Below are 576716 nucleotides of genomic sequence, written 5' to 3' on the forward strand. Positions count from 1 at the left end.
ACACATTACAGGAGTGAATTTTTCAATAGGTGAGTAATAATCCTAGAGAGTCATTGAAACTGACGTTAAGAACTAAAACAAACAAACACACAAAAAACAACAAAATTGCGGGGCTATCTAAAATGTCTAACCTTTCCTCCCATTACAATCAATTCTTTTTTGATATTGGGATGATTTCTATGATTACCCTTATCCAGCTTTGATCATCTCTGTAAACCAGTTCCCCTAAGTGTTTCATGTCACCTTCCAAACATAGCTTTAGAACCATGTGTGCATGCAGGTATGTAACATGTTTGTTTCTCCATTTAGACTCTGATTTTCTACCAGAGGCACTCTGTTGCTTCAGAATCTCTGACAATGCATGGATTAAATAATTAGCAAATTTCTGCGAAGAGAATGATACAGGGGAGTCTGGATGGGGCAGTGGGAAGAGACATTTTTAGTGTGCTTTAATGTCCTTCCCTTCCCTTTTTTGTGCTTCTTTTAATGTAAGTATATTTATGTATTACATAAAATTTTTTTATGGACCAAAAATAAGTTAGCAGACAAAAGTATGATCTATGATCCAGAGATCAAAAAGTTCAAATCCCAGTTCTCCCTCTTACTAGTCTGTAACTAGGACTAGTTACTTAACCCGTTTAACTTGAGGTTTTTTTCTATCTGTAAAAATGGAGATAATACTCATTTCTAGAAACTGACTTGGATTTTGCAGGGCCCAAAGCTTTGAAAACTATGAAAGCTTTTGTTAAGAAAAAGAATATGAAATATGTATATAAGATTAGGTATGAAAGTGAATATGTAGGACAAGAAAATAAATCGGATGATACATTTAAATGACGATAACTGACAAATATCACAAACCTGTGGCCATGTGAACACATTGGTAGGACACCTCATGGAGCCTTTGTTACAGCAGGGGGGGTCCTTGCTCCCAGAGCTCCCCAGATGGTGGCAAGCCGCTTCCAAAATGGTGGCAGGTCACTTCCAAGATGGTGGCAAGCCTTGCATTCCCTGACATGGGATTCTTGGCCTCACAGATTCCAAGGAATGGAATCTTGGGCCATGCAGTGAGTGTTATAGCTCTATTAGAAGCTGTGGGTCACAGAAGAGAACCGTGGAACCAGTGACTAGTGTTCAGCTGGATTAGGACCAACCTGGGCACTTAGCCATGCAGGAACAATGGCAAGCCTTTAGCTGGATAGGGAGTGGCAGTGAGTGCCTCACTGGATCAGGAGCCCAGCGGACACCCTGCTGGATCCAGAGGGATGGAAGTCAGCAGTGGGTCTGCCACAGCGGCAAACAGGAGTGGTGGACGGCAAGCAAAGGCTCAGCTCCAGCCCTAACAAAACACGGACCAGAAGAGTGCAGTTGCAAGATTTAATAGAGTGAAATAGAGTGAAAACAGAGCTCCCATATAAGGGGAGGGGACCCAAAGGGGGTTGCCGTTGCTGGCTCGAATGCCTGGGTTTGTATCCAGATCCTTGTCCCTCCTGCTGTGCTCTCAGGCAATAGATGATTGGCTATTTTTTACCTCCTGTTTTTGCCTAATTAGCATTTTAGTGAGCTCTCTGATTGGACAGTTGTGGGCTAAGTTGCAAGCCCCATGTTTAAGGGTGGATGCGGTCACCTTGTCAGCTAGGCTTAGGGATTCTTAGTCGGTCTAGGAAATCCAGCTAGTCCTGTCTCTCACCTTGGCAAAGGCTGGTGGGAGAGTACTTTGCCAACTTTGTGGTAGAAATGCCTATGCTTGCGTGGTGAGGGGTGCCTGTAATCCCAGCTACTCTTGAGGCTGAGGCACAGAATTGCTGGAACCCAGGAGGTGGAGCCAAGATTGCGCCACTGCACTCCAGCCTAGGGACAGAGCAAGACTCTGTCAAAAAAAAAAAAAAAAAAAGAAAGAAAGAAAGAAAGAAAGAAAGAAAACCCATGCTCACTGCACATGGCAGTTGAGGGGGTTAAATAAAACACAGCTAGTGTCTGCTCAGCACAGAGCCTGATACACAGTACATCTCTTGTACATGTAAATTCTTCTGCCTCTTTTTTTTCCTCTCAGAATTTCTCAGGCAAAGGCAACCTTAAAGAGGTGCAATTGCCTTGTTGTTCATTTGGCAGATTCCTACTTTTTCTTCTATGCCGGTTTGAGGACAGGGTGTTAAAGTTATTACAGGGAGTAACAAGAGGTTTAAATTAGATAAAGTGTGTGGAAGTGCCTCACATAGTGCCTGGTCTCTATTAAGTTAATTCATGACTTCTTTGAATTGGATTATGGCTTGCTGAAAACTGACACCTCTATGTAAGGGGAGCTTTATCTAAGCGACTTGCAAAGTAAGGTGCCTGCACAATAATAGAGATGGTAACTTGGTTCTGAGAAAGCGTTTGTTATTCTAAAAGGACCTTTATTAACTACTTTGGAGAAATCTTGCTACCCAATTTAAAAGAAGACACTCATTTAAAACAAAGCTTTCGCTGAACTGTTCACCAGATGAATCCTATTTTATTGCTAATACTCGACTATCCGACCTGTCCTCTGCTGATTGTTTCCCCAAATGACATTTTCCCATTAAGCAGACAGAGCTAGATTAAAAACAAAACAAAGCAAAAACACCCACAACAAAAACCAAGCAATTATAAAGTTTGTGAATGCTTTTATATGACTGTGTTTTGTATATTCTTACTCAATTCATGTAATTTTAATTATGAGAATACATCAACTTAGAATTACCTTTATTTACATATATATTTATTTTTCTTTTGAGTCAAACTTTTACTAATATTTTATTTATACTCTTCCCCCCATCTGTCTTGGAGAAGTGATAATGTAATTGCTTTTTCAATTGATAGATTGCTTTATATTTTTAAGAAACTCAAAATGCAATACGTAAAACACCTGTGAGAATTAAAACCACACAGGCTTTTTACTAGTCAATGCATAAAGAACATATGAATATTGATTAGATAATTAGTAATCAAAGCAGTCAGGATTTTGACTGGAAGAACAAAATCCCAAGCAGACCTATATCATAACCCCTCTTATTTCAAAAAATGGAAAGCCAGAAATACAATCTGCTTGTCTGCCGGCCCACCATGGAACTCTCCTTTAAGCCAGCTTTCTAATCCAGCTACTGGAATTGATGCTACAGCTAGATAAAGGTAGACAAAAATATCTGTTAAAAATCAGGTATTTTGATTCTATACTGAGAAAAAATAAAAATGCCTAGATAAAACATACAGTTAATTATCTGAATTTATTCAACTAATTAATTTACTTAACCAATTAGTTAACTAATAATATATTTAACTCAAAATTCATGTCCTTAAAGAGTCGTTACAGGCTCCATGCACCCCCAAAGTCAGGATTTGTGAGGTATGCAGCCTAACATCGAGGGCCCACTTCAGGACTGCATCTGCCAGGCAGATGAGGCAACCAGTGAAACACAGGGAAATTGGAGAGGAAAAGAAGCTCTCTTCCTTTCTACCAAGAAACTGGCATCCCACTAGCCTGTGGGTTGCATGGTTATCCAGGAAATGGGCAAGTCGGGATAAACTGAGAATTCCTGTTACGGGCATTGACATGAATCCTGTCTCCATAGGTTTACACATATGACCTCTATATTTTGTCATCACTTAAAGGGTGGCCTCTTCTTTCATCGATTTTATAAGTTATAACAATGTATTAGCCATAAAAAATAAAAAAAGAAACAATCAAATGGAAAAAACGAGTAAATTGTCACAGACAATTGCTCAAAGTTTACACATGGCCAACAAATAAATGAGAAAGGTTAAAATAATGAAACCTTGAAAAACATGAAAGAAATAAAATAGAAAAAAAATTTTTTAAAAAGAGAAAAGATGACACCCATGGTTAGTGAAAATTCCAAGAAACAGGACTGCTGATAAAGTGAATCTAATGGGATCTTTCTCCATTTCAAATTGGCAATATGTAACTAATCTCCTAAAATTGTGAATGTACTTTGAAGTAGTATAATGCATTTTAAAACTTGCCCTGTGAAAATGACCCTGTGGCTGTTATCTACACAAACATTTATCACAGCACTCTTTCTAATGGTACAAATTTGAAAACATCAAAATTTCTAATAATAGGAACTCAATTACATGTTAGCTCACCCATACAATGAGTTAATATGTAGTCATTAAGATTGTAATGTAGAAGATTATGTAATAACATGGGAAATATTTGTGACATTTTTAATAGTAAAAATGCAGGTTGTGAAAATATAATTTATATTTATAAAATATATCTATAACTTTATATACAAAGATGATGCAATCATACAGAGACGCACATGGTGATTTCTTCTGGAGATGATTTTGGTAGTTTATTTTTTTCTTTGTGCTTTTCTTTTTCTTTACTTTTAAAAACTTTTTGTAAATAATGAGGAATTTTAAAAGCACAGAAAGAGAAACAGAAAATAGAAATACAACATCCTTGCATCTGCTAATCGAAACAAATAATCACTAATTTTTAAAATCTTTTCCCTAAAGAAATTAAAAAGCTTATGTCCGTTTTGTGTCTCATCTGCAACCTTTATGCTCCTTTTACCCAAAGACAAATGCTGTGCTGAGTTTGGGATGTATTCCTTACGTCATTTTTTTTCACCATTTTATATTAATGCACATACGTAAAAACAACATATGTTATTGTTTTTGTGTGTATTACATTCATATGAATTATGATTTCTGCAATTTACTTGTTTTACTCAATATGGTATATTTTTGAGATGGATCCATGGTGATACATAGATCTAGTTTATTCCTTTCACCTATCATTCACCTGAATGTCTTTTAAAAATTTTAACCCTTTGTTAACCATATTTAGACTGTTTCTCATTTTATTTCTAAGATATAAATTTTATAAGAGGTTTGTTTCAAGGGGATCCTTTGTTTATAGAGCATCAAACAATGTTCAACACACATCTTTTAGTCAACGTATTATTTAGTAATATGTTTGTTGCTATTCCAAAAGAGATTTTATTCCTATTACTTTTTATTGTGAAATTCACATCATATAGAATGGGGTCCCCAACCTACTGGCCACAGACTGGTACCAGTCTGAAGCTTTTAGGAACTGGGCTGCACAGCAGGAGGTTAGCAGTGGGTGAGCATTACTGTCTGATTGGGTGAGCGAGCTTTACTGCCTGAGGTCTGCCTCCTGTCATATCAGTGGAGGCACTAGTTTCTCATAGGAGTGTAAACATTTTTGTTACCTGCACACACAAGGGATCTAAGTTGTGTGCTCCTTGTGAGAATCTAATGCCTGATGATCTGAGGTGGAACACTTTCATCCACAAACCATCCCTACCCAACCTCTCTGTTGAAAAATTGTCTTCCATGAAACCAGTCCCTGGTGCCAAAAACGTTGGGGACCAGTGGTATAACATTACAAAGGGATAAAAGTCTAGTATATTCCTACTACCTAGATTTAAATTTTGCATTATTAATTAAACATATTTGCTTTTGATTTTTTAAAGATAATAATACTTTGTAGAAATTGTAATTGAACCCTGTTTTCAACTCTCCCTAAATCCATCTTCTCCCTTGTACTCAAATCATGGTTACTACTCACCCATATTTTCATAATTGTACTTCGTATGTATGCATTTGCCAACCCTGTATATTATTATTTTATTTAAAATTTTACCTAAATAATTTAATTCTTTCTACATGTTGCTTTTAATTTCACTCATCCTTATGGTTTATTGTATAGATATAAGCATAGATATCTTATATCTCCTTGGTTAGGGGATAGTATAGATACAGATTGCTCTGTACCATTTTATAAATGTTTTTCAATTTACTCCTTTCCTTATTGATGATATTGATTTATTCTCAAATTATCATTGCAACCTTACTGCAGAGAAAATCCTTGTAAAGGTCTCCTTGTACATGTTCAACAGTCTCTTGATGCTGCCTACCAAGAAGTGGAATTTCTGAATCCTTGAGTGTAAACATTTTTAGCTTTGATTTTGTCAAGTTATAGTTGCACTATACCGTGTTCTCATTAACTTTATAGAAGAATGTTCATTTCACAACATACTTACATAGTGTCCATACAGTGTATAGTGTGTGTGTATAGTATGTATGTGTATATATATATATACAGGATAGACATACATAGTATATATATTTGGGCATTTACCCCAAGATGTAATAATCCTAATTTTTTTATTGTTTTCCTTTTTGCTCTTATCTTTTAGCTTGTCTCTTTAAATAACTGTATTTTTGAAAAATTCCATCTGTGACTCAATTGTCTTTTATCAAACAAATGTAACTTGTCTACTTTCACTGGGATTGCTAATGTATTTGGATTTATTTCTGCAATCTCATTTGTGCTTTCTATTTACATACCTTTATTGACCTTATCCTTTCTTTTGTATTTGTTTATTTCCTGCCTTCTACTGAATTATTTAAATGGTCATGATCCCCTTTTATTCCTATTATTTTTTGTTATCTTAATGGACATAACATTATTTTTCTGCAGTCAGTACTTAGATTTAATAATTTCTTTGCTCACTGTTAGTTCTTGCACTTGGGTTCATTTTCTTCTTGTTAAAAATCATCCTTTAAAAGTTATTTCCTTGAGGGCTTATTTATAACAGACTTTGTACCTGAACTATAGTTTAGTTATATATAATTCCATTTTAGGTTGCCAGAACACTACCAATATTATTATTATGCATGTGTATGTCATTTGCCTTTTCTCTTTAAGATTTTCTCTTTATCCTTAAGATTCTGCATTTTCAATACATTGTGTCTGTAAGTTTTTATTCTTTATTCTGTTATCTAACTAGTTTACCCTTTCAATCTAAGGGCTTCTACCTTGCTTCAATTCTGGCAAATTCTTAGCCATTTATCTCATTGAATATTATCTTAGTCTCATTCTACCTATGCTCTGCATGGTTTAGGATTTCTTCCATTCTTTGTTCACAAGGTTTCTTTTCAACTCTGTCATGCTAACAGGTTTGGACTAGGAGACAGAAATGTGTAGGGGAGTTGATGAGTTTGGTCCTCAAGTGCAGGCAGGGGAAATAAAAAATTAAAGTCTTGATTAGATGTTTCCTGTGTTTTCCTAGTGGAAAGCCTTAATCTATTTATGAGTGTTCTACAGGAAAGAGACAGATTTCCATTACTACTATTGGGGTTGTGGCTTTTACCACAAATTACAGATAAGACTCCAATATCTCCTGTACAATATATTCCATCTCTAGGTGGTGGATTCCCTGGTCAGGGAATATGTGGTCTAATGAGGGGGACAGGCTAAGTTTCCATTAGACATATAGAACAGGTGCAAATAGAAGAGAGGGTAAATTGGCTTGGAGTGTTTTTAGTGTGATCACCTCTGTCAACTTGAAAGTCTCTAAGTGTTACACTTCCAGTTTCCACCACCAGCACATTCTATGTATATTCTAGGAGAAAAGCCATATAGCATCTCCCTCTCAAATATTTTTTCTTCCCATCATTAGTTGCTCATTATTCTGGTCCCTAATATACTGAATGGTATCCTTAAAACCTGATTGGAGTTCTGTAGTCAGCTTACATACTGATTTCAATCCAGGATATCAGTGTTGTAAAGGAATCAAGTAAGTAGTGAAAGTAGAAACAATAATGGCAATGGTATAGTGTGTTCCATGCGGAGGAACAAAGCATGTTGATATACCAAAACTCTAGGGTTATACTTACTTGGCTATTGGTACAATATGTAGCAACATCAAAGCAATTTAAGAGCCTGCTGTTCCGTTTCACTGACACTCTGTGGATTTTGGTGTTATATAGGTGATTGTAGAGTTGAAAAGGTTTCTATTAGAATTCTTAATCTTGGAGAATAATTGAAAGCTGTGGCTAAGTACTCAGTGTGGGTCAAAAATTATATTAATAAGTAGGCTGGCAATTACTTGTAAAAAGAGGGACCCAGTGCAAGGGATGAAGCCTGCCCTTTTGGACAATTTATCTGCCATCACCAGGCTAGTATTTTATCAGTTTGAAAAGGTAAGTAAAATATACAAATCAAGGGTGTTATGTTTCAAAGGTGTTTGAGATAGAAAGAAAATACAGTATTTTTTGGAGGATGCTGAAAATGGTCTCAGGTAGTTGCAGAACAACAAAAAAATATTACTCTACAAGACTACTAGAGGTCCCTGGGCCTCTACTCAATTTCTTGAATGGGCCATAGAAGCAAGCTGGAGTGGTCCCACTATGTAGTGCAAAATGTGGACACGGGTAATTCCACCTGAAATGAACCTCTCCAACGCTTTCCGCAATCTGAATGGAACACATGTTCTCTACCTATTGCCTAAGGATAAGTGGGATTCCTCCTTTTGGATTGGTCTAAAATGTACCTTTCTCAAGGAAGCAGTCTCTGACACTGTTCCTCCTGCTCCCTCCCAGCCCAGAATGTGAAGCTCCCTTCCTATGTGAACTTCCAATATCTCCTATTTCTGTTGCCTTCGAAATGTTTATTATCTTTGTGGTTAATTTGTTTCATTTCTGACTTTTCTACTAGATTGTAAGCTCCAAGAAGGCAAGGACAATGCTACAATGCTGTTGGTTTTTGATTTCTTTAATAATAGACATTCTTACTGCTGTGAGATGGTGTCTCATTATGGTTTGGATTTGCATTTCTCTGATGATTAGTGATACTGAGCATTTTTTTTCATATGTTTGTTGGCTACTTGTACGTCTTCTTTTGAAAAGTGTCAGTTCATGTCCTTTTCCCATTTTTAATGGAGTTGTTTTTTTTTTTTTTTTTTTTTTTTTTGCTTGTTGACTGTTTAAGTTACCTGTGGATCCTGACTATTAGGTTTTTTTTGGAGGTATAATTTAGTTTGGCAGTTTTTAATAAAGACAACCTACACCTAATGTGTGACTCAACAATTTTGCTCATAGGTATTTACCCAAGAGAAATGAAAATAGATGTCTACAAAAGGATTTATACATGAATATCCATGCATACCCAGCATAATTTATAGTAGTAAAAAATTAGAAACAGCCCAAGTATCCATCAGTAGCTGAATAGATCAACAAATGATGATATATTTACACCAAGGAATACTAATCAGCAATAAAAAGCAAACCACCTTTACATACAAACATGGGTGAATCTCCAAAACATTATGTTGAGCAAAAGAAACCCCAAAAAATACATTCTGTTTGACTCCATTTATATAGAAATGGGAACAATGGTTTCCCCAGGGCAACCTTTATAGGATGATGAAAATGTTCTGTATCTTGATTTGGATGGTAGTTTCTTGGGTACATAATTTGTCAAACTTCATCAAAATGTAAATGTAAGATCTGTGCATTTTACTATATTTAAACTACACTTCTTTAAAATTTTTAAAAATAGTAATTTGCAAATAAAGGAGAGATCCGCCACCTGTCTGTAATCAAATGAGTTTCTAGGTAGTTTCTAGCTCAATTGTCTGCAGTGGTGGAAATATATTACCCTTAAATTATGGGGAACTTCAAAGGTACAAGGTCCTTTTCAAAGCAAATAATTCTCATTTTCCACTGGCCTAATTGATCTCTGTGGAGACCACTCTAACAGAAAAAGGATGTATGCTGATGCAGAGGTTTCAGCCAGGGCAACTTGGATTGTGGTCAGCCCAACTAGAAGGAAGCCACTGGATTGTCATACTGGTCTCCAAGAACTAAACAACTTCCTTCAATCCTTTTAAGGAAACAGCTCCTTCACCTTTTTTTTAGGTAAAAAGTCTACCATGGCAGAAAAATGGGGAATAAACACCAGTACTATACAGGGAAGTCCAGAGTCCATATCCTGGGCAAAGTATACACTGCTTGGATTAAATCTTCCATATAGGGTAGAGAGCAGGAAGAGTTAAAGTGAAATCTTAGCAACAGAGAATTACGAAAAAATGGAGGTAAAAGGTTTTAGGACCTGAAGTAAGAAATTACCTGGCTCTTAGTGGAGTGGTGCTTTAAAAGTCCCCTTACAGCTGAGCTTGTGAATGAGAATAGAGCTGTTCAGAAGGCTTTAGGTTGCCTTGGACTGTGGCAAGAAGTCATTTTGACAGAGCGTCTTCTTTTTTTTAACCTGTGATTGCGTCCTGCTGCTGTAGCCACGGTCTGTGTTTTGTGCACACTTCAAAGTAATACTTTAAAAGGAAAGAATTATGAACGTAAGAAATCTGGAATTTTCCTTTGAAAAGTAAGCTAAAAGTAATTTAAATTAAAATACACTGATTAAAATAGCCCTGTTTTACATTTTAAGGCATGCCATTTCTTTCTGATTACTATCTCTCAGTTACTTAATATAAACCACTCCTAGATCAAGAGAATCAGGCAGAAATTTTGTGATAAAACTCAGGAACTATTCATGAACAGCCAAAAACAGCTTCACAGATAGCCTTCTGAAGACATTTAATAAGTCCATCATAATCAGCACATGATCCTCAAGACATAAGAATAAGAAACAGCTGCTTTGTAGCAAATCCCAACTATAGTAGGGATTAATTCTAAACTCATGTCACATTTAGTCAGTTTTCATTTGGGACAACAGGGAAAATCCTTACCAGGCTAAGGGTAATTATGTATTTGTCAAAACAGATGAAACATAAATTGTTAATTCTGTTTTTCTCTCAGATAAATATTTCTGTGGAACATGGAATCTTTTCATGTTAAAATAATCAGTAAGGAAAGACTCTTAACAGTTCTTTTTGTGTCTTGCCTTTTCTGCCTTACTTCATTGTTTTAAATCTGGTCTTAACTCCCTTTGAAAATTATTTGATGGTGATGATAAATCTTCTTTCCCTTTGACTCCATAACATATTCATTCTTCATCATTAAACATAATGCTACCAGTGGTGTTTCTACTATTTCTGAGAATAAGAAAATTGTAATTAACAACTCATATTTTAGCATTCTAAGGACCTGGGTTTGAATCTCATTTCTACCATCTGTAAGCCATGTCATTTTTCCTTGCTTTAAATCTTGTGTAATTAGCTGTTTCATCTCTTAAGTGGGAATAATAGGGACGGACATGGTGGCTCACATCTGTAATCCAAACATTTTGGGAGGCCAAGGCAGGCAGATCATTTAAAGTCAGGAGTTCGAGACCAGCCTGGCCATCATGATGAAACCTCGTCTTACAAAAAATACAAAATTAGCTGGGCATTGTGATGTGCATCTGTAATCCCAGCTACTTGGGTGGCTTGAGGTGGGAGGATCACTTGAACCTGGGAGGCGGAGGTTGCAGTGAGTCAGATCGCGCCACTGCAGCCCAGCCTGGGTGACATAGTGAGACTCCATCTCAAGAAATAAAATTAAAAATTAATTAGTTAATTTAATAGGAATAATAATAGTGATTTCTTTACATGGTTGCAATCAGATAATTCATGTAAAGCTTAGTATTAGCCCATGGTAAGTGCCAAATAAATGGTAGTTAAGATGCTGGTGGTGATGAAAGCTCTAGGAGTGTTTTTATGCCATAATTGCTGAAGAATTGCCTGGGCGGGGGTGGTTGAATGGGTTTTTATGCAGTAGGTCTAGTGATGGGCCTGAGATCTGTATATCTAACAAGCTCCTAGGGGATGCCCAGGCTGTGGGGTCATGAACTATACTTTGAAAATCAAGAACCTCTTTTCCTTCTTGTGGTCTGTTTTCTGATCTAGTCTGTTTCTGATTCTTGTAAGTTGTGTGCTACTTTGCCTTCTGTGTGATTTAGTGAGCTTGTGTCTTCCAAGGGACCAAAACAACCAATATAGAAATATAGTTTTTTAATTACCCAGATGTGTGGTCTATCCCATGGCAAACATTTGGATGCCATGGAGAGAAAGTATGTGAATGACTGACTATTCATCTTTAAAATTTTTAATTAGATATACTGGCCTTGCATAAGAACAGACTGAGTACTTAACCATTTTCTCCCCATTGATCTGGCCTATCATGGACTATTTTGCTTGCTCACTAATCTAGGTTTGTAGTTAGCAATTCACCCCTCTATCACCAATTCACCCCTATTATCACCAACCAGCCCAAATTTCAAAAGGCTTCTGGTGTTAAAAGAGCCTCATAGGCAAGTCGGACTCCCTTATCTCTGCTTTAATCAGAAATGTGTTGATCCTGTTGTCCCTGACTGTTCCCCTGATTTCATCAGGCCCTTATGCCCCACCTCCTGCTGGTCCTAACTATCCCTAATGTGGAAAGAAGAAACGAGAGGGCAACTATCTCCTCTCTGTAAATCAGGCTCATCTATCTCCTCACTTCTCTCTGGTGGTGCCCTGTCTACAACCCCGCAGCTGTGCTCTTGCCTACCTTGACCACAGCATCTCCAATACAAAGCCTACAATTGGCTATTTATCACTATAGACTCTAAACTTTCCCCAGCCTCCCTCTTGACCTCTCAAACCCTTTATGCCAGCTGCAGGAGCCTACCAGTTATGTCCTGATATGGCTGTCTAGGTAGTGTTGCTGGAAGATCTGGGCCAATATCTAGTAGACCAATATTGGGGAACCACAGGGGTCTAGAATGCATTGTCTCTAGAGAGGCATCACCTGATTTGGGGCAGCTGTGGGTGGTATGACACAGAGCCATAGACACTACCTGCATCCTCTGCTACTTGGATCAGAAATTCCATCAGGCAAGATATCCTGTCCCTTTTAGAGTCTGCCATTGATAGGTTGGTGAAGTGGAATGAGTTGATAGACACTGAAGATTATCATCCGTGCTTAGAGGCAGTATGGTGTATTCAATGTCGAGAGCAGAGAATCTGGAATTAGATCACAATTTGAATTCATTCCTTACTATGAGAACTTATACAAGTTATTATATACATGCATGCAGATGTATGTGTGTGTATATATGTTCTTTTTAAAAGGAAAACATTCTTGTAATGTAAATATTTTTAAAGTCTATAGCTAACAATATAACAAACCCTAAAATACGTATGTTCTCATAACTGTTCTTGAACAATTATCAGCTCATGCCCAATCTTGTTTCATTTCCACTTTCATCCGTTCCCTTTCCTGCGTTATTTAGAAGCAATTGTCGGGTATCAAACAAGTTCATCAATAAATATTTTAGTATATCTCTAAAAGACAAAGACTCTTTAAAAACAAAAAGCTAACCATAATATCTTGCTTGGCAAAGTTTAGAATTATCTAATTTGATCAATATCCAGTAAATGTTCAAATTTTCAATTATTATTATTATTAATTTCTTTATATTATATTTTCTTGAATGAGGATCTAAATAAAATCTATACTTTGTAATTACTAAAATATCTTAAGTGTCTTATAATTTATATTCTCCCCCATTACATATTTTTTGAAATTTATTTTTTGAAGAAATTGAATTGTTTGTCTTGTAGTTTCCTATCATCCGAATTTTGCTTAATGCAGAACTGTGGTATCACTTAGCATGTTTTTTTTATCCAATTCCCTGGTAAATTGCTATTGGATATAGAGGTTTGATCAGATTCAAGTTTGATTTTTGGCAAAAATACTTCATAGGTAGTGCTGTGTTCTGCCACTAACAGGCATATTTCTGGTTCTCTCTCTTTGGTGATATTAACAGCCATTGATGATTATGGTTAGACCCACTAATTCACAATGGATAAAAATAGTAATATACTAAACTATCATTACCTCTTCAATTATTAGCTGAAACAGCTATGTAAAGAGAAATTTTCTCTCATCTGCAATTGAGTTATCCAAAGATATAGTTTGCATAGAAAAAAATCAGTGTCCAAAATAGAGTTGATATCTGAACATCATTTAGCAATGGCCATATGTTTATCTTTATTTATTTATTTTATTCTTTTATTTATTTTTTTGAGATGGAGTCTCGCACTTTCGCCCAAGCTGAAGTGCAGTAGTGCAATCTCGGCTCACTGCAAGCTCCACCTCCCACGTTCATGCCATTCTCCTGCCTCAGCCTCCCGAATAGCTGGGACTACAGGCACCCGCCAACACACCTGGCTAATTTTTTGTATTTTTAGTAGAGATGGGGTTTCACTGTGTTAGCCAGGATGGTCTCGATCTCCTGACCTCGTGATCCGCCCACCTCAGCCTCCCAAAGTGCTGGGATTACAGGAATGAGCCACCGTGCCTGGCCCATGTTTATCTTTAGAAACTCCTATATTTAAATGTACTTGAAGTACTTCAGCCCTCTTGCAATTATTCTCCTTATTTATACTCTATTGCCAATTTTTGCCCAGTGGGTGACTCTTTGAGTTTATCCCTATGTTCTTGGACATAACTTCAGTCACTTTTTATAGCTTCATTGCTATGTAGTATGATAAATTTATCCAGACTCATTATGTACAATTCTTGCTGAGACCTGGAAATCATTGAAATTTCCAGGAAATTATGGGCCTTGTCAGTGGAAAATTTTATTGTATGTTTTAATCTGGACACTAAGAGTATTCATTACTACTGAGTTTGCCATTATTCCTAGGTGTTTTCAGTAAACAAAGTTAGAAAAAAAATTGCATTAAATAGAATTTATCATAAGTTTAGATTGATACTTCCAATTCAGATTGGAGGCAGTAGCATTTTTTTTTTAATTTAACCTTTTTGATCTTTAATCTGACTCTCCTTTTCCTTAGACTGAGAATCTGACACAGAAAAATAGAATATCAAATATTGCTCATTTGCTTTATCTCACAATATACCTACAATATTCTCAGAATAATAATAAACAAAATTACCACCAACTAAATGGTTGGTGAAAATAGTATAAGACAATTTTTTGGCTTCTCTGGGCCACATTGGAAGAAGAAGAATTATCTTGGACCACCCATAAAATATGCTAACACTGATGATAGCTGTGAGATTTTTAAAATTACCAAAAAATCTCATAATGTTTCAAGAAAGTTTATGAATTTCTGTCGGACCCCATTCAAGGCTGTTCTGGGTTACATGCAGCATGTGGGCCATGGATTGGAAAGCTTGGTGTAAGGTATTTTCTTGCAGATATTTTCATTTTTAGGATATATTATATTAGGAATTATTGGCAAATTACTGTGTTTTTAAGTCACTATGAATCTCTGTGTTGTTATGGTACCAATTCACTTATTTAATTTTATTTTTTATTTTTATAGATTTTTGCCTTAATTTTTTAATGAGTATGTAAAATATTTACATGGTCCATGTCAAGTCTATAAAACATGTCTAGTTTCTATCCCTGACTACTCTATTTTCTCCCTCCCCCTACATATAACCACTCTTCATTTTATGTTTTCTTTTCTGTATAGTTTTCTATTTCTGTTATAGCAAATTTCTACAACATTAGTGACTCTAATACAACACACATTAGTTATTTACAGTTCTGTATGTTAGAAGTCCTGATGTGGTTCTCAGTGGGCTAAAATCAGCACGTTGGCAGGGCTGTGTGTCTTTCTGGAGACTCTAGGGAAAACTCTATTGCCTTACTTTTTTGCAGCTTTTAGAGGTCACCCATATTCCTTGGCTAATGGACCCCTTTCTCTGTCTTCAAAGTCCGCAATGTTTCATCTCTCTGACCACTCTTATCTAGCCACATCTGCTGACTCCCTTCTTCTGCTTCCATCTTGACCCTCGAGATTACCTTGAGTTTACCTAAATAATCCAGGAGAATCTCCCATCTCAGGGTCCTTAATTTAATCACATCTAAAAAGCCCTTTTGATGTGTAAGTAACTACTTCAAATGGCAGGAATTACGACTGGGACATATTCAAGGGACCAAAATTTGGCCTGCCATAATTCCCCACTTTCTTAGATGATTAGGTACATACTATTCACATTTTCTCCACCTTGCTCTTTGAACATAGTACTATATTCACTCCATAGTACCATATAGATATACCTCCCTCATCCTCACTCTTGGAGAGAATACAGTCATGAATTTTTAGTTTCTGTTTTGGCTTGTGTCAGTAAAGCCCCTTCCTCATCTCTCTTTTCTGCTTACCACTAGAGACAGAAACTAAAAATTATGACTTGAAGCTGCTGAAAGTCCAAAACAAAATGAAATAGAACAGAACAACAACAACAACAACAAAATAAGGTCGGGTAGACAACCTTGCTTTACCACCACATAGTATTCTACTATGAGAATAGACCTTAATATATTCAACCAGCCCCCTGTAATGGACACTTAAATCTGTTTCTAGTCATTGCTATTTCACATATTTGGTAATAAATAGACTTGGACATGTATCTTTTTGTATTTTCCCACTGTGTCTGTAGGATAGATTTCTAAAAGTGGCTTTGCCATTTAAGGTATGTTTTTTTTTTTAGAGGCTACAAGTTTCCTTCCAAATGGTTATATCATTTTACATTCATCTATGACCATATGAGAGTGCTCCAACATTTGACTATATTGTCAAACTTTTGAAATTTTACCAACCTCAGTATTCTTTTAATTTCAATTTTCTTACTGTGAGTAAGTTGTGCCTGTTTTTGTATGGCTAAAGTGCACTTGGATTTTATTTTCTGTGTGTTCTACATTTTCATTTCAAACACATTTTTCTATAGGATTTTAGTCTTTCTCTCCTTTTTTGAGAACTCTTTAGAAAATAAGATATCCCCTGTTCTGTGTTATAAGATGCAAATATTGATCTTGTCTTTTTACTTTGCTTACTGTATCTTTTGCCTTTCAATAATTTATATTTTTATGTTATAAAATGTGTCTATTTTTCCTTTATTACTTCTGGATTTTGAGTCTTTTTGGGTTACTGATGGATTCACCTAGTTTTTTTCTAGTATTTTCATAGTTGTACTTTTGTATTTAAATATCTGGAAACATTTAGAATTTACTCAGCATAGCGTACACTGTAAAAAATGGATCCAAATTTACTTTTCTATATACTATCCAGTTACTCCATTTAGCAGTTTTTTTAACCTCTCTGTTACTCAGTTTCCTCAGCTGTAAAATCAATGTGCAAACAGTACTTGCTTCATAGATTTGTTGTATGGATTAAATGAGATACTGTAGGTATAGTACTTAGCATGATGCCTAGCACATGATAAAAACTTAATGATGATGAAGATGTTGTATTAGTAGAGACGTCAGTGGTTCTAGCCCCTTATTCTGGTCCAAGGTCAAGTCACCTTTGATGATTAGTCCCACATTTTACCTGTTGGGATACCATGTTTTGATCTTATTCCTGAGATGCAGTACCTAGTCCTTTTACCTGATTTGCTGACCTGGGTTCTCTTCCTGAGTCCCTAATCCTACCCCTGGTTGAGAGCCCCCCTTTTCTCCTAGGACAAGGTCCCTCCCTGACTTACTGTTTCCAGTCCTCTTCTCTGAATTTAACAAATTCATGAACTGACATTTTCTTGATGGTGACTACTTATCTGGATTTCTGAAACTGACTCCTCCCATAATCTTTTTGGGGACTCTGTCTACTTATTGGGACATCAAGATACTATGTGTAAAAACTGTTTACTCCTGCTCACTTGAACATCAGCCATCATTGCCTGGGAGGCCAGATTTTGCCTGTAAACTCTTCTTTTGGTGGGCATGTTGCTGATTTAGGGTCTATCTCTGTTTTTCTCCTCCCATCCTGAGGGTGGAGTTGGCGGTATTAGAATCGCTTAGCTGGTTTTATAGGCATGTGATTAGAACATGGATTGTCTTCCAATGGAGTGAGCCTAAGATGGAGGAGATTACACACAGGTAAAAGATCCTTATCTCTTACCTGGAACTAAAAGTTAGAACAAGCTAAACCTGTAGAAGAAAACCAAAGCCAAGACATAGGGAGTCAGGAGTTCAAAATTGCAAGATGTGAATTTTTCTTCTAATATAAAATTATATGATGTGCAGCTACACCATCCTGCATCAAAGGGCCAGGCCTAAGAGGACAGTCATATTCCTTAACATCTGTCTTACCTGATGGTTAGCCTTCGCTCAACACCCATTCCTTCTTTATATGCTCTCCAGGTTACTGGGAATTCTGACTGGGTCACAAGACGGGAAAAGCAGTGTGGTTCAGCCAGTAACTAATGTCCAAATTCATGAGACAAATTAATATCTTGCATTAAGTGTAGATTATATATCATCACAGCAATCAACTCCTTCTGTACTGTGATTCTGAGATTTTGTGAGGACTTCATAATTTGAAACACCCCTCTTTATACCAAGCTCTTTCTGATGCTTAACTCTCCAATGTCTGTTGCAAAATATATATCCTACTTGAATGGTGATGTCTCCATTCCTACTTTCTCCCATTTATATTATTTTGATTGCTGCCAGAATAATATTGAAGATATTAAAGATATAATAAATCTACTCTCCTTCTTTAAGCTCCAATCAGTGGTTCTCCTCTGCTTTCAGCATTTTTTGGCCTGATGTGACAGAAATACATTTCTGTTAAATTTTTGTGGCAGATGAGATGCCACATTTATTTCTTTTAAAAATCAAATCACATCAATCTCTGAGCCCCCCTTGCCCTACCAACTGACCAAGTTTGTTGAGAAATTCAATGTCCGTAATTTTTCATGCTTCATAGTTCATGCTTCCCATCTTGCGTTATAATAGAATTCCAGGACTTAACTTAATAAAGCACAAGGAGGAAGAGGCCTGTGAACATCAATCCTCCTGGTCATGGTGAAAACACTGTTGTCTAGGTCTATGTAGTCTATTTGAGAACTGGTAAGTCATTCACTCTGCATTGAGCTTGGCCTCTAGGGCATTCAATAAGGCCTTGGAGCTCAGACCCAGGCTCCATACGGACTTGTGCATCTAAACCTATAGGAAGTCTGACCTGTCTGCAACACTGCAAGTGGCCTGGAAGCAGGATACCACCTTTCACAGGACCCTTCATTCTCTGTCTGTTTTGTTTCTAGAAAGTTCATAGATCCCACTTGCCCTGAAGTCACAAAGTCAAGATGTCTGTGCGTTTGTGTATGTGTCCATGTCCTCAGGGTTGCCCACCTTATCTGAATGCCACATCTAGTAACATTTTCCCCTAGGGCACAGAGTCCCAGAATAAATAACACAAGGCCTGACTGCCTGTGTTTTAAGGAGAGAAAAGTATTTCACAGGATTTTATTCTTAACAAACAAGCAGACAAGAAAACAAAAAATGAGTAAAAAGCGGCATTTCACCAAACCTATCATTGATTATAAGATGCATCGTTATTTTTTGTGCTACTATGGCATAATGCTTTTTATCATTTATCATTTTAAATTTACACTTATTGAAAGAATATTTTTAGATTTATTGTTTCTATAACATAAAACATAAGCCTTGATGCTCTGTTTCCTTCCCTTTCTCCATAAACAAGAATCCTTTCTTTGTTTCAACACTGAATTATGTGTAAACTTTTAAAGATGTTTTAATAGCACTAACCCCTATGTTGCTCATAGCTCACCTGAAGCCTGGAATAGCCATGACAAAGTTTTTACATATGCTGGTAATAACAACATCCCATGTGATAGAGACTGCAAGATCCCATCATGGGAAAGGTGATCCCAATCTCAGGGATGTGAAAATGTGTACATCTTAGAATTGATGAAATACAATATATTGCCACACTCTATTGCTATATACAATTCCCTGTCTACCACTACATGCATATTTCACCCATTCCCTCCTTCGCCCCTGTATTCCAGCCATGCCAAACCTGCATATTCAAGCTGTTTGACACCTCTGTGCAGTTCCACGTGCAGTAGCCACTCTCTGGAGTTCCTCATCCTCCTTCCCCTTGTCTGTAACCACAATTCTTACTCGTCTCTCAAACCAGATCTTACATATTTCCTCCCTTACCCATTGGCATAGTTCTCTTCCTGCAGGCTCCTCATCAAATCTTGAACCCAAGCCTCTTCCTGCACCAACACAGAGATGGGGATTTTTTTATGCTCTACTGGAGCTCCTTAAAAGCAAGAGTTGTGTTATTTACATTTTGATCTCTGATGCCTTGTACAGAAAGAGATTCAAATATTATGGGAAATCTTTCCGTACTATGATTCTGAGATTTCATGAGGACTTCCTGACTTAAAATACCTCCTCCTTACACCAAGCTCTTTCTGATGCTTAACTCTCCAATATCTGTTGCAAAATATATATCCTACTTGAATGGTGACGTCTCCATTCCTACTTTCCCCTATTTCTATTATTTTGATTGCTGCTGATATGTAATGAACACTAAAAAGCGCTTCCATAAATGACTGGTAGTTTCTTGGACAGCGATCCTCCAGTGAGAGGGGCTGGTTTTATTGTAGAACTGGTTGTAGAGGGCAGTAAGAACAGATGTAAGTCCTGTGTGACAAGAATGGGGAGAACTATGAGAGGCTAAAAGATAAATTGATCTACAGACAAAGATTTCAACTTGTTCAAGATATACATGAGTCAGTGGCATGCTCTTGGGTCTGATTTCAGCAAAATTGCTTTTAATGGCTAAGCAATTACTATTCTGGGCATACTTAGTGGCCAGGGTTAGGAAAAAGAGAGGTTACAGTGTAGTGAAATCTTATCAGTTAAGATCTTCTTTTAAGTAGGGCATGTTTATAATTCTGATTTTCATGCATAGTTTAATACTGCCTTCATTAATCTTATCAGGTTATTTTCCTTGACCACCTGCTTGCTGTAAAAGAACTCTAAATGGACAATGTATTTCCATATCCCAAAAAATGATGTTCTTTTGGACATAAGGTATATGTTTCTATGTTACTTCACAGATTGGAAAATGGTAATATCAAATAAGACCTAAACATAATAAATGTGAATGATCCCTAATTTATAATAAGTATCCTGCATGTTATTATGAAGATCAACTGACAGACCAGTATTTACTTAAAATTTTTATTAACTGTGTTTTATCCACTTTTGAAGGGTCAAAGGTGCTCAGAGTATCTGCTGTTAAGTCTGGGTATCTCTTTCAAATAGAAATTGCATAGTACAGACCTCATCCAAAGTATCTGTTTGGATGAGATAAATTGAGTACAGAAGAGTTTATACTTCTAAGTTATTCTGTTCTGCTGTGTATACTAAATATGACAAGTTTGAGTAGATCCAAAGTGGATAATATTTTTAACCTTCTGGCAATTTAAGTAGAAACTTTACAGCCTGTGTTTTAATTTCAAGCAGAGAATAATATAAAATATAGATTGAATTTACATTTATTACCCTAAAAGCACATATACTTTATCATCCCATTTTATTTATTATATGGAATAAAAATTTAGAAAACACTTTTTTGAGTACTGTTGGTAAGTATTAATATTCGCATGCCATAGATGACTTAATGTATATTGCACAACTATCTTCTTTCAGCTGACTAATTATATAGATAACTAAGTTGTCTATATCCCTAAAATAAAGTTATTCATAGGTATGTGATAAGCATTTCATCTGTCTCGTACTCTTATATGGGCTTAACTGAATTGAAATGAGGACAAGCCAACTTAAAATTTATGAAGAAATTGGGAGACGTGCTGTGATTTGCTGATGTTTAAATCTTGTGTACCAATTACACAAAGTATCAGTCAACACAGGGTGGTCAATATTGACAGTCTGTCTACATACCCTGTGTAGAAATGTAGAAATGAACACAAAGGCATGAACACAAATCTCTGACATTGTATAATTTTAAACTGCAATTAATTACTAGCAGTTATGCAAAAAATAATTTACATTAGGGTATAATAAATTTATTGAAAAATTAAGTATACATGCATAATGTTTTTGCATAAATGCAAAAAGAAATTGAGTGAAAAAAACTCAGTGCGAAAGGTCTAAGTGAGAGTTTAAGGTGAGGACAGTGATGGAGAGGACCACTTTAATATATCATTATCATTATTGTTATTCTTTTGTCAGGTATATATGAAAAACATATACAAAAGAATGGAAAAGGAAGGTAATAACATTATTAGATTATAGATGATGTTATTATTTAATATATACTATTATCTAACATATGCTATAATTTAATGACATAAAGGGTCAATATGTGCTCTAGCCCATATACTGGGTGACTTGGAGGCTCCCATTTTTGAGGGGAGCACAAAACGTAAGGTGCTGTAGCAGCTCTCGCCTGCAATATAATCAGCCTTGCCCCTAGACCATACAATTTTGAGGTCCCTATGGGGTTGGAGATACCAGCAGTTGGAAAAGATGCAGTATGAAGCTCTTCTAAATACTTTTTTCTTGGCAAAGAAAATGGTAAAGATATGTGCAAATCTAAACAAACATTGACTACATACACAATAAGAATAATGTTCAATATGGGAGGATTAAAAAAATATGTGAGAACCAAAAGATTTATGTAATAACATGTATGCTGGGATGTACATGGTCAGAGTTAACCCATTCTAAAATCCTTGTATTATTTGGTGCGAGGAAGAAGATTTTGATTAATTTTATATTAAAGTCATGTTAGAATTTTAAGAATAACCAGTGAAAAAAATTGTAATAGACTGTGAAACTTGTATACTAATACAGCAAAAATATGAAATAAAAAAATGTAGAAACTCAATCTACATCAGAGAAGAACTTAAAAGTAGGATAGATTTAAAAACTCCAGTAGAAATAAATCAAAATATGTCAGTAATCATAATATATTATTTTGAGATACATATATACACATTATAAAACTATGAAGAAAAGCAAGGGAATGATAAAATTGCATGATAATATTTTCTTGGGAGTGCCAAGTTGAATGCTTATCAAGGAAGGGTCCAGAAACAGATTCAAATACTATGGGAAATCTTTTTTCTTAAGGTAGGTAGTATGCATATAGATTTTTTTCTTTCTTTCATTATATATAGATATACCCACAAATTTCTTTATTCTCATGTGTTTTAAAATATTTCATCATTTTACAATGTGTGCATGTATCATAACATCACATTGTATCTCATAAATATATAAAATGAGTATTTGCCATCTAAAAATAAAATAAAATTTTAAAGATAGATTAAATGCAAATGGTCTAAGTACATTAATTAAAAAAACTTTGTCAGAAAAAATATTTTATAATAAATGTTAAAAGAGAAAAACTACAGATACACTTCAGAGAAAAACAATCATGCAAAGATTATTAGAGAATGGATAGCTCATTTTATAAGGAAAGCATTCAGAATTATAGTTGGGGGAAAAAGACTATTTTTAGTCCTCTATGAAGAGTTATTAAACTTGACAAGGTTTGTTTGTTTTTGGAGTTGCTGTTTTAAATCTTTCTTAGTTTTTCTTCCAGTGTTTATTTATACTTACTGTCAAGAACTTATTCTATAAGTGTAATTGAATCATCATCTTAAGGCATCTTATCACATTTTATTGTTTGTAAGAAGAGCAACTGAAATATCGCTCATTATTTTTTCAAATCAAATCAGTGGCATTTACTCTACTCTCTGAGCTGAAGCTCTCCTGGCCTCTGTTGCCCAGTGAATCCTGAGGCTGCTGCAGCTGGGGAGAATTGAGACATAACCATACCAGGCAATTATTGTTTCTAATTAAATGCCATCTCTTTCTTCACAGAGAGGCAAATGTGTCCACATAAATATCCCTTGTTTTGTTTCTGTCTTTTTTTTCTTTTCTGCTCTGTCCATTGCCTGCATGGTTTGCCCTTTCCCTAAGTTAAGCAAAATTTGAAGTCCTTGCTGCAGTTTGGGCTTCTCATGGTTTGATGGGATAAGTCTTCTTGGCCTTATAACTAGTGTCTAAGAAACAGCGATAGTGATAGACCTCATCAAAAGTAGTTCTGCTAATAATCCCAGCACTTTGGGAGGCCAAGGTGGAGGATCTTTTTGAGCCCAGGAGTTTGAAATCAGCTTGGGCAACATAGCAAAGCCCCATTTCTTAAATAAATAAATAGCTGGGTGTGGTGGTGTGCATCTGTAGTCCCAGCTAATTGGGAGGCTGAGGTGGGAGGATCTCTTGAGCTCAGGAGTCTGAGGCTGCAATGAACTATGATGGTGCCACTGTACTCTAGCCTGCATGACAGAGTAAGACTCTGTCTTTAAAAAGAAAGAAACAAAGTTTTGAATGCAGCTGATTTTGATAGTTAAAGGAACAGTTCTCCAAGGTGAAACCCGTGAGGATAGATGACAGCAGTAGCGGATGAGTGGCAGAAGAGGAAACTAAAACTGCATAGACGAGGCCCAGGTCTAAATGATGTACAGATGGAATGCTGCCCAAGAAACCACCTGAGACTTTGTGAGGTTCACTTATCTCTCTGAATGGTGACTACTCTGAAAGTACCTCCCTTTGTCTATGCTTTGAGGAAAACTCTCCTCTTGGTGATGCATTCTAATTCCTCATACCTAATGTATAATTAGTGTAATAATTAAGTGTGTGAATCTCAGGGCAGCTCCTCTGAATTGTGGGTCCAACTTGTCTAAACATCGGTTTCCTCAGTAACATGGGCCAGAGATAGCACTTATGATATTGGGTGCTGGGAAGAATTTTAAAAGGTAATGCAGGTAGAGTTCACAATAAATATAAGCTAGTCTCATCACTAACCTGTTAGAGCAGTGTTTTCAAACTTTATATGTAAAATATATAAAGAAGCATTTTAAAGCAAAACAATTCTGACAGACTCCAAGTTTTTATTTATATTATTTTTATACTTCTCAAATAGGAAAAAAATAAAAGTAGACATAAACTCTGTATTTCTATAGCTGTTAAACATCTATAAATAAAAATGTGTTTACAGATGAAATTCAAACCCCAAAAAACAATACAATTCAAATAGATGATATTAATTTAAAGTTGTTTGTTCAAAATGGTACTGGGTGCTATAACACCAATTCTTTTGACATGTTTTGAGTTTGGCACGCTTTAATTACCATGTTCTCCATGATACCTCAGTTCTTTCATTATTTAAAATCCGAATTATTTTTAAACTGCATGTCTGAACACCCCTTTAGTGTACAACTTTTCTTCTTTTCTCATTAGCCTGAAGTTTAATTTTAATACAGTGGGTACTGATGCTATTGTACAAATGAAGCAAACAGGAACACAGACACTGAGTACCGCAAACGCCCAGTGAAAGGTGGTCTTCTAAGTGATCCAGAAAGTGCTTCATTAACTTTCTCTATAATCAACTAAGTCAATGAAAACACAGAATTAAAATATTTTCGTGAAAACTTTGCAAATGTCCTAGATGAGCTACATGGATCTCAGTTGAGAAGCCTTAATATTTCTTTGTTAAAACTGGATAATTATTTCTGAACGTGCCAGAGAATAGTGTTAAGACAACAGTTAAGCAATTTTCCTGGTAAATTCACTAAGATCTACCAAGTGGAAAGCATCGTTTTCTGTTCTATACCTTTTTACTGAAGGCAAGAGATATTTCCTTCCCAGGGTAATAATAGCTTTTCTTGGCATCAACATTAATCTGAGAACTTAGAAACTTTGACTGGGAATTCTGAATACTAATGGTCGTGGGTGTAAAATGAAGTAATTTATGTGTCATAGCTAATTAAGATTACAGTATTTCAAGGCACTTCAAATTCAAGTTCAAAGAAATTGTAGTGCTTTGGTCTGATAGGTGGTGTCAAGGAGTCCTTGAAAGGGCTTCCTGCCTACAGCAATAGGCATGCAGTAGCTCATTTACCACATCCTATAATTAAAGTAGAATAAAACTTCACTCAAACTTGTTTTGGATACTAAATATTTCAAAGAAAATGTAGTTATTACTTGCAATTTTATTTAGAAATGGAAAGCATTTGTAGGGTTTATTTTATACTCTTTTCACTAGTAGATGGCTTTGATTGGTTTGAGCTATTTTTCTGATGTAGGTGAAGTATGAAATTATGAGGAGAAAGGAACAGAGGACAACCACACAGAGAAAGTGTAGCTTTATCTTCTAGAGCTGAAGACATTCAGATTTATGATCTAACAAGTCTACTCTGAAGTGCAGTGGTGTATATACCGCAACACTGTGTACCCATGTGCCCTGAGAACTAGATATGAAAAAACCTTACAGCAATATGCATAACAGTAAAAAAAATACAAAACTAGAAACAAAAATGTTCATTGACCATATACAATGATAAGTGTGGTATACTCATAGAATGGAAAACTACACAACATTGAAAATGAACAAACTAAAACTGTACACAGCAACATGAATGAATTTCACAGATAATATTGAGTGAAAGATACCAGACACCAAATAATATCCTATATGATTTCATTTATATTAAATGTTTTTTTTTTTTTGAGATGGAGTTTTGCTCTGTTGCCCAGGTTGGAGTGCAGTGGCACAATCTTGGCTCACTGCAAACTCCGCCTTTTAGGTTCAAGCTATTCTCCCACTTCAGCTTCCCCAGTAGCTGGGACTATAGGTACTTGCCACCATGCCCAACTAAGTTTTGTATTTTCAGTAGATATGGGGGTTTCACCATGTTGGCCAGGCTGGTCTTGAACTCCTGGCCTCAAGTGATCTGCCCACCTCGGCCTTCCAAAGTGCTGGGATTCCAAAGCCTGGCCTTCCAAAGTGCTGGCCTTCCGAAGTGCTGGACTTCCAAAGCCTGGCCTCATTTATATTAAATTTAGCACAGGCAGACTAATCCATTATGCTAGAAGTCAGGAGAGTGGTTACTTTGAGGAAGAGAGGACTGATTGATCAGGCTTGAGGGGGTTCTAAAGTGGCAGCAGGGTTTGGTTTCTTGACCAATATTACTGAGTATTCATTACGGAACTCCTTAAACACTTTAAACTGTACTTGTGTAATGGGATTATGTCTACTTCAAGTGGTTATTATAAGGATTAAATAACAATGTATGTAAAGTGCTGTGTAGTATACTATGTATAATAAATACTCCAACAGCTGTAATTGTCATCGCTATCATTATCACTGTTAAGCTGTATATATAATAAGTTTTGAAAACTTACATAGTTAACCATATTCAATCTCCGTTTTGTGTTAGACAGTTCTCAAACACTGAGATGCTTTCCTGGAAACAGCCCTATTGAAAGCAGCTGCTCCATTATTGTAAGGATGTTGTTGACGGTATTGGTGTTAGAGCACATTTGTTCTCTTGGGAAGGACCTACCGAAGAAATATCTTCCTGATCTCAATTTGAAATTAATTGTACTACTTATGAGCAACCTATTTTGATTATTGGCCCTGTTTAGTCTTATACATATGGCGAATCCTGTAGGTAAATGTATCTTTCTTCTTGGCTTTCTATTTGGATACTGAAAATCTTAGAATCAAACGTGTGCTCTAACTTTATCAAATGTATACAGACTTCCACCATGCATTTTCTGGACAAACTGCATTTTCCTTATTTACTTGTTTTTGTTTGTTTTTTGTCTCATGTTTATGTAAGCTACCTTAAATTCTTTTGGGAGCAAGAAGAAGAGGGCATAAGCACGTAAATGAAAAACAGATGACATCATGTTGGATTTAGTTATGGAAATATCTGCCAAGACAGTAGCATTCACCAAGTTGAAACTCTTAAAAAATGTGCTGAATAAATGAATACATGAGAGATTTAGCATTTGGGGATGTCCCCATTAAAAACAAAATAGAACTTGAACAAAATTTTGGAAAAATTGAAGCCTGTGGAATGAATAATGGACTGGAGCATATTGAAAATGGTAGTATAAAATGGAGTGAAATCAGCATTGCACTGTGGTCCACAGAACATCCTATTCAGAGTACAGAAGTCTTGGTAATAGACATCAATTGATGACTGTGATGGGGGATACTTTCTTCTTTACATAGCCTTAGTAACAAATTACACAGAAAGTGCAGAAAATGGGAAATCAGGAGTCTTTTCAAGATTGTTTTTGGCTTAACATAGAAATGAAAATTTGAGGGACAGCCAACTAAAGAAGCCATACTCAAACAACTCATGAGACACATTTAGAAGTGCAGGCAATTAATTTCTTTATTGTAAATCACTTAAAAATTTAAAATTTGTGAATTCTGATGATGTAGTTTTGTATTTCGTACATTAATAAATCAGTGGAATGTAATATTTCTCCTTTGGGATTGATTGTAATCAAAGGTCGGTTAGGACTTGAACAATGGATGGAGCAGAAGGGATAAAAAGTTCCATCATTTTATTATGGTTTTAGTACTTTTATAACAAAATATAAATGCATGGTTTGTATCAAAAAATGAATAAAAGAATTGTAAAAAGGTGTACATTTAGCATTTTTAACTTATTTATTCAAAACTATTAGTATAAAGTGTATGCAAGGCACAGTGATAGACAAGGTGGACATAATCTTTGGCCTATTAAAGCTTACATTTTTGAGAAACATGCCCAAATAAATGCCTGTATCTGAAAATTCACGCAGAATTTCAAATAAGGCATTAGAAGATACTGATACAATGGCTTCCCTTCTCTCTTATGCTATGTGAAATTATTGCTCACAAAACACAAGTTGCTATCTTTCCATGACTTTTTTGTAGATTTTAAAATCATATTATTATTTACAAAGCATTACTGGAATAATGAATACTTCCTCCTTATTGATTTTTCTGAAAACTGCCTTCCTTATTTCATTCACACTTCATCTATAATTGGGAAAGGGAAACTACTGAGTTGATAAATTCAACAAAGGGGGAATATATCTTGAATATGAAGTGTTATTACTGTTGACAGTCCAATAAGAGAGATACCATAGAAAAATTTATGGGAGTTCTTGAAATTGGCTGAAGCAATTTTCAGCACTCTATATTTCATTCTTAGACAAAACCAAAGCCTTATTTCTTACACGTTTTTTAGAAGTCAATATCTAGCAGGCAGTGGAGACTTCTCCAAAAGTTACTTGGCATTACCTGATTCTATCAACTTAACTCAGGTATTTCAGTATTGGGACCTCTAATTGGGATGTCTATTTAATGATTCTAACAAGTTTATTTTACTGGGTATGTGCCTGAAAATAACATTCCATAGTTGCTAAAATGTCTTGTCATTCAAACTCCTTGTTGGGGTACCTGCTAGCTATACGTTACTTGGGCACTGCAGATTTGCTGGGCAGATAGGGAAACCTTAATTGCAGAAGCTTGGGTATACTCCGGTTTTCAGCTTCCTCACCTTTCATTTGATTTTTTTCATCATCTTAGTTTTTCCTTTGTGAGGCAATTTCCTCAGGAAAAACTGGGGTTACTCTCTTTAGTGTCTGCTCACCCCCAACAAGCTTTTCCTTTCCTGTTACTTTTTTTTCTTCCTTTGATCTTTTTTCTCTGAAACACATGTATCAATGAGTTCTTTCACTTGGTAATCCTGGGAGTCCTGGATCAGAACTGCAACTTGAGGCAGAGATTTGGGGGATGTATTTTTAAGTACATTATCTTCATTTTGAAGTTGAAGAAGCCAACTGTAGGTGAATTTTCCAGGACTGAACAGAGTTTAGAGTTCAGAAATCATACACAAATAGCCATCAACAGTGAATCCTGGCCTCTTGATTCCTATTCTGATTTCTACAAGTTTTCTAACTATGGCCTTTATCTCTACTTCCCTCTACACATCACCATTGTAACCCATGTGTATTTGAGGTCAAATCTGGCCAAGAGTACCCTATAAGTTGAGAAAGTAATCCCAATGTTCTGAGCACAAAATAGTGTTCTTCGTAGCATAAAAAAGGACCTCAGCACATTATTAAATTTTAAACTATTTTAGTACATGTTTTTATGTTTTGTTTCATTTTTGAGAACAGAATATTGGTTGTTCAAAGATATTTGTCAAGATAAAATTTTTTTACGATAATTAAATTGTAACAAAGATTGGGTTATTTGAAAAATTAATGTTTTATTATTTTTTAAAATGTATGGTACCTTCCAGCCTGTTACTCCTGCAAATACTCCAAAACAACCCCAAAGCATGCATGTCATTCAGTATATTGTTGACACGGTGTATGTTTCACAAGTGCTTGCTTAGTCTTGAAGAGGTAAAGGAAATACCCAATTGGCCAGCTTAAAGAGAGAGGTTGCCCTTCAACGGTTGGGAATGATTTTTGTTCATGTCACTCTCACACTTGGACAGACCTTTGATGGGGCTACACAAATCACAGAATAAAGTTCAAATCTGGCTCTTACTTAGCTTTCCAATGTAACTCTTTGCCCCATCTGCTTCCGTCTATCCCCACCCTGCACCACAGGTGGCAAATTTGCAGGCCGGTGGGCTTGCCAGGTAACACTCATGGGTGGAGCCGTCCAGGGACATGAACACATGCTTGTTGTTTGGGTGATGACCGTGGAGAACTGGGAAGGTCCACAGTCTAAGGGGTGCTGCTACTCAGCTCCACCTAGCGTTGCCCTGCTGGAAGGAAGGGGTCTGATGTTGCCAACTCCTCTGCTTTACATTAAGAAAAGGCAGAAAGAGGCTGGGCGCGGTGGCTCACGTCTGTAATCCCAGCACTTTGGGAGGCCGAGGAGGGTGGATCATGAGGTGAGGAGTTCGAGACCACCCTGGCCAATATGACGAAACCTTGTCTCTACTAAAAATACAAACATTAGCTGGGTGTGGTGGTGCGTGCCTGTAGTCTCAGCTACTCCAGAGGCTAAGGCAGGAGAATAGCTTGAACCTGGGAGGTGGAGGTTCTAGTGAGCCGAGATCATGCCACTGCACTCCAGCCTGGGCAACAGAGCGAGACTCTCTCAAAAAAAAGAAAAAAAGAAAAAGAAAAAAAGGGTAGAAAGATAGCTACTGAATCTTGAAATGTCCTGATTTTCTAACATTTTGTAGGGTGTGCTTTTATTCACTCCACTGGTCATATTGATGAGCCTTTTCCCATCAATTGGCTTGTAACTGTTGGCCTCCCCAAATCTGTACTCTAAGCAAACCTGAATATTTGCAGTTTTCTCAGAATCTGGCATATTTTCACCCCCCTCAGCTTTCTCTCCCGCTTTGGCTTATGCTGCTCTCCATCTGAATGTCCTCTCCACTCATCCTCTTAGCAACGTTCTATCTGCCCATTTTTAAACACTGCCCAAAGACAGTCACAAAAAAGGCCTTTTTCAACCTCTCTTCTACCTGATGTCCAACAGCCCAGCGGAGTTATCTTTTTTCCCCTGTTTCACTTAACATTGCTCATACAATGTAGGAGGTGCAACACTGAAATGTATTTAGCTGTGACTGATAGCCATTTCCCCTACTAGCATGTAAGCTATGTTCTTATTCCTCTTCATATCCTTGATGCTTTACACAGGGAACAGCACCAAGAATGGCCAGTGCTTGTTGAAATGGCACATAGCATAGAGTTCTTGCAAACTTTCTTACCTGCACCTTCACTAACAATCATTTTTAACTTGTACCAGAACAAGAAAACCCAGAAAGGTTTCATGATGATATAGAACCCAAAGTTCAGAGTTCAGAATTATGCATGCTCTGAGACTGTATCTTCGGAACCAGTGTGGCCACCTGCTGCCGTCCCCTGCAGAAGTGAAGGCACAAGTGGTCCTGCTCTCAGGGGCCTCACATTCTAGGGGCAAGCTGGAGCAGTTCATTTCAATACTGACTGTCACTCAAGTGCCTGCTCAGCTAGTTCTAAAAGTAGATGATCCAACATTCTCCTTTTTCATCATTCTAGATTTTAGATGCAGAACCTCAGAAACAGAAGGAGGTGAGATGGTAAGCACTTTATCCAAAGACACACAGCAGGGTAGTGTCAGACGTGCCTGTAGAGATCATTTCTTAGCATTGAATGCAGTAAAAATTACTCTAAACATCTTGGTTTCCTTTCTCTTGAACTTGGTTGATGACTTCCTGTTAGTACATACCCTTTACACAAAACCGGCACATACAAAATACGCCACACGCATGAGTGTTTTTAAGAAGTAGGGGTCAGTCATTCTTACCAGATTCAAATTTGTTGTATCTTAATCATTTTGCTTGGTGCCTTAAGGTTTCAACGTGAGCTTGGCTTTCAAGCTACAGCAGAAGGTGTGGAGCCAGAAAGCCCCTGCCTAGAGCCCTGCAGTGTGTCCTTCCTGGCTGTTCTTCCTTTTGGCTCTCAACTCCTTCCTGACAACCCTCCATGGGTCTGCTTTCCTTCTGGAATTTCCACTTTCCTGACCTAGCACTTTCCTGACCTGGACAAACCCCTACGCTGCTTCCTGTCCACATCACCATGCCCTTAATCTCATGTCCCAGGTCTTTAGTTTCCTTCAGCAAACCACAGGGTTGCAGGTGAAAATGGAAGGGCATGACTCCTCCTCACAAGTTTTTGTACTTACCAGGGCCTCCTGCTGGTTACGTCCAAGCAGTGAGTAACGCACATGTATTGGGGGATTTTCATCACACTGGCAAAGGGGCATTTGAGGCCTCTGATGCACATTCTGTATCCAGTCACCCCCATGCCATGCCACCCTTTGAAATAAATTAGATGGTATATCAGGTAGCCGGGACTGTCCACAGACTGGGTGCCTTAAACAGCCAGAAATCAACTTCTCACAGTTCTGGAGGCTGGAATTGCAAGACTGAGGTGTTGGCAGGGTTGCTTCCTTTTGAGGCATTGCTTCTTGGCTTGCAGATGACCGTCTTCTCTCTGTGTCTTCACTTTGTACCTGCAGGTGTCCTAATCCTGTCTTATTATAAGAACACCAGTCTTCTTGGGTTACAGCCCACCCTAATGTCCTCATTTTCACTTAATTATCTCCTTTAAAACCCTATCTCCAAATATAATCATATTCTGTGGTACTGGGAGTTAGGGCTTCAACAGATAAATATACGACAGTTGGCAGGGGTGAGGGGGATGTTGTAATTCAGCCGATAGCAGATGGGAAGGCCCAACTCCGAAATTCACCTACCCCTTCTATTCCACTTCATATTATGGTAATATAGGTGGTGATCAAGAAGGACGTTGGGTCAATAGGTGACGAGATGGGTTTCATGTACCTTTGCAGCCCCAGACACATGCACACTTATGCCTCAGAAACCACCCTGCTGCTTCCACACCATGTTCTATGGGACTAACCCCACAGGGTTGGCCTACACAGCTCGTGGCGATGAAACTTGACTTACACTTGTTTTGTTTTACATCAGGGAACCTCTCTAAGACATTTTGTTTCTAGAATAAAGTGATACAAATCAGTTAATTGAAGTTTGTGTTAACACAATTCTTTTTGAAATAATTCTATGGGCATCTGTGTTCTAGAATCTGCATTAGTGTTAGCTCTATTGAACAATCCTTCTATTGAGATCTGATGTAAAACTTTTCTGCTAAAATAAGTTATCTGCAATAAATGTTCATGCACTTTCCCTTAAAAATATAATTAATATCTTCTTTACCAACAGTAAAAGTTATATTGCTATTTTCCAGAACTACTTTCCTTTATGTCTTTAAAAGTTTTAAATGTTTTATTGTATTTGTAATATTAATAGTATAACCTTGTTTAACCCATTTGGACTTCCCCCCTCAAGTTCCCCCATAACTAAATATGAACATGTTAGTATCTATATTCAATCATCTTTACAATTAAATAAAAAAATTGATATGTGTGATCATTTGTTGTTTCTGCAATGCTTTGGTAACATACTGACACAGTTCATTCCCATGGGTCTCTAAGTCATCATGGTTGTCAGTTGTTGAATATCCAGTGAGATGTTACACTGATGAACAACCAATGTAGTCTCTTCATTAAGATACAGGCAAATCTCCTCCAGGTAAATAGGTAGCACGATCTCCTCCAGGTAAAATATATACAGCTACCTGGTTGTAAAAAGGACAGAAAAATAATTTTAGTTTTCCTCTCCTATGCTTTTCTATAGTTTTCAATAGAACAATATGTTTTACTTTTAGAATCAGAAATAAAACCCAGAAAAATGTGTTTTACAAGAGAATAAAACTATATAAATGGTCAGTCAAACTTGTTAATGGCCAATAAAATGAATGATTTAGTATATTATTCTATGGTCTACTTGTTTTTTAAGTGGAAAAAAACTTCATATGACCTTAAAATGGTTGAATTAGATTTTATTGAGATAGATGATGAAGAATATTTAAACATTAACAAACATACATGAGGCATCGTGGGAAAAGAAAATGTATCCACAAAAAGCCCCACAGATTTTCATTGTTTGCACAAAGGCAACTGTGCCCTCGTTCAAAGAAAATTGTTTCAGGACATGCTTTATGATGTCTTGTCAACAAATTATACATATCAGATTTATAGGCCAAAGTCCCAGTTTCCTCATTTATAGGACATGGATAAGTTCCGACTCTTCCTTTCCCTCCATATTTGTTAGATAGAGCCATACCAGTTCCTCAGGGACAAAAACATGAGACAGAAATAGAACATTCTAGAAACTATGTAACAGTGTTAGAAAACATTTACTTTGTGTAGACCTGACTTAGTGAGAAAGTGTTTTCACTATGTAGAAGAATCCTGAGAATAGTAGAAACATTCATTCGTTCATTCAATTAACATTTTTAAGCTGGAAAAAAGGAAAAACAAATTTTGTCACTTGTAAAATATGTTCGGATACAAACTTCACTAACTCCATTGTGTAATTATATAGTAGGACCTGGGAAAAGGATCAGGAATAAGACCAGGTCTCTGTCCTTGTGGAGCCTACAGTCTAGTGGACAAGATAAACAATAAATAAGGAAATAAGCAATAGGTAAAATAATTACCCAATTAATTCGAACAATAGCATAATCACAAAACTATTTTACAATTAGTTTTGCAAAACGTAATAATGTTTAGTGCTATAAAGTAGATTGGGTTAAGCATAAACATTATTTATTGTAGGTCTTATATAGGTTGGGGTATTTATGTCTTACTCCTTTAATATAGGAATTGAACATTCAATCAGAAATTCTAATAATACAAAATTAGCACAATATGAATAACTAATTACCTAGAAAGAAGCAGCTTTCAGTATTAGGGACATCGCTTTTCTCTATAGACTCCTCTCATCTTTAATCATATACGTATACACAATCATTTTACTTTTAGTTTCTGCAGCATCTTTGACCTTGTTGGAAATGTCGGAAAATTGCTGAACCTTTACTCAGCCCCTACAGAGCCATTATAAACCTATTTTGTGAAAGTAACCAGTAGAAGGATGGGTGGAAAAAAGAAAAACAAATTTTGTCATTCGTGAAATATGCCCAGGTACAACCTTCACTAACCCCATTGTGTAAAACATTTAGAATATCATTAAGAGAAAGCTTACAAGTGTAAATATACTTATTCTCAATGAAATCAACACCATCTGACTGATTTGTAACTACTCCCTTAATGCTGCCATAAACTTTATTGCAGTGAAAACACTGGTTCTACAGATTGCTTTCCTCTTCCTCAGGATGTGTTTGACCTTTGTGGCATTGCCACTATAAATCTCACGGCCCAACAACCCCTTGTCTGCAAGTGATTTCAAGCACTATCATAAAAATGAAACAGACAGACTTAATTTGAGTTCCAGACTTGAGGAAACTCAACTAAAATATTAGCATAATTTCACTGAGGACGGAGGAAATTGTTAAAATATGTGTATTAGAGAGTGTCTGCAATTCAATCCATCTTTTTTCTGGCTCTTGGGTGCCACCCAGTGATTAGCTTAGTGGCACATCGGTGAAGGGGTCTGTGGTGCATAGCCACTGGTCACAGGAAAGCTAGGACAAGGATATTAGGAGTAGATGTCATAGTACTAAATTAAATTTAGAAATAAAAATTAAGTAAAAAATCTGTTCAGAATCTACATTCCATCCAGAAGAACCTGATCATTGACAATGTTCTCCCTCCCAACATCCAAATACTGCAAAGAATCTGTTCCGTTAATAAAGAAAATTGCATCTTTAGAGCACAGGCTGGGTCTACAGCCACACAGTGAGGATGAGCAGCGGGGAAGTCACCAGCACAATTCAACTGTCCTTTCCTGATTCTTTTCCCTTCTCCTATGCCACACCACTCAGTTCCTTTCCCAAACCATAGGCAGAGCTTGAAAAACTCTGCTTTATAACCACAACGGCAGATGGCTGATTTGACCAAGTTATTTTTTCATCTCTCAAACCTACTAGACTGCTTCTTATCCTTGTAAGTCACGGGGCTGGGCATAAGAAGCAACATTCCCTTATGTATCCGATGTTTGCTTTTGTTGTTTGACTAAGGTTCTCACCTTCCCTTTCTCTCAATAAGTGTGTGACACAATTAGTAACATTTTATCAAAGATTTGTGCCACTTTTTGGAGGTGAAGCAATAGATGCTCAACCCAATGGACCTTCTGTTTCCTCTAGAAAAATATAATGAGTGCTTAAACTCATTACATATAGTAATGAGTTTATATAGTATATATATAGTATATATATACACTATATATACTATATAGTAATGAGTTTATATAGTATATATATAGTATATATATACACTATATATACTATATAGTAATGAGTTCATATAGTATATATGTATATATATACACTATATATACACTATATATAATGAGTTTAAGCACTCATTATATTTTTCTATATATATATCACATATATATATAGCGAGAGAGAGAGAGAGACAGAGAGAGGGAGAATATGTAACATCATCTACTTATTTTATCATCTATCTTGTCTCCCCTGAACTAACTTCTTAAACGTTCCCCCAGGCCATGCCTGGTGGGAGGGGATCTCCCATGAGACACATGAATGTGAATTGGCTTCCTCAAGCCATGAAGTTTTCTCCTTGCTAATATGCTATCATGGTGGTTTCTGAAGGAGGAAGTTAAAAAGACAGATGGTTGAGAAAGAAGAAGGACATGCTCCAAAGGACTAGGAAGGTCCCCATGACCGAGGTGGAGGGTAGCTATGGAAGGGGAAACAAGTACCTGCATGAATCACCCACCTTACTCAGAATCTCCTCTTCCTCCCCCTCCCCACCACTGTGCTCGCAGCCCCTTCGTCCTCTCACTCTGCCCTGGATCCACCACTTGACTGAATGAAGCAAATGGGTCAGTGGTGGTGGTGATGGTAGCAGGAGGTCCTGATGTTGACGTAAGGCAGATGGGGACAGTAAGAGCTCATCTCCAAGAGCTGGGAGCCAGCAAGGAGCCCATGGGTAATAGATGCTGGGCAGACTTGGAACAGACACAAAGTCACTGCAGAAGAAATCTTCAGGCACAGACAACAGGACTTGAGGTGGCCTGTCACTTAATCCTGTGTGACTTGAAGGGTCACTGCTCCTACCCAGCCCATCCGTCGTTTCCTCCTGGTGGTTTCCATACTGCCTTCCAGAGGGAAGGGGGAGAGAAGAAAACCATGTTCCCAGATCCTTCGATTACATGCTCTCTTCTCTCAGGGAGGCTACTTTGCCAAAAGCAAATAGCTATTTAGGTCCTTACATTAGTTCATTAAAAATGCTATGGGAGCCCCTTCCTGATTCTAATTTCTCATGGTAGTATCGTGATAGGAGGAAGATTACAGTGGTCTATGAGATTATATACTTTGGGCAATTTTAGTTATTTATTGACTGTTTACATACACTAGGCACTGGGCCTATGGCAATGAAAACTTAGAATCTCTAAATGGATATTATTTTCCTCATTTTACAGTCACAGACATGAGGCATAGCAAAATAAGTGCTTGCCTAAGGTCATATTGCTGATAACTAGCAGCTAGGATCCATCTTCTGGCAATTTGACCCTAGAGCCTGTTAGTAACTGATAAGTTTGCTTGTGTATCCACCCAAATCTCATTTTGAATTGTAGTTCCCATAATCCCCACGAGTTGTAGGAGGGACCTGGTGAGAGGTAATTGAATCATGGGGGCAGTTACCTCCATTCTGCTCTTGTGATAGTGAGTTCTCACGAGATCTGATGGTTTTATAAGGAACCTTCCCCCCGGCTTAGCTCTGCACTTCTCCTTGCTGCCACCATGTGAAGAAACATCTGTTTGCTTCCCCTTCTGCCATGATTATAAGTTTCCTAAGGTCTCCCTAGCCATGCCGAACTGTGAGTTAATTAAACCTCTTTCCTTTGTAAATATACCCAGGGTATATTTTTATTAGCAGTATGAAAACGGACTAATACAGTAACATATCATTTGATACAAAACCCCAAATAGCATATAATATAAACTTTTAAAAAATTACAAATAAAAATTATTTTAGTCTCCATATGGATTAAACAAGCTAACCTAGCCTCAACATGGATTAAACAAATATTAAATAAGCTAATTTCCATGTTTTAAACACCATTTTTTTTGGAAATGCATATTGACTTTGTATCAATTTACAAATATTACTTGGGAACACAACCAGCTTGTAAATTGGGTATTAACTGGTATATATGTAAATAATTTACTGGAAAAACTTACCAAAATTTTTACACACCACAAAATCTGATACTTTATAATTTCTGAGTTTCATTCCAGCCTTGTTTATTTGCATAAACATTTTATGAAGGTTAATTATTTCACCTTATAACTGCTGGCAGTCAAACCTTTCTGAAATAGAAGCTTTGGATTCATGTAGTGTTCAAATGAGTACTTCACTGAAATACCAAGTTTCTGCACTTTAAAGTACAAAAGAAATAACCTTAGTCAGTGAGATTTTTAGCCTAGGCTCTAGCAAGTCTCTGCTTCTCCAAGAAACATCCCAGGAACATTTCATTTTTCTCAGGCTTCATCCTGATGCATTCACTAGAATAAGCTGGCCTCCAAATCCACTCTTAGATAATGAATACAACAACATATTGAATGAAATTGTTTTATATTATCCACTGGATGTCAAAAATAATTCATTTGACTAGTTCATAATTATTATTTGTCCCTAAATATAATTGACCAAAATGTCCACTTGCTGGTTAACCAATGGCAAAAGTGGCTCTCCTGGAATGAGACAGAAGATTCAATTGTCATTATATTCATAGATGAAGATTAGTCCTGTTTGTTGCAGGAGGAAAGTGTGATTCAGTCCATCAAAAAAGCTTTAGGAAATTGTTGTACAAACTTTCAAAGGAAGGGCTAGACAGAGCTTTATTTTAATACCATTTAAATTCAAATTTACTGTGGCAATAGGCCATTGCTGCTATGCTAATTCTCTGTATTACAGTGCAACAGGAACTCTAGCAAAGAATGATGTTTACCTGATAGCTGCTGAATGCCACAGCTTGACCTGTAATCAAAGACCACTATGATGGTGCCTCAATGCTCCTCCGCAATCTGGAAACAGACCCATGCCTGGGCAGGAGGGAGGCCAGGAATTGGCTCCCTTTGGAGATGATCAGATCTTAAGAGCCCAGGTGGATTGTTGCAAGGCAGTCAAGGATGTTCAGGAAATATAAATTCAACTATCAGCAATGAAGCCCGAAGTTTACAACTTTGGAACCAGGTGATCCTGACTTCCTATCCTAGGTCAGCCACTTTCTTGCTGCTTTGGAGAAAATATTTACCACCTTTCCAAATATCACCATATCAAAGAAGCCTTCCTTGACCTCCTTTCTCCTCCCTTCCTGTCTCTACTCCTTCTGCTTCATTCTTCTTTAGAGCACTGATGTCAACTGGATATACTCTTTATGTATTTGTGTCCTAGCTGTTTCTGCCATTTAAAATGTAAGCTCCAGGAAAGCAGGGCCTTTGGTCACATAACAACCACTCAGTAAGTAGCTGGTGAATTAATGAGTTTTGGGGAGTCTTAATGTATTCCTCTGTAAAATCTTGTTTTTCAAGATTAGGTGAGCTTTTTTCCTCATACATGGTAGGTACTTTTCTGTGTATTTCTCATGCTGGTTAGAGGGAGAACAGCTTTGCTTCCAGGCAGGATTCAATCTCATATTCCCTAATGCATGTCCATGCAAACATCAAAACCACAATCATATTCTTTCATGTTTTGTGAATGGCTAGGATGGTCTATTAGATTAAGTAATTTGCTCATTCAACATGTATTCAGCATATGAAGAGGCTACTCTGATGCTCTGTGAAAATGAAGTAGCTTTGTTGTCTGGGGAAATACCCGAGGTTCCTCATCTGGTGCCAAGAAGATTAAGGACACGGTGACACACACACAGAGTGGGTTTAAGAGTGTAAAGTTTAATAGGCAAAAGAAAGAAGAGAGAGAGAGAGAAAGCTTCCTCGTTCAGAGAAAGCAGAACACTCAAGCGGGTTTCAAGGTCTGGGACAAGATGTGGTCTATTTTACAGACGGGCTTGAGGAGGTGGTGTTTGATTTGCACAGGGCATAGGGGATTGGTTTGACCAGGTATAATATTTACATAACCCGTGAATCTTTTATTATGTAAATGAAGTTTACCCGCCCAGCGCCATGACAACCTCAGTGTGGCTACAAAGAAAAGGGAGGAGATATCCTCCATGTTGGATGTACCTGGCTTCCAAGTACAGCTGCCAGCATTTACCTGTGCAAGCTTCCAGCTTGCTTATCTATGCTTGTAGTTTGATTTTTCAGGCTGTTTTTGATTAGAAAAGAAATATTTGGGGGCTGCTTTTTATTAAAGGAAATTCCACTGAGAACTCTTTTACCCTTACTAGCTGCCTAAATGATTTCTTACTAACTCCTACATCAAAGATTCCTTTTCTCTCTAGGTCCTCGAACCTTCATTGTCCCTGAGGTTAGACTGCTCCTGCAGCCAGACCACTGCTTCATCCTTGAGTCCAGGTTGAGAGACTGCAGCGGGCTTCTATATGAGGGGCCCTCTTATTTTCTATAACTTCTTGTTGGCATGAAGAATATGCTATTTTGTCTTTTCCTGACTCAATCAGGGCAAATCTCACTTCTTTCTCAAGCACTTTTATCTAGAAAATTATTTTCCTGAGGAAAAATTACAGCAAAGAATTTGATTTCAACGATAGTGGCACAAACCCTTGTAGTTCCATAGTTCTTAGCAAAATCTTTTTTTGTAATTGCAATGGGCAGACTTAGTGAAGAAAGCAGCAGCTAAGATACGTTCTTGTCTTAGACACTCAGGCTCCCATAAATCTGGAGAGAGTTAACCAAGGTATTTGCTTATATAAATCCCAGCAAATTTTTTTTTTCCATTCACATATAGAGAGATGTAGCATCTGTCTTATAATTTTCTTCACAGTATCCATAAGTCTGTAGCATTGTCTCAGCTGGCTAATTATTTGCTTCACAAAGGTAAGTTACGATGGTGACAACCCAGGTAGTGTTCCTATCCACAAAGTCCTGAAATTCAATTGATGTTGGTCAAAAGCAATGTGCCTGGGAATCTGTATGTTGTGGATAAGTGGCCCATAACTTCATTTTAGTATCTTAAGTCTGAGATGGAAGGAGAAACTCTATGAACCGCCTTAAACTATTTATCAGAATCACAAATTCCTTCTGCAAAACTCATATGGAGTCTTTATTCACTCTCATGGAAAACAATGTGCCTTTGATAAAGTACTGATGCTTCCTGTCTTTCCTTTTAAGCTAAGAAATTCCAGATACCAAGATAATGCAATTGTCACCTTCAGCCAATGCAATTTGTCTGCAAATGGAATTTTTTTGTGGCCATAGTAACTCATGCTTATTATTTTGGGATAGCTTTAGCCTCTCTGGCAGTTTCTTTGCTAAACTATCTCTCCATAGAAAATTTAAGATACATATCTCAAGTCTTGAATAATTGTGTGACATGGTTTGCCACAGAGATAGAAGAGAGTTTATTTTAATATTAACATGTCCATGACTGTGGCCCAGCATGATCTTGGCTGTTTAGTGGCAGATTGATCCAGCACATTTGTATTTGTCATTGTTCTTTAGAGTTGTGGGTGGTTATGCAGTTGGAAGCCCTTAGTCAAAGATACAGCAGACACTTTGGGATAATCCAGATACAATTTTTGGTTACTATGAATTTCAAGACAAGGCCTTAGAAGTAATTGTAAAACTTTCTGATTCTGACAAAAATAGTTTTGTCAACTTGTGTTTGGGTCTGTGATTCTAGTCTGTCTGTGATTTCTCTTGAATAATAAGTTACATTGATTTTTCTAGCATTGTGTAGAAAAACATATTTCCAATGAACCGGTGCTACAGCCCTCCTAAATTTACTTGGTAGTGTCCAAAGCCATAGATTTTTACTTAGAAGACTTTCATTGGACATCCATTTTCATTTATAAATGGTTTTATATTAAAACAAAATTATTATGGAATAGAAACACAATTTAAAAATATTTTAAATGTGAAACATGAGATTTCAAAGAAATTCTGAGCCTGCCGTGCATCACTTCTGGCCATGCTCCAGGCTTGAGATCCATGTGGCCCTCTCTGCCACTGGAGATACTCAGTGGGAAAGGCTGAGAAGCACTGCTTTATACTAGAGTGGTAGGGAGAAGAAATCTTAATGTGTTCACGGACTTAGAAGTGAATGGCCACTTCACAGTTTAGAAAATTATCATTAGACTGGGCTGGGTGCAGTGCTTCACACTTACAGTCCCAGTGTTTAGGGAGGCCAAGGCAAGTGGATTGTTTGAGCCCAGAAGTTGGAGACCAGCCTGGACAAGGTGATGAAACCATGTCTCCACAAAAACACAAAAATTAACCAGCTGTGGTAGCATGTGCCTGTAGACTGAAGTGGGAGGCTCCCTTGAGCCTGAGCCTGAAGGGAGCCTTGAGGCTGAAGTGAGCTATGATCTTGCCAGCGCACTCCAACCCAGGTGACAGAGCAAGACCCTGTCTCAAAAGAAGAAGAAAGGAAGGAAGGAGAAAGAAAATAAGACAATTACAATTAGACTGGCTAGTCCAACATCATGGAATGCTTTTTTCCTGCAGGCAACAGTGAGTGTCTACAATGGTTGCCTTTTAGGGAAGAAAAATGTGGTAGAAATTAAATGGTACCAGAAGGACTTGAAGTGCTTTGTTTGCTTTTGGACGAGGTACATCCTGGTTTATCCCTTCCCTTCCCATCTTCAATGAAGCAAATATCAACTGTTCTGGGGCAGTGACTAATAATGTAACTAGTGCCATTTTTATTTTATAGTTTTGTTTTTACAGTTATGTGTCAAAACAATGTAGGACTTCCTAAAATATTTCCACGAGTTTATTTCCAGTTGATGCCACAACATATTTACCCAATTGTCTTCGTAGAGACCTTGAATTTATCAGAGTCCTAAACCTTCTTGTGTTCTATGTTAAGGAGCTAGAAATTCTTTTTATGTAGGGGACCAGATGATAAATATTTGAGGTTTTGCAAGCCATGAGGTTTCAGCCACAACTACTTAATTCTGTATTGTAGCAGGAAAACAGCTATGACAATGCACAAACTAGTGGATATGGCTGTGTTCCAATAAAATTTCAACAAAAATGTGAAGGGCAGGTGGGTAGAGGGCAGATTTGAAATGAGGGCTGTAGTTTGTTGATCCTCACTCCATGCTCTTGCTCAGTGGATTTCACCACATCCATTCATTCCCCGTATTCAACATTCTCCCTCTCCATTTCTATCTAAACAGTCATTAAGTCTTAGTCACTTTACTTCCCATGTTAGTTTCCTAGGGCTGCTGTAATCAATTACAATGAACTTGGTAACTTTTCACAACACAAATTTATTTCTTCACTGGAGGCTAGAAGTTCAAAATCAAGGCATCAGCAGGGCCATGCTCTCTGTGAAGGCCCTAGGGGAGGGGATGCCCTTGTTTCCTCCTAGCTTCAAATGGTTATTGGCAATCCTTGGCTTTCCTTGGCTTGCAGTCGCAGCATTTCAATCTCTGCCTCTGTTGACCCATGACTTTCTTCCCTGGGTCTTTGTCTGTGTGTCCAAATTTCCCTCTTCTTATAAAAACAACAGTCATACTGGATTTAGGACCCAATCCACTATGACCTCATCTTAACTTTATTACATCTGCAAAGACCCTGTTTCTAAGTAGCATCACATTCATGAGTTCTGGGTGGACATGAAGTGGGCAGGGGAATACTTCCTATTTTTCCTATCTGTCCTCTATGTTTCATATCAGCTACCACTGCCTTAATTCAGCTCTTTATCATCCCTCATGTCTCATCTGACTATTTCAGCTGCCTCCTAACAGGTCTGGCCCTCCTCCAATATCTGAGTGACCATTCTGAAATGCAGATTTCACCATGTCTCTCTCTGCATTAAAAAATCCTTCTTGTCCTTTGTCACCTCAGCAGCGGTTCTCAATATTTCTGCCCAAGCACATAATGGCTGAGTACACTGTGGAACAATGACTTATTGGGGTGCCCAGATGATGTGTACACTGGCTACAACTCCATTCCTTTCTATCCACTCAGTTAACTGAATATGTAATCAAGTAAGTCATTTACATGATTACCTTTGATATATTACTTTCGTCTCACCATTGATTGGGTCAAACAGTACTTTTCAACTTTATGGCAGAAAATCACTGGTGTTTTGGCTACAGATGCCCCCATGGTGGGATCTTACCAGCCCCTCATTTTGCCCTTTGTCCTCCAGCAACCCACCCACTGTGCTGCTTCCCATGATTGCTTTACTCTTACAATTCTTGCCTCTCTTTGTGGAATAAGACATGGAGTCTGTCTACCACGAACTTCAAGCTGACAAGGTCTCCCCTTCTCCTTGGGGATTTGAAGGAGTTCAATTGGCATCATTGGGCAAGTCTGACAGGTACAAGTATACTTTTAGGAATAATGGGACATGGTACTTGAAATCAGGTCTATCCCAGAAAACCCAGGACACATGGCTGTCCCAAGGGATACAACTAGATACTAAACACTGTTTTTTTTAAATAGTATTTTTTAAATGTTATGCAATGGAGCAGATGCCATCATGAAGGAAAGAAGTCTATCTTCTGGTTGCAGTTGTCATTATGTCAGGACAATCTCCCTCAAAGGCATATCTTATTGCTTGCTCCTCAGTACCTTTTAGGGAAGGCCCTTCAGGTCTTGCTCTTATCAACCTGTTGACCACTTCAGAGCCTAGCCCAGGACCTGGCCCTTAGTAGTTCCTCAGAAAATAGTTGTTCAATGGGTCAATAAATTAATGACTAAGTGGAATTCATACAATTTAAAGAAAATGCTTTTAAATAAGCTACAGCTTAATCACACAAATAAGTCCCTGTAGACAGATGAGAAAAGTAAAACACAGAGGACAGTAACACAAGTGAACCATAGGTATTCTGACTTCAAATCCTACTCCACTTAAGAATATTGCATCTTCTTCTACTTTATCATTTTGAATTTTCTATCTGAGTTCTCCTGCTGTAGTCAACTTTATAGTTTCAGAAGCCACTGGTCTAATTGTGAGTTTATGTGAGGTCATATTACTAACATCTAATGGTCCCATAAGCTACATTCTGCACTTTTAACCATCAAATACATGGAAATTAACCTTCTATATTCATTTTATTATTTTTGTTGTAATACTGTGAAAAAGTAAATCATCTCTCCATCTGGCCTTTATAATGGATAAACATCATAGCTAAGGTGCATGCTGTTCAAAGATCTGAAATTATGGTACACAAAAGTGCATTTTTCTTTTTCAGTTTCTACTTTAGCACTTGCCTGATAGTGTTTTCTTATTTGGTGTCATCATTATTATTATATTTTTGAGACAGGGTCTCACTCTCACCCAGGCTGAAATGCAATAGCTCGATCACAGTTCACTGCAGCCTCGACCTCCCAGGCTCAGGTGATGCTCTCACCTCAGCCTCCAGAGTAGCTTGGACTACAAAAGTGTGCCACCACACAGTTGTTTAAAACAAACTAATTGTTTTACATTTTGTAGTGACTGGGTTTTGCCATGTTGCCCAGGCTGGTCTCGAACTCCTGGGCACAAGAGGTCCCCCTTCCTTAGCATCCCAAAATGCTGGGATTACGGGTGTGAGCCACCGTGCCCAGCCATTTCCTAGGTAAAAATATCTGTGCACATCCTTGTAGGTGTGATTAATGTTCTCTGCTAACAATGCCACTAAGAAATGCAGAACTTGCTGGAAGGAAGACGATAATGTTGATGCAAAGATAAATGTCTAAAGGCTTGTCAAAAAAAAAAAAAATCTTGTGGACTCAACTACATTATAATACAAGCAGTCAAAAGTAATTGAATCCAAAATGATGATACTTATCTTTACTACTTAATGCTAAGAGAACACAGTCAGTGGATAAATATAAAAGTAAACGTTTAATTCTAATGTTGGAGGAAAGTGAAAGGAACGGGTTTAGTAAAGCCTGCTTTATTTTTTGTTTTGAGAGGGGAACAGCACACACAAATTGGCGTTATTATTCTCATGTCTTGATAAAGCAATCAAACTGCTTTGTGCTGGTAGACATAAGCTGAATGTCAGTTTGCCAAGAACATATAGAACACTATAGGGAATACTGTAGAAAGCCTTGTTCTTGTGGGTGGATTAAAAAAGGAATGTCAGAGACCAAACTCCCTCAGCTTTCCTTCTTACTTCCTATTCTCAAACTTTCCCTGCATCTTTATCCAACTTCTCCCCCACTTCCAGATCATACCTCCTATTCCATTCTAATCCTTCTACTTAATCCCTTGTTCCCATCTTGAAACACTGCGGAATCCATTAACTGGCCCCCAACCCAGCCCTACTAACATTTATTAATATCTCTCTCTTCACAAGTCCCTTCCTTTTAGCCTGCCAGCATACTATTTATTTCCCATCCAAACCCAAGTCTCTCTTGATCCTGTCATTCTCTTTAGCTTTCCCATATTTCCCATTTCTCCTTCAGGCAATTGCCAAACTTCTGGAAAGATGATTGCCCACATTCACAGACCACAGCTGCTGAGCACCTACTCATACCCCTGATGTGATCCTCCCAATTTCTTGGAGCATCTCTCTCCAACACTCATATTGGCTTGCATGACTCTTATTTCTCTCTGGTTCTCTTCCTGTGCCTTTTCTGTGTCTTCTTCCACCTGCCATTCCCTATATAAATATAGTCTGCAGGAATTTGTATTGGCCCCTCCACTTCTATCTCTAGGATTATTTCTCTCCTCTTCCTCTTCCTCCTCTTCTGTTTACTGGTAGTATCATCCAGTCCCGACCATTGATCTATGCAAGTAAATACCAAATCTTTTGTTTAGCTTTAAGTGCATTTCTAGCCTCTGACCATGTATTTCCATCAGCTTCTGGATATCTTTATTTTAATTTTTCTAATTTGGTTGTAAACTCATTCATTAATTTGTTTATTCTCTTACTCAATATGTATTTATTAAATGTCCACTGTGTTAGCTAAAATGAAGGTTAAGCTGGTATCCAAATGCAATGGTTTCAATAAGGTAGGAGTTTATTTTTCTCTTACTTTACAAGATGGTAGAGCACCTGTTCTCCACAAAGTCATATAGGGAACCAAGGGCCCTTTCCCAGTTTGTGGCTCTGATGTCACAAAGTGTGTCTACACCTGTATGGCCACAGTTGGATAGCATGTGAAAAAGAAATAAAATGGAAAGGTTTATGATCAGTCTTTTAAGACCAAGCCCCAGAGTTTTCATCCCTCTAGCTCACATCATCACCCTGACTTAGGTAGCCATGCCTAACTTGCAAGAAAGGCTGAGACATGGAGTCTTTAGCTACTTGGCCCTGTACTCTGCTATACTCTGTTGTCATGGAAGAAGGGGAGAATATATTTTGGGTGAGAATCAGTGGTCTGTTGCTCCTACCAGAACTACATATACTGCCAAGCATTGACATTCACTAACAGTGGAATAATCCTAATTATATTTCTGTCCAAATCTGTTTTCTTTTTTTTTTTTTTTTTGCTCAGTATTCTATGCTCCTGTAGATGGCATTATCATCCTTCCAGCCACAGTGTTTTAAAACAGCCAAAATATCTTTACTTTTTAATTAATCTTTCATATTTCCTTCCTCCTGCAAAAGCCACAATTTTCCTAAGTATAACGTAGTCTTCCTGTTATTTCTAACTTGGCCTCATCTTTTTCCACTTTTCCAAACACTCTTGTAGCGTTAGTGTCCATTACCACTTGTTTGAAAGAAAGACAATGCCTACTCACTGGTCTCCTGTGTCCAGTCTTGCTCTGCCCATCACACATCCCTCAGCAGTCTTACTGATACATGTTAGCCCCTGTGCATAAAGGAAGGAAGTGTGGACTCCTTAGCATGGCATTCAAAGTTTTTAAGGATTGTGTGCCCTTGTCTAGGTTTGGTGGGATTGGCTATAATTACCTTCTCCATCCAGTTCCCTACTGCCTGCTCTGTCTGACATAGTCTACATTGAGCCATGACATGCTTCACATTTTCTTCCTCTGCACATTTATTTATATCTTCTCTTCTAGATCCACAAGTCCAACTGCTATCACTATTTCAAAGCCAGGTTTAAATTCTACCTTTTCCTAAAAACTTTCTATATCTCTTTTATAATAGAAAAAAGTTCTTTCTCCCTCCTTTGATCTTACATAAAGTTGTATCTATACCTCTCTTGTGATACCTAACCCTTTATTTCTTGTATTATAGCTGATAAGGGCATCCTAATCTTCCCTAGCAACCTCCTTCATTTTGGGACCAAGACTAATTCTTCTGTATATTTCACTTAGATTCTAGTATAATGCATGGCACATAGTAGGTATTCAACAGATGTCGATTTAGCAAATGAATGTTTGAAGAATAAGTTAAAGGAAATTGAGAATATGATAAATACAAAGCAGCGAGTCTATTAGAAAAACACATCATTTCCACTGACAGATTGAGAAACTATTACTTGTGGAGCAAATTTTCACACAGTTGAAAATTGGTGAGGCCTGGTCATTCATTTAGGGAGACACATTTGGAATAACAGTAATCAGTGTTTTGGTCTGGTAAGGTTAAGTGATAGTGATACAGGTTCAAAAGAATTGTCATGAAAATGCAAGTATTTTCTTCAACAAGACACATTTTCCTTAGGATTATCTAAAACACTTCTGAGGTCCTAAGTTTTTGAAATATTGTGGGATTTTTGTCTTACATTTTCCAGTGAATCCTACGAATATTGAAATAATTTTCATTCTAATTATTCTGTGGTATTTTCAGTCATAGTCAAGATTCTGAAAACTCCTACTAGAAAGACCCTTTTCATAGGATTTTCCAGTTGAATTTTATTGCCTGGAGATATTGCAAATCTTAAGATAATATCCCCCAAATGTCTAACATTTTCCAAGCAAAAACTCCAAATCGTTTTGCATTTGTGTATCTGAAGCATTGGTAAAATGAAACGAGTGTTTCACTTCTAGTGATTCTACATTTGCCCTCTGGAATTAGGGCAACATTTTAAAGTGGCGGGATCTCATAAATGTTTCATGGAAAATAAGAAAAACATGCTATAAAAATCACCAAACCGTGAGATAATAAGGAAAAGGAAGGAGTGGGTGATCAATGAGGCCCTCTGGGATGATTGTGGAATAAGTTCTTCTAAATCCTGGGCAAGATTTTCACAACTCATAAGCAACTTCTGGCTATAGGTCACACAGTTTTAGAAATTGCTTAAACCCTTTCAGGAACCATACCACCATTACATTTTGTCATTTCTATGTTATCTGGATTTTATTTTGGAGTCCCATCAACTTCAATTAGAAGCAGGTCCTTATTAAAGGTGAAATCTTGGCAAGTTACTTTACCCTCTGTTAGCTTCAGCATTATTATTATTTAAATGCTCATAACTGGAGATTCAACTCTATTAGTGATGCTGGGCACAGGGTCTTTTATTATTTTTTGAGTGTTTGAAATACTTTATTATAAGTTTAATATGCATCTATAACATATGAAAGATTTGTAAGAAAATAAGGAGATGATGAATGCAAACCACCCAGTTCAGCATGATGTAATAACTGATAATTATTGCTAATAATGATGCAGATAACAATTATTTTATACATATGTAGTCTCATCTATACATATATTAAGTAGGTGCAAAAGTAATTGCAGTTTTTGCCATTACTTTTAATATATATACAAGGTCTCACTCTGTTGCCCAGGCTAAAGTTACAGTGGCATGACTGTGGCTCACTGCAACCTCAAATTCCTGGGCTCAAGAGATCCTCCTGCCTTCGACTCCTGAGTAGCTGGGGCTGCAGGTTCATGCCCCACGCCCAGCTAAGCTTTTCTAAATGTTTTTAAGAGTTGGGGGTCTCACTATATCCCCCAAGCTGGTCTCAAACTCCTGACCCCAAGAAATCCTCCTGCCTTAGCCTCAAAAATTACTGGGATCACAGGTGTGAGCCACCATGCCTGGTTCAATGTTTTCTGTTTTTTTTTGTTGTTGTTGTTGTTTTTTTTTTTTTTTTGAGACGGAGTCTTGCTCTGTCGCCAGGCTGGAGTACATTGGCACAATCTTGGCTCACTGCAACCTCTGCCACCAGGTTCAAGTGATTCTCCTGCCTCAGCCTCCCGAGCAGCTGGGACTATGGGTGTGTGCCACCACACCTAACTAATTTTTGTATTTTTAGTATAGACAAGGTTTCACCATATTGTCCAGGATGGTATCGATCTCTTGACCTCGTGATCTCCCTGCCTCAGCCTCCCAAAGTGCTAGGATTACAGGCATAAGCCACCGTGCCCAGCCGCCTGGCTCAATTATTGTATTACTTTAGCCATGGTTACCATGGTTATACACAAAGGAATGTTTTGGGAACTGGAGTAGAGGGAAGGAGGACAGATATAAACACTCCTAATCTCATTCCTCCATGATTTAAGTACTCTATGCTAGGGTAGTAAATGGAATTTACAGACATGAAACTGTCAAGAATGCGAGTCTGGCCAGGCGCGGTGGCTCATGCCTGTAATCCCAGCACTTTGGGAGGCTGGGTGGATGACAAGGTCAGTAGTTTGAGACCAGCTTCGCCAAGATGGTGAAACCCCATCTCTACTAAAAATAAAAAATTAGCCGGGTGTGGTGGCACGCGCCTGTAGTCCCAGCTACTCGGGAGGCTGAGGCAGGAGAATCCCTTGAACCCGGGAGGTGGAGGTTGCAGTGAGCCGAGATCGTGCTGTTGCACTCTAGCTTGGGTGACAGAGCAAGACTCCATCTCAAAAAAAAAAAAAAAAAAAAAAAAAAAAAATGCAAGGCAGTATGATCAAAGCCAAAATGAATTATACAAACTATGTATTCCAAAAGAGTCCAGAGATGTGTTCAAATAATTTGTGTGTGTGTGTGTGTGTGTGTGTAACACACTCTAAATAAAATCATACAGGACTTTAAGAAAGCAGAAACATTTCAGCCTAGAATGATGGAGTGACACCAGAGTTTGTTATTTAAGATGAATTCTTGCAGGGCCCATATTCAGAAACCCGGGGACCTGTTTCTGACAAGTCTCTCCCCTCCTGCCTACAAATGCCACCCATGTTCCATTATTCTGACATATATGGTAAAGCCTGAAATAAGCAGAAACTGCTGAACTGAAGCATTAACAAAACACACATGAACCCCAGGAAATTAACAGGATGATGGTCCCAGGTTAGCATGAGGCACAATAGCGTTCTGCTCCATGTGGTTTTCTGGCATGCTTATTAGGTTCCTGGGCAGGGAAATGCCTCTACCTGGAGATTTAGATATTAGAATTGATACTCCCAAGCTAGAGCATTCTATTTGAAATAAAAGCAGTCTTTGTGTGGAGAGAATAAAACTACAAGCTTTGTACACTTGTAAACCACCACTGGCTCACAAATTATTCCTATTTTACTCTCAGATTGAGAAAAAAGACATTTGAATCTGATATATTTTAGTCTTAAAAAAAAAAAATGAACAGAGTTCTGTCAGCCTAATCTCATTACACATGTAGCCATTACAGTCAAAATGAGTTTTCTCTGAATAAGTTTGGTTGTGTTTCAAAACCAATTCTCAGAGGAAAAGAGTCATTACACTCAAGTAGTATATTACTAAATGGAGCTTCTATTATGCTGGGGTATTCACATTCATGTTTGCTGAAGCCATAGGGTGACGAGATGAATAATCCAGGTTTTGTTCAATACGAAATTGAACTGAATGAAAGAGAAAGAGACACAACATTTAAAATGCATAATGTTAATACTTTGTTAAAGGTTTTATTTAATAAGGAGAAACCAATAGCCATGGAAACATATGTTCACAGTACTTCCCTCTTGCTTCCATCTTACGTCCTACGAGTTCCTTTATCGTATGCATTATAGTCAGAATCATCTACCAGTTGACCACCTGCCTCACTTTCATCCCATTCTTTGCTCCTGCATGTAAAACTGGGTCCTGTCAGAATAAAAGCTTCTCCATGGCAGGGATTCAGCCTGGTTTTTACTTTATCTCTAGGGATAAGTGTCTTGGACACACAGGAGGTCTTCAGTAAACATTCATCAGATACTATTTTCTGAAGGCTGTTTGTGTCCCCTTGAGAACTAAATAGCATAAAAGATGAAGCCCTCTGTGTGTGTATTACTGGATGGGGACAGTAATAGCTAGATGTGTAATAAGAGGAGGCTGATAGAACTCTGAATTCTAAAGCAAATGTCCAGAAAGAACCCTCATAGCAAGGCAACGTGGCAGAAAAGTCGACTGGCTTAGGATGAAGACGGACCTTGATTTACTAGGCATTCATTCTTTATGTACCAGTTTTCCTCAGAAGTTCCTTAACGTGAGTTTTCTTTGTTGTTTTTAGAATCAATATGATCTTGAGGATTTAAACGTAGTTGATATGTTTCAATCAATTGCTGTTACTCTTCTTGATGATCAGTTGTCTCTTCTTGGCTAAGGAAAGTCTTTTTACATTTTTAAGCTATTTATTTATTTATTTTGGAGACAGAGTCTTACTCTGTCACCTAGGCTATCGTGCAGTGGCACAATCATGGCTAACTGCAACCTCAACCTCCTGGGCTCAAGTGATCCTCCCACCTCAGCTTCCCAAGTAGCTGGGATTACAAGTGCACCACCATGCCCAGCTAATTTTTTATGTTTCTTATAGAAATGGGGTTTTGCCATGTTGCCCAGCTTGTCTCAAACTTCTGGGCTCAAGCAATCCACCTTCATTGACTTCCCCAAATGCTGAGATTATGGGTGTGAGCCACCATGCCCGGCCAGGATAGCCTTTTTAAATTAGTACTTTGGTCGTTTTGACAAGACACTAGGCAGCATTTTTACTTTTTAGTTATGACGAGATGTAGTAGTCTCATTTTGTTCACCGTATGCTCTAGAAGGAGAATGAGCTTATTTCTCTAAGGAGCATTAGTTCTTTTCAGAAAAAAAGAAAGGATATTTGGAGGCCACACTTTATGCACTAGGGACACTCATTGTTCCTGTGTTGGCCATTGTTCCTAGAATTTTTCAGTGAACAGACTAGGAAGTATGTGTGTGTGTGTGTGTGTGTGTGTGTGTAAATCATTAGGTAACATTGATACTTCCAACTCACATTCATGGATTTAGGGATTTTACTTAACCTCATCGGAGTTGCATCTGTACCTGCTTTATCACGCTACAAAAATCGTGGTTCTCGATGCCAATAAAAAATATTCATTTTTCTCTTTGTTTTATAATACACTCAAAACAGTCTCAGAAAAATGGTATCAAAAATATAATTACTGTAAAGATTAATATTTAAATTTCTTCTTTTAGATATGCCATAGACATGATATAAGTTAAGTAATTGTGTAACAAATTCACTGGCAAAACTGCCTCTGTGTGGTTATGATACCAACTTGTTACACAGTTTGGTTCACTTGTTTTATATTATTTTTAATTTTTAGGGATTTAAAAAATATATCAATTTAATTTGTTTTGTAATTATGCAAAATATATACATGGTTATAAAGTCAAATCTGCAAAATCAAATTATATTCTTTTTCTCAATAAATGATAGCATGGTAAACACACATTTTGCTACCTTTTATTAACTTAAAATAGTGCATGTTCATCACCCAGTGACAGTTTATAGAGATACTTCTTACTCCTTTTAACAACTTCATAGAACTTCAATGTATATATGTAGCATAGGTTGCTCAAGCAATCTCTCAGTGATGGATACTTGGATAGTGTCTAGTTTTTTTTCTCCCTATTAGAAAGAGTGCTGTAATCAGTAGCCTTGTGTATATTTATTTTTGTATGTTTGCCTACATATCTTTGAGATGAGTTTTTGAAAATATTACTATGTCAAAGGATAAATATTTATGAAATTTTCTTAGATATTGCTGAGTTTTCCTCTATGGGGGTTCTAACGTTTTATCTTCCTATCAACATTATATGAGAACGGCTATTCCCCACACCCTTGTCAATAGAGTATGTTGTCAAAACCTTTAAATATTTGCCAATATGTTAAATGAGAACTATTGTATCTAATTGTAATTTTAATTCCCCTTTCTTTCATTGTGTGCAAGTTTGAGCATCTTTTCATGTGGTTAAGGCACAGTTGCACTTCTTTTCTTTTCTGTGAACATGTATCTCAAGTCAATTTTTCTATAGGATGATTATTTTCTTATTCTCTTCCTGGATTAAATATAAACTGGAAGGAGGGGAAGTGCTGCATACCTCGGTTACTGAAGGGAAAAGCCTGAGATATTTCTGCCCATGATTCTTAATCTGTAGTGCTGAGAAGATAAACTCAGCCAGAATTTGGTCAGGAACATGGACAAAACTCTAGGTATTCCAAATTGAAATAACTAATACAAAGAATCGAAGGCTTCTTGAAGAGTGAAGGTCAGGAGAGTCATTTCCAGTGGTCTAAGCCTGAAACCAACCTTCCCAAAAGCTCACCTGGCAGGGACTACGTTCAGGAACCTCTGGGAAGCTTCTGCTGTCAATCAGCCGATCTCAGCTTGTTGCCCCAACACAGTGATTCTCACAAAGCCTGCCTGGAAGTCACTCTGAACCTCAAGGCTGCCCCTGTGCTGCCTGAAAGGTTCTAGAGAATCATCATTTCTTCTGTTCTTCCACTATCCAGTCTTCCATAAGTGCTTATCAGTTGCACAATCTAAACTAGAAACTATGGGGAGCAGGGAATTCTGCGAGATGTAATTTTCAGGTCTCTTCAATGAGATAGCAGTGGAGGCAGATTCCAAATAGCTCTTACTTGGCCTTTGGGGAGCACATCTCCCCCCTTTCATTTGAATTATTTTTCTTTTCTTTCTGTACTTTCTGAATAAGAAAAAAAGAATTGAGAATCCAGTTAATAATAATAAAAACAATAGTTAGCCTTTATAGAGCACCAGCACAGTGTGGAAATCTTTACATGCGGGGACTGAGGAAGGAGGAGGAGGGCAGGCTCTCATTTTCACAGTGTTTTCTATCTGAGTTCCAGCAATTAGAAGACTAGGAAAAAATACTTTAATGGACCTATATTCATTAATGGGCTGATATGTAATTAAACTATGCTAGAAAAAAAAAAAAAAAAAAGCCTTCCTCATTTTTCCTAGCCTCTTTTCTTGATCGTAACTTGAATATTTTTGTTGGTTGATCTCCTGCAAATTTTAGCAGTAAAATACCCATGACACTTCTGAAAAAGAACAAGAGTGACCATTTTATAGTTCCTAAAAGGTACCAGGCTGACACGAATGTACAGAGAAAATATCTGGAGTAAAAAAATGTACAAGATTGGACTGGAAAAGTCTTTTTGCATCAGAAACTAAGGAAATAATAGAAACTTTTGGGGTGGCATCAAAAGGACTCAGGAGATAATTTAACAATGGTCTCATTGGCCAAAGATGGAATAATTTGAACACTAATAATAACAACTTCAATGGATTGAAATATGCTTAAATCCATAAATTCACAGTGATACAAGGGGGAAAAGCTGTAACAGTTATCTTTGGAGGATGCTAGGGAACAAACTTATTCATCTGTAAATTAACAAATAAAAGAAAAAAATGAGCATTTAATGTGCCTTTTCTATATGAACTGTATCTCAGGGTCATCAAATAGTTCATGAGGAGAAGTTTGTTTTTATAAAAATTTTGCACCAAATAAATGAAGACGGAATGATAGAATATCACCACTTGTCAAATGCTAGTTGATTAATGGATCTTAACAATGATCATTGATAGTTGCAACATCACAAAAAGAGAGACAACTCAAAATTGTGTCCCTACTGATAGAAGCACATAGCATCACTTGCAACTATTCTTAAAAACAACAACAACAAAAATCTATTCAAGCTGTGAGTACTTTTTTACACGGGACAGAGGAAAATGTTAAATGACACCGCAGTGATACAATCATCAGAATTCAACAGTGGGAAATTCTAACCACAAGGAACAAAAAAAGAATGGAAACCTATAGTTCCCTTGGTTAGTGGATTTTTTGAAAAACTCATTCACACGTAGCCAATAAACACATTAATATCTTGGCTGGATTAGGAGACAGAAAATGTGGGAGAGCTTAGCTGACTAAACTGCACAAGCTGGGGAACATTTCCTTGTAGTTCCACTGGGCATAAAGTCTCTTAAAATATCCTTCAGAATACAATGGCACATGTAGTGATGTTGGCTTACTAACACTTCATTGCACTGCAAATAAAATTAAGTAATTGGTTTATGATATTTATTATGGCTCCAAAATACCCTCAAACTGAAAATGTCTCACATTTCCCTTACATGTGCTGTTTGGAGTAAGTAGTGGTAGATTTTCATTTCTTGATAAAGTATATGGGACACCTTTCCAAAGTTGCTCTCTACCGAAGCTCATTATTTTTAACTAATGGTGAAAAGAATCAGACCCCTAAATCAGAAAGAAGTGGAATAAAAATACAAGTAAAGACAATATAGTTGCTACTTCATAAAATAAAATATTTTTCATTTTTTAATAATTTGGTTCCCAATGTTTATAGTAAATGCTTCAGTATATGTAAACTGCCATAAGGTGAATACCAAGGAATGAAGAAGTTTTTGCAATATAAGCTTATTGTACTGCTCCCTAGTTTCTGGTTTTGTTTAGAAGCCAGAAGAACCTCTAGACTTTTGGGAGGATTTGGAATTTACTGATTAGTGAGATGCCACTGAGGAATTTTAAAAATGATCTTAGACTTACACTTTCTTTGAAACATCTTTCTGACACCAAACGTCAACTAAAAATTCAAGATTGAGTTGTTTCAACTAAACACATTTAGAACTAGGAAATAGACTTGTGGGATAAAGATGGGGACATGGCTGTCTTATTTATCTGGTCATAGATATAATCCTTTCATTATTTTCCTCTTCTTTGGATAACACTGACAGCAACCTGATACACTCTCTGGAACTGATGCTGATCTGCCGGCTCTACAGGGCACAGAGATGGGCTCTTCATGGGGCTGTGAGTGGGAGAAGGGTGTTTCTCACTGCAGTTGCCTGTATAGGAGTTCTGCTATAGCCCTGCTATTTGCCAACTCCTCTCCAGCTCTTGACTCCAGCAGTAAACCCCACAGACTCTTGGTGTTGGAGCAACTCCCTGGCAGCCAGTCTTCTCAAGTGGCGTTCCAGTCAGATAGTTCCAGCATGGGTCTGAGGGCAGGCTGTTCATATTCCTTTCCTTTGACTTTCGTGTCTTCCTTTCTTCCCCCAACCCCACCCCCATTCTGAAAAGGGAAGACCAGCCACTCTGTTGATCTAAATAACTATTAAAAGTGATGTCTGTACAATGGTAAATGAGATGATGTTCTTTTCTTCTTGAAGGTCCATCAGTGTTTGCAGGTGATTCACTTCAACTTTCTTTCATTTTCCTTTGGAGAGGTAGAAGCACTTCCTCTACTCCATATTTTGTTCAAAGATGGGTGGCAAATGGCCAGCACTCTCCTTTAAAGTCAACAATTAGTGATTCTAACAATTGTCTCTTTTTTCCTCTCCTCAGTTTCTAGTCTTCTGTTTATATAGACTGAGGTCTGAAGGCGCTGTGGTTAAGAAGAGGCTGCAAAGTACCAGACCTGGCAGAAACCTCTGGTTCTAATTAATTGAAACCCCCTTTACAATGTGGGTTCTTTGACACCTCTTTGGTCTTATATATGGGTCTTAGATGCTAATTATGGATCAACAAATAAAACCTCACTCAATATACTATTGTGTTTACTTATTTTATGTTGCATACATTATGATTTCTTTTCTCCTTCAGTACTACCTTTGATGAACATTTTAACCTGATTACATTGGCCTAAAAGCATTGGCAGGGAAAGCAGATAATTTTGTCTGTACAGACATGGCTAATCCTGTTAAGCCTGGGTATAGAGCCAGATTTTTATATAGATGAGCTGGTTTATATGTGGGGGGTGGGTTGGGCAGGGGTCATCTTGTTGAAAAGGAGAGGATATTGAATTCTCATTTATAGAATCCTTTAACACTTTGTTGAGATAACATCAATTGTCAAAGAAGGGGAGGCTCTGTGGAAATTATGAGGGTAGGGGGAGGGTTGTAAAGCTCCCTAATACCCTTATGGTTACTACTATAGCCCCAGGCAATGAGAAAAAAGTATCTCTGGGCACCTATATTAGTCCTATATTAGAATAAAAGATATTACATTCTAATGGGTAATTGAGGATAATTTAATAAAGGAACTATTTGTAAGATGTGGGAAGCCAACAGGCACAAAGAAGCGCATGATAGCCAGCAACAGCAGGAAGCCATTAGAGGAAGGATGGGGAAGGTTTTCCAGGACCCAGAGAGAGCCATAGCCAAAGCTATAGAAAAGAAAATGAATCACTGCCAACCTATAGCCTAGCAGAGAGAGAACTGATTCCTTTCTCTTCCTTGCCTCTGACCTCCTGCTGGCACATCTTATTGGATGAACCAGACTTGTAGCCAACTGGAAGCCACAGGGAAGAGAAGCCATGGAGGCAGTCCATAAAAGTCAGTCTCCTTGGGGAGATGTCAGCGGGCCACCAGGGTGGAGAAGGGTAGAGAACGAGTCTGCAGGGACAAGTGGAAAGTAACTGCCATAGACCCACTTCTCACCTAGAAAAAGCCTGTTTGCTAACAGATTATCCTATCACATGTCTCATGCTAGATTGAGTCTCTGACTTTTACACCACCAGCAATCAGGCCAACTTTTCATGATTTTGTGCTTCTAGGCAGAAATTTTCACAATTTGGCACATCCTCAGCTATTCCTCATATATTCATCAATGTTCTCGAAAAGAAAACAGAGAATAGGTCACTCATCATTTGGCTGAGCTAAATCCTGCACTCAGTTGACCCTATTTCATTCATTTTATTCAAGTCTGGACCTCTATTCCTTTTTCCCTTTCTTTGCCCAAGGTAGCCATCATCAATTGATCTTTGCTTCCTTTCCTGATGAGCTAAGATACAGCCTCAGAATCTTTCTTAACCGACTGCTTTAGCATCAAAATAAATTAACTGGAGTTGAATGTAGAGGATGAAAGCATCTTTTATTCCTGTTCTATGGGTTTCCTTAAATTAAATGTTTCCTATTTTATTTAACAGATTCCGTCCCATTTACCCTGGAAAACATTGGCTATACCCACTGGATTTTTTGGTTTTGTTTTTACCAGTATGGAATAACAGCCAAATTATCATTAATTAGAAGACTTTTTTTTTTTTTTTTAGTTTTCTAAATATCAGGGTCTTATACCTTCACTTTTACTATAAGTTTCTTTTCCTTTGCTTTGCATAGGCCCAGCATTCCATCCTCTGTTTTCCTTTCCTCACTATGGGACTACACTTTCCCTGTTAGACTCTGATTGGAGTTTTGTTTCGCTCGCTTAGAAGAGGCTGTTTCCACACGAGGATCCATAACAACATTGTCTCATGTTTACAGGATTCTTTGGAATGCACAAAATACTTGCATATATATTTATGAACTTCTTTCTGATTGAAGGTAACATTTTGTGATATAATTAAAGGATCTTGGATTTTTGGTTTATAAGACTGTATTACTCTTCAGAGTCTCTTCTTATCTTGCTATAGCTTTTAGTCACCTTCTTGAGAAAAATACCTTTCTACCCACAAAATCTTTCTTTTTTCCTCATATATATTTATTCAGTTACATAGGTAAATTTTGCTTTAGAGTGTTAGTCAAAGGAAGTAAGCCTTTAGAAAAATAAATGTGTAAAACAAACCTCCGATTTAGAAATCGAACTACAAATACTTTCTTCTTTCAAGATGATATTCAACGACTGAACTTACGTAAACAAAAGTTCCTGTATGCATTTTCTAGCAATTTACTCATGATTTCAGAAACTTACAGTCACTTTTAATATGCATTTTTTTGAGAAGTGTTCTTTTTGAGGATATTAATGTTCTAATCCCTTCTTTTTTCTTAAAGAGGAAATAACTTGACACATTTCAGCTGGTCCTTAGAGAATGAAATTTACTACAGATGAAATTTACTACATTTCCTGTGGTATATTTTATAGGGGTCTTTAAAAAAAAAAAAAAAAAAGTCTTTTTTACCTTTTGAAAGCCTGCAGCACCAATGTCTTTCCTCCTGGACATAATTTCTCCAGGTGTTCAGGCTGAGCTTGTAAAGCCTTCTGCCATGATGAGCCTCTCTTTAAACTGGAAGCCTTCCTGAACTTTTTAAAATAATGAGACCTCACCAGGCAAATTTATGATAAAGTTCCTTTTCCTTTCAGCCAAACCCACTGAACCTCCCATCAATTCATAATTGGTCATTGGCCTGTAAGACAATGGTAATAAACAACAGAAAGTGTTTCCTAGGTGTTCTGATCTTTTTATGAGAAAGAGGAAATGACCAAGTGATTTCACTTTACTCTATGAAGTCAAGGGATATCTTACGATGACATTATTAATCTTGAGTCTAGATTCTGGCTTCTCTCTGCTGCCCCTCCACTTTTTTTCCCCAGACCTTTGCTTCCTTTACTCCATGCCTATGAAGCCAATCCCTATGGTATCTTAACTTGGAAACAGAGAAAAATTAGAGTTAAAATTAGAGGGTTTTTTTGTTTGTTTTTTGTTTTTTGTTTGCATCTATTAGTGTTTCTTCTGTTTTCTGAGGGGTTTCCAGAGCATGGTTAGTGCAGAGTCTGCAGCTTTAACATTCTTACGGCGTCTTGTCTCTTCTATAATTCAGGGCTACTAACGCCCCAGGGAGTGACTTTAAAACAGGAAGTTGCTCAAGCAAATTATTATCTTTAGGAGGACAGATCTATGGCCAAAATGTTGCAAAGGCCAATTGCCTGTTCTTTAGGGAGGCCAGCAGACAGAGGCACACTTCAGGAGCAGAGGAACTAAACATGCAAGGCTTCTGCTTTCTCTCATCTCTCTCTTACGCCTTAGAGAAGCCACCGGCTGAACTAAAAATAAGTCACTTAAACTAAGTTGTTAAAGAGTCGTCGTATTCAATTGGGTTTGCTCATATTTTTCAGTAAAGCCGTAAATGGTTATAAACACACTCTTCATTTTCCCTGTATGTACCTACCTTGCTCATGGTTCAGTGGCGAGCTTCACAAAGTCTTTTCATTCAAGTTTGACTTCTTTTTCCGCTTCATTTGCTGCTGAGAGCTCCAACTCATATGTGCTCCTGCAGTTGGCTCCTGCTTTTCAGGGCTGTCTGGGAGGCAGCCAGAGAGCTCAGGTGAGGAGTTAAAACATTTTGATTAAGTGTAGCCAATACCTCTGCTGCCCTTGGCCTGCTTTGATTTAAAACATTCCCAAATCTTATTTCCTATAGCCCATGACAAAAATGGGATGTACAGGGAGATCCAGAAGGCCATACGGAAACTCTCTGTACTAAAATTGGGAAGGATATACGTGGATTTAAGATTCAGTGAGACTCAGTGTTGACATTTCTTCCAGAATAAAATGGAAACATTTTATTTCACAGAACCATGAGAAAGTAAACAACAAGAAATGTGATTTGTCATAAATGTCTCTGTTGGCCCTCTGATCTGGGATGAACATGCTATGTGGGTTATGTGCTCCTGGAGTGCAAGGGCATGTTGTAGGTTGCATGTCTGCTGTGGGACCACTGTAAGGCATGGCACACAGTGGGCATGCAAGAAATGCTTGTTGAGTAAATAGCTGCATAACAAAGTGAGTTAGTATTAAACTCCAAATACCTTTAAGCAATGGTTATAAGAAAGGGAAGTAAAAAAAAGTAAGAAGTGAAAAAAAAAAAAAAAAAGGAAAAACCCTCCATTCAATTCAGTTTCTCCAAGATAAGTGGACAAGTGATCTGCAGTAGAAGATGAACCTGAGGTTCCAGATTCTTCCAAGCTCATTCCACTTACAATTTTTGAGGTAAAAAGCTTCTTTTAAAAACAAAGTATAACACTATGAAAACACTAAATGTTTGATGTGGAAACCTTTTCAACATCAGTAAAAAGAACAAAATCTTTTACTATTTCAAAAACAGGGAAATGGTTTTAGATTTCCTTGAACATTTTAGAATTTAAAAGAATTGCCCATACATGAATAAAATCAGATTTTCATCAAAAGAATTTTAAGCAAAACTTCACACTTTTCTCCATAAAACAAAACAAATATTTTTCAGAGTAATATTCTCTTACACAAAAGATTTTCACAAATCATTAGAGTGTTCCATGTGAGGAAAATAAAATTCAAAATTATTCAGTAAAGTATTTTTCTTTCATTTTTTATTGCTACTATGAATAATAAAGCATTAAAGAGGATGAATGACTATAGATGAAAGTTAGCCTGCCAAACATAAAGAAAAAAATTCTTTTAATGTTTTGGTCACGAACTCTGACAATGATAAATCACTTTTCAACAGCTGCAGACAGCTGTTAAAGTCTGGAGCCTAAAACGCTTAATTGGGGAAGTGTGTTAAAAGTTAAAGGGCCAGAGTCCTTCTAGGTTATCCGAAGACTTTCTTTGATGGACTATAATAGTGATTTCCAAGGTTACAGAAGAACACTTTTTCTACATTCATTAAACTAAAAATTTTAGCTTGCCAAATGTAAAGTATGATAGATATATAGATATAGAAATACAGATATCCAGAAATTGACATAGATACAGATTGGAAATAAGAGTCAGTGAACAATAAAAGAAGGCAGGCACTCAAACTTATATTTGGTGATGAGATCAAGATTACTGGTACTCTTTTATTTCAGATGTTTGAACTGGCCACTCCTAGTCACTTAATGTGGGCATTATTACAATTAATAAATTTGCTCAGGTTGAACTATTTAGTGATGATTGCCAACCCTACTCAAATTAGCAAAGCAGGAAATTTAAACATTTTGAATACTTTTTTTGTGTATTGCTTGGTTTTTATTTTGACAATGTTTGCGCAGTGAGATACCTCAGTTAGTTTAGAGATTTCTTCACTTCAAATCTGTCTTCATTAGGATATTTCAAACCCATTTGCAGACATAATGTTTTTTCAAGACTCATAATTGCTGAAATAGCATCCCTTCAAAGTAGCCTTTGTTGATTGCACATGGCTTTTAATCCAAAGTGTATTCTGGAGTAAAATATATATATAAATATGAATTACATGTATGTAAATATTTATATAAATATGAATTACAGGTATATAAATATAAATATTACATTTATATAAATATGTTTCTATAATATTTTTATATATTTATATATAAGTATATATATTCTGCTAAGCTCTCAAAGAGTTGATCTGATGGTTTTACTTTATTTTTTTGCCATGGGTACCAAGTATATAAAGTTAAACATCATATATCTGTTTGAAGAAGGACATTTCCCATTGAGTAACTGTCGCTAGGTCATTTCTCCTCTGTAAAACTCCTGACATTCAGGAAAGGGAGTAGTTCTGTTTCACACTCCGTAGCAAAGGTGATCTCTGGGAACTGTTTGCTGAGTAATTTGCTGTTACACAATACATCATTTTTATTGGTAATAAGGCAGATGTCACCAACAGCGCAGTTTGTCCAAGGCTAGCTCTGAAATTTCCTTTAAGACATTATGCTCCCAATCAGGCAGAAAATTGTCGTCAGCTATGGCAGATTGAAAGATCACATTGCAGTGTCCAAGGACTGTTTATGACTTTACCAGCTATACACAGAGTGGGTGGTGAAGAGTGGCCTTGAGTAAGAGTATTTGTTCCAGTTATGATGCATCTGGAAACATGATTACTGTTTGTAGTGTATAAAATTTTGGGAGAAAGGTACCATAAAAATATGTTGTGTAAAGTTTGTATTTTGTGAAACAGATGGATTCATATCAGGGATAGAAAAATAAAAAAAGACTCACCCACACATCAGTAAAGGTCTTTATATAAAATTTTCTATTTGAAGCAATTCTATGTATTGCTCTAAAAGATTCCAGGATGAATGGCTTTAAATTAAAACTCTTCATTGCTAATTTTAATTATGTTTGCACATTTTGTTCATGAAATCCCATGGGCCATTCTTTTTTTTTTTTTTTTTTTTTTTGAGACAGTGTCTTACTCTGTCACCCAGGCTGGAGTGCAGTGGCGCAATCTTGGCTCACTGCAACCTCCGCCTTCCGGGTTCAAGCAATTCTGCCTCAGCCTCCCCAGTAGCTGGGATTACAGGTACCCGCCACCACCCCTGGCTAATTTTTGTATTTTTAGTAGAGATGGGGTTTCACCACCTTGGCCAGGCTGGTCTTAAACTCCTGACCTCAGGTGATCCACCCGCCTCAGCCTCCCAAAGTGCTGGGATTACAGACTTGAGCCACTGCGCCTGTCCATGGTATCATGATTTCTACTGTAGTACTTCAAAAAAGCTCAAAAAAACTTCAAATTTGGGATAATATTGTACCAATATTCTGCACTAAATTTTAAACTTTACTCTTCCATAAATGTGTAAGGAACTTGTCCCAATACTCAAATAACTAATTGCAGGAGAGTTGGATTATAAATTTATTGTATTGGAATCAACCTAAATGCCCATCAATGGTAGAATGGATAAAGAAAATGTGGTACATATACACAATGGAATACTATGCAGCCATAAAAAAGATTGAGATCATGTCTTTTGCAGGGACATGGATAGAGTTGGAAGCCATTATCCTTAGCAAACTAATGCAGGAACAGAACACCAAATAGCACATGTTCTCACCTATAAGTGGGAGCTAAATGATGCGAACACATGGACACATAGAGAGGAACAACACACACTGGGGCCTATTGGAGGGTAGAGGGTGGGAGGAAGGAAAGGATCAGAAAAAATAATTACTGGGTACTAGGCTTAATACCTGGGTGATGAAATAATCTGTACAACAAATTCCCATGACACAAGTTTATTTATATAACAAACCTGCATATGTATTGCTGAACTTAAAAATTAAACTTTAAAAAATAATAAATGCATTTTATGTATTATCACAAGCGTGGTAAGACGGCCCATGTCTACCATTGTGCCAAACCATACATTCTCTTGTTGCCTCATTATTTACAGTGTGTTGATCACTATGCATTTGCAAAGCTGACACTAACTATTGTAAAGACATACACCCTAATACTGCAATGACTTAATGAAATAAAAGTTTGCTTTCTCTCGCACCACAGTTCAATGTTGTTGTTCCAGGTCAAGTGTTTCTACCCCAAGTAGTGATTCAGGGACCCAGGCTTCTTCAGTCCTGCAGCTCCACTATCCTCAATATGTGGCTCCCAAAGTAGCCCAGCACATGAAATACACTAAGGAAAGTAGAGAAGGGAGGTGTTTGGGATACACATCCCATTTGCCCACGTGCCATTGGTCAGAACTCAATCGCACAGTTTGACCTATATGCAAAATATGCTGAAAAATGTAGTGCCTCATTGGATACTTGCTTGTCAGCAGCTCCATACTATGAAAGGAAACAGGAAATTTCAGTGGCCTACTAGCCATCTCTGCCAGAGCAGAAAGATTTTGGGTTCTCACCCTCTCTCTCTTTCAACACCCAACACTTGTTTACTTGTTATAGAGATCAGAAAATGAGGCAAGAGTTTTGATAAAAATAAATGAAAAGAGCAAATAAGAAAACTTATTTTGTGGAACTTGCTTGACATTTTGAATTAAGCAGAGTTCTTTGACTGGTTTAGCTTTTAAGATAGTCAGCTTGTTAATGATTAAGAATTTAAGGATTGAAAATGAATGTAAGAAAATATTTATAACTATATCCATTTTCCCTCCACCCTCCCCAATCACCAACCAGGCTGCAAGCTCATAGATTGAGGCACATTATTCTTCTCAGGGTTCAAAATGTCCTAGCACATGGTATTTGCCAAATAATTTTTGAATGTCTGTCTAAGTGCACACATGGAAGAAGGAGGAATTGTGGGAGTGAGTACACAAAGAAACTTAGCCTTGTTTCCTGATGGAGATTTTTTCCAATAATTGATCACAAATGAATTAGTTAAAATATTTCTTAATTCGATTTTGTAAAAAAAAAAAAAAAAAAAAAAAAAAAAAAAAAAGGTAGGGTACGGGTACAAATTTAAATTTAAAAATAAACTTTTGACCAACCACCCTGGCTCGTGTCCGTAATTCCAGCATTTTGGGAGGTTGAAACTGGAAGATCACTTGGGGTCAAGAGTTTGAGATTAGCCTGGCCAACATAGCAAAACCCCATCTCTACTAAAAATACAAAAAAGTAGTGGGGCATAGTGGCATGTGCCTATAGTCCCAGCTACTCGGGGGGCTGAGGCATGAGAATCGCTTGAACCTGGGAGGCAGACTGCAGTGAGCTGAGGTTGCACCAGTGCACTCAAGCCTGGGCAACAAAGTGAGACTCTGTCTTGAAAAATAAATAAACCTTTAAAAGATATGTAGGTGCTAGCATTGAAGTTTCCAGGAACAAGAAGCAATGAAAGCCAAAAAAATAATTTTCATCATGCAGATTACTAACGCTTATCAAGTTAAAAAATAAGATATGGCAAAGATTTTGCAAAGGCATTTTTAAGTGGTGAACATGAAAAGAGCAATAACTGCAACACTTAGGACATATGAAAAAATATTTTTTAAAAAACAAACATTTCTACAGCAACAACACAGACAATCCAAGAAACTGAAATGGAAATATGTATGCCAAGATGGGAGAAAGTCGTCATTGATTCCTCAAGGATGAGTCTAAAGATCTAGCTAAGACATGTAAGAGCAAATCTACAGAAAATGGAAAGCCATGCTGTGTAGAGGGGAAAAAAGGACAAATAATAGTGTTTTTATGTATTTACATAGAAAAAGGAATAAATATCTTTTAAATAAAAAATTTACCTTAAAAATACAAATTAAAGACAATGCTTTTTAAATAAGAAGGAAAATACTTTGTGTAGGACAGTATTTTGTGTAAGAAATCACTTCATGCAATCTAGGTTAAAAATAATTGGCCAATGTCTTTGAAAAGGCAATAGCTAGAGACAGGAAAGAACCAGCACTGTGCATAGTTTAGAAAAAAAGTGAAAAATCTTACCTTTTATTACTAGGTAAATAGGGAAAAGAATCAAAACAAAATCCATTTGCACTCACAGACATTAAGGGTCTACAATAACCAAGAACAAATTCTGTCAGGCTGTGCAAATAAGAAAAAAACAAAGCCAGTGCATGACTAAGAGAAGGATTTCGCAGCTACTTTACTCAGCATGTCATTAGCAAACTCAGAAAAGTACCTGAGACCACTTACCTTAAGTATTTTCATACCTATAGCTTTGCTTTTTGAGAAAATGAGTGGCAGCAAATCAGTATCAATCTTAGAAACATCACAGTTGATGTTTTGCAGGTTGGTCCTGCAAAACTCATACTATTTTCAAATGATCTTCCAATGCTACTTTTATAGAGAAACCACAGACGAGTCTCACTTGATTTTGCAGCTACCCTGCATCATTCCTTCATAGCACTTATCTTGATTCTAATTTAAATCACTGTTGGATGTGTTGATGTGTTTAATATCTATCTGTCCCACTAGACTCCTGTCTCATTTATTGCTATATTTCCAGTACGAAACATGGTCTCTGGCATATAATAGACTCCCAGTAAGAGTTTAAGTGGAGGAATCATCTGAGGGCTGGAAGAATGTTCTACCCTTCACTTTGTTAACCCCTTCTCATCTCTCAGATGTTGACTTAAGGGTGGATTTCTCAGGGAAGTCTTCCTTGCTCCTCTCGACTAGGCCAAATCTACTTGTAAGATGGTCCCTTAGCCCTGTATTCTTTCACTGCTCTTGTCAAAGTTGCAATTTTACATTTATTTATGGAATTATTTGATTATATCTTTCCTCAATAATCTATAAGCTTTATGAGGGTAATTTATTTTATTCATAGAACCTAGCATAGTAATCAGCCTATAGTGGGCTTTTAATTTATGTAATTCTTCAGCATATAATTGGTTCAAATAAAAGAATGAAGGAACAAAAAAATATGTAAGAATGAATGAAGAGATGAGATATATGTATGAAGTTTGCCACTGAACATATCCTGACTCAGGATGGTTTGTTTACATATGCTTAAAGATAATACAAATTGAAAGTAACCTTTTAAAATTGACATGGTAATGGCAACAAATTATAATAACATAATAAAGGTAAAATATAAGATACACAATACACTGATGAGAAAAATATGCATTTGATACACATTTTCTAGATATAAGTGAAGTCAGTTTGCCAGACAGATTAACAACAGTTAAAGCCCAATACTGAGATCCAAATATTATGTTAGAAGAGTAAGTTGAGCACTGTGCTGGATGCCCACTCAAAGAGAAAGATGTCCATAACTGGCTAAACAACTGCAAATAGCTAAAGAAAACTTGAAGCCAATTATAGGGAGTATCAATCAGTAGAATGAATGAAGGCTTGAAAATTAAGCCTTAAGAAATATGTTAAATGGACTAGTATAATTGAACTTCAAGAACAGGAGAAAGGAGCAGCACCCTCATGTAAAATTTTTTACAGTGAGACTTTAGAGCTATTTTCCAACTCCCCTCTTGCCAGAGCAATAAAAATGAACAAAATACTGCAGGTGGGACTTCTGTTAGAAGTATGGATAAGTGTTTGAGGTTGAGCTATTCAGACCTTGAACTAACTTATTAAGGACACTGTGTCTCTCTGAAAAATTCCTAGGGACAGGTCTACCCTTACTGGGATAAAATGATTTAGAAGTCGTGAGAGCAGGTCCAGGACAAAGGCTTTGTGATCTCTCCAGTGCCCTCAACCTCTGCACTGAAGAATAGTGGAAATAGTGGAGTTTGGATAATAAAAGAGGTTTTTTTTCAGTGGAAATCTCATATTCCTTCATTATAAGTCTGCTCTACATTCACCCACATGATCTGCCTACTTCGTTTGTGAGGCACCTTCTGGAGTTTATAACTAAATGAGAAATCATAGCATATTTATCCAGAATATGAGTGATAATGAAGAATTATCAGTTCCTACAGCATCCAATGGGGATTGTTTTAGATTTGGGGTTGGGAATTATAAATTGAGAATTGAAGGAAAAAACAGAAATGGACTAAAATTGGTACCAAGGTCATGAAAAGGAATGTTTTCAAATGTTGAATATCTGTTGATTTAATCTACCGAGCACCAAGTGTCCGAGTATTGAGAAAGCAAGAGCTTCTTTGTCCTGAAATTTTCAGATATCATGAGTGGCCTTTATCATGATGAAATATAAAATTTCTACATGATAAGCTAGTTCACTTTATTTATTCCTTCAGCATTAATTGAATGTTAACTGAGCCCTTATGTGCAAAGTGATAGTTGGTATACTCTGTGAAACAAGAAGTTTCAAACAGGAAATCTTCCCTAGTGAGGTTTGTAAACTAACCTTTCTTTGATCCAATGTATCAGAGACTAGTTTAGCAAACTAGAAACTATCTATGTTTATTCTATCCTAATGTAACTAAACTCATTTATTTATAGGTTCATTCAATCAATACATATTTATATCTCCTATAATAAATATTTGTTAGTTGAATGAACCTATAAATAAATAAGTTTATTCACATCTATATTTACATCTATATTTACATATATTTACATCTATAAACAAATGAGTTTATTTACATCTCTTATCTCAAAGAGCTTTTGGTTTAGTAGGAAAGAAAATCAGTACACACCAATATCTAAACCAATATCCGAAATATCGGGTAACTTAATTTCAGTGCCTGAGGCCAATATTTACCTTAGGTTGGCTCTGAACACTCATTTCCAACCCATTTCTCCTTTGTTTTTCTAATCTACCTTAGAAAGTAGAAAACCAGGGCGCGGTGGCTCAAGCCTGTAATCCCAGCACCTTGGGAGGCCGAGACGGGCGGATCACGAGGTCAGGAGATCGAGACCATCCTGGCTAATACGGTGAAACCCCGTCTCTACTAAAAAATACAAAAAAAACCCTAGCCGGGCGATGAGGCGGGCGCCTGTAGTCCCAGCTGCTCGGGAGGCTGAGGCAGGAGAATGGAGTGAACCCGGGAGGCGGAGCTTGCAGTGAGCTGAGATCCGGCCACTGCACTCCAGCCTGGGCGGCAGAGCAAGACTCCGTCTCAAAAAAAAAAAAAAAAGAAAGAAAAGAAAGTAGAAAACCAAATAATTGATTTTGCAGCCACCATTGCAGTTAGGGGTGGCAATGAGACTTTTCCAATGAGGCAAAGTCTTCTGAGAGATATTCTGTAAAAGATTTTGCTTTCCAGAGTAGAGCAGGAGTAAAGTGCAGTCTTTTGTTGTCCTTCCTTTACCTTCCTTGTCTGGTATGTAACATGATACCTGGAAATGCAGCAGCCACCTTGTGTTGACATCATTATTTTCAGCCAAATGCACTGCTAACTGGCACAGTGTTAAATCACTCCGGTACACATTAAGCTACTATAGTGGTTCAAGGAGAAAAAGGAGTAACCAGCAAAGCCTTCATGGGGTGTTTTAGTCTGTTTGTGCTGCTGTAACAGAATAACTGAGACTGAGTAATTTGTAAGTGATAGAAATATATTTTCTCATAGTTGTGCAGGCTGGGAAGTCCAAGATCAAAGCACTGGCAGGTTCAGTGCCTGGTAAAGAGCCATTTCTTATTGATAGTACCTTGTTATTGCAGCTTCACATGCAGGAAGGTAACAGAGAAAGAGTGAAGCAACTCTCTGAAGCTTTGAATTCATTCATAAAGGCATAGGCCTCATGGCTTAATCACTTCCCAAAAGGTTTTACCTCTTAATACTGTAATATTAGGAATTATATTTCAACATGTGAATTTTGGGTGTTACACAACATTCAAACAATAGCATGGGGGAAGTGGCATTCGTTTATAGAACTTGAAGACTCATTTCTTCTATTAGGCTGTAAGCTCTTTGAGAGAGGCAAATGAATCTTTATCTTTGTATGCTTGTGCCAAAAAGTTGCAAAAGAGTTTAGTACATAGGAGGTTCTTATAAATGTTTGTTAGATAAATATAATAGACATCATGATACTCCTCCACACACACCTTAATGGATCAAGGTTAGATTACCATCTGGGGACATGCCTTTTGCACAGTCCAATCGGGTAATACTTCTCCAAATTAGAGTAACATAGAACTATTTTAAGGCCACGAAGCAATTGATGAACCACATAAAATATATCAATATCTCAAATCAACATGAATTATATATCATTTTCTTCTAAGTTTTTCCAGTTTTACAGTTGTGGGAATTGGTACACAGTGGCTCAAAATAAACAAATTGATAGGTTACTAGAAACTCAGTCAACTAATTTTGCCTTGATTTGCTCTGATATAACATGAAATACACCTGAGCATTTATTGAGTCTCTATTGTGTTTTAGACACTGTGCTTGGTGCTGGGGATTTAAAGATTAATTGTCCCAACTCTTCAGGAACTCATTGTTCATTGTCAAAAGAAGCAAGTGAATACACAAGATACCATAGTTTCTATGATATGAGCTTGTTCTGATATAACAAAGTCATGGAGGAGGAATTCCAACAAAAGCTTTATAAAAGTTTGTGCCTGACTGTGAGGTCATTAAATGAACTGACAGTGAGGTCATTAAAATGGGGTTTGCAATTTTACTCACTAGTTTTTGGAAAATAAAACATCCTTCGTACTTTATTAACTAATAATATCATCCCAAATTGCCTTTTATTATGAATAATAACTTTGAATTGTTTTCTATTAACAGGACATCTGTACCCTAAGTGGAATGGTAGAGACCATTAAAAAATTGCCTCGAAAACATACAGCTGATATTTTAACGCCATGCATTGTAAGTACAGGTCAATCTTGGCATCAATAGGAATTTATTTTTAGAATGTAAAAATCACACTTATTATAAGGGAGTCTTAGAAAACATCCAGCCCTGGGGCCTGTGGCAATGCTCCCAAGGATACTATTGAAATAAGATTCTGGTTTAGTCATTTTAAGAAACAATATTTTATTCAGGTGATCTGTAAATAAAAAATATATTTGCATATTTTTCTTCCTAAGAAAAAGTAACATGTAAATGTATTAAAATAATAAAATTGTTTATTTTATACTCCACTGAAGGAAAGAGATGATGAGAAGAACTTAGAAGTAAATGAATTCTCATTTGACTTTAGCTGTTGAGTCACCCCCTAATTATTCCTAAAGTGGTTCCTACAAATAGCACAGCTCTGTTTTGAGATCCTGGGAAGCACAAGGCTCTTTGCTTCAAGTCCTTTGACATCCATTCCCACCTCCCACCCCTCGACCGACCCCAAGTATCTTTTCATTCAACACCCCGAATAGCAAATGAGTTTCTTTTGTCTAACATCGTCTAGACAAATACTGGGGGCAGGGAGGATCTGGAGACTGCTGTTTTGAGTGTGATAATTGAGGCTGTATTAACTTACTACATACCAGTTCTTACTAAAGAGTTTAAAATTGCTAACGTAAATCCACTTATTTCAATGAAACTTTAGTGCTTAGTTGTCCATTATCTAATGGTGCCTGAACATTATGAATATTTTTTAACAGAAATAATCTCCTGTGTGGCTTGTGATTAATATCTTGCTGTTTAAGTCTGTTCTTTCACAAAGCCCTAAAAATACGTGGCACACTTCTGCTATTGGTGCTGACTTGAAAGCAGAAAGCCTCATTATATTCCTGAATTTTAACTAAAATGTGGGCTTTGTTTTCACACTTCTGGCAGAGTTTTTCAGCTTCAACAAGGATTTAATAGTATTTTCATTCACAGGGAGTACTAAGGATTCCTTGAGGCTCAATTACGGGTGGACATAATAGATGACCTCGTAAACTTGCTGGCATTCTGAATCTACTCCTGGGAACTGTCAACTGGATAATGAAAAAATATGTTTGGGAGTTCAGCTGTGATTGTTTTCTGTGCACACACACACGTGTATGTTGCTATTTGTGTGTGCTGGGATGTATGTGTAGGTGTTACTGTATGTAGGTGTATGTATTAATGTATATTGGGGTGTGTATGTGTTAGTGTATGTCAGTGTGTTGGCACATGTGTTACTGTATGTGATTAGTGTGGGTGTTAGTGTGTGTGCTAGTATATATGTGTTGATGTGGATGTAAGGGTATGTGTTGGTGCATGTATGTTAGTATATGTATGTATATTAGTGTGTGTTGGTGTGTTAGTGTATGTGTTAGTATGCATATATGTTAGTGTATATGTTGGTGCATGTTAGTATGTGTTGGCATATGTGTATATATTAATGTGTGTTAGCATATGTGTGTGTGTTGGTGTGTCTGTGTGCTAGTGTATGTGTTGGTGTGTGTGTTAGTGTATATGTTGGTGTGTGTTGGTGTGTGTTTGGTATATGTATGTATATTTGTGTGTTGATTTATGTGTGTTGGTGGGTCTCTGTATTAGTGTATGTGTTGGTGCATGTGTGTTGGTATATATATGTATATTAGTGTGTGTGTTGGGTGTGTGTGTGTATTGCAAAAACGGGGGTCAGGATAAAGTGTGAAACTTGATGGCTATATTCTTTATTTATTTTTTTTTTTTTTCATAAAAATGCCAGTTGGACATGTTCACTAAAGCTCTGGGTAAAGAAGTTGGAAGGCAAGCCATGAATCGAGAGAAAGTGAGAGCTACAGTGAGGAGAGAGAGCATGACTTAAGTAGGAAGGGAAAGGAGAGAGGAAAAAGAAAGAAACCATGGGAGGATGGAAAGGGAGAAACCTCATCCGGGCCTATGGGAGTCTGGCTTCTTCACGGGAGTTACTTACCATAGAGCATGTGACGAAAAACGATTGAAAGATTAGGTTCAATCACATGGGCTGAAGTCCATCTCACCTCCAGTTCTGTCTTGCTCCGCTTTTGAGGATTGTTAATGGTCAGCCTGATGAAGGGCAGTGGGTAGAACCAGAGCGCCGAATGCTTCTGAGCTGCGTGCTGGCTCCTGGGAGTTGACAACATTCTCCTGCCCATGAAGCGTCAGCCCCAGAAAGAGCCGGGAGAGCTGCCCTGGGGATTCATTCTGTGTGTGTTAGAGGAGTCGGGGTGAGGGTGGAGGTGATTACAGGGAACAACAGAGAAAAAGAAAAGTATAATTTATAATTTCCCCTTACACTAAATGGCTTTGTAGCTGCTGAATACTGCTACCTGTTTTCATACTGAGATTTACCTAAAGGTATTTTAATGGCATATGTACTAGCAAAAAATTTTAGTCAAATAATTTGTCTACATAAAAAGTCTGTAAAAAGCCTTGCCTTGCAAAATAAAATAAACTGTTAATTGAATTTAAAGATTATAAGGGTTAGAAAAATAAGGAGCATGTTTACAGGGATAAATGTTCATTGCAAACAGGAAAACGTGGTTTCAACTAAACTAAGGTAATTAACAACAACACAAAAATGCCAAAGGATTTGGAGAACCGAAACAAAAACAAAACGCCTCAGAAGGGTGATGCACCTTCCGACTCTCCCTTCCTCGTGCTCAGCCCCCACGTCAATCACCTCCTCTCAGCGGTCACTAACCTGGCTATTTGTCTGTTTCCACACTACTGCATCACAAAACATCATGCCCACTTGCCTGGAAAAGATAATATCTCACACATATGGGTCCTGCCTTTGATCTCTGTGGTCGAGCTGGAGGTCAGAGGCCTGTCTTCTTCAGGCCTTTACTTCAAATGATTCCTTTCATTTACTGAGAAACCAAACGTTAGAAGGGCAAAGGCAGAAAAAATAAAGCCATGATTTAATAGCAATTTATGTGTTTGGCCTATTTCGGGTTGTGTTTTATTCTCTTTGGGTCACATCTAATCCTCATTCCTCACTGTTCTCCTGTCCTCCTCCCCCATCATTTGTTTGTTCTGTGGTCTGCAGACAAATTGGCACTCCAAGGATGCTCTCCCCTGGAACCAATCTTGTGCCATTTTGTCTTTCCTAAAGACTAGCATTCAGAAACTGAATTCCTTGTCTCTCATTGACAACATATCTAAGTCAAAAAGGACAATTATAGAGGGCAATCTTGTACATTTAATGTTTTAAACTGTGCATATAAGTGGCTTTCTTAAATTCACCTGACTCCTTGAGGGAATGTTTTATTTGAACACAAATGGGGAAAGAAAGTAGATGATGGAGCAAGTTTGACCCAAAATTGAAGTCGAACTTAGACATGGAAAACATTTGATAATATCTTCTCTTTCGTGAATCTTTAAAATAAAAATGACAATATCTAAAGGTGCTTCAGATATTAAAAGTCTGAATTTCAATGTAAGATAAAATGAATTATTTTACAACTATTTTGCAAGGTTATTAATAACCACCATAACATTGTCCTTCACTTGTATAATAACATGGAATGTTCATATGTGTTGAGGGCATCCCATGCACCCAGCACTGTAGAAGGTGCTTAGTCTGTGTCATTTCAATTTATCCTCCAATAAGCCTCTTAGCTCAATATTATTCCTCTTATAGAAATGACAAACAGTTAATTAGAGTTAAACACACAAAAAAGTAAACCGGTTTGATTCCCATGGAATTGACAATTCCCTGAGGGAAATGGACTAGAATGGATGAATTTTACTAAAAGAATTCAAAAATACTGTACTAGGCTTTCACAATGGAAGGAATGGAAAGCTCAGTTCAGTGCTGCAATGCTTGTATCATGGTAACTCTCTGCTTTCACTGCTAATAATGGAGGCAGCCTTGATGAGAATGCTGGAGTGAAAGAGAAGTGGAATCCCAGTGTTGATCTGAGCCATATGCCATGGGTGAGATACAGAACTCTGGGCCCCAGTTTCTCTACAATGTGGAAATAAAGAGAGTACTTACCTCACAGGGCTGTTCTGAGGATTAAATGACACATGTGATACTCTTAGTCTAGTGCTTTCCATATGCCAATATGTGTGTGTGTTCTGTATAACCATATATATTCTTTATACCTATAGCCCAACATTTATTTTATATTTCCTCTCTCTCTCTCTCTCTCTCTCTCTGTGTATGTGTATATATATATATAGATATAGATATAGATCTCTCTCTATATAGAGATCTCTGTATACACACATCTACGTATCTCTCTATATCTGTATCTCTGTATATCTCAATATCTATATTTCTCTATATATCTATACAGGATAGATATAGGCATATAAATATAGATGTATATGTGTAATAAGATAAACTTGGAGACTGACTCTTTTGCCTCTCCAGTAGATAGCACTGTTGGGTACAGGCTGGGACTCATGGAGATACAGCAGTCATGCAATATAATAATCAAGATTTTTGCACCTCGACAAGATAAAGGGGAAAAATTAGATTATTGACCATTATGAGTGGTTAGCTTATAGAGACTTAGAAAAGAAGCATATAGGAGCAAAGTTTCTGACATTGCATTGCCTAACTATAAAAATCAAAAACAGAGAAGTCAGTTATGGTTTATATATACCATATATATAAACTCAGAAGTCTGAGAAGGTTTATATATACAGCAGGAGGGCAAAGGCACTGTCCTAGAGATGCTGACTGGGACACAAGAAATCCATTGAGGACAAAGCCATATTCAACTTTCTGTCAATAAAACAGGCAGGGGTATGGCAGTTAAGAGCCTGGACTTTGAAGCCAGGCAAGCTTGGTGTAAATATAGTAGTTTCCCCTTATCTGAAGTCCAAAATGGGGGAGTAGAGTATAATAAAATATTTGGAGAGAGAGGGAGATCACATTCACATAACTTTTTTCACAGTATATTGTTAAAATTGTTCTGTTTCATTATTAATGTTGCTAATATCTTACAGTGACTAATTTATAAATTAAACCTTATTATAGGCACACATATGTATTAGTCTGTTCTCACACTGATAATATAAAGACATACTCGAGACTGGGTAATTTATAAAGTAAAGAAGTTTCATGGAATCACAGTTCCACTTGGCTGGGGAGGCCTCACAATTATGGCGGAAGACAAGGGAGAAGCAAATGCGCGTCTTACATGGCAGCAGGCAAGAGAGAACATGTGTGGGGGAACTCCCATTTATAAAACCATCAGATCTCCTGAGACTTATTCACTACCACAAGAACAGCATGGGAAAGACCTGCCCTCATGATTCGATTATCCCCCACCAGGACCCTTCCACAACACATGGGAATTATGGGAGCTACAATTCAAGATGAGATTTGGGTGGGGACACAGCCAAACTGTATCAGTATGTATAAGAAAAAACACAATGTATATAGGGTTCAGTACTATCCATGGTTTTAGGCCTCTGCTGGGGGTCCTGGAACATATCTTCCATGGATAAGGGGGAACTACTGTACTAGCTCTGTCACTTACTAGATGTGGAACTATAAGCAATTTCATCAACCTCTCAGTACCTCCATTTCCCCAACAGATTCCTCAATACATCTTGAAGTGAGGATGAAATGAGTTAATGTAAACAAAGCACCTTCAGCATTGCCTGGCACAAGGCTAGTGCTCAATGACCATTCACCACATAGAAGTCAGATACTAGACAGGGTCCTCTGAGTGGATTCATCTCAGCGTCTAGAGAAGAAGATGTTTTTCAAAGCTTTCTCTTCAGGCTGTCAGAATCTACTGTACACTATATTAGCAAGAAAAGCCACAGAATTGGGAGGGGGCTACATGAGCTTTCCAGAGTTTTCTAGAGTCTGACTTACTCGTTGCTGAGTTCTGAGAGGGGTAATCACTCCTTGTGCCAGCCAGGGTCCCATTTGCTGCTTCTGCTCAGACCAGAGTCTCCTGAGTAAAAACCTAGGAATGAATGATCTAGGAATGGCCTAAAAGCTAAGGATGAAGGAGTCCAGGGAATTGTCCAACTAAGCGTGTGATAGGATTATAGATGTTCAGGAAACAGAGTTGATTGGGAGTCAATGTCTGTTTTTATTGGACTATTCCATGAAGGTATAAGATTTAGAAGAATTTTGAAGGGTCAAATGGTTTTCACTCATAGGTGGGAATTGAACAATGAGAACACTTGGACACAGGGTGGGGAACATCACACACCAGGGCCTGTTGTGGGGTGGGGGGAGGGGAGAGGGATAGCATTAGGAGATATACCTAATGTAAGTGACGAGTTAATGGGTGCAGCACACCAACATGGCACATGTATACATATGTAACAAACCTGCATGTTGTGCACGTGTACCCTAGAACTTAAAGTATATATAAAAAAATAGAGACTCAGTGCAACAAAAACACTGAAAATGTCTCATTAATTTTTTATATTGATTACATGTTGCAATTACAATATTTTGAATATGTTAGGTTAAATAAAAATACAATCGTAAAATAAAGTAAAAAAAGAATTTTGAAGTATGAATAGCAACCTAAGGCTAATATAAACATAGAAAATGAGTTTCAGTCGCAAGATGACCACTGAGCAAAGAAAACAAAGAATACCGTTTGTTAGCACTGTACAAGGTTTACGGGTTCATGCCACAGTAGCTATACTCAACTGGCAGATTTGTGATTGAAAAGCCTTTATGAGTATAGAGTTTATAGGTTAAATTCTCCCTTCGTCTTGAAAGGAGTGACTCCCATGTGTTAACACCTTGGAGGAGTGAGTAATTACAAGATTAGCCTCAGGTTCTCCTAGAATTAGAGGGAAGTAAATGCAAAGGAGATGTAGACAGATGCTCCTTGACTTATGAAGGAGTGACATCCCAAGAAACTCATTTGAAAATATGATGAATCAAAACTGCATTTAATGCTGGCAACACAGCGACAATTATTGATGTACAATGGTTGACTTTTGATTTTTCAACTTTATGATGGTGTGGAAAGCAATATATATTCAGCAGAGACTGTAACCCCATCATGTGTTGTAAGAAACTCCTTGAATTAAGATGGGGTTAAGTTCTGATAAGCTCATCAGAAAGTGGAAAAATAAGTCAAACCATCCTAAGTCAGGAAATGGGTGTATATTAGGAAAACATGTTACAAATCAGAGGCACAGTGTTGAGGCCACAGACAGGGAAAGCCAGTTCCTTTCCAGATCTTGGTTGTACCAGCTGAACTCTGTTTCTCAGGTGTGCATTCCAAAGTTGGAAATGCTGCACAAAGGGATTAGGTTCGCAGCACCTGTGATAGCCTAAGCTCTCGCTGACCTTGGAACACAAGAAGATAAGCTTCCCAGTAAGGAATTCTTTCTTTTTTTTTTGAGACGGAGTCTCACTCTGTCGCCCAGGATGGAGTGCAGTGGCCGGATCTCAGCTCACTGCAAGCTCCGCCTCCCGGGTTCACGCCATTCTCCTGCCTCAGCCTCCCGAGTAGCTGGGACTACAGGCGCCCGCCACCTCGCCCGGCTAGTTTTTTGTATTTTTTAGTAGAGACGGGGTTTCACAGTGTTAGCCAGGATGGTCTCGATCTCCTGACCTCGTGATCCGCCCGTCTCGGCCTCCCAAAGTGCTGGGATTACAGGCTTGAGCCACCGCGCCCGGCCCCCAGTAAGGAATTCTTACTTATGACTTGCTTGAATTGAGCCCAGTGCTGCTTTCTCTCACTTTTCAATTACCAGTGAGTCATCTTTCTCACTTGTTTTTAAAGTAACTTTTCTGTGGCCTTACCCAGAACCCTATGCGATTCATTCAGGCTCACTAATCTCCCCACATACAAGTTTGAGGTCCTCTTTCCCACCTGCTAGTCGTTAAAACAATTACATGGTTAGGAGCTCACAAACAAAGCAATTAATAATGTACCTGGGTCATATTACCTCCCAGTCCCGTATGCAGGGGGATGAATTATGTCCTTGTCTTATTTAGGAGCTGTGTCTCTGGAATAATGGCGCACACACACACATACACATACACATACACATACACATACACATACACATACACATACACATACACATACACATACACACACAGTGGAAAAGGGGGTGGGGGATTTTTTGACTTCTCTTGTCTGGACACCTAAGTCTCATAACCCTTCACCTGACAATATGCTCTTGGGCCAGTTTATCTGACATTAACATTTACTTTTAAAATCCTGTGCTTGTTTCTTTTTTCTCTGTTGTGTGTAAGTTCCTTTAGTTCATTAATTCATTATTTAGCACATACTTTCCGAGTAGCTACCATTCTTGGTGCTGTGAGTACAGCCATAAGTAGGCAAAGTTCTTGTCCTCCTGGAGCTAATGATCTCCTGGCTATGTGGTCTGGTTACACGAGTACTTTGCAAGTCAGAGGAAAAGTTTTTCAAGGGTGCATAGGATACTTTTTAGTCTTTTTGGTAATAGTATGAATTATGATACCAGTTATCATTTGTGCCATGCTTCGTAAGTTGTAAAGCATTCTGGTCCTGTTATTTGATTTTGTTACTCCCTATAGGAGGCACTGTCTGCTGGGGCTGGCATTTTGTGACAAAGCACATTGTATCTTCTATGCCTCAGAATCCTCAGACTGTTCTGTGGCACTACAGACAGTGTAACACTTTCAATTCACTCTTTGAAGACTTTAAAAAACATTGCTTGTCACAAAAGAAATGCTGGGATAACACATTAAAATGTATACCGCAGAGGATAAACATCAATTCAGAAAACATGTAACATTCAGGGCTGGGGGAGTGGAGATGGACATAAAGCCCCTTTGCCCAAGAGGAATCATGGTATTCATGACTTCTGCATGGTGGGAGCTGCCTTTCCACTACGATTTCAACTTGGAAGTTTATCTTATTGCTCCCTCTCCACACTGAGGCCAGCATGGTTTAGAACAGAGGTTTCTGGAAAGTAAAGGCATGGACTGCAGTAATTTCATGCTCAGGGTTGGGGTCCAGCCCCAGCTGAGGTCCAAGGGGAGTGGGTGGACGTGGGGCAGGACGCTGGAAGAACACTTGAAAGACAGCAGGTAAATGAGACATGGCTCTATTCAGCAGCTCCTTCACAGGGTCAGTGTTAGGTTTACATACTACACAAACAATAGTGGCTGAGAGCCAGGTGGTGAGATTCTCTATGTTATGTCTACATGGCTATGATTATAGAAGACACAGGACTCTGTGCTTGTGCCCCAATCCTGCTGAGTCATCTAGGTGTTTACCTCAGCCTATCCCTCCTGCCCTATGTCTGCTTGGCTGCAGCCCAGCCATGTTCCTTACAAGTAAATAAAAACAGCACCACCAGCACAGAGTATTTTGAGGAACCTGGGCTATGGCAGCCCTTTTTAAATATAGCTAATGAATTCATTCCATTTAGCAAACATTCACCAGGCACCTTCCCTGTGAGGGGCTTTGTTCCGGGTGCTCGGTGAGGGATGGGTCAGGGTAGTATGTATTGTAAGCAGGAGTATAAGTGTCTTTGAATTTAAAGAGTTAACTTGGGATGTGTGTAGATACAAAATTGAGAATTATCATGCAATAGTTACAGGGGCCCTAAAGAAGCAGTAACTTCAATGTGTCCTGAAGTGACCAAGAACAGTTCATTCCTGTTCATTCAGTTAATAGATATGTTGAGTACTAATAAAATTAGTTTCCATCCCCAGCCAACATTAGAATCACTTGGGCAGATTTTAAACTCAACGTCACCATTCTAGATCAAGTAAATCAGAATCTTGGTGGAGTACATGTACTGGTATTGCTTTAAAGGCCCCCAGGTGATTTTAATGTATAGTCAAGGCTTGAGTACTATGGGCCTAGCATATTGACTCTCAAACCTGGATGTACATTAGAATCACCTGGAGAGCTTTAACAATGTACTAATCCTGGGTCCCAACACATGCCAATTAAATCTGACTCATGAAGAGAAGGACTTAAGTATCAGTACTTAAAAATGTCCCCAGGTGATTCTAATGTTCAGCCAACACTGTGAACCACTGGCCAGTGCTAGACACTCCCATTAGATACTTGTAAATGGTAGTGAACAAATCTGACATAATCCCTGTCCTCACAAAGTTTAACATTTAATGAGACAGGCAAAGAACAGGCTACAAACAAATAAATTATGAGAAGCTGTGACAAGTGGGATGATGAAAACTAAAAGGTGGCGATCATTGAAAAATAATGATGGGGTATGAAGTGACGATGAACTTTAGAATGATCAGAGAGGTGACATTTAATCTAGGAATTTAAGGAAGACAAAGAGCTAGTCTTTGGAATAGGGGAAGAAAGGTGAGGAGATGGAATGGGAATAAATATTTCTAAGTAATTTGAACAGCGCATCCAAAGTGGGGTGAGACAGAGCTAGATATATTTGAGGAAGGCTTCTCTGTGGCAAGGAATAAGTGATATGACATGACCCGGAGAAATTAGGCAGGAACCCATCATGTACAACCTTGCAGATCATGTTAAAGAACTTGCATTTCACTTTAAGCTTAATGAGAATCTATTAAAAGTTTTTAAGCAGGGATGTGAGATGCTTCTATTTAGATTTTTAAAAGATCAGGTAAGAGAGGAGAAGGCCTGAGAGGAGACTGATGCAGTGGAGATAGGAAGGATACATCCCATTGTATGTTAATTATATACAGAGGTCCTCTAAAATTGTTATTTAAGACAGGTATTTAATTTTCTTTTATATAATGAGCATTTCAGGGCTGAAATTCTGGCTTCTGCAGCTCCCACCTCTACCTTCCCTAAAGAGTGCCTACATCCTCAAAATAATATAATTGCAAAACAGCTTGTGCAGTCCTAGCTGGTGTGCTTTTGCTCTGAGCGGGAAGAGAGAAGTAGATCAACGAGCCTCCCACAATCTAGCCACCTTTTGGAGATCTTTTTACTGGAGATCTTACTTACTTGCTGGAAGCCACACTCAGTTCTTCTGCTTACCTTCTATTTCTAAGGAATCTTGCTACCTCAATCTGCAAAAGTGGCTGAAAAACGTGCCTTTTCATCTGAGTACATTGCCGCCCCCCAACCAAATCTAAATTTTGTTGTAAAGAGGATAGAAAAATGATATTGGGTAGGTGCTACTGGGTTTGAGATATAATAGGAAGTAAAATCTTCCTGAATTAGAATTATTGCTGAATTGAACCTTGCTGAATTGGAGTGGAGAATTGAGAAAAAGCAGGCAAACAAGATGGGAGCCACAGGGGATTGGAAAAGACCATGAAACATTAGGTTGAGAAATCAGAAGTCCACTAGGGTAATGTGGAGTTTAAAATATCCGTGAGGCTTTGTTAGCAAGCATAGGGATAATAATAATTGAAAAACCCCACAACAACCCTGAATCCAGAGAAATGGTATGGGCTGAAGACACACATTTGGAATTGATCAGCAGTTCCTAGCAGATTGTTAGGTGCAATCTCATTCCACCTACCACTTCCATTTGTGAAGTACAGGGCAAAAGGTATTTAGAAGTAACTGAAAGTGATTGAAGACTGGTATCTGAAAGCCACCAATAATTAAGGGTCGGGCAGATGAGATGGAGCCAGCATAGGAAACTGAAAAGAGGCCAGTGATTTAGACAGAAAACCAAGAAGGTAAATTCCAGCAGCCTAGGGCAGAGAGTATTTCAAGAAGTTTCGAGGTCACCTTGTTTAAAGTTTTTGAGAGGTTGAGAAAGTTGAAGACAAAGATGTATCTACTGGATTTGGCAAATGAGGTCACTGATGACCTTGAGTTTCAGCCAACAGATAGGGTGGAAGTCAACTGTAGTGAGTGGAAGAGTTAATGGAAGATGAGGCAGTGCACATAGCATGTGTAAGACTCCTCTTAAAAGATGCTTGATTTTGGATAGGAGCAGAGTGATAGAGCAACTGCTGGAAAAAGGACTGGGATTTAAAGGGATTATGTGTGTGATTTTTCAGTTGAAAAGTACTAAAGCATCTTTGTATACTCAGAGAAATCATCCAATAAAGAAGGAATGGTGATGAAGGAGGGATGAGGAAAATCAAAATGGCTGCATCTTCAAGAAGCCTAGAGGGGGTGGGAACCAGGGCAGCCTGGATGGCTTGGCTTGCAATAGGAGCATCCTCATCCTTTGTCATGTAACCCACTATAGGAATGGCATTCTGGAACTTAGGTTTAGTCATTCTCCATGACTGATCTTCATGTTTTCCTTTCCACCTCATTATGAATTTCAGTCTGAGACAATGATTGCAGTTAATATCATGGTACATGTTTTGGGCAGACCAGGCTAGCAACATTTCCTGTAAAAGGTAAGGCTGTCCCACTCTGCAAGTATGCAAGGTATACATTTTAGGTACAATTTTTAAAACTTTTGCAATAGTACACATTGAATACAATATTATTCCTCTCTTCCCTTCCTTCCTCTCTCCTTCCTCCCACCCCTTTAAGATTTTTGTTACAGAATATATGTACATGGGTGCTTAGCTTGGCTGGAAACGGGACATTGTGTTTAAATCCTCATTTACTTTTAAAATTGGCATACGGCATAGTCCATTTTGCATTACTATAAAGGAATACCTGAGGCTGTGTAATTTATAAATAAAAGGATAATTTGACTCTATATACTTCTATAGGCTGTACAAGAAGCGTGGGCACACCATCTGCTTCTGATGAGACCCTCAGGAAGCAAACAATCATGGTGGAAGGGGAAAGGGAGCTGGTGCGTCACATGGTGAGAGTGGGAGCAAGAGAGAGAAGAAGGTGCCAGACTCTTTTTAACATTGAGATCTTACAACAATGAATACAAAGTGAGAACTTACCATTACCATGAGGACTATGCCAGGCCATACATGAGGAATGGGGCCCCATGACCCAAATACCTCTTGCCAGGCCCCACCTCCAACATTGCAGATCAAGTTTCAACGTAAGATTTGGAGGTGACATACATTCAAACTATATTACCAACCATCCTGGTTTGCCCAGCACTGAAGGGTTTCCTGGGATACAGAACTTTCAGTGCTAAACCAGGCAAGTCCAGAGTAAACCTGAAATGTTGGCCTCCCTAAGTATAGGTTACAAGTATCATGGTAGTTTAAAGATCTTTGGAACTTAAGGTAAATCTATTGAAATAAATTATTATTTCTTCTCACTACTCAATCAGGCTTAAAATAAAAGAATACCCTGGTAAAGGTAAAACGAGTATAATCCAACTAGAGTCTTTTGGAAATGGGTTAGCATTGCATAGAGCTCAAAAGCCCAGCTTTGGAGTCGGAAAAATCTGCTTTCAAATTCCTGACACTGTTGCCATATAAGCTTAGATACTCAATGAGTCTCTGAAAGCTTCAGTTTCCTCAGTTAATCTCAGTTCTGATAACTGTACCATGGTTGTGCAAGGTGTTAGTCTTGTAACGTTTCTCTCAATCTAAAACTATTTCAAAATAAAAGTTTTTAAAAATCTCTAATGGTAAACATAAAATCATAAAGTAACAACCAGTGTCATTTCGATCTCCTAAAATGTTAGAAGATTTTGGTGATATTTTATAATTACTGTATTTATGCTGAAGCTGTTGAAATGAGAGAGATGCAAGCATTGAAGCCTCAAAGTACAAGATAAAAATCAGCATCAGATGTGTGTGTATTTCTATTCAGTTCCATCTCAGAGTTAGGATTTATTAATTCTGTTGGGATTTATTAGTTCGGTACCACTAAAATGTACAGGTATCTGAAAACAGATAGTGAAGAGTTGCTTTGTAATATTTATCTCTGTTGAAGTTGAGCTTTCACAATGTGGTTTAGTTTCAGAGCCTAATGAATATAAACCATTTTCTTCTCTTCTTCCAAATACCTGAAAATATGGTGCACAAACCTCAGTAAACTTTGCCATTACATTATCTGGAGGTCACACATACTCAAGAAAATTGTTTTCACCTACCAATTTATATGAAGATTGATAAAGCAATGGGAAACATTCAAGTGAGGGTTTGTAGGAAATGCCCAAACTGGCCAAATAAATTATTTCAGTACCTATGTACTTGTTACCTTGCTATCACTTTTATTAAATAGTTGTATTTAATTTTAAAATTTTATTAAAATATTAAAAATTACAGAGTTTAACCATTTACTTAAAGTCTTTTATTTTATAACATGAATCAGCACAAATATACAAGTTTCAGAAATAAGTCTCACTGCCATAGTGACCTGCCTATTTTATATTTGGGAAGTAATATCAGCTGATAAATAAGAGTACAAAAAATAAGCAAAAAAGAAAAGTGACTGATGAATGTTTGCATTTTTTCTCTCCAAAATAAATCTCTAGAACTCAAATGATTATTTTCCATTAGTATAAATACAGTACCAAAATATTTTTAGAAACTGATAAAAATAGAAGATTATAACTGTTTAAATTTTCCTAAAATTCTGCAACCCTACAAATGGCATTTCCTTTTTATTTTTTTGACAAGCAAGTGCATCTATCTCAACAGTAAAAGGACCTAGACTTTTCCTGGTGATATTTTTCCCATGCTAACTGGCACTGAAAAAGTAAAATTGCTTAAGGTTAATCAGCCTAATCCGAAGGACAGGAAGTTTACTCCCCATTTCCCAACAGTTTCTCTTTAATTTGGAAGTAACACTGACAGGTGGCCTCAACACTCAGGGCATTACAGACCACCTTGAAAGTCTCAGCACTAGTAGCCTTTGAAGTCAGAATAATCAACAAGTCATTTGATATCCGATCACATGGAAGGGCCCCCAGAGAAGGCCATCTCTCAGGTAGACTGATTGTCTATCAAACAGGGCTAACTTGATACAGTTTGCTGAGCAAATTCATAGACTTTAATGGAACTATAAACTGGAGAGAAATGTCCATTACAAACTGATTTTCAGTGCTCTTTCTATTAAAATGTTAATATATTTTTTTAAGACTAGATAAGCATCTAGAAAAAAGATTCATTAGTAGTAATGAAAGGAAGAAAGATTAGTTTGTATCTTTCTTATGGACAGATATCCCCCCCACCATTTTTGGTGAATGATAAATTGTTTTATCAAATATTTTGGGTAAAAGGATATCTCAAGTCACATATAATGCAAAATATATATATATATATATATACATATTTTTTTTTCCAGAATGAATGAAGAAAATGGAGAAAAACATCTTCATTCTTGGGAAGGAATTGATGTTTTTCTATTAGTACAAAGTTAAATTCTCTGGGCATTAAATGTTCTCTACTCTCTGAAAACGATTGTTAAGGCTTCCATTTACCAAACCTGATTCCAGTTGCATTTATTGAGTTCTTAGTTTGGTTCTGCACTCATAAGCAGGTAAACACATGTTTTAATTTATGTAACTAATCTGTTCTATTCAAATGAGGAGTGGTTTATTCAAATGAGAAGTTACCTTGTATGCTCAGGAAAGGATCTAAGACCACGTACATGTAGAGCTGAGACATTTATATTGTCAACATTCATATCAATTCAACATAATACAACAATTTTTGAGTCTCTCCTATGTTTCCCACATGGAACCAAGTGCTATGAAGGGAATTCCATGGAGCAACGGCTTCCTGAATAGTATTTATAAATATCATGGGCATGCCTCCCCAAAGTGAATGATATATTCAACGTCTTTATATGGCCACAGGTTCCAGAAAATCACTGTTTCATGGTTTGCAGGAATGTCCTACCTTCCAGGATATGAAGATGTTCCCATAAGCAAGGACAGCTCCTGTGGTACACTGGAAGAAAACACTGCTGCTGTTAACCTGTTCTTTATCCACCATAGTCTTCCATCTTCTTCAGAAGCTCAAGTGTAATGAAGAAAGAGAGGGAAAATGAAAGGCGTGGGAACAATAAATATTTTAATATAAACTGGTAACAGTGGGAACTTTTCAGAAGAACTGAAGAATAGCCTCTGTATGTTGGCTAGAATTGCAGGCCATTTACCTTATCATAGGTGAATATGTGCCACCTGATAGTTGCTGGGCAGCACTAAGGCAGAGTTAAACCTACTAGCGCAATTCGAATTGGAACTCGAATTCCAGTTCCAGAATTGGAACCCCAGTTCCGGGTCCAGTTCCAGGTCCAGTTTCAAAATGGGAACTCCAGTTCCAGGTCCAGTTCCAGAAATGGAACTCCAGGTCCAGGAGCATCTCCAGAACAGGAACTCCAGGTCCAGGTCCAGTTCCAGAATGGGAACTCCAGGTCCAGGTCCAGTTACAGAACGGGAATTCCAGGTCCAGGTCCAGTTACAGAACGGGAACTCCAGTTCCAGGTCCAGTTCAATAACAAGAAGCCCAGTTCCAGGTCCAGTTCCAGACGGGAACTCCAGCTCCAGGTCCAGTTCCAGAACTGAAAATCAAAAACGAGTACCAGTTCCAGAATGGGAACTCCAGTTCCAGGTCCAGTTCCAGATTGGAACTCCAGTTCCAGGTCCAGTTCCAGAATTGGAACTCGAGTTCCAGGTCCAGTTCCAGAATTAGAACTCCAGTTCTAGTTCCAGGTCCAGAGTTGGAACTCCAGTTCCTTTTCCAGGTCCAGAATTGGAACTCCAGTTCCAGGTACAGTTCCAGAATTGGAACTCCAGTTCCTGTTACAGTTCCAGAATTGGAGCTCCAGTTCCTGTTCCAGGTCCAGCGTTGGAACCCCAGTTTCTGTTCCAAGTCCAGGGTTGGATATCCAGTTCCTGTTCCAGTTTCAGAGTTTGAACTCTAGTCCCTGTTCCAGTTACAGAATTGGAACTCAAGTTCCTGTTCCAGATTCAGAATTAGAACTCCACTTCCTGTTCCAGTTTCAGAATTAGAACTCCTGTTCCTGTTTCAGTTCCAGAATTGGAACTCCAGTCTGTTCCAGGTCCAGAATTGGAACCCTACTTCGTGTTTCAGTTCCAGAATTGGAATTCCAGTTCTTGTTCGAGTTCCAGAATTGGAACTCTACTTTCTGTTCTGATTCTAAAATTGAAACAGCAGTTCCTGTTCCAGTTCCAGAATGGGAACTCCAGTTCCTGTTCCAGTTCCAGAATGAAAACTCCAGTTCCAGTTCCAGACTTGGAACACCAGTTCCCGTGCCAGTTTCAGAATTGAAACCAGTTCCTGTTCCAGTTCCAGAATTGGAATTCCAGTCCCTGATCCAGTTCCAGAATTGGAACTCCAGTTGCATTTCCAGTTACAGAATTGGAACTCCAGTTCCTGTTCCAGATTCAGAATTGAAACTCCATTTCCAGGTCCAGGTCAAGAATTGGAACTCATGTTCCAGTTCTAGACACATAATTGGAAATCCAGTTCCAGGTACACTTCCAGAATTGGATCTCCAGTTCTAGTGTCAGTTCCCCAATTGGAACTCCAATTCCAGTGCCAGGTCCAGAATTGGAACTCGATTTCCAGACCAGATCCAGAATTGAACTCCAGTTCCAAGTCCAGTCCAAGAATTGGAACTTCAGTTCCAGGTCTAGTTCAAAAACCATAGTTCCAGTTCCAGACCCAGTTTCAGTTACAGTTCAAGAATTGGAACTCCATTGGCAGGTCCAGTTCCAGAATTGGAACTCCATTTCTTCTTCCATTTCCAGAATTGAAACTCCTGTTCCTGTTCCAGTTCTAGAATTGGAACTTCAGTTCCAGTTCCAGAATTGGATCTCCAGTCTTTTCCAGTTCCAGAATTGGAACTCCAGTTCCAGGTCCAGTTCCAAAATTGAAACTCCAGTTCAAAGTCCACTTCCAAAATTGGAACTCTAATCCCTGTTCCAGTTCCAGTATTGGAACTCCAGTTCCAGTTCCAGTTCCAGAATTGCAACTCCAGTTCCTGTTCAACGTCCATAATTTGAACTCCAGTTCATGTTCCAGATCCAAATTTGGAACTCCACTTCCTGTTTGAGTTCTAGAATTGGAATTGCAGTTCCTGTTCCAATTCCAGAATTGGAACTCCAGTTCGTGTTCCAGTTCCAGAATTCGAACTCCAGTTTCGTTTCCAGCACCAGAATTGGAATTACAGTTCCAGGTCCACTTTTAGAATTCGAACTCCAGTTCCAGGTCCAGTACCAGAATTGGAACTGAAGTTCTAGTTCCAGTTCCAGAATTGGAACTCCATTTCCAGTGTCAGTTCCAGAATTGGAACTCCAGTTCCAGTTCCAGTTACAGAATTAAAACTCGAGCTTCAGTCCAGTTCCACAATTGGAACTCCAGTTTCAGGTCCAGTTCCAGTATTGGAACTCCAGTTCCATGTCCAATTCCAGAATTGGAACTTCACTTCCAGTGTCAGTTCCAGAATTGGAAAGCCACTTCCAGGGCAAGTTTCAGAATTAGAACTCTAGTTCCTGTTCCAATTCCAGAAATGGAACTCCAGTTCCTCTTCCATTTCCAGAATTGGAACTCCTGTTCCAGTTCCAGAATTCTAACTCTAGTCTGTTCCAGTTCCAGTTTCAGAATTGGAACTTTAGTTTCATTTCTACCTCCAAAATTGAAACTCCAATCACAGTTTCAGTTACAGAATTGGGACTCTAGTCTCTGTTGCAGTTCCAGAATTGGAACTCCACTTCCTGTTCCAGTTCCAGAATTGGATCTCGAGTTCCAGTACTAGTTCCAGAATTAAACCTTCAGTTCCAGGTCCAGTTCCAGAATTCAAACTCTAGTTCCAGCTCCAGTCCCAGAATTGGAACCCCAGTTTCAGGTCCACTTCCAGCATTGGAACTCCAGTTCCTGTTTCAGTTCCAGAATTGGAATTCCAGTTCCACTTCCAGAATTGGAACTCCAGTATGTTCCAGTTTCAGAATTGGAACTCTAGTTCCTGTTCCAGTTCAAGAATTAGAACTTTAGTTTCAGTTCCAGTTCCAGAATTGGAAATCCAGTCCGTTCCAGTTCCAGAATTGGAACTCCCGTCCCCATTCCAGTTCCAGAATTGGAGCGGCATTTCCAGTGCCAGTTCCAGAATTCGAACTATGGTCCATGTTCCAGTTCCAGAATTGGCACTCTAGTTCCTGTTCCTGTTCCAGAATTGGAACTCCAGTTCCTGGTCCAATTCCAGAATTGGAACTCCAGTTCCTGTTCCAGTTCCAGAATTGGAATATTAGTTTCAGTTCCAGTACCAGAATTGGAACTCCAGTCTGTTCCAGTTCCAGTATTGGAACTCCAGTTCCTGTTCCAGTTCCAGAATTGGAACATTAGTTTCAGTTCCAAATCCAGAATTGGAACACCTGCTCCTGTTCCCGTTCTGGAATTGGAAATCCAGTTCCTTTTCCAGAATTAGACCTCAAGTCTGTTCCATTTCCAAAAGTGGAGCTCCAGTTCCAGTTCCGGTTTCAGAATTGGAACTTTAGTTTCAGTTTCAGTTCCAGAATTGAAACTCCAGTTCAGTTCATGTTCCAGATCCAGAATTGGAACTCGAGTTCATATTCCACTTCCAGAATTGGAACGGCATTTCCAGTGCCAATTCCGGAATTTGAACTCCAGTTCATGTTCCAGTTCTAGAATTGGGACTCTAGTTCCTGTTCCTGTTCCAGAATTGGAACTCCAGTTCCTGTTCCAGTTCCAGAATTGGAACCTTAGTTTCAGTTCCAGATCCAGAATTGGAACTCCGGTCTGTTTGAGTTCCAGAATTGGAACTCCAGTTCCTGTTCCAGTTCCAGAATTGGAACCTTAGTTTCAGTTCCAGATCCAGAATTGGAACTCCAGTCTGTTTGAGTTCCAGAATTGGAACTCCAGTTCCTGTTCCAGTTCAGGAATTGGAACATTACTTTCAGTTCCAGTTCCAGAATTGGAACATTAGTTTCAGTTCCAGTTCCAGAATTGGAGCACCAGTTCCTGTTCCCATTCCAGAATTGGAAATCCAGTTCCTGTTCCAGAATTGGACCTCGAGTCTGTTCCAGTTCCAAAATTGCAACTCCAGTCCCAGGTCCACTTCCAGAATTGGAACTCTAGTTCAGTTCATGTTCCAGTTCCAGCACTGGAACTCCAGTTCCTGTTCCAGTTCCAGAATTGGAACTCGAGTTTGTGTTCCAGTTCCAGAATTCGAACTCCAGTTCCTATTCCAGTTCCAGAATGCAAACTCTAGTTCCAGTGTCAGTTCCAGAATAGGAACTCCAGTTCCACTACCAGTCCCAGAATTAGAACTCCGGTTTCAGGACCAGTTCCAAAATTGGGACTCCAGGTCCAGGTTCAGTTCCAGAATTGGCACTCCAGTTCCAGGTTCAATTCCAGAATTGGAACTTCAATCCCACTGTCAGTTCCAGAATTGCAACTTCATTTGCAGTGCCATTTCCAGAACTGGAACTCCAGTTCCTGTTCCAGTTCCAGCATTGGAACTCCAGTTCCTGTTCCAGTTCCAACATTGGAACTCCAGTTGCAATTCCAGTTCCAGATTTGGAACTCCAGTTCATGTTCCAATACCAGAATTGGAACTCCAGTTCCTGTTCCAGTTCCAGAATTGGAACCTTCGTTTCAGTTCCAGATCCAGAATTGGAACTCCAGTCTGTTTGAGTTCCAGAATTGGAACTCCAGTTCCTGTTCCAGTTCCAGAATTGGAACAATAGTTTCAGTTCCAGTTCCAGAATTGGAGCACCAGTTCCTGTTCCCATTCCAGAATTGGAAATCCAGTTCCTGTTCCAGAATTGGACCTCGAGTCTGTTCCAGTTCCAAAATTGCAACTCCAGTCCCAGGTCCACTTCCAGAATTGGAACTCTAGTTCAGTTCATGTTCCAGTTCCAGCATTGGAACTCCAGTTCCTGTTCCAGTTCCAGAATTGGAACTCGAGTTTGTGTTCCAGTTCCAGAATTCGAACTCCAGTTCCTGTTTCAGTTCCAGAATGCAAACTCTAGTTCCAGTATCAGCTCCAAAATAGGTACTCCAGTTCCACTACCAGTCCCAGAATTAGAACTCCGGTTTCAGGACCAGTTCCAAAATTGGGACTCCAGGTCCAGGTTCAGTTCCAGAATTGGCACTCCAGCTCCAGGTTCAATTCCAGAATTGGAACTTCAATTCCACTGTCAGTCCCAGAATTGCAACTTCATTTACAGTGCCATTTCCAGAATTGGAACTCCAGTTCCTGTTTCTGTTCCAGAATTGGAACTCCTGTCCCGGTTGCAGGATTGAAACTCCAGTCTGTCCAGTTCCAGAACTGGAACTCCAGATCCAGTTCCATTTCCAGAATTGGAACTCTAGTTTCAGTTCCAGTTCCAGAATTGGAACTCTCATTCCTGGTCCAGTTCCAGCATTGGAACTCCAGTTCCTGTTCCAGTTCCAGCATTGGAACTCCAGTTGCAGTTCCACTTCCAGATTTGGAACTCCAGTTCATGTTCCAATACCAGAATTGGAACTCAGGTTCCTGTTCCAGAATTCTAACTCGAGTCTATTTCAGTTGCAGAATTGGAACTCCAGTTCCTGTTCCAGTTCCAGCATTGGAACTCCAGTTGCAGTTCCACTTCCAGATTTGGAACTCCACTTCATGTTCCAATACCAGAATTGGAACTCCAGTACCTGCTCCCATCCGGAATTGGAAATCTGGTTCCTGTTCCAGAATTGGATCTCAAGTCTGTTCCATTTCCAAAAGAGGAGCTCCAGTTCCAGTTCCAGTTCCAGAATTGGAACTTTAGTTTCAGTTCCAGTTCCAGAATTGAAAATCCAGTTCCTGTTCCAGTTCCAGAATTAGAACGGCATTTCTAGTGCCAATTCCGGAATTTGAACTCCAGTTCATGTTCCAGTGCTAGAATTGGGACTCTAGTTCCTGTTCCTGTTCCAGAATTGGAACTCCAGTTCCTGTTCCAGTTCCAGAATTGGAACCTTCGTTTCAGTTCCAGATCCAGAATTGGAACTCCAGTCTGTTTGAGTTCCAGAATTGGAACTCCAGTTCCTGTTCCAGTTCCAGAATTGGAACATTAGTTTCAGTTCCAGTTCCAGAATTGGAGCACCAGTTCCTGTTCCCATTCCAGAATTGGAAATCCAGTTCCTGTTCCAGAATTGGACCTCGAGTCTGTTCCAGTTCCAAAATTGCAACTCCAGTCCCAGGTCCACTTCCAGAATTGGAACTCTAGTTCAGTTCATGTTCCAGTTCCAGCATTGGAACTCCAGTTCCTGTTCCAGTTCCAGAATTGGAACTCGAGTTTGTGTTCCAGTCCCAGAATTCGAACTCCAGTTCCTGTTTCAGTTCCAGAATACAAACTCTAGTTCCAGTGTGAGTTCCAAAATAGGTACTCCAGTTCCACTACCAGTTCCAGAATTAGAACTCCGGTTTCAGGACCAGTTCCAAAATTGGGACTCCAGGTCCAGGTTCAGTTCCAGAATTGGCACTCCAGCTCCAGGTTCAATTCCAGAATTGGAACTTCAATTCCACTGTCAGTTCCAGAATTGCAACTTCATTTGCAGTGCCATTTCCAGAATTGGAACTCCAGTTCCTTTTCCTGTTCCAGAATTGGAACTCCTGTCCCGGTTGCAGGATTGAAACTCCAGTCTGTCCAGTTCCAGAACTGGAACTCCAGATCCAGTTCCATTTCCAGAATTGGAACTCTAGTTCCTGTTCCAGTTCCAGCATTGGAACTCCAGTTCCTGTTCCAGTTCCAGCACTGGAACTCCCGTTGCAGTTCCACTTCCAGATTTGGAACTCCAGTTCATGTTCCAATACCAGAATTGGAACTCCAGTTCCTGTTCCAGAATTCTAACTCGAGTCTATTTCAGTTGCAGAATTGGAACTCCAGTTCCTGTTCCAGTTCCAACATTGGAACTCCAGTTCCTGTTCCAGTTCCAGAATGCAAACTCTAGTTCCAGTGTCAGTTCCAGAATAGGAACTCCAGTTCCACTACCAGTCCCAGAATTAGAACTCTGGTTTCAGGACCAGTTCCAAAATTGGGACTCCAGGTCCAGGTTCAGTTCCAGAATTGGAACTCCAGTTCCAGGTTCAATTCCAGAATTGGAACTTCAATCCCACTGTCAGTTCCAGAATTGCAACTTCATTTGCAGTGCCATTTCCAGAATTGGAACTCCAGTTCCTGTCCAGTTCCAGAATTGGAACTCCAATTCCTGTTCCAGTTCCAGAATTGGAACTCCAGTCCCTGTTCCTGTTCCAGAATTGGAACTCCTGTCCTGGTTACAGGATTGGAACTCCAGTCTGTCCCGTTCCAGAACTGGAACTCCAGATCCAGTTCCATTTCCAGAATTGGAACTCTAGTTTCAGTTCCAGTTCCAGAATTGGAACTCTAGTTCCTGTTCCAGTTCCAGCATTGGAACTCCAGTTCCTATTCCAGTTCCAGATTTGGAACTCCAGTTCATGTTCCAATACCAGAATTGGAACTCCAGTTCCTATTCCAGAATTCTAACTCCAGTCTATTTCAGTTCCAGAATTGGAACTCCAGTTCCTGTTCCAGTTCCAGCATTGGAACTCCAGTTCCTGTTCCAGTTCCAGAATGCAAACTCTAGTTCCAGTGTCAGTTCCAGAATAGGAACTCCAGTTCCACTACCAGTCCCAGAATTAGAACTCCAGTTTCAGAACCAGTTCCAAAATTGGGACTCCAGGTCCAGGTTCAGTTCCAGAATTGGAACTCCAGTTCCAGGTTCAATTCTAGAATTGGAACTTCAATTCCACTGTCAGTTCCAGAATTGCAACTTCATTTGCAGTGCCATTTCCAGAATTGGAACTCCAGTTCCTGTTCCTGTTCCAGAATTGGAACTCCAATTCCTGTTCCAGTTCCAGAATTGGAACTCCAGTTCCTGTTCCTGCTCCAGAATTGGAACTCCTGTCCCGGTTGCAGGATTGAACTCCAGTCTGTCCAGTTCCAGAACTGGAACTCCAGATCCAGTTCCATTTCCAGAATTGGAACTCTAGTTTCAGTTCCAGTTCCAGAATTGGAACTCTAGTTTCAGTTCCAGTTCCAGCATTGGAACTCTAGTTCCTGTTCCAGTTCCAGCATTGGATATTCCGTTCAGCATTGGAAATCACAGTTGCAGTTCCACTTTCCAGATTTGGAACTCCAGTTTCATGTTCCAATACAGAATTGGAACTCAGTTCCTGTTCCAGAATTCTAACTCCAGTCTGTTTCAGTTCCAGAATTGAAACTCCAGTTTCAGTTCTATTTCCAGAATTTGGACTTTTGCTTCTGCTTCTTTTTCCAAAATTCGAAGCTCCAGTTCCTGTTCCAGTTCCAGAATTGGAACTCCAGTCCCAGTTCCAGTTTCACAATTGAAGCTTCTATTCCTGGTCAAGTTCCACAATTGTAACTCCAATTCCTGTTGCAGTTCCAGAATTGGAACTCCAGTTCTTGTTGCCGTTCCAGAATTCCAACAACCCTTCATGTTCCAGTTCCTGAATTACAACTCCACGTACAGTTCCAGTTCCAGAATTGGAACTCCAGTATCTGTTCCCATCCCAGAATTGGAACTCCAGTTCCTGTTCCAAGTCCAAAATTAGAACTCCATTTCCAGTGCCAGCTCCCGAAATGGAACTCCAGTTTCAGTGTCAGTTCCAGAATTAGAACTCCAGTTCCCGTGGCAGTTCATGTTCCAATTCCAAAATTGGAACTCCAGTCTGTTCAGTACCAGAATTGGAACTCCATTTTCTGTTCCAGTTCTACAATTGGAACTCTAGTCCCAGTTCCAGTTCCAGAATTGGAACTTGAGTTCCTGTTTAAGATCCAGAATTGGAACTCTAGTTTGTGTTCCAGTTACAGAATTCGAACTCCAGTTTCAGTGCGAGTACCATTATTCGAACTCCAGTTTCAAGTCCAGAATTGGAACTCCATTTCCAGTGCAGTTCCAGAATTGGAACCCCAGTTCCTGTTCCTGTTCCAGTTCCAGAATTGGAACTGCATTTCCAGTGCCACTTCCAGAATTGGAACTCCAGTTCCAGTGTCAGTTCCAGAATTGGAAGTCCAGTTCCTGGTACGATTCCAGAATTGGAACTCCAGTTCCACTGTCAGTTCCAGAATTGCAACTTCATTTGCAGTGCCATTTCCAGAATTGGAACTCCAGTTCCTGTTCCAGTTCCAGAATTGGAACTCCAGTTCCTGTTCCTGTTCCAGAATTGGAACTCCTGTCCCGGTTGCAGGACTGAAACTCCAGTCTGTCCAGTTCCATAACTGGAACTCCAGATCCAGTTCCATTTCCAGAATTGGATCTCCAGTCCCAGTGTCAGTTCCAGCATTGGAACTCCAGTTGCAGTTACACTTCCATATTTGGAACTGCAGTTCATGTTCCAATACCAGAATTGGAGCTCCAGTTCCTGTTCCAGTTCCAGAATTGCAACTCCAGTTCCGGTTCTGGAATTCTAACTCCAGTCTGTTTCAGTTCCAGAATTGGAACTCCAGTTTCAGTTCTGTTTCCAGAATTGGGACTTTAGTTTCTGTTCTAGTTCCAGTGGCGCAATCGGTTAGCACACGGTACTTATAAGATAGTTCCAAAATTCAAATTCCAGTTCCTGTTCCAGTTCCAGAATTGGAACTCCAGTCCCAGTTTCAGTTTCAGAATTGGAACTTTAGTTTCATTTCTAGCTCCAAAATTGAAACTCCAATCACAGTTCCAGTTCCAGAATTGGAACTTCACTTCCTGTTCCAGTTCCAGAATTGGATCTCGAGTTCCAGTACTAGTTCCAGAATTAAACCTTCAGTTCCAGGTCCAGTTCCAGAATTCGAACTCTAGTTCATGTTCCCATTCCAGAATTGGAACCAGTTTGAGAACTCCAGTTCAAATGCCATCTCTAGAATTCAAACTCCAATTTCAGTTCCAGTTCCAGAATTGGAACCCCATTTCAAGGTCCAATCCCAGGATTGGAACTCCAGTTCCAGTGTCAGCTCCAGAATAGGATTTCCAGTTCCAGGTCCGGTTCCAGAACTGTTCCAGTCCAGTTCCAGAATTAGAACTCCAGTTCCAGGTCCAGTTCCAAAATTGGAACTCCAGGTCCAGGTTCAGTTCTACAATTGGAAGTCCAGTTCCAGGTTCAATTCCAGAATTGGAACTTGAGTTCCATTGTCAGTTCCAGAATTGGAACTCCATTTCCAGTGCCAGTTCTGGAACTGGAACTCCAGTTCCTATTCCAGTTCCAGAATTGGAACTCCAGTCTGTTCCATTTCCCCAAATTGGAACTCCAGTTCCTGTTCCAGTTCCAGAAATGCAACTCCAGTTCCTGTTCCAGAATTCTAATTCCAGTCTGTTTCAGTTCCAGAACTGGAACCCCAGTTCCATTTCCATTTCCAGAATTGGGACTTTAGTTTCTGTTCCAGTTCCAAAATTCGAACTCCAGTTCGTGTTCCAGTCCTAGAATTGGAACTCCAGTCCCAGTTCCAGTTCCAGAATTGGAACTATGGTTTCATTTCCAGTTCCATAATTGTAACTCCAGTTCCTATTGCAGTTCCAGAATTGGAGCTCCAGTTCCTGTTACAGTTCCAGTATTCAAACTCCCTTTCCTGTTCCAGTTCCTGAATTAGAACCCCATATCTAGTTCTATGTCCAGAATTGGAACTCCAGTATCTTTTCCAGTCCCTGAATTGGAGCTCCTGTTCCTATTCCAGGTCCAGAATTGAAACTCCAGTTTTAGGTCCAGTTCCAAAATTGGAACTCCAGTTCCTGTTCCAGTTTCAGATTGGAACTTTACTTTCTGTTCCAGGTCCAGAATTGGAGCTCCAGTTTCTGTTTCAGTTCCAGAATTGGAACTTCAGTTCCAATGCCAGTTTTAGAATTGGATCTCCAGTCCCAGTGTCAGTTCCAGAATTGGAAATCCAGTCCTAGTGCCAATTCCAATCCAGTTTCAGAAATGGAACTCCAGTTACAAGTCCAGTTCCAAATTTGTAACTACAGGTCCAGTTCAGTTTCAGAATTGGAAATCCAGTTCCAGGTTCAAATCCAGAATTGAAACTTTACTTCCATTGTCAGTTCCAGAATTGGAAGTCCATTTTCCAGTGCCACTTCCAGAATTGGAACTCCAGTTCCTGTTCCAGCTCCAGAATTGCAACTCCAGTTCCTGCCCCAGAATTCTAACTCCAGTCTGTTTCAGTTCCAGAGAGTTCCACGTCCAGTTCCAGAACTGGGACTTTAGTTTCTGTTCCAGTTCCAAAATACGTATGCCAGTTCCTGTTCCAGTTCCAGAATTTGAACTCCAGTCTGTTCCAGTTCCAGAATTGTAACTCCAGTTCCTGTTCCACTTCCAGAAATGCAACTACAGTTCCTGTTCCAGAATTATAATTCCAGTCTGTTTCAGTTCTGGATTGAGAAGTCCTGCTCCAGTTCCATTTCCATAATTGGGACTTCATATTCTGTTCTAGTTTCAAAATTCAAACTCCAGTTCCTGTATCAGTTCTAGAATTGGAACTCAAATTCCTGTTCTTGTTCCAGAATTGGGACTCCAGCTCCTGTTTGAGTCCCACAATTGGAACTCCAGTGCCTGTTTCTGTTCCAGAATTCGAACTCCTGTTCCAATTCCAGAATTGTAATTCCAGTCTGTTCCAGTTCCAGAATTGGAACTCCAGTCTGTTCCTGATCCAAAATTGGAACTCCAGTTGCAGGTCCAGTTTCAGAATTGAAACTCCTGGTCCAGGTCTACTTCCCATATTGGAACTCCAGTTCATGATCCAGTTCCAGAAATGGAATTCCAGTTTTTGTTCTGGTTCCAGAATTGGAACTCTAGTTCCTGTTCCACAATTCTAACTCCAGTCTGTTTCAGTTCTAGACGATTTCCAGAATTGGGACGTTAGTTTCCGTTCCAGTTCCAAAATTCGATTTTCAGTTCCTGTCCCAGTTCCAGAATTGGAACTCCAGTCCATGGTTTCATTTCCCGTTCCAAATTGTAACTCCAGTTCCTGTTGCAGTTCCAGAATTCGAACTCCCCTACCTGTTCCAGTTCCTGAATTGCAACTCCAGGTCTAGTTCCAGTTCCAGTTCTAGAATTGGACCTCCAGTTTCTGTTCACGTCCCATAATAGGAGTTCCAGTTCCTGTTCCAGGTCCAGAATTGGAACTCCAGTTCAAGTGCCAGTTCCCGAATTAGAACTCCAGTTCCAGTTCCAGAACTGAAACTCCAGTTTTAGGTACAGTTCCAAAATTGGAACTCCAGTACTTGTTCCAGTTTCACATTGGAACTTTACTTCCTGTTGTAGTTCCTGAATTTGATATGCAGTTTCTGTTTCAGTTCCAGAATTGAAACTCCAGTTCCAATGCCAGCTTGAGAATTAGAACTCCAATTTCAGTTCCAGGTTCTGAATTGGAAATCCAGTTCTAGGTCCAATTCCAAAATTGAAACTGCAGGTCCAGGTTCAGTTCCAGAATAGGAACTCCAGTCCCAGGTCCAATTCCAGAAATGGAACTCCAGTTTCAGTGTCACTTCCAGAGTTAGAACTCCAGTTCTAGTTCCAGAATTGGAACTCCAGTTCATCTTCCAGTTCCAAAATTGGAACTCCAATTCCTCTTCCAGTTCCAGAATTGGAACTTCAGTGTGTTTCAGTTCCAGAATTGGAACTCCATTTTCTGTTCCAGTTCTAGAATTGGAACTGGAGTTCCTGTTTCAGATCCCGAATGGGAACCTCAGTTTGTGTTCCGGTTCCAGATCCAGAATGGGAACCTCAGTTTGTGTTCCAGTTCCAGAATTCAAACTCCAGTTCCAGTTCTCATGCCAGAATTCAAACTACAGTTCCAGTTCGAGTTCCAGAATTGGACCTCCAGTTCGAGTGTCAGTTCCAGAATTCCAACCCCAATTTCAGTGCCAGTTCCAGAATTGGAACTTGAGTTCCAGTCCAGTTGCAGAATTAGAACTCCAGTTCCAGGTCCAGTTTCAAAATTGGAACTCCAGGTCCAGGTTAAGTTTCAGAATCGGAGTTCCAGTTCCAGGTCCAATTTCAGAATTAGAAATCCAGTTCCAGTGTCATTTCCAGAATTGGAACTCCATTTCCAGTGCCAGTTCTAGAATTGGAACTCCAGCTTCTGTTCCAGTTCCAGAATTGGAACTCCAGTTTTGGTTCCAGTTCCACAATTGGTACTCCAGTTCCTGTTCCAGAAATCTGAAAACAGTCTGTTTCAGTTTCAGAATTGAAACTCCAATTCCAGTTCGAGTTCCAGAATTGAAACTTTAGTTTCAGTTCCAGTTCTAGAATTGCAACTCCAGTTCCTGTTCTAGTTCCAGAATGGGAACTCCAGTTCCTGTTCCAGTTTTAGAACTGGAAGTCCAGCTCCTGTTCCAGAATTCTAACTCCAGTCTGTTTCAGTTCCAGAATTGGAACTTTAGTTTCAGTTCCAGTTCCAGTTCCAGAATTGGAACTCCAGTTCCTGTTCCTTTTCCACAATTGGTGCTCCAGTTCCTGTTCCAGAAATCTAACTCCAGTCTGTTTCAGTTCCAGTTCCAGAATTGGAACTCCACTTCCTGTTCCAGTTCCATAATTGGACCTCCACTTCATGTTCCAGTTCCGGAATTGCAACTCCATTCCCAGTTTCACTTCCAAAATTAGAACTCCAGTTCCAGTTCCAGTTCCCGAATTAGAACTCCAGTTCCTGTTCCACTTCCAGAATTGGAACTCAAGTTCTGATTCAAGTTACAGAATGAGAACTTTAGTTTTAGTTCCAGTTCCAGAATTCGAACTTCACTTCTTGTTCCAGTTCCAGAATTGGAACTTTAGTTTCAGTTCTAGTTCCAGAATTGGAACTCCAGTTCCTCTTCCAGTTCCAGATTTAGAATTTCAGTTTCAGTTCCAATTCTAGAAATGGAACTCCTGTTCCTGCTCCTGTTCCAGTTCCAGAATTGGAACTCCAGTTTCTGTTCCAGTTCCAATTCCAGAATTGGCGCTCCAGTTCCAAGTGCAGTTCCAGAACTAGAACTTTAATTCCTGTTCCTGTTCGAGAATTGGAATTCCAGTTCATGTTCCAGTTCCAGAACTGCAACTCCAGTTCGTGTTCCGGTACTAGAAAAGGAACTCCAGTCTGTTCCAGTTCCAGAATTGGAACTCCATTTCCTGTTCGAGCTCCAGCATTGGAACCCCAGTCTGTTCCAGTTCCAGAATTGGAACTTTATTTTCAGTTCCAGTTCCAGAATTGGAACTCCAGGTCCTTTTGCGTTTCCAGAATTGGAACTCCAATGACTGTTCCAGTTCCAGAACAAGAGCTCCAGTCTGTTCCAGTTCCAGAATTGGAACTCCAGTTCCTGTTCCAGGATTGGAAATCCAATCTGTTCCAGTTCCAAAATTGGAACTCCAGTTCCAGGTCCAGTTCCAGAATTGGAATTTTAGTTCCTGTTCCAATTCCAGAATTCTAACTCCAATTCCTGTTCCAGTTCCAGAACTAGAACTCCAGTCTGTTCCAGTTCCAGAATTGGAACTCCTGTTCCTGTTCCAGTTCCAGTTCCAAAAGTAGAATTGCAGTTTCAGTTCCAGTTCCAGAAATGGAACTCCTGTTCCTGTTCCCGTTCTGGTTCCAGAATTGGAACTCCAGTTCCAGGTCCAGTTCCAGAATTGGAACTTTAGTTCCTGTTCCAGTTCCAGAATGCGAATTCCAGTTCATGTTCCAGTTCTGGAACTGCAACTCCAGTTCATGTTCCAGTACCAGAATAGGAACTCCAGTCTGTTCCAGTTCCAGAATTGGAACTCCAGTTCCCGTTCGAGTTCCAGTACTGGAACTCCAGTCTGTTCCAGTTCCGGAACTGGATCTCCTGTTTCTGTTCCAGTTCCAGAATTAGAACTTTATCTTCAGTTCCTGTTCCAGAATTGGAACTCCAGTCTGTTTCAGTTCCAAAATTGGAACTCCAGATAGAGTTTCAGTTCCAGAATTGTAACTCCAGTTCCTTTTGCACTTCCAGAATTGGAATTCAAATTCCTGTTCCAGTTCCAGAACTAGAACTCCAGTCTGTTCCAGTTCCAGAATTGGAATTCCAGTTCCTGTTACAGTTCCAGAATTGGAATTCCAGTTCCTGTTACAGTTCCAGAATTGGAACTTCAGCTCCTGATCCATTTCCAGAATTGGAATTCCAGCGCCAGTTCCTGTTCCAGATTGGAACTTTAGTTTAAGTTCTAGTTCTAGATTTGGAACTCCAGTTCCAGATCCACTTCCAGAATTGGAACTCCAGTTTCTGTTCCCGTTTTAGAATTGACACTCCAGTTCCAGTTTTAGGTTCTGAATTGGAAATCCATTTTCAGTTCCAGGTCCAGAATTGGAAATCCAATTCCTTTGCCTGGTCCAAAATTGGAACTCCAGTTCCAGTTTCAGTTCCAGAATTGGAACTCTATTTCCAGTGCCAGTTCCAGAATTAGAACCCCAGTCTGTTCCAGTTCCAGCATTGGAACTCCAGTCTGTTCCAGTTCCAGAATTGGAACTCCAGTTCCCGTTCGAGTTCCAGTACTGGAACTCCAGTCTGTTCCAGTTCCGGAACTGGATCTCCTGTTTCTGTTCCAGTTCCAGAATTAGAACTTTATCTTCAGTTCCTGTTCCAGAATTGGAACTCCAGTCTGTTTCAGTTCCAAAATTGGAACTCCAGATAGAGTTTCAGTTCCAGAATTGTAACTCCAGTTCCTTTTGCACTTCCAGAATTGGAATTCAAATTCCTGTTCCAGTTCCAGAACTAGAACTCCAGTCTGTTCCAGTTCCAGAATTGGAATTCCAGTTCCTGTTACAGTTCCAGAATTGGAATTCCAGTTCCTGTTACAGTTCCAGAATTGGAACTTCAGCTCCTGATCCATTTCCAGAATTGGAATTCCAGCGCCAGTTCCTGTTCCAGATTGGAACTTTAGTTTAAGTTCTAGTTCTAGATTTGGAACTCCAGTTCCAGATCCACTTCCAGAATTGGAACTCCAGTTTCTGTTCCCGTTTTAGAATTGACACTCCAGTTCCAGTTTTAGGTTCTGAATTGGAAATCCATTTTCAGTTCCAGGTCCAGAATTGGAAATCCAATTCCTTTGCCTGGTCCAAAATTGGAACTCCAGTTCCAGTTTCAGTTCCAGAATTGGAACTCTATTTCCAGTGCCAGTTCCAGAATTAGAACCCCAGTCTGTTCCAGTTCCAGCATTGGAACTCCAGTCTGTTCCAGTTCCAGAATTGGAAATCCAGTTCCTGTTCCAGTTCCAGAATTGGAATTCCAGCACCAGTTCCTGTTCCAGACTGGAACTTTAGTTTAAGTTCTAGTTCTAGATTTGGAACTCCAGTTCCAGATCCACTTCCAGAATTGGAACTCCAGTTTCTGTTCCAGTTTTAGAATTGGTACTCCAGTTCCAGTTTTAGGTTCTGAATTGGAAATCCATTTTCAGTTTCAGGTCCAGAATTGGAAATCCAATTCCTTTGTCTGGTCCAAAATTGGAACTCCAGTTTCAGGTCCAATTCCAGAATTGGAACTCCAGTTCCAGTTTCAGTTCCAGAATTGGAACTCTATTTCCAGTGCCAGTTCCAGAATTGGAACCCCAGTTCATGTTCCAGTTCCAGCATTGGAACTCCAGTCTGTTCCAGCTCCAGAATTGGAAATCCAGTTCCTGTTCCAGTTCTAGAATTCGAACTCCAGTTCCTCTTCCAGTTCCAGAATTAGAACTCCAGTTCCTATTGCAGTTCCCGAATTGGAACTCAAGTTCTAATTCAATTTTCAGAATTACAACTTTAGTTTCTGTTCCAGTTCCAGTTCCTCTTCCAGAATTGGAACTCCCGTTCCTGTTCCAGTTCCAGAATTGGAACTCCCCTTCCTGTTCAATTTCCAGAATTAGAACTCAAGTTCCAGGTCCAGTTCTAGAATAGGAACTCCAGTTCCAGTGCCAATTACAGAATTGGAACTCCAGTCCCAGTTCCAGTTTCAGAACTGAAACTCGAGTTCCAGACCCAGTTGTAGAATTTGAACTTTAGTTCCTATTCCAGTTCAAATTTGCAACTCCAGTTGCAGTTCCAGGTGCAGAATTTGAACTCCAGCTCCTTTTCTAGGTCCAGATTGAAACTCCATTTCCAGGTTCAGGTCCAAAATTGGAACTCCAGTTGCAGTGCTAGTTTCAGAATTGGAACTCCTGTTACAGTACCAGTTTCAGAATTAAAAGTCTGGTTCTAATTCCAGGTCCAGAGTTTGAATTCTACTTCCAGTTCCAGGTCCAGAGTTGAAACTCCAGTTCCAGTTTCAGTTCCAGAATTTGAACTCCAGTTTCTCCTCCAGGTCCAGAATTGGAAGTCCAGTACCACTGCGAGTTCCAGAATTGGAACTCCAGGTCCAGATCCAGTTCCAGAATTTGAACTCTTGTTCCTGTTCCATTTCCAGAATTGGAACTCCTGTTCCTTTTTCAGTTCCAGAATTGGAACTCCAGTTCCAGGTTCAGTTCCAGAATTGGAACTCCTGTTTCATTTTTAGAATTGGAACTCCAGTCTTTTCTAGTTCCAAAATTGGAACTACAGTCTGTTCCCGTTCTAGAATTTGAACTCTTGTTCCAGTTACAGTTCCAGATTTGAAATTCCAGTCCCTGCTCCAGTTCCAGAATTGGAACTCCAGTCCCTTTTCCAGTTCCGGAATTGGAACTCCAGTCCCTTTTCCAGTTCCAGAATTGGAACTCCAGTCCTAGTTCCAGTTCCAGAATTGGAACTCCTGTTTCATTTTTAGAATTGGAACTCCAGTCTTTTCTAGTTCCAAAATTGGAACTACAGTCTGTTCCAGTTCCAGAATTTGAACTCTTGTTCCAGTTCCAGTTCCAGATTTGAAATTCCAGTCCCTGTTCCAGTTCCAGAATTGGAACTCCAGTCCCTTTTCCAGTTCCAGAATTGGAACTCCAGTCCTAGTTCCAGTTCCAGAATTGGAACACCAGTTCTTGTTCCAGTTCCAGAATTCGAACTCCAGTTCCAGTTCCAGATCCAAAATTGGATTTCCAGTTCCAGTGTCAGTTCCAGAATTGGAACTCCAGTTGCAGTGCCAATTCCAGAATTGAAACTCCTGTTCCATTTCCAGAATTGGAACTCCAGTCTGTTCCAGGTCCAGAATTGGAAATCCTGTCTGTTCTAGTTCCAGAATTGGAACTCAGGTCCAGTTCCAGTTCCAAGATTGGAACTCCACTTGCAGGTACACCTCCAGAAATGAAACTCCAGTTCCTGTTCCCATTCCAGAATTGAAACTCCAGTCCCAGTTCCAATTCCAGAATTGGAATTCCAGTCCCAGTTCCAGTTCCAGAATTGGAATTCCAGTTCCTGTTCCACTTCCAGAATTGGAACTCCAGTTCCTGTTTCAGATCCAGAATTGGAACTCCAGTTCCTGTTTCAGTTCCAGAATTGGAACTCAAGTTCCAGTGTCAGTTCCCAAATAGGATCTCCAGTTCCAGTGCCAGTTCCAGAATTGGAACTCCAGTACCAGTTCAAGTTTCAGAATTGGAACTCCAGTTACAGGCCCAGTTCTAAAATTCAAACTCCAGTTCCTGTTGCAGTTACAGAATTGAAACTCCAGTTGCAGGTTGCAGGTCCAGAATTGGAACTCCAGTTTCTGTTCCAGGTCCTAAATTAAAACTCCATTTCCAGTTCCAGGACCAAAATTGGAACTCCATTTCCAGTTCCAGGACGAAAACTGGAACTCCAGTTCCAGTGCCAGTTCCAGAATTGGAAGTCCAGTTCCAGTTCCAGGTCCAGAGTTGGAATTCCACCTCCAGCTCCAGGTTCAGAGTTGGAACTCCAGTTTCAATTCCATTTCCAGAATTTGAACTCCAGTTTCTGTTCCAGGTCCAGAATTGGAACTTCAGTACCACTGCCAGTTCCAGAATTGGAACTCCAGATTCTGTTTCAGTTCGAGAATTGGAACTCCTTTTCCTGTTCGATTTCCAGAATTGGAACTCCTGTTCCATTTCTAAAATTGGAAGTCCAGTCTGTCCAGTTCCAGAATTGGAACTCCAGTTCCAGTTCCATTTCCCAAATTAGAATTCCAAACCTAGTTCCAGTTCCAGAATTGGAGCACCAGACCTAAGTTCTGGAGTCAGACCATGATTCTAGTTCCAATTCTGCCACTTGCTGATTGACCTTTGCTGATTACTTAAATGTTCTGAGTCTCAGTTTCCTCATCAGTACAATATGGGCAATAACACACCTACAACATCCTCTGATGCTATCATTAAGATGAAGGAGATAATACATGTACTTAGCATATAGCTTGATACAAAATCAATGTTCAGTATCTTGTAGCTTCTATTTGTATTCAGAAATGTTCTTCAAGCCTTCCTGAAAGCTTCTTGGCAAAGCATATGTTCTTTTTCAAGGTCCTGACTTGTAATTGTTGTTATTTTCATTGTTTAGCTGTTAAGCCACTATTACCCTTTGACTTTCTCCCAATACGTCCCTAAATTCTAGAACTCAATAAGAGTATTTGAGTAGATGAATCTAGATCATTCAGAATTTTCTTTAAGAGAGTAGGAGAAAATATTTGTAAAGTCTGCCTTAAATACTAGACTGCAGAGGCTGTAGACAAAGATTTTTAATCTATGTAACAGGAGCAAAGTTGTGGTTTAGGAAAGGTGGCTGAGAATAACATTCTAAGTACATTGACGGGAAACACAGAAACCAATGACAAAGGCTGTTAAAATAATCCAGGTGTTAACTGGAGATAAGGGAGTAGGCCTCAGAGATAGTGCAGTAAACTAGATATACAGTTTTAAGAAATGAGCCTCAGGATATACAAACTAGATATATAGTTTGAAGAAACGAACCCAGGAAGTAGTACTATTTGCAATAACACCAGGAAATCTGGAATACTTAGCGGAAAAATCTAGCAAAATATGTACAGGATCTGCATGCTGAAAATTACAAAGTACAGATGATAGAAACCAAAGAAATCTAAAACAAATAGAGCGATTTATAACGTTCATTTTTTGGAAAGCTCAATATTTTTAACATGTCAATGTCCCCAAAACTTGTCTATACATTCAATGCATTCCCAAACAATATCCCAGCAGGATTTTTTGCAGATATCAGCAAAGTTAATTTAAAAGCTTTTTTATTGAAAAACAACAGCAAACAAAACAAAACTTTGATGTTGATGATTAATAGCACCACTTCCTCACACATCTACCTTTGCTCTCTTCTTTCTCACTCTCTGGCAATTACGAACTTACTTAGTGTCTGTCCTTTCCACCCCACCACTACAAGTAAGTTCTATAAGGTTTTGTTTTGCTCTTGCCAAAGTCCCAACAAGTGTAAAATAATAGTCATTGGACACTTGGACACATGGAAAGATGAGAGAAGGAGGGTTGAGAATTATTTGATGGGTATAGTGTACACTGTACAGGTGATGGTTACACCAATAGCCCAGACTTAATCACTACACACTGTGCTTGTATCCCTTAAATTTATAGAATAACCAAAACAATATGATAAAGAAAAACAATCTTGGAGGATTAGTGGATTTCAAGAATTATGTGTAAAGCTGCAATAATCAAGACAGGTGGCATTGGCAAAAGATAGACACATAGATTAATGCTGTAAAAAATAAGAGCCCAGAAGTAGACAGATATAAATGGATTTTTGGCAAAGGTACAAAGGCAGTTCAATGGGGGAAAAAAATCACCTTTTCCACAAAAGATGCTGGGACAATTGGATCTCCACATGTGAATAATAACCCGAACCATGCACATACAGAAAAGTTAATTCAAATGGATTACAGACTTAAATATGAAGCCCCAAACTATAAATCTTCTAGATTAAAACATAGGGGAAAACATTTGTGACCTTGGTAGGAAAAGATTTCTTATATATGATAATTCTTATATATGACAAATCATAATCTACACAAGAAAAAAATGGATAAGACAGGCTTCATTAAAATTAAAAACCTCTTTAAAAAATACCCTTAAGAGGAAAAAAAAGCCGTGCACTGGGAGAAAATATTTACAAATCATATGTGCAACAAATAACTTTATCCAGCATATATAAATGATGCAGGATTTTCTTCTGGGTCACTTTGGAACCTGGGGACCTCTGGCCAGCAATGCCCCACTGGTCCTCACTCTGCCACACTACATGTTGCAGGAGATGACCCTCTCACTTGGTCAGCCCAGGCCAAGTCTGGCTTGTTCACCAGTTCTCAAGTTCTTGTCCTGCATCCAAGAATGAGGAGGTACTGACCATCAAAGAGTAAGCAAGGTGGGGAGTTTTGTTGAGTGATGAATCAGCTTTTAGTGGAGAGGGAAAGAGGGGACATCAGGGTGGTCTCCTTTCCTGAAGTCAGGAAAGTCCCCCTAATATGGCTGAATCTGGGGCTTTTATAAGCTCAGAATGGGGGGGGGGCAGGCTGTAAGTAGTATTGGAAAAGGCAACATTCAATTGGTTCAAAGGCATTATTCAGAAAGAATCAATGGGGAAAAGGTGGGCAAACAGGAACAGAAATTTTCACTCTGGGTCATCGGTTTCATCTGGGACCAGTAGTCCAGTCGTTCAGGCTTCAAGCTCTTTTGGCTTGAAGGTGGTTTCACTGGGGACCCACCCCATCTGCCTAGGCATTCAGCTGCCTCCTGTCGCTATCATATAGTGTTCTTAAAATGCAACTATAAGAAAACAAACAACCCAATTTTCAAAAAGAATGAGCAAAGATTTGAACTGACATTTTACTAAAGATAAGCACGTGAAAAAAAAAGATGCTCTTAGAGAAATGCAAATTTAAACCACCATGGGATACCATTACATATCTATAGAATGGCTAAAATGAAAAAGACTGACAATACTAAGTGCTAAAGCAGATGTGGTGTAAATAGAACTCTTACAAATTGCAGGTGAGTATTCAAAATGGTACAGCCATTTTTGAAGACAGTTTGGCAATTTCTATAAAGTTAAACATAGCCTTACCATGTATCATACACAAGAGAAATGAAAACTTATGTACATACAAAAACCTTGCACACTGATTTTTATAGAGTCTTTATCCAGAATCACACATGCACAAACTGAAAATACCCCAAATGTGCTTCAACTGATGAAAGAAAAACAATACAAATGCATAGGAGGGAGTACTATCCAGCAATAGAAAGGAAAAATAATGGATATATTAATCAACACAGATGGCATGAATGTAGTATGCTAAGTGAAAGAAATCAGACTCAAAGGCTAATACTGGGTGATTCTGTTTATATGACACTCTGGAAAATGCAAATTACAGGAACAGCAAATAGATGAGTGTTTGCCAGTGGACTGGGGTGGATGAAGGGTAGCATGAGGAAATTTGGGGAGGTGAAAGAATGTTTCTGTATCGTGATTATGGTGATTTTTACACAACTGTAAGCCTAAACTGTATGTCTAAATGTATCACGTATAGGCCAAAAAGAATTAACTTTACTGCACACATATTTTTTAAAGTGAGTAGAGTAAAAATAAAGCAGCAAAAATAATCAAGGGTTTTTTGTTTGTTTTGTTTTTTGTTGTTGTTGTTTTTAGCTTGTGTTGTCACAAGGAAAAAGAACTAGGGCAAAAATTAAGGAAAACATCAGAAAAGAAAAAAGAAAACCAAAAATATGTAAAGCCCTGGAAGAGAAAGGAAGAAACTTTCTAGAAGCAGATGATGGTAAGCATATTTAAATGTCAAAGAAAGTTGTTGACTTTAGAAAGAACTGTTTCAGCAAAAGGGTTACCCCATCTAACATTTTATTTTTTCTTAGGTAAACAATGCATTAATCTGACATCTAAATAACCACTCTTGTAAGAAGTCTGGTAATGATAAGAAAAGACAAAGGTAGGTGCTAGATGGGACTTCAAGTTTAAGAGGCATAATTTTCAAGATGGAGATGGAGTTAAGAATGTAGGATACAGGAGGAGCAAGGGATTCATAGAGGAGGGAGAATGAAGATGTTGGAGAAGGGAGCAATGTGAGTGACAGCATGACCTCTTTGGAAGTGAGAAGAGATGGAGATTAGCCTTTAAGGAAGGGAAAGGACCTTTTTTCCCTTGAGTTAGAGAGAAAGGCCAGGGATAAAATAATGAGACCAAAATAGGAAGGGGCCAAAGGACTGTAATGGGCTGAGATTATCCCAGGATGGACCTATGAACTCCATTCCTTCTTCTCTTTAATGGTGATGAGTCTTAAGACATTGTAGAAGACTTTCAGACCGCTTTTTCCTTCCTCTGCTAATTTCAAAATGGCTGGTGGGAGCTCATTTTTTGTAACTGTTGATGCTGCTCTTTGACAAGCTTAACCTGACTCAGCAGTGAATACAGGAAGGTGTTAATCTAGCGCCCCCTTGTGGGCTGAGGGAAGAATGAGGCTCTTTGTAATATTTGGAAACACAATACTCTAGATTCATGAGGCTTTATAAGACGGTGGAAAAATTACCTGTCAGGTATAATGTTCACGTTTTGGGTAACGGGTACACTAGAAGCCCAGTTCCTACCAGTATGCTATATATCCATCCGTGTAACAAACATGCATTTTAAAAAATGATTGTATGGAGGTGCTCTTATATTTTCCGAGCCTTCTTTTCCCCAAAGTAACCAAGGTTTAGTCAAGTGTCACCTTGAATAAATATTCAGGAAGAATGTGCAAGCAGAAGTGTTAATAATGGGTAAAAATAATGTTTGAATGAATTCTACTTCCAGATGTGTTCAAGTACGTTTGTAGCTTTCATTCAGACAAGGTTTTTGTATATATAACTTTTGGCATTGAAAAAAAAAAGGAAAGGGGAAAAAATACTTCTGAGATTGTTCTGATTATTCCTAAGCTGTTACTTAATGAATATCATTCATAAATCCATTTGTAAGACTATTGACCACTGACAGTGAAGCTATAGAAACCAATTTGCAATGGTGTTTGGAATAGGAGGCTTGGGATATGGATGTTAAACATCAGAAAATTCAAAGCAATTTTTTCATGAAAAGGCCTAAGAATAAATGAAATTTGACATATGTCATACGATGTTTGCCAATGAAATAAAAATCCTGCAGAGACACATATAGTGCTTTAATTGCAAAAATAACACCTGCCCTAAAGAGAAATACAGTGAAAAGCCTCATGATTCCCATTACCTCTAATTGGAATCAAACAGCAAAATCCCTGACCTCCAGAGTAGGTATTCCTTTCACAGCTGACATTTGATTTTTCTCAATTGATATTTTAAAATTATCAAAAAGGAAGAAAGATGTTTTAGAGCCCTGCTTAATTCAATGTTCTAGGCTTGATTTGTGAGACTACATTCAGAGGTCAAGTGAAGCCCTTCTCTACACCCCTTTAGAGCCATATGGCAAGATGAAGATAGATTCAGGTCATGGTGGTTTTTCCTTCTAAGCCATTCTGTTCATGGGAAAGTGCTGTGGCAAAGCAGAAAAAAAGTGTGAATTTCCACACTCATAAGCATACGTAAATAAATAACTTTATGGTTTCCATCCTTAAATGGAAACAAAATGGCTTCATCTTCAATGTGCAATAATTTTGTCCATACCATCAGAGCTATTCTCAGAGGCTGAGCACTTCTAGATCTAGATTTCTGGATCTAGAAAACTCTATAAAAATCAGTGTGCAAGGTTTTTGTATGTACATAAGTTTTCATTTCTCTTGTGTATAATACATGGTAAGGCTATGTTTAACTTTATAGAAATTGCCAAACTGTCTTCAAAAATGGCTGTACCATTTTGAATACTCACCTGCAATTTGTAAGAGTTCTATTTACACCACATCTGCTTTAGCACTTAGTATTGTCAGTCTTTTTCATTTTAGCCATTCTATAGATACGTAATGGTATCCCATGGTGGTTTAAATTTGCATTTCTCTAAGAGCATCTTTTTTATACATGTCTAGCATAATAAATGCAGCCCAAGCAAGCAGCAGTATGTGCCCAGTTGTCTGTACTCAAGCTGACTGTAAAGACTGATCACCTGAAAGGTAAAATTTATAAGTTTCAAAGCTACCACTGTATTTATTTCTTGAATTTGCCAGTTGAATTATTAATAAATCTACTGAGAAGTGCTGCTATGGGGAACGCCTTCCCTGGCTGTTTGAATAGTGAAAACTAATTACAATTACACGGCTGATGGCTAAAATGTTACTTCATGACTGTGCTGAGTCTATACAACAGCAAACACCTGAAAGAAAACCAAGAATGGCAATAAATTATCCTAGATATTTGGCCTACCCAATATTGAAATACACAAAAATGCACAAAACTGTAGACACTAGAACTTCCCTGTAACATTTTCAGGATCCATTGGAATTTCCTATGGGGAAATTATAATAAGGATTATTTTAGATAAAACCAGCTGGAAGAACGAAATCACCCCTGAGAATACGGGTGATGTTGGAAATAGAAAGGAATAGACAGGAATGGAAATTTAGAAATCAACTTTAGGGAGGAACTGTGTAATCAAATCAATTTCCCTAGTTTTGGAACCTAGAGAAGGATCGGCAAAAGGTAAAGCTGGATCCCTGATAGATGCTAATGATTAACAGCGCAACTTCCTCACACATCCACCAGCCCTCTCTTCTTTCTCACTCTTTGGCATTTTTATACTTGTTTATTATCTTGTTTACCACCTCTACTGTAAGTAAGCTCTATAGGGGCAGGTGTTTTGTTTTGCTCTTAGGGAAGTCCCAGTGCCTAGACAATTGCTTGTAATGCAGTAGAAGCTCCCAGGAAAACACATATAGCTGGTAAATTGGGACAGAGAAAAATACAGAGAAAAGAGACAAGACATAAAGTTCAGAATATTAGTCACTGGAGACTTGGAAGGTGGGAGGATGGGAGGGGGTGAGGGCTGAAAACTTAATGGGTATGATGTACACTATGTGGATGATGATTACACTAAAAGCCCAAACTTGACCACTACACAATATAGCCATGTAACAAAATTGCACTTGTGCCCCTTAAGTTTATACAAACAAAAATTTTAAAAATTTAAAAATTGTGTGAGAACTAGGAGAAAAACTGTAAGATTAAAGCAGGTAGCTGATTGCTGACAGGTGAAGCTGAAAAGTAAAAAAGCAAAACATTTAGGAAGGGACTAGAGATTAGAATAATAAATTAGAAAGAGGTTCAGTAGAGTCAGGAGCTAGGCAGGCCGTGTCATGACTGGCATATCAAGCCACCTACTGAAAAGTATCCCTCCAAGTGGGCTTCCATAGCCCTGATGAGTGCCCCTTGAGTTAACGAAAACATTTGTTAATTTGCAATTTAAAAAGCAGGAGGCATAACAGAATATTGGAAGCCATTAACATGGATTTGTTTTTCAGATTGTCACCTTTCTCCTTCAAGTGCTTTTAAAATTAGCAACATAAATGTGTGTGATGTGACACATGACAAAAAGGCCTTCCAATTATTTGGAACAGTTGCTAAAATTAAGATTGATTATAGAGATCAGGATTGAGATGTATTTGGAGTACACAAGGCAATATTTTTTATATTGAATTTCCTATTTTTATCAAGGTAGCATTAACATAACTTTGACATTAGTGAGTATTCACACAGGTAAGAAAAATTGACCCTAGAGGCTAATATTGTGCAGGTTAAGCAACTTGAGATATAAATGTGCTCTGGATACCCTATATACAAGCTGCCACCTAATAATTCTCAATTATAATTGCTATTCAAGGGCAGCAAGCCAGAGGGAATGCCTACACTGGAATTCCACAGAGATCTGACATGGGCTTGGGACAATTTAACTTCTTAATTAATGACTCATGAAAACCAATACAAAATACTGTCATTAAGTATACATATGACCCAAATTAGGTCACCATGGTGCTAGACAGGACCAAATTAAAAATAGGACAGCAACCTTGTTAAACTCTCAAATAGAAGATGAGGGCATATGTAAACAAGATGGAGCTGACAGTATTAAAAGTTGTCACAATTTGACAAGAACCGAAACAAAAGAGAGGAATGAGGAAGGGGTAGGAGAGCAGATAGGAGGATCCCTTCAGCACAAACTGGACAGAAAAGATCTGAAGGTCATAATGATTTGTATGTTAATCAGTAATGTAGAAAGTATCTTATATATGTAAATACTTATCACAGTACTTTATATGAAGTTAAGTGCTTTTTTCAAATGGTAGCTATTAGCATTAATACATGAATAGGGATATAGCCGGGCAAATGTGAGCTGTATTCTCAGTTTATTAATTTCATGCTACCTAAGATTGAAGTCAACCAGCCATAACAAGCTGCCTTTACCACTCAAGCCCACCACATTGGATCTCCTGGAGTGAGGCCATCTTTTCACAGATAGATTGTCTCATAGTTCCTGCTTCCCCTGGGAAATTGTGGCCACTGGTCTTGAGAATTCTCTCCTACTATCCAACCTCACAATCATTTGAGAGTAAAGACTTAGTAAGAAGGAGGCAACTCATGGGGAAAGGTAGCGCTTAGTCATCTGGAGAACCAAATTCTTGATCCAGTTGCTTTGCTAGAAGAACCTGAAATTAATGGACACCCTTTGCACCTGGAACAATTATTCTACTACTTACCAAAGTACATTTAATCATATCTCCACTCCAACAGCATCCCCAACAGCCCCTACCTAGTCACTGTTGCCTTCCACCTGTCATCGCTAGTAAGAGACAGGAGCTCACTGGCCATGGCGAGAGTGAACTGGGACACAGGTGCCTGGAACACACACGCAGGTCATAGGAGTCCTGATTGCAACTCCAATATGTGGTGGGCCAACTTGGAAAGTGCTCAAAAACAGTGGGGTTTCTTTTTAATGGTATGATTATGGGTTTGGGAACTTGATATGGGGAGAAAAAGAAAAATGAACTGTGTATATTAAATGAACAGAAGAGAATCCTGTCTAGGGACTTGATTATGGGGATTCTGGTAGTGATGGTTAGCTGCTGTCTTCTGTACACTTGAGAATGTTTCAGGAGTCTCGCTATGCAGCACAATGGTTCAAGTGAGACATTAAAATCTTCCTGAAATGAACCATTTCCTGAATAACACACTTTGCTGTAAATTTTTCAGAGAAAACATACAGCATGTTGGAAAGCATTTATTCAGTTACATCAAAGATATGTGAAGCTATGCAAATTTTGAACTATCATCAATTGAGAACTTCTCGGGCAGCACGTGTACATTTAAGGGTGGAAGGACAGTCTTCAAGAAAAGCTCAAGTATCCAGGGCCTTCCGGTCAGCTGGTCTTGACTCTAGTCTTGTTTTCTTCATACTCCGGGTTTTTCTCCTGAGCTCTGGAGCCATATTTAAAATAAGATTATAATTAAAGTTGAAGAAAACTTTTAGAGTGAAAGGAACGGGTCTGGAAATGGTTGAGTAGAGATAGGGATGTGTCCTTCTTACATTGACACAATCTAGAAAGGAAGAAAGGGGCATGAGATTTTCAGAGTCAGGCAGATCTCACTTTGAATCTCAGATTAGTGAGTTAACTAGCTCTGGGACTGTGAATTAATTCACCTTTCTGAGCTTAACATTTTTCTCATACTTGAAATGGGAATAATAATGATATTTACTTTACAGTGATCTTGCTAGGATTAGGTGGTGTATGTAAAACTCCTGGTTTTATAGGTGTAGATGTAGTTGGTACTCAAATTGTAGTCCTTATGACATCCATCCTCTCCCATTCTTCATCCTGAGATACGTGACACTGTATTGCATTGTGACGTTGTATATATTGTGATGTTTGCCTTGATATGGCCCAAAGGAAATATTTTTTGGTGTTTGCTTATAGGGTTGCCAGAAAATATACAGGAAGCCTGCTAAATTTGAATTTCAGATAAGCAAGGAATTCTTTTTTAGTATAGGAATGTCCCAAATATTGCACTGGGATGTACTTGCACATTTAAAAAGTTTTTTATCCAAAAATTTAAATTTCAGAACAAATTTAAATGGGTGTCCAGCATTTTTATTTGCTAAGTCTGGCAAGGCTGCCTACTCAGCATCTATTCCTTACTTATCCTTTTCTAACACATTGTTTTTTATTCTGATAATGAACCCTCTGCTACAACAGTTGACTCTACCTGGCCCTCAAGTGGGCTATGCCAGGCCCTTAGATAGTTTGAGCCAATCAGCACATTTCATCCCCTGGAAGAAGTGATTGGTTGTTTGGTGAGAATGCAACCTAAGTCAAAGTGAATCTCAGGACTCTTGTTAGGAACACAGAACCAGAAATGCTAGCTCTCCCTTGTCTGTAGACAAGAAATAGGGAGCCCCTGAAATTGCTGGTAATTATTTGGCTGCTATGAGGGAATCTGACCCATAGAGGATACAAAGTCAAAATTATTGCTGGGGAATAGCTCATTTCTGGAGCTAGGAGTGGGATCAGTTTCCTTGGAAGTACATTGCTGTGCGGGGAAAGGATGAACACTTGAACAAGACCTTTTTTAAATCTTTTTTTTTTTTTTTTTTTTTTTTTTTTTTAAGGAAGGAAGAAGGAATGAATAATCCACCAAAGGGTGAAACATGGAACTAAAAAAAAAAAAATTGTCCTTTCATTCAAAAACCTAACCCAGACAGATGTAAACAATAAAGGGAATTAGTAGGTGGCTATAACATTATTTCAACCTAAATAACAACAGAGAGAGGCTCTCTAAAAGGAAAGGATACTTATTTGGGAATAGAACATTAGGAATACACATGTCATAGTAAACTATGTACATACTCAGGGAGGTAAAGATTTTTAAGGGAAATAAATGAGGAAGATGTCATAATTGTTCTGAAATAATTATCCTCGGCTACCAAAGTCAGTAATAAGGGTGATGCCAGTCTGAGATTGGACAGGCAGTTGCTGGGCAGTTGTCCTTGCAGAAGTATTTTTTGTCTAAGATTATGTGGCCTTTGGGCACAGTTGTGTTTTTTGTGGAATTGTTTTGTGATAGTTTTTCTTATCAGGCATAAAAGCATGAGAAACCCCTTTTCATGGCCTCCCCCACTCTATTTGTCACATTTTTTATTTGCTTGTTTTCTTTTAACATTAGTGACTGCTTGATTTTGACAATTTTCACACATAAAATCCCAAAAGTAGGTAAGCCTCAAGTTTGTCTACAGGGTCCTCTTTAGGGAAGCTGTCATTTAATACTAAAATATGGCAACACAGAAAATGAGGGAGAGTTGTTTTTTTCTTTTTTCTTTTTTTTTTTCTTTTTTAGCTTAGCCACTGCTTCTGTTTTTATGATTCTGCAATTCTATGATGATTTGGCAAACTCAAAATGCAGCTGTATTCATCAGTTTTCCAAATTATTATTTATGTGGCTTTACATAGAGTCCAGAGCCAAATTTTTTAGTAGAATTTTAGTAACATTTGTTTAAATCAGTCTTATCTGCCTAGAAATGGAAGCTTCATATTTTTTTGTACATATCCTAGAATTGCTTCTGCCAGTTCAAGATTTCTTACGTTTATACTTATCAGGTTCGTTTCTGGATGCCTTGTGTCTTTGCAAATCGTAATTTGTTCATTTTCAATAAAATGAATATGACAATAAAAAAGTCTGATATATAGCAGTCCTTGCTGTCTGAATTTAAATCTTAGATTTTTTAACATAATTTTTTCCACACCTGATTTTAATGATATATATATAATGATAATTGCTACAAAATAAAAGGTATGTGATAAGAAATCTTTCTTCCACTTCAGCAAACATGTTTTGAGCACCATTATGTCTAACATTAGGATAGATATTCTTACCTCCATGAGCCACTAATATGCATACTATAGAAGATATTTCAACCATGAGTCTGAACACTGGAAACATCCAAACAGTGGAATTTCTCAGAAATAGTTTTTAGGTGACTATCACTTTTTAAATTGCATATTGACATATTTGAAAATAACAAAGGTGTATTTCAGTGGTCAGAGATGACAGCTCAGAGCTGCCCTGTGGCCTAATCAAAGGCAAGGTTGTAATCAGAATAAGATAATCAACTGTTAGACTTGCAGGTACCATATTTACTGCCTTAGTTTTTAGCCAGTACATGTTTCAAAAGACAGAAACTGTCTTAAAGTGCTGCTTTCCAATTGAACAAATATGTATTAGATAAGTCATTGATTAATTAGTATAATGGAAGGAAATACTTGCATAACACATCTAGTGAAACAGAGCAAGTCTTTTCCTTGTTTGCTGGGCTCCACTGGAATTCTACCTTAGCTTCAGAAATAGTGTTGTTTTGGGCAAAGACAGATTTCAGACCATCCCAGTAAAATATCTTCTACTGTAAATAGCATCTGTTAATGATATGAATAAGAGTAGCTAGTATTTACTAAGCTGTTGCATCAGGAGTGTTTCACACTCATTTTCTCTTTTTGTCTTCAATGGACAGCTCTGTCCTAATTTTGTAGGGGAGTGTTTTGCTGAATCCAAAGCAATAAGGGGCCACTTGGGCAATGTCACTGTAAAGCAGAGCCAGCACAAGGACACAAATTCTTCTGGGTGTTGCAGGGGCTCATAAGCAGTAGGATACACCACTTAATATTGGAGTGTTGTGAGGCAGGTAATATTGTTCCCATTTTGTAGATGGGAAAACTGTGACTAGGAAGCTAGTCACCTGCTAAACTCACCTAGCTGATAAATGGAAAACCTCGGTTAAATTCAGACTTCTCACCAAAGAGCCTTATTGCTCTTTGCACTTCATGTCTGCTACAGTTCCATTCAACTGCTTTACCAATTTGTATGTGTTTATCATAAAAAGCTTAAAAATATAGATGGTATCTGTCTTGACAAGAAGAAGCTTTCAACAATATAGGGGATGACCAGCTAAGGAAGTTTTGTGGTGTAACTGATTTGAGGATATAAATTTTTAAGAGGATATTAAACTTCAAAAACAGCTTCTTTTCATCAGCATAAGCAAAGGTAGCTGAATCCAAGCAATACTGTTCTAAATCCATATGTTTCTTAAATATGTAAAAAAGATAAAAACACACAAATGACATTAACTTTAAGCGGTATGTTTTATCATCAAGCATTCAACTGTCACATATAAACTCTGTTACTGGCATTGCTAAGAAATTGTTTCTTTTGTGTAATTCAAATATCATTGTAATCTTCCTTTCAGGATCTGGCTTAAACTCACAAAGCAGCCAACACCTCCTTTTTCAAATTGTTCTTTTGTTGCACAGAGCAGGCACTAGCCCTCCACGTTAGAGAAATCAGTATCTCAGCAGAAGGCTACTGCTTGAAGCAGAACAACTTTTAAGACAGGGAAAGATTCTCCACCAGATTGTTGGACATTTGTAGTTCTACTCCTTATCAGCTTTACTTGTGTAATCTCCATCAAGATGGGTCTCTTTCACAGGAGGCCATGTGAAGTGTATAGAATATTCTAAAGGTCAGGTTGTCCATTCCACTCTCTAGTCTGTTGCTCTCATAAAAATGACCATGTGTAGTTCAGTGGAACTTGTCATCCTGACTCTGTGGAGCAGGTTCTGGGGCCTGTTCTCCCTAACTCTATGGGACTAAATATTTATGTGTGTGGACTTTTGACATTTTTCCACATGTCACCTTGGAAAAAGTCACTTGTCCTTTTAGGCCTTAGTCTTCTCATCAATAAAATAAAATCATTGGACTAGACTGGTGGTTCTCAAAGCATTGTCTGGAAAGTCTGGGGGTTCTTGAGACTCAGGAAGTCTGAGAGGTCAGAACTATTTTCATGATAATACTTAAGGTATTGCTTTTTCAGCCCCATGCTTTCATCAGTGTACAGTGAAGCTTTCCAGAAGCTACATAATGCATGATGATGTCATCACTCTGAATAGATGATTAAATACTCTAATGTTTTAAAATTATTTTTGTTTTTAATTTCTAATACTATAGATCCCAATAGATATAATCCACATAAAATTTAATGGGACTGTCAATAATTTTGAAGAATGGAAAGCCATCCTGAGGCCAAAAAAGTTCAAGAACTGCTGTGCTAAATCACCTCCGTCTCAGTGGTACATAACTGGTGGTACTGGGGATAAAATGCACAATTTTTTTTTAAAATGATGATGAGAGTAGATATTAGATACTTAATATATTTTTAAAAATTCCTACTTGGTAAGATAAAAAATTGTGATCCTTGGTCCCTTCATTAAAAAATAATTACACTGCCAATCGGTACATACACAGGCCCGTGAACTCTTCTTGTAACTTCCTATTATTAAGACAGGGAAAAACATTGGCTTTGAGAGAGATTATCATCACCCAAATGAATATCAGATGGCGTTTTATTTAACTGTCTCTTTATGCCCTTGAAACTTTTATATGGAAAATGTATTTGTTTGGAGACCTAATTAATAAGAAGACACTTTAATACTACCCTAATGTCAAGTTCTACCTCATTTTGTCTTTATCTGGGCTTTCTGAGGTTTCTCCCAGTTGATTTTAAGTCACACTCTGAGACTAGGGCCAAAAATTCAGTCCTCAAACATCATTTTAAGGTGTCAGAAATAAAAATTGCTGGGCGTAGTGGCTCACAACTGTAACCTCAACACTTTGAGAGGCTGAGACAGGAAGATTGCTTGAGCCCAGGAGTTTGAGACCAGCCTGGGCAACATAGCAAGACTCTGTCTCCAATACATATATATATATATATAATTAGCTGGGCATGGTGGTACATGCCCGTAGTCCCAGATACTCAGGAGGCTGAGGATCTCTTGAGCCCCAGAGGTCAAGGCTGCAAAGAGCTGTAAACATGCCACTGTACTCCCTTCTGGGCAACAGAGTGAGACCCTGTCAAAAGAAAAGAAAAGAAAAGAAAGAAGGAAGGAAGGAAGGAAAAAAGAAAGAGAGAGAGAGGGGGTGGGGTGAGGGAGGGAAAGGAAGAAAATGAAGGAAAAAGGAAGGAAGGAATGAAAGGGAAGAAGGAAGGAAGGAAGGAAGGAAGGAAGGAAGGAAGGAAGGAAGGAAGGAAGGAAGGAAGGAAGAAAATAAAAAAAAAGGAAAGGAAAAGAGCAAAACAAAGGAAAAGAGAATTAATAAATGTGAATTTTTCCAGTAGTTGCTCAAAAAATGGCTGCTGCCAAGCTCTGAGGGGAAAATTCCCGACTCGATCAATAGCTCTCTTTGGAACACTGTATGTCTTTGACAGATTACTTCTGGTTATAAGGTGAAAGTTTGATTTTTCATTTTGAACAGGAATTTTTATGCTTAATTAAAGAAAACTGCAACTCAAGATCGTATCAATGAATATTTCCTTTCCCAAATCAATTATATGGTAAAATAAGATTATCATGTTCATGTAACCTGTATAAAGTTAATACCATTAAATGATGGGTCCGATAATTAATTATTTCCAAAGCACTTTGGTAGTGCTGAAGAATGCATTTTTTTCCTCATAGATTCCTTCTTTAATTTGATTTCCAATATGTGGTGCTTTTCTCCAGATTTTTAAAAGTACTTCTTTTTATTCTTCTCCATTACATCATCCTTTTTCCTCCTTGTTGAACTGAGTGACTACGGGCCTTGAATTCATGATGAAAGACGATGTAATTGAGCCTAGTGAACTAACCACAGGAAAATCTGAGTTCAAACTCTGGCACAGTCTCCTCTTCATTATCAAATCTTGAAGTTTCACAATTGAGACAATGTATATTGTTATAATACTTCATGGATACGTTGTAAAGATTACTGAGTAATGTTTCTTTTGGCATCACTAATCTAAAGATGTAGGAAGAGATAAATGCTTTTCCAAATGCATTCCACTTGAGTGAGGGCGGAAGGTCTGGGAAGCAACTCTCTCCCAAAATGCCAATCAAGTCAACAGCAGTAGAAACAAGGTGTTAGAAACATGCCTTTTTCACTTGTAGGAAGTTGTAATTAGCCTAATTTCTTTTGGAAGGAGTCTGAGAGACCTGTGTATAGTCTGGGAAGTAGAACCTGTTCTTCTTCTTGCTGTGAAATTGACTTCATTCTGGTATTAGTTTCAAAGGTAGGTGAAAGCAGCCGGAAGCAGGTCTTACATCTGAATATCCACAATGCTCTGTCTTTTCATTCACTCTCTGGGAAAGTACTACTCAATGGTTTTCAGTGCAGAACCCCTTTGATCACTGCAGAGTCCTATTATGCTTCCATGGAAGAGCCTTCATGATGATGACATCTCAGTCTACAGCAGGGCAAGACTTCTCACCCTCAGCACTTTTGACATTAGGGGTTGGATAATTCTTTAGCTGGGGATAAGAGGCTGGCTCGTGCATTGTAGAATGTTTAATAGCAACCCTGGTCTCCATTCATTAGATGCCAGTAGTATTCCCACTGCACAGTGGCGACAACCAAAAATGTCTCTAGACATTGCCAAATAATCATTGAAAACAAAAGAAATACTAATCTATAGGGTCACAAAATATAGGAATTAGAAGAAACTTCACATGTAGTTCTGTTTTTTCTAAGTTGTAGCTTCTTGACCACTCATGGTATACTTGATGATTTTTGGGAAGGAGGCAGCATTAAATGACATTGAATTACACAGTAGAAAGTAATTATCTTTTCAACTGTCTTTCAGGTGTTCTCTTTAATCAAGGAGAAAAGTCTCTGTTTACTACTAGAACATCTTTGACACCTCCCAATATTTGCATATGATAGAAAACAAAAGAAGTAAAACCTCAGGTACATAGCAGATAATATTATCTAGCTAATATTTAATAACATGGTTTTATTTTTATGGTATTTATTTTCATAATAAGTGGCACTGGTTCTTCATTTGCCCTATGGATAAAAGTTTCTTTTCAAATTAATGTATTTGGTAATTACTTTGGAAAATATTCAGCAATAATTCTAATCCTGCCAAAAGTCGGGATAATGTTTACCCTGATGAAATAATGACTGTGAGGGGCCTGAGGGGACTCTTCTGGGGTGCTGGTAATGTTCTGCTTCCTGGTCTGGTGGCATGAGTATGTTCAGTTTGTAAAAGCTTGTCCAGCACGTAGTCATGCATTGTACGCCTTTCTGTATATAAGGTACACTTCAATTAAATTTCAAAATTTAAATTAGAAAAATAAAACAGTAGGTGGAAATAAAAATGTTAAGCGATATTAAATAAATAATTATGCAGATGATATGTCAAATCAAAATAACCTCACAATTGTAAGTGATTTGTAAAAGACTAAAGTCAAGAAAACCCTGATTTTGTACAATTCTTTTGCATTAAAGATGGCACCCGGGCCCAGGGAATGCAGGAGTTACTTGATCAGAGTCCATAGACAATGAGTAGCTAGTGGCTCTGTGACTATAACCAAAGCTTCAACTCCCAGTCCAGTGCCTTTTCTGATGACACAGGGCCTGTGCAAGGTTTCATACCCACTGGTTTCAACCCTCACTTTCTGGCATCCTCATATTTCTGCCTCCCTACTCAGCCACCTGCCACGGTCACACCAGCACCTTCGATTTGACACATCTGAAACTTATTAATGGAAAGTACTTCACCTTTTTGCCCAGTGTCTCCAGAGCATTTGGGTAGCCATGAATTGGTAACAGGAACTTGACCTTCTGTCTCTGGCTGGAGCAGTCCCCTAAGCATTTTCTACTGGTTGAAAATGAACTGCAAAGCAAACTCAGAGGTCTCCCAACCACACTTATTCTCACGATTATAATAATTGAAACCACACTGATTATTTCTAAAACATGCCATTATTTTCTAAACATTTCAAAGCATTTCCAGGTATTACTGTTTAACTTGAAAGCAAAATGCACAACACTGCTTGTGAAAGAGGAAAGAGGAGGCCAGGCACAGTGGCTCACGTCTTTAATCCCAGCACTTCGGGAGGCCGAGGCAGGCGGATCACAAGGCCAGGAGATAGAGACCATCCTGGCTAACACAGTGAAACCCTGTCTTTACTAAAAACACAAAAAAATTAGGCAGGCTTGGTGGCACGTGCCTGTAGTCCCAGCTACTCAGGAGGCTGAGGCAGGAGAATTGCTTGAACCCAGGAAGCAGAGGTTTCACTGAGCCGAGATCGTGCCACTGCACTCCAGCCTGGGCAAGAGAGCAAGACTCCATCTCAAAAAAAAAAAAAAAAAAAAAAGGAAAGAGGGGAAGAGTAAAACCATCCTCTTCTTTCTTGGAAAAAGCATCACCTCAAAAAGACCCTTGACAGGTCTATACTGGATAGCTGTTTTCCACCATTGTTGTTTGGGGTGGACTCATTACCTTATAAGAATGCCACCTGGGTTCAGAGTTGCTGTGGGGAAGAGGAAAGGGGGCTAGGTCTGGTATGCTATGCCTTCAGGAATATCTCCCTTTAGGTTCTTCATCTATGAAATGGGGACAAGAAATGTCCTACTTATCCTATAGGGCTGTCATAGGGAACCCAGTGAGATAAAGTATGTGACAATGTCCTGTAAAATGTGCAGTAAGGTTTATTGGGGTTTGTTGTTGTTGCTGCTGTTGTTGTTATTAAGCAGCTCACATATTTTCCCTCCTCTAAGTGGACATTATATGTGGCATATCTTAATATTAAATTAAAATTAAAATATTAAATTAAATTTAAATTTAAATGGCAAGGCTAGTTTGCTCCCATAACATATCTTAATGTGGCTACAGAAAACATGTTACAACATGTTACATTTATAATGATCTCAGGCTTGAAGCTTTCTAAAAAGTTTTGCAAGAAGTTTTGCGTTTTGTTACGATGAGAAATTTAGACTTTGACAAGCTTACAATTGCTCTTTCACCAGAATGATGATTCTTCTAGATGGAAACACTTTGCTGCAGTTTTTTCCGTGATAAGCAGTGCTGCATTCTGGGAATCCAGCCAACTCCAGAGGGGAACTGGGCAATATGGAAATTTCAGTGAGCACAATACACAAAGTGATTCTATATTGGCATTAGATATTATGCAGATGATGCACCAAATGGGCTAATGTTTCTTCTCAAATACTTCTAAATCTCTTTGCATACTAAACAAAAGTGGGAGTAATGTTGATCTTTGGCTTCCATCGCCCTGAGATTTGAATTCTTAAAGTGATTTGTGAGCCTAACTGGTATATTTTTTAATTTCACAGATCATAATTCTGTTAACAGCAAAGGTTTAATCATTGCCTTTTCAGTATGCTTGGATACAATAAAAGACCCTTGCTTTTTACCAGTGTGTGACAGTGCATCAACCTGAAAGAACAGGAGAAGCTGCTGTGATGAGAAACTTGACATCCAAGGCATGCACCATTTGCAAGTTTACAAGTTGTTGCATTTCAAATGGCATGAGAGGAAGCCCTGTGGGCTGGAAGTTGACATGTCATTCTGTAGCCCTTAGCCTGACCTTTAAACATCTGCTCACAGGCAAAAGACACTGTGTTCCAGATTATTATTTTACCTCCAGGCTGGTAACAGTATCATCTCCATGAATGACACCTTCACCACATCCACTCTTGTCAGGAAGGAAGCCTTTGTAATTCTCCAAAGCTCAAAGCCCACAATGTTCTACACAGTGACCTTGAGGGAATGATCACCCCTTGGTACTTGCCAACTACAGATTAATTTCTATTGTTTAGTCCAGAGAAAACTGTCAAGGAACTATGGATTCATGTATGTCTCCCTGATGGGCTAAGTCACTTTAAATTTATTTGCAGATGAATTTGTTGATGATTAATATTTTGATGAGAATTACAGAACACATGAAGCTATTTAAAACTCTATTAGAAAACTTGTGCAGAACATCAGTAGAGACGAATATATTTGCCTCCGTGTAATAACTGCAAAATTGTTAAAAGAAAAAATAGAGGTTAAACTGTTCTATTTTGTTAACTAAACCAAGAGAAACAGAGCCAAAGACTGAATTTGAGGATTGGCCTCAAATAGTTTCCTGAAATGAAAATTGGGATGAGAGAAGCAGTCCAAATGCAATGAGAACCAACTTTTATTTAAATAAAGCTGTTGGAGGCTGCGAGAGAGTACTTTTCCTTACCTTGTTTTTCGTTTTAAAATTACTCTTTCTCACTCAGATTGTGTGAGAAATTGATTAGAGATTATTGAAAAAACTTGTCATGTGGACCTTCTAAGACATTTTCCCTCCCAGCAACAAGAACAAAAATACACCAGAGGTCCATCAAAGATATCAGTCAGGAACAGAGTTGCTGGGAGATACATTTAGAGATGCTTTTTTTCTTTTCCTTTTTTCTTTTCTTTCTTTCTTTTTTTATTTTTTTTTTACAGTTGCGTGTCTTGGCACTGAATTGAAATCAAAGAAGGTATCTGGGCATATAGCTCAGGCATTCAGGGGTGTATGTGTATGTGTGTTTTAAATGAGGCAAAATTCACATAATTAGCCATTTTAAAGTGCACAAATCAGTGTTTTGTAAATATATTCAAAGGTGTGCAACCATCACCTCTATCTAGCTCTAAAGCATCAGCATCCCCAGTGGAAATCTCATGTCCATTAGCAGTCATTCCACATTGCCCACTTCCTCCAGCCCTTGGCAACCACTAATCCACTTGTGTCTATGGGTTTGTGTATTCTGGATATTTTAAACAAAAGTAGTCACACAGTATATGCTCTTTTGTGTCAGTTTCTTCCACTTAGCATATCTTCAGGGTTCATCTGTGTTACAGCATGTATCAGTACTTCATTCTTTCTTATAACTGAATGACACTCCATTGAAGGGATATACCTCATTTTGTTTATCAATTCATCATTTATCCACTGATAGACATTTGAGTTGTTACCACCTTTCTGCTATGGTGAATAATGCTGCTACAAGCATGTGTATATAGTTGTTTGAATATTGGCGTCCACATTCAAATTTGAATACCTGTTTATCCCTAGGAGTGGAAGTACTAGGTCATCTGATAAACCTGTGTTTAACTTTTTGAGGAACTGCCACACTGTTTTCCACAGCATGTGCTCCTTTGCGTGTATGCGTGTATTCCGTCTCTTCTAACGATACTCCAGCAACATAGGCTACTGTTGGTGAAACTTTAGGTGGCCTGGTCGTCTTGAATCTTTTCAGAGTGGAGTAGATTCAATGGTGATTATCTCTTCCATTTGGAAAACCTTTCTGGGGGTCTGCGGGTATGGGAATTTGCTTAGTCTGTTTTGTGAATCAATCCAAACTCCAAGTCTGTCTCCATAGGCGAGGACAGATGCCATATTTGGGAAATGTTAAATCCAGTAAAAATGTACTATGGTGTGGCCTTTTAAGACCTAGATCAGAAGTTGGAAATCTTTCCTTCCTTCAAATTTGCGTAGAGCATCAGGGAGACTTTTAAGTTACAAGCGCTAAGCTCCTTAGACTGTTGAAGTGCCTCAGACTTTTGTTTTCTTGTGGTATTTCCCGGGTTACATTGAGTCTTCCTACTCAACTTCATATATCCAGGAACTGGGCTCCTGACTCTTGAGAGATGGAGAGAAGTGTGCTGGTGGGCCTGCAAAAGAAGATAATTGGGGACAGAGGAAATGGCCATGGAAACGCACAGATACCATCAAGGGTTATTGAGGGGATGGGCTCCTCTGCGGAGTATGAATAAAGTGTTTGCAACACTCTGTGGGAAATGGAACAAATAAAAGACTGTTGAAAGTCAGTAAGGAGTCTCTTGGAACCCCATACGAGACAGAGATTGCCTCTCTTAAAGTTTATCAGTTTTATTTTTGAATTGTTTTTATCCAAAACTAGAAAGAAAACTCCTTTACCCTGTCAAAAAAAACCAACAGACATGTCTGAACCCTACAAAATTGCCCAATCCATACATGGATACATAGAAATATGAGGTTTTTATACTTTGGAAAATCATCCAAACCATTGTTGAAATTTCAATACCTTGCTTGTTTTCACTGTCTTTCCTGAAGGCTTCTAAGCTCTCCAAAATTAATAAATAAGAGAAGTAACTTAGCCATTTCTGTGAGTTGCTTATGTTAGAGAGCCAACTCCAAACTACAGTCTTTCAAGCATTCCTTTCCTTTGCAGATGGCTATTGATATAAATATTTCTCTAAATCCCCGAGTGTTCAAATGGGCTGGAGTTTCATGTTAAATGTGGACTTAAGAGAGTTTGGTCTCTCTGACTTCATATCATAGTGACTTTTCCATCTCTGCTCATTTATCAGGGAGAAACTTTCTGTTGGAATGACTTTCTTGATCCTTGAACTATTAGTGGGCTAGCTCTTATCTGATGGCTTCAAAAAGGGCCTGGTTTGCTTGTGGTGGCCAAAAAGGTCTCAATTGACACTGCAAATAGTTAATTTATGACCCCAGGCTAAACTGGAAACGCTATTTCTTGACTAGCATATTTAAGAGCTATTTCTTTTTTTCCTCTTGAAATATAACTAATAATGAATAGATCATATTTAGTTATGCTGGGCTGTTCTTTTCATCCATTTTACCTCTATGTAATAAAGTCTTTGAAAGTATTACCTTTACATTTTCTTCTATTATTGAATAATATTATCCATGAGATCAGGAAATATTAACAGTACCTCAAATGTCATTTCTTTTTCCTGTCATCTAAAAAGGGGAGCATACGTATTTAAAAATTGTGCTTGCAGGGATTTGAATAGTCATGGATATTAGGAGAAAGATTGAAAAGGGGCAACTCTGCTTCCAGGTCTGGAAAAGCCGATGTCATGATTGTGTGTCGTTCTGAGAGGTGTAAGGTTGAGCCAGGGCAGGAGCCAAGATTGAAGATAAACTCAAGCTGGGATGTGGGTCACAAAATAGCCACTGCTGAGCTCCCTGGAAGGAATGTAGTTGACTCAGTTATGGGAGAGTCCGGACACTTTTCTCAACTGTTTTCAAGATGCGGGGCGAGATGACATAAGGCGAAGTGTTGAGAACCCCAGTCTAGGGTCATGTCCTGTGTTTAAAAATGTAGTTAAGAGGTTGGGGGTGTGAACAGAGAAACCACCACTCAGAGGAGAGTGCAATACCCAGATGCACATCCCTGGGCTCCTTTTACACCCTGCCAAGCTAGGTCCTCATGTTTATCCTGATTTGGATGCCAGACAGTTTCCTTTCATTTTCAGGGGGCCATAGATTCTGTTATGCTTTCCGTGCTTTTTCCTGAAAGTGTGCCACAGTGTTACTATACCTTTCCCCAAAGTGAGTCAGATGTGCTGACCATCAGAATACCAAAGTGGTGGTTCCCATAGCAGCCAGAACCACATGGAAGCAAACAATAAAATACCAACACTGTTCTCAAACCCAGTGGAGAACCACGGTCCCTAGAGTGAATCGAGGGTATGTTCAAAACACTGTGCCTTTCTAAGTTGACATTTCTTTTCCAAACTGAAAGAGTTGTACCTCCTTCTCTGAAGGCATCCTCACCAGGTGAATATTAGAGCCACACAGATTTTCCATGAAAGGACTCTCTTAAGTTCCCTCTTGTATGCTCGATTATGGCTAGGATGACGTTATATGGTGGACTCACATACAAGACCCTTTTGTGGACTTTCAAAGTAAAGCCAGATGTTAGCTGCTGCCTCCACAGGGACTAAATGAGGTTTCAGGTAAATCAGATATATGCATGATTATAAAATTGCATGGTCCATTTCATTGAAATCTGCATTGGTGCAGAACATGATCTCCACGGCACAACCTTAAAATATTGAGCTGAACATTTACCTGGAAATATTTTAAACTTACATAGAATCATATTTGGGTGAAATAATTATAAGGACTCACCAGTTTTAGAATATTTACCTTTGGAACAAGGAGAAAGAATAAGCACATGTTCTTACCAATAGAACCAAAAATTATCTTTTTGATTCTGTGTAAATAAAACCCAGAAGACATTAACAACATGGTAGGAAACAAGAAGGAAAATTTCTGAACAGATACATTTGCATGCACACTAGGGAGACAGCATAGCTTAGGAGTGAAGAGTATAAACTCTGGAGACAGGTAGATACGGCAGTGGTGCCACTTTGACAGGTTTGTTACTTTAGTATCGCAAAGCCTGGACTATCTTCTTTTAAGAGGGCCATTGTAGTGATAACATGCGTTCCCAGTTGTTGAACATTTACTGTGAGACAGGCACTATATAAAACAGTTTGCATTCATTACCTCATTTTACCCTCAAAACTACTTTATAAAGTAGTACTATTATTATCCAATTACAATTTAGGTAACTGTGGTAGAGATTGTTTAAGTAAGTTGTGCAAGAACCTATAGTTGACCTGTAGATCAAGCAGTTCCTAAGCATCGGATATATATTAGCACTTACTACATAATACCTATCATGAGATTGGATGTTTTGAATAATGTGTGTCATTAAAAGAGGCCAGGAAGGGTAGTGGGGAGAAAGGATGAAGATAGGTTGCTTAATGGATACAAACATACAGTTTAATAGAAGAAATGAGACCTAATGTTTGATAGATCAGTAGGGTGACTATAGTTTATAATATTCTATAGTATATTTCAAAATAGCTAGAAGAGAATAATTAAAATGTTTTTAGTATAAAGAAAGATATTTAAGATAAAGAATATCTCAATTATACATATTTGATTTTTATAAATTATATGAATGTATTAAAACAGCACATGTACCCCACAAATATGTTCATCTATTAGGTATATATTTTAATAATACATAAATACAACTGTCTTTTATTTTGAGATGGAGTTTTAAAAACTTTTTTTCTCATTTTAACATCTCAATGTTAAGTCCCAGAAATTGATATTCTCCCCAACAAGAAACAAGCAATAGGTCCTCAAAATAAAGTTATCCTGTGCTCATTTTTCTCTACCTAGAGTTATCATTAGATGTCAAGGAAGAGTTTTATATTTACAAAGTTGATTTATGCAGCCCTAAAATTGGTTGTCTCGCCTCCAAGCTTCTTATAGTTTTTTTTTTTTTTTTGCTGTTTTTGGGAAGGCATTTCACCATTGATTTATAAAGACTTAGTCTCTCATCTGTCATAGAGAAAGTATAGAGCAAAATTTCTTTGGGGAGAATTTCTTCCAGTGAAGAAGAAAGCCTAAAAATAAATCTGAACAATTCAAACATCCATGAATATTTTAAAAGAAAATATTAGGATCCTGTATTTACTCACACACAAAGATACACGTATTTTCCTGAAAGTCGGACAAGAGCCTCAATTCTGACAGTTTCTGCAGATATGAAAAAACAAAATAAATGCGTATAAAGTCATGATACAGTGAACACTCTAATAAGCCTTATTGTTTCATGCCAGATAAAATAAAAGTGAGTTGATTGGGAAAGAATTCCTATGAACGCCAGCATCATCAAGAAATAAGTTAAAAGATCTTGTAGTGAAATGAGGGCCAAAACAGATCATCACAGACTTACATAAATAATAATCTGTCCTTTATATTGTGGTTGTGGCCCATAAATCTTGATTCATTTTTCTGGCAACGGGACTGAATGTGCTCTGACCCCTCACAGTCTTGCCTGGACCACCTTGTGATGAGGGTCAGGAATTCATGGACAGTGGGTGCAGTTTGAATGAAATCCAGAACATGAATCAGGGGCACAACTTGCTGGTTCAAATCCTGTCCTAGTCACAGTGCCATGAGTCTAACAAAATGAGTTACTGCAGGAAACTGACAGCTTCCACGCAACTTTATTTCCAGAGTTTCAAAGGGTGTTTCATTTATCTTTATTGAACTTATTCTTCTAAAATGATTGCTCCTGTTAGGCCAACATTCAACAACTATGAGACGAGACACCAGTGTTTCTTCTGAATATGGGGTCCATGCATTACAGATCAGTGAATACTTTCAATCCTACCCAAAGTGACTGCGTAGTACAGAGTAACCCAATAGCTCACTAGGTCTATCAAAAGCCTGAAAGTATGTTACCTTTTGGAAAAGTCCATGCATAATCAGATATTCAGAGTTTAATGTCAAAAACTGGTTTTGCCATATCCACTTAGAGATGAGATTTTTAATTTTTTGCTTTACAGATGAATCTCCAGATTTCAAGTTGAGTGTTGGCAAATGATTCTTACATGAAGGCACAGGCTTCCATTGTCAAAGAAATGGTTTAAATCTTCTTTGACTATAGAATCTACCTGCCTAAGCCAATCCCTGAGTTTTGGGAGAATCTAGGCTTCCTAAAAGTTTTCAAGTATGCCTTTAGACATCACAGTTTTGAAAAGCTTCCAATACATTTGCCAAGTGTCACCCCCCTCAATATTTGAATACATTTAAGGGAAATCTAATCCATATGTTTCTGACTCATTTACATTTGAATCATAAGTATATTACTTTCTAAGGGCCATTTAATGTTCAACAGCTTTTGTGACTTATATATTTTATATATATATATATGTATATATTTATACCTTTCCTCAAATATACAAAATAGGTACAATTCTAGTTCAGTTTTCCTGTTTTTGAGTTCATCCTAAATTTGGCAAAGAGTGTTCCCTACATGTTCTCTATTTGTTATGTTAACTTCAGAAGCATGCCAACTTTTCATTCTTTTACTATGTAATTATTAACTTTAGTGCCATTGTGGTTCCTGTTAATTCATTCCACACATTGTGTATCCTCTGGAGACCTTTATTTTTCAAGTATCTTTAAGCTTAGGTCATTTGGGGCTTAAGGAGTAAAAGAAATGGGGTGGGGGCAATTCTGCTTTTTTTGGAATGTGAATAACTTTTCAGCAAATAATTTCTTAAAAGGCATATGTACTGTGTGATCCATATCCAGCTCTGAATTCTTTTATCTTCATTTTGAAAACAAATAAATAACATTCCAGACAGCATAATCATTCTAGGAAAATTCTTCAAGGAGGCCAACCGACATTAATGCAGTCCTTGAATTCAAGGTGATTTGAATAGGAATCCGCTGTTTCCAAGGTGCTCATGTATAAAGACGATTGAAAGACTGGAAACTAGGAAACACTAGTATTACACATTGCTGTACGACAGCCAAAAGCTTGTATTTTTTAAGCAAATATTATTTTTTCACTTTCTCCAAAAAGTTCATCTTGTTTAATGCATTTCAGCAATGGCCATAGATATGCTTTTATTTCTCTCTGAAAATATTTATATTAATTGCTTCCATGTGTTGGCATTCACACTGATGTAAAGTTGTCTTTGCTATGACGCGCTCAGTTGTTTACATTGACATGAAAATTTAAATATCCTATCTTTTCCCTGCATTTATTTAACAGCTTCATACACTTGATATAGTAAAATTGCCATCAGATTTATAGATCTATCTTGAGAGATAAAATGAAGCCCAAGAATCTTCAGAAAAATAAATATTGTTGGCCCCATGAGATATTTCATGCATCTGGCAAACTATCTTCCAATGCATCTTTAGCATGGGGTATAATTAACATGTGGGAAAAATACCTACGCTTCATCAAACTATTTAACTCAATATTTTAAAAATAATTTTTCTATTCATACAGCATCTATAATTATTCAAATATGTCCATGAGGGTTTATTTTGTTTAAGAGGCATTCAAAGGTTATTACAGAATCAAATAACTGAGACTATGTCTACATAATAGACTTATTGTAGTTTTATGTGTGAGTTTGCAGCAATTTGTGGTAGACAAAATGAATGGCATGATCAAAGAAATGGTTGGTGTATGGGGCCCTGTCTTTGCAACTAAATGGTTTGTTTGTCCCACCCCAGGAGCCATTTCATCAGCCCATGCAGTTGACTGATGGCATCTCGGGACTTTCCTTCCTAGTCTCCTCATGCTGGATTCTGTTCTGCTCACTTTCTTACCACTCGTTCTAGTGTTATCTCTCACCCTCTCTGTTGCATTAAGACAACCAATTCCCTTTCATAGTTCCCACCAACATATACAAGGACATTGGCTTGGGTTATATCTTTGCACTCATAAAGAAAAGTAGGCCAATATTTGAAAGATTTCACAGCAATTGAGAAGAAATTTGCTATTATTTTCCATAAATGATCCAATTTGGAGAACATAGGAAATGTTCAGCAATTAATAAATCCTATAATTATAATATCTTCAATACCTAAGTATGCTTTGGAGAATAAACTTCTCAGCTTGAATCTGCACTGTATAATTCACTTCTATGGGTTGGGTGCTTCAAGAAGACACACACACAAGGTTTGTCTACCTTTAATAACTGTAGGGCTTAAATGTGAATGACACATCAAATAAACAAACACTAAACTGAGCAGTGCTGGTAATTGCTAATTCTATAATTAAATCCATATTTTAAAATCCTGCTCTTGTCTTAGAAATGAAAATTACTGCTTTGATTCCTACTTCAAGCCAGGGAAATAAAATGAACATTTTGGTAGTATTGGATAATGCAGAGAAAATGTCCAAGCAGAAGCCAACTAACTCCCATGGAGTTAACACTCCAAATAGCTGTTTCTTAAGGGCCATGGTTAAATGTTTAGTGTTTATGTCTTGGAATCCTGACTCTGCCACTGCCTGGTACAGTCTTGAGGATGTCACTTGGATACCAAGGAACCATGAAAAGGTAATATGTTGATCTGCAAAGTGTAAATAAATAACAAAATGTGATTGAAATTTTCTTTAACATATCTGAAGAAAAATAAAAGCAAAAGGAATACTGAAATGAAATGAATGTGTTTATAGAAAGAAGTATTTATGGTATCAGATAATATTGTTTAAAAGTAGGAAAAGTCTTAGAAATGACACCCAATCCCCCCCAAAGTCAGATAAACTAACTTATTTTTTGTTAATGTGAAAGTGCCTGCTGATGTACACCTCCCCCACATGCAGTAAATTTTTGATGAACAATTGCTAGATATTGACCAAGAGTCAAAGTTTATGAGATAGGAAGTTCAGGGATCACGGCCTCATCCTCAGGGAAGTGAGTGCTCCAGGATAACAGGCATTAGCCCAACATCAGAGACAACCTCATATACACCTGCCCCAGGACATATGGTTGCATGATTTGTCTAATACACTTGCCTAAAGTTTCTGATATTTACTCTAGTGGACTTAACAAACCATTCCTTCTAGCATTTTTCAATATAGCAACAAATAGAGTCAGAGTACCTGGAACATAATGAGTGCAAGAATCGGGGAGCAATGCAAGATCATGGGGAAAAAAATAGATTTAGAGGCAAAAAGCTCCGGGTTGCTCCTTACTACATGACCTTGGATTAATTATTGTAATTCACCGGGCTTTGAGTTCCTTAGTTTTAAAATGGGAATGGTATTATTCCCCTGTGGGAGGATTAAAGTTCTCTGTATACTAATAAAGCATCATACAGTTATCAAGCACTGATATTTATTTGCTTAACATTTTTGTGAGATCTGTTATAAACCAAGCAAAGCATTATTGAGATGCTCTCTCAGCAATGAATAAAATCTGTAGTTCCCAAACCTCAAAGAACTTAAAGACAGCGTAGTGAAGATTATAAGTGAGCAAACAGGCAATTTCAATAGAATAGGCTGTGAAAGATACACAAAGTTATTAGCTAATACACTTAGGGCCAGAAGTGTCTTTATTTAGAAAAAACACCTTAAGGGTGAGGAGAGAACAGAGGAATGAGCTAGCAGGAGCCTATTCATTGACACGTATTTAAACAAGAGCCTACTATGTTCTAGAATCTCCTAGCCCTTGGGACCTATCAATAAACAAATCCCAACATCTTGCTCCCATGGAGCTTACAGTCTAGTGAAGGGAGACAGATGACCATAGACAATAATTTCGAGGGCGAGAATCCTGGAAGGGCACGTATGTGTGTGTGTTCATTAAGGATGGTTAGGGTAGGACTCACCGAAAAGGAGATATTTGAGGAAAGCCATGCAGAATGTGGGGAAATGAGTTCTACAGCCATTTTACAAACGGTGTTTCAGAAAGAGGCACCAACCAGTCCAAACATCTAAAGTGGATGCAAGCCTTCAGCTCTTAGAATAGCAGGGAGACTGGTATCTAGAGCAGAAGGAATAATGTAGGGAAGTGTGGAAGGTGAGATCTGAGAGGTAATAACTCCCTGTGCTTGGAACACACCAGCCTGTAAGGATTTGACTTTTATGCTGAGTGAGATAGAGAGTTTTCAGTAGATGGAATCACAACTTGTGTTTGAAAAGGATCACTCTGACTAGCAAGATATCCTTTTAAAATAAAAGAAAAAAAGAAACTGGGATTTCAAAGGGGAAAGGAAGACAATGAGGAAGAGACAATGAGAGAAAGCAGGCTAACTCCATGAAAGGAGACTGGAGCCTTCACAGAGAAAAGTGAGACATTTCCAGCAAGGGTTGGAGGCCAAAGGACTTTTAGTCCAGGGATGTTCAATCATTGGATTTACAAATTGTTTCTGTTACTGTAAGATAGCCCTCTAACACCTCTGTAAATTCTTCATAAATTCAAATACTCTCATGTACCCTTCTATGTGGGGAATAAAGAATTACGCCGCATCCCATGGTTTCCCACTCCCCTAGTGCCCATGCAAGTGAGAGGCATCTGCCATAGGGAAGAGTGGTCCAGGGTTGCAGGAAATAATGACCAGAAGTGGAGCTAAAAGCAAAGCAGAGAAGTTGCTGTAGAGAGAGGTGGCCAGAGAATGAGGGGAGGTGGCACTCTGACAGGTATTACAGTAACTACAACTGATGGAGCCTCAGGGTGCCAAGGGAGTGCCATACAGGAGAACATACTGTGGTCAGGAAAGGCATGTGTTAGGAAGTGACTTCTCAGTGAAGACCTAAGAATAGGTAGGCTGGGGGGTGGAGTGAGAGACTGCAGGGTGCAGGCAGGAGGGCCAGCCTGTGCTTGAGCCTGGGCGTGGTTGCAAATCCAGTAGTCAGGAGATTCATGGTAGTTTATGGTCTGGCTGGAGAGCAGAGAGTGAGGGCAAGTAGCAGGAGAGATAACCTGGGGCCAGATGGAGATGAATGCTTTAAGCCAAGCATGGCTTTGAAGGTGGCCATGACTTTTTTAGCCCTTCAGCTATCATTAGTGTTAGTGTATTTTATGTGTGGCCTGAGGCAATTATTCTTCTCCCAATGTGGCCCAGGGAAGCCAAAAGATTGAGCATCCCTGCATTAAGCCATGCTCTGTTTGTACTTTATCCTCATGGCCAAACTGAGACATTGACATGTTTAAGCAGGGAGCTGACAATCCTTTAGAAATCTCACTTGGTCTAAAAATAGTTTGTTATTGAAGTCAATAGAAGCTCTATGGACCTTAGGAGGCAGCTCAGCATTGTTCCACTAGCCTCATGGGGGAGGCCACCACTTAACAAACACCTACATTTTTAAGGTACTTCTGATTCTTATAATCATAAAATAAAATAGAACAGGGCAAATGGCATTGCATGAGCTATTTTAATTGCAAAATGATTTGGGAAACTAATGAGTCTTTCCTCAATGCAGAGTCTTCTATGCTTAAAGAGGTTTTGTTTTGTTTTGTTTTTTACCACTTGATTAATCTGTAATACTACTATTTATATCTACTCAATTTCAAGAACAATGTATGCTAGGTGATAATAAATATAAATTATTCCATATTCTTCCAGGTCATCTTTAGGGGTGAAACAGATTAATCCAATTCTCAATATGCTTTTCAGACATCTTAATAACATAGTGACTCTGAATAAATAACTTGTCGTTAACTGACACATTTCCTCCTACTTCAAACAAAATATTGTATTGAGTGGCCATCCTTTAAAGTCAATTCAAAACCCATTCCTGGACCACTCAGCATCCTGAGAACCTGTCTGGCCTTTTGGTGCTTCTTTAGCTGTGGCATCTGGCAGGGGCTGTTGGAGAGCCATGTTATGGTGGCCAGAAGGGGAAGGGACAGAAGAGAGAAACAAGTTGAGGTATGGACTGAGAGAAGAAAGATCGAATGACAGAGGAAATATGTTAACTTGCAAAGGGAATTTTGTTCAGGGTAGAGATAATTAAATTTGGCCCCAGCTGGGAAGAAGAGTTGTTCTGTGATTGTTATTCCATCAGATTTTTGAGTTACTCTTCTCTGCAGGTACATTTATTTTCCACTGGAAAAAATATATTTATTTATTCCACTAACCATTCCACAGGACATGACTAATAAATAATAAATGGAAACAATAACTCCGTCTGGTGCAATTTATTTCAGTGGGTCAAGGCACATTTTTATTGCCTGCTGTTGAGAACACTGTGTTTGGAGTGTGTTCCTGTGCCTATTCATCAGGAGACAGGTACTGATATTGGCGGAAGAAGGGGACCAACAGGAACTAATCAATTCCACCCGCTGCAGTTTCTCCTGAGCTCTGCGGCTGCCAGCGCACAGGCCGTACTCAACATTCTGAGAGCCGAGGAAACCACAAGCCAACAAAGCCTCCTTTGCTCTTGCGTTACACATCCTATAGGAGGACGGATTTCCTGGGGTTGGGGCACACCGCGACATTTGCTGGTGAGAAGAAGCGGGGGTGGCGCGGGCCTTGGTGAAGGCCTGGCATTGCTGATGGCTGAGCCAACTCCCTGGCGTCGCATTACTTGGAAAACAACCCTTCATGCTTCACTCCTCTGAAAATCGAGGGTGGTAATTCTTGGGCTCATTACCCTTGTCTGTAAAATATAGGAATGTGAGAATGTGCTGGAATAGGTTTCAAAGCCGTCGGACTTCCCGGTCTTGGTATCCGCTTGGGCGCCTGGCTGTGCCCTTCCAAAACCATGGCCTCGTGCTCTGCAGGCATCGCGCTGGATAAGCACTGTGCTGCCTAGACTTGGGCAGACTTGGAGTGGCCAGATTGTAATACCATCTGCCATCAAAACTGCTTACATAGAAATATTTCTAGGCTCTTTTTTCAATTAAAAATATTACAAAAGATATGTACATATAAATATATGTATCTGTACATATAATAATAATTTTTTTCTATAAAGTTCATAGGAGAAACTCTGGAAATCCACATAGCAGCAAGGTTACAAATAGTGACTTCTGAGTAGTGGGATTTGGGTTAACTGTACTTCCTACTATTTTAAGAGCGTGGACTCTGGGTTTGAGTTCTACCTCCATCACTTATTAAATAGCTGGCTGATTTTAGATGTCATTGAATTTCTCTAAATTTCAGCTTCTCTCTTTGTACAAATGAATAAATAAAAAGTATCCACTATTAAATGATATTAGATGAGGTTAGATGTATTAAAAGCTTAGTTCAGAGCAAGCACCCAATAAATGTTAGCTGTTGCTTATATTGTGCTATTATGTTGATGCTGTTGTTGTTATTGATGCAATACATTTAGTGGATGAAATGAATAGAGGCATTTCCTTGGACCTGCGATTACCTGCTCACGTGTGTCCTTCTTACACCCTGAGAGCCAGGGTTATCCCAGTAGCATTTCCCAAGAGGGGTGGGATGAATTCGTTCCAATCCTACCAACATCATTCACCAAACAGGCTGGGTCCATACTTTAAGACAGTCGTATCTTCTTGTTTTTGCTTTAAGTAAAAAGAAAATAATCTTAAGATCCTGGTGACTGGGATGCTCACCAGGATCCTTTGCATTCTCTTAAATTAGTAGGATTGTATTGAATGCCTTGGGCAATTTAAAAGGGAGCCTCGGCAGAGAATTCCAGAGTGAACGTTTCACTCTTATAATCAAGTCCCACATCTTTGTGAAACAAGAAGAAATAATCTCTAGCACAAGAGTCTTGCAGTCTGCAAAACTCTGAAATAAAAAAAAAGCAACAGGTGAGTATTGCACACTTGGAAAAGATGTTTAGTTAGAATACTGGAAATCCCCATACTTCCACATGCATCAAAGCTAAGGCATTTAGGAAACATTGTTAAAGATTTGGATTGGTCTCTAAGCATTTTGAGTTTCTTCACAAGGTTCAAGGTATTTTACTTGAATCTCTTCTCTATAAAACCTTGTGTGGAAGCATCTACTGATTGATAAGATTTCCGAAACCTCAAAAAGTCACATCTTCTAAAAAGTGGTTACCCCACTCATCTGCCAAGATGTTGCCCTCCCCACCTCCAGCTAGTTCGTAGATTCCCCAAGAGGAATCATTTTCCTGGACTAATCATTGTCTCTAGAAAACTCATATTTCTTCTGGAGAGAGTTAGGGTTCTAGCTTGAGGGCACTCTCACCTGGCTCTCTCCCCACTGGAATTCTGAAGTGGATAAATTTCCACATGAAAATCTCGTATCTCCATAAACCTTTGTAAGTTTCCAAAACGATTCTAGTGAGTTGACCTCTGCACATATTGGCAGATGCAGAGAGTGAGGAAATCATTGAAGTCAAGGCTGGTTAGACTTAGTGAGGGCAAGAAAAGAGAGTAAGCTCCAAGAGACTGGGCTTTAGACACTGGGAATATATAGGATGAGGGAAATGATAGTGAGGTAAAGGAAAAGGTATGGCAAATATCACTGTGGGGTGACTTCCCCAAGAGAGTGGGGAGAACCAAAGCCTGTCCAAGATTACTTTTGTATTTTTGTCTCTGGTCAAATCCGCTTTATTAATAGGTTAGTGCAGGGAACCTCAGAGACCAGCCTGTCCAAGATTCTCCATGGGTTGTATGTACCAAGAAAGGCCTGACATGTTTCCCAGCACACTTCTAGATATCCTGACGAGCTATCAGAATGGGGCCCAGAAGTCTACCTTGTAAAAAACATTGTAAACTTGTAACACAGGTTGTCTGTGAAGAACACTTTGAAAAACTCATCTATCCTAACCATCTCATTATGAATGAAGAGACAGAAGCCCACAGAGATCACATGGCTTACTTTGGACAACATTGATAATCTGGTGCCAGAATGATCTGGAACCTAGGTATTTCTTACTCAAAATAGAGATCATTGCTGGAATTAGGTATAGCTTGCTGTGTACCATGGAGGCATAATTTCATGCCTTTATAAAAGTAATGGTGTCCATCATTAGAATGTGTGGTCTCTGTCTGCCACTGTGAGAGTAATGGGAATGCCTCGTATGTTTAATGACAAGCCAGAGATCTATGTCCAACAAAATATGGCAGAAGTGAGATTCATGGACGAAGACTGAAACTGCGGCTACAGACTGTAGTTGGAGATCCCTTCGGCTTCAACCCTGCACACTCAATGCTACATAAACAGAAGGCCCAGCTCCAGAATGGTCTGGATCTTAATCTCATTCCAGAACAAGGTAAGAGAGGAGTAATAACCGCCCATTTTCGCAACTGAAAGAGCAAGGTTCCACAGAGGCCTCTTGTCCCATGTCCTCTTCTTCTGGGATAAGCATCTGTACCCTGGAGGTGGCCAGAGAATCCTGTTCCCAGTGGAACATGCTGTGACAGGATCACCCCCCACGGCCGCCATCTGGTACAGCAGCCTCACCTTTAGCTTCTCTCTGGGATGGACGTTTAGTTGACTCTGCAGGTCTTTCATTTAAAAACAAATTATGGTGTAAAACACTGTAGTCTCCAAACAAGACCATCAGGACATGACTTGAATGATCCCAAATATTTCGCCACTACTGGAAGCTTCACAGCCACGAGTGGCTTCCCCTTAGGCTGTCAGTGCCTTGACTGGGCTCCACCAATGCCACCACATCACAACCTGAGTGATTCTGAGAGAAACAGCCTTGAAGTCCATGCTGATGCTCAAAGACCCATGGTGGAGGGGTCAGGCTTGCTCTTTGAAAGGTCTTCTGAGGGCACAGTGGGCAACCATGGAGTCCCGAGATCCTGAGTTCCCAGATGCGAACATAGGCTGTCTGTGTCTGTTGACACATTCAACTCAATCCTCAAGGCCTCCAGTTTGCTCAGACGAGGTGAATTTGTTGTCTGTGGTAAGATTCTTCACTCTTGACCTCTAGGGCTCTCTTGAGGGAAAACCCACATTGATGAATATCAAAATTCAAGAGTGCTATAACGAAACAAATGTGATTTTAAAAATATTTTGCAGGGAGAAATGCTCTAATTACAAATCAAATGGTTCAGTAAAGTAGTGCAACATGAAGTCTCTCTGTCTCTTTTGCCCTCTCTCACACACATACAAACACACAGTTTTAGCACAGCATCAGAAGTAAAACATAACTTAGCATCTCTTTGCTATACAGGTCTATAGACTTAACACCTAAGCCACAATCTTGTTTTCCTCCTTTCTTTGCTCCTCATTATAAAAATGTTTTAGAATGTTCAGCGACTGATTTGCTCAGTTAGAGAGATTTCATCACAAGGGAAGAATATATGGGTACCCAAAATCAGGGAGGGTGGCAAAGTTCCCATTCCTCTGTTCTTTCATTCATGTGTTCGTGTGTTCTTTCATTCTTATGCATGTGTTCATTCACCTACTAACTGAGGTTTAGATGCCGAATTCCATTCCAAAATTATCTCATCCTTCACCCTTAAATATGTCCTCTTTTCTGACATTGGCATTCTCTATTAATGGCATTAGTGCCTTCCACTTTTCCTGTTTCCTCATTAGCCACCCCTTCCCACCACCATGACATGTATCCTTGCAGATCTAAGTCTTGATTAAATTATACACCCACCTACACTTAAGCAGGGATCTTGGACTTTCCTTTGATTTCTCCATATAAGGCTGGCACCTGGTCAGAGGAGGTGTTTCATAAAGTTGGAATGAATTAATGATTCATCCTCTAACTTCTCTCACATCTATACCCTCTTTCTACCACCAGGATCTTCATTCAGGTCTGTCACACCTTTGTGTAGACTACTGAGGTCACCCACTGACACAATCCCCCATCCCTAGTTTCTATCCACCACCATTTCATTCCATACATTGCCCTTTAAAGCACTGTTCTCATCTTGTCCCATTGTTCTTGTTACTCCTCATAAAGCCTGAAGTCCTGAACTTGGCATTCAAAACCCTTCACAATTTAACCCTTCATCTCTTCAGTCCTTTCTCCTGCCACGTTGCATTCTAAAACTGTTCTATCCAGTCCAGATGACAAACATGGCCTTGCCAGTGTTTGAACCCTTCTCTCTGTCTAGAATGTTTCTCCTCAACCCCCCATTCCCACCTCATCTCATCCTGTCCAAATCCCACACGCCTTTGAAGGCTTGTGTGTACAGGCTCTTAATTAGTATTTTTCTCTGTCCTCTCAGAGTAAATTTTACTTACAGCACTCATCACCACATGCTTTCTCACATTTTGGTTATTTGTTATCATATCATATCCTCCTCTACCAGGTGATAATCTCATTACGGGGAAAATTTGTTTCTCATTCATCTTTCCCCTCCAATGGCTAACAAATGCCTTATACATTTTAGGCACCCAATAAATGATTCTGATGGAATTTAATTGTACAGAGAAATATAATATAGCCCTTACTCATAAAAGAACTGGGGGGAAACACATGGAAGAACAGGATATAGTTAAAGCCGTCAGCTTTTGGCTATAGAAATATTTTACTACCAACCAGAAAAGGAAGGCAGGTTTATACCGTCTGCCATCAATGTCTGTTTCAGTGTCTGACATCTAAAGTATAGGATTCTCTGATTCAATATCTCTAGATCAATATGGGTATTAACAATAAAAGTTTAGATGCATATAAAATTTAGCATTTTAATTGAGAGTGAACTTAGAGATTTCCTCTGCCTGCCTCATTTCAACCATGAAGAAGCTGAAGGAAGCCCAAGGCATTCCTATTACCCCGGTTCACTCATAAAATGACGGCTACTGTGATCAATGCTTTATGGTGATTCACCTGGAATCCTTATCACCCTATGAAGTGGGAAAGTTGTTAATCCACATTCCATACATGAGAAATCTGAGAGCTGCCAGTTTAATAACTTCTCTGAGGTACATAAAGCAAGGAGCAGACAGAATCCAATTTAAAAATGTATCTTGTCTGATTCAACAATGTTCTTTATTATGCAGTTAAAGCAATGTTTTCAAGACCTTTCAACGAGTTAGCAGCAAAAGATGACAACTGCAAGCTTTTGATATGTAGTTCGTGCCTCTTTCATTTACCCCTTTCAATCAGATTTTGCTAGTAAATAAGGCAAGTTTTCCAGTGCTTAGATAATGCAAATTAAAATCTAATACAATTTGCTTTCATATTTGTAAGTGATGGGTACTCTTCTTTATCTGTTTTAATGTCTTTTGTGTTTTTTTTTTTAACATGTTTGATGTTTTTTATAACCTAAAAAAGTATATGGCAAAAAATAAAATAAATAGAATTTATTATTCTCTAATAGAATAATTCTCCAGGGGAAGGACCATGTCAAAAGTTTCACAGCAGGCTTTATTTTATCAAAGATAATCTTTTTCAAGATTATTTTCTACCAAGACTTATCTAACAACACGATTTTAAATTTAGACAATGAGTTTTCAGAAAAATGTAACAAAAAGAAGAGGGTGAAGATTCGCATATTTTCTAAATCTGTGGGGTTGCCGGGGGTTGGTCGGGGGGTGGGGGGGGGGGGTAGTCTTATTGCTTTCACAGGCATAGGCTGCCCTCTGCTGTCAGAAATAAGCTCTTACAACTCTGTGTCGATTTCAGAAACAACTCGTGTATCAGACGTGCCGCAAAAAAACAAGATTGTAAGGATTTAAGTACAACATGTACTCATTAAGTGCTAAGGTTATTGCCTTAGATCTGAAAGACAGAATCTGGAGATTCATATTGGTGGGTTAAGGTAATAAGATGACTTTCAGGTGTCTTAAAAATAACCCTTTTAAATAGTGACTCCTTGACAGCCCAAATCTCATTTAATGAGAGGTCAGAACCACCAGCCAGAGCGTTTCTTGTACTCCCCTCTCAGAAGAAAGAGCCAAAATATGAGACAAGTTCCCATGGCAGGACTGTTGTCTGGCTTAAATGACATATATGTAAAGCACCCAAGCACAAGACCAGGCACATGGTAACTGCTCAGCAAATAGAAGTTCTCATCTTAATCTTCATCGTAATTGTATCAAAAGGAAGTCGTAAGAACGTCTGGGCCTGTCTTGGAAAGCAGAGGCAGGCTGATTGCCACGCTTCCACCATTTAGGTCTGCAGTTGGGTAGGATGAGCATTTCATCATTTGGGTCTGATAAAAAGACCCTAAAGTACTGTACAATTCACTCGTCCTCCTTGCATGGAATTCACAAGGCTAGCCTTCCACATTTCAGAAAGTTTTAATAAGGGCTAAACAACATACACTTAGTGCAAAAAAATGTGTTGGATATATCCAAATTTAAGTTGAAAATTCAACAAGAAAACCCCGTTTTCATTTATTCACTCTTTTATATTTTTCAGTGATTTCCTCTTACATCTTCCAGCCAAAATGGATTCTAGTACTGATAAACAACAGTAGCCATCAATCTACCCCTTTTTCATGCCAACACTGCAAGAACATTGAAGTGACTCGTATTCCTTAGTGGGAGGTCACTTTGTACTAGGGATAAATGTTATATTGCACTCACAGGATTATTTTTTGGCATCCCAAATTGGTATTTCATTTACAAGTCATTTAAAATCCAAAGCTATTGGAATTAGGGAGTAACAACAGTAGAAACACTGCAAGTGTTAAGATCTTTGTGCATTTCATTTTTTAAAAAAAAAAAATCTATGAGTGGTTCAGCCAGAACAACTTTCACTGGGCTCACCGCCACATCCCTTTCCAAAGGCAACTCAGGAAAGTGGCACAGTGCATCAAATGTCATTCTTGTTTTGCTAGCTGAGGTTTAAATTTTTCTCTTGTTTTGGGTGTAAGAAATCAACAGGAGAAAGAGTATACAATTAATACAGGAAGAATACAATGAATTGATATATTGAGCAGAATGATCATTTAGCCTTCAGCCTTCTCCTTTCTCTCACCATGGAAAATATTTTATCCTTTGGCAAACAGTCAAAGCTTGTTGCCATAGGGTGCTTTCCTTTTGGAAAATAACAATCTTTGTGGTTTTATAAATCTTCTTTGTTAACCTAAAATTATTTCCATCAAATTTTTGAAGTGTAGCAAATACTGTTGCAACTTTATCCATTCCGTGACCTCCAGGGACTTGCTAGGAAAGAAACTTCTCAACGAGGACCACAGGTCTCACGAGGTCCTGCTGCAGGCTCCCTCTCCATTTTTTCACACTGCTTCCCCAAAATTGCCGACCCCTGAGCACAACACAATCACTTTCCTCAATCCTTCTGCCTTTGCAGAAGCTATTGTTTTTGTCTAGAATGCCTCTCGCTTCCCATCTTGTTTGCCTGTCAAACATGTAATTATTTACATCTTGTATCAAATCTTTTGACGCTTTGGGACATCTTCCTTATTATCACAGAATTTGTTTTCCATGATAGAATGTACCTCCATTATACGACTTATAATAAAAGACAACTGTTTCTTGACATAATGACTATAACAGCTAACATTATTGACTTTGGATACCTTGATAGGAACTCTGTGATATATCTCATAAGCATTATTTCTGCTCCCCCCATTCATTAAGTGTGAAATTGTATAGATGTGGAAACTGAGGGTTAGGGGAATTACCTGGTTTGCTTGTGATTATGCAGCTTGTGTGTGTGGGTTGTTGATGTCAACCCATTTCCTTTCCTTCTCTAAGCCATGCTGTTTGTTGTCACTTTACATTGCCCTTCCATTCACCATCCTCACTTGAGTGACAGCTCGTTTATGTCGGGCACACATTCTATTCCTTTTGGTATTTCTCATGTTAAGCGTAGTACCTTATATCTAATTGCTGGGTCAAGATGCATGCTGAATGAATACATAAAATGAATGGCTCATTGCAAAACCTTTCTCAAGTGCAGATTGAATGGTTGATTCTCGCTTCAAAGGGTTGAGAAATGTAGTCCACAGGAGGAGTCAACATGAATGACTCTAGGTCCAACCCCATAGCCTCACCTCCCCTTTCCTTTCCTGCGTTCACCTCTTCCTGAACTTCGGATCACAGAGCTGCTGAAAGTTCACTCCCTCAGAACCACCAAAGTAGCTGCCCTGATTGCATGGAATGTTCTCACACTTCTCTCACTTTACTCACCAAGCCCTTTTTCTTTCATGCCAGGTGTGAAAGCCATACTCCCCAACAATACTTCCCATGACTAAGGAGAATTGCTGAAAGCTAGAAAGTATAAAGCCTTTGAGGGGGAGCAGCAGCATGAGTGGCTGGGAGTGCAGGCTCTGGAGTGAAACACTAAGCCCATTCGAAGGTGCTGCCACTGACTTGCTGCTGTGTCTTTTGGGGTAAGTGAATGAAGGTGTCTAAGTGGCAATCTTTTCAAGCGTACCCATCCCACAGGGTTGTTCTGAGAGCTCATGCCTCTAGGCTTGGGGTCTGGTACAATATAACACTCAGGGAATATTAGCTAATATTATTATTAAGACAAAAATAGGAAGACAAGTAGTCAAACAGAAAGGGAGGAGAAGAGTGATTTTTAAAATCTGTCTCAGGTTTCAAACTCTCAGCTTATAGTGATCTTATGAAGAAACATAAGTTCGGAGTTTTGTGCATGGATACAGCCATGTCTATGAGCCTTTCTTTGAAAGCTCATTGAAATGTAGGATCAGGAAGCAAAAACTATAGTCCTTCGCCTATTAAACCAGGTAAAAACATACACCCTGTGATTTTTAAGGGATTTAAGGGCAATTATTCAGGTAAAACCAGTCATTTCCTGTTTTATGAAAATGGCTCGTAAACACTTGGGCCATAGTCTTTGAACTGAAGCATGTCAGATATCCAGTGATTAATGTTCATGGAAATTATTAATTGCAAGACAGAGGCACTTAACAAGTATTGAGTCTGAAGAATATTACTGATGATTTCTTCAGAGGTGCAAAGAGTGAGTCGGAAGAGGAGAGGGCACAGCAAGCCAGGGACCTATGGAGAGATAAGTGTGAAGATAACATTGACCAGTTTCCTTCATTGCCAATTCTTCTTTTCCTCATGACTGATATACTTTCTTTACCTATTTGGCTAGATTTCCCAATAACTTCTTTGGTAAGCAAATGTGACATTTTCTCTTCCTTAGTGCCCCTCTGAACTAAGAGCTATGCACAAAAGCAAAGATTATTTGGGGAGAAAACCTCCGGAGAAGGCAGTGAAGTGGAGTAGTCAAAGCATGCACATGAAGTAAGGCGGTCTGGGTTTAAATCCCAACTCTAGCACTCAGCAGTTTCAGGCTCTTGGCATTTTTTGTTTGTTTGTTTTTGTTTTGTTGTTTGTTTTGTTTTGTTTTGTTTTTTGACGGAGTCTCACTCTGTCACCCAGGCTGGAGTGCAGTGGCGCAATCTCAGCTCACTGCAACCTCCGCCTCTCCAGTTCAAGTAATCCTCCTGCCTCAGCCTCTTGAGTAAGTAACTGAGATTACAGGCGCATGCCACCATGCCTGGCTAATTTTTTTTTTTTTTTTTTTTTTTTTTTTTTTTGAGATGGAGTCTCGCTCTGTCACCCAGGCTGGAGTGCAGTAGCGTGATGTCAGCTCACTGCAAGCTCCGCCTCCTAGATTCACACCATTCTCCTGCCTCAGCCTCCCGAGGAGCTGGGACTACAGGCACCTGCCACCACGTCCGGCTAATTTTTTGTGTTTTTAGAAGAGACGGGGTTTCACCATGTTGGGCAGGTTGGTCTTGAGCTTCTGACCTCAAGTGATCCACCCGCCTCAGCCTCCCAAAGTGCTGGGATTACAGATGTGAGCCACCACGCCCAGCCCTGGGCATTTAATTTAACTTCCCAGAATCTTGTTTTATTTCACTGTGACGTGTGGATATTTTTCACCCCAGAAAGTTATTGTAAGAATTCAATGAAAATACTTATGAAACAACTTTAGCATGGTTCTAGCGTTCAATAATTACTATTATAATCTTAATTGTTGTTTACCTGCTTGTATATATATTAAAATCAAGTACTTTATTCTAATTATTATTTTCGTCATTATTTTAACTACTATGATTTTCATAATTATATATGTATGTATATTTTTAACAAAAGATTTTTAATTAACCAAAATTATATTTGTGGATAATTCTCAATGCCTTATGATAATATGCTTACTTTAAAATTTATTCTTTCTTTTTTTTCTTCAGGAAGGATCAGGTAGGAGCAATCAGGATGTTGCAGATCCTGATTATGCAGAGAATTAATCACATATCATGTGAACTCTAGTCATCATGAACTCTGCCCTCCAAAAGGAGGAACAGGTAAGAATGATCTCACCTGTGGATAATACATCTCTTTTAAATGCTCAACAGAATGAGCAAGTCCATCCACAGTCCATCTGTTCCGAAAACCATTTAGCCATTCTAGGGATCATTAAAGCCGCACCAGCGTCCTTCCAATTTGGTAATAACCAATGGGAAAATCCACTTAGTTATTCTCAGGGAGCAAACCAGTTGACCAAGTTAGAGCTGGGTCTGACTTGCCCAATGAGCAATTCATTCATCAGCAATTCCTTCTGAAGAAAGAAGGTTATTCTGTGGAATTGACAGAGATGTTGCAATACTTTGTGTCTTTGCCCTTTTGAAAGTAAAAACACTGCAGGTCACTCACAAGCCACTGGGCAAATACCCAATGGCCCCTGAGAGTTATTCAGTGCCCCTGACCAGAAGATTTGGCATTGGCTTCTGGGTATGAATCTTAGGTAAGGAGGAAAGGTATTGAGAAAATGAGAATAAAATGAAGGAAGCTCGAATTTAGCATATCTGCCTTTACAAGAATTGCTGTACATGTTTGTCTTAGCTTAGGTTGTTATAATGAAATACCACAGACCGGGTGTCTTAAACAACAGAAATCTGGAGACTTGAAAGTCTGAGATCAAGCACGGTCAGGTTCTTGTAAGGGCCTTCTTTCTAGTTTTCTCACGTGACAGAAAGGGAGAGAGAAGGACATAGAATAGAGGAGAGAGAGCGAAGGAGAGACAGTGAAAGAGAGAGAGAGAGAGAGAGAGCTCTCATGTTTCTCCTTCTAAGAGCATTAATTTCATAATGATGGCTCCACCCTCACAACCTAATCACCTCCCAAAGGCCTTAGCTCAAAATACCATCACATTGGGGATTAGGGCTTCAATATACAAATTTTGGGTGGGCAAAAGCATTTAGTCCATAGTAATATTACCCTTCCTTCCTCACTCTTCCCCAGCCAGAGTGAATACTCTTGAGGACAGAGAGCATATCTGGTGCTAAGCACCTCAGAAGTAGGTGCTCATTATGTGTTCATTTAATTGTTGACTTGATTTACTATGGCACCAAAATACAACTTTTAGAGAGGACAGAAGCACCTGATTCTGCTCAGCCTTCAGAGGGGATTTTCTTTGTGAAAGTCTGCTTCCCCTAACTGAAGTCAGGAAAAAGGCATGCGAGCATTTCTTTGAGATGAGAATCCATCCCAAGGAGAATGTCTCAACCACACATAGTGTGTTTACTGGGGATAAAAGAAACAAGAAAAGAAAAAAGACAAATTAATGGTATCTATCTACAAAATTCACTACCAAATGATCGCTTTCAACTTTTGTTCTAGAAGCACAGTACGTAATATTTATGAATGGAAAATCTTTATGAAATATATGTCAATAAAGGAAAGCTTTATTTCCCTTTTCCATATACCCCACAATTTTCCCTAGTAACACAGAAGATGTAAGCAGTGATTAAGTTGCTGCCGTTCTCATGCCCAATCAGAATTCACAGATAGAGAGCCTTATTGGGTGTTCAGTGGCAAAATTGATGTTAAGCTTGAAAGTGACATTAATGATTCTGTAAGTTAGCACATTCCCCCAAGTAGAAAAAGCCAGCAGGAGGAGAGGTGGTGAGCTCCAAACTTCTTTAGTTTTATATTTGCCATTCACCTTAAAAAGCAAATATATTACTAGTAACTTTAGTGTTCTTTGGGTTTCTGTCCTGAATCGCACCCATTTCTTGCCACCAACCTGAATTTGGTGCTTATTATTCCTATGCATTTTTTAGACTTTTGCTACATATGAGTGTATCTCCAAGCAACATATGGCATTTTTTGCCTGTGCTTCAATTCTCTATACATAGCATTATTATGTTGCATGTTTCTGAAATGTATTCTTTGCTGCATAACAACAAAAATATATTTGCTTACAGTAAAATTACAAATTTATGTTCCTCAAAGAATGCCATTCAAAAAGGTGATGAAGTGACAGAAGGGGGAAGAACAGGCACCAGAAGAGGGGAAGGTATTTGTAAAACTCATACCTAATAACGGTTCCCCATCTAGAAACCAAACTCACAATTTCCATCAGGTGAAAACTTGACTCTTTGGTATTCACTTCTCAGGCCTCTGTACACATGCAGCCTAGGATGTTCCTAGTGATAATGTCATTCATGCTAGACCCACAAAACTTTTACTGTCATGATATAGCTGCTCAATAACAAGGACAGATCAGAAATTGAAACTGAATTCTGATAGCTTGTTTGGAGACCACCTAGAAAATGTATTGTCTGTGTCAAAAAATCCAACTTCACCTACCCCAGGGAGATTCAGCAAGGTACATGCAATGGAAGAAAAGAAAGAGAAACTGTGGGTGGGGTGAGTATTTGGTGGTGACTGATGGGCTTTAAAGCTAAAACTACATAGCCAAGCCCAGAATCCTTGGTAACCATGTAACTTGAGGCAATAGGATGGCCCATTGTGGTAGGTGGAATGGGGGCCTCCAAGCAATGTCACATCCTACTCCCTGAGCTTGTGAATGTGAACTTGTTTGGAAAAAGGGTCTTCTTTGCTGATATAATTAAATTATGGATATCAAGATGAGATCATCCTGGATTATTCAGGTAGGCCTTAAATCTGATGACAAGTGTCTTACAAAAGACAGAAGCCACGTGGGGATGGAGGCAGAGAGTGGAATTGTGCAGCCAGAAACCAAAGAATGCCCAGGGCCACCAAAAGCTGAAAGAAACATAGAAGGATTCTCTTCAAAAGCTGTCAGGAGAAGCTCGACCCTGCTGACCTTTGATTTCAGATTGTAGCCTCTAGAACTATGAGAGAGAAATAAATTTCTGTTGTTTTAAGCCACCGAGTTTATAATAATTTGTAACAGTCCTAGGAAACAAATACACCCTTATTCCATCAGAGAGGCAAAGTATTTTTGTTGTCTAGGATTTCTTTTGATGAGGCAATTTCCAGTGTTTAAAGTACGCTGAGCTCCTCTATTCTCTCTCATATGCCCAAACTGCTGAACTATGGAAATCTTCAAGGCACATTTTCCTTCAGCCTCCCAAACAGGGAACAAATTTGAGAAATTAATAGAACTTCACAGTCAATGGATAGATATCCCAAAGTCAATTTAATTGGGGCCCATGACAAAAGAAATTTAAAGGCCATTTTAATTTTGCTAGTTTAATGTGAGCATATGTGCAAAGTTACAAAATTGAGATAAGATGCAACAACTGTACGAGGAGAGACTAAAGAGATTGACAGTGAAATGTGTGAAGAACAACTAAGCTAAGTCAATAAGAATGGAAAATAATGTGCTTGTCAACCCAAAAACCCTGGGCTGCATTAGTAAGAATGTAATAAACAAAGAGCAAAGGAGGCAGTAGGCGGGGTCTCTTGTGCCTGATACTCTTTCTAGCATTGCTCCTTAAGAATGGCATCTGCAAATTTGAGCACATCCAAGGGAGGGAAACCAGGACTCTAGAGTGCAAGTGTAATGATGAATAAAGATCAGATGAAAGACTTGATGGTTCTCAGCTTGGAAAAAATCTGTAGGATGAATGTGGTGGGGTCTTCATGCCTTCAAATGATCGTCATAGGGATTACATTGGGCTCTGGCAAGGAACACTGAGCCTGCAAAAGAGACTAACTAGAAGTGGCCAGGGCAGGAGGAAGAAACCAAGAAGGTGCCTTCAGGCAAGCCAAAGGACAGTTCCAGCCTGGGCCTGGCAGTGTGAGTGCAGAAAAAATCCACACCAACCTGTGAATGGGCAGTCACCAGAGCAGTACAAGCTAAGCTGCAAGCAGCAAGAAACAGGGTTTTTGTAGAAAGGGAGAAATCCTTGAAGACCCACATTTGCACTCTGTGTTTTGTCTCATATCAATACAGTCTTAATTTTAGCTAATGACCAGTCAACTGGAAAATAACCCAATGCACCTGGCTTCTGCCATCACTCAGTGGTTTCTAAATGTTCACCTCCTGCCACCCACCTGTGATGGCCATTAGGGAGAAAATCTCAAGCCACAGTAGTCATCATATTGCCCCTACATTTTTTCCTGAATGTTAAAATGCACTTTCTCTTTTGAAATCATGATAATAGTAGTTTGAAACTAATTATTTTAAATGTCTAATTTGGCAAAATAAAAATAATTGAAATTACCAATATCATTTGTGGTATTTTTGGAATTTTCTTCTGGGAAATCAAAAAGTCTGAAAACTATGGCTCCAGATTACCCTAAAAGGAAACATAAGATTAAAACTTTGTATTCATAAACAAAAACCTCAACATTCTTGTCAAAGAGCTCTTTTCCTAAGAAATAAGCGAGGAAGAAAACATAGGGTCTGGGCTGTTTGGATGTTACTTATAGTTTGAAAATTTGCAAAAATTCATGTGCACATTTTTGTTAATATAGGATTCAAAATTGTGTGTCTGTGTACCTATGTATGTATGTATATAGCTGACAGTGGGACAATGAAGCAATTAAAATCTGTACACCGTAATAACAACCATAGTGTTATACAAGCAGTTTCCCCGAATTACTACAGTTCTTTCTCACGGACGCACCTACATTCCTGTGATAATACTATTGGCCACAAGAGGGCAATATACATACAGGTTACTAATGCCTGTCAAGCGTTTTGCCTCAAATCAGATTGAGTCAACTAGTCTTTGCTGTTCTTTGCTCCAAGGGCAAGAAAACGTGTTAAAAATATTGTCTTTGGGTTTCCACCAGTAATAATATAATTCGGCTCGAGTGAAGAGTCAAGGTGGAGAAGGTGAACAGAGCACGATATTGTTTTGCCTGTTCTCATCTTAAAACACAGATTTGAATCATTACACGTGTGAAATGCAGGCTTTCCATGGGAAGAAGTAGAATGGTTCTTGTATTTCTGGAAAGACACAGCAAGTGGATCTACCACTTTATAGGTTTTTGTGTTTGTTTGTTTGTTTGTTTGTTTTTGAGACGGAGTCTCGCCCTGTAACCCAGGCTGGAAAACAATGGGGCAATCTTGGCTCACTGCAACCTCCGCCACCTGGGTTCAAACGATTCTCCTGCCTCAGCCTCCCAAGTAGCTGGGATTCAGGCACCCGCCACCACGCCCCACTAATTTCTGAATTTTTAGTAGAAACGGAGTTTCACCATGTTGGCAAGGCTAGTCTCGAACTCCTGACCTCGCGATCCGCCTGCCTCAGCCTCCCAAAGTGCTGGGATCACAGGCGTGAGCCACTGCGCCTGGCCTATATCTATCCTTAAATAAAGACAAGGCCTGGGTTTAACATGTGCATGAAATGGAGAGAATTATAATAATCTTCCCTATTTATCTCACAGAGGACTTGTGAAGCTCAAATGAGATGCTCATCTCAAGCCCTTCCTTGAAGTAACCACCTCCAAAATCCCCTCAGAACTGTAACACTGCCTGCAAACATCACCAAACCACAAGGCAACAGAGAGCTACACATTTGGATTTCAGAAATAGAGTAGTGGGGAACCTCCCAGAGCTGTCTTCTGGAAGAGCTGTGATGACAGTAGCGCTGTTGCGGTTACTATAAGGGACCTGAGAAGCCACAGATGGCCCACAGGCAGAAGTGGTGGCCGTGCAGGGGGTGCCCCTGACACAGGGGCAGATGTGCAGAAATCCAGCTTATCGGCCTTCTTGGATGCCCTCCTGCACAGTCTGTGCTCCAGAGGGACCCCCGCCACCAGCTGCTTTCTTGAAGGTTGTAGGGGAAAAGGTTTCCTGAACCACCTACACGCCATCACCATTGGTTCAGGGGGATTGCTGACGCCTCCCCGAGGATATCCTGAAGCTGTGACCAGGTTCCAATAGGGAGTCAGTACTTACGACTTTCCTTCAGACTGTTTCCTAAGGAATCCGAAATAAGTCAGAGCATTTTGATGTTAAGGAACGTGAGGTCTTTGAGAAGGTGTACAACCCCGATCACTGTATTCTTGACCAGTGACCTAAACCACTCCAGCTTGAGGCAAAGACAAAAAGTAACCTCGGGTTCATCTCTGCTCCCTAGTCGGGTGCAGTGCCTCATGCCTGCAGTCCCAGCACTTTGGGAGGCCGAGGCAGGCAAATCACTTGAGTCCAAGAGTTTGAGACCAGCCTGAGCAATACAGTGAGACCCTTGTCTCTACAAAAAATAAAAATAAACAACTAGCCAGTGTGGTGGCTCATGCCTGTTGTCCCAGCTACTCAGGAGACTGAGGTGGGAGGATCGCTGGAGCTCAGGAAGTCAAGGATGCAGTGAGTCATGACAGTGCCACTGTACTCCAGCCTGGGTAACACAGGCTTAAAAAAAAAAAAAAAAAAAAAAAAAATCCGCGGCCTGAGGGTTTGCTGCAACTTACACATTCACCACGAGATGGCGCGCTAATGACGTCTTTTTATTACTGGGCCAGGCTGCGTAGAGCTCTTTTTCCTGTTGAATCCTGTGGAAAGTGCTGGAGCTGCCGAGAGGTCCCCAAACAGCAGAAACAATGAGCGCGTAAGTACTTAATATAGTGGGGAAATGCCCACTGACATATATTTACCGCCCTTGAATTTGGGTTTCAAAGGACTCATTTTCTTGAACTTGGTGACATCATGAAATTCACCTAACATAAAATTAGTTCTCTTTTTGTTTGTTTGTTTTTGAGACGGAGTCTTGCTCTGTCACCGAGGCTGGAGTGCAGTGGCGGGTTCTCAGCTCACTGCAAGCTCCGCCTCCTGGGTTTTACGCCATTCTCCTGCCTCAGCCTCCCGAATAGCTGGGACTACAGGCGCCCGCCACCTCGTCCGGCTAGTTTTTTTTTGTATTTTTAGTAGAGACGAGGTTTCACCCTGTTAGCCAGGATGGTCTCGATCTCCCGACCTTGTGATCCGCCCATCTCGGCCTCCCAAAGTGCTGAGATTACAGGCTTGAGCCACCGCGCCCGGCCAAAATTAGTTCTTAAACACAGCTGATTTCAATGGGTGGCTTTTCCCAGCGAAGCCGATGCTGCCCGGGTGGGGGCAGAGGAGCCATCCTGCAGGAGCCCGGCTGCAGGGAGCTCCTTAAGGAGGCACATCCAGGCCTTTGGCACTGAGTTTTCTTTGCCTCCACTTGCCTTCTTGTATCTGCAACAAATCTTTTTAAAGTATTCACTCTTGCTTTTCCCGGTTTTCGGTAGTCAGCCACCTTGCTGTAGTAAAGGATGACACTGTGGAATACTAAAAAAAAAAAATTGCCATTTTAAAGTAGACAATTTACTGGCATTTAGCATATTCCCAATGTCACGAAATCACCATTTCTATACGTTTCAAAATATTGTCATCATTCCAAACTATTACCCCTTAGCCGTTAAACAGTTTCTCTCTATGTTCCCTCCTTGAACTGGCAACAACTAATCTGCTTTTTGTCCCAAAGGATTGATCTATTCTGAATATTTTATATAAATGGAATCATACAATGTGTGACCTTGTGTGTCTACCTTCTTTCACTTAGCATAATATTTTCAAGGTTCATCCATGTTGTAGCACAAGTCAGTGTTTCATTCCTTTTTATGGTGAGAACTTTCAGTACGATGTTGAATAGTCATGGTGAAAACAGGCAAGGAATCCTTGTCTTGTTCCTGATCGTATGGGGAAAGCTTTCGGTCTTTCATATTGAGTTTGATGTTAGCATAAAGGCCTCTTATGGTGCTGGGGAAGTTCCCTTCTTCTCCTGGTTTTCTGAGTGATTTTTTTTTTTTTTTTTTTTTTTTTTTTTATCACTAAAGGGTGTTGGATTTTGTTAAATGCTTTTCTATGTCAGTGGAGATGATTGTGTGAGTTTCCCCCTTCATTCTATAATGTGTATTACATTGACTGATTTTCTCATGCCACACCATCCTTGCATTTTGGGGCATACAGTACTTTTGATAACTTTTCTTTAAAATGGAGATGTGCCTAAATTATTGCATGAATATAGATGAGGTAGAATTAATTCTGCAGGTTAAGGCAGAGGGAGTGGGAAGGGTTTAGGGGAGGAAGACAAAGAGAAGTCAGTCAGTAAAAGACATAGACCAGAAATGACCTTAAATGACAAGGGGATTTTTTTAAAAAGCCAAACTTTCAAGCTGGGTCTTTCTCTAATCCAAGACAGATGAGAAGCCAGTTTCCAAAAATCCAGTTTCATTTTCCTTATCTTTGAAATGATTAGATTATTTTGATTTTGATTGTCATTGCTATAATTATAGTTTCTTATCCTGTTTATATCATAAAACTTTCCTACGTATTACATAGTTTGGGGCCATAATTTTACATTGTTGCACAACAGTCCCCAGTTAGGTAATTACAGTAACCAGATACTCTTCGTTTTTTATTATCTTTAGAATGCCATGATAAACTAAAGTAGATTACTTATGAGACACCTTCCAGCTCTAAAGTTTTGTGGCTTTATGATTCTACGAAATCTGTGCCACAGATTCTTCCCTAGCTGCACAAATTCTAAATACAAATCCCAGATGGTTAGACAACCTCTCTCTGGCAATTTCATTAAATCTACTGTACTTCTTATATGTTTCAATTCATACATGTTTTCTCTTTTTCTGTCTTTGGTGAAGATGGAAAAAAGTGGATCAGTTGTTGTTGGTAGAAAATTGTTTGTTCCTGTAACTCACTTAAGCAAGTATCTATTAAGCTGAAACAAAAATGATCAGCTATTCTAGGCAGACTGGGGCTTCTCCTCGGTCATGGCATTTCTTGGCTCCCCTACCTCAGTTTCTCCCAGGAGCAGTTCTTTGCTCATCTTCAAATTGGCCACTCCCTGCCTCCACTGCTGGGCTCTCCAGGAGTATGTAATTTTGTGAGCTAAAAATCCTAAGTGATAATAGATCTATTTTCTTTTTAGTTCAGCACATATAAATTGGGTGTTTTTCAAATCATCTTCACTATAAAATAAAAAGGAAAGCAAACCCAAAAAGAAACAGATATGTTTATAGACAAGTGCCTCTCCCTGGGTTGCGTTGGCAGGCACCACCAAGGCTGCAGATAGCCTTGACTCCTTTCTGCACTTTCATCCCATGTCAAGCTCTCGGAAGGAGCTATAGCTCTATGGCTCATCTGTTGTTCTGAGTTAACTCCTAAAGTTCAGTTAGCCTGGTTGGTGGGTACCATCTTCCCACCAGCTTCCTTTCACCCTGACAGACATCTCTCAGGGAGGCACAGGGACTGGTTTTGGGTTCAGATTCTCAGCTAGAGAGAAATAGGTTTAAACTCTGATTCCACCAATTATTCCCTGTGTGGCCCTTGGAAGGTTATTGAAGCTTTGCGAACCTGTTTTCCCACTCATAAATCAAGACTATCACAGGCCTATTCATGGGTCTGATTGGAGGCATGAAAGGGCTGATACCTGTAAAGTGTATAGCATGGTGCTTAGCGTGTTTACGGTATGAATTTGTCTCTTCCTATTTTAAAGCTTTACATTTTAAAGTACTTTACTGGACTCAATCAATACTCTTCTTTTTCTGTCCGAGGGATCCCTAGCACCATCAGATTATGTACAGCAGAAACAGTAGTGTCAAATGGTAGTGACTAATTAGACATACTTTCCTGGTTGTCTGTAATGACTACATAACTCGGGTGGCTCCAGGGTACTGACTTTCCCAAATCAAATCACCCTCGTTTTACAAGTGAGAAGGAATTTAAACTAAAGAGTAGCAATAACTATTTTCTATCAAGAGAATTTTATTAAATATTTATTGATCATCTACTTTGTACCAGACAGATGAAGGTTGTAATTTCATAAGACACAAAATGAAAGATGATGATTCTTGCTCTGAAGATGTTTAGAATCCAATTAAGGAAAACAGGCTTGCTCACATGGAATCAAGGCAGGGACCCTGTTTCCAAGCTTTTTGTCTCTGAGCTGCATAAACCTCTTTATTCTTTAAGCTTTTAGTTATGATTTTACCCCCCTGAGATAATCTAAATCCCCAGAGTAAGACCAAATTTGATGAGAATGTTTTCGGGCCAATGGATGGTAGAGTTCCCAAATGAATGGTAAAGTTTCTCAATTCTGTACTGTTTCAAACTTGCCCTTTTTAAATTTTAGTGATAAATCATGACTCACGATGACTTTGCTATTCACTGTCTGGCCTGAATTAGAAACCTTGTAGTCATTGTGGCTTTTACCCTGGCTTTCATCACACACATCCAGTCTATAACCCAGTTAATTTGATTCTAGCAGTCGAAAGTCTCTTGGTTCTATCCCTGGTATTCCTACCACCATCGTCTCAGCCTAGGCCTCAGTTTCTTTTGCCTGGACTGTCCAATTTGTGCTCTGTTTAATCTATTCTGCACTTTGCCAGCCAAAGTAGCTTTCTATAAGTTTGTGCTTAGGTGAATCACATGTCGGGATATGGTACAGGTCTAAACGTGTGAGTCTAGAAGCAACAACAGTATATTTTGAGAAGTCCTGGAGAAAGGTGAAAATTGTCACAGGGAGATGTCCTAACCTAAAGAGGGAAAAATCACTAGATTCTTGAAATGATAGGTCAAATTTCAGCATCTCCTAGGTTGTCAGGAGTTTGAAGAAAATCAGTAGTTGTTTATACATTATAGTTTTTGTTGAAGGTTCTTTTGTTTGGATCTGATGTTTTTCCACTATAATTTTTACTCTGGAGCAAACAACATTCAATCTTAGAATCTTTTTAAAAGGTCTTAACAAATCTCGTATTAGAATTTTTTAAACACTAATGAAAGTTTGTCTTGAAAATAGAATAGTTTTAAGTACCATCGTTTCTGTGCTTATTTGGTTTCTATATAATGTGAAGAAGTTGTTTTCTACCTTTGTAAGATTAAATACTTATCACAGAAATGAAGAGTCTGTGGCAAAGTTTATCATCAACAATGAAATCACATGGAGATATTACAGATCTTCTGCAGAACAAGTCAAAAGATACCTGAATGACTTGAGTTTCATCTTTGCCATTGAAAGTAATGGCAAAAACCTCAGTTACTTTTGCACCAAACTCATAAAACATTTAAGTGTAGGTTGACTTTGTTCATTTTCTCAGGCCTTCAGCCTTCCCATATTGTGATGTACTAGCAATACAGGGAGACATAATCAGTGCTGTTCAGAAGACCCATAGTAAGTAGGGCATTCACTTACAACTGTAGTGCAGTTAAGGCCCCATCCAGCCCAGACACCTCATTTTAGGTGAGAAATTGTAGTTGGAAGAGGGAGAGACTGCCCAAGGCCACCCAACAAGTCAGACTCTGAGAACGCCCCACTTGCAACCCCACACGGGCTCCGGGGCACTTGGCCAGTGTGCATGGAAAACAGCTGCAGAGAAATAGCTGTCATGGTGCCAAATTCTTATCTGCTGGTGTCCTTCAGATTGGGTGGGCTGGATGCCAAGGAGAAACTCAGAGTCTGTGAATTCTAATCCTGGACCTGCTAGTAAACAGTTCTGGTCATAGGGTCTTAAATTTCCCTCCCTTTGTCACAGGCTGTTGTTAGTCTAGCAACTGGGGGATAATTCCCTGAAGTGACTGAGCAGGGCTTCTGGGATCCGCCCCAGGAGAGCTGAAAAGCAGAGGAGCATCCTGAGAGTACATCTGAACCAGTGCCTATTGTTGGCATTGCTTTAACCCTGATATGTTATCGTGGCCATACCCATCAATCTACACACTTTTCTATCCAGCTCTCCTGACGATGCAAATGTACTTTACTCTCTATTCCCTCACTCCCAGCATGAGCCGGATGTGTTGCTTGTCATGCAAATCAATACCTTGAGATTTTCTAAATTCTGAAGAGGCCAACCTTTTCAGAGGAGAACTGAAACAGAATGAGTTAAAGGCTCATATCTTTCAGCTTTAAGGGAAAATGAAAGACTCTGAATGGTCAGGGATAGGCCTCTCAGCACCTGCTTAAAGTTTGTCAAGAGAACGTGGAGATCATCTCAGGGTGATGATAATGGTGACAATAATACTAATAGACTAGCATTTGCTAAGCACTTACTATGTGCCAGGCACCATACTAAGTATTTTACTTCCAATATTGCATTTAATCTTCCCAACAACACCATCAGGTAGCTTCTATTATATCATCATTCTACAAATGAGAATACTGAGGCTCAGGGATTTGAAGTCACTTGTAAGAGTCCATGCTCTTAACCATCATCCTAGATGATAATCCCTGTCACTGGTTAGTGATGGCAGCCTGCTATCATTTATATTCTTCTGGTATGCCCTCCTGCTGCCTTGCCTAGCTTCCTCCAATAGTCACCTCCCTCGTCAACTCTCTGGGAAGACCCTTATGACAGCCTGGGACTGGGGTTTGTTCCTCTCCTCTCACAGCGCTACTTTCTGTCATAGCCCTTGGCACACTGCACTTCAATTGTTGGGCCATTTGTCCTTTTCATCCTTTACAGCTCTTCGAGAAGAGGCAACTCTCTGATTCATTCTGGTCTATCCAGCACTGTCCTGGGTAATAGCAGATAATCAAAAAATGTTTCCTGAATAAATGGCTGATGTGAAAAATTTACTTGACAGTATGTCTTTTTTTATTTTTTTAATCTATTGCTGAGTATCAAAGAACTCTAAATTGTAGTTGCTTAAAATAGCAACTGTATTTTCATTTTTCATGACTCTTTAGGTTAGGAATTAGGACAGGACCTAGCGGGAATGGTGCATCTCTGCTATCTGTCCTTGTAAGGCTTCTTCTCACTCCACTAGGATGATTTCACAGCTTGCCGGAAAGGCACCCCTGGGGTCCTGGGGTCTTAAGATTGCATGTCTGGGATCTGAGTCTGCACTGTCAGCTGTGCTCCTTGGTTCTCTCAGCTGTGGTCTTAGGGCATCTCTCTCTCAGGTGGTTTCTTCCATTTGGTGCCTTCAGGGCCTTGGTGGGACTTCTCACATGGAAGCTTAAGGATCCCAATAAGTAAATGAGGAAGCTGCTAGCCCTTACTGCTTAGGCCAGTGCTGGCAGAGTCACTTCTGCCTCCTTTCTATTGGTTAAAGCAAGTAACTGGGCCACCCCTACACAGGGCATGGAGACTGGGGGCTCTGGTTCACTGGGGATCATGTTTGTGATGAGGCACCCCATAGTTTAATAGAGCCAACTTCATCCCTCTCCAAGTCTCCAAAGAAATGTTAGTCAAAGGAAGACTGATCCCAAGAAGGTGGATAGCTTAGCCTATTTCATCAATTTGAGGGAAAACCTATAATGAAAATACATAAATGCTAGAGATACCCAGAGAGTCTGTGCATGTAAACAGCTGGTAATACAGTGCCTTGTCAGAAACATCTACAATGCTCGACTCAGGAGCATAGCATTTAGCCTATGCTAGCAGCACACCTCTGGTAATTCCCATCACTCACAGCCCTGTCCTCTTTTTATATTTTGTTTATCCACCTTGTCCTCTCAGGCTCCTAAGGCCTTTGTTTCCACATTTTAGAGCATTGCCATTTATGGTATAGGTGCTCCTTAGTTGGATTTTGTATGAGGAGTCTGCGTTAATTTGTTTGCATTGCTATAAAGAAATACCCAAGACTGGGTAACTTTTAAAGAAAAGAGGTTTATTTTGGCTCACAGTTCTGCAAGCTTTGCAGGAAAAGTGGTACCAGCATCTGCTTCTGATGAGGGCCTACAATCATGGTAAAAGTCAAAGGAGGAGCAGGCATATTACATGGCTAGAGAGGGAGCAAGAGTGAGGAGGTGCTAGGCTCCTTTAAACAACCAGCTCCTGTGTGTACTGAGAACTCACTTATCACCAAGGGGACGGTGCTAAGCCACTCGTGAGAGATATGACCCCATGATCCAATACGTCCTGCCAGGCCCCACCTTCAACATTGGGGATCACATTTCAACGTGACCTTTGGAGGGGACAAAGATCCAAACCATATCAGTGTCCTTGTCACTTTTGCACAAGAGACTCTCCTTTCCCCCTCCCTAGCTCTTGGAACAGTTTCTTTAAAGATTATTTGAATCCGTTGGACTTCATGACCTGGACTTTTTTTATTTTACGGTATCCTTTCTTTATATTAGAATAAGCTTGCTTCAAAAATATTTTAGGATTCCCTCGGTTTTTTTTATTGTTGTTTGTTTTTGTGTCTTTTGTACTTACATTGCATTTAGTCATTTTAGTGGCTTACCTTAGAGAAATTAATCTACATTATCATGAGCAAATGTATTTGTCAGCCATTTGGCAAACCTACAGATAAAATCGTCTTTATTGAGGATCAATGAAAATGATTCCCAAGTTTCTTGAAATAAATTTCTTTATTAGGATGATATAATGTTATGATTCTAACATAGATCTCAGAGAATAATAATATATGTGCAAAATAAATGGGCTTTTAGAGTTCTGGGTTTTGGGCATCACTTTTTCCTTTCATCTGAATTCCAGGTCCAGCCCTGAGGTTACAACGACTCAAAATTCAAGGGCCTAAATAGGAGACAGGAGAGATGGGTACTAGGAAGAAAGAGTAGGAGGTGGTAAAGAAAGCCTTCTGAGTGCAGATTTCAGGAAACCAGCTCAGGCATTGGCCCTACTGATTTGCCTGGCTAGACTACAGAGGTGTTTATGGAGAAAGCCTAGCCCAGCTAAGTCATTATCCTAACCTCTCTAGTCAATCTTTCTGATGAAATATTTACTCCCATATCCAACCTACACTTAATCTATGGGCTTCTGTCCTACTGAGATTGCTGCAAAATCAAGAAAACACTACTAATTCTTATCAATGAAATGAGACTTAAGAATTATTTACGCCAGTGGTTCTCAAACCTTTTTCGTCTCTGGTCTCTTTATACTTTTGAAAGTTATTAAAAACCCTTAAAAGCTTTTGCTTATGTAGTTGGCTTGTATCTGTTTATATTTACTGGATCGGAAATCAAAACCAGTGAGACCCAGTCTCTTAAATAAACTAATTAATTAAAATAAAAAGAAATCAAAACAAATAAAATACTTATTTATTAATTAATTTTAAAATAAGCTAATTACATGTGAATGTAAATAATATTTTTAATAAAAAATATGCATATAAAACATTTTGATGGGAAGGGTGGCATAATTTGATATTCTTGCAAATAAATGTCTTTAATGTCTCACTTATTAGAAGACAGCTGTATTCTTTTTTTTTTTTTTTTTTTTGAGACGGAGTCTCGCTCTGTCGCCCAGGCTGGAGTGCAGTGGCCAGATCTCAGCTCACTGCAAGCTCCGCCTCCCGGGTTTACGCCTTTCTCCTGCCTCAGCCTCCGGAATAGCTGGGACTACAGGCGCCCGCCACCTCGCCCGGCTAGTTTTTTTTTTTTTTGTAATTTTTTTTTTTTTTTTTTTAGTAGAGACGGGGTTTCACCGTGTTAGCCAGGATGGTCTCGATCTCCTGACCTCGTGATCCGCCCGCCTCGGCCTCCCAAAGTGCTGGGATTACAGGCTTGAGCCACCGCGCCCGGCGACAGCTGTATTCTCATATCTGCTTTCTGCTTCAATCTGTTGTGATGTTATTTTGGTTGAAACTCCAGCCTCACAAGGACATGTAATTATAAGAAGAAATAAGTAAGGCATGTAATTGCATTTTAAATATGTATGTAAAATGTTGTATGTATGTAAGTATGTATGTAAACATACTTTAATGGACATTGCAAGTAAGTATGAACATTCTTTGATATGATACCAAAACTCCACAAGTGTAGTTTCTGAAATGTTGGCTGTAACATTTCATGAAATCGAAAATTAGATAAACAAACTTGTGGTACTCTGTAACATCAAAATCCATCAGTGTGACTTATTTCACTAAACATAATTTCCTTCATTTCTATCCATGTTATTGCAAATGACAGAATTTCATTCTTTTTTATGGCTGAATAATATTCCATTGTGTATATGTACCAATTTTTGAATCCAATATTCTCACCAATATGTGGGAGTTAAAAAATGTGAGCTCACAGATATGGAGAGTAGAATATTAGTTACCAGAGGCTGGGAAGGGTAGTGAGGAGGGAGAGTAAAGAGGGCATGGTTAATGCAAATAACAATACAGTTAGATAAGGAGTAAGATCTAGTGTTCAGTTGCACAATAGGGTGACTATAGTTAAAAATAATTTTTTGTGTATTTCAAAATAACTAAAATGATGGAACTACAATGTTCCTAACACAAAGAAATAATAAAAGTTTGAGGTGATGAATACCCTAATCACCCTGGCTTGATCATTACACATTGTATGCTTGTATCAAAATATCACATGTAGCCCATAAGTCATACAGCTATTATGTATTCATAATAATTGAAGATAAAAAATCAAAACAAATTCATTGGTTTATCTTGTACCCTGAAATGAGTTTAAAATCTCATGCATAATTTTTGATGCTGAGTGTTATAGGAAGAAGCTTGATGAAAATTTCTCCTTAGTAATAAGAAAGAGCTCAATATACAAAAGTAGCATAAAAGAGCAAGGTGATAAAATGGCAAAAGGGACTGCTGGGATAAATTTTCAGAGGATCAAGGACATAAACTATTATAAGCAAAAGAGAAAGGAAATCAAGACTTGCTTTTTTTTTTTTTTTTTTTTTTTAATTCTCATCTATGGAGCATTTCTCAAGTGTTTAATGAGATGATTTCATGTCATCCATCCTTAAAGTATTGTGTGAGGTTGAATGAATGATTCCTGCCTTACAGAAGAGGTAAGATGCATGATGCAGCACCAGGAAATGTGGGACTGGAACCTGCTACATCTGACCCAGCCATTTGTGAATATTTTTTTTCAATGAGTTTTTACAAATTCCAAAAGTGATATACAAACTCTTTCAACAAACAAATAAAAGTAAAAGATAAAAGCTTCTTGCTCTTCCTCCCCTCCTGTTCCACTGCTCAAAGTTACTAATAGTCCATAGAGACATCATATTTTCACCAAATGAAAGCCCCAGCTTTTATTTGCTCCATGATCCACTTTACCATAAGCAATAAAGAATCTCAAGGCTGATCCAGAACTATCTTGGTGATAGCAGAACCAACAAGAGAGAAGGCTGCTAAATGCTACCCGAGTTTACGTGACTACTTGTGGATTTCTGACTGTGGCTACTTTCTGGACCTTCTTAGAGCCCTGGGTTTGAAGGATTTCTCTGGATCAACTTTCACTCTTGTGGGAGAAGGAAGAAAAATAACACAAAACGTGAACACAACAGTGAAAGGGATGAATGGAGAGTGGCGAGTGCACTGATGCAAACACCCTGGGTGCCCACAAGTGAGTATGCAGAGTTCACACTGAAAGGAGATATAGCCAGGTGATCAGTTATGAAGGGAGCCAGTCTGGTACCTCCTAGTGGACTTTCCCACAAGTCAGAAGCTTGGTAGCAAGAAGTGAATTATTGATTTACCTTGTTTCTCATTTCCAAATGTGACTCTGAGTTACCGTTTTAATTTTTAATATTTTTCAGAAGTATCAACCAAATTATCTACCAAATACCTATTAACATGGAATGTGTTCATTTAGTTATGTGTGTGTACGTGTGTGTGTTTATAGACAAGAGATGTTTCCTTATTTTTTTTTTTTTTAACTTCTAGGCATTTATTATCAGGGAAAAATCTGTGACTGTAAAAGTCTTTTGTAAATTTTAAGGGTCATTGTTGCTATCTGTTGAAGGAGCTGCCAGACTAAAGTGAAATTGTAAGTTGAAGCCCAGTGCAAAAGAATATGCACAGCATCAATTCAACTCCACAACCAAGAGAAACGCCTGAATGTTTCAAAATTACAGTGCTGAAAGCGTTTCTTTTCAGATATTCATCTTAGGAAGAGTCTGTGGAAGGGGATTTTTGTTCTCTTCGGTTGAGTCAGCATCACTAATAGTAATGCTTTGGTCCCTCAAAAAGCCCCCTGAAGAGTATTATTCAATTTACTCATTTTGTTTGTTGTTTAGCACATTGTACACTGTATTTCTTAGACTTCTTTCCTCTCATCTTTTCTCTCAAGTATGTGTAACCCTAAGCACATACTTCATTTTTTTCTCTTAAGCCCCCCTCCCACCCCACTTCCTGCCCACTTCTCCAGCCCCAACTCCCATTTCTCAAACTCAAATCTCTAAAGGAAAATGATGAGAGAGAGAGAGATTTGGTGATGCCTGTCTACCACTGAGAACACACTCTGGTCATGGTACATAAAGAAAAGACTGGTTTAAGATGTTTAAGGCCTCTCCCAACAGCAACACATGCAGAGAAGCTTGCATAATTTACATGGACTCATTGGGACTTACTAGAAAGTGGCCTCTTTCTTTTTCTTTCTTCTTTTCTTAAATAACATAATTCCTGGCATTGGACTTTTTACATACACTGCGGAGCAGAACATTCTTGAGAACTTTTTTTTTTCTTTATCTATTATAGGAGTATAAAGTGGCCATTAAAATGAATTTCCAGAGTGCAGTGCAGCACTCCCTGTACATGTGAGTCAGTGCAAAGCACCACCTTAATTGGGGGTTAGAGACAGAAAATCTGTGAGTTTACTCCTGAATTGGCCAGAAGGAATATAATTATAGAAACACATATTTTAAATATTATTCTTTCACTTGTGGAGCTTTGCCTAAATGTTTCCTTGTTTATTCAAATGCTTGTTCTTATTTGTATTCACTACAAATATAGCTATTCTGTCTGGTTTTCTGTATTTCTGTTTGTCCACTCTTGTGGGACATTTTTGTTTCACAGTTGTAATTCAGACATCTCAAAACAAGACCCAACCTTAATGACTGGACTCTGGGAATGTCACACCTGTTTAAGTATCCCCCTTTGTGGAAGTGGTTCCCTCCGCCTCTGGATTTCCTTTAGTGACCAGCATTTAGTGCACTGCTCATTGCATATTAAATGATTTGTTTGAATACACTATCATATTTATTCCTAAGGTAATATTCCAGATAGGCACTGTGATGACCCCCATTCTATAGAAGAGGAAACTGAGGCTCAGAGGTGTTCATAATGTAACTTGCACATGCTCACTAACCCCGTGGCAGAGCTTGATTTCAAGCTGGGTTCTTTAGATACTCAGATTCTCTTTAACCAACATACACTGGACTGCCTCCTTTCCTTGAAAAGAGCCCAATTTGCTGGATATTTTGGAAATGACCTTGACATCTGGCCTCCAGCAGACACTCTTCCTCAAGAAGCTGTCTACCCAGGACTCACTGCTGAAGTGCTTTTAACCATGGTAGGGTTTCTTGACACAGATTACTTGAGGTTCCCTTTTGTCAGAAAGCCCCTGATGCCAGACACCGGCTGATGTAGGACTGGATCCCCAGGGCGGGTTCCCTCCCAGGTTATGAATAAAAGCCCAAGACTATCTTGTCAGAAAGCAGTTCTTTAGCATTTTGGTTGGTTTAGCTCAAAACAGGAAGTCACTCTCCCCACCTCCCCCCTTTACCTCCTAACTAAAATCCAGCTGTATTTTTCTCTCTCAGGGTCAAGAAAACTGCCTTTCAATTGCACAAAATGGACAGAACCCCAAGTTGAGCAGCTGTTTGTGTAGTTTTATCCTTCACACTTTTCTAAATGTTCTACAAAGAGAACGTTGCTTTTAAAAGAACCAGCCATTTTAAAAATTGTATCATGGGGTTTCCAAGTTGTTACCCTCTACAAAAACTGCAGTGCAAATGGAAGAAAATAACACGGAGAATGAGTGTATGTTTAAAAAGCTATATAAACATTTGAAAAAAGAAAAGCACCGTTGAAATACAAATTGGCTTCTCACATTAGGGTTTTATTCTGCCAGTTACACTGGAGACCTGTGGGTGGGCCTTAGGGGTTTTTTTGAACTACTTGCAATTGTAAGGATTGGCGTGTGCTTTAAGTTGGAGTAGCTGCTGTGTGTGTTATGTGTGTGTGTGTGTGTGTGTGTGAGAGAGAGAGAGAGAGAGAGAGAGAGACATACACCTATGTTAGCTTGAGGAGTGTATGCCTGTCAGGACAGCAGGGGCCTCAAGATTCTTAGGACTTTTATTAGTCCTCCAGTTATAGCATCTAGGACGCCCGGCGCGAGAAGCAGCAGAATCATAGAGATTAATAAAGAATGACGTTTGGAAATGGAGTGATCCAAAAGTGATCGCCACCATTCCGCCCGCAATGACCCACCACCCTGACCAGAGGAGATCACCACCTTAAAAGTTAACTTCTACAGCCAAACCATCTCAGTAAAGGGCAACAAAGACCACATCCTGACACCTCCAAGGACACACAGTTTCACAGAGCGTTTTATTATTCATAAAAAAATAAATTTATTTACATATGTTATTTCCTGTGGTAGTGCAGCCTCGGGGCAGGGGCGCGTTCCCTATCGCAGGATCACTTGCTATGGTTAGCCGCCCACCCTGCGCGCTCCTCCGCGCGGGGAAGAACCTGCACGGCTGGAGGCGGTGTTGGAGTTGGGGCGCCTGGAGCTTGGAGTGGGGAGGCCTGATGGAGAGAGTCTGGAGTCGGAGCTGGGGGTGCTGCAGGTAGGAGCAGGAGCGGGGCGGAGAGGGAAGTCCGAAGGCGATCCCAGCCAGGTTGGCGCAGTGGCGCTTGGGGAGGCTCCAGCCCAGAAGTGGAGAGGGTAGACAGACACCTGATTAGAAAAAGCCGGGAGCTTGGGAAGGAGACGTGAATGAAGAAGTCACCCGGAAGGGAGGCCGAACCGCCCGGAGCTCGCCCGGCAAAACCCGCCTGCGGTGGTCTGGGAAGTGTTCCTCCACCTAGCCCTGCGAGCAGAGGGCCTCCTCCCGCCCGTTAGAAGGGCGCTGTGCTGGGATGCGAACCTAGCCCAGAGAGGCCACTCGCCCTTCTTTGTCACTTAAAACTCTGTCCCGACGCGGATCTCACGTTTAGACTTCTGTCTTTAAAGCGGGTGTAGAGCGCGTTCTAACCGTCCCCTAACCATTGTGTCACCGCGAAAGGCCCGGGCTGTGTGGAATCGTCCCGCACGTGTGCGATGAATCTGGCTCCGCTGAGAACGGATCCCTGGGCTGTCTGGCGCGGGCTGGGGCAGCAGCCGAGAGTTAGTCTACAGAGCTAGGGCCCGAGGGTGGACCTGCGTCCGCGTTCTGGACACGAAAGGAGGCTCTTTCTGGAGAGGCAAAACGTGGTCGCCTAGATCCGCCGCAGCTGAAGCCGTGGGCGCTAAGCAGTGACAGCCAGGCCCGCCACCTGCCGTGATCACAGTTCCAGGGAAAGGGGAAGGGTCAAGGAGAATCCAACAGAAACTTCTTCCCATCTCACGAGCTCTCCCTTCTCTCCGTGGCCCCCAAACACTCGCATTTAACGAATAATCCCATCAAGTGAATTCCAGTACGATTTAAGCGGTGGTTCCACATAGTCTGTTGGCTGCGGAAACTTCTTTGGTGTCAGAGTCCGGTCTTCCCGAGACCACGAATGGCCATGTCTGTAAAATCAAAAAGAACGTCAGATATTAGAGAGAAACGATTGTCTCAAACCGAAACCGCTGTCCCACGCGAACCCCAGATATTCCCGACTTGGAGTAGCTAAGATTTTATCAGCATTCTGGGAATTTGCATGTCCTTTCTCTGAACTAAGATTTTCATTTTACTGGAGGTTGATAATCCGAAACGTGCCATATCCGTTCACGCTTCCTCCTGGACTTTGCCCGCAGGGAAATTTGGTGAAACTCGTATGACTTCGAGATTTTGTCGTTTAGTTGCCTTCCCCTAACACACACACACACACACACACACACACACACACACACACACACACACAATCCGTCATCCACTCCAAGCTCCAAGTAGGAACTGGGCTTGGACAGGATTTTTCCCAAGCCGGGAGAGCTGGCAGATCAGAGAGGGACTTTCCAGACAAATCCCATCTGGGGAAACGTTACTATCTTCCAGAAGCAATTTTTCTAAAAATGCAAATGCTCTTTTATAGAGCACGGCCTTCCCTCCTTTAAGAAAGAGCTTGCCGATTCAAACCTGCCAAACTCTTAGCTGGATAAAGTTGGGCAAGGGAGATTTGCTGTCAGTCTCCAACCAGGTGGCAGACTGAGTTGGAACCATGATTTACCCTGGAAGTAGGATATTAGTCAATGGCTGTCACTGGGGTACAATGTTCAGAACGATGCAAACACACACGGATGGTTGATTCTTCTTCAGGGAAATGGCTGGCCACTCCCTTGATTTGGGAGAAACTAAACTGGCCTTCTCGTTCCCAGTCCCAGAACCTCCACCCCTTTCGAATTCTTCCCAACGGGCTGACCCTGCCCTGGCTATCTCCTGGCTGCTCGCCCGATTCCTTGCGCCCCGCGCCCCTACCAGGTTCACTGGGTGCACGTAGCCGTTCTCATAGCGGTCCTCCTGCAACAGCTGCCGCAGGTGAGCGATGTAACTGGAAGCCAGCCGGAGCGTGTCCAGCTTGGAGAGCTTAGTGTCGGGCGGCACCCAGGGCAGGCTGGTCTTGAGCCTGGAGAAGGCTTTGCTCAGCACGCGCATCCGGGCGCGCTCGCGGGCGTTGGCCGCATTCCGCTGCGACTGCTTGCACTCTGCGGCTGAGCCCTTGGCCGGGAGGGGCTTTTTGCCACCACCGCCCGCGCTGCCACCTGCGCCGCCGCCCCCAGCCACACGGGGCCGCTTCCTCTTGCAGCCTCCCGCGCTGCCGGCTGCGCCCAGAGCGCAGCGCTCCTCCTCGCCGTCGGGGTCCTCCTCCTCCGCCGACGAGTTGTCACTGGGCGAGGCGTAGCTGCGCTCTACGCCGCGGAGGGGCGGCCTCTTGGAGGCGGGGACCGGGTACTCCCGCTGCAGCCCCCGAAGCTCCATCTCCTCCGGATCACTCACCGAGCCCGTGGACATCCTGTTGTCCCCCTCGCCCACACGCGTCCGCTTTCCTCCCCCCTGGCCAGTCTCGCTGTCTCCGCCTTCCGCTCCCTGGCGGAGGCGGAGGCCAGGGAGCGCTCCGAGGAAGACTAAAAACCCAGGCCAGGAAGCGCAGGGTGCGAAAGCGAGGTGGGCGGTGAGAGCGAGCGCGCCCCTCGGCTGTCCCCCGGGAGCGTGGACCACAAGTTGGCGTCCAAGTCCAGAAATCCGCGCGCACAGCGGTGAGCTGCGCCTTTTGACAAGACTATCTGTACTCCTTGGAACAAACCACCCCGGGCAAAGCAGAGGGGGTTGGAAAGGGGGGCAAGAGGTGGGGCAGGGGCGTGGAAGGGGTGGGGACCGGTTTTCTGCGTGCAGAGGAGCGGTTGGTGGAGGCGGGGGAAGGGGACGTCTCTGCAAAGCTGAGATTTGGGCACCGAAGCCCGACGGACCTTCAGCATGTCTGTGTGGGATAAGTGAGCTTTCGGGGAGTAAAGGGGCAGATCTTGTTCCTACAGACCGTGCTTCCACCCCCAGGTAATCTTAGCAGTGGCAAAGATTACCAAACACTTAGGGACGACAGGATCCCGACCTCTGCTTGCCTGCCAGTCTTTCCAGTAGAACTCAGTTTTCAAGTTAATCATTCATGATGTATGATTGTCTACCCAAGCCTTGCTGGACAAGAGGAAGAGCAGAACAAGCAAACAACATCCAACAATGCACAAGTTACCACCTCTCATTTTCCTCCTCCTTGTCTTATAATATACCTTCATGATTTACAAAAATGGTTACAATGGTTCGTTGCATTTTCAAATAACATCTGTAACTTAATGATATTATCTCCAATTTGCAGAACTTGAAGCTAAGCCGCCTAGATAGACGTTAAGTAAAAGACCCAAACTTACTAAGCTAAGTAGAAAAAAAGATTCAAATTCCGCGTTTCAGAATCTTGGCCCGTCGGTATTCTAGTCTACCCCGTGCCTCCGGGTCACATATCACTGGATGTTGTAGCTGGTATTTTCCACTATCTCGAGAGTTCCATGCGTGATGTGATTTTGTTTTAATGCTACAATGCATGTGATGGAGGATCCGGCCCTAACGCTTTGCATTATAGTGTAGGGAATCCTTGCTATTGTATTTAATCGATTGTGTATTGAAGGGCGAGCTCCTGGAAGCAGAATGCTAAGTTAGCACAATCATCCATTCAAAGTAAAAATGAGAAAGGAGCACCCTGAATGATCATGTTCCATTCCAAACAAGACTAAAACATCCTGCTCTTCCACACAAGAAAACACAATTTTGCAGTCTCATTATTTCCTGACTCGAAGGTCGTCGCAGTTCCTGGTCAGGGGATAAGTACTTCTGTGGATACAAGCCCCAGTGGCCAGAGACTGGGTTCCCGCTGGGTGCCCGTCACTGTACTCGCGGCTTGTGAGCAGCCCACTGAGTAATAAAACCCGTTTAAGTTTGGCATATGGTTACCCCATTTTACAATGATGAAATTGAGTCTTCACACCGGCTTAGGTGTTCACTTGTTCTTTTCCTGAAAGCCCACAGTCTCCCAAGCTGAGCAAGGTGCAAGGGGACCGATGTGGAGTCAGTCCAGGACACAGCTGGCAGAGATAGCTGGGCCAGCCTGGCTCCCGCCAGTTCGTACAGCAGAACAAATGCGTCCAGCTCGATGCCTGAAGTGCTGCAACAGGTGGCTGTCAGAGGCTGACTTCATCACTCAGGCATCATTCCACCTTAGTCTCCCAGGCCAAGCTATCCTTAGCGGGGGCGTTTTGGGGCGGGGGGAGTATTTCACATAACCCCTCCCACTCACCCGCATTTGCAAAGTTGTCTTTTGGTTGGGGGCGGGGATGGGCTGGTTCTGGGACAAGTTGAGTAAAAAGATCATATGCCCTAAGTTCTCTCTGGGGTGGGGAAATGCAGGGAATACTTGACAGAGTGTGGAAATCTTTCCTGGAGCTTTTGAACTTGAACTTGACTCTAGGATCGCCTTGCCAGGTGAAGGAGAGGAGAGCAACAAGAAGGGGCAAAGAGATGGACTGAGGAGAGCCAGGCTAGCTTTCTGCAACGACTATTGATGACTTGAAGCTATCAGTATAAATATATAGTCTCACACATTAGGGGCAGGCAAATAGGTTTTTAAAATCTGAATTGTTTATACAGGTGCAGAACAAAGTCTTTCTTTAGAAAAGATTAATGGTGAGGAGAGCGCTAGATTTCTCTAAACAGTCACAAAAACTATACCCAGCCTCAACGCTGAGGAGGTCATGGCCAGTTTCTTTATTTCTTGAAGAAACGGTCTGACCCCACCAGTTCGGGCTTATTTTTCACAGCACTTGCCTCCCCCTCCCTGTCTTCTTTCTCTCTCATCACCTCCCTCCCTACTTCCCTCCCTTTCTCTTCTACTCCATCTCCTCACCCTCCCTCTGTTCCCTTTCAAGAAAGTCAGATATTTTGTTTCTTCATCTTTCATTTTCATTTAACCTCCATTTCTTTCATTTTTGTGAAATTAAGTTATATTTTCACTTATAACTGTTTCCAAGTTGCAGACTTGTAATGAAGGTTAGGAAAAGTATCTTATGTACATTTCTTATAAGCATATAACTTCAGTTTGCTTTAACATGTTTGTAATATCTGGCATTTGGTCACCTCCTTACACTTTCAAAGTGCTATTACTTTTTCTTCTCCTTAGATGATTACAACAGCCTCTCGAGCTGAACAGTGTAAGTGTAACTATCTCTTTTGAAAACCTAGTGTTTTTCATGGTTTTGACAAGTTACATACTGCAAATGAATAATACAGCCTTTATTTTTATATTATAAAGCACACTGAAATCAATTCCTATTTGCTTATGCTTTACAAACTCTTAGATTTGAAACAGGTATAGCCTGTTTATGTGTACATCAATGGTCTTGAAATTCTTTAGTGACATTTAAAAAATATTCAATGGGGTTGATAGGGCTTAAGTTGCATTATAAAACAAAATATTTAATGATTCCTTTAATATTACCTTTAATGTTTCTTCATTCTGGCTTCCTTGCTTGCTGGATATATGACTTTTGGAATTTGCATTTTTTTGAGCCCTAGATTTCTAATCTATAAAATGGATTATCTCTTTGAGTGGAAGAGAAAGTATATGAGCAGTTGGCTAGGTCAGAGCCTGGTACATGGGAGAAGATCAGTAAATGCTAGTTAGTATTATGAATTGCCTTGCCCAATATTACACGGCTAGTAAAAGTCAGGGCAAGAACCTGACCCAAGTTTTGTGCTCCAGGTCCTATTCTGGGTTTCACATAGTACCAGCATGTTCCATTTGCTTTGACTGCAGGCTGCTAGGGTCTGAAGTACACGGTCTCATCACATGACATTTTTCACAGGTTCCATGTGGGACCTCACTGAGGGAAAAACGGATGGGACCTCATTAGAAATTTTCTTTTCTTCCCCCAAATTCTCTCACCCTAAAATTGCAGTGCTTCTCCAAGTCTTACTTTCCCTACTGGCATAAAGGATTAAACCAGAAACCCTGCTAGTGGTGTGATATAGGTGAAAGGAGCATGCCCAGGTGGAACACAAATCAATGCCTAACAGATTGAAACACTGAACAATGCAGGCTTGGTTTATTTTTTAAAAAGGAAGCCATGAGGTGGGATGATAATTACAGACCATAGAAAAAAGGCCATTTGTTGCCACTTCTTTCCTCCAACACCGTATTAAGTAATGGGTGAGAAACTCTAGGGTTGGGCAGGTCATGTGGACTTAGGACTCAGGAAGAGCAAAGGCTTCCTCTGTCCTCTGTGAAGGCCAGGTCAAAACTATGCAGTGAGTAGGTACTTAAGAAATAGTTGTGGGACCAACCCATAGCATCCTGTTGCCTGGAGGAATTGCCATACCTTTGGGCAATTGCCTATACTTTTGATCTAGGAAAACAAATAATCTAGACCAGCACTGGCCAATATGGAAGCCATTAGCCACATTAAGCTATTGAACACTTGAAATGTGGCTATTCATGTACTGTACTGTAAAATGCATACCCAGTATTGAAAACTTAATATGAATAAAAGAATATAAAAGCTCTCATTAATATTTTAAAATATAAATTATATACCAAACAGTGAGAACATTTTGAATCTATTAGGTTAAATGAAATATATTACAAAAAATAATTTCCCCATTTAAAATTATTATAATGTGGTTACCAAAAATGTAGAATTAGAGATACAGGTCCCATTATGTTTCTATTGGACAATTCAGGGATTAATCTCATGGATTAACTATACCCCTATAGATTGAGCATCTACTGTTGGTTGTGGCAAGGTGTTGGTGAGACCCACTCCCACCCATTGGGAGGGGACATTCTTGTGAAAATAAGCTTCTCTGTATTATCCAGCCTGCATATCACCACGTGTACTCAACCTCCTATCTATAACACACCCCGCCAGACACACACACATGCTGGAAAAATGAATGCTTCTGCTCAGTGGTGTGTTAGTCACATGGAATGCTAGTCTCAGTGTTTGTTGGCCACATGGGATGATAGTCAAATGGAGAGCCAGTCAGGTGGGGACAGGTCACATGTAAGGCCCAGGGTTAGGTCTGGACAACCCAAGGCCTGGGATCTTCTTCCCTTGTCTGCACAAAGCCTTGGGCTCTGCTCCAGGCTCAGGGCAGCCTCTGTCCTCGTGTTGTGCAGGATGCCACCAGTCTTTGGACCAGAAAAGGAAGAAAACTCTGTTTACGTGGGCCCCACCAGCCATCAGGTTGGGCGTTCATGGAAATAGTCAAAGCCTACGTGTGGAGCCCTTTGTCATCCACAACATAACCAGGCCTCTGCTGCTGGTTTATTTATCTAAGGATTGTGGCAAGATTTTTTACTCTTCCCTCTGAACGTCGTGAGGCCTTAGCATGGAGAAGCCAGTGCCTGGATGGTTTGTGGAGGTTGAAGGTGGAAAAGCCAGGCTTAACAAATTAACAATGAAAAATGGAGCTGGGGTTAGACTGGGGAGAGGGAAAGCCGTAAGACTCAGCAGGGACCTGATTTTTCTTTGCCTTTCAGGAGAGAAGAAAAAAGTCCTCATTGATTGTCTTGACAACTAAATCTGTAGGCAACTTCTGCAGGAATTGTTTTTTTAACAATATCTCTAGATTTTAGGGAGCAGATGCTGAGGCTTAACTGTCCTGGGAACCCCAAGTTCCAACTGGAATGCTGTGTGTTTCCTGTAAATGACTTTGAATACTCAATTAGCCTAGTATAGAAGCCCAGCTTTCAGAAAGTAAAGGTGCTCTAGTGAAGTTTTCTATAGGAGGCCTGTTTACATAATCCGTGGCCCTCCATGATGTTGGAGAATCCTGAAGAATGTTGGAGAATACTAACCCAGTCCTACTCTGGGTTAAGAGTGTGGCTCGTAGGTCTGAAAATAATCTTATTTTTGTAAACCCCTGGAACAGCCTTTCACTCTTAGGCAGAAGCTAAGAAAGTTCTGTCTCAGGAGATTTTCTCCTTTTAAGTACTTTTGATTTTATTGGCAATACCGGGAAATGTGAAAATACTCTGTTATCAAAACAGTCCTTGAAATTGTAGCACACAGCTCTGGTCTCCAGTGTTTGGTCCCAAGCCTACCTTGGTTTAATTATGGAGTTAACCAAGGAGAGAAATATCATCCTGTCATGTGGCATGTACTGAAAAGAGCCCCTTTTCCTGTGGACATCAGGAGATCTCTGCATTTATCAGCTGAGAGGCCTTGGGTCACATGCTCACACTCTTGTAGCTTGTTTCTCTGTGTGTAACCCATGGAAGTTGCCAGAATTAAATGAGATTGCCTGCATGCAGGCTCCTGTGGAAACTGAAGCATTGTACAAGGTCAGTTATTACATTATTTTCCACATTCTCTCTCCCGTAGGAGCTCATGTTTTCCCTTTCCCTCTCCCAGTAGCAGGCCTTGCTTAAAGCGCAACCCACAGCCATGGCTCATCCCCTATAGAACATCAGCTAAATGCCTCCTGGCGCCAGAAGGAAGTTCTCATGTAATAGATACTTCCTAGTGTCACAGAACGAGGATTCTGTCCTCTTTGTCAACCAGTCCCTTACCCAACTCATCTATAAAAGAAGGGCCTAACTTATTTACGTATGACCTTTGTTTCCCTAATCCCAAGGCCCTCGGGCCTCCAAATCTAAAGTGAGCCCTAACAGATGATCAAAACAGGAAGGTATTTTAGGAAATATTCCCACTTCTCTTAATTTTTTCCCCCTTTGGCTCATTTATGCTACTCTGTCCAATTAGCAGAAACAAACAAATAAACAAAAATAACCTAGCTACATTCCTCTTTAGGTTTCAGTTTTAAAGGACAACTCCTTGAGGATATTGGAAACAGAGCTACTTAAGGTATTCTCATGCGTTGTTTCACCACTCTGCTCCTATTTCTTCTTAGACTGCCACCCTTAAGCAACTTCCTCTAGGAAAGAGACCAAAAAAATTAAAATAAATAAGAGGAAAACAAAAAGATTAAATGGTAAACTTAATGAAGGCTGGGGCTGTGTCTTGTTCATAGGGGTACCCCTAGTGTCTAGCAGCTCATAAAAGGTACTATCTAAATATTGAATGGGCCAGGTGCAGTAGCTCATGCCTGTAATCCCAGTGCTTTGGGATGCCAAAGCAGGAGAATTGCTTGAACCCAGGAGTTCAAGACCAGACTGGACAATATAGGCAATATAGGCCCCATCATTACAAAAAACTTTTTTAAAGTAGCCAGGCGTGGGAGCACTACATGTAGCGCGAGCTGCTCGGGAGACTGAGGTGTGAGTCTGGGAGGTCGAGACTGCAGTGAGCCGTGATTGCAACACTGTACTACACCCTGGGTGACAGGGCGAGATACTATCTCAAATTATTTTTTTTTCCTTTTAAAAAATTATTTTCTTCCATTTAACACAAATAAATATTTGATGATTGAAAACTCTCACAAACACATGAACACAAGCCCATCTGTGCTCATAATTAATGGGAGACAGGTACTAAACCCATCATTTGCCCTTTATTTAACCAATTCAGTTTATTGGCTCAGTTTATTACTATGTGTTCTACCCAGTGTCAGCAGTTATAAGGACTTTTACCCTTCTTATTAACTGAATGGACTTCTAGGGAATATTTTGTCTTATCAAATGGAGTATATCTTCCTACTTACTATACACTGTGCTTGCCACAATGCCCAGAGGAAGTCTAAATAACTCAACAATTATATTTATTATAAATGTCCCAGGAACATTCTTTTCTCTACATGAAAATGAAATAGTGCTTTTAATACCATTTGCTACCATTTTTTTCCCTGATTGAAAAAATTCAGAATCTTTGTAAAATTTCAGGGTATCACAGACTTACAAAGCTTAGATTAAGGAGAGCAAAAGGCCAAGTGTGGAGCCCTTAAAAGTGCATACTTTTAATGGTTAAGCAGAGAAGGGGAATTCAGAGAAAAGAGGCAGTAATCAGAGAGGCGAGAGGGAAACAAGACAGTAGTGTTATTGAAAGCAAGGGAGTCATTTCAGAAAGTCATGGGTGGGGACTTTCAGTTGAGATGGTCTGGTAAGACAACATTTTGAAGCGTCGCCTGTGCTCCAAACACATAGCAATGAGAGCTAAAATGTGAAAACAGAAAAGCTAAAAAGATGCAACCATGTCCAAAAGCAAGGAAAATATCTCTTCAAACAAGTGGACCGTAAAGTGAATGTTGAGTAGGGATGAAACTCCTGCCAGGTCCAGGAGTTGAGTTTCTTTGCAGATGGGGGACAAAGTGGTCTCATGAATTGAAGGAGGCTGACTTGGATAACTGCTGAAATTAGGATGTGGAAGAAGGTAAGGAAGCAAAGGAAGTAAGCCCAGCCTGGCCAGGATATTGGCTTCATGACTGAGTCAGTTCTGATTCATTTTTTGTCTTCATAATCGGGGACATGTTCCTGCCTTTTTGCATGCCTGGTAACTTTTGGCTGGATACCAGACACCATGAATTTTGCCTTTTGGGTACTGGGAAATTTTGTATTCCACCAGATATTATTGATCTTTGCTCTCAGATGCAGTTAAGTTACTTGGAAATAGTGATTTCTTTGGATCTTTAAGATGTGTAGAAGGAACCAGAGCAGTGCACCTTCTAGAGCTAATTGTCCCCCATTACCGAGGCAAGACTCTTATAAGCACTCAACCTAATGCCCTGGGAACATGAAATTTTCCAGTCTGGCTAGAACAGATATTATTCCTGGCTCTGTGTGAGTAGCTGGCTGTGTTCCCTTTCATCCTTTTTGGTGGTGCTTCCTTCAGCCTCTGGTGGTTTCCTCACATGCTCGTGATGATTGACTGAATACTAAAGGGACACCCTCTGCAGATCCCCAGGTTCTTTCTCTGTGCACCTCTCTTCCCTCTGCCACCTGCCCAGTAAATTCTAGCTACTTTGGTCTGCCTAGCTTCTCAGGTCTGTCTTCTCAACTCAGGGAGTCTGTTTGGCTCTCCTGGGTCCCCTTGTCTTGCTCCACGGCCTGGAAACTCTGTCACAGCACTGGCTGGGACAATTGTAGGGCTTCCCTTGTTTGTTTCCCATCTCTCAGGATTTATTGTCCTTTATTAACTCGTGTAGAATGTTTTAAGAACCATGTTTTATACATTTTGGCTGTTTTAGGGTAGTTTCGGGTAGAAAGGTAAGTCTTATCTCTGTTACGCAGTCTTAGCCCCAGGTGGAAGTCTTTGGAATGGCACCTTTATAGGAAACATATTTTATTTTATTTTAGTTTTGTTTTTAAGACGGATACCTGCTTGAGCATGCTTGTACTTTGAGAGGAAGATACTGGAGAAAAGAAAGAGATTAAACATATTAAAAATACGGGGAGGGGATTAAAGATATTAGCGTATGGGAAAGATATATTAAAAATATGGGAATAGTGATGGAGCAAATACCACAGGAAATGGAGGGTGATGAGTTAGCCTTAAAGAAGAGGATGTACGTATCTTTTTGCCTGAAATAAGAGGAAAATACATACTGTAGGATGTCTCTGTAGATCAGTAGAGATTTGTAATGGGAAGTTAAATAAGTTAGTCCCTGATGGTCTGTTTTCTCAGTGGAATATGAATTAAAGTTATCTACATAGAATAGGTGGGTAGACATGAGTTATTAGAATAAATAGAAACAGGAAATGTGGGGAATAACCATTCTGGAGAATATAAAAGGAGTCTGAGTAGGGGTAAGGAAATGTATTTCAAAACAGTGTTAAGGCTTTGACGACACTGATGAGCACTTATACCCATTAACAAATGTGAAGTTATCTAGCACAGTGATTCACATGGAGTGGTTTTCAGCTAGAAATAGCTGAATCTTAATAAATTAACCTGTTTACATTTTTAATAGCAAGAACTTGCAAGAATGAACTGTTTATGGGATCATTAAGTTTTAATGAGGTAGAGATGCAATTTAGGAACTTGGAGATCAGGGGAAATACTCTTGGAGATTTAGATGAAGTTTCTACAGTTGGGGACCCATGGTATGCAGGAGAGAGGCAAAATGAAGCCATAACTTTTAACTCTTTGGGGTAGGTGGAGAGGGAAGGATTTGCAAAGATGCAGTATCACTATATTGCAGAAATGTTGGGGGTGCCACTGACAATATAATATGGAGTGATCTATATATTTCTCAGATCTTTCAGTTGTGCCTTATCTATGTAAAATGGACTTAAGGTCAAAATACATGAATGCATGCATACACACAGATGTACATGCAAACTATTTTTCAAAACTTAGCCTATCTGGAGATATTAGCAGATTTCTTTCAACATATCCCACAGTCATTTGGAACACAGCAAATTTAGGGTATTTTAAATCAATAATAAACTTATGATTTCTTCATTTTTGCTATAGGGCACTCATTAACATGTAGTTTAACCGGGGCAAAAAAGCAGAGTATGTCAGATTGTACCCCCATGTCCTTATATTCTCATTTTAAACATTACTATCCCCCATATTTTACAGATAAAGATATTGGAGTTAAGAGAGATGAAGTTCCTTGCTGAAGAATACAAAGATAGTTGAAGGGGAACTCAGATGTCTAGAATGAGAGTGTAGTGCTCTTGTTACTGTATCATGTTCATTACGATTAACTTTATGTCTCAACTTGGCTAGGCCATTGTACCCAGATAGTTGCACAAACATTGTTCTAGATTTTTCTGTGGAGTTTTTTTTTTTTTTGTATGAGATATACATTTAAATCACTAGACTTAAAGTAAGGAAGATTGCCTGCCATAATATGGGTGGGTCTTATCCGATCAGATGAAGGCCATAATAGAAAAGACTTACCTTCCAGGAAGAAGAGGGAATTTTGCCAGCAGACTGCTTTCAGACTAGAACGCCGCTCTTCTCTGGTCTCCATCCTGCCAGGCTACCCTCCAGAGTTTAGACTTGCATATTCCACAATCGTGTGAGCCAGTTCCTTAAAATAAATCTCTCTCTCTGTCCTCTCCTCTCTGACACACACATACACACACACACACACACACACACACCCCTTATTCACTGTGTTTCTCTAGAGAACCCGTACTAATACAATATTCTTGGACAATGCATGTGAAATACTAGAGAATTTAATAAGCAGGCTAAGCTACAATACTGGGCACTCTGTGCTTAACTCCAGAGTATTTAAAGGAATAGTAAATCTTCTAGTTCTTGATATTTAGTGCTCATTTTAGAAGCCGTAGAAAAATAAGTCTGACCAGGGAGGAAAATGTCACAAGTAACTTTTATAGTTACTGTAAAAGTTACTTGTGACACAAAAACACATTGACTTTTTATGTTTAATTCTAATGTTTATACTACTTGGTTGAAAAATACTAATTTTAATTACAATATTTTTGCTTGGATAATCACTGAACCTTCCTTTTAATTGAAATAGAATTCTCGTCCCACAAAGTTCATACTTTAAGAATGTGCAGTTAAGTGATTTCTAAGTATATTCAAAAAGGTTGTGCAACCATCACCACTCTGTAATTCCTAAACATTTGTATCACCCCCAAACAAAACCCCATAATCATTAGCAGTCACTTCCCGTTTCTCCCTCTTCCGGAGCCCCTGGCAACCACTAGGTTTTCTGTCTTTGTAGATTCATCTGTTTTGGACATACTACATATATAAAATAATATTCCATTGAAAAACTTTCTATATAATAAGCTACAGACTTTTAATGCCTGTTTTCTTTTACTAAGCATAATGTTTTTTAAGGTTCATTCATATTTTAGCTTGTTTTTGTATTTCAATTTCATGTGCCTGAATTAATATTTCATTATATATAATTATTTTATTTTTAATAATTATAATTATTTATTTATCAATTTATGGGCATCTGGAATATATCCAATCTTTGGCTATTATGAATAATGCTGCTATGAATATTCATGTACAAGTTTTTGTGCGAACATATGTTTTCAAGAGTCTTGGGTATATACCTAATAGTGGAAATGCTGGGTCCTATAGTAACGCTATGGTTAACTATTTGATAATCTATCAGGCTGTTTTCCAAAGTGGCTATACCATTTTACATTCTCAGCAGCAATGTAGTTTCTCCGCATCCTTACGAATACTTGTCATTGTTCTTTGTTTTGATTATAATCATCCTACTGGGTGTGAAAGTTATATCTTATAGTAGTTTTGATTTTGCATTTCCCTAACGACTAATGATGTTCAGCATCTTTCAATATACTTGTTGTATATTTATATATCTTCTTTGAAGAAACATCTATCTAAGTCTTTTTTCATTTTAAAATGAATTTTTTTGTCCTGTTGTTGTTGAGTTGTAAATGCCATTTATTATTTGTTGAATGCTTCCTCCAAATTATATATGTCACAAATTTAATCCACAATGTGGCAATATTGAAAGGGCCTTTAAGAGGTAATTGGGTCTTGAAAGCACAGCTTTCATGAATGGATTAATCTATTCATGGATTACTAGATGAATGGGATAATGGATTAATGGGTATTCATGGACATGGAACTGGTGGCTTTGTGAGAAGAGGAAGAGAGAGCTGAGCAAGGTTCAGCCCCATCACTATGTGGTTCCAGGCTTCAGGATTCTTCAGAGTTCCCATTAGCAAGAAGGCTCTCACCAGACGTGGCCCCTTGACTCCAGACATCTCAGCCTTCATAACTACAAGAAATAAATTCCTTTTCTTTATAAATTACCCAGTTTCAGATATTCTGTAATGAGCAGCAGAAAATGGACTAAAATACTCCCTCAGCTTTTGTTAATATGAGGAAGTCTTAATTTCTTATTTAATTCTGAAGGATAGTTTGCTGAAATAGGATTCTTGGTTGGCAATTTTTTATCTTTCAACACTTTGAATATATTGCCCCACTGCCTTCTGGCCTTTAGAGTGTCCCATGGGAAATATGCAGGTGGTTTTATTGAGGATCCTTTGTAAATGATGAGATCCTTCTGCCTTGCTGCTTTCAGGATTCTCTCTTTGTCTTTCTCTCAAAAGTTGTATTATTATGTGTCTTGGTGTAGGTCTCTTTTAGTTCATCTTACTTGGAGTTTGCTGAGTTTTTTGGATGTTTGTATTCATGTATTTTATCCCATATGGGAACTTTTCAGCCATTATTTCTATGAATATTCTCTCTTCCCCATTCTCCATTCTCCTTACAGAAATCCCAGAATACATATATTCTGTTTGATGTTGTCCCACAGATCCCTTAGGCTCTGCTCACTTTTCTTTAATCATTCTTTTTTCTTTTTCTTTTTAAGAGACAGTTTCACTCTGCCTCCTAGGCTGGAGTGCTGTGGCGTGATTATACCTTACAACAACCTCAAACTCCTGGGATCAAGCAGTTCTCCCACTTCAGCCTCCCTAGTAGCTAGGACTACAGGCATGTGCCACCATGTTCAGCTAATTTTTAAAATTATCTATAAAGGTAGGGTATCACTAAGCTGCTCAGACCAATCTCAAACTCCTGTTCTCAAGGGATCTTCCTGTTTTGAAGTGCTGGGATTACAGATATGAGCCACTGTGCCCTGTTTAAACTTTTTTCTTTTGTTCCTCAGACGAAGTTGATTTCCATTGTCCTATCTTCACTGATTTTTTTTTCTGCCTGCTCAAATCTGTCTTTGAATCCCTCTAGTGATTTTTTTTTTTTTTTTTTTTTTTTACTTTAATTACTATACCTTTCAGCTCCAGAATTTCTCTTTGTTTTCTTTTTAGGTTTCCTATCTCATTGTTGAAATTGTGATTTCCCCATAAGAAATGTATTACTTGTATTACTTAGGGTTTTTTTTTTTTTTTTTTTTTTTTTTTTTTTTTTGCCATGTTCTCATTTTCTTCCATGAAGGTATTTTCTTTGTAATTTCTTCACTGACCCATGGGTTTTTAAATGATTGTATTGTTTAGTTTCCATATATTTGTGAATTCCCCAAATGTATTTCTCTTACTGGAGAAATATTTTGTATTACTTCAGTCCTTTTAAATTTATTGAGGCTTGTTTTGTGGCCTAGCATAGGGCCTATCCTCGGGAATGTTCTGTGTACACTTGAGAAAAATGTATATCCTACTGCTGTGGGGTAGAGTGCTCCTCCAATGTCTGAAAGGTCTGCTTAATTTATGGCTTCCACTGTGATTGTAAGCTGTCAGTTTTCAAGGCTACTATGGAGCTGGAAGAGAAGAAAGGGAAAGGGAATAGGACAAGTTAAAACACAGCAAAGCTTACTGTTCTTACTGATATTCGGCTGTTTTTCTCCAAAAAAAAAAAAAAAAAAAAAAAAAAATACTCAGATTGCTGCAGGACTTTGGCTAATTTCAAGCATTCTGAAAATGTCGATTCTGATAGTTTTGTGAGTTTTCTCATTGCTTTCATGAGGAAGATTATTTTTGCAAGTCTGTCGTTTTTGTGGACACCACCTTGTCTTCCACCAAATCTTGATGCATATTTTATATATCATGAGGTCCAATTAAAAGAGCAATAAATTAAGTACCAATTCTCTATGTGTAGGAAGGAGAATGTTAAGAAGTTTCACATATGTTAAGAAGCTCCATATTTAGTCTTTTCTGAAGTTTCCAATTTTCATTGGCACAGGAATCAGGCAGAGCAGAGGAACCACTGGGATTCAGCAAGATTAGCTTCACATTGCTTGTCTACCGCATTCTCCTGTGTAAACCACCCTCCTGTGCGTTTATATTCTTGTCTCTCCATCTTCCTCAATAGCTTGTTTCTGGCTAGTCTTTCCATGACAGAGGCTGAATCATTCCCTTGAGAGAATCTGGCCTAAGAACAGCTGTGTCTGAAAGACTTGCCTTCCGTATGCAAGAGGAAAAGCTAATTAGGGGGAGGGGTGGGTTTAACTGTTTGTATCTATGTTGATGATGATGATGACGATGACAGGTTGATATCCTCTAATCCTTCTGTAAAACAATTTTTAGATCAATAAAAATAAATACAATGTATTTAGTTTCTTTTATTCTTATCCTTTTAGTACTTTCACATACAAACACAAGCCTCCCACTACGACCAAGTAGAAGTAGTCAATTAGTGTATATTCTGTCAGTGAATTCTGGGATGAACCCAGTTAATTTAACTCTTTAAGCAAGGACATAGTGACTACCTAGTGTGGACTGGGCATATGATTAAATTTCTGCTGCCATTCTCCCAGAATTTCAGCACTCTCCCATTCCTCCTATATCCTGCTTGCACACCATCGACTATAGATTAGCTTTATTTTTACTGTCCCTTACTTCATTCATAAACACAGGACAAAGTGATCCAGATGTTGTTTCTCTCTCTCCTTCTCTCACACTCTCACTCTCTTTTTCTCTCTTTCTCTCACACACAGTGAAATGAAAAAACTACCTAAAAATAAGAAACGTTAGTTGAAGATGGTTTTTTGTAGCTCACACCACTTCCTAGTCTTAGATAGGGCAACTAGAGAATGGCCATCAGTTATTTCTTTCTCTTCTTCATTGGCCTTACTCACCATGCGGAGACATATTCCAACACTACTTTGAGATATTAAGATTGTGGGGAAATTTTCCTTTTGAAAGAGTTTACCTCTACATCAAATATGTGCAAAGTAAAATTTTCAAAATCGTTTTATCAATTTACTTTGTAGAGTTCAGAATGTCCTGGTTTAGTATTGGATTACCAAGATTGATATCCAAGGTTTTCCTGTTTACTTATTTCATCTTTGCATATAAGCTGAAATATTTTATATGTGGCTTGATACTCCCGGTTTTGTGGGGGAGGGTGGGAACACTGACAGCTGCCCAGAACTGCTGCAGGGGTGGACGGCTGGATGCAGGTGCACAGAGTATCTCAATTTGACAGGCTTTAAGGCTTACATTATCTCTAGTGATATCCAATATCCTGTACAATAAGGTCCTTAAAAACAACAGAAGCAACACAGTTATACATATTCACCAGCATATAGCACCACAATATTCACTCAGAAAATTTTTGTGATTATTAAGTTTACAGTGTCACAGCAGCTTAGAAATTAAATTGTGCATCTGACATTATGATACTTTGTTAACTGCAGTTTTCTTTTCAGTCTATACTCTCTATACTACATAAAGATTAGAAGTCTTAAGTTTTCACAACAATTACTTGCCAGAGGAGTGCAAATAAGTGCTGGATGAATTGTTTCTCTGGTTATATTTTGAAGCTGTAGAATGTTAGTATGTCTCTTATTTTGAGATTCTATTCTCAGTATCCTCTGATCTAGTCCTGTTCTGCCACTAACTAACTAGATCATGGACAAGTCTTTTGACTTCTGAATCTCTATTTCCTTGGATTTAATTGAATTGGTATTTCCTGCCCTGGAAGTTATCACAAGGTGGTTTTGAGAATGAAGTAATAAGAAAGGATGTGAAAGTAATTTGGAAATGACTATTAGAGGTAGACAAGAGTGAAAACTTACCTCTCCTCCCTGCTAGGTTCTAACCTACAGAGAGAAGTACTAGTCAAATGGGGGCTGAAATTATCATCTTTTTAGGCAAAGAAGTAGTCAATAGAATTCAGGGATCAGAGAAAGGTAGATTAGAGAATGTGATTTAGATCTAAGTCCAAAAGTAGGTCCCCTTCCTCCTAGCTCAGAGAAAAACCTGTGTATTTTCAAAGTGAGTCGAGTATTCTGTGCAGCCTTCCAGTCTACCCATGGCAAGTTCAAGGGCTGCTTCTGAAAGGCAGGAGGAACTGGAACACAGAGAGAACAGCATACCTCCCCACTGAGCTGAGCAAGCACTCCCAAGGTGGGTTAGTACTCAGAGACATGAAATGCAAAGGTGTGCACCAAGGGTAGGAGAGGGATCTTACTGCATGAGCACAAGACCATCAAAAAAGAATTATATTTTGTGCCACCAGTCAGCACTACCCTGTAATCCCATCAAGTAGGGAAATATGCTCTAATGGAAGTCATGCTCTTACCAAACTAATTAGCACCTCCCTTTCTTGTGAGGAGGAACAAGTAAAAGAAAGAGACTGGAGTGATGACTTCATTGCTTTCTGGAGTGTGAAAGAGATTGGGAGCTTCCTCCTCTATGTATGAATGTGTGAAGAGCAAGAGTCTTCCTCCCACACAATCATTGGAATGAGGTATGTAAATAGATTAGAGTTTGCTTTATAGGGTTTGTCTCAGTGAAAAGTCCAAAGAAATTGGTTATATATGGTGCCTTAAAGGTCACTTAAATATTTCCCTCATTTTATAGTAAGAAGGGGCCAAGGGCAAGTTGGTCACTAGTTCAGAAATTGACTAGTTCTCAAAAAGAGGAATTGGTTCAGAAAATAGAACCCACACCAGGTGGGTAGGACTTTGGTGGGGGCCCTGGGCTCCCAGAAAGCAGCATAAGAACACTGGGTCCTCTGGGTACCCAGGGGAGTGTGCTCTCAAACAGGGGAGGGGAGAGCAGAATGGATGTAGAGGAGATGAAGATTATAATTTTTTTTAATGTAATTTCCTGTAAATACTAAATTACACCACTGATTTAGATAATCAAGATAATATCAAGTCATAAGCATGATTCATACTGTATAAATAGGGAATAATATATATTTCTTTCTTCCTACCCTTTGAAGGCTTGTTTCCTTCTTTGTAGCATTTACCCTCCACTTGTTATGATGGGAACAGTACTAGGCTTCCATCTGGGAGCAGCCACTCTCAGTCCACATGGCAAAAGTGGGCCTGGCCCACTCCCAAGGCTGATGGGAAGTCTGCTAAGACCTGGCCATTCAGAACACTTCATTTCTCTGACCACAGGAACTGATTCAGGGAAGGTCATGTGATCCAAACCAAGAAAATGAAACCTTTCACTGGTCCTCTTGGAATTGAAAATTCCTTTTGCTGAAGAGTTTATAGCTGAGATGCTGTGATATAAACTTAGAGCTGAAGCTGGCCATCTTGCCACAATGAGGAAGGAGCTGAGTTGAGAATAAGGCAGGTCCAGAGTAAAGCAAAGCTGAAATATGGAGAGAACGTTATCTCTTGTGATGTTTTTGAGCATCTTAATCAGGCTTGTCCAAAGTCAGCATCCCATTACAATTTTCAGTTACATCAGCCTTAAAATGCTATACTCTCCCCTGTTTTTTTTAAAGTAGTTTAAATAATATTTCCATAAGTCAAATTCAAAATAACCTTGACTCTTTCTCTTTAGAAACTCTCAAGCATGTTACCTGTGAGTAACATTTTCCTTTTCTCCTCTTTCTATTTCTGCTTTTTATTCGCCTAAATATCTTCTAACCTGAATAATAAAGCAGAAATTTATATCCATTTATCAATGGTTAGGAGGAACAAGTAAAAGAAGAGAAACTAGAGTGATGACTTCATTACTTTCCAGGCAAGGAAGAGAATCAAAGCTTCTCCTAGTAGGCTGTTCCATAGTGTGGAAATATCACAGTAGGAAGATATTTTGCAGTTATTTATTGCTGTGTTACTACTCTGTAACTTTGTGGCTTACAGCAGCAGTCATTTTGTCATATATAATCATGTTGTCTGTCATGACTTTGACCAGGAACCAGCTGGATAGCTTTTCTTTTCCACATAGCCCCAACTGGGGTCATATGGAGACATTCACCTGATTACTGGCCTTGTCTGGACAGTCTAACATGGCTTATGCATGAACTTTTGGTGGGGACGGCTAGAAGGCTGGGTTCCACCAGGGCCACTTCCCATTTAGTCTCAGAGCTTCTTCACATATTCTTTCTTGGTGGATCAGGACTTCATGAGTGATTATTGCAGGAAGTCTTAAATTTAAGCTGTAAGACTTCTTGTTATCTAAATTCAGAAGTTCCAGGATGTCATATACACCTCATACTATCAGTCAAGCAAGTTACTAATGCCAAGTTCAGATTCAAGGGGTAAAATAATTAGACAGTTCAACTCCACCTTTCAATCAGAGGAACAGCGAGCAAGATTTGCAGCCGTCTTTAATCTACCCCTAGGTGATATAGTACAGTTGAAAGAGCTTGAGCTCTGGGGTTAGACAAACCTGTCTAAGAAGGGCTTCATTACTCCTGGCTGTGATTTCTTAGCCTCAATTTGTAAAATAGGGGGTAATAAAACCTCTCTCATAGAGTTTTGAGAATCAAGTGAAATAATATGTGTGAAGTGCCCTAGGATAGTGCCTGGCACATAGCAGCCACTCAGTAAATTATAGTTTGATCTCTTTAGACAGAGTCACCTTTTGAATACAGCATATAAGTTCCCTTTCTACCAAGAGTAGAGTCCCTCTCAATTGTAGCATGTTATTAAATGTGCTGAGATTTTTGTATCCATCTGTTAATTCTCACTGTGTGGAGGCATTTTGGGTGGTCAAAAACTACCAATGAACTCTAGCTGCCTCTTCTTGGTTCCAGAGATAACGTTATTGCTGTTAATAATTTTCAGACTGTTGCAGATAGTATGAATCTGTCTGGGGATGGAGTCATTTGTTTTGTAGAGAAATAGTTTCATCAAAAGTTAATAAATTCAGCATCCTTCTGCAAGACTGCTGTTCTTTCAGCATGGGGATTTGCAGTTAACTATTGCTTTTGCCACAGACTAGGCACATCAGAGCTGAGTACATTTCATCCATGGGCTCCCACTGAAGAGTGAGAAGATCCAGTTGAGTGCTCAACAATGCATCTGTGTTGAAATCTCATCACTGACATCTGGAATCCTTAGTCAGCCTCAGAATTCTCTTGGTATTGACGTCTGTTCAAAGAGGTTGTTCTATGTTTGTAAAGTCCCTTCCTCTTGAGGCACAACCCACCCCCTCCCTTTATGTCATTCTAATAATAATAAATTGGCAGTACATGCTGGCTGTTTGGGGTGGAAATAAATTTTATGTTTCTAGCATAATGGGAAAAAAGAAGAGACATACATAATACTCATACTTGGAATTACTAGGCTCTGGAAACCATTATTGCTATATCCACAGCCAACTCTGTGGGTTTACGCTTGGCATATGAATTCCTAAGTGTTACTGTTGAAAGTTATGTTCAGGGGGTGTTAATAAATTATGAGTTTTCTGTAGTGCAAGGCTTAATGTTTTGTTCAGTGTTTTGCATAAAATTGCTGAAAAGTATCATGATTAGTATATGGGTCTTATCATCATTTTTCAGTTGTTTGAAAAACTTAGTGCGTTTTAAATGTTACCACTTAAAGTTTTGTAAAATAGTCATCCTTTTATTCTCTTTGCTTGTTTCTTAAGATATTTGTGTTTCTACTTCTTTAAGTCATCTCATGTTGCAATATTGAGGGAATCTGGAATGTGGGTTTCCAAATTGTGCCTTGAGCAGCCAGCCAGCTGGGAGCCCTGCACAGATATCATGCTCCACTGCTGTGGGAAAACTGAAACCCTTCTCAACACTAATGACCTCCATGGTTCACAAATTCAAAGAAAAGAGATAGAAATTCTAATTGTAGCTACTGAAATCTCACTTTCTGTTCTATTAAAAATGTTTCAACTCAAGTGTTTAGATGAAAGGAGAGAAAGAAGGATGATAAATTGTTATTTTAAAAATTGAAGGTAGCACCAGTTAGATCCATAATAGATTAAACAAGGTATTACATATCTCATCTATCTTACTTCAAAATTTAATCTTAATTTAGGTAAGAATATAGCTTTAAGAAGGCATATGTTGGATGAGAAATAGCATTCATTTGCCTACTGATATGTCCATATAATATTTCTGATAATCCATGTATCAGACTAAATTTCTAGGAAGGAAAAAAAAACAGATTGGGTTTTGCCTCATGAAGTGCTTCACAGTACCTGTCAAGCCATCTGAACTGTGTTTACTCCAGTGATTTATAGATATAGTAAGACCTCTTCTTCTCTTAGATGGAAATGTTCATGAAATAATAATTATACAGTGCTTTAAATACCTTCAAAATATACACATTGCTCCCCAAATTCAAGTATACATACTAAATAAGTCTCATATAATACATACAATAATTTCCCTTCATAATTACTTTAAAGCAACACAATTTTTGAATATATATGAGTCCTATTACCTGAAATACTTCCCTCACTTCCACTTTATCAACTTTCTAAGTTTCCATTTATTTTCTCTGTTTGGATACATTTTATCACACAGACATAATAAGTAGTTACACACTAATGGAAAAGCAGTCACAATGAACCAAATAAAGCAAGTGAAGGAAAGAATTAGCTAAGAAAATTTGTGGTGTTTTATGGATGAGATGGCGTATACAATATCTAACATCATGCCTCACATTATCATAACTCACAGGCTTCTTGCTTTCTTAATGAGTGACAATAGCAAATCTGGAAAACATCTGCCTTGAAAAAGAACACTAAGTGCTCTCAACTTTAAAAAAATGTTTTTCGGCTATTACTCTATAGCAGCCATGCGTATCATATTGTGGTATGAGATGTCTTAGTTGCAAGAAATCAATATTCTCATGTTTGATTTCAAATTGTATAGAACAGGATCCCAGCATAATTCAAGTCATTGTGAAGCCACAGTTGGAAAAAAAGAACATGATTTACTATTAGCAAATCTTCAACAGTGCTGCCCAATTTCCCACAATGATTATGATTTGGTGAAGGAAGCTTAGCAAACTATTGCATTTTTTGTGCAATCTAAAAAGAAAATATGCAACATAAAAAGAAAAACTGCATGAACTGCATGAACAAAATATACACTCATTTGCATAGCTGACCTTTTCAATTGGCAAACATGTTTTGTTTTGGCTACACAATTAAATATATATTCCTTAAATCTCATTACCACTGCAATGGCAACTGTAGTTAGAATAAGTTTATCAACATTCCTGCCTGTGTTTCTATCATGAACAAGTATAGTCTCCTTTTTCCCTCATTACCAACTGATAAGTGTTTGTAAGATGAAAGCATGACACTTCTAGAAGAAAGAAGAAGAACAAGTTCCAGTATCAGCTTATGCATTGCATTGTTCTCCCTAATTTTTCTAAGTGGGTCTGAAAGTTAAAAATAGCTATTCATTTTTATTTCTCCTTAAAGTGAGAGGTGAGATCACAGTAGAGAAACTGCTTTTGCACTTCAAATACATGCTGTCATTTTATTAATACTATTTTTAATTTCTAAACTGTTACAAAAGCATGGGGTTTGGCAAAATGTTAATAATTTGTTTTCTGGCTTGAAAGATGAATTTGATCGTGGAAAAGAATTTATTTCTGGACTATCTCAGATATTTGTCATCATCATTTTATTTTTTATTTTCTTTTTGCCGTACTGATGCATTATTATAACAAAGTGTGAAAATTTTCATTCAAGAGTGACTTTATCCAAGACATTATCTCATAGAACAGCTGGTATCCTTGTTTGGATTGACCGTGAACCATAGAAAAGTTTTCTTTTGGATAGACCGTGAACCATAGAAAAGACAAACTTTTGACTTGTCTTTGTTATAACGAGAGCGGTGTCTGAATTATTTATTTTAGCCATTTAGTTCTTCATCTATTGTTATGTTTGATGAAATAATTCACATAAGCTGAAGATAGAGTTTTTTCATATACCAGGTATTAAATTACACATTCAGTTTAACCTCAAATGCTCTTTAATTACCCAAAATGCTTTCAAATCATGCGGGTCATAATTTTATTTACATATCTTTTTTTAGATAATTCTGTTTAGCTCAAAGCATAAATAGTTTTAAAATTTTAATCTTGTTAGTTCCAGAAGATAATCCTAGGGGTGTATAAAGAGGACTGAGCCAAGTTTGATGGTAGCTTTTGAATATTTTGGACTGAACAGAATCATACACTGTTTACAGTTGTAGTTTGCATGCAGGTGCATTGTGGGAAAGTAACCCACCAGTGAAAGTCACACGTGTTCTTTGCTTCAAATTTTTTAGTCACATAGTAAGAAATTAACAATGCTGTATTTGTTTTCTTTTTAATATTTCTCATATTTCTTACTCTCATTCTGTAGGAATGCATTCTAATCCAAGGACACATTCTCATACATTCATTAATCCTTGTGCTCCAAAATGATTCACATGAAAACTCAAAATCAGATGGTTTCATGTGTTCCAACTTAGCTTTTGCTAAAACAGGCGTCATCCTTGGACTTGTCATCTGCTGAGGTATTGAATTCCCTATTTCACTCAATTACATGATCTTAAGAATGTGGCCATTTGCCATATCTGTCTCAACTTTGAACACATGTTTTTGCATCTAACTGTTCAGCTTCAGGAATCCCTCAATAATAAATGACCTGCAGGAGGAAAGAGTAAATCATTTAAAGAGCTACCTAAATAATACATTAAAATATTGTTTATGTTTAACAGTAAAGCATTATAATATAATCTTCCTGCTAAGAACAAGTTTTAACTCTAAAGCATGCGACTGCAGTATGAGTTACAAATTAATTGTTTAATGAGCAGATTTTTTATAAGAAAAATTTTTATTTCTTTAAGTTTTAATCAGGGTGATATTTTTATAGAAAATAGTTGTCATATTCTAATTTAAAACAGGATCCTGATGTGGAATATTATAATTGTATAAAATTTATTGCCATGCGTATATATTGTATTAGTTTTCTTCTTAAAATGAAGTGGACAATATGTTTGTTTCAGATATTTATAATTAAATGATAAAATCCAATTAAACACATCCTTGTCTCTTCTGATAAACTTAAGTGACTGAGGGCACAGAATGTGTCCTATTCATTCCTCAGATGCAGAAATGGACAGGGTTTGGCATATAGTATGTGCTCATTAAATGTTACTGAATTGATTTGAATCTTTATTTTGTCAGATGTAAAATACCTATTTTATTTGTAATCATACAACTTTAGACTAAAGGATAAAATGTAAGACTTTAAGATTATACCAGGTGCGGTGGCTCATGCCTATAATCTCAGCACTTTGGGAGGCCAAGGTGGGCGGATCACCTGAGGTCAGAAGTTCGAGACCAGCCTGACCAATATGGTGAAACTCCTTCTTTACTAAAAATACGAAATTAGCTGGGTGTGGTGGCATGCGCCTGTGGTCCCAGCTACTTCAGAGGCTGAGGCAGGAGTCAGTCGAACCCAGGAGGTGGAGGTTGCCATGAGCCGAGATCATGCCACTCCACTCCGGCCTGGGTGACAGAGTGAGACTCTGTCTCAAAAAAAAAAAAAAAAAAAAAAAAAAAAAAAAAAAAAAAAAAATTGTAGGCCCTTTAACCCCTTTGATTTGCATTTATTCACTCCTTTATGAGAAATATTATGTAGGATGGGTCAAATTGCCTCTTTGTAGAAAAAGATTTCTGATTTCAGCTTGGAGATTAAGCAAGCTGGAACTACCATTCCTCCAACCTAAAAACAAGAAAAACAAAAGCTGTCAGGTTAGAAATTAATCACTTTTCTTGAACCCATGAGATAACTGAGCTTGCACGGCAAAACCTGCTCTGAAATCTGGGAAGAGACAAGTATCTGCCAATAAGTTGCCAAATTTGAATAATCTAGTAAGAAGATCAGCAGGAAATTTTTAATGAACTGCTAAAACCTGAGTGTAATTGTGAAGTCCCTGGGGGCTGGGTGTGTAGGGGGTCACATCATCTTGCAGGCTATTCCTGTAGGAACTCAATCAGGCATTCATGAGGAAGACTGGGAAGAAGCCTAAGAAAACTTGCCCTGTGACGCTGTCTGGAGCAGGGGACCTAGAAGCCATAGCAGTAATACTGCCAGACTCATCTTCTATATCATCTCAAAGGAACAAAAGGCTTACTGTGCAGGGAGAAGTGAACAAAACTGTAGACTGAGGCCCCTGGGGAAAGGGTGAGAAGATGTGTTTGTCCTAGTATTGCCTCTGGAGAAGCAGCAGGGATGTTTGTTAATGTCACAGCACTAAGACTGAGGTTCTCAATGCCTATCTAAAGCTAAGGCCTAATAAGGACATCAGAGAGCACCTCCCCCCATTACTCCCCCGACCTCCATCATCCTACCAAGTGTAACATAAAATTAAGAGCGGAATACGGCTGGGATAACTGTAAAAGACCGATTCTCTATTGCATAAAGGAAAAACTTAAGCCAAATGGGGAGACCCAAAACCAACCAGGAAGCGATCTTTAAACCCAGTCTTACTTCTGATTAGATTAACGTGAACCCCTACACTACAGCCCTAACAGAAGGAAAGTGGGCTCTTCTTAAGAATAAACAAATTTTTGCCTTAGTCAAATCAGGCTACTAAAACAAAATACCGTAGACTGGATGGCTTATATAACAGATATTGATTTCTCACCGTTCTGGAGGCTGGAAGTCTGGGATCAGGGTGCCAGTATGGTTGAATTCTCACTGAGGGTCTTTCCAGCTTGTGGATGGGTCTCTTCTTCCTGTATCCTCACATGGTGGGGCACGGGGAGTAGAGAGGAGAGAGAGAGATATGGTATCTTCTAAGGGCACTAATCTCATCATGAGTACTCTACCCTCATGTCTTCCTTTAAACCTAATTACCTCCCAAAGTTCCACTTCCTAATACCATCACATTGTGGGTTAGAGTTCAAAATATGAATTTTGGGGGGGTACATGGTCCACAGCAATATGTATATCAATATCTGTCACCTCTCACATGTCCAACTGTCAACAAAAGCTTTATGAAGCATACAATAAGGCAAAAAAGTAGTCTAACTTGATAAAGGAGTCAACAGAGTCAGACTAAGACATTATATAGATGTTCGAACAATCAGATGGGGAATTTTCTTTTCTTTTTTTTTTTTTTGAGACGGAGTCTCGCTCTGTCGCCCAAGCTGGAGTGCAGTGGCCAGATCTCAGCTCACTGCAAGCTCCGCCTCCCGGGTTCACGCCATTCTCCTGCCTCAGCCTCCCGAGTAGCTGGGACTACAGGCGCCCGCCACCTCGCCTGGCTAGTTTTTTGTATTTTTTAGTAGAGACGGGGTTTCACCGTGTTAGCCAGGATGGTCTCGATCTCCCGACCTTGTGATCCGCCCGTCTCGGCCTCCCAAAGTGCTGGGATTACAGGCTTGAGCCAGCGCGCCCGGCCCAGATGGGGAATTTAAAACAACTATAGTTACCATGTTAAAGTGATATTTTAAAATTTATTTTTCTTTTAAAATATTTTATTAATTATATAACATAATAGGGATAACATGAGTAAAAGCATAAACATACAAATTGCAAAGATAATATTTTGATGTCATAATTTTATATAATGCAACAAATAAGAATGCTCTTTAATGTGGTACCTTGATTGATCATAACATTTTTCTGGCTCATTTTTTCTGCAAAATCACACCCACAGTTCATTTTCTGCAAAAGTCAAAAAGATCATCAAAATTTTTACCTTTAGGAACTTCATTTTCAATCAAGATACTTGAAGAGACATCAGATATTTTTTTCTGATTGCGAATCATGCTGTACTTTAAAGAAACTTGATATATAATATTTGTACATATTTATGGGGTACATGTGATGCTTTGTTACATGCATAGAATGTTTCATGGTCAAGTCAGGGTATTTAGGATATCCATCACTTTGAGCATGTATTATTTTTATGTGTTGGGAACATTTTAAGTCCTCTCTTTTAGTGATTTTGAAATATGCAATACATCGTTGTTAACTATAGTCACTATGTTCTGCTATCAAACATTAGAACTTATTCCTTCCAACTGTATGTTTGTACCCATTAACCAACCTTTCTTCATGCCCTTCCCCGATCCCACCACACATTTCCCAGCCTCTGGTACTATCACTCTAGTCTCTGCCTTTATGAGATGATATTTCTCTTTCTGTGCCTCACTTATTTCACAATGACCTCTAGCTCCATCCATATTTTTTGCAAATGACAGTATTTCATTATGTTTCATTATGTTTTATGGCTCAGTAATAGTTGTGTATATATACCACATTTTCTTTATCCTTTTAGCTGTTGATGGACACTTAGGTTGATTCCATATCTTTGCTGTTGTGAATAGTGTTGCAATAAATGGGGGTACAGGTATTCCCTTAATATACTGAATATACTGATTTTTTTTTTTTTTTTTTTTTTTTTTTTTTGAGATGGAGTCTTGTTCTATCACCCAGGCTGGAGTGCAGCGGGGCAATCTCAGCTCTCTGCAAGCTCTGCCTCCCGGGTTCACGTCATTCTCCTGTCTCAGCCTCCCGAGTAGGGCCCGCCACCACACCCGGCTTTTTTTTTTTTTTTTTTTAAGTAGACACAGGGTTTCACCATGTTAACCAGGATGGTCTCGATCTCCTTACCTCATGATCCACCCGCCTCAGCCTCCCAAAGTGCTGGGATTACAGGTGTGAGCCACTGCACGAGGCCCACTGATTTTCTTTTCTTTGGATAAATATCAAAGAAAAGGATATTAGTGCAGGTTGCTGAAACATAAGATAGTTCTGTTTTTAATTTTTTGAGAAATCTCCATACTGTTTTCCATACTGGCTATACTAATTTACATTCCTACCAACAGTATATAAGAATTCCCCTTTCTCGTCATCCCTGTCCGTGTCTGTTATTTTTTGTCTTTTTGGTGAAAGCCATTCTAACCAGGGAGAGATATCTTACTGCGGTTTTGATCTGCATTTCCCTGACGATTAGTGAAGTGGAGCATTTTTTATATGCCCGTTGGTCAGTTAGTTGTATGCCTTCTTTTGAGAAAAGTCTAATAAGATCCTTTGCCCAGTTATTAACGGAATTTCTTTTTCAACTGAGTTGTTTAAGTTCCTTGTATATTCTATATATTAGTCTTTATTGGTTGAATGGTTTAAAAATATTTTTCTCCCACTTTACAAGTTGTCTTTTCACTCTGTTGATTTTTTTTTTTTTTTTTGCTGCACAAAAGCTTTTTAGTTCAATTTGTCTATTTGTCTATTTTTTGTATTGTTGCCTGTGCTCACAGTGAAACCTCTGAGCCATAAAATCTTTGCCTAGATCAAGGTCTTGGAGTGTTTTTCCTGTATTTTCTTCTAGTAGTTTTATAATTTTGAGTATTATATTTAAACCTTTAGTCCATCTTGAGTTGATGTTTGTATATGATGAGAGATAGGAATCCAGTTTTATTTTTATGCATTTGGATAAGAACAATTTATTGAAGTTTATGTCCTTTTCCCAATGTATGCTCTTGGTGGCTTTGTCAAAAATCAGTTGGCTATAAATATGTGGATTAATTTCTCGATTCTTTATTCTTTTCCATTAGAATGTGTCTGATTCTATACTAATGTTATGCTGTTTTGGTTACTACAAACTTGTAATATAATTTGAAGGCAGGTAATGTGATGCCCCCAGCTTTATTCTTTTTGTTTTACATTACTTTGGCTATTGAGGCTCTTTTTATGATTCTATGCAAATTTGAGAATCATTTTTTCCTATTTCTGTGAAAAATGTCATTGTTATTTTGACAGGGATTGAATTGAATCTGTAGATTGCTTTGGGTAGTATGATCATTTTAATAATATTAATTCTTCAATCCATGAGTATGGGATGTCTGTCAATTTGTCTGTGTAATCTTCCATTCTTTTCATCAGTGCTTTATAGTTTTCCTTATAGAAGTCTTTCACCTACTTGATTAACTTTATTCCTATGTATTTTTTGGTTGTTGTTTTTATTGTAAATGGGATTGCCTTCTTGATTTCTTTTTCATTGTTGTATGGAAACACTACCTATTTTTGTACGCTGCAACTTTACTGCATTTGTTTATCAGATCCAAGCACTTTTTTGGTGGAGTCTTTAAGTTTTTGTAAATATAAGATCACATTATCTGCATACAAGGCTAACTTCATTTCATCTTTGCTGTTTCAGATGCCTTTAATTCTTTCTTTGGCCTGGCTCCTCTGGCTAGGACTTACAGTATTATGTTTAATAGGAATGATGAAATTGTGCATCCTTGTCTCATTCCAGTTCATAGAGGGAAGGCTTTCTGCTTTTCCTCACTCAGCATGATATTTGCTGTGGGTTTTGTCATATATGACCTTTGTTATGTTGAGGTATGTTCCTTCTATGTGTCGTTTGTTGAATTTTTATTATGAGGGATGAATTTTATCAAATGCTTTTTCCGATCCGTTGAGATGTGATGTAGTTTTTGTCCTTCATTCAGTTGATGTGATGTATCATGTTTATTGGTTTGCATTTATTAAACTATCCTTGCATTCCTGGAATAAAACCCACTTGATTATAGTGTATCAACTTTTTGATGTGCTCTCAGTTAGGGTTTGCTAGTATTTTGTCAAGGATTTTTATGTCCATGTTCATCAGGGATATTAACCTGTAGTTTTCTTTTTCCCTTGTGTCCTTGCCTGGTTTTGGTATTAGAGTAATACTGGTCATATAGGATGAGCTAGAGGCATTCCCTCCTCTTCAAGTTTTTAGAATAATTTGAGGAGAATTGGTGTTAGTTTTTTATACGTTTTGTAGAATTCAACAGTGAAGCCAAATAGTCCTCTGGGATGTACTGTTTTTCAGAGATTTTTATAATTGATTCAATTTTGTTACTCATTATTGATTTGTTTGAACATTTTCTATTTCTTCCTGATTCAGCATTGGTACATTGCATGTGTCTAGGAATTTATCCATTTCCTCCAGGTTTTCTAGTTTTTATAGCATATAATTGTTTATAATAGTTTCTGATGATCTTTTGTATTTATGTGGTATCAGTTGTAATGTCTCTTTCTCATTTCTGATTTCATTTGGTTTTCTTCCTTTTTTCTTGATTAATCTAGCTGGTGATTTATTGAATTTGTCTATCTTTTCAAAAAACAACTTTTCATTTTATAGAGTCTTTGTAATTTTTGGAAATATATTTCTTTAGTTCTCCAGTGAACTTTTTATTTCTCCAGTGATCTTTTTATTTCTTTCCTTCTAATTTGGGGTTTGGTTTGTTTTGGATTTTTTCTAGTTTTTTGAGGTACATTGTTAGGTTGTTTATTGGAAATATTTTTAGTTTTTGATGTAGATGTTTATTGCTGTAAAGTTTCTATTGGCACTGCTTTTGCTAATTGCATAGGTTTTTGTTTGTTGTTTTACAATTTTAATTTGTTTCAAGTTTTTTGATTTCTTCTTAATTTCTTCATTGACCCAGTGATTGTTGTTTAATTTCTATGTATTAGTACAGGTTCCAAAGTTTCTCTTGTATTGATTTCTAGTTTTATTCCATTGTGGTCTAAGAAGGTGGTGGGTGTATTTCAATTAAAAACATTGTCGAGACTGGTTTTGTGTTTAAACATATGCTCTATCTTGGAGAATGTTCTATTTGTGGATGAGAAGAATGTATGTATATTTTGCTGTTGGATAAAATGTTTTGTAAATTTCTGTTAGGTTTGTTTGGGGTGTAAAGTGCAATTTAAACCTAATGTTTCAGCATTGATTTTCTGTGTAGATGGTCTGTTTAATGCTGAAATGGGGTGTTAAAGTGCCCAACTATTTGGTTGGAGTCTATCTCTCCTTTTAAGTCTAATAATATTTATACAGTTAAGTGCTTCAGTGTTGAGTACATATATATTTAGAATTGTTATATCTTCTTGCTAAACTGATGCCTTAATCCTTATATAGTGCCCTTCTTTGTCTCATTTAACTGTTTTTTGACTTAAATTCTGTTTTATGTGATATAAGTATAGCTACTCCTACTCACTTTTTGTTTCCATTTGTATGGAATATCTTGTCTCATTCCTTTCCTTTTGGTCTATGTATATATTTACAGGTGAGATTAGTTTGTTGTAAGCAGCAAATAGTTGGGTCATTTTAAAAAATCCATTTGGATAGTCTATGTCTTTTATTAATGGTCAGTACAGTTGTAATTTTTATTTTTTCAAATATTTTTGATTCATAGTTGGTTGAACACACAGATATGGAACCTAAAGATAGGAGGACTGACTATAGAAAATGTGAATTTTAGTATCCAAACCAGAAAAGAAACAGTGTAGAAAAATATGGAGCTACTTCATTCATGAATATAGATGTTAGAATGCCATCATTAGCACATATCCAAATGTATGAATTTCATAAGCATAAGTAAAAAGCTATCTCAGAAATTTACACACACGATATAATTTTTGAAGGCTCAAAACACAAAAGTAAACAACATTTTGCTTGGAAATGCATGCATTCATTCATGAAAACATTTAGAATTATGGACACTCCTCTGAGGAAGGGAGGGAAATCCAAACTTGAGGGCACATGACAGAGATTCTTTTCTTATACCATTCTCTGTCTTTAGCTGAATGGTGACTATTTGAAATTACTTTTCGTAGCTTCAAATAATTTTAGAGTTGGAAAGGACCTTTGAAATAAACAAGCCTGTTTTCTAAATTTCACTCATGAATAAACCAGGCTGAGAATTTCTAAATTCATTACATATGGTTGTACAAAATTATCCAAGCTTCTTGCTATTTTTTAAAATTTTATTTTAGTTTCAGGGGTACATGTACAGGTTTGTTATTTTGGTAATATGATTTGGCTCTTAGTCTCCACCCAGATCTCATGTCAAACTGTAATCTCCATGTGTTGAAGGAAGGTCCTGGTGGGAGGTGATTGAATCATGGGAGCAGACTTCCCCCTTGCTGTTCTTGTGATGGAGTTCTCATGAGATCTAGTTGTTTGAAAGTGTGTAGCACTTCCCCCTTCTCTCTTTCTTCCTTCTGCTTCCACCACACAAGTTGTGTGGGTTTTTACTTCCTCTTCTGTCATAATTGTGAGTTTCCTGAGACCTCCCCAGCCATGCCTCTCGTACAGCCCTCAAAACCGTCGATTAAACCTCTTTCATTTATAATTTACCCAATCTCAGGTAGCTCTTTATAGTAGTGTGAGAATGTCCTAATACAATTGGTAAACTCATGTATGGGGGTTTGTTTTTACAGATTATTTTGTCACCCAGCTATTAAGCCTGGTATCCATGACTTATTTTTTCTGACCCTCTCCCTTCTTCCAGCCTCCATCCTTCAGCACCCATATCTGTTGTTCAACTGTATGTGTCCATGTATTCTCATTATTTAGCTCCAGCATATAAGTGAGAATATGCAGTATCTGGTTTTCTATTCCTGTATTAGTTTGCTAAGAATAATGGCCTACTGCTCCATCCATGTTCCGGTAAAGGATGCAATCTCATTCTTGTTTATGGCTGCATAGTATTCCATGGTGTATATGTACCACATTTTCTTTATCTAGTCTATCATTGATAGATATTTAAGTTGACTCCATGTCTTTGCTGTTGTGAATAGTGCTGCAATAAGCACACACATACATGAATTTTTATGATAGAATAATTTATGTTCCTTTGGGTATATAACCAGTAGCAAGACTGCTGGCTTAAATAGTAGTTTGGTTTTTAGGTCTTTGAGAAATCACCACACTGTTTTCCACAACAGTTGAACTAATTTACACTTACACCAATAGTGTATAACTGTTCCTTTTTTTCTGCAACCTCACCAGCATCTGTTATTTTTTGACTTTTTTTCATAGTAGCCATCTGACTTGTGTGAGATGTTATCTCATTATGGTTTTGATTTGCATTTCTCTAATGATCAGTGGTGTCGAACTTTATTTTCATATGCCTGTTGGCTGCATGTATGTCTTCTTTTGAAAAGTGTCACTTCTTGAAGAGATCCTTCACATCCTTGCAAGTTGTATTTCTAGGTATCTTATTCTCTTTGTAGCAATTATGAATGGGAGTTCACTCATGATTTGGCTCTCTGTTTGTCTGTTATTGGTGTTTAGGAATGTTAGTGATTTTTGCACACTGATTTTGTATCCTGAGACTTTGCTGAAGTTGCTTATCAGCTTAAGGAAATTTTGGGCTGAGACAATGGGATTTTCTAAATATACAATCACACCTCCTGGAAACAGAGACAATTTGACTTCCTCTCTTCCTATTTGAATACATTTTATTTCTTTCTCTTGCCTGGTTGTGCTGGCCAGAACTTCCAATACTATGTTGAATAGGAGTGGTGAGAGAAGGCATCCTTGTCTTGTGCCAGTTTTAAAAGGGAATATTTCCACCTTTTGCCCATTCAGTATGATATTGGCTGTGGGTTTGACATAAATAGCTTTTATTATTTTGAGATACATTCCATTAATACCTAGTTTATTGAGAGATTTAGCAAGAAGGGGTGTGGAATTTTATCAAAGGCCTTTTCTGCATCTATTGAGATAGCCATGTGGTTTTTGTCATTGGTTCTGTTTATGTGATGGATTATGTTTATAGATTTGCTTAATTTTAAACCAGTCTTGCATCCCAGGGATGAAGTCGACTTGATCGTGGTGGATAAGCTTTTGATGTGCTGCTGGATTTGGTTTGCCAGTATTTTACTGAGGATTTTCGCATCAATGTTCATCAGGGATATTGGCCTGAAATTTTCTTTTTTTGTTGTGTCTGACAGGTTTTGGTATCAGGATGATGCTGGCCTCAGAAAATGAGTTAGGGAAGAGTCCCTCTTTTTCTTTTTTTTTTTTTCTTTTTTCTTATTTATTTATTTATTTATTTTTTATTTATTTTTTTTTATTATACTTTAAGTTCTAGGGTACATGTGCATAACGTGCAGGTTTGTTACATATGTATACTTATGCCATGTTGGGGTGCTGCACCCATCAACTCGTCAGCACCCATCAATTCATCATTTATATCATGTATAACTCCCCAATGCAATCCCTCCCTCCTCCCCCCTCCCCATGATAGGCCCCAATGTGTGATGTTCCCCTTCCCGAGTCCAAGTGATCTCATTGTTCAGTTCCCACCTATGAGTGAGAACATGCGGTGTTTGGTTTTCTCTTCTTGTGATAGTTTGCTAAGAATGATGGTTTCCAGCTGCATCCATGTCCCTACAAAGGACACAAACTCATCCTTTTTTATGGCTGCATAGTATTCCATGGTGTATATGTGCCACATTTTCTTAATCCAGTCTGTCACAGATAGACATTTGGGTTGATTCCAAGTCTTTGCTATTGTGAATAGTGCCGCAATAAACATACGTGTGCATGTGTCTTTGTAGTAGAATAATTTATAATCCTTTGGGTATATACCCAGTAGTGGGATGGCTGGGTCATATGGTACTTCTAGTTCTAGATCCTTGAGGAATTGCCATACTGTTTTCCATAATGGTTGAACTAGTTTACAATCCCACCAACAGTGTAAGAGTGTTCCTATTTCTCCACATCCTCTCCAACATCTGTTGTTTCCTGACTTTTGAATGATTGCCATTCTAACTGGTGTGAGATGGTATCTCATTGTGGTTTTGATTTGCATTTCTCTGATGGCAAGTGATGATGAGCATTTTTTCATGTGTCTGTTGGCTGTATGAATATCTTCTTTTGAGAAATGTCTGTTCATATCCTTTGCCCACTTTTTGATGGGGTTGTTTGATTTTTTTCTTGTATATTTGTTTGAGTTCTTTGTAGATTCTGGATATTAGCCCTTTGTCAGATGAGTAGGTTGCAAAAATTTTCTCCCATTCTGTAGGTTGCCTGTTCACTCTGATGGTAGTTTCTTTTGCTGTGCAAAAGCTCTTTAGTTTAATTAGATCCCATTTGTCAATTTTTGCTTTTGCTGCCATTGCTTTTGGTGTTTTAGACATGAAGTCTTGCCCATGCCTATGTCCTGAATGGTACTACCTAGATTTTCTTCTAGAGTTTTTATGGTATTAGGTCTAACATTTAAGTCTCTAATCCATCTTGAATTAATCTTTGTATAAGGGGTAAGGAAAGGATCCAGTTTCAGCTTTCTACTTATGGCTAGCCAATTTTCCCAGCACCATTTATTAAATAGGGAATCCTTTCCCCATTTCTTGTTTCTCTCAGGTTTGTCAAAGATCAGATGGCTGTAGATGTGCAGTATTATTTCTGAGGACTCTGTTCTGTTCCATTGGTCTATATCTCTGTTTTGGTACCAGAACCATGCTGTTTTGGTTACTGTAGCCTTGTAGTATAGTTTGAAGTCAGGTAGCGTGATGCCTCCAGCTTTGTCCTTTTGACTTAGGATTGTCTTGGCAATGTGGGCTCTTTTTTGGTTCCATATGAACTTTAAAGCAGTTTTTTCCAATTCTGTGAAGAAACTCATCGGTAGCTTGATGGGGATGGCATTGAATCTATAAATAACCTTGGGCAGTATGGCCATTTTCACGATATTGATTCTTCCTATCCATGAGCATGGTATGTTCTTCCATTTGTTTGTGTCGTCTTTGATTTCACTGAGCAGTGGTTTGTAGTTCTCCTTGAAGAGGTCCTTTGCATCCCTTGTAAGCTGGATTCCTAGGTATTTTATTCTCTTTGAAGCAACTGTGAATGGAAGTTCATTCCTGATTTGGCTCTCTGCTTGTCTGTTACTGGTGTATAAGAATGCTTGTGATTTTTGCACATTAATTTTGTACCCTGAGACTTTGCTGAAGTTGCTTATCAGCTTAAGGAGATTTTGGGCTGAGACGATGGGGTTTTCTAAATATACAATCATGTCATCTGCAAACAGGGACAATTTGACTTCTTCTTTTCCTAACTGGATACCCTTGATTTCTTTCTCTTGCCTGATTGCCCTAGCCAGAACTTCCAACACTATGTTGAATAGGAGTGGTGAAAGAGGGCATCCCTGTCTTGTGCCACTTTTCAAAGGGAATTTTTCCAGTTTTTGCCCATTCAGTATGATATTAGCTGTGGGTTTGTCATAAATAGCTCTTATTATTTTGAGGTACGTTCCATCAATACCGAATTTATTGAGCGTTTTTAGCATGAAGGGCTGTTGAATTTTGTCAAAAGCCTTTTCTGCATCTATTGAGATAATCATGTGGTTCTTGTCTTTGGTTCTGTTTATATGCTGGATTACGTTTATTGATTTGCGAATGTTGAACCAGCCTTGCATCCCAGGGATGAAGCCCACTTGATCATGGTGGATAAGCTTTTTGATGTGCTGCTGAATCCGGTTTGCCAGTATTTTATTGAGAATTTTTGCATCGATGTTCATCAGGGATATTGGTCTAAAATTCTCTTTTTTTGTTGTGTCTCTGCCAGGCTTTGGTATCAGGATGATGTTGGCCTCATAAAATGAGTTAGGGAGGATTCCCTCTTTTTCTATTGATTGGAATAGTTTCAGAAGGAATGGTACCAGCTCCTCCTTGTACCTCTGGTAGAATTCAGCTGTGAATCCATCTGGTCCTGGACTTTTTTTGGTGGGTAGGCTATTAATTGTTGCCTCAATTTCAGAGCCTGCTATTGGTTTATTCAGGGATTCAACTTCTTCCTGGTTTAGCCTTGGGAGAGTGTAAGTGTCCAGGAAATTATCCATTTCTTCTATATTTTCTAGTTGATTTGCATAGAGGCGTTTATAGTATTCTCTGATGGTTGTTTGTATTTCTGTGGGGTCAGTGGTGATATCCCCTTTATCATTTTTTATTGCATCTATTTGATTCCTCTCTCTTTTCTTCTTTATTAGTCTTGCTAGCGGTCTGTCAATTTTGTTGATCGTTTCAAAAAACCAACTCCTGGATTCATTGATTTTTTGGAGGGTTTTTTGTGTCTCTATCTCCTTCAGTTCAGCTCTGATCTTAGTTATTTCTTGCCTTCTGCTAGCTTTTGAATGTGTTTGCTCTTGCCTCTCTAGTTCTTTTAATTGTGATGTTAGAGTGTCAATTTTAGATCTTTCCTGCTTTCTCTTGTGGGCATTTAGTGCTATAAATTTCCCTCTATACAGTGCTTTAAATGTGTCCCAGAGATTCTGGTATGTTGTATCTTTGTTCTCATTGGTTTCAAAGAACATCTTTATTTCCGCTTTCATTTCGTTATGTACCCAGTAGTCATTCAGGAGCAGGTTGTTCAGTTTCCATGTAGTTGAGCGGTTTTGATTGAGTTTCTTGGTCCTGAGTTCTAGTTTGATTGCCCTGTGGTCTGAGAGACAGTTATAATTTCTGTTCTTGTACATTTGCTGAGGAGTGCTTTACTTCCAATTATGTGGTCAGTTTTGGAATAAGTGCGATGTGGTGCTGAGAAGAATGTATATTCTGTTGATTTGGGGTGGAGAGTTCTATAGATGTCTATTAGGTCCACTTGGTGCAGAGATGAGTTCAGTTCCTGGATATCCTTGTTAACTTTCTGTCTCGTTGATCTGTCTAATGTTGACAGTGGAGTGTTGAAGTCTCCCATTATTATTGTATGGGAGTCTAAGTCTCTTTGTAAGTCTCTAAGGACTTGCTTTATGAATCTGGGTGCTCCCGTATTGGGTGCATATATATTTAGGAGAGTTAGCTCTTCCTGTTGAATTGATCCCTTTACCATTATGTAATGGCCTTCTTTGTCTCTTTTGATCTTTGATGGTTTAAAGTCTATTTTATCAGAGACTAGGATTGCAACCCCTGCTTTTTTTTTTGTTCTCCATTTGCTTGGTAGATCTTCCTCCATCCCTTTATTTTGAGCCTGTGTATGTCTCTGCATGTGAGATGGGTCTCCTGAATACAGCAGACTGATGTGTCTTGACTCTTTATCCAGTTTCCCAGTCTGTGTCTTTTAATTGGATCATTTAATCCATTTACATTTAAGGTTAATATTGTTATGTGTGAACTTGATCCTGCCATTATGATATTAACTGGTTATTTTGCTCGTTAGTTGATGCAGTTTCTTCCTAGCCTCGATGGTCTTTACATTTTGGCATGTTTTTGCAATGGCTGGTACCGGTTGTTCCTTTCCATGTTTAGGGCTTCCTTCAGGGTCTCTTGTAAGGCAGGCCTGGTGGTGACAAAATCTCTAAGCATTTGCTTATCTGTAAAGGATTTTATTTCTCCTTCACTTATGAAACTTAGTTTGGCTGGATATGAAATTCTGGGTTGAAAATTCTTTTCTTTAAGAATGTTGAATATTGGCCCCCACTCTCTTCTGGCTTGTAGAGTTTCTGCCGAGAGATCTGCTGTTAGTCTGATGGGCTTCCCTTTGTGGGTAACCCGACCTTTCTCTCTGGCTGCCCTTAAGATTTTTTCCTTCATTTCAACTTTGGTGAATCTGGCAATTATGTGTCTTGGAGTTGCTCTTCTCGAGGAGTATCTTTGTGGCGTTCTCTGTATTTCCTGAATTTGAATGTTGGCCTGCCCTACTAGGTTGGGGAAGTTCTCCTGGATGATATCCTGAAGAGTGTTTTCCAACTTGGTTCCATTTTCCCCCTCACTTTCAGGCACCCCAATCAGACGTAGATTTGGTCTTTTTACGTAATCCCCTACTTCTTGCAGGCTTTGTTCATTTCTTTTTCTTCTTTTTTCTTTTGGTTTCTCTTCTTGCTTCATTTCATTCATTTGATCTTCAATCGCTGATACTCTTTCTTCCAGTTGATCGAGTCCGTTACTGAAGCTTGTGCATTTGTCACGTATTTCTCGTGTCATGGTTTTCATCTCTGTCATTTCGTTTATGATCTTCTCTGCATTAATTAGTCTAGCTGTCAATTCTTCCACTCTTTTTTCAAGATTTTTAGTTTCTTTGCGCTGGGTACGTAATTCCTCCTTTAGCTCTGAGAAGTTTGATGGACTGAAGCCTTCTTCTCTCATCTCGTCAAAGTCATTCTCTGACCAGCTTCGATCCATTGCTGGGGATGGGCTGCGCTCCTTCGCAGGGGGAGATGCACTCTTATTTTTTGAATTTCCAGCTTTTCTGCCCTGCTTTTTCCCCATCTTTGTGGTTTTATCTGTCTCTGGTCTTTGATGTTGGTGACGTACTGATGGGGTTTTGGTATAGGTGTCTTCCTGTTTCATAGTTTTCCTTCTGACAGTCAGAAGGACTGTCTGTTGGTCTGTTGGAGATTGCTTGAGGTCCACTCCAGACCCTGTTTGCCTGGGTATCAGCAGCAGAGGTTGCCAAAGATAGAATATTGCTGAACAGCGAGTGTACCTGTCTAATTCTTCCTTTGTAAGTTTCCTCTCAGGGGTGTACTCCACCCTGTGAGGTGTGGGGTGTCAGACTGCCCCTAGTGGGGGATGTCTCCCAGCTAGGCTACTCAGGGGTCAGGGACCCACCTGAGCAGGCAGTCTGTCCGTTCTCAGATCTCAACCTCCGCATTGGGAGATCCACGGCTCTCCCCAAAGCTGTCAGACAGAGTCGTTCGCGTCTGCACCGGCCCCCGCTGCTTCCCCTGTTGGTCTTCAGCTGTGCGCTGTCCCCAGAGGTGGAGTCTACAGAGACAGGCAGGCTTCCTTGAGCTGCTGTGAGCTCCACCCAGTTCAAGCTTCCCAGCAGCTTTGTTTACCTACTAAGCCTCAGCAATGGCGGGCGCCCCTCCCCCAGCCTCGCTGCTGCCTTGCGGATAGATCGCCGCAGACTGCTGTGTTAGCAGTGAGGGAGGCTCCGTGGGCGTCGGACCCTCCCGGCCAGGTGTGGGATATATTCTCCTGGTGTGCCTGTTTGCTTAAAGCGCCGTATTGGTGTGGGAGTTACCCGATTTTCCAGGTGTTGTGTGTCTCAGTTCCCCTGGCTAGGAAAACGGATTCCCTTCCCCCTTGCGCTTCCAGGTGAGGCGATGCCTCGCCCTGCTTCAGCTCTCGCTGGTCAGGCTGCAGCAGCTGACCAGCACCGATTGTCCGGCACTCCCTAGTGAGATGACCCCAGTACCTCAGTTGAAAATGCAGAAATCACCAGTCTTCTGTGTCGCTCGCGCCAGGAGTTGGAGACTGGAGCTGTTCCTATTCGGCCATCTTGCTCCACCCCCCGAGTCCCTCTTTTTCTATTGTTTGGAATAGTTTCAGAAGGAAAGGCACCACCTCCTCTTTTTACCTCTGGTCCTGGGCTTTTTTTTTTTTTTTTGGTTGCTAGGCTACTAATTATTGCCTCAATTTTAGAACTTGTTATTGGTCTATTCAGAGATTCTACTTCTTCCTGGTTTAGCCTTAGGAGGGTGTATGTGTCCAGAACTTTATCCATTTCTTCTAGATTTTCCAGTTTATTTGCATAGAGGTGTTTCTAGTATTCTCTGACGGTAGTTTGTATTTCTGTGGGATCAGTGGTGATATCCCCTTTATCATTTTTTATTGTGTCTGTTTGATTCTTCTCTCTTTTCTTCTTCATTTGTCTGGCTAGTAGTCTATCTATTTTGTTAATCTTTTCAAAAAAACAGCTCCTGTCTTCATTGATTTTTTGAAAGATTTTTTGTGTCTCTATCTCCTTCAGTTCTGCTCTGATCTTAGTTATTTCTTGTCTTTTGCTAGCTTATGAATTTGTTTGCTCTTGCTTCTCTACTTCTTCTAATTGTGATGTTAGGGTGTCAATTTTAGATCTTTCCTGGTTTGTCTTGTGGGCATTTAGTGCTATACATGTGTCCCAGAGATCCTGGTACATTGTGTCTTTGTTCTCATTGGTTTCAAATAACTTATTTATTTCTGCCTTAATTTCGTTATTTACTGAGTAGTTGTTCAGGGGCAGGTTGTTCAGTTTCCATGTAGTTTTGCGGTTTTGAGTGAGTTTCTTAATCCTGAGTTCTAACTTGATTGCACTGTGGTCTGAGAGATTGTTTGTTATGATTTCTGTTCTTTTGCATTTTCTGAGGAGTGTTTTACTTCCAATTATGTGGGCAATTTTAGAATAATTGTGATGTGGTGCTGAGAAGAATGTATATTCTGTTAATTTGGGGTGTAGAGTTCTTTTTTTTTTTTTTTTTTTTTTTTGAGACGGAGTCTTGCTCTGCCGCCCAGGCTGGAGTGCAGTGGCTGGCTCTCAGCTCACTGCAAGCTCCGCCTCCCGGGTTCACGCCATTCTCCTGTCTCAGCCCCCCGAGTAGCTGGGACTACAGGCGCCCGCCTCGTCGCCCGGCTAGTTTTTTGTATTTTTTAGTAGAGACGGGGTTTCACCGTATTAGCCAGGATGGTCTCGATCTCCTGACCTCATGATCCGCCCGTCTCGGCCTCCCAAAGTGCTGGGATTACAGGCTTGAGCCACTGCGCCCGGCCAGGTGTAGAGTTCTTTAGATGTTTATTAGGTCCACTTGTTTCAGAGCTGAGTTCAAGTCCTGAATATCTCTGTTAATTTTCTGTCTTGTTGTTCTGTCTAGTATTGACAGTGGGGTGTTAAAGTCTCCATCTATTATTGCATGGGAATCTAAATCTCTTTGTAGGTCTCTAAAATTTGTTTTATGAATCTGGGTACTCCTGTATTGGGTGCATATATATTTAGGATGGTTGGCTCTTCTTGTTGCATTGATCCCTTTACCATTATGTAATGCCAGTCTTGGTCTTTTTTGATCTTTGTTGGTTTAAAGTCTGTTTTATCAGAGACTGGGATGGCAACCCCTGCTTTTTTTTTTTCTTTCCATTTGCTTGATAAATATTCTTCCATCCCTTTATTTTGAGTCTGTGTGTCTTTGCACACATGAGATGGGTCTTCTGAATACAGCACACCAATGGGTCTTGACTATCCAATTTGCCAGTCTGTGTCCTTTAATTGGGGCATTTAGTCCCTGTACATTTAAGGTTAATATTGTAATGTGTGAATTTGATCCTATTACTATGATGCTAGCTGGTTATTTTGTCCATTAGTTGATGTAGTTTCTTCTTAGTGTCTGTGGTCTTTACAATTTGGTGTTTTTACTTTGCCTGGTACTGGTTTTTCCTTTCTATATTTAGTGCTTCCTTTGGGAGCTCTTTTAAGGCAGGCCTGGTGGTGACAAAATCTCTCAGCATTTGCTTGTCTCTAAAAAATTTTATTTATCCTTCACTTGTGAATCTTAGTTTGGCTGGATATGAAATTCTGGGTTGAAATTTCTTTTAAGAATGTTGAATATTGGCCCCCACTCTCTTCTGGCTTATAGGGTTTCTGCTGAGAGATCCACTGTTAGTCAGGTGGGCTTCCCTTTGTGGGTAACCTGACCTTTCTCTCTGGCTGCTTTTAACATTTTTTCCTTCATTTCAAACTTGGTGAATCTGATGACTATGTGTCTTGGGGTTGCTCTTCTCAAGGAGTATCTGTGTGGTGTTCTCTGTATTTCCTGAATTTGAATGTTGGCCTGTCTTGCTAGACCTCTGCTCAAGGAAGTAAGAGAGGACACAAACAAACGGAAAAACATTCCATTCTCACAGATAGGAAGAATCAATATTGTGAAAATGGCCATACTGCCCAAAGGAATTTTTAGATTCAGTGCTATCCCCATCAAGCTACCACTGACTCTCTCCACAGAAGTAAAACAAAACTCCTTTAAGTCTCACACGGAACCAAAAAAGAGCCTGTATAGCCAAGACAACCCTATCCTAAAAGAACAAAGCTGGAGGCCTCTGGATACCTGACTTCAAACTGTACTACAAGGCTACAGTAACCAACAGCATGGTACTGGTACCAAAACAGATATATAGACCAATGGAACAGAATAGAGGCCTCAGAAATAATGTCACACATCTACAACCATCTGCTCTTTGACAAACCTGACAAAAACAAGCAATGGGGAGAGGATTCCCTATTTAATAACTAGTGTTGGAAAAACTGGCTAGCCATATGTAGAAAGCTGACATTGGATCCCTTCCTTACACCTTACACAAAAATTAATTCAAGATGGATTAAAGACTTAAATGTAAGACCTAACACCATAAAAACCTTAGAAGAAAACCTAGGCAATACTATTCAGGACATAGGCATGGGCAAATACTTTATGACAAAAACACCAAAAGCAATGGCAACAAAAGCCAAAGTTGGTAAATGGGATCTAATCCAACTAAAGAACTTCTGCTCAGCAAAAGAAACTACCATCAGAATGAACATGCAACCTACAGAATGGGAGAAAATTTTTGCAATCTACACACCTGACAAAGGGCTAATATCCAGAATTTACAAGGAAATTAAACAAATTTACAAGAAAAAACAAACAACTCCAACAAAAAGTGGGCAAAAGATAAGAAAACACACTTCTCAAAAGAAGACATTTATGCAGCCAACAAACATATGCAAAAAAGCTCATCATCACTGATCATTAGAGAAATGCAAATAAAAACCACAATGCAATACCATCTCATACCAGTTAAAATGGTAATCATTAAAAAGTCAAGAAACAACAGATGCTGGAGAGGATGTAGAGAAATAGGGATATTTTTACACTGTTGATGGGACTGTAAATTAGCTCAACCATTGTGGAAGACAGTGTGGTGATTCCTCAAGGATCTGGAATGAGAAATACCATTTGACCCAGCAATCCCATTACTGGGTATATGCTCAAAGGATTATAAATCATTCTACTATAAAGACACATGCACATGTATGTTTATTGCAGCACTGTTCACAGTAGCAAAGACTTGGAACAAACCCAAATGCCCATCAATGTTAAACTGGATAAAGAAAATGTGGCACATATACACCATGGAATACTTGCAGCCTTAAAAAGGATAAGTTCATGTCCTTTGCAGGGACATGTATGAAGCTGGAAACTATCATTCTCAGCAAACTAAAACAAGAACAGAAAACCAAACATCACATGTTCTCCCTCATAAGTGGGAGTTGAACAATGAGAGCACATGGACACATGGAGGGGAACATCACACACTGGGGCCTGTTAGGGAGTGGTGGCTAGGGGAGAGATAGCATTAGGAGAAATACTTAATGTAGATGATGGGTTGATGGGCGCAGCATGTGCACCATGGCACATGTATACCTATGTAACAAACCTGCACATTCTCCACATGTATCCCAGAACTTAAAATATAATAATAATTTTAAAAAGGCAGGTTAAAAAAAAGTGTCTTTTCATATCTTTTGCCCACTTTTTAATGTTTTTATTTTCTTGTAGATTTGTTTAAGTTCCTTATAGATACTGGTTATTAGACCTTTGTCAGATGCACACCTTGCAAAAATATTCTCTCATTTTGTAGGTTGTCTGTTTCCTCTGTTGACTTTTTTTTTTTTTTTTTCTGTGCAGAAGTTTGTTAATGTAATTAGATCTTGTTTGTCAATTTTGGTTTTGTTGCAATTGTTTTTGGTGTTTTCGTTATGAAATCTTTGCATATTCCTATGTATTGAATGGTATTATCCAGTTGTCTTCCAGGTTTTTTATAGTTTTGAGTTTTAAATTTGAGTCTTTGATTCATCTTGATTTTTTTGTATATGGTGTAAGAAATGGGTCATTTCAATCTTCTGCATATGTGTAGCTAGTTATCCAAGCACCGTTTATTGAATAGGGAATCCTTTCCTTATTACTTGTTTTTGTCTTCTTTTTCAAAGATCAGATGGTTATAAGTATATGGCATTATTTCTGGGCTCTCTATTCTGGTCCTTTGGTCTATGTGTCTGTTTTTGTACCAGTACCATGCTGGCAGTAAAGATTGAAGTTGGTTAGCATTTATTTATCTATTTATTTATTTATTTATTTATGTTTTCCTTAGGATTGCCTTGGCTCTTTCTTGGATCCGTAAGAATTTTAAAATGTTTTTTTTCTAGTTATGTGAAAAATGTCATTGGTAATTTGAAAGAAATAGCGTTGAATCTATAAATTGTTTTGGGCAGTATAGCAATTTTAGCACCATTTATTCTTCCTATCCATGAGCATGGAATATTCTTCCATTTGTTTGTGTCATCTTTGATTTCTTTGAGCAGTGTTTTGTAGTTCTCATGGTAGAGATTTTTCACCTCCTCCCTGGTTAGCTTTATTTTCAGGTATCTTATTCTTTTTTTGTTTTTAATTTTGTGGGTACATAGTAATTGTATATATTTATGAAATACATGAAAAGCTTTGATACAGGCATGCAATGTGAGATAAGCACTTCATGGAGAATGGGGTATCCATCTTCTCAAGGATTTATCTTTTCAGTTACAAGCAATTCAATTACATTATTTAAGTTATTTTAAAATATATGATTAAGTTATTCTTGACTATAGTCACCCTATTGTGCTATCAATAATAGGTCTTATTCATTCTTTCTATTTTGTTTGCACATATTAACCACACCCATGTCTCTCCCAGCTCCCCTTAACATAATTATCTTAAGTTCCTTCCATGTTGTTGCAAATGATTGGATCTCATTTTTTTATGGCTGAATAGCTACCATATTTTCTTTATCCATTCATCTGTTGATGGGCACTTCGGTTGCTTCCAAACCTTAGCTATTGTAAACAATGCTGCTACAAACATAGGAGTGCTGATATCTCTTTGACACACAGCTTTTTTTTTTTCTTCTGGTTATATACCCCGCAGTGGGATTGCAGGATCATATGGTAGCTCAGTTTTTAGTTTTTTGAGGAACCTACAAACTGTTTTCTATAAGGGCTGTACTAATTTACATTCCCATCAAAAGTGTACAAAGGTTCCCCTTTCTCCACATCCTCACCAGTACTTGTATTGCCTGTCTTTTGAAGATAAGCCATTTTAACTGGGGTGAGATGATATCTCATTGTAGTTTTGATTTTCATTTCTCTGTTGATCAGTGATGTTGAATACCTTTCCAGTATGCCTGTTTACCATTCATGTGCCTTCTTTTGGGAAATGTCTATTCAAACCTTTTGCCCATTTTTTGATTGGATTATTAGATTTTGTCCTATAGAGTTGTATGAACTGCTTATATATTCTGGTCATTAATCCCTTGTCTGAGGGGTAGTTTTCTCCCATTCTGTAGGTTGTCTCTTTACTTTATTGATGTATCTTTTGCTGAGTGAAATTTTAACTTGATGTGACCCCATTTCTCCATTTTTGCTTTGGTTGCTTGTGCTTGTGGAGTATTGCTCAATAAATATTTGCCTAGACCAATGTTCTAAAGATTTCTCCAGTGTTTTCCTGTAGTAGCTTCATAGGTTGAAGTCTTAAATTTAAATATTTAATCCATCATGATTTCTTTTTTAAAAAAAATTATTTCAATAGTTTTTGAGGTACACCTGGTATTTGGTTACATGGATAAATTTTTTAGTGGTGATTTCTGAGATTTTTGTTCACCTGTCACCTGAGCAATGTACACCGTGCCCAGTATATAGTCTTTCATCCCTCATCCCTGCCATCCTTCCTCCCAAGGCCCCAAAGTCAATTATTTTGTTCTTATGTCTTTGCATCTTCATAGCTTAGCTTCCACTTATAAGTGAAAACATACGATTTTTGGTTTTCCATTCTTGAGGTCCTTCACTTAGAATAATGTCCTCCAGCTTATGATTTTATATATATTTATATATATAGTGAGAGATAGGGGTCTAGTTTTATTATTCTGCACATGAATGTCCAGTTTTTCCAGCACCATTTATTGAAGAGACTATATTTTCCCTAGTGTATGTTCTTGGCACTTTCGTCAAAAATGAGTTTGGTGTGGGTGTGTGTATTTGTTTCTGGTTTCTCTATTCTGTTCCATTGGTTTCATCTGTCTGTTTTTATGCCAGTACCATGCTGTTTAGGTTACTATAGTTACTATAGTTCTGTAGTATAATTTGAAGTCAGGTAATGTGATTCCTCCAGTTTTGTTCTTTTTGCTGAGGATGGCTTTGGTTGAGTCTTTTGGGGTTCCATACAAATTTTAGTGTTTTGTTTTGTCTCTGTGAAAAATATCATTGGTGTTTTGATAGATATTACATGGAATCCCTATCAAACCATTTTGGATTGCTTTGGGTAGTATGGATATTTTAACAATATTGATTCTTCCAATCCATGAGCATGAAATATTTTTCCATTTTTGGGTGCCTTCTTCCATTTCTTTCATGAGTGTTTTATAGTTTTCATTATGGAGATCTTTCACTTCTTTGGTTAATTCCTTCTTTGGTTAATTCTTTGGTTAATTCACTTCTTTGGTTAATTCTTTGGTATTTAATTTTATGTGTGTTCTTCTAATGGGATTACTTTTTTTTGTTTCTTCCTCACATTGTTCATGGTTGTTGTATAGAAATACTATTGATTTTTGTATGTTGATTTTGTATCTTGCAACTTTACTCAATTTGTTTATCAGTTCTAGTACTTTTCTTGGGGAGTTTTTAGGATTTTCCAAATATAAGAACATATCATCAGCAAACAAGGATAATTTGACTTCTTCCTTTATAATTTGGATCCCCTTATAACTTTCTCTTGTCTGATTGCTCTATCTAGGACTTCCAGTACTATGCTGAATAACAGTGGTGATAGCGGGCATCCTTGTCATGTCCCAGATCTTAGAGGAAAGGCCTTCAATTTTCCCTCATTCGGTATGATACTAGCTGTTGTTCTGTTATATATGACTTTTATTATGTTGAGGTACGTTCTTTCTATACCCCATCTTTTTATGATTTGTATCATGAAGGGATGTTGAATTTTATCAAAGCCTTTTTCAGCATCAGTTGAAATGGTCACATGGTTTTTATTCTTCATTCTGTTGATGCAATGTATCATGTTGGTTGATTTGCATATGTTGAATTATGCTTACATCCCAGCAATAAATCCCACTTGGTCATGGTGAATGATCTTTCTGATGTGTTGTTGAATTTGGTTTGCTAGTATTTTGTCAAGGACTTTTGCATTAATAGTCATCAGAGATATTGGCCTGTAATTTTTTTTTATGTGTCTTTGTCTGGGTTTGGTATCAGGGTAATACTGGCCTCATAGAAGAAGTTTGGAAGCATTCCCTTCTCCTCTATTTTTTGGAATAGTTTGAGCAGAATTTATACTAGTTCTTCTTTAAATGTTTGATAGAATTTAGCAGTGAAGCCATTAGGTTCCAGGCTTTTCTTTACTGGGAGACTTTTTATTATGGCTTTGATGTCATTACTTATTATTGGTATCTTCAGATTTTGGATTTCTTCCTAGTTCTATGTTGGTAGGCTGTATGTATCTAGGAATTTGTTCATTTCTCCTAGATTTTCCAATTTATTGTATATAGTTACTCATAGTAGCCACTAATTATCCTTTGAATTTCTAAGTATCAGTTGTAATGTCTCCTTTATCATTTTTTATTTTATTTATTTGGATATTCTCTTTTTTTTCTTAGTCTGGCTAAAGGTTTGTCAATTTTGTTTAACTTTTCAAAAAGCCAACTTTTTGTTTCATTGATCTTTTGTGTTTTTTTTACATTTGGTTTCATTTGTTTATATTCTGATCTTTATTATTTATTTTCTTCTACTAGTTTTGTGTTTGGTTTGCTTTTATTTTTCTAGTTCTTTAAGGTGCATTGTTACATTTTTTATTTGAAGTTTTGTTTTTTATGTAGGCGGCTATAGCTCTAAATTTTCCTCTGAGTACTGCTTTTGCTGTGTCCCATAGATTTTGGTATGTTGTATTTCCTTTATCATTTGTTTCAATAGTTTTTCAGTTTCTTTTTAACTTTTTCATTGACCCACTGGTCATTCAGAAACATATTGTTTAATTTCCATTAAAGTTTGTATAGTTTCCAAAGTTCCTCCTGTTACTAATTTCTAGTTTATTCAGTTGTGGTCAGAAAAGATGCTTGATATTGTTTCATTTTTTGAAAGCTTTCAGACTTGTTTTGTCACCTAACATATGGTGTATTCTTGAGAATAATCCCTGTGCTGAGGAAGAGGATGTGTATTCTGAGGCCCCTGGATGAAATGATCTGTAAGTATTGATTAGATCCATTTGTCTTTAGTACAGATTAAGTCTGATGTTTATTTGTTGATTTTCTGTCTGGAAGATCTTTTCGGTGATGAAAGTAGGGTGCCAAACTCTCAGCTATTACTGTATTGGGGCCTGTCTCTCTCTTTAGCTCTCATAATATTTCCTCTATTTATCTGGGTGCTCCATTGTAGGGTGCACATATATTTATAATTGTTATATCCTCTTGCTGAATTGATACCTTTGTCATTATATAGTGACCTTCTTTGTCTCTTCCTATAGTTTTTTTCTTGAAATTTATTTTGTCTGATATAAGTATAATGACTTCTTCTCCTTTTTGGTTTTCATTGTCATGGAATATCTTTTTCCAACCCTTTATTTTCAGTCTATGAGTGTCCTAAGATGTAAACTGTGTTTCTTCTAGGCAACAGAAAAGCAGGTCAATAGGTGTTTTTTTTTTTTTTTTTTAATCCATTCAGCCAGTCTATGTCTATTGATTACACAGTTTAGTCTATTTACAGTCAATGTTATTATTGATAAGTAAAGACTTACTGATGACATTTTGTTATTTATTTTCTGGTTGTATTGTGGTCCTCACTTCTGTGTGACTGTCTTTCCTGTTTTCCTCTAGTAATGGTGACTTTCTCTAGTGACATGGTTTAGGTACTTGCTTTTTATTTTTTGTATATCCGTTGTATGTTTTTAGTTTTAGGTTACCATGCAACTTGCAAATACTATCTTATAACCCATTATTTTAATCTGATAACACAATTTGCTTAAACAAACAAGCAAAAAGAAAACTAATAAAAACTCTATGCCTTAACTTCATCCCTCCACTTTTTAACTTTTTTTGTTTCTATTTATATCTTATTGTATTGAATATTGTATTAGTCAGTTCTCATGCTGCTGATAAAGACATACTTGAGACTCAGTAATATATAAAGGAAAAGAGGTTTGATAGATTCACAGTTCCATGTGGCTGAGGAGGCCTCACAATCATGGCAAAAGGTGAAAGGCACATCTTACAGCAGCAGACAAGAGAGGGAATGAGAGCCAAGCAAAAGGGGCTCTCCCCTTATAAAATCATCAGATCTTAAGAGACTTATTTACTACCACAAGAGCAGTATGGATGAAACAGCCATCATGATTCAGTTATCTTTCAGCAGGTCCCTCTTACAACACGTGGTGATTATGGGAACTACAATTCAAGATGAGATTTAGGTGGAGACACAGTCAAATCAATTAAAGTATGTCCTGAAAGGTTGTTGTCATTATTATTTTTGATTGGTTCATTGTTTAGTCTTTCTGCTTAGGATAAGAGTAGTTTACACACCATAGTTACAGTGTTACAATATTGTGTTTTTCTTTGTACTTACTATTACCAGTGAGTTTTGTAGCTTCACATGATTGGTTATTGCTCAATGTTCTTTTCTTTTTGATTGAAGTACTTCCTTTAGCATTTCTTGTAAGACAGGTCTGGTATTGATGAAATCCTTCAGCTTCTGTTTATCTGGGAAAGTCTATATTTGTTTTTTATGTTTGAAGGATATTATAACTAGATATACTGTTCTAGGGTAAAAGTATTTTTCCTTCAGCACTTTAAATATGTCATGTGACTCTCTCCAGACCTATAAGGTTGAAAAGTCTGCTGCCAGATGCATTGGAGTTCCATTTTATGTTATTTGTTTATTTTTTCTTGCTGAGAAAAGGATCTTTTCTTTATCCTTAACTGTTAGGAGTTTGATTATTAAATGCTGAAGGTAGTCTCCTTTTGGTTAAATCTGCTTGGTGTTCTATAACCTTCTTGTACTTAGATATTAATGTTGTTCTCTAGGTTTGGTTAGTTTCCTGTTACTATCCTTTTGATTAAACTTTTTACCCCTATCTTTTTCTCTACCTTCTCTTTAAAGCCAATAACTCTTACATTTGCCCTTTTTAGGCTATTTTCTAGATCCTGTAGACATGCTTCATTTTTTTAAAAAATTTTGTCTCCTCTGACTGCGTATTTTCGAATAACCTGTCTTCAACTCACTAATTCTTTCTTCTGCTTCATCAGTTCTACTATTAAAGGACTTTGAGGCATTCTTCAGTATGCCAGTTGCATTTTTCAGTTTCAGAATTTCTGCTCAGTTCTTTTTACTTATTTCAATCTCTTTGAGAAATTTATCTGATAGAATTCTCAATTCCTTCTCTGAGTTATCTTGAATTTATTTGTTTCCTCAATACAGCTATTCTGAATTCTCTGTAAGTTTACATGTCTCTTTTTCTCCTGGATTGGTCCCTGGTGCCTTATTTAGTTTATTTGGTGAGGTCATGTTTTCCTGGATGGTGTTGGTGCTGGTAGATGTTTTTCAGTTTCTGGGCATTGAAGGGTTAGGTATCTATTGTAGTCTTCACTGTCTGGGCTTATTGGTAACTGTCCCTCTTAGGAAGGCTTTCCAGATATTTGAAAATACTTGGGTTTTCTGATCCAAGCTGTTTCTGCTTTAGGGACACTACAAGCCCAGTAACACTGGTTTTTGCAGACTCATAGAGGTACTACCTTGATGGTCTTGGACAAGATATGAGAGAATTCTCTGGATTACCAGATACAGACTCTTGTTCTCTTCCCTTACTTTCTCCAAAACATACAGAGTCTCTCTTTTCTAAGACACCTAAAGCTGGGGATGGTGTGACACAAGCACCCCTGTGGCCACCACCACTATGACTGTGCTGGGCCAAACCCGAAGCCAGCACAGTGCTGGGTCTTACTCAAAGCGTGCTGTAATGACTCTCTGGCTACTGCATATGTTTGCTCAAGGCCTGGGACTCTACAGTCAACAGGTGGTAAAGCCAGCCAGGTCTGTGTCCTTCCCTTCAGGGTGACAAGGTTCCCCAAACCCCAGGTGGGTCCAGAAGTGCCCTCCAGGTGTCAAGAGACTAGAATCAGAAAACTTAGAAGTCTACCTCTTGTTCTATTGGATTGCGGCTGAGCTGGCACTCAAACCTTCCTCTTTCCCAAAGCAGAGGAGCCTCACCGATAGCCGTTGCTATACCAGGTCATGAGGAGTACTGCGAGGCTATCGACAACGTTCTCTCAAGGCTGTTAAGTCATCATGGTGGATACTGCTGGCCTGGGACTCACCCTTCAGAACAGTGGGCTCTCTTCTGGCTCAGGACAGGGTCAGAAATGCTATCCAAGAGTCAAGTCCTGGAATTGGGGACCCTAAGAGCCCACTTGGTGCTCTACTCACTGTGGCCATACTGGTACCTAGGGTGCAAGACAAAGTCCTTTTTATTTTTCCTTCTGTTTTTCTCAAGCAGATGAAGTTTTCTCCCATAGCCACCACTGCTAAGTTATATATTGAGTCTCTCCTGAAGCCAGCAAGTCTCAGAGGCTCAACCAAGACCCTCAGTGTATTACCTGGGTGTTGCTGCTGGTTATTCGGGGCCCAAAGGCTCTTTAGTTAGCAGATGATGAACGCTGCCAAGACTGTGTTCTTTCCTTCAAAGCAGCAGTTCCTCTTCTGACCCAGAGTATGTTCAAATGTTGTCTGGAAGCTAGGACTTGGATGGAACAGGGGCTTCACAACTCTGGCAGGTGCCCTATCCTGCTGTCACTGAGCTGCCACCTTAAATGTAAGACAAAGTCTGCCCCACTTTTTCATCTCCTTTCCTCAAGTGGAAAGAAGGGCTCTCTTTAGGAGCCACGAGCTGTGCAGCTTGGGGTTAAGGGAGGGTTGATGCTAGCACTCCCTTGGCTGCCCCAGCTAGGTGTCTCAGTATGCCATGTGCCCCCACCATCACCCAGCCCACTGTCTCTAGGCCTTATTCAGCACTAGGAATCACCTATGAGTTGTGGTCCTTACCACCTAGACTGCCTTTCAAGTTTACTTGGATTAACCCTCTGTGGTGAGGTTTGCAGGCACTCAAGTTCCCACCTCTGGGATCATGGAATCTCCTCTGGCTAGGGCTGGTTTAAATGCTGTCTCCATGGGCAGGCACCAGTTGAGTTTAGTCCGATTTTGTTTCTGCTGTAACAGGACAATACTGAGTCCAATACCTCAGAATTCCTGTGTTCTCCCTCCCTTAGTGCCCAGACATGCTCCACACCAGGCTACCACTGTGAGGAGTAGAAGAGGGATGGTGCCCATGATTCAGGACTGTTTATTATGATTATTATGATTATTATGATTATGTTTTAATCTCTTCAGTGCCTCTTTCAGAGATATGTAGTTGAAACCAGGTGCTATGAGTATTTACCTGATTTTTGGTTCTTATGAAGGTTTTTTTTTTTTCCCCTGTGTAGTCAGTTGTTAACGTGGTGTCCTTGTGCTAGGGGAGGTCAGCGGTGGGGATGGGGAATCCTTAGTGGAACTTTCTATTCTGCCATCTTGTTTCACCCTTCCTCCCCTAGGTATTTTATTATTTTTGTGGCAATTATGCATGGGAATAATAGCCACCACTATAATAGCAGCTCCCATAGCCACCACTGCTAAGTTATATATTGAGTCTCTCCTGAAGCCAGCAAGTCTCAGAGGCTCAACCAAGACCCTCAGTGTATTACCTGGGTGTTGCTGCTGGTTATTCGGGGCCCAAAGGCTCTTTAGTTAGCAGATGATGAACGCTGCCAAGACTGTGTTCTTTCCTTCAAAGCAGCAGTTCCTCTTCTGACCCAGAGTATGTTCAAATGTTGTCTTGATGGCCATTAGTGTATAGAAATGCTAGTGATTTTTGTATGTTGATTTTGTATCCTGAGACTTTTGTGAAGTTGTTTATCAGCTTGAGGAAGTTTTAGGCCTAGACTATGGAGTCTTCTAAATATAGCCCTCTTCTAATATCGATGCTCCTGCACCAAACCCTTTGGGTTCCACATCTTCTGGAATGCTACCTCTGCCACTTCTCTAAGCATCTCTCCCTGACAACTCAAGTGTCCATGGTGGCCAAGGGCCCTCTTTCTGCCAGGATTCCATGGGAAGAGCAGGTTCCTTCTTGCCAATTTAACTCATCCATTTCCCCGGAATCAAGGACCAGTCTCTGTCTATGGAAGTTCTGTGCAGGGTTCCCAGCTTCCTCCCCATTCAGCCCAGCTTCTGTGTCTTCCCTCCATTTGTCAGAGGCATTTGAACCACAGTGACTCCATCTTGAATAAGGGCTGGGTAAAATAAGACTGTGACTTACTAGGCTGTATTCCCCTGAGGTCGGGCATTTTTTTTTTTTTCCAGACAGAGTCTCGCTGTTGTTGCCCAGGTTGGAGTGCATTGGCACAATCTCTGCTCACTGCAACCTCCACTTCCTGGGTTCAAGCAATTCTGCCTTAGCCTCCTGAGTAGCTGGGATTACAGGCACCTGCCACCACACCTGGCTAATTTTTGTGCTTTCAGTAGAGATGGGGTTTCACTATGTTGGCCAGGCTGATCTCGAACTCCTGACCTCAGGTGATTCACCTGCCTCGGCCTCCCAAAGTGCTGGAATTACAGGCATGAGCCACTGGGCCCCACCTGAGGTCAAGCATTCTAAGTCTCAGGATGAGCTAGGAAGTTGACACAAGGTATAGGTCACAAAGACCTTGCTGATAAAAGGATGCAGTAAACAAGCTGCTTAAACCCACCAAAATCAGGCCGAGCATGGTGGTTCACGCCTGTAATCCCAGCACTTTGGGAGGCCGAGGTGAGTGGATCATGAGGTCAGGAGATTGAGACCATCCTGACTAACATGGTGAAACCCCATCTCTACTAAAAATACAAAAAATTAGCCGGGCATGGTGGCGGGCGCCTGCAGTCCCAGCCACTCAGGAGGCTGAGGCAGGAAAATGGTGTGAACCCTGGAGGTGGAGCTTGCAGTGAGCCGAGATCGCGCCACTGCACTGTAGCCTGGGTGACAAAGTGAAACTGTGTCTCAAAACAAAAACAAAAAAACACCAAAACCAAGATGGCTATGAAAGTGACCTCTGGTCATCCGCATTGCTTATTATATGCTAATTATAATGATTAGCATGCTAAAAGACATTCCCACTAGCACCATGACAGTTTACAAATGCCATGGCAATGTCAGGAAGTTACCCTATATGGTCTAAAAAGGCGAGGAGCCCTCAGTTCCTGTAATTGCCTACTCCTTGCCTGAAAAATTCATGAATAATTCACCCCTTGTTTAGCATATAATCGAAAAATAATTTTAAGCATTCCTAGTTGAGCAGCCCACACTGTTGCTCTGCCTATGGAGTAGGCATTCTTTTATTCCTTGACTTTCTTAAAAACTCGCCTTCACTTTACTCTGTGGATTCACCTCAAATTCTCAAATTCTTTCTTGCATAAGATCGAAGAACCCTCCTGGGGTCCACATTACGACCCTTTCTGCTCACACCTCCATTCTCAGTGTCTTCCCTCTGAAGATGTCTTAGGAGTACACCAGTCATCCCAGTTCCTTGGTGGGAGTTGTTCTTTGATGGCCAACTGCATCTAGTTTGCCATCTTCTACAGGTTTTAGGTGGAAAACTTAATCCATTTACATTCAAGGTTATTATTGATATGTGATGACTTCTGTCATTTTGTTTATGTTTTCTGGTTGTTTTGTTTATCCTTTGTTCTTTTCTTTCTGTTTATCATTGTGCTTTATTGTTTTTTGTTTGTGTGTATGTGTGTTTTCTTTTGTAGTGGTAACATTTGAGTTCTTTCTCTTCCTCATTTTTGTACACAACACTACTGCACACACTCATTTTTGTGTTTGCTCTACCAGGGAGTTTTGTACTTTTATGCATTTTCATAATGGTAGATATTATCCTTTTACTTTAAGGTTTAGGACTTCCCTAAGGATTTCCTGTATGGCTTGTTCAGTTGTCATGAATTCTCTGAATTTTTGCTCATCTGGAAAAGACTTTATTTCTCCTTCATTTATGGAGGTTGACCTTGCTGGGTATAGTATTTTTGACTGACATTTTCTTTTTCTTTCAGCACATTGAATATGTCATCCCATTCTCTCCTGGCCTGTAAAATTTCTGTTGAGAAATCTGCTGTCATCTGATGGAGATTCCTTCTCTTACTCATTTTGGAATTCTCTCTTTGTATTTGACTTTTGACAATTTGACTCTAAGGTACTTGGCTTTCATTTGGAGTGTGTATAGTAGTGTTGTCTCCATCTGATTTTTTTTCTTGGCTATATATAACATCAGTGGTGTCAGCAATTTCCTCAGTGACTTAGGTTATGGTTATTTATGGAGGCCATGATCAGTCTTTGCTGGGGCTGGACACACCAGTTGGGCCAATTTTCAGGTCCCTTGTGGATTAGCATGCCTATCCTTGGGCCCCTGGGTGGTGTATGTCGGTATTGGTTTAGCAAGTCTAAGCCAGTCAATCCTTGGGCCTATAGGCAGCTTGGTCAGGTGCCAGTAGTGGTAACACTGGGCTGGATGGGTAGGCAGGTTGTATGGCTTAGGTGGTGGCAGTAGTATGACCAGTCAACCCTCAGGCTCACATGTGGCATGTGCTGGTGTTAGCAGTTGCTGAATTGGGCCGAGTGGGCCAGTCCCCAGGTCCCCAGGTGGCACATGTTGGGGGTGTCAGTGCTGGTGGTGACAGGCATGGCTGGCATATCCTAAAGCCTGTGGGAGGAGTGCACAGATGTCAGTGATGGTGAATGGGGTAGCATGATTCCCCGACTTGTGGAAAGCATGTTTGGGTGCTAGCGGTAGGGTTTCTGGTCCTGTTATTAGGACCCTTGGGGTGTGTACATGTGCCTGTGGTGACCAATGAGTGGGGTGACCCTTTGGGCCCTGGTTGGTTTCCTTGGACACTGGAATGGAAGGTGGGGTGGGCTTATCTTCAAGTTCCGCTGATAAAACACACAGGTGCAAGCTATGGTGCACAGGGCAGGGGTTATCCCCAGACTTCCAGCTGCTTGTGTTTGGGGGGCAGCAGCAGCTGACATTATGAGCCTGTTGTGAGGCTCCCTTATGGTGTATATGTGCTCTCAGGGTGACTGATGGGAAAGGGCAATCCTCCGGTCCCCAGGTGACTTTCTTGGTGAGTGAGCAGGGGTGGTGCAAGGCCTTGAGAACTTGTCCTTGTGCCACCTGATGATAAGCAAAGACTGTGATGGGCAGGGTGGGACAACCCTCAGGCTCCCAGGTTATTGTGTTTGGGTGGTAGTAGCAGCCTCACTGATGGTCAGGGGGAGCCTGTCCTCAAGGTGTATGCAAGTGCTTGTTGCCTCTGGTGCAGGAAAGGTGGGGCTGCTGTTAGTGGCAGTGGGCCCCGGGAGGTGGCTATCAGGCTTTGGGAGAACGTGCTTCAGCTCCCTTTGTTTTGGTGGCAGCCTTCTTGTGCTGTATACCTGTTTCATAGGGTGTATAGTAATATGTGAACTAAAGTGCTAGGTATCCTATCAAATTGCTGCGGACCTTGCCACACTGATGCAACCTTCCAGTAGGATATGGAGGAATGTCAGTGGGGCTCCAGGGATGGGGATATGTAGGGAATGTTGGACCCCAGGGCAACATGCAATCTGGTAGGAGTTGGGCTCTCAAAATGGTGCTGCTGTGTAATAGCTGCTTGGGTCTTGGGGTAGGGAGTGTGGGTCCCAGCATGAGCTCCCTCTTTGGAGCAGTGCCGTCTGAGATTCCAGGCAGCTCTGTGTATTAGTCTCAGGACCTGGAAAGGCCTATGGGCTCTTTTTGGGTAGGACTTCAGGAGTCCATGGTGGGAGTGTAAACCACTGGAAATCTCTCATTTACCATTTCCCTGTACTGGAGAAACTTTCTGGACTTCCAGACGATACTAGCTGTGCTGGTTTCCTCACTTCCTTCTCCCTCTGTGCATCAGGCGTTTTCTGTCACTTCTCTGCTGAACTCTAGTGTTCTCTCTTAGAGGCTTTATTCAAAGTTTTATTATCCATTCATGTTTATTCTTCTTTGGGGAGTTGGCAAGTGCTAGGTGCCTCTAGTCAATCATCTTGAAGTCCCTTGATATGTGAAAGTCTGTAATGGAAAAAGTAGACAACATGCATGATCAGGCAGGTACTTTGAGCAGAGTCATAGGAACTGCAAAAAAAAAAAAAAAAAAAAAAAAAAATCATTGAAAAGAATAATTCAGTAACAGATGAAAAATGCCTTCAATAGTTTCATCAGTAGATTTGAATTTGATATAGTTGAATAAAGAAGTTGTAAGATTGAAGATAGGGGTAAATCAATAGAAATTACCCAAAGCAAAACAAAGAAAAAATAAAGTGCAATAAAAAACAGATTAGAGTATCCAAGAGCTGTAAGACAAAATAAAATTATCTAACCTATGCAAAAATGGATTTTCTAGAGAACAAAGGGAGAAGAAGGCAGAAAAACCTTGAAGGCAGCCAGAAAAAAAAGACACATGACATAAATGTAAGAAGGATAAGAGTTGTAGTAGACTTCTCATGAGACACTATTTAAACAAGTGGACAACGGCATGATGTCTTTGTAGTGCTGAAAGGAAAAAAAAAAAAACTGATTTATACTTGGGAAAAATATCCTTTAAAAGTTAAGCAGAAGTAAAGATCTTCTCAAACATACAAAAACTTAGGTAACTTATTGCCACAGACCTACTCTACAAGAAATGCTAAAGAATGTCTTTAGGTAGAAGAAATAAGTTGTAGTCAGAAACATGAGTTTATACAAAGAACTAAGAACAAAAGTAAAATTGAATATTTTTTAATTGCCCTAAAAGTTAATGGACTATTTAAAACAAAAATTATAAAAATATGTTTATACCCATTAATAGAAGTAAAATATATAAAAACAATGGAATAACACATGGACTAGGAGGACTTGGGAATATGCTGTTACATTGCATATTGAGTGGTATTATATTATTTGAAGTTAGATTTATTAACAATTGCAGAGCTAAATTTTTTTAAACAAAACAGGTATAAATCCTCTTTGAGGAAAACACTGTCACCACTGTGGTCTGCCTTTCCTGCTCCTGAGTCACCACTGCTTTCATGCTCAGGGAGGAACAAGTAGATCAGGAAGTTATGCTTAAAAGCGAAGGCTTTTAAGGACACCAGAAAGACATCAGTAGAATCCATAGGTGGTGGTTCACCAAATTAGAATTACCCTACCTAGCTGCAATGTGAAATCCCTGGAGAACGTGTTGGCTGACTTGATCAGAGGCTCTAAAGACAAAAAATCTGAAAGTAAAGCTTCCTTAGCCTTTGAGACTCACTACAAGAAAAACTTTTAGTGATGAAGGTTCTGAGACTTGGGATTGTCTCTAGATGAGAATCTACCAGATTCATTGACTTGCACAGTTCTTCTGAGATTACTCTGATGTTTTCCATCAGTGCTGAGCCAAGAGTAGAGACTGCAGTCACCACTGCAGATGCTTAAATGAATTATTTCAGTAAATTGATTATCAGTTGTTAAAAACAGAGACATAAATAATGAGTAATTAGAAGAGATTAACAGGGAATTATAACATGCTCAATTAAATTCAGAGAAGGCAGAAATGAGCAAAACAGCAAGCAAGGGCAAGTGGAACAAAGAGAAAACAACTAGCAAGATGATAGATTTTAATGCAGTCATAACAATAATCACTTTAACTGTCCAAATTTATCAGTTAAAAGCCAAACATTATTAGGTTGGATATAGAAGTGTGACTCAGTTACATGTTGTCTACAAGAGAGCCAATTTAAATATAAAGACATAGGTTAAACGTAAAAGTGTGAATAAAGATATACCATGCAAACGCAGAGGAAAAGCTGCAGTAAGTACATTAAATTCAGTCATAGTAGACTCCAGAATAAGAAATATTATTAGAAATAAAGTGGGACATTACAGAATAATAAAGGGTTAACTTCTACAGGTATACATAACAGTTCTGAAGGTGTATGCACTTAATAGTAGAACTTCAATATACATGAAGCAAAACCTAACAAAGCCACAATTATCACTGGCGACTTCAACACCCCTTTGTAGTTATTGATGTAACAAATAGCCAAAACATCAATAAGGATATAAATGATTTAAACAACATTATAAACCAACTTAATTTAATCAACATTTATCACTCCACCAAAGACCTTTAGAATAAACATTCTTTTTAAGTGTACATAGACCATTCACAAACATAGACTATACTCCGGGCTACAAAACAAAACAAACTTTAATGAATTTTTAAAAATGGACATCACAGCAAGTACATTCTTAAATAATTACAGAATTATACTACTAAAATTTTTAAAAATATATCTGGAAGATCCCCAATTATTGGAAGTTAAACAATACATTTCTTACTACTTTTTTTTTTTTTTTTTTCCGGGACCTCTTACTATACTGCCCAGGTTGGTTTCAAACTCCTGACCTCAAATAATCCTTCTGCCTCACTCTTTTAAGTAGTTGGGATTACAGACATGTACCACCATGCCCAGTTAAATAATAGGTTGTGAAATAACCAATGAAAACAGGGCAAAAGGTCATAACAGACACCTCAATAAAGAAAACATATAGATAAAAATAAGCATATGCAAAGATGCTCAACCTTACTTGTCACTGGGAAATTTCAAATTAAACAATAATGTGATATCACTACACACCTATTGGAACAGCTATAACAAATACTTGATAATATAGGCATGGCAATAGGAACTATTTGCTATGATCAGTATGATTCAAAGAAGAAATCATACAAATTCCTCAAAATGTCTTCCAGAAAATAGAAGAGGAACTTTTTCTAATGTATTCTATAATTCCAGCAATACTCTGTTACCAAAACTAGAGAAAGAAAATGAAAGGGAAGCTACAGAACAATACCTCATGAATATACACAGAAATTTCTCAGCAAAATGTTATTAAGTTGAATTCAGCAATATATAAAAAATATAATATCCTGACCAAGTAGGGTTCATCCCAGGAAGGCAAAGCTCTTTCAACATCTGATAACCAATTAATGTAATTTGATGTATTCACAAACTACACAAGAAACACTATGTGATTGTATCAACAGATGCAGTAAAAGCATTTAGTAAATTTCTACATTCTTTCATGATTTAAAAAACTCAGAATAAAAAGAATAGAAAGGAATCTCTTTAACCTAATAAAGGACATCCACAGGAAAAAAACCTTGCTGCTAATATTATTTTGAATGTCAACAGATTAAATTTTTTACCCCTAAGATCAAGAATAAGGCAAGATGTTTTGTCTTATCACTCTCATTCAACATTATATTGGAAGTCCTAACCAGTACAATAAGACAAGAAAAAAAAAAAAATAAAGAGTACACAGATAGGAAAAGAAGAAATAAAACTGTCTCATTTTATGGAAAACATGACTATATATGAAGACAACCCCACAATCTACACAAAAGTTCCTGAAACTAATAACAGAATTCAGCAAGGTTACAAGATGTAAAGTCAATATAAAAAATTCAATTGTATTTCTGTTTACCAGCAATTAACTTTTGGGATATTGATTTTCAATTTCACATCTCTCTTAGAAGAAGTATTTATGCATAAATCTAGCAAAAATATGTGCAGGACTTGTATGGTGAATAACTATAAAACAGTGATAAAAGGAATAACATGTCTAAACAAATGGAGAGATATACCAGGTTCATCCCCAATCTAAAAATTCAGCATAATCTCAGTAAAAATTCCAGCAAGTTTTTCTATAAATATTCATAAATAGATAGTAAAATTTCTATGGAAAGAATAAGGAACTAGCCAAAATAATTTTGAAAAAAGAACAGAATTGGAAGACGTTTGCAGCCAGATTTCAATAACTATTGTAAAAGCTACAGAATTATGATAATGTGGTATTGGTGTAAGCATAGACATGCATCAGTGGGGGAAAATAGAAAACCCATAATTAGACCAACACAAATATAGTCAACTTATTTTTTGGGAAAGATATAAAGTCAATTCATTCGAGAAAGTACGATATTTTCAACAAATGGTGTTGAAACAACTGAACATTCATATGCAAAAAATGAGCCTACACATACACCTCATATTTTATACAAAAATAACTCAAAGTATATTATAGATGTAAATGTAAAATGTAGAAATACAAAAGTTCTAGAAGAAAACATAGTACAGCTTCTGTGTAACCCTGGATTTGGTGATGAGTTTGTAGATACAACACCAAAACTGCAAACCATTAAGAAACAAATTGATAATTTGTGCTTTATCAAAATTAAAACTTTTCTCTTAGACGCTGTTATGAGAATTAAAAGACACCTCAGAAAGACTGGCAAAAAATATTTGCACATCACATATTTGGTAGAGTTTTTGTATCCAGAAATATGGTTTAAACTCCTTAAAACTCAACAGCAATAAAACGTGCAACCCAATTTTTAAAATCTGAGTAAATGTTCTCCAAAGATATATGACTAGCAAAAATGCTTAATGTTAGGTCAATTCAAATTAAAACCACACTGAAATGCCACTGCATACCTATCAGATTGGTTACAATAACAGCAGCAAAGCAAAAACCTGATAATAGCAAATGCTAGCAAGAAGCACCAACTCTCATTCACTGCAGTGAAAAATGATACAAAATGGTACAGCCACTTTGGAGAATAGTTTGGCAGTTTCTTAAAGTTAAACATACACTTTCTCTACTTCCTGGCAATCATGTAGGGCTGTATCAGGAAAAGTGCAAGAGAAATCTATAACATCTTGTATTGCCACAGACTAAAGAAGTGCTAAAAAATAAAAATAATAAAAAAATGCAGGCATGTCAAAGAACACAGAAGCTAATCTCTAAGAGCTCCCAATGGCCAAACCTGGAATTATTTCAGCAACAAAAGAAATGATAGCATTGGATTATGGCCTAAGAAATAAAGTAAATATCCATGAGTTCATACTGACATAATTAAATGATTAGATAAACAAATGGGGCAGGGGAGCGACAAATCTTCCTTAGAGAATTCCAAATAGTAAATGCAGAAGGAATGAGGGAAATAGAAAATGGCCATTACAGCACCTCAGTAGTAATGGTTACAAGCATGACCCACAGATGAAGGCTAAACTTAGTATATGAAACTGTACTGAGAAATAGGATGTTTACATAGCCTCAATATATGACAGCCCCAAGATATTTATTAATCACTGTTGTGGTTTTAACAGTTTCTACAAATTCCTGGATACTCACCTTTCCAGAATATAGAGTTTAATTCCTTTCTCTTTGAGAAAAAGATAGATTTAGTAACTTGCTTCTAGCCAATAGATTATGGAAAGTGGGGGGAAATGTTAATTTTACAGAGGAAAAACCTGGCAGACATCATCTAACTAAGTGATCTAACTAACTAGATAAGTAACTAGTTAACTGAAATAACCTAACTACTACTAAATCAAATTAATGATGTGATGTGTTGTGATGACAAGGGCAGTAGACTATAGTGGAATTGTTCCCCCAAATTTATATCCCCTATCTACTCATGAGAAAATATTAGACAAACCTAAATTGAGGGTCAGCCTAGAAAAGTACCTCACCAGCTATCTTCAAAGTGTCAATGTTATGGAAAAAAAGAAAGAAAAGAATGGAGACACTAGAGGCACATGAAGAATAAATGCAATGTGGTATATTAGATTGGATCCTGCAAAGGACTTCAGTGAACAAACTGATGAAATGTTTTGATACATGTACCATTGTTACATAAAATGTTAAACTTAGGAGAAGTTGAGTGAAGCATATAAAGTAACTTTCTATATAGTCTTTGCAACCTTTCGGTAAATCAAATATTATTTCAAAATAGAAAGACGTGTTGTCCTGCACAGGGTGGAGTTGCACACATGGAAGGGAAGTCTGGGGGTCTTTTATTGTGAGGTGGTGTATTGACCACTCTTCCTGCTATGGCTCCTCTTTTTTTAGCACCCGTGGTTCTTTCCTGTGACAAGCTTTGTTCTCCAAACATAATTCCAGAAGACCTTCAATACGTTCTTCATAAAGTAACCTTGGCTTTGTTTAGCCAGATATCTGTTGTTTACAACATAGTATCCTGGGTGATATGGTTTGCTTTTTAAAATTTAAATGATTTAGTCACTAATTACATTAGTCCATTTTCATACTGCTGATAAAGACATAGCTGAGACTGGGAAGAAAAAGAGGTTTAATTGAACTTACTGTTCCACATGGCTGGGGAGCCATCAGAATCATGGCAAGAGGCAAAAGGCACTTCCTTACATGGTGGCTACAAGAGAATGTGAAGAAGAAGCAAAAGTGGAAACCCCTGATAAACCCATCAGATCTCATGAGACTTACTTACTATAGAATAGCATGGGAAAGACTGGCCCCGTGATTCAATTACCTCCCCCTGGGTCCCTCTCACAACACATGGGAATTCTGGGAGATACAATTCAAGTTGAGATTTGGGTAGGGACAGAGCCAAACCATATCATTCCACCCCTGGCCCCTCCAAATCTCATGTGCTCACATTTCAAAACCAATCATGCAATCCCAACAGTCCCCCAAAGTCTTATTTCAGCATTAACCCAAAAGTCCACAGTCCAACATCTTATCTGAGACAGGGCAAGTTCCTTCTGCCTATGAGCCTGTAAAATCAAAAGTAAGCTAGTTACTTCCTCAATTCAATGCAGGTACAGGTATTGGTTAAATACAGCCATTCCAAATGAGAGAAATCGGACAACACAAAGGGGTTACAGGTCCCATGCAAGTCTGAAATCCAGCAGGGCAGTCAAATTTTAAAGCTCCAAAATGATCTCCTTTGACTCCAGGTCTCAATCCAACTCACACTGATGCAAGAGGTGGATTCCCATGGTCTTGGGTAGCTCGGCCCCTATGGCTTTGCAGGGTACAGTCTCCCTCCTGGCTTCTTTCATGGGCTGGCATTGAGTGTCTGCGGCTTTTCCAGGTGCATGGTGCAAGCTGTCAGTGGATCTACTGTTCTGGGTTCTGGAGGATGGTGGCCCTCTTCTCACAGCTCCACTAGTCCCCCCAGTAGGGATTCTGTGTGGGGGTTCCAACCCCACATTTCCCTACTGCAGTGCCCTAGCAGATGTTCTCCATGAGGCCCCTGCCCCTGCAGCAAACTTTTGCCTGTGCCTCCAGGCATTTCCATACATCATCTGAAATCTAGGCAGAGGTTTCCAAACCTCAATTCTTGACTTCTGTGTATCTGCAGGCTCAATACCACATGGAAGCTGCCAAGGCTTAGGGCTTACACCCTCTGAAGCCACAGCCTGCACTGTGTTTTGGCCCCTGAGCTGTATGTCATGGCTGGAGCAGCTGAGACACAGGTCACCAAGTCCCTAGGCTGCACACAGCACAGGAACCCTGGGCCCAGCTCACAAAACCATTTTTTCCTCCTGGGCCTCAGGGTCTGTGATGAGAGGGGCTGCCATGAAAGCCTCTGACATGGCCTGGAGACATTTTTCCTATGGTCTTGGAAATTAACATTAGGCTCCTTGCTACTTAAAATTTCTGCAGCCAGCTTGAATTTCTCCCCAGAAAATGAGTTTTTCTTTTCTATTGCATTGTCAAGCAGCAAATTTTCCAAACTTTTATGCTCTGCTTACCTTATAAAACTGAATACCTTTAACAGCACCCAAGTTACCTCTTGAATGCTTTGCTGCTTAGAAATTTCTTCCACCAGATACCCTAAATCATTTCTCTCAAGTTCAAAGTTCCACAAATCTCTATGGCAGGGGAAAAATGCCTCCAGTCTCTTTGCTAATATGTAACAAGAGTCACCTTTACTGCAGTTCCCAACAAATTCCTCATCTCCATCTGAGAGCACCTCAGCCTGGACCTTATTGTCCCTATTGCTATCAGCATTTTGAGCAAAGCCATTCAACAAGTTTCTAGGAGGTTCCAAAATTTCCCACATTTTCCAGTCTGCTTCTGAGTCCTTCAAAATGTTTTTCCAACCTCTGCCTATTACCCAGTTCCAAAGTTGATTCCACATTTTGTGGTATTTTTTCAGCAGTGCCCCACTCTGCTGGTACTAATTTACTATATTAGTTCATATTCATGCTACTGATAAAGACATACCCAAGACTGGGAAGAAAAAGAGGTTTAACTGGATTTACAGTTTTACATAGCTGGGAAGGCTTCAGAATCATGGTGGGAGGTGAAAGGCATTTGTTACATGACAGTGGCAAGAGAAAATGAGGAAGAAGCAAAAGTGGAAACCCCTGATAAACCCATCAGATCTTGTGAGACTAATCATGAGAATAGTACTGGAAAGACCGGCTCCCATGATTCAATTACCTCCCCCTGGGTCCCTCCCACAACACATGGGAATTCTGGAAGATATAACTCAGGTTGAGATTTGGGCAGGGACACAGCCAAACAACATCACTAATTATTCATATGACAATACTGAGCATATATTTTAGTATCTGTGTATAGTTTATGTAAACATATAGAGTTGTGAAATCATGTGGAATAGTGCTAAGTATAAAAGAAGAGTTAGGTAGTTTCAGCTGAAGAACAATTATACTTACCTGGTTAGAGATGGGAAGAGGAAATCAGGAGGAGCTTTGTGGAGAATACTGAATTTGAATCAGGAAAGTATATAACATTTGGACAAATTATAGTCCAAATTGAGCAACGAGTTGCTGAATTTTGGTTTTATGTTTATCCAAATAGGCCTTTGTTTCTGCACAATATTAATTTAATATTTTTTAAATCTTCACTACCTACATATTTATCCATTCTAAATAGGTACAAAATAGTTTCCATGCTCTCACACAATCTGATTATCTCCAATTGATGTGAGTGTATCCCTGCCTGCCCTTAAAGAGAGTGATGGCAATTGTGAATTGTGAATTAAAATGGTCAGGACTGGGGCAGAAGACACAATCTGATGTATCAATACTTTGTTCTCTACAAGATGATGCTCATCATTGGCTTTTTAAAAAAGTTTTGTTGTTTTTGGCTTCTCCTAAAAACATATTGAGTTTTACCCAGTTGCAAAATAATACTGAAATATAAATGTTCACATATACTAATTTGATTACATTAGGGGGAATTCATGACTTCTAGAGTACCTGCCCACTCTTGCTATGCCTATGGGTGATAGGGATGCTATCAATGAAGGGAGCAAAAATTAAACTTATAAAGAAGTTCTTCATGTATTACAGACATAATTTAGCATGTTCATTATAATGACTGAAGCCAAAGGATGGATTCCTACATGGAATGTTATGACTTCACTGAATATTGTATTTCACTTAGCTCTAGAAGCAGAGGAATCTGTATCAAGTCATAAATCATACAAGAAATGTAAAAGTGATACCTGAAATATAGCTAATAGATCAAAGAGAACAGTATTTTAACTTCTATCAAGGAATTTATTTGTGACATTGTGAGGATGAGCAATGTAAGTCAAAAAGATGAAAAAATTTTGAAAACATATCACAATATAGATTTGTATAAAGGATGCATATGTACACTTTAGCAAACAGTACAAAAAATAGCCATATTCCTGGCACCTAGTTTAAAAAATAGAATATTACCAATATCTTTATAGTCCCTGTTTTCCTTCTCAGTTCCCTTCTTCTCCCTTTCTCTTAGAGCTGTGAGCTGAAATCTTGTGTTTATTATTCATCTAACTTTCATTATAATTTTATTACAAATGTGTAGATTTATACACAACATATATATTTAATTTTGTGTGTGCTAAAGCACATATAAAATGGAATCCATTGTATGTGTTCCTCTGTGATTTGTTCTTTCTGTCAATGTTATGCTTAAGTTTTAATCATTTTGATGTCTAAACTGCAGTTATTAATTTCTAATGTTATATAGTGTTCATTTGTAACAATGCCCACAGATATTTTTATTTATTCTAATTATAATGAACATATTTCAGTGCCTACTTCTAGGAGATGCAAACACACAGAATGTAAAATAATGTATAAATACTATTTTTCTATTTTAAATGTGAACGGAGACATGAGAGTTTCTCTAGAATAGTATTTTATAAGCTTTTCTGACCATTACCTTGGTAAGCCATGAGTTGGCTTTGCAAAATTCTTACAAAACAATACTTTGATTGCAAGGGATTTCCTTTGACATTTTCTATCCCATTCCACTCCATTTCATTTTATTGAAAATATTCTGATTTTGTGCCTTGATATTCATTTACTGAGCCACTAATGGGTCATAATCAGTCACCCAGCAGTTTTTAAAACATTGCACTAGCATGAGGAATAAAATTGCTGGGCTGTAGAATAGGCAGGCTTTTAGTTTTATTGGACAGTACCTTGTCGATTTCCAATCAGCTGTAAAGTTGCTCTCCCAGCAGGAGCACATGTGTTCCCTTTGCTCCACTACTTTGCTCACTTTTGTTATTGTCAGATATTTACATTTTCTGTTTATTATATTTTATATTTTTAATAAAAGAAAACTGAACAGGAACTCAGCTGTAAAACTCACCATAGATAATTCAGATTAGTGTAAATCTACTCAGTCTATCAATAAAAATGACACATTCATGGGAAACCGGAGTTACCATTTTGGGGGACATTTTAGTAAATGAGTTTTTAAGAAAAATATTGATTTATGCCAAAAGTATTCCTAAAAAGTGAAGCATAATCAGATCCCAAATTGACATTTTTAGGGGTCTCAAATTGTCTGGATCAAGAGTCAACTATGAAAAGTATGAATCTATGGTTGTTAAAAAATCTACTTTGGGCTTAACCTGAATCAACAGAAATTTTAGCAATACCGTAAGCAAATGAAGTGTGTGGTTTTGGGCTTTTAGAGCTCAAGTCTACAACACATTGAAGGAATTCCTGGTGTTGTTTTTCTGCTGTTTCTGTTTAAACTTGAGCAATATTTTAATTCCCCCAATTTTCCACTGTCTTCGATGAAGAATGATAGGAAGAGATCAGAATAATCTGCTTCTTTCACTCTTAATTCCAAATCCTTGAGATACATTTCTGGTGCACATGGCTCTCACTAGTGGTAAATTAGGGTCTTGGGAGGCAGAGGAACTTGTGCTCTATGACTTGTGCCTCTAACTGGCATGTAGAAGGTTCAGGAGTGTAGGATTTCTAAATTTCCATGCAGGCAATCCTTTAGAGGTCTGCGACATCCCCAAGCCCTCAGCCATTCTCAGTGCTGAGGCAAATTAAGAAGGCCAAGGAAGTCAGTTATCTTCTTGTAGAAAGACAGCAAGTTTATTTATGGCAAATTCTCTGGCCACTTGCCAACACAGAACACTGTTCACACAAAACTGATTGCGGAGGGGAGGCAGACAAAGGGAGCCTTCAAAGCTGAATCATGGGCCAGAGCATTACTGGGGCTTCCTAAGAGAACAGCCTCTATAGTTTCAGGAGAGTAATTTGGGTGAAGGTTTCCTGATAGGGCTTAAAAAAGGATGTATCCTACCATAAGATGAGTCTACTCTATGGAAAATGATATTTTACAGCATTTCAATGACAACATTTCATTTTTGAAGAGCAGCATACATCATCCACAGAGAAAAGGAGTAACACTGGTAGGAGTTAAGCAAGTTTTTGGTTCTGGTCCTGTTGTCAGGCAATTAAAATAACAAAAACCAAATAACAACTTCTATTTACAACTGGTCAAGATTTTTTAGAGTCACAAAATTCCATCTATTTTCATAAGTTAAATGAAACCTACAACATCATTTCCTGTTTAACTCTCAGGCTATGTTCTCTATTTTAAAAATGAATAGAAAGACTTTCCACATGTAGTATTCTCCATCAGTTTGCTTTGAGTTCTGAAAACTTCCGGTTTTCATGCAATTATTGTCATAGTCATAGTTAGGATTTTTTTTATTATTACACTTTAAGTTCTAGGGTACATGTGCACAATGTGCAGGTTTGTTACATATGTATACTTGTGCTGTGTTGGTGTGCTGCACCCATCAACTCGTCAGCACTGACCAACTCGTCATTTACATCAGGTATAACTCCCAATGCCATCCCTCCCACCTCCCCCCTCCCCATAATAGGCCCTGGTGTGTGATGTTCCCCTTCCCAAGTCCAAGTGATCTCATTGTTCAATTCCCATCTATGAGTGAGAACATGCGGTGTTTGGTTTTCTGTTCTTGCAATAGTTTGCTGAGAATGATGGTTTCCAGATGCATCCATGTCCCTACAAAGGACACAAACTCATCCATTCTTATGGCTGCATAGTATTCCATGGTGTATATGTGCCACATTTTCTTAATCCAGTCTGTCACTGATGGACATTTGGGTTGATTCCAAGTCTTTGCTATAGTGAATAGTGCCGCAATAAACATACGTGTGCATATGTCTTTATAGCGGCAGGATTTATAATCCTTTGGGTATATACCCAGTAATGGGATGGCTGGGTCATATGGTATTTCTAGTTCTAGATCCTTGAGGAATCGCCATACTGTTTTCCATAATGGTTGAACTAGTTTACAATCCCACCAACAGTGTAAAAGTGTTCCTATTTCTCCACATCCTTTCCAGCACCTGTTGTTGTTTCCTGACTTTTTATTTGCATATGTTGAAACACCCTTGCATCCCAGGGATGAAGCCCACTTGATCATGGTGGATAAGCTCTTTGATGTGCTGCTGGATTCAGTTTGCCAGTATTTTATTGAGGATTTTTGCCTTGATGTTCATCACGGATATTGGTCTAAAATTCTCTGTTTTTTTGTTGTGTCTCTGCCAGGCTTTGGTATCAGGATGATGTTGGCCTCATAAAATGAGTTAGGGAGGATTCCCTCTTTTTCTATTGATTGGAAGTAGTTTCAGAAGGAATGGTACCAGCTCCTCCTTGTACCTCTGGCAGAATTCAGCTGTGAATCCATCTGGTCCTGGACTTTTTTGGTTGGTAGGCTATTAATTATTGCCTCAATTTCAGAGCCTGCTATTGGTCTATTTAGGGATTCAACTTCTTCCTGGTTTAGTCTTGGGAGAGTGTAAGTGTCCAGGAAATTATCCATTTCTTCTAGATTTTCTAGTTTATTTGTGTAGAGGTGTTTATAGTATTCTCTGATGGTAGTTTGTATTTCTGTGGGGTCGGTGGTGATATCCCCTTTATCACTTTTTATTGCGTCTATTTGATTCTTCTCTCTTTTCTTCTTTATTAGTCTTGCTAGCAGTCTATCAATTTTGTTGGTCGTTTCAAAAAACCAGCTCCTGGATTCATTGATTTTTGGAGGGTTTTTTGTGTCTCTATCTCCTTCAGTTCTGCTCTGATCTTAGTTATTTCTTACCTTCTGCTAGTTTTTGAATGTGTTTGCTCTTGCTTCTCTAGTTCTTTTTTTTTTTCTTTTTTTTTTTTTTTTCTTTTTTCTTTTTTTTTTGAGACAGAGTCTCGCTCTGTCGCCCAGGCTGGAGTGCAGTGGCCAGATTTCAGCTCACTGCAAACTCCACCTCCCAGGTTCACGCCATTCTCCTGCCTCAGCCTCCCGAGTAGCTGGGACTACAGGCGCCCGCCACCTCGCCCAGCTAGTTTTTTGTATTTTTTAGTAGAGACGGGGTTTCACTGTGTTAGCCAGGATGGTCTCGATCTCCTGACCTCGTGATCCGCCCGTCTTGGCCTCCCAAAGTGCTGGGATTACAGGCTTGAGCCACCGTGCCCGGCCTAGTTCTTTTAATTGTGATGTTAAGAGTGTCAATTTTTGATCTTTCCAGCTTTCTCTTGTGGGCATTTAGTGCTATAAATTTCCCTCTACACACTGCTTTAAATGTGTCCCAGAGATTCTGGTGTGTTGTATCTTTGTTCTCATTGGTTTCAAAGAACATCTTTATTTCTGCCTTCATTTGGTTATGTACCCAGTAGTCATCCAGGAACAGGTTGCTCAGTTTCCATGTAGTTGAGTGGTTTTGATTGAGTTTCCTAGTCCTGAGTTCTAGTTTGATTGCACTGTGGTCTGCAAGACAGTTTGTTATAATTTCTGTTCTTTTACATTTGCTGAGGAGTGCTTTACTTCCAATTATGTGGTCAATTTTGGAATAAGTGCGATGTGGTGCTGAGAAGAATGTATATTCTGTTGATTTGGGGTGGAGAGTTCTGTAGATGTCTATTAGGTATGCTTGGTGCAGAGTTGAGTTCAATTCCTGGATATCCTAGTTAACTTTCTGTCTCATTGATCTGTCTAATGTTGACAGTGGGGTGTTGAAGTCTCCCATTATTATTGTATGGGAGTCTAAGTCTCTTTGTAAGTATCTAAGGACTTGCTTTATGAATCTGGGTGCTCCTGTATTGGGTGCATATATATTTAGGAGAGTTAGCTCTTCCTGTTGAATTAATCCCTTTACCATTATGTAATGGCCTTCTTTGTCTCTTTTGATCTTTGACGGTTTAAAGTCTGTTTTATCAGAGACTAGGATTGCAACCCCTGCTTTTTTTTGTTCTCCATCTGCTTGGTAGATCTTCCTGCATCCCTTTATTTTGAGCCTATGTGTGTCTCTGCATGTGAGATGGGTCTCCTGAATACAGCAAACTGATGGGTCTTGACTCTTTATCCAATTTGCCAGTCTGTGTCTTTTAATTGGAACATTTAGTCCATTTACATTTAAGGTTAATATTGTTATGTGTGAACTTGATCCTGTCATTGTGGTATTAGCTGGTTATTTTGCTCGTTAGTTGATGCAGTTTCTTCCTAGCATCAATGGTCTTTACATTTTGGCATGTTTTTGCAATGGCTGGTACCGGTTGTTCCTTTCCATGTTTAGTGCTTCCCTCAGGATCTCTTGTAGGGCAGGCCTGGTGGTGACAAAATCTCTAAGCATTTGCTTGTCTGTAAAGCATTTTATTTCTCCTTCACTGATGAAACTTAGTTTGGCTGGATATGAAATTCTGGGTTGAAAATTCTTTTCTTTAAGAATGTTGAATATTGGCCCCTACTCTCTTCTGGCTTGTAGAGTTTCTGCCAAGAGATCTGCTGTTAGTCCCATGGGCTTCCCTTTGTGGGTAACTCGACCTTTCTCTCTGGCTGCCCTTAACATTTTTTCCTTCATTTTAACTTTGGTGAATCTGACAATTATGTGTCTTGGAGTTAGTTGCTCTTCTCGTGGAGTATCTTTGTGGCATTCTCTGTATTTCCTGAATTTGAATGTTGGCCTGCCTTTCTAGGTTGGGGAAGTTCTCCTGGATGATATCCTGAAGAGTGTTTTCCAACTTGGTTCCATTTTCCCCCTCACTTTCAGGCACCCCAGTCAGATGTAGATTCGGCCTTTTCACATAATTCCATACTTCTTGAAGGCTTTGTTCATTTCTTTTTCCTCTTTTTTCTTTAGACTTCTCTTCTTGCTTCATTTCATTCATTTGATCCTCAGTCGCTGATACTCTTTCTTCCAGTTGATCGAGTTGGTTACTGAAGCTTGTGCATTTGTCATGTATTTCTCATGTCATGGTTTTTGTCTCTGTCAGTTCGTTTATGGCCTTCTCTGCGTTGGTTATTCTCGTTATCCATTCTTCCATTCTTTTTTAAAGATTTTCAGTTTCTTTGCGCTGGATATGTAATTCCTCCTTTAGCTCTGAGAAGTTTGATGGACTGAAGCCTTCTCCTCTCAACTCGTCAAAGTCATTCTCCATCCAACTTTGATCCGTTGCTGGCGATGAGCTGCATTCCTTTTGAGGGAGAGATGCGCTCTTATTTTTTGAGTTTCCAGCTTTTCTGCCCTGCTTTTTCCCCATCTCTGTGGTTTTATCTGCCTTTGGTCTTTGATGATGGTGATGTACTGTTGGTGTGCGTGTCCTTTCTGTTTGTTAGTTTTCCTTCTAACAGTCAGGACCCTCAGCTGTAGGTCTGTTGGAGATTGCTTGAGGTCCACTCCAGACGCTGTTTGCCTGAGTATCAGTAGCGGAAGCTGCAGAAGATAGAATATTGCTGAATAGCGAGTGTTCCTGTCTGATTCTTGCTCTGGAAGCTTCGTCTCAGGGGTGTACCCCGCTGTGTGAGGTGTGAGATGTCGGTCTGCACCTAGTGGGGGATGTCTCCCAGGTAGGCTACTCAGGGGTCAGGACCCACTTGAGCAGGCAGTCTGTTCGTTCTCAGATCTCAACCTCCATGTTGGGAGATCCACTGCTCTCTTAAAATCTGCAATCTACTCATTTGACAAAGGGCTAATATCCAGAACCTACAAAGAACTCAAACAAATTTACAAGAAAAAAACAAACAACCCCATCAAAAAGTGGGCAAAGGATATGAACAGACATTTCTCAAAAGAAGACATTCATACAGCCAACAGACACATGAAAAAATGCTTATCATCACTGGCCATCAGAGAAATGCAAATCAAAACCACAATGAGATACCATCTCACACCAGTTAGAATGGCAATCATTCAAAAGTCAGGAAACAACAGGTGCTGGAGAGGATGTGGAGAAATAGGAACACTTTTACACTGTTGGTGGGATTGTAAACTAGTTCAACCATTATGGAAAAGAGTATGGCAATTCCTCAAGGATCTAGAGCTAGAAGTACCATATGACCCAGCCATCCCACTACTGGGTATATACCCAAAGGATTATAAATCATGCTTCTATAAAGACATATGCACATGTATGTTTATTGCGGCACTATTCACAATAGCAAAGACTTGGAATCAACCCAAATGTCCATCAGTGACAGACTGGATTAAGAAAATGTGGCACATATACACCATGGAATACTATGCAGCCATGAAAAAGGATGAGTTTGTGTCCTTTGTAGGGACATGGATGTAGCTGGAGACCATCATTCTTAGCAAACTATTGCAAGAACAGAAAACCAAACACCGCATGTTCTCACTCATAGGTGGGAACTGAACAATGAGATCACTTGGACTCGGGAATGGGAACATCACACACCAGGGCCTATCATGGGTAGGGGGGAAGGGGGAGGGATGGCATTGGGAGTTATACCTGATGTAAATGACGAGTTGATGGGTGCTGACGAGTTGATGGGTGCAGCACACCAACATGGCACAAGTATACATATGTAACAAACCTGCACATTATGCACATGTACCCTAGAACTTAAGGTATAATAATAATAAAAAATAAAATAAATAAAAAAATAAAAACAGAAAAAAAAAAAAAAAGCTGTCAGACAGGGTCATTTGCATCTGAAGAGGTTTGCTGCTTTTTGTTTAGCAATGTCCTGTTCCCAGAGGTGGAGTCTACAGAGACAGGCAGGCCTCTTTGAGCTGCTGTGGGGTCCACCCAGTTTGAGCTTCCTGGGGGCTTTGTTTACCTCCTGAAGCCTCAGCAATGGCGGGCGCCCCTCCCCCAGCCTTGCTGCTGCCTTGCCCTTAGATCGCAGACTGCTGTGCTAGCAATGAGGGGCATGGGACCCTCCCGGCCAGGTGTGGGATATAATCTCCTGGTGTGCCGTTTGCTAAGACCCTTGGTAAAGCCAGTATTAGGGTGGGAGTTACCCAATTTTCCAGGTGTTGTGTGTCTCAGTTCCCCTGGCTAGGAAAATGTGAGGTGAGGCAATGCCTCGCCCTGCTTCAGCTCTCGCTGGTCAGACTGCACCAGCTGACCAGCACTGATTGTCTGGCACTCTCCAGTGAGATGAACCTGGTACCTCAGTAGAAAATGCAGAAATCACTCGTCTTCTGTGTCACTCACGCTGGGAGCTAGAGACTGGAGCTGTTCCTATTTGGCCATCTTGCTCCGGAGGTCAGGTTTTTTTTAAAACAAATCATTTCATTTAAATGTGAGCCTAAAGGCTGAAAAAAAAAACAACCCCAAACAACAAAATTTTAATTTATGGTCTCTCTTATGTCTAATATAGGTAATACCTGACATAATTTCAATTTTCTTAAATTTTTTGAGATTTATTTTGTGGCTTATCATATGGTCCATCTTGGAGAATGTTCCATGTGGTGATGAATAGAATGTATATTCTGCAGTTGTTGTGTAGAATGTTCTGTAAATATCTGTTAAGTACATTTGTTGTAGGGTATAAGTATATAGTTCATTGTTTCTTTGTTGACTTTCTGTCTTGATGACCAGTTTAGTGCTGTCAGTGGAGCATTGAAGTCCCCCACTATTATTGTGTTGTCATCCATCTCATTTCTTAGGTCCAGTAGTAATTGTTTTATAAATTTGGAAGCTCCAGTGTTAGGTGTGTATACATTTAGGATGTGATAATTTCTTGTTGAACTAATCTTTTTATCATTATATAATGTCCCACTTTGTCTTTTTTAACTGTGGTTAACCTACTCGCTTTTGGTTTCCATTGCATGGAGTATCTATTCCCACTCCTTTACCTTAAGTTTATGTGAATCCATTTGTGTTTAGTGAGTCTCTTGAAGACAGAAGATACTTGGTTAGTGAAATTTTATCCATTCTGCTATTCTGTATCTTTTGAATAGAGCATTTAGGCTATTTACATTAAACATTAGTATTGAAATGTGAGATACTATTATATTCATCATGCTAGTTGTGTTCTGAATACCTTGATTTTATTTCTAATTGTATTATTGTTTTATAGATGTCCTGTGAGATTTATGCTTTAAGGAAGTTCTATTTTGGTGTATTTTGAGGTTTTGTTTCTAGATTTAGAACTTCCTTTAGCATTTCTTGTAGTGCAGGCTTGGTAGTGGCAAATTCTCTCAACATTTGTCTGAAAAAGATTTTATCTCTCATCTATGAAACTTAGTTTCACTGGGTACAAAATTCTTGGTGGATAATTATTTTGTTTAAGGAGGCTAAAGATAGGACCCCACTCCCTTCTGGGTTGGAGGTTTCTGCTGAGAAAGTTGCTATTAATCTGATAGGTTTTCCTTTATAGGTTAAATGATACTTTTGGCTTACTGCTCTTAAGATTTTTTTTCCTTCATCTTGACTTTAGGTAACCTGATGACTATGTGGCTAGGTGATGATCTTTTTGTGATAAATTTCTTAGGTGTTCTTTGAGCTTCTTGTATTTGGGTGTTTAAATCTCTAGTAAGACCAGGGAGGTTTTCTTTGATTATTTCCTACAAATAAGTTTTCCAAACTTTCAGATTTCTCTTCTTCCTCAGGAACACCAATTATCCTTATGTTTGGTCATTTAACATAGTCCCAAATTTCTTGGAGTCTTTGTCCATTTTATTAAATTCTTTTTTCTTTGTCTTTGTCAGATTGGGTGAATTTGAAAATCTTGTCTTCAAGCTCTGGAGTTCTTTTCACCATTTGTTTGATTTTATTATTGAAACTTTCCAGTGTATTTTGCATTTCTCTAAGTGTGTCTCTCATTTCAACAAGTTGTACTTTTCTTTTCTTTATGATATATATTTCTCTGGAGAATTTTTCATCTATATCCTGTATATATATTTTTTTCATTTCTTTAAGTTGTTTCTCACCTTTCTCTTATGTCTCCTTGAGTAGCTTAGTAATTGGCCTTCTGAATTCTCTATCTGGCAATTCAGAGATTTCAACTTGGTTTGGATCCATTGCTGGAGAGCTAGTGTGATTTTGGGGGGTTGTTAGAGAACCTTCTTTCGTCATATTACTAGAATTACTTTTCTGGTTCCTTCTTATTTGGGTAGACTGCTTCAATGGAAAGATCAGGAACTCAAAGGCTGCTGTTCAGATTATTTTGTCCCACAGGCTGACCCCTTGATGTGGTGCTCTCCCCATTCCCCTTGGGATGGGGCTTCCTGAGAGCCAGACTGCAATGAGTGTTATTGCCCCTCTCGGTCTAGCCACCAAGTAGAGATACGGGGCTCCAGAGTGGTTCTGGGGAATGTCTGCCAAGAGTCCTGTGATGTGATCCGTCTTCATGTCTCCCTGTTTTGGATACCAGCACCTGCTCTGGTAAAAGTGGCAGGAGAGGGAAGTGGACTCTGTGGGAGTCCTTACTTGTAGTTTTGTTTAGTGTTCTGATTTTCTTACTTGCTGGTTATGCTAGCAGTGAAGTTGTCACATGGATGGACTCAAGATTGCTAGTAAGCCAAGGTTTTGCAGGTGGTGGAATTAGCTGTTGTTTTTCTCCTTCTTTGTTCTGTTATGAGTTGCTCTAATGGCTTGAGTTGGTTGGCTTCTAGCTTCTAGTGATCTTCTCACTTAAAGTTCATACATGGACAGACCATGAGTTGGTTAACCTGACATCTATTCCCAATTGCCTGCAGCTACTCTAGCAGCCAGGAGAGCTAAATGCTACCTTCATAATCTCCCAGGGGTGGCTATATTATAAAGGAGTCACTATCCCTGACATTGCTGAGCTGCTAAATTAACATCAGCACCTGTGTGCCTTCAGCATTCTTGTTATAAGAGAGAAATGAACTTCTTTTTGTTGAGGCCACAGTAAAATTTTTTTGATACTTGCTGTTGACTCATTCCTTATTATATGACATGTGTATCATGTGAGTTTTCTCTAGATTAAAACTTTTCATATAACTTTTTAGTAAAGAGTGTTGCCCTTTGTTTCAGACACTTTGGGGTGGGCTGGGGAAAGTCATGGAGTCTGTACATGTTGATAGTGTCCCATGAAACTACTTGGAGGAATTAATGCACTGTTGCTTGCATGGATGGATACAGATATAATAAAGCACTATCCAAAAATGAGACTCACTGTCAAATTTTTTTCTGAGTAATTTTTAAAATAACCTCTTATGATTCATACATTTTAATGCCATTTCCATTCCTGGAGTTTGAGTGTGGTCTATGATCCTGGTGCTACTGAAGTTATCAGATTCTTTAAGGTCAGTGGAAGACATTTGATATAGAGAACGTAGAGACCAAAGTGTGTGTGTGTGTGTGTGTGTGTATGTGTGTATGGGGTGTGTGTGTGTGTGTGTGAGAGACAGAGAGAGAGAGAGAGAGAGAGAGAGAAGGAGAGAAGGAGTGTTTTATGGGAAGGCTGGAGCAGAGATTCCAAGAAAAACTATTTTATTTATTACTGTTTCCTCTCAGTTAGGATTTCTGGAACATTTAAAATAAGATACCATTATCATTTTCAAAATACCAATTGCATCTCTGTTATTCTTAGTTTATTGTAGGGTCAAAGCCCCAAATTTAATTACCCTAGGGAAAGAATGCTTGTGAAATTTCTGTCCCGACCCTCCCATATCCAGAAAGGAGAAGAAACGTGTTGAAATTTATCTACTCCTATGAGCTTTGAGGTTCTCTTTTCAAGCAGAAGTGTTGGGGATAAAGTTGGATGATTTGAACCTCTAGGAAGGGATAGTATCCACTGAACTTTACATTTTGCTCAGTGTGATGAAAACAAAATAAAACAGTTGCTCTTCAAATGGAGGTCCTTAAAATCTGCAGAGATTTTTCCATTCAGCTTAATTGTAATGTTTCTTTCTTGTGTCAAATTTGGCAAGGGTTTAGAAATTTAGTTTTCTCTTATTTGGGGTATTGTGAAGGGAACTGATTCAAAGGTCAAATAAGAATTAAGGTTTGAAAACTAAAATTTATTGGACGTGTCTTCTAAAGCTATATTATTTCATGTCCTTTTCCCCATAAAGCCAAATAAATCTTTAGAACTCTTCACATTTCAAACACAATATTTTTCATATCCATGAAGTGATTTTCTGAAGCTCTTGAGTATCCTTGCCCAATGCATATGGCTTTTATGCCTGTACAGTACTTAGCAGGAATGTTATTAGTTATGCTTCCTGAGCATTCTGAGGGTGAACTCATATTGTTAACTGGTTTGATACTTAAGAAAACTGGCTAAGGCTTATCAGAGGCCACTTCTGTGAACTCTTGGAGTTGCAACATGTGCCAAATGGCTGAATCATTCTGTACTTTGATATATTTTTAAAGGTTCTTTAAACATACCCTAGAATGAAACAGCTTCTTAGCTATATTGCCTTTTCAAGATATACCTTCTAATAATATCTCATAGATATCTTTTAGTTTAGTTACTTCCTATACTTTCTAATTTAGTGTTGATACTTACTTTTTTTTTTTTTTTTTTTTTTTTTTTTTGCATAGAACTAGGATTGGGAAACATGCCTGGAAAAAAAATCTCTGATAAACTCACATATAATACCCTTGCCAGAAACAATGGTTCAATTCCAATGAGGTCTAGAAGGGAAATGCTAACACTGGCTTCTTTATCTAGAAAACTGGAAAATATTATATTTAATATATTAAACATTATGTTAAATTAGGGATTTTGACGTGTTGATGATACCTGTGTAAGAGACTCACTGAATACAACCAACTTAATTCCCGAAAGTTGGACAGGAGCAAGGCAGAGCAGGGACTGATGTGTTCTGGAGAGGAGGGTGGTAGAACAGTTTCACTAAAAGCCAGTAGCTCTCACTTCTGTTACCCTGAATACAGACTCTACTTTGGCTTGTTTCAGGACTATTTGGCTCAGAGGGGTGGTTTTAGAATCAGGGATGGCCAGAAGGAAGGTAAAGAGCTGCATTCCTAGGTGCCCCGTTTAACTGTTTTTCAGGTTTCTTGACTTGTGTTTTCCAGGAGTGGTGACAATGTGGAAATTGTATATGTTTCCTCTGACTGGGCTCAAAACTTTCCAGACAAAACATTGGTAGAAAATACCAAAACTGTATTTTTGAGGGGAAGAAAGTTGGCAGCTAATTTTAAGGCCCCCCCTTATATTGATCTTCTATTCAACAAATTTACAAACTAATACACAATTTCAAGATAGATCTATTTCTATTTAATATGTACCTAGAAGGTCATTAATACTATATTTGTAAGGAAAATGATAAACATTTTTCTAATTATGTACTTAATTTATGAAATGCAGAGTAATGTAGAAATCCAGTTTTTGATGTTATTATGCAAGTGTGAGATTGGGGATTTTTAAAATGATATCCGATATTATGTTATGAGGACATTTGTTAGGGGGATTTGGGGAGGGGGCAGTTTTGACAGAAAAAAATGTGAGAGTACATAGCTTTCCATATCTGGATTTCTTTTCACACTAGGGGTGAATGGCTCTTTTTGAGGAACTGGAATTTAGCTATCTGTTTTTTGGTTGTTCTTTGCTTCATTTTTAAAGGCACATATCCTTTATTTCTGACCATAAGGACAGGCATTTATCTCAATACAGATTGTTTCTTAAATCTTACTTACTGCAGGGCCTGATAGGAAAGGTATGTTTTTATTGTTAGGTGACTCAAAAGCTAGATTTTCCAGTGTTTCTTTTGAAGTTGAAGTATTTATTGGAACCCAGAGCAAAGTAGTACAGAGATGAGAGATAGTCAGTAAAGGGTGAATTAGTAAGGCTGTGTGAATTACCCAGTCATCCAATGTGGATGACTGGAGCTTAATTTCATGGGGAAACTTTGAGAAATGGCAGATACTTCTCAGAATAATTCTCCTGAAGAGGCAAGGAAGCTTGCATATTTATACACCAGCTCCCATCATTGTTGGTTAAAGGCTGCTCCCAGGAAGTGTTAATTCCCTGGCACTTGTACTTCAGTAGTTCTGGCAAGAGTCCTCTGGCACAGAGAGGCAGCCCCTGGCCATTCAAAGCCATCTGGAGAAAGCAGATAGTGGGATTCAAGGAATTTGGGTGATGCACTGACTGTATATGTTACCATGGCAAGTGCCATAACTGATGCGGTCCAAGAATCCACACACAGAAGCCATCCTTATGCATGGAAAAGTTTGAGAACCATTCATATGGGCTATTGATCAATAAATTATAAATAGTCAGAGAATTGTTTAATGGAATTATCATTTTGTAGGTAAGGGAATTAAAGTCCAGAGAATTTTAATGATTGGCTTGATGTCATAGAACCACTTTTAGCTCAACAGTCTCATGATTTAATGAATTATTGATGCCCAATTTCATTATTATTAATTTGAAGGCTAGATATTTCAAAAAAATTAATATAAAGGCACATGGCTCCAGTGCCCTTCCCCTTCCTTTTCAGCACCATTTCTACTGACCCCTTAAAGCTACCCACCCACCTGTGAGGCATTTCTTTATGAGTGCCGATGCGTGAAAATCGTTTTCTTTTAGAAACGTACTCTGCTCCCTACCTTTCAAAACTTGCTTAGGAAAAGTTCTTTGAAGTTTATTGACATTAAGGTATAAATGACTAAATTTGCTTTATATTGAAGTATTTTCTCAATAATAAAAAGTAAAATCTTAAGTTTCAATAATGAAGTTTTATCATTTTCAATTTAGGAGAAGTTAATTTAGGATTGAAAGGGCCTGAGGCTAATTTTAATTATTCATACATATGGATTGTCCTTTTGGAAAATACTGTTGATCTTGTAGCCATTAAAGTGCATTTTATAAGACGAAATTGATTTAGCATGGGGAACACTGGTGGTCCTTAGAATAGAAGCTCGGTATTTAATAAATGTGAAAATAATGAGAAACTATAAAATAGTCATTACTAGAGTTTTGTAACTTAGAAATACGTAAGTATAGTTTTCATCATATTGGATCACATAAAAAGATCTTAACTTCCTGCAGAAAAAGTCCATTTTTCGTTACAAACTAGTATAAATAGCACAGTTCAAAAAGAATCAGAAAATACTGTTCAAATAATTTTAAAACTTCAATATTTGACTTTTAACTACTGTAACGTCCCCCCAAATGTTTTGGTTTTGACTATAATTAAATTGCATTTTGTTATATTCAGTATTGATAGCTGTCATTTTTTGAACCCCTACTGTGTGTCATAAAAATCTTAGGGGATTTACATACTATATTTCTTTAGCTTTGCAATAACTTCGCATGACGGATATTTTTATCCTTGTTTTATGGAAATAAATGAATGTACATAATAAATTTTTATGATAAATTTGATGCCTGGCACATCATAGACATTTAGAAACTATTTTTAAAATAAAAATGAGTGAATGAGGACTTGTTCCAAGCCGTGAAGCTTTAGAGTGGTAAATGGAGCCAGCCGGGTGCACTTTAGCCTTCAGAACTGTTCCAGCTGCCCGTACACAGGGTCTGAGTGAATGGTTCTGACACCCATGGAACTGGCATTAGCTTGGCCTGGAGGATGGTCTGCACAGTTGAAGCTGGATGCGCTGGGACCTGTCCACAGGTGATTGCTAGTGAGAAAACTCTCTTATCCTTTAATCCTTGACCTCGCAGAGCCCACCTGATGCCCTGGAGTAACTCCTTTCTGAGAAATGGGTTTGTCGTCTCAGGCCCACTCAGTTCAATTTATCAGTTTATAACTCTGTCAAGGATCTCTAGCTCTTTCTTATTGCCCAGGGTCACATACCATTCATTTGTTCACTCATCAAACATTTATTAAGAGCTACTATGTGCTGGAAACTTAGCCGAATGCTAGGAATTCACAAACAAACTATTGAGTGAGATGGATTCTGTGTTGGGGGATCCACAAGTAACCCGATAGATGAACAGGTGGACTTCTTGAGTTCTTCCCAGGATTATAAAAGGAAAATATACTTTTACAAAGAACATTTTTATGGGTCAAAGAACTAATCTAAAACACCAATGTTGATTAAATAGAACATTCTATTCAGACATTAGATTTTACACTTTTTTAAAATTTAATATAAAATGACTGTGGGGTAAATGAGCAGGGAGTGAGGCACTTCCTGGGAATCCCTAGGCCAGCCAAGAAGTATTCCTGAGCTATTCCTCATCACTAATCCAAGAAGGATCCTGCAGCAGGCACACCCTGATATCATCCCAGCACAAAGCCTAAAAAGCAGGCAGTTGCTGTGACAGCATTAGAAGACACCATGTTCAGCTACTGTAGCTCTCAGGGTGTGAGTGTAAGTGTAGCATGGTTTTGTTATGCAGTCTTATGGTTAATAGTAGGTAGCTATTGTTTTTGAAAGGTCTGTGTATGCTCTCTGACATGATCTCAACGTAAAAATAATGCACCATGAAAAGGAAGTTCTTCTGATCTGAAATCTGCCCTAAATCAAAGAATTCTTTTGTCACAAGAGATTCTATTTGGGATAAGCTAATGTATCTAGATTTGTTCATAGACTTTTGAGGAAGGCATTTGTGTGTGTGTGTGTGTGTGCGCGCGCGCGTGCACTAAGTTTCAGTGGTAAGTTAGTCATGGTGTCATGAAAGAGTTGAACTGTCCTTTAGAATTTTTTTCAGGATTCCAGATAGAATGTTTTTGCAAAGAACATTTTTTTTCCCTTCAAGGCTCATGTTAAAATAAAGGTCAGGAAATTCAGTCAAGTATACAAGTTAGCCACAACTTTCGTCCAAAAGAACATGCATCACAGGTGTCGCTCAGTGCCACTGGAGTTGGTTTAAACACATTGGTTATGGTTATATATAGCACTTGAAGTCCAAACATTCACTCCAACTCCATCATCACTTACTTAGGTTGTCCCAGCAAATTCCTTTTGGACTCTTTCTTTGCCAAGTTCAAAAAGTAATGGGTTCTTAACTATAACAGAGAAAAATCAACTCTCCATTTTAGAAAAAGGTAAAAGGTTTTCCCTTCCTTCCTTCTCACTTTTCCCCAAAAAGAAGTTTCTAAAATGCAAATAAATTTGTAAATAAATACTTTTCAGTTACTGCAACAATGAAAGCAATACACTAGTTTATCTAAGTGAAATTTTTATAAATTTCACTTTTACTATTAAGTTGTAGTATAAGAAAATAATGTCTTATTTTAATTTTATCATTTTTATAAAACCACAGAAAAGAAAAAGATAATAATTGGGAAATTAATATATCTGTTGTGATTTTTAAGTAAACCTTCCACTGAAATATGATATACCATGTTTAAAAAGCATGTTCCTTGTAAGTGTACAGCTTGAGGAATTTTTTCACAAACTGAATATACTTGTGTAACCAGCACTCACATCAGGAACTAGATTGTCACCAGAGCATTATCCCAGAAGCCCATCTCTTTCTCTAATACTCAGTGCCATTTTCTACCCCTAAGGGTAGCCATTATCCTAACTAATAACACCATCAAACTTTTGCCTGTTTGACTTTTGTGCCTTATATAAATGGAGTTATGCATTATTTACTCTTTTGTGTCTGGATAATGAATTGTGCAGGTGGGAATATGGTTGTACATGTCTTTTGGTGAACACATGCATGCATTTCTTTGAGGTATAAACTGAATGGAGGAACTGGTGGGTTATAAGGATGCGTGTGTTCAGTTATCATAGGTGATGTCAAATTGTTTACAAAGTGACTCTACATGCTTTCTTTCTATGCTCACGTATACTAAACTATACTGCTTTTCTCAATCTCATTTGTCATTAGAGAGATTTCTTTAAACTGAAAAGGTTATCTGAAAAGCACTCTGTTGCATATATTTAAAGATCATTTTTGCTAATATGGTTATTTTCAGTGGAATGTTTTCGTGTCCTCAATCTTAACTTGTAAAAGCCTATGCTCATAATAGTACAAACAATTCCACCTAAAAGTCAGACTGTAAGTTCAGCAATAAAAGATGAATCACCATGAGACAAAGCTGTACATACTTGGAAACATAGTGTATATACTAATCTTTCATGACAAAACTATTCCTGTTATAAAATGATACTAGATTGCTTTCCAGGAAAGTTAAGTGAAAACGTTACTAACTTTTTTCTTCAAGATATATCAGAGTTTTTATTTGCAAACAACTTGAAACCAACTCTGGTTAATTTATCAGGAAAGAAATGTGATAATTTTGGAAACCCACTGAATCTCTTGGCGGGGCAGAGAACCAGGCTTGGAGATATCTCAGTCATACAAGATGCCATAAAATATGTTTTAAACTGGTCCTTTATAGACCAGTTGCTACTTCCATGGGTTACAGATCCCATAGCCTGCCCTATTCAGTCTCCAAGATGGCCCTAGTGAGTCTCAGATCCTGACATTTGTGCTCTTGTGCTATCTTCTTTCACACAGAGTCAGGGCAGCTCTGTGTGACCAATAGAGGTGGCAGCGTGTGACTTATAAGGCTAGAATATAAAGGACATTGAAACTTCCCCTTGGTCTCCCACACTCTGGGGGAAGCCAGCTGCTGGGTCCTGAGGTCATGCAAGAAGCCTCAAGGAGAGGAACTACAGCCACCTGCTGACTGCTAGCACCAACTTTTCATGCTGGTGAGCCACCTTGGGAACCAGCCCTCTGTCTTCAGTCACAGCTTCAGATGATTGCAGCCCCAGCTGATGTCTTGACTGCAAGCTATTGAGAGACTGAGCCACAGCTACTCAGCCATGCTTCTCTAAGTTCTTTTTTCTTTTTCTTTTTTTTAAGAGACAGTGTCTTCAGTCATGTTGCTCTAAGGTGTTTTTTCTTTCTTTCTTTCCTTCTTTCTTTTTTTGACAGTGTCTTGCTCTGTTGCTCAGGCTAGAGTGCAGTGGTGCCATCATAGCTCACTGCAGCCTTGAACTCCCGGGCCCAAGCGATCCTCCTGCCTCAGCCTCCCAAGTAGCTGAGACTACAGGCACATGCCAACATGCTTGGCTAATTGTTTTATTTTTTGTAGAGATGGGGTCTTGTTTTGTTGCCAAGGCTGGTCTCAAAGTCCTAGGCTCAAGCAAGTCTCCTACCTTGGCCTCTCAAAGTGCTGGGATGACAGGTGTGAACCACTATGCTTGGCCAAGCTTCTTGACCCACAGAAGCTGAGAGAAAAATAAATGTTTACTTTTGTTTTAAGCCGTTAAACTTTGGGATAATTTGTTACACATCAATAGATAGCTAATACAATCATCACCCAGACATGGGATATAGCTGCTGGAACTGTTGGCACCACTGCCTTTGGGAACTGGATGTATCTGCAAGCAACACTAACCAACTGCATTCTGGATAATCCGCACTTCTTCAATTATGACTTCTTATTCAAAGTCTGGGTCCTTTGCAATTGACTGACGTTGCCTGGGTTCACATGCGCATATTTTAGGTAAAAATAAGACTTGGAAATGCAAGTGGCTAATCTTTTCAGCTTCTAGAGGTGAGCTCTATGCCTCATAAGGTTGGAAACTCCTCAAACTTAGAAAGAGAGGTTAGATACTGGGCAGTCCATTGTCCACCATGCCCAGGCTCCTCACAGTGTGGGCCATCTGTGAGTGAGTACTGTCTGTGAGTTTTTTGCTGTTGGTCCGCAATGAGATAAACATAGACAGTGAGAATAGGGGGCCAGAAACTTTCATAGCAATTTGATACTACCATGACATTTTTATTGTATTTGACAAAAATACTGATACACAGCAAATTGGAAATTAAACAAGAAACTACCACAGATAGTTTAAGAAGCACTGATAGTTTTCTACCACAAATAGTTTGAGAAGCACTGCGCTACATCTATATATAACAAAGGACTTATTTGAAAACACTATGTCTTTCACCTCTGCCTCCAGAGCCTCAGGACAAAGCTGGTTTCTCATGTGATTGATATCACAGAGCAGCGATTTTCTCTGTACTCCTTTAGTTACCCAAAGATGCAGACATGCTTTATACATAAACTCATTGCATTAAAAATCAAATTATTTTGGTGGCCAAGACACAAACAAGAGTAATAATCTTGTTATTGTCTCAACAAACCTATAATATGAGGTAAATATTGTGGTTCCCCTTTTACCAGTGAGATAGCTGAAGCACCAAGAAATTAAATGATATACTCAATCACATGGCTCTCAAGTGAAAGCACCAGGCTTTGAACCCAGGCAGCTTGGCTCTTGCTAACACTTGCACTTTTGGCCACTCTGCTGTACTGCCTCTCTAACATAACAAGAAAAACACTGATAAGTATCCAAAATATTATATCCAAGTATTGCCTAAATATGAACTTTATTTCCTCTTTGAATCATGGCCTTTGCAAAGACCTCTAAGAATATTTAGGCAAATTATACTTTTCTTAATAGTCAATGTACTATATATTTCAATAGATCTGATGCCTGCTGTCTACAGCGTTATAATGCACTGAGACATAAGTGATTGCTTTCCAGAATGAAGCTTTTAAGATAAATAACTTTGTGTTTTTAGGTCATTTAGGAATATTGCCCCTTTTTTAAAAAAATGGAGTACCTTAGCACTAACACACACACTTTTTAGAATTTTATTTCAGCAGTACACATCAATCTTATTAAAGGTACATGTATGCATTTTTCTCTAATCTGATCCCTCAACAAGTCCGGTCCATTTAGCAGACCAGAAAGCTGATCTCCAGAGGCCAAAGGACCAACTCCCAATCGTGAAGCAGTTGTTCATGACCTTAGAGGATGTCAGGGCAAGTCTGAACTCCTGGTTGGAGGCTTTTCCACACCCTGTAACAATTCACGTCCTCCGCCAACTGACAGAGACCTAACTGAAGAGTTCAAGATTGTAAATTCCCAGCACACGTCGAAGAAGTTGGGGATGGCTGAAAGTCATTTAACAGTAGGATTGATTTGCAGCCAGGATCAACCAGCCTTTGGCAGCATTTTTGTGTAGTTTGGACGATTCTATCATCAGATCTCTGCTCGATATAAAATGTTTCCTGTTTGAGTTTCCTTTTTCAAATGAATGGATCTATTATCCTAGAGGAAGATTTCCTAGCTGCTCTGAGAAGGGCAGGATGAATGAAAGGTTATAGATCAAATGTGTTTATTTGTCCCTCATTAGCTGAGAATTGGTTTATGTGTATCATTTTATGGAAAGCCAAGGAATAATGACACACATATTGAATTTATTGAATCAAGTATAACAGCACTGGAAAGGTCTAAGAAAACAGATATACACATACACAGAAAGAGAGAGAGTTTACATGGCCATTTCTCATCTCACTAGGGAAGTCAAGATGTGTGCACAAAACCTACCATGAGAGTAAGTGAACAGTGCCAGTAAGACAGAGAACAGTGTTAGATAAAGAAGACAAAAGCTTTCATAGACAAGAAAAAACCAGAATCCTAGGCAGGTTTTAGAAAACAACAACATTGCTTAATACTTACTAAGCATATACTTATCAAACATGACCTCATATAGCTTTACAATAGCTATTTAAATTAGGAACTACTGTACTTTATTTTCTGTTTTACAATTCTGGAAAATGAATTGCTTACATCAGATAGCTAGTAAAAGATAACTCAAATTCAAGACAGACTTTAAAGGACACGCTCTTAACTGAGCACTTCTCTGTGCTGCCTTGGGCTGGGCATAGGAGAGACGCCCAATCTCCAGGGCAGGAATAGAATACGGAACAATCTAAGCAAAGGTCTGGAGGTAAGAAGGAAAGCATGTTCTGAGGTCAGTGCAATTGACCAAGTAGATGGTTATGGGGAAAAGGTAGGGTTGATAAAGTTGGAGAATCAATAAGGCTGAAAAATATTACAAGAATTAAAGATTCCTACATTAATGGATTCTGAGCAGGAAAATAATATTATGTAAAAACTGTTTTGTAAGAAGGGTGAACTCAGCAGTCATGTGTAGACTGATAGAAGAAGAGAGGGCTGGAGGCTGGAAAAATCATTAAGAAGATGTTGCAGAAGTCCAGGAACAGGCAATGAAAGCCTGGACTAGTACACCAGTTCTCAGATTTTTGGTCTTGGGTGTACTGATACTCTTAAAAAGAATTGAGGAGTCCAAAAGTGTTTTGTTTGTGTGGATTTTACCTGTTGATGTTTATGGTATTTGAAATTAAAACAGAATTATTTTAAGAAAGTATTAAATCATTTTAAAATAATAATAAACCATTATATATTAACATAAAAATACCTGTGCTTTTTCATGAAAAATAACTATGCTTTTAAAAATATATAGTGAGAAAAATTACACTGTTTTATACTTTTGCAGATTTCTTTAATGTTTGGCTTGCTGGATTCCAGGTGGATTTTCATATATCCAATGAGCTGTGATGTTGCACAATGTGTGGACTCAAAAATTCCACTGCATGCTTATAAGAGAAACAGTGAACACGGCAAATCAAACATTAGTATTCCCATCATAGTAGTTTCGAACTCATGACACTGTGAAAGATTCTTGGGGGTTCCCATGTTTCCAGCTCACAACTTGAGAACCTCTTGGCTAGAGTGTAGCTGAGAAGATGAAGAAACACAGAGAACAACAGAGAAACAAAACAGCAGCATCTGGAGACCGACTAGGCTTAGGGGGAGCTGCAAAGGAAATGATCTGATTCAGTATGATGCAATACATCAAACCTGGGTGACCTGGGAAAATTGCAATGCCTCTTGCAGAATGCGGAAGCCCATGGGGGAAGGCAGTCTGATGGGGAAGTTAGTAATTTCTGGTTTTGGGGATTTAAATGTGAACGAATATAGATATCCAAGTACACAGAGAATTACGTCACAGAAACTGAGATACTCATTATCAATAAAACTGAATGTTTCAAGTTAATTTAAAAATAAAATAGACACATGTAATTTCTATCCAGTTCATCACAAAATTTGTATTCGTTTTTGTTTCTTTTAATGAGTGGAACATTAGAGGAGCTCAATTGTATTTGAAAAATTTAGTTTTCTAAGATGAGGAGTGAATACATGGGCATATTCCATGTTATTCTTTATACATTCAATATGTCTGGGACAATTTATAATATATTAAAAATTTTAAGTTCACACCAGCTGCTAACCCACACATATCTCACACACACACACACACACATACACACACACATACACACCATATATTTTCCTTAGATCAGATGCCATCTTATTTCCAGATGCTAGTGGTAGAGATGCCCATTTGGGAAAAAACAAAAGAAGAAAAATAAAGAAAGAAACCTAAACTAAACCCCATATTTTAATCTTTTAGATATTGAAATGCAGACTATAGAGAAAGAACTTACTGTAGCATGGGCAAAATACAGGAAAAGTGTAAGCCAAACAGTAAGACATACCAATATTCACATGATACCAAAGAAGTTCATTTTATTACATAACATTTACCAATGATTCAGTCAGACCGAACCTCCCAGGAGAGTTTACAGCACTTAGTGGGAGAGATGAAAATGGAGAAACAAAGAATTACGAACTGTGTGATGTTTCCAGTAGAATCAGAGGCATTGGGGAAACAAAGTACTCAAAGGATACATCCCAGAGAAAGTGACTATATGTCCCTGGGAGGCTGTCTAGGCAAGCTCGACTCTGGAATTGGAATAGATCGGATTGGAGTAGATTGGAGTGCTAGCACTGAATCAGGCACTATTAGCTTTGAGACTTAGAGGAAATTACTCAATTGCATAAGCTTTAGTTTGAAAATATTTCATTGATAAAAACATGTTAATAGTAACTGCTTCCCAGGATTGCAGTCAGGGTTAATGCAGGATATGACCCAGTGAATGTCAGCTCCTCTTACTGTGTAGCGCTGATCAATAGACCCCCATCTGCCCTCCACACTCACCACTACTTAGCCCCCATCACATCCACATTTCTCTCCTGGATGACTTTAAAATGCTGTTGCCAGCTTAAGCTCTCCATACTCTAACTGTTTTGGTTATAATCTTAGCCACCAGACAAGTAGTTGTCCTCCTTCTTAGGCCTTTGAAAGCCACAACCCTGGTCCCCACCAGCCTTTGCTCATACTAAAGCCTTTCTGGAGCATACTCCATGCTTCCTTTCTATTCATTTCAGAGGCTTTTAATTTTCTGATTCTTCTTTAGCTCTACAAGTATTACATATCCACCATATTACCTATCTTTATTTGCTTTAGACGTCATTCCAAATTGTATCCTGTAGTCATTTTAACCAAGTAAAACATGAAATTGGAAAGATTATATACGTTGTTTTTTTTTTTTACACAGGAAAATAAATATGATAATAAAACTTCTAAAATTCTTTTAAGAAGAATGTTTTGTGTGTGTGTATGAGGACAGGATGAAAGGGGATAATCATTAGATAACATAAGTCAAATTCACAGTTAGAAGGAGGCTGTCATTGACTTTCAGCATCTATTATTTTGGCTATTCAGTGAATACACTCCGACCTGGGGCTCTGAACTTGAGGTAAGCCGGGTGCTCCTGAAGCCAGGTGCCTGCTTTGGATGAACAAATGGATAAATGAATGAGATAAGCACAAATCTACAGTACACCCAAAGATTACATAATCAAAAATAATGCCTGTACAAAGAATGGTGTAAATTGCACTGTGTAGATATTTTAGCCAAAAACTAAGCTAAACTTTCTCAACAGGAATTCCATTTTTAGTGCTTTTTATAAACTCAAGGATAGAATTCATATTAAGCAGGAATCAAAGTTACCTTAATGCCAAGTATAACATCTTTTTGCTAATAATTTTTTTGTAAATATATGTGCTCTATAAACTAACATAACCCTCATTTTTTTTTTGCAATTGTTTCATGACCTTTGCAAACAAATGAAAGACTTACATTTGCTAAGTTCCCTTTAGTATTTAATTGCTAGAAATTCAAGGACCTAACATGGACTGCAGCTGTTCTGAATTTCGATTATTTTTCTGCTTATCTTCCTGGCTAATAACTTGGAGCTCTGGGCTGAATGCATTCCATTTTTTAGCAATGGGAAACATCAAGACAAATCTTGGTTCCCACACAACTGAGTGGAACAAGGAGAATTGGGTCACCCGAGAGTTTCATCAACACTCCTGGAAGAGCTCAAGAGATAAGCAGAAGCATTTACACTACCAGGGATAATTGGTTTTGATCAAGAGACTCAGCAATAAAAGCAGGAAACTAGGCTGGAACAGAAGGGGTGGTGGGAAACACTATCTGAAAGGTAAAGGATTTCTGTGTAAAATAATGATACCTTCTCTTTTAGGGGAACCTGAGCATTTTTGCTTTGGCACCTAGATGTTGAATCATATGTCTCACATAGAATCATAGATCTTGCAGAGTTCGATCAGACATAAGGCATCACCTAGACTTCTTTAAAGCTGGAGACACTAGGGCCCAGAGAGGTTGACAGACTTATCTGAAGGCACACAGCTAGTACTGTGGCAGGGCTGGGAACAGAACCCATTTCCTATTCCCATTCAGGACACTTCCCTCTCCCCTATATCTGCTTCCTCTACTCCTTTAAGCATCTTGTCTCTTCAAGCCACAGCTCAAGTACTCTGGTAATAATATCAGCACACTCTCCAGATTGCTATTCTTGAAACTTATGTGTTTGACCTTTTTTTTTTTTCAATGATGTTTTTGTAAAATTATTAAGTTTTCTGACAGAGATGAGCACTGATGGTTGAGAATTTATTGCATTTGGACAATTTCTAGATGGCAACTTATGTATAGCTGTACGTTACTGAATTAAGGTATGTTTAGATAATAATGCAGCTGGAAGGAGATATTTGGATCAAGTGAGCCAAATCCCTGGTTTGCAGATTACGGGCCAAAACCCTAGAAAACAAAGGGGCCATCAGTTTAAAATACAAAACCCTAGTATCACAGAAAATTCTATCAAAGCAAAGTTTAAGTGTTTGAACATTGACTTCATCAAAGTTTAAATAAAAATGGTCATGAGTTGTTGTTACTTTCTAAAAAAGTGTTGTTTATTAAAATGTTTGGCATATATTGTTGTTCATTGTTTTACTCATTTGGAGAGGTTCTAATAAGAACAGCAGGAAATTAACTGAATTATTTAAAAGCTAGGCTCAATGTATTAAAGGAAAGCAAAAGTTTAATGTACTTTGAGCAGCACTAGATGACCATGACCATCAACATGATGAGTTGTATTTTAATCATGCATAGTATTTGCTAAATGAATGAATAATAAATATAAAAAGTACTTGGCTGGAGATAAAGCATTGTACCTTAGAATACTGACATTGAGCAACACAGATTTGGTAAATCCTTACTTTTTTTAAAATTATACTTTAAGTTCTGGGATACATGTGCAAAAAGTGCGGGTTTGTTACATAGGTATACACATGCCATGGCGGTTTGCTTCATCCAACAACCCGTCACCTATATTAGGTATTTTTCCTAATGCTATCCTTCCCTAGCCTCCCCACCCACCGACAGGCCCTGGTGTGTGATGTTCCCCTCCCTGTGTCCATGTGTTCTCACTGTTCAACTCCCACTTATGAGTGAGAACATGTGGTGTTTGGTTTTCTGTTCCTGTGTTAGTCTGCTGAGAATGATGGTTTCCAGCTTCATCCATGTCCCTGCAAAGGACATGAACTTATTCTTTTATATAGCTGCATAGTATTCCCTGGTGTATATGTGCCACATTTTCTTTATCCAGTCTATCATTGATGGGCATTTGGGTTGGTTCCAAGTCTTTACTATTGTGAATAGTGCTGCAATAAACATACGTGTGCATGTGTCTTTATAGTAGAATGATTTATAACCCTTTGGGTATATATCCAGTAATTGGATTGTTGGGTCAAATGATATTTCTAGTTCTAGATCCTTGAGGAATTGCCACACTGTCTTCTACAATGGTTGAACTAATTTACACTCCCACCAACAGTATAACAGCGTTTCTATTTCTCCACATCCTCTCGAGCATCTGTTGTTTCCTGACTTTTTAATGTTCACCATTTTAACTGGTGTGAGATGGTATCTCACTATAGTTTTGATTTGTATTTCTCTAATGACCAATGATGATGAGCTTTTTTCATATGTTTGTTGGCCGCATAAATATTTTCTTTTGAGAAGTATCTGTTCATATCCTTTGCCGACTTTTTGATGGGGTTGTTTTTTCCTGTAAATTTAAGTTCCTTGCAGATTCTGGATATCAGCCCTTTGTCAGATGGATAGATTGCAAAAATTTTATCCCATTTTCTAGGTTGCATGTTCACTCTGATAGTTTCTTTTCCTGGGTAGAAGCTCTTTAGTTTAATTAGATCCCATTTGTCAATTTTGGCTTTTGTTGCCATTGCTTTTGGTGTTTTAGTCATGACTGTCTTTGCCCATGCCTATGTCATGAATGCTATTGCCTAGGTTTTCTTGTAGCATTTTTATGGTTTTAGGTCTGATGTTTACGTCTTTAGTCCGTCTTGAGTTAATTTTTGCATAAGTTGTAAGGAACGGGTCCAGTTTCAATTTTCTGCATATGGCTAGCCGGTTTTCCCAATGTCATTTATTAAATAGAGAATCCTTTCCCTATTGCTTGTTTTTGTCAGGTTTGTCAAAGATCAGATGGTTGTAGATGTGTGGCATTATTTCTGAGGCCTCTGTGCTATTCCATTGCTCTATATATCTGTTTTGGTACCAGTACCATGCTGTTTTGGTTACTGTAGCCTTGTAATATAGTTTGAAGTCAGGTAGCATGATGCCTCCAGCTTTGTTCTTTTTGCTTAGGTTGGTGTTGGCTATACTTACTGTTTAAAGTTGAGAGTCAGTTGAAAACTCATTGAGAAACTGAGTGTCTAGAACAAATATCTTAAAGAACATTGTCATTACCTCTCTGGGACAACTTTATTCAAAGAAAACTTGAGAAATAATAATTTGTTACATACTAAGTGACATCACAAATGGCAAAAATGGGGTGTTTATAATATTTAGTTCCCAACATAATTTAAAACCCATATGTTGGCCTTTCAATAACTATTTTAGCCATATTAGGTGCATGAGTAGACTCCAGGAACCATCTGCTATGTGCCTGCCAATTAAGTTTGCTGTGTTCTCCTGAACAGAGTGACTGTTCCATTAAAACAAGTGGCTTTTCCAGGAAAAAAGATCTTGGGATTTTCTGTGGTTATTAGATAGCTATACACCAGATACGAACATAAAATTTCTTTGTGTGGGGAAAGAGGAGAGCTTTCCTGAAGTTTGACTCGTATTACAAAAATGGGGGGGAAAGGGATTTAAGTGCTTATTTCAGTTCCTTTTCCAAACATGGAAAGTAAAATAGTAGTTCAGCCTCAATCCTTTCAGAGGAAGATCTCATTGCAAATGTAAGCTTCATTACTCAACTCACAGTGTTTCATATATTCCAAATAACCCAGACTTCAAAATTCAAAATGCCACATGCAAATCCCAGTTTTCAGTCTGGAAGTGTTTGTGAGATCAAGAGCAAAAAAATTTTCTCTGTGGTCTTAGATTCCCATTTAACCTTTTTTCTTTTTAATTGTCTACATTAGGGAGTCCCATGTTTTATCCTTGTAATTCTGAAACAGATGAGTAAATGAGTATTGCATTATTATAGTTGGCCACAGAGCCAACTATATGGAGCTTAATTGTGACCTTTAAATTTTAAACATGCTCAGATTCTTGAAGTCAGATTGCCTAATACTTTGCTTTGCTGCTGTGTGATGGAAAGGGATCAAGTATACTTGACTTTTGTAAGTGACTTTCTTTAAAGCTAAAAGTTGCATAGAACACATTTGTTGAAACAACTTAGAAAACTTTATCTGTAATTCTCTTTGCAACTTACATGATTCTGCAAGCCTCATTGTTCCCAGTTTCTGAAATGGGAATAATCATTCATCCTGCATATCTCTTCTATTTATTATAAAAGTAAAGACGACTTAAAATATTGTAAATTAATGTGTAAGTGTAAGAAAGTATTAACTGTGGAGTTCTACACTTTCTGACCTTATGAACCTTTGATTTTCTTTACGGGAAACACTGAAATATACTGAATATCAGGTACCTCTCCAGAGCATGCATATTGTTCTACAATTGCTTACCTAAAAATGGTAAAGGTCAACTATCCAGAGAGGAGAAATGGAGAGGACAGAAATGCTGTTAAGTAATTAGCATAGGAAACACATAGAGTCATAGTTTTCTGTCAGCTCGGTAAGTGCCTTCTCTCCTCTCTCTTTCTCACACATGCATATACACTCACATATGCTTCAGTATAAATTCATTGATTCTTTATTGTTGTTCAAATTAGTAAGAATCTATTACTTTCTTTATGCATTTTGATACTCCAGTTGTCACAGATTTGGCCAGGAAGGAACCCCTTCAAGTTGTCCTCTTTGGCCTATTGACATGTCTCCATTGCTTTTTTAAGTCCTTCTTAGTTTTTGCCCAAGATGTGTTAGGCTCCTCTGTACTTTCTTTTCCCAAGCCTTGGAATCAGCCATTTTTCTAAGGAGTCCTAGTTCCTTTTAGTAGAGTAAGGAATGTAGAAACCAAGATTTTCATGCTAGGTGTGCTCATTGATACTGGAGTGCCATTATTTTTAGGTTCTTTCAGAGAATAGGAGGAAATAAGAGAAAAGAGGTAGAAAAAAAAAAAAACCCAAAAAACAAAACCTGTATATCTGCTTGTTGATTAGATAACGAATGATTCTTCCAAGCAGAAAGAACAACATGTGTAGATGTGGGGGCAGGGGTTGGTAAGAGAGAAGAAAAAGAAGGAAGAGGAAGAGAAGAAGAAGAAGAGAGGGAAGGAGTGGTAGAGGAGGAGGAGGGAGAGGCAAGAAGAAGAAAGGGGCAGGGAGAGTGAGAAAGACTTTATTAAAGTAACTTCTGTGTTTGTGGAGCATAGGTTTAATCTTGTGGGAAGTATAATACATGGGCCTGGAGATATAGAAAGGAACCACACCATGAAGGGCTCTATATGCCATACTAAGATACAGATGCTCCTCTACTTATGAGGGTTACCTTCCAATAAACTCATTATAAGTCTAAATTATTGTAAGTAAAAAATGTGTTTAATGCCCCCATAAATCCATCATAAAGTCAAAAAATGGTAAGTTGAACCATCATAAGTTGGTGATAGTCTGTATTTGATTTATTACAAAAAGTGAAGACTTTTAAACAAATCACCTCATTGACGACTCTAATAATGGGAATTTCAAGTAAGAGGTTCAAATACTAAGTGGGGCCATGGTGGCGAGGCAGGAGGACATACCATGGGGCAGATCAGTTCTTCTAGCTCTGCCTAAATCTCAGTTCTGAGATGGTGAATTACTTGGCATCCTGGACTTCACACCCTCCTTCCTTCCTTTCCTTTCAGTCATCCTGTTTTGGTTTTCTGCCATCTAAGCTGAGGGAATTTAGAAATGAATCACTGATTCCTGCTTTCTAGTAGTGTTCACAGAATCTATTTCAAAGACAGAAGCATGGAAAGATAAATAACAAAAGCACAAGGCCATGCTATCTGTCATCCATCCTCTTTATCAGTGTGTAGGCACTGAGGACATGCTTGCCTAATGTAATTTATAATAAGTTTTTCATCAATATGAAATTAATCATAGTTCTTATGTCCCAACTCATCGCATATATCAGATAACGGACCTAACATATGTGTTGTCTCTTATGTCTCTGTATTCAATAGCAGTTTATTTTTCTCTGGTTTTGCCTTATGTTAGAATGTGTATAATAACAACATATCCTTTATTTGTTGTTCTCTTATTTTGATGGTGTGGAATTACTGGGTTGCAGAATATGCATGTTTTCCACTTTATAAGATAATGCCAAACATCCTCCAAAGTGACTTTACCAGTTGGCATTCCCATTAGCGTGTATGCAATTCCCAACATTTGGTATTGCTAGACTTAATTTTTGTAACTCTTTTTTTGTGTGTGTATGTGTGTGTGCGCATCTTCGTATTTTCTTATTTTTCATTCTCTGAGTATGAGTAATATTAAGCCCTTTTTCTATATATTTATTTGCCATTCAGTTTTTATTATTCTGTGAAAAGAAATATGTTTTTCCCCATGGTTCTCTATTTTTTTGCTTCTTTTCTTATGTATTTGGACAAGCTTTTAAAAACTTTAAATTTTAAAAAATATTTATATATTTGAAAACAGGAGCGGAAACCAATACTAATAAACAAGAAAAGAGAGAAGAATCAAATAGATGCAATAAAAAATGATAAAGGGGATATCACCACCGACCCCACAGAAATACAAACTACCATCAGAGAATACTATAAACACCTCTACGCAAATATACTAGAAAATCTAGAAGAAATGGATAATTTCCTGGACACTTACACTCTCCCAAGACTAAACCAGGAAGAAGCTGAATCCCTGAATAGACCAATAGCAGGCTCTGAAATTGAGGCAATAATTAATAGCCTACCAACCAAAAAAAGTCCAGGACCAGATGGATTCACAGCTGAATTCTACCAGAGGTACAAGGAGGAGCTGGTACCATTCCTTCTGAAACTATTCCAATCAATAGAAAAAGAAGGAATCCTCCCTAACTCATTTTATGAGGCCAACATCATCCTGATACCAAAGCCTGGCAGAGACACAACAAAAAAAGACAATTTTAGACCAATATCCCTGATGAACATCGATGCAAAAATCCTCAGTAAAATACTGGCAAACTGAATCCAGCAGCACATCAAAAAACTTATCCACCATGATCAAGTGGGCTTCATCCCTGGGATGCAAGGCTGGTTCAACATTCGCAAATCAATAAGCGTAATCCAGCATATAAACAGAACCCAAGACAAGAACCACATGATTATCTCAATAGATGCAGAAAAGGCCTTTGACAAAATTCAACAGCCCTTCATGCTAAAAACACTCAATAAATTCGGTATTGATGGAACGTACCTCAAAATAATAAGAGCTATTTATGACAAACCCACAGCCAATATCATACTGAATGGGCAAAAACTGGAAAAATTTCCTTTGAAAACTGGCACAAGACAGGGGTGCCCTCTCTCACCACTCCTATTCAACATAGTGTTGGAAGTTCTGGCTAGGGCAATCAGGCAAGAGAAAGAAATCAAGGGTATTCAGTTAGGAAAAGAAGAAGTCAAATTGTCCCTGTTTGTGGATGACATGATTGTATATTTAGAAAACCCCATTGTCTCAGCCCAAAATCTCCTTAAGCTGATAAGAAACTTCAGCAAAGTCTCAGGGTACAAAATTAATGTGCAAAAATCACAAGCATTCTTATACACCAGTAACAGACAAACAGAGAGCCAAATCATGAATGAACTTCCATTCACAATTGCTTCAAAGAGAATAAAATACCTAGGAATCCAACTTACAAGGGATGTCAAGGACCTCTTCAAGGAGAACTACAAACCACTGCTCAGTGAAATAAAAGAGGACACTAACAAATGGAAGAACATACCATGCTCATGGATAGGAAGAATCAATATCGTGAAAATGGCCATACTGCCCAAGGTAATTTATAGATTCAATGCCATCCCCATCAAGCTACCAATGAGTTTCTTCACAGAATTGGAAAAAACGGCTTTCAAGTTCATATGGAACCAAAAAAGAGCCTGCATTTCCAAGACAATCCTAAGTCAAAAGAAAAAAGCTGGAGGTATCACGCTACCTGACTTCAAACTATACTACAAGGCTACAGTAACCAAAACAGCATGGTACTGGTACCAAAACAGAGATATAGACCAATGGAACAGAACAGAGTCCTCAGAAATAATACCACACATCTACACCCATCTGATCTTTGATAAACCTGAGAAAAACAAGAAATGGGGAAAGGATTCCCTATTTAATAAATGGTGCTGGGAAAATTGGCTAGCCATAAGTAGAAAGCTGAAACTGGATCCTTTCCTTACTCCTTATATGAAAATTAATTCAAGATGGATTAGAGACTTAAATGTTAGACCTAATAACATAAAAAGTCTAGAAGAAAACCTAGGTAATACCATTCAGGACATAGGCATGGGCAAGGACTTCATGTCTAAAACACCAAAAGCAACGGCAACAAAAGCCAAAATTGACAAATGGGATCTAATTAAACTAAAGAGCTTCTGCACAGCAAAAGAAACTACCATCAGAGTGAACAGGCAACCTACAGAATGGGAGAAAATTTTTGCAGTCTACTCATCAGACAAAGGGCTAATATCCAGAATCTACAAAGAACTCAAACAAATTTACAAGAAAAAAACAAACAACCCCATCAAAAACTGGGCAAAGGATATGAACAGACATTTCTCAAAAGAAGACATTCATACAGCCAACAGACACATGAAAAAATGCTCATCATCACTTGCCATCAGAGAAATGCAAATCAAAACCACAATGAGATACCATCTCACACCAGTTAGAATGGCAATCATTCAAAAGTCAGGAAACAACAGGTGCTGAGAGGATGTGGAGAAATAGGAACACTTTTACACTGTTGGTGGGATTTTAAACTAGTTCAACCATTATGGAAAAGAGTATGGCAATTCCTCAAGGATCTAGAGCTAGAAGTGCCATATGACCCAGCCATCCCACTACTGGGTATATACCCAAAGGATTATAAATTATGCTGCTATAAAGACACATGCACACGTATGTTTATTGTGGCACTATTCACTATAGCAAAGACTTGGAATCAACCCGAATGCCCATCAGTGACAGACTGGATTTAGAAAATGTGGCACATATACACCATGGAATACTATGCAGCTATGAAAAAGGATGAGTTTGTGTCCTTTGTAGGGACATGGATGCAGCTGGAAACCATCATTCTCAGCAAACTATTGCAAGAACAGAAAACCAAACACCGCATGTTCTCACTCATAGGTGGGAATTGAACAATGAGATCACTTGGACTTGGGAAGGGGAACATCACACACCGGGGCCTATCACAGGGAGGGGTTGGGGGGAGGGATTGCATTGGGAGTTATACCTGATGTAAATGATGAGTTGATGGGTGCTGATGAGTTGATGGGTGCAGCACACCAACGTGGCACAAGTATACATATGTAACAAACCTACACGTTATGCACATGTACCCTAGAACTTAAAGTATAATAAAAAGAAAAAAAAAATTTTCATTGCAGCATTATTTATAACAGCCAAAAAGTAAAAATGACCCAGGTGTTCATCAACAGAGGAATAAACAAAATGTGGCATATGTGTACAATAGAATATTATCCATCAATACAAAGAAAAGCATTCTGATACATGCCATGACATGAATGAACCTCGAAAAAATTCTTCTAAGTGCAATAAGCCATAAACAAAATGAGACATATTGTATGATTTTACCATATAAAGTATCTACGGTAGGCAAATTCATAGACAAAATGTAGGTGAGAGATTATCAGGGGCTGAGAGGAGGAGAGAATGAGGAATTAAATGCTTGATGGTTACAGAGTTTCTCTTTGGAATAAAAAAGTTTTGGAACTAGTGATGATGGTTGCACAACATTGTGAATGTAATTAATGCCACTGAATTGCACACTTCAAATGGTAAAAATAACAAACTTTATGTTTTACATATATCTTACCACAATAAAAATAAATAAATAGGTAAGGCATATTTGTGTGGGTCTACATCTGAGTTCACCATTCTGTTCTATTTGTGTCTATCCCTCCAACAGTACCATGTTTCCTTGATTTCTGTCACTACAGAATGTCTTGAATTTGTGTAGACTGAATTCTCCCACTAGTTTTCTTTTTCAAAAGTATTTTAGCTATTCTAGTTCCTTGGCCTTTCTGTATAAATTTTAGAATATCTTATCTATATCCACAATAAAAATACCTGGGATTTTGATAGGAATTGGTTAAGCCTGTATTACTATGTCGTCTTGATGAGTTGACACCTGCATTTTTATGTTTCTACATCCCTTTTAGGTTTTGTGTATCACAGTCTAATTCGTCTTATTTACATAATATTGCCCTAGCTCTCTTATGTTTAGTTTTGGATGGCATATCATTTTTCATCCTTTTACATTTTAGTTATCTGATTCTTCACGTTTAATGTTTGTTATGTTAGACAACATATAGTTTAGTTGTTTTGCTAATCTAGTTTGACAATATCTGACTTTTAATAGGTCTGTTTGGGCCATTTACATTAAAATAATTATCTGTATGATAAAGTTCAAATGTTTTCTACTTTTCCCATCTTATTTATCCCCTTCATCCCTTACCCCTGCCTTCTTTTGCATCAATTAAAAATTTTTGGTATTTTATTTTCCCTACTATCATTTGCAGTATGTGTTTTAATTTTTTGGTTGATGTTGCTAGATCTTTGCATAGCATTACATCACTTCCCTTGTAACAGAAAAACCTCACAACAGTATAATTTAGTTTATTCTTTGTGCTCTTGTTGTCACACATTATACCCCTACATATTATATAAAACCCCAAAATATTGTCATCATCTTTATTTTATGAAGTCATTTTCCTACCTTAGGAGTTCAAAAATGAGAAGAAAGGCCTATACATTTACCTATACTTTTTTACCATTTCTGATGCACTTTTATTAATTTTTATATATCCAAGTTACCAACTGATACTGTATTCCTTTGAACTGAAGAACTTTTAACATTTTTTCACAATAAAGTCCTGCTTTTAACAAATTCTTTCAGCTTTTGCTTGTTTGAATTTTTTTTACCTTCATTTTCAAGGACATTTTTGTGGATATGGAATGCTATGGTGTCCTTTTCTTTTCTCCCTCCCCAGTCCTTCAGTATTTCTTGTGCTTGTCGTTGTCTTTTTTCTTGGGATCTGTGGTTTGATATCTTTCATTGTTTGGGAGAAATTATCAGCCATTCTTAAAATGTTTACTGCTTTGCTTTATCTCTCTCTTTTCCTTCTGGGATTCCAAGGATAGTATATAAGACCACTTGACTTTGTCCCAGAGTCCTGAATGTTTTGTTCTGCTTTTTTTTTTTTTTAACCATTTATTTTTATGTGTTAGCTCAGTTTGGGTAATTTCTTTTTTTTCTTTTTTTTTTTTTTTGAGAGGGAATCTTGCTCTGTCACCCAGGCTGGAGCACAGTGGCACGATCTCGGCTCACTGCAAGTTCTACCTCCTGGGTTCACGCCATTCTCCTGCCTCAGCCTCCCGAGTAGCTGGGACTACAGGCACTCGCCACCATGCCAGGCTAATTTTTTTGCATTTTTTAGTACAGACCAGGTTTCACCATGTTAGCCAGCATGGTCTCGATCTCTTGACCTTGTGATCTGCCCGCCTCGGCCTTCCAAAGTGCTGGGATTACAGGCATAAGCCACCGTGCTCGGCCAGTTTGGGTAATTTCTATTGAGCTATCTTTAAAATTACTGATTTTTTCTTCAGTTGTCTGAAGTCTAGCAGTACATCCCTCGAAGGCCATCTTTATATCTGGTATAATTTCCATTTGTTTCTTTCTTTAGTTTTTGTCTATCTGCTGAAATTCCACCATCTGTTTATGGATGCTGGCTATATTTTTTCCAAAAACTTTAACACATTAATAACTATTATTATTTTAATTTTTTCTTTTGTAATGATTTTAGACTTACAGAAGAATTGCAAAAATAGTACAAAGAGTTCCTATATGTGCTTAACCCAGCTTCCCCTAATATTAATATCTTATGTAAGCATGGTACAATGATCAAAACTAAGAAATTAAGATTGGCACAGTACTATTAACTAAACTACAGAATGTATTCAAATTTCACAATTTTTTTTTCTACTAAAGTCCTTATTTTGTTCCAGGATCCCAACAGGGTGCCACATTACATTTAGTTGTCATGTCTCTTTAGTCTTCTCTAACCTGTGACAATTTCTCAGTCTTTCCTTTTCTTTAATGACCTTGATGCTTTTGGAAACTACTATTCAGGTTTTTGTAGCATATCCTTCCCTTTTTTGTTGGTGGTAGTTTTCTCCAGAGATGATTGAGAATATTGATTTTGTAGAAATACACCACAGAGGTGATGGGCTTTTCTCAGTGCATTGTATCAGGGAGTTCATGGTTATCAATATATTTTATTAGTGATGTTAACCTTCATGACATAGTTTAGGTGGTATCTGCCAAGTTTCTCCACCGTAAATTAAGATTTCCTTCTTTATAATTGATAAATATTTGGGGAGAGACATTTAGAGACTATGCAAATATCCTATTTCTCCTTAAATTTTTGTCCATGAATTTCAGCATTCATAGATAGACCTTATCTGAAACAATTGTGAATGTAATGTTTTGATGGTCATTTTCTCTTTTTTTTCATTTTGTCTACATTTGTTGACTGGAATTATTTTGTAAAGATGAGTTGTCCCTTCTTTGTGTGTTTGTTTATGTGACATGGACCCCGGTAGCACCAATCTGTTTTCCATCTTTATAATTTTCCCTTTTCCATAGTGTCATAGAAATGGAATAATATAATATATAACATTTGGGATTATTTCATTTAGAAAAATACATTTAAGTGTTGTCCATGTTGTTATTTAATTTGATAAGTCACTCCTTTTTACTGTTGTGTTATCCCATTGAATGTATGTACCATATTTTATCCACTTATCAGTTGAAGAATATCTAGGCTACCAGTTTTAGCACTATGAATATAGCTTCTGTAAATATTCATATACAGACTTTTGTGTGAACATAAATTTTTAATACATTTGGATAATATGTAGGAGTAGGATTAGTGGGACACGTGGTAAGTATATATTTAACTTTTTAAACTGTCTTCCAAAGTCACTTTATCGTTTTGCATACATTTTGAAAATTCCAGTTGTTACACATCTTTGGTACTATCAGTTTTTATTTTTCAATTTTAGCCATTTCACTAGGTGTATAATGGTATCTCATTGTGAATCATAGAAATTTTACTTTTTCTGTTTGATATATTAAACACCTGTGTCATAACTGAATATTGTCCTGTTGATTGCTTTGTTTCTTGACAGTTTTTTCTTTTTCTTTCCCTTTGGAAAATTCTTATAATAATTGGTTGAAATCAAGACGTAATATGTAGGATAGCACAGGCTGAGATTATTATTACTTGTGCTTGAAAATGGGCACAGGTTTTTTTTCTTCTAGGTCTTTGATGTGGGGTTTAAGGTTTTCTGGTTAGGAGCCAAGCTGGGTTTGGGTGGTGACGTTGTTGCTACGATTACTCTTAATGCATCACTGTCTTCCAATATTTCTAGCATTACTTTGTGATCAGGGTGAGGACTGGATTGCTGAGGGTTTTCATGATGTTCATATTTCACTCCCAGTTTTAGACTTTCCTGTGCACTTCAGAGATGTCTGTCTATACTCTTGTCTGTCCAAAAGTGGTAAACTGATGTTACGTGTTGTTCAAGACTTGCTAGCTTGGTAGTGGAAGAACAGTAGACATATAGTAGACATTGATGATTCTGGTTCAGCCTCAGTCTTAGGCAAGTCATGTTCCCCTAGGTCTTAGTGTTTAGGGCTTTCTCAGTGATCCTGTCTCCCCAGTGTTAGAGGCTCTTTTTTTTTTTAGACGGAGTTTCGCTCTTGTTGCCCAGACTGGAGTGCAATGGTGCGATCTCAGCTCACCGCAACCTCTGCCTCTCAGATTCAAGTGATTCTCTTGCCTCAGCTTTCTGAGTAGCTGGGATTACAGGCATGTGCCACCATGCCCGGCTAATTTTGTATTTATAGTGGAGACATGGTTTCTCCATGTTGGACATGCTGGTCTCAAACTCCCGACCTCAGGTGATCTGCCCTCCTTGGCCTCCCAAAGTGATAGGATTACAGGCATGAGCCACCGCACCCAGGCCAAAGCTCTCTTATGTTCTACATTCATGCCAGTTTCAACCTCTTACTCTAGGGTAGTAGTCAACTTTGTTCTGCTTTTTCCCCTGGCTGCCATAAGTTTTCACTTGTGCCTTTGAATGCTGGGGCCTGGGTGAAGGAAGCAAAGTGCCTAGGGCACAATATTTAAGGAGATCTTCACTGTCAGATTTGTACAAATGCAAAGTTGACACTACACAAACCAGGAAGTGAATGTCTTTTTATATTTTGCCCCCTGGATGCTTTGCTTACCTCACCTGAGTCCTGGCTTTGGCCCTAGGGGTGACAGAGTTTTCTGCTCTTCCCCTACTGGCTTAAGGCTTTTTATCTAATAGGAAGAAGAATTTGGTTAGGACTTCTTACCTTTCCACACTGGCATCTGTTCCCTTTCTCCAGACTCACACACAAGGGAGATGTTCCAGGTCTTCTCTCCTGCCCCAATACTGCTTGTGAGCACCCAGCAAGATCTGTGGACAAGAAGAGCCTATGAGTGGATGTGGATGTAAACTCCTGTTATGTCTGTGATTCCAAGAAGATCTATACTTTCACTCTATTCTTCACCTTAACAGTATCTCAGATATTATAGCTGAAATTTTACCAACTCCTTTGCTAACCCTGTCTTTTTCCCATGGTAAGCCTGTCTGTGGAAGCACCTATCTTTGCTTAGATGTCAGGGTAGTAGGTAGTCCCGTGTTTTTAGTTCTAATGAGCACAGGAAAAAATAATATTTGGGAAATTATCTATATTTTTCCTGTTGCTAGTGTAGGAGTAATGCTCTTTCTAGCTTCCTACATCTTACATAGAATTTTTCAATACTTTAAATATGTCATTTTCTTGTCGTCTGGTTTGCCTTTATTTTTACATAAGGAGTGAGAACTCACTCTTACCTCTGTTCCTCTGTATGTGATTATTAAAAATATCTGCTTTTATAATGTTCTGTAATTTTTCTCATAACTTTAACATTAGTGTTCAGGAATTTGATTATGATCTTCCTTGGTATGGTTTTATTTGTATTTATTTTGCTTTGGACTCACTGACTTCCTTAGGTTTGTGGGTTTAGTTTATATTTTTCACCAAATTTGGAATTTTTCAGTTATTATTTCTCTAAATGTTTTTTTCTGTACCCTCTTCTTGCCTATTTCTTCTTGAACTCTAATTGTAAATATGATAGACCTCTTGATATTATTCCATAATTCTGAAGTTTTGTTAAACTTTTTAGTCTTTTTAGTTTTTCTGTACTTATATTTGCAAAATTTATGTTGCTTACCTTTCTCTTCTGTTTCTTGTCTGATGTTTTTCTTTTGTTGAGTCTAAAAATTCTTCTACTTATCCAATTATTTAGTTTTTTTTTTATTTCATGCATATTACCCCAGACATTTCATTTGATTATTTTTATATCTTTAATCCATATCATTATTATATACATGTTTCTAAAAAATCCTTGTACATAATTGTAGTAGCCGTTTTTACATCCTTACTGCAAAAAATACTGTTTTTTCTCATTGCTTTGTCTGTTTCTCCCGACAGATTTTAAATTTGACTATGGGTCACCTTTTTCCTGCTTCTTCACATGTCTAGTAGATATATCTTATCCATATTTGCCAACCACAGCAGATTCTAATATAACAATTAACAATAGGAGCAGCATTAATAGTATAAATGCTATTAGAAATCAAAAGTGGTATTGATGACAAAAATAAATACAGGAACATCAGACACCTTAAATATAAGAACTTAAGAAGCAAAATTACTTGGGAGCATTGATCTCAGGAGCATCTTTATAACTCCTAATGATACCCTTTCTTAGCACAGCATAATTATTGATGATTAAAATGATGGCTTGAAAAGTCAGAAAAAAATGTGCTACATGTTCAGCACTCTCATTTAAAAAGGCAGCTAAGTGTGAATCATTAGGGAGATTCCTGCCTTTTCTCTTTTCTAGGTGTTTGATTCCAAGTTTCTTCTTGTAAGGCCTTGTCTGCTATGTGGAAGGCTCTTTTTTTTTTTTTTCATTTCTCTTTATCTGGCTAATTTCTGTTTATCTTTCTGGTTTTAACCTACTGTTACTTCCTCAAGGAAGTCCTCCCTGATTTTTCAGTCAAAATTAGGTTCTTCTGTTATACACACTCTCATTGCACCCTAGACATTTCATCTATGGAGTTTAGTCATAATTACAGCAATTTCCACATTTATTTGTTTGGTGTTTATCAACACCACTATACTATGAACTCCATGAATGCACTGACCGTATCTGTTTTAGATATCGCTATGCTGCCCAGTGAATGACAGGTTTCAAAAAATAACCTTTTGAATAAATAATGTTCAAACTAAAACAAAAACAAACGTTAGCATGTTGCAATACATCTACAAGACTTTGGTTTTAGTAAAAGTGTGCAGTATGACTAAATCCCTTACATATGTATTTATTTCTTCTTAATACCTGGTAACAGTGTATGTGCTAAATATATGTTGAAGAAATAATGCTAAACAACAATGAATCACACGGGTTAATTTTCCTTATAGCCAATGCTTCTCAGCACCTAAGACTTGGTGGTAACTGGATATTTTCATATTTTAATTACAAATTTAAATAGGCATCTATTTTCTTTTAAAATAGTGAAAGATACTTTAAAATTGTATTTGTTGTCAGATGGAACGATGCTGAAAATATAGAAAAATACAACAGTATGTGCTTCATTAACCACTTCAAATCCCAAAGTTATTCCCATTTTACTTTTTTGGATCATAAACACTCCGTAGAGTCAAACTACCACAAGTAAGTACATTTGTCTCACCAAGTATTCCCCACATGCAAGCTGATATATTCTGTAACTCATGATACCCATTTGGTAGCTAGAGACAAAAATGTGTTTCCTGGGAGAAAAAGAAAACAAAGGTTATGGTTTAATGTAATGGGAGAGTAGGAATCCTAAGCAATTTGCTCATCAAGCACAACATTGGAAATTTTGAAAAAAGGAGCTGTCTAGTTAACAGAGTTTTCACCTGGGGCTCATTAGTGGTTCTAAAAGTGGGTCTTTCTCTAGTTTCTAACTAATGCTCTGCTGGGAGTTAGGCCAGGTGTTCCTTACACTGATTTCCACTTAAAGCAACTTTATCTGAAAGCCCATCACCTTCACACCACACAAGTGCAACTCTGTTCGCTGCTTTCAGTAAATTAGCTCAGTCTCTACTACTGTGCAAAGACCAAGGTGAGTGGCTGGTTTCAAATAATAAGCACTGAGGACCCTAAATTATTTTGCCAGTTTGTGTTTTGTTAATGGGAATTCAAGCTGTTCAAATTCTGTTGTTGTTTTCTTTTTTCCTTTTTAAAAACTTGTCTTGCCATATTGAAGGAATTAAGTAAGAGTCTTCTTAGTCACTTTAACAAATTTGTTGAGCAGTTAAAGCAGTAGGATAATATTTTTAAATGAAAAAATTTAGTTTACAACCATTTAGAGTTTACAAACAACACCTATTTGTCTTCTACCATGTCTCAATGAGAGTAACTGTCACTCAGCATGGCGGAGGAACTTGCCCCAATTCGGTCTGCTTTCTCCTTTCAAACTTCCCCACAGTTTTCCATAGTTAGAGCAGAGTTCCATTCCTCTTGTACTATGCCTTGCTGAGAAATCCCTTGACACATTCTTTCCTTTAATTTAATGTAAGACCTGGCCTTAAAGTCTTTCTGTGTTATAGACTTCCTTTTGAAATCTTGGGCAGCTCTGAAAACAGAAAATATAAAACTGCACCAGACTGTACCAAAACCTATTCTGAGGGCGATTCAGCAGGTTTGATTATATGCCAAGTACCTATGAATACCCCAGGCTGAAGAGCTTTCACGAGCCATTATGAAAATAATGTAATTTTAATGGTTTAAGGAAATGGGAAACAAGGAATAAAGGATCATAAGGGGGAGACAACCTACAACTCCAGTGTAAACAGGGAGTCAGGGAAAGGTAGAATGAAGAAGCTTGAGACAGGTAATGTCAGAATGAATATATTATAATTGTGAAAGCGAATTGGAGTATAATGAGTATATTTCAGCTGTGTCTTCTAGATTAGATCAGGAGAATTTAATTCATATGGGAGAGAAGAGAATTGTGTCCTGTGTACTTAGAAGAGGACATGGGTTTCTATCTTCTTTGAGAAGCAGAAAGACCATTTTTCACGATCACTGATTATATAAAGACCGGTATTAGACTGACCACATCCTGATGCATGTGGGGAGGAAATGCACTTGGCATGTGGAGTAATCTGGGACCATAAGTGTCCTCTTGCTAGAGAGGATTTGTATGTTTTCCTGTGTCTCTTTTAAAGGGCAATAAAATTTTTTTCACTTGGAAGTTGCATGTAATACATTCTGGGAATAGTACCTTATCATTAAATATTGAGTAATCTATGGTAGCAAGAAGAATCAACTCCTACATTTGTTTATTTTACTTCCACTATAGTGTCCAGAGAGGAAGGTGGACAGTGTTTTCACTACATGAGACCTTTTTTGGGGTACTGATTTATATGACTGCCCTGGTGGGTGAGAAAGAACTTAGACTCTCCCTAGCTGTGTGATGCTCCCTGTTTACCATCAGAACAAGGAATGACTCCACATCCCATCCCATTTCTCTCATGATCAGGGCATCTATGTTCTAGAGAGACCCATGGGCTTCCTCTTCCATAAAGTAGCTGGGGACATACCTCTTACCTTGCCTTAGGCTTCTAAAATACTAAATGCACATACTGGATCTACTTGTTCCTGTTACTCTTAGAGAAATGAGACAGTGGTTAAAAACCCACCTCTTTGCTTCCAAAGAGAGAGTGGTTGTTTGTATTTGGAATGTTAGGTCAATCTAGGAGCAACATTTGAAATAATTTCCCTGCTTGACCAATTAGGACAACATAGGATGTGGTCTATACAGTCAGTCACAAAGAACCATGATCAACAGATGATCTTGTTTAACTGTAAAGGACTTTTCTCTCACATACTTTTAAAGTATTTAAACAACCCCCCAAGAATGGATAACTATCACCCGGGTGGTTTTTTTGGATGAATTGGATGAGGGTGGTAGAAATCACTTATATAAATGTACTTGAAAAACCATGAAATCATCTTTCCCCCATAGTCCTGTGCTGAAACCACTTCCTGGTTGTTAAGCCTTAGCAAACAAGCACAAACCCTTTCAAGCCACTGAGAAGGTGTTATAGTTATGGTATGGCACCTGTAGTTAAAGATATAGGGGCCATACAATTTGGAACTAGAAATTGATTCAATAAAGCTCATAAATTTTGCTGATATTTGGGTCCAATATACAGTCCATGATACATTAAGGAGGTAAACACTGGATTTAATTGTTCGTTTCAGAAACCAGTTGAGCTGTTTCTGCTGCTCCTATCAGCCTTTGGTAAAAACACACATACTTAATCAATCTAAAATATGGGTGATTTATGATCCTCAGCAGGTATTTATTTGAGAAGGAAATCACAGCAGGTCCTGGTTCATACTTTTATAAGGCCCTCACAAAAATCAGCTTACTGATTACCTTTCAAAAAATTATACATGCATAACTCCAGTCCTTGTTTTGCTTTTAATGATACCAATGTAACTGAGACCTTCTACTTACCTGGTTTGGTAACCTGTGAGTGGGACCATAGGTTCCAGTTCAGGAAGTCAAAATCTCAAATAAAAACTAGGGTTATAATGAACTCCCTATTTTTGGATTTGCAGCAGACAGAGGCAAGTGCATAGTTTTGGACTATATGTTGAATCTAAATCTCCTCCTTAGAGAGGTAATATGAGTATAGGCAAAGTGAACTTTGTTCTGTGAGAGGCTGTTAATGTCCCTGGTAAACCTGTGTGCAAAATGAAAGTGAGAAAGAGAGAAAGAATGAAAAGAAGGAAGGGGAAGGGAAGGAAGGAGGAAGGGAGGAAGGAAAGAAGGAAGGAAGGAAGGAAGGAAGGAAGGAAGGAAGGAAGGAAGGAAGGAAGGAAGGAAGGAAGGAAAGAAAGAAAGAGGGAGTGAACACAGGTCTTATCAAGGTCTTATGCTATTTAGTGTTCCTTTTTAGTCTTTCTTTTGAACAATAGCACTTAGGAATTAAATAATATTCTCTGCCCAGCATGTTTAATGTGCTTTCATTCCTGTCCTGTGGCTTTTTCCATCTCCAAGTCATGAATTATTTCTGCAGCCCACTCAATTTCCACCCTCACTTTCTTACTTCTCTTATTCTGCTCTTACAGTTTTCTGTCTAAATATATTTTTCTTTCTTCATTCTCTATACCAAGAGTAAAACTGTCCTCATGATTTTCACATGTGACTACATTTTTAACTATTTTATGAAATTTTTGTTGTTGACTTTTATAAAACTAGTTTTTACTTGCTATTAATTTAATATGAAAGCTATAGGACTATAGCTTATTTGGAATATTATGTTGAACTACCAAGAAATAGGAATTTCTATGAAAAACCCCAAAGAAAAAAAGGTCCTGAAAGGTCAAATAGGAAGCTGGATTACAATGAATATATTAACAAGAGTGGTCTAATATTTTTCAAAGTAGGTTAGGAGGAGGATTCAACCTTCAGGAATCATCCCCACTAAGAAGAGACAGTCATAGCCTTTGCCGTTTTCAACCAGTTCCATACGATATCTGGGGTCTGATAATTTCAAGAAAATAGGAATCTATTTCAAGTTAGCTTTGGGATTTGTGGCACATTTTTGTAAGTCTTATATCATGTAAAAAGCTTATCAATAGTAATGAAGATCTCTGTAATGAGATTTCTTAATTCATGCTTTTAGAATCTCTCTTTGTATTTGATATTCTTAAGCCTCACTACATTTGATATTCTTAAGTCTCTCTTGTTAAATCCCCACACTTCTTATCTGTACTGTTTAACACATTCAAATAAAGTCTTTATCTTTTATTAATTGTAAAAAGTATGTTTTTTCAAAGATCTTTTCTTCTCTTAATATGCTTTCTTTCTGGTACTCTTATCATGCATATGTTCGCACTTCTACATCTATCCTTTATATCTATTACTTCTCTTTGTCTATATTTTCTTTTTTTACTTTTTAAAAATTTTCTTCTTGGAGAATTACTGAATCAGGCTTTCTATCTCTTTAAAATTGTTCAACTGCACCCATCCTACTGTTTGTCCCATCTACCATGCTCTTTATGTCAGTGTTTGTATTTTATTTATCTAATATTTTCTCTTTTTTATTATTTCTGGTTCTTTATTTATGTTACAAATATTTCCTATGATTTTTCCTTTAAATATTCTTATCAGGATATTGGAAATTCTTGATTTTCACAACTCTGCTTCAGTGGCATATATTTAGCTTTTTGTCTTCTGAATTCATTGGGCTTCTGATGGTCTCTAGAGGTATCAGCTACTCAGTCAGAAAACATATGGGGAAGAAACTGAAGTCCATGCCACAAACTGTACCAGCTTTGGAACAGAAGGGACCAGATCACCTCAAGGAGAATGGGCCCAAATACCAAAAATTTACTCTTGGTGACCCTTGTTGCTTCTACTGTACCAGGCAACTCTCTTGGGCAGGATTCTACCTTTCCACACTTAGAAAGATCCTGCACTAGGGAAAATCAGCCTCCTGTGGTGGTATTCCAGCAGCCATGCAAGTTTGGAGGCAAAGGAGCTGGAGAACCAAATGCCCAAGGGCAGCTACTTAGCCAGTACCCACTACCTGCCTTCATTAATTGTTCTCACAGGCAGGGCTTTGAACCACCCTGGTACAGATCACCAACCCCGGTGCTTTGGGCTGTCTGTGCCATTTCTGGGGAATGAATGAGTAGTTACTGTACCAACTCAAAAAAAAAAAAAAAAATACGGGATGAAGGACAGAGAATTAAACAATTCCATCCAGCTTATCATTTCACTGCCACTTGGGCAGCACACAGCCCTGGGCTGCAGTTGCTCACCTCCTAGGCACATCAGCTCAACGTGGTCTCCAGTGTCAGCAGGGGAAGTTGTTTCTATTGTTTCCTGGAGTCCAGGCTTCTCTTTGGCTGCTATGGTTTCTCCAGGTTTATTTTTAGGGATGGAGCTAGCAGTGTATGTACCATCTTGACAGTAAACAGAAGCCATGAAAGGAGTTCTAGCTTGTGCCTCTGAGGAAAGTCTCTTTTTATACGCTGCTCAATGTCATTTACTCGTTGAAAAGGTATTTCTACAATAAATAGCTAGGGGAAAATGCCTCAACTTTCTTATTGAACTTTCAGAATTCAGTGGTCTGATAAATGTGTTGATTTCCTAACCTTTAAAATTATTAGAAAAACTTTCCATATGATGTAATGTGACATTTGGTTATGTTACATATAGCATGTGGTTAAAACTGCTGAATATCATTATAATTTTATTAATTTTCTGTGTTGAATTGTTATCACATATTTTGTCTTGCCCAATTATCCAAATCCTTGGTGACTATTAATTATTGAGGAAAAGCAAGCATGGTCAAGTCAATGATATATGTGGGCACTCCTTGCTGTAGACAGGATCATAAAAATGACTGTATGAGCTGAAACCATACATATAGTCTTAATAATCAATGGGGAAAGATTACAATTGTTCTTGACCTTTAAAATTTCTTGTCAAAACATTGAAATCTCTTTTACTGTTGGTTATAAATGTATAAGGAAATTTAAAAACATGGTAAAAGTTTATTTTTAGTAGGCTGTAATTTAAAGCATTAGAAATAGGACTTAAAGTGCTTTATACTTTTGCAAACGAACTTATGAAGAGTAGTTTGAGCAATGTTTATCTTCTTTTCATGTATAACTTATAGTACTGAGTGAGCATTTTTTTCTAGGCTTTGGTGAATCTTGACACTCAATTCTAAGTTTGGATCAGCTTCCAACATTTTATCCTTTGCGCTTTTAACCTTGTGAAGTATCTCTGAGTATCCATTTAAGGTAAAGATTTTTAATGGCATCAGTTCCTCTGTGAGATTTTCATCATTTTCATCACTACAATTTTTTGCATTTATGTTGGTAAGTTCATCTTCACCATGTTCTTCTGGCTGCAAATCTAGAGTCTCTCCATCAGTGGCAGTGTCAACATTCCATAATCAGTTATTTCTTCTAGAACTCTATTTACATTCCATACAAATTTCACTTCTAGCATCATCACTTTTTCTATTTGTGTGTGTGTGTTTCAATTTCATATTTGTTAGCCAGTTTCCTTTTCTGATTATCCATTTGTGTAAATGTCACATGGGTTTACCTCTGGGAGAGAAGGCACTGATACCAACACACAATTTGCTGTCTGTGCATGAACTGAATAACTGAGGCACAGTGACCCATCACCAACAGACTGGAAGAAGTAGCATTAGTGGTGCATAGTTTATGATAAGCATCTGCTGTTAATGTAGTGATCTGTGGAAAAAGAACTAGCAGCAAAGTCTGTACTTTATACAATTACTCCCACTTAATATACTGTGAAATTTGTTGGAGGATTGCTGTTATTTAACTAAATAATTATAAATGAAATTCATACATATAGAAACTATGCACAGTTAAACTACCCATCTATATTTTATAATAAGGCCAGTCATTTGCCAACTGGATGACTATGGTGGCTGTAAAAGTATGCCCCTCACATGTCTGCTAGAGGAGGTGTTTGATAGATGGCTTCAGGTGCTGAGATTTGAGCCTACCACTGTGTTCCTACCGGGCCTGCACTTCCTATAGGCTACTCCTGGCCAGTGCCTAACTTTTGCAGTGTCTGACTTTGGCAACTTTTGCTCAAGGACTCCCCACTAGCTGAGCTAAAACTTTTAGAAATGCATTCCAGTCTGTGGCTCTTCCTGTGCAACCCTCTTTCCTTCACTCTCCTTTACAGGGGTTATACCTGAATCCGGATCCAAAGGCTGTCCCACCTCCTCTCTTTCCCTTCCGGATATTTCGTCTAATAAATCTGTTGCACATCTAACCTCATTCTAGCATCTGCTTCTCAAAGGTTTTTTAATACAAGTAATTCTGAGAGTGGTCCAAGAAAACCTGAGTAACATGGAGATTTGGAACTGGATCTGTCATCACCAGGCAGGTGAAGAGAATACCATCATGAGTGCCATGGAAGATACAGGGAGTCCCTGGAGTTTAATTTCTCAGGTGGTGACCTGGAGAAATGTCCAGATGAAGTACAATGATTACAGATGTGATGATTTGAGCATTTGGAAGAACACCTACAAAGTCTACAGAGCTGGCTAGTTATTGCTAAGTTGTATAAGTCCCCCACAGAAGGATAACTGGAAAGAGGGTCATTAACAAGCAGTTACAGGGTGACAAAGAGGTCCTTCTCTCTTGTGCTGAAAGTGCAGAGGTAGTTAGGCAGTAGACTGATGATCCAATAGAGTCATGGAGTGCCAGAGATGTCTGAATGCTCGGCCAAGGCATGTCTGCCAGGTTAAGGTCAGAGCACTGGTTAAGAAAACCTGAGATCCTGAAGCTCAGGTTGGGGACAAGACATCTGTTAATTTATTTTATTTGTTTGTTTCTTTATTTAGAGATGGGGTCTTGCTGTGTTGCCCATGCTGAATTTGAACTCCTGGGTTCAAGTGACCCTCCTGCCTCAGTTTTCTCAGTAGCTAGAACTGGAGGTGCTTGCCATTTGCCAGGCTCAGGGACAGGAAATCTAAATGGTTGGCTCTGAGGATGTTGACTCTGCACAACCTCCTGAGCCACAGAGCTTATGATGAGGGGGCCCACCCTGGGGAGACCCACCATCTTCTAGTACAAGCTAGCACTCCCGGTGCTGGAAGCCATTGCACAAGCTGCTCAGCAAAGGCAACAGGTGCCTCTCAGGAGCTGCCCCACCCACTCTTCTAGCTGCCAGTTGGTAACCAGCCAGTTGTTAATCTCATGGTATTGTTCCTCCAGTAGGAATGATGGAAAATAATGATGACACAAGAAGTTGTGGGAAGACAAAGGAGGATAATTTAATTCAGTCTTGATCAAAGGAGGGACAGAGAGAATAGACTACTCAGCAAAAGTCAGGCATGTATTGGGGGTGTAAACTTTGGTGGAAGAGGGATATTCACATGGAAGAGAAGAGGAGAGGGAGGGGAATTCTATACAAAAGGCATGGCATGTGTAGGGGCACAGAGGTTTTAGAAAATACAACATTTTCAGAAGCTGAAAACAGTTCAGTATATCAGAGGCACAAGCAATATCAAAGAATATTGAGAGATGAGATACAGGTTGTGCAAGTGCCTTGTACGTTATCATATTTAGCTTTTGTGAAGAACAGTATAAGTAAGCCCAGGATGAATTTAGCTGTGGAGGGAGGGTGAATTACATGATTGTATTTATGTTTATCAACAATTACTTAGTGTCATAAAATTATGTATGCATATATGCACCAATGTAGTTATCCTTCTTTTACTTTAGTTGGTAACGGAAATGAAGTTGTTAGTTTTCAATAAAAATGTTACAGAAAAGGGATCCCGATCCAGACCCCCAGGGAGGGTTCTTGTATCTCCTGCAAGAAAGAATTCAGGGCGAGTCCGTAAAGTGAAAGCAACTTTATTAATAAAATAGAGGAATAAGAGAGTGGCTACTCCATAGACAGAGCAGCATTGAGGGCTGCTGGTTGCCCGTTTTTATGATTATTTCTTGATGATATGCTAAACAAGGAGTGGATTATTTATGCCTCCTCTTTCTAGACTATATAGGGTAACTTCCTGTCATTGCCCTGGCATTTGTAAACTGTTGTGGCTCTGGTGGGAGTGTAGCAGTGAGGATGACCAGAGGTCACTCTCGTGGCCATCTTGGTTTTGGTGGGTTTTAGTCGGCTTCTTTACTACAACCTGTTTTATCAGCAAGATCTTTATGGCCCTGTATCTTGTGCCAACCTCCTCTCTCATCCTGTGACTTAGAATGCTTAACTGTCTGGGAATGCAGCCCAGTACGTCTCAGCCTTATTTTACCCAGTTCCTATTCAAGATGGAGCTGCTCTGGTTCAAATGCCTCTGACAAAAACATTCATGATACAAACTTTATTTTTAAGATTAGATGGAATTAGAGCTATAAATTGACCTGGAACTTGCCCCCTTAAAATGTCTGTAGAGATTGTATACATGGTTTAGAAAAGCCAGTCAAGTTGAATTCGTTAGATTTTCATCTGAATCATGTTCCTTATGTTCCTTAGGAGGCCTTTTTTTTTTTTTTTTTTCAGTAGGAAGGCCAATTTTTAATGTCTTTTTTTCAGAACTTTTCTAGTCAGTATTTGAACTCTTCCAGTCAGTATTTGTTCTAATAGTTTAAAGAGAATGACTTTAGAAAGTTATTTGTGGTGGCTCAGAAGCCAAAGGGAAATAAAAAGATTTGAAAATTGTTATAAAAATTAAAGGTTATGGAGGAAGGACAGCTCTGTAATACACATTTGGGTTTTCTCAGGAACCACCTAAGGTAGTAGTTGTCCTTGGATGCATACACTTCTTCCTGGAATCTCGACTTGATGATAACCTGGGCTGACAGAAAATAATGCCTGTGACCTGACCTCTGTGTGATTTCTTTTTTTCTACAAATTGGAACCAATACATTTTAGAATACTTGTTTTGTATTTCTTAGTGAGATAGCAAATAGTTGGAAAGTTGGTTCCATTAAGTAGCTGCATGAAAGATTAGGATTTATTTTAAATATTGTTACGAGGGTTATTTGATGTTTCAGACATGAAGATCCAAAGCAACACAATAAGAGAAAAAGATTTTGTCTGACAAACATGGATTTTGCTTTGTGTGGGATAGAAGGAGATGCATCAAATTCTTTCCTGGAATTTTCCCTAGGATTCTCTAAGTGTAGGCTTAAATATTATTTTTGTATCTGTATTTTTGTTTGTTAACAGGATATTAAAAATGGACTTGATGAGAACTGAAAATGTCATTTCCTGATTGGGCAGGATTTGACTGATCAATGGAAAACAGTTTTGTCATGGCTTCAAATGGATTCCCTGTGAATCCTTCCAGTACTTCCAGTTCCAGATGCTTCATAAAAGCCATCAGTATAATGAATTAGACAGAAATATGAATCCCTCATATGGTATTTTGACCCCAGCTGGTAATATGACTGTGATCCGAGGCAAGAATTTCCAGAAGTACTAAATGCAATTGGAATAGCAGCAACAGATATTAGTTTCAGCTATCATGGTATCAGATTTTCATTCTCCTTCAGCCTGGTGCTACATGAAGAATACAAGCAGTCCTGTGAGATACTTCCCGAGTCTGAAGCTTTTATGTCCGGATCCCCAGAATCTAAATCCCTACTTGCACAACAGAAAGAGGACCTGGAAAATATGTTGGGAAATGAGAGTGGGGATAACAAACCTAACATTCATTAGGAATCTGTCCAACATGGCTTACAATGTGGTGCACTGACAGTAAAGTGGCCCAGCCCCCTGGGCCCCAGAGGAAGAGTTAAAAGACACCCAGCAGCTGTTCCCTTTTCTCCAGAGGCCAGAAGAGGAAATGGGTTTACACTGGAGCAGGAGGGATTTAGCTTGGTATATGAAAGGATTTCTGCCTCAAGGTAATGCTTTCTCACGAAAAGCACAATCACATCACCTGCTTCTGTTATTTAAAAACACAGAATCTAGTGTCTTCTGATGGCAGGTTAGAGACCACTGATCCCTGGAGTTCAAGAGGCCCACCGGATGGCTCTTGTTAATATTCCAAAAAGCCTAATCATACAGATTAAACATTTAAACACTATTATTCTGGTCCTCGAATAGACTACTAAGAATACATTTCTGAAAACCCTTTTAATGGAATGATATTGGCTCAGTATTATCTCATGTTGGTCATATGCTCTTATTTTAATAAATGTTTTCTGTGAAAGCAAATAGATAATTTCTTTTGACTTAATTTTAATCATTTGTTTGCTGGTCAAAATTCTACAAAACTTGGGTCCGATGAAAAAGAAATAAAAAATTAAAAAGAAGCTGTTGGTGTTAAAAAGGCAGTAATCTGCTTTTCTATCTGCTTTTTAAAGATGGAGACAGCAGAATGTATTACACTAGACTTGGGGTTCAGATACATCTGGGTTAGAAGTCTAACACTTTATACACTGTCTACAAGCACTTCTTCTAGCCTCAAAAAGCCTTTACTTTGCTTATGTTAAAAGAATGATAATACTCAACTTGCAGATTAATTGTGCCTATCATATGAGAAAATACCACATGTGATATGTGCACATGCAAGACTAGTCTTAAAGGTCTCCTGTTCTGAGGAATGTGGAAACACAAATAAATTTTCCAGAAAAGAAATTAACAAGTACTTAAAGTCATGCAATTAGAAAAGGAGAAATGTTGTCAAATGGTCTTCAAAATGACGAAGTCATACAACCATTGCCTCAAACTCACATGCTTGTCTGTTAGTTTGTCTTCACTACATAAATGGAAGGGACTATTGCAAAAACATAAGCAATAAGAATGAAGAGCTCTCACTAGTGACAGCAATTTTATTTACTTTTTTGCTGTCTCTGCCTTCTTGGTTATTCGTCTTTTTACTAACGGAGCTTTAACACAGTTGGTTATGTATTCAACTCATATATTATTTATAGGTTCTATGTGTTGTGATGTATTCATTGACTTCTCAAGGCTTAACCGTTCTTTAATCCATTGAAAAATAGATGTGATATAGTTCTTTGGAGCTGCTGTCTACATTTTTTGTTTGCTTTCAGCATTTTTTTTTTTATTATTATACTTTAAGTTCTAGGGTACATGTGCATAACGTGCAGGTTTGTTACATATGTATACTTATGCCATGTTGGTGTGCTGCACCCACCAACTTGCTTTCAGCATTTTACTAACAGCTCACTCTTACAAAAGAGATAACAGGGAACCCAAGTTCCTGCATTAGACCAAATTTTTCTTTGGATTACACCAAATCTTTTCATTGCCTTTGAGTTGGATGGGCTGTCCTGCTTCTCTTACTCGTGTGTAGGTGATATTTTGCTTTGTCCGTTCTGCAGGTTATCCGGGTGTTTTACAGACAAGGCTGAATGGAAGCAGACACCCCACCTCCTACAGGAAAGGGCTAATGGCAGCTGCCTGGATATAGCAGCAATTTTGGAGGTGGACAACAATTCAGTGTAGACACGTTTGTGGCTCTTCTGTGGATAATGCCAGCCTGCTTTTCCCAGGAACATCTCACTTGGAGCTTCTCCTTCTGCTTTACTAGTAGCAATTTATGACCAGAGCCATCAGCTGTATATTTAAACTTGTTTTGAGGTTTCCAAATAAGTATAATTCAGAAGTAGACCTGGATGGTTTAGGTTAGACAGACACAAGGTTATGATGAATATCAGTCCTTGGCGAGATTGATTTATATATTCTTTTTAAGTAATAAGGAAGCATCTCTATTTTACGTTACAAGAAAGAAATTTCTAATCTGAAAGGCTGAATGTTTCTATTTCTTAAAGCAAATCAGAAAATAATTGTGTGACTGCATATGGTAAAGAGATAAAGTTTGGATAGGATAATCTTTTCAGGCAAAATTATCTTAAAGGTTGAAATGATTCTTTTAAAAGAAAGAGTGTGTAGAAATGTATAAAATACATCATGTTCCTGTATTAGACAAGAATTCCAGAGAGGCTGGAAGGTTCATCCTCAGAAGTTTATACTTAAAAGATAAACTCAAGCTGTGTGTTTTCCCCCAGGGGCTGGCTCAGCCATTAGAAGACCAACCATGTCCGCAAAGGCCAACACTGTCAGCCTGTCCAAAATTCATCTTCCTAGTGGAACTTGCCTCAAAATGCAATTAGTAGGACGTTTGTAAAAATCTTTCAGTGTATGGTTACAGAGAGTGTCAGGTTGACTGTGCTTAGGAGGAGGCAAGGCCTTCTGCTATTCATTTCTGAAAAGTGCAAAGATCATTTGTTTGGATCGCAATGTATTCAACATTTAAACGCACTTACTTGTAGAGTCCTAACTGCCCTTCCCATGGCCATTCATGGAGATGCTTCCCAAGATGTTACACAGCCAGTGGCATGAACTCCATCCTGTGTTCCTCCCTCATGATTTGGAGAGCCTCTGTCATAGCGTTTTGCTTTCTCTTTTTTCTCACTTCAGATGTGGATTAAGGTCTGCACTCACAGCTTTCTCCGATAGTTTAAGGATATTTGATCCTTCAGTATTTATCCATTATTGGCTCTGTTTACCCAAGGGAAAATTAAGTGCAGGGCCTTAGAACAGTGAGCGCTTTAATACGCGGATGCATATGCTGATCTCTGACAGATGTTGGTCTTTGGGAACAACAGAAAGGGGAGGTACGTCATTCACTTAGGAAGCTGCTTGTGCAAACTGACTGATCCTGCAGGTGCCTGGGCAGCGTGGCCATGAGCCACGAGCAATGCTGAGAAAAATGTCTCGTGCAAGGCAACTCCTGAAATACTACGATCTTTCACACACACACCCAGCCAGCTGGCAGGGGATTCCGAGCAGTGCCTCCTAGGAAAAACAGTGGTTCTAAAAGGTTTTCATTTTAATTATATATTACTGGGCTTTAAGGTTTAATTTTGTGTTTTCTATGAAAAGAGAAGTTTTATTTGTAGTTGTTACTAGGCAATCTTATTTCTAAGTCTACTCAGTTATGATCATTTTCTCAGGCTAAAAGGCGTAGTAGGCAAGGTGGCTTTTGTGCATGTCAGGTGTGTGTGTTTGTGTGTGTGTGTGTGTGTGTGTGTGTGTGTGTGTGTGGTCTCATATATTTAAGGTAGAAGAAATCCCTTCAGGTAGATTTCAGTAAAGATTTTTTGGTTGTTTCTGAGACAGGGTCTTGCTCTGTTGCCCAGGCTGGAGTGCAGTGATGCAATCACAGCTCAGTGCAGCCTCAACCTCCCGGACTCAAGCAATCCTCCCACCTCAGCCTCCAAAGTTGCTGAGGCTACAGGTATGCACCACCATGCAAGACTAATTTTTATTTCTTTTTGTAGAGTCAAAGTCTCACTCTGTTGCCCAGGCTGGTCTCAAACTCCTGGGCTTAAGTGATCTTCCCACCCTGGACTCCCAAAGTGTTGTGATTACAGGCATAAGCCACCCCAGCAAAGACTCTTTTGTTTCTGATTTAACTTTTCAAACTAGAAAAGTTTGGTGTTCAAGGAGCCCCGCAGCAATAAGGTGACATCTTTGTGCAAGTGCATATTTTCCATTTTTCCATTGCCCTGGTCATTTGTATGAGGGGGGCAAATGCAGGGCTGCCCCAAGAGCGCCTTGAGGGCAGGGCTGTGTCTTAGTCACCTGGGCATTCCCTGTGCCTCCTGTGGTGCCTGTCACATGATGAGTGGGTTCTTATGTGCTCAGCGAAGTCAAGCTCCTGACAGAGACAGGTGTCCCAAGCTCCCTATGCAATTTCCATTGTGCGTGATATTCCAAAAAGGGAAGAAACCCTACCAGAGCCGTCGTGACTCTGAGACTTTCAGAACTTTAGGAAAACTTTATTTTTGTTGTGCATACAAAACCCTTATTTTTTCAACCATCAGCTGATGTTGTGACATCATTGGTCTAAATTGCCAAGAATATTTTGTCTGATGTAGGCACTCTGTAGTAGGACTCTGGATAGATGCCATTACCCTGAGACCTCCACATTCATGAAGAGCTGCAGTCCTGGAGCCAGTCTGCTGGGGTTCAAATCCAGACTCTGTGGCTTCCTGGGTAACTTTGATGGCTCAGCCTCTGGCTACATCAGTTGGTGTGAGGATTAAACAAACCAATCCATGTAAGTGCTCAGATCGGAGCCATGCACACACTACATATCCAATACATATTATCATATTTGATTACTGAATTCTCTGATAATCTCTTTTCCAGGGAATGAGGTGAAATCTAGAGGGAATTCTTGAACTTTTCCTTCCCTGCAGTGACTCAGAATGTGGTACTATCGGGGCTTTCTGAGACGTCAGTTCTGCTCCTCCCCTCACCCTGCAGCCTGGCTCTGACTCTCCACCCCGGTTCTGCTCCATGCTGTGGCTGCCTCTCCCCTGTCCCTTGTCTTGACTCTATGTCTGGATGGTCCTGGACTCTAACCCACATTCAGCTCAGACTCACCCTGGTGCCAATCACCCACACCATCCTGTGTGTTGTAACTTTAAGTGGCTGAAGGTCTCTTTCTAACATTTTAACTCAAGGGATTTGAATCACGTTTCCTGTCTCTTAGGAAAGACAGGGATTCACTTTTCAAGAGCATGGATCAAGTAGCCAGCCACTCGGTGGAAAGCACTGCTCTCAGTGCCTGGGACACAGCAGTGAACAAAACAAAATCTCTGTGTTCATGGAGATCTCATGCTAGTGAGGGAGTCAGACAGGAAGCAAATGGATATTTGATTGAATGCCAAGTTTCTGGTGCAAATTTTCTCAAGGGTTGCAAAGTAGTCATCATAATAATTTCCACCTAGGGAATATTTACCCCTATGGGGCAAATCTGTCCATTTCTGCCCATCTGAGCAAGTAAAACACAGGACGACTATAGTTATTGCGGAGCTCCACAAAGCAAGCAAGAGTCATTATTGGTTTATTCTCTTCCTTCCAGGAAAATATTTGCCGTGCCTGCAGCGTCCAAGGATCAGTTGGGGCCAATGTAAAGCCAGTATTATAGGATACTTCTCAGACTGACAGCCCAATGTCACTGGAAACCACTGGGCCACAGGAAAGGCAGGTAAGGATCATGGTTATAGATTCAGGTTTGGTATCAGACAACCGCTTTAACTTTTAGGTTCACTATCACTTACCAGTAGAATAACCATGAGCAAATTACTTAGCCTCTCTGTCTTAAGTCTTCTAGGGTTGCTGTAACAGAATACTACAGGCTGGGTGGCTTCGACAACAAATATTTATTTCTTTGAAGGCTGGGAAGTCTGAGATCAGGGTGCCGGTATGGCCTGGTTTTGGTGAGGACTATCTTGCTGGTTTGAAGTTGGCAGTCTTCTTATGTTCTCACATGGGAGAGAAAGTGAGCTCTAGTCTTTCTCTTCTTGTAAGAACACTAATCTCACTATGGTGACTCCATCCCTATGATGTCATCTAAGCCTAATTACCTTCCAAAGGCCCCCACCTTCAAATACCATCACATTGGCGTTTAAGGCTTCTACAGATGAATTTTAGGGTGGGTGACACAAACAGACAGCCCATAACACTCTCTAAAGCTCAATTTTCTCATCTTTATAATGGGGACATGTAAGTATTTAGGTCGTAGAGTTTCATGAAGTTTAAATGAGATTATGCACCCCAGATTTGACATAGTACAAAATAAACTGTACCTGATGTTTAAAGTCAAGCTCATTTTGGCCCCAGGAAGTCAATAAGCCTATTTAGAGCATTCAAGAAGCAGAGCTAAGAGCTACTGTTTGTCTTCTCTGGGCTGCCACAAGTATGGTGGAGGTTTCCCAGAAGGCAGCAATATTTTGTTAAATAGAGCAGCCTCTTCGATACCTGGTGAAACCAAATCTCTTAGACATCATCTGTGAACATGACGAGCAAGGCCAGTCCTTAGGGAGATGGCACCCTTAGGAAGCAGGCAGGGGTTAAGTAGTGCAGTTCAGGGCAGGTCTTCAGTGATGTGGGTGAGCAAGTGTGGAAGGGAAATCAGATTACACAGAAGCTGGGAGACAGGAAAAATGATACTGTAGTTCATTTTCTGAATTGGCTAAGCAGACAGATGCCCCATAATTCACCCAGGTGGCATGAGGGCCCAGGCCTGTGTTAGCAGATGTATCCCAATGCTGTGTGCCTGGCTTGGATTCATTAGCAAGAGGTAGGGGTTTAGGGGAGGGGATTTATTTTATCATTTTTTTTATTACTTTTTGAGAAAAGGTCTTGCTTTTTCACCTGTGCTACAGTGCAGTAGTGCAATCACAACTCACTACAGCCTCTACCTCCCCAGCTCTAGGGATCCCCCCACCTCAGCCCCCAAGTAACTGGGACTAGAGATGTGCACTACCACATTTGGCTAATTTCTTTTTTCCTTTCTGTTTGTGTTTTTATTTTTTTTTTTTTAGAGACAGGGTCTCCCTGTGTTGCCCAGGCTGGGGGGGGAGGCTTAATACAGGTATAACAGGATTATAAATTTATTCACATAACTCAGCTGTGCAATGAAACTCTACATATTTTTTACATATTTATTTTTCTATAAATTCTACAAATTCTACCTATTTATTTTTCTCAACTGATCTAATCTTCCTGGGCCCCACCTGCTGGATCATGGGGTGATCAGGGACTTACAATCAAATTCTAAGCTCACTCTCTTCCACTGTGATAGTTTCTTTTGAACTAGTCTTTCGAACTCTCAGTTTCTGTCAGATAAATATTTAGCTAAAGGAGCTTGTTAGTTTGTCTTCTAAATGTGAGAGAGGCCCTGGTGGAAAAAACATATTTCTTCTCACAGATAATACTGAAGGAAAGATTTAATTAGGGTGTCTCTACAAATGTAGATTTCTCATGATTTCCTTGCAAGCTTCCCTTCTGCCTCACTTTTTCCTCCTCTAGAGCTCCAATCCTCCTCCCTTAGCCCAAGGGAATCCAGTGCTTGCACTCTTTGTAAAGGAGCATGTTCTGGTGCCAGAATCCTCTGTACCTAGCAGATACTCCTCCAAGGAAGATGTGCAAAGAGGACAGCTTAAGCAGATGAAAATTTTAGGGTAAAACTTTAGGCCCCAAAGCTCAAAAATGATGAAGACTCTTTTCCTGCGTACTTCAAGTGTCACTGCTGGCTAGTCTCAGACATAAAATAAGCTTTGGTTATTAAACACGCTTTTTAAAATATAAATAGACGACACTACATGTCCTAAAAACTGTTGTCCTAGTTGTTTAAAATGCATATTTATATACAGCGATATGGTTTGGATCTGTGTCCCCACCTCAATCTCATGGTCAGTTGTAATCCCCAGTGTTGGAAGTAGGGCCTGGTGGGAGGTGATTCGATCATGGGGAGCATTTCTCATGGTTTAACACCATCCCCCTTGATGCTGTCCTCTCGATGGTGAGTTCTCGTGAGATCTGGTTGTTGAAAAGTGTGTGGCACCTCCGGCCAGGTTGTCTTGGTCCTGCTCCTGCCATGGAAGAAGCCTGCTCCCACCACGCCTTCTGCCACTGGTAAAAGCCCCCTGAGGCCTCCCCAGAAGCAGATGCTATCATGCTTCCTGTAGAGCTGCAGAACTGTGAGCCAAATAAACCTCTTTTCTTTATAAATTACTCAATCTCAGATATTTCTTTATAGCAATGTGGGAATGGATGAATACATACAGTGACCAAGTTCTGCCTTCCTATATTAAGTTTATTATAGCTGCAAAGTAACTACATATACTAAGCTAAATGCAGTTTCAAATACTGAGTCCTTCTTAATTTTTAGGTGTAAATAATTTGACTTCTGTGAAAGTTTTAAAATACATATATAACAAATATTTCATACCTAACTGTGAAGACAACAAAAATATCACCCATTATACAGGGTAAATAGACTTGAGATACACAGGTTAAATAGATAGCCTAAGATATTACATTGTCCAAGTCAAAATTAAACTACTACTTAATTTTTTAAAAAAGGACTATTATGCTGAGATAGTTAAGCACGGAAGACAGCTTGCTTATTTAAGCAATGTTACCCAACATTAGTGGCAGAGCACATAGAAAAAGAAGAGATAGGGCCCAGGTTTGAGAAAATTAAGGAAAATTGATGGATTACTTAGCTGATTAGTTTTAAGAAGTGTTTTTTGTTCAGCACAGGTGGTCTGACCTCAGTGCACTTAGGGCATTGTTTACATGCTTCAGAGGGTTAAGGAGAAGAGTTAATCCCGAAGCTGTTCTGTTGGAGAGACCAGATAAGTCTACGTGAGCCAGAGCAGGGTATATATACTCCACTACCATCAGGCCTCCACCTGAAAATGTCTCCATTTAACATGGCAGTGCTGTCAATTAAGAGCCAATTTGACTTAACAAATTCAAAGAACCTACTAGTAAGTTTATACTCATGTACAAGTTCCAATGTACTATTTGTAACTCCTCCGGGGTCTGTTCCACGCAAGAAAGGCTCTTAAAGTCCTTCCCTTTTCATTCTCCTACTTTGCTTCTACTACTAATACATAAGAATGCCAAAGCAGCTGCCTCTCTAGAATTCATCTTCCATTATAGAATCTGAGAAGTTGTGACTGTCCATTTGTGCCAGGGATCTATGTTTGTCTGCGGTTAATGCAAAAACCTGAGTCCTATACTTAAATACAACATTAGAGCTGAACAGTAAGGATGTCAAATATTATAATCTAATTTCAGAACTATGATGCTACAGAAATAGTTAATTATAGAAATACTTAGAACATGCTAGAAATAAATAGGATATTCTTGAAATACACATCAAAAGTCATATTACTCTTTATTTTAGACCTATAGATGGGGTCGCACACCATTCTTCAAAGACTGGAGTCTCTCCGTGAAATGACTTGACCCTATTAAGTGCATTCTGCTATGTGGTTGCCTCACCAACTCCCTTCTTGCCTGGACTAATACAGTAACCTGTGGATTGGTCTCCTTGCCTTGAGACGATGACATTTCTGGCACTTAAACCCATCAGCATCAAATTGTTCTTTTGAAAACATAAATATGGCCATGTTACATGTTTTTAAACCTTTCAGTGGAATACCTTTAACTACAGGATAATGTTTAGATTTTTTTTAATATACTTTATGTTTAGGGTACATGTACACAACGTGCAGGTTTGTTACATATGTATACATGTGCCATGTTGGTGTGCTGCATCCATTAACTCGTCATCTACATTAGGTATATCTCCTAATGCTATCCCTCCCCGCTCCCCCCACCTGACAACCAGCCCTGGTGTGTGATGTTCCCCTTCCTGTGTCCAAGTGTTCTCATTGTTCAATTCCCATCTATGAGTGAGAATATGCGGTGTTTGGTTTTCTGTTCTTGCAATAGTTTGCTGAGAATGATGGTTTCCAGCTGCATCCATGTCCCTACAAAGGACATGAACTCATCCTTTTTTATGGCTGCATAGTATTCCATGGTATATGTGCCACATTTTCTTAATCCAGTCTGTCATTGATGGACATTTGGGTTGTTTCCAAGTCTTTGCTATTGTGAATAGTGCTGCAATAAACATACGTGTGCATGTGTCTTTATAGCAGCCTGATTTATAATCCTTTGGGTATACACCAGTAATGGGATGGCTGGGTCAAATGATATTTCTAGTTCTAGATCCTTGAGGAATCGCCACACTGTCTTCCACAATGATTGAACTAGTCTACAGTCCCATCAACAGTGTGAAAGTGTTCCTATTTCTCCACATCCTCTCCAGTACCTGTTGTTGTTTCCTGACTTTTTAATGATCGCCGTTCTAACTGGTGTGAGATAGTATTTCATTGTGGTTTTGATTTGCATTTCTCTGATGGCCAGTGATGATGAGCATTTTTTCATGTGTCTGTTGGCTGCATAGATTTTTTAACATGGCATGCATGACCCTTCACTCTCTGGTTTCCACACATTCTCCAGAATTACTTCCTGTTGCTCCCCTATGTCTATTCTTGCCTCCAAGAATTCCCAGCCTCTTGTGCTGTGGACTATGGCTCTCTATGCCTCATACCTGTGCTGTCCTGGAGCACTTCCTTCAAATGATGCACAAGGAAATCTTGCTTATTCTTTCCTGATCTACCTGGGTTTCACCTTCACCTGTATGCAGAGTTAATGCCTTCCCACCCCCTGTTCCCATATCAGGCTGTGTACTATTGAAACATTCATCAATCCCTTCAGGCTGTGGCTTAATGTGCCATCTCCTTATCAGCCTTGGCAATTTAAGGACAGAGGTTTTGTTTTGTTTTGTTTGGTTTTTGTTTTTTAATCTCTCTCATTTTTGTGTGTTCTCAGGGGCAGGAGAGAAGGGATGTTAATATGTTGAATTAATGTTAATCATTAAAAGTGTCACAGCCCCAAATTTCTTTAATCCCTATTTATTCCAAATTGATTGAATTTGTAACATTCTTATAAATTTTGAATGATCTTAAAATGAAATAATCTTATTTCCCAAAATAATCCTTTGTTGAAATATCATTCAACAAAGATATTATTCTAAATACTGAAAACCGAAAGATTTTTAATTGGAGAAAGCATAAGTCATAGAGCTATTTGGTGGTCAGTTAAGAAGAAACTTGGACAGGATGATACCAACAAAGGGAAAAAAAGAAAAGCCCCAATAACCATCCTGTCTTATAACCTACAAATAATATTATATACAATTTTAAATTCAAATGTATTTGTTAGCATGTTTGAAACCTATTTTTGTTTGTTTGTTTGTTTGTTTGTTTTCCTGGGCTCCTCAGATAGTGAATTGGACTTAGGAACAGATTGTGAAGAATAAACTAGAATCAGTCAAATGGATGGAGGGTGAATGTCCTCTAGGGAGGTAACTTACCAGAAAAAGAGGCTGAAGAGTAGGCAGTGAGGGAAGAGCTGGTGACTCCTCATCTGCAGCACAGGGTGTTGTGAAAGTAGGAGGGAGAAGGCTGGTACAGGGTTGGGGAAGTCCACAGTAGATCATGGAGGGTTGTACAAACCTCACTAAATTCCAGAGACCACAGGAAGTCTCAGAAGCATTTTTCCAGGGGAAGGATGCTATCAGATTTGCCAGAAAGCAGACTTGAAAATCATTCTCAAGGTAGCACAGGTGCTGGAAGAATAATGAAAATTATTGACCCTTAAAAAGTCCTTATTCTGTGCCTGGTATTATTCTAGGCATATTACATATGTTACTGCATTTCATTTTCAGCAAACTAAGAGGCGAATACTAGCATTTCTTCTTTTACTAAGCTATATGCACATTAAGTAGCAACACTGAGATCCAAATCAAGGTAATCAGGCAGGAGAGTCCAGTGCAATTACCCCTGCTATAGTGCCTCCCCAAAGCCAGGAGGAATTGTAGCCTGGAGGTGGAGAGCTTAGTTGAAAAACAAAACCAACAGTAGAAGGAAGAAATAATGACCTAGGGTAGTGATGAAGCAAAAAGAGAGATAAACGTAAGAGATATTTAGAAGGCAAAATTAATTAGGTTTGATAACCCCTTAAAAATCAGGTAGAGGGTGATGTTCAATGTCCGCATCGGACAGGTGGAGGTGCTATTTGCAAGAATAAAGAACAGAAACAGCATATTGGGTGTCAGGTGGAGAGGGAGCTTTTGGCAATGTTTGGGATTCAATTTGTGAAGCTAATATTATAAAACAGTGTACCAAAATGATATATTAGCAGTTATAAATGCACAGAGGAGGAAATGACTCATTCTGATTAAAGAAGACTCAGATAAGTTATCTGAATTTTGAAAGATGTGTAGATTTTCCTCAGTTGCAAAATGAAAGAAAGGCTATTACAGGAATAGGGAATAAAATGTGCAAGTTAAAACATCGTAGGAAATCAGGGTGAATCCCAAGGTACAGCGAGAATCCAGGCAGGCTGCACAGTGCATGGCAGAGAATGGGAGCTGATGCTGAAGGAAAGCAGGAGTGAAACTGGGAGAAGTTTCCACGTACTTAGGAGCTATTCCTCTCCGCTCAGGAGCGAAATACACTCTCAGGAGTCCCAGGGTCAGGTCAGTGCTTGTGTGTAGGTGTACCTTTGGAAGGTTATGCCCAAGGCGACATGTGAAAGCTGCTGGCCAGGTTTAGGGAATTATGAAGGAACTGAAGGCTGAAGCTCACAGGCTGGCCAGCCCCAGAGGAACTTCTATTTTCACATAAGGATTCTGCTTTGCACTCTAGCCTCAGAATGTGCCGTGGTGGCAGCTGTCATCAGTATAGCATCTTACACATGGTGTGCTCCTTGGCTAGGAAGATATGCCCCTTGAGAGACTTCTGGACAATGGGGGGCATCATTTCCAATTCCCTCTCCAGGTCCCTACATCTCTCATATAGGAGTCTGCTACTGATGACAAATCTGGTTTACTGAGCAACTTATTATGCCTTGCAAGCCACCTTATGTATTAAGTGGCATGCTTTCCTCCCTTTCCTGGCTTGTGCCCCAGTCACTCAAGTCTCAGGAATGTTTTCTTTTCATTTCTTTTATTTTTTAACTTCATCTCAATTTTTTTTTCCACCTTTTATTATAGCTTCAGGGGGTACATGTGCAGGTTTAAAGGAATATTGTGTGATGCTGAGGTTTGGAGTACAAATGAATCCATCTCCCAGGTAGTGAGCATAGTACCCAGTAAGTAGTTCTTCAGCCCTTGCCCAGTTCCTCCCTCCCTACTCTTGTATTCCCCAGCATATATTCTCATCATTATGTCCATGTGTACTTTATGCTTAGTTCCTAATCATGACTGAGGACATGTGGTATTTGGTTTTCTATTCCTGCATCAGTTCACTTAGGATCATGGCTCTAGCTGGAACCATTTTGCTATAAAGGACATGATTTTGTTCTTTTTCATTGCTGCATAGTATTCTATGCTGGATACATATTACATCTTTATGCAATCCACAGTTGATGGGCACCTGTATTGATTCCTGGCCTTTGCTAATGTGAATAGTGCTGCAGTGAACAAAGGGTGCATGTGTATTTTCGGTAGGACAACTTATTTTCCTTTGCATTTATACCCAGTAATGGAAACTTTTCTTTATGCTTTCAAATTTTATGCCCTGCCATCATTCTAGCATCTACCACACTTGGTTTAATTGTTTGTTTAAGTCTATGTATCCTCCCCTGGACTGTGATTTTCTTGACCCTACTCCACCCCCACCCCCTTATTTCTGTAATAGTTGTGCCTAGAACAGTGCCTGGCACATAGTAGGCACTCACTAAAGTTTCTTGTTGAAAGTCATTGAATAGTATATAAGAAAAAGGGAAGCTTTTTATTTATTTACCATGGAAATTTCTCTCAGTGTGATTAGTAAGCAAACTTTCCTTCTTCTTTCACTTTTCCCCATAGTCAGAACCTCTCACTGCAGGCTTTGGAAATGCAATCCTTCATAGAGCTTGATGCTTGGCTACTCTCACAGTGGATCAAGACTGCACTCTTATTCCCATATTTCAAATGATAATTTTTCTTGATTATGTGTGAAATGCACTTATCTGTGGAGGAATCGATCAGTTCTGACTATTTACACAGTTCACATCTGCAGGAGGAAACTCTTTCATAAATAAGATACAGCAAAGTCCAGAATCTGTGAAATCATTTTAGTCCAAATGAGTCTTTTGTGTCCTTTGTTCATGGAGATTGTGTGAAGCAAGGCGCACCTGTTTCGATAGTAACTGCAGCCCCACACTGAGAAAAGAATTTTTGAGTTGTGTCATTAGAAGTCATAATTGCATATGTGAGAGAAGAGAGGAAGGATAGGGCAGGATGCAGTCACATAACAGGTAAAAGGGTAAAACACTGTTCTCTTAAAATAGTGGAGTGCTTTAATTTGGCCTTAAATAGCAGTTGTATGCATTTTGCTTCCAATTCCAGTGTTCTCAGTGAAAAAAAAAAAAAAAAAAAAAAAAGGAAACTGACCATGGATTTATTCCAGGGCATTTATGCCTGATCTGCTACCTGTTGTGGACAGAGCATCTTGTAGGTTCTTTATCCTCATGTATGGACATAGGGGAAGACAATACTGACTGAGTTAATCTTGGCAGGTAATTATTAGGAGATGCCTGTTTTGTTTGTTTTGAATGTCTAAATTATCCCAGAAGGAGAAAAAAAGCAGGCTCCCCAAAGGTGTTGGCATCTGACCTGAATTTTGAAGCATGAGAAGTTAGCAGGCAAAGACTATGGGGAATGAGTATTCAAAACCTAGGGCACCAATGTGCACATGCAGGGAAAAAGAAACCAAGGTGTTGTACTCAGAAAATGCAGAAATACTGAGAGTAGCTCAATAAGACTAGAGTGTAGGTTAAGGGAGTGAGAAATGAACCTAGGCAGGTATGTAGAAGCCCGATGAAAAAAAGACCTTACAAAACACCCCAAGGACTGTGCCACTTATTTAGAAGTGAATGAGGAGTCAGTTGAAGATTTTAAGAAGGAAAGTCACATGGTTAGGGTTTCATTATAGAAAGACAACTTTGGCAATGGAACCCAAAACACCTAATTGAGGCAAATCTGTAGGAGGGGAGAAGGCCCAGCAATGCCAGGCCCAGTCCAGTATGTACACCTGAGAAAAACTTCCACATGCACATATAAGACACAAAGAGATTTGTTTCAGCCTTCTTTGCAATAGAAGTACTAGAAACAGTCTAAACACTCACTATTAAAGGATTGTGTATATAAAATGCAGCAGTGTCACAGAATGAATGTATTACTACAATTAAATGGCATGAACTTGATCTTTATATATATCAATGTAGATTGGCCTAAAAATAATAATGTTAAATGAAAAAAGCAAGAAACGTGAAATTTCAATTATGGAATTATCTAAATTTATATAGATTTAGAAAATGCACATAGATCTAAATAACATATGGCTACCTGTGTGTGTAAGTAAAAATTTAAAGTGAAGCAGAAGGTTATACACCAGTCTCACATAATGTTTGTGTGAGGAGAGGGGGCAGAGAGGGAAATAGAACTAAATAAAGGTGGCGAATAAAAGTGGCTTTAGCTTTTTCTGAAATGCAATATTTTTGTATGTCTTTAAGGGAAATACAGATCATATTACTTATGTAATTTTTCTAAATATATAATTAGGGAAAAGAGATTAATAGCAAATATGCTGCAATATTAACAGGTATTCTGAATTGTGGGTGTGTTTGTTCAGTTATACTTTGTATTATTTTATACTTGAAAAATAATTTATCTATCTTCTTATAAGTAAAATTGTGTGTATGTGGTGTGTGCATGCATGTGTGTACAGTGGCCAGATTTATGTGAGTATTAGCTGAATCTGCTAACTATGAAACCAGGCGATAAGAGAGTTTCAGATGCATTGTCAGCCAGGTTATGATAAGAACAAAAAGAGTTGAATCAGTTTTTGACTTAGCAGGTCATCACTGACCTTGATAGGGATGACTTCAGCAGAGTAGTACAGGTGGACATCAGATTGCAGTGGATTCAGAGAATGAATGAAATATGAAGAAGAGGTGACACGTGTCATTTATGTCCAGAAACTTGGCTGTAAAGAGGAAGAAATAGATGGACTAGTACGTAGAGGAAGATACAGGTTTAACGAAGGTGGTTGTTATTTTTACGAGTAAGGAAGCTTGATATTGCTTATCTGAAACAGGAATAATAAAGAGGAGAGGTCAAAGATACAGCTGAGAGAGGCAATAACTGGTGAGGTTAGGGCAGAAGAAAACAGGAAGGAAGAGAGTCTACTATGGGAAGGTGGAGCCTCCCTGAGCAGTGAAAGTCAAGAGAGGCAAGGAGAAACTCAGAAGTGCAGAAAGGAAGGCATGATATGAGTTTGAGGAATTTCAAATGAACAGCTTCAATTTTTTAAAAATGCAAATTGTATAATTCTGCCTTGACTGAATATTCTCACTTGCATGGAAGAAATATAAGAATGTGTACTGTCTTGTACATAAATAACTACAGCTATTTATCTTCTTGTTATTATAGAAAATTATCAAAAGCAGTAGTAATATTATTCTTCTTGCAATTACAGCAATTTTGGTTTTGGCAAGTATAATGAATATTAGAAAGAAAAGCAAATTACCAAGTAATGTGGACAGGGATGTGCTTTTAAATAATAGAATCTGTGCTTAGACCATGAAAGTTGTTAGGTCTATACTACACCAATATATCATGTTGGAAATTAAACATATTATATTTTGCCATGTGCTAATTACATTAAATACTCCATAGAACTACACTGATGTATAATTCTTAACTGATTTCTCTTTCCTCCTTTTCCATTTGTATCCCACTGAATTTATTCTTTATTTGACCTAATTGATTAGATTAATGGATATTTTTAGCACTTTTTAGTGACACCTTCATATATAATACAAAATACTTGGAAATACTATCAATTGACTTCATTCATTTGAGAATACCAGTGGAGCTCCCAACATCATAATTTCTCATAACTTGATTTTCATGGGATCATGGAATTCTAAAATTGGAAGAAGTACGTTTCTAGTCATCTAGTATAGCTTCCAATCCATAGGCTGAATCCTCATGGCTAATGAAAGCCTGGAATAACATTAGAACCACCATGAGGAGGTAAGGAATGAGCAACATTTTCTTCTTTTTCTAGGCGAGGCAATTATATATGACATACTGTCTGTTGATGAATATGCTAAGAGCATCAGTAAGCATTTATTTCTATTTGTTTGGCCAATAGTGGCCAGGCATATATTTATTGAATCAACATATAGTTACACAGGAAATGGCACACTATGCCAACTAGGAGTTTCCAGTCACATACAGAAGACAAGACATCAGATAGCTAATAAGACACACAAATCCTCAGTACTCAAAGGATAGCACAACTTGCTTTATAGTCATACAGAAACAATTATTTGTTTGTGGACATGCAGCATCCTTGGAAAGCTGTTAGCTTCCATGTGAGGAAAGCTACATGAATGCTGATTATAACATGTTACAATTGAATATCAGCACTGCAAAGAAATGTCTGTGCTTTCACTGTTGGACTGCCTAACAGTTTCAAAGAGTTCCCAATCAAAACTTGGTGTGTTGGTATTCTTGAAAAGGGGGAGAGTCATTCGTGAAGCATTCCATATTAAAAAAAAAAAAAAAAAAAAAAAAAAAAAAAAAAAGGTAAAGCAAAGAGGGAGTGTGGGTAGAACTTTATGAGAGGAGCAAAATGCTCAGTTAGGGATGTTGGCCGGGTGTGGTAGCTCACTCCTGTAATCCCAGCACTTTGGAAGGCCGAGGTGGGTGGATCACTTGAGGTCAGGAGTTTGAGACCAGCCTGGCCAACATGGGGAAACACTGTCTTTACTAAAAATAGAAAAATTAGCTAGCATGGTGGTGCATGCCTATAATCCCAGCTACTCAGGAGACTGAGAAGGGAGAATGGCTTGAATTCAGGAGGCAGAGATCACACCACTGCACTCCAGCCTGGGTGACAGAGCAAGACTCCGTCTCAAAAAAAAAAAAAAAAAAAAAAGATGTTTACCATGAGCCCAACATTTTTAAAATAACTGTGCCCCAAAACTGGGATGCAAAAAGGAAGAATCAATTAGTCATATTAGTCATATTTTCAGTAAAGAAATTGCATTGTGAGGCCAGGTGCGGTGGCTCACTCCTGTAATCCCAGCACTTTGGGAGGCCAAGGCAGGCGGATCACTGGAGGTCGTGAGTTCGAGAACAGCCTGACCCACATGGAGAAACCCTGTCTCTACTAAAAATACAAGATTAGCCAGCGTGGTGGTACATGCCTGTAATCTCAGCTACTCTGGAGCCTGAGGCAGGAGAATTGCTTGAACCCGGGAGGCAGAGGTTGTGGTGAGCCAAGATCACACCATTGCACTCCAGCCTGGGCAACAAAAGTGAGACTCCATCTCAAAAAAAAAAAAAAAAAAAGTTTCATTGTGACATTGGAACCCATGACTCTTTCTTATAAAGAACTAAACTTTTTCTTTCTTTCTTTCTTTTTTTGAGATGGAGTCTTGCTGTGTCACCCAGGCTGGAGTGCAGTGGCCTGATCTCGGCTCTCTGCAACCTCTGCCGCCTGTGTTCAAGTGATTCTCCTGCCTCAGCCTCCTGAGTAGTGGGACTACAGGGGCCTTCCATTGCGCCCAGCTAATTTTTGTAGTTTTAGTAGAGACGGGGTTTCACCATGTTAGCCAGAATGGTCTCCATCTCCTTACCTCATGATCCTCCTGCCTCGGCCTCTCAAAGTGCTGGGATTACAGGCGTGAGCCACCGCGCCCGGCCCAAGAACTAAACTTTTAATATAGCATTTAATTTCAGCCGAGACCCTTACTAAGCTGTGCTTTCATACATGTTACACTGTTTTAAGCAGATGATCTGTTGATTCAGAAGAGTGGGAGTTGAAGTCAAATGACTCCTTTTTTTTCTGAAAGCATCTTCATACTCTATTACAGAGAAGGCTGAGGCAAATTTCATGGTTAGATTCATATTTGAAAATTTTTTCGATTGCTTTGACATATTTTATACAAAGTATTTTATATTCTATAACTAAAGTTATAATTTTTGTAAACAAAAACAAAAAAGGTAATTAGTTAAGAAGATGGGGGTACATCTTACATTTCCAATAAATCAAGGAGGAAAGTTTGCAAAGCGGAGCTATTATGCGCAAAACCACCATCTAGTGACTAGAATGAGTAACTGCATGCACACAAGCCATAAGAATATAAAAGCATCAAGGACCCAGGAAGCGGCGGGTGCATGGACTCGCTCCCAAGTTCTCACTCATTAGCCAATATGAATGAAAACTAATTTGTCAGTAATTAGTCTGAAGTCCTACTCTCTACACTCAGTGAGCCCTTTGGGTTTTACAATTGTATGCAGTTTCCCCCTTTTCAGTATTGGCTGTATTTTGAAATGACCTAATAATCATAGTAAGTTGTAAATGACAGATAATTGACTTAAAACGTTCTCCTCCCAGGGCATATTTAAATTTTGAAAGACATTACTAATCAATAGAGCAGGGATTTTGTGTTAGTAGGGCCTTAGCTATTTTTTTAATTAAAAAAATAAATCAACTTCTAAATGATTGACCAACTATTCATTGCATTTCCCCTTATTAACTGACACAGTCATTAGAAAACCTTTGAAACATCACTCAGACATTAAAGTTCTGACTATTAGTGTGTTTCTATTACTTAGGAAGGCAATACATACAAAGCAGAACACTATAAAGTTAAATTAACATATTTTGGCATGATGTGTTATCATATGTTACCTTGTATGCAATATCACATTTTTTCTTGTTTCCCTTTGTCAAAAACATAGCTTCCTGGCTAGGCTTAGTGGCTCACGTCTGTAATCCCAGCGCTTTGGGTGGCCAGGCAGGAGAATCGCTTGAGCCCAGGAATTTGAGACCAGCCTGGGCAACATAATGAGACCCCATCGCTATGAAAGAAATTAAAAAGCTTATGAAAAATCTAAGAGATGGCTGATATGCCTTTTATGAAGAAGAAACAGATTCCTGAGAGTGCATTACAACAAGTGTATGACAATTTTTTTTCGGGCTTGGATTTTCAACCTACTGCACAACCTGCCCTTTCAGAACACTCCTAAATGCTCTATGGCTCAGAAAAATGTCTTCTGATTGTCAGAGGGTATCCCCACTACTTGTTCAGAAAATAGTGTCCACAAACTAAATGTCCAACAATGGCAGAATGTTTAAATTAAATGCAGCATATCTTTATGCTGGACTAACTTATAGACAACAGAAGCCAATTGTCTGCAAATATTCAATGACAGAAGAAGTCCTTGAATATAATTTGATGAGTTTTTAAAACCCCCATAATTGTATTTTTAGTAGGATTTCAAGTTTGAAAAAAATAATTTTTATATCCCTAGGAAAAAATACTGAACTAATACACTTGAAATGTTAAGAGTGGTCATCTATGGATGGTAGGATTAGGGGATACATTTTAATTTCCTATTTAACCTCACCTGTCTTTTCCAAAATGTCAGCTACCACATTTTCCAGATTGCATTAACGCCCCCAATTCTTCACTCATGTCTGCCTCCATGCGCTTCCCCTCTAATTTTGTAGTTCTTCCAGTAAAAAGGTAGAATATTTTCCCCACACCTTATAGTTGGGTTCATCCCTGTGGGTGGCTTTCGTTATTGGAAAGTTAGTGGAAATTTCATAAGTCAAGGCCTGGAAAGTGCTTTTAGTGGTCTTACCCTCTTGTACCTCTGCCATCTACATGAGAAGACTGGCCTGAACTGGAGGATGTTCTCCAGTGGAGGATGACATTCACAAGGAGCAGAGCTAAGCCCCAAGCTGGGTCCAGCTGATCCCCGCTTACCTGCACATCTTTACTGCTGGGATTGTTGAAGCCGATTGCTATGCAGCATTACTGTAGCAGTAGCTATCTAATTCACTGTTACTACAAATAAGCAATATGTGTGATTCAAAGTAGCATCCAGTGTAATTGTGGAATAGGAGGAGAGACCCAAGGATCGAACAGTTGTCTCCTCGCTGAAAAACAAGTGCAATGCTTCCCACTCCCTGGGCTTCCTGCAAACTTTATTTTATAGATATCTTCTTAGATATTGAGTTCAAACACACATTGAAATCTGTCATATGGGTGGGTAGAGATTGCTAGGACCACAGACCAACTCAACTCAGGTATGTGCTTTTCCTATAATTTTTCCTTGCTTTTCCTGGTATTAGTTGTAAAAAAGGAAAAATATCAATAATACATTTACATATATTCCTTGCCAAAATCAATAATACATTTACATATATTCCTTGTATTATTTTTCAATTTTTCGTGCTCCAATTGCTATCTTCACCCTCTTCCTCCCCTTGTCTCTCCTTCCTTTCTGCCTCTATGGTTTCCTGTAGTACCATGGGGAAACAACACAAAGGGGCAGCAAAGACAGAGGGTTCTTCTTAAGAACCCCTCCTTGAAACAACTCAGCTTAGTACAGCAATATTTCACTCCCTGAAATATTTTTCCCTGAATAGGTGAATCTTATGTGCCATCCTCTGGTTTATGGGCACTCCAGTGCATTTACAGAAGATATTTGACTACATTGATCACCCATGCTAAATGCAACAAATTCACTCACCATTCCATTTACCTCATGCCAGCACTAGCAGAGTTTTAGTGAAGGCTGAGGACTCAGGACCAAGTCAGTCTATCCAGAGTGGGTTTGAGGGACTACTAACACGACCGTTCTAAGACCTGGGGTATTAGAGCTAGTCCTGGATCTTCAGTGATGCTGAAGAACCAACATTGCACCCGTCCCACCCCTTGGCTCTGGGCTAGCTGACATTTGGACACTTGACAGAGAGAGGGTACTGTAAGCCACCCATGGCTGCATGGGGAAGCTGTGAAAAAGGACAGAAAACGAGGACAACCTCGTCACAGTCTCCAAGGAGGCTGACACTATCTGGTCTCCTCTTTCCTCCTCCTGCCAAACCTCAAAGGAGTAGGCATAAGGAAGATGGTGTCCCATCTTGCCTCCACCCTAGGCCCCTCTGGCTGTGCTGATTTGTGAATTAGGAAAGCCTGAAATGAATATGAGATTCAAGTTTAGAAACAAAACAGCACTAAAGTATACTTTAAGAGCTAATACAGAATAGTTTTGATAAATTGAAATGGCTTAAAGACATGGACTCAGACATGTACTATTAAGGAAAACTGAAAGCCAGCTAGAGGGGAGCATTTGACAGACAAGCGATGACAGTATGTATTGGAGAACTAAAAGTGTTTCATGTTCAGACTCCCAGTCAGTTGAGACTGCTTGCTGAACCACCTTCCTCAACTGACACAGCTATGGATTTGGGTTGGGGAAAAGAAGAAGAAGAAGAAGAAGGAGAAGGAGAAGGAGAAGGAGAGGAGAAGGAGAAGGAGAAGGAGAAGGAGAAGGAGAAGGAGAAGAAGAGGAAGAAGAAGAAGAAGAAGAAGAAGAAGAAGAAGAAGAAGAAGAAGAAGAAGAAGAAGAAGAAGAAGAAGAAGAAGAAGAAGAAGAAGAAGAAGAAGAAGAAGAAGAAGAAGGGGAAGAAGGAGAAGGAGGAGGAGGAGGAGGAGGAGGAGGAGAAGGAGAAAGAAGGAGAAGGAGAAGGAAACAGATTATGAATGTTTCTTTTTCTTGGCCCGCTCCTGGCAAGATGTTTGTCCCCTGCACTTCCCTATCATCTCTTTCTGGCCCCTTTCTGCATGCCCCGGTGGGGACTCTGCTGGTTTTGTGACCCAGTTTCTTTCATACAAGTGACAATTTCCAGACAGGCATGCTTCGGTCTTGTAGGAAGAGGGACCAGCTGGCCACATCAGTTTGAGAAGATATAGTTGATGCTCCACATACTCTGTGTTCCTTGTAAGACCCCCTTCTTTATCATCCATCCTCCTCTTGTACTGATGTGTGTGGGGAGAGAGAAGATTGGTGAGGAAGGGGGTGCTTGTCCCAATTATCCTGAAATTGGGTTTTGGAAATCTTCAAACCTAGAATGGAAGTGCCACTCTCCTTTTGCCCTCATACGCAGGCTGTAGGAGTTAATTCCAGGAAAACAAGAAGCACTTCCTCAGCCCCTCACACTGGCTTGTTAGAATTCTGTACAGAGACCACCCAGGCAGGGGCATTACATTCCAGGGCTCATTCCCACTGTCTCTCATTTGCCCAGTTAGCCACTTGGCTTGACCCAGTGGCTTGGACTTGTTTTTATTCCCACTGCCACAGCCACTAAAGGTAACAGTAGTTTATAAAAAAAACTACCAGAGTGGTTCCTCTGTGCAAGGGGCCTTCCCAGCCACACCCTGCCGAGGAAAGTGAGGTCACCCTTGTCTTACCTGTCAGAAAAGGATCAGACGGCAAGAGATTTTCCAGACCCTACACCGGGTTCCAAGGCTTTACAACAATAATGTCCAGATGTTCTCTTGAGAATAACATGGCAAACTATTTCTTACACATTAAGATAAGATTGATTCCCTAGTGTGTGGGCAAGAGGTCTCCCACTCTGGTGGCTTTTTGCTCCCTGACTCTACTAACTTAGGCCTCCCTTTGTGGGGTCCGTCTTTGTAGCTTTCTCTGTGCCCTGTCCCGCTTTACTCCAGTGACTTCCTTTCCTGCTTGGTTCCCACTTCGGGTATCACTCAGAGAGCCCTTGGAACTGCTAGATTGAGTCATATGAGGGAGCCATGTTTGTAGGTCAAAAAGTCAAATATTGGGATATTTGTATGCTTTAACTTAAAAAACAAACAAACAAACAAACAAAAACACTGTGTGCACCTACCAAGCCCAAGGAGAGTGCAATGAGGGATTTATGTTGTGTGAAGTCAACCACTATATATTTTATTAGAACTGTGTCAGAAGATCCAATATTTTAATAAGCCTAATGGAAATCTTTTTATTCCTTAAAATTTCTTTTTCTAATATGAATAAGTATCTGATGGAACATCTTTATTTGGCACACTGGGTCATTTTCTTGCTAAAGTCAAGCTCATCAATATCTGTGTAACAGAATTAACTATGATTAATTCTGTCAAATATCACATTAGATCTCATTGCATGTCAAGTTGAAGTATCAATAAAAATATATTAATATGCTTTCTTAAGTAAAGGCTAAACCCAAAGAAACCAAGTCAGGAAGCATTCATGGACTTGTCCATTTGAGAAAACTTACAACTATTGTTCATGAAAAGCAACTTTCGTTTACTTCAGGTGTTCTCAATTCTAAGAAGTTCATGTTCTAACTGAGAAAGAATAGAGTTTAACGTTTCAGGGAGAAAATGGTTATTTGGAGTAGGCTGGTTTTCTTTAAATATTACTTAACCTCAGATTCCAAGTGAGCTCCTAAGCTGCTTGCTTCTCTCCAATTCTAACTTGAAGCATTTAGAAAGGCCCTTTCCTTTTGCTTAAAGTCACACATCCTAAAATCCTGCAGCTGTTCACCTAAGATTGCCAGCGAGATAACAGCTATAAAACTCAAACCATAAGATGCAAAATTTTGCACATTTTCTCAATTCCAGCCTCTCCAAAATATTCTGCATCCTTCCCTGCTTTGCAGGGTTTTATGGGAAAAGGAGCAAATTTGCAAACCAGCTGAGCTCACCATGTGTCTCGGCTTCTTCAGAGCCTACGATTTGCCCAGGAGTGACTTAGTTGATAAATGCTGTGTTTGTTTCAAAGGATGGTAGACGCACTAAGGACCATCTTTGAAGTGAGTGGATATAGACCACCCTTTTGCTTTTTCCAGTGAACAAAATCGCTGCCTTTCTAGTTCTAACAGTTTACACTAATACAGTGTGAAAAACTAAATATAGAATACTTTTGTTAAAATCAGATTAGACTAATTCTATATGAAGTGCTTTAATGAAAAATGTTTAATGGTTGAAATACTATAACTCTGGAGTTAATGTGCAGGTGCAAGAATGATATTCTACACTCCCTAGAGAGCAAACTAGTACATACTGTGAAATATCAATTAAAGTTTATAGTTGCCTGGGTTAGCTAAATGTCTTTTTCATGGGAAATTTTTATTCTTATGAAATAATCATTTGGGGTTAAAATATGTGCTGAATTATGTGGGCATTCTGAGTTATTAAGAAATGGATTTATTTTTACAAGCAAGCTGTAAGCATTCTTTGCTGTTTTTATGAGGTCATCGACATGACTTTTAAGTGGGGCTCCAGGCCAACTCTGATTCTCACATCAGTTCATTAATTCACACAGCTGTCTCTAAAAACTACAAGAATAATATATACTGCAGACAGAGGGCCAGCAAGGGGGTGGGTGAGATTTAAGGCTGTATTTCAATCGAGAGATCCTGCTGACATCATAAACTATGAGAAGACAGCTTAAGCTGTTTGGGGAGCAGCAGCAGCCCCCCTGATGGAAATATGGCTAGTTTAATTGATTCTTTTCAGTTTCAGAAGTATACAGAGTGGGGACACCCAGTCGTTTTTATTCTGAGCACAGTCAGAACATTAAAGGCAGGCACTGCAGGAATGCATTAGCAGGGAAACCCAAGCAGTGACTTAAGGTGTAGGGATGGATTTGATTGTGTTAATGATACATGAGCAGCCGCACTGACATATGAAGGGCATGGCAGAGTTTATCGCACAGGGATTTTGTTTTATAGGCAATTGTGAACTCACTGACTCTATGAAGAGTTTTACCAAATGAGTTGTGACAAGGATGATATGATTGTAGCATGAGTGAGGGGTTGAGAGAACCAAGTCCTCTCTCTACTTCCTGATTTGTAACAAACATTGAATGTGGGGGACTAAACATACCCTGTGATGGGACTTCTGACAGCTTTCCCCTCTTGATCAGAAAGGGGAATAGCTAATTTTAGCACTAAAAACTCATTCTAACATGAGCCCACATTCCAGAGAATTTCATACCAAACCGAATTTGGAGACAACTTATATACAACTAATGAGAATGTCCTGATTTCTAATGCTTCATTCGGCATTAATATGATATATTTTTTTAAAAACGATATCTGTAGTTTCATATCCTTTAAATTCCAAATTTGTTTCGGTTGACATTAGAAGGTGAACTAAATCTCCCTGAGAGTAATTTCAGTTTTACAAATAAATGCAGCCAAGTTTTTATGTCTTTGGATGGGGGAAAGTTTTATGAAATGTGACATTTTAAGTGTGCTCTTCAGTAACTCTCCATTAAAACACTGACACCTGTGTACATGTGGATACAGGAGATTTGGTTACCCTTATCTCATTTGTATACACAAATGTCTTTTTGTACATGTGAATTGAAGCTTTGCATGAAAAACAGATGTGTCCTTAAAGAGTCTAAGACTGCTAAAGTATAGGAAAGACTGAAAAAAAATGCAAATTAATGAAAAGATTGGGGTTGTGTCTCCTCTAGGCAACCCCTACATATATGCTTTTATAGTCCTCCTATAAGTAATTATCTTGTGGACAGGTGCTGTGGACTTTTCTCTTGGAAGTTTGAGAATACATAAAAGCTAGTGACACGTAGGCTGCAATTGCCAAGTGTTCCCTGAGAAGCTTTTGAGCTGGCAGAGCTGGCTCTGCACCCACCAATCAAGGGCCCCGTAACACTCTCTGCAGCCTCTTCCACAACTCGGTGGACGATGGTGAGACTGGGCCAGTCAGAAGTACTTCCTTGCCAAGACAAGGTTGAGAACTCCTCATGAATGCATTTGAAACTTTATTAAGAAGCAGGTCCACCCCTTGATAGTAATGTTTTGAGAAATTCAAGTTTAGTTAAATAGACTGTAATTTGTTTTAAAAGATGCTTTGTGTTACGTTTGTTTAGATAAAGGAAATGGGAGGACCCGGTATGGTGGGTGATGCCTGTAATCCCAGCTTTGGGAGGCTGAGGCAGGAAGATCACTTGAGGCACACAGTTCAAGACCAGCCTGGGCAATATAGCAAGACCCAGGCTCTGGTATATATATATGTGTGTGTGTGTGTGTGTGTGTATATATTCATATACAGTATGTACATATATATAGTGTGTATATATAGTATATGTGTGTATATATAATATGCATGTATATATAGTGTGTATATATACATATAGTATATATGTATATACAGTGTGTGTATGTATAGTATATGTGTGTATGTGTATATGTTTGTGTGTGTGTGTATATATAGTGTGTGTGTGTATATATATAGCTAGGCATGGTGGCAGAAGCCTGCAGTTCTAGATAATTGGGAGGCTGAAGCGGGAGGATCACTTGAGCCCAGAAGTTTGAAGTTCCTGGGAGTTATGATTGTGTAACTGCACTGCAGCCTGGACAATTGAGTGAGACGCTGTCCCTCTTTAAAAAAAAAAGAAGAAATGTGAGTGTGTGAGTATAGCTTATTAATGGGTATTCATTTGTCAAAGGAGAATGCTTCTCAATTTTCTTGCTAGAGGAGGCAGTTGGATGGGATAAATGACAGCTCTTGAAGAAGTGACCATCATTAGACAAAAGTGGACAGTTTTAATTAAGTAGGAGTAAATATAAATTCGACCAGGGAGCAGGAACTAAAGAAAATCTAGCACTAGTAAGAACTTTAAATGTTTGTTCAACAACCAATATTCAGAGAGTTGGTTGAAACCAGAAGCAAATCAGGTTAGTTTTGTGAGGGATAAAACTTCTTTAGTTAATAGTTGTCTGGTGTTATGGGACTAAATATTTGTGTCCCGCCCCCCTCTCCCCCAATTCATATGTTGGAGCTCTAACCCTCAATGTGATAATATTTGAAGGTGGGATCTTTGTGAGGAAATTAGGGTTAGATGATGTCATGAGGCAGAGCTAGTGTCCTCATAAAAAAAGGAAGAGACACCAGGGCACTCACACTCTCTGTCTCTCTTTGCCATGTGAGAACGCTCTAAGAAGGTGGCTGTCTGCAAGCCAGCAAGGGGCTCTCACCAGGACCTGAATCAACTGGTATCTTGATATTGGACTTCACATCCTCCAGAACTGTGAGAAATCAATGTTGTTAAGCAGTCTGATCTGTGGTATTTTGTTATAGCAGCTTGAACTGAGACAGCAGGTTTACTACAGATTTTATGAATTTGTTTTGTTGGAGGAGTCTTTTATTAAAGCTATTAAACTTTCTTTTTGTCAAAAGATTAGTTTCTTTTATTTATGGATTATAGGTACCCACACTTTTGAATTGTGTAATTGTAGCCAAGTTGTCTAAGGTAAAGATTTCCAAATTGCTATTCAGGTCATTGTTCGTGCTGTGTCATTCGCACCTTACCAGCAACTGGTAGCAGCAAAACTGGTGCACCAAGGTGATGATGAAGGCATCAAAAGCATTCCAATAAAATCAGCATATTTTAGGACTTGTGGATCTTTTATATGCTTTTCCAATACAAATCTAGCATTTTCCTTGGTATATATAAAAGGTGAGGGCATTAGAAATGACTCCTTTTTTTGTGGGAATGTGTGATATTGATTCAATAATGATTCAAGCCCTATTTTTGCCCTTCATTCTCAAATAAAAAACTACTCTAGGCATGATACCCCAAACATTGCATAAATTAATTTTGGGAATATTTATTATTTTATCTATTTCAAATATAGAAAATCATTGCAAGTCTGATTTCAGGTACTTTTCTTGTAAAAAACAGTCTAAAGTTCTTTGGAGACTAATAGTATTCCCTAATGGCTGCCCATTCCCTCTGAGATTGGATTGCATTTTTTTGACTGACATCCCTCTGATTTGTTCTTAGAAAGAGAGCAGACTACTTGAGATAACCCCATTATATTTTTGCAAGGATTTTTCAAAACCAATTTTCTTTATCCTCAGGAGCACCTGAAAATTATTTCTCAGTCATTGACTGTGGGCTCTGCCAATCTGGTGTCTGGATTTGTGGTCCTGTGATGAACCAGATGGTTGGACCAATATCCAGCTATCAAGACCAAGTGGCCTTCAGCCTTTCCTCCTCTGCCCAGGCCTCCCCATTCCCTTAGTTATCCAGTGTTTTCATGTGGGCCCCTCGTGGCTCCCCTTTATTGTGTCTGAGGCCCTGAGGAGTGGTGTTAATAGTAGTTAAAAGCATTGACTCTGGTTTCAGACAGATCTTGGTTCTACTTCTGAAATATTGTATGATATTGGGAACGACTGTTTCTTCATCTATAAAATGGGCATACGACCTCATGAAATAGTTGTGATGGGCACAGTGAGAACACGTATGTTTAGTACTTGAGAGCACCTACACATAGTACGGGCTCAGGAAATGTCAGTTCTCTTCTGATCTCTGCACTTGGATCCCCTTATTTTGTTTCTTTCTCAGTTTCAACCCAAAGCTGACCTCTTGTGGCTATCCCATTGTACCAAATACAACAAGGTTTTACACATAAATAGCAGTACCTGATGAAAGAGTTTCTGGGAAGCTATGTAACTTTCCCAAGATGATAGAGGAAATGGCAAAGTCAAACTCACAGTGGTCTGACAGCAAAGTCCGTATCCTTAACCAGTATACCTTAAAGCCTCTCAGGAACTGCCGCTCTACCCGCAGATAATGGGAACATTCCCCAGAGGCATTTGGACATATAGATGGTAAAAAGAGCAGGGTGGACAATGCACAGCCAAAAATAAGCACATGATCTTTATCAAAGGTTTTATAGTACCACCTTTCACCAACAGTGGGGAAGTACATCCATTTATCCACACACTGGCCAACACTGGGTATCACTGACCTTTTTTAGTTTTGACTTTCTGATGGATGAAAAATATCACTTTACTGGCCATTGTACTGATTTTTCAGTAATAGGTTACATTTGAATTCGACTGATTTCTAATGTCCATCCATTCAAAGACGTTTTCCAAAGGAAAGACCTATTTTCTAAAGGAAATAACAAAACAACTTTCTGATAAAGTGGTCTTTACATAGTTTAAACATGGAATTTATTATGCCATTATTATTCAGAAGATAGCAGCTCTTTTTTGACTCATGAAGTTAAAATGACAGACAGTATATTTAACATGCTTACGGTGTGGTTTTTGAATAAGAAAAAAAAATAGAGATATGAAAAATCCCTAGCGCTGACAGTGGATTCCAGCAGACCCACACCAAATCTTAGAACTCTGGTGAGTGCTTGTCACAGTACCTATGACAGCCATTTATCTCTCTTAGGAAATTGTGTTTTCTTCAAGTTGTACCATTTTCTTAATACCTTACACTCTTGGCATCAGGAACTGAGCATCTAGATAAAAGCAGTGTGTGTTTGGAATTTGTTTTTCAACAATTTGTATTTACAGAGCTTTGGGATAACAAGTGACACACACTGCTTTGACATCTCATGAAAACACGTGTATATGTTTCTATACACTGTGTAAATAGGCAAATAACCACACTGATTTCTATTAGTAAAAATGTCCTGTTGGGACCAATGTAACATTCATAAACACACTTCACATGCCAGAGCACAAAGTAAGTAACAAATATACAATAATTTTTGTACAATGAGACAGGCTATATTCTCTTGGTAGAGTGCAATTACATGAGTGACAACCAAAGATAACCTCCAAATGCTTTTGGACCATTAAAAATCATTCCTACATAATTCCTCAGTCATTGAAAAAAATCATAATGAAAATCTTACTTTTGACTACAGAAGAAATTTCAGAGAAAACATTTGCATGTTGAATCAACCAGTGTACTGAAAAAATATATCAGGACCAATTGTTTATCATAGGAATGCAAGGATGAGTTAACATTAGAAACTCTATTCAAATAAATTAATGCACTAACAATTTGTTGGAATATTGCATTATAAGTTAAGAGAAAAAGTGGTGGACAGTTAAGTTAAAACTTTTAGGAAAATTGGTTAAAACCTGGGAAAAATAGAATTAAGTCACAAATTCACACCATACACAAAAATGAACTCCAAATAGCTTGAAGGACTTAACTGGAAAAGTAAACTTTAAAACTTCTAAAAATATGTGTAATTAAATCTTTTTACAATATCAGGATAATGAATGATTTCTTGAGCACAACATAAAATGAACAAAACATAAAAGAATAGATTAATAAAATTTACATCATAATTTTTAAAACTTTGATGAAAAAATATCCCACCATGAACAAACAAGCATAAGTCATAGACTTATAGGAGGTTATAGAATATAATAGGCAAGAAATAATTCATATAAGGAATGTATTTTAAAAGTCTTACGTCTCAATCAGAAAAAAAGAGAGTGACCAATAAACATATTAAATTCAGTGACCAATAAACGTATTAAAATATGTTCCCTTTTATTAGTAACAAGAAACAGCAAGTTAAAATAACAATGTGATACAATTTCACAATCACAAGTTTAGCAGACGTTCTGATAACACTAGATGTTGATGAGGGGTTGGGAAATGGAAACTCATATACTGCTATAGTGGGAATATAAATTACTACAGCTTCTTCGGAGGGTAATTTAGGAAAATCCACTGAAATTGAAAAAGTACATAGCTTGGAAGCTAGACAGTCCTATTATTTTTGTAACAAACATTTTAGGACTATTTGATTCTCAAAACATATATGCAACTTGAAAATGAAAAAAAAATTTTGATGAGATATACAACTTAAATAAAAATTTAAATATTAATTACAAATAAATAGAATAACAAGGAACAATGCCTGGAAGTGTAGGCTAAAGCCAAACTTTCAAAGCCTCGGAATATCAAACTAAACTCTAGTTGTAACTGATGAACGTGGTAATGGTTAGTTGCTGAATGGTATCGGGCAATGAAGTTACAAAGCAACGCTATTCCTTGGAACTATCTTGCCAAAAGGTGGAGGGGTCAATGACCAGCCAAAAAACCTTGCCTTAGTAAGGGAATAGACTATTAGAAGCTGAACTCAGGCACAGTGCTAGGAATTGAGAAGAGAAGACAGATTGGAGAAACAGCCCATCTCTCTGCCTGCTGCCTTGTGCTACCATTCATCTCTTACGAGTGCAAACTTCTGCCCCACTAAGGACAGCCTGGCTCTCACTTGTCCCTACTGGCCCCTCAGCCCCCAGAGTCTCCAGGTCATTTTGGACAAGGTAGCCCTTAAGACCATTGCCTGACTCACAGCCTCATCCTGCTGGCCTTTCTGAGGTTTGCCTGTATGCCCAATAAGTGTCTTCTCACTCTTTTGGAAGATGACTTTGCTGAACTTCCTCCCATGCACACCACAGAAGCAAAGAAGTTGGCCCCTCTGTTTTCTTTTTATCTTTGATAGTATGAGCATTCTGTGTGATCTACCTTCAGGATTCCAGTGCTTCTACATCTTAAAGCACATTCTCAATGACTAAAGTCAACACTTTTGCAAGAAAGAGTTAATGTCCTGTGAACAAAAAAAATTTAGATATACAGACGATCCTTGACTTGCAATGGAGTTATGTCCTGATAAACCCATGATAACTTGAAAATATCATAAACTGTAAATAACCTTAATACACCTAATCTACAGAACAACATAGCCTAACCTAGCCTCCCATAAATGCACTCAGAACACTTACATTTGTTTACAGTTGGGCAAACTCAAGGGGCAACACAGTGCACTGTACAGTATCAGCTGTTGTCCCTTGTGATCACGGGGCTTACTGGGAGCTGCAGTTGTGGCTGTCCAGCGTTAAGAGAGAGTATGGGCCGGGCGCGGTGGCTCAAGCCTGTAATCCCAGCACTTTGGGAGGCCGAGACGGGCGGATCACGAGGTCAGGAGATCGAGACCTTCCTGGCGAACACGGTGAAACCCCGTCTCTACTAAAAAAAATACAAAAAACTAGCCAGACGAGGTGGTGGGCGCCTGTAATCCCAGCTACTCGGGAGGCTGAGGCAGGAGAATGGCGTAAACCCGGGAGGCGGAGCTTGCAGTGAGCTGAGATCTGGCCACTGCACTCCAGCCTGGGCGACAGAGCCAGACTCCGTCTCAAAAAAAAAAAAAAAAAAAAAAAAAAAAAGAGTATGATACCACATATTGCTAGCTCAGGAAAATATCAAAATATAAAGTTCAAAGTATGGTCTCTACTGATGGTGCTTTCATACCACCGTAAAGTAAAAAAAAAAAATCCAAAGTCAAGCCATTGTAAATCAGGGACCATCTGTTTGTCCTAGAGAAATGTTTACACATATGAACACAGACATGTGTGAAAATGTTCAATACAATATTTTTATTTGCAAAATACTAAGAACAAATTTAATGCCAATCAAAATAGGACATATTCATAAAAGGGGATACATAGCTAAATGGATTAATAAGACACTGCATTTATAGTGATGAATCTCTAAACAATAAAAGCTGAGGGGAAAAAGTTACAATTGTGATAAGAGTTTTGAAAGGATACGTAGTAAATGTATAAGTAGTGTCTCTGGGAACTGAGAGAAGAGAGTAGTGTGGACTGGGTAGGAATTGGCTATACCCTTGATATTTGATTTCTCAAAGAAGCATAGAAAATGATTATTAAAAGATGAAGTCTGTGTCATAGGCTGGGACATAGTGGCTATTAATGTACTCCATTCTCCCTATTAAAATGCCATTTTGAGGCCAGACATGGTGGTTCATGCCTGTAATCCCAGCACTTTGGGAGGCTGAGGTGGGAGGATCACTTGAGCCCAGGAGTTCAAGACCAGCTTGGGCAACATGGCAAGATGCTGTGTCTACTAAAAATAAATTTAAAATGCCAATTTGAGATAGAGCTGTACACCACCATTTTCCATAACAAAAGCCTGGGCTGGAAACCCAAGCCACAATCCAAGAAAATCACTGTAATTGTACCCATAGCTAGTCTCAGGCAATCTGAAGAGAATTGCATCCTATCCTGGGACCCAATAATTGGGAAAAGACAGTAATTGCTATTGCTTTCTTGCCAATCACTTTCCCTATAATGAAATAAACACTTTTGGTCTTGAAAAAATAAAAAAACATGAAGCCAATAATGTAAAGTGCTAATATTTGCTAATGAGAGGTGGTAGCAAAATAGAGTCCATTATATTATTTTCTTTACTTTTCTGCATGATATAAACAATTTTAATTAAGAAAATAAGCAAAAGCATATGCTTCAAGGTCCAGCAGACATTAGTTATAAAGACAACATCTCCACTTAAGCGCTACCCATTGAGAGTAATAGCAGCTCCCTCCTGGGTTTCGGGTTAAGTGAGAAAATAGATGTAAAGTTCTAGCACAGGGTCTGACATATTAGGCTCAGTTAATGCTAGTTTCTTTCCTTCTACCTCACTAAGCATGTAAGTAAAGCTCTATAAACATTCAGAGAATTTAAAAACTTATCTATACACACACAAACACACAAATTATTTATTTATTGTTGTAACAACAAAACTTTATCTTCCATTGATATCTGACAGCAAATAGCACCTGATATAAGTTCCCAATTGTTTATAAAATAAACTAGATAATTAGTTTTTATAATATAAAAAGTGAGTCTTTAAAATACTTGATTATTTCTTATGGCATTCACAACACTGTATTAAGATAATAAATGTTTTCTTTGTTAGTACATTAATGTATTTTCAAGGTTAATCTTAAAATCTTAAAAAGAACATATTTTATGTGAAAGCGTATTATCAGAAATCGTTCAATAAATCTAGTAAACACCATTAGAGACTAAAAACTGATACCAAAATACCATGGAAGCTCTTTTTTTCTGGAAGACTTCAAATTAAAATGATTCAGATTCTTTCCAAATCAATTCTTCTGGAATTACTTATTATGTCAACTTTTATGTATTTAAACCTAAATTCTGTGGGTAAAATTCCAACACTTCTGATGAGTCTATGAGAAGTTTCCATTTTATTTGCAATCAACACTGGACATTCAATCCTTCTTCCTTTTTAATGACAAGAAGGTCAACTAAGTAAAGCCTAAAGCAGTGAAATTTAACTTTTATTTAATCATATTGACTTCCTAAAAATCTAAGCTGATTTTTCAAATTTCCTTATTGTGTTAGGTTGGGATTTTGCTAGTGTTATATTTTCTCTTTTAAAAATTATTTATGCATGGGAAAAAAACAATACGTAACTGGAAATTGGGCACAAAATTTCAAATTTGTTTCCGAATGTCCAAATGTTCCAATTTTAACTTAGTAGGTTATAATCAAATATTGATCCTATCCTTGATAATAAAGAACCACCTTAACAACAATAGTTTTATTAATGAGTACATAAAATACAATATGAGGAAGTAGTTTAAATACTACAATTTCTTTTACAAAATAGATTTCTTTATCTCATTTTAATTTAAAATGACCAACTTTTATAACAGTTAAGTTGATTTTTTAAATGGTGATATATGTAAATATTTTTGTTTGCTTATTTTTGCAACTAGAAATTCTTTACTAAATTGTATATTGCTCTTAAGCACAGCTTGTATAAATAAATACAGTTAAATTAGTTCATTGAGGTCAGTTTTGGTTCATTTATGGTTCTATGTAGTACTGTTACTTTTCTTCCCACTTTTAAATGAGATGCTTACAACAAAAATGTTGTTAAGAAATAACAAGAAAATAAAAACCAAATGAAAATCAGTTTATATGAAATTTGCCTCTTGCCTGGTACCATTTGTGACCATGAGGCTGATGATGCTGACCACAGGCTGTGGAAAGAGCTTTGTTTTCACAGGTAACCAAATGCACACAAAAGAATGAGTGTATGTAACTTGCCCTAGATGAAAATGGAATTTCACATTGAAAGAATTAATTTATTGCATATTTGACCCATTAGATCTTATAAGGAAAAAGTATTCCAGAAAAAAATGTAGTACCTCCTATAATGAACTTTTTAGATGGATATTCTGTGCTATTCATATTTTGAGCAGATTGTTGTTTTCCTCAGGTCCTTGTCAGATAAAAGAAGAAGTCCTCTATCAAACTAAAAATGAAATTACATATTTTAAAGTTTAATTGAAGATGAACTTTCTCTGGGTCAAAGACTGAAGCTTATTTATGTAAATGCAAATTATATAACTGACAATAGAAAATTGTGTGTAACTATTATCAAAATTTTCTTTCAAAATTAACTCAGCTTGTGGAGTTTGATTTGAATTCTTCTTTTCCACAATGTCGGAGTGGCTTCCTTAGTAGACACAGTTGTCATTTATTTGAAAGGAGGCTTTCAATAACGTCAGGAGAGACTTTCTTGCTTCCGATCTCTTTCCCATTCAATTGCCGCAGCATCTGGTATTTGCCATTCTGGATCTTTCTATTACTTTGAGCAATTACTTAGTCCGACAGAGAAATCACCTACCTAGCTGCTCTAGCTAGAAATGTGTGTATCCTCAGTCCCACTCTCTCACTTACCAGCCCCCATATCCAACTGATCACAAATTCCTTCCAAATTCTGTCCTCCTGCACCCCTCCAGCCATTTCCTGGTGCCTCTGAGGATCACACTTCAGCTCCTGCAAGGCTGCTCCTACGCACTGTGCTGTCTCCCTCATCCCCGCAGCCACTGCTATCACATCTCCGTAGCTTCAGCTGCACTAAGTTTTCACCTTTCCCAGAACATTTCTGGCCCTTTCACAACTTTATGACCATCTCTTCCTGGATATAATTTTCTTCTATTTAGGCTAGAAAAAGTCTTCTTACCAATGAATATTCATCTCAAATGCTACCACCTCTGTGAGGCCTTCCCTGATTGTCTCTTCTGTGCTCTGACAGCACATCTCTTACAGCAGGACCATATTTTGGTAAAATTGTTTTTAACCAACACCAAGACCACTATACCAAGCTGCTGGGGAACACGGGTGCCCTCTTACTCATCTGGGTCACTGTCAGGATGGCATCATGCATCACTGTGCCTGGCATACCATAGGTGCTCAATACATGTTTGGTGAATAAATGGCTGAACCAAACTCCAACATTCGGTAGTAAAACATGAACCCTCTACCTCCAAATATGTTTACTAGGCTCATTTCTCCGGGTCTGGAGGTACCAACTAGCAAGGTAACACTGGGGGTGTTTGGGAACCTGATGGAGCACAAGAGAGGACAGGTGGGACTGAAGAGGCCATCAGACATGCTTCATCTACCTCACAGCGGGACCAAGGCAAACCTGGCCAATGTGATCAATACCCGGTTGCTTAAAATAGTAACCAAAAAAAAAAAAAAAAAAGAGAAGGAAGAAGGGAGAGAGGGGTTGTTTCTAGACATTTGGATCACTTAAATAACGACTCTGTGGATAAATACATTTTAAAAAATTGTAAAATTTGAGTAACCTAAAAGTAACTGTTTTAAAGAGAAAAATTCAGTGGCATTTAGTGCATTCACAATCTTGTGCAAGCAAGAGTGATGGTACTATTTTAGAGCTAGATAAATACATGTTTTTAATTCTTCACTCCTACTCCTAATCCACACAATATCTCTTCAGTAGTTGAATACACTCCATAGCTATTCGCACTTTTAATCGTGAAGCAAATGTAAAGCCTGGGTATTTTCTTCAAATGCCCAAGAGGTCTAAATTCTACCTAACTGTGATATAATTGCATGAGGCTGAGAGAGGGGTTGAAAATGCCTGTTGGATGAATGACACTAGATCCAGACTGAAAGACTGAACCTCATATTTCTGCTTTGAAGTTTGGGACAACAATAAATGCATTTATTGTGGGCCTTCTATGTTTTATTTCAGATGACAGATGCCACACAAGGATAATTCCTTTATTTCAGGGAGAAGCAAGGGGCACAAACCACATGAGTAGTGTGGATTTAGAACAGATTAACCTCTACCTGGCCTTCCAGGAAAATGTAGTGGGGTGGGAGTGAATATAAATCAGCAGTTAGATATAGTCAAGGTATTCTCTTTATAATGGTGTATATGTTGGTAAATTTGAACTTTGTAAATGCATAGCTATGATTCTACTTCTCTGTACTTTCTAATTGGTAAAACACCCAACATAGCAGAATGTAGAGACCAATATTGACTAGGACAAGTGTAAGTATACAATATTACAGCCCAACCATCTGTCTAAATATCTGAAATATGATAAGTGCAAAGAGCATGTCTGTCACAGGATAGTGAGATCACATGGCTATAGATCAGTTTTAATTGATGAATTAGATATAATGAATGCAAAATACTAAGAAGATGTATATCAAATCTGAAAATCACAACTGACAACCTGTGCTAATATATTTATTATTTTGATTTTTAATTTTAATTTTGATTACATTTCTTCCCCTCACAAATTTATTTTTTTAGAATTAATTGCATATATTCATTCTGAGACATGGAAATCCTATCACTAAGGTAATATTGTCCACAAATGCTTGGTCTGCAATAATATTAAATGACAAAAGAGAATAGGATTCCACCACCCCATAGACAACACTCCATTGCAATGGAACTAATGGACTGTGAGGAGATTTATCCTGATGGTCTGTGGTTTCCTTCCAATAACATTGTTACTTGCTCATTTTAAGACATGACTTAATAGATGCTATGCAACCACATCATATTTTCTAGCTCCTGTAAGAATTCAGTGCTTCTGAGTATTAACTTTGTTTTCTTAGTGACATCAGTTTGTTTTAACGTTTCTATCAGGAATTCTATTGTGAGAGGAGACATAAATTAGGCTTTACTTAGTTTATTCTGAGTTTCTCTTGGGCAGAGTTTTGGTGAAATAATCTTGCAAAAGTTTTAAAAACCTGCACACTATGGTAGCATAATCAAGTTTCTCCCTCACTACCTCATTTGACACCCTTCTGGGGAAAAAGAAATTGCTATTTTAGGCAGGAAACAAACACAAGGGAAAGAAGGGATGTTTTGGGTGAAATTGGGGACAGATGAGAACTCCATGTGCTTTGGTGAAATGTAGCTGCTGGGTGTACCAATTCTCAACCTTCCAGCTTCCTCACTTTTCCACCCTTTTTGACTCTCCCACCTGCAAGGTCAGCTGCTCTAAGGAGCAATTTATAAAGTTGCAGTTCATATTGTGCTTGCAGTTCCAGAACTGACATGGAATTAAATCAGTCTTGAGTGCTGTAGGATACAAAAGCTACCTTCCTAGTTTACTGAGACTTCAAGACTCCTAATAAATCTTGGAAAGGTAGTATTCCACTAGTGACTGCCCAGTTTCTCCCCTCACAAAAAGACCTTGAAATGGAAACAATGAAGTTTTCTTCGAAGTTTCATATTTTATGCCATGGAGAGAAAGACATACATGGAAGCCACATTCTTAAGCTCCCTTTTCCAACTCTGGGGCAGGCACTTCATGAGACAGTATTAAATGAGCTCTTACCTTAGTACTCCACGTTCCAAAATTGCTAGGGCCACACAGTGTGAAAACATCCATGAAAAGCTTACTGTACTCACAAAGGTTTTTGTTTCTCAAGAGCAGAAGGTAAGCCTTTAAAAATTCTCTAAGTCTACAAATACACCTCCACTACAAATATGTAGCCCCTCAGTTTTCAGGGACACATGGAGGTTATTGGTGGAAGTTCAACACAATATGTCTGCAAAGGAATCTGAAGCAGATGCTGTCAAATGGTAACACTGAATTATACCCAATAGTGACTCAGGTTTTCCAATATTTTAGAATTTAATCTTAAATCGTTAGTCAAATCCACCTAAAATCTCAGAGTACAGGGGCAGTTAGTGAATCTTTATTTGGTGCCATATGCCATGCAAAATGTTTTATAGACATTAGTGCTTAATTTTCCCCCAAAGCTCTCTAAGTGAAGTATTATTATAACCCCCTGTAATGGTTACGGTATCATACCCTTGGTACTCAGTTTTGGTCAAACACCAGTCTGTACATTGCTATGAAGGTATGTTTTAGATGTGATTAACATTTAAATTAATAGACTTTGAGTAAAGCAGGTTACCCTCCAGAATGTGGGTGAGTCTTATCCAACAAATTGAAGACTTTAGGAGAAAAAGACTGAGGTCCCCTCCTGAGGAAGAGGGAATTCTTTGTCCAGCATGCATTTGCAACATCAGCTCTTCCCCGAGTCTCCAGGCTGCAGGCCCCCCTTGCAGATTTCAGACTTGCTACACCTCAAAATTGCATGCTCCAATTTTTCTTAAAATAAATCTTTCTCTTTTCCTCCTCTATATGTATGTGTGTGTGTGTGTATGCAGTGTGTATGCATATACATATATACATATTTCCTCTTGGTTCTGTTTCTCTGAAGAACCTTAACACACCACCAGTTTAAAAGTGATGGAACAGAGGCTCTGAGAGATACACGTTTGCCAAAGGCCACACAGCTGGTGAGCGACTGGGCAGAGCACAGGCTGCCCTTTCTTTCTGGGCCATCTTCCTTCTAGTCAAGCTGGAGTCCGTGCTTCTCCCAGCCTGTGGCCAACAACCACGTGAAAGGCATGTGAAGAGTTCGTTGTGTTTAATCCTGTCATCGGTTTTATTGGAAAGCTTTTCACTGCAGCCCACGTGAGGGAAAATGATTTGTTCAGGATGAATGTGGCCACCAATGTGTTATTTCCTTTAATCTAAACAGAGCCTCAGGCACACTTCATTGATCATGCCTCCAGGCTGAAAGGCCCCCTTAATGCTGGCCAGCAAATATTATGTTTCTGAGGCAGCCCTGTGCTGTCAACCACATTTCCTGATCTACTCTGATTAGATATATAAACAGCTTCAGTAAAACAGAGCCTGAGCTTTGCTGTTAAAAATATAAGATAAGGCTTCCATAAAGATTCATCAACAGCAGAAGTGCTGTCTGAGTTAGCGCTGAGCCCTCTGAGCTCAATTTTTTTTTTTTTCCTTTTTTTTTTTTTTTTTTTTTTTGGTGTTGTAAGAGGGTCAATGAGAACACACCATGATTTATAATCATGTTTTATTAGTGGCTGGTGTACTCACTGACTAAGGGAGAACTTGGGGAAAAGAAAGAGTTAAAAGAATTGGGCAGTTCATGTAGTGGTCTTGCATTAATGGCCCAGCACAGGACTGACATCACTCAAGTTTACGTAGTCATTTTATATCTGCTAAGAAGTGTCACACTGTCCCAGCTAAGAGCAAGGAAGAGATGTGCTGACACCTGCAAGTTGCAAAAGCTTGTGAAGGGCCAAGAACTCCCTGAAAAGCAAATGAAATGGTCAGTTAGGGAAAGGAAGCAATTAAAACCAAATGTTCTACACCTTTAAACCATGTATGTTTCAGATACATTGTGTGTCATAAACATGTGCCAGCCAAAGACAAGTTAAGATTTTATTATAGATACATGTGTTTAATTAAAATATGTTTCAAAATCCTCTTCTAACATTTGTCCCGAAGATGAAGTCTATTATCTAAGGGATTTTTCCAGCTAAAGTGTCTTTGAATGAGAATACATGCCTTTTCTAGATAATTTTTGGCATTCGTTCTGAAAAGCAAAAATTCAGTGAGAGTAAGAAGAGGACTATTCAATATTGCTTGGTGGGAAAATGTAAGAAGTTAACATACTGCAGTTTCATTATTAATATACATCAATATTTTAATGTGTTTTAATACTTACATGTAATATCTAAAGGGATTTTACTCACTTAAAGAGCTGCTTACTCCCCACTTTAAAGATCATTTACAATTGTCCTAAATTAATCAATGCTATTTTATTCAATACTAAAAATAATTGCTAATATTTATTATTTACTTAATTGACTTAATACTATGTACCAAATCCTGCTTTAAGCCCTTTACAAAAATTGGCTGAGAAAATTCCTTCAGCAGCCAAGGAGCTTGCTGCTTTTTCTCCCCTCTTCATTTCAGTCTATGAAATTATACTCAATAAATTTAAACCTTTATTGAATTAAAATAGTATTCTCCTGGGTCCATGCCTGGTTTGGGTTAACTAATGTCAAATACAAATATGCCTTTTATTTCCCATTTATAATAGTTTTTGTTTCTTGGAGTTATTGTAATCAGTGGTTCTTATGTCTGTCTGTGCATTTAAATCATGTGAGAAGTTTTCCAAAAATACAAGTTCCTGGCCACACGTGTGACTGTTGATTTTCTAAGGATGGAATGCAGGATTCTGCATGCCCAACAAGGAATGAATCTGATTTTCTTGTCACAGAAGAGGTAACTGCATTGTCTTAGTTCATTTGTGCTGCTATAGCAAACCACCTGAGACTGAGTAATTTATAAAAGAGAAATTTATTTTTTACAGTTCTGGAGGGCGGAAAGTCCAAGATCTCTGTGCCAGCACTGGTGTCTGGTGAGGGCTGTTCTCTGCTTCCAAGATGGTATCTGTTGCTGTGTTCTTGCATGGTGGAAGGCAGAAAAGCAAGAACGTGCTCTCTTCAACCTTTTATAAGGGTGCTACTACAATTCATAAGACTGGAGTCCTCATGACTTTACTACCTCCCACAGGCCCCAACTTTTAATACTGTTGCATTGGCCATTAAGTTTCAACATGAATTTTGGAGAGGATACTATCATTTAAACCATAGTACAGTGTCATGAAGGTTAAGTAGCCTAAAGTTATACTGACAGTAAGCAGACATGCTAAATGCAATTATAGGAGGAGCTGCAGGGTTTTTAAAAATTATGCTTTAGTTAATCTTATGCTGTTTGTGCTTCGATGACAAGCAACATATTTTCTTTGTGCAAGCACTCAAATACTAAGAACTAAATTGATATTAGGCTATATTGAAAGAATGCATTTAGATAACTTGGGCCACCTCACTGAGGCTTCCAGAAAAAAATGCATACGTGTGAAAGGTCTTTCATTTTTTCGTTTACATTAAATATCTGTAGGCTTGGTTTACACATGCAAATGGTTTCAGATATTAGATAGATAAGAGAGAATATCTGAGATTGATATGGATCTATGAGTAGGTCTGTAAAGAAGTCAGGGACTGTCAATGTTTTACGTGGCTGGATTAGACATAACCCTGAGTCTAGGTTCAGAAGCCCAGGGTGCCAGTGCTGTCCTGGTCACTTCCTTTTATTATTATTATTATTATACTGTAAGTTCTAGGGTACATGTGCACAACGTGCAGGTTTGTTACATATGTATACATATGCCATGTTGGTGTGCTGCACCCATTAACTCGTCATCTACATTAGGTATATCTCCTAATGCTATCCCTCCCCCCTCCCCTCACCCCACAACAGGCCCGGGTGTGTGATGTTCCCCTTCCTGTGTCCAAGTGATCTCATTGTTCAATTCCCACCTATGAATGAGAACATGCAGTGTTTGGTTTTCTGTTCTTGAGATAGTTTGCTGAGAATGATGGTTTCCAGCTGCATCCATGTCCCTACAAAGGACATGAACTCATCCTTTTTTATGGCTGCATAGTATTCCACGGTGTATATGTGCCACATTTTCTTAATCCAGTCTCTCATTGATGGGCATTTGGGTTGGTTTCAAGTCTTTGCTATTGTGAATAGTGCCACACTAAACATACATGTACATGTGTCTTTATAGCAGCATGATTTATAATCCTTTGGGTATATACCCAGTAATGGGATGGCTGGGTCAAATGGTATTTCCAGTTCTAGATCCTTGAGGAATCGCCACACTGTCTTCCACAATGGTTGAACTAGTTTACAGTCCCACCAACAGTGTAGTAGTGTTCCTATTTCTCCACATCCTCTCCAGTACCTGTTGTTTCCTGACTTTTTAATGATCTCCATTCTAACTGGTGTGAGATGGTATCTCATTGTGGTTTTGATTTGCATTTCTCTGATGGCCAGTGATGATGAGCATTTTTTCATGTGTCTGTTGGCTGCATAAATATCTTCTTTTGAGAAGTGTCTGTTCATATCCTTTGCCCACTTTTTGATGTTTTTTTTTTTCTTGTAAATTTGAGTTCTTGGTAGGTTCTGGATATTAGCCCTTTGTCAGATGAGTAGATTGCAAAAATTTTCTCCCATTCTGTAAGTTGCCTGTTCACTCTGATGGTAGTTTATTTTGCTGTGCAGAAGCTCTTTAGTTTAACTAGATCCCATTTGTCAATTTTGGCTTTTGTTGCCGTTGCTTTTGGTGTTTTAGATATGAAGTCCTTGCCCATGCCTATGTCCTGAATGGTATTGCCTAGGTTTTCTTCTAGGGTTTTTATGGTTTTAGGTCTAACATTTAAGTCTCTAATCCATCTTGAATTAATTTTTGTATAAGGTGTAAGGAAGGGATTCCTGGTCACTTCCTATTTGCTCATCTCTGAACAAATCCCAGGACCTCTTTGGGATCACTTCTAGCTTTTGCCTCCCAAAGGATTCTCTAACAAGGAGGTTGGCGGCTTCCCCCAAGGAATACTCAGAGCCCAGGTTCAGGGCAAGTGTTTGATGATCACATTTCTGAATAAAGACAAATTCCTCATTTTAGACAAACAAAAATGAATCTCTGAAAAAATACACGTGTGGGAAACCTTAGGGAAGATTCTTACTTTGAATTCAGTTATTGACTCGCTTGACACATTATTGCACCAAGTGATACATGGTGGAAAGGAAAGAGTGCACTTAGCTTTTCCTCACAGAACAAACCTCTTCTGTTATTTTATAAGCTCACACAACACAGTTTCCCACATTTTCTAAGGAAAGGAATGTTGTATGATAAACATTATACTCAGAGCCTTTACTATAACAGTATATTATTTCCTTCATTTTGTCTTAATTTCCAAGTACACCATGTTGAGATCAACAGCTCTAGCTATTTACTGTTTAAAGCTCTGAAGTATTAATCCGTAAATTCAGGAAGCATTGCCATCTATAGCGTGTAGTTTGATGTACAGCAGATTGCTGAGTCTTAACAGTGCCTGCCTTGGCTGCAATTTCCCATTTGCTCAATGTAAAGGGGAGTCTTGCTACCACAGACTGGAATCAGACATAAGCCATCTGCTTCCAAGAGAGCCAAAGTTATAAGAACCATCTCTGTGAAACAAGTTGTGTTTACCCCAGCTTCTATGGAGTTTAGTCCTGCCCAACCCTTCCTCATGTTTATGTTTCATTGCTCCATTACATATTTCTCCCCAAATCTATCAGGCTGGGCATGATGGTGCATGCCTGTAACCCCAGCACTTTGGTAGTCTGAGGTGGGAGGATGGCTTGAGCCCAGCAGTTCGAGACCAGACTGAGCAACATAGTGAGACCCCATCTCTACAAATAATAAAAAAGTTAGCTAGGCATGCTGGTGCACACCTATGATCCCTGCCGTTTGTGAGGGTGAGGCAGGAGGATCACTTGATCCCAGGAGGTCAAGGCTGCAGTGAGCCCTGATTGTACCATTGCACTCCAGCCTGTGTGACAGAGCAAGACCCTGTCTCAAAAAAAAAAAAAAACAAAAAAAAAAAAAACAAAAAAAAACCAGCCTCCAAAATCAATCCTACGATTTCAGCAGCATTCCACTGTGATTTCTTTTCACTATAATGTAATACATTTCCTTATATATCATATTGTGCAACTACTGCCATATGACATTGCCAGATCCATTTTCTTCTACCATTCACTGTCTGTTGATTACCCAGTAACATCTGAACTAAGTGTGAAGTTCATAATGACTAGATTTATAAAATAAAGAATGAGGACAATTCTCAGTGCCCCCCAACGTTTATGAAATACAATTTACTTCACTGAACCTCTTAAGTTTAGTTAAATTGAAACAAATATCACCTCCCCAGCTGAAGTGTAACTTGACTAAGTCAAGTGCAACTTGACTAATGAGGCTGAGCCTTGCAGCTCCTTTGTACCCTCACCATAATTAGCACACTTAGGGACCCCTGCATTGCTGACTGGCTAGCTAGGAGTGACTTTGTGCCCTACTTTTTACTACAGTGTCTTTCAGAATGCAACTGTGATTGGTGGTTAAACCCTTTGCTTTCGAAACAAGTGCCCAAGAAATGCTTTTTTTGACTTTTTGCTTCTGACTAATCTGTGTTCATACATGATGCTGACTAATCTTGTTACTTTCAGATGTGATGCTGAGTGGTCTTCCAGAAATGCCAAGTAAGGAGGTACTTTAAGAACTAGCAAAGGTCCCTTAGTGAGAATTGACCTGGCATGAAGGGACATCACACATTGTGAGAGTATCTTATAATCTTATAACTACTTCTATGAATAAGTGCATGCACAGTGACAAGCAATAAATAGGCCAGTTCTGAAAATTCTAGAGAACAGTTAAGTGATGACCCTTCACAGTTTCTGTTTCTGTTTCTGTTCTGGTTCAGTTTTAACTCTTGTACAGTGTACAGACTTTGAGTACCACTGCTTTAAATTATACTTCTGAAGTCATGGAGGGCAGAATAGGAGGCAAGCGCCCTCTCCCCCAGTGATGGGCAAGCATATACACTTCTATAGGCCACGTTTAGACCATACAGGAGGGAAGCAGCCACTCCCTATCTTGTAAAGAGCCCTCCCAAAGGACTTTCAGCTAGGGATGAAGCAGCCTAAGCCCCCAAAGCCTCGATATATAATATTGGATATAAAAGGTAAGAGTGGGGAGTTGCAAGAGACCAGCAGAGGAGACATAGGCCATACCAGGGGACTGTAATCTCCAATTGCACTCACAAAACTGTCTCCCAAGAGAGCCAGCTTTAGATATCTCTCTTACCCAAGCAGTGTCCATGTTAGATTAGAGCGGTCCTGCTCAAGTAAGACCTCTCCTTTCCCCTTCTGTAGGAGCCAGGGGCAGCACACTGAGTGTGGAAGGAGGGATTGGTGGGGAAAGACAAAAGGGGCAAATTATAACTTATCCCCTCTATACTGCAGCCTTCTAAGCTGGAGGCAAACCAGGCTAGGAGAGGGGAAACTTCAAATTTGGTGAGAATCTTTAGTTCTCATACTGAACTTTTTATTCTCTAAAACAGACTAGAATAGAAAGAGTTCACAGAGTAGTTTTCAGGGTTAGAATTAAGAAAAAATAAAATTGCTTTTAGTTTGTCATTTGCCATATATTCAAATACTATAATAGGCATATTACCAAATTTGACATCTCCTAACGAAATGAAAATGACAGTATACTCCGTATTAAAATTGCCGTTATGAAGTAGAACAGAGGTTCAACAGAAAAATAAAATGCCCTAAAGAAGAAACATACTGGCTTCTGTCCAGAGATGGCACAAAAATTTTCCCAGCTCCATCCTATCTTGAGTTCCTCTGCAATAAATTGTTGGCTTTCCTGGATATTATATTCTCATTTATATTTCTTTGAATGTCTTTATTCTGACACTCATAATGATGAGGCACATTACTACCCTCTCTCCTCTCTAGGTATATTTAGAGAATAGCCATAAAGCTCTTGCATCTCTGCTCTGTGCCTTTTAAAGGACACATTAAATAGGTGGGATTGTAACTATAAGAAGGCAATAAAGGTGTGGAGAGGTCTAGATAGAATATTTCATTAAATAATATTTGGGGAAATTAGCATGTATATAAAGAAGAGAGAAAGAATAAAATAATAGGATACACCAATAAAATTTTAAATTGTAAAGCTAAACAAAAATTTTCACTAACCCTAAGAGGCCAGCTAGAGCAGGATTTAGAGGAAGCAGTTGTAAGGTTAAAATTTGGAGCATCTTTCTTTCTTTCTTTCTTTCTTTCTTTCTTTCTTTCTTTCTTTCTTTCTTTCTTTCTTTCTTTCTTTCTTTCTTTCTTTCTTTCTTTCTTTCTTTCTTTTTAAGATGGAGTCTCACTCTGTCGCCCAGGCTGCTGGGGTGCAATGGCATGGCGTGATCTCGGCTCACTGCCACTAATTTGGAGCATCTTTCTAAGACTTTGCATGTAAATGTGACTGGATGACCATCTGTCAGGAAAAGACTAGACGAACTGAATTGGAAAAGTGAAAAAAATAAAAGTGAATGAAGATGTCATTATTTTAGTCAATTCATTTACTGATAGCACTTGTGGTCCCAAATGGGCCCTGGGTCTGGTCTGGGGCAGCCTTGGGGTCGTTGTTTATTATGATCCTCATTACCAGTTCCTCCTTTCTGCCATCGAGAGAGGCTACACCTGCCTTGTCCTCAGACCAGCTCCTACCGGTAACTGCCAGCCTTGGTCTGCACAAGAAGGCAGAGCAGGGCCACTGCGTATAGATGATGAATACATTGTCTGTCCAATAAGCCACTCAAAGATTTTGCCTTTCTCTGTGCTATCAGATATGAACAAGAAGAAAATGGACTTCTTTTTATTTATCTTCTCCTTTTGGAAGTCTAGTCTCTCAATCATGAACTTCAGCACCTTGTGCTCCTTCTGCTCTTACCCAAACTCTCTTTCAGATAACTAATGATATCAATAGGATAATTTAGTATGGCCATGCACTGATAAAATGAGGACTTCAAGGCCTCTGCCTGAGCCATTAATCAGGGAAGTTCATCCTCTATGCCCATGTCCTGCTCCTGATAATAGACACTCAGTAAATATTTGTTGAATGAATGAATCAGTTAGCCCAGAAAGCTAATTTATTTTTATTTTTATTTCTGGCAAAATAAAATTTTTTGTTGCACTTATAATAGTGATAGAATGAAGATGCGTTTTGAAATAATGTCTACTAGTTAATTAGGAGGATTAATCCTATGCTCATTGGAAGATAACTATCACAGTGATGAATTGTGTTTGCCTTCAAGTTCTATAGAAATAAAATCAGTGGAAGCATCACATGTAGAAAAGGATGAAAGCAGAATTGCAACAGAACTGGCAGAGTCTGAACAAAGGAGAGCTCCAATAACATCCAATTACTACAGAAAACTGGAAGTTACCTACAGCAGCGCCTGGCACATGAATACCAAGTGTTCCGTAAACGTCAGGATGATGATGATGATTGTTATTATTGTTCCCATTATAACAAGATAATTTAAGTGGTATTGAGATAAGATATTAAATGTCAAATCACACATTGATGGAGTTGTTTCCTTTTAATTTTTTGAGACAGAGTCTAGCTTTGTCACCCAGACTAGAGTGTAGTGGCACGATCTAGGGTCACTGCAACCTCTGCCTCCTAGGTTCAAGTGATTCTCCTGCCTCAGCCTCCCAAGTGGCTGAAATTACTAGTACGCGCTACCACACCTGGCTAATTTTTGCATATTTAGTAGAGAAGGGGTTTGGTCATGTTGGTCAGGCTGGCCTTGAACTGCTGACCTCAGATGATCTGCCACCTCGGCCTCCCGAAGTTCTGGGGTTACAGGTGTGAGCCACCGTGCCTGGCCATGTTTCCTTTTAAATTTGATTTTAATTATTCTGATGACCTCAAGAGAAATGTTGCCTGGTGGCGACAGTATGTTTATACATCTATTAATGTTAAATCTTTGAGCAGACTTGGAGCTCAGAGCTGGAAATTAATAGCATTGTTTTGTTTTCACTGCATTTATTTTTAGGATCACTTTACATTTATTACAAACAACATTGGTTTTTATCAATGTTAAGGTTAAGTATTCTTTAAAATAACATTTGTGTGGATAAAGCAAGTCCATTTAAAGAAAATATGAAGTTAGTGATAGGGTAGGAAGTACACAAATCAGGCAAAATCCTGACGGAGAAGGGTTATGTCGTGAGTTTGGGAAAATGCATTGGGGAGTTTGCTTGAACGCTCAGATCACTGTAGTCTAAATATTTCTATTCGAGAGAGACACTATGCCACATGTGGGTGCCCACCACCACTACCCATTCACCTGATTAGCATAGGTAGCCTAGGAAGTAATCTCTCCAGCATCAGATAACCAGTGGAGAGGAGGAAGCAGCTCCAGTGTAGGTGGCTGTACTACACTAGTGCCAAATGTCGCTGCTCCCTTCCCTTCCTCTCCAACCCAGCTGGCGGGTATACTCACTGCATCCAGTTTGGCAGCAACGTGACACAGGGTACAGACACTTATCTCCAATGATAGGCTGTAAAGGGTGAACAACAGGGGCTCTGGGGGAAGACCAGTTTGTGACATTTGCTGATTGCAGTGATCTAAGTGTAATTACCTTACCTGATTTTAAGTATGGTTGTTCGTTTCCAACAACCGGCTGGCTGGCAAAATTCCTGAAAATTTCACAGTTGACTCTGGGGAACCTGTGCCAGTGGGCTCCAGCACACCAACCCATTTTCATTCTAAGTACAGTATTTGATTATGTAACCATTCCGATAACCGCCCCCCCCCCCCCCCCCCCACCGCACGTCGCCCCACTGACTCCCCAAGTCTATCTTTTCCTCTAAACATTAAGCTCCATGAGGGAAGAAAGCATGCTGCCCTCTTCACCATGGTAATTCCAGTGCCTTCCTGATACCCAGCATATACCCCATAAATACTGATTGGGTTATTAAGCGCATAATATGAGATTAAAAAGAGTTCCTACAAAGACCCTTAAATCCTCCAGATTTCTTAAGCTTAGGAAAGTTTTTTGCTTGGTTTTTGGTTTTCTTCTTCTTATTTTGAGCAGCAGACCAGCGTGACTCCACAGTTTCAAAGAGCAAGCATCTATATTTGTGTAATCCCGAGCCGAGCTGGGGAAAGGGAAGCAGAGCAGCGCTGACCCAGCCAGATCCCTGGTGCAGGTGTTCAGCTCCTCACAGCGCGCCGAACTCCCCAGTACAAGCGAACCTCAAGTCACCGTCCTCGCGCTTCTTGTCGCGCGAACTCTCAAGGCTTACAGGTCGTCTCCAGGAGTCAGAGAAGTCCGCGATCCCTGCTCCGCGGAGAACTGGGGAGCCCCCGTTCCTGTGCCACCCGAGATGGGGTGACCTCGGGCTCTAGGAAGGAGGGCTGTGTCCGTGTCACGAGGGGGCCCCGGCAGGTGGCGCGCAGCACCGAAGCGCGAGCCAGGACGCTAGTTTCTCGGCGCCCGCTCCTGGGTCATTGGCGCATCCACCTCCCCGGCCACCAGTGATCAGCAGGGGCGTGCGCAGCTTTAGAGATGCAGAGTCTGGAACTGCCCTCCCCCTTTCAGTGTGGACTGGCGACTCCCCTTTCTTCCTGCAGGCAGCGATCTCCAGGGACCTCCCCCAACCCTTTGGAGGGCGATTTTTTCAGCGGCTCAAAGAAAACACATCTTTCGTGTCCCTTGTCAGACTGTCTTGCCTGTAACTGCGGTGTGCAGAGAGCCTGCGCGAGACCTTTGTCCTATCTTACTGGGCTTCAAAGCTACCAAAGGCGGTCGTGAGAGAGGAAATGACCCGAGGCAGGACGGTCCCCCAGCTCCATATCCCAGACTGGAAAGACCTATTTTTTCAATTCTGCACCTTGGGCCAGGCAGCTTAAGAAATAATGACACATGGCCAACAGGCCAAAATACCTTGGTTCTATTCCCAACCCTGTCACTTATGGGCTGTGTGACCTCAGGCAAGTTGCTAAATCTCTCTGGACCTCAGTTACTTCGTCTGGAAAGGAATGGAGTTGGACCTCGTGACTAACAAGGTTCCTTTTCAGTTCTGATCTCCTAAGATTCTAAATCTCTGCTTCCTGAAAATATAAAAATATACCACACTCGTTTCCCCTAGGAATACAGTTTTAATAAATAAGGGTAACTATACAGTTAATAAGACTTAATACACAGTTTTAGTGAATAAGACATACATGTAGAAAACAAATGCAACAAACATGCTTGTTTCACTTATGACAAACAACTAATAAAATATATATTTGAAAGTTTCAACAAAGGACTCATATCCAGATTCTACAATGAACTCAAACAAATTGGCAAAAAAAAAAAAACCCATAATAATCCTATCAAAAAGTGGGCAAATGACATGAATAGACATTTCTCAAAAGAAGATATACAACTCGCCAGCAAACATGTGAATAAATGCTGAACATCACTCATCACCAGGGAAATGCAAGTTAAAGCCACAATGAGATACCATCTTACTCTCCCAAGAATAATCATTATTAAAAAGTCAAAAAACAATAAGTGTTGGCATGAATGTTGTGCAAGGAGAATGCTTTTACACTGCTGGTGGGAATGTAGATTAGTTTATGGAAACCTTTATGGAAAACAGTACGGAGATTCCTTAAAGAACTAACAGTAGAACTGCCATTCTTTCCAACAATCCCACTACTGTGTATCTACCCAAAGGAAAAGAAGTCGTTGTATGATAAAGACACATGAACACATATGTTTATTGCAGCCCAATTCACAATTGCAATGATATGAAACTAAACGAAGTGCCCATCGACCAATGAGTGGATAAAGAAAATGTGGTATATATACACCGTGGAATACTACTCAGCTATAAAAAAGAATGAAATAATGTCTTCTGCAGCAACTTGGGTGGAGCTGGAGGCCATTGTTCTAAGTGAAATAACTCAGGAATGAAAAACCAAATATTGTGTGTTCTCGTTTATAAGTGGGAGTTAAGCTATGAGTATGCAAAGACATGCAGAGTGGTATAATGAACTTTAGAGACTCGGAAGGGGGACGATAAGAAGGGGTCATGGAACAAAATCTACATATTGGGAACAGTGTACACCATTCAGGTGATGGGTGTGCTAAAACCTCGGAATTCACTACTATATAATTTATTCATGGAACCAAAAACCACTTGTACCTCAAAAGCTATTAAAAATTTTTAGAAAGTATTAAAGAAAAAATGTTTCAGTATTAAGAGCCCTTCATGTGACTAGGAATTGAGGATCCCAACAACTAAATAAGCAGATAAAATGACAAATAAAAGGATTAACAGCTGTCTCCGTGTTCAAAGAGCCTACAAATAGATGTATAGACATATGAAAGATCAAAACACAAAGCAGTACCAGCATGAAAACTACATAAATTGAGTGTAATGACTTTTGTATTTTGTTTGGATTATAGCTAAAACAGTGAAAAGAGGCAAGGGTAGACATGGTGATACTTTTTCTCTATCAAGACTCAAGGCAGCCCAAGTACATCCATAATGCCATTACCAATGACACCCAAGGCCTATTTCCAAATTATTATCATTCAGTGCCATCTAGTGTTAAACTGATGGATGGATTTTTTCATATTACTTTGTTTTTGTAAATTCCTTGTCCAGCTCTATGTAGTCAGATTACAGTGAGGCAAACAAACTCTGTCTCCTACACATCTAGTATTGTGATGTCTGTGTTCTGAAAACTCATGCGTTTCCTGCCCAGCCAGGCACAACCTGTGGTTTAGGCTCTCAACTCATTCTTTGCTCATCTTTCCTGGACTGCCGTCATCGGTGCCAGCACTCTGTCCATGGTCTTTTCCTTCAGACAGCAGAATTTCATAGAACTAGATGCATCCGTTTCTGAGCAGAAAGTTTGTAATAGAAAAAGAAAGTCTCTAACTCATACATAAGTTGGAGAGATGACTCAAAATAGTACTTCTCTATTTTTACAAGTGAGTTTTTACGTTCACTTGAATAAAATCCCAATTGCAACAAGTCTTTCAAATTTGTGTTTAAGAAATGCTTGAGTTCCGAAGGTTGCAAGGTGTTTTCTAAAATCCAACTAAAAGTTATTTAGGTAAACACCAAGTTCCTTTTATGTCTGTCTTATAACTATAGTAAATATACATCTGGGCATATGCCTTTGTTTAAAATGTCTCCAATTACTGAGTTGCTGATACAAAACTTCTATTAAAGTTGTTTCAGTGAACTTATTAAACAACAAAGGCAACAAAATACTACACTTATACCAACTAAAAAATCAAGGAAAAAAGAAATGATTTATTCATAATCAAATTTAAATCATCTGCATGTATAAAACACCATTCTAAGAACTGACATTCTATCAAGCTTCATTTTGAACAATTTGCATAATTCCTTAACAGCAGTGAAAGTAAAATGTAAAAATTCAAGATCACATTTTATAAGAGATAAAAAGTAACTATTGCAGTGTTTCTGGATCTTCAAAAGTAAGCTTATCTGAAGATTGACTCAACTTCTACATTCATATTAGAGGGATAAGAAAACAAACCCAACATTTGACAGAAAGACATTTTCATATTGTTAATGGAAGGTCTGTTGTAGCAGGAAAATCTCTTCTTTTCACTTCGTTCATTCATTCGTCCTCCAGTTTTCAGCTTCTTGAGATAGCACTTTTATGCTTTCCTGATGATGGAGATTTTCATCTGCTATGGTTTCTATCTTTGTCCCCTTCAAAACTCATGTTGAAATTTAATTACCATTGTAATAGTGTTTTGAAGTGAGACGTTTCAGAGGTGATTAGGACATGATAGCTCCATCCTCATGGGTGAGATTGGGGCCATTATAAAGGGTGAGATTGGCACTCTCTCCCTCTCTCTCTTGCTCTCTTGCCCTCACCATTTGATGATGTAGCAGGAAGGCATCACAAAATGTCAGCATCTTGATATTGGACTTCCCAATTTCCAGAACTATGAGAAATAAATGTATGTTCATTATAAATTACCTATTCCCTAGTACTCTGTTGTATTTTGTAGCAGCACAAAACACACTAAGCCACCATTCAAACACTCTTTTATGGACACTGTATTAGTCAGGGTTCTCCAGAGAAACAGAACCAATAGAACTTATATAGATACATAAAAAGAGATTTATTACGAAGGATTGGCATTTGTGATTATAAAGGCTGAGAAGTCCCGAGATCTTCCATCTGCAAGCTGGAAGCCCAGGAAGGCCAGTGGAATAGTTCCAGTCAAACCCCAAAGGCCCGAACACCAGGGAGTCAATGGTGTAAGTCCTGACCTGAGTTTGAAGATCTAAGAACTGAGGAGAGAGAGTGGGTAATATCTAAGGGTGGGAAAAGAAGGATGGCTCAGCTTAACCAGAGAACAAATTTTTCCTTCCTCTGTCTTTTTGTTTTATTGTAAGCCTTCAGCAGATTGGATGGTGCCAACCCATAATGGTAAGGGTGATTTTCTTTACCCAGGCCACCAATTTGAATGCTATTCTCTTCTGGAAACGCCCTCATTGACATACCCAGAAATAATGCTTTACCAGCTATCTGGGCATCCCTTAGCCCAGTCAAGTTGACACATAAAATTAACCATCAAAGCTACCTGAAGCTAGTCTTCATCCTTCTAATATATCTGTAAGGCTATTTTGGCTCCAACCACTTCAGAGTGGATTTTGATGCAACTCCTAGAATCTAGAGTAAATCTTTTTGTAATGTTATCTATTAGTTCAGCTATCATTGGCATGCTGGGCCTTTCTATACCTCAGTGCAAGGGCTGATTGTTACATTTTCGGAAATTGTGCAAATTTCCATGTATCTTTCTTTCTTTTTAAGAGTTAATTCTGAGGTTATCAGGGCAGGGAGAAAGCTACTAACTAGCCCTTTTTGGTTAAACATAGTGGTAGCCGTGGACAAGCAGCTACTGAATTTAACCGTTGAGCAGAGGGTCAGAGGAGAAATGGAGAGAGAGCTCTGGGAGTGAACGTGTGTGCAATAGACTGTGGAAGCTATTAGCTCACAGTCAGGTAAAGTGGCCCTCTTTAATAAAACACCCACACACACTTCAAACTTCCAAAGTTCACTCAACAGGAAGTTCCACTAGGAGGAAAGAAGGGGGTAATGGACCATGCAGTATCAAATCTGTAATTAGAGTATAATAATTACCACTATCCCTATGATGTTGGCCTTGATGGACTCTGTTTCATCATTTAAATATTCTTAACTAAGTGTGGGCAGAATCCGTTGACTCGATAACTTGCTCACGCCTAAAAAGGAATAACAGGTTCAAAAAGAAGCTGTAGGAAATTAGTGATGAAAAAGAGAAATAAACATACAGAGTGCCATACAACTGAATAATTTGGCTTATTTTAAAAATGTGCTTGCTCTCTACGAACTTTCAAATGTGATCCCATTCCCCATGGATTTCCAGAAAGAAAAAGAAGATCTTACCTAAAATATGTCATTAACTAGTTTCTACCCTACTTCCCTAAGACTGGTCATTCTACTTAACAGTTCACTTCTTGCAAGCCATTGTGGACAGTTGTGCCTTTCAGAGACCAGACTGGCCAAGTCCTCTCTGTCTTTTAGTGAAAGCCCACTCTCCTAGGAAATGCTTCTGTTCTAAGACTCAACATTCCCTGTTAGGTGAGGTAACTGACATTAGAAATGGCCTCCCCCTTTAGAGCTGGCCCTGTATACACAGGTAATGTAATTTTGTATTTTTTTCTATTCACTGTGGTAGAGATTGCTGGTTGACTTGCCAACATCTATTGGCCCATTCCTCTAAATAACAGAACGTTTATCTGGGCACACACCTGTGTGGAATTAGCATGGTATTTCCCAGTCTCTCTTAAAGAAAAATGTGGCCACTTTACTAAGTTCAGGTAATGGCATTTAAGTAAATGATGATGTGTAGATTGCCGGAGCCTTCTTTAAGAGACAGCTGGTGTACCCCTTTTTCCTATCCCTTCCTTTAATCCACCGCTTGGAACATGGATGCTCACATTTTGAATCCTGAGGACAAGCACTACTTGCCTGGATAGTAGGGTGATAGGATTATGTGGAACAGAGTTGCCATATTAGCCTATTAGTCTAGTAGGACTCACTTTTAGACTTTGTTTATAGAGATAAATAAATTTTATTTGTATTATTTTTTAAAGCATCGTTATTTTGAGTTTTGCTTTTGCAGATAGATCTGTCTTTTGTTGTATTCCCCTCCTTCCCCCAAAATTCTTATGTTGAAGCACTAACCCAAGGTACTTCAGAATGTGACTTTACTTGGAAAAAGGGTCATTGCAGATGTAATTATTAATAGTTAAGATGAGGTCATTAAAGTGGTCTCTAATCCAATATGACTGCTCTTCTTATAAAAGGGGAAATCGGGACACAAAGGCAGACACACACACACACACACACACACACACACACACACAGACACAGAATGCTCTGTGTAGATGAAGGGATGGATCCAGGTGATGCCTCTATAAACAAATAAATGGCAAAGATTGCCAGCAAATCACCAGAAGCTAGGAATGAGGTTTGGAGCAGATTCTCTCTCACAGCTCTGAGAAGGAATCAAGCCTGCTGACATCTTGGCAAGCTTCTAGAACTCTGAGACAATAAATGTCTGTTATTTATTGTCTAGCCCTAGCAAACCGATATACAATCTTAGCCAATTTAAGACTGACTAGAATAACCTTAGCTTAATCTAGGGCAATTTTCACACCATTCAGACAGCAGAAACTATGTACATATATCCATGTGCCCATCTGAACTTCTATCATAATTTCTCAGCCTATCAATTTTAGCAGTGTGGCCAAATGTCAGTTTCTTTGGAATGCCAAAATAAGGGAATTTTGTTGTGGCTGTCCTGTGAAAATGAAGCTCTGTCACAGAGGAGTGTGTGAGCCAAATCCAAATATTGAGTTTATTTTACCCTCTAAATAGAATATTTTCACCCCAGTGAAGCAATTGTAAGCATCTCATCCAAAGCATATTCACTATCCTTGAGTATTCTTGGTTGCTTATTGAATGAATAAGTGAATGAGGTGGATTTGGCTGACACTAACCTTCGGGATTACCTCACAGCTTGCCAGTGGCAAGCTTAGTAAGTACTGGGCCACAGTGTCTGAGGATAGGTCTCTAGAGTCATATGTCTCTAAGTACAAATGCTAGCCTCCTGTATTAGTCTGTTTTCATGCTGTTGATGAAGCCATACCCAAGACAGGGTAATTTACAAAATAAAGGGTTTTAATTGGACTTACAGTTCCACATCACTGGGGAAGTCTCACAATCATGGTGGAAGGCAAGGAGGAGCAAGTCACATCTTACATGGATGGCAGCAGACAGAATGAGAGCCAAGCAAAATGGATTTCCCCTTATGAAACCATCAGATCTTGTGAGACTTATTCACTACCATGAGAACAGTATGGGGAAAACCACCCCCATGATTCAACTATCTCCCATCAGGTCCCTTCCACACACAACATGTGGGAATTCAAGATGAGATTTGGGTGGGGACACAGCCAAACCATATCACCTCCTTTTCTAGTTGCTTGGTTTGGAATAGTTATGTAATCTTTTTGAGCTTCAATTTCCTCATCTATAAAATAGGGAAGACACTAGTTACTCTCTTATAGGGTAGTTATGATTTATTTTATGTGAAATGTTTAGAATGGTTCATGTCATGATGTACTGCAGTTGGTTTGCACTGGCTCACAATGACTGATAGTGCACCTTTTTTCTGATTTTGCCAATATTCTCATCCTCACATCCAGTGACATCATATTGATATCTTGAAATTAATTGACCATGGTGAGAATATTTACACTGTAGATATTTGCAAATACTATACAACAGGGGCTAGCTTGCCAGCACACCATCAGTTAGATGACATCGGTAAGTTCTGTGTAAAATTTAAGATTATTATTACTCAGTAGGTACTCCTGCTCCCTTATGGTTTTGAGAAAGCATTCTGCTAGTTAAATAAATCATTTTGAATTAAAATAACACTGATAGGACTCCTTTAGCAATGTTTTACCTCTTGGGAATCACTGCCTACATTTGTGGTCTATAAATCTGAATCCTTAATTCACTCGGATGGATTTTTGGCTCAATGGAAGTAAGATCTTTTCTCACTGCTGTAGCCCCCACACATGGCACAGGCCTGGGACAGAGTGGGCACTCATAAATATTTGTTAAGTGAAAAAATAAATGAATGAAAGTATCTGAAACACTTGCATTTTCAAAAGGTTTTGACATCTATTTCCTTTTCTTCTCAAAGCTACCCTTTGAGATGGATAGGTCCTATTTTATCTCCATTGCATTGATGAAGAAACTGCAATGTAAAGAGGTGTCTAATTAGTGATTTACTTCCTTTCATCATATATGTCCATTACACCAGTGTTTCCCAAAATGTGTTCTATAGATCATAAATCCTGAAGGATGTTAATAGTTATTATGTGCCAGGGGACCCGTGGGTATATAAGTTTGGAAAATAGTGAAGTAAAAAAAAAAATGGTTTACTTACTACAAGTTTTCTCAGAGCCTTATTAAGCCAATGTGCATTGTGAATTTGGGAGGTAGTGGAGATAGCTTAAGTATGCAGCATTTCCTATATTTGACTATAGTTTGCTTGATTGTTTCTTTTTTGTTTGTTTGTTTGTTTGTTTGTTTGAGATAGGGTCTTGCTCTGTTGCCCAGGCTTGGCTGGAGTTCAGTATCATGATCTCAGCTCACTGCAAGCTCCACCTCCCGGGTTCATGCCATTCTCCTGCCTCAGTCTCCCGAGTAGCTGGAACTACAGGTGTCCGCCACCATGCCCCACTAATTTTTTGTATTTTTAGTAGAGAAGGGTTTTCACTGTGTTAGCCAGGATGGTGTCGATCTCTTGACCTCATGATCTGCCCACCTTGGCCTCCCAAAGTGCTGGGATTGCAGGTGTGAGCCACCGTGCTGGCCACTTGATTGATTTTAAATGAAGCATCCAGCAGTGTTAGTGTGAAACTTCATTAGGTAGTACTTTTCAGACCTTAACTTGCATATGAATTGCCAAGGGAACTTATTAAAATACAAATTCTGATGAGGAGGGAAGAGTGCCTAGGGTGGGGACCTGAGATCCCACATTTCTTTTTTTTTTTTTCTTCTTCTTTTATTTGAAGCAAGGTCTCACTCTGTCACCCAGGCTGAGGTTCAGTGGCATGATCACAGCTCACTGGATCCTCAACTCCTCGGCTCAGATGATCATCCCACCTCAGCCTCCCAGGTAGCTGGGACAACAGGAGCATGCCACCACATCTAGCTCATTTTTATTTATTTATTTTTTTGAGACAGAGTCTCACTCTGTTGCCCAGGCTGGAGTGTAGTGGTGCATCTCAGCTCACTGCAAGCTCCACCTCCCGGGTTCACGCCATTCTCCTGCCTCAGCCTCCCGAGTAGTTGGGACTACAGGCGCCTGCCACCACGCCTGGCTAATTTTTTTTGTATTTTTAGTAGAGACGGGGTTTCACCATGTTAGCCAGGATGGTCTCGATCTCCTGACCTCGTGATCTGCCCGCCTCGGCTTCCCAAAGTGCTGGGATTAGAGGCGTGAGCCACCACGTCCGGCCATCTAGCTCATTTTTGTATTTTTTTGTGGAGACAGGGTCTTGTTTTGTTGCCCAGTCTGATCTTGAACTACTGAACTCAAGCAATCCACGTGCTTCGGCCTCCCAAAGCTCTGGCATTACAGGCGTGAACCACCATTCCTGACCAGAGATCTTGTATGTCTAACAGGCTCTCAGAGGGTGCCCATGCTGCTGGCCCACAGGCCACACCTTGAATAGCAAGGCACCAGAACATACAAGAGTCAAGAAGAAATGGCATCTTATTGAAAGAGCAAATGAGAACACTAAAACACCCTATCCACCCTCAGGACCAGCTGTTACAGAAGCATGTTGTTTAGAGGGCTGAGGAAATAAGGGACAAACCTCCTTATGATGAGCAAGAAATGGAGGAACATAGAGCTAAACTAAATAGCTGGAGTAAGGCAGGTCCCTTCAGCTGAAGTCTAGTGGTGAATTAATTATTGAAGGGACACACAGATGGCTAAAAGGACCCTTGATTTCTTTGTGAACTAAAGTAACTTCATTTTTGTCATTTTAAAACCTAGGTTCAAGGAGAAGAGAACAAGGCCTACTACTGGTTCAGACTTATTGTTTCCCCTCTCTATCCACAAACTCAACTTCCATGAGTTATTAGTTTAAAAAAAAACCAAAACTTTTTAATTATTCAAAATGGAATATGAATGTTAGAAATTGGAAGGGAAAAATGGGGACTGACATAAAAAGAGATTAGCCTGGGTCAGGTGAGGGAGTAACGCTATACAATGTATTCAGCTATTTAAAGGCTTCAGAAATGCTCCTATCTCATACAGACTCATCTTCCTGACCTCATCTGGTCCCTGCTCTGACCTGGAAACTTAGCTTGGGTACCTGTGTTTCTCCAGCAGTGGTTGTTCTCTGCTGCTGCCTTGAACTAGCAGACCTCTCTTTCCTAGTTCCTTGGCAACAGTGTTCTAATAACCTTTGCGGGTCACATAGTTCCTCAGTGTGGAGCTGGGATTAGGCTAATGGAGGTGTGATAAGACTCTCCCACAATGTGTCTATCAATGATTCACTTCTACTAATTATAACTTGACATGTTTTGATAACTTAATGAAAGCAAAAAGGTTAATAACTCATGACTTCCTTGTTGGTCAAATCTTTATCCATGTAAAGCAATAATTTTGCATAATTTTATATTTTTTCCCTTGCATTCTTTGGGTTAAGTTCATTTTGTCACTCCTGCTGTTTATATTGGTATATTTATTTGTTCATCTTTTTATGATACTAGTTTAGATTATTCTCTAGGGATTATATTTTTTAACCCAGAAAGGGAGTATTTTGTTTTTTGCTGAAGTTCAGATTAGTTGTCAGAACTGATAGATTTTATTTTACTTGTGTAGTCTTGTTTATGTTTTTGCATTTGTGTAGGTCTTGATGTTTTCTTTTAATTTTTTAAGTTTTTCTTATATTGCCTGTTTTGTTTCTTTATATCTTTTTTTTGTATGTACTAATGAGTACTTATTCTGTTTAAATTATATATATATATATATATATATATTTTTTTTTTTTTTTTTTTTTTTTTTTTTTTGAGGCGGAGTCTCACTCTGTCACTCAGGCTGGAGTGCAATGGCACGATCTCTTGCTCACTGCAAGCTCTGCCTGCCGGATTCACATCATTCTCCTGCCTCAGAAGCTGGGACTACAGGAGCCCACCACTGTGCCTGGCTAACTTTTTGTATTTTTAGTAGAGACTGGGTTTCACCATGTTAGCCAGGATGGTCTCAATCTCTTGACCTCGTGATCAGCCTGCCTCGGCCTCCCAAAGTGCTGGGATTACAGGCGTGAGCCACTGCACCCTGCCTGAATTATATTCTTGATTATCTAACAATTAAAAAAAGAATTATCCACCCTCTATTTTTTAGTTACAAGTATGTTATGAAGCAGTATCTTTAATTTGAATAGAATTGAGTCCTTGCTAAGAAAAATGAATGAGATAAGGTATTTCATCTTCTGTTCACCACCCATACCTGTGAAAGCCAGTCTGACTTTTTACATCTGTCAGTGATCAATACTGAAGATACAATCTGTAGTTACAAAGTGGTTGGCTTGGGCTTTGAAATGTAAACAGTGATAATTTATGAACGGGTTTGTCATCTTCCCAAAAATATCTGCCCATGTGCCCTGTGTCATAACACATTCGTGCTACTGCATTCCTTGTCTGTTGTGACATTCGTTGATTAGTAAATATTTATAGGTGTCTCTTGTAACAAAGATTGGCTTTGGGCACGATTAATTAAAAATAAATTTTAAAATATCATAAAAGAACTATGTAGTGTCCAAGAAGACCTTAGAAAATATTCTTTTCTTCATGTTTCTGCCCTGTGTTGTATTGCTCTTGTCTTATCTGGTAGAATTGTCATATATGTCAAATGGGTAGCCTCATTATGATGAAAAATGAAACAAAAGATGCCTTTTTTCCATTACCCTTACCCTGAAATAGCCAAAATATACACATATGGCACCAGAAGAACAGGGAGTTTGCCTTTTTCTAGCTTGTTTTAAAAGTGTAGTGCAGACAAACTAAATCCAGCTGGGAATTCTGTGGGTCACAAACATGAGGTGGTGCAGAATTGAAACCTCTGTCTACAGCAGACTCTCAGAAGATTTACGTGCAAGGTTAAGCTAGCATATTTTTGTTTGTGTTGCCTTAAATCTTCTCCTTTGAAGGTTATGATAGCTGCTCAGTGACTAAGTGGTTATTTTTTTAAATCAGTGATACATTCGTTGTTTAGAAAGCATCTGATACTTCTTGTCTTAATAAAAATTTTTAACAACAGATAAAACTCTGTATGTGAGCATATCTCAAGTGTATAATCCTAGTTTGCTATTTACCCATCTGATTTGTGTAACATTATACTGTCATTTAAAATATACTTTTTAAGCCAGATTTTGCATTTTAAAAGTTATATTTAGTAATAACTCTCAGTACACTTACTTATAAATAGTACCTATAAAGTTTTTACAGACTGTAAAACTGTATTTACTCATCCCTGTAAGCTTACATTTTATAGCTAATTACTATTTTCTGACACTTTATGTATATATACATATATTTTTTCTTGAAAATGATTTCCAAAAATATTTATTTAAATGCAAATCATAACGATAAGTGAAAACATTTAAAATATGTACTTATTTTTGTAATTGCCATTCTAAATAATTTAATCAAAACACCCCCATTCTGATTTCATTCCCATTCATCTTTTCCAAGAAGTTAAGAACCTGAGTTTTAAAAAACACTGTACCCAAGCAGCAAATTTGCAACAAACTTGAAAGGCCTGCCACATGTTTTGGCTCTATTGACCCTAATACTTTTCCAATTAAAAAAAAAAAAAAAAAACTTAACAAAAAATAGACTGGAATGATTACCTTAAGCCACTTGGCACTTTGGGGCTTTATTTTATTCTGTTTTCAAACTGGCATGTGATAATTGAATTTTCTTGGGGAAAACTCAAAGCAGCAATCCAGCTTTTTAGGCAAAAACTCCACAAAAAAGACACTCCACTTGATGAATCTCCACTCGCAAAGAACATTAGTGAAGCCCTGGTGGTATTATCTTTGATAACAAAGAATCACCACATTTTGATGATTCTCATTCTAAGTGCTAAGACTTAAAATGGCAATATAAAACATGGCTCAAAATGTTTTAGTAGAATTTAGCTTTATCTCTTGTTGACTTTTCTTTATAGTTAAAAAAAATAGAAACCACTTTAAAAACATAAAATTTTGAAAAAATAGACATGTCACATATGCAATTTACTTCATATTGTGAAATTAACATGGTACGTATTTCTTTTTTTTTTTATTTTTTTTTTATTATACTTTAAGTTCTAGGGTACATGTGCATAACGTGCAGGTTTGTTACATATGTATACTTATGCCATGTTGGTGTGCTGCACCCATCAACTCGTCAGCACCCATCAATTCAGCATTTATATCATGTATAACTCCCCAATGCAATCCCTCCCTCCTCCCCCCTCCCCATGATAGGCCCCAGTGTGTGATGTTCCCCTTCCCGAGTCCAAGTGATCTCATTGTTCAGTTCCCACCTATGAGTGAGAACATGCAGTGTTTGGTTTTCTCTTCTTGTGATCGTTTGCTAAGAATGATGGTTTCCAGCTGCATCCATGTCCCTACAAAGGACACAAACTCATCCTTTTTTATGGCTGCATAGTATTCCATGGTGTATATGTGCCACATTTTCTTAATCCAGTCTGTCACAGATGGACATTTGGGTTGATTCCAAGTCTTTGCTATTGTGAATAGGGCCGCAATAAACATACGTGTGCATGTGTCTTTGTAGTAGAATAATTTATAATCCTTTGGGTATATACCCAGTAGTGGGATGGCTGGGTCATATGGTACATCTAGTTCTAGATCCTTGAGGAATTGCCATACTGTTTTCCATAATGGTTGAACTAGTTTACAATCCCACCAACAGTGTAAAAGTGTTCCTATTTCTCCACATCCTCTCCAACACCTGTTGTTTCCTGACTTCTTAATGATTGCCATTCTAACTGGTGTGAGATGGTATCTCATTGTGGTTTTGATTTGCATTTCTCTGATGGCGAGTGATGATGAGCATGTTTTCATGTGTCTGTTGGCTGTATGAATGTCTACTTTTGAGAAATGTCTGTTCATATCCTTTGCCCACTTTTTGATGGGGTTGTTTGTTTTTTTCTTGTATATTTGTTTGAGTTCTTTGTAGATTCTGGATATTAGCCCTTTGTCAGATGAGTAGGTTGCAAAAATTTTCTCCCATTCTGTAAGTTGCCTGTTCACTCTGATGGTAGTTTCTTTTGCTGTGCAGAAGCTCTTTAGTTTAATTAGATCCCATTTGTCAATTTTGGCTTTTGCTGCCGTTGCTTTTGGTGTTTTAGACATGAAGTCCTTGCCCATGCCTATGTCCTGAATGGTACTACCTAGATTTTCTTCTAGGGTTTTTATGGTATTAGGTCTAACATTTAAGTCTCTAATCCATCTTTAATTAATCTTCGTATAAGGGGTAAGGAAAGGATCCAGTTTCAGCTTTCTACTTATGGCTAGCCAATTTTCCCAGCACCATTTATTAAATAGGGATTCCTTTCCCCATTTCTTGTTTCTCTCAGGTTTGTCAAAGATCAGATGGCTGTAGATGTGTGGTATTATTTCTGAGGACTCTGTTCTGTTCCATTGGTCTATATCTCTGTTTTGGTACCAGTACCATGCTGTTTTGGTTACTGTAGCCTTGTAGTATAGTTTGAAGTCAGGTAGCGTGACGCCTCCAGCTTTGTCCTTTTGACTTAGGATTGTCTTGGCAATGCGGGCTCTTTTTTGGTTCCATATGAACTTTAAAGCAGTTTTTTCCAATTCTGTGAAGAAACTCATTGGTAGCTTGATGGGGATGGCATTGAATCTATAAATAACCTTGGGCAGTATGGCCATTTTCACGATATTGATTCTTCCTATCCATGAGCATGGTATGTTCTTCCATTTGTTAGTGTCCTCTTTTATTTCACTGAGCAGTGGTTTGTAGTTCTCCTTGAAGAGGTCCTTTACATCCCTTGTAAGCTGGATTCCTAGGTATTTTATTCTCCTTGAAGCAATTGTGAATGGAAGTTCATTCCTGATTTGGCTCTCTGCTTGTCTGTTACTGGTGTATAAGAATGCTTGTGATTTTTGCACATTAATTTTGTATCATGGTACATATTTCAAAGGTTTGATAAAGCTCTGTGCGTTGGCATTCACTAGTTGATGGAAACTTTCAAAATCTCTGATCCTCTGGCTGGTTATTTACTGACAGTGTCCTTTATGGACTTGTGTCTTATCAACTTGAAGAACTGATGTGGCAGCATAGAAACAGGATGTTAAAAGGTACAGTCAGATCTTGCACACTGAGTGTTAAGTTTACAGTAATTTGGATGAGCGAAGGGCCATTTCATCATCTTATCAACTGAGAAGGAATGGCAGAGCTGACCACTAGACAGTGATGCTATAGAGGTTTTAGAGGCACAACTCGGTTTTATACTTGGGAATGAGACAGGAGTTCAGCAGGACTGGTTTTACAAGATACAAATCACAAAGACCTTGCTGGTAAAACAGGATGCAATAAAGAAGCCAGCGAAAATCCGCCAAAACCAAGATGGCAAAACAAGTGAGTTCTGGTCATCCTCACTGCTCATTATATTCTAATTATAATACATTAGCATACTAAAAGAAGAGCCCACTGGTGCCACAACAGTTTACAAATGCCATGGCAACATCTGGAAGTTAACCTATATGGTCTTTAAGTGGGAGGAACCCTCAGTTCTGGTAATTTCCTGCTCCTTTCTCAGGAAACTCATGAATAATCCACCCCTTATTTATCATATGATCAAGAAATAACCATAAAAATAGTCAACCAGCAGCCCTTAGGGCTTCACTGCCGGAAGAGTAGCCACTCTTTTATTCCTTTACTGTTTGATAAACTTGCTTTCACTTTATTCTATTGGCTTGCTCTTGAATTTTTTCTTGCAGAAAGCTAAAAACTCTTGTGGACTCCTGGGTTGAGCCCCAGTTTCAGCATTTGCCCTGCGACAAATAAAGAGACTATTTGATTTAATAAATTTTCCATCTTACTTACATTTGGGTGATTTTAGCATATTTATAATTGGGAAAGTTTTCAAAGTGATACTGGATGGTGACAAATGTACACATTTTTACAATTCAGTATTATAGCTCTCCAAGAGTTTTCTGGTTTCTTTTACCACACTCAGAATTTGAAAGGCAACCATCTGGGTCATGAAGATGCTTGCTGATCAACTGCTGGAGTAGAAGAGACTGCTGGGGTAGAAGAGATTTTAAGTCCCTTGCTGAAGACTGCAGTTTGGCTTACTGGTTTTAGTTATTTACACGACCTAACCTGTATCTCAAGGACTGTGAACACCACTCATCACAGAAAACTTGGTACTTGGAGGTTTATCGGATTATGAAAGATTTTGTATCTGCCTGTGGTATCCTGAAAGTACAGACACCTGCAGTCTTGAACCTCAGCTTCTGGATTATTTCAATTATGAATTCTTTAGAGAGTTTTTTTTCTTTTTCTTTTTTATTTTTGAGACAGGGACTTGCTCTGTTGTCCAGGTTGGAGTGCAGTGGTGCAGTAACAGCTCACTGAAGCCTTGACCTCACTGAGTTCAAGTGACCCTCCTACTTCAGTCTCTTGAGTAGCTATGACTATAGGTGCCTGCCACCATGACAGGCTATTTTTTTAATTTTTGTAGATAGGGGGTCTCACTATATTGCCCAGACTGGTCTCAAACTCTAGGACTCAAGCAATCTTCCCACTGTGGTCTCCCAAAGTGTTGGGATCATAGATATGAGCCACTTCCCCTGGCCTTAGGTAGTTTTGGTTCCTTCAGAATTAATGATCTGCATCTGCCATCTGCAAGGCCTGTGGATCTCCACTGATTTACAGGGGGTTTGCCATTACTGAGTTGACTTGTAGACAGAAAAACAAACTGCCTTTGTTGAACCATTTGGTTTTTCCTCATATTTTTCTCTTTTGTGAAAGGCCTTAACCGAAGATCCCTGCTTTGCATCTGGAATATGCCTGCAGTAATGTTTGTTAAGAAATTTGAGTTTGAGAGTAACTGTTCCTGTGGGGCTGTAGAAGAGCTGGTTGTTATTCTAATAGATTCCTGACCCTTGCTATTGCTTCAAATTAGATTGTTGCAAGTTTAGAAGGTGCAGGTGAAGTTTTCCTTTTAGGTTTTGCTGGTACTGACACAAGCACAGACATGCTGCCCATGAGCGATAATCTCCATCTTCTTCATCCTCCTCCCCATGAATTTTTAAAACAACCCAAATTACCTCTGATAACTGTCTCTTCTGAGAGTTTTCTCCCTCAATACTTATGTTTTTCAGACTTGGTTCTGGAGAGCGGATTATGTCTTATTTAAGCTGTTAAGTATTTGTGATTCACATAAAAGTATAGTGTTCCTTCCTTCTCTGTGGGGGGAATCATGAATATCACTGAACCCTATATATACACATATATATGTATATACATATGTACACATTTTTGTATATATACACCCTATATATACACATATATATGTATATACATATGTGTATATATATATACACACACATTATGTTTTCTCACATACATACATACTTATAATAAAGTTTAGTTTATAAATCAGGCATAAAAAGAAATAATATTAACTAATAATAAAATAGGGCAATTATATAACAATATACTAAATTTATGTGACTGTAGTCTTTTACTGTCAAAATATCTTATTGTACTGTACTCACCTCTTTTCTGATCGTGGTAGACCGAGGATAACTGAAACTTTAGAAAGAGAAACTAGGGATAAGGGAGGACTATCGTACCACTTTATACACCTGTTTTGTGCATCTATTTATTGGCAGTCTGTATTATCTGAAGCAATTGAAATGAAAACTTTTTAAATAAGTGCCACCATCTGCCTTTGGACTTGCAGATTCTCGATAAATCTCAATAGAAAAAGGAACAGAAGCATATGTTAATGTCGCTGTAGGTTTTCCTCAGATGAGAGATCCTCCTGCACACAAGGGAGGTCTCAATGAGGTCTTTTGGTTCCAGCTCAGTATCAATTACACCCCTAAAGGCCCAGGTTTCCCTCAGCGGTTTCCTTGTTGATGTTTGCAGCTCAGGATCATGCTTCCTTTTGCCTCCTAGAAACCTGTGGAAATGCTGGACACCTTGCGTAGGGTGTCTGGAGCTGGAAATGGCAAGGGGTAGCCCACATCTTCCTGTCTTCTGTTGTCTCCTATCACTTCACTAAAACTATCAAGCAAAATCAGAGCCAAATGACAAGACGACTTGCTTCAGATTCTAGAAATCAGCCCAGTTTAGTTCACTCTGTGGCTTCATGATGGTTTAAACTTCATGATGGGTTAAACAACTTCACTCAGCTGTATTTAACAATTATGCCCTAAGTCTGAAGTCTATGACTCAGGCTTCCTGACTTCAATGTCTGCTCACTTGTTTTTATTGTTTGTGGTATCCCATGTCTCTTAACCTTAAAATGCCCTTACCTATGAATGTTACATTGCAGATATCCACTCAGTAACCTCTGAAGTATAAAGTCAATGAAGAAAGTGTGCTCTTTTGTCTGATTCTTATTTAGGAGATAGTATAGTTTTGCATTAAGAACACAAAATCTAGAAGCAGACTGCCTGAGTTTTCATCTCAGCAATGTGACCTCGAACAAGCTACTCAGCCTAGAAGTGTCATGATTTGTTTTACAAAACAAGGATGATAATTATCATAGCGCCTACCACATAGGTTTTGAGAATCAAGTGAGTTAGTACATAGTACTTGGAACAGTGCCTGATACACAGAAAACTTCATAAGCCTTTTCTTTTTGCTATTATCTAATGTGCTCACATAAAAATGTCCAAAATGGTTAAAAAATATTCATTGATGATGATTTACTTTGACTTGCAAGGAGTTGGGGCTCCATCAATGTTTAATGAATTGAGTCTAAAGCAAAAATAAAGATGACAAAGGTGCTGAAATATTTTAATCACAATTTTCTCTAAATATAAAGTTTTTATTTTACTACACACATTCCAGGATTTGTTTGGCTGAGGGGATTCAGAAGTACATGGGAAGGCCGGGCGCGGTGGCTCAAGCCTGTAATCCCAGCACTTTGGGAGGCCGAGACGGGCGGATCACGAGGTCAGGAGATCGAGACCATCCTGGCTAACACGGTGAAACCCCGTCTCTACTAAAAACTACAAAAAACTAGCCGGGCGACGTGGCGGCGCCTGTAGTCCCAGCTACCCGGGAGGCTGAGACAGGAGAATGGCGTGAACCCGGGAGGCGGAGCTTGCAGTGAGCTGAGATCCGGCCACAGCACTCCAGCCTGGGTGACAGAGCGAGACTCCGTCTCAAAAAAAAAAAAAAAAAAAAAACAGAAGTACATGGGAGCTTCAATTTATATCAGGCTGCTAATTAATTAACTGCTAAAGAAGTTCCATGGGTAATTGGTATGATGTGAAAATCCTAGTGCTTTGTAACTCCCTTTAGCTCAGGTAAATCGGTTTTCCTGAACACATTGCAATAGTGTTTACTGAGTTAGGTACTCTGTATGCGTGTGGTTGTCCAATTCTACCAACACCATAAAGAATATATTCTATCACCACCATTTTAGAGAGGAGGACACATGCCCAGAGTCACTCGACCAATAGAATTAGAGTCAATATGAAGGCACAAGTTGCTTCTTGCAAAACACAAGCCTTTCAAGTGCCCATGCTAATCATAGTTAACAATCATTAAAACAACAGCCCAGATTGAAGCGGTGGGAACAAAAAGGCAGAAAAGTGGTGTTTAATGCTTCTTCCACCACTTAGAGGCAAGTCATTCAACTTCTCTAGGACACAGTATCAACAGAAAAAGGACACTAAACCACTTTTCTGAGGCAGACTGCGCCAGTTTTCTTGCAGTCTTTCAGGTCTACAGTATTTATTATTTTCACTGATTTCTCTGATTTGCCTATATGTATTTGTTGAGCATCTGTTATGTGCAAGGAACAGTGCTAGAAGCCCCACAAGATGAAAAAAAAATGAAATAGGATGTAATTCTTTGCCTCCTTTGAGACTACTGGTGATAGTGACCCATTAAGCTCGGGGAGTCTACCCTCTAGTTGGGGGACGACGTGGCAAGTCACAGTCACCGTTAACAGGCTGCAGTAGCAGAGGAGAAGTGCAGTCTGTGCCAGTTCAGAGGAGGTAGGAAGCATAATGAGTGGGGAGCATTAGGAAAAGACTTCAAGGTGAAGATGCCATTTAAACTGAGCTTTAAGAGTTAGAGAGGGGAAATTCTGGCTGGAAGAGAATAGAGTTGGAGGTAGGGAGTTGGGAAAACATAGTGTCTTCATGAAACAATGGTCTTCCAATTTGGGTGAAATGAAGAATACTGGAAGATAATGCTAATTTGGATTGAGAAGCCAGGTTAAGAAGATTAGGTTACTTATGAAGAAAAAGAAAACGTTCAAGCTTTTTAGCATGGGTGTGAAGGCTTAGAGCTTCACTTTAGGAAGATTAACTCAATTTAGTATGTTGAGTCCTTTTGAGTCTAGGAGCCTGAGAGAATCCTGGTACCACTGATGGAAAACAGGAAGTCCAGAGGAGTTGGTTTGTTTCTCTTACCACCAAATTCAGGTTTCTATGTAATTAATTTGAAGAACTGCAGAAATGTTGGACTGGATTTTAGGAGAAGGAGCAGAAGTGAGGAAACAGAGGAAACACAGTCAGGTACAGACCTCAGGGATGTACACATGGAGTTAGTTGGCAGGAAATAGAAGCCAGTCAGGAAAGAAAGAAGCAATCAGTGGAAACAGTGGAAAAGCAGTTCTGTGTTTGGGGCTAAAGGAGAAAGAACTGAGAAAATCAATGAAGACCATTAAATTATAAGCTTCTTGAGAGTACAGGTTGATGAGATTGTTGTAAGACAATCCGTTTATTTAAATATTTCCCACGACAGGCATGGTACAGTGTTTCTCACATTCTTAGCACTCAGTGAATTTTGACTGATATCTATATTGTGCAATGCCATACAAGGTTTGAAGAAAGGGAAGACTGAAAAGACCATTTGTCTTTATGATCAAGAGATCTTTGGTTATTGCTCCTGTATTGTGATTCTCCAGGCTTTCTGTTTTAAGAAACATAAAGAACACAGATATTATTCATATCAAAGATTAAGGCATATACAACATTCCCTCTAGGCCGTGTGTTGTGTTGGACCATGAATGTAAAAGTGTCTGGTTTTGTAATAGTACATATTGTCCCTTAGCACTCTGCTGGTTTGTATGAATATCAGTATGTTTGAGAATGTATGCAGGAAGGTGGAAGTAAACAAGCTGTCCAACTCTAGAAAAGTCCAGTGTGGTGGGTGCCCACAATGAAATAGTAAGCCGCATCAAAAGCCCTGTACTAGATGGAATACAGTAACACAATTGTATCTTGTAAACATCATGTCCAGTGAAAAGGAGTAAGAAACAGAAATGAGTAAAAAAAAATAAGAAATAAGTGAGATGAGAAATAAGAATCAAAAAACAGAAATAAAAGCTACAGCATAATAACATCTGTGTAAATAATAACAGACTCAAAATAACACTGTACAGCATAACACAAGGACACATACTTAGCCAAAGACATATCCATTAGAGTGAATGTCTCCTGGGGGTAGTGAAGGAATAAACATCCAAATCAGGATGATGGAGAAAATCAGACAAAACAAGAGAAGGACCTTGAAAAGATTAATGATGAGGTATGTAATTAATTCATGATTTGAGTAGACATCAAAAGAAAAAAGGGAATATGTGATGGAGGCGTGTTTTTTCAAATCTCAAACAAAGGTTCATACAATAATGACAGAGATACTATATAGGTTTTACATTTATTATGCTCATTGGCAAACAAAAACAGAAACAACATATATTATCTACAGTAAAATTCGTGCATATGATAAGGCCTATTAATTTTTGCTTCAACTATATGGCTCAAAGTGACATCAGGTGTGTTGGGGACAGCAAGAAGAGTGGGGCTATTCATCACAGTAGGAACAGAATAGTGCACATGGTGCCACCCACAGGTTCTTTCAACATGAAGAAGCTTTCCAAGAAGCAGCTTAGGTTAGATAGACCTCAACCTAATATTTAAGGCTATCATCTAAGGCATTATTAATACTTGTGACTATTTTCTAGGGCATCACATGTTATGCAATTAGCAAGCAGGAATTTAGTACTGACATTTGCATTCTAGCTTAATAGTTACATTTATTACTTCTTTTCATTAAAAATGTGTGTTCTAGCAAATTCATTTTCTACCCATTCAAATAATGAGATTATCTCTCATAAAAGTCAAGTCCAATTTGAACATATCTACAAAGATATCCCCAATACATAGTGATTGGTAGAAAATATGAGTAGAGGATAAAAGATGGTTTACTTTTATATAGCATGCAGGAACCATGATTTCACACGTAGTGAAATCAGATTTCTGCTTCTTCCTCACTCTTTTTAAACTGAAAATTAGAACCAGCAAGTCATGCACCCCCCTATTAGAAGCCTCATTGAAGGTCTGAGGAGCTAAGGCTCAAGATGGTGTGTTTTTGCCTTGACTGCTCTCAACACAGTATTCCATCTGCTATTCCTTTGTTCCATCTGCTCTTTCTTAAACCTGTCTTGAAAAGAACAATGGTTATCTTCATCCTCTGTCTCAGAGATGATCTCCATCTTCTGAATGATCAGTTTAATGAGCTCATGCTGTTTTTCCAGGAGAAAAGTAAGATCCTTCAGCCTAAAAGGACATACACATTTCATGAATTTATTTTCACTTATTCTTTTAGCCCTTCTGAATGTAGGAAGGCATAGGTTTTAACCTCGGTAGTCACAATCCTTCCAGGAAACACAATGTTTTTGAAGTTTAAATGATTTTTCCCAAAGTTACACTGTTAGTTCATGGCTAGTTTATTTTTGTTCCCAGTTTACAGGTAAGAAACTATTATAGAGAAAGGTTAAGCAGCTTGCCCAGTGTCACAGTTATTAAGTACCTGGTTGAATAGGGGTTTGAACTCAGGTACTAACTGTAAAACCCTCATGCTTAACCACTGCCCACCACATAGTTACTCCAGGGATCTTCAAAAGCTTTCAGAGCTTTGCTTTATGAATTCAGATGAAGAATACAGTTTATGATACTACCTCCAAGAGAAAGGAAATCAGCATTTTAATTTTTATTCACTTATTATTGGAAGCCAAACTGATTGGTGAATAGCGGCAAATATGTTGTTGGTTCTAAAGAATATCTCATGACTCTCAATACACTAGCTACAGCTGTCAATAAAGCATGACTATTATAAAATAAATAAACACCAATATAAAATATAACCTTATATTGTGCATTATTATTTATGAGTTTTAAATTTCTCAAGTACAGATAGAAGGAAAAATACATACCGGTATTTCTGCTTTAATATTTCCATTTCTAAAGATGTATCAGCATTTGGTATTTCTTGTCTTATTTCTCCAGTGCAAAATAAAAAACGGAATATATGCTGCTGGATAAAAACATAGTAGTGGAGTCGGGGCGGAGCAAGATGGCCGAATAGGAACAACTCCAGTCTCCAACTCCCAGCGCGAGCGACACAGAAGACCGGTGATTTCTGTATTTTCAACTGAGGTACTGGGGTCATCTCACTAGGGAGTGCCGGACAATCGGTGCTGGTCAGCTGCTGCAGCCTGACCAGCAAGAGCTGAAGCAGGGCGAGGCATCGCCTCACCTGGAAGCGCAAGGGGGAAGGGGATCCGTTTTCCTAGCCAGGGGAACTGAGACACACAACACCTGGAAAATCGGGTAACTCCCACCCCAATACTGCGCTGTAAGCATACAGGCATTCCAGGAGAATATATCCCACACCTGGCCGGGAGGGTCCCACGCCCACGAAGCCTCCCTCACTGCTAACACAGCAGTCTGCCGCGATCTATCCGCAAGGCAGCAGCGAGGCTGGGGGAGGGGCGCCCGCCATTGCTGAGGCTTAAGTAGGTAAACAAAGCCGCTGGGAAGCTCGAACTGGGTGGAGCTCACAGCAGCTCAAGGAAGCCTGCCTGTCTCTGTAGTCTCCACCTCTGGGGACAGCGCACAGCTGAAGACCAACAGGGGAAGTAGCGGGAGCCGGTGCAGACGCGAACGACCCTGTCTGACAGCTTTGGGGAGAGCCGCGGATCTCCCAACGCGGAGGTTGAGATCTGAGAACGGACAGACTGCCTGCTCAGGTGTGTCCCTGACCCCTGAGTAGCCTAGCTGGGAGAAATCCCCCACTAGGGGCAGTCTGACACCCCACACCTCACAGGGTGGAGTACACCCCTGAGAGGACACTTCCAAAAGAAGAATCAGACAGGTACACTCGCTGTTCAGCAATATTCTATCTTCGGCAACCTCTGCTGCTGATACCCAGGCAAACAGGGTCTGGAGTGGACCTCAAGCAATCTCCAACAGACCAACAGAGAGTCCTTCTGACTGTCAGAAGGAAAACTATCAAACAGGAAGGACACCTATACCAAAACCCCATCAGTTCGTCACCACCATCAAAGACCAGAGACAGATAAAACCACAAAGATGGGGAAGAAGCAGGGCAGAAAAGCTGGAAATTCAAAAAATAAGAGCGCATCTCCCCCTGCAAAGGAGCGCAGCCCATCACCAGCAACGGATCAAAGCTGGTCAGAGAATGACTTGGACGAGAGGAGAGAAGAAGGCTTCAGTCCATCAAACTTATCAGAGCTAAAGGAGGAATTACGTACCCAGCGCAAAGAAACTAAAAATCTTGAAAAAAGAGTGGAAGAATTGACAGCTAGACTCATTAATGCAGAGAAGATCATAAACGAAATGACAGAGATGAAAACCATGACACGAGAAATACGTGACAAATGCACAAGCTTCAGTAACCGACTCGATCAACTGGAAGAAAGAGTATCAGCGATTGAAGATCAAATGAATGAAATGAAGCGAGAAGAGAAACCAAAAGAAAAAAGAAGAAAAAGAAATGAGCAAAGCCTGCAAGAAGTATGGGATTACGTAAAAAGACCAAATCTACGTCTGATTGGGGTGCCTGAAAGTGAGGGGGAAAATGGAACCAAGTTGGAAAACACTCTTCAGGATATCATCCAGGAGAACTTCCCCAACCTAGTAGGGCAGGCCAACATTCAAATTCAGGAAATACAGAGAACGCCACAAAGATACTCCTCCAGAAGAGCAACTCCAAGACACATAATTGCCAGATTCACCAAAGTTGAAATGAAGGAAAAAATCTTAAGGGCAGCCAGAGAGAAAGGTCGGGTCACCCACAAAGGGAAGCCCATCAGACTAACAGCAGATCTCTCGGCAGAAACTCTACAAGCCAGAAGAGAGTGGGGGCCAATATTCAACGTTCTTAAAGAAAAGAATTTTAAACCCAGAATTTCATATCCAGCCAAACTAAGTTTCATAAGTGAAGGAGAAATAAAATCCTTTACAGATAAGCAAATGCTTAGAGATTTTGTCACCACCAGGCCTGCCTTACAAGAGACCCTGAAGGAAGCCCTAAACATGGAAAGGAACAACCGGTACCAGCCATCGCAAAAACTTGGCAAAATGTAAAGACCATCGAGGCTAGGAAGAAACTGCATCAACTAACGAGCAAAATAACCAGTTAATATCATAATGGCAGGATCAAGTTCACACATAACAATATTAACCTTAAATGTTAATGGACTAAATGCTCCAATTAAAAGACACAGACTGGCAAACTGGATAAAGAGTCAAGACCCATCAGTCTGCTGTATTCAGGAGACCCATCTCACATGCAGAGACATACATAGGCTCAAAATAAAGGGATGGAGGAAGATCTACCAAGCAAATGGAGAACAAAAAAAAGCAGGGGTTGCAATCCTAGTCTCTGATAAAACAGACTTTAAACCATCAAAGATCAAAAGAGACAAAGAAGGCCATTACATAATGGTAAAGGGATCAATTCAACAGGAAGAGCTAACTCTCCTAAATATATATGCACCCAATACAGGAGCACCCAGATTCATAAAGCAAGTCCTTAGAGACTTACAAAGAGACTTAGACTCCCATACAATAATAATGGGAGACTTCAACACTCCGCTGTCAACATTAGACAGATCAACGAGACAGAAAGTTAACAAGGATATCCAGGAATTGAACTCATCTCTGCACCAAGCGGACCTAATAGACATCTATAGAACTCTCCACCCCAAATCAACAGAATATACATTCTTCTCAGCACCACATCGCACTTATTCCAAAATTGACCACATAATTGGAAGTAAAGTACTCCTCAGCAAATGTAAAAGAACAGAAATTATAACAAACTGTCTCTCAGACCACAGTGCAATCAAACTAGAACTCAGGACTAAGAAACTCAATCAAAACCGCTCAACTACATGGAAACTGAACAACCTGCTCCTGAATGACTACTGGGTACATAACGAAATGAAAGCGGAAATAAAGATGTTCTTTGAAACCAATGAGAACAAAGATACAACATACCAGAATCTCTGGGACACATTTAAAGCAGTGTGTAGAGGGAAATTTATAGCACTAAATGCCCACAAGAGAAAGCAGGAAAGATCTAAAATTGACACTCTAACATCACAATTAAAAGAACTAGAGAGGCAAGAGCAATCACATTCAAAAGCTAGCAGAAGGCAAGAAATAACTAAGATCAGAGCAGAACTGAAGGAGATAGAGACACAAAAAACCCTCCAAAAAATCAATGAATCCAGGAGTTGGTTTTTTGAAAAGATCAACAAAATTGACAGACCGCTAGCAAGGCTAATAAAGAAAAAAAGAGAGAGGAATCAAATAGATGCAATAAAAAATGATAAAGGGGATATCACCACTGACCCCACAGAAATACAAACTACCATCAGAGAATACTATAAACGCCTCTACGCAAATCAACTAGAAAATCTAGAAGAAATGGATAATTTCCTGGACACTTACACTCTCCCAAGGCTAAACCAGGAAGAAGTTGAATCCCTGAATAGACCAATAGTAGGCTCTGAAATTGAGGCAACAATTAATAGCCTACCCACCAAAAAAAGTCCAGGACCAGATGGATTCACAGCTGAATTCTACCAGAGGTACAAGGAGGAGCTGGTACCATTCCTTCTGAAACTATTCCAATCAATAGAAAAAGAGGGAATCCTCCCTAACTCATTTTATGAGGCCAACATCATCCTGATACCAAAGCCTGGCAGAGACACAACAAAAGAAGAGAATTTTAGACCAATATCCCTGATGAACATTGATGCAAAAATCCTCAATAAAATACTGGCAAACCGGATTCAGCAGCACATCAAAAAGCTTATCCACCATGATCAAGTGGGCTTCATCCCTGGGATGCAAGGCTGGTTCAACATTCGCAAATCAATAAACGTAATCCAGCATATAAACAGAACCAAAGACAAGAACCACATGATTGTCTCAATAGATGCAGAAAAGGCTTTTGACAAAATTCAACAGCCCTTCATGCTAAAAACGCTCAATAAATTCGGTATTGATGGAACGTACCTCAAAATAATAAGAGCTATTTATGACAAACCCACAGCTAATATCATACTGAATGGGCAAAAACTGGAAAAATTCCCTTTGAAAACTGGCACAAGACAGGGATGCCCTCTCTCACCACTCCTATTCAACATAGTGTTGGAAGTTCTGGCTAGGGCAATCAGGCAAGAGAAAGAAATCAAGGGTATCCAGTTAGGAAAAGAAGAAGTCAAATTGTCCCTGTTTGCAGATGACATGATTGTATATTTAGAAAACCCCATCGTCTCAGCCCAAAATCTCCTTAAGCTGATAAGCAACTTCAGCAAAGTCTCAGGATACAAAATTAATGTGCAAAAATCACAAGCATTCTTATACACCAGCAACAGACAAGCAGAGAGCCAAATCAGGAATGAACTTCCATTCACAATTGCTTCAAAGAGAATAAAATACCTAGGAATCCAGCTTACAAGGGATGTAAAGGACCTCTTCAAGGAGAACTACAAACCACTGCTCAGTGAAATCAAAGAGGACACAAACAAATGGAAGAACATACCATGCTCATGGATAGGAAGAATCAATATCGTGAAAATGGCCATACTCCCCAAGGTTATTTATAGATTCAATGCCATCCCCATCAAGCTACCAATGACTTTCTTCACAGAATTGGAAAAAGCTGCTTTAAAGTTCATATGGAACCAAAAAAGAGCCCGTATTGCCAAGACAATCCTAAGTCAAAAGGACAAAGCTGGAGGCGTCACGCTACCTGACTTCAAACTATACTACAAGGCTACAGTAACCAAAACAGCATGGTACTGGTACCAAAACAGAGATATAGACCAATGGAACAGAACAGAGTCCTCAGAAATAATACCGCACATCTACAGCCATCTGATCTTTGACAAACCTGAGAGAAACAAGAAATGGGGAAAGGATTCCCTATTTAATAAATGGTGCTGGGAAAATTGGCTAGCCATAAGTAGAAAGCTGAAACTGGATCCTTTCCTTACCCCTTATACGAAGATTAATTCAAGATGGATTAGAGACTTAAATGTTAGACCTAATACCATAAAAACCCTAGAAGAAAATCTAGGTAGTACCATTCAGGACATAGGCATGGGCAAGGACTTCATGTCTAAAACACCAAAAGCAACGGCAGCAAAAGCCAAAATTGACAAATGGGATCTAATTAAACTAAAGAGCTTTTGCACAGCAAAAGAAACTACCATCAGAGTGAACAGGCAACCTACAGAATGGGAGAAAATTTTTGCAACCTACTCATCTGACAAAGGGCTAATATCCAGAATCTACAAAGAACTCAAACAAATATACGAGAAAAAAACAAACAACCCCATCAAAAAGTGGGGAAAGGATATGAACAGACATTTCTCAAAAGAAGATATTCATACAGCCAACAGACACATGAAAAAATGCTCATCATCACTGGCCATCAGAGAAATGCAAATCAAAACCACAATGAGATACCATCTCACACCAGTTAGAATGGCAATCATTAAGAAGTCAGGAAACAACAGGTGTTGGAGAGGATGTGGAGAAATAGGAACACTTTTACACTGTTGGTGGGATTGTAAACTAGTTCAACCATTATGGAAAACAGTATGGCAATTCCTCAAGGATCTAGAACTAGATGTACCATATGACCCAGCCATCCCACTACTGGGTATATACCCAAAGGATTATAAATTAGTCTACTACAAAGACACATGTACACGTATGTTTATTGCGGCACTATTCACAATAGCAAAGACTTGGAATCAACCCAAATGTCCATCTGTGACAGACTGGATTAAGAAAATGTGGCACATATACACCATGGAATACTATGCAGCCATAAAAAAGGATGAGTTTGCGTCCTTTGTAGGGACATGGATGCAGCTGGAAACCATCATTCTTAGCAAACTATCACAAGAAGAGAAAACCAAACACCGCATGTTCTCACTCATAGGTGGGAACTGAACAATGAGATCACTTGGACTCGGGAAGGGGAACATCACACACTGGGGTCTATCATGGGGAGGGGGGAGGGGGGAGGAGGGAGGGATTGCATTGGGGAGTTATACATGATATAAATGATGAATTGATGGGTGCTGACGAGTTGATGGGTGCAGCACACCAACATGGCATAAGTTTACATATGTAACAAACCTGCACGTTATGCACATGTACCCTAGAACTTAAAGTATAATAATAAAAAAAAAAAAATAAAATAAAATAAAAAAAAAAAAAAAGAAAATTAAAAAAAAAAAAAAAAAAAAAAAAAAAAAAAAAAAACATAGTAGTTACTCAAATTGAATTCAGTTCAGGAACTTTTTCTTAAGCATGTGCCAAAATTCAACCACCACTGATACAAATATGCATATGGCATAGCTATGCCCTCAAGGAACCCACAATCTGCCAGGAGAAAGAGATATGTGAAGAAAGAGCTGTGAAAGGAAGTCATACATACAGTCAGAAAGAAATAAAACATGTACAGATAAAACAGAAGAGCAGTAAATTAGGGTAGAAAATTGTTTAGAAAGGGGCTTTGCTGAATTGTTCTGTACATTTTCATGAGAAATGCCCATCATGGAAGGTGGTATTCTATACGAGATTCATTGCTAATTTCTAAAACTGCACTGCACTGCACATTATCCAATACAACTCAACCGATCAACAAAGTTTCACCTGGAGAAATTTCTGAAATGTTATTTTAATACATTTCATTTTAATTTAATATATTTTAAAACACAGTTGACTGGAGAGGGTCAAAGGGCAGATGTGAAACGATCAAGAATGAGGTAATTCTAGGCTTCCAGGTGAGAGAAAATGGTGACTTGCACAGGCCACCCAGGAAGTCAAATGGACCAGACTGAGGGGAGAAGGAGAGGGAGGGGACAGATCAAGGGTGACTCCTGGGTGGCTGGCTCACACAGGCTAATGAATGGTGCTGACATTGTTGCAAAGAGGAACCAGGACTTTTTCACTTCGTTTCCTGTAGGGGATATCTGAGGAGAGGGAGAAACGTGAAAGCATTGAAGTTTGGTTTTGAACCTGCTGAATGTGAGGCACCTTTAAAACATGCAAGTGGAGATGTCAAATAGGCAGCTGGGTGTAGGGGCCGGGAACTGAAGGGTGAGCTCTAGGATTGAGAAATCAGTTGCTGAGCATTCTGTTTTGGTAGTAATTGTAACCATGGACATGTGTAAAATCAGTTGGAGAGATATTGTGGGGTTAGAATAAAGCCTACACTGATACTCAGGGCCACTTTATCACCTTATGACTACACAGGGGGAAATTAACCTGAAAAGGACTCAGGAAGAACAGGTATAGAGATGAAGGGAGCCCAGACATACTAAGGATTCGCACCCAGTTATTCTGGCTCTTCATATGGCCCTTCTTCCATTATAATGCAATGGTCTTGCTTAGTCTTTGATCACTTAATTAGCTCATTTTCTATAGTGGACACTGTGTGTGTGTGCATGTGTGTTCGTGTGTGTGTGTGTGATATGGTTAAGACTTTGTGTCCCCACCCAAATCTCATCTTGCATTATAATACCCATAATACCCATGTGTCAAGGGAGAGACTGGGTGGAGGTAATTGGATCATGGGAGTGGTTTCCCTCATGCTGTTCTCGTGATAGTGAGTGAGTTCTCACAAGATCTGGTGGTTTTATAATTGTCTGGTAGTTCCTCATGTGTTCGTTCTCCTTCCTGCTGCCTGTGAAGAAGGTGCCTTGCTTCCCCTTCACCTTCCGCCGTGATTGCAAGTTTCCTGAGGCCTCCCCAGCCAAGCGGAACTGTGAGTCAATTAAACCTCTTTCTTTTATAAGCTACCCAGTCTTGGGCAGTTCCTTATAGAGTGTGAAAACGGATTAATACATTGTGTGTATGTATATGTGTGTGTGTGTGTGTGTGTGTGTGTGTAAATGTGTTCTTTATTGTATATTCTAAACACTTGGCTGTATATACACACATATATATCTACACGTAAATGTAAATGACATGTGACTGGGAAAAGCAAATAAAGTATACCTGTACTGTAAAAAAGACACTAAAAGGGTGTGGCTGGTCCCTGGCCCATCTGCTCTAACAGGGACAGCATGCATTTAACACAGATGCCATGGATGAGCCACCTGAAAGGGGAGAGCAAATATCACCCTCCTCTCACCCAGCTCTTTCACATCTTGGGTTAATCATATCCTTTTTTTTTTAAAGCACAACTTCTCTGCCCACAGGCAGAGAAGACTTAAAGTCTATAAAAGGGCCCCCTTAGGGTTAACACAATGAATGAATGTCAAACAGTGTCATATTATTGATGTTGTTATTTGTTATATGTACTTACGAATAATATCCCACCACATCTGGGTTTGTTGGGATACACGATGATGGATTTCTGATCCACTTTGCGTAGAAACCAAAGTGGCAGCTTCTTCTCTAAGCTGGTATGAAGTTCCACCTAAAGTGCATTTTGGGTTTAATGACAGAATCACTAGTTAGTACCTGGAATTTTTATATGGCACAGAGGTAATCATTAATACAGCAAAATGGAAACTGATTTCTATGTCCTGACTTCTGTGCCACAGCTGGGCTGGCCAGGCTTCCTTATCCCCTAGCTCACAGTCACCTGCCCCTTCCTCTCACCTCACCCACTGACAGGGCAGCAATCTGCCTTAGAGCAGGAAAAGAAAGAGAGGAAGAAGTTGCTTAAAAAAGGAATTCAATATTTAGTCACTTGCTCTTTATTGTTCAGGGATAGTCACCTGATATTTTATTGTTCAATGCTGGATATTTAAAGAAGAAAAGGGTAGTTCATACTCTTGGGGTGTTGCAATACTACAAAATGTGCACAACTGGACAGTGTGAATGTGTGTGTGCATGCACACGTGTGTGTGTACATATGTATACACACCTAGGGCAGGAGAGAAGGAGTGCTTAACTGGAGGAAGACAAAGGTAAGCAGTAAAAGAATTAGAACTCTTGTGCCTAAGAGTATGTCATGCATTTTTCATGTCTGTGCTATCAGGTGCAAAATGGTTTAACTATGATGAATTTTAAGTATAATTACTATTTTCAGGGATAGCAAATGAGATATTTCCCCACATTTAATTTTTTTCATTTATTTTTGCCAAATTTATCTCTGCTTCTTTATACCCCTTTGTATCTGGTAAATAGGTATGTTTACTGTAACTACTAGTGAGATTTTCTTTCTAACACCAAACACCTTCCAATATTAGCGATTTATAGCCATAAAGAGTGAAATGGTAAGAACTTCCCTGACACCACTGCTTAAAATTGTGGCTCCCCACTGTCCCCGACATGACTTTCCCCCATATGGCTTCCTTGCTATTTTTACAGCACTTACCACCATTTAACATACTGTGCATTAGTTCCAGCTTCAAGAAAAGCTATGTTTTCCTCTATTTTATTAATAATACCAGTTAAATATTTTCACTGATTTTCTATAATAATTTCTAGGGTTCCTTTTTTTCCCCTTTGCTCTTTAGGGTGATACTACTTTCCCCTTCCCATACATACAGTTTTAGAGGTCACGTCTTATTTCCTCACACTTGATTGAAAAAGATTTACTCAAGCTTGATGTTTGCCAACAGATAAAATACATAATGTGTCTTAACCTCTTCATTATCTACATAGGTCTCTCAAAGATGGTCCTGGGGGAGGCTGGCAAGCAAAGCCCCAGGTCCAGTGTGGGTCTGGCAGGACCCACTGAACCTGGCTCCACTGGGCTCAGGGAGCATCTTTACCTCCTCTAACTTGTGGGTTTTCCATGCTGAAGGGTAAGATGCACTCTGTGGATTTCCCTTTCTAATTTGCAGCAGGGATATAAATGTTTATGGACTGTCTGCAGCTGCCAAAACTGTGGTGGAAAGTGGAGATACCAACATTTAAAAACACCCAAACAGTTTCAAGCCCCTCAAAATACTCATAACACCTGTCCCTAAGGAACTGACAGTCCCCATAAAGAACACATCTCCCAGCATGCGTTGTCCCGAGGCCTGTCTCCACTTCCCATGGAGATGATTCTCTGAGAGAACTAAATGGCCCTGTCGGAAATGTGTGCTTCTTGTCTGGTTCTGCTCATGGTTCTGCTGTGGGCTCAGACATAGGTTTCAGAATGGATGCAGAGAGTTTCTTAAGAAACCACTCAGGAGAAGTAGGAGAATGGCTTTCTGGTTTTCCAGTCGATGCTGTTTTTGATCCAAAACAAGGCATAGATAACATGGGGGTACTAGGATTTGTGCCATTTACTTTCAGAGAGCAGAGTAAACAATATAGGTTTGTGCTTTTCAGCTCAACCCCACTGACACTGTAATTGAGTGAGCTTCCCAACTTTGCTTGTATTCTTGTTTTTATCTATTCCCCAAGGTATTTTAAAGAGCTGTTAGGGCAGTGATGAGGTACTGCTGACATAACTGCCAAGAGGTTTATACATCTCCTCTCCATATCCATACACCTGAAGTCCTAAACACCATCTTTGCGACAGTAATAACCTGCCATTAGCTTTTCCTGCCTTCAATCTTTCCTCACTATACCAAAATAATAACAGATCACTATAAACACCATTTTCATTGTGGAAGGGCTGAGAATAACTCTTCGCTAACTTACAAAATAACTTGAAGCACTTTATCATTTAGTGCCCTTTACTAAGGTTTTTCTTTGCTGGTTTTGAATAAACCCCCATATCATCTGGAGCAATCTAATCACCCACTAACATGAATGATCCTTCCAGGCAAGGGGGGCCTTGGGCCAGGGCCTTCGGCCAGTGCCTTGGCCGTTTTCCCCAGTTCTGATGTGGCCCTTTGCTCATGCTGGCCCCTCCTTTCAGGACGGTATCAATGTCCTGTTAAATCTCAACTACCTTTCAACACTGACTCATCTCACCCCTTCCATGTAGCATTCCCTTAATTATTTTTGCATTTTTTTCTGTACCTGATAATCATTTGTGTTTGTTCTCTAAATGTTCCAATCACTCTGTATCTCTGTATAATATACAGCCATGTCATAGAGCATAGAATTTACAAATGGTTCTCAGTTGATTTTTGATATTTAATTCTATGAATGCCTAGCTGGTGTGCTAAGTAGAATAGTCAGGGATCACATCCCTCTGTTTCCTCTGGGTCTCATAAGTTGTACTGGACTTTGTATATACTATGTATTGAAACACTGTTTTTCAATAAATAAATATTAGTGTATGGCTGAATGAATAACAGAGAAGAAAGAATCTGGACAAATAAAAGTGAAGAGGAGACAAGAGTGAATAGAAAGTTATATCATTACGTGACTTTTCCATCTCCTCTCTCAAACTGGCCAAAGTTTCTGAATGCATACAGTCAACTGGTCAACAAATATCCTTGAAGCATCAAAAATGGCCATTTGAATTTGAAATTTAAAGACAATCCAGTCAAGAGCATAAAAATAACTTTGTGTTGTATGACAGAAAGGTACCTCACAAGGTTCAATAGCCAAATACCTAGCCAGGAAACTTTGATACCAAATTTTACATCAAATTGTCTATAAAAATGAGAGAGATGTCACAAGAGAACAAAACCTCACAGATGCAGTTAAAACTTCAACATAAATCATGCCGTGGGGACCCTGTGATTCCCTGCATAAAATATAAAGAGCGCCTTCGAACAGTGGGGCTAGGATGCCATTGATGTTCTTGATCCAGCAGCTAGCTACCTGGGTGGCCACATTTTAACATAACACAAGATGCTCAGGCAATTTCTCAATTTCTCTGCTAAGATTGTTCTAGGACATTTTTTTCATCATCTTTTATTAGAGCAGGTATACCAGATAACATGCAAACAGACACAGGATGTGACTCCTCAGGATTAAGAAAGCTTCTATGCTAAAGAACTGTGCTCTCAGAAAAGGAAGTAACGATAATGGTGTTAGTTTCAGTAAGTTTGAATAAACGTGATGCAGACAATACCTAACTTAGGATGGTCTGACTCATGATTTTTGACTTTATGGTGGTGGGAAAGTGATGTATATTCTGTAGAATCTGTACTTCAAATTTTAAACTTTGATCTGTTCTGGGCGAGCAATGTGTGGTACTCTCCTAGGATGCCGGGCAGTGGCAGCGAGCCACAGAACCCAGTCAGCCACATGATCAGGAGGGTAAACAGTCCAACTTTACAGTGTAAGTGGTATAAATTTACAACTGGCATATTCCTTCAAAATGCCCATTTTTTGACATATTTTTAACTTATTGTGGGTTTACCAGAAGATAACACTGCCATAAGTGGGGAAGCACTGCACTTACCTGCATAGCTATCCTCTTCAATGATGCGTGTTTCTGGACCTCAGCAATGTCACCAACTGCCAAACCAATCTGAAGTATGACACAAAATTTAATCACTACAGTTTAACGGCCCACTGAAAAATGCATGTAAGGTCTGTCTTAGTCCATTCACACTGCTATAACAAAATAGTTTAGTCTGGGTAAAGTATAAATAGCATAAATTAATTGCTTACAGTTCTGCAGGCTGGGAAGTCCAAAATCAAGACTCGGGCAGAACTGGTTTCTGGTGACAGCCCATTCCTCATAGGTGGCACCTTCTATGTGTTCCCATATGGCAGAAGAACAAAGGAGCTAATAAGCTCCCTCATAGTTTTTTTATAAGGGAACTAATTCCATTCATGAGGGCTCTCCCCTCATGGCCTACTCACCTCTGAAAGGCCCCACCTTCTAATGCCATCTTCTTGGTGATGAGGTTTCCATATATACATTTTGGGTGGGACATAAAAATTCAAACCATAGCAAGGTCTCTGTGGCTAAAGTGGGAGTGTGGGCATATGATCTACTACTAGTAGTAGCTGCAGAATACTTTGGTAATACACCTTACAGAAAACTACAAGGCCTATATACCTCTGCAACGGTGATGGCCACATTCGGAGGTTCAGTACTCTTAAGTGTTATAAAAACTTACGACACATGAATTAATCTGAAATTAATTTCATTTAAGATAACCTGTTATTTTTTGAAAGGACAGGGATGGTATGATATCACATGCAATTGGGTGTAGCCAAGCAACATGGTGGGAAACTCCAGGAGTTTAGTAACTAAGGTAGACAAGAGGGATTTAACAACATGGAAAAAAATACTAAACTGAGAGAATGATACATATTATATCTTACATATGTTCAGAAGGAAAACATATACTATAGGGGCAGGAGAGGCTCTGGTGAGAAACCAGAAATGTATAGCTAGATAGAATTAGGAGGGGGAAGCTGCTAGCTCAGTTCTACTCAATCTGTTGAATTCGCTCATTTCACTCACTCATTTATTTTTCTGGTACTTAGTTCCTGCCTTTGCTGAGCCAGCATCTTGCATGCTGCACTAGAAAGAAATGTCAGTGACTGCTCTTGAGGAGCTCAAAGTCCAGTAAACTCTATGAGACGAGGGATCTGTCAAGCTCAACACTGTATGCCCAGTGCTTAGTATAGAGTAGGGCACATAATAGGTAAACAAAACAGTCACAGAATGAATGAAGAGAGGGATAATATATTCTAGGGCTTGCAAACTAGCACTGAGAACTGGATACAGTCAGGAAATAGGTTTCACTGGGCAGGATAATATTGTTTTGGTTTTTAATTTGCAAGTTTTCAGATGGGTGTTCTCTCCAATTTACAATGACCCCCATCAAAACCAACCTCTCTGCCAGGCGCAGCATCTCACATCTGCAGTCCCAGAAATTTGGGAGGCTGAGGTGGGAGGATCACTTGAGCCCAGGAGTTCCAGATCAGCCTGGGCAATATGGCGAAACCCCATCTCTACAAAAATTAGCTGGGTGTGGTGTTGAGCACCTGTAGTCGCAGCTTCTAGGTAGGCTGAGGTGGAGGATCAGCTGAGACTGGGAAGTGGAGGCTACAGTGAGCCACGATCACTCCACCGTACTCCAGCCTGGGTCACAGAATGAGATCCTGTCTTTAAAAAAAAAAAAAAAAAAAAAAAACTAACCCTAAAACTAACCATTTCATACCTGCTGCTTCACATATTTTAGATACTTGCCTGGGCTCTGAAAACATTTGAGCTTATAAGCCATAGAAGAGATCAATTATTATCTTTTAATGGTCACTAACATTTATCAAATGGTTATCATGTGCCAAGTACTGTTTTAAGTTCCTTGTATTAGCTCATTTATTCTTTGCAATAATCTAGGAAGTAGGTTTTATTATTATTATTTGTTTGTATCCTAAAAACTATGGTAACACAAGGAAAGAGCACCCAATAGAGTAAGGTAATTGGAGATGGGTGGGTGGTTAAGGAAGTCTGCCCTGAAGAAATGATACCTCAGCTGAGTTTTGAAATCTTAGAGCTAACCCATGGTGGGATGTTTTCCAGGCAAAAGGAAGAGCCTGTACAAACTCTAGGCAGCATGAAGGAAAGTGTGGCACACTCAGGGAGTGTGCATTTCTGGGTAAATCCTGGGAACAGTGAGGTGTTGGAAAAGATCTTGGGAAGATCCAGCTCACAGGGACCTTTGCCTGCTATGCTGATGGGTTTGGACTGGATTAAAGCTTTTGAAGAGGCATGGAAAAATATTTAAAATAGCCACTGATGGGATTAGTTTTTCATTATCAGAGCATCACTATGGTGGCCTTTTGTAGGAAGAATGAGACAAAGCAGTGAGGTAAGGTGGAGATGCTCTTGAGGCTGCTGGAGCAATTTGGATGAGGAACCATGACAGTCCAAGCCAAATGGAAGCAGATGTGAAAGCCAAAGAATTATTGAAAGAACTGAGGAAAAATGTGGGAGAGTGAAATAGAGACTATCTGCCAATGATCTGAGTAGGATGACTAGGAGATTCTACTGAGAGGCAGTAGAGATTCTGAAGGAAAGATAACATTAGTCTTGGCTCTGTTGGTTTGATTTTCCTCCAGGATATCCAGGTAGAAATGCACAATGGATGCCGGATGTGTGGATCTTCAGAATGGGGCCAACCTGTACTACTGCTAAACCCAATTCTCTTCTGGATAATTATCTTCCAAAACATAAACAATTATCAGAGAAGAATGTGGGCTTTATGTCATTCTCCATTATTCCTATTGCCATCCTTTGTTTTTCTAGGTCACCAAAATAAAACTCTGGAGTTGTATCAAATAAATGAATCAAAATACTTACTCATCTGTATATATTTTTTCCTTTCCAGAAACACTGCCTAGTATAGTCTCTGATACATAGTCAGACTCAAAGAAAGTGTGTGGAATACGTACAGGTGTGCATAAATGGATAAAAGAAAAACAGGCACAACAATGCCAATAAAGACTCCCCATGGACCTGGAATGGGATGCACCTTTGCCTGCATCAGCTAACATGCTCATGCCTTGAGCAGATTCTCTAGAGAATTCCATGTGGAAATGCACTCTTATGTCTGCTGATACTGTCTAGGCTTTGACTGGGTTCCAGGTGGCATCTGAACGTTGTACGCCCTCTGCATGAGAGACTTCCCCACTTGAATCTCTGGTTAATGGTAAATTCGAGCATAGAGACAATATATTCCATAAAGTCTCTGCCTAACCTCTGATCCCCTTTCCAACTCCAAAACATTACACACCTTCATCTTTATTGCTTTTCCCTGCTTCTTATTTCTTCATAGCATTTATCACTCCCATGACATCATGCAACACATTTTGTTTATTACCTAACTTCCTGACTGTTTGTAATCACACTGGGACTGAATATTGGTCTGCTTTCTTCATCACTGGTTCCTAGAACTTGTAACAGTTACTGGCATTTAGTAAATCCTTGATATTTGCCAAGTGCATGCATCTTTGCATGCCCTGAGCCTCTTGATATGCCTGATGCTTCCCAGGCACCAAATGAGTGTTGAATGAATAGATTTTGTAGTAGACCCTTTCTCATCTCCCCAGTGGAGGGAGATTAAAGAAGTTAAAAAATAATTATCATTATAAAATGTTTCAAATGATCAACAAACAGAAACTACAAGAAAAAACTACTTACGAGTAAATTCATGAGGACAATTGGGACAAATATTGTGAAGGAAATAAGTTGTGCAAAGGACAGAACTGGATGTGCCAATTCATTTCTCAGATATGGTTCTAGGAAGGACTCTCGATAATTGATATCTCCTAGCATCATGCTGAAGGTCTGGATTATAGAAAGCAATGGAGAGCTGAAGGGATCCTGAAAACACATGGTGAGGAACAAATGAAATGCAAAGTTTCTACCATGAAAAAGTGTTTCCTGGAGGTAGAATGATAAAAATTATATTCAGAATACATTTTTAAAGTCATAGGTATATAGCTACTGAAATACAGTGATAAGATATTAGTAAACAGTAGTAAAGTCATCAAAAATATGTTATCTGCATAAATAATAAATCATCTGCATTATACATAAACTTTTTGACAATGGACAAAGTTACTTAACATGATTATACATTTTCTTGGCAATAAAAGTCATTTGAAAGAGATAGCAGATAAAAACTAAAGTATTCAAATACTGTTATGCAATTAAGAATTTTCTAGACTATATAGATTTAAGTATAAATATATATTTCCATAATTCACAGCGACAAAATCAACTACTGATGCAACTGTCTTACCTGTAAATTCAGGAGGATGTAAAAGCTGAGTCCAAAAGCCAGAAGAAGGAAAATAAATACAACTGTAGACCTCAATAAAGTTTTCAAAATTACCTCCAACATAACAATAAAAATTCCACAATTTTCAAATCTAGAAAAGTAAAAAAACACACAGACACACACATTTACTCACTTTTGTAGTCAAAGTGTATTCATTCAGTGACAATATTTATCATGTATTAAATCAGGTATTAGATTTCACAGATGAGATCCTTGAGGCCAGTTATTTTGAAAAAGAAAACATAAGAATTAATTGAATAATCATGTCTTCATTTTCAAGCTGTTAGTCACATTACTTTTGCTTTTATTCTCACTATTAATGTTATCTGTTTTTTTGGATACAGGGTCTTGCTTTGTCAACCAAGCTGGAGTGCAGTGGTGCAATTATTGCTCACTGCAGCCTTGACTTCCCGGGCTCAGGTGATCCTCCTGCCTCAGCTTCCCGAGTAGCTGGGACCACAGGCATACATCACCCCCAGGCTGGTCACGAACTGCTGGCCTCAAGCAGCAGCCTTCCTTGGCTTCCCAAAGGGCTAGGATTATAGGCGTGAGTCACTGTGCCCAGCCTTAATGTTACCTTAAATCATTTTACCACTTGACGACTGGACATTACTTCGACTGAAGTAGGGGAGAAAAATAATAGCTTCTCAATATCAAAGAAAATGCTACCAAATGCTTAATAAAGAAATTAGAGAGATAAATTGTGTACTGCATCATGCAGAGATTGAGTTCGTGAACCAGAAGGCACCTAATGCAGGGGACACACCACATGATTTGCATTTTATCCTCTTCATCTTCTTCGGTTTTCTTTTCTACCCCCTGCATCCTATATTGTGAAATGTTTGGATAGATAATCGGTGTGTCATCTGGCCTCTAACTTGTACTTTGCCTTTGACAAAGATGACTTTTAAATGAGGAACTTACAAGATTCTAAAGTTGAAAGGGACTTCAGCTAAATTCACAGAGACATATAATGACTCACCAAAGCCACTAATAATGACAGAGCCAAGGGTGCGACAGTGCCTGAACCTGTCTTAAATCCTACTTCTGGGCCACTGCCTTTCTCACCATACCATGTGCTCTCCAAGGGGCGGCACTCAACTCTCTATCACTGTGCTCATGACACAGTAATGCAGAAGATGCGGTGGAAAAGACATGTTCCCTGGAGTCAGAAAGACTTTGGTTAAATACTTGTATCTTGACTGACTCGCTGAGATCTTCAGCAAGTTACTGAACTCAGTGCTTCAGCTTCCTCTTTTAGAGAATGCAAATAATAACATTGGCCTCATTATTGGAAAGATTATGTGAAATAACATGAAACTCAACATTACCAACTGTCAGAGGCCTGGGAAATCTAGAATTAGATTCTTTGGGCTTATTTTTTCTTGTATACCACTTTGATTCCCCATACTATCTATCAGTTCATTTTGAGTGTTTTAATTCAAAGTAAATGCTTACAAAATAATATCAGGTAAAACAAGAATAGCCAATACTTTTCCCATTTACTCCCCCTATTTAATCTAGATTTGTCTAGACCAGTGTTCTTGACCAGGGCTTATTTGGCACACAGGGAACATCTGGCATTGTCTGCATTCATTTTTGGTTGTCACAAATGGAGTAAGGTGGATGCTACTGGTATCTAGTGGGCAGAAGCAAGGAGCCAGGAATGCTGCTAAGCATTTTACAATATACAAGACAGTCCACCTCCACAGATTAAAAAAAAAAAAAAAGAAGAAGAAGAAGAAGAAAGAATTATCTGGCCACAAAGTTCAATAGTGCTGAGTTTGAGAAACCCTGATCTTCATTCTGAACTCTGGAACCATGCTCCAGCCTTTCCTTAATAGGGTGTAAAAAAATTCTTCTTATTTTGAAACAACTGGAAAAGGAATGTCAGTTTTAAATTTACACCAGATACAGTAGTTTTTCTTTTGATATTAAAAATGCTTAAAGGATGTGGAAATCATTCAAGCTTGTTTTACCTTTGCAGATACAATAAGAAATTCATCCAATAGAGGTAAACAGCAATTGCTCCACATTGCCACTGCAGATGAGCTGGTATTTCAACGAACAAGGGCAGCACAAAGATGATGCCCGTCGTGTAGATAATCCATTCTAAAATATTGCTCGTATCCATAAAATAATTCATTTTCTGGGATAGGAAATAATAAAAAAATACCACATATAGAGAGCTAGCATCTATAGGTGGTTATATACATGCACCCAGTAATATAATTTTTCTAGCTTTGCAGCCAGCTGGGAGAAGTTTAGGACCAAGGAGTAACCTCATGCCATCCTGGATTGACTTCAGTGCCCCCAGGGTATGAATCAGTGTTGGAGATGGCCCAGAGTCCTCTGTTAACCTGGTGTTATGGGAGTCTGACGCCTAAGGAAATCTTACAAATTGCTGGGCTTTCCCTGTGGAGTCCACTCCATCTTAAGGAAACTTCTTGGGAACTGCAAGTTGGTTTAGTAATTCCTGGGCCTTTCTACCCATATAAGAACATGAATGTGGAGCTCTCTTTATGAACTAAAGTTATTTCTAAAAAGGTTTGGGACATGCACTAAAACTTAATTAGGAAATAAAAACAAATAATAATGGTATTTTCAAACTTTTTATGTATTGGGCATTAGATTTCCAACAGAGTAGATCATTTAAATATCAATAAGAAAATGTGGCGATCAAATCTGACAGAAAATTCATGTAACTTTATAGCTCAATTTAAACTATAATCTGTAATTTTCATTTCTGGAAAATGAAAATAACGGCAAGAAAAATTAAATAATGTGCTTTAAATCGTTTAAGGTAAAATGCAACATTACAGTCTAACTATCAGAATTGTGACAAATTTCTTAAAGTATCTATATGAAAGTACTTGCAATGTATAATGTTTTAAAAATGCAAAGCAATATTATCAAATTTATAAATGCAAATATCTGTGCTTACATGATGCAACAAAGAAAATTTTCACAGAAAGTGAGGTGTTGTATGAAAGACATAAGATTTATAAAAATACTATTCATTAAAATATACAAAAAAATTGTAAAGACTTTCCAACCTCCATACTGAGAAAAGAAGGATCTATGCCATTTATCAACCAAAGGTAGGACCTGCAGACAATTTATACACTTGGTTCTGATCTGAACTTGGCTCACTCATTTAAAAAGTGGAATATAAAGTTAAAATTTTGCTGTAAAAAGTTCCAAAATTGTATTAAAACCTGGAATTTTATTTAATCAAAAAAAGCATTCCTGTTAGAAAAGGAATTCAAAGAAAGACTCATTTGAAATGGAGTCGGGCCAGATAACTTCTTCATAAACATTTACATTTAAAATTATCAAGTTCAACATTTAACCATTATGTTAGCAAAATCTTTAAAATTATGTAAGAGAAAAGAAAGTTCACTCATAAAGACCATTTGTAGTTAGAGAGATCCTTAAGGACCAGTAAAAGTGGAACATCTCTTTCATAGATATATCAAGTAGGCAGTGACCTTACCTAAAATCATTTGATTTCTACCTTTTGAAACATTTATGCTTGGGGTTTCGAATCTGTATGTTAGTCAAGCTATGTAATTTTATTATGACATAATATTATCTCCAGTAATAGCTTATCAATTAACTTATGTCTTGCATATTAAAATATGTGCAACTTTAGAGATACAAAATGTATTACATACCTGTTGGAAAATTTGCCCCGCTTCTTTGCAATACCCAAATATACTTGATAAAAACACTAAAATCATACAAGTTTTTATTAGATATGAATTCTAAAACAAAAAAGGATAAGACAGTTATGAGAGATATAAAACACTTTAACATTTCCATAATTTTCACTATTAAATTTATTTTTTCTTTTTTTTGCTTAATTTCTATATACTGTCCACTTTGAGTTGAACAGAAAATTTAACTGACACCAATACTCGTATCATTTACTAGAGATGAACACATCCTCATTTCAGAATGTCCTTATTAAGTGAAGTTCAAAAACTGATAATTGAATTAAAAAAGAATATGAATCTGTAGGCCAATATAAAATTGTTTATTGTCACAAAATACATACAACAAAATTTACCATTCTAAAAGTGTTACATTTTACATGTACATTTTAAAATATGTAATTCAGCAGATTAAGTATATTCACAGTGTAATACCACCATCACTATTATCTAGTTCCATAACTTTTTCATCATCTTGGATGGAAACTACATATCCATAAAGCATCTCTCCCCATTTCCCATGTCCCACAGTCCCTGGCAACTATAAATCTGCTTTCTTGTACACCTATTTTAAAGTTTTACACTTCACTATTTAAGCTAGCATCTAACACACGTCAGTTCCTTTTAAATTAGTTTATAAACTCATTCGTTGACCTGTTTGTTTATATTCCCTCTCCTTCCACAAAGGATTTTAGGAGAAATTAGTACTGTATACAAATACTTACAGGCTATTTATAATGAAGTCCTGATATGTCACATTTATTATGGGTTTAGTAGTCTTAAGAAAAAATACATTGTTTATAATCTTTTATTTGAGAAAGTTAAAATTTGGAATTACCGTGGTATCTAGTATTTCTGAATGATCACTAGTTTCATTGATGATTCCAGTTGAGTTGAAAGCCATTCCTGGTTTTATATTGACAACGAGAATGGTCATAGGTATGAGACCAAGACAGTAAGATCCTAAATTCATCATATGAGCTCTAAATCCATAAGCCAACCTACAAAAATATAAGCAAACCAGAATTGAGTCATTTCAAACAAAAATATTTACTTAAGATACTTCGGGAAAAAGTGGTTATAATCTCTTTAAGAAAACTTGTTGGTAAATTCACTGAAGCTTAGAATCAAGTAAATCTTCTAATTCACCTTTTTCATTTTCAGAAAAGGACTCTCAAGTTCTAAGCAAATTATGACTTAACAAATTAATGAAAGAGCCGGGATGTTAACCCATATAATCTGTCAGCAATATGAGTGCTCTTCCTAGAACACACCTTTTTCTTCATTGTCAACTAAATTTCAGGGTCCAGGATATTTCTTCATGTTCTATATAATGATCCTTTCCATGCCCCAAATATTTCATTTAATGTTAAAAATAAATTTTAGTCTCTAAAGAGCTTCTTCATGTCTTATATAATAATTCCCTCCCACTCCAAATATTTTATTTAATGATAAACAATGCCAGCATTTTTTAACCTTAACTTCTTTTTATTTGGTCTTTTTCACTTTATTTTATTATTATCATACTTTAAGTTCTAGGGCATTTGCCTTACTTATTTCTTCAAAGTAAAAACATTAACATAACAAAAACCAAAACATTAAAATACCATTACAATATAATTGTTTTGAAGACTTTGTAATAGATCCAATAGGCAGAGCATTAAACAAGAAATACTATTCAATACCCACCATTTCATGAGTAAATATTCTTTACACACAGGATGATTGAGAAGCTCTATGCGGTTATTTTGTACCATTGCCTGAGAAATAAAAAAATGTGTAATAAAAACACAATCATAATCAACTCCTGATTATAAACTAATCTTTTTATTGTCTGGTTTTACAACTGTGTTTTGACATTGTAAAAGTAACATCTATTTTAGAACATTTAAAAAAATAAAAATTAGATCAAGATTTTAAAAAACACAAATTAGAACCATTTTGTACAGGTAAAATTGTTTTGATTCAGTCTGATTCTTTAGTTCTCTGACTACTTGACCTAGCATAAGCTTTTTAATCTTATATAGGATTATAACAGGAAAGGACATTAAAGATAAATTAGCAAGTTACACCCTCATTCTGTCCTTGAAGAAATTCAGGCTTATCTTTCTAGAAGGATTTTATGCAGTAGAATATACATACATAGTTGTTAAATTAATCTAGATCATAAGTTTTCATTAAAGTTATTTGTGACTACAAGTATTTATCGAAAAATTAGTTTTTAACTATTCAAGAAATACATAAATAGAGGGACTGATGCCAACAAGGTAGCAAAATAGGAAGTCCCAGGCCCCCCTTCCTCCATAGAGATATGGAATTAAAAACAATACACAGACCATTTTCTTTGTGAGCAATCCAGAACTTAGTTAAGGTGTTTCTGTACCCAAGGTGAGCACGTAGCCAAAAATAACCATATCAAAGACAGTAGGAAAATGCATGGCCTTTACTTGCCACAGCTCCTCCCTCTGGCAAAGCACAGTGCCATTGAGAGAAAACTCCCAACTCCTGCCTTCTCCCTGGAAAGAGAAAGAAAAGGGTGGAACATATCCACTGACTTCTGACTTCTAAGGGGCTGAACAAGAGAATGATTTTTATCTTGCCTGAATCTAAGCTCTGACACAAATGGGTGCCAGCAGGTGATCACTGATAACGAAGTAGATCACTGGGTCTTAGTCTAGCACCAGAGAAGATACAGTGTCAACGGACAGATCGTAGGCAGTGTCCCAGTATCATGACTTGCTACAGCACCAGAGATACAGGGAAAAAGAGACAAAAAGTCTACCACATACTGAAAACAATTAGCAAAATGGCAATAGTAAGTCCTTTCCTGTCAATAAGCATTTTAAAGGTAAACTGGTTGAACTCTCCTACTAAAATACAAAGGTTGATTGAATGGATAAAACACAGGATTCAACTATATGCTGTCTGCAAGAGACTCACTTTAGATATAAGAACACAGGCTGTAAGTGAACGGATAGAAAAATATATTCCATGCAAATGAGAACCTGAAGTGAAAAGAAACAGCCATATTTACATCAGACAAAATAGACTGTAAGACAAAAACCGTGACAAGAAACAAAGAAGGACAATATATAATGATAACAAGGTCAACTCACCAGGAAGATACAACAATCATAAATATATACAAACCTCACATTAGAGCTCCCCAAAATATGGAACAAACTTAGATAGAATTGAAGGGAGAAATAAACAGCAACACAGTAATAGTAGGAGACTTCACTATCTGACTTTCAGTTACGGATAGAACAACCAGACAGAAGTTCAATAAGGAAACAGAAGACTTGAACTTGAAAGAAGTATTAAAACATTTCAAAAGATTGAAATCATATAAAATATCTTCCTCACTACAGTGGAATAAAACTAGAAATCAAAAGTAGAAGGAAAATAGGAAAATGAAAAAACATATGGAAGCTTAACAACTCCCTCTTAAACAGCAAATAGGTCAAAGAAAAAATAAAAGAGAAATTTAAAGTATATCTGGAGACAAATGAAATGAAAACATGATATACCAAAATGTATGGAGTATAGCTAAAGCAATACTAAAAGGCAAGTTTATAATGGTAAACACTTATGTTATAAGACAAGAAAGATCTCAAATCCATAATTTAACTTAAAACTCAAGGAAATAAAGGAAGTACAAACTAAACCTAAGATTAGCAAAATGAAGAAAATAATAATGATTAGAGCAGAGATAAATGAAAGAGAGAATAGAAAACAACAGAAAAAAAAATCAATGAAACCAAGAGTTGGTTTTTTGAAAAGATAAGCAAAATTTAAAAATTTTTACTAGACTAATTATGGAAAAAGGAGAGATGATTTATTGGCTATGACACCAACAGAACAGGCAACTAAAGCAAAAACAGACCAACAGGACTATATAAGGTTAAAAATTTCTTCAAGTCAAAGGAAGCAATGACCAAACTAAAAAGGCAACCTATGGAATGGGAGTAAATATTGGTAAATCATATATCTTATAAGGAGTTAATATCCAGAATATTTGAGGAACTCCTACAACTCAACAAGACAATAAATAACCCAATTGACAAATGGGTCAAGGCTGTGAATAGGTATTTCTCCAAAGAAGATACATGAATAGTCAATAAGCATTATTGCTTATGACTATTGAATGAAAAGATGCTCAACATCATTCATTATTAGGGAAATACAGTTTAGAACCACAATGAGATACCACTTCACATCTGTTAGTTGGCCACTATCAAAATAACAAAAAATAACAAGTATTGGTGAGCATGCTGAGAAACTGGAATCCTTGTGCACTATTGGTCGGAATGTAAAAGGGGACAGCCATTATGGAAAACAGTGTTGGGGTTCCTCAAGAAATTAAAAATAGAATCACCACAGGATCTAGCAAGTCTACTTCTAAATGTGTATATGAAGAGTTTAAAGCAGGATCTCAAAGAGATATTTGTATACTCATGTTTGCTGTAGCATTATTCACAATAGCCAAAAAGGAAAAGCAACCCAATATCTTCAACAGACAAACAGATAAGGAAAATATGGTACATACATACAATAGAATATCATTCAGCCTTAAAAAGAAGGAAGTCTTGTCACATGCTTAACATGGACGAACCTTGAGGAGATTATAGTAACTGAAATAAGCCAGTCACAAAAGTACAAATGCTGTAGGATTCCACTTTATATGAAGTACCTAAGGTGGAGAAAAATCATAGGCACAAAAAGTAGAAGGGTGGTTGCCAAAGGCTGGGGGAAAGATGACGGAAGTTGCTGTTTAATAAGTACAGAGTTTCAGTTTTACAACATGAAAGAATTTAGGTATCTCTTGAGTAACAATGTGAAAATACTTAACACTACTGAACTATACATTTTAAAAGAGTTAAGACAGTAAATTTAACTTTATGCTTTTTACTACAAGTAAAAAAGAAAAGAAATACCCAAACAAATTCTCTTTTAAAATACTGGAACATTGGGATAAGGCCATAGTTCTCACCACACCTAAGCCTCAATTCTGGGCAGGACTCCATTTCCCCAGTAGTATCACCATTGCTAATTTGTACATTCTTCCAAATCCTTTTCTGTATTTCTACACAGAAACACCCATGTTCAAAAACTCAGATGTAATTATAGAAAAAAAGGATAATTATTTTGTATTTATGTTTTTACTCAAATTATGTCTTCAATTTGCTTATTTATATCAACACAGCCTAGAAACATATCAATGTTATATAAAGATTCATCAAGAACATTGTTTTTAAATACTGCTTTATATTTCATTATTTGGATATAGTAGTTTATTGAGACCTTCCCTTATTTATAAATATTATTGTTTGACATTTTATAATTAAAAATGATGCAGCCAGAATTGGTCTTCTTAGCCCTTGGGCAAGTTTTTTATTTTAATTTGATGAGTTATATATTTCATTTCTAGAAAATTCTCAGACATCCTTTCAATTTCTCCCTTTCTATCTCTTTTTAAAAATGTTCATCTTTCTGATAGAAATTGGAATTTCTATTTTTAGCTTCCTTGTATTAACTTTGATTTGACTGTACTTTCCAAAATTATTCTACCAAACAACTTCTAGGTTTTTGCACTAAACACCCACTTACATTTTGAAAAACCTATACTATAATTTTCATCAGCACTGTGTTAGATTTTTTCAATCTTAGTGTTCATAAAAATCTTTTCAGAAGCTTATTTAAAATTTTGATTATTAGGTCTACCCTCAAGCATTCTGGGCTAGTAGGTCTAAGATGGGCCTTAGGAACCTTCATTTTAACAAGAACCACAATAATTCTGATTCAAGCAGCCAGAGATTCCAGTTTAAAAACTACCACTGTGACACCAACAATGGGATATTTCCAGGTTCACCATTTTTCTTTTCTATTTATTTTTACCCTAACCATTTGAAAAGTAATTGAGATATATTTATATACAATATTCTTGGGGAATAAAGGAACCCCTTGCAAATATTCATTACCAATTGGATGCCCAATGGAGACCATAAAGCTATATCTCTAGCTATTCTTGGGGAAAAAAAAAACCTGGCAGGATCTTAACTATTGTTTTTGAGACCTCATCTAAACTTCCACGTAGATTTGACTTTTTATCCATTTAAAATTAATGGTTTATTCAAGCTAAAATAAAAAATATGGAAAAATATGTGAGAGTAATTCAAAATGTTACTATTAATATTTTTAAAACACCATACTAGAAAAACACACAGATACTTGTTTTCAATGTGCTTTCATTAAAACAATCCTCTTATGTTTCTGAAATCTTGTAACTCTGCTTTTAAACTAATAACAAATAAAACAAACCTACCCTTTGAGGCATGCAAGTACATTGTAAGTTTAAATATCACCCAAATAAAGTGTAAATAAGATTTAAAGTATCCAATGTATTGGTAGCTATGCTAATGGATTTTCCATAGTAGCTCTACTCTTGCATGCACCATTAATGAAAATAGCTTCTCACTGGCTCCAGTTTGTCTTAATCTCAGTATCTGATTTCTTATGTTCTCTATTTGGTCCATCTAGACTTTCAAATTTTCTGTGCACAGTAATTTCCCATCAGGTCAGTTACCTTCCTGAAGAGCCCCACTCAGCTCACTTATAACTAAAGTAAGGTTTCCTAAGCTATGTAGGCATTGTAGAATCGGGTGCTGGTTCGATACCTAGTATATTGCATTTATCTAAGTGAACCTATTTTATTTAAATTACACTTTGCCCATTGTTATATATTGTCTATTTCTTTTTAGATGCTATATAGATCTTATTTCTTCCTATTCTTATTCTGATAATGGAGACAAAAAATAGATACATTTTTTCTGATAGAAATATTGCTTATTTTTAAAATTATAGTTAAAAAACACATACATATGCAATAAATTTTCTAAGTATAACCGTAGTGTAGTTACTGTTAGATCACTCGGCTATAGATTATGAACTACACTCGTAGCAAAACATAACATACTCAAGGAGAGCTAAAGTGCTTACAGCAATGGTGAGTCAGTTGCCATTACCAGTGTTAAGGGCATAAAATCCCCACGAGACTGCATTCTCCACACTCCAAGTGCTCAGTAAGCCTTGTTTAACTTTGGGTGACAGCTGTTACCATGGTCTGTATCAAAGTCTTCAGTGTTGGGAAATGAACTCATTGAAGGTGAATAAAAATTCTTCATTGACCTAGAGCAATGTTGCCTAATAGAATTTTCTGCAATGATGAAAATGTCTTCTACCTGTGCAGTGCAATATGAGAGCTGCAAACCAAATGGGCTACTGAGCATTTAAAATATGGCTAGTGTGACTGAAAAATAACTTTTTAACTTTATTTACTTTAAACTAGTTTTTAAGTTAGGAAGCCACATGTGACTAGTGGTTCCCATATTAGATAGCCCAACTCTAGACCAAAATTTGCAACTCCAGTCCTCAAATGTTTTACGTGCACACAATTGTAATTTGTTGCCAATATTTACACAATTGTGGGCTGCTGTTGTCACATGGCAATGATTTGTTGAAACTAGTAGCCACTGTCCTTTTAACCAGAAGCCTAAGTTACTTATCTGTTACTGTTTTCTCTGTAGTTATTTCAGTTTGAGACCTTTGATTCAGATTGAAGGGCATCAAATGCATTATTTTCATCGCTTCATTGGCTAGAAACATAAAAGCATCTTTTCAAATAATAGCTACTTTTTAAAAAGTTTCTTGGGAAATTTAAGTCCATGCTGTGTCTTAAAAGCCTACTTCAAACTGGGTTTATTCCTCTGGAATCTAAGATCTAAGAACCTCTGAATGGTCAGAGTTTACCTAGGAGCCCAGTGGCTAGCTGAACTTAGAAGCTGTGGCTGTGAAATAATCACCCCTTGCATTTTCCTGTGGTTTACACTGAAGAAAACTCTTGAATATGTAGGTGGATAGAGGTGGCAAGCAAGTGTTACCTGTGTTGCCCATGGTTTATTGGATTCTGGATTGGAGCAGGTCTTACGTGACCATTAGAAATGAACTGTAGAACTTTACAGCAATTGAAAAAAATGATTGCTTTCTTTATTAAAAAATAAGGATTTGAGTCACATGGCAAACACAGACATAGAACTATGAAACTGGAATTCTCTCCATCCATCAAGTATTAAAACATTTTAAACTATTGTATCAAAACATTTTAGAACCCAACTAGAAACTATTTAGATAATGAAAACATTGAACTTACATTGAGGGCTGTAAGAGGTTCATATACAACATCCTGTGTAGGTGTTTTTTTGGTGAATTCTAATGGGCATTGAAGATATTTGAAATTATACTCGATCTGTAGAAGACAGAATGTTTTTTTTAAAAAAAGTACAGTTAGTCAAGTATAGAATCCCCAAAGTAATTCTTGAAAAAATCAAATACACAAGTTTACAATTCTGCTGAAAATTAAGTGATTTGAACAAAGTTATTTCAAGTGGAGACAAGAAATTAAGTTATTGCATATTAATTCCAAAAATAAATATCCTGGAAGGCTGTTATTCAATTGCTTTATATCTCATAGGCATGGAAAGAGAGGAGTTCTCAAAAGATCATTTAGATATTTTAGATCTTCATTATTAAGGCACAATTACTTAAGGAAATATAAAGACTAGAAAAAATGATGCTATTAGAAACTATTAAAATGTTAGGAGAAAACAGAATGTAAAGGAAAAATTCTCTCACAAGTAGATAATACAATAATATGACAAATTAGATCAATACCTTCTACAGTAGGTTACAGATCAATAGTAACAATATTTTTAATATTTTTCAAAGAATTATAACAAAATAATAAAATAAACTTACATAGTAGTCTCGGCAGGACTTGTCTTCTGTAGAATGCAACATGCAGAAATCTAAAAGTACCTTTGAAAGAGAAAAACAAGGTAAGATATTGGGGCAGTACACTACATATTAGGAAGGATTTTACCTTATTTCTAAAATAACACACAAGACATTTCCTTTCCTTGGTCTCTTGCATCTCAAGAAAAAATTATAATCTATGTCATCAGGAGCAAAGTTTAAAATACAAAATGTTACAAATACCTTTGCATGCCTCAGAAATACCAGTGATTCAGAAAAATACCATGTGCTTGAGAATAAAATTGCATGTACTAAAATCTCGGTAAGAGATAGTCCACTAGTTGTGCCTAAGATTTGATGTCTTTCTGGGCTTTTAGAGGATATATAGATTACAGATTGAGCAACCCTAATCTGAAAATGTGAAATTCTAAATGCTCTAAAATCCAAAATGTTTTGAGCACCCACATATTTCCATAAGTAGAAAATTCCACACGAGTACTTAATATAAACTTTGTTTCATGCACAAAATTATTTAAAAACTATATAAAATTACCTTCAGGCTATGCTTTTAAGGAGTGTATGAAACACAAATGAATTTTGTATCTACACTTGGATCCCATCCTTATGATACCTCATTATATATAGGCAAATATTCTGAAATCCAAAACATTTCTGGTCCCAAGAAGTTGGGATAAAGGATAGTCAATCTGATTCCTTTGCTGAGTACCTTACAGTGACAACTTATTGTTCCTAATCAAGATTTTTCATCCCAGCAATGGAGTCTTTCTGTGGTTTAGGTCCCATCTTCTGAATTGCCCCAGTCTGGAGTAACGTGTTTGCTTCTATATCTCATGTGCCAAGCAACATGGAGAGAGTATGTGTTTAGAGGGGAGTGGACAGGATGGTGGGGGATAGATGTTGTAATGAGAAATAGATGAAGGCTCTCTAGATACTTAACTTAGGGAAAGAACACTTATGGGGTCATTAGAGCCACCCCTATGGTGTTCGGGAACAACTGTTTTTGTGGGGCTGCATAAACAATTTGAGACACCCCAAATCTAGTGGTCCAAATTTATGTTCCTGAGAAAGAAATACCACCTAGCCAGGCTGCCCTCTTGGAACCAGGACTAGACACGATACCCCATATGGCCCCATCAATGCATCTAGGACCTCCTGGGGCATCCGGTGAACCTGCAGAACTTGAGGGTAGAGGGTCAGACTATATCCAGAAGGGAAGAAACAGGGCCCTGGCTGGTCTCAGGTAGCAAAGGGATTAAGAAAATTACAAGGCCGGCTCTGTTGGTGACTGGATAGCAATACTGGAGGTCACAACAACCATCATGAACAATAAAGACAAGACTAGCCAGTAGTGCTGTGCAAGGCAGAAACAGGCAGGTCTGGTTGCTATAGTTTGAAAACTGGGTAATAATCAATGTGTGCAAAATAAAGGATGGGCTGTCTTGGGTGGGGGCTGGGGAGATTTCAAGAGCAACTTTTCAGAAATGTTGTATGAGTAATTCAAATGCATTATATCAGGCTTAAGACATTTAAATTCACTTATTTTGCTGAAAAGTAGTCACAATACAAAAGTAATAAAGTCATTATAGAAAATTACCTAGAAAATATAGTAGCATAAAGAAGAAATTAAAAACTAATCCTAATCCTGTAACAGATAATTCTTATTAACATTTTGGTATAATTTTGACTGTTTACTATGTTTTCACATGGGAATATTTCAACATTGTTTTACAATTACAAATAATGTTGCAGAAAACATTCTGTAAAAATCTGTATCTCTGATTATTCATTAAGACAGATTTCAACAACTGTAACTACAGAATAAGAAAGCTTGAGATTGAGTATTTATGTGTACTTTGATGAGATGTAGGCACCTAAAAAGTTAATCTGTCTGCCATTTGTGTACTGGACTGCTCCAATTTTCATTAGGCATCATAAAAAAAAAAAAAGCCCCAAATATTTAGTGCACAGGAAGTCCTTGCTCAATAAATAAAATACAATAAGTGCTAGTAGTACTAATAACCACATAAGCAGTACAAAAATAGTAGGAGGTATATTATGTACGAACCATTATCCTTAGCACTTTATATATTTTACTCTCACTTTTGTAATCACTTTGTAAGATCAGTATTAGCATCACTATTTTAGAAATAGAGAAAACAGAAAACAATGCTCAGAGAGGTGAAATGACTTGCCTAAAACAACACAGCAAAAGGCAGCACCAGGATTAAATCCCAAGACCTCCAGAAGGCTCCAAATCTGGTCTTCTATTCCCTGTGTCACTATATCTTACTGCCTCCTCCAGCATTTGGATATATTTTTCCTTCGCAAGATATCTGAAGTCATTCTGCCTTTCTTGATTATTCTATGTCTGTCCCAATCCTCAAATCCCAACTTTCCCAGATTGCCTTTTTGCCTCTTTTAATACTCATCTGCTCAACAATCTGTGCATGTTTGTCTTGTATGGAGTATCCGATCATATGCTGGTGTATATTTAATGTAGCAAAGGGAGTCACATATTTAAAAACTCACAGAGGCCAGGCAAGCAATGTAAATGAAGGAACCATGCCAGGCATAAGAGTTTTTTTCCATTGTTCTCGAGATGTTCGCTATCCTTGGGCAAGCTTTTATCTTCACAGTTTGGATAAAGTCATAATTCAATACTTCTCTACTATAAGGAAAGCAATTGCATAAGAATGACAATATGTGACAACCAGGCACTGGAGCCCAATATACAAAAGGGAGAGATGGAGCATTTTATTTTATTTTATTTTTTATTATACTTTAAGTTCTAGGGTATATGTGCACATCATGCAGGTTTGTTACATGTATACATGTGCCATGATGGTTTGCTGCACCCATTAACTTGTCATTTACATTAGATATTTCTCCTAATGCTATCACTCCCCCCTCCCCCCACCCCACAACAGGCCCCAGTGTGTGATGTTCCCCACCCTGTGTCCAAGTGTTCTTATTGTTCAATTCGCACCTATGAGTGAGAACATGCGGTGTTTGGTTTTCTGTCCTTGTGATATTTTGCTCAGAATGATGCTTTCCAGCTTCATCCATGTTTTTAAATAGGAGAGTGATTGTCCCATCCATGGGAAGCAGCTGGTGCTCAGCCCAGCAATTCCTGCCTTGTGAGAAGGCAGGCCCAGGTACAAGATCTCATTCTTATGAGAGGCTAGATATTTGGAGGAAAATATAACTGGAGGAAACCAGATACCTTAAGGAAAGCATCCTGGTTTCAAACATTAGCAATTCATGCAAATTTGAAACAACAATAGCATGCATGCCAAGTGAAACATATACAAAGGCTTTATTCGGTCAACAAACACCAGTTCATAGTCTCTGCTATAGGTGCAGATTATTTAAATAAAAATATTTTACCATATTATTATCTATTACATATAATAATAGGATTCTTTAATCCAAGAAGGCCTTCCTTAAGTAGTTATTGTCTCATTTCCCTTATAGCCTAAGGAAAATGGGAAGCTTTAAAGCTGGAAATTATTATTATTAGGTTGTGATTACAACAATAAATCCTCAGATCATATATGTCAAGCATAAACCCAGGAAGAATTTTGTTTTAGAGAGTTTACCTTCATGCATTCAGGGAGGTATTCTATCATTTCCGTAATTGGACATTTGTTGCATGGAGAATTATGACTAAAAACCTTAAGACATTCATCCCATCTGTAAAAAATAAATAAGTAGGATGAGCACAGGTCTTCATCCTTCTGTTCTGTACAATAGCTGAAACTCAAGATTATTTCTTTAGGGGAAATCAAAACTTAAGCGTATTCATGGAATACAAAGCTCACCCTTGGTTCCAATGGAACCAACACGTAAACCAAGATCAACTCAGTAACAGGATCCTTGTCCATTAATGGACATTAGGAATGTGGGTAAATTTCAGGATGGCTGTTACAATCATTGTTCTGTCTCTTTATCTAAATGTCATTCAAAGAAGCTGGGACTATATCTTCTTTTTCTCCTGAAGTTATGAAATGGTCAGTATTTACAGAGCTGACCACGTTGGGTAGAGATTCCACATTCACATACCTACACCATCAGTGTAGTACTGTTCCCATATTTAATAACTAATGCATGTGTACATCCTGTATTGAATTAAACTACAAACTAACACGTGTAAAGTGCATTGATAAGCATAGCCTCTGCCAGAACATTCCAGATTTTGCCCATTTTCTTCATCACCATCCAACTGAACAGGGTAAGACAGTGCTTACCATACCAAGGAAGAACTAAATCTATGGCAGGAGGCAAAGAATAGCCCATTTATCTCCAAGATCTTATCCAATTTTCTGTTAAACTCTATCAATAAAACCCATCTAGTACATCTACATTATCAAAAGAAAAGTTTGGATTGAACACTTTCATTAAAAGTGCTTTAAAGGGATGATCAGTAAGAGATTTTTTAGACTGTCCATGCTCAAAAACACAGGCTTGATGTGCCTTGAATATGAGAATGTTTGCTCTGTGTTCACTACTAGGTGACACTGGGCCCTTGTGCATATCTATCTGTGATTATTATAGAAAGTGATACTATAAAGATATTATGAGAAGTGAAACAAACTATCCTCTAACTTAATCACTAAAACTCCTTGGCGTATGGTTTACAAACCCACCAACTCCAAAGATTACATGTTAAGAGTCATCCCATTATATGGCACTGATAACCAATTGGATTTGCCTTGGGGAATATTTTTGCCCACTCCAGTTTTATGGTTTCTACTGGCACATGTTGGGCAAATTCAGGTAGGGCAGTGCAGAGCTTGCTTGACAATGATATGGTTCCAGACACTACACCTGAACCCCTGGAGTCTCACAAGAGTGATGTGAAGCTTCGTTTTATGTGCCCACATTTTATTTTTTAAGAAATATAAACTGAAGATCAGAGAGGTTAAGCAATGTGCCTGTTGACATCCAAAAATATTCATTTATAAATTTAGGTAGACATTCAGAAATAACTAAAGGAGTATAATTGGATTGTTTGTAACACAAAGGATAAATGCTTGAGGGGATAGATATCATTCTCCACGATGTGATTATCATGCATTGCATGGCTGTATCAAAGCATCTCATGTACCTGATACATATACACACCTACTATTTACCCACACAAACTAAAAATAAAAGGGTCGGGCACAGTGGCTCATGTCTGTAATGCCAGCACTTTGGGAGGCCAAGGTGGGCGAATCACTTGAGCCCAGGAGTTCGAGACCAGCCTGGCTAACACGGTGAAACCATGTCTCAATGAAAAATACAAAAATTAGCTGGGCATGGTGGCTCGTGCCTATAGTCCTAGCTACTCAGGAGGCATGAGAATTGTTGAAGCCCGGGAGGTGGAGGTTGCAGTGAGCAGAGATCATGCCACTGCACTCCAACCTGTGTGACAGAGCTAGACCTTTTCTAAAAATAAATAAATAAAAATTAAAAATAAAATTTAAAAGATTGATGCAAACAACTGATATTTTAAATTTTGATTAATGGCCGAAACTCATTTATTTTCTCTTATTTTCTCTCAGACTTCAAATCATCCCTAAACCAGAGAACACTACATGACAGTGGACAGGAAGACAGTATACCTTTTGCTCCTGATGATTGTAAGAACCACCTCCTTCCTCTTATTGTGAAGTGCAAGGTGCAAAAAGGAGGCCTGCTGCTTGTTCAGGACTATGTCAGCATTGTGGCTCAGAAGCAGCGCAACGGCTTTGGCGTGGCCTTCCCTTGCAGCAAAGTGAAGTGCAGTGTTCTTTTGAGGAAAAAGAGACACAGAAAATGTGGTGACAATGTCTAATCTGCTTTATTTCACCACTTAACTGCTTAAAAGAAATTAGCGACACTACTATTTAATACCAAAATACATAGGATTTAAAACTGGTGTTCAGAATCAAGCTTCAAAATAATGAGTTTATAGTTCAAACGTGTGTGTGTGTGCATGTGTGGGAAGTGGATCTGTGTGTGTGTGTGTGTGTGTGTGTGAGAGAGAGAGAGAGAGAGAAAGAGAGAGAGAGAGAGAGAGAGAGAGAGAGAGAGAGAGAGAGAGAGAGAGAGAGAGAGAGAGAGAGAATGAATTCCAAGGCATTTGTTTTGTGTTGCTTTTGCAATGGGATGATTCTACAAGGACAAAGGACAAGCTTTCAGGGTAAAGATGTTGGGTTGAACACAGAAGAAAATCCTCCTGAGACTGATCATTTGGAGAACAGTGACTTACAGATTTGGGGCTTCACAAGCTTGTAAATTTTTTTTTTAAATCAGCGACTGTTATAAGTTTGCCCATTTTTAGTTTCCCCACATAAAGACTTTTTTTTTTTGAAAAAGGCAACAACAATCTTCTATCCCCATCGTTTTATGAACAAACATACATTTCAAAAGTCACTCTCCCCAACAGAAGGAAGGACATAATAGCACAATAAAGGGCAGTATTTCAAATCAATACACTTCAAAATAACACTTATCTTAATGAAAACTCACCCCTGCCTTCATTCCTCTGGACCTACCAGGGAGTAAACGCTTTGCCATCAAATTTCAGTGGCCTGTAGACCTCGCTGCTCTGTGAGACTGGGGGTTTCCTCAACATTCACCCACCCCTTGGTATTCTCTCATTTCTGCTGCCTTTTGATTCATACTTCACCTCAAGAATCCACTTGCTAAATATCCAACAAAAGGCTGGGAATAGAGCAAGGAAGGTAAAAGGTATCTTGGAGAGTTTTCTGGCAATGTTGGAAGTTTCTGCTATGTCAAGATTTTGGGTAAGCATGAGGACCACAGTGCATACCCCATCTTCATCCAGGCGATCTGTGCACTTCAAATTAGTATCAAGAATGACCTTCATGGTCTGAGTGTACCCGCCCATGGACGCATGATGCAAAGCCGTCCAGCCATTGTAGTCACTGGTAAAGAGTTAAGAAAAGATATGTGCAAACACTTAGCAGATGAAATGCGGGATGGGATGCCATTTGGCTTATTCTAGGTAAATCTGATGACAACAAAAAGTATAAATGAGATCTGGCAACTAAATATTTATAATAAATGAGCTAATTCCAAGCTCAATGATCTTAAATGACCTATTTCTAATGTGATTCACACATGTTTTTTATTTAGTGGTTTAAAATACAAAAGTATATAAACACATTACTAAATACTTTGGGGTAGGAGAAGTACACTTAGCGTGTCTGTGTCATACATCTTTTTTTAAAGCTATAATGAACTGGTACACATCAATTTAAATCTTGTTTTATTCTTTCAATGAATATTGTATCAAAAAATTTTTATGAAGTAATGTTAGTCTTTGTGGTCAATAGTTATTGGTAATACTACTAATAATACAGTATATGGCTATAAGATACTTAGCTTAGTGTCAGTTATTATTCTAAGAGTTTAAATCTGAAAAACTTCCCTCTTGTGCTCTGAAAGATGCTGACTCAATTGCTTTGAAAAATGTTTATCCTTTTCCACAGAAATTCAAGATGTAAATACAACGAAGCCTTATCATATTAGTTATCTTTTTTCAAATTACACCGAAAAAAATTCCTGACACTAATTTCAGTGCTAATGAGCAGATGTTTTAGAGTGCAAGAGCCATGCTGCTGTATCAGTTATGATGTAATAAGCAACAACTGTCTGGCCTGGGTCTACTTGGGTCCCTTTGCAGGTCAGTTGCTTGGTGTTTCTTTGTAAACCAGAAGAAGCTGAGCAAAACATTCATTCTTGTAGCTGTAGCACCAATTTGCTGTCATCAATATTATGGTAAGGAAATGTGTTTTTGAACATTAGCCTAATAAGCTCTTTGCTACTGCTATGGTAAGATATTAAATGAAAAACCTCTGTAAAATGTTTCCAGGTTTTTTCTTTCTTATCACAATATCATTTAATTATGCCACATATTTTATTATGCTTACATATTTTAACTTTGTTTTATTTCTTGTGCTTAAGCTCATTTAAGTATAATAAAATTCAGAAATGTTTACTGTCTTCTGTTGTCACTTAAAGGGAGCTTTTTATATCTACCATTCATCAGATTGAATGAAAAGTAGAATATTTGAACTTGTATGTTTTGTGTGTGTGTATGTGCACACACACACATACACAACCATGGTTTTGTATCTATATAGGAATATGGCAGCAAGAAGAGGTAAAATATGAGAACTGTATTTCAAAGAAAGGTTCTGAGAAAGACTGCACAAAGCCACTTATTCTGTGACCTCGAACAAGGTTTTTCAAGTCTAAAAACTTCAAAGTCTTTCAGTTGGAAATAATACTGACTTCCCTTCCAGTATTTTTAGAAGTTATATATGTTTTGATGATAAAATAAAATGGATAAAAGTACTTAGTGAGATATAAAGTTAGACCTCATAATTAAAAATATAATGAAAAGATCGCCTCAAAATGGCTAATGAAAGAAACTATATAAACATTCCAATCATATATCCTCACCTGAGAAACAATGCACCTTTTTTCAGAAGAAGCTGAACTACTTTATCATGTCCATTCTTTGCTGCCAGATGGAGAGGAGTCATTCCATGAAGGTCCCCTTCATTCAGAAGCCTTGTATCACTTATGCCTTGTAGGAGCCTCTGACAGGTATTGATACGCCCGTAACTTGAAAAAAATTATGTTTCGTATTTTCAAAGCAAATATTAAATGGAAAGAAGACATGTTCACACATTGCTAGACTGACCCTTACCTGGCTGCAAAATGCAGAGGTGATTTCTTATCTTTGCTTTTGGAATGAATGGACACATTAAAGCCAAGTAGGTTATTTACAGAATCAGGGCCCCCCTGTCTACATGCATAATGTAGAGGAGTACACCCATCATTGTCTTCATCCATTACCAGCTCTTTGATCTGTTGCATCTATAGGAAAAAAATTAATATTATACAAATAACTCTGCTATTATGCTAAAATGATGGTTTTCACACTATTCTGTAGGAAAATATTTTCCAACAAGGGTCAATATGTACTCCTTAGGGACAAAATTGTAAATAACCTAAAGGATATGAGAGAAAAATAAATATGAAGGAAGTTGAATGCTCTGTCTTCATGTAATGTACATTACCATATTAATGTACATTACCATATTAAAGGATCTGAGATACCATGCCAATAGGAAAATGTACTTAACATTTTTAACTCAGCATTTTTCAAATATATTTGACCACGGCCCTTCCCTCTGCCCCTCCTCTTATTTCCTCCCACCCCCAAATAACACCCAACAGCTTCATGTTAATACATTCTGTTAGGTAAAATGGATGGGATGTTAATATTAGGTTTACTTTATGTTTTATATGCTTAAGCTTAAGTTTCTCCTATTTTGTTATTTTTTAAATATTCAAATACATTTTTTTTTATTATTAAAGACAATGGCAATATTGAAATCTATTGACAACAAAAATATGGTGTATTTCACATGCATGTGCTAATACTAAGTATTAGCTGGTGAATATAAATATAAAAATAATGCTTTCAACCTCTCCTCAGCAAGTCAAGTATGCTGAGTAATTTTTCTTAATAGATGGTGGAATATTGATAATTCATTATTATACTTGGATTTTTCCACTGATATGCAAATCATAATGGTCAAAGAATGAAGAAAATCAAACTAATTAAAGATGTTACTTTATCATAGATGACTGCATATGAAGTTCCTTTGTAAGTTAAAAAATCAGTCTCACTACAATTATCATTGTCATCATCATCACCACCACCACCATCACCATGTTGTAACTAAATATTAAAATATGTCATCTTTATTTTAAAACATTTTTAAAATTCCAGGATCAGTTTCTATAATAACAAAAATTACAACAAACAAAATTAGTTTATTTTCTGTTGAACCCAACTCAGTTAATGGAAATCCATAGATATACATTACCTGCATAAATTCAGGTCGCAGATTTTTTAATCCATAAGGTTGCTGTACAGTTAAATGCAGAAAATTACGTCCAAAATTATCTTTTATGTCTACTTGGGCACCTGAAAAAAACATTATGTAAATATAAACTCTATTCATTTATTTAAAGCATTGTTTATGTGGATTCTCAACTTAGCAAAAAAAATTTTGACTTAAAATAATGTTGACTTTTAGTTTACAGGAAATTGTGTTTAGATGAGAAAACTAAACATATTTAAAATCAGGTTTACCTTACTCTGTGTGTGTGTGTGTCTGTGTGTGTACGTGGGGTAGAAAATATGTGATGCATTACATAAATACATGAAGCCTTACCTTTTAAAGCATAAAATGTAAGTACAGACACATTAGAGATCAAGAAAGAAGAGGAGAGCAGAGAAGGACATCTCACTTCTTTGTTATCAGGGGCCCAGGTTAGAATCTAAAACGGGGAAGTTATAGTACCTACACCACACAGGACTGACACATTGAAAGACAGTTAATTAAATGTTCAGCAAATGCCTGGGGTATAACAATTACTTTATAAATGTTATCTACTATTGTTCTGAAATTGTCTTTTTAAGTATGCTCCCTTACTGGACAGAAAATTATTCTAGACATGAAAAGTGTTCTGTTTATCTTTGAATTCACAACATCCGGCCCAGGGCCTGGCACACAATACATGGTGGCACACAATGAAGGTTCATTTGGCACACAATGAATGTTCATCTAACCAAATTGAGTAGTACTTCAAAAGACTTGGCTTGGTCCCTCTTGGTACCTTTAGAGAGTAGCAAATTTACAATATTCCAAGATGCAGAAGCAGTTGCTAATATAAGTGGAGAGCGTCCTTCAGAATCGATCTTATTAATATCTGCTCCCTAAAAATCAAACAAACCATTCAACAAAGAGCTTAAAAACAGAAAAACCATCATATATTATAATCTCTAACTAATGGTAATTCATTGATATAGAGTGTCTATATTATGGCTAGCACTAAACCATATGACTAGTTATAGAATTATTTGAAAATTTCCCATAGTTCATATGTTATATCATCAGAAATCAAGGAATTCATTTATGATTTCCACAAAAAATTATTCTCACATATTAGGCTTTTTACTGACACCTGGCAATAGCTCTAGTTACTACATGAACCATAAAAATAATATCCTTTTACTTAGATCAATAGTTTAGTTTCCACTGCAAGAAATAATTTTTAAATGTCTATAATTTTAAGTCTTCCAAATTCATTACATATATGATTTAAGAAACATTTACAAAACACCATCCACTTTTTTAAAAAATCCTATTTTATCTGAAATAGATGAACTGAAATAATTGAATTGAAATCACTCAAATTCTAAAGTAAAATTTTAGCCATTTATTTAAGAAAATTTATATTTAAAAATCACATTAAATATATTTTAAATGAATAAGTCAATGTTAACCATTACATATTATAATATTTGATATGACAAGAAATCAAAGGCCTTTAAAAATTTCATGGAAATAATTCTGTATATTATATAGGGTAATAAAAAATAGCTTAAAATCCAAACACGAATATTTCTTTGTTCTTTTGGGGCCCACTAATATAGATGACAATGGGGGTAGCATGCCCTTTGGCAAGTTCCATGGTCAGTGAGGCTCTGCAACAGTTCTCTTGCCTGGTGAAAAGATGGCAGCCTTTGCAGGAAATCATGCATAACTATCATTTATGGTTTATGGCATATAATACATAGTTTATGGCATATAATGAGTCTCCCCAGGACTCTTCTGTGTAATTATCATAATTTCAATAGTTATGATTGACAACACACACATGTTCAATACTACAAATGGAAATCTGTCATTGCTGATATGGTGCAGCTTACGTAAATTCACCATACATTCATCTGTATAAAGGGCTTATTAAAATTCAACTCAAAAGCTGATTGATTCCACCTCCCAGAGTGAAAAAGATCCCATGCTTCATGCTTTCACTTGTAATAAATCTTTGACAGTATTTTTCAACTCCTCAGTTTTTAAAGGTGGCACTGAGGCAGCTGGGGTAGGAGCTTCCCCCTGTGCTGCCTGTCCTGCCTCCACCTTAAAGCCACCAGGCTGAAGAAGGGTTGCCGCCCAAGCTCACACTCCCATAAGACCCTCTTACAGGCCATGGGAACAGCTTTCCTTGCAATGTACCTGCCAACTTCCTGCACTAAAAACACTGATATGGATATCCAAATTACGTTTTGACACTTCTAAGTTCACAGTAATGTTTGGCCGTTGCATATTCATACATAATATACTCTGCTTCCAAGTATGTCAATCATCCTTTTGTACACTGTTTTTGCTGATAAGCAAGAAATTGAAATTTGATTCATTTTTGAAAATCCATATTATGTAATTATATGATTTCTTCTATTATAAAGTAATAAAAATAAACCAGTAAAAGGAATAGTTACCACTGAAATTAAATAGTCTGCTAGTTCATGGTGATCAAATAATGAAGCTCTGAAAAAACAGAATTATAAACATTATAATTAAAGTACTATTGATGTAAATACAAATGTATTTAATAAAGCTACTATATTTGGAAAGTGAATTTAACTAATCATAAAATAATATGATAGACTGTAAGAGAATTAGTAAGCTTTCAAAATTTATAATTTGATTCTGATTAGGGTAGCATTTTCAAAGTAATAATAATAGGAGAACAAATACATCATAATATTTTCTTCCTCATCCTTTAAGAAACCTATTTCATCCTGAAAAATCCCCATAAAGATGTTCTGAAGTGAGTAGTAACACCTGTTCCAAGATAGAAAAGACAAGGAAATCACTGGTACTGCTATGACCATGGGGAATAGCAAAAGCTACATGTAATGTGTGCCTCAAATTCATTTGCAGGGTTCAAAAGCCCCTCTTTGGGGGGTTTCTCTTTGGCAAAAGTTAAAAGGCAGTGTTAGTTTTTCTGAGTTTTTATAAAGCCAAAAATAATTATGGAGAGAATTGAAAACATTTTGATATCATCTCACAGGCAGTCATAAGCAACACCATAACAAATGTTAACACTAATGATTCAAAGCTTTGTGTTTCCTATCGCAAATCTCATATCTGTGTTTCAAGGTTCTCTCAGCTATTTTTGGCCTTTCATCCATAAATTTCAGAATCAGTTTGTTAATTTGATTGACAAGAGGTTGCATCATATTTAAAATATATTAATTATATTTAGTAATTACAAGGGAACAAATTCTAACATTAAGGCTCCATTTTCCTAAGATAATTTCTCGTTATGCATATTAATATATTAAGGTTGTGTGCTAAAGATACATTTTAACAATAACCAAATCACTGGGTTTGTAAATTGGTGAAACATTGGAAACAAAGAGTTTTTTTCTTTAATTCCTGAGACTGATCTTAAATATTTTGATAATATTCTAGGTTATAAATTGGCACTGGGATTTTGTGAGCTACCCACATGATTCTAATGTGCAACAGCTTGAGAATTTCTGATCTAGAGGTTAGTCTATCTATTGAGTTTTCATTTTATTTCAATGGCTTTTTTAAACTTATTTTTTGCTGAATCATTTTCATATCACCAAACCTGGATTCAAATATGACAGTCTGTTTTACACAATCTTATGTTATCTTCATATATTTAGTTTTATGTAAATGATTATTCCTTTAAATTTTTGAAGGTCTCAAATATCTTCATTTTAAAATTCTTTTTGGAATGCCCTATTATTTCTATTTTCTTGGAAAAATATTGGTCTTTGGTCAAATGTGTAGATTTTTATTAGCTTTATGCTATAAAACTTTAGGTTGAAAATTCATCCTAAGTGGGAGTTCCTTTCTATTCACACATATCCTATTGTGCCTGGTGGTTTTGCTGTGTACATTTATTAGAAACAGATCTTATATTGGTAGCTAGAGTTTCTTTTTTTTTTTTCTAAGAGATTTTGTAGAATTCCAGGTCCAATTGCCTATTGAAAATATATTGGCAGCTCTGTGTGTGTGAGTATGTGTGTGTGTAAGAGACCGAGAGAGTGAAGGCTCATCTCAGATACCTCTTTCACTCACATGGGTAGCATCTGATACTTGTCTTTCCAGAAGAATTGAATTTCCAGTCTACAAGTAAGCCTATGGTTTAATACACTTTGCCTGATGTGTATTTCTGCTAAACTTCAAATAAATTTGTTATTGTTTTTGGAAATTTGGTTATAATTTCCTAAAACTATATCTTTTGAAACCATTTATCTATAATTGTTGGTGAGCAGGAGGGATTAGCGTGGGGGTGACATATCCATATGTATCTACTCCATTTTTATCACTAAAAATGGGGATAACATAAATATGAAAAATTGGAACAGATTAGAAATGACTTGGAAGACTGTGTATGTAGACTTCTTTAGCACACAGAAAATTAATCTTGAGCCTATATCCGCTGGACTTGAATCAGAATATGCCACAGGTGATTTTATTTTGTGAAATTTCTTTAACATTCTACTCCCATTCCCAAGGAACATATGCGATTCCAGTTGATCCACAGGGTCTTTGTTATCTTTGCCTTTTTCCTTTGAATCACAAAATCTTTGCTAGCATTAGTGCTAACTGCTCCTTGCAATGTCTAATTTCACGCATGAAGATGGAAAATCAGTATACAGAATGATAGGTAGGAAACTTGCCTGTGAAGCATGGTCTCATGACTTCCATCGGTTGTGTTAACAATATCCATGCTACCAGAATAGGACGATATCATCAATTTAACAATCTCAGTGGCTCCCTGGGTGGCAGCAAAATGAATGGCTGTGCACCTTCCCTTCTGTAAAGGATTTTAATACTAGAATCAATGTTTAAATCTCAATGTAAGAATATAACTTATATTTGGCATGAGCTTTTTCTTCACAGAGTCATAAAATCAAGGGATATCTATCAGACTGATCACCATTAATCATCTGAAATGTGATAGATATTCCTTGATTTTATGGACCTGCAAAGAAAAGCATCCATAAACAAATGGTAGCTGACAATTGTGCTTCCTTCTAATACAACAACTCTTGGCATATACTTCCACCATCATTGTCTGGGTGCCATTCTTTCCCCCAGGGAACATGAGAACAATGTCCCAATCATGGCTGTAAGCATTCAGTGTATGAAGTGACTTCAGACCCCATACCACCTTTGGCAGCTCTTCATTTCTATATTGAAGGGACAGTATAGAAAGAGTTAAAAGGCAGTGTTAGCTTTTCTGAGTTTTTATGAGGTTTCCAGAAGCCACATGAGATTAATATCCAATCTTCTCTTCCTACATAAAATACAGGCCTTTGGAGTATCTTGGAGGGGAGCTTGTTGCCACCCAAAACTCAGACATTGAAGGAGAAAGGGCCAGAACTCTCCACTTTTGGTCAGAGATGCCTGACATAAGCTCAGCTCCCAAATACAGTCAACACTTTCACATACATATTTTTAGAAATTAGTTAAGTGGTCCTCAATTTAAAAATGATAACTTTTCTGAGTAGAACTAAAACCAAATACATTCATGATTGGGCTTTAATGTTCCTGGCTGAACATTATCATCTTCTGAGGGTAGGCCTTAACTTCTTTTAATGGCAACTGCACAAGATAAATATTCTTTGTTGTATCTATATTTGTGTCTGCAATTGTTTTGGGGAGTACTCAAAATTTTTTACATAGATTGAAACTTGAGGTATTCTCTTGTTCTGCTTCTTCATAAGCAGAAGGAAATATGTATTTCTTGTATGCATTTCAATCTAAATTAACTGTAAAAGAGCTATAAAGTATTTTATATGCTTATGACAATTCTAAGATAAAAGTGTCATATAGAATATGAAGAGTTACCTCCTCTGGGTCTATTTGTGCACCATTGTCCAGGCACATTTTGATCATTTCCAAGTCACCATTTTGCACAGCCAGGTGGAGAGGGCTGGCTTTACCATTATTCACAAAGTTAATGTGCAACTGTCTACTGTACCCAAACTCTTCACCTTTAGAAGAAAATAACAAGTATATAAAACATATAATATGTTATGTTTACAACATAACAAGTATATAAAATAAATAATAGGGAGGGTTTTTATTTTAAAAAATGAACAAAGCATAAAACAAAGAAAGGGCACTGAGACACATAAAAGCTTGTGTTTAATTCTGTTAAATATTTTTCAAATTAGGCTGGGTGCGGTGGCTCACGCCTGTAATCCCAGCACTTTGGGAGGCCATGGTGGGAGGATCACGAGGTCAGGAGATCGGGATCAGCCTGGCTAACATGGTGAAACCCCATCCCTACTAAAAATACAAACAATTAGCTGGGCATGGTGGCATGTAACTATAGTCCCACTACTCAGGGGGCTGAAGCAGGAGAATCACTTAGACTTGGAAGGATGAAGTTGCAGTGAGCCGAGATCACACCACTGCACTCCAGCCTGGGTGACAAAGTAAGACTCCATCTCAAAAGAAATAAAAATCAAATTAATAGCATCCACCAAAATAGACTTATTTATAGTATATAACATAGAAAAGCCTCAACTCACCAAACCTTAGTATTATTTCCATGCATTCTTTGGAACCTGAAAATGCAGCTTGGTGAATAGGGAAACATCCCCATTTATTTGATTTACATGGCTTAGCTCCTTTGTTAAGCTGGAAGAAAAGACAGAATGAAAAATGACACCAGTTAAACCCCAAATCACAAGGGTCTATTTGTGTACCATTTAAGATGAGAATTTACGTGCCTCTCCCATATCATTTTACTACTATACGTCTATGTAAAAGTACACAGAGAGCTTCATATGTTATGAAATCTAGGCAAGAAGGTAATTTTGAAGTAGACTAACATTCTGAAATAGAGATATTTTATATCTTCCAAAGAAGTAACAATGTAGACACAACAATATCAATCTTGATACCCCAGCAATAAAGTCAACACATTTTTCAATGGGATTAAAGAGATTTTTGAAGACGTTATCATGACTTCCATAACCATTTTCAGTTTCTTACGCAAATAAAGTGATATTTCCTAGATTCTTTTCCCTTTATTTATGCAAAATTAATAAATGAATGTGCCACTACTCTTGTTAAGCCATAATCAAATATTTTCACTAATGACGTTTCTTAAGTAAAAAGATGTTAGAAGAACTGAATGTTATACTACCTTTTTATGTAAACCAATCATTTTAAACTACCATTTTCTGTAAATCATTAGCCTTCAGTTTTAAATACCTCTAATTACTACAAAAAATGATTTTGAAAAAGTAGAAAAGTGTGAAGAATCCAATACCACCTGTAATCTCAGCTTTTAGAGGTAGTATCTGTTTACTTTATACATCATAGTCCAGAAATTTTATATATATATATATATATATATATATATATATATATATATATATATAATATCTATATGGAGAGAATCCAGAAATTGAAGATGCACTTTGTAAAATCCTATTATTAAGTAAAAGCTTTTTTGAACAATATTATCACACAGTATACACATAAATTAGACTTGCAAGGAAGCCAGACTTTAAAAATATATTGTTTTCTGTAGTATTTTCAATAATACTATTTATTTATTCCAATTTTGTTTTGGTTAATTTAAGGCTCTTTTCCTAAATTCTTGGTTTGAGTGTTACTTATTTTTATTTTCTTTATCATTTATTCTCTTTGTGGTCCAATCATGACAGCTTAGAGTATGTACCTGTTTCTAAGTCCATCTAGTAAAGGTGCTAAAACATATTTGTACGGCACATTTAAACATTAGGTAAATAGTTTTAAATTATTTAATTGTATTTTCTTATTCTCTGAGATTGTGAAGAGGCAAAATCAAGTGGTAAAAATACAGATGCTGGCCTGGATAACATGCAAGTAACTGAGGAATATTTGAAAACAGTCTATTTGCCAGCATTCTAACAGCATACTCAGATGGAGCACTGCCAGAAGCAGGAGGAAGTCATGTAGACAAGCATCTCCATCGCTTCACTGGACCATGCCAGGAAGCCTCACCAGAGAGAAGGCTGGCTCTACTCTCAGGCATGTGGCTAAGAACCTTTGCTATTACATCACACAGGGCTCTGTTTTGAGACCCAATAATAGTGTCTTCAGGTCATGGGAGCTGTGTTTCCTTTGATTTTTCTCTTATGGGCCAAATAAGTCTGCAACTGACTATATTCATCTTTCCTTTGACTATTCAGAAGCTCAGAATCATACATTTGATCCATCTTTATAACATTCAGGCCACTATACTTTGTATTTTGCATTCTAGCTTGACCACCAGCTTCATCTCAACTTTTCCTGCCTATATTTTCTTTTCACTTTGATTTTCTCATAATTTTCTTTACTGCTTTACTATTAGTCTTCTATAAGCAATCTCAGATCCTCTTAAGGGGGGAGTACATACACAAAAACACATAGAACAACTTTTTTCTGACCTAGTTTTTGTATTTTATATTTTTCTAAGGAGAAAAACTTAAGAGCTTTTATAAATAATCCATGTTATATTCATGAAAAGATAAAGCAGAAAGATATGACAAATATACAAACCAAAATCTGCAGTGCTTCACTATTATTTGTGGTGCACGCAATGATCAGAGCTGTGTTTCCATTTTCTCCTTCCAAGTTAATATCAATAGTTCTATGTTCAAGCAAGACCTGCAAAAAGGGGGGAATAATTGTCAGAATTTTTGCAGATTTCCAAATAAGGTACTTGCCTTCCACTAGAGTTTCAGTTTTCAAATGCCAGTGACCATGTCTGTTTATCTTTTATTCATCCTTCTCTCACACAATCTGGCACAAAATCTTGCACATTGTGGGTACTAATTAATTTCCCCATTAGATGAAATAATCATGATTTCAATGTCACAACAATCAAGGCAATACTGAGTTCTGGAATTGTAAATAAAATAAGAATTATAGATACTAGTTATCATAGCTTCACTTAATACTTCTGACTTGTACTAAGTGAAATTATGTTAACTAATATTTTCAGGAAAATAAATGTGTGGAGCCATTAGAATGTGTTCATGGTGGAGGGGAAGAGAGGTAGGGAAGAAGGAAGAGAGTAAAAGAGAGAGAAAGAAGGAGGAAGGGAGAAAGGCAGGAAGGGATTTTTTTTTTTTTCTCTTCCAGTTATTTTTCTTTTACCTGGATTGCAAGAATTTTGGGAAATGTCAGTGGAAACTCTATTCTCTTTAGTAAAGAAAATAGAGTTTTGTGTGGCATAACCCAATTAATTCAAACTTCTCCTGGAATGGAAACTTTCTCTACAATGTAAGAAATTAGCATCCTGATAAAATGGTGAAGTAATTTTTCTGATGAAATTTCATTGAAGACCTGTTACCTCCTCACCTGACTGCCATCTGATTACTGCCCAAGTGTCTATAGATCTTTGACTAGTCTTTCTTTTATATTCAATGTAACAAAATTATCTCATATAAATGTCTTATCACATCTTGAATTGGCCTACTAGAGGCTTTTTGTCTTGCAGAAAGACTATGATAAATGATGACATGTTCTTATAATTAAATAATGTTAAAAGAATTTATTAAATAAGCTGTTTCTTAAAAACTTTGACTTATTTGAAAAAAGTATGCAACCTCCTACCAGAGCCTCTTGTTAACAGAACATATCCCTTGTGAGTGTCAGCAAAGAAATTAGATTTATTAATTAGCTCTGCTCATAAAAGAAAATTAAACTCAGTTTTTGGTACATAAGAATATGTGGAGAAATGATTGACGGATTAAGGGAAATGAGAACATAAGATTCCTTCCATGGACTTTAGGCACCATCGCATTCTGTTCTTAAGAAGCTCTAGATTCATATGGAAAATAGCCCACCAAAGCCTACAAGAAGAGGCTTTTCTCTCTTTGCCCTCTTAGAATCACAGATCATAAATGTATAGCTGTGTTAAATTATATGTGGCAGGGATCCCAGAGAGAGCAACTAAACTGTGCAGCTACTTCAAATTCAGTCATGACCAGGCAAGTCTGGAAGGTTCGGAGGTGAGCCCTCCACAGGTCCCTTTGTTGAGAATCTGGAAAGCCTCATGGAAGGGTCAAACAACTGGATACTTTGAAGTAAAGCCCCAAGGACTAAGGCCTGCAGGCCACTGAGAAACAAAACCACCCCCTAATCCCCAGGCCAATGTGTCCCAGGGAATATTATGCATACCATAAATCATCGTGCAAGAACTTGAAGTGATGCATGGATGACAGTTTTTTACTTTACAACTATTATAGGCAGCAGAGGAAGGTTTGAGGGAAGGTCAGTGGAGCAGTCCATAGAGCAGCTTCTAAACTGGCAGGGGCTGGGTGGGTACAGGCTGCAACATGGGCATAACTGGGAGAGGCAGGTAGAGAGGATTGCTGTTTGCAAGCATGAGGGGAGACATTCCAAAATACCTTCTCCTCCTTCTATTCCTGTCATCTCTGGTGAGCCAGAGGAGTTTGAAAATATTTTTACACATAGTTGTGGTTGGTAAGACCAAGGAGAGTCAGTTTTACTTAGAACTCTTTGTTCTTGTGTCACCAGGAAAATTTGTTTTATGTCCATAACAAAGTTTACGAATCAGCTAGGAGCTTTATTTTCTATTTCTATGTGATACCTACCTTTCTGTATTTGTTGGTCTGGAGATTTCTGCTTTCTAATTAACAACAGTCTTTCAAAAGTTACCTGCCTTCAATTCCCAAACCACACTTTCAAGGCCAATATTAATTAATTAATAGGCATGTGTTCTTGAAAAGAGCCTTCAGAGGGAGCAAGAGCTCCATGAGGAAATATTTGATATCTCTGCGGGAGTCCCTGCAGTCACCAGTGACCCAACCCAGATGATATAGAAACAGCACTTGACTCATGAATAATGAATAATGAACAAAAAATAACAGCTTGTTGCCAGAGGACTTTCTAGTAACCTCTTCAGGGAGCCACCCTGACCCATCTCATAGGTACTGAGACTTCCGATCTCCCCTTCTCAGTCAGTCAGAACTCCCATTTACTCGTTCATTCATTCATTCATTCATTCAACAGCCATCATTTACCAGCACAGTGCTAAGGAATAAGAGACATTTGAATTAGTAAGACACAGCTCCTCCCTCAAAGATAATTAGCCAGTTGGGAAGAAAAGCACACGAACATTTGATTCCAATATCACATGTTAAGAATTTTAATAGAGCCACATACAAGGTACAGTAGAAAAGCAGAAAGTGGCTCTCTCCCACCTTTTATGCCAGACTTAAAGGAGCCAAAGTTTCAGAGGGCTGCGAGAAAGTTTTCTGGGCTAAAAGGAGCCTGAAACTCATGGAACTCTTTGGATATTGTTTCTACCAGAAACTTATTATAAGTTCCAAATAGCCTACCTTAGCAATGAATTTCTGGAACATGCTCCATTTGTAAATTGTATTCTTCATCCTTTAAGCATGTTTGTGTTCTAGGGTGTTTGAGAGACTCTGAGATGTAGTTTACAAACTATGGCCTAATTCTTACCCTTTAGCATTTTTCCAGGGTTTCCTCTATTTGACTGAACTTACTCTTACACCTTGAAAACCAGTAAGATGTTTCCCAGTGGTATCCTTATGTCTTCTGCTAACTAATCTGTCTGACAGGCCATCCATTCTAATAAAAACAGCGAATCATAATTATGTTCTCTGTTTTCATTGAGTCTCTCATTACCTTCCTGCTTTTAATCATTAAAACAGTCAGGTAAAAGTAACGAAGCCTAAACCTGAAAATATAAAGATGAAAACAAACTTCCTTGGTCTTGCAGTTTTACTTGTGGTGTGACGTTAGGCAAGTTATTCAAATTCTTTTGGCACCTCAGTGTACTCAGCTATGAAATAAGAATTCTAGTAGAATTACTTCATAGTGGGTTTGCTTAGATGAGAATTTAATAAACAAACACACATAAAGCTCTTACGAAAATGCCTGGTGAATAAGAAGTATTCAATAAAGTCAGAACTAATCATCATCATCAGTTACTGAGAAGAAAAGCAAATGTAATGATTACATTTTGTTTGCCATGAAAGCTTAGAAGGTGCTCATCCTGGTGCAGGTAGAGAGAGTTGGATCTGGGTCCCAGCACCTGTACTGCCAGTCAGGCCCACTGGAGCCAGCCAGTAGCCTTACCTTCATCACCTCGTTGTGCGTGCCCTGCACAGCTAAGTGGAGGGGCGCCATCATGTTGAAGTTTCGGAGGTTTGGGTTTGCTCCTCTGCTGAGAAGAAACTTAACGCTTTCAATTTGGTTTTTTTCTACAGCACAATGCAGAGGGGTATTTCCATAATCATCCATTTCATTCAGCACTAGAAAAAGAAACCAACATGTGGATTAAATTTTGCTTAGACTGTATTCAACACCTCCTGAGTGCCTATCCACTCCAAACACAGTGCCAAGTGCAACTGACATCAGCTGCATCTTTTAATGGAAACTAAAAACACAGCTTCAGTTCTAATGAAACATTTAATGGGCACCTAGTGGGAATATATAGTAGCACGAGACTGACTTTATCAATTGAGTGAAATTTCTATGGGTAGCATTAATAAGAAATAGATCCTCCTATTGCTACATGTTTTTATCTACATGAGTTTTGGGATTGTAATAAGATATTGGGATTATGTAAAAGCAAGAACCATGTCCCAGGCACTCTGCTAAGTTCACATGACCATTATTTCATTCAAGCCTCCAATAGCCTGCAAAGTAACACCATGACAAATGTTCAGAAGGAAGAAGATGTTGAGATCCAGAGAGGTTAAAAGTCTTGCCAACATCACAGAGCTAGTAAGGAAGTATGACAGTAACCACACTTCTCTGAACCTCAGCTTTCTTGTATTCAAACTTGGTAAAAAAAAAAAAATTGAAAAAGCATATATTCATATACCTACACACACACACACAGGAGGAGAGAGAGAGACAGAGAGAAAGAGAATGAGAGAGAGAGAGAGAGAGAGACTCTGTGATGTTGCAATGTTACTGGGACAATAATATTAAATCATGTCTTTAAAGATCACAGCAGAGTGCCTGGCCTGTAGCAATGGTTCAAAAAATGTTAATGAGAAAAACAACATACCACTAACAAACCACAAGACTAGAATTTGAGCTTCAGACCCTCATGCCACAAGTGGTTTCCATGTATTTCTACGCTAGGATATATGGCACTATGTACCCCGTGAGCTCAGCATATAAGTAATATGTCCTTTCATCCTGCAAAGTCCTATAGCTATTCTAAAACAGACATGGCTATTTTAGAATAAATAAAATAAAGCACAACTGCTTTATCAACCTTGTAAATTGGTGGCAGTATACTTTATGTCCAGGAAAGGAGAAAAAGTATTTGCTCAAAAATATGATTTGGGGACCATCTATGATGGTACATGGTACTTGGAACCATACAGCCATGTTTTCTGTTTCCCTCCTTTTTAAAATGTGTCTCTCCGCCATTTCCCTTCATTCATCTAAGTGTTTCATTCTAAATAACACACACACACACACACACACACACACACACACACACATCTCTTGACCGTTCTATCTGATTAAGAAGAATCACTCCATTCATCATTCCATTTGGCACCAAACTTAAACAGGGATCTATACTTACAAACTACCATTCAATACTTAACTTGAATTTGGCTTTTATCCTCATCACTTTTCAGAAATCATTTTTATTTTTATAGAGGTCACTGGGGCCTTCTAATGTAGGGGCTTTATCTTGATCTCCTTCATACTTGATATCTTTGTGGCAAGGGCTCCTTCTAACTCTTCTATCCCCACGACATGTGTATTTTCACTGTCTTCATCTTTTTCTGGCTTTTGCTCTGCCATCTGTCTCTTGATGTTGGTATTCTACTTTTAGCTATCTTTGCTAGCAGTTTTGTGATCCCCTAAAGGATTTTCACACATTTCCACTGTCTCAGCGACTTCCTATGCAATCGTGCTCATGTAGGGCAGCCCCTTTCCTTCTGCATTTCTGTTGTGTGCTGGATATTTCCAAGTGGATGTCCCCTGGGCCTTTCAAACTCACTGTGACCAAATCTCACACCTTCGCACTCACTTCCTTTCTGTTTTCTCATATTCCTCCTTTTGGGGGATGATTATATTATTAGCCTAATCTCCTAAATCTAAGAATTTCAAAGTCAGTTCTAACTCCCTGCCCCTTTCTCTTCCCATTTACTCTGCTGTCGAGCACTATTGACTTTACACTCCAATATCTCTTGAACCTCTCCCTGTCTCCTTTTTGTAGCCTCACAACCCTGGTGAACTCTTATTCTCTCTTTACTATCAAAATAGCTTTTTAATTTGGCTTCCACTTCTAATGCATCTTCCTCAATATTGACAGAATTATCTTACATAGCAAAGGTCTTATCATACCACTTCACTGCCTTCATCTCTGTGGCATCCACCTCCTTCACTGTCTGCAGTTGAATTTCTTAAAAAAGGTAGAGTGTACAAGGCTGGCACCTGGAAAACATCACTGTAGGAGTATGGTACACCTTCTTGAGGTGTCAATTTTATTTAATGATGATAATTAAATGTAAATTAACCTCAATGGAAATAGTATAAAAGAGTAAAAAAATGTACACGCATTCTTACAATTTATCTAAAAATTCAAATAAAGTCTGTGCTTGTTGTGGGGTGTCCTAGATCTCTGCAATATGCTTAGCTATAGGAAAACTCACAATTCTAAGTGAAATATATTGGCTCTTTATAACTGGCACTAATTACCCTTAAAAATCACTTCATTCCGTTCTTTCTAGTGAATTGAATGGGATGAATGATTTCCGGAAGATGCATTGTAATATTTTGTTACCTTCCAAAGAGGAATCTCTGGTGATCTTCTCCATTAGTTCAATTTGGCCTTCTGCTGCGGCATAATGCAAGAAGAAGGTGTCCATATCATCACATCTTTTTAATTTCTCTTGTTTATTACAGTTTTGTGATCCACATGCACTTCCTTCAAAAACCACCTAGAGGTATTTAAACACCGTTACACCAAACAAGCATATGCAAAATTTATGGCTATAACCATTTTATAGCCTGAAAGAACTTATTATTATCCAAAACTACCTATGCCCCAAGATTGATCAATATATGAAATAAATATTTTAATCCTGAACTCATTCATATATGCTTAGAAATGAAGGCCTTTCTTCCTCGTTGTGAAGGAAATGCAGAAATCTTCCCCAAACAAATAATTCAGATACTTGCTTTAATTCTGCCTTTGACCATAACTAGTCACATATGCCACATAATATATGTCCAAACTCCAGTTTGTTATTTTAAGGATAACTAGAGCGTTTCTCACTACTGAAGAGAAAAGCTATCAATGAAAATGAAGTATTAAGGTATTTAATGTATCTTTAATATAACTAAGAAAAGATTTAGAATATTAGGATTTATTCAGCAAACGTTAGGTTGGAATAATAAAACTTAATTTCTTAAATGTTTGAACTTTAGTTTTTGCTTCTGTTGTCACAGAATAGTACCTAACAAGTCACTTTTCTATAGTAGTCTCTTAAATTGAGATGTGTTACTTTTTAACTAAAAAAATTCAATTCCATACAAGCTACATATAACTTTAGTGACTACAGGATATGACAATAAGCATCCAACCACTTCCAAATTTACACATATTCAGTAATAAATTTAAAATGGGCTTCTTGCAGAAATAGGGACTTTTTCCATGTCTTATCCTATCAAAGAAAGTGTTGACCTAAATCTATTTGGAAGCATTTTGGTACTTGAATTTGATATGCTCCTTGCGTAATAAAGGGATTATGCTGCCCACTCCCTAGTGCCAGAAAGAGCAGTTTAGGATGTCTATTCAGCTATGTGCTGTCAACACAAACCCAATTCCACACTCTTTAGAGGGAGTACTAGGTTCAGATGCTCACAAGGTACTATTGAATTCACAATGACAAACAGCATCTAAATACTTTACATGAGCATATCAGATGTACTAAATCATCTCAATCAGTACCTGACGTTGTCAGGCTTTGAAGAGATTTTTTAAAGTTCTGAAAGTAAGCCAAGGATGTCATTTAGACAAAATATATATTCATTTAATGTAGTTTCATGTTGTCACAGGGTCACTTCAGATTCCTTTGGAATCTGAACTGTATGATTAGATTCAGAACATAATAGACTAGATCACTTTTAGATAACCTAATTCTAACTAAACCTTTTAAAACAGAGATATCAAATACATCATTTTTAGGTTGCTTTAATGAAATACATTTAAGTAGCAATGTGGCCAAAAGGTTGGAAACTAAGGTGAGAGATAACAATTGGAAGGTCAAATGCTAAAGTATTCACTGTCTTGAAAGACAACAATTGGAAAAGGCTAAAAGCATCAGTCCAGTGGTTCTTTGTCCACATTTCCATCTTGTAAGTTTTCTGTGATCCTTCAGTTTTGTTAGTGTTCCTGAGATACTGTGTATGTGGTGGAGAAAACATGTTATACAGTTTTTCTTTCAAATTAGGAAACCACCAAAAATGTTCTAGAGTTCAAAAAACCCTTCACAGTATTATATATGTTTCTTGGTAATGAGTACAACCACTGAGATTTTTACAAAATGATATGGAACTACCACAGCTAATGAAATGAAATATATAATCTCTCCATCTACAAACTAATGTAGCTTCTAAAAGGCTTAAAAAGCCTAAGTTGCTCTACATAGGCGATAAATCTAAATAAAGACAATTAGAAACATGAAGACAAATAATTTTGAGACTCGCAGCTAAGAAACCCTTCAGCAAATATCTCTAGAAAATATAACCACATGGGTGATTTTAGAAATTTAAAATCTCTTCCTGTACCATATTAATTGTAAAGATACTATTCTAGTGGTTGAAATCTATTCATGACTCAGTTCTCTGGAGTAAGCCAAAAGGCCACAGTTATCATGCTAACATTAAGAAGGACAAAAAATGTCTGTGGCCAAACTGGACATGTCAACAGACTCACCTTGGGAGGCCTGGCTACTTGGTGTGTGTGATTAACTATACATGCCTGACTTACACACACAATTGGCAATAGTGCAAATTCCTGCAACCTGTTTAGACAGCAATTTGTCAATTTCTACCAAAATTAAAGCTGTAAGTACCTCTTGACCCTGCTAGGACTTTAACATACAGACATATCCATAAAAGTACCAAGGGACAGACAGACAGAGAAGCCACAGCTATACTCACAGACATACTCTGTCACATGTGTAATAGCAAAACAAAGCTATTTTGTTATATACAAAACAGCCTAAGTGTCCATCAGTGCAAGACTGGTTAAATAAATCATGACCTATTCATACAGTGGAATATTAAGAAGCTGGTAAAAACATGCGGTAAATCTACAAGTGCCGATTTGAAATGTATTCTAAAATACATTTTGTGAGTAAATCAGAGTGGAAATCTGTGAGTTCATAACTTTGCAAATAAAACAAGATCTATTAGCATGTGTGTTTTTGTGTAAGCATTTTTTTTTTAACCTGGAACATACATAAGAAACTGTTAACATGGTCTAACTGTCGAAAGAGATTCGTGATGAGGGTTTGGAGAGACCTTTTTAATGATGTCTCAACCTTTTAAAAGAGCCCCTTTCTCCTGCTGACAATCTGATGAAATCCAGTGGTGGACTCTGAGCACCCAACAGCCTTTATCCCTTAGACTATGCCATCAGGTAGTAGCTAGTGCTGCCTTTAGGTCCGAGAACTGCATAGGTAATATAAGTGCCCATCCTAGAGCCCCAGGCCACCCACCCGTCTTCAAAAGGTCACCTCCTCCACAGCGTTTCCTGAAGCCCCTACCCGCTGGAGCAGGAATTTGCCACTCCTGCCTCTGTTTTATTGGGGACATGTTCTGCAACGCTTTATGTGCAGATAATTGGTTTCTCTGTTTCACTCTGTTAGAGCAGAAGGCTTGTCAACCCCCAAAACTCTTAAATAGTTATCCAGCGACTACCAGATACAGTCATTCGGCTGTTTGGTTCTAAACAAAATCTACGGAAACGTCCAAGTGAAACGGCACACATTCCAAATTGTCCTGATTTTAGGCAGCTGCCCAATCTTGTGCCAGATGATACAGGTACTTTTTGAGTAGGTTTCCCCGGACTACAGTAGCCAGTCCAGGAGCAAGAATTCGGTTGGACAAACAAGCAAAAAAAAAAAAAAAATTGATAAAGCAGGCGCTGTGTGGGCGCGTCATTAGTAGGGTCTCCTCTTGGACTGTGAACACATCCCAAAGCTTGCAACCCCCTGGCCACTCCACGCTTTCTCCAAACAAAGTGCCCGCAAGGAAACCTCGAGCCCACCCCCGCCAAGACGTCGGAACCCCTCCCGACCCGCGAGCGCCCAGGGTACCTTAAGCGTTTCCTTGCAATCGTCCGGCACATCCTCATAGACAACGCCCTGGGGCTCCTTCTTTTCTCCAGGGCGCCACATCTTCCTCAGGCTGCGCTTCATTGACCCCACCCCGGACGCCACCTGGTGCAGCTGCTCACCACGCGCGCGGGAACCTGAGGCGAGAGTGCGCTGTCAGCCAGCCAGGCGCTGGGTTCTGCACGAGCCGGAGCTCTCCAGCGTCGCAGCTCACAGGCAGCGAAAAAGTCCCTCCGCGGGAGCGCTGGAGAACTTCTGGAAGGAGTTCTCAGTACCGCGCTACTTTTGTAGTGCAGGAAGCAGGCGGGGCGCGGAAAGGAGGTAGAAACCCAGACCTCCTTCGCAAAGAGGGTGGCGGCGCCGCGTCTGCCTTGGACTCGCCCCTGCAGGGACAAAGTGACTCGCCCGTCCCGCTGTCCTGCAGCTGCAGCAGCGCGCTCCCAGAGTCAAGCGTGTCAGGTCGGGGTGGATGCAGGGAATTTGTTAAAATAAACACACTAAGAGCCCCCTTGCCCTGTCGCCCAACCGTGTATGTGAGTGTGTGTGTGTGGAGTGGGGGGGAAGCGGTAAAGAGAGAGGAAGAGAGAATAACTGTGTACATTGGAAAGATTTTTAGTTGTCAGGAGTTTTTTCTAACTAAAATCGTATGCACCTGTCTTTCCCACCACGTGCACCTTCTTCTGGGGGCCTCTTTGATTTGGAAATAAAGCTTTTAACAAAACTTCTCGTTCCAAACATTTGGGAAAATAGCTAAATCCTAGCACTCGTTTGAGGGACTAGATTAAGTCCCTGTGAATATCAGGTCTCGTTTCCTGTGGATAATAATATTGATCCCCCTCACGCTTTGGTGTTTAAAGGTGGTTAATTAAAAGGTCAGGTTAAACGTAAGCCACTGCTGACTGGTGCAAGTTTGTTTGTCCCCAGCTTTGTTTGAGAGACTTATATTTATAGGACTGCTCTTCATTAAGTGTCAATTGTGTAGAATAAAAGGCGTTCCCTCTCAATCGAAGAGGCTGGCTCTACTTTTATGTAGAGACAAGGGAGCCTCTGAAACTGTTGGCGGTAAGTTCAAGTTAACAAGGCTAGAAAGCAAGAAACCTTCTTTCTAAGGCTGATTATACCTTGCACAGGACAGAACGTAGCTTTGACAGTCTTTTGCTTTGACAGACTGTGCTTCCTGAAGGCCCTGGATTGTCGTATTCTCCTGCTCATATCCAGCACTTAGCACAAGACCCCCGTGGATCCAGGACCTGGCATAGAGGTGCACTCAGTAACGGTTTGTGGACTGTCTAACCTAGGGGCTGTGGTGGGCTGAGCTTAGGGCCAGGCAGAGTGGACATGATGACGTTGAGGAACCATGAAAGGTCCCCCCAAAACTTCCAATGGGTATGGCAAGTTGCCATCAATTCCACCCCTGGAGTGGAATTCCTTGGAAGGATTGTATTGAACTTAACCACATCATGAGTCCATGAGTATGACTTGCTGGAGGATACAGGTGTTCGACTTCACCTTTGCACTCTTTTCCCACCAGCATCTGTGTTCAGGGTGTGCAAGACAAGAATCAGTTGCACAGCTTGCTATGATTTAGTTGAAGGAGGTAATGCATTTGGAGAAACCAATAAAGAAAAGAATCCAAGGCTTGGGTAAAAAGAATAACTCATTGAGCCATTGCTGTCTACCTGACATTTTCCATATACCAGATTAATGTTTTAAAATGGAAATGCCTCATAGGAATATTAAGACTTTATTTTTTATCATTGACTATTTTAATCAATAGCTTTTCTCACAACACTTAGCTGGAAAGGGTCACTAAGGCAAAAAGGGAATAAAGAGGATGTTCAAAGTGGTCATTTTGGAAGCTGGGGCAGTGGGCATGTCATGGTAGTAAGCATCAGATACCCTGTTGGCCCTGAGAGACAGGGGGCGAGGGGTGTTACGGCGGGTGGGGGCGAGGGGCGGGGGAGGGCAGCGTGGCCCGGTTCAGGGAACTCCAGCAATGGACGATTGAGGGGAATTCTGGGAGAAGGTTGGCTCCAGGCCAACAGCACCCCTCCTTTGTAGTATCCCCTGGGGTCAGCTGCCAGCACAGAATGATGCTTTCTGCATTCTTGCTTCTCTACCCTATTGACATTCCCCAAAGCAGGTATTCTTTTTAATTTGTCTTTTCTGTCTTTAACACTGAAAAATACAGATGGTTAATATTATAAATATGAGTATTTTCCTGCTTTCTGCTTATAAAAGCAAAGAGATTAAAAGATAGTTTAATTTTTAAAAAATATTACGGGGGTCTTGTTCATTTAAGGCATTTTTCAGGCAGTGTCTTCCTAAGACCTCTCAGGAATTCCCATGACTGTTTCTTCTTAATTGTTAAATTATTTCCTACCCATCAAAAATATATTTTTCATAGGCAGGCAGGGCACCTTCCTCTAATTGCAAGATTAATTGCAAATCTTGGTCTTAAAATGCAAAATGTAGACAGGAACAAGATGGTATCTAGCTATTTACAATCAGGATCTTATTTCATTTGAAGTTTATTGATGAATAGCAATAATGTGCAAGCTTTTTATATCAATTATACTTTTAAAATGATAATTATTAGAGAAAAGAAACCTTGCTAGAAATTTTCTGAAGGGTAATTTTTATTATCAAATTACAATTTGACATCACACAGGACCTTATTCAAGAAAATGAAAAGTAATAATAATAAATAATTTTATTTAAATTATCAGGGAAAATATAGTTATATGCATATATTGTTCGATAACATTTTATGAAAAAAATCTAAATTACCAAAATTCTCCTTAATTATTTTGTTCCTTAAATTTAAAAATGTTTTGTTTATAAATTAATTACAAATATATTTATTTTTAAAGTCACTAATCCAGATATATTATTAACGAAAAGGGGCCCAATATACATACTAAGGAAAATAGCATCTTTTATGGACAAAACCATAAAATGCACCCATGGAAAGTACACAGTGTGATGATTTGTGTAGTAAATGTATACAGTTATACAACTATCTATGTAATCCAGTTTTAGAATATCTCCATCAATTCAAAAAGTTTCCTTAGACCCAGATGCAGTAATTCCCTCCCCCACCTAGACCCCTAAGCAACCTTCAATCTGTCTTTGGAGCATAGTTTCTATAGTTTAGCCTTTTCTAGAAATTTCAGATACATGGAGTCATACACTATGTAATCTTTAGCATCTGGCTTCTTTTGCTTAGTATAATGCACTTGAGATTAACCCACATTGTACTATGTATCAGTAGTTTCTTCCTTTTTATTGCTCAATAGTATTCCATTGTATGGATATACCATATTTTCTTTACCCATTTACCAGTTGGTAGACATTTGAATTATTTCCCGTTTGGGTCTATTATAAATAATGCTGCTATGAACATTTTCATACAAATCTGTGGACATACAATTTTATTTCTCTTGTTTAAATAGATATCTAGTAGTGGACTTGCTGAGTAATGTGACAAGTATGTGTTTAGCTTTGTATGAAACTGCCAAATTGCCTTCCAAAGTGGATGTACCATTTTATATGGCCTCCAGCAGTGTATGAGGATTCTACTTACTCCATAGCCTCACAAAACTTAGTATTGTGAATCTTTTTTATTATGGTCATTCTAGTGGTATATACCATTGAGTCTTTAATTTAGCATTTCCCTAATGGCTAATGATATTGTCCATATTATCATGTCCTATTAGTCATTCATATATTTTCTTGATGAAATGTTTATTAAATTCTTTTGCCTCTTTTTAAATTGGGTTGTCTTCTTAATATTAAGTTGTAAGAGTTCTTTATTCTAAATATAACTCTTTAATCAGATAAATAATTTGCAAAGTTTTTTTCAGAATCTGTTATTTCTCTTTATTTTCTTAATAGTGCCCTTTGAAAACAAAACTTAATTTTAGTAAAAGTGTAATTTGTTAATTTCCTGTATTGTGTTTTGGGTGCCTTATATAGAAACTTTTGCCAGTGTAAAATTAAAAAGCTTCCCTTCAGTATTTTCTTCTACAAGTGTTAGCTCTTAACTAGATCAATTTTGAGTTAATTTTTGTTCAGGGTGTGGGATAGAGGTCTAAGTTCATTTTTATTGGTCTAAGTTCATTTTTATTGCATATAGATATACAACTGTTACTAGTTGTTAAAAAACTATACATCCCTCATAGAATTGCCTTCGAACCATTGTCAAAAATCAATTTACTACAAATGTAAGAGTTTGTTTCTAGACCCCTATCTTCCATTGATTAATATCTCTATATTTAAGCCAATACCACATGGTCTTGACTTATATATTCAGGTTAATAATCTCTTGTCAGATGGGTAGTATGATGGTTAATGTTAGGTGTCAGCTTGATTAGATGGAAGGATGCCTCGATGACTGATGAAGCATTGTTTCTGGGTATGCCTGTTGCATTTAGTCTATAGATAGATTTGGTGAGAAGGGCCATTTAAAAAATATTGAGTCTTCTGATCCATAAACATGGTGTATTTTCAATTTACATGGATCTGTCTTGATTCTCTCAGCAGTGCTTTGTAGTTCTCCATGTACAGTTCATACATACTTTTGGTTAAATGTATTCCTAAGGATTTTATTAGTTTTAAGCTGTTTTAAATGAAATGATTTTCTTAATTTTACCATCAGATGATTTGTTGCTTACAGAAATACAATTGAATTTTCATAATGATCTGTTTTCTACAGTATTACTAACTTTGCTTATTAATTCTACTAGATTTTTAAGGGACTTTTTAGAATCTTAAACATATAAGACAATGCTAATAAAGACAGTTTGCTTCTTCCTTTTGCAAATGTATGCCTTTAATTTTTTTCCACCTCAATCACTGATTAGAAGCTCTGGAACATTGTTGAATAGAAGAGGAGAGAGTGGATATCCTTAGCTTTTTCCCAATCTTAGGGAGAAAACAATATCTTTCAACATTAAATATTACATTAAAGTAGGATTTTCATAGATGCCTACTATCAGGTTGAGGAAAATATTTCTATTCTTTGTTTTTATCAAGAGTAGGTGTTGAATTTTGTCTGATGCTGTCTCTACAACTATTGAGATGATCACGTGTTTTTCTCACTTATTTTATATTAATAGATATTCTAATATTAAACCAACCTTTTCATATGTTACTGGATTCAGGTTGCTAATATTTTGTCAAAGATTTCTGTGTTTAGGATCAAGAAGAATATTTATCTGTAGTTGCCTTTTTTTGTGATATCTTTGTATAGCTTTGCTATCAGTAGTATAACAGTGGCCTCCCTGAATAAGTTTTAAAATGTTGTCTTCTATTTTCTGAAGTAGTTTGTATAATATTGGTATTTTTTTTTTAAAAGGTTTAATAGAATTCACCATTGCAGGCCTTTGGGAAGATACTTAATTACTAATTCAATTTTTATCTTTTATAGAGCTATTTTGATTTAATATTTTTGCTTGAGTAAATTTAGGTAATTTGTTGAGAAGTTTGTCCATTTAATCTAAGTTGCCTATGTATTTGTTGGCACAGAGTTGTTCATAGAATTCCTTTACAATCAATTTAGTCAATCAGTTTCTTGTAGAGTATGTAATAATGCCCCTTCTTTCATTCTTGTTTTTTGTCATTTATGTAATCTCTCTTTCATAGCTAATAGTTTATCAGTTTCGTCGACTGGTTTTCAAAGAACCAACTTTTGATTGTATTGATTTTCTCTATTGTTTCTCTACTTTTGGTTTCATTTTTTTCTCCCTTTAACTTTTCTTTCTAATTATTTGGGTTCAATTTGCTCTTCTTCCTTTAGCTTTTTGAGGTAGAACATTCAGTTGCTTATTTGGATCTTTCTTCTTACAAAATACTTGCTCAACTTTGCAGTAGCTGCATCTCATAAATTTTGATTTGGCATGTTTTCAGTTCTGGTTTCTTCTTTGGCTCACAGATTACTTTTGGAACTGTGTTGCTTAATTTTCAAGTATGTGGGATTTTCCCAAATTTATTTCTGTTGTGGATATTCAATTCACTCCAATTATGATCAGAAAACATACTTTGTATTGTTTCAATCCATGTGAATTCAAATGCAGAATTGTTGAAACATTTTATGCCTAGCATATGGACTATCTTGTAGACTGTTCTACATGCACTTGAAAATAATGTATATTCTGCTATCATTTGGTAAAGTTTCTGAGCAGGTATATTTGAGTGATAGTGTTGCTCAAATTTTCTATATTCTTAGTGATTTTCTATTTATTATGTTATCAGTTACTGAGAGTATTAAAATATCAAATTATAATTGTTAAATTGTCTGTTTCTTCTCACAATTCTGTCAGGATTTATACTCTATTGAGAGAGTGTCTCTGTTCTTAGATGTATGCATACTTATAATTATTGTCTTCCCACTTTTTATCATTATGAAATTTCCTTTATGGTCTTTAGTAATATTTCTTATTTTAAAGTCTATTTTATATGATATTGTCATGCCAGGTCACTTATGCTTACCATTCACATGGCAGATCTTTTTCCATCCTGTTAATTTTAATCTATTTGTTTTTAAACTATTTCTTATAAATAGCATGTAGTTGAATCTTTCTCTTTTATACAGGTTGACAGTCTCTCCCTTTTAATTACAATATTTACTCATTATATCATTGACATTTAATATGATTATTGATATTTTAATATTTTAATATTTGTTTGTATCACATCTTTTTCTTTCACTCTTTTTTTCTCTACTGCCTTCTTTTGTGTCCAACAATGATCTTAACATGTCATTTTAATTCATTGGTAGATTGTTTAGATGTTTTCAAGTTACTTTCATAGTATAGTGATTACAATGTTCATCTTTAACTTATTACAGTCTACTTTAGGTTAATACTTGTTTAATTCAGTCAACTATGGCAATATTGCTCCAATGTATCACAATTTCCTCTCCCATTTTATGTTATTGTCATATGATGTAATACATTTGTACATCTATGCATGGTATATACTCTAAAATGATGTGTTATAATTCTTATTTTAAACAATTTCACATTTTTAAAAGAAATTAAAAGAAGAAAAGAGGATACACATACACACACAGACTTTTATATTTGCCTACTTATTTACCATAGCTAGTGGTCTTCATTTATTCTTATAGATTTGAGTTACTGTCTGCTATTATTTTCTTTCAATATGAAGGATTTCTTTTAGAATATCTAAAAAGGCAAGTCTGCTTGGAAAATAAAATAAGGAATACTTTTTGCCGGATATAGAAGTTTTGTTTGATAGGCATTTCTTTCCTCACTTTGAGTGTTATTACACTGCCTTCTGGCCTCCATTGTTTTCAGTGAGAAGTCAACAAATTATCTTATTTTTTTTCAATGAGATAAGTAATTTTTCTCTTTCTGATTTCAAGATTTTTCTGTCTTTCAGCAACTTGACTATAAGGTATCCATGTGTTGACATCTTTGTGTTTAACTCTCTTAGTGTTCATGAACCTTCTTGACTTTGTAGATTAATACTTTTTTTTCAAATTTGAACAGTTTTCAGTCATAATTTCTTCAAATAATTTTTCTTCTCTGTCTCTTACTCTTTTCTTTTTGGGACTTCCATTATGTGTATGCTGGTAAACTTAATGTTGTCCATGTTTCCGTTCAATATTTTTAATCTTTTTTATCTCTGCTTTAGATTAATTTTTATTGATCTGTCTTCAGTTTTACTACTTCGTTGTTCCCAAATCTGCTATTGAGCCTACTAGTAAATTTGTCATTTCTATTGTTGTCTTTTCAACTCTAGAATGCCCATTTGGTTCTTTTTGTTTTTAGTTTCTATTTATTAAAATTCCCTTATTGTTTTATCATTGTCAACATATTTTCCTTTAATTCTTTGAAAATGTTTTCTTTATCATTCAACATCTTTATATTAGCTGATTTGAAATACTTAACTGCTAAATCTAATATCTATGCCCAAACAGAATTAGTTTCTGTTTGTTGCTTTTTCCTCTTTCTGAGTATGCGCTACACTGACTTGTTTCTTCGCTTGTCTTATAACATTTTGGTTTATAACTGGACATTTTAGATGAATATTATAGCAACTCTAGGTTTTAATTAATTTTTTAAATTTTTTTCTGTAACTTTCTCAGACTTAAACTGTAGAATCTGTTTCTCACATGGTTTGTAGCTACTGCTGTTCTGTTCAGATACTTTAAATTTAAATTTTAGTTTTTATCCTGAATTCTTGGAGTCATTATCTACATGAATGTGTATTTCTTAAGTAAAATAATCACTTTTTTATTGTTATTCAGTGAGTTGAAAGCTGGGTACTAGTTAGAAGAGCTGAACATATAGTCACAGAGATGAAAGTTGACGAATTTCTGTAGATGAATGTATCTGCTTCTTATTCTTACAGTCATTTTAAAATTTATTTCAATCTGGAATTTCATTAGGCTACAGAACTGTTTAGGTTATAATCTATTTTAGTTTTAGAAGCACTCACCTATGATACCATTAAAATATGATGTATTTTAGGGATCAGCATTTGACTGTATTTTTTATTTTTGTATAATTATTGTCTACTTAGATTTTTCTGTCTTCTTGAGTCAAATTTATCAATTTTTAGTTTCCTTGAAAATAATCCATTTCATGAACATTTTAAAAAATGAATTAGGATTCATAGTATCCTCATAAATTTCTAAATCTTCCCTATATCTGTGGTTCCCACTATCTTGCTTCTAATGTTCATTTGTAATTTGTAAGTTTTTTTTATTATTTCTTAGATATTTGATTTTTTAAAGAAATAGCTTTTGGTTTTAGCAATCATATTTTCTATTTTTTGTTTCTTATGAAATATTTTCTGCTTTTATCCTTTCAATTTAGCTTATTTTACATGTGAAATTATTTCAGAATTGATTTTAAAGTTTTTCTAAAAAATTATCTTAGTTTTTGTCTGTTTTAAATTATTTTATACATACACTTAAAGTGATTTTTTTTTTTTTTTTTTTTTTTTTGAGACAGAGTTTAGCTCTGTCACCCAGACTGGAGTGCAGTGGCACGATCTTGGCTCACTGCAACCTCTGCCTCCCTGGTTCAAGCAATTCTCCTGCCTCAGCCTTCTGAGTAGCTGGGATTACAGGCGCCTGCCACCACACCCAGCTAATTTTTGTATTTTTAGGAGAGACAAGGTTTCACTGTGTTGGCCAGGCTGGTCTCAAACTCCCAACCTCGTGATCTGCCTGCCTCAGCCTCCCAAAGTGCTGGGACTACAAGCATGACCACCGCGCTCGGCCAGTGATACAATTTATTTGAGACTCACTTTTGTTGTCTCATCAGTGTTGAAAAGGCATGGTTTTAAAAGTTATGTCTTACTAACTCTAACAGTTGAATTCTAATTTCCTTTTCAATGCAAACATTGAAAACGATGTTTTAAATTTTCAATGGCTAGGGACTTTTTTAAACTAAATTTTTCTTGTTAGTTTGTTGTTTTATTGATAGTACTCAGTTATCTTATATTGCCTACACTTTTAAAAAATTTGTTGAGATTATATTGTCCAATATATGGCTGAAGTTCCATTTAAGTAGTATTTTTAATATGACATTTTATACAGATTCATTAGCTTAATGTTATCAATTGTTCTTCAAGTCTTCTACCTCATTATTTTTCATTTACTGGATATGCAAACATCTATGGTAAGGGATTCCACCACAGCTGTGTAATTGACAGTTTAGTCATGTATATAATCAGTTACTTAATTATATACTTATAAACTATGTTTTAGTACAGAAATGTTCATACCAATGGTGGTAAATTTATACCTTGATGAATTATAATCTAATCAATATGAAATATATATATTCATCTTCTTTAATTTTTTATACTTGAATTTCATTTATACTAGATATTAATACTGCCATACCATCTTTCTCTTTGTTACTATTTTTCTAACTTTTTTTTTCAACGTTTATCTGTACTTTTTTTTCGCTTTATATGTGTTGCATGCAAGCAGCTTAGAGTTGGTTTTATTTTGTTTTTAACCCAATCTTCTTTTTAATTGGGAAGTTTATTTATATTTATTGTGATCATGGATACATTTGCATTTGTTCTTTTTATATAACTTTTAAAAATTTTCCTGTTTTCTTTTTTGTTTTAATTCCTCTTCCTGGTTAGGTTTACCTTGTGCATTTTCTTTTAACCTTTACTGATTTGGGGAATGCACATTCTACTTTTTCTTTTTTTTTTTTTTTTTCTTTTTTTTGAGATGGAGTCTTTCTCTGTCGCTCAGGCTGGAATACAATGGCTTGATCTCGGCTCACCGTAACCTCCACCTCCTGGGTTCAAGCAATTATCCTGCCTCAGCTTCCCGAGTAGCTGGATTGCAGGCATCCGCCACCATGCCTGGCTAATTTTTTTGTATTTTTTGTAGAGATGGGATTTCACCATGTCAGCCAGCATGGTCTCGATTTCCTGACCTCATGATCCATCCGCCTCAGCCTCCCAAAGTGCTGGGATTACAGGCGTGAGCCACCACTCCAGGCCCTTGCGCATTCTACTTTTTCTTATGATTTTCCTTAATTTTAACAATCACATTTAAGCTTAAGATTTTTGTCAAACTCAAGAGTTAATGATTATCTATATCTTCCTCATTTAAAATATAATAAGCTTAGGTCTTCCTTGATCACTTCTCCCGTCCATATTTATACATTCTGTATTTTTTTTTTTTTTTTTTTTTTTTTTTTTTGAGACGGAGTCTGGCTGTGTCGCCCAGGCTGGAGTGCAGTGGCGCGATCTCGGCTCACTGCAAGCTCCGTCTCCCGGGCTCACGCCATTCTCCCGCCTCAGCCTCCGAGTAGCTGGGACTACAGGCGCCCGCCACCATGCCCGGCTAGTTTTTTTGTGTTTTTAGTGGAGACGGGATTTCACCATGTTAGCCAGGATGGTCTTGATCTCCTGACCTCGTGATCCACCCGCCTCGGCATCCTAAAGTGCTGGGATTACAGGCTTTGTAATTTTTTATAATTCTTTGTCTTGTACTCATATTAGTTTTTCCGTATTCTATACACACATAATTCTTCCAGAGGTGGTGTGTTGGTACTAAAATTTCTAAGTTTTTGCATGTCCTTAACTGTAATGAAGCTGTCCTTATTTTGGCCTCCTATTGAATAATTGTTTAAATAAATACAAAATTCTTTCAAAGTCGTTTTCTCTCAGAAATTGGAAGATTTTGATGTTACTTTTTAATATCAGTTTTGCAGATAAAGTGTCATATCAATCTGTTTCTAATTCATTTCTTTGTAAGTTATTTAATTTTCTCTCTAAAATCTTTTAGAATTTTTATCTTCTTGGTGTTCTGAAATATCACCAGTATGCAACTCAATAAAGATCTTCTATTGTTTACCTTGTTCAGTACTGTAAAATAATTATCTGGAAATATCATTTCAATCTAGTAATTATGTTTCTTTGGCTTTGGGAAATTTTATTCCATTATATTAGTATTATTATTTATTTCTGCATATCTCAGGCATCTTTTCATGGCAAGTGATAGGAAAACACAGCTAAAATGACTTAACGAAAAGATAAATTAATTGATCCCGGTACTAAAATGGCCTATGTTGGTACTTATTTAAGACACAACTTTATCCAGAGTCTCACTCTCATTAAAGCTGATTTTCTCTTTCTTTTAATTTTTTTTATAGGAAGAAATTTTACGACATGTTTGAAGACTCACCTCTTTATCTATGGCAGTCTCAGGCTGAAATCTGCCAAGTTTATGTCCAGTGGTATGATCACTGAATTTTCTACCAGCTCTATAAAATTCTATGTGTATTACTGGCTGTAATAGGGTTATGAATTCAATTTCTTAGCCAGTCACCATAGCCAGAAAAACAATAATCTGATTATCCAGACCTAAGATTCATACCCTGTGTTGAAATCAGGCATGGAGCCAGCTTTACCCAAATTGAATTTGAGTAGACTCAAAATGGATTGAGAATGGTACAAGAATAGTTTCCATTGCCCTGAGAGAAACTGAAGTATGCCATTGGCAAAAAAAGGAGGAATTGATGTTGAGTGTCTATTTCTAGCTGAACATACAGATGCTCCTATACTTTCCATTTTCTCTGTTTGATTTTTCTGAGTGCATATTAAAATTTCTTAACCCATTTTCCTTGCATCTTAAGCTTATCATTAACACTTTTTTCTTTGTCCTTTTATATTGTATTATGGCAATATTCTTTGAGTTGATCTTTCAGCCCACTGTTGTGTTTTTCAGTTATATGGATCTATCAAGTATGTGTGTGTGTGTGTGTGTGTGTGTGTGTATTTCATGAAGAAAGCTTTATTTCAAAGTCTCTAATTGAGTCTCTGTCAATGTAACATATTCTCACATTTTAAATTATATTTTATTCTAAAGCCCTGCTTTGCTTGTCCTGTCAACCTCATTTTCTCATTATAATAATGTTAGTTCCTTCTAATGTTCAATCATTTCTGCTCATTTTTGTGTTTTAGTATTTCTGTCCACTTGCCTCCTCTAGTCACTAAGATCAGTCTCTTATGACAGAGGTTGGCTGGGCCACTAGGAGGACAGTACTGTGTGCTTCAGCTCTCATTCTGGGAACAGGAGCTCTTTGTCCTCCCTGGAGCATTGCTCTGCCTCAGGGCCCACTTGCCCACACTCTGCTTTAGCCTGTGGGCAGACACTTTTGCTGCCTGTTGCTTAGTACAGATCAGGGAGGGGAGTGGTGCCTGCTAGCCTAGCTCTCACCTTCGTTTCTCAATTAATAACTTGTCTGATGAATGCTTGAAGCTGTCTTTGTATCTTGTGGCAACTGACTTTGTGTTCAGGGCTCCTCCTTCACTCTTCCCATCACAGCATTCTTTTGCTTATGTTTAGTCATGTTTTGCTTCACTTTAACAACTTTGTGTATTCAATCCTGTCTATTGTCTATCTTTCTAGAATCCTGTAACATTTCTATTCTGTTGGTGGCTTTCTTTTTTTCCACGCTGTTTTGGATTTACTTTTTCTTTGATTTTTTTTTTTTTTTTTTTTTTTTTTTTTTTTTGCTGTTTTATAGGATTTCAGATGGGAAGGAAGGTAGATATGTGTGTATAGACAACAATCTCAATCCAAGTGCTTTCTTTTAGTTTCTGTGTAATTAAAAATTCTATTCTGTTTCTTCCAAATCATATGGAAAGGAGAAAATAACTTTATGCCTGTCTTGAAATATGGGAATGACAGAAAAGTATTGAGTCAGGGAGGAAGGAAGGAACTAATGTTCATTGAGAGTCTACTGCTCATCAAGCCATGTCTTTAGTTTGGTGACAACTGAGTTCCAGATGGAAAATTTTGTTTAATATGGATAAGTAATGAGATAAATTACAAACCTCCACCCACACACCAATTTGACATCTATGAAATGCTCTTTTCTACTGGTAATCAGAGAAACTTAACATACTTTGTTACAAAGAAACCTAAGCATATCTTGCTCTTTCTACTCCCCAGAAGACAAACTGATTTACACAGGTTATCCAAAGCCGCACCATTCCCAGGGCTCTTGGCAACCATGGTCTAGAGTAACTATTACAGCAATCAATAAAAAGCCAAATCTGATAAGATTATTTAAAATGTGATATATAAAAAAGCTAATTAAGTTGGCTTCCAGACAAGGGAAATCTTGCTAAGAGTCATTTGTTTTACAGCAAATCGTATTTCAAATTTTAGAATAAAATAAGATATATACATGTATCTTATTTGTATTAAGTTCTTGTGAGTGTGCACATATTTTATTAACTTAATCAGATGATGAACTTAATCTTTCTGCTGTGAATTTTTAATTCTAACTATTTAACCTGAAGCAGTTGCCAAAATTTGAAATACGTTTCCGTGATATCTGCCAGTGAATGAGAGATATAGTAGATTTCTTCAAGTACAAGTAATACTTTATAAGATTTGGAAGTACATTTTAAGGTACTTATTAATTATAAAAATCTTATATGATGCAACTCTGTGCACTTAATTTATACCCAGATCATTTCACACCAGAACCCACACCAGTAAGACCACAAAAAGAAGCTCTTGTCTCATGAAGAATCTTTGCAATTTATTTTAATAATTTTATCATATGTGGAACTTTTAGAATACTGAACTACTTTATTATATAAAAATATTTCATTGTATTTATCTTAAGTAGCTAACACAATGTCTTTAGTTCAAAGTTTGTCTTCAGTCTATAAAGACATTCAAACTTGTTTGACTGTTTCAAAAATATGCTAATTTATCCCAGTCTAGAGGAAACCTTTTTAGGATTCTAAGACATAAGCTTCTCAATGAATTCTAGACAACCACAGCTCAAAAAATTCAAACAAAATTAGATGTAAAAAAGTTTTTACCTCATCTAGTTCATGGTGGTAACTATGTCAGATTGAAACAAAATAACATTAAGTACAAAATGAGAACTCTTTTTTTACAGTTAAAATCCAAACTGGCATTCAGATGTATATGTTAGTGTAATAATTATACTTATTTTATATATCAGAAACCTGTACTCATCTTGTGAAACACATGCCTTATCCTTTAAAAATTGGAAAGTTACAAAATATTGAAGAAAGGGTGTGCTTACCTTTCTTCATGGAAATTGACATCTGTTTCTGATGTTACACAGGCATAAATAATCAAGTGGAGAAGTGTTCCTTTCCTCACACAGGCAATAGGTTGCACCCACTTTAATAGTCTCATATAATTATGTAAGGGGTGGTTCATTCTAAGAGTCAATATTATGCCTTTTTATTAGACTATATGGTGGGTGATCACTATGTATTCATAATTTGAACTTTGAAATTTGATTACTGTCTACTTGAAACCAATCACTTAATTTAATTATTGCTTATAAGTTTGTTTCACCTACCATGGCTCCTTTGTAATGCAAAACCACAAACCAAAGTCCAGTAGTTTCCCCTTATCCATGGGAGATACTTTCCAAGACCCCCCAGTGGATGCCTGAAACTCAGTACTAAACGCTATGTATACTATCTTTTTCTTACAAATATGTACATATGATAAAATTTAATTTGCGAATTAGACACAGCAAGAAATTAACAACAAAAATAATAAAATGTAACAATTATCAACACATAGTATAAGAAAATTTGTGTGAATGTGTTCTTTCTTAAAATATCTTATTCATTGTACTCACCTATGCTTGGGCTGCAGTTGACCACAGTAATTGAAACTGCAGAAAGTGAAATCTCAGAAAAAGGATGACTACTGTAGTTAACAGTAGTAGTCATAGGAGAATTACATAGCCTTGGTGGAAAACTAACTACCGTCCTCCTACTGAATAAAAGACAGATCATCAAGAAAAGTAAATGAAGAATTGCAGCATTGTCATTTACTCCTTAAAATCTGTTATGCACCAGTAAATTGAAGACAAAACTGAACTATCCAAGAGAACATATCAGAATAAAATATGGCAAATTCTCATACCATCAGTATGTATCTGTGTCTTCCAGAGATATGACTCAGGGAAGCATAAACTTCTTAAGAAAGTAGTTAACAAATTATCTTGTGAAAACTATAATGTTTTATTAAATCAAGCTGACTTTAGACATCAGATATGACAACTTGATTGAAAATGCCTCATCTGATGCATTCTCTGTTTTCTGTCCCTAGAGCATTTTTATTCATTCTCAATTATTAATTCAGAAACATTTATTGAGTAGTAACTATATACGACGTGGTATATTAGGATCTCCCAAGAAACTACCAGGTTAATAAGAAAGAAAAGTAGATATTTGCAGCAGAATGTGCAGAGTGTAATATGTACACTAACTGTGGCAATACTGATTGGTATCTCAAATATGTAAAGTCCTAAACAGTATTCTTAATCAGCCAGAGACTTTTTTCAACTGGTGGTTCAGAGACCAAGCATTCTACCATAGAGTACCTCTTTCATCTTCAATTCATGGTTTTCTATGTTGTCATGTTCACTTGTATTGAACCATGAAAGGGAAAGAGCATAGAGCAGTTCTAGGGACATTGTTTTGGATCAGGTCTGTTGTGGCCATGTAGCTGTAATAATTGCAAGGGAGGTTGGAAAGTGTAGTTCCTAGGAGGAAGAGGAAACACATTTGTCAATAGTCCTTTTCCAGGTGCTGTGGGACCACAGCTATGGATGAGGGTTAGTCAGGGAAGGCTCTCTGAAGAAAAGGATGTCCATATTGTATTGATTTTGGTGAGTTAGAACTAACCAGGATAATATTGGAGTAGCAAAGAAAAACGAATACGAGCAAGATCATCGTAGATGGAAGAGCATGTGCAGATCATGGACAGGAAAGAGGATGGTGAAATGAAGAAATTGCAACATGGGTTCTCATGAAGGAATGGAAAGAGAGGCGAGCAAGAGGGACTATGGATGCTTTTGTAATGGGGATGTCCACCTTGTAAGGTTTAAGACTCCAATTTTTTTTTTTTTTTTTTTTGAGATCACCCGATAAGCATTGTAGGTGGTGAAGTAAGCAGGCCAAGAGTAAGGTCAGTAAAATCAGTAAGGATGACGTCACAGTCATAAACTCAGAAAGGTTGAAGTCTTGAACTGTGGCAGTTGAGATTAAGAGTCGGAAGGATGTATTAGACCTCTAGGACATAGACACTACTGAACTTGGAGGACAACTTGAAGGTGAGATGAGTGAAAGTAGGGCCTAATGTGACTTCAAGATTTTTGACTTCCTGGGAAGAGCAGAGGGACAAAAAAGTGGGGTATGTTCAGAGGCAGGAAGAGAAAAAGACTCCATCATCAAGAAAGCCATGAGATGACAGTTTTAAAGTGGTAGAAAAATATAACTGCAAAAGTTGCAAAAAGGTGAAGAAAATGAGGACCAAAAGGTCTTTTGTCAGTGTGGGAATTAGAATCTCACTGGTGACTTGCTAAGTTCAACTTGAGAATTTAAATTGATTGCTTAACAGTAAGCACTTCAACAACATTGGAAATGATAAAGCACCACAATCATGCCAGAAATTTGTTATAAGTAATACAACAGCTTACCCTAGTGTTTAAGTGATTTAGTTATAGAGGCAAAAGGGCTTTAATTTTAAATATTAATATTTAATATTTATCACAGTGATATTGGGCAAAGTTTAAAATGAATATGATTATGCTTTGAATATACAAAAATGGTCTTTAGTACAGAACTATTGGAATTCTAACTTGGATATTTATTCATGTGAAAGCTTTAATCTCTGTGTAAATTCTTTGGGAACCTTGATGATGATAGTGCATACGATTATTATTACTCAAAAGTCATACCGAGTGTTGAAATTTGCAATAATGAATTTAAAATTTCAATATTAAAATGATAGAAAATTACACTATAAGCAAGAGTAATGACTTGTGGAACTCATGACAACAACATTTCAAAGTAGGATCAGTAAGGGTATTTTGAAGCCCGCTTATGTGATAATATAATTGACTTATTATTTAGTAGCCAAAGTTAAAAATTTTAATAGCAGACATTTCATATGCAGTAAAAAAAATCTCTGAATGATAAAGAACAGCTTATAGACAATTAGCAAAACTGGGCTTAGTAGAATAGAAAATCGAAGTTGTATTAAGAAAATCTTTCAAAAATTAAAAGGTAATACTGAGTTGTCTGTAACAAATCTCAAAGAACAAAAAGTGATAGAGAAATAATGTGTTGTATATTTAGTTATAGAATCTTTGATCCTGTTAAAAACTAAAATAATATGCCTCATATTCTATTAGAAGTCAAAAGCTTACGTGGAAAATGACCTGCATCTTTACTAAAATTACAATATGGTGGATTATTATGAAAAACAGTAGTAATCTGTCTTTTGTTTGGTTGTTTTGGTTTTATTTTTCTGTTGGCTCGCCAGGCATGAGATAAATACAATGCTCCCATGTTATAAAATAAGACAAAACATAGACCAATACAGAGAACACTACAAAAATTGATCTATTTCCCCAATATGAAATCAGCAAACCATACCCAAATTACCTGGCTATCCACAGAAGACTCCACCAATGATCTGCTAAATCAGACTTTTACAGGCCAGGAGAACAAGGATCGTGCAATGATGTAACATTTGCAATAAGACGAAGTTTTAGGTCCCAACCTTCCACCTGAAAGTTTTATAACCTTAGGTTGGTCATTTTACTTCTCTGAATTTCGGATCCCTTATGCACAAAATGGAAATAATAAACTCACCTTTATTAGGGTTATGTTAGAAACAAAGTAGACAATGTATGAGAAAATCTCATTATACTATAAAGTACTGTATAGCATAATCATCTGGGGTTTACAAGTGGCATTACATAATGCTTATTTATTATGCTGATGATCCTTTTTCAATAATACAAGAAAGCATTAGGAGCACAATACACGATAGACCATTTATGAACCTTTGAGGTAGAGAAACAATATATCTTGGACTTTTCTAAAGCCAAACATGATTTATTATTGTGGTCTTAGGAATAAGATAAATCTTTGGGGAAATGGCTATAGAGTAACTTTTTAATTGAGTTGCTGTAATAACAGGAAAACTAATGTAGCTTATGCTTTCTCAGAACTCTACATCACCAAGATATTTACAGGAATTGGCAGACATTGTTCACATTTATTGAATGTGAACAATTTACTTCATTTACCCACATTTACTTCATTTAGATACTTAATATTTGTTATCCCATTGAATTCTTACAGCAACTTATGAAGCTGCTCCTATATTTTTCCCATTTTACAGATGAGGAAACTAAGGCATAAAGTGGTGAACTGACTTGCCCAAAAGATCCTTAGAAACAGAGATTCCATAAACGTCTTTGGTTGCCAGTTCTAACGTTAATAATCTCCAGGCATCAATCTCCAGGCCTCCCCTCCTCCTTTCATTACTCTACTCATGTAATTATTATTTTCATCTGTAAACATTGAGCCTTCATAGCCTGATTCATCCTGACTATGCTTAATAAATACGTCCACAAAAATTGCCTGCCCAAAAGGAAATACTTCCGGATAAATTTCCTGTGTTGTGGTTAAAGAAAATGAAACAAATTACGATCACTTGCTTGTTCATTAAGGTAAATATATCCAAATTAGAGTTAATATTGAATGAACTATTCATTGCCCTCATTGAGATATTCCAAGCACAGACCCCAGGTAAATAACCAGTTAATCTAAAATAAAGACCAAATTGAGAGCCAGTGTGAGCACAGCTGCCCCATTCCCTTACAAATCTCTTCAGTTTTATTGAAAACATCAAAGGCAATATCTGTTTTCTTTTATATCTAATAAATTTAAAATAAGTCTCAGTGTACACATTGAAATAAAATATTAGAATGAGCAAATTGCCAAACATTAATCTCTTATTTTATTCAATTAAGATTTGCTGAAGACCCTCTGGGCTAGTTGATGGAAGTCTACAAAAGACTGGTTTCAGTCTTTTTAGACATAGTTTCTGGCCTGAAAACTTCCTCCTAGAGAGAAAAGCACTTAGGTGCACTTACAGGAATCAAGAAATGGTGGCAAAGGCATTTTAGGGAGAAGAAACTGTGTGGATAAAGGTTTGATACCCTGAAAGAGTCATAGTTTTTCAGTACTCTTGGTGCATGAAGTCTACAGGGGACAGACTGCATAGCAAAGTACAAGTGAGATTGTTAAAGGTTTTATCTTCATCTCGCAGTTTGCATGGGACACCAAAATATGTGGAGCAAGATTAAATTTGCTTCTCAGAAAAGTCAGTCTGATGCTTGTCTGAGGAATAAATTGGAAGGCACAAAAACAGTTAGAGGTCCTAACAGGCAGGAGATCATGAGGGCGTGACTGAGGGCACTAAATGGGAATGGTGAGACCTGGTAGTTACAGAAGCTTTATGGGAGGCAGAGGCATCATGAATGTTAAGGAATTTGATGTGGGTAAGTGAAGGACGATTTCTCATTTCTGAGATTATTCTGTTTCTGGGCAGTGGGGTCTCATTTATCTGAGGATCAAGAGAGGTCTGAGTTCAAGGTACAATTGAGGCTACCAGAGCAAATGAAATCAACCGAAATGAATCAGTAGAGCAAAGATAGCAAGCCAGATGAGTATCAGAAATGAGTGGGTCTAACTCTCTAATAGATCTAAGGAAAAAAAATTTAAGAAATAGATGTAGACAGGTAGGGGAGGAAAAATTACTGTGCAAGCCACTGACAGTGGGGAAACTAGTGAACCCATGTACTTTTCAAAGTCCATCTACTCGAAGTGTGGTCCACAGATCTTCCACTGTGACATCACCTGAGAACTTCCTAGAAAGGCAGAATCTCAGGCCCAGCCCCATAGCTAATTAATCTGAATATTCATTTTAACAAGATTCCCTGTCAATTACCACCTCTGAGAAAGCACTGGCTTTAAGGATGCAATTGGTTTCCTGCTCTAGGTCATTGTTTTGATGTGCAAATATGGACCTGGTATTGTCAAATCTGCTTTTTCATGAGGCAATACCCCCATTTTAGAACTTAGCAGTTAAGTGGTCAGGGTCCCAGAAGGGAGCAGAATTACCCCAGATGAATCAAATGTAGAGACTTAAATAAAGGACTTCTTGCAGGGGCTGGTTAGAATTAAGAGGACAAGCACGGGATGGTGAGATGTCCAGTGATAAGCAGCAGTGCAGTGGGAAGCGTTACCGCCTTCTAGGGCTGAAGGAAAAGGAGAAGAAAGTGAGTTATCAGACCCCACTGAGAGCTGGCAAGCTACAGAAAGGGCTGCTTAAGGCTGTTGCCCGGAGACACAGCACAGAAAGGAGCAAGCAGGAAAACATCCTCTGAATTCTCTCTTGCAATTCTTCAGTTTTCTACTGATGTCTTAAGTTGGCCAAACCCATCTGGCAGCCACTTACAAGGTAGCTCACTGGAGTCACCTCCTAGAACAAGTGGGCAAGGCAAAAACAGATTAAAATCAACAACAAAAAATAGAAATACTGTGCAAGCCAAACAAAAAGTACTATGTAAGGCAAACCAAAAGTCCTCTGGTTCTCGGACCAAACCAAAGGTAGGGCTGCTTATTCTCTGGACCCAATAATGAGATGCAGATGAACTGGCAAAGAAGAGAGTTTATTTCTGTAACTGGATACAGGGAGAAGGCTGGGAAAATGTCTCCGGAACAACTCAAAATTACAAGATTTTCCAGAGCATATATATCTTCTAAGCTATATATCTAAGTGTATGTATACCTGCATCTAAAGACATAAGTCATTAACCTCTTGCAATGTATAATTAAGTCAAAGTTTTGAAGACCTTGCCCTGGAACCTTAGTAAATTTATATAATCTAGATGGGTCCACGTACTGGGGTGAGTACCCTTATCTTATCTCCTGCTAGATCATGGAGGTTTGGGGACTTCTTTCAGACCCCCAGTTAACTTGTTTGTGGAGGCCTGGGGAGTTTCTTCAGAACCCCAGTAAAACTTGATGTATCATAAATGGGTCCTGTTAAGAATTCCTTCATTATCTTGTCATGCTTCAAGGCCCAGGAAAGACCTGGGCAAAACTCTTGGTGAGCTTTTGTTACACTCCAGTCTTTGTATAAGGGCATTGGCTCTTTCAGCTTTTAATATTTAACTTAACAACTTGGTCAGTACTGAAACAGCTGTCATGGAGGCCTGCCTGCTCAGCTGCTAGTGAGACCTGGCCTGCCGCAATCCCTACTGTCAATTTGCACATGTTTTCTATCATGCTTGTATATTTATTAATTATGAGAATTGTAGGCAGATGGGGTGTCATAATCTTTCGGGCTACTTCCTGATGAGAGGGGGTCATTGTTATGGTGCATCGATCTCAGCATTGGAGTGGAAGAGGTCGATTTGTTCCTGGTAGTACTCTCTCTTTGGGGGGCTTAGAGGCAGTGCCTGCTGAAACATGATAGTATGAACTCGAGAGATGTTTTAGAGCAATATGCAACAGCGATGCTTTCCACAACGTAACATTATGCCCATGCCTACAAGGGTGACCGGGACTGCAAGGATTTTCTGCCACCAGGAAGGCCTTCCACTAAACCATGATGCAATCCAGTCATTAACTGATAACCCAGGACTAGAGATTGCCTGAATCTGTTGGTGCATATACTTTAAGGCCAGAAAAATATTCCCAAAATTGTCAGGTACATACATGCAAAATTCAGTTTTGGTGAGGGTGCAGGTTCCCCCTTGGGCTGCTGTTATAATGTCTCGGGCCATTCCATTTTGCAAGATAGCTTTCTACATATGGTACATTTCAGCATTCATAAGGGAAATACTTCGGAGACTGTCATTCAAGGCTCACTGCATGGAATTAGCTAGTGCCTCTATGTGCCATATGACAGTTTCTAAGCCTATTGAGGGCATAAAGATTGAGGTCAGATGTTTGTACCAGTGAAAACTGACCTGGTCCATCTGTTAAGCATGTGTAAGAGATTAGCTGGGTTTTGGATGGTTTTTATCCAGTGTCCCTGTGCCAATTAGGAGACCTAGAGTGTAGTACCCCAACCAGCCCGAGGGCAGTCATGGCCATAAATTGGTGCCACAAAGCCACTGGGTTCTGTTAGGGGGATACCAATTTTGGCCAGGTTGTTGGGACCAGTCGGTAACAAACAAATCTCTTTGTTGTAGTGCTATAGTATGTTGGCCTTGTTCATGAGGAATGTGTGGAATCCATCCCACAACTCAAGTTACATTAGGCCAGTGGTCAAGGGAGTGGTTCCATTGTTTCCAACATAAGGCAGGTACTTGGCTTAAATGTCCAGTGGAGGCAGTTAGCCAAATAAATCTGTCCCCAATTTGAAGAAAGCCATTTTTATACTGGACATTTTGTGGTATCATAGTCTGGACATACACCTTCAGATTCAGCAAGGGAGTAGCTAAAGTTATTACATCATCCCTTGTTTTGTTTACAGAGAATGGCATTTTTGCCCTGGGCCTTCTAAAGTTTTGTTTATGGGCCACTCTGAGACATTTGCCATGGTTACTCCTGTCATTTGTGACCCAGTCCAAGATTTTAGATTTCCCAGAAAAGTTTGCAGGTAAATCCAGTCCTTCCCCTGGAGGTATCCCCAGCAAGGCAACCCCATGGTGCTAGAAAGGAGTAATAGGCCACCGACCCAGCAGGAGCTTCTTTGCAGGTTCTCTGCATAGTCCTGTGCCAATTGTAAGAAAAGATTAGAGGTGAGAGCAGAAACAATAAGAGGCATAGCAAGGAGCATTATGAGAAAGTCTTATGAAAGTCTTACCGTTTTCCGAATAGAAACTTCAGGTCTTCTCGGGCGTCTGCCTCCCATCTGTCAGCCGGAGACTCCTCTGCCACAGGGCTCTTGGCTGGCAGGAATCTTTTCACTCACATGTGGTGGACCCAAGGCTTGATATCTGCCAGTTTCAGTGCTTCGCCTGTGGTCAGGAGCATGTCATAGGGCTTTCTCCATTTCTCCTGTAGTTGTTGGGCAGGACCAGCTTCCCTCCATTCCTTCAGCAGCACTTGATTGCCAGGTAGGAATGGGTGACAGGCTTTTGCAGAATTCACAGTGTCCCTGTTAGAAGCAAACTTATGCAAAATGTTAAGAGTTTGTCTTAAGTGAGCAACATAATCCTTAATAGCCAACTCCCTATCTAGGGGCACTTTGGTGACCTGAGATGGGTTAGCTGCAAAGAGTCTCTCAAAAACAATTTCATAAGGTCTTATTTTAATCCTGTTTCTGGGGGCCTTCTCTTACCCAGAGCAGTGCAATACTAAGTACCTGAATCCATTTCAGCTGAGTCTGTTGACACACCTTGGCAATGATTGTTTTTAAGGTGCGGTTCATTCTCTCAATTTGTCCAGAAGATTGAGGTTTCCACGCTAAGCGCAGTTTGCATTTCATTTCCAAAGCTTTGTTTACTTGTCATCTCAGAGATGAATGAAGGCCCATTATCACTATGAATTACATCATGGAGCCTATATTGTGGTATGACTTCCTTCAGCAAAACTTTAACTACTTTGCTTGCTCATTCAGTGTGACATGGGTATGCCTCCACCCAGCCAGAGAAAGTGTCCACTAGAACTAGAAGGTATTTGTACCCCCCAGGGGCTGGTGGCATCTGTGTAAAGTCTATTTGCCAGTGCCTCCCTCCTTCTTGCTGCCCAGCAGGTGCCTCCCTCCCTCTTGCTGCCCAGGCTGCCCTCGGTTATCATTATTAGGCTCATTCCAGGTGCACAGGTGACAATGCTGAATTATATCCTCTAAGTGGGCCTTTAGTCCTTTCCCTTTCAAATAATTTTGTACAAAGGCCAGCGAAGCATCTCTTGCCAAACTCATGCTATCATGAATGTACTTTAACAGAGGGCAGATACGATGCGCTAGTGCCCAGACTAGGCCTGCGTTGTTTACTCTCCACCCTTCCTTATTTAGTTTGAACACCTTATCTTCTGCGGCTTTCTCATCTTCAGAAGTGTACCAGAGCTTGAAGGTCATTAAATCTTTTTGAGGAATTAAGGGCACCTGGATTTCAATGCTGGCACTGGCTAAATGCCTGGTGGTGTGGTCTGGGAAAGCATCGTCCCTTGACACTTAGGAATTACTGTGTTAATGGTCAGGGCAATGCATTACAGCTATTTCCTGTGGGGCCTTTATCTCCTTTAGCAATTCTAATACTTGCTTAGCATATTTAACATCAGTGTTATCCTCCCTTAGCAGCCCTGTTTCCCTCCATATAGTTGTGTACTTGGAGTCAGTGTGTATGTTGACATTCTTACCTTGGAATACTTACAAGGCTCTCATGAGGGCGATTAACTCAACTTTCTGTGCTGAGGTCCCTACCGACAAAGTTCTTGCCTCTATTACCCCTGAGGAGGTCACCAGAACATAGTTGGCATTTCTCTTCCCATCAGTGACCAGGCTACTCCCGTGTACAAACAAAGTTTTATCTGTGCATGGGAGGGCTACATCCTTTAGGTCCAGGTGGCTGGAAAACACTAGGTCTATGACCTCTGGACAGTTATGCAGGACTTGGGAGGTAACAGTGTAGCAAGGTTTACAGTTCCAGTGCTTTGCAGCTTTACTGTGGGTCATTTAAAAGTATGGCTTGGGCCGGGCGCGGTAGCTCAGCTTGTAATCCCAGACATTTGGGAGGCCGAGGCGGGCGGATCACGAGGTCAGGAGATCGAGACCACCCTGGCTAACACAGTGAATCCCCGTCTCTACTAAAAATAAAAAATTAGCTGGACGTGGTGGCGGTGCCTGTAGTCCCAGCTACTCGGGAGGCTGAGGCAGGAGAATGGCGTGAACCCGGGAGGCGGAGCTTGCAGTGAGCTGAGATCGCGCCACTGCACTCCAGCCTGGGCGGCAGAGCGAGACTCTGTCTCACACACACAAAAAAAGTATGGCTTGATATCTACCCATTCGGCCTGCTGTCAGCCAGTAATCTCTTTTTTTCTCCAGTAACAGTAACACTGGGTAGGGCACATATATTGTGACAGGCTGCCCAAGGTTAGTTTTTCAGCTTCCTTGAGTAGCAGACAAGTGGCAGTCACTGCTCTAAGATAAAAGGACTTTGAAAAGTATTCTATGGGTTGTAATACTTCACCTAACTTTTGCACTGGGACTCCAAGCACTAAACCCAATCTCTCATGCACATAAAGCTGGAAGGGATTATGAGGATTTGGAAGCTCTAAGGCAGTGGGGGAGGTAATTTAAACTTCAGTTGCTCAAACAAATATTGGTGCCTTGCTTCCCAGTCAGAAGGATCATGGTTGGCTCCTTTTAACAGTTCATATAAAGGTTTTACCATTAGTCCATAATTAGGAATCCAAATCTGGCAAAATCCGGCCATACCTAGGAAGCCGCTCAGCTGCTTTCTGGTGGTGGGTGTGGAAATGGAAGCAATTGCATTCTGCCTTTCCACAGTCAGGGCTCTGGTTCCTATCTATTGAAGAAATCCTAAATATTCCACAGTTTGCTTGCATACTGGGCCCTTTCTGCTTGAGACCTTGTACCCACAAGCTGCCAGATAGTTTAAAGTTTTAATGGGGTTATCCTGGCACTGTTGCTCAGGGGGACTAGAAATTAACAAGTCATCCACATATTGCAACAATACTCCATTTTCCAATTGTAGAGTTCTTAAATCATAAGCAAAAGCCTCTCCAAATATATTTGGGGTGTTCTTAAACACTTGAGGAAGTACAGTCCAGCAATACTGAAATGGAGCAGCAGTCTCAGGGTCTGTCTACTCAAAAACAAACAATTGCTGGCTGTCTACATCCATTGATAAGCAAAAGAGGTCATCTTTCAAGTCTAGCACTGTAAACCATTCGTGATTCCCAGGCAATCAGATAAACATGGTGTATAGGTTAGCCACAATGGGGTGAATGTCTTCCACAATATCATTAATCGCCCTTAGGTTTTGCACAAATCTGTACTCATGTGAGTGAGGCTTCTTTGCTCAGGCAAGATAGGAGTATTGTAAGATGATTGGCAAGGCCTTATTAGGCCATACCATAAGAACCGGACTCAGACTAGCTGGATGGCTTCCCAGGCTTCCCCCTTTGAGGGGTATTTTTTTTTTTTTTTTTTTTTTTCAGATAGGTTGGGCCCCTTCCTTCAGTTTGATTTTTACCAGACTCATATAAATTGCCCTTCTGGGTTGGTCTGATGCCCAGAATTCTGGTTTTATCTTGTCGACGACTTCCTGGGGGACCATCTCTACCTTAGGGCAGGGGATTTCAGCACTTGCCAGAAGTGCTTGTATCTGCAGTCTCTGTTCTGGAGGTACTTGGAGACACATCTGACATTTCTCAGGGTCAAAGATGATTTGATCTTATAACTTGCGTAGCAGATCTCTGCCAAGTAAAGGAATCGGGCAGTCTAGCACATAAAGGAATTGGTGAGTTATTCGATCATTATCCACTTTACATGAGAGGGGGCACAGAAACCACTCAGATCTTGGTTTCCTGCTAACACCAACTATGTTCACAGATGTGTCAGAAAATTCAGTGATTGGTGTATTAACTACCAAATAACTAGCAATGGTGTTGATTAAGAAGTCCAATTTTTGTTTCCTGACTGTTAACTCTAACCAAAGCTCCTGTGGGGAAATTTTGATGTCAGATAGATTTGGAGCTACTGGGAATTTCCAGCATCTTCAGTCTTCCTCTGATTCATTCCTGGGCTTAATTGCCATCATTGGCGTGGGGTCATTTTGGCTTAAATTTGGCTAATTCTTTTTCCAGTGCCCTATTTCTCAGCAATATGTGCACTGATCCTTTTTTATTTTCTCTTTCCACTTTGCAGGTCCCTTCCCTCTTGGAGTTTTCCCTGCTGCTGCCATAAGTATTGCTGCCTGCCACAGGGCTTTAGTTTCCTTTACCTCCCTATTGTGGTAAATTTTGTATGTGATATCAATCAGTTGAGAGGCTTCATCCCAATAGCCCCTTCTATTTTCTGCAGCTTCTTCCCAATGTCAGGGGCACTTTGCCCTATAAAAGTTAGGTATGCCATCCTAACATTTTCAGGGACGTATGGGTCTATATCTAGATGCTTCCTGTAGGTCTGACAAATATGCTTCATAAACTCACATGGATCCTAATTAGACCTTTGTTGGAGCTCTTGCACTTTGTTTAAGCTTTTAGGTTTGGGTACCCCTGACTTAATGCCCTTGAAGATGCACCTCCTGTAATGCTCCAGGCAGGCATTCTGCCTCCATTAGCCTCACTTGGGTCCCAGTTAGAGTTAGTATGGGGTATTGCCCTGTCAGTGTCTAGGGTTTGTCTGGGTTTTTATTATGAAGGTGTTCTGCCTCTTCCTTTGCCTTATCCAATACTAGCCTCCTCTCATCTGCAGAGAGCATAATGTTTAGGAGGGGCTTGCACATCTGCCCATGTGGAGTAGTGAGTGACAAAGAAGGTGGTGAACAGCTCGGTCATTTTCTGGGGGTCCTCCCTATAGCTCGGGTCAGAGTTCTTTCCGTTTAACAAATTGGATGTGCAAAAGGGCTGTAGGCCCAATAATAACCAGCCGGAGCCCCCTGCTAGTTAACCCCTACAGGGTACTGTCAAAGTGGAAATTGCCCAGCTCCAGGTTGGATGCTTCCCCTGCCAAAACTAGTGCCTTGTTTGGTCCAAAAGGGAAAGATGAGCCTTGCTACTTCCTTATACTCTGGGGGTGGTGATTTTCTCCTTTCCTGCCTAGGTTGGGGGGTGGCATTAGCCCCCACCGGGCTAAGTGGAATATTCTCTCTTATGGGGTTAGGTACATTTATCAACTGTTGGCTTTCTGGGTCCTTATCTTCATCTCCCTGAGAGTCAGGGCAAACCTTGACCGGGTGCAGCACGATTAACTTATCTCCCTTCTTGTTGACATCCTTATTATGTAATAACATAAATATTTTAACGTAGATTATTTCTTCCCGTCTCCCTGAACACTTACAAAATGACTCTAGCTCATAAATAATGAAATAGCTCACGGTCCCCAAAATCAGCCATCTCTCCTCAGATTCTAAAACATACGTTGGCCAAATCTTATTACAATAGTAAACTAATTTCCTTTTAGTCATAGAAGGATACCAAACTATTACTAATCTGACAGGATTCTTCCCAGAGGGCTCCTGGCAGTAATGGACTCAACACCTCTCATTTTCGAGCCTATATGTTATCAAAAAGGATAAGACAGATACACAAACAAGTGGAGACAGATATTGGACAAACACAAGAACATGAAAAGGAGTACAGTCAGGCAGAACAGAGTCAAAACCAACTCAAAACCTGATCTTAACCAAATGCAAAGTGGGTGTGTCAATGAACCCTCTTGCTTCCCTGGTGGACAAATGGCTTAGCAAGCCCAGATAGGAAAACAACAGGTCCCTTATTAAGGGTGAAGTTAACTCATCCTTCGAGCGAGTCCACTCCTGATCTCAGTTCTTCCCCAGTAGTGGCAGGGATATGCGATTTTGTGCATGGAACAGCTGTCAGGAGGGATCCCCTGCAAAATCTCACCTAGAAGCTGCTGGGATCCTCCTGAAGACTGTCTCGTCACAAGCTACTGGCTACTGAACACATCAACGTCCCAGTGGCTCCTGGCTGGCTCACCAGATTTGTTCCCAGACTGAACCGAGGGCCAGGCTGTTTATTCTCGCAGCCTAATAACGAGATGCAGATGAACTGGTAAAGAAGAGAGTTTATTCTGTAACCAGGTACAGGGAGAAGTACAGCAAAATGTAGCCAGACCAACCCAAAATTACAAAGTTTTCCAGCACTTATAAACCTTCTAAGCTATATGTCTATGTGGAAGTGTGCATTTATCTAAAGATATGTGATTAACCTCTTCTAATCCAATCCAGAGGAAGGTCTGAGTTTTGAAGACATTTATCTGGACCCTCAATAAATTTACTTAATCTAGATGGGTCTAGGTGCCAGCAGTGATTACCCTTATCTTTTCTCCTGCTAAGCCATGGAGGTTTGGGGAGTTCCTTCGGTCCCCCAATAAACTTGTTTGTGGAGGTCTGGGGAGTTTCTTTAGACCCCCAGTAAAAGTTGTTTAATCCTATATGGGTCCTGTTAAGAATTCCTTCATTATCTTGTCATGCTTCAATGCCCAAGACAGGCCTGGGCAAAACTCTTGGTGGGCTTTTATTATATTCTGGCATGTGTATAAGAACACTGTCTCTTTCAGCTTTTGGTATTTAACTTGATCACTCAGTCAGTACTGAAACAGTTGTCATAGAGATCTGCCTGCTCTGTTAGTGAGACCTGGCCTGCTACACTCTGTGTTATAACTAGAATAAAAAGCAGGGATTCCAAACTTGTAGAAACAGAGTAGAACAGTGATTACTAGGGGCTGCGTAGGGGAAATGGGGAGGTGTTGGTCAAGGAGTGCAACTCCTCATTTATGCAAGATAAATAGTTCTGAATATCTAAATACAACAATATGACTATAGTTAACGATAATGTGTACTTGAAATTTGCTGAGAGAGTGCATCTTAAATGTTCTCATCATGAAAAAAGGTAACTATGAGAGGTGATAGATATGTTAATTAACCTGGTTGAAGTGAATATTTCAAAATGTATAGATATATTAAATCATACAGTCGTATGCCTTAAATATATACAATTTTTAATTATTATTTTTGTTTCTTTGGGATTACAGATGTGAGACACTTCACCTGGCCTACAATTTTTAATTATGAATTGTACCTCAATAATGTTGGGGAAAAACAAGAGAGGAGTGCCAAGAATGATGTCTTCAGAGATATGACCTGGACCACCATGTGGGTGTGATGCTTTGCCTTTTTAAGTGGTGTCATTTTGAGTTAGGAGTAAGAATGTGGTATAAAGGAGTAGCTCAGGCTAAGAAGAAACCCAAAAAGACATCCAAGAATCGCTCCAAGTAGCAGCTGAAATGCTCTATTTTTCTTTTCTTATCATCTTCCTGTTGTTTCCAAGTGCTGTCTTTCTTCTACTTTTTATACTTGTACCCAGAATTTCCAGATTTGTGTCTTTTTTCTTGGGTGAGCTTCCTAGAATGAGGATTCTGATTCAATTCTAATCCAATTCAATGGAAATAAATAGATCCAATTCAATACATCGATTTAAAGCATTAAAAATCTGCCCTCTTTACAGACCACACTCCCACAAGATGCTGGCCCACCTGGCCAACAGCAGTATAAAAGTACAGAGGATTCACTACATACCTTCGACTTTGGTACACACTCTCTAAACAAATACTTTTCTTTCTGCACAGAGGTTAATCCTCCATTATGATCAACAGATCAAGTGCTTATATTGCCAAATGCTGCCTCATTATAAGGTTTCATCACTATTTTACAGTGTTGTTTTCTACTCACAAGGGTGTCTAATCATATGAAAACTTTTAAACATCAGGAAAGATCTCTTAGCAAATGAAATAAATATTTGGGAAAACAGATAAACTCAGATGTGTTTGTTCCAGGAAAGCAACTATGATATAATCTCTATCTTCATTTGTTGATTTTTCTTTCCTTCAGTGGACTTTAGTGCTATCTTTTGGGATTCTTTGATACATTTTCACAGCCTTATTTCATTTTGACTTCACAGAAATAACTCGGGGATCTGGTGTGTAAAGAACTATCATCAAAAGTGTATATGCTTCTTATTATTTTTACATGGTGGTGATGAACTTACCTTCATGTATTAACACTTCTTTTTACAGACTTTTTGTGGTGTTATTGTAGGACTGAAAGCATCAGCTCAAACGTTCTCCTCCTCTGCACATACTCATTTAGTTAGAGCAAATTTACATTCCAATAAATGACCTGACTTATAAGCCTGCCCTTAAAAAATATATATATATTCAAAAAATTAGTCGGGTGTGGTGGCGGTCGCCTGTAGTCCCAGCTACTGGGGAGGCTGAGGCAGGAGAATGGCGTGAACCCAGGAGGCAGAGCTTGCAGTGAGCCGAGATGGCACCACTACACTCCAGCCTGGGCGACAGAGCAAGACTCCGTCTAAAAAAAAAAAAAAAAAGTATATTAATTGTTACATCTCTGCTCTAAAGTATTAAAAAACTAAGTTGGCTTTTATTTGTTTTTCTTGCGCTTCATGTTGATTTATGTTGCTACACCTGGCATATAACACATGTTGGAGAATACAAGGTTGGGAAACCTATCCAAGTACTTTTTGTAAACAATGGCAAATGGTAGACAGCCATGGTACAACCTGTGACAGGTGTTGTTCCTTGATTACCTGATGTGATTAGTTCTTTATATACTGAGTTTTGTCTGTTGAATTCCAGGATAACCCGTAAATTGCCTAAACTAATCATTATAATCCCATTCCACTTTACCAGTGATTAGTCTTGAGTATGAACATCTAGAACTTGAGATATGAAGAGGTTGGATGGGGGCTGGGGCTTCTGGAAATAATTTTTCTCCTTGATTAAAGGAGAGAATCATATGAAAATCCCGTTTCTTCCTGCCTAACTTCTTCAGCTTTGGACACTGCCATGTGAGGGTTTAATGCCTGGATCTGTGCCATGAAGCAAACAGGAGGAGAATTAAAGCTGCAGCAAACAGGAGGAGAATTAAAGCTGCAGCAAACAGGAGGAGAATTAAAGCTGCAGCAAACAGGAGGAGAATTAAAGCTGCAGCACTCAGCAGGGTAGGTCAGAAGAATGGACAGATTCTGTGTCTGATGCTATCACTGAGTTACTGAAACAACCCTGGAACTGCTTTTCTCTGCACTTTTTGTTAATAAAACAATAACTATTTTCCCTGCATTGAAAGGCATTTCTTATAATATGTAGTCTCTCCCAGTTTCTAAAATGCCAGCAGTGACCCAAGGAAGTATTACAATAGTAATTTTTTTAAAAAAGCCTTCATTATTTTACTCATTTCCTTTTATTAAAAATTTTAAAGCTATCTCTGGGGGTGCTGGAAAAAGAACAAACCTATCAAAATTAAGCAGGGATCTTCCCCTCAAATTTTGACTTAATTTGATACTGGAGGAGGGAAGACCCATTATTTATATTTTCAAGAAGAAAGTCAACTAGCAGGAGTTTATTTCTGTTCTGCTTATCTGTTACTTATCTGCTGCTGAGGCCAATTACAATGAGGAAGGAATCAGCATGGATAATTATGCCTGTGTACTCCTCTGTTTTTGTTACCATCAAGGTTTACTAATGGGAAAGTTATCTCAGAGCACCACCGTATTTCAAGAGCTTAGGCCAACTTCCGCAATGATGACTCAAGGCTTCTAATATCGAGTCATGTTGAGTAAATAGAGGTCCTAGTAGCATAAATTCCACCATCATATCATCAGTTTAAACATCCTGTGCTCAAGAAGCACCATAATTCCCTTATATAAATACTCAAACCACAGCAATAAACATGGCTAGCATGTTGCTATGTCACTTGAATCCACAAAAGTACAATTTGTGATAGAAAGCTAAACTTCCACTTTCTGGCCACTTGAATCATCATACAGACTTTCTTATAATTGTAAAAATTAAAACATTCATTTTTAAAAGCAATTTTATCAAATATATTTGCTTATATATTTATTATTTCAAAAGTAGGATATATAGTAAAAACCATTTAACCAAACTGGGAAACTCTATCATTCAGGTCCATTGGAAAGAGGGATTTTAAACATAGAATTCAAATGTGTATATGTATGTGTGTGTTCATGCGTGTGTGTGTATAAAACATTCAGGGAACGTTGTCTTTTTTAATTAAACTGTTGTTAACTATACTTATGTACATGTGTGTAGAGTTGATAAGCTTGAACTATCAGATTTTTTCTAAAGTCAAGAAAACAATATGAGAATCATATCCCATTCAAGTGGAGTGAACTTCTCAATCACTCTAGACAAGTCCCTACATTTCGTTTTCTTTAAGAACACATATCTATTTACATAATGCAATATCTCCAGTTCTCAGGCCAGACACACTCTTACTTTTAGTTTTGTTTGACAGATTTGATTCCTAGACCTAAAACTTTTACTAAGATGTCTACAATCATTTGCATTCCTACATTTTTCTTCTTCCTCTTTGCAAAATTTCTAGGACTGTGAATCTGCAGATACTTTCTTAAAAGCATCTTTTAACTGACATTAGGATGCTGGGTGGTCATGACCCGGTGGTCTTCAAAAACCTGGAACCATTGTAAGTCTGTTTAGGAAGACGGAATGAGAAGGGGAGAAAGGGAGAGTAAAGTAAAAACTCTTTCTCTAGCATTGAAAACTTGCATATATGCTCTGTTTGGAAACTTGAATGCTTGCTGAATTTTTAAAATATTGTTAAGGAATTATTGCGAATAATAATGTTATTGTGGCTCCATTTGAAAAAGAGGCTGTATAATTTAGAGATACAGATGAAAATGTTTATGGATGAGATGATATGATGTCTGATATTTGCTTCAAAACAATATGGAAGTGGGAACTGGAAGTATACTTGACACAAGATTAGTCATAGATCTATCGTTGCAGCTGATTGCATGGTTACTTGCAGGTTTGTTCTGTCTATTTTGTAAACAACTCTATACGTATATTAAAAACCTATATTAGTGGGGCATGGTGGCGCATATATATAGTCCTAGCTACTTGAGAGGCTGAGGCAGGAAGATCACTTGAGCTGCGGAATTCCAGGCTGCAATGAGCTATGATCATGCCACTGTGCATGGATGAAAGAGCAAGAAAGACTCTTTAAAAAAAAAGTTTATACATAATAAGAGAATTTCAACTACTTTTCAAAAATTGAACATATGTATCTGTGTAACTGTCGTCCCGATAAAGAAACAAGAAATTATCAGGACTTCAGAAGACCCCACTTGTGCTCCTTTTAAGAACACACCCACTTTCCCAAGTGTAGTCACCATCGTGACTTCTAATATTTTCTGTTTGCCTATTTATATAATTTATATAAATGAAATCACAGATTGTACATTCTTGTGGCTTGATTTTTGTTCGATATCAGCATGAGATATTTTGGAATTGTTTCATGTAGTTGTAAATCATACTTTCTCATTGGGTCATATATGCTAATGTGTGAATGTGCCACCATTTACTTGTCCATTTAACTATTGATAGACATTCAGAATTTTCAGGAATTTTGCTTTTACAAATAGTGCCACTATGAAAATTCTATTTCATGTCCTTCAGTGAGCATATGCTCATGATTGTTTGTTGAATATATATCTAAAAATAAGTTAATTGGATCATAGGGTATTATATTTTCAGTTATAGTAGATGTCACTAAACTGTTTACCAAAGGAGCTATACAAATTTATGTTCATATCTGCATTAACTGTTCTATTTTCTCCACATCTTTGTCAACACTTGGTATTTTCCATATTTTTCATTTTTTATTTCTGGTAGGAGTATTTTGATGCCACATTGTGGTTTTATTTTGCAATTCCCTGAAAACAACAAAGTTGAGTATCTTATTACACTCCATTATGTAACTTATTATACTCAGGGTATTTGTATGTTCTCTTTTATAATGTATATAATTTATTTATAATGTGTATGTTCAAATATCAATATTTTCTCTTTGGATGTGTCTATTTTTTAAATTGATTGGTAAAAACTCTTCATATGTTCTGGATACAAGTTTTTTTCAGGTATATGTGAGAGAATATCTTCTTCCATTCTGTGGGTTGTCTTCATGGTCACTTAATATATAGAAATTCTTGATTTTAACATAGCCCCCTTTATCAATGTTTTCCTTTATCTTTAATGCTTTTTGTGTACTATTTTTAAAAACCTTTGCCTACTCCAAGTCACAAAGATGACTTCCTACATTTTTTTCTAAAAGCTTTGATATTTTTCCTATCACATATAGATGTACAATCTATATGAAATTGATTTTTTATATATGACGAGATAGGGAAAATACATTTGTCCTTCATATGAACATCTAATTAACCCAGCACCATTACGTTATTTTTGTCAGATGCACTGATGTTCTGTTTTGTCATAAACCAGGTGTCTAAATATCTGTAGATTTATATCCTGATTGTCTATTCAATCCTCCTGTTCACTTTGCCTACTTTTGCATCACTGTATTAACACTGAATTAATACTGTTGATGGAATTTTAATGTCTTCATCTGTTAACTTCTATATCTAAGATCATTCATGAGTCAACTCTCTGTCTAGAAATTGTTGATTGCATATGAGACATTTGGTATTTACAAACAAAACAAAACAAAACCTGAAGGCTCTAGTTAATGTAAGTCCCCATAAGAGAGGTTCCCATATTTCCTTTCTTAGGAAGGCAGGGAGAAAGAATGAATATCTCAATTCCATCAGGAATTGTGCCAAGTCACGGCTGTGTTGCAGTTTTAAGAAGATGCAGTTTAGGTATGATTCATATCTATTTTAAAGACATATAATTTCCAGGATCTTAATTGAGATATTTTTGATGCTTGCTTCTTTACTTTTGAAACATTGTAGTTTGATTTCTGGCATTGGAGATCCTCAGATGACCTCTTTAGGTCCTTAACTCATATGAAATTAAAGTTTGGTGAGTATCTTTAGGAGTATTGGCTGGCATTTTTAGGTGTAAAACTACTGAAGCTCCCTCTCTGCTCCTTAGAAGTATTTTGCATTCCTCCTCAGTCTCCTGTACCGACAGACCTAGAACTCACAAAATGACCTGTGGGAAAATTTTTAATGCAATTAAACCCCTTAAATTTGCCATTCATTACTCGAGCTCCATGTAACCACTGAAAGCTATGCTGGTGTCTCTTTTCTCCTACAAAGTTCCTCTGCATGGTCTTAACTCTTTCTTCAGCCCATGCTCAGAATTTTCAGATTCTCCCAGAAAAAAAAAAAATACATTTGGCTGTCGCTGCTTTACTTCAGATGGGTCTAATCTCTCTATAATTTCAGTTATTTGTATCCTTTTTGTTTCCACTGGTCTATGATGTCTTTAAAAATCTGATTTGCTTAATTTATCTGACTTTTTCTACTTGTTTCCCAAGGAGGATTAATCTGCTCTTACTCTATCCTAACCACATGCCTATTACTCCTGCTTTTCTGAATATACAATTTCCCATAATAAAGTATATAGAGAAAATAAAAGTGTCTACGGAAGAGTTGTGCTAAGTCTTAAAGAAGGTTTAAATAATGTGATTGAGGGATAATATCTAGTGCTTCATTCATGAAGTTACTGGGAATGGCCTTCTCTATGTCTCCCAGAAAGCATTAGTGAAGAACCAGCATGTGGTACAGAAGTTAAGTTTCAGGATCCTTGTTTAAGAATCTTTCCTTTCTAGGGTAAGAGGCCAGCAAAAATGGAATAAAATAAAAAATGTATCCAGAAGAATGCACTAGAGGAGGAAGGTCAAAAGAGCCTTCTCTTACTCCCCAGGGAGAAGAAATGTTGAGTCCACAATGACAAGAAAGCAGCATTCCTGGCAGCAACTGTACCACTGAGGAAATGAAGCAGCAGCAGGAAAGGTAACAATATTGGTGGCAGAAAAAAAAAAAAAAAAGCTTAAGATTGCAAACTTGGCTGATGGAGACTCAAAGCTAATACAAGGTTGGTGTTTCACTAGGTACAATCTGTTCCAGCAAATAAAAATCAGAGCAACTATTATTGGTCAAACTTTGACGTTGTCTGCAAAAACAAAACCAAGTTATTGAAGACAAAGACCCTATAGTTGATCAATTCAGCCATTGGAAGGTTGTAGTTGCATTATTGCAGGGAAACCAACCTAAATTTCCTTAAACAACAAGGCAATATATTGGCTATAGCTAATGGTGAAGCTGATTTCAGCCATGGACCAAGAGTTATGGAAAGCAGATCCTCATATAAAAATTGTAGCTGTCCCTAAAAATAGGGAAGATGAATGATGGGGAAGCCACTCACAAATGTCCATCTCAAAATATGTGGAAGATAATTAATTAATAACTAAGTCTTGTTAATAACTAAGATTGTGATCTGGCAATCCCACCCCGGATACTTATCCAAAGGAAAAGAAATCAGTGTATCAAAGAAATACTTGCACTTGCATGTTTATCACAGCATGATTCACAATATTAAAGATATGAAATCAACCTGTATCCATCAGTGAACAAATGGATTTAAAAAATGGTATATATACACACAGGAATACTATTTAGACATAAAAAATAATTAAATCATGTAATTTGCAGCAACATGGATGGAACTGGAGGTTAATATGTTAAGTGAAATAAGCCAGGCATGGAAAGACAGATATACCATGTCTTCACTCATATGTGGGAGCTAAAACAGTAGATATCATGGAGGTAGAAAGTAGAATGATACACACCAGAGGCTGGGAACGATGTGAGGGGGATAAAGAGAGACTAATTACTGGGTGCAAACATACAGTTAGAAGGAATAAAATCCAGCGGAGTAGAGTAACTGTAACAACAATATAGCATATATTTCAAAATAACTAGAAAATACCACAAGTATTCTGACTTGATCATTACACATTCTATGCATGTATCAAAATAGCACATGTGCCACATAAAAATGTACAAATACTATGTATCAATACAAATAAAAAATAAGTAAAAATATAAGATTTTAAAAGGTTCATTTTTTAGTAACAACTTTTTCCAAGAAAAATAAAGATAAGAAAGCATGTTACACTTCTAGCAAATAATGAAACACAGCTTTTAGTCATATACATTTGAATGTATCTGTAAATTTTTAGAATAAAAATCTTTCCCCTTCCAGCGTTTCTGGAATGCTACTATTTTAACTTTGCTAAATAAATTTTGGTATACATATTTTTGCCTTTTCCCCAAAAGTATAATGTAATACAATAGGAGAAAATAGTTGTCAAATACATTGAGTCATTTATTTAAGTTATAACTCAGGAGTTTGAGACCAGCCTGGCCAACATGGTGAAAACCCATCTCTATTAAAAATACAGAAAAGGCCAGGGACAGTGGCTCACGCCTGTAATCCCAGCACTTTGGGAGGCCAAGACGGGCGGATCACAAGGTCAGGAGATCGAGACCATCCTGGCTAACATGGTGAAACCCTGTCTCTACTAAAAATACAAAAAATTAGCCGGGCGTGGTGGTGGGCGTCTGTAGTCCCAGCTACTCGGGAGGCTGAGGCAGGAGAATGGCGTGAACCCGGGAGGCAGACATTGCCATGAGCTAAGATCACAACAGTGCACTCCAGCCTGGGCAACAGAAGGAGACTCTGTCTCAAAAAAAAAAGAAAAGAAAAAACACACACAATTGCACACAACACACACGTCAGGACATTTGCCACATTTTGGGCACTTCCAGCACAGCCAAGGTTTGCCTTGTATGTGACCTCTGCAATTACAGCTTCTTGGTCTGGAGAAAAGAATTTAAGTGCAATGAAATCATATGCTGAAAGGTGAAAAGAAATGACTGTGTCCATCATATTACTTCTTACAAAAGGGTGAATTTAAAAAAGCACCAAGAGCATAAAATATCAAGCAGTTGATGCGGAAAGCGAAATATATTCAGAGTCAAATCCTGAAATGAAATCTGAGAGGCCATATCACTGGGTGAGGGATTTGATTTAGTCATGTCAGGGTATCAAAAAACAAAAGAAAACAGAAATTTTGAAAAGTAGAGACCACTCAAAGATTTTCAAACATTTTTCTTTTCTGGCAGTACGAATCATCTTTCAAATAAAGTTAACTTAGAATCTCAGTATGTATGTACAATAGGCAAACACAAAACTACTCTTGTTGAAGCAAGGGCCGAGGGTCTAAAGCCCTTTTCCAAACATCTTTCAATGCACCACATCAGCCCCTCCAGGGTTGTAATGGAAAGGTACAACTTTACAAAGAACACATTGCATACCACTGAGGTAGAGAAAAGAAACAGAGAGCAAAGTGTGATACTAGTTAATGCTGAGAGAGTACTAGGGAATGGAGCTACTGCCGGGAGAAGCAGGACACAGTTTGAGAACCTACTGCATGGTCTCCGAGATTGCTAGAGATCCTGTTCTCTCAGTAGACTCCAGCTCCCACTATCTTCCTAGTTCCTCCTTCACTTCCAGGTCAAGCATGTCCTAAAACAAACTTCAATTTGCTTGTATTTATCTGAATTATTTTAGTGATCTAAGTGATTCTTCTATATTTTACAAAATGGGAACAGATTTCATCTTTATTTTCTTGGTCACCAGTTCAAATGTTTGTCCATGGTAAAGTGTCTTATCCTTGTATCTGTCATTCTATGACATGAAAAATTATGAAAAATTTAATTAAAGGTGACAGATAAAGTGATATTATTGTAATATATCATTATTATAATTTATTCAACCAACTCCATTTGAGCCAATAGGTCCTTTGTAAACATTAGGTATACAGTGGTATTCAATTAACACATTGCTCCTGCTGTGAATCTTTTCATTATTAAAAAAGGAGAAGCCAGGAGAGAGAGGAAGCAGAGAAATCTTGACATTGATTCACATTCTTTTTCTTTTTCTTTTTCCTTTTTTCTTTTTTTGAGATGGGATCTCACCCTTTTGCTCAGGCTGGAGTGCAGTGGCGCAATCATGGATCACTGCAGGCTCAACCTCCCGGCCTCAAGCCTACTACCACCTCAAGCTCCTGAGGAACTGGCACTATAGGCATGTACCAACACACCTAGGTACTTTTTATTTGCATTTTTTCATAGAGATGGGGTCTTGCCATGTTGCCCAGGTCAGTTTTTAACTCCTGACCTCCAGTGATCCACCTGCCTTAGCCTCCCAAAGTGCTGAGATTATAGGTAGTTCATTCTTTATAATTTCTGAGAAAATAAGTTTTTAAGCTCATCTCTCTTTTTTTTTTTAATCACAATAGCATAAAGAATATCATTACAGTGAGTTAGGATTGCCTAGAGGTGATCCGTGTGGGCTCCAAGTCTGAATGCCTGGGTATAAACCACAGCTGCCACTTCCTGGCTGTGGACCTCTAGCAATTTACTTAATCATTCTATTCAACTCATCTGAAAAGGAGATAGAATTATATTTCAGCCCAATGAAATCCCTCCCTGACCACCATTCCATAATAGCATCCCTGAAGCAGACATGACAACATTTCAGAATATTTTCTGTCAGTACTAGGAAAACGGAAGTCCTTGTAATGAATAGTTGGACACAAGACAATTTAAGGATTAATTCTTAAGAGTTATGCTTGAGGGGGGCGGAGCAAGATGGCCGAATAGGAACAGCTCCAGTCTCCAACTCCCAGCGCGAGCAACACAGAAGACCGGTGATTTCTGCATCTTCAACTGAGGTACTGGGGTCATCTCACTAGGAAGTGCCGGACAATCGGTGCTGATCAGTTGCTGCAGCCTGACCAGCGAGAGCTGAAGCAGGGCGAGGCATCGCCTCACCTGGGAAGCGCAAGGGGGAAGGGTATCCCTTTTCCGAGCCAGGGGAACTGAGACACACAACACCTGGAAAATCGGGTAACTCCCACCCCAATACCGCGCTCTAAGAAAACGGGCACACCAGAAGAATATATCCCTCACCTGGCCGGGAGGGTCCCACGCCCACAGAGCCTCCCTCACTGTTACCACAGCAGTCTGCGACGATATAACCGCGAGGCAGCAGCGAGGCTGGGGGAGGGGCGCCCGCCATTGCTGAGCCTTAAGTAGTTAAACAAAGCCGCTGGGAAGCTCGAGCTGGGTGGAGCTCACAGCAGCTCAAGGAAACCTGCCTGTCTCTGTAGACTCCACCTCTGGGGACAGGGCTCAGCTAAAAAAACAACAGGGGAAGTAAGAGAGGCCTGAGCAGATGCCAATGACTCTGTCTGACAGCTTTGAAGAGAGCAGTGGATCTCCCAACATGGAGGTTGAGATCTGAGAATGGACAGACTGCCTGCTCAAGTGGGTCACTGACCCCTGAGTAGCCTAACTGGGAGACATCCCCCACTAGGGGCAGTCTGACACCCCACACCTCACAGGGTGGAGTACACCCCTGAGAGGAAGCTTCCAAAGTAAGAATCAGACAGGTACACTCGCTGTTCAGCAATATTCTATCTTCTGCAACCTCTGCTGCTGATACCCAGGCAAACAGGGTCTGGAGTGGACCTCAAGCAATCTCCAACAGACCTATAGCTGAGGGTCCTGACTGTCAGAAGGAAAACTATCAAACAGGAAGGACACCTATACCAAAACCCCATCAGTACGTCACCATCATCAAAGACCAGAGACAGATAAAACCACAAAGATGGGGAAAAAGCAGGGCAGAAAAGCGGGACATTCAAAAAATAAGAGCGCATCTCCCCCTGCAAAGGAGCGCAGTCCATCGCCAGCAATGTATCGAAGCTGGTCAGAGAATGACTTTGACGAGAGGAGAGAAGAAGGCTTCAGTCCATCAAACTTCTCAGAGCTAAAGGAGAAATTACGTACCCAGCGCAAAGAAACTAAAAATCTTGAAAAAAGAGTGGAAGAATTGACAGCTAGACCAATTAATGCAGAGAAGGTCATAAACGAAATGACAGAGATGAAAACCATGACACGAGAAATACGTGACAAATGCACAAGCTTCAGTAACCGACTCGATCAACTGGAAGAAAGAGTATCAGCGATTGAGGATCAAATGAATGAAATGAAGCGAGAAGAGAAACCAAAAGAAAAAAGAAGAAAAAGAAATGAACAAAGCCTACAAGAAGTATGGGATTATGTAAAAAGACCAAATCTACGTCTGATTGAGGTGCCTGAAAGTGAGGGGGAAAATGGAACCAAGTTGGAAAACACTCTTCAGGATATCATCCAGGAGAACTTCCCCAACCTAGTAGGGCAGGCCAACATTCAAATTCAGGAAATACAGAGAACGCCACAAAGATACTCCTCGAGAAGAGCAACTCCAAGACACATGATTGCCAGATTCACCAAAGTTGAAATGAAGGAAAACATCTTAAGGGCAGCCAGAGAGAAAGGTCGGGTTACCCACAAAGGGAAGCCCATCAGACTAACAGCAGATCTCTCGGCAGAAACTCTACAAGCCAGAAGAGAGTGGGGGCCAATATTCAATGTTCTTAAAGAAAAGAATTTTAAACCCAGAATTTCATATCCAGCCAAACTAAGTTTCATAAGTGAAAGAGAAATAAAATCCTTTACAGATAAGCAAATGCTTAGAGATTTTGTCACCACCAGGCCTGCCTTACAAGAGACCCTGAAGGAAGCCCTAAACATGGAAAGGAACAACCGGTACCAGCCATTGCAAAAACATGCCAAAATGTAAAGACCATCGAGGCTAGGAAGAAACTGCATCAACTAACGAGCAAAATAACCAATTAATATCATAATGGCAGGATCAAGTTCACACATAACAATATTAACCTTAAATGTAAATGGACTAAATGCTCCAATGAAAAGACACAGACTGGCAAACTGGATAAAGAGTCAAGACCCATCAGTCTGCTGTATTCAGGAGACCCATCTCACATGCAGAGACATACATAGGCTCAAAATAAAGGGATGGAGGAAGATCTACCAAGCAGATGGAGAACAAAAAAAAAGCAGGGGTTGCAATGCTAGTCTCTGATGAAACAGACTTTAAACCATCAAATATCAAAAGAGACAAAGAAGACCATTACATAATGGTAAAGGCATCAATTCAACAGGAAGAGCTAACTATCCTAAATATATACGCACCCAATACAGGAGCACCCAGATTCATAAAGCAAGGCCTTAGAGACTTACAAAGAGACTTAGACTCCCATACAATAATAATGGGAGACTTCAACACTCCACTGTCAACATTAGACAGATCAACGAGACAGAAAGTTAACAAGGATATCCAGGAATTGAACTCATCTCTGCACCAAGCAGACCTAATAGACATCTATAGAACTCTCCACCCCAAATCAACAGAATACACATTCTTCTCAGCACCACATCGCACTTATTCCAAAATTGACCACATAATTGGAAGTAAAGCACTCCTCAGCAAATGCAAAAGAACAGAAATTATAACAAACTGTCTCTCAGACCACAGTGCAATCAAACTAGAACTCAGGACTAAGAAACTCAATCAAAACCGCTCAACTACATGGAAACGGAACAACCTTCTCCTGAATGACTACTGGGTACATAATGAAATGAAGGCAGAAATAAAGATGTCCTTTGAAACCAGTGAGAACAAAGATACAACATACCAGAATCTCTGGGACACATTTAAAGCAGTGTGTAGAGGGAAATTTATAGCACTAAATGCCCACAAGAGAAAGCTGGAAAGATCTAAAATGGACACTCTAACATCACAATTAAAAGAACTAGAGAGGCAAGAGCAAACACATTCAAAAGCTAGCAGAAGGCAAGAAATAACTAAGATCAGAGCAGAACTGAAGGAGATAGAGACACAAAAAACCCTCCAAAAAATCAATGAATCCAGGAGTTGGTTTTTTGAAAAGATCAACAAAATTGACAGACCGCTAGCAAGACTAATAAAGAAGAAAAGAGAGAGGAATCAAATAGATGCAATAAAAAATGATAAAGGGGATATCACCACCGACCCCACAGAAATACAAACTACCATCGGAGAATACTATAAACACCTCTACGCAAATCAACTAGAAAATCTAGAGGAAATGGATAATTTCCTGGACACTTACACTCTCCTAAGGCTAAACCAGGAAGAAGTTGAATCCCTGAATAGACCAATAGCAGGCTCTGAAATTGAGGCAACAATTAATAGCCTACCCACCAAAAAAAGTCCAGGACCAGATGGATTCACAGCTGAATTCTACCAGAGGTACAAGGAGGAGCTGGTACCATTCCTTCTGAAACTATTCCAATCAATAGAAAAAGAGGGAATCCTCCCGAACTCATTTTATGAGGCCAACATCATCCTGATACCAAAGCCTGGCAGAGACACAACAAAAAAAGAGAATTTCAGACCAATATCCCTGATGAACATCGATGCAAAAATCCTCAGTAAAATACTGGCAAACCGGATTCAGCAGCACATCAAAAAGCTTATCCACCATGATCAAGTGGGCTTCATCCCTGGGATGCAAGGCTGGTTCAACATTCGCAAATCAATAAACATAATCCAGCATATAAACAGAACCAAAGACAAGAACCAGATGATTATCTCAATAGATGCAGAAAAGGCTTTTGACAAAATTCAACAGCCCTTCATGCTAAAAACGCTCAATAAATTCGGTATTGATGGAACGTACCTCAAAATAATAAGACCTATTTATGACAAACCCACAGCTAATATCATACTGAATGGGCAAAAACTGGAAAAATTCCCTTTGAAAACTGGTACAAGACAGGGATGCCCTCTCTCACCACTCCTATTCAACATAGTGTTGGAAGTTCTGGCTAGGGCAATCAGGCAAGAGAAAGAAATCAAGGGTATTCAGTTAGGAAAAGAAGAAGTCAAATTCTCCCTGTTTGCAGATGACATGATTGTATATTTAGAAAACCCCATTGTCTCAGCCCAAAATCTCCTTAAGCTGATAAGCAACTTCAGCAAAGTCTCAGGATACAAAATTAATGTGCAAAAATCACAAGCATTCTTATACACCAGTAACAGACAAGCAGAGAGCCAAGTCAGGAATGTACTTCCATTCACAATTGCTTCAAAGAGAATAAAATACCTAGGAATCCAACTTACAAGGGATGTAAAGGACCTCTTCAAGGAGAACTACAAACCACTGCTCAGTGAAATCAAAGAGGACACTAACAAATGGAAGAACATACCATGCTCATGGATAGGAAGAATCAATATTGTGAAAATGGCCGTACTGCCCAAGGTTATTTATAGATTCAATGCCATCCCCATCAAGCTACCAATGAGTTTCTTCACAGAATTGGAAAAAACTGCTTTAAAGTTCATATGGAACCAAAAAAGAGCCCGCATTGCCAAGACAATCCTAAGTCAAAAGGACAAAGCTGGAGGCATCACGCTACCTGACTTCAAACTATACTACAAGGCTACAGTAACCAAAACAGCATGGTACTGGTACCAAAACAGAGATATAGACCAATGGAACAGAACAGAGTCCTCAGAAATAATACCACACATCTACATCTTTGACAAACCTGAGAGAAACAAGAAATGGGGAAAGGATTCCCTATTTAATAAATGGTGCTGGGAAAATTGGCTAGCCATAAGTAGAAAGCTGAAACTGGATCCTTTCCTTACTCCTTATACGAAGATTAATTCAAGATGGATTAGAGACTTAAATGTTAGACCTAATACCATAAAAACCCTAGAAGAAAATCTAGGTAGTACCATTCAGGACATAGTCATGGGCAAGGACTTCATGTCTAAAACACCAAAAGCAACGGCAACAAAAGCCAAAATTGACAAAAGGGATCTCATTAAACTAAAGAGCTTCTGCACAGCAAAAGAAACTACCATCAGAGTGAACAGGCAACCTACAGAATGGGAGAAAATTTTTGCAATCTACTCATCTGACAAAGGGCTAATATCCAGAATCTACAAAGAACCCAAACAAATATACAAGAAAAAAGCAAACAACCCCATCAAAAAGTGGGGAAAGGATATGAACAGACATTTCTCAAAAGAAGACATTCATACACCCAATAGACACATGAAAAAATGCTCATCATCACTCGCCATCAGAGAAATGCAAATCAAAACCACAATGAGATACCATCTCACACCAGCTAGAATGGCAATCATTAAAAAAACAGGAAACAACAGGTGTTGGAGAGGATGTGGAGAAATAGGAACACTTTTACACTGTTGGTGGGATTGTAAACTAGTTCAACCATTATGGAAAACAGTATGGCAATTCCTCAAGGATCTAGAACTAGATGTACCATATGACCCAGCCATCCCACTACTGGGTTTATACCCAAAGGATTATAAATTATTCTACTACAAAGACACATGCACACGTATGTTTATTGCGGCACTATTCACAATAGCAAAGACTTGGAATCAACCCAAATGTCCATCTGTGACAGACTGGATTAAGAAAATGTGGCACATATACACCATGGAATACTATGCAGCCATAAAAAAGGATGAGTTTGCGTCTTTTGTAGGGACATGGATGCAGCTGGAAACCATCATTCTTAGCAAACTATCACAAGAAGAGAAAACCAAACACCGCATGTTCTCACTCATAGGTGGGAACTGAACAATGAGATCACTTGGACTCGGGAAGGGGAACATCACACACCGGGGCCTATCATGGGGAGGGGGGAGGGGGGAGGGATTGCATTGGGGAGTTATACGTGATATAAATGATGAATTGATGGGTGCTGACGAGTTGATGGGTGCAGCACACCAACATGGCACAAATATACATATGTAACAAACCTGCAAGTTATGCATATGTACCCTAGAACCTAAAGTACAATAAAAAAAAAAAAAAAAAGAGTTATTCTTGAGAATGCAGGATAAGACCTTGTCAGATTTTCATCTCCTGTTAACGTAAGAGTATGAAACATTTCTAAAATATTTTAGCCATTTCACATATTTTAAATACTTTATTTCCAACAATGAGATGGCGTTTATAATATACAAGTCACAAATTTCACCAGTAAAAACTCCTTTCAGAGTTTCCCTAATCTAACTAGTAAAGCCTAAGATATTATTCAAGATACTGGGAAGAGAAGTGCTCATAGAAGCCACTTGTGGAGTGTAGGTTTTTGATGTAACACAGGTTAAGTTTGACAGGATATCTCGGTGCAGAAGTCAGTAATATCATTATCACCCTCATTCTGAAAACTATATCTTTAGTGCAGATGACATTATTTATTTTGTATTTATAGTCATATTCTACTGTGTTCCCATATAAATTTAGAGTAATTATATGTTTATGCATATTACGTTCAACAAACATAAAGGTAGTAGATGAACAAGATTAAAAGTAAAAGTTATTTAACTGGGGATATGATCCCCAGCTTCTATTTCACTGTGTAGCATCCAATGCCCAACACTTCAAAAGGTAACATAGGTATCTAATACTATTTAATACATTCCTTTCTGATTAACTTAGATTGAATGAATTCTGTTGTCTGCAACTGAGTACCCTTACAGATACAAGGTGGAAAGGCAGTGTTCTGTACCACTCTGATAAAGATCTCTATTTGGTTTGGCCTCAATCAATTTATATGCCTTCACTGAGTACATATAATACATCGGTTTTTAGTGCACTTAAGAAATAAAAATATGTACTACATAATATGTTAGCACCCAGACCATATTTCTTCAATATTACAAAAGACTACGTCAAATGCTTGCTTCTTTGGATCAAAAATATACTTTCAACAGTATTCTCCTGGCCTTCCATTTGAGTGATCCATCAAGAAAACAAATTAGGCCAGGCCAGTGGCTCACACCTGTAATCACAGCAGTTTGAGAGGCCAAAGCAGACGGATCACCTGAGGTCAGGAATTTGAGACCAGCCTGGTCAACATGGCGAAACCCTGTCTCTACTAAAAATACAAAAATTAGCCATGCATGGTGGCAGGCACCTATAATCCCAGCTACACAGGAGGCTGAGGCATAAGAGTCATTAAATCCGGGAGTCGGAGGTTGCAGGGAGCCAAGATCGTGCCACTGTACTCCAACCTGGGTGACAGAGTGAGACTCCGTCTTAAAAAAAAAAAAATGCCTCTCTCCACAGGCTATCCATCTGAGAATGTTTTAAGACAGTTGTAGAAATCACCTTTATTTCTTTTAACAAAATCAGTTCAGCATGTGTTTTTCTTTGGTCTTCGAAAGTTTCTTAAACTTACCATGGTGGTGTGGCATTCTCTCCTATGAAGATTTCCCTCATTGGGAGATGATTATTTTGGAAAAGGAGGCATACACTCATGTTAGAAACACCTAGAAACCTGCTTACTTGTAGGTTCAGTTCAGTTTTTAAAAATAGTTAGAAACCTGCTTACAATTTCTTGACCTAATATCAGCCTTTATTTCCCCTGCCCTTTTCAGTTAAAAAGATGATTTTGCTGGACAGAGAAGCTTAAATTTTTTAAAAAAGCATTTGAATAATTCTTCTCTTTGTTGAACAATGTGTCAAAAATATTTACAGTGTTTATTCCCTGTATTTACAATTCATAGCCAGTTATATGACTGGACTTCCCACTATTTCAAGTTTTGATACTTTGATATAGAAAACCTTCAGTTTTTGTTTTTTTTTTTTTTTTTTTTTTACTCTTCAGTATTGTGTTGGCTATTCTAATCCTTTGGTCTTTCCACATAAACTTTAAAATCAGTTTGTCAGTATCTACAAAGTTGCATGCATGCTGGATTTTGATTGCATTTAATCTATAAATCAGTTGGGAAAATTAACACTTATATTGGCTCTTCCAAGCCATAAATATGGAATTTATCTCCATTGATTTAGATCTTTATTGATTTCTTCTTAACAGAGTTTTGTATTTTTGCACATATAATCTAATACTTATTTTATTAGATTTATACCTGAATATTTGAATTTTTGTGCTATTATAAATGATTTTTAATTTCAAATTCCAGTTACACATTCCTGGTATTGAGGTAAGCTGTTGATTTTAGTCTATTAACCCTGTATCATGCAAAGTGTTGTAACTGCATATTAGTTCCAGGCATTTTGTTGTTCTTGTTGGCTCCTCAGAATTTTCTATACAGACAGTGGTATTATCTGTGAACAGTTTTATTTTATCTCTATACCAATCTATATACCTTTTCTTCCTTTTTCTGTCTTATTATACTAGCTAGGATTCCAGTATGATCTTGGACAGGAGTGATGATGGGAAGGTAAAATCTTTGCCATGTTTCTGATCTTATGGGAGAGCATCTAGTTTCTCACCATTGTGATGTTACCTGCCCCTCTTTACTCTTGATAATTTTCCTTGTTCTGAATTCCACTTTATGTAAAATTAATATACATCCTCCTTCTTTCTTCTGTTTAGTGTTAGCATGGTATATCTTTCTCCATCATCCCTTTATTTAAACCAATCTCAGCCTTTCTACTTTTAAAGTAGGTTTCTAATAGAAAACATATAACTGGGTTTTTTTTTACCCACTTTGACAATCACTGTCTTATTGGTATAGTTAAACCATTCATGTTTAAAGTGATTATTGGTCAATTTTGATTGATATCTACTATAAATGTTTTATATCTACTTGTAACTGTTTTCTATTTATGACAATTGTTCTTTGTTTTTGTTTGTTTGTTTTTTTCTTCCCTTCTGTATTAGTTTCCTGGGGCTGCCATAACAAATTGCCACAAACTTGGTGGCTTAAAACAATAGAAATTTATTCTTTCACCAATCAGTAGGTCATAAAGCCAAAATAAATATGTCAACATGGTTGTTTTCTGCAGAGGCTCTGAAGGAGAGACTATCCCATTCTCTCTCCAAGTTTCTGGTAGTTTCCAGCAATCCTTGGTGGTCCTTAGCTTGTAGATGTTGTCACTCCAGTCCCTGCCCTCGTTTATCACATTCTCTTCTGTGTGTCTTTCTGCATCCTTTCCTCTTCTTAAAGACACTAGTCATTGTATTCATGGCTTATCCTAAATGCAGCATGATTTCATCTCAAAATTGTTAACTAATTACATCTGCAAAGACCCTATTCCCAAATGAGATCACATTCTGAAATTTTGAGTAGACATAAATTTAGCAGAAACACTATTCAAACTACTATGTTCCACTCTCTAGTCAACCAAAAGTTATATCTATCACATATGGAAATTCATTCACCTCATTCCAAAATTCCAAAAAGTTGAAATCTATCCCAGCTTCAATTCTAAATTAAAAATTTTATCTAGATATTATCAATTCAAAAGTTTTAAATATCATCATCTGAATAAGTTATCCATGAGACTTGGTATGGTCCATCCCAGGGCTAAATTACTCTCCATCTGTGGACCAGTGAAATTGAAGAGGAGGCAGGACTCAATTCTGGACCATACTGAAGACTGGCTGAAACAGAGAAAAGGCACCAAAAGCACTTCTCCATAAGACATACCCACCAGTGCCGTGTCAGTTTACCACTGCGATGGCAACACCCAGAAGTTATTGCCCCTTGCTATGGCAATGATCTGGAAGTTACGACCTCTTTTCTAGAAATTTCTGAATAACCGTCCCTTAATTTGCATGTAATACAAATTGGATATAAATATGACTGCACAACTTCCCCTGATCTGCTACTCTTCATGCTGCCTGTGGGGCAGCTCTGCTCTGCAGGAGCAGTCATGGAGCTGTAACACTGACATTTCAATAAAGCTGTTTTCTTCTATTACTAGCTCACTCTTGAATTATTTCCTAAGCGAAGCCAAGGAGCTTCATGGACTAAGCCTGCTGTGCATCAGGTAGTGCCCAACATGGAGCTGAGGAGAGAAGATGATGGTGTGACAGATGGTGAGAGAATTGGCAATTGGCAGTCGGCAAGGCAAAGGCAAGAGAGGAGAAGAGACAGTGATCAGTGACAGGATAACCGGAGAAGTGATGAGCAGAGAGATGGAGCGAGATGGTGATAGAGATGGTAAAGCAGTCGGTGACCGAGGCTGCAAGAGCTATAACACTGTGGCTGTAATATCAAAAAGCTGTTAACACTGCAAGAGCTATAACATTAACCAAAGGCTCTTTTTAGAGCTATCATTTTCCCCAGCAGGCAGCAGAGCTGAGTGAATGGGAAAGTGGCCGTAGTGCCACCGCCTTGTAGGAGACCCACTGCTCCGACCCACAGGCAGATGGGTTACTGGTTTGATGCCGGCCCCTCCCACCACGACAGCTGAGTGCACCCAAACTGAGGAACCTGAAGAGAACTTTACCAAGGTCCCACATGGATGATCAGTTGGTGTTATTTTGGCTCCTGTGGATGGGTGAGTATACCTTCTGTCTCCCCCCGACCCCAAATAATATTGGGTGAGATAGGAAACAAAAGCCTTTAGTTAAGTGGTTGGTTAAAAGTTTCCTGTCATTTGGGTGCCCTGAAGCATGTCTTTGTCACCCTTTTTCTTGTTCGTTTCTCTGATTCCATTTTACTGCCCTATCAGCCATTCTATTTTAAGTCATAAAATGTTTTGTTGTTGTTGTTGCTGCTATAAACACACATGCACACGTATGTTTATTGCAGCACTATTCACAATAGCAAAGACTTGGAACCAACCCAAATATCCATCAAAAATGTGTGTTTTAATTGCAGTCTTTTTTTTGTTTGTTTCTTTTGACTTTCTGTTAACTGTATTTGGGAAACTGTTTAAGGCAGGATACTTGCTTGTGAGAGGTCTCCTCTTGTGTTGACTCTGGGATGCCACAGTCACGTTGCTTCATGACACCAACTTGAACTGGGGTTCACTGTTGGCCACCCCATGGTGCCCCAGGATTGTTGGCATTTGGTGAGGAGACCCTCATTGACTGACACTCAGGTACTCCAGGTGTTTGGGCATTGGTACTGTTGGCCACGCCCTAGATGCTCTGGGATTTTCAGCATCAACATTCCATCTAGAATTGTGGGTTATAGCCCCTCCCTCTGGGGGAATCTTGGCCTTTCCTTTTGAGTTAGGGGTCATTACATTCCTAATAGCCAGTTCCAGAACCCTTCCTGTGTATTGTCTTACAACCACCTTTGTCAAGCCTATCTTTGTCAAAGGGACCAAGAGTTCCTGGGCCCCTGGACTGATAGCTGACCACCTACAGCAGTAGACAAGTGGCCACTTGTACATTGTTTTTGGTGTCTCTGCTACTAGGTAGGTCCTCCATCAAGTAGTGACTTCTGACATCTCCCCTTGGGAAATGCTCTTCACCCCTTTGCTTTCTCCTTTCCACAGTCACCGTTTCTTTAACCCCTTTCTGCCCAACCTAAGATGCTTTCCTCACTCTGGAATTTAGGCTCAACATTCTACTGCCCTTTTATATCTTGTGATCCACTTTTTAACATTTTGCTGTCCATATTTATACCTTCTTTGTAGAAAGTAGACATTTAGAAGGGAAAAGTAAGTAGGCATTCACTAAACTCAGGCTAAGTGAAACCCCCTGTAAAGATTCTTATTAGACCTGGGGATAACAGTGAGCATCCCGAGAGACTCATTATTGGAGTGCCTTTTAGGCAATTGGAGTAAATTCAAAGTATACAAATTGAATAAGAAAAAAAATTCTTTTTTATTGCAACAATGTTTGGGTTCAATACAAATTGGTGAACCAACAGATCTGGCCTAGGCATAGTTCTTTACGTTGTGATATGGCACAATTAGATTTGTTCTGTACAAAGGAAGAAAAATGAAAAGAAGTTCCTTATGTGCAGTCTTTTATGGCCCTACATGAGCAACCTAACCTAAAGGCTAGCTGTAGAATGTGTCTGGCTTATGATACTCTCAGGTACCCAGAAGCCACACCAGATATCCTAGATTACTACCTCCTAGTTCTTCTTCCCAGGAGGTCTGCAGTGCCCCCCTTTAGAGCTTCCTCAGTCTCCCTAATTCTGAGGGGGACCATCAGTTTTGTAGCTCAGGATTATGCTCCAATATCATCAAATTCCCCTCCCCCTTACCCTATAATCCCTGATCAATATCCTCCACTGCTGGATGAAGTAAGCCCAACTAGTACCCCCAGGAGTGGAGCCCCATATCAACCCCTAAAGTCAAGCCTGTGTCCTTTGCAGCAGGTAATTGAAAGAGAGGGAGAAACAATCAAAGTATAGGCAACTTTTTCCATGTCCAATTTGGCTTTATGCAAGGGGAAATTTGGTCAGTTTTCAGAGGATCCAGGGAAATTTGTGGAGGAGATTATTAAATTGACCATGTCTTTTGATTTAACTTGGCATGACATGCAAATATTATGTGCTTATTGTACCATAGAGGAAATACAAATAATTCTAGGTACTACCCATGAATATGCAGCTGGAGTAGCCACCTGTAACCCAGGCCATGACATTTGTTGTGTGGAAGCAGATGCAGTTCCAGATCTAGCTCCCCAGTGAGATTACCAGAGGGGTCCCCAAGATCTTAAATGCAGAAATCACATGCTGACTTAACAGAAGGTATGAAAATGTGTATGGTTAAGTCCGTTTATTATGACATGTGAGATAAATAACTCAGAAGAAAGGTAAACATCCCACTCTATTTCAGGACCATTTGGTTGAAGCACTCAAGAAATATACTAATACAGACCAAGACTTCCTGGAAGGGTGAGCTCTTCTGGGTGTTCATTTTATTGCTTAATCTGCCTATAACATTTGGAGGAAGCTACAAAAGGTAGCAATGGGACCCCAAACCCCCATGAGCCAAATCTTAGATAGTGCCCTGGGGATAGGGCAGAGGAAAAGGTGAAAACCAAAAGAATTGGCCAAAAAGCACAATTATTAGTGGCTGCTTTAGGCCCCCTGCTGCCTTGGGGTTGCCTACCCTGAGGAAATGTGGTGAGATCAGCATCTGAGTTGCTCAGACAAGAGCCCTCAAATTGCTGGCTTCTAGGCCAAACTCAGTGTACTTCTATAAGGTAGAGGGCCACTGGAGGAAGGACTGCTCCAGGTTTAAAAGGGAGTCTAAGCAGGAGGCTTAGGCAAAGAATTGCTTGAACCCAGGATGTGAGGGTTGCAGTGAGCCAAGATTGCACCACCACAATCCAGCCTGGGTGACCAAAAAAAAAAAAAAAAGAAAAGAGTCTAAGCCATCCAGACCCATAATACCCAAGAAAGCAGAGGATACATGGAGCCCAACATCCTCCACAGCTACTACTGGACACTTTACCATTTCCACAGAGGAGTCTCAGGTAAGTTTTTATATGGCAGGCAAAAATATTGAGTTCTTATTGGACCTGAGAGCAGCCTACTCAGTTTTTACTCATTTCTAAGTCCTGCAGTCTTTCCACTCTTGTATGGTAACAGGGATTGATGACCAGTCAAAAATGAGGAGATTTACCTACCCCCTTGGTTGTCCTTTGGGGATACCATACCTTTTTCCACAAGTTTTTGCTTATGCCTGTGTGCCCTGTCCCTTTACTGCAGAGAGACTTACTTTCCCTATCACGGCCATAGTTCAATTCGGTGTGCCTCATGAAAAGGCAGTAGGCCAGGACTAAACACTACTCCTAGCTGTAAGTACTAGCCTTAACACAGACAAGAAGAAGGCTTCCCTTCCATAGAAAATCGCTTCTTAAGTAGACCCCTCTGTCTGAGACATGAAAGTCCCTGGTAGAGGTGTAAATGTACCCCCAGGCTAGGTTATTTTAAAACCCAGTGTTAATTACCCATGGAAGGTATAGTATCCTTTGAGACCTGAGCTCAGAGGGACAACCAGCCCCTGATAATGAAGTTCCTAAGTATGAATTATCACAATTCTGTCAGTCTCCATGTAACACCTCCATTTTACCTGTAAAGAAACCAAATGTAGAATATGGATTTGTTAAGGATCTGAGAGCAGTTAATGAGACAGTAGTCACAGTCTACCTAATAGTTCCTAATCCTTATGCAATATTGACCCAAGTCAATAGGAGTCTGAGTACTTTGGGATTATTGTGGTTAGTTAGGAAGTCTAGGGAGATGGCTGTGAGATTCCCTGGATAGGCCTGAAGATGGAGCCTTCTATCCTGTGGATGTTGATGACAAATCTGACACCATGAAGATGACTCCCTGATGCTGTAAGTTTTGAAATATTTACTATAGGGTTTGTTCCCATCCATACTAAGTCACGGTAATTGGCAGAGCAAGCAGGATTAAGAGTGACAGCTTGGTGTCTGATTGGGCCTTAGAGTAGCTTCTATACCCAACAAAAGCAAAAGAGGTGTTCCCTTGGAGGAGGCAGTTGACTAACACAATAGAAAATAAGTATTACACTCAGGAAAAAGAGAAAAATTAATACTCCCATTCCCACCCACAGCATCATGGTTATCACTTCTGGCTGAGTTTTTTAAACAGGTAACAGAGGTCTTCAAAGGCTCACAATGTAGGTCATGATACCCTCCTTTTTGTTCCTGCAACCTAGAAACAGGTTTTATCCTGGATATAAAACTAATTGGTGTACCCAATTAGTTACCCCTTGAAGTTTAACAGCGGTGTGAATATGCAACGATGTCTGATATGGGCCCTTCTATGTCAGTTGTAATTGATAGTTGGGGGATTCTTCTTTCCAAGTTTTCAGTAAGACTGTCTCCTGGTTGTACTGGGGAGGGGGGGTGGGTGTTAATTCTCTCCTTTGTAGGAGGGAGCTATATTTTATTTCCATATGATTGAAGGGCCTTTTGATGCTGGCCTAAGTTGATAATATGGGTGAGCATTGTATGTGTGTCCTCATCAAACAGGAGGTCTACAGTTAAAAGGGGCCTACCATAAGTCATTTCAAATAGACTAAGTTTTATGAGTTCCGTTCAGAGCCATTCTCACACGTAAAAGGTCTGTGGGTAAAAGAGAAACCCAGGCCTCTGAAGTTAAGTTACCTCAAAAGGCTTTGAGAAAACAAGAAGAATAAGTTGATGTATTTGGGTTGGTGATTACTTGAAATTAAGGAATTCCAAGTGAATTAAGGGAGCCAGGCCTAGAAGGCACCCTGGGAGTCATCATGAGAAAATCCTGGGATGGGTATAAAAGAGCACAGGGCAGAAAGCTGGGTCTGTACTAAGACTGCCCATTGCATCCAGAGACTTATGTGCTCTGGCTGGCTTAAACTACAAGTTATTGGAATTCAACTGGATGAAGAATATCCTTACCTTAAGTCAGGATGGAATACTTACTGAGAGTGCTTTTTATGAAAGTAAATATTATTTCTTCTCAAGCATCTGAATATAATTTAACGTAGGGTGAAGGGACTTTTTCTTCTGGTTTCTTGGAAGAACTGATTTGCTTTAAATGATGAAATGTTATACCAGTAGCAGCCCACAATTGCACAATTGGGACTGTTAATTGGGATTAGTTGAATAATTTAGGGAGATCTCATCCTAGTCTTAACCAACTAGAAAAATCTCTTCTCCAACCATTATTATTGTTGTTGCCCTCTTGTCAGATGACTCACTTTTCTGTTTCACTAATGCATCCTCTTCCAGTTACTGTTGCTACTTTTTTGTTGTTTTCTCCGAGTTTCTACATTATTAGTACTCAATAGGGGTGAGGTTTTCCTCAGCACTTTTCTGAAGAAGAAGCTCAGTTTACTGTGAGAAGCTTAATAATAAGAAAATTGTGCTCGCAGAGAGCATTTTTCGGCTTTCTGATGCTTAATGTTGTTTGTCAGGGTTCTCACTAGATGAATATGATGAGGCTTTTAAAACCCATTAGCTTTCCAAGAGCATTCCCTTTTCTTCCTTGGATTCAGATCATTTGCACACTGTTTTCTTCTGGGAGTGGCACCAGTAACAAGGGAATCAGCTCTAAACTGAGTTCCTGAAATTAAGTTCATTAGAAAGATTCTTCTCTTAGTAAACCTTAATTTTATATCCAGCTATTTACAGAAATCTCAATTTCAGCTTTTCTCAGATACAATTTTTATCAAAATCTGGATAACACTTCATCCTATTCTTTCAGTCTCATAAATTAGGTTATATTCAAAAGCATTGAGAGTAAAAGCACTTCCTCTTTTCTTGTGAAGCACTTACAACCGTATTTTTAGAACATGGAGTTTAAGAATATTATAATAAAAGAAGTAGAATTACTTTTAAAAGATTATGAGTAATGATCTTTACAAAATCTAAACGGAATATTTTGTTGTGACGTTCAGTTGTCTTTCATGTTCATACAGTATGCTATTAATTGTGTAGGAGGGTCATATTATCATAATAAGTGACGGAGGGACAGTATGTTGTAATATTAAGCAGACCAGGAAGGTGTTCTATTGCCCTTGGAAAATGAACATATGCTACATATGCGACGGTGACCTTAACGTGTGTACATTTGTAAATGTACAGTTTAAGATTGCTTTTGAAATACATATTTTTGGAGTGTTAGTTACATGAAGTCAAAAGTTAAATGCAAAATTTCATGGAGGGGTTTCCTCTCCATTCTGTAATGCTGAGACTTCTCTCCTCTGTTCAGCTAGGATATTCTAGCCTTTCTGGTACATTCCGATTATATATTATGGTAGCAAAAGTATTAACATGAGAATTACACAAATTTGATTCTCACGTGAACTATCTGTATGGATTATTTTCATACAGACCATGTGGGAGGTTATGTTATCTCTGTAAGCCTCAACTTCCCCATAAGAGGAATTGGGGTGATCATGTTCACCTCACAGTTTCATTATACAGATACATGGCAGAATATTTAAAGCACATGTTAATTGGCAGCCATTCTTATATTCAGTACCTAAAATACTGTAGTTGCTTAAATATGTGTATGAACTTGAATATTGCAGGCAGTGCACAACTTTATGCCCATATTATTTTGTTACAATATAGCTAACATATTTCTGAAGTTTTATTTCAAGTATCTGTGATTTACAGATTACCTAGAGGTGGCATTCCTAACATATAGATGAATATACTCATTACATCCTGAAAGTTTATTTAGTATATTCCCACATAAATTTGATACGAACTGTGGTTAAGTTTCTAGACTACATCACAGAAAACGATAGCATCCATAAAATAGCTGAAATCATATTGTTACAGTAGGTGGCTAGTTAGACATGAGCAGGGCAGGAGAGGGCCACCCCCTGCCCCACCAAGAATGTCAGGTGACCATCAGGTGATGATCAGACAGCTGTTAAGCTGTCACTCTAAAATACTAATTGGTTGCAGCTGGCACCAGGACAAGCCAGTTTTTCAGCAGAGAGATAAAACCTGAAGCTGGTGATCAGAAGCTTCCCAATAAGATCTCAGGAGTTGGGCCAATGGGCTCAAGCATCCACACTAAGAGGCAAAATGGTGGAGTTTAAGCACTTGACTGATAAGGGAAAAAGGACTCGGTTGTGCATGTGGGCCCTCCCAAGTACTAACAGTCCGCTGCGCATGCAGACAGCGCACCCCAAAGGAAGAATTAGAGGAGAAGGAAAGGAAGACCCTAGAAGCATGACAATGTCTAAAACCCCAGTTCAAATGTCAAACAGTGCACTTGAATCTCTCAAGTCATCCACTTTGCCCTCTTCCAAGTGTACTTTACTTCCTTTCATTCCTCCTCTAAAGCTTTTTAGTAAACTTTCACTCCTGCTGTAAAACTTGCCTTAGTCTGTCACTCTGCCTTTTATGCCCCTCAGTCAAATTCTTTCTTCTGAGGAGGCAAGAATTGAGGGTGCTGCAGGCCTGTGCCGATTTGCCATCGCTAACAATGGTAGTTTACCTAATGCACCAAATCCATTAATCTTGAGAGCCCTAGTTTACTGTGAGTATATGTGCCTTGAAGGCTTAGCTAACCCTGCTGACCACTGAGTCTTCGTGGATATGGTTTTCCTCCTTGAGATTATGAGTGCAGCAAAGAGCTCTGGAGAAATTGAGAGGAGAGAAGGAAGAAGAAAGAAAATTTCAACAGAACACCTACTGGAAGAAATTTGAAGACTGTTGAGAAAGGGTCTGAACAAAGGTAGAACTAATTTAAAAGAATTATATTATACACCCGTGTTCATAGCAGCATTGTTCAAAATAGCCAAAAGATGGAAGCAACTCAAGTTTTCATCAACAGATGAATGAATAAACAAAATGTACTGTACGTACATACAATGAACTATTACTCAACCTTAGAAAGCAAAAGGATTCTGACACATGCTACAACACAGGTGAAATTTGAAGATACTATGCTAAGTGAAATAAATCAATGATGAAAAGTAATGCTGTATGATAAGGTGTGAAGAGTAGTCAAATTCATAGAGATAGTAAAACTGGGGTAGTTTGGAAAGGAAGAGGAGGTTGGATAATTCCTGTTTAAAGGGAATGGAATTAAAGAGTTCTGGAGATTGGTTGCACAAAAATGTGAATCTACTTAATGCTATTGTACACTTAAAAAGAGTTGATAAAATTGTACGTGTATCTCATCAAAATGTTTTTGAAACTAGAAGAGTGGATCCTAGTACTAAGAAAATAGGTCATTTATCTTGATGGTCAACATACCTTGAGACTTCTGACAATTATTTAAGGTTCCCCTTGGGGACTACTTGATGGACAAGGGAGGGGTAAAAGCGTTGAAAAACTACCTATTGGTGTTATAGTAGGTAGCTAATTAGGAATGAGCAGGGTAGGGGAGTTCTCCCCAACCCACCCAGGAATGTCAGACAACCATCAGGTAGGTGATGGTCAGGCGGTCATTAAATTATAAACTATCTCTCTAAAATAATAACTGGTCACAGCCGGCACCAGGGAAAGGCAGTCTTCCAATAGATAGAAAACACTTCAAGTTGGTGATCAGCAGCTTCCCGATGAGATCTCAGGTTGGGCAAATGGGCTCATGCATTTGCACTAAGAGGCAAAATGATGGAGTTTAACTGAAATGTGACTCTTCTCTATGAACACTCAACTAGTAAGGGAAGAACACCTCAAGTGAGCATGTGTACAAGTCCAGTAAACACACTGCATGTGGCTTCTCCCAGGTGCTTGCAGGCCTCTGCACATGCAAGACAGCTCACTCAAAGGGAAGAATCAGGGAAGAAGGGATGCAAGACCCCAGAAGCATGCCAATATAAAAAACCCTAAGCCCACAGGTCAAACCCTGCACTTGATCTCTCAAGTTGCCCACTTGACCCTCTTCCAAGTGTGTTTTACCTCCTTTCATTGCTGCTGTAAAGCTTTTTAACAAATGTTCACTCCTGCTCTAAAATGTGCTTCAGTTTCTCACTCTGCCTTATGCCACTTGGTCAAATTGTTTCCTCCAAGGAGGCAAGAATTGAGGTTGCTGCAGACCCATATGGATTCGTCACCACTAACATACTTCGGTGCTGTGACTTGAATATGTCCCACTGCAAATGCTGACTACTATGTGCACTACCTGGATGGTGAAATCAGTCATACCCAAACCTCAGCATCATGCAGTATACCCATGTAACACACCTGCATATGTAACTTTTGAATCTAAAATTAAAGTTGAAATAAAAAATAAAAGCTCCCTTAGCTGGAGCACAAGATTTATAAATTAAGGTTCTCTCATGGTAAGTGGATTGGTTTGCTAAGGCTGCCATAACCAAGCATCACAAACTAATGGCTTAAAAAATAGAAATTCATTGTCACAAAGTATATGGGGTTAGATGTCCAAGATCAACTGTCATTACTTTCGGTTCCCTCTGAGGGCTTCTAGTTGTTTCTCGGCCTTTCCGACCTCTGCCTTCATCTTCATGGGGCATTCTCCCTTTGTGTGTGTCTGTGTCCAGTTTCTCCTGTAATATAAATTTGGGGCCTACCCTATTTCAGTATGGCTTAAACTTAACTAGCTACATCTGCAGGGACCCTATTTCCAAATAGGGTTGCATTCTGAGGTACTGGAGGTTAAAACTTCAACATACGAATTTTGGATGGGACACAATTTAGCTCATAACAATAAGCAATACATGCAAGGAGGTAAAATAGGTTGAGAAAAACTTTCAAGTCCCAAAGCATATGTAATTTTAGAAAATTAGTGAAGCAAACATTTATTTGGGCAGGTAGTTAGGGCGAAAGAGTCCTCTGCAGAATTTCTTTTCTAACAAAAAGCAGCCCCCAAAATCATTTCTTTTCTAACAAAAAGCAGCCTGAAAAATTGACCTGTAAACATAGATGAGCAAGCTGGAAGTTTGCACAGGGAAATGCCAGCAGCTGCACCTACAGAAAAAGGCTACCAGGGGGTCAGGGATGTCTGACATGGAGGCTCCATCTTCCCTTTTTTTTTGTTACCACATGTACAGTAATAAAGAATTGGGCAGTATGGTGCAGCTCAGGCAAAGGACCCACCTGCATAATAAAAGTCCTTCCCTTTCTAGGTCTTTCCCATACCTAGAAGAGTTTAAATGAGAGACTGACACTTTCAATGTCTGAAAAGAGACATTTGTGATGTATCCTCTCTGAAAACTGCTACCAATGAGGCTTTCTCTGCATAACAAGAACCTTGGCCTCCACAACCTCCTTTATCTTCACTCAAGCATTTCTTTCTACTGATTTCAAGTCTTTAGATAAATCTTAACTCTTTCAACCTATTGCCAATCAGATAATCTTTGAATCCACCTATAGCCTGTAACCATCCCCCTTGAAGATATCTCACCTCTAATCCTGAACCAATATATACATTCCTTCCATGTATTAATTTATGATTTTATCTACATTCCTGTCTCCCTAAGAGGTATAAAACCAAATTAACCCAACTGCCTCAGGCACACTTTCTCAGGACCTCTTGAGAGCCATGGTCACTCATATTGGCTCAGAATAAACCCCTTTAAATATTTTTTTTTAATCAACTGGACTATTTTTTTAAAAGTCTTACAGAACTATCTGGTTGTTTAAAATATGTACATGTATAACTTTGTTAAAAATAAGAATATAGTTATCTAAAATATTAGAGCATTTATAGTACTATTGACCTTTACCAAAATTATAGCTCTCTTACAGAAATTAAAGTGATTCTTAATTTTCATTTTGGAAAACAAATGTTTCCACCAATCTCTGGAGCTACTGGATGTTTGCAGCCAAACTAACTTATAAATCCTCTGTCTCTCCTTACAGCAAATTTTCTTTACATAAGAAGACAAGGAATAGTAAACATGGGTAATTTAAAATAGAAATAATACAATAACCTGTGATTAACAATGATAGTAACATGATGCCAACTGAACTTTCCTGGAAAATGTAAACACCCAAGAACACACATCACAGATTATGTCTTGACAGATGGAGAAAATCCAGTTAACACTCCTAATATTGTTTAATTCCATGGCAGATGTGTCTAGACATAGGAAGGGAAAGGAGGAAAAAAGAAACAACAGTTAAACCTTGAACTGTGAACAGTGATAAGTGTTATGGCATCCTGAATTGAAATATGCAAATATGGAGGCTTTAGAATAGAAGAAGCGCAAGAAACTGCCAAGTATAAAGCCCTCGTGAAAGAATTCTAACACCCAAAGTAATGAGTTGAGTTACCTCTACTGCTTCAATGAAAAACTAATTTTAAAATAAAGCATATTTATTTTCTCTAGTCCTTTATGCAGAAACACACTTTAGGATTATAGACCAATTTCATCCCACTGGAGTAGAAAGGGGTAGCAATTGATATGGGGAAGAGCATTTCCACCAAAACTACAGGTTCTCAGGGTACAGTCATGTTTAGCTGGCTGATCAAAGGACAAAAGTTCAGTAGAGGGTTCGAGTAGACGCAGCAGCATGAGCTGGCTGCATGTCCTGTTGCCTCAAACCATCCTGTTGAGCTGGCTCTGTAATCTTCTTACAGAGCCACCAGGCTGTGGTCCTGCCTTCTACTTGCACTGCCAGGCAACCAAGGGCAGGACCAGGTTCTAGGGGAGGAATACCCAGGCGATGAAGGTCTGGAGCACTCCATGCAAAAATAATACAAATTCTTTAAAACAGCATATGTAAAATAATTCACAACGTATATATTAAACATACAATGGTGCTGAAAATTTGTAATATTCTACAGTTATTAACTTTTATCAGTTATCTAAGCTTTGTATCTAAAGCTTACAGGCCTTTGTTCGAAGAATGAGTCTGGTAGCCAAAGAACATTTTTTTTTAAAGAATGGTTTGTGCTTGGAAAAGCCTGTGTCCCCAAATGATTGTGTCCCTCAGAAATTACTTTTCAAGGTAGTTCCTAAAGTCAAGTCTGCATTAACATCCATTCTTTTTGATTCCAGATTATTCACCCTGTCCACTTGCTTAATTTATGTGTCTTTACAAAAAGACATTTACATATTCCAGAAGTATAAAGCACAGATTCAATTTCAAATGGTAGTTCTATCTATATCTGTAACTATTCATTTTAAAATTTATCACAGACACCTAGCATTCAGCTCTATAAAACCTCTCTGCTTCTGAGCTTTCAGATCAATGTTTTTTGCTTGATTTGTATGGTTCATTTAAAGAACAATAGCTTTAGTGTCGTATGGTCCTGCTAATTCTGACTCCTCCACTTACCATGTGAGAAACCTCCCTGAACCTCAGTTTACTTGTCTGTAAAATAGGGATAATAATATACCTAACTCAGAGTGCTGTTTTAAAAATTCTGTGAGGATCTGTTAAGAAAACAGCTAGTACAGTACACTTGATAGGTATCCAAAGCAGTCACTTTTTTCTTTTTTTTTTTTTTAGTGTAATAATCATTTGTTGATGGCTCTAGGCTTTCTTATGTCTCTTGAGAAGAAAAGGAGTAAAGAATGAAGCCATGTTTAATGTAAATTCATTATTATTCAGATATGGTGAGACCAATAGATCAGAGATGATTGTCATTGAAAAGTAGTTTGTCAGTCACAGTTCCCAAGAGGTAGATCATGCTATGCCATGCGGGAAACCAGGTTTGGTGAGGAGACAGAGGGAAGAGAGGGAGAGGAATGTGAACAAGAGCCTCTATCATGGTTTCCATGGGAAGAAATGGGTGAGGCAGGGTACGCAGGTTTAGAAATTGTTTGGTTTGATCAATTTCAGTCAGCTGTGAGCTGTAGGAGCTGTCCTGAGTTGTCAGGGTACCTGGCCCTGCAGTGGACTGGGGCAGGGAATATTAGTCCTGAGTATAAGGGCCCGACACAGGAGGTGAAGGGTATGTAGTTTCTGGACTGGTTGGTTTACATATGAAAGGCACACTTCCAAGGGTAAGCAGTTTAGTATCTCTAGGAAGTGGCTGCCCTAAGAGGGTCAGTCTCTCCAGGTTCAGCAAGGCCCCAACTGACGAAGCACCAGAAATAGAGAAAATAAAAAGGTTTGATTTCTCTTTTCCTTCCTCCCTCCCTCTCTCCCTCTCTCCCTCCCTCCCTCCCTTCCTCCTCCTCCTCCTCCTCCTCCTCCTCCTCCTCCTTCTTCTTCCTTTTTGTTGATACACAGTCTCACTCTGTCATCCAGGCTAGAGTGCAGTAGAGCAATCACAGCTCACTGCAGCCTCAAACTCCTAGGCTCAAGTGATCCCCCCACCTCAGCCTCTCAAGCTGCGACTACAGGTGCACATCACCACATCCAGTTATCTTTTTTAAATTGGTATTATTTGTTGGGATGGTGTCTCCCTGTGTTGCCCAGACTGGAAAAGGGATGATTAATACATCATTCTAGATTAGGTTTTCTTCAGCCAGCTTAGGACGCTTTGTTGTTTTGCTGTGACCTATTTTTTCCCCTGCAAATATATTTGATAAATAAGGAAACCTGAAGATCTAGCCATCCATTAGTTGCAATAACAGGTATCTAGTTAATATGCTCACAATGAATTGGCCATATTTTCTTTCACAATTTCTGCCAAAATTCGTATAATCTCATATGATAATTTCTTCTGACAATTTGCCTCACTCAAAGAAGAAATAAAATAATGTTTTATGTTCCTAAAGTGAAGAAATTTAAAAGTATTTTGTATTCAGATTAATTTTATTTTCTTTGTTTCTCCTCCTTTTTTCCCTTTCCTTCCCTATTTATCTTTCCTCCTTTGTTTTTTTCCTCACCTGTCAAAGTAAGTCTAGGATAATATTAAGAATGTTATATTTGAGCTCATATTTCTCTCTGATGTGTCAAAGTAAAAAAATGTAAAAAATTAATTACGGTATTAGAGAACAATATACCAAACAACATAGTGTAAAAGTCAGTAAGTCATCTCTCTTATTGCTTGGGGAGTAAATGCCATACTATAACTTATTTCACCTTAAATGTTAGATAGAAAAGTTCTGAAATCTTATCATTTTGAATACTTTATTTTTCTATTTATTAGTAAGTTTATTGATTCTAATAATATCCTTAACAATTCCTTGGTTACTCTTCCATTTAGGATATAGAAACTTGAAAAAGATGATTGCTCTTATCATAACAATGAGAAAATACCAGATAAGCTTTTTGAAAAAATCTATTTTTTGAACTATTTAAGAGTTTCAGAAGTAATACAATTCCAGAGAGAGGTAGCTCTTTCCTAGGCCGGCACAGGAGGGTGGCTGCTTCCACCACTGAGGGAAATTATCAAGGCTGGTGGAGGGGCAGCCAAATGAGAAGCCTATCCCAGACAGGATTTAGAAAGGGCAAAGAGAAACAAATCACATTTTCAATGGTCATGTAGGAATTGAGTGGTGAAATTGAAGCTAAAAGCAGCCCAGACTCAAAGCTAACCCTCCCATCCAACAATTCTCTCTTGGAATATTCCCTGCATCATTTTCCAGGTGGTGCCTAGACATGAGGTTGAACAGAAAGCAGAGATCTCTTTTTCCCACAATGTTTATAAAGTCCTGCTAAGGATGAAGCCTAAAACCACACTCACAATGTTTGATATGAGTGACAAACTGAAACTAACTAAAACCGCAAGCCAATCCCAACTCAGTTCAATTCCTCATTAGGCTAATACTCAGGAGGAGAGGAGATCTTGTACATTATGAGGACTGGACAGTGGTATTCTGGCTGAAAGTTAGTTTCCTGCTTTCTAGAGCTAAAATGGCCACCACTGCTAGTGCTTTAAGGCAGGTTGGCCACCCTTTGACTGTGTTATCTAGTTGTTTAGAGAGGTAAGCTACAGTGGCAAAAGAAAGAGGATTTCCTTTTTGTTTTCCTAAGACACCGAGGGCTCTTCCTCGGCTTTCAGCAGTATAGAGAGTGAAAGGTTGGGAGATATCAGGTAAGGACAGAGCTGGCACAGTGATAAGAGCGGTTTGGAGTTAACAGAAGCTGGGGAGTATGTTATGTGAAGGATTTAGCGTTCATTAAGAGGGCCTTTGACCACTTCATAGAGGGGGCAAGCTAGGAGGGCAAAGTTGGGAATTCATATTCTAAAGAAGCCTGCTAGCCCTAGGAAGGAAAGGATTTTGCTTTTGGAGGAGGGCTGGGGTAGATTATCTATTAATGCTGCTTGGGCTGGGGTCATAGCCTGGGCCCCAAGGAAAGTTGAATTCCTAAGTAGGACACCATGGAGGTGGAGAGTTGGGCCTTGGAGGGGGAGATCCCATATCCTTTGACAGCGAGAAAGTTTAAGAGAGTGGCCGTGTGAGTTTGAGAGTTTTTAGAGAGAGGCTGCAAAGAAGAAGGTCATCCACAGATTGAAGGAGACAGCTGAGAGACAGGTAATAAGGAAATGAGGTCTCAGAAGAAATGAGGGCTATCCCTGAAGGCCTGAGGGAGGACAGTTCATGTGAGTTGTTATGACTGGAGAGTGTCAGTCCAGGTGAAAGTAAAGAGGTTTTGGGAATCAGGGTGTAGGGGAATGGTAAAGAAGGTATCCTTTAGGTCAGTTGTGGTTTAGTGGGTGGTGTTGGAGGGGACGAGAGAGAGAATTGTATAGGGGTTAAGGATTACAGGATGAATAGGGAGGACAGCCTGATTGATGGCTCAGAGGTCCTGAATGAGTTGGTATGAGCCATCAGATCTTTTAACAGGGAGGATGGGGGTGTTATATGGAGAATGTGTTTGTCTAAGAAGATCACGTGAGCAGAGCTTGTTTATGATGGGCTAGAGGCCCTTTTGGTGGGTCAGGGCCATGGGGGATGTTGGAAAATTTGGAGGGGCCTTTTAACTGGATTTTGATGGGGTCACCAGCTATGGAAGCGGTGGCAGTGTATCACACTATTGGGTAATGAGAGAAGCGGGAAGCAGCTGCTGGGGAGAGGGCTCAGGAGTCAGACTAGCGGAGAGGAGCAGGAGGGACTCTGGTTGAGGAGGGCAGGAAAAGGTGATAGAAGCTTTGAATTTGGCTAAAAGATCTCGGCCTAGAATGGGGGTGGGTTAACAAGGCATGATAAGGAAAGTGTGAGAAAACGGTATCAAACAGGAAACAAGGAAGAGGTCTGATGGCACGTGGATGCGAGATGAGTCTGTCAACCCCCACAACTGAGACTTGAGAGGGATAAGTTGGTCCTGAGAACTCAGGCAGAGCCAAGTAGGTGACCCCACTACCGACTAAAAAAGAGATCAGCTTACCTGCTACTAGTAGAGTTACCCTGCCTTCTGATGCTGTGATTCCAGTTGGGGCCAGGGGCCCTGGGCCTCATCAGTCTTTAGCAGTTAGGCCAAGGAGCTGTGGGAGTGCAAGCGACTCTTCACTTTTTGTCTTGTTGAAGATGTGGTGGCCCTGAGGAGCAGGCTTCTCTGTCCATCTGTTGAGAGGACAGTCAGACTTCTAGTGGCCTGTCTGCTGGCAGACTGGGCAAGGGCTCTTTGGCACTCATGGGTTGGGGCATGCCCATGCCCAGTGGCCTTCTTTGTCGCACTTAAAACAAGGCCTGGGAGGGTTGCCGCTATTGGGTCTTTTGTGCCCTTGGGTACTATGGTGAGGTTGGTGGATAGCTGCTGCTAGAAGCTGGTATTTAGCACAATCTCTTTGGGCTTTATCTAATTTATTTTGCTCATCCCTGTTATTGAAGACTTTGAAAGCCAGGTTAAGGAAGTCTTGTTGTGGGGTTTGAGGGCAATCTTCAGCCTTTTTAAGTTTGTGCTGGATGTCGGGGGCAGATTGGGAAATAAAATGGGTGTTAAGAACAATGGTTCCTTCTCGGGAGGCAGGGTCGAGGCGGGTATATTTTTGGAGATCCTCTGTAAGGCTGGAAAGAAACTGGGCAGGGTTCTCATCTGCTTTCTGGGAGATATCTTTGCGTTTTTCAAAATTTACAGCCCTATGAGCAGCTTTGTTAAAGGCCTACAATGAGGCAAGTAACCGCATGGTTACGGGATGCTCGGCTGGGACCTGTGGGTTGGGATTCCAAGGAAGGCTCTTCCTGGGAAACTGCAGTGGCTCCTATGGGCTTAGTAGGATCCTGCCAATGAAGGTCATCAGCATGTGCCTGGGCTGCAAGCCACACTCTTTCCTTCTCTTCCGGGAGGAGGGTAGAAGAGAGAATAATGTAGAGATCATGCCAAGTAAGTTCAACTCGTGAGATTTTGGTGAGATATTTAACAACTCAACATTTGGGTGAGATATTTAAACTCTTTGATATAAGTATCAGGATTGGAGGAGAAGGACCCGAGACATTTTTCAATCTGGGGGAGATCAGAGAGGGAAAAGGGGACGTGGACATGGACAATCCCTTCGACTCTGGCTACTTCCCAGAGGGGGAGTAAAGGAGCTGGTTGCAGGGGATGTTGGGCTCGAGAGTGGGTAAAGGGTGGAGATGGGGAGGACTCAGAGTCAGAAGTGGGGTGGTTGTAGAGAGTGGGGGGAAAAGGGTAGGGCTGGAGTGGGGCCTTACAGTGGGGGATCATGATGCTCCAGTGGAGGATCATGTTGTCAAGCAGGGGAAAAATCGGCAGGATCAAAGGAAGAGGAGTCATCAGCTGGAGCTGTTGGGGGGTGCCAGGAGACGATTTGGGTTCGGAGCAGGTGAGGAGGATTTGGAAAGTAGAGCAGGACTGGCAGAGGGAAGCATGGTTACAAAAAGTGAAGAAAGTCTGAACAAAAGGAATCTCAGACCATTTCCTATTGTGATGGCAAAAATTGTCTAAGTCTCTAAGTACATTGAAATCGAAAGTGCCATTTTAGGGCCATTGGGGGCCATTGTCCAATTGGTATTGAGGCCATGCAGTATTGCAGTAAAAGATAAGCTTTTTAGAACGGAACTCTGAACAGAGGCCAAGAGCATTTAGATTGTGGAGAAGAAACTCAAGGTGGGTAGCCTTGGAAGGGGTAAACCGAGAGGCTCCCATAGTGAATGGAGAAGGCAGGGTAGAGGAAGAAGAGACTGCCTTTGACAAGGACTGCGGGAGAGGGCGTCCCCTTTCCTGCGGGCCTTGTCCGGAATAGAGGAGGTGGCCACCGTGTCAGATATCCTTGAAATGGAGGAACCAGAGGCCTGGAGGCTCAGAGGAAGCCCCTGGCCCAGCTCTGGGTCTTTCAGAAGTGAAGAGATGGTCAAGAGTTCTGTGTAAACGGCAAAAGTCTTTCTTACCCCTAGCAGAGGCTCTGATGGTGGATGAGGTAGCAAACAATGGGAGGGTCTGGGAGATCCTCTGGGTCTTTGGCAGGTTCAGAAAGGGGAGGTTGGCCAGGTGAGGGGTGATAGAAAAGAGAAAGAGAGAGAGAGACCTCTAAGGACCCCCAGCCAGAGCCTATCCCCTTCCAGGTTTCGGCACCAAAATGTAAGATTGGCCAAGCGAAAGGATGAGAGAGAGAGACCCAAAGTCAAGCGAGTAAGTTTATTAACCTTCTGGGCTGCACCACCACAGTCAGAGGAGGCAGCCCTGAGCTTACAAAATGAGGAGTTTATACAGGGGAGAGAGACCCTGGGGCTGTTTGTCGGTTGACTTTACCCGTATCATCTCATGATATACAATATATTATCCTGTGAAAATAGGAATTTATAAGAGGATGTAACTTAGGTTTATCCATGTTGTCGTGACCTCCCCGCTGCTGCCTAGGGGGCTGCAATCAGATTTTGCTCAGCCAGTCTGGTGACCTTGCTGTGGTGCCCAGATAAGGGTTCAAGAACGCAGCTGCAGAGTGTTCAGGTAAGGGTCAGCTGCATTGAGGTGGGGGGGTCCTGGGGCAGCTTGTCCCTAACAATAACAAGTATTGGGGAGAATGTGATGCTACTGGTAGACTCATAAGCTCTTGTTTTAGAAACGATTTGATGCTCATAGCAACATGGATAAATCTCCAAGTAATTATGCAGGCTGAAAGAAGCCAGAAAATAAAGAGCACATATTACAGGGTTCCATTTGAATAAAGTTCTGTATGTGAGCTAATCTGTGGTAATTGAAAACAGATCAGTGTTGCCAGGGAACAGGGTGGGACAGTGGGATAGGGGAGTGATTACAATGTGGCATGGGGACATTTTTGGGAAGGAGTTAAATATTCATTACCTAGACAGAGGTGATAGTTTCACAGGTGTATACCTATGTCAAAACTATTTCTATTGCAAGGTTTACAGTATCGATCAAATGTAAAGTTGATTTTATATCAATAATAATTTTATAAAACTAAACAATGCAATATACCATAACTATAATAATAAACCAGCAGTTTATCTTGTGTCATTTTTTAGAAATACACATCCAAACCAGATTGCTAGTTCATTAAATTCCACAACTAGAGAATCATTCTTTTGAACTTGAATAAAATATGAATAACTAAGAATAGCAACATTTTAAATCTTTCAGCTCAGCCCAAATTCCATAAAGTGGATCTGCCTGTGTCCTCCATGGTCTGATTTCTCTTCAGCCACAGCTTCCATCTCTCATCACCTCACCTGGATCCCAGGCATAGAGAAGCATAGTGTCAGCTTCTATGCTCTTCTGCATATACCTGCATGCCTTGGCTTCTGTTCTGTGCTCTACCTACAGTACACTTTGCGCCCTTCTGTGTCTGCCCCCTCTCCGATTTTCATTCAAGATAAAGTTGATTGTTTTTCTGAAGCATTCCTTTACCAACCACCTCCACCCATCCCCTCCTGCCTAAGCTCTGGCTCAGGATAGATAAAGTGTCTCCTTTTTCTGTTTCCATGTAATCTTCTTTACCTCCATTATCATAATTCAGTGACTGCAATCTTCTCAAAGGCAGGGAACAATCTTTCAACACAATGAATGAGCACTAGACCTTACATAGAGAGCACAAACTGCAAACCATAGTCTGTCCGGAGGCCACGAAGGTGTTTTGTTCAACCTGCAAAGAATTTGGAAAATTTTGACATTAAAATCCAGGCCAGGCTGGGTGCAGTGGCTTATGCTTACAATCCTAGCAATTTGGGAGGCTGAGGCAGGAGGATCACGTGAGACCAGGAGTATGAGAGCAGCCTGGACAATATAGTGAGACCCCATCTCTACAAGAAATAAAAACATTAGCTGGACATGATGGCACATGCCTGTAGTTGCAGCTGCCTGGAGGGCTAATGTGGGAGGATTGCTTGAGCCTGGGAGGTTGAGGCTGCAGTGAGCAATAGTTGTATTACTGCACTGCAGCCTGGGTGACAGACTGAGACCCTGTCTCAAAAAAACACAAAAAAAATCTAGGCCAGCATTCTTGCACAGTAACGAGTCCCTATAGCAAGAGGCAGTTATGGAGAATGCCCAGTTTACAACGATCCTCACCACTCTCCATTGGCTCCCAACACGCACTGTTACTTTACTTATTTCTTGACTTGCCTGGGGCCTTTTCTGGGTGCAGCATTCCCTGGCTCTGATGGGCATTTGACCTGGGATCCATGTTAAATGAGCAATCAACATTTTAAAAATGAAGACATTTTGTAGATTAGAATAAATAATTGGAAGAAAAGTCTTTTCAAAAGAGGAGTGAACATGGCATTTTTTGGAACAAGAGTGAATTGGAGTATAATTTTTTCCCAGTTATTATATCCCAAGCCAGAGTCATTCATTTTCATGATTTAAAATGTCTCCAAATGGTTCTCTACATTTTTCCAAAGCCAAAATAGTTGCTGTGTTTATACAAACCACCCCATGCCCATCTAAAATATCTTTGATAAATGTATAGTAAGCTAGATTGATCTTGGTGAAGGAAGGCGGAACTGCTACTTACAAGTGCCACAGGATATTCACTCAGAGTTTATATATAGCTAATTACAGATATGTCCAATTTAAGGTGCTCCTAACAATTTGAAAACATTCCATGATAATCCATTTATAACAAAACACTGGACCCTAATGAAATAACTCAGATTTCATCACCTTATTTCCAGTAGAATCTTTATCTTGTCTGCCCACTGCCTCCGTGATTGCTGTTTGGCTGCTCTTCGCATCCCATTAAGGAAGCAAATAGTTTCCGAAAGTAGTTTAATTGGCGTGTAAGTCAGGAAGCCACTTCTAATTGTAGTTCAATGATGCCGTTTTAAAAGCCACGGTCTGCTGAGGACCATCTTGGAAGAGGGGGTATTTTATCTGGTAACAGCAAAGTAGCACATGTGGGAAGCTTTCATTACCAGTGGACTTCTTGAACACAGTAGAGTAGATACAGTATTCCACAGGTTCCATAAAACATCTTCCAGAAAGTCACACATAAAAAATCGAAGCAAATAAACAGAAAACAAATTATCAACTATTTCAAAATCATGTTACCTCTAAATCCATAAATATTCTTCCATAATAGAAATAAAAGAGATAAATATATACATTTTAAGAGATTATGAGAAAATTTCCCTTTATATATGGGGGAAGTATATGTAAGTGATTTATTGTAATTATATAATAATAAGTTATCTTTGACTTTCTTGACCATTATGTTTCTAGGTGACCAGGCTTCACTCTTGCAAATGCCCAGAAACTAGGGATGCCTGGTGAATGAATGTCTTTATGAGGAAGAGGAAAGTGTGGTCAGGCAGACTTTGCCAGGCCTTGGTGATATCAAACCCATCATAAAGTCAAAAGAGTCCTGCGATTTGGCCTTCCAACTGGGCACGTTCTTTCCATCCAGGGTGTTAGTAATAAAAAACTGAAAAAATGACGCCTGTCTCCTGCTGATGTACAGCTCAGTAGTAATTAACGTATATATGGTCCCCAAATGCCTCGTAGTGAGCCCTGTACATAGTAGTGGCTCAATAGATAGTTGTTAATTTCCTGATCTGACCTGTGGTGCCCGCCACAGGAGTGTGGATGATGACTCCATTCAAGACACACCTTAAATGGTCTGTCCTCATCCCAGGTCAACAGAATCTTGAATGTGAATATCTCTAATAGTGCTTAGAATGTACTATAGCAACAGCAAGCAGCAGCTGAGAATGACTGACCCCACTGCATGAAATGAGATTGATGGAGAGTTCTCTATGCAGTTACCTTCATTATGGAGGGAAGTAAGATAGATAGACGGATAGACTAGTAAATATGAGTATAAATAAAGCAATTAGAATTAATTACAATGTTTCTACCTATTATTTCTTTTTCTTTCTCTCCATTTATCTATCCATCTACTATGTAAATACAGTACTTAATAAATACTATACAATGGTGTCCTGGTAGTTAGCTTTTAATTCTTCCCAAGGAACTGAAGAAACAGGTGTGTTAGTTTCCTAGGGCAACCATAAACAAAGTGCCACAACCTGGGCAGCTTAAACAACAGAAATCTATTGTCTCACAGTTCTGTAGAAAAGAAACTCAAAGCTTGTTCTGAGATGTTGGTAGGGTTGGTTCCTTCTGAAGGCTAGGAGGGAGAATCTATCCCATGCCTCTCTCTAGCTTCTGGTGGGCTGCTGGCAATCCGTAATGGTCCTTCGTTTGTGAAAGCATCACTGTGATGATTTCTGCCTTTCCCTTTACGTTGCGTCCTCCCTATGTGATGTCTCTGGGTCCAAATTTCCCCTTTTTATAAGAATGCCAGTCATATTAGATTAGGGGCCATCCTACTCCAGCAGGACCTCATCTTAGCTAATTACGTCTGCAATGACCCTATTTCCAAATAAGGCCACATTCCGAAATACTAAAAGTTATGACTTTAGCCCATAAATTTGGGGGGACCACAGTTCAACCCATAACAGCAGATATGCTTAAGCAAAGTGTTCTCACCTTTCCTGTGCTACATTGTGTCCAGATCCCACTGACACTTCACTGTTTGTCTTACACTATTCTTGTCTCGTGTAAAAGTGCGCTGGGATGGTTATTACTTTGCTAGGGACTTCATTGTAATTGATAACTCTTAGGACAGGCAAAGGCCAGGCTTTAAGAGCAGTCTTCATCAATTCTGTGTAAAGGAGGTTGCCCTTCAGCCATGCTGTGTGGATGTCCACCGCCTGTTATATGTTAGGTGAAAAAGGCTTCTCTACGTGGTTGTGTCCTGTGAGACCTCTTCTCTGTCTTCCTCTGCTTTCTTGTCCCAATGTTGGGCTGGCTGCCAAGGGTAACTGCCAGAATGATGTGGACAGGCTCCTTCACTGCCCAGAAATGCACTCTAATAGGTGTATTGCCTTTGATCATTGACTATGGACTTTAACATTTAACAGCACTATACCCAGCCACATGGTCTGCATGGATGCTATTCAGTAAAACCGCCAGATTGGTCACAACCCTTTGATTTAGACATTTAAAACTAAGTTTCTCATCCTACTTTGTCACTAAGCATGTAAGTAAAAATAGAAATTCAAAAACTTTACAAAGCTAGGTTGACGTATGTCCCTGGGCTTCCCTTTATCTATGTAACCTATGACCCTGTCACAACTAAAATTGCTTACATATCACATTCTGTCCAAAAGCTTCTACTAGCTGCATGTAATGGAAGTTTAGTTTACTTTTGTCAATTGGGTAATAATCAATAATATTTATTAAGCTCACACTAAGTTAATAATTAAATAGTAGAATTTCAGTTCTCTAGGCTTCTTGGAGGATAAGTCAATTCAGAGAGCTGAATTTCTGGATGACTATTATCATTTTCACCCCAACATAAAGAACTAAGTAAATAAATAACCTTTGGATATAATTTTTTCCTGACTAAATTCTATGTTTTGACACTTACTTTAAAAACTACTTACTTACTTTTTTATTAAAAATGTTTTTAACGGGGGGCAGAGAAAGATGGCCAAATAGGAACAGCTCCAGTCTCCAACTCCCAGCGCGAGCGACACAGAAGACTGGAGATTTCTGCATTTTCAACTGAGGTACTGGGGTCATCTCACTAGGGAGTGCCGGACAATCGGTGCTGGTCAGCTGCTGCAGCCCGACCAGCGAGAGCTGAAGCAGGGCGAGGCATCGCCTCGCCTGGGACGCGCAAGGGGGAAGGGTATCCCTTTTCCTAGCCAGGGGAACTGAGACACACAACACCTGGAAAATCGGGTGACTCCCACCCCAATACTGCGCTTTGAGCAAATGGGCACACCAGGAGATTGTATCCCACACCTGGCCGGGAGGGTCCCACAGCCACGGAGCCTCCCTCATTGCTAGCACAGCAGTCTGTGATCTAACCGCAAGGCAGCAGTGAGGCTGGGGGAGGGGCACCCACCATTGCTGAGGTTTAAGTAGGTAAATAAAGCCGCTGGGAAGCTCGAACTGGGGGGAGCTCACAGCAGCTCAAGGAAACCTGCCTGTCTCTGTAGACTCCACCTCTGGGGACATGGGACAGCTAAACAACAACAACAAAAAAAGCAGCAGAAACCTTTGCAGATGCAAACAACTCTGTCTGACAGCTTTGAAGGGAGCAGTGGATCTCCCCACACGGAGGTAGAGATCTGAGAAGTGACAGACTGCCTGCACAAGTGGGTCCCTGACCCCTGAGTAGCCTAACTGGGAGACATCCCCCACTAGGAGGAGTCTGACACCCCACACCTCACAGGGTGGAGTACACCCCTGAGAGGAAGCTTCCAAAGTAAGAATCAGACAGGTACACTTGCTGTTCAGCAATATTCCATCTTCTGCAACCTCTGCTGCTGATACCCAGGCAAACAGTGTCTGGAGTGGACCTCAAGCAATCTCCAACAAACCTGCAGCTGAGGGTCCTGACTGTTAGAAGGAAAACTATCAAACAGGAAGGACACCTATACCAAAACCCCATCAGTACGTCACCATCATCAAAGCCCAGAGACAAATAAAACCACAAAGATGGGGAAAAAGCAAGGTAGAAAAGCTGGAAATTCAAAAAATAAGAGCGCATCTCCCCCTGCAAAGGAGTGCAGCTCATCGCCAGCAACGGATCGAAGCTGGTCAGAGAATGACTTTGACGAGATGAGAGAAGAAGGCTTCAGTCCATCAAACTTCTCAGAGCTAAAGGAGGAATTACGTACCCAGCGCAAAGAAACTAAAAATCTTGAAAAAAGAGTCGAAGAATTGATAGCTAGAATAATTAACGCAGAGAAGGTCATAAACAAAATGACAGAGATGGAAACCATGACACGAGAAATACATGACAAATGCACAAGCTTCAGCAACCGACTCGATCAACTGGAAGAAAGAGTATCAGCGATTGAGGATCAAATGAATGAAACGAAGCGAGAAGAGAAACCAAAAGAAAAAAGAAGAAAAAGAAATGAACAAAGCCTGCAAGAAGTATGGGATTATGTAAAAAGACCAAATCTACGTCTGATTGGGGTGCCTGAAAGTGAGGGGGAAAATGAAACCAAGTTGGAAAACACTCTTCAGGATATATCATCCAGGAGAACTTCCCCAACCTAGTAGGGCAGGCCAACATTCAAATTCAGGAAATACAGAGAACGCCACAAAGATACTCCTCGAGAAGAGCAACTCCAAGACACATAATTGCCAGATTCAGCAAAGTTGAAATGAAGGAAAAAATCTTAAGGGCAGCCAGAGAGAAAGGTCGGGTTACCCACAAAGGGAAGCCCATCAGACTAACAGCAGATCTCTCGGCAGAAACTCTACAAGCCAGAAGAGAGTGGGGGCCAATATTCAACATCCTTAAAGAAAAGAATTTTAAACCCAGAATTTCATATCCAGCCAAACTAAGTTTCATCAGTGAAGGAGAAATAAAATCCTTTACAGATAAGCAAATGCTTAGAGATTTTGTCACCACCAGGCCTGCCTTACAAGAGACCCTGAAGGAAGCCCTAAACATGGAAAGGAACAACCGGTACCAGCCATTGCAAAAACATGCCAAAATGTAAAGACCATCGAGGCTAGGAAGAAACTGCATCAACTAACGAGCAAAATAACCAGTTAATATCATAATGGCAGGATCAAGTTCACACATAACAATATTAACCTTAAATGTAAATGGACTAAATGCTCCAATGAAAAGACACAGACTGGCAAACTGGATAAAGAGTCAAGACCCATCAGTCTGCTGTATTCAGGAGACCCATCTCACATGCAGAGACATACATAGGCTCAAAATAAAGGGATGGAGGAAGATCTACCAAGCAGATGGAGAACAAAAAAAAGCAGGGGTTGCAATCCTAGTCTCTGATAAAACAGACTTTAAACCATCAAAGATCAAAAGAGACAAAGAAGGCCATTACATAATGGTAAAGGCATCAATTCAACAGGAAGAGCTAACTATCCTAAATATATATGCACCCAATACAGGAGCACCCAGATTCATAAAGCAAGGCCTTAGAGACTTACAAAGAGACTTAGACTCCCATACAATAATAATGGGAGACTTCAACACTCCACTGTCAACATTAGACAGAACAATGAGACAGAAAGTTAACAAGGATATCCAGGAATTGAACTCATCTCTGCACCAAGCAGACCTAATAGACATCTATAGAACTCTCCACCCCAAATCAACAGAATACACATTCTTCTCAGCACCACATCGCACTTATTCCAAAATTGACCACATAATTGGTAGTAAAGCACTCCTTAGCAAATGTAAAAGAACAGAAATTATAACAAACTGTCTCTCACACCACAGTGCAATCAAACTAGAACTCAGGACTAGGAAACTCAATCAAAACCGCTCAACTACATGGAAACTGAACAACCTGCTCCTGAATGACTACTGGGTACGTGATGAAATGAAGGCAGAAATAAAGATGTTCTTTGAAACCAATGAGAACAAAGATACAACATACCAGAATCTCTGGGACACATTTAAAGCAGTGTGTAGAGGGAAATTTATAGCACTAAATGCCCACAAGAGAAAGCTGGAAAGATCTAAAATGGACACTCTAACATCACAATTAAAAGAACTAGAGAAGCAAGAGCAAACACATTCAAAAGCTAACAGAAGGCAAGAAATAACTAAGATCAGAGCAGAACTGAAGGAGATAGAGACAAAAAAAACCCTCCAAAGCATCAATGAATCCAGGAGTTGGTTTTTTGAAAAGATCAACAAAATTGGCAGACCGCTAGCAAGACTAATAAAGAAGAAAAGAGAGAAGAATCAAATAGACACAATAAAAAATGATAAAGGGGATATCACATCCAACCCCACAGAAATGCAAACTACCATCAGAGAATACTATAAACATCTCTACGCAAATCAACTAGAAAATCTAGAAGAAATGGATAATTTCCTGGACACTTACCCTCTCCCAAGACTAAACCAGGAAGAAGTTGAATCCCTAAATAGAACAATAGCAGGCTCTGAAATGGAGGCAATAATTAATAGCCTACCAACCAAAAAAAGTCCAGGACCAGATGGATTCACAGCTGAATTCTACCAGAGGTACAAGGAGGAGCTGGTACCCTTCCTTCTGAAACTATTCCAATCAATAGAAAAAGAGGGAATCCTCCCGAACTCATTTTATGAGGCCAACATCATCCTGATACCAAAGCCTGGCAGAGACACAACAAAAAAAGAGAATTTTAGACCAATATCCCTGATGAACATCGATGCAAAAATCCTCAATAAAATGCTGGCAAATTGGATTCAGCAGCACATCAAAAAGCTTATCCACCATGATCAAGTGGGCTTCATCCCTGGGATGCAAGGCTGGTTCAACATTTGCCAATCAATAAATGTAATCCAGCATATAAACAGAACCAAAGACAAGAACCACATGATTATCTCAATAGACGCAGAAAAGGCTTTTGACAAAATTCAACAGCCCTTCATGCTAAAAACGCTCAATAAATTCGGTATTGATGGAATGTACCTCAAAATAATAAGAGCTATTTATGACAAACCCACAGCCAATATCATACTGAATGGGCAAAAACTGGAAAAATTCCCTTTGAAAACTGGCACAAGACAAGGATGCCCTCTCTCACCACTCCTATTCAACATAGTGTTGGAAGTTCTGGCTAGGGCAATCAGGCAAGAGAAAGAAATCAAGGGTATTCAGTTAGGAAAAGAAGAAGTCAAATTGTCCCTGTTTGCTGATGACATGATTGTATATTTAAAAAACCCCATTGTCTCAGCCCAAAATCTCCTTAAGCTGATAAGCAACTTCAGCAAAGTCTCAGGATACAAAATTAATGTGCAAAAATCACAAGCATTCTTATACACCAGTAACAGACAAACAGAGAGCCAAATCATGAATGAACTTCCATTCACAATTGCTTCAAAGAGAATAAAATACCTAGGAATCCAACTTACAAGGGATGTAAAGGACCTCTTCAAGGAGAACTACAAACCACTGCTCAGTGAAATAAAAGAGGACACAAACAAATGGAAGAACATACCATGCTCATGGATAAGAAGAATCAATATCATGAAAATGGCCATACTGCCCAAGGTTATTTATAGATTCAATGCCATCCCCATCAAGCTACCAATGAGTTTCTTCACAGAATTGGAAAAAACTGCTTTAAAGTTCATATGGAACCAAAAAAGAGCCCGCATTGCCAAGACAATCCTGAGTCAAAAGGACAAAGCTGGAGGCATCACGCTACCTGACTTCAAACTATACTACAAGGCTACAGTAACCAAAACAGCATGGTACTGGTACCAAAACAGAGATATAGACCAATGGAACAGAACAGAGTCCTCAGAAATAATACCACACATCTACAGCCATCTGATCTTTGACAAACCTGAGAGAAACAAGAAATGGGGAAAGGATTCCCTATTTAATAAATGGTGCTGGGAAAATTGGCTAGCCATAAGTAGAAAGCTGAAACTGGATCCTTTCCTTACTCCTTATACGAAGATTAATTCAAGATGGATTAGAGGCTTAAATGTTAGACCTAATACCATAAAAACCCTAGAAGAAAACCTAGGTAGTACCATTCAGGACATAGGCATGGCAAGGACTTCATGTCTAAAACACCAAAAGCAACGGCAACAAAAGCCAAAATTGACAAATGGGATCTCATTAAACTAAAGAGCTTCTGCACAGCAAAAGAAACTACCATCAGAGTGAACAGGCAACCTACAGAATGGGAGAAAATTTTTGCAATCTACTCATCTGACAAAGGGCTGATATCCAGAATCTACAAAGAACTCAAACAAATATACAAGAAAAAAACAAACAACCCCATCAAAAAGTGGGCAAAGGATATGAACAGACATTTCTCAAAAGAAGACATTCATACAGCCAACAGACACATGAAAAAATACTCATCATCACTCGCCATCAGGGAAATGCAAATCAAAACCACAATGAGATACCATCTCACACCAGTTAGAATGGCAATCATTAAAAAGTCAGGAAACAACAGGTGCTGGAGAGGATGTGGAGAAATAGGAACACTTTTACACTGTTGGTGGGATTGTAAACTAGTTCAACCATTATGGAAAAGAGTATGGCAATTCCTCAAGGATCTAGAACTAGATGTACCAGATGACCCAGCCATCCCACTACTGGGTATATACCCAAAGGATTATAAATCATGCTGCTATAAAGACACATGCACACATAGGTTTATTGCGGCACTATTCACAATAGCAAAGACTTGGAATCAACCCAAATGTCCATCAGTGACAGACTGGATTAAGAAAATGTGGCACATATACACCATGGAATACTATGCAGCCATAAAAAAGGATGAGTTTGCATCCTTTGTAGGGACATGGATGCAGCTGGAAACCATCATTCTTAGCAAACTATCACAAGAACAGAAAACCAGACACCGCATGTTCTCACTCATAGGTGGGAACTGAACAATGAGATCACCTGGACTCGGGAAGGGGAACGTCACACACCGGGACCTATCATGGGGAGGGAGGAGGGGGAAGGGACTGCATTGGGATTTATACCTGATGTAAATGACGAGTTGATGGGTGCTGACGAGTTGATGGGTGCAGCACACCAACATGGCACAAGTATACATATGTAACAAACCTGCACGTTATGCACATGTACCCTAGAACTTAAAGTCTAATAATAAAAATAAAAATAAATAAAAAATAAAAAATAAAATGTTCTTAATATATTATTTTCTGAATTTTATTATAAATTTTATTATAGCCTACATCAATCAAAATATATGACTATTTGACCCTATACTAATACAACAAAACTTTCACTTCCTTTTTTCAGATGTTGGATCTTCATATATACCCACTGATATGGTTTAGATCTGTCGCCGCACAAATCTCGTGTCAGTTGTAATTGTGTTGAAGGTGTGGCCTGGCGGGAGGTGATTGGATATTGGAGGTGGTTTCTCATGAATGCTTTAGCGGCATCCCCCTAGTGCTGTTTTTCTAGCAGAGTTCTCACAACAGCTGGCCGGTTAAAAGTGTGTGGCACCTCCCCGCTCTTTCTCCTCTTCCTGCCCCTGCGGTGTAAGATGCCTGCTCCCACTTTGTCTTCCACCATGAGTAAAAGCTCCCTGAAGCAGATGCTGCCATGCTTCCTGAACAGCCTGAAGAACTGTGAGTCAACTGAACATCTATTCTTTATAAATTACCCAGTCTCAGGTTTCTTTTTTTTTTTTTTTTTTTTTTTTTTTTTTTTTTTTTTTTTTTGAGACAGAGTCTCTCTCTGCCACCCAGGCTGGAGTGCAATGGCGCGATCTTGGCTCACTGCAACCTCTGCCTCCTGGGTTCAAGCGATTCTCCTGTCTCAGCCCTCCGGAGTAACTGGGAAAACAGGCGTGCGCCACCCCGCCAGATTAATTTTTTATTTTTGATAGAGATAGGGTTTCACCACGTTGGGCCAGGCTTGCCTTGAACTCCTGACCTCAGGTGATCTGACCTCCTCGGTCTCCCAAAATGTTGGTATTACAGGCATGAGCCACTGTGTCCGGCCTCAGGTATTTCTTTATAGCAGTGTGAGAATGAATTAATACACTCGTATTAACCGTCTTGTTTGGACACTGCTTATATTGGCTGTCTTGCTGCTTCCAATCTACCATGGAAACCAGGTTTTCAAATGTGTCAGGTATCTGTACACGGTAAGCAGAAATGGATTTGGACTTGGTGCCAAGTGTGAAACATTCATGAATGTTTGTGTTTGGGTACTATGATACCCATTTGGGTTTCTCAGGCTCTCTCAGTACTTCTTCTCAGTTTATTGTATCTGCTAGTGGTACATCCAGAAATATGAGGTTTCCAAATACCTATTTGAAGATTCCAATATTCCAGTTTGTCAAATATCCTGGAGAGGTGAGGCCTCCATTCTACTAATTAATAATAAGTGCACTTTCACATATATTATCTCTTCTTCTATGACCCCAGTTTTTCTGTATCAAGCTTCAAAGGGTTTACAATCTTGGACTACACAAGGCATGCAGACAAAGAAGATTAAGAACATTTACAAAGGAGTAGGCATTTAAAGATCTTAATAGAACATTTATAGGTTCTCACATGGGAGAAATTAACCAGAAAAGAAGTATTCTACCCACAGGACTGAAGAGGAATCAAGATAAGAGGACTCTTAAGAGAACGGGAAGTAAGATGAAATTATATAAATAGGAAAGCACTCATGGAGAGGAGGGATGAACACCTAGGGACTAAGACTAAGAAACGCACCTTGGCAAGGGCTGGGAAAAGTGTTAAGGAAGGAGTTGCAGGACCCTGGAGAAGCAGGAAAGTGTGGTATTATTGCCTGTCAATCGATCATCTCCATGTTTTCTACTTCATTCTCTTGGATGGATGCTTCAAATGTGTTATTTTCACAAACAAAGCAGAGTTAAGATTGTGCTTTGTTCCCTCCCCAACATGTCTGGGATAGGGATACACCTAATTCTGGGGCAACTAGATGCAAGTTAGACAGTGCCCTAAGCCATCTATCTATTCCCACCTGGCCTCATCACCTTTTTTACTACCCCCCACCCCCAATCACTAATGTGGCCTCTGTGTCCTTTGAAGGTTCCCTGTTGTCAGGTTCCTCTTTGGCAGGGGCCCAGCCTGATACCTCTTATGATGTCATTCCTAAGGACATGATATTACTAAGGATAATTATATTCCTGCATCCTTGGTGCCCTTGCACCACATTCAGGTAGAATAGGTACTTGACACTCATATGTAGGAAGAACTATTTAGCCAAATCATACTAAATTACCAACATTCAACCAATTTTGACCTACAAAAGGTTTCGTAATGTTCAATCTAATGACTTTTTTCCCTACTCCCTGTGAAAGAAATTACTATATACTACTCTCTTGGTCCACTGATATGTGGTTACATAGACCCACTTATTTAAAAAAGAGCTCATGGGATGAGCTGTTTTGCAATTCAATGTTTCTTTAACTTTAATCCAAGTTTATCAGATATTATTTTCCTTAGAAAAAAAAAACCACTTTATCTTTCTCAAGGTATGTATTTTCCTTTTTGCCTGCAACAGTTTCCTGATGTTGTAGCAGCAAGGGCATTAGGGTTTGTAAAATTAAGGAAACCGCTACTAAATAATCACATTTCTTAGGTATATGCTCATGAAATCCTTTAACAAAGTTTTATTTAAAGACCCAAAATTTCTATTTATGTTATAGATTGCAATGAAAAAATTCTTTAATACTTTGGAGTTCAACAAATGGTAGCTATTACAAAATAGAGATTCACAAGTAGGATTAGCAAAGTCCATGTTGCATACAGTGAAACAGCTGTTTCCTTTAAAGAAAAGATGCCTCTTCTAAATGTGGAAATGCTGAAACGCATTCCTCTAAGAGATCATCCAAAGAGTAAGTTTTCAAAAATTGCTTAAAATCACAGAATTTTAAAACGGAAAATGGTTAGAGGCTACTGAATCCAACCTTCTAATTTTTTAGAATAGGAAAGAGACTTAAGTAAATTTATCCAGTTGGTAGAACTGGAATTATAATCCGAATTCCTGAAATCTTAGTGAAATTTACTGCCAAATCTATTCAGTGAAAGACTGAGTCATGCAAAAGCACGAAGGGTGACTGACTACACAGAGTGTCCAGTGATCATCAAGCTCGCTGAACTGCACCCTGGCCAGCCATCACATAGAGGGATGTAACATTCCTGTGTTCCTTTTTCTTTTGTAGAATTTCATGGGAATTGGTGTTCTCCAGGAACTTAGTTCATCTGCTGCCAACCAATTCTGATTTTCAGTTAGTTTCCTGAAACAGTAAGTAACCAAAGGTGGTTCTTAGTGTAAAGTGGGAGATATGACTATATTAAGTATGACACTGAATTCTGAAAATTGATGGCTTAAATGAGATTCCAATGGGAGGGAAAATTTGGTGTTTGCACACAATGAAAAAGATGGCACCCTCTTGTCAAAATTGATACTGTTCAGTCAACACCATGTGTACCTTAACTTAACATAATGAAATAGCACCTGGAAAAAGTGTTCCTTCCTTGTCTCTTTAGGGCATCAGAAATCCCTGGAATTTCCTGGATTTTGAGTGCATACAAGGTTAATCCCAGGAAGCTTTCTGAGCTCAGAGTGTTTCCAGTCCAAATGAGAATATGAAGCTCTAAGGCAGCCTGCAAGCAGGCGGAACTTGGGGGTGGGCTACAGCTGATTTTCTCAGGATTGAATAGAACTTACATTTACCTCTGTGGGAATCTGGACTGGCTCAAGTTCAAGAGTTTGTTCTTCGCCTGACATATGCAGGGGAAATGTGTAGTGGTTCTACAAAAGGGAACTTATTTCTAAGTATAAATATAAGGGAAAAAGTTATCAAATTTGTGCAGGTTTGATTACTTTTTTGTTATTAAAATATGTTCTTTCACTTTCTCTTCACCATGGATGTAAGATATGAATTGAGACGTTGACACAAATATCATTTTAATGAAATAATTATCTTGTGTCCCATGGAGAGTTGGATTTACGACTTGATACCATCACGTAACTATATGCTATTGAAAATGGGTAAGAGTAAGAATTTAATTTAAAAGAATTTGAATGCTTTAAAACTTTCATTTCAGGAGATTAGAGGAGTTGCTATCTGTCATCATTCATTCACAGGTCGCTTTATAATAAGAGTCAGCTAGTTGCCCCCAAATACATCCTCCCCCTTTTGCTTTCTAATATGGCCCTAATATTAAGTGAACACTGACAAACAACATTTTAGGCTCCTCGGAAGCAAGGGATGGCCATGTTACTAAGTTTTGACAAATAAGTTAGAAATAGAAGTATTGTGTGCTGTTTTGAGAAGATTTCTTTAATAAGAAGAAGCATGAGCATGCTCTTCTCCACTTCTTTTTTCTTTTCTTCAGCATTTAATATGGATCTCATGTAGTGGCTGGGGCTTCAGAAGCCATCTTGTGCCATGTGGAAGACAGTTGGCAGAGCAAAGAACAGAAAGGAGCTACACTTTGGATAATTAATGATTAATGCAGCTGCAAAGCTAGCCTGGATTATAAGCCTCTGTCTTTTGCATGAGAGATAAATTAGCTTCCTTCTTGCTTAAGCCATCATTGTTTTCTGTTGTCTTTTTTCTTAATCACATTAAACCTAATCCTTAAACCGTGCAATCATCGAATGATCAGTGATGATTTGCTCTGTGGAAGTTTTCTGAGAACTGACTGATAATATTACATGTGGCAGGAGCAACTATACTTTCCATCAGCCCATAAGTTAGGAATTGACACCTTTTCTCTAGTTTTAGAATGTGTACCTCACTCACTCTTTCCCAGGGGAAGAGAAATAGCTGATCTTATTGGTGAATTTTGGGATGGGCTGAGTGTGTCTGCTTCAGGCTAAGCTTCTCTCAGCTTCCCCTTGAAATCAGTTTCCCCTGGCTGACTCCACCCACAGTGAAAGAAGCCTACACTCATGTCCAGAAAGTCAACTTCAGTGAGGAAGTAATTTGGCAGCCTAATACGTCCTCACATGACAAAGGAAGCTTTATCCATTTGTAAACTTGTTTCTCATCTCCTTTCCTATGTTCTATTTCTTAACTGGTTTTGATTTGGGGCAGGGGGCTGTTTTGTGGAGGGGAATGATTACCCATTATCCTCAAACCCCAAGAATAAGGGTCACTAAGAGGATCCATCAGATTTTTCTAAGATATTTTAATAGTCCTTTCATTTTGTGATGTCATGTAGCAAAAGGTAACATCACTGCTATTAGATTACTCCTGGAAGATAATTAACAGAAAGAAAATTCATATTTCTAATTTTGAAATCACCTTAAGTAAATTGTGTTCCATTTGTATTTCATATAATTACTTTTTATGCTCTAGCAAAAATATTTACCAAGTTTTATAAAGAGGCCATTATAGAGATATTTCTTAAATCCAGAATCATACAGGCATACTTACAGGAAAATCATTACAAAGTTTTTTTGTTTTGTTTTGTTTTTTGTTTGTTTGTTTGTTTTGAGAGAGTCTTGCTCTGTCTCCCAGGCTGGAGTGCAATGGCACAATCTCAGCTCAACGCAGCCTTCGCCTCCCAGGTTCAAGCGATTCTCCTGCTTCAGCCGCCCAAGTAGCTGGGATTATAGGCATGCGCCACCACATCCAGCTAATTTTTGTATTTTTTTAGTAGAAACAGGGTTTCTCCATGTTGGCCTGGCTGGTCTCGAACCCCTGACCTCAAGTGATCCACCCACCTCGGCCTGCCAAAGTGCTGGGATTACAGGCATGAGCCACCATGGCCAGCCCAAAGTTTTTAATCATCTAGTTCTCTTGTTGAAGAGCCACAACCTGGCATAATAATTATTTACATAAATATACTGCAAACCACAACGTGGGGTTTTTATGACGTAATTGTAAACAGTTTGGATTTCAAAACAATTTACCAAACTCTTCTCTTTGAAACCACTGTATATTTTGCTAAAAATAGAGAAAATGTAAACTTCTCAAAGTCCATACTTGAGACTGTTTATTCTGTTAAAGGGCCATTATTCTAGACCTAGTTTGAAAAAGAGAATTTCTTAGAAATGGGCGTTTAATTTAATTAAATGCCATCATGATAAAATTGAGAAATTAGTACAATCTTTCCTCCAATACTGAGGTGCCACACTAATGACTCCCCAGGTATTCAACCATCCCTGTTTTTCTCAAATAAATAACTTATGATCAAGGTTTATGATTTACTATGTATGGCTGCATTTTGTTCACTAATATTTTAAGTGAGACTTTCATTATAAATATCCCTAATTGAGGTTTCCCTGGTTTTCTATGTTTCTTGTGGGATTTTTGATTTTTTGCTTTTTTTTGTTTGTTTGTTTTGGCATTAATAAAGATTTTAGATACAAATATTTTTTGTATTTTTGCTTTGTTAGGCTGAATTGTGAATCATATCACTTTCTATGTTCTGAAACAATTTAATAGTGCATAAACTAAATGTTCCCTGAAATATTTAAATAAATCACTTGTAGAAACCCAAAATATTTTATGTAGACTATTTGATAAATGTTTAAATTTAACACTTGGTTATCATCTACACATATTGTATGCTTCATACTGAATCAATTTGATAGTTTTCAAAAAATACTTATTTATTCTGACTTTTGAATTTAACACACCATTGGGCATGATATTTTATGACAATAATAAACTTCTTCAAGTATTTAAGTTCTTAAATTTTTAAAACTTTTGGTTAGATTTTCCAAAGTTTGTTTGCTTTTTTCCTGGAAACAGTCATCTTCTGATTTTTTCCCCAAATAATCAGCTCTCTGGGATGATTACTATTCCAATAATTCGATTAATTAGTTCCATAATTTTTATATTACAATAACTTTTTTTGAAATACACAAGATGCCTAGATTTAGATAGATATTTAAAATAGATGTGTAAGGAAAAATTTAAATAATGTTAAAAAATCAGAGTAATTTATTATAATATTGTTTCCAATTATTCAGATTCTTCATTGTATCATTAAACTCTTACTCTTCTATTGTTTACTGTAAAGGAGGTGAAGACAAACAGAAGCAGATAAATATAACATAGACTCACAAACAGATAATTAGGCTACTAGTATGTGCATTCTAGAGGTACACATAGGGTATTATAGAAACACACACATCAGTTTAGTTATCCAGGTAGGACCTGGGACATCAGGAAAAACCTCTTGGACAAAGTGATACTTGAGCCTGGTATTAAAGAATGTGTAGAAAATTCAGGCGAAGCTTGGAAGGGGGAAGGGATAGGGCACTGCAGAGAGAGAAGAGAGTAGGGACAAAGACACAGAAATGTGACAAGGCATGGCCTGTGCTGGGAACCATGGCTGTTCGGGGTTACTGGAGTGTCACCATTGAGGTCAGGGAGGGAGGCATGGCCTCATACACCTGGTCAGGAATTGGACTCTATCCTAAGTGACAATGAGGTTTAAATATGGAAGAAAAGGTTAAATTTGAGGTAGAGCAATTTCACCTTTTTACCACATGTAGGATATATTTGAGAGACACAAGAATGGGAAACAGATTAGACAATGTTAGAGAGTTGAATAAGGGATGAGAAAGTAGAGGTAAGAAAGTATTGATAGTGGTTTCAAGAAGTTTGCATTATAAGAGCAGGGGTTCTTACAACCACTGATGTGGGTTTGCTGGGTGGTGTTTATTGGGAGCCAAGATGAAGACAGGTTCAGAGGCTTTTTTCATAAGATGGAAATATATTTCTGTCCATACATGCTGAGGAGAAGAAACTGATAGAGAAGGAGAGTGCATAGAAAAGGAAGATAAGGGTGAGGATGGACCAGGTCCTGGAAGATGCCGAAGGTTTGGAATCAAGGTCATGGGTAGAGTTGGGGGCATGATGGAAGAGTTGATCTTGGACAAGAGTAGAAGCCCCTCATCTCCTGAGCATGGAGGAGATGTGCAAGGATCTTCCCCCATTAGCTGTAAGCTTTCTGAAGCCTGAGATTCTGAATCTTAGCTGATGGTAAACACTACATCTCTTGTTGGTGAGTGAAAGGATGGATGGAAGTAGACATCTTAGGTAAGAGTAAATTAAAAAATGAGAGCAATCACCCCCGCAGCCTCAGTGTGCTTAAGAAAATGTGTAGGTCATATTGGCAAGCTATTAGTATGCATTAATTTTGTTCAACATCTCTCATTTCTTCAGTGGAAGCATCAGGACCCTTCCTTCCTCTGTGGCTCCACACTGGTCAATCTCCTACACCTTCGCTGAGTCTTTTCACTGAACTTTTCCTGGTAATCTGGTTTTTATTAGACACTGGTAATGAATAGGCCCTTCTGCAGAGTGTGGCCTTGGCAACTGGGTATCTCAGGACCAGCTGAGAATGCCATGAGTAGGGGCTGTTAAATAAACTTAAACCACCCTCCCCGCAACTTAAATAGCATGTGTATCATTTTAACTCCAAGACAAGTCAGCGTTAGCATTTCTGTGATGCTCAGCTCTTGCCTTGCTCCGCATTCAACTCCTCACCATGTGGCAATGGTTTCCTGATTGTCAGCAGCATGGTCCTCACATATTTACAAGGCATGGATGGTGCACTTCCAGAGGCTCATGTCCAAGTCGCATTTACTTGCATAGACTCAATGCTTAATCCAGTGCTGGGCATCATGTCATTGTATCAAGCAGTGAAACAAATTAGTAAATGAATAGTCAGATTTGTTTAAAAATGTGTACCTCCTTGGAACACCACTGACCAACCTGAACGTTCCTTCTTGTCTTCCTCCCTCCTCCTTCCTCGCCCCAGCTCCCTCTCCACTTCCTTGACTTACATGTCACCTCCAAGCTACCGGTTCTTAACTTTGCCTGCACTTTGGTATCCTCCAGCCATTTAAAAATATAGATGTCTTGGTCCTGCTCCTGCAGATTTTGATTTGGTTGGTCATGAGTGTGACTCTTAAAACAAACAACCCATGGGACCCTATTGTGCAGCCCAAGTTGAAAACGATGTATTCCTCGCACTGGCTGAGGACCTCGGTTCTGGCGTCTTCCTCGCACTGACGGAGGACCTTGGTTCTGGCGTCTTCCTCGCCCTGACTGAGGACCTCAGTTCTGGTGTCTTCCTCGCACTTACTGAGGACCACCATTCTGGTGTCTTCCTCGCACTTACTGAGGACCTCAGTTCTGGTGTCTGCCTCGGCACCTGCATCCCACCTGCTTCCCTCCTGCTTTTCACCTCTATAATCCTCACCACCTTATCAGGAGCTGCTCGTTCTGGCCAGAAGCAGGCCTAATACAAGCTGCTTGTGTGCACGTCAGTGTCAACGCAGCAGCAGTGATCGGCTCAGTCCGACCATCTAAGATTGTCTGAGAGACTGCTTTCGAATCACTGCTTGCTATGCAGTGAGCCGCCTGGAAGGGTTTCCTAGAACCACATACAACAGGGAGTTGTTCTTCTCCAGGACGGTCTCTCCAAGGGGGGACAATAGTCCATCGTCTTCTTTCATGGTGGGTTTGTTCCTCCCTGTCCACGCCCTTTTGAAGCAAAGACTATGTGTAAATTCTTTAAATTATGCTTAAAATCAGTCATTCTCAAGGTGAAAGTAGATTTCTCCTGAGGACATGGCTACTTAGATTGTGCTACCGACTTTGTACCATAAAGAGAAACGGTTGTGCGCGTTGTCTGTTTCAGTTCCTCTTATTAGGACGAGCATGCCGTCTTACCCGCAGCTCTGCTGCCACCTCCTGGCCGCTTTCAGAATAACATCTTTTCAGTTCTTGCTAAGTAGCTTCTGTTTTTCTTGGACATCGTTACTTTGTTTTACGTTTCTTTCTCGTTTCCCTTCCCCCTCATATTCTCAGCACTACTCTTCTAGATTTTGGTTAGACTATTTAATGTCTCTTATAGATTCGTGTTGCAAATCTGAGAATTTATTTTTTATTATGGAGCTGGCCAAGTCAGAAAAACACAGAGAGAGAGAGAGAGAGAAAGAGAGAGGCAGAGAATTAGCTATGTGCACTTTGCTGCCAAATAATCAGACACTTGATATCCCTAGGAAATGCACCAGCTGGCCCCGCCATGCTTCATGCTTGAATCAGCCAGGCTAGCAGCATCCTCCACCTGGCCAGCATCCCCATGTGTATTATTTGTCCATTCTTGCACTGGTATAAAGAAATACCTGAGACTGGGTAATTTGTATGGTTCTGCATGCTGTACGGGAAGCATAGTGGCTTCTGCTTCTGGGAAAGCCTCAGGAAACTTACAATCATAATGGAAGGTGAAAGGGAAGCAGGCACATCTTACATGGCTGGAGGAGGAGCAAGAGAATGAGGGAGGAGGTGTTACACACTTTTAAACAACCAGATTTCATGAGAACCCTATCACGAGAACAGCACTAAAGGGATGGAGCTAATGCATTAGAAACTGCCTCCATGATCCAATCACCCAGACAAGACTTCACCTTGGATATTTCTTTTCTTTTCCTTTCCTTTCCCTTCCTTCCTTCCTTCCTTCCTTCCTTCCTTCCTTCCTTCCTTCCTTCCTTCCTTCCTTCCTTCCTTCCTCCCTTCCTCCCTCCCTCCCTCCCTCCCCCTCTCTTTCTTTCTTTCTTTCTTTCTTTCTTTCTTTCTTTCTTTCTTTCTTTCTTTCTTTCTTTCTTTCTTTCTTTCTTTCTTTCTCTCTTTCTCTCTCTCTCTCTCTCTCTCTCTCTCTCTCTTTCTTTCTTTCTTTCTTGCAGAGTCTCCCAAACTCCTGGAGCTTCAAGCAAACCTCCCACCTCAGCCTCCAGAGTGACTGGCATGACAGGTGTGCATGACCACACCTGGCTAATTTTTTTTTTGAGATGTGGTTTCATTTCCCTGTGTTGCCCAGGCTGGTTCGAACTTCTGGCCTCTCGTGATCCACCTGCCTCTACTTCCCAAAGTGCTGAGATTACAGGTGTGAGCCACTGTGCCTGGCCCTAGGGATACATTTCAACATGAGATTTGCGTGGGGACACAGATCCAAACCATTTCACCATGATAGCCATTGTTTTATTATCAAAGGCAATATTAAATACCATAGTAAATAAGCTTTTTGGTGAATTCCTACCTTCATCTTTTAAATCATTTTTATGATAGACATCAATTTCATTTTAACGTTTTATGATTATTACTAATGTTTATCAGTAGAAGGTAGCATTACTACTCTCCAATATGAAGAATAATTTCTTAAAAAACACAAATTTAAGGAGATACTTTTACTTTTTAGCCTATATTTTTTTCTCAACGAAACAGTATTTCGGGGCCTACTCACCTCTCACTTTATGCCGTTGAACTATGGACCCAGGTTAGATCATTGGTTTGGATTAACGATGGTAAAAATATTTTTTTCTAATAGCAAAGTGTCCCTTAGTACATATAAGGTTTGGGTCATTTGGTGGATTTTGAGAAAGTAAATGTGAACTTAAAATGCTTAATTTCCCTAATCACCCAGGTGGTGGCAGCATATCCACATTTTATCAACTCGGAACACATAAGGGAAATCACTTCTACTTAGTACTGCTAAATATGAATTTCCTGTAATTAGCTCCAAATAATTTCAGTTTTCAAAGTCTTTTAGTACTAATACTGTAATGTCAAGTATTTTAAACATAGAACTGAATAATTACTGAGACCACATCTGTAATTTGCCTACAGGTGAGCTGCATTTTGATTGCATGACTCCTTCCTTTGGCAATAACAGACCAATCAATTATTTTCTAGATTAGCAATGTCCAGTAGAACTTTCTGTCATATATCTGTGCTGTTCAATATAGTAACCACTAGGATCGTAACCAAATGTGGCTACTGAGCACTTGAAATGTATTGATGCTACTAGTACTACCAGTAAGTAGTGCCACTAGTGCTCCATAGGAACTAACTTTTAACTTTATTTACTTTGAATTAATTTAAATATATATCGTCATGTATGATAGTAGCTATTGTTACTGGAGTACACAGTGCTGGTTGATACAAGTGACTTAGGCAACAAGTCGACATGTTTCTCAAACTGACTGATTGCTACTTTGTGGGTTAAAACTTACTCAACGGTGTAAGCTTATTCAACTGTGTAAGCATATCTAATCAGAGAAGGCTGTTAAAATTAATTTTTAATGGGAATTCCCAGTCTTGTTCCTGACCTAACTCTTGATCAGATTCTTTTCAATCCCACTAGTTCTTTCTAAAGCTCACCCCCCAGTGCCACCCTTCAACCCACACCTTCTTGCCTCTTCTGTGAACTGATGGATACTTTTTTTGTCCTTTGTGGGCCTCCCATTCATATGCTGCCTCTGACCATGGGCCTCAGCATTCCACATATTCTCCCTGGGTTATCCCACTCGTTTCACAGCTTTAATGCCTGTCTCTGGACTGCTGATTTCCAAATCTATAGAAGCAGCAACCCTGACCTGGGCAATACTTCTCAAGGCCAGATCCAACTGCTTCACGGATATCTTCACCTGGGCAGCTCCCATGTGAAATATCCATAACTAAACTTACATTCTTCTAAGTCTGCTTCTCCTCTAAGCTATATTTCCATTACAGCCCATCAGTTACCCGAGTCAGATACTGAGTCTACCGTCTCAACTTTTTCTCCTTCACTTTCCTCACATTCTACTGATTTTAGCTTCTGATAGTTTCCAAATCGATCTCCCATCTCTCTACCCTCATGGCTATTGCCTTATTCGGTCTTTCATCATTTCTCTCCTACTGCAATTGTTCACTTGATGGTTTCCTTATTTTGTTTTGTCTTCCTCAAATCCTTTCTCCCCACAGCCACATCTTTCTAAAGACATCTTTGCCACTGAACACTCTCCTGTGGCTTCTGCACTGCCTAGGGATTAAGACCAGAGCTTTTACACTGTTCACCATGACCTGCTCCATGTAATGACCCAGCCTCAACCCCCACCACTCCAGTCTCTCACTCTGCCTCGTCATGCTTTCAACCGCTTGTGACTCCCTGGACACAGTGCTCTGTTTCCCGTCTCTCTTTCCATACCTCTGGAGTTTTATCCATCTTGCTCCATTCACTAGAAATATTCTCTGACCAATCCTCCCTTCTTTCCTGGCTAAGAACTATTTATTCAGGCACAATTCAAGCAGCGTTTCCTCTAGGAAGCTTCCATTCAATTCCCGGACTAGACAAAATTACCTTACACAGTCTTTTTGCACATCGTCACTGTAATTATAATTGTTGATTTCTCTCTCAGCTGCTTGAATGGAAGGATTTTCTCTTATTCAATGATTGCAGGCAGTTGATGCTCAAAATTTTAATCAAACTTTTGCATGAAATTCACATCAAATTGTAAAAGCTATTTCTCCATTTCAATAGGTGTACAGAAAAGTAAAAGGTGAGTGTTTATAGAAGAAAATTGTGAGCTGCTCTGGATTGGACTTTTCTATATCCAAATTGTCCCAAACTTTCTATAGGAACTTGCCAATCACAATGGATTATTATTATTATTCTTTTAACAAAATCATCCCAAGTGACCTGTAGCTCATTTCAAATGCCTGCTTTGAAAATGAACATTCAAAGTCAATGCTACCAAATAATGCCAATGAGCCAACATCAAAGAAACACTAAAAAAGAATAATTTTCGAAGTGTGCCTTTGTCAATATTGTTCAAAGCCTGATTTTGAGGACTTCATCTTGACCTCCCCTGTGCTTTGTTGGGCTTGTCAATTGTTTAGTAGATGGATCCTTGTGATCAGGACTAAACCCGGGGCGTGGATCATTGAGCTGGCTCAGTGTCTACAGCCTCTTGGCCTGCCTGCACTCCTCACACTGTGCCCTGGGTGCTAAACATCCCATCCAAGCCTGAAATCCACACTCCACAGAGAGATGTCATCTCTCTGGACCACTTTCACTATGCAAAAATCAGCTGCTTGCAAGAATGGCTTGATCTGGTGAGTGACGTATGGAGCAGCCAATTTCTCTTTTAAACTAAAAGTCAAAATAGTTAAAATTTTGCTAACCTTAGGGCATTACATTTAGATGATCTCCTCTTCAAAATGGAAGCATGGTGGTTACAAGGGAAATGTGATTTTCTATCAATTTCATTGAATTGAATTTTCCCTCAGGTGTGGTGCTTTCCAATTTACAAACCTTTCAGATTTTAGAGTCACACTACAACTGTAAGCTAATATTTTACTTAATGATGTCATTACATGACTAGCATTATACCCATCATTTTAAAGGAATCCTGAGTAAAAAGTCATTGATATTATAGAAAGTCATTCTATAGACATACACATATACACAAGAAACAGTCACAAATTATTTTGAATCAGAAAACTTGTCAAATATTTAAATAATTTAACCGATTTTTATAGTACTCTTGTCCTAGTCCATTCGAGGGGTTATAACAAAATACCTGAGACTGAGTCACTTATAAACAACATAGATTTATTTCTCACAGTTCAGTTCTGGAGGCTGGAAAGTCTGAGATCAAGGCACCGGCAAGTCAATGGTTGGTGAAGGCTGCCCTCTGTGCTTCCAAGATGTAGCTTTGTGGCTGCATCCTTCAGAGGGAATGAATACTGTATCCTCACATGGCAGAAACCCTTTAATTAGGCACTAATCCATGAGCCCACATGGTTGAACCCCTCTTGAAGGCTCCGCCTCTTTATTCTGTTGCATTGGGAATTAAGTTTCAACACAAATTTTGAATGGGCACAAACATTTAAACCATAGCAATTCTCTTTGATTTATCTCTTTTTCAAAATAGTAGGCTACTTAAAAATTCATTAGATTCCTTCATATACACACTAAGGAGCTTTTATCAAGGAGTTTTTAATCGTAGTTCTACAAAATTGGAACTCCACAAGGCAGAACTCTCATGAGGTAACTTTTTTCCAATGTAATATATATTTAAAGGCAGATTGATTACAGTTGATGAATTTTCACTACTAATCTCACATTTAAAAACTTGTTGATTGAGAAGAACAAGCTGCTTAGCATAAATATTCAGTGAAGTTGCACGCTTTCAAAAGAGAAAAACTAGCTTTGACTCCAGGTAGCTTTCTGCTCCACCCATCTATAGTTGTAAAAGGGAGAGAGGCACAAAGCAGAATCAATTATTGTTCTCTGCAGGAAACTATTAAATTCTTTCCCCTTGACCCATTTCACCCACTCATTGAAATTGCACCCTTTGTAATACATTTTTTTAAAATCTGCAGTTTGCTGTGAAGTTTTATAAACCAACCTGTGGTACAAATTTTGACTCAACAAGCTACTTTTTAGAGGCAGGATCTTGCTCTATCACCCAAACTGGAGTGCAGTGGCACAGTCATAGCCCACTGCAACCTCAAACTTCTGGCCTCAATGAATCCTCCTGCTTTTGCCTCCCAAGTACCTGGGACTACAGGTGTGTGCCACCATGCAGAGCTAATTTATTTTCATTTTTTGTAGAGAAGGCGTCTCACTTTGTTGCCCAGGCTGGTTTCAAAATCCTGACTTTAAGGAATCCTCTCACCTCAGCCTTCCAAAACACTGGGATTACAGGCAGCAGCCACTGTGCCTGACCAAAAAGCTCATATTTCTTAAACTACTTTGCTTTTAAGTGCTGGACACAATTTTTAAAAGCATATTTAAATAGCATATATACACAGGCCCTCTACATATTAGATGAATGATTCACATATGTCATGGAAAGCGATTATTAAAAATATTTTCTTCATCTTTGCAAGGGAAAAACCCAGTGCTGCTGTTTCTTTTTTTTTTTTCTTTGCTCTTTTTTTTTTTCTTTGTCACTCTGTTGCCCAGGCTGGAGTGCAGTGGTGTGATGTCGGCTCACTGCAACCTCCATCTCCCAGGTTCAAGCGATTCTCATGCCTCAGCCTCCTGAGTAGCTGGAATTACAGGTGCTCACCACCACGTCTGGAATTTTTTTGTATTTTCAGTAGAGGTGGGGGTTTCGCCATGTTGGTCAGGCTGGTCTCAAACTCCTGACTTCAGGTGATCTGCCCACCTCGGCCTCCCAAAGTGTTGGGATTACAGGCATGATACACCGCGCCTGGCCAGTGCTGTTTCCTTCCACGTGAAGGAGATCAGTTGGTGTAATTTCAAGCCTGAGCCTCCCTCTGCTCCTTCGCTCAGTCTGTTCCTAGGAGGTGGAAGACTCCCCTGACTATTAAGTGTCAACTCTGAGGAAGATATATTTCAGGAAGGATGAAGGGAGCTTGCTTGGCTCAGCTCTGCCCTCTTCCTCTTGGAGTAGGGATGCGTAGCAACCTCCTATTTCCCTCTGCACCCCCAAGCTCTGCCACTACCTGTGAGCCCGGCTTTCACAAGCTGTGTATTTGTCCTCCGAACTAAGTTTTACCTTCCAACTTAGCCTTTGTCATAATATATTTTATGTCTTGCTTCATGTTTCATTTCTCAGTCTATTCAGATCTCCAGCTAAATAGAGATAAAAGTGTGTGTTTTTATTTTAGAACCTGTCACATACCTCAGTACTTAGTGCATAAACAAGGAACACTGACAAATATAAAGACACGAGGGGAATTTGGGGAAGACAGGCTGTTAGTGGGAGCAAGGTTTTGTGGCTTTGGCCTTTGGACTTCTGTGTATAAAGAGTAATTGACCTTCACACTTTCTACAGGATATTGTGAGGTCAGATGAGATTTTAAAATTGTGCAGTGGCCTATGGTGAATTTTTTTAAATTTAGTTTTAAGTTCTGGTATACATGTGCAAAACATGCGGGTTTGTTACTTAAGTAAACATGTGCCATGGTGGTTTACTGCACCGATCAACCCATCACCTAGGTATTAAGTCCTGCATGCATTAGCTATTTACCCTGATGCTCTCTCTCCCTCTGCCCCCACCCTGACAGAAAGATCCCAGTATGTTGTTCCCCTCCCTGTGTCCATGTGTTCTCATTGTTCAGCTCTCACTTATAAGTGAGAACATGCGGTGTTTGGTTTTCTGTTCCTGCATTAGTTTGCTGAGGATAATTGACAGTCGCAAATACATGGAATCAACCCAAATGCCCATCAATGATAGACTGGTTAAAGAAAACGTGTTACATATACACTATGGAATACCATGCAGCCATAAAAAGAAAAGAACTCATGTCCTTTGCAGGGACATGGATGGATCTGGAAGCTATAATGAAATTTTTATCATACTGGGTAACCACAACGTATGACAATTTTATGTGCATGCCATGGTTGTTTGTATAGATGGGGGAGTGTACTTTGAGGACTCAAGTAAATGGTGCTCAGACTTACTGAACTTACAGAAATTTGGGCCTCAGCAAGGAGTGGAGAAGAACTTGGTTCTCCAATGGCCCCAACTGCAAGGGCCCCAGCTTGGGCACAAGCCTCCAGCAGGCACAGGGAGAACTAGGTACAAGCTCACCCTGCAGCTCATCATGCAGCCATTGCCTAGGGGAAGATGCAACCATAGGGCAAAGAGGCATTCTTTACTTATTAAAATGTTGAGGTGAGAACAATTTTTACTGGTTTTACTGTCTTCCTATCTGGGGCTGCTAAGGCGGTTCAATTCTACACGTACTACATAATGCTTCCTTTAAGTGATTAACAGCTAGACAGGAAAAACTAGATTTGCTGCCCAAAATTCCATTTGCAAGCTGATCTTGGCTCACGTGTTCTTGGCTCACTGCAACCTCTGCCTCCCGGGTTCAAGTGATTCTTCCATCTCAGCCTCCTGAGTAGCTGGACTGCAGGCACATGCCACCGTGCCTGGCAATTTTTTTTTTTTTTTTTTTTTTTTTTTTTTTTTTTTTTTTTAGCAGACATGGGGTTTCCCAAGGAGGGAATTGGAGAGATTATTTTAGAATTTTTAGAATTCGCTTAGCTTATTCATAGACTCTGGTTTCAAAATGTCAAATCATTTCTAGGTGGGAACACAGTTACCATAGGTGTCTGTAGGTGTGCCTGGAGGGAGAGCATGTGACAAATATATAGAATTAGAGGGAAAAACTATATTGAGGTCCTCATATTTGAGATATGTTTCTCTCTCATCCCCTTGGGCAGTGCTTCTTAAACATTTAGGATGCATTCAAATCACCTAGAGGGTTTGTTAAAACCGGAGCTACTGGGCCTCAGCTCCAGAGTTTCCAATTCTGCAGGGCTGGGTGGAGTCTGAGAATCAGCATTCCAAAAAGTCCTTGGTGAGGCTAATAGTTCTGGTCCAGGGACCACACTTTGAGAACAGTGGCCCTGGGTGTGCAGGCATCAGAAGCATCAACAGCAGCTTCAGTTTAAGTGCCTGGCAGGGGTGATTTTCCAGCAGAAATAAATCTGGATCAGAAGGGAAAAATATTTTCCAGGCAGTGGGTTGATTAGAGCTAAGCAATAGTATGATAAGCTCATTGAAAATCTGAAAACATAATAGATGACAGTTTCTGGACCCACTAAATGCACTAAATGACCTCATCATTTCTTCTTTTTTTCCATTAAAATAAGAAGTTTATCCCCATTCTTTCCGTTTCCTGGAAAATGAAAAGAGCAGATGGTTGGCATCTTACATGTTGCCCCAAGTGAGAATATAGTTTTGTTCACATTTGCTCACTCACCACTTTTTTAATTTTTATTTTAGGTTCAGAGGTACATGCCCAGATTTATTATACAGCCACATTGCGTGTCACAGGGATTTAGTGTACAGATTATTTTGTCACCCAGGTAATCAGCATAGTGCCTGATGGGTAGTTTTTGGATCCTTGCCCTCCTCCCACCCTTCACCTTCCAGTAGGCCCCAGTGTCGGTTGTTCCCCTGTTTGTGTCCATGTGTACTTGATATGGTTTGGCTCTGTGTCCCCACTCAAATCTCATGTCAAATTATAATCCCCAGTGTTGGAAGAGGAGACTGGTAGAAGAGGAGACTGGAAGAGAGATCTGGTTGTTTGAAAGTGTGTAGCACCTCCCCCTACTGTCCTGCCGGTCATGTAAAGATGTGTTTGCTTCCCCTTTGCTTTTCACCATGATTGTAAATTTCCTAAAGCCTTCCTAGAAACCGAAACCTGCACAGCCTGCAGAACCATGAGCTGATTATACCTGTTTTATTTATAAATTACCCAGTTTTATTTATAAATTACCCAGTCTCTGGTAGTTCTTTATAGCAGTAAAAGAATGGAGTAGTATAGTACTTAATGTTTAGCTCCCACTAATGAGGAAGAAAATGCGGTATTTGGTTTTCTGTTCCTGCCTTTATTCACTTAAGATAATGGCCTCCAGCTACATCCATGTTCCTGCAAAGCACATAATCTCATTCTTTTGTATGGCTGTGTAGCATTCCATGGAGATACCAGTTTTCTTTATCCAGTCTACTTTTAATGGGCATTTAGGTTTATTTCATGTCTTTGCTTTTGTGAATAATGCTGCAATGAACATAGATCATATTCATATTCAGGTGTTCTGAATATGCATATTTAGGTATCTTTGTGGTAGAACAATTTATATTCCTTTGGGTATATACCCAATAATGGAATTCCTGGGTCTAATGGTAATTTTACTTTAAGTTCCTTGAGAAATTGTCAAACTCCTTTCCACAAAGGCTGACTTAGTTTTCATTCCCATCAGCAGTGAATAAATGTTCCCTTTTCTCTGCAACTTCACCAGCATCTATTATTTTGTGACTTTTTAATAATAGCCATTCTGACTATGTGAGATGGTATCTCATTGTGGTTTTGATTTGCATTTCTTTACTTATTGGAGATGTTGAGCATTTTTTCATATGCTAGTTGCCACATATATGTCTTGTTCTGAAAAGTGTCTGTTCAGGTTCTTTGCCCACTGTTCAGTGGGGTCGTTTGCTTTTTTTTTTTCTTGTGAATTTAAATTCCTTACAGATTTTGGGTATTAGACCTTTGTCAGATGTACAGTTTGCATATATTTTCTCCCATTGGGTAGGTTGTCTGCTTATTCCGTTGATAGTTTCTTTTGCTGCACAAGAGTGCTTTAGTTTAATTAGTCCCATTATTCTGTTTTTGTTTTTGTTACAACTGATTTTGGTGTCTTCATCATGAAATCTTTGACAGGGCCTATATCCAGATGGTATTTCCTAGGTTATCTTTCAAGGATTTAATAGTTTTAGATTTTAAATTTAAGTATTCAATCCATCTTGAGTTGATTTTTGTATATGATGTAAAAAAGAGGTCCAGTTTCCATCTTCGGCATACGGCTAGCCAGTTACCCCAGCACCATGTATTGAATAGGGAGTCAGTTCCCCATTACTGTTTTTTTGTGGACTTTGTGGGAGATCAAACGGTTGTAGGTGTGTGGCCTTATTTATAGGCTCTCTTTTCTGTTTCATTGGTCTGGGTGCCTGTTTTTGTACCAGTACCATTGCTGTTTTGGTTACTGTAGCTTGTAGAATAGTTTGAAGTCAGGTAATGTGATGCCTTCGGTTTGTTCTTTTGCTTAGGATAGTCTTAGCTATTCAGCATTTTTTTTTTTTTTGAAACGGAGTCACACTCTGTCAGGCTGGAGTGCAGTGGCGTGATCTTGGCTCACTGCAACCTCTGCCTCCTGGGTTCAAGTGATTCTTCCATCTCAGCCTCCTGAGTAGCTGGACTACAGGCACATGCCACCATGCCTGGCAATTTTTTATTTTTTTTTTTTATTTTTTGGATTTTTAGCAGACATGGGGTTTCACCATGTTTGCCAGGATGGTTTCAATTTCCTGACCTCACGATCCACCCACCTCAGCCTCCCAAAGTGCTAGGATTACAGGCGTGAGCCACCGCACCTGGCCAGGCTCATTATTATTTACTCATTTTTTTGCTTTCATGTGAATTTTTAAATAGTTTGTTCTAATTCTATGAAGAATGTCATTGGTAATTTGATAGGAATAGCATGAATCTATAAATCTCTTTGGGCCGTATGGCCATTTTCACAATATTGATTCTTCCTATCCATGATCATAGAATGGTTTTCTCATTTGTTTGTGTCTTCTCTGACTTCTTTGGGCAGCGTTTTATAATTCTCATTGTAGTGATCTTTCACCTCCCTGGTTAGTTGTATTCCTAGGTATTTTACTTTTTTTATGGCTATTGTGAATGAGATTGCATTATTGGCTTGGATTTTTTTTTATATATATAGAAATGCTACTGGTTTTTGTACATTGATTTTGTACACTGAAACTTTGCTGAAGTTGTTTATCACATCCAGGAGCTTTTGGGCAGAGTCTATAGGATTTTCTAGGTAAAGAAACATACCATCTGTGAAGAGAGATAGTTTGACTCTCTCTCTTCCTACTTGAGTGCCTTTTATTTCTATTTCTTGCCTGATCGTTCTAGCTAGGACTTCCAGTACTGTGTTGAAAAAGAGTGGTGAGAGTGGGCCTACTTTTCTTGTTGATGTTCTCAGGGGAAATGCTTCCAGTTTTTTCCCATTCAGGATGGTGTTAAGTGTGGGTTTGTCATAGATGGCTCTTACTATTTTGAGCTATGCTCCTTCAATGCCTAGTTTGTTAAGAAATTTTAACATGAAATAATGTTGAATTTTATTGAAAACATTTTCTGCATCTATTGAGATGATGATGTGGGTTTTGTTTTCAGTTCTATTTATGTGGTGTATCATATTTATTGACTTGTGTATGTTGAACCAACCTTACATACCAGAGATAAAGCCTAGTTCATTATGGTGAATTAGCTTTTTGATGTGCTGCTGTATTTAATTTGCTAGTATTTTGTTGAGGATTTTTGCATCTATGTTCATTGAGGGCATTGGACAGAAGTTTTCTTTTTTTGTTGTGTCTCTGCTAGGTTTGAGTATCAGAAGAATAATGCTGGTCACATACAATGAGTTAAGGAAGAGTCCCACCTCCTCAATTTCTTGGATTAATTTTAGTAGGAACAATACCAGCTCTTTATACATCTGGCAGAATTCAGCTGTGAATCCATCTGCTCCTGGACTCATATTCTGATTGGTAGGTTTTCATTACTGATCCAATTTCAGAACTCATTATTGGTCTATTCAGGGATTCAGTTTCTTCCTGGTTCAAATTTGGGAGGTTATGTGTTTCTAGAAATTTATCCATTTTTTCTAGGTTTTCCAGTTTGTGAGTGTAGAGGTGTTCATAGTAGTCTCTGAGGGATTTTTGTACTTCTGTGGGGATGGATGGTAACGTCCTCTTTATAATTTCTTATTGTGTTTATTTGGAGCTTTTCTGGGAATTTTCTTCTTTATTAGTTTAACTAACAATCTATCAATCATATTTATTCTTTCATGAAACAAACTCCTGGATTCATTGATTTTTTGTAAGGTTTACACCATCTCAATTTCCATCAGTCCAGTTCTGATTTTGGTTATTTCTTTTCTTCTGCTAGCTTTAGAATTGGTTTACTCTTCTTTCTCTAATTTCTCTAGGTATGATATTATGTTGTTAATTTAATTTGAGATTGTTTTAACTTTTTGATGTGGGTATTTAGCACATACAGTTCCCTCTTAACACTGATTTAGCTGTGTCCCAGAGATTCTGGTATGTTTTATTCTCGTTAGTTTCAAAGACTTTCTTGATTTTTGCCTTAAATTCATTGTTTACCCAAAAATCATTCAGAGGAAGGTGATTTAATTTCCATGCAATTGTTTGATTTTGAGTGATTTTCTTAGTGTTGATTCCTAGTTTTTATTGTGCTGTAATCTGAGAGTGTGGTTGGTTTTGTGTGTGTGTGTGTGTGTGTATGTGTGTGTGTGTGTGTGTATGTTTAATTTGCTGGGGACTGTTTTATGGCTGATTGTGTTGATTTTAGAGTATGTGCAATGTGCAGATGAGATAAATGTATATTCTTTTGTTATTGGGTGGAGATTTCTGTAAATGTCTGTTAGTTCTATTTGGTCTAGTGTTGAGTTAAGGTCCCGAATATCTTTGTTTGTGTTTTGCCTTGATGATCTGTCTAATAAATAGTCAGTGGAGTGTTGAAGTCTTCCACTATTATTGTGTGGTTAGCTAAGTTTCTTTATAGATCTCTAAAACCTAACTTTAGGAATCTGAGTGCTCCTGTACTGGGTCCATATATATTTGAGATAGTTAGTTTTTCTTGTTGAATTGAACTCTTTACCATTATGTAATGCCCTTCTTTTTCTTTTTTGATCATTGTTGGTTTGAAGTCTGTTTTGTCTGAAATTAGAAGAATGACCATTGCTTTTTTCTGTTTTCCATTTTCTTGGTAGATTTTTCTCCTTTACTTTACTTTGAGCTGGGTGGGTGCCATTGCATGTGAGATGTGTCTCTTGAAAACAGCATGCAGTTGGATCTTGCTTCTTTATCCAATTCACCACTACTCTGTGCCTTTAAATTGAGACATTTAATGCATTTACATTCATGGTTAATTTGATATGTGCCGATTTGATCCTGTCATCATGTTGTTAGCTGGTTTTTATGTAGACTTGATTTGTGGTTGCTTTATAGTGTCAGTAGTTTATGTACTTCACTGTGTTTTTGTGGTGGCTTGTAGTGGTCTTTCTTTTCCATATTTAGCACTCCCTTAAGGATCTGCTATAATGCAGGTCTTGTGGTAATGAATTCCCTTAGCATTTGCTTGTCTGAAAAAAGATCTTATTTCTCCTTCATTTTCAAAGCTTAGTTTGGCTGGAAATGAAATTCTTGGTTGGATTTATTATCTTTAAAAATGCTGAATATATGTCCCAAATCTCTTCTGGCCCATAGAATTTCTGCTAAAAGTCCACTGTTAGCCTAATTGAGTTCCATTGATAAGTAACGTGAACTTTCTCTCTAGCTGCCTTTGACATTTTTTCTCTCAGTTTGACCTTGGAGACCTTTGATTACTATGTGTCTTATATAGACATATATAAGGGGATACATAGGGGATGATTGTCTTGTATAGTATCTTGCAGCATTCTCTGTATTTCCCAAATTTGAAATACAGTTGGCTTCTTTAGGGATGTTGGGGATATTTTCATGGGTGATACTCTCAAATATGTTTTCCAAGTTTCTTGGTTTCTTTCCTTCCCCTTCAGGGATGCCTACGAGTCATAGATTTAGTCTCTTTACATAATTTAATATGTCTCAGAGACTTTGTTCATTCTTCTTTATTCTTTTTTCTTTATTTTTGTCTGCCTGAGTTATTTTGGAGAACCAGTCTTCTAGCTCTGAGACTGTTTTCTCAGTTGGTTAATTCTGCTGCTGATACTTGTGATTATGTTATAAAATTCTTAAAGTGAAGTTTTCAGCTCTATCAAATGACTTTCATTATTTCTTAAAATGGCCATTTCATCTTTCATTTCCTGTATCATTTTATTGTATTTTTTTAGATTGCTTGGATTGGGTTTCAACTTTCTCCTGAATGTTGAAGATCTTCATTCCTTCCATATTCTAAGTTCTGTTTCTGCCATTTCATCCATTTGAGCCTGAATAAGAATCATTGCTGGGGCACTAGTGTCTTCATTGAGGGAAATAAGGCATTCTGACTTTTTTAGTTGTCCAGTTCTTGTGCTGGTTCTTTCTCATCTGTGGGGGCTGATGTTCCTTTAATCTTTGAAAATACTGTCCTTTAGGCCAGGTGCGGTGGCTCAAGCCTGTAATCCCAGCACTTTGGGAGGCCGAGACGGGCGGATCACAATGTCAGGAGATCGAGACCATCCTGGCTAACACGGTGAAACCCCGTCTCTACAAAAAAATACAAAAAACTAGCCGGGCAAGGTGGCAGCCGTCTGTAGTCCCAGCTACTCAGGAGGCTGAGACAGGAGAATGGCGTAAATCCAGGAGGCAGAGCTTGAAGTGAGCTGAGATCTGGCCACTGCACTCCAGCCTGGGCGACAGAGCGAGACTCCATCTCAAAAAAAAGAAAAAAAAGGGAATACTGTCCTTTGAATGAGTTTCTCTACTTGTATTTTCTCTGATACCCTTGGCAGTTTGATTGTGGTATAAGGTGGATTCAGTCAACTGGTCTCATTGCTGGAAGAATTTAGGGGGCCATGGCTCAGCTCAGCACTACTGGGCTGTATACTCTAACTCTAGGGAGCTGGTACCAGGCCCTGGCTTTATTCACTGGCCCCTGGAGATTCAGAACCTGCTAAGCTGAGGTGCTAAAGTGTTCCTGGTCTGCTGGCCACCACACTCTGATGGGTGGTGCCAGCTAAAGTGCTTCATCTGGGCAGTGGCAGCAAGACCCATGCTCATTTGCACGCATGCCTGTGGCCATGGAAGTGCAGCAGGATGCATGGGTGTTGACCAGGACAGGGACCACCAGGAGTGGGGCTGTATCATTACCATCCACACTTGTGCCAGTGGCTGGGGTTCATAGGGAACAGCCGGGGCAAAGTTGCCAGTGTCCATGTTTGCACTTGCACTGGCAGAGGCAGCTGTGGGGACTGGGCATTGGCAGGCATGAAACTAGTGGCATTCGTGCACATGTTCACAGTGGCGGCAGTGGCAGCACAAGATGGAGGCAGGGCCACCAGCAACCAGTGTCCATTCCCACATTCACAGTAGCAGCAGTGGTAGTGTGGGAAGCAGGGTGGGGTTGCTTGCATCTATGTGAGTGTTGCCAGCAGTGGCAGTGCAACCAGGTGTCTGCTCATTAGGGAGGCAAGGGCAGCCAGGTATGCTCACATAGGCAGCATTTGGGTGACACAGTACATGTGCACACACACACTAGTTGGGGAGAAGTGATCTTTGCCTGTGTGCATTCTCACAAAGCAGTGGGGGTGTGACCATGGGTGAGTGCATGCTGGCAATGCAGGCATGGAGGAGGCTGCAGTGGGAGAGGGCGTGGGTGGGCTGTTACATGTCACTGGAGGCTGCACTGATAGAGCTCTCTGATGATCAGGTGCAGTCTGCTGGTGAAGGAGCTATGATGTGAGCCCCCAGGAAGCACCTCGATTAGGCATCCAAGGCTGCGTTGCAAGCAGGTGCAGTCAGATTGGGACCCTACGAGAGGCCAGCAGATAGGGGTGCTCTCAGATAGACCTGACTTTATCTAACCAGCATAAAAAACAGGATTTATACCTCCCTGTGTCTCTTTGATCCCAAGCAGTTGCTTGGCTAAAGATATGAATTATCTTTTTTTTGCCTCTGAACATCTTCAGGATGACAACATGGTAAACCATTAACATCAAATAAGATCAGTAGAAACTCTTTGAACCATTGGAGAATTCTCCATAAGTGTATTGCCATCATTGGACTCTCTGCACATTAGCTGTCAACAAGTTTATCTTCTCAAAATTACCATTTTTATTTATGACAAAAGTATTTAATTATCTGCTACATAGATAAAGAAACAGAATGGGCCTGGCATGGTGATTCACGCCTGTAATCCCTGCAATTTGGGAGGCTGAGGTGGGCAGATCTCGAGGTCAAGAGATTGAGACCATCATGGTCAACATGGTGAAATCTCATCCCTACTAAAAATAAAAAAAATAATAATAATAAGTTTGCTGGGAGTGGTGGCACACACCTGTAGTCCCAGCTGCTCAGGAGACTGAGGCAGGAGAATTGCTTGAACCTGGGAGATGGAGGTTGCAGCAATCTGAGATTGTGCCACTGCACCCCAGCCTGGTGACAGAGTGAGACGCCACCAAAACAAACAAACAAACAAACAAACAAACAAACAAACAGAATGCTATAGAAATGATACTTAGCATTCCCTATAACTTTCGCTTTGAATCTGGTGGGTTTCTATGAGGGAGACACCTGTCATTTCTAGGCCTGACATATTGCTGCTGATTTTGTTTTTGTTGCTTTTTCTTAATTTTATTTCATTTTATATTAAGTTTCAGGATACTTGTGCAGGATGTGCAGGTTTGTTACACAGGTAAATGTGTGCAGTGGTGGTTTGCTGTAACTATCAACCAGTCACCTAGGTATTAAGTCCTGCATGGATTATCTATTTATCCTGATGCTCTCCCACACCCCACTCCCCTGACAGGCCCCAATGTGTGTTGTTCTCCTTCCTGTGTCCATGTGTTCTCGTTGTTCAGCTCCCACTTATAAGTGAGAACATGCAGTGTTTGGTTTTCAGTTCCTGTGTTAGTTTGCTGAGGATAATTGCTTCCAGCACCATCTGTGTCCCAGCAAAAGACATGATCTAATTCCTTTTTATGACTGCATAGTATTCCATGATGCATATATACCACATTTCCTTTATCCAGTCTGTGACTGATAGGCCTTTGGGTTGATTCCATGTCTTTGCTATTGTAAATAGTGGCACAATAAATATACATGTGCATGTATCTCTATAACAGAATGATTTATATTCCTGTGGGTATACACCCAGTAATGGGATTGCTAGGTCAAATAGTATTTCTGGTTCTAGATCCTTGAGAAATTGCCACACTGTTTTCCAAAATGGTTGAACTAATTTACATTTCCACAAACAGTGTAAAAGCATTCCAATTTATCCACAGCCTCACCAGCATCTGTTGTTTCTTGACTTTTTAATAATTGCCATTCTGACTGGCATGAGATGGTATGTCATTGAAGTTTGGATTTGCATTTCTCTACTGATCAGTGATGTTGAGCTTTTTTTCATGTTTGTTAGCTGCATAGATGTCTTTTGAGAAGTGTCTGTTTATGTCCTTTGCCTACTTTTTAATGTGGTTGTTTGTTGTTTTCTTGTAAATTTGTTTAAGTTCCTTGTAAATTCTGGAATTTAGACCTTTATCAGATGGATAGATTGTAAAACTTTTCCCCCATTCTTTAGGTTGTCTGTTCACTCTGATGATAGTTTCTTTCCCTGTGTGGAACACTTTAGTTTAATTAGGTCCCATTTGTCAATTTTTGCTTTTTTGCAATTGCTTTTGATGTTTTTGTCATGAAATCTTTGCTCATGCCTATCTCCTCAATGTTATTGCCTAGATTTGCTTCTAGGGTTTTTATACTTCTGGGCTTTACTTTTTAGTCTTTAATCCTTCCTGATTTTATTTTTGTATAAGGTGTAAGGAAGGAGTCCAGATTTAATTTTCTGCATATGGCTATCCAGTTATCCCAGCACCATTCTTTAAATATGGAATCCTTTCCCCATGCTTGTTTTTTTCAGGTTTTTCAAAGATCAGATAGTTGTAGATGTGTGATCTTGTTTCTGAGATCTCTATTCTGTTTCATTGGTCTGTGTGTCTGTTTTGGTACCAGTACCATGCTGTTTCGGTCACTGTAGCCTTGTAGTATAGTTTGAAGTCAGGTAGCATGATGTCTCCAGCTTTGTTCTTTTTGCTTAGGATTGTCTTGGCTATGGGCTCTTTTTTGGTTCCATATGATTTTTAAAGCAGTTTTTTCTAATTCTGTGAAGAAAGTCAATGGTATTTTAATGGGAATAGCACTGAATCTATAAATTACTTGGGGCAGTATGGTCATTTTTATGATATTGATTCTTCCTATCCACCAGCATGGAGTGTTTTTTCCATTTGTTTGTGTCCTCTCCTGTTTCCTTGAGAAGTGGTTTGCAGTTTTCCTTGAAGAGGCCCTTCACATCTCTTGTTAGCTATATTCCTAAGTATTTTGTTCTGTTTATAGCAATTGTGAATGGGAGTTCATTCATAATTTGGCTCTCTGTTTGCCTATTGTTGGTGTATAGGAATGCTTGTGATTTTTGCACATCGATTTTGTATCCTGAGACTTTGCTGAAGTTGCCCAGATTGCTGCTGATTTTGTATGACAACTCTGCATGCTATAACATAGCTATTTATTTTCTGAAGCTCTCTGATACATTTTCTTGAACTCAAAATCTTCAGTCTTGCAGAACATTTAGCATTTTACTGTTTACCCTTTCAAATACCAAAATGGTAATATATCTTATTAGGTAACCTGGTTTACAAGAGAATGAGACTTTCAGAAAATATGGTTCATCATGCATTCAAAATGAAATGAATGTAGGAGTCCTAGGTCAATATTTCTCAAGTGCAAGATTATCAAAGGAAGGGGAAAAAGAAGAATAAAGTAAATTATTTAAATTGGGACTGATTTCTAGACCACAGCAGATGGTAACCTAAGGGGAAGAGATGACTCACCATATCTATTTAGAGAAAGCCAGTGAACAGACTGTTACCCATCCTCTTATGAGTTTGTTTGCCTGTGAACTGACCTAAGATATCTACCAAATTTATTAACTGTCTTATTGAAACAATGGCTTAGTACCAAAAGAGGCAGGAAATCACTGTTGACCATCTTTAAACACCCACCAAACTAAGGCCCAGGAAATAAGACAGTTCCAAGGGAGTCATTTTCCAAGTTAGCAGCTGCTTATTTGCTTATATAGCTCAATCTTCTGCAGTGCTGTTCCCTATGAGAGCTGAGAACTTCAGCCACGTCAATGGTTACACAGAACTTGCCTTTCTGTCAGTTTTCATCATAACTCCAAGCACACCAAACATTTAATGAGATTCATAAGGTTGTGCTGCAGACCATGTTGCCCTTTTAGACTTGTTCCTTTCCTAAATCTTCACTTCCTATGCACATATTCTACATATGTCCCATGTTACTTCAAACCTTGGTACCATCACCCACCAACACATTTAGCATTCTAGTTAGGACACTCATGTGTCTTTTAGAAAGATTCATGGATTATAAGGTGCTTTTGTTGTTGATGCTGGAGTTCCACTCTGTCACCAGGCTGGAGTGCAGTGGCGCAATCTCAGCTCACTGCAACCTCTGCCTCCCAGGTTCAAGTGATTCTCCTGCCTCAGCCTCCTGAACAGCTGTGACTATAGGCATGCACCACCATGCCCAGCTAATTTTGTATTTTTTATAGAGACGGGGTTTCACCATGTTGGCCAGGATGGTCTCAATCTCTTGACCTTGTGACCCACCCTCCTTGGTCTCCCAAAGTGCTAGGATTACAGGCGTGAGAAGGTGGGGTTTTTTTTAATGCTTCACTTAAATATGCTCACATATGCAATGAACTCCTTTATAATGTTAGCAAGAATCTTAGCCATATTGGTAAAATTTATTTCAGAAAAGGCCAGTTCATGTTTTTATCCTACTGGGCAGAGGCTAAAGATATATGTACATCCAATAATAAAATCTTCAAAAACTATCATCTATTTATACATTATGGTAGCAATGTTAAAAGGTAAAGGAAGGTGTAATGAAATTAAAACAAACCTATATCCTTCCAGGTATCACACCCCAGGTAAGAATAAAAGGAATAGGGTAAGCAAATAGTCTGGAGATTAATCTGCTTAAAATAAATATAATTTTGTTTACATAAGCATTATCCATAAGAAAGGTTTACATAATGCATACAAGGTAGGGTGTGACAAATCCTTCACCTAGAGAGCTTCCAGAGTTACCAACCCGTATTATATTTTCTGCTTATTTGCAAAGGCAGGGGTTGCTAAATTCTTTGAAGTTGTTATACCCACAAACAAAGCTACACGTAAGTACAAAAACAGTCACCATGTTTCTTTAGTCTAGCTTAATCTGAAAGAGTTCCAATCTTATGCCTTGATAATTTCACAGAATGTCTCTCAGCTTAGGCTTAGTCTGGTGTTTCCTCCTCATTCAATTTAGGCTATGTGTTTTTGAACGGAGTATTATGACTTATGACTGTCTCATTACAGAGGAGGCTAACTTTATTCAGTTAAGGTGGTGTCTGCCACGTTGTTCCTATGTAAAGTTGCTATTTTCACCTTCCTCATTAATAAACTTCTTGTGGGAGATACTTTAGACTGTAATATCCTGCTCCTCATCAGATTCTCATCCTCTGATTTTAGCTGCTGCTGACAACTATTTCAGCAATTCAAGTGTTACTCTGATGGTTGCAAAATGGTGATTTTCTAAGTCCATTATTCATTTACTTGTATTACTTGGCAATCTATTGTAAACAAAAGGACTTTTTCTTCTCTATTTGTCCCATTTGTTTGTTTATATAATGTCAGGACAACTCACGGATTCTTTTATTTTTATTATTATGATACTTTATGTTCTAGGGTACATGTGCATTTTATTCTAGGATGGATTTGTTGTCTAATAGTGCATAGCCAATCATTCTAAAACTTAGTGATTACAACGGTAATCATTTATTGTCTCACACCCACTCTGTGGGTCACAATTTCAGAGTGGTTTGTCTGGATGGGTCTGGCTCAGGGCTTTGATGACATTGCAGTCCGGAGTCAGCTAGTCTTCTGAACATTAGACTGGGAGTAGAGGGATTTGCTCCAGGGTGGCCACTCACAAAGCAGGTAACTTGGTGTTTGCTGCTGGTAGGAGGTCCCTCCCCAGGGCTGTCTGAGTGTCCCACAGTATGGACTCTGGGTTCCCTCAGAGTGAGCCATCCAAGAAACTAAGGTGGGAACTGCATTGCCTTTATGACCCACTCCTGGAAGTCATGCTCTGCTGCCTCCACTGCATTCTGTTACTAACACAGCCCCTATTCAATGTGAGAGGGACTGCACAAGGGCATGAGCCTTAGGAGGTAAAGTTCATTGTGGGCCATCTTAGAGGCTACCTATGAGTGGATCATTACTCTTTATTATCATTATTTATTTTGAAACTCACTTTTCTCCAGATTTGGCCCTTCAACATGGCTTCTATATCCTTTTGACACTCCCCCATTATTCTTTCAGAACTTCCTTAATTCCAGTTGTTATCAGAAATCCCAGGCTCATCTTATACTTTCTTTGCTCTGGCTCTGAATTAACTATGTATTTATGGATTCCTTTTAGTGAAGAATGGTTTTGAGAAACCAAGATCTAAGGGTTATGTGGGCTCAATGCTACCAGAGTATCATTGCTTGTACATGCTCTCAGCAGAAAGAGGTAGTAAAAGAAAATGCATGCACACACACACACACACACACACACACATATATAGATAGCCTGAATGTATATTGATACCTACAATTCCAATCCAACACCACAAATGTTATTCTAGCCTTCACTCTTTCTATATTTTTAAATCTCTTCTCCCATGATAAAAATTCTTTTTGCATTTTCATCAATATATTTATGTATTTGCTCAACATCAGAAATTACTAAAAGCAGGTTCAAAATTGTATTCTAATGTTGGCAGACAATCTTATTATTTCTCTAAGGAAATTGACCTATAAATTTTCATACTTCAAAAGCTGTAATAAATAAATATTAATCAGAGAATCTCACAAAAACTGTGACTGAAAAATATACATATGAGTTCAGTCAAGAAAAAGTGGGTATAATCAGACTGCTACTCAATTTTAACATTGGAGCACAAAGACGGTAAATAGCTAATTTATGACAAATGAGGGTTTACTCATTGCCAAAATACAATGGGTCATTTGTTGTAGACTCAAAAAAGTAAGGTCTTTATGAAACTTAATAGTATCAGCTTTTCCAGTGGCCCCTTTTTCTTGTTCATATAAAACTTGACTTTTTTCAATTCAATTAAGTACAATTGCAATTGTACTTAATCAAACTGCAATTTGAAAATAGTAAACTATATTTTAATTCATTATCTGCTGTTTTTGGTAAATTGATGCATCACTGGCAATCAAGGAATATACACATATAGATATTAATTAATGTCATTCTTATATTACAAGACACATTTATTGACTCATTTAAATGACTTAATATGGTACATATACCAAATTAAAGATTGGAGTGATCATTTAAAATTTCTAATCGCTTTTGACAGCTTGATTCTACTCTGCTTTGTAAGTAATATTTGATGTTATTCAATTCTCACAATATAATTTATTTGGGCCAGTTAGAACCATTAAATATTAATGCCAAGAACAAGCACAAAATCACACACGTGCACTTACACATGCACACACACACACCTCCCCTAGGAATACTCCTTAACTATGTTATGTACATGTTTATTGACTATATACTGCTCATTCATTAATTCAATGAGCAAACAAAATTGAGCTCCATATCATTGTGTCAGGAATTGATCTATGTTCTACAGATAAAATACTAAACAAGACATAGTCACTGCCCTCAAAAGGTTCACAGGTCAGTGAGAGAATAAAATAAGCTATTGTAATTCCCTGTTGTAAGTCTTTCAAATGACAGAGGTATCAGAAGATCATATAGTAAAGCCAAATTCTATTTCTTATTCCTATCAGTAGACTACTTCCAGGTGTGTAACCTTGACCATGTGGAGATAAACAAAATATGGATACCTTTTTACATCAGCATAGATGCCTTTACAAAAATCTAATGAATCCATGAGTCATACTAACTACGGGCTTCTGGTCCTTATTTAAATTATAACACACTTTAAAAAAAAATCTGGTTTGCTAAAATACTAAAACTAAAGTCAATTTGGTCTGATATTAATATATTCCAGCTCCCTTGTGGTTGTTACTCTTGGTATACCTTTTTCTATTCTTTTACTTTCAGTCCGTATTTTTGAATCTAAACTCTGTCTCCTGTAGACAACATATAGTTAGAACATGTGTTTTAGAATCTAATCTGATAATCTGTCTTTTGACTGTCTTGTAAATCCCTTCACTTTTTTTTTAAATGGGGGTCTTTCTCTGTCACCCAGGCTGTAATGCAGTGGCATAATCTTGGATCACTGCAACCACTGCCTCCTGGGCTCAATCAATCTTCCCACCTAAGCCTCCTGAGCAGCTGGGACTACAAGTGGGCACCACCATGCACAGCTAATTTTTCTACCTGTAGTAGAGATGAAGTTTCACTATGTTGCCCAGGCTGCTCCTGTACTCTTGGGCTCAAGTGATGCGCCAACCTCAGCCCCACAAAGTGCTAGGATTACAGACATGAGCCACCTCACCTGGCCAGTACATTCACTTTCAGTGTTAGTATTGGTATCTGTGGATTTACATCTGCGATTTTGCTTTTTGTATTCTTAATGTCTCATTGCTTCTTTGAATTCTCTCTTCCTCATTGATTGTCTTCTTTTGTTATATGTGGATATTTTCTAATGTAACCTTTTTACTACTTTAATAATTTTAATTGTATTTTTGAAATATTTTCCTAGTGGCTGCTCTTGGGCTCACAGTATACATCTTGACTATAGTACATTCTATTTCAGATTTATACTAACTAAAACCTAGTAAAATATAGGAACTTTCCTCCACATGGCTTCATCCCTCCCTTCTGGTTTTGTGTTATTATCTTTTTGTGTTACTATATGGCTATGTATGTTTAAAAAAAAAAAAAAAAAAAAAACTAGGCAAGGCACAGTGGCTCACATGTGCAATCCCAGCACTTCAGGAGGCCCAGGTGGGTGGATCACGAGGTCAGGAGATTGAGACCATCCTGGCTAACACGGTGAAACCCTGTCTCTACTAAAAATACAAAAAAATTAGCTGGGTGTGGTGGTGGGCACCTGTAGTCACAGCTACTCGGGAGGCTGAGACAGAAGAATGGGATGAACCCGGGGGGCAGAGCTTTCAGTGAGTGGAGATTGTGCCACTGCACTCCAGCCTGGGCAACAGAGTGAGACTCCATCTCAAACACAAAACAAAACAAAACAAAACTAGTAACACCTTGTTATAATTTTATTCTACATATTTGTGTATTTTAAAGAAGTGGATAGAAGGAAAACAAGTATATATTTAGAGATTTTGTTACATTAACCTTTTAGTTTACCATCTCTGTTTCCTCTTCATTTCTTCTTGTGAATTTAACATACCATCTGTTGCACCTTTGTGTCTATCTGCCTCAATTATACTATTATTGTCACATGTATTACATTTCTGTATTTACTAAGCCCAACAATACAACTTACCTGTATATATGTATACACATACACAAATACATAGATGTATATTTATGTATTTATTGAATTAAATTTAAAATCAGTTAAGAGAAGAAATAAGAAAAAATGTAATAAAACTGTTTTTCATAATTACCTACCTAATTACCTTTACTGGTATTCATAGTTTTTACTTGTGTATTCAAATTGTTGTCGTATCACTTGCTTTCACCCAGGAAAACATTAGTATTTCTCAAAAGGCATATCAGCTAGCAACAAATTATCTCAAGTTTTGTTTATCTGGGAAACACTTTACTTTGCCTTTATTTTTGAATAATAGTTTTGCTGACACTAAGATTCTTGGTTGAGAGATTTCTTTTGTTTGTTTGTTTGATTGATTTTTTTTTTTTTTTTTTTTTTTTTTACTTTGGACAGTTTGAATATGCCATCACATTGCCTTTTGGGCTCCATTATTTCTGTTAAGAAATCATCTGTTAATCTTATTGGGGTTGCCTTGTATGTGGTTAATTATTTTTCTCTTACTGCTTTAAGATTTCCTCTTTCAACATTTTTACCATGATACATATGACTGTAGTTTTCTTTGCATTTGTTCCACTTGGATTTTACTGGATTTGTAGATTAATATTTTTTAACAAATTTGGAGAGATTTTAGCCATCATTTCTCCTAATATTTTTTCTGCCTCTTTTTCTCGTCTCCTTCTATAACTCTAATTATGTGTATATTGGTGTGCTTAAAGGTATTCCACATTTCTCTGAGACTGCTAAATTTTCTTATTTTCCTCTTTGTTCTTTTGTTCTTTAAATTGTATAGTCTCTATTGATCTATCTTCAGATTCACTGAAACTTTTCCTATATTCATTGTACTTTTAAGCCTCAGAACTTTCATTTGGTTATTTTTAATAAAGTCTATATTTTTACCAATATTTCCTATTTGATGAGACCTTGTAATCATATGCTTCTTTAATTCTTCTTCTTCTTCTTCTTCTTCTTCTTCTTCTTCTTCTTCTTCTTTCTTCTCTTCTTCTTCTGTTTTCTTTCTTTCTTCTTCTTCTTCTTTCTTCTTCTTTCTTCTTCTCTTTCTCTCTGGTTCGTTCTCCTTCTCCTTCTCGTCTTCTTCTCTTCTTCTTCTTCTTCTTCTTCTTCCTCTTCCTCTTCCTCTTCTCCTTCTCCTCCTCCTCCTCCTCCTCCTCCTCCTCCTCCTCCTCCTCCTTCTCCTTCTTCTTCTCATTCCTTTTCTTCATGAAGTTTTGCTCTGTCTCCCAGGCTGGAGTGACATGGCACGATCTCGGCTCACTGCAATCTCCACATCCTGGGTTGAAGCAATTCTGTCTCAGTCTCTTGGTAGTTGGAACTACAGGCTTGCCCCACATGCCTGGCTAATTTTTGTAATTTTAGTAGAGATGGCATTTCACCACGTCAGCCAGGCCAGTCTTAAACTCCTGACCTCAAGTGATCCACCCACCTCTGCCTCCCAAAATATTGGGAGTATAGACATGAGCCACCATGCCTGTGCCACTCCTTTAATTCTTTAGACATGGTTTGCCTTAGTTCTTTAAACATATTTGTAATAGTTGCTTTGAAGTCTTTGTAAGTTCAACATCTGAGCCCTTTCAAAAGCAATTTCTATTGCCTGCTTTTTTTTTATTGAGTATAGGTCACATTTTCCTGGTTCTTCGAATGTTATGTAATGTTTTATTGAACAAATTGGTATTTTAAGTGATACTTTATCTATATACTTTTTACTATAATTTTAAATCATATATTTTACAAAATAATTCAAAAGGCAAATGTTAATGATTAACTCAACTTATAAAATTTTAAATTCTCCTTTTTCTATTATATTCTTAAATATAGCACAGTATCAAACACGTAACAAGAACTAAATAAAATTTGTGAATACATAAATTTTCTGCCATGGATAGAAGACAGGCAAAGCTGTGGCATAGCTGGTGGTGGTAAGCAGAGCTAGAGGGTTTCAGTGGGATTCCCACTAAGGTAACCACCAGCTTTCCTTTCTATGGCCCTTGCCCCATCACATATTCTCAACACAGCAGCCTTTAAAAACAATGTCATATCTGTCACTTTTCTGCTCAGAATCCTCCAGTGGCTTCTTACTACCCTCAGAGTGCAAGGCTCCCATTGCATCTCTGCCTTATCTCCCGTTACTCTTCCCACCTCACTCTGTTCTGCCACCCTGGCCTCCTTTCAAGGCATTCTCTCTGCCTCTCTCATTTGCATCTTGGATTCTGTCTGCTTAGAATGTTCTTCCCTACCAAATACACGTGGTTCTCTCTTTGGCATTCCTCCACTCTTGCCTGAGATGTCACTTTATCCACCAAAATTTCTTAGCCTCTCCTTCCTGCACTGTCTTTCTCCTTGGGATTTATCATTATCTAATTACTACATAATTTACTTTTTTGCCTCACTTATTTTTCTTCTCCTCTACTAGAATGTGAGTTCTGTGTAAGTAAGCTTTGCTTCTTTTGTTCCTTTTATATCCGCAGTTCATAGAAGAGTGCCTGGCACATAGTTGACGTTCAAAAAATATATGTAAAATGTATAAAATGAATAAATAAGCATGGCAGTGTGAATAGCTAATATTAATACTTCATTCATTCTACTAGTATGTATTGAGTACCAATGGTATTCCAGGAACTCCTTTTGCCACTGAAGACACATTGGAAACCCAGACACACAAAATCCCCCTCCTCATGTAGCTGTAGTGAACACCTAAAGGAAAAATATAATTTTTGATGTCTAAATATATTATGAGGAAACTAATGGGCAGGGTAAAATGTAGAAAGTATGAGCAGATAGACACTGGTGACAAAGAGATTAGTTTAGGGAAGATCTCTGTATGAAGGTGACATTTGATGATGACATTGATGATAATGGTAATTAATGATAGTGAAGAAGATGATCATTGTGACAATGAGGAGGAAGACAATGATAATAGAGGTGAACAAAAATTAAGCAGAAAGTTGCTGGGCACTAACTGCAGTTTTGTAAAATTTTCACTAAGTAGTGCTGATTCCCAAGGACAAGCTGACTCTTGTATCTAATTTGTTAAATGCTTGAATGAAAGATTGTGTACAAATGTGAGAACAGCACCATTAGTACCCTTCTTGATTCTGTTACATTTTGTCCTTCTCCAAATTGCTTTACTCTTCTAAAAAATATCATCTATATTTTCGAGGATGGATCACAATGTATTTTAAATGAGGCCATAACCATTGCTACTTCTTATTGAATAAAATATTTCATAACACTCAAGAGATGTAAACAATAAGTTTTCATTTTAATGAAGACTTTGGCCTAAAGTAAATTGGACATGTCTAATCTCATTTCAAAAATCAATTAAAGTTTCCAGCAGAAGACCAGCCAAAGAAGTTCCAAGAAATGATTTGCCTGGACATTAACATTACTATTTCTTCATCTGAGTAGTAAATCATGTTCCTAGCCTCACCAACCTGTCACCTCAACTCCCCAAAAAGGCTTTAGTAGTGCAAATCCTTTCCAGTGTTAAGTCTGACACTTCCAGGCATAGAGCAGAAGTAAGCAATCCTCTTACTTGCTTCAAGAATAATACAACTTTCAACTCTATTGTAAGTCATGATATATATTGTATGTTAGTGACCAAGATTTTTATTTATTTTATTTCTATGTTTATTTATTTATTTATTTTGAGACAGGGTCTCAATCTGTTGCCTAGACGGGAGTGCAGTGTTGAAATCACAGTTCCCTGTTATCCTTAACCCTCCTGGCTCAAGCCATTCTCCCACCCCAGCCTCCAAGAACCTTGAGCTACAGGCAAGTTTCACTACACCTCACTAATTTTTTAATGTATTTGTAGAGATGGGGTCTCACTATGTTGCCAAGGCTGTCTTTGAACTCCTGTGATCAAATGACCCCCTACCTTGGCCTCCCATAGTGCTGGGATTATAGGCGTAAGCCACCATGCCCAGTCACCCACACAGATTTTCTTAAAATTACAAATTTATTTGAATCTTCTTTCCAAATATTTTATGTCCAACAATTCCAATCATCTTTCTTATTTTTATTTAAACACAAAATATACCCAGCGATAAGAATTTTTCCAATAAATAATTCCATTTAATAAGACTCAACCTTCACATTATTTTAAAAGATAAACTTCCTAAAGGGAAATTTACTGACCTACATTATTTTTTAGAACCAAATTTGTGGTATTATCCTTTTGGATAACGACCAAAAAAATACAGATTATTGATTTTGAATTTATTTTGTGAGGACATGTCCTAGGCACTGAGCAACCACAAAAAAGAATTTTGTTTCCTATTCACTTTCATATATCTATATATCTGAAGATAACAAGTACATGATCAAGAAATAATTAAGCAGGAAGCCCCCAGGTGGTGAGATTATCTCAATGATTTAAGTATAAAATATGTGAACCTGGCAAATATTGCACAGCTAATGCAGATGAAAAGATATGAAATAAAAATGGTATCCTTTTTCTTCTTTTCCTTTTTTTTTTTTTTTTTTTTTGAGACAGAGTTTTGCCCTTGCTTCCCAGTTTGGAGTGCAATGGCACGATCTCAGCTCACTGCAACCGCTGTCTCCCAAGTTCAAGCAATTCTCCTGCCTCAGCCTCCTGAGTAGCTGGGATTACAGGCATGCACCACCACAGCTGGCTAATTTTGTATTTTTAGTAGAGACGGGATTTCTCCATCTTGGTCAGGATGGTCTCAGACTCCCAACCTCAGGTGATCCGCCCGTCTAAGCTTCCCAAAGTGCTAGAATTACAGTTGTGAGCCACCATACCTGGCTGAAAGTGGTATCCTTCTTAAAATGCAGACTATGAAATATATCCCTATGTATTTCCATTTGTTTATTGTAACTTAATATTTTTAAATTTTAATCTTTGTGCTCTCCTTTCCCACACCACCTTAAAAGTTACCTCTTCTATCAATAGTCAAGAGCATGCAATTGCCAAGAAAACTCACAGAATTTTTATAGACAACTGAAAAATCAATCCAACGTTTGTTTTTTTAAATAAACATATGTTGTCAGTGATTGATATCCTACTTTTGAAAAGACAAATATACTTGAAAATCTATGATCACACATTCCATTTGTCTAACAGGTATCAATTGCCAAATTGAAAGAACACTGCTAAACTAGTTATGAGATTTGTATAAAAATAATATTTTAATGTTAGCATTTTTGTTACATTACATTAATCTATAAAAACAATATATAGTATTGTTTTACATGCATTTAAATTTATTGCAAATTGTGCAAACACTACAGATATCATGTTGTGAGCTGCTTTTTAAAAAATTTAACGTTGGCCAGTCACAGTGGCTCACGCCTGTAATGCCAACACTTTGGGAAGCCAAGACGGGCGGATCATGAAGTCAGGAGATTGAGACCATCCTGGATAACATGGTGAAACCCTGTCTCCACTAAAAATACAAAAAATTAGCCAGGCATGGTGGCGGGCACCTGTGGTACCAGCTGCTTGGGATGCTGAGGCAGGAGAATGGTGTGAACCCAGGAGGCGGAGCTTGCAGTGAGCTGAGATCACTCCACTGCACTCCAGCCTGGGTGACAGAGTGAGACTCCATCTCAAAAAAATAAAATAATAATAATCCCAAAGTTCTGCGATTACAGGCGTGAGCCACCGTGCCTGGCCAACATTATGTTTTAAAAAATAGCTAGGTTGATATGTATAGGTAAAGTTTGTTCATTTTTAATTGCTCTGTAGAGTACCCTTATGTGAATATTTCACAATGTGGTTTATCCCCTCTTTTATTGGTATACATTTAGGTTTGTTTCAATTATTTGTTATTACAAGCATCACTTGTACACTGTTCTTTATACTGGTTCATATAAATAATTAAAGAAGCCGGGCACGGTGGCTCAAGCCTGTAATCCCAGCACTTTGGGAGGCTGAGTCAGGTGGATCACAAGGTCAGGAGATCGAGACCATCCTGGCTAACATGGTGAAACCCCATCTCTACTAAAAATACAAAAAATTAGCCGGCCGTGGTGGCGGGCGCCTGTAGTCCCAGCTACTCGGAGGCTGAGGCGGGAGAATGGCGTGAACCCAGGAGACGGAGCTTGCAGTGAGCCAAGATCACGCCACTGCACTCCAGCCTGGGTGACACAGCGAGACTCTGTCGCAAAAAAAAAAAAGAAAGAAAAAAATTATAGAATAAATACCTAAATATGGAATTTCTAGGTCATGTAAAATGCCCAAATTCATACTTACTAAATAATATCAAATTGCTCTCCAAAATTGTACACAATTTACCTTCTCAACAGCATGGTAGGATAGTTTCCATTTCCCTACATCCACACCAGTAATTGGTATTGTTAGATACTTGGCAATATGAGGATAGAAATCTCATTTACTATATTTGCATTTTTTAATGAGACCCCTGTGTAGACTAACACATGTTAGTTGTTACTTAAAAATGGACAAAATCTTGCTAATAACTTCTTCACATCTGTGCTTTATTTTATATAGAGAAATATATTTTTGGTGTTTTTATCATATAGAAGACTTTTTGTTTTACTGTAGTCAAATTTATTACATCTTTTATTTTTTAGGGCTTGAGATCTTATATCTGGTTCAATAAATACTTGATTCTTCTGTCAAAGATTTTTCAATTGTTTTCTTATAAAACTTTCAAAATTTTATTTCTTATATTGTGATCTTCTATCTACTTGGAATTTATTTTGCTCTAAAGGATGGTTCTAATTTTACTTTGACTCTATGTGGAAAGCCAACTGGCTTTGTACCGTTTATTAAATAGTCTCTCCTTTCTCTATTTATAATGTCATCTTTGATAACATCAAATTTTTATAATTCAGTTTCAAGGTGCTTGATTCTTTCCTTATATCAATAACATATGATCTTAAATATTATAGTGTTATATTAAGGTTTGGTATTGGATCTTGGTACTCTATATTTTTTCCTCAAAATGTATTTTTTTTATTATTCCATATAAAGAGTTTAAGCACTGGCTGACCAATTTGAATGAAAATCTTTTTGAGATTTAAATTGAATTTGCAACAAATTCAGAAGTAACATTCTTTTTAGAATAAGTGGCATTGGATTGGGTGGCTAGAGTAACTTTAGTATTAACTTTGGCTAAATCTTTTCTGTAATTATTAATCCTTTTATCACTTACATAGATCATTTACGACATGCTTAAGCTTTTTGACCTTTCCTAAACATCCCTCTTTTTAAACAATCAGTTATTTTATTTAGGACAAAAATTTATGATACAAGATCCTTTCTTATATAAAATCTCTTTTCTTTACAATCTTCTTTATATAGTTAGGGTGTATGGTTAACATTGTAGGAGCTAAAGGGTGTGACATGTTACTAAACCCAATAAAAAGTACTAAATAAATAAAATTGGTCTAAATAAAGATCAATGTACTTCTAATATTAAACATTGAAACACACGTGAGCTATACATAATTTAAGAAAGATTAATAAAATAAGTACATCATGATTTACCTGCTTTATTTCATTTCTGGGTCACAGGTGGCTGGAGCCTATCCCAGCAGGTCAGAGCGCCATGTAGAAATTGACTGTGGCCACGATGCCAGCCCACTGCTGGCATACTCATTGATAGTAAAACTTTCATGTTTACTTCTTGTTGGTAACTTTTATCCCTACTTTAAGGATAATAATCAAGCAAAATACTACAGCAATGAAGATTCTATGTCCAATATGAAACTTTGGGGGTGCTATGGTATACAGTCCTACTGCAAATAGTAGAGTGAGTATAACAATTTCCACAAGGGAAATTATATAATTTCCATCTAAAATTTTACTCACTAAGATAATGGAATTTCTCTTTGGCATCTATGTATTTACAAATGTAATCCCATGGATAGATAAAATCACCCTGCAAGTATACATTAAAAAGAAGTTATAATATCTGATGGTGAATCTTGACGGGAAGAGTAGAAATGATTGAAACTATCTGGTAAGGTAGCGATGGGACCGAGTAGAATGAGTAGCCCTCACTCATCTACTTATCTTTTATAATTTTCAGCTTAAGATGTCCTATTTCTTTGCATGATATCTGAGACGTTCTTTTAGGCTATCAGGGGTTGCTCTCTCAGCTTTCCAGACTTTAACTTGAGTGTGTTGTAACCAGAAGTCGCTACCTGTAAGTTTTACTGCTTACTGCTGGGGGATTGAAAGGAGAATGGTGTAAGACCCTTCCCTGCTTGGACTTAGGAAAAGGGAGAGAGAAGGGAGAGCTTTGATCAATACCAAATTTCCTAGTTTAAATAAAGGTGGTCCTCTTTATTGGGGTTGGGCTTCTGCTACTTGTGTCAATTCCTGTTAGAAGTGAGCCTTAACATGCTTAACCAACTCAGAGGTCTCTTGGTCTAATACAAAATCATTTGTTAAGGAAAATATGTCCATACAGCATTTCAAAAGGGCTTAGACCTAATGTTGAAGGGGTATTTCTTACCCACAGTAAAGCCATGGGAAGAACTGTGATACAAGGAAGGTGAGTTTCTTGGGACAGTTTTCTGAGGTGTCTTTCAATAACATTGTTTGTCTTCTCTACCTTTCCTGAGGACATGGGTCTCCAAGTACAATGGAGATGATATTATATGCCTAGTGCCTTTGAGGCACCCTGTGTGATGGCTGCCTTAAAACAAGGAGCTGTTGTCACTCTGGAGGTACTTAGGTAGAACAAAACAGAGAGTTATTTCATTAACTAACACTTTTATTATCTCAGAGGCCTTTTTGTATGGCATTGAAATGATGTTTCTACCCAGTTATCGAAAGTATCTACCCTATCAGGAGTTACTGGATGCCTTTTGTGTTTGGCGTGTGGATGAAGTCTATCTGCCAGCCTCCCCTCCCTATCCTTTGAGTTTGAAAAGAAAGGAAACACCTGTTGAGAGGATTATTTTTAAGACAGACTTCACAAGCATTAACAACCTGTTTGATATTTTTAATAAGTTCTCTTCTGAAAACAATCTCTGAGGACACTGATAAGTTTTATCCTTTCCCAAGTGAAAAGCTTGGTGAAGGATATTAAAGACGTTCCACTGCCTAGAGCCTGTAAAGTGGAATTTGCCATTCTCTGACTGGCCATCCTGAAGGCTGGAAGGTGTACCTCAAAAGATAGCCCATTCTATCGCTGTAGGGGAGTACTGAGGCTTAATTTCTCTTATGGAGCCTTCCCAGATTAGAGGGCCTTCAAGTGTATTGATGTCCTGAGCCTTCCTCGCTGCTGACTTGGCTGCCTGATCAGCTAACTCATTTCCTTCTGCTGTTTCATCTACTCCCTTCTGACGTCCTTACACTGCATCACTGCTGCTTCTCATCGGAGGAAATCTGAGTGTAATAACCTGCTAATTTCCTGGTGGTATTTTATAGGAGATTCATTGGCAGGAAGAAAGTGTCCTTCCTTCCAAATGGCAGCATGAGCATGAAGAACTAAGAAAGCATATTTGGAGTCAGTGTAAATGTTACCTACCTTTCCCTTGCTTCATTGAAGTGCTCTTGTAATAGCTATCATTTCTGTGAATTGAGCACTTGTGCCTGGAGAGAGAGACACACTTTCAATAACATCATTCAGAGTGATTACTGCATATCCTGCCTTACAGACTCCCTGCTCTACAAAGGAACTTTCTTCCATGAAGAGGGTCCAGTTTGGATGTTCTAGGGGACTTTCTCTTAGATCCTCTCTGGCTGCTTAGGTCTGTACCACAACTTACTCACAGTCATTTTCAGTTTCCCCAGTTTCCTTAAGGAGAAAAGTGGCTGGGTTTAGGTGAGAACAAGTTTTCCATTTGATTGTAGACCCTTCTACCAGCAGAGCCTGATATTGAAGGAGCTGGCTCCCTGTTAGCCAAAGACTGCCTAGAAGACAGCTATCCTTCTACATTATGTCGTGTATAAATAGTTAAGCCATTTCCCCGGGTTAATTTCATGGCCTCTGGTACCAGTAGGTCCACCACGGCAACTGCTTGGAGGCATGCTGACCATCCTTTAGCCACCAAATTAAGTTCCTTACTCAGGTAGCCTACTGGCAGTCAACCTGATCCTCGGGCTTGAGTTAAAACTTCCAAGGCTATTCCCTTCTTTTCTGATACATAAAGATTGCCCTTCCTGTGGAAAGGCTGAGGGCTGATGCCTTAAGTAAAGTTTGTCTTAACTGGTTAAAGGCCTTTTGACCTCCAGGTTCCCAGGCTAGCAAATGAGTTTTAGCTGCTTGAGTCTCTTTTATGAGGTGATATAAAGGACAAGCTATCTTGCCATACCCATGTATCCATAGTTCACAAATTCCTCTAATGCCCCCAAATCCTCTTAGTTGCTTAAGGGTTTTAGGGAGGGGAAAAGAGGAAATAGGCTTAATTCTTTCTTCCCCTAATGCTCTGGTCCTTTCAGATAACATTAAACCCAGGTACTTCACTGAGGTTTGGCAAAGTTGGGCCTTGAATTTTGAAACCTTATATCCTCTGCTGGCTAGGAAGTTAAGAAGAGCTTCAGTGCCTTCCTGAGAAGCTTCCTCAACTGGGGCACAGAGAAGTAGGCCATCTACATATTGTAAGACCCTGACCTGAGGATGGGAAAACTCAGACAGGTCCTTTGACAGTGCCTGTCCAAACAAGTGAAGACTGTCTTGAAATCCCTGAGGCAGCATCATTCATGGTAACTAGGTGGTTTGGCCGGAGGGATCTTTGAAGGCAAATAGGCATTGAGAGTCATGATGTAATGATACAAAGACAAAGGCATTCTTTAGATCTAGGACTGTGAACCATTTAGTTCCCTCCGGTATTTGATTTAGCAAGGTATAGAAATTCAGGACCACTGGATGAATTGAGACTATGCCCTCATTAATCAGGCAAAGGTCCTGAACTAGTCTCCATTCCCCATTGGATTTTTGCATCCTTAATATTGGAGTGTTGCAAGGGTTGTTACAGGGTTTGATGAGGCCCTGCATGTTTAAGTTATTAATAATGGCTTCTAGCCCTTTCCTAGCCTCTGGCTTTAGGGGATATTGTCTCTGGTTAGGAAAAGAAGCGGGATTCTTAATGTGGATCCAGACTTGCCTAGCAGTGATAGCTTGACCTATTATTCCTTGAGTTGATCACACTTCTGGATTAATATTAGCTTCCACCAAGGATAAACAAAGAGCTTGTCCCTGGACTATAAGGATATTGGCCCCCACATGAGCTAAAATGTCTCTACCTAATAAAGGAGTGAGACTTTCAGGCATGATTAAGTGGGTAGGTGTAAATAATAGGTCCCCCCAACTACAATTAAGGGATTGAGAAAAATCTCATGTTAGAATCTTTCCTGAGATGCCCATCACAGTCATGCTATGGAAAGACAGGAGGCCTGGATCAGAGAGGAGAAGAGAAAGGCTGGCTCCGGTGCCCAGTAGGAGGCCCACTCTCCTTCCTTCAATTTCCAGAGTCACCCAGGGCTCCTAAGCAGTAATGGCAGTTTGAGTCACTGGCGCCAGTGGTTTGAGCCCCAGGACCCATCAGTCCTGCTGGACCATCTGTGAGACTGGTTCTGAACCTGGTGAACTCTGCCTCTGGGGGCAGTCTGATGTCCAGTGGTCCCTGCCACAGGCTGGACAGGGTCAACAGTGCTTCTTCTGGCTGCCTGGGCAATCTTTCTTAAAATGCCCTGACTTGTCACACCAGTAGCAACTAGTAGATGCACCTCAGGGATCCTGGAATTTGCAAGGCTGCAGGGCAGCTATTAGGGCTTCTGTTCTTCTTTTGTGTTTCCTCTCTTTTTCCTAGGCCTCCTTCTAATCTCTTTTATAAAAGACCAAGGTGGCTACCCTCAGAAAGTTTTCCAAGATGCTATCTCTTCCTGTAGCCTGCTTTTGCAGTTTCCTTCTAATATCAGGAGGGGCCTGTGTAATAAACTTGTCCTTTAGGATTAGTTTTCCTCAACTGAACTAGGAGATAAGGAGATGTGTTTTATTAGTGCCTCTCATAGCCTTTCCATAAAAGCTGTGGGATTCTTATCTGGATTTTGTTCTGTTATGGACAGTTTAGAATAACTAAGAAGTTTGGCCCTCATTCTTCATAGGTCCACCAACATGCACATCAAAAAGTGTTTTGTTTTCCATTCATCTGTGGAGTCACTGGGGTTCCAATCAGGGTTCTCAAGAGGTAGCACCTCTCTTCCTATTGGGAATGATTGTTCCCTTATTTCCTTGCCTTCCCCATTTTCTCTTTTCCTTCTTGACCTAGTATAGGATACATATTTCTCATCTCTGAATTTCTCTGCTGCGTGCAGAGCTGCCAGCTTTTCAACAGCAGTTAGGGTTTGGTTTAGGAGCAGCATAACATCCCTCCATGTGAGGCAAAGTGCCTGAGTTCAATTTTGAAAAGCTTCTATATACTTATTGGTTTCATCAGAAAATCAGCCCAAGTCTCCCTTTATTTGCCTAAGGTCCTGCAATGAGAAGGGAACTGGAAGCCTAGAGGCATCACCTCTATTTGGCATTTCCTGTAGGGATAAGAGTGAAGCTGAATTGACTGTGCAATGCTTGCAAAGGTTTAATAAGAAGGCTGCCCTTCAATAAAATCAGATAATCCACCTTTTTCTTCCAAGTATCAGGGTTAAAGGGGTTCCAGTGCTTCAGAGTGTACTCCTGAAGAATGCAGTCTGAAGATGATCTGCTACCCATCTGGAAAAAGATGCAAGTAAAAGCTGTCCCTTTAGTCTCCTCCCTTTCCTTTGGAATGGCCCAGGGTGAGGGGATGACATGTGAGTGTCCCCCTCCCAATCATTTTCCATTCTTGTTTCTCTGAGTCCCAGCATCTATTAAAGGTGTCACACATGGATGCAGGCATGACCCTCAGCTATGGAACTGGAGGAATTTAGGGACTGGGATTAGTTATGCTTACCTGTGTGACTCTAGTTTTCCATTTGTGATTTCCCTTTGACATCCTAGACTTGTGTGATCTGTCTGGCTCTCCAACAGATGGACCTTGGGAAAGACTACTTAATAGTTGTATTTGGGCAAGGACCCTTTATGGAGGGACTGTGCTGGATTGAGCTCTATAATCTGCTATTTTGGCCTGGACTAAAGTATGTATTCTTAGGCAGTGGGTCTGGTTAACTTCTGGACATAAATTCCCCTTACTATTTAAGTACCATTTTAATTGGAGGCAGAATAGTTGCCTTAAAAAAATGTAGGGACTGAATGGTAGTTTTCCTGCGGATGGGACAGATTGATACTAAAATTTAGTTTTAGAGGATGTTTTCCTCTTTCCCCCTCATTCACAGAAGTAGCACAGAAGTAGTCTCTACTAGAGCAATGAAAAAGGGGAGGAGAATTGGGAAGCTAGAGTATTTCAGCAAAGGGCCAACAGCATGCCTCATGAAAAGCATTCCTATTCCACCAGGTGGTGCTATTGACCTTGAAATACCCTGTGCTCGCCAGCTCAAGGGCAGTGAAAGAGATGCAAACTGGAGGTTGTTGTCAGGGGAGGGGGCGGAGAAGACCCTCTGTTCCTAGAAAATTACAGAAACGACATTCCTTTGAGCTATATTCTTGGTTGCTAGGTGTGGCATTTCCTGATCTTGCCTAACATGTTTATTTCCCCAAAATATAAAAATTCCCACAGCATTGCATACAGAGTGGATAGGAGACATAGCTGTAGTGGACAGAAAAGGAGGAAATTTGTGATAGACAAAGATGGAGATTCTGTTGCTGACATTCATCAGGCTCTCAGAGGCTGGGATTAGTCCAGAAGCCTTTGGGTAACACCAGGGTGCGACCTTGGCCAGGAACTCTCAGTTGCTTCTGGACCTCTTCCAGTCCCATGTGATGGCTAGGTTTTCCATGAAAGGAAACCAGTATAAAACAGAGCCAGCATTCTCAGCAACCTGAGGGCAATGGGGGATTCGCTAAGTTCTCCCCAGTAAGCCTGTCACCTAAGTCTTGAGAATGGCGACATGCCCTAATGGCATCTAGGTGGCTGTCAGGTGCCTGTTATTTAGTTTTATTTTAAAATTGAGGATGAGAGGCCTAGAATGAAAGGAAATGGTTGGGGTCCATTCCTATACTCACCCTTCCAATGAATCTGCCTTGAATTCTGGATGGACCACCCAAATGAAGCAGTGTCATTATCTGTGGTGAATACCTGAGATTCATTGTCTCATGGCCATGGAAAATCAGGATGCGGACACAACAGAGTGAGGTTAAGAGCAGAAGTATAATAGGTGAAAGAAAGAGAAAAGCTCTCTTGCTTAGAGAAGGGCCTCACAGAAAATGGGTTGCCACTTCTGTGGTGAAATGCAGGAAGTTTTATAGATAAGCTGGAAGAGGCAGTGTCTGAATTACATAGGACATGAAAGATTGATCAGAACAGGTGTGCCATTTGCATAGGGCCTGAAAATGCTTGCTGCCCCCACCTTAATCCTTTATTATGCAGATGGGTTCTCTACCTGGCCACTGCCTTGTTATCTGTTTCTTTTTTTTTTTTTTTTTTTTTTTTTTTTTTTTTTTTTTTTTTTTTTTTTTTTTTTTTTTTTTTTTTTTTTGAGAAGGAGTCTCGCTCTGTCCCCGGGACTGGAGTGCAGTGGCCGGATCTCAGCTCACTGCAAGCTCCGCCTCCCGGGTTCACGCCATTCTCCTGGCTCAGCCTCCCGAGTAGCTGGGACTACAGGCGCCCGCCACCTCGCCCGGCTAGTTTTTTGTATTTTTTTAGTAGAGACGGGGTTTCACCGTGTTAGCCAGGATGGTCTCGATCTCCTGACCTCGTGATCCGCCCGTCTCGGCCTCCCAAAGTGCTGGGATTACAGGCTTGAGCCACCGCGCCCGGCCTGTTATCTGTTTCTTTACTGTACACGTGGTGACAAAGAAAAGGGAAGATGGAGCCCCCGTGTTGAACATACCTGGCCCCCAGGTAGCCTTTTTCTGTTGGCACAGCTGCTGACATTCACTTGTGCAAGCTTCCAGCTTGCTTATCTGTGATTGCAACTCAGTTTTTCAGACTGCTTTTTGTGAGAAAAGAAATGATTTGGGGACTGCTTTTGGCGAAAAGGGAAACTCTGCCAAGAACTCTTTTACCCTCACTATCTGCCTAAATAATTTCTTTCTAGCTCCTGTATCACTAGTTGCTTGGTTTGGAAGTGTCCAGACCAATGTAATCTAGGCATTGAGTTTCAGTTTCCTCATCTACTAAGTAGGGAATATATTAGTTACTCTCTTATTGGGTAGTTATGATTTATTTCATGTGAAATGTTTAGAATGGTCCAGGCAGTGATGTACTGCAGTTTGTTTGTACTGGCTCACAGTGATTATCAATCAATGTACCTTTTTCTGATGCTGCCAATCTCCTCATCCCGACATCCAGTGACATCATATTGGTAGCTTGAAATTAATTGGCCATGCTGAGAATATCTACACCACAGAAGTTGGCAAATACTATGCATCAGGGCTAGCTTGCCAGCACACCACTGATTAAGTGACATCATTAATAAGTTCTGTATAAATCTGAACATTATTATTTTTACATTATTATTATTAATAAGTAGTACTGCTCCCTTATGGTTTTTAGAAGACATTCTGATAGTTAAATAAATAACTTTGAATTAAAAGAACACCGATGGGGTACATTTAGCAATATATTACCTCATGGGAATCAGTGCATACATTTGTGATCTAAAATCTGAATCCTTAATTTACTCAAATTGAGTTTTGGCTCCATGAAAATAGGAGCTTTCCTCACTGCTGTAGCCCCCACGTGTGGTATACGTCTGGGACGGAGTAGGCACTCATAAATGTTTGTTCAGTAAATAAATAAATGAATGAAAGTATCCCAAACACTTGCATTTTCAAAATACTTTGGACATCTATTTCCTTTTCTTTTCAAAGCTGCCCTTTAAGATAGATGGATAGGTCCTGTTTTATCCCCATTGCATAGATGAGGAAATGGCAATGCAAAGAGGTATCTAATTAGTGATTTGCTTCCTTTCATCATATTATGTCCATTACGCCAGTGATTCCCAAAATGTGTTCCACAGATCATAAATCCTGAAGGATGTTAATAGCTATTATGTGCCAGGGGATGTGTGAATATATAAGTTTGGAAAATAGTGAAGTGAAAAAGGAATTGGTTTACTTACTACAGATTTCCTCAGAGCCTTATTAAGCCAGTGTGCATTGTGAACCTGGGGGGTAGTGGAGATAGCTAAGTAAGCAGCATTTCCCATCTTTCACCATAGTTTGCTTGTTTGATTTTAGATGATGCCTCAAGCAGTATTAGTGTGAAACATCACTAGGCAGTGCTTTTCAGACTTTAACTTGCATAGGAACTGCCAAGGATCTTATTAAAATGGAAACTCTAATGAAGGGGAAGGAGGACCTAGTGTGGGCCCTGAGATCCTACATTTTTTCTTTTTTTCTTTTTATTTGAAACAAGGTATCACTCTATTGCTCAGGCTGAGGTTCAGTGACATGATCCCAGTTCATTGCAGCCTCAACTTCCTCGGCTCAGATGATCATGCCACCTCAGCCTCCCAGGTAGCTGGGACTACAGGAGCATGCCACCACACCTAGCTCATTTTTGTATGTTTTGTAGAGACAGGGCCTGCTATGTCACCCAAGCTGGTCTTTAGCTCCTGATCACAATCAATCTACCTGCCTTGGCCCCCCAAGGTGCTGCAATTACAAGTGTAAACCACCATGCCTAACCAGAAATCTTATATTTCTAACAGGCTCTCAGAGGGTATCCAGGCTGCTGGCCAACAGACCACACCTTGAATAGCAAGGCACTAGAACATATAAGAGTGAAGAAGAGGCCGGGCGCGGTGGCTCAAGCCTGTAATCCCAGCACTTTGGGAGGCCGAGACGGGCGGATCACGAGGTCAGGAGATCGAGACCATCCTGGCTAACACGGTGAAACCCCGTCTCTACTAAAAAATACAGAAAAATTAGCCGGGCGAGGTCGCGGGCGCCTGTAGTCCCAGCTGCTCGGGGAGGCTGAGGCAGGAGAACCCGGGAGGCGGAGCTTGCAGTGAGCTGAGATCTGGCCACAGCACTCCAGCCTGGGTGACAGAGCGAGACTCCGTCTCAAAAAAAAAAAAAAAAAAAAAAAGAGTGAAGAAGAAATATTTGGCCTTTTACTGAAAGAGCACATGACAACACTAAAACATCCTACTGATGCTCAGGACCAACTGTTTAAAGAAGCATGTTGTTTAGAGGGGTGAGGGAATAAGGGACAAACCTCCATATGATGAACAAGTTATGGAGGAACATAGAGCAGGACCTAACTAAATAGCTGGAGTAGGGCGGGTCCCTCCAGCTGAAGTCTAGGTAGTGAATTAATTAATGAAGGGACACAGAGATGGCTAAAGGGACCCTTGATTGCTGTGTGGACTAAAGAAGCTTCATTTTTGTCATTAAAACCTAGGTTTGAGGAGAAGAGAGCAAGGCCCACTATTGGTTCAGACTTAGTGATTGTTTTCTCTCTCTACCCACAAACTCAAGTTCCACGAGTTATTAGTTTTTAAAAAACTTTTTAATTATTCAAAATGAAATATGAATGTGAGAAATGGGATTGGAAAACTGTAGACTGACATAAACAGATGTTAACTGACCAGGAGCTGTGGTGCACGCCTGTAATCCCAGCATTTTGGGAGGCCGAGGTGGGCAGATCACCTGAGGTCAGGAGTTCCAGACTAGCCTGGCCAACATGATGAAACCTTGTCTCTACTAAAAATTAAAATATTAGCCTGTGTGGTAGCAGGTGCCTGTAATACCAGCTACACAGGAGGTCGAGGCAGGAGAATTGCTTGAACCCAGGAGGCGTAGGTTGCAGTGTGCCCAGATTGTGCCACTGCATTCTAGCCTAGGAGGCAAAAGCGAAACTACATCTCAAAAAAGAAAAAAAAAAAAAAAGATGTTAACCTGGGTCAGGAGAGGAATTAATGCTACACAATGTGATTGGCTATTTAAAACCTTCAGAAATGCTCCTATCTCATACAGACCCATCTTCCCGACCTCATCTGGTCCCTACTCTGGCCTGGAAACTTAGCTTGGGTACCTGTGTTTCTCCAGCAGTGGCTGTTCTCTGACGGTGCGGTGTCCTAGCAGACTTTTCTCTCCTAGTTCCTTGGCAACAGTGTTCTAACAACCTTTGTGGGTCACACAGTTCCTAAGTGTAGAGCTGGGATTAGGCTAATGGAGGTGTGATAAGACTCTCCCACAATGTATCTATCAATGATTCACTTCTACTAATTATAACTTGACAACATATTTTGATAACTTATTGAAAGCAAACATGTTAATAACTCATGACTTCCTTGTAGATCAAATTTTTATCATTGCAAAGCAATAGTTTTGCCTAATTTTATATTTTTTCCCTTGCATTCTTTGGGTTACACTCATTTTGCCACTCCTGCTATTTATATTTTTATATTTATTTGTTCATTTTTATATTTTTGTATTTATTTGCTCATCTTTCTACAATATTAGTTTAGATTATTCTCTAGCGATTACATTTCTTAACCCAAAAGGGGACTATTGTGTTTTTTACTGAAGTTTGGATTGGTTGTCAGAATTAATAGGTTTAATTTTACTTGTGTAATCTTGTTTATGTTTTTGAATTTTTGTAGGTTTTGATATTTTCTTTTATGTAATTTCTTAACCTTTTCTTATATTGTCTGTTTTGTTTCTTCTCATTTTTTTCTGTGTACTAATAGGTACTTATGCTGCTTAAAGTGTATTATTGATTACATAACAATTTAAAAAGAAGCTATGCACCCTATATTTTGTAGTTGAAAGTATATTATGGAGCAGTATCTTTAACTTTAATTTGAATAAAATTGAGTCCTTGCTAAAAGAAGTGAATGATGTAAGGTATTTCATCCTCTGTTCACCACCCATACCTGTGAAAGGTGAACAGTCTGACTTTTTAAAATAGTCAGTGATCAATGCTGAAGATATAACCTATAGTTACAGAGCGGCTGGCTTGGTCTTTGAAATGTAAACAGTGATAATTTATGAATGGGTTAGTCATCTTCCCGTAAACATAAGAGATAAAAGCGAGACTATCCTGTGTCATATGTACCCTGTGTCATAACACATTCATGCTACTGCGTTCCTTGTCTGTTGGAACATTCATTGATTAGTATTTATAGGTGTTTCTTGTAACAAAGTTTGGCTTTGGGCATGATCAGGTAAAAATAAAATTTAAAATATCATAAAACAACTATGTAGTGCTCAACAGAACCTTAGGAAATATTCTTTTCTTCATGTTTCTGCCCTGTTTTGTATTGCTCTTGTCTTATCTGGTAGAATTGTCATTCATGTCAAATAGTGAGCCTCATTATGATGAAAAATGAATAGCCAAAATATACTCACATGGCACCAGAAGAACAGGGAGTTTGCCTTCTTCTAGCCTTTTAAAAAAGTTCAGTGAAGACAAGCTCAATCCAGCTGGGAATTCTGTGGGTCACAAGCATTATTGGTGCAGAACTGAAACCTTGGTCTAGAACAGACTCTCAGAAGATTTACATTCAAAGTTCACCTGGAAGGATATTTTTGTTTACATTGTTTTAAGGCTTTTCCTTTGAAGGTTATGATAGATGCTTAGTGATTTTTTGTTTTGTTTTTTTGTTTGTTTGTTTGTTTAAATCAGTGATACTGAAGTGATGTTGGAGCATCAGAGTCCGGGGTAAATACCTGAGGTTCGTTGTCTCGCGCCAAGGAAATTGAGCACGCAGATACACAAAAAGTGAGTTTAGGAGTGGAGGTTTAATAGGCAAAAGAAAGGGAAAGGAAAATAGCTCTCTCTCCTGCAGAGAGAGAGGGGCACCCGTGTGGGACGTGTGGGACGTCCAGCCCGTAGCAAAGTGCACCGGATTTTGTAGACTGACTTGGCTTATTTTCATTATACATTCTTTAGACAGTTTATTATTTTTCTTTATCTTTATTTATTTTTAAGACAAGGTCTTATTCTTTTGTTCATGCTGGAGTGCAGTGGTGCAGTCACAGCTCACTGCAGCCTTGACACCACCAAGCTCAAGTGATCCTCCTACTTCAGCCTCCTAAGTAGCTGGGACTACAGGTGCATGCCACCATGACAAACTAATGTTTTATTGTTTGTAGAGATGGGGTCTCATTCTTTTGCCCAGGCTGGTGTTGAACTCCTGAACTCAAGCAATCTTCCCACCTTGGCCTCCCAAACTGTTGAAATTATAGGGGTGAGCCACTGTGCCTTGCCTTACATGGTTTTCATTTCTTCAGAATCGATGATCTGCGTCTGCAAAGCGTATGGCTCTCCACTGATTTACAGGGGGTTTGCCATTACTGAGTTGACTTGTAGACAGAAAAACAAACTGCCTTTGCTGAGCCATTTAATTTTTCCCCATATTTTTTTCTTTTGTGAAAGTCTTTAACTGAAGATCCCTGCTTTGCCTCTGGAATATGCCTGCAGTAGTTTTTGTTGAGAAATTTGAGTTTGGGAGCAACTGTTCCTGTGGGACTCTAGAAGAGCTGGTTGCTATTCCAACAGATACCTGAGTTTGGCATTGCTTCAAAATTAGATTGTTGCAATCTAATTTAGAAGATGCAGGTGAAGTTTTCCTTTCAAGTTTTGCTGGTAATTGACACACGCCCAGACATTTCTGCCCGTGAGCCATAACCTCCATTCTCTTCATCCTCTTCTCCATCAATTTTTAAAACAACCGAAATTACCCCTGATAACTTTATCTTCTGAGAGTTTTATCCCTCAATACTTTTTTTTTTCAGTCTTGGTTCTGGAAAGGGGATTATGTCTCCTGTAAGCTGCTAACTACTTCTGATTCACATAAAAGTATAGTAGACCTCCCCTTCTCTGTGGGGGATACATTCCAAGATCCCCAGTGGATGTCTGAAATCGTACATAGTATTGAACTCTACATATACTATGTTTTTGTCCTAAACATACATATTTATAATAAAGTTTAATTTACAAATTTGGCAAAAGAGAAGATAATAACTAATAATAAAATAGAGCAATTATATAACTATATGTTGTAATAAAGTTTATGTGAATGTAGTGTCTTGCTCTTTCTTAAAATATATTACTGTACTGTACTCACCTATTTTCTGATTGTGGTTGACCACGGATAACTGAAACTTCATAAAGAGAAACGGGGGATAAGGGAGGACTACCGTACTGCTTTATACACCTGATTTGTGTATCTATTTAATTGGCAGCCTATCTTATTCCGTGGCAATTAACATTGAAACGTTTAAATAAGTACCACCACCTGCCTTTGAACTTACAGATGTCCAAAAAGTCTCAAAAGAAAGAGGAGCAACACCACAGGTAACATCACTGCAGGTTTTCCCGAGATGAGAGATCCTCCTGCACACAATGGAGGTCTCAGTCAATGAGGTCTTCTGTTTCCAGTTCAATATCAATCACAGCCCTAGAGGGCGCTGCTTCCCTCAGCGGTTTCTTTGACGGTTTGCAGCTCAGTATCATATCTCCTTGTACCCCAGGAACCTGTGAAAATGCTGGACTCCTTTTGTTCCAGGGTCTGGAGCTGGAAATGACAAGGGGTAGCCCACATCTTCCTGTCTTCTGTCTTCTGCCATCACCTCACTAAAACTAACAAGCAAAATCAGAGCCAAATGACAAGACAAATTGCTTCAGGTTCTAGGAAGCAGCCCAGTTCAGTTCACTCTGTGGGTTTATAATAGGTTAAACAATTTCACTGAACTGTAACTTCAACAACTGTACCCTAAGTCTGAAGTCTAACATCTTTGATAATAACGTAACTTCAGGCAAGAGTAGTTTCAGTGGGGAAAATTTCACAATGTTATCAGGAAGTTTTTCAGCTTCCAATTCTTGCAATTTCCCCTTACTGGCACACTGGATCTTGAACCCAGGTTCAATATCAGGCTGGGCACCTGAGTCTCCTGCGTCCTGGAGTCACTGGCCCCAGCTCCCAGACCTTGAGCCAGCATCAGCTGCATGTACTGGCTAAATGATTTTTAACATTAAATGTTTCTTAGATGTACTTTAAGAAGTTTAAAAAAATCACGTTCTATCATGACCAGTGGTTCTTTGTTTTTGGAAAGATGCAATTAATTTCCAAACTGCCTTTTAAATCTCAACACCTTTAAAAATCAGCATTTAAAATAAATGTGTTGCCCAAATGCATGTAATAGAGAACTTGAGGAGTTCTTATAAGTAATAATGTTTATACCTAGTTCTCAAATTATGTTTTATTTTCACCATCTTCTTATAAATCCTTATTACTTGAAATTAGATATCTGACTGGTAAAAGGAGTATCCAGATATGCAATGACTATTTTATCCATATTAAAAGAATAAATTTTCATGTTTGAGTTTTTACAATTTATAAAAAGTCACTCGTGGTATGGTAAAATATCAAGTACATGAATTAAATTGTGTTTGAGAGATTTTGGAACCAAACTTGGAAAAAACTTTGAAATATGATGGCTAAATTTTTAATAGTTTTTGTATAGTTATTACTTAGTCTAGATAAAAAGAACAAAATGCTTTAAATAAATTGTTCTTTCGTATATTTGCAAATGATTTAGTCTTCCATATTGGCTAGTATTTATTGAGTGCTGACTATGTGCCAAACATTTTACCTGCACCAATTCCTTTAATCCTTAGCGCAATTCCATGAGGTATGTACTCTTATTAGCCCCACTTACTAGAGAGTTTAAGTATCTTGTTTAAAGAAGTCACACAGCGAGATAGTAGTTAGACTTTCTATGACTCAGGCTTCCTGACTTCAGTGTCTGTGCACTTGTTTTCATTATGTCTATAGTATCCCATGTCTCTTACCCTTCAAATGCACTTACCTATGAATGTTACATTGGAAATATCCACTCAGTAACCTCTAAAGTATAAAGTCAATGAAGAAAGGATGCTCTTTGATCTTATTATTTAAGAGATAGTATAACTTTGTATTAAGAACACAAACTCTAGAAGCAGACTGCCTGAGTTTACATCTCAACAATGTGACCTTGACCAAGCTACTCAGCCTAGAAGTGTCATGATTTGTTTTACAAAACAAGGATGATAATTATCATAGCACCTACCACTTACAGGTTTTGAGAATCAAGTGAGTTAGTACATAGTACTTGGAACAGCGCCTGATACCACAGTAAACTTCATTAGCCTTTTCTTTTTGATATTATTTAATATGAAGGCACACGTTGCTTCTTGCAAAGTACAAACCTTTCAAGTGCCCATGCTAATCATAGTTAACAATCATTAAAACAACAGCCCAGATTGAAGCAGTGGGAACAAAAAGGGAGAAAAGTGGTGTTTGATGCCTCTTCCACCACTTAGAAGCAAGTCATTCAACTTCTCTAGGACACAGTATCAACAGAAAAAGGACACTAAACTACTTTTCTGAGGCAGACTGAGCCAGTTTTCTTGCAGTCTCTCTCAGGCCTATGGTATTTATTACTTTCACTGATTTCTTTTATTTGCCTATGTGTATTTGCTGAGCATCTGTCATGTGCAAGGCACAGTGCTAGAAGCTCCACAAGATGAAAAAAAATGAAATAGGATGTAACTCCATGGATCTCTTGAGACTACTGGTGATAGTGATCCATAAAGCTCGGGGAGTCTACCCTCTAGTTGGGGGAGGACGTGGCAAGTCACAGTCACCGTTAACAGGCTACAGTAGCAGAGAAGTGCAGTCTGTGCCAGTTCAGAGGAGGTAGGAAGCATAATGAGTGGGGAGCATTAGGAAAAGACTTCAAGGTGGAGATGCCATTTAAACTGAGCTTTAGGAGTTAGATAAGGGACATTCTGGCTGGAAGAGAATAGAGTTGGAGGTAGGGAGTTGGGAAAGCATAGTGTCTTCATGAAACAGTGGTCTTCCAATTTGGATGAAATGAAGAATCCTGGAAGATAAAGCTAATTTAGATTCAGAAGTCAGGTTAAGAAGATTAGTTTGCTTATGAAGAAAGAGAAAACCTTTAAGTTTTTAGCATGGGTGTGAAGGTTTAGAGCTCCACTTTAGGAAGATTAAATCAACTTAGTATGCTGACTCCTTTAGAGTCCAGGAGCTTGAGAGAATCCTGGTACCACTGATGGAAAATAGGAAATCTAGAGGAGCTGGTTTGCTTCTCTCACTACAAAATTCAGATTTATGTGTATTTAATTTGAAGAACTGTAAAAATGTTGGACCGGACTTTAGGAGAAGGGACAGAGGAGAGGAAACAGAGGAAACAGAGCCAGGTACGACCTCAGGGATGTACACATGAAATTAGTTGGCAGGAAAGAGAAGCCAGTCTGGAAAGAGAGAAGCAGCAATCAGTGGAAGCAGTGGAAAAGCAGTTCTGTGTTTGGGGGTAGAGGAGAAAGAACTGCAGAAATAAATGAAGACCCATTAAATTGTAAGCTGCTTGAGAGTACAGGTTGCTGAGGTTGTTGTAAGACAATCTGTTTATTTAAATATTTCCCACGACAGGCATGGTACAGTGTTTCTCACATTCTTGGCACTCAGTGAATGTTGACTGAGATCTATATTGTGCAATGCCACACAAGGTTTGAGGAGAGTAAAGACTGAAAAAACCATTTGTCTTTATGATCAGGAGATCTTTGGTTATTGCTCCTGTATTGTGATTTTCCAGCCTTTCTGTTTTAAGAAATATAAAGAACAAAGATATTATTTGTATAAAAGATTAAGGCATATACAACATTGCATCTAAGCCATGTGTTCTGTTGGACCATGAATGTAAAAATGCTTTGTTTTGTAATAGCACATATTGTCCCTCAGCACCCTGCTTGTTGGTATGAACGTCAGTATGTTTGAGAATGTGTGCAGGAAGGTGGAGGTAACCAAGTTGTCCATATCTAGAAAAGTCCAGTGTGGTGGGTGCACACAATGAAATAGTAAGCCACATCAAATGCCCTGTACTAGGTGGAATATGGTAACGCAGTTGTATCTTGTAAACATCATGTCCAGTGAAAAGCAGTAAGAAACACAAATGAGTAAAAAAATATAATAAGTGAGAAGTATAACAGAAGTAAAAAGTAAAAAAAAAAAATAAGCACCTTAGTATAGTATCAGTGTAAATAAAAACAAACTTAAAATAACACTATTCAGCATAACACAAAGATACATACATAGCCAAAGACATATTCATTAAAGTGGATGTCTCCTGGGGGTAGTGAGAGAATAAACATTGGAATCAGGATGAAGGGGAAAATCAGACAAAACAAGAGAAGGACCTTGAAAAGATCAATGATGAGGTATGTGATTAATTCATGTTTTATACTAAACATCAAAAGAATGAAGGGAATATGTGGTGGAAGTGTTGTTTTTTCAAATCTCAAAACACAATGCAATAAAAGGCTCAAACAATGACAGTAATACCATGTAGGTTTAATATTTATTATGCTCATTGGCAAACAAAAACACAGAAACAATATAAATTATCTATAGTAAAATTCATGCATATCATAAGGGCTAGTAATTTGTACTTCAACTATATGGCTTAAAGTGACATTAGGTGTGTTGGGGACAGCAAGAAGGGTGGGGCTACTCATCGTAGTAGCAATAGAATACACAGGGTGCCACCCACAGGTTCTTCCAACACAAAGAAGCTTCCAACTGGTAGAACTCAACTAATACTTAAGACTGTCATCTAAGGCATTATGAATACTTGTGACTATTTTCTAGGGCATCAGATATTAGGCAATTAGCAAGCAGGAATACAGTACTTACATTAGCATTCTAGCTCAATAGTTACATTTATTACTCCTTAGCAATAAACATGTGTGTTCTAGCAAATTCATTTTCTAATCATTCAAATAATGAGATTATCTCTCATCAAAGTGAAGTCCAACTTGAACATATTCTGCAAAAATATCCCCAATATATAATGGTTGGCAGAAAATATGAATAGAGGATAAAAGATAGCTTACTTTTGTATAGCATGCAGGAACCATGATTTCACATGTAGTGAAATGAATCAGATTTCTGCTTCTTTCTCATTCTTTTTAAATTGAAAATTAGAACCGGCAAATTGTGCACCCCCATCCCCACCCCATTGCATTGAAAGCCTCACTGAAGGTCTGGAGAGACAAGGCTCAAGGTGGTATATTTTTGCCTTGACTGCTGTCAACAAATAAATAATTCCATTTGTTCCATCTGCAGTTTCTTAAACCTGTCTTGAAAAGAACAACAGTTGTCTTCATCCTCTGTCTCACAGATGATCTCCATCTTCTGAATGATCAGTTTAATGAGCTCATGCTGCTTTTTCAGGAGAAAAGTGAGTTCCTTCAGCCTAAAAGGTCATACACATTTCATGAATTTATTTTCAGTTCTTCTTTTAGCCCTTCTGAATGTGGGAAGGCATAGGTTTTAACCTCGGTAGTCACAATCCTTCCAGGAAACACACATTTTTGAAGTCTAAATCATTTTTCCCAAAGTTACACTGTTAGTTCATGGCTAGTTTATTTTTGTTCCCAGTTTACAGATAAGAAACTATTATAGGAAAAGGTTAAGCAGCTTGCACAGGGTCACAGTTACTAAGTAAATAGTTGAATAGGGGTTTGAACTCAGGTAAACTAACAGTAAAACCCTCAGGTTTAATTACCACCCACCACATAGTTATTCCAAAGATCTTCAAAAGCTTCCAGAGGTTTGCTTTATGAATTCAGATGAAGAATACAGTTTATGATACTGCCTCCAAAGGAAAGGAAATCAGAATTTTAATTTTTATTCACTTATTATTAGAAGGCAACCTGGTGATAGTGGCAAATAAGCTGTTGGTTCTCAAAAATGCCTCATGACTCTCAATACACTACCTACAGCCATCAATAAAGCATGTCTTAATATATATAAAATTAATAAAAACCAATATAAAATATAACCTTATACTGTACAGTATTATTTATGAGTTTTAAATTTCTCAAGTTCAGAGAGAAGGAAAAATGTGTACTGGTATTTCTGCTTTAATATTTCCATTTCTAGAGATGTATCAGCATTTGGTATTTCTTGTCTTATTTCTTGAGTGGAAAATAAAAAATAGAATAGACTCTGTGGGATTAAAAAATAATAGTTACTAAAATTGAATTCAATTCAGGAATTATTTCTTAAGCATGTGCCAAAATTCAACCACCACTGGCACAAATATGCATAAAGCACAGCTACACCCTCAAGGAGCAGATTGTGGAATCTGCTAAGAGAAACAGGCATGTGAAAAACGAGCTATGAAATGAAGTAATACTTTTTATCAGAGGAAAAAATGTACAAATAGAAAAGGAGTAAATTAAGGTAGGAAATTGTTTAGAAAGGGGCTTAGCTGAATTGTTCTATGCATTTTCATGAGAAATGCCCATCACTGAAGGTGGTATTCCATACGAGATTCATTGTTAATTATCTTAAACTGCACTGCACATTATCCCATACAACTCAACCAATCAATGAAGTTTCACCTGGAGAAATTTCTGAAATGTTCTTTTAATACATTTTGTCTTACTTTAGTATCTTTTAAACCATAGGTTGACTTGAGAGGGTCAAGAGCAGATGTGAAATGACCAAGAATGAGGTAATTCTAGGAGTCCAAGCAAGAGAAAATGGTGACTTGCACAGTCCATCCAGAAAGTCAAATGGGCCAGACTGAGCGGAGAAGGAGGTGGAGGTGACAGGTCAGGGGTGGCTGGTTTGCACAAGCAATGGTCTTTCTTAGTCTTTGATCACTTCATATACTTTCTACAGTGAACATTCCAACTGTGTGTGTGTGTGTGTGTGTGTGTGTGTGTGTGTGTGTGTGTGTGTGTGTGTGAGACAGAGAGACAGTTAGGCTTTTTGTCCCCAAGCAAATCTCATCCTGAATTATAATCCCCATAATTCTAATTATCCCCAAATGTCAAGGGAGAGACCAAGTGGAGGTAATTGGATCCTGGGGGCAGTTTCCTGCACAATGGTCTCATGATAGTGAGTGAGATCTCATGAGATCTGATGGTTTTATAAGTGTCTGGTAGTTTCTCCTGCATTCATTCATTCTCCATCCTGCCACCTTGTGAAGAAGGCCCCTTGCTTCCCCTTTGCCTCTGTCATGACTATAAGTTTCCTGAGGCCTCCCAGCCATGTGGAACTGTGTCAATTAAACCCCTTCCCTTTATAACTACCTAGTCTCAGGCAGTTCTTTATAGCAGTGTGAAAATGCACTAATACAGGAAATTGGTACTGGGGAGAGTGGGGTACTGCCATAAAGATACCTGAAAATGTGGAAGTGACTTTGGAATTGGGTAACAGGTAGTGGTTGGAACAGTTTGGAGGGCACAGAAAACAAGAAGATGTGGAAAAGTGTGGACTTATTGAATGACTTTGACCAAAATGCTGATAGTGATATGGACAATGAAGTCCAGGCTGAAAAGGTCTCAGATGGAGATGAGGAACTTGGGAATTGGAATGAAGGTGCTTCTTACTATGCTTTAGCATAGGGACTGTCAGCATGTTTCCCCTGCCCTAGAGATCTGTGAAACTTTGAGAGATGATTTAGAGTGTCTGGCAGAAGAAATTTCAAAGCAGTAAAGCATTCAAGAGGTGCCCCGCATGCTCTTAAAAGCATTCAGTTTTAGGCATCCACAAAGAGATGGCTTGGAATTGGAACCCATATTTAAAAGGGAAGCGGGCATAAAAATTTGGAAAATTTGCAGCCTGATAATGTGATAGAAAAGAAAAACCTATTTTCTGGGGACTAATTCCAGCCAGCTGCAGAAATTTGCATAAGCAATGAGGAGCCAAGTGTTAATCCCCAAGACAATGAGGAAAATGTTTCCAGGGCATGTCAGAGGTCTTTATGGTAGCACCTCCAATCAGGCCCAGAGGCCTAGAAGGAAAACACAGTTTTGTGAGTCAGGTCCAGGGCCTTGCTGCTTTGTGCAGTCTTGGAACTTTGTCCCTCACGAGCCACTCGTGGCTAAAAGGGGCCAAGGTACAGCTCAAACCTTTGCTTCAGAGGGTGCAAGCTCTAAGCCTTGGCAGGTTTACATGTTGTGTTGGGCCTGCGAGTACAAAGAAGTCAAGAATTGAGGTTTGGGAACCTCCGTTTAGATTTCAGATGATGTATGGAAATGCCTGGATATCCAGCCAGAAGTTTGCTGCAGAGGCAAAGCTCTCACAAAGAACTCCTGCTAGGGTAGTGCCAAAGGGCAATGTGGGGTAGGATGCAGTACCCCAGTGGGTACTGCATAGTGGAGCTGCAAGAAGAGGGCCACCATCCCCCAGACCAGAGAATGGTAGATCCACTGACAGCTTGCACCATGTACCTGGAAAAGCTGCAGACACTCAATGCCAGCCTGTGAAAGCAACTGGGAGGGGTGCTGTAACCTGTAAAGCCTTAGGGATGGAGCTGCCCAAGGCTGTGAGAGCCTACCTCTTGCATCAGTGTGACCTAGATGTGAGACACCGAGTTGAGTCACATGTAACTTTAAGGTTTAATGACTGCCCAACCAGATTTCAGACTTGCATGGGACCTGTAGCCCCTCCGTTTTAGTTAATTTCTACCATTTGAAACAGGAATTCTTACCCAATGCCTGTACCCTCATTGTATCTTGGAAGTAACTAATTTGCTTTTGATTTTACAGGCCCCTAAGCAGAAGGACTTTCCTTGTCTCAGATGAGACTTTGGACTTGGACTTTTGTGTGGATGCTGGAATAAATTATGACTTTGGAGGACTGTTGGGAAGACATGATTTGTTTTAAAATGTGAAAGGGACATGAGATTTGACAGGGGCCAGGGCTGGAAAGACATGGTTAGGGTTTGTTTTTCCACCTAAATCTCATCTTGAATTATAATCCCCATAATCCCCATAATGCCCACATGTCAAGGCAGAGACCAAGTGAAGGTAATTGGATGATAGGTGCAGTTTCCCTCATGCTGTTCTCATGATAGTGAGTGAATTCTCACAAGATCTAATGGTTTTATAAGTGTTTGGTAGTTCCTCCTGCATTCATTCTCCTTCCTGCTGCCTGTGAGAAGGTGCCTTGCTTCACCTTTGCCTTCCACCATAATCGTAAGTTTCCTGAGGTCTCCCAAGCCATGTGGAACTGAGTCAATTAAACCTCTTTCCTTTATAAACTACCCAATCTCAGGCAGTTCTTTATATCAGTGTGAAAATGGATTAATACAGTGTGTGTGTGTGTTTGTGTGTGTGTAAATGTGTGTTCTTTATTGTATATTATAAACACTTAGCTGTACATACACACATATATATCTACACAGAAATGTAAATGACATGTGACTAGGAAAAACAAATAAAGTATATCTTTGCTGTAAAAGATACTGAAAGGGTAAGGTTGGTCCCCCACCCATCTACTCTCACAGGGACAGTGTGTATTTAACACAGATGCTATGGATGAGCCTCCCAAAAGATGAGGGTAAATTTCACCCTCCTTTCACTTAGTCCTTTCACATCTTAAGTTAATCATATTCATTTTTTTAAAGCATAGCTATTTCTTTCTCATTGGCAGAGATGGCTCAAAGTCTATAAAATAACCCCCTTAGGGATAACACAAGGAATGGATGTCAAGCAGTGTCAGGTTATTGATGTTATTTGTTATGTGTACTTACAAATAATGTCCCACCACATCTGGGTTTGTTGGGATATATGGTGGTGGATTTCCGATCCACTTTGGGTATGCAACAGCATGACTGCGTTGTTTCTAAGCTGGTATGAGTTCCACCTAAAATGCATTTTGGATTTATTAATAGAATCATTAATTAGTATCTGAAATTCTTATATGGCACAGAGGCAATCATTAGTACAGCAAAATGAAAACTGATTCCTACCTCCTGACTTCTGGACAGCAGCTGGGCTGACCTCTCACTTTCATTTCAGAGGATTCTATGGGAGCATTAAATAACCCTGTAGTAAATGCATGCTACATGTCCCCTTCTGCTGTGGGCTCAGACATAGGTTTCAGAATGGATGCAGAGAGTTGCTTAAGAAACAACTCAGGGGAAGTAGGAGAATGGCTTCCTGGTTCTCCAGTTGATGCTGCTTTTGATCCAAAACAAGGCACAGATAACAGGGGGTTACTAGGATTTGTGCTGTTTACTTTCAGGGAGCAAAGTAAACAAAATATAGCATTGCACTTTTCAGCTCAACCCCACTGGCACTGCAGTTGAGTGAGCTTCCCCAAGATATTTTATTTGGTACTATTGCTTGTATTATTCTTTTTATTTATTCCCCAATGTATTTTAAAGAGGTATTAGGGCATTTATGAGGTATTGCTGACATACCTACCAAGTTTATACATCCCCTCTCCATATTGACATACCTGGAGTCCTAAACATCATCTTTGTGACACTAATAACCTGCCATTAGCTCTTCCTACCTTCGATCTTTCCCCACTAAACCAAGATAATAGCAGATCACCATAAACACCATTTTCATTGTGGAAGAGCTGATAATAACCCTCCACTAACTTACACAGTAACTTGAAGCACTTCATTGTTTACTGCCCTTTGCTAAGGTTTTTCTCTTCTAGTTTTGAATAAACCCCCCTGTCATCTGGAACGATCTAATCACCCACTAACATGAATGATCCTTACAGGCAAGGGGGCCTTGGGCCAGTGCCTTGGCCATTTTCCCCATTCCGATGTGGCCCTTTGCTCTTGCTGGCCCCTCCTTTCAGGATGGTATTGATGTCCTGTTAGATCCCAACCATCTTTCAACACTGACTCATCTCACCCCCTCCATGTAGCATTCCCTTATTTTTGCATTTTTTCTGTACCGGATAATCATTTAACTGTTTTTGTTCTCTAAATGTTCAGATCGCTCTGTATCTCTGCATAATATACAGCCATGTCATGCAGTGTAGAATTTAAGAATGGTTCTCAGTTGATTTTCAATATTTCATTTTATCAATGCCTAGCTGGTGTGCTAAGTAGACACAGTTGACTTAATAGTCAAGGATCACATCCCTCTGTTTCCTCTGGGATCTCATGCTAAGTTGTACTGCCCTTTGTATACTATATGTATTGAAACATTTTCAATAAATAAATGCTAATGTATGGCTGAATGAATAATAGAGAAGAAAACTGTGACAAATAAAAGTGAAGAAGATGGCCAGGTGCGGTGGCTCAAGCCTGTAATCCCAGCACTTTGGGAGGCCGAGACGGGCGGATCACGAGGTCAGGAGATCGAGACCATCCTGGCTAACCCGTCTCTACTAAAAAATACAAAAAAAAACTAGCCAGGCGAGGTGGCGGGTGCCTGTAGTCCCAGCTACTTGGGAGGCTGAGGCAGGAGAATGGCATAAACTCGGGAGGCGGAGCTTGCAATGAGCTGAGATCCGGCCACTGCACTCCAGCCTGGGCGACAGAGCGAGACTCTGTCCCAAAAAAAAAAAAAAAAAGTGAAGAAGAGACAAGAATGAATAGAAAGTTATATCATAACATGATTTTTCTCTCTCTCAAACTGGCCAAAATTTCTTAATGTGCATAGTCAACTGGTCACCAAATATCCTTGAAGCATCAAAAATGCCCATTTGAATTTGAAATTTAAAGACATTCCAGTCAAGAGCAGGAAAATAACTTGGTGTTGTATTACAGAAAAGTACCTCACAACATTCAATAGCTGAGGACCTAGCCAAGAAACTTTGACACCAAATTTTACATCAAATTGTCCATAAAAATGAGAGAGATGTCACAAGAGAACAAAACCACATAGATTCTGTTAAAACTTCAGCATAAATCATGCTGTGGGGACCTTGTGATTCCCTGCACAAACAGAAGAAGCTCCTTTAAACAATGGATAGGATGCCAGTGATGCTCTTGATCTAGCAGTTAGCTACCTGGGTGGCCACAGTTTAACATAACAGAAGATGCTCAGGCAATTTCTTAATTTCTCTACTAAAACTATTCTAGGACATTTTTTCATCATCTTGGATTACAGCAGGTATACCAGATAACATGTCAACAGACACAGGGTGTGACTCCTCAGGATTAAGAAAACATCCATGCTAAATAACTGTGCTCTCAGAAAAGGAAGTAATTATAATTGTGTTAATTTCAGTAAGTTTAAATTAGATGTAATGCAGACAATGCCTAATTTAGGATGGTTCAACTCATGCTTTTTTGACTTTATGATGGTGTGAAAGTGATACACATTCAGTAGAATCTATACTTCAAATTTTAAACTTTGATCTGTTCTGGGCTAGCGGTATGTGGTACTCTCCTGGGATGCCGGCCAGTGGCAGCGAACCACAGAACCCAGTCAGCCACATGATCAGGAGGGTAAACAGTCCAACTCTACAGTGTAAGTGGTGTAAATTTATAACTGGGTTATTCTTACAAAATTCCCATTTTTGACTTATAATAATTTTAACTTATGGTGGCTTTACCAGAACATAACACTATCATAAGTGGGGAAGCACTGCACTTACCTGCAGAGCTATCCTCTTCAATGATGCATGCTTCTGGACCTCAGCAATGACACCAACTGTCAAACCAATCTGAATTATGACACAAAATTAAATCACTACAGTTGAAGGCCCACCTAAAAATGCATGTAAGGTCTGTCTTAGTCCATTCAGACTGCTATGACAAAATATTTTAGCTTGGGTAATTTATAAATAGCATAAATTAATTGCTTACAGTTCTGCAGGCTGGGAAGTTCAAAATCAAGACTTGGGCAGAACTGGTTTCTGGTGAGACCCCATTCCTCATAGGTGGCACCTTCTATGTGTTCCCATATGGCAGAAGGGCAAAGGAGCTAATGAGCTCCCTCATAGTTCTTTTATAAGGGAACCAATTCCATTCATGAAGGCTCTCCCCTCCCGGCCTAAACACCTCCCAAAGGCCCCACCTTCTAATGCCATCTTCTTGGTGATTAGGTTTCTATATATATATATATAGTGTATATATATATAGTATATATATAGTGTGTGTGTGTGTGTATATATATATATATATTGGATAGGACATAAAAATTCAAACCATAGCAAGGTCTCTGTGGCTAAAGTGGGAGAGTGGGCAGATGATCTACTAGTAGTAGCTGCAGAATACTTTGGCAATACACCTTACAGAAAACTACAAGGCCTATATACCTCTGCAATGGTGATGGTCACATTTGGAGGTTCAGTACTCTTAAGTGTTATGAAAACTTAAGACATGATTAATCTGAAATTCATTTAAGATAACCTGTTATTTTTTGAAAGGACAGGGATGGTATGATATCACATGCAATTGGGTGTAGCCAAGCAACATGGTGGGAAACTCCAGGAGTTTAGTAACTAAGGTAGACAAGAGGGATTTAACAACATGGAAAAAAATACGAAACTGAGAGAATGATACATATTATATCTTACATATGTTCAGAAGGAAAACATATACTATAGGGGCAGGAGAGGCTCTGGTGAGAAACCAGAAATGTATGGCTAGATAGAATTAGGTGGGGGGAAGCTGTTAGCTCAGTTCTACTCAATCTGATGAATTTGCTCATTTCACTCACTCATTTACTTTTCTGGTACTTAGTTCCTGCGTTTGCTGAGCCAGCATCTTGCATGCTGCACCAGAAAGAAACGTCAGTGACTGCTCTTGAGGAGCTCAAAGTCCAGTAAACTCTATGAGACGAGGGATCTGTCAAGCTCACCACCATATGCCCAGTGCTTAGTATAGAGCAGGGCACATAATAGGTAAACAAAACAGTCACAGAATGAATGAAGAGAGGGAGAATATATTCTAGGGCTTGCAAACGAGCACTGAGAACTGGATATAGCCAGGAAATAGGTTTTACTGGGCAGGATAACATTTTTTTGGTTTTTCATTTGCAAGTCTTCAGCCGGGTATTCTCACTGATTTACAACAGTCCCCTTGAAAACCAAACATCTTTGATTTTTGCCAGGCGTGGCAGCTCACATCTGTAATCTCAGCACTTTGGGAGGCTGAGGTGGGAGGATCACTTGAGCCTAGGAATTCCAGACCAGCCTGAGCAACACGGTGAAATCCCATCTCTACAAAAATACAAAAATTAGCTGGGCATGGCGGTGAGCACCTGTAGTTGCAGCTACTAGGTAGGCTGAGGTGGGAGGATCATCTGAGACTGGGAGGTAGAAGCTTCAGTGAGCCATGATCACTCCACTGCACTCATGCCTGGGTCACAGACTGAAACCCTATCTCAAAAAAATAACCCCAAAGCTAACCATCTCATACCTGCTGCTTCACATATTTTAGAAACTTACCTAGGGTCTGAAGACACTTGAGCTTGTAAGCCATAGAAGAGATCAGTTATGAACTTTTAATGGTCACTAACATTTATCAAATGCTTATCATGTGCCAAGTACTGTTTTAAGTCCCTTGTATTAGCTGATTTAATCTTTGCAATAATCTAGAAAGTAGGTTTCATTATTATTATCTGTTTGTATCCTCAAAGCTATGGTAACACAAGGAAAGAGCACCCAACAGAGTAAGGTAATTGGAAGTCTACCCCAAAGAAATGATACTTGTGCTGTTTTGAAAGCATAGCATTAACCCATGGTGGGAGGATTTCCAGGCAAAAGGAAGAGCCTATACAGAGTCTAGACAGCATGAAGGAAAGTGTGCACACTCAGGGAGTGTGCATTTCTGGGTAGTTGGGAAAGATCTTGGTAAGATCCAGCTCACAGAGACCTTTGCCTGCTATGCTGATGGGTTTGGACTGAATTAAAGCTTTTGAAGAGGCATGGAAAAATATTTAAAAGAGCTACTGATGGGTTCAATTTTTCATTATCAGAACATCACTCTGGTGACCATTTGTAGGAAGAATGAGATAAAGCAATGAGGTAAGGTGGAGATGCTCTTGAGGCTGCTGCAGCAATTTGGATGAGGAACCATGACAGTCCAAGCCAAATGGAAGCAGATGTGAAAGCCAAGAATTATTGAAAGAACTGAGGAAAAATGTGGGAGAGTGAAATAGAAATCTGCCAATGATCTGAGTAGGATGACTAGGAGATTCTACTGAGAGGCAGTGGAGATTCTGAAGGAAAGATAACATTAGTCTGGCTCTGTTGGTTTGATTTTCCTCCAGGATATTCAGGTAGAAATGCACAATGGGTGCTGGATGTGTGGATCTTCAGAATGGGGCCAACCTGTACTACTGCTAAGCCCAATTTTCTTCTGGATAATTATCTTCCAAAACATAAACAATTATCAGAGAAGAATGTGGGCTTTATGTCATTCTCCATTATTCCTATTGCCATCCTTTGTTTTCCTAGGTCACCAAAATAAAACTCTGGAGTTGATCAAATAAGTGGATCAAAATACTTATGAGCCTGAATAATTTTTTTCTTCCCAGAAGCACTAACTAGCACATTCCCTGGTACATAGTCAGACTCAGAGAAAGCGTGTGGAATATGTGCATGTGTGCCTAAATGGATAAAGGAAAAACAGGCATGAAAAAGCCAATAAGAGTTCTCTATAGACTTAAGAGTGGGATGCACCTTTGCCCACATCAGCCAACATGTTCATGGCTTGAGCAGATTCTCTAGAGAATTCCATGTGGAAAGGCACTCTCATGTCTGCTGATACTGTCTAGGCTTTGACTGGGTTCAAGGTGGCATCTGAACATCGCAGACGCCCTCTGCATGAGAGACTTCCCCACTTGAATCTCTGGTCAATGATAAATTCAAGCATAGAGGCAATATGTTCCATAAAGTCTCTGCCTCACCTCTGACACCCTCTCCAACTCCAAAGCATCACATAGCTTCATCTTTATTGCTTTTCCCTGCTTCTTAATTCTTCATAGCATTCATCACCCCCATGACATTATGCTACACAGTTGTTTGTTTATTTACTAGGACTGAATATTGGTTTGCTTTCTTCACCACTGTTTCCCAGAACTTGCAACAGTTCATGGTATTTAGTAGATTCTTGGTATTTGCCAAGTGCATGCATCTTTGCACGCCCTGAGCCTCTTGATGTGCCTGGTGCTCCCCACGCACCAAATGAGTGTTGAATGAATAGATTTTGTAGTAGATCCTTTCTCATCTCCCCAGTGGAGGGAGGTTAAAGAAGTTAAAAATAATTATCATTATAAAATGTTTCAAATGATCAACAAACAGAAAATACAAGAAAAAACTACTTACAAGTAAATTCATGAGGACAATTGGGGCAAATACTGTGAAGGAAATCAGCTGTGCAAAGGACAGAACTGGATATGCCAATTTATTCTTCAGAAATGGTTCTAGGAAGGACTCTCAACAATTGATATTTCCTTGTATCATGATGAAGTTCTGTATTACAGACAGCAATGGAGAAGTAAAGGTATCCTGAAAACAGACAGTGAGGTAAAAGTGAAATGCAAAGTGTATACATTGAAAAAATGTTTCCTGGAGAGTAGAATGATAAAATTATATTCAGAATACTTTTTAAAATTCATAGGTATATAGCTCCTGAAATGAAGTGATAAAATATTAATAAACAGTGGCGAAGTCATCAAAAGTATATTTGCTGCATAAAGAATAAATCATCATGCACTTTACATAAACTTTTTTCTTTTGAGATGGAGTTTTGCTCTTTTTGCCCAGGTTGGAGTGCAATGGTGTGATCTCAGCTCACTGCAACTTCTGCCTCAGCCTCCCAAGTAGCTGGAATTACAGGCGTGCGCCACCGTGCCCAGCCTAAACTTTTTGACAATGGAAAAAGTTACTTAACAAGACCCTACTTTTTTGTAGGGTTCAAAAAAGGAAAATAATTTTTCTAAAATCATTTAAAAGATATAGCAGATGAAAAATACTAAAGTATTAAAATACTGTTGTTATGTAATTATAAATTTTCTAGACTATTTAGATTTACATATAAATATATATTTCCATAATTTACAGTGACAAAATCAACTACTGATACAACTGCCTTGCCTGTAAATTCAGGAGGATGTAAAAGCTAAGTCCAAAAGCCCAAAGAAGGAAGCAAAATACAACTGCAGACTTCAACGAAGTTTTACAGATTACCTCCAACATAACAATGAAAATTCCACAATTCTCAAATCTAGGAAAATGAAAAAATAAAGTTTATACTCACTTTTTTGTCAAAGTGTATTCATACAGTGAAAATATTTATTGTGTATTAAATCAGGTATTAGATTTCATAGATGAGATCACTGAGGCCAATTATTTTGAAAAAGAAAACATTAATTGAATAATCCTATCTAATTTTCAATGTGTTAATCAAACTTTTTTTTTCTTACTATTGTTATCTAGTTTTGGATCTAGGGTCATGCTTTGTCACCAATGTTGGAGCACTGTGGTGTGATCATGGCTCACATGAGGATCATGTGATGATCATGGCTCATGCAACTCTAGCCTCCGAGGTTCAGGTGATCCTCCTGCCTTAGCTTCCCAAGAGCTGGGACCACAAGTGTGTGCCACCAAACCTGACTAATTATTGTATTTTTTGTAGAGAAAGGATTTTGCCATGTTGCCCATGCTGGTCTCAAACTCTTGGGCTCAAGCAATCAGCCAGCCTCGGCCTTTCAAAGTGCTGGGATTACAGGGGTGAGCCACTGTGTCTGTCCCTAAGGTTATCTTAAATCATTTTACCACTTGGCAACTGAACATTACTTCAACTGAAGTAGGAAAGAAAAATAACAGCTCCCCAATATCAAAGAAAATGCTAGCTACCAAATTGGTAATCAAGAAATTAGAGAGATTAATGGTATGCTACATCAAGCAGAGATATAACTGAGTTCATGAACTGGAAGACACCTAATGCAGGGTATACAACATATGATTTGTATTTGATCCTTTTATTTCCTTCAGTTTTCTTTTCTACCCACTGCATCCTATATTGGGAAATGTCTGGCTAGATAATGGGTTTGGTTTGTCATCTGGCCACTAACTTGTACTTTGCATTTGGCAAAGACAACTTGTTCAAAGAGGAAATCACAATCTTATAAACCTGAAAGGGACTTCAGCTAAGTTCACAGAGATGCCTAGTAACTCACCAAAGTCACTAATAATCCTCTTATTCCTTAGCCACTGCCTTTCTTACCATACCACGTCCTCTCCAAGAGGGCACACTCAACTTTGTGTCACTGTGCTCCTGACACAGTAATGCAGACGATATCGTAGAAAAAGCATGCCCCCTGGAGTCAGAAAGACTTTGATTAAATACCTATGTCATGACCAACTAGCTGAGATCTTCAGCAAGTTACTGAACTCAGTACTTCAGCTTCTTTTAGACAATGTGAGTAACAACATTGGCCTCATTATGGGAAAGATTATGTGAAATAACATGAAACTGTCAGAGGCTGGGGGACTCAACCTTTTTTCCCTCTCTAGAATTAAATTATTTGGGCTTATTTTTTCTTTTATACCACTTTGATTCCTCATACTATCTATCAGTTCACTTTGAGTGTTTTAATGCAAAGTAAATGCTTACATATAATATCAGGTAAAACAAGAATAGCCAACACTTTTTGCATTTACTCTCCCCATTTAATCTATATTTGTCTATATCAGTGTTCTTGACCTGGGCTCATTTGGCACCCAGGGGACATCTGGCATTGTCTGCATACATTTTTGATTGACACAACTGGAGTGGGGTGAATACTAGTGGTATCTAGTGGGTAGAAGCCAGGAGCCAGGAATGCTGCTAAGCATTTTACAATATACAACACAGTTTCCCTCCACAAACAAACAAAAAAAAAAAAAAAAAAAAAAAGAAGGAGAAGGAAGAGGAAGAGGAAGAAGAAAAGAAGGGGAAGAAGGTGAAGGAGAAGGGGAAGGAGAAGGGGAAGGAGAAGGGGAAGGAGAAGGAGCAAGAGAAGGAGAAGAAAGAATTATCTGGCCACAAAATTCAATAGTGCCGAGTTTGAGAAACCCTAGTCTACATTCTAAACTCTGGAATCATGCTCCAGCCTTTCCTTAATAGGGTATAAAAAAAACTTCACATTTTGAAAAAACTGGAAAAGGAATAAGCCAGTTTCAAATTTACACCACTTACAATAGTTTTTCTTTTGATACCGAAAATGCTTAAAGATGGGGA

The 576716-nt window shown here is 38.7% G+C and overlaps 2 protein-coding genes, 1 long non-coding RNA gene and 1 other non-coding gene across 4 annotated transcripts; 1 reads left to right on the forward strand and 3 right to left on the reverse strand.

The window, feature by feature from the left end:
• Positions 1-149295: 149295 nt before the first annotated feature.
• LOC115899796 lies at positions 149296-149427 on the reverse strand. Its single transcript, XR_004059400.1, has one exon. It is a non-coding gene; the product is annotated as a U8 small nucleolar RNA (small nucleolar RNA).
• Positions 149428-169527: 20100 nt separating this feature from the next.
• MSC (musculin) lies at positions 169528-172461 on the reverse strand. The gene is made up of 2 exons (XM_010358800.2): positions 171615-172461; positions 169528-170728 (listed from the first exon to the last, which is right to left on the reverse strand). The coding sequence occupies exons 1-2, from the start codon at positions 172146-172148 to the stop codon at positions 170642-170644; spliced, it is 621 nt and encodes a 206-aa protein (XP_010357102.1). The 5' UTR covers positions 172149-172461; the 3' UTR covers positions 169528-170641.
• Positions 172125-452627, forward strand: LOC115899690. The gene is made up of 4 exons (XR_004059315.1): positions 172125-172393; positions 295519-295644; positions 433018-433101; positions 451440-452627. It is a non-coding gene; the product is annotated as an uncharacterized LOC115899690 (long non-coding RNA).
• TRPA1 (transient receptor potential cation channel subfamily A member 1) lies at positions 361305-421613 on the reverse strand. Its single transcript, XM_010358799.2, has 27 exons — positions 421337-421613; positions 417793-417949; positions 415113-415288; positions 411537-411644; positions 409535-409643; positions 408846-408991; positions 407672-407808; positions 405449-405497; positions 403780-403879; positions 402984-403084; positions 401795-401964; positions 401545-401709; positions 399887-400001; positions 398694-398860; positions 396687-396780; positions 393070-393129; positions 392465-392560; positions 385945-386015; positions 385094-385256; positions 384217-384306; positions 382519-382688; positions 380501-380630; positions 379897-380079; positions 376195-376263; positions 372250-372363; positions 363818-363915; positions 361305-363161 (listed from the first exon to the last, which is right to left on the reverse strand). The coding sequence occupies exons 1-27, from the start codon at positions 421436-421438 to the stop codon at positions 362951-362953; spliced, it is 3351 nt and encodes a 1116-aa protein (XP_010357101.1). The 5' UTR covers positions 421439-421613; the 3' UTR covers positions 361305-362950.
• Positions 452628-576716: the final 124089 nt, after the last annotated feature.

The sequence above is a fragment of the Rhinopithecus roxellana genome, chromosome 9 (genome assembly GCF_007565055.1).
Source record: "Rhinopithecus roxellana isolate Shanxi Qingling chromosome 9, ASM756505v1, whole genome shotgun sequence".
NCBI classification, from domain to species: Eukaryota; Metazoa; Chordata; class Mammalia; order Primates; family Cercopithecidae; genus Rhinopithecus; species Rhinopithecus roxellana.

What these genes read in the sequence shown, in the direction of transcription:
- MSC (XM_010358800.2), bottom strand. Translation starts at nt 172,148, where the DNA reads ATGTCCACGGGCTCGGTGAGTGATCCGGAGGAGATGGAGCTTCGGGGG. An exon ending in ACGTGCACCCAGTGAACCTG is followed by an intron (nt 170,729 to 171,614) that starts GTAGGGGCGCGG and finishes TTGATTTTACAG; the next exon opens with ACATGGCCATTCGTGGTCTC.
- TRPA1 (XM_010358799.2), bottom strand. Translation starts at nt 421,438, where the DNA reads ATGAAGCGCAGCCTGAGGAAGATGTGGCGCCCTGGAGAAAAGAAGGAG. An exon ending in CCTCTGCATTTTGCAGCCAG is followed by an intron (nt 401,710 to 401,794) that starts GTAAGGGTCAGT and finishes ATTTTTTTCAAG; the next exon opens with TTACGGGCGTATCAATACCT. An exon ending in TTGTCCTCATGAATTTACTC is followed by an intron (nt 376,264 to 379,896) that starts GTAAGTAGTTTT and finishes GTCATACTTCAG; the next exon opens with ATTGGTTTGGCAGTTGGTGA.